Genomic DNA, 576716 nt, shown 5'->3' on the forward strand with positions numbered 1-576716 from the left:
TTTCCAAGAAGGGTTTGGCCATGTGACGGTGAGACAGTGGAACTATGCTCGACTACCACACATCATTTCCCATTTTCTCCAGATGTACATCGGTCATGTCACAATCATCCAACAGAGGATCCAGGTCCTGGGTAGATCAACGATCATCCTCATGCCTGGGTAATCCTAATCCATTTTCCTTCATCCAAAGACTTCCCTTGCATCATTCACGGATTTGGAAATGAGGCTGCACTAGAGATGGTTTCATCACTTTCCACATAGGTGGTCATATTTTGCAGCCGCCTAGGGTAACAATCCCCTAGCTTCGTGCAATGCTACCTCTCATCCAACTATCAGGTGATTATCGCCAAAGCTACTCTACTACTTTAAATTTTCATTCTACGCTCTTCTATTTAGGTTAATTTCCATTTCACTTGACATGGATAGCTAATTTAAGAATTGCCTGGGGTTTCAAGCCTCACCACCATTTTTCAAACCAGGCATTTCTCTCTAGTGGCGGCGTCTCAACCAATTTACCACGCAGAAAATCATCTCTTATGGAGGGTAATTAGGGAAATCTCTTTAATCTTTCATGGAACCTAGTATTCGGAAGGGTTTCTGGGTCAACTCCATTTCCAGGAAAATACAGGTTTTTTTATTATTTTGGGTCTTTGCGTTTTTGTTGTTTTTTTCATTATGGTTTCTTCTTTCTGAATATTAGTAGCTTCTCTTGCAGGTGTGACCCTTGTTTTTGGCGACCAAGAGAGAGAATTTATTGTTTTCCATACTCAAGAATTCTACCTTTAAGTGATTTGCCACCATCTTGAATCTCCATGTTACCGTTTCGTTCCTTTATTTCGGTTGATTGATTTAAATTCAGGGTTTCATTTTTCTTTTCGGGTTACTATTTGGAGTTGGATAGTTAGGCCATTAACCCTGTGCTTCGTTATTGTAGCGTACCCTCTTCATTCGCTAGTGGGGTGCTACCCATACTGTTCCTAGACATTTAAGAACGACTTTCTCTGGAGGGTTTGTAGAGGTAATCTCTGAATTTATTTTCAATTAGTTTCTTACCTCTTCTTTTCTCTACTTAATTATGGCACCACATTTTTTTACATGGTAGTGGTTTTTGTGGTATATGCAGGTGGATCTTTCTCGCCCTTCACTACTACTTGGCATTCCCTTCCGATTTGGCTTCATTGCTCAAGAATTGACCTTCGCCTCCTCACATGTTGGTCCCCTGTTTCACAAATGTGGCATTTATGGTCGGATTTGGACACTAACTTATTCTGAGTGTAATATCATACTCAAATCCATGTTATGGTTGCTAGAATTCTCAATCCGCAGCATCCCTATACTTTCCAGTGAATAGGCAGAGCACTCCTCATTGTAATCTATCATTTTTTTTATGGACAGTGATGAGGTCTTAACCTCAGCTTTTTAACCATGACATGAATTTCACCATGATTCTAGTATATTATAGTTACAGTGTCTGAGTGATGGCAAGTTTTATGTTCATTTATTTTAATTATAGGAACCTTCGAATGACATAAAATTTTCTATGGTTTAATTTTTATATCTCTCTCTGTGCATATCTATATATATATATATATATATATATATATATATATATATATATTTTGTAATTTCTCGAATCATATGTATGTCGATAGCTTATAGGGTGTGAATCCCCTTCTATGGTTGTTATTCTTAATTTTTGTCAATAATGACATTCTTCCATTAAATTCACCACAGGAATGTGAAATGTCTTCTAGTTCCACTTAGTTTTGATTTTGTGTTCCCAATTTGTGGAAATGTGTGGTGGTTATAATTTTCCTTCTGGTAAATGATTTATACTGAAACTAGTTAAAGTTAATTCGATGTAAAATTTATGTTCAAATGTATATATATACTAGTGAGGCAATCAGAAAAGACTAGTATGCCTTCCAGTTCGAGTTGTTTTGGTTAGGAACGTGATCCCATTCTAATGTTTTCCTACTTCATATAATATAGATTGAGTATGAATTATACAACAGGGTAGTCTACTTACTCACATGATTTTTTTCTAATTTTTCTTTGATCTATGTCTACTACCAGGTAGTGGTCCTTGTTAATACTCATTTAATGTATTTGTAATGTACAATTCTCTATTTAACTTGGTATGGTTCTATTCAGAATTACTAGTAGAATCTAGTGGTAGCTACTAGCATAATGTAGTTCACCGAACTGCCTCTCATCATATTTTTCTTCTCCACTTACTAGTCTGATACTTCCATCTAGCTTATGTTTTTGTTCTCTCCTTATAAATTGAAGGAAAACTTCATTAGACAACCCAATTCACATGCTAATTATTTACTTTGTTCTTATCATACTTGTATTAAAACACGATTAATTTACAATTGTAATTCACCTACATACCTTCATGTATTCGATTTCACCTACTAGTTCAACACACTTAGTATCCATGCACTAAGTAATTTCAGGACTCCATGATCCTTTGTATATGCAACATAACATTACAGTAACTGGTACTGTAGATTTTCTATCTTGAGTTCAATTTCCCCTATAAATCCCACTAAGGATTTTGACTCTACACTAATATGTCATCTAATATTTTTCCCATAGAGGTATCATCTATATCTCCTCACAGTCAAGTTTGGTAATTGCTAACCAATCCAAAAAATCAAAGTCATAGAAAATATATTATACCACTTACACATAACCATTTAGAAGCTTCAAATTTCACTGCTATTTTCTTTTGTTGGCTATCTATTTTATTACAGATTCATGCAAATCCATTTCTTCTATACATTACATCATGCAGTTGGTACTCATAATTTAATCATAAGAAACAGTTTATGAAATCACCCATCCTAATTCAACAACTTAAAATAAATACATGATGAACAATACAAAAACAATAGTAATCACGAACTTCTAACTAATATCTTAGCTAGAAAATGCAATGTTGGAAATGATGTTCCTCCCAACCATGAACCAAATACCCTTATTCCCCCTAAGCTACAAAGTTTTTTCCTTCCTTCAACAAACTCTTGCTGATTCCAAATTCATGTCTCACATACATCATTGTTAGTAGATGTTTCTCTTGCAACGTCCTGCCTTTCAAGGGTCTACTTATCCTCTTATCCTAAGTTGTTTCCTCTTTTCCTTAAAAAGAGTAAGAAAATATGTTTTTTTCTTCAATAACTCAAAAATTTATTTTTCTCTACCACAAATTTATTCCCCGAGTATTTATCTTCAAATGAGTGGATAATTATTTGAATATCGAATTTTTAGATTCACAATCTTCCTTTTCCCACATTTTTCAGCGTAAAATCTCAATTATTTATTATAGGAATCTAATCTACATTCAATTTTTCTTTCTAGTGACCTCCATCTAGTTACAACACGAGTTTTTGGAACATATAACCATACAAGTATTTACATGAAGAAGAGGGTATTACAATTTCCCCCTCTAAAAAAACATCTTCCTCAGCGTTTAATTTATTATTACATGTCCAAGTATATTTACTCAAAAAAACCTAGGTACGCTTCCTTCATAGAATCTTATTGCTCCCACATAGCCTCCTCAAGAGTAAAGTGACTCCATTGTACTTTAACCTGATCGACGACTCGATTCTGGAGCACAGTCTCTCTCTGATCCAAAAAATGAAGTGGCTCAGGTAGGAAGTCTCCTTTGGGTTCCACCTGTATCACATTCCAATCAACCACATGAGAATTATCATGGACATATGTTGTTAATAATGATACATGAAATATGTTATGCACTCTAATATGAGCAGTCAGAGTTAGTTAATAAGCTACAGATCCAGCTCTATCTTGGACTTCGAAAGGTCCATAGTAACACGGGGCCAACTTAGGACAAGTTTTGGTTTAGAGTGTGCTCTTTCGGGGTTTTACTCACAAAAATACACGATCCCCAACTTTGCATTCCTTATGCACAATTTTCTTATCTGCATAGAACTTTTGTCGGCCTTGAACTACTTTGGCAAATTATCCTCACCCAGTGCTCCACTTCCCGTAATGCATCCTATCCTAAACGTAGTTTATCCTCTAGATGGTTCCAGTTAAGAGGTGTATGGCATTTTCTACCATACAAGGCTTCAAAAGACTCATTTTAATGCTAGCTTGGTAGCTATTTTTATAGGAAAAATCTACTAAATGCATAAAATATTCCAATTTTTTATTTTGGTGTATGGCATATATTCTCAAGATATCTTCAAGGATCTGATTCATTCTTTTTATTTGGCCATCTATTTGCAGGTGATATGTGGTAATTAATTTTAGTTGTGTACCCAGTCCCCCAAACAGCCCCTTCTAGAACTTGGAAGTAAACTTTGGGTCTTTGTTTGATACAATAGCTTTTGGTACTTTGTGCAATTGAAAGATGTCCCACATAAAAACACTAGCTATTTAAGCGGTCCCAAAACTGGACTTTAAAGGTGTAAAATGAGCTTCCTTCATCAACGCATCTAATAATACCATAATAGAGTCATGATGGTCTTCTTTTCAGTGTAATCCGATAATAAAATCTATAGAAATGGTTTCTCACTTCCACTATGGTACGGGTAAAGGATTTAACAATCCCACAGGATGTTGATGTTCAACTTTAGCCTACTGGCATTCAATGCATTTATTTAAATATTCTACCACATCCCTTTTCATGCCCGACTAAAATAAATTTTTTCTTACTCCAATCAGAATTTTATGGTATCTAGGATGTCTTGCATAGGGTGTGTTGTGGTACTCATCTAGTATTGTCTGTTTTAATGTACTCTCACTGGGTACATATATCCTATTTTTATATTTAAGTATTTTTTCCGTAGTTTTCACATATCCAAATACCCATTTTGGTGGCAATTTCTACTAAAGTTCCTAATATTGAGGATCTTGGGGTATAACTTGTTTAATTTGTTCCAAAATTCCTATATTTACTTTACTGGTAGTCACTCCTAGCACTAGATGTGCATGTCTACTCAAGGCATCTACCAACTTATTCTCCTTCCCTTCAATATGCTTAATTTCAAAATAAAAGTCACTAAGGAACGCCAGCCACCTTACTTCTATTGCACTCAGATCCAACTGAATGAAAAAGTATTTTAGACTAAGGTGACCAATTAAAAAGGTAAACTTAGACTGAGGTGACCAATTAAAAAGGTAAACTTCTTTCGCAAAAGGTAATGTCTCCATTTTTTAAGTGCATGTATTACTGCTGCCAATTCCAAGTCATACAAGACATAATTTTTCTGATGTACTTTCAGTTTGTTGGATCCATAAGCTATCACTGCATTAGCTTCCATGAACAGTCCCCCGATCCCCTCCAAACATGCATATGTACATATTGTGAATGGTTTATCTGGATCTATAATTTTAGTATAGGGGTTATGGTCAACAATAGCTTCAGCCTATCAAAGCTTTCTTGGCACATGGGTGTCAATTCAAACTTCACCCCCTTTTTCTGTAAGGAAGTGATGGGATGTGATAGTTTGGAAAAGGCTTCTATAAATCAATGGTAGTAAGCTACAATCCTGATAAAGGAATGCACTTCTGATATGTCTATGAGTACCAACCAATTCATAATAGCTTTGATTTTCTTTGGATCCACAACTAATGCTTCCCTGGAAATAATATGCCCCAAATACTGAACTCTATCCTTGTAAAATTCACACTTGCTGAGTTTGGCATACAATCGATGCTCCCTTAAGGTTTGAAGTACTATCTCAAGTGTTCCTTATGTTTTTCCTCACCTTTGGATAAATCGGTATGTCGTCTATAAACACTAACACAAATTTATCCAAATACGGATGGAGTATGGTATTCATCAGAGACATAAATGTTATTGGTGCATTTGTGAGGCCAAAAGGACATACCACAAAATCATAATGGTTGTATCTTGTCTTGAAAGTTGTCTTGTATATGTTGGAATATAATCCTAACATCTACATTTATTTTTTATCCTAAGTATCCTTGACTTAGCCACATGCACTAAAAATCATGTTCACAATTGTTTTCTGGTAAACTAGCTTGGTGGACCAACTTTCCCTTCTTTTTTTCCTTTAAAGGCTTAATATTATGGAAATATTGGTGCAACCACCTTCCTAAACCATTTAGACATCTAAGTGAATGTTCACACTTAACCACACCTCATCCACTTGAGTTATTTGAGGATTGGCATCCCACATGAATATTCCCCCTTAAATCAAGGGATTTGGTCCCCAGACCATTTTAGCATGTTTTAAAGTTACCTTCCTTGGGAAATGCACCCCTCCTCATGCTTTCCTCATGGCTGATAGTTGGTATAGGTTGTCTTGAGTCATTGCTGTTATTTTAGGCCTCCCTTTAGCTTTTCTTAGCCTTTTCTCGTTTTTTACTAGTTTTTTCTTCCTTCTTCATTTTATGAGGATCTTTTATTTATTGTACCTGAGTACCTAACATGGCACCTTGGCCGGGACTCAGTTTAGATAAGTGAGTTAAGATGAAGGGGGGGTGTTGGAAGGACTGTTTGGCAAGCAGGATGAAATGGGAGTGCATCAATTAGATAATGAACTCATATCCCTCAGTCCAACTCATTTTAGCAACCTGCAAGAATACTTCACCAAGTTTAAATCCCTCCTCATTGAACTTGATGCATGTGGAGTCAAGAAAGTGGAAGATCAACTCATCCTTTCGATTCTCTCAAAATTAGGCCCCAAATATTTTGTATTTGTATCATCTTTTCAAGCATCTAATTTGACACAGGAAAAATGGACTCCATTCGACTAGTTTTAGCCATTGCTGCTTCTCGCAGATGGGAAGTTCATCACATGGATGTGAAGATTGCATTTCTTAATGGATATCTCAAGGAGGAGATTTATATGGAGTAGCCAAAGGGATACATTCAGAACTCTTCCCTCATTTGCATATTAAAGAAATCTTTGTATGGCCTAAAATAGGCTCCGAGCACGTGGTATGCAAAGATGGATTCTTTCCTACTTTCCATTGGATTCATTCGGTGAAAATCTGATCCGAATGTTTATTTGCTGCAACATGATCATTCCCTTTTTCTGATATTACTTTATGTAGATGATTTACAGATGACAGGGAACCTTACCTCAGCTATTGATTCAGCAAAATCACCATTGCGCGATCGATTTTCCATGATAGATTTGGGACTGTTGCACTACTTTCTTGGTCTTGAAGTTTCCTAGTCTACTTTAGGGATCAATACGGCACAGTCTAAGTATGCATCAGATCTACTTGACCACTTTCAGATTATAGAATGCAAGCTAACAACATCTCCCTTTCTTCCAGGCATTAGATTTGAGGATGCAGGTACTACACCTTTGGTTGACAGTACACTATATCGACAGTTGGTTGGGAGTTTGTTGTATCTTACTCACACCCGACCTGATATATATTTTGCAGTAGGAGTTTGTTCTAGATATATGCAGGAGCCCCATGAGCTTCAGTGGAAAGCTGCAAAGGGAATCCATAGATATCTGAAGGTACTTCTAGTTTTGGTATCTTTTATGTTGCAGATTGCCCACTTTCACTGATTAGGTACACAAATTATGATTGGGCTAGCGATGGTACAAAAAGAAAGTCCACCTCTGGTTATGTTTTCAGATTTGGTTCAGGGCCTTTTTATGGTCTAGCAAGAAGCAATCCATGATTACTTTATCTATAGCCGAGGCAAAGTATAGAGGTGTAATGTATGCAGCTACACATCCTATTTGGTTGCAGGGGCTTCTCTCTGAGTTTGGTATTCAGTATCCACTTCTGACTGTCATATTTTGTGACAATAAAGGGTCCATTTAGATATCGACTGATCTAGTTCAAAGGCAGAGGACCAAGCACATCAAGGTTCACATGCATTACATCCACGAGCTAATCCGTGACCGAGTCATATCACTGCAGTACTGTCCCATTCAGCAGCAGGTTGCAGACATCTTCACCAAGTCTTTCATTGAAAATAAATTTTCGGAATTGAGAGCTATGCTTCCAATGGTTGAGATAACCGCATAGGCCCTTCTGGCCACTTAGCCCTTTTTTCCTCTCTTTTTTTCGGATGGGGGGTGGGGTTCCCATGAGATTTTCCTTCTTTCTTCATTTTATGAGGATATTTTATTTATTGTACCTGAGTACCTAACATGGCATCTTGGCCAGGACTCGGTTTAGATAAGTGAGATAGGTTGAAGGGGGGGGGTGGTGGTGTGTTGTAATATAATCCTAACATCTACATTTATTTTTTAGCCAAGTATCCTTGACTTAGCCACATGTACTAAAAATCATTTTCACACTTGTTTTTTGGTAAACTAGCTCGGTGGACCAACTTTCCCTTGTTTTTTGCCTTTAAAGGCTTAATATTATGGAAATATTGGTCCAACCACTTTCCTAAACCATTTATACATCTAAATGCATGTTCACAGCTAACCACACCTCATCCACTTGATTTATTTGAGGATTGGTGCCCACATGAAGATTCCCCCTTAAATCAAGGAATTTGGTCCCCTGGACCATTTTAGCATGTTTTAAAGTTGCCTTACTTGGGAAATTTGCCCCTCCTCATGATATATTCATGGCTGATAGTTTGCATAGGTTGTATTGAGTCATTTTTTCTATTTTAGGCCTCCCTTTAGCTTTTCTTAGCCTTTTCTAGTTTTTTACTAGTTTTTTCCTAGTTTTCTAGATTCAAATATTTTTATATAACCACCTCTCTTTGGGATTAGAGGGTTGGTTGCTCATGTATTACTATTGTTAATTAATTTAATACCTTGATTTTATGGATCAAATTCTTTCTCTCCTCTCTTCAATATCAACAAATTACTTGTGTTTAATTTAAATAGAATTCTAGATCTATTGGAGTTTCTGCAGGAATTCTACAATATATGTCTTCATTCTTGATTTGTAACTAGTGGTAACCAATAGTCAGATCGATCTTTGAGAATATGATTTCCCTTATCACATGATCGAACAAATCATCTATTCATGGTAGTGGATATTTTTTCTTAACTGTTAACTTATCTAACTAAATATAATCAATACATATTCTCAGGGTACGATATTTTTTCTTAACAAAAAGTATCGGTGCCCCCATGGGGAGACACTAGGTCGTATATACCATTTATTAATTCATTCCTGTAATTGCATTTTTAATTCCAATAATTCTAATTTACTCATCTTGTAGGGTTCTCTAGACACTAGAGCTACCGCATGTACAAATTCAATGGTAAAATATATGTCTCTATGTGGGGGTAATCCCAGAATTTCTTCTAGAAAGACATCTTGAAATTCTCTAGTCATAGGTAAAATGCTCAATGTTTCTTTCTCTGTCAGCTATTCATTAGTTTCTATGTGTGCCAAATACACCTGGCATGCTTTCCCAGTACACCTTTTTAACTGTAATGTTGTGATCTGACAAACTGGCACCGGTTTTGATTTCCCTCTAATTAACCAATTATGTCCCTCTGGATCTACACATTAAAGTATTTTTTCTACATAGTTTATCATAGCACCCTTGTTTTCTAACCAATCCATGCCTATTAGTATGTGATATGATCCCAAAGGAAGAATATTTGGATCTATTAGTGTGAAATAACCATTTAGATTAATACAACATTGTTTTGTTTGACTAGTGACTCATCTCTTGGTACTGGTTGCTAATTGTACCAGCCAGGCATTCCTGAATTTCTTAGTTTTTAACTTACATTTTTCTACCATTTGCAGGCTAATATAACTCAGAATAGCTCCAAGATATATTAATACAAAGACAATATGGCTCAAGATAGTATCTTCAATTTCAATCATGGTGGACTAGTGCTCAACTTGCCTATCTTCCAGTGTCATGCTGATTCTACGAATGTTCTGAGCCATGTCATTAACATTTGATTCTTCTTGAATGGTTTGAATATTTGGGACTGATCTTGCGTTATGTGGGTAGTATCTGAGTAAGTGCGACTCCCCACAACCCCAACACGTTAATGGTTCACGCTCATTGGTTCCACCATTACTCTTACTATTTAACTCCATAGGCTTCGATCCTGTAAAAGACTATGTTGGGAGAGTGACATTCCCTTAGCCAACCTTCTTCTTTTGGTGATCTTTGCTGATATTTTTCAGGTAAGGAGGCTTCTACTTCTTAAAATGCCTTGTTGGGTTATTTTTATCCTTATTCTACCAAGCCTTTCCATTATCATTTATGTTCCTAAACTGTTGGTAACAAACCCTAGATTTCCTTACTGTTTCATCCATGGCTTTTGGCTGATTGAAATCAATTCCCTCCTTATATGAAAGTAGTAAATAGTTCAAATATAGTTGTATTTTGGGCTTTTCCTCCTTAATATACGGTACATAGCACAGGAAATGAGTGAGCTCTTCCACAAATTCATCCATGGACAATTGTCCCAGCTTCATCTAATGGAATTCTTTAGCGCGATCATCATAATAACATTCACTTAAATAATGCACATTAAAATGATTTTGAAATTATTCCCACGATATAGTCTTCTCTTCTAGCTGATGTATGCTTTTGACCTCTTCCCACCACAAGGTAGATTTCCCTTGTAACCCGTAAATGGCCAATCGAGCCTTCAAATGAATTTCATATTCATACACCTGATAATATTTGATCATGTTTAGTAATGAGACCTTTGCACCTTCTTCCATTTCCCCATGAAAGGTGGGGGGTTTAACCTTCATGAATTCACCATGTAACTCAACCTTGTTTTTTCCCTTCTATGCCTTTGGGGACGTCCGATATGACTCCCCTCCACTTTTTGTTTTTTTATTCTATTGCCAACTTTTTCCTCTTTTTTCTTTCCATCTCGATGCTTTTGTGACTAGATTTCATCATCCATTCTCGAATCATCTTCTCTTGTTCTGCACTAGCTCTCAGTAATTGCTCATTACTGCTTCTTAACTATAATATTTCCTATTCTAGAATCTTCACCAGATCTGCTAGCTCCGAGGGAAGTGAAGTACTTCCTTCCCCTAATTCAATATACAACTCCTCACCTTCCCTATTCGTTGGAGGCACCCCTTCCGACATCTTGTAGTTTTCTGATCACTAGTACCTTATAACCCACACAAGAGTCATTAACAACTTACATGGTTTAATACCAATAACGAGAACTTAACTCCACACATGTTATTGTTGGATGGCCACCAAGGATGCTAGAGTCACTATTCCATCCTTATCAAATTACAGTGCAAAAGATATCAAAGGTATATTGTTCTGGTTAGAAACATTAAAGTTTGGGAATCCATGGTTTCCATACATGAGGACTTCCCACATGATTTTATTTTTATATTCATTTGACACCTTATATTATATTGGCTCGTTTTATATTCTTTGGGAACCTTATATTATATTGGCTTGTTTTATATCCATTGGGAACTTTATATTATATTGGCACCTTAAGCAAGATATTATATTTAAATGCACAAACCCTAAATGTTTCCCTTCACACCTGCACGTTCCAACACCATGTTATATTACATTTATTCTAGTTACTATATGGTGTTATGGGTGGAATGCTTAGGTGGGTTCCACAACCTATGTGGTTGAATGACCTTCCAGTTTGTATTTTCAAGAAGGATTTAGCCATGTGAGCATGAGATGGTGGACCTATTATCGAATCCCACCACATCATTTCCCATGTGCTCTTGATGTATAATGGTCATGTCACAATCATCTAATGGAGGATTCAGGTCTTCGTTAAATCAACAGTCATCCTTGCACCTGGGTAACCCTACTCCCATTTCCTTCATCTAGAGACTTCCCTTACATCATTCACACATTTGGGAATGAGGCTGCACTAGAGAGGGTTTCGTCACTTTCCATAGAGGTGTTCACATTAGTCACCTATCGTAACAATCCCCTGGGTTCGTGGTGTGCTACCTCTCATCCAAATATCAAGTGATTCTCTCCAAATATACTCTACTAATTTAAATTTTCAGTCTACACTTTGTTGTTCAGGTTAATTTTTGTTTCACTTCACATGGATATATAATTTAAGAATTGGGCAAGGTTTCAAGCCTCAGCACCATTTTGCAAACTAGGCATTTCACTCTGGTGGAATCATTTCAACAAATTTACCACCCCGACACTCATCTCCTATGGAGGGTGTTTAGGGAAATCTCCTTAATCGTTCATGGCACCTGATATCTAGAATGGTTTCCTGGTCAACTCCCTCACCAGGTCAATGTGACTTTTTTATTTATTGTATTGGGTCTTTGCGTTCTTATTGTTTTTTTCATTCAGGGTTCTTCTTTCTAAATTTTAGTAGCTTCGCTTGCAGGTGTGACCCTAGTTTTTGGTGACACTGAGAGTGAATTTTTTATTTCCATACTCTAGGATTCTACCTTCAATATATTTTCCACCGTCTTGAATCTTTAGATTATTGATTCGTTCATTTAGCTTAGTGGATTGACTTAACATCTAGGTTTCATTTTTATTTTCAAGTTACAGTTCATTGTTCGATGGCCAGGCCATTAATCCTGTTCTTGGTTAGTGTATCATATGCTCTTGACTCCCTCGTGGGGTCCTACGGATATTGTTCCAAGATGTTTAACAACCCTCTTCTTTGGTGGGTTCACAAAGGTAGTCTCTAAATATATTTTCATTTAGTCTCTTACGTCTTTCTTTCTGTGCTTAATTGTAGCACCGCATTTTTTACATAACATTGGGTTTCATGTTATATGAAGGTGGAGATTTCTTGCCCTTCACTACTACCTGGCATTCCCCTCTAACTTTATTTATATTCTCTAGACTTGACCTTCGTCTCCTCACAAGCTGGTCCTCTGTTTCATAGTTCTGGCCTTTATGGTCAGATTTGGACTCTAACTTATTCTTAGTGTAATATCATACTGAAATCCATGCTATGGTTTCTAGAATTCTCAATTTGTAGAGCTCGTGTATTTTGCAGTGAATGGCCATAACTCTCCTGGTTGTAATCTATCATTTTTTTTATATGGATAATGATGAGGTCTTAACCTCAACTTTTTAACCAATGAAACAAATTTCACCACAATTATAGTATATTATAGTTATAGTGTCTACATGATGGAAATTTGTATGCTCATTTATTTTAATTACAACAACCTTCGGATGGTAAAAAATTTCGTTTGGTTTAATTTTGAGCTATATATATATATTGTAATTTCTCCAATCGTATGTGTGTCGATAGCTTATAGGGTTATTGTTCTAAGGCTTCTATGATTAGTCCCTTGTGTAGTGTTTTCTTCTTCCGAGATTATTTCATCCATGATTGTTTAAATCAACGTTTCGAGCCATCCATTGTGGCTCATCATCAGGATAGATCAAAAAGATGTATAAGCTAGATCTCAATGAGATGTATATGTAGAGAATGGGAATGATGATAGCCGACATGTTTTTAGGTTAGGTTAATTAGTAATTAATAATATTTAATAATTATTATAGTTAGCCCTCTTATAATATTATTAGGGTTATAAATCAATATTGAAACTTATTTTAATTGTGATTAATTTTAATTTTAATTTCTTTTAATTTGTAATTATAAGAATTTTTAATTTTTAATAATATTGTTAAATTAAAAATTCATTCTATTATTTATAATTGAGTTTATATAAACAATTTATTTTTTATGATTTAATTAATGGAATTTGTGTGATATTAATTAATTTTAATTAATATATTGGATCTTTATAAATTTGCTTTATATGAATTTAATTAATTAATTTTTACTTTTATTTTATTTTATTTTCATTCTTATGTGTGTTTTATTCTATATACTTCAAAATTTTTAGGTATTGTCAAAGTTATTTAATTTAGTGAGGGTAATGTTGATCACTGATTGATTCTATCTATGATATGTTTAGGATTAATTCAAATTAATTATTTATGAAAATTTTCTTAGTTTGATTAAATTAAAATTGAATTAATTCTAATTAATTTTTACTTTTATTTTTGGTGTAAATATAATGATATATAATTATAATTTTATTAGGTATATTTAAATTTTAAATTTTAGGTGTATTCAAAATTGTTTAATTTATGAAGGTGATGTTAATATCCATTTTGATTCAATTTGTAATATGTTTCAGATTAATTTAAATTAATTTTTATGAATTTTCTTAATTTCAAATTTAATCATGGACAAATTAGGACTAGAATTAGGGTTGTGAATTGGTTGAGAGAAGTGTAGAGAGGTGGGAAAGTTCAAGATAGGGGTAATTCAGGAGTTTTAAGGTTGATTTAAGAGGTTAAGGTCAAAATCCAGTTGTCACTTATTTTCCATCCTTCATCACGATTGAGGTTGTTTGGGTGTTTTCCTATTTCTATGGCTTCTCTAAATTTTCTATGGTGATAATGATCGATTTTGGCCACTACACTTGAGTTTTCAATACAGACATGATGATTAGTTTTACTAGAATGTTCAACTAGGGCTAAGGTTTTTGAGCGGTTGTGTTTGATGTCAGTTGCATGTTCTTGAATCCTAGCTTGGATAGATTGCCTAGTTTCCCCTATGTAGGTTCTTCTGTAAGAACAAGGAATCGTGTAAACTCCTTTGTGGCATTTGGGATCAACAGGGTCTTTGACTGATTTAAGGCATCTTCTGATTGTTTTCATGGGTTTAAAGGTGGTCCTAATATTTTTCTTTTTTAAAATGTACGCAATTTTATCTGTAGTGCCTAATATGTAGGGGTGGTAAACCTTACTTATTTGATCATCCAAAGGTTGTTTGCTTATGGGATTTTCAGCTTTCCTAAAGGCTTTGATCATCTGGTGTTTGTGGTATCCATTCTTTTTAAGTACTTTCATAAGATGGTTTTTCTCTTCCTCAAAATGATCATGATCCGAAATGCATATTGCCTTGGTTGATAGAGTGTTGAGAACACCGCTTTTCTAGGACGGATGGTGGTGGGAATTAGCATGCAGGTAGTGTTCTGTGTGGGTTTTCTTACGATAGACCTGGTGAGATACGGAACCGTCTTCATTTCTATTGATTAGAATGTCAAGAAAAGGGAGGCTGCCATTTTCCTTCATTTCCATGGTAAACTTGATGGAATTAGATTGGTTGTTTAAGTGTTGTAGTAACATGTTGAGTTTCTCTATTCCATGGGGCCAAACTATGAAAGTATCATTGACAAATCTTTTCCAAAGTTTGGGTTTCAAAGGGGAAGATTCAATGGCTCTAGTTTCAAAGTCCTCCATAAAGAGATTGGCAATGACAGGTGATAGAGGAGATCCCATGGCCACACCACAGGTTTGCTCATAAATTTTATCTTTAAAATTTAAAAAGGTTGATTTGAGACAAACCTCAATTAATTTGGCTATGTCAGGGCTTGTGGTTTTTTCAACTATTTTCATCGCTTCATCTATGGGAATGTTGGTGTATAGATATTTTACATCAAAACTGACTAATATGTCATTTGGGTCAAGGTTTAAATTTTTGATTTCATTAATGAAGTGGGTGTAGTCTTTGACAAAGGAACTTGTGTTGCCAACCAAAGGCTTAAGTTTCTTAGCTAGGTATTTTACCAGATGGTAAGTGAGTCCTCCTATGGTATTGACAATCGGTCTTACGGATCCCATGGCCACACCATAAGACCCATTGTCAATACCATAGGAGGACCCACTTATCATCTAGCAAAATATCTAGCCAAGAAACTTAAGCCTTTCGTTGGCAACACAAGTTCCTTTGTCAAAGAATCCACACACTTCATCAATGAAATAAAAAATTTAAACCTTGACCCAAATGATATATTAGTCAGTTTTGATGTAAAATATATATACACCAACATTCCCATAGATGAAGCCATGAAAATATTCAAAAAAACCACAAGCCCTGACACAGCCAAATTAATTGAGGTTTGTCTCAAATCAACCTTCTTTAGTTTTAAAGATGAAATTTATGAGCAAACCTGTGGTGTGGCCATGGGATCTCCTCTATCACCTGTCATTGCCAATCTCTTTATGGAGGACTTTGAAACTAGAGCCATTGAATCTTCCCCTATGAAACCCAAAATTTGGAAAAGATTTGTCGATGATACTTTCATAGTTTGGCCCCATGGAATAGAGAAACTCAACATGTTCCTACAACACTTAAACAACCAATCTAATTCCATTAAGTTTACCATGGAAATGGAGGAAAATGGCAACCTTCCTTTTCTTGACATTATAATCAATAGAAATCAGGATGGTTCCATATCTCACCAGGTATATCATAGGAAAACCCACATAGAACACTACCTGCATGCTAATTCCCACCACCATCCATCCCAAAAAATCAGTGTTCTCATCACTCTAGCAACCAGGGCAATACACATTTTGGATCAAGATCATTTTGAGGAAGAGAAAAACCATCTTATGAAAGTATTTAAAAAGAATGGATAGCGTAAACACCATATGATCAAAGCCTTTAGGAAAGTTGAAAATCCCATAAGCAAACAACCTTTGGACGATCAAATAAGTAAGGTTCACCTCCGCTACAGATTGGGCACTACAGATAAAATTGCGTACATTTTGAAAAAGAAAAATATTAGTACCACCTTTAAACCCATGAAAACAATCGGAAGATGCCTTAAATCAGTCGACCCTGTTGATCCCAAATGCCACAAAAGAGTTTACACGATTCCTTGTTCTTGTAGAAGAACCTACATAGGGGGAATTGGGCGATCTATCCAAGCTAGGATTCAAGAACATGCGGCTGACATCAAACACAACCGCTCAAAAACCTCAGCCCTAGCTCAACATCCTAGCAAAACTAATCATCATGTCTGTATCGAAAACTCAAGTGTAGTGGCCAAAATTGATCATTATCACCATAGAAAATTTGGAGAAGCCATAGAAATAGGAAAACACCCAAACAACCTCAATCATGATGAAGGATGGAAAATAAGTGACAACTGGATTCCGACCTTAACCTCTTAAATCATCCTTAAAGCTCCTGAATTACCCCTATCTCGAACTTTCCCACCTCTCTACATTTCTCTCAACCAATTCACAACCCTAATTCTGGTCCTAATTAGTCCATGATTAAATTTGAAATTAAGAAAATTAAGAAAATTTATAAAAATTAATTTGAATTAATCTGAAACATATTAAAAATTGAATCAAAAGTGATATTAACATCACCTTCATCAAATTAAACAATTTTGAATACACCTAAAATTTAAAATTTAAATTTTAAATATACCCAATAAAATTATAATTATATATCTTTAGATCTACACCAAAAATAAAAATAAAAATTGATTAGAATTAATTAAATTTTAATTTAATCAAACTAAGAAAATTTTCATAAATAATTAATTTGAATTAATCCTAAACATATCACAGATAGAATCAATCATTAATCAACAATACCTTCACTAAATTAAATAACTTTGAAAATACCTAAAAAAATTGAAGTATATAGAATAAAACACAAACAATAATTAAAATAAAATAAAATCAAAATCAAAATTAATTAATTAAATTCACATAAAGCAAATATATAAAGATCCAATATATTAATTAAAATTAATTAATATCACACGAATTCCATTAATTCAATCATTAAAAAGCAATTGTTTATATAAACTCAATTATAAATAATAGAATGAGTTATGAATTTAACAATATTATTAATATCATTAAAAATAAAAATTCTTATAATTACAAATTAAAAGAAACTAAAATTAAAATTAATCACAATTAAAGAAGTTTCAATATTGATTTTTAACCCTAATAATATTATAAGAGGACTAACTATAATAATTATTAAATATTATTAATTACTACTTAACCTAACCTAAAAACATGTCGGCTGCCATCATTCCCATTCTCTACATATACATCCCATTGAGATCTAGTTTATACATCTTTTTGATCTATCCCGATGATGAGCCACAATGGATGGCTTGAAAAATTGATTTAAACAATCATGGATGCGATAATCCCAGAAGAAGAAAACACTACACAAGCTTATAGGGTGTGAAACCTCTACTATTGTTGTTGTTCTAAAGTTTTGTTAATAATGGAATTCTCCCATTAAATGCAATGGTCCTTGTCAATAATCATTTCATGTATGTTTCTTGTACAATTCTCTAGTTTACTAGGTATGGTTCTATTTAGAACTACTGGTAGAGTCTAATGGTAGGTACTAGAAGAGTGCAGTTAACCAAACCGATTGTCATCATATTTTTGTTCTCCCCTTATGAGTCTAATACTTCCATCTAGCCTATGTTTTTATTCTCTCCTTATAAATCAAGGGAAAACTTCATAATTCAACCCCACATCACATGCTAATTATTTACTTTGTTCTTATCATACTTGAATATGTGGCAGAAAAATGCATCTATAAGGGCATTTGTAACAACATGTAGCATTGAAACCTTAATCACGATATATAATTGTCATATATACATTGAACTACTTTTCAAAATCGATAACTTTTACAACCTTAGTTCAACATTACCTTCCATTTCAAAAACCCTCCTCCATTAAATCATTTTCAGATTTAGTTTCAAAATTTATGAATTATAGTGCCTTAATGCACTATTCTAGAACTCATTGGAATAGAACCTAACAAATCATTTATATCTTATAGATGTGGATTGGTCCATAAGCTGAAATGTTGGAACCTAGAGCTCTCATACCATTTGTCACATACCCGCTAGGCACAACATTACAAATTCCTTCTATGCTCTACAGGATCCTTATTCTGGACTTTTAGATTCAATTAATAGACTTACATTCCAGATCAACCCTTAAGCATAAATTGCAACTTGGACAACAAAAGAGATCATGGCATTCAACCCATAATATTTGAGCATCCAGACTTCATTTCTATGAGGACTCAACACGAGAATTAATCGAATGTTATCATGAATATACTGTAACCAACATTTCCATACTCATGATCATAGTCCTACTAGCATAAACGAAAGTATTACTGACATATATCTTATATAATATGAATAATTAGCTAAACGAGCCTCAGTGGATGCAACTCACCTCATGAAGTGTAATTGATATCATACACAACCTGAACCATAGAGTATATAATCTCACACCTTAAAATGTAAATACCCCTCATGCACAGTTGTCTCATGCATAAATATTCACCATTATTCCATCATCTCAAGAACCAAGATTATTCATGCATCATACACTCACAAATTTGACAATAATAAGAGTAATGAATCATAATATAGCCCATGCAATTGTATTCATAAGTTTAAAGATGTGAAAACAAAAAGAGTAAGGGCCACATACAGTGAAATTGAAGTAAACTATTTTAGCTGAAGAAAGTCACTTGGAAAACCAAGCACTGCCACCCAACCTAGAACTGACTTCCTCTAGTTCACCCCTGAGTCGAGAGTTCTTGCCATGGATCAACTGCCACTTGTTGATCTCCTCGATGGTTATTTAATACCCTCTTTCATGATATGGTTTCATTAGCTATGTCCCATTGTTATGGATTATTTTTATCCATTTTCATAGGTTTTTCCCATAAAATCTCACCTTTATCTCCCGCGAGGCTTTTCCTCATAAAATCTTGCCTTTATCTCCCACAAGGATTTTACGTTTTTTTTCTTAACTTATCATCATTCTCTCGCTAAGTAACAATGGATATTTATCTTCAAAACCATTAAGCTTATCTATAATTTGTATGTAGAAGTATTATCATGAAAGAATTATCCATTCCCATTCATGATTGGGATTTTCCTTGGCAAGAACCTCATCTCTTGGTGTCTCATTTTTCCAAGCATTTTACATTATTTTTATTTATTAACAATAAAGTATCTACTTTAATTGTTTCACCTTGGACCTAGATTTTCTTAGCTTAGGTTAGCAGAGTGCCACATACAATGGAGGTGTGTTACAATGTACTAATAAAGGAATGATATCTTGACAAGAAAAAAGAGACAATGCATTTCGCTGTGAAATCTAACATGAATTACGACCCATAATATGATAGTAATGTATTAGTAGATATGAATATTTAAGCCCACCAATATAAGGTGTAAAACATATCTGAAAAGTTTGAAAAGATATTGAATGAATAATGTACCACCACATCAATGTAGATATAAAATATATATGGGATAACAACTTTTACTAGTTTTGAACAATTATTCCAATAGGTGGTCACCCAAGGTTTGATTGTCCAAAAAAAGAACCACATTTTCTTATTGATAAAAAAATATAAATAAGAATTATATTCCACCATATTTAGTCCAATTATTTTACATAGAATATAATTATCTATGTTCATGAGAAAGTTAGAAAGGAAAATAAAATAAAATAGGATATCAGTTTACATTAGAGGGAAGCACATAAAAGTATTTCATCTCCTACAATTTATTGAAAATTCAACATAAGCAACTAAATATTTATTATTCTAGTTGGTTAAATAGAACAATAATTTTTTTTTATGAAAATGAGGTACGTAAATGAGGTATGTTAGACACGCAATAACAACAAGTGGCAAGAGTTTCCAGTGGGAAAAAGGTCAGCAAATGGATTTCAAAGTGCTAAAGAATAAGATCACCCAAGCACCACTTTTGGCATTACCAAACTTGCAGTGACCCTTTGAAGTGGAGAAAAATGCAAGTGAATATGTTATGAGAGTTGTCTTGATGTAGGGAGGAAGGTTTGTATGCTATCATTGCAAATTATTTCATGGGGCAGTCCTTAACTACCCTACCTATGACAATGATATATATCCCATGGTGCAAGTTGTAAAGAAGTGTAAGCACTATCTGATGGGGAAGGAGATAGTAATCGACATAGATCACCAGTCGTTACAGTACTTGCAGGCCCAGAGTAAGCTAGAATAGACCATGCATTACAAGTGGATGGGGTTTTTACAACAATTTCAATTGGTGATCAAGTATAAGAAGAGAAGCACAAACAAGTTGGTCGATGTTCTTTCAAAATGTTAAAATTGAAAACTAGGTCCAAGCTCCATGTGGGTCATCTTATTTATGATAGCTGATATTTTTCTCGGATCCATCTCCTTGAGAAGTGTAGGATTGATCTAAAGATCATCTGACTTCTATAAGTATTCATGGAGTTATGAATTTATTTTTGTTATAATAAAATTCGTCAAAGCCTGCCAGCAACCAAATAAACCCCACATGTGCTCAATGTTTTAGTATAAAAGGAGATGACTTGAGAGTCATCTCTCACACACACTTCTATCTTGATTTCCCTCTCCACTTGTCTTGCATTTTAATGGAAGAGAAATATAGGAGTGGAAGCCCTAGATGATGGTGGAAAAAAGGTTGACCTAGATGCAGATGGAAGGCAGCCCTAGATGTAGACTAAAGGGTGCCCTAACGTAGACCTAAAGGCTTCCCTAAATGCTGGTCTAATCCAACCCTAAACACTTATCTAATTCAGCCCTAGCATAGTCAAGTTTATGGGCCGTAGTGAGGGTTTGTTGTAGGTGACAGCGTGGTAAGTAAGGGTTGTTGCAAGTGTGTAGTTTTGGGCAGATTAGGCTGAGGAACAGTTGTGTGGACAACGAAGTCATAACCGAAATATAAGGGGTCAAAGGAACAACATGGAGGCTGCCCTAGACAATGTAAAGGGGCCGAAGGGACAGCGTGACCTTAGCTGCAATATGAAGGAGCTGAAGCGACAGTGTGGCCTTAACCATAGTCAAACAAGGGGTAAAGAAATAGCATAGGTATGGAGGGTTATCCCCTTGAAGAACTGCAATATTTAGAAGGATGCCTTGCTGATTTGTATGGAAGATAAGGGCTATAGGGTGGTGCCCTATCCAGTGATATAGTATAGTAGTGCAGCAAAGTAAATATACAACTATGCTACATGGTGTTGGCAAGATGCACGGACAACAGGCTACATAGTGTTGCAAAGTCACATAGGACAACAGCAAGGTATAGCAACCATGTTGGGACAACAGTACTAATAGGACAACAAGGTGACATAGTGTTGCTAACATGTATGGGACAACAAGGACATAATTCTGCCAACATGCATGAGACAATAAGGTGACATAGTGTTGCCAACATGCATGGGACAATAAGGACATAGTGTTGCTAACATGCATGGGACAACAAGGTGACATAGTGTGCTAACATGCATGGGACAATAAGGACATAGTGCTGCTAACATGCATGGGACAAAAAGGTGACATAATGCTACAAACATGCATGGGACAGCAAGGTGACATAGTGCTGCTAAGACACATGGACATCAACCAGGTATGCTAAGACATATGCGACAACTGCAAGGTATGACAAGGCAAACTAGGACAATAGCTGTGACATGGCAGAAGGGACATGGTACAACAGCAAGCATGGACAACATGGCTATCATGGACAACATGGATAGCAGTGGTAAGCATGGTGCTGCAAGCACATGAGGTATGCAGTATGACAGCATGGTTCAACCATGGCACACGGGTCAACAGTGAAACATAAGGTGCAGAAATCATGAGGTCCAACATTATGATGGTGGGTGTAGCATGGTGCAGCACAGTGAGGTGCAACATGATGATGAGATGCAACACAATGAGAGTTGAAGGAGTCACCTTGGAGAATTAGTTGAAGCAACATGTCTTCAACTAATCTCATGTATCATCTTCCTAGGGATTCGTTATCACTCAGGTTGTCCCTTGGCTCCTTAAGGGATACGGCCAAGGTAACCACAAACCAATCTTTGGGCTGCAGGTCCTAGACTACCTGCAGTCAGAGAGGGCTCTCTCTTTAAAATTTAACTTTGTTTTGGGTTGATTTTAGGATAGTTATGGTGTACATGGGTTTTGTTTTGATTTTGGTGGGGAGGATGATGTTTTCAAGTAGATTTGGGATGCATTGTGTGAGAAGTTCAAACCATTGGGCATGGAATCATGTATTAGGGCTTGTTGTTGCATTTTCTTGGTCACAAGAGGAATACAGAGCAGGATAGCTACACATAGAACAATATCAGGCTGGAATAAAGATGGAATGAAGGTTAGAGATGAAAGGCAACTAAGAATCTTTCATTAGCTAACAGAGAGGGAAGGTGAATGATAGTTTCTCTAGGAGCAATCAAGAATTCCTAAATAACAGTAATATGTGAAAGAAACAAGGTAAACATGATCATTTAAGTATGCATATTCATAACCATTTCTGAAGAAAACATATAGAAATAACAAGAACTGAGCATAGGGTGCAGTCAGGCAAAACCTAAGTTATTCTTTTTTCTTGCTATTTAGATGGTAACACAATGGTGCATAACATATGTAAACTGTAAACAGAGGTAGGAAAACACTTATTGAGCCATGTAGTAGCACAGGAATTCCACAGTCACTCTTTGGCCATCAAATAACACAACAGTCAGTTCTTCATCCAAAGCACTCCAACAGTCTTTGATTATAGAGCTTTCAAAATATACAGTGCAAGTCTAGAATGAGGATTATCAACCAACCAACCCTTTAAACAATGAATTAGGGTGGTTTATATAGAGAAAATATCCAAAAATATCTATTACAGCAGATCTTAAACAGATCCGAGGGAAATGAGTTCTTTAACCTAATATTGTCCTGAAATCAATGAAAGAAGATATTTATTTGAGCTGCGCTGGAGGCAGCTACATGAAATGAGATAATATGGTGTCCTTGATGGCTCGGTGGAGGGTTTTTGCAATTACTGGGACTTTAATCTCTTAGGTGGTTCTGCTGCTTTTAGGTGGCTTTTATGTGCACTAACCCTGATCCGATGAGCTTTGAATGGCCTTTATTGCTTCTTTGACTTGGATGGAGGCCTTTAATGTTCACCTACTTTGGTATTGCCAATCTGATACTCTTTGCCGCTTCACTGATACTCTTCAATTTAATCTGGGCTTTATCTTTCCTCTGATACCTTTTTGCAGTTGAATCGGGCCACTTTCCCTCCCTTGATATGCTTGAGACTGTCAAATCTCCCCCTTTCTGCCCTTTCAAGGCAAAAATAGCTTGCTGCAAATGCTTTTCGTGGCCTCAAGAATGCTATCAGCGCTGGCCGATTGAATATGAACATATATGAAGAAATCCCGTTGCCTCTAGTGAATTTTTGGGTTTCCAGGTAGCTGAGCCATGAGAAGCCCTCCATTTTGTTCATTTTTTCTTAGCAATGCATGATTAGCGCTAAGCGCTAATCGCGCATCAAAAACTGCCTCAATTTCTCATTCCGGGAATCCTTTGCTACAATTTTCACCCTTCACGCATTTTTCGGTGATGACGTCAGCATGACGTCAGCGGTGGGTCCAGGTATGACAGGGTGACATGGCAGGGTGACGTGGCAGTACAGTAGGGTGACGTGGTAGTAGAGCAGGGTGACATGGCAGGTGACTAGTTTGACGACGTGGCACAGGACATGGTGGCGAGGTAGGGATGGAGGAAGATGCGGTGGCAGCGACATGTAGCAGTGGGGGGTTGACACAGAGGTGATGTGAGCAGCTGACTTGGCGCTGACGTCAGGGGCGGAGAGATAGAAAGCGGTTTGTGGTTTTATCGGACCATCGTCTGTACAAGGGCAGTATTTGCCAAAGGGGCTCCGATACAATTGCGTGGAGACACGTGTCTTTTGTACGGTGGGGAAACCGCTAGCCCACCGGAGGCTAACCGTCCAATGTTGGGGCGGCTCTGAAATCGCCGAGAGTCATCGGATCTGGGAGGGATGATCGGAGGGCTGACGGAGCGCGGAGCTGACGGCAGGTTTATGTGCGGGGGCCCGCCCGAATATTAAATTAATATTGCGCGACGGGGGCTTTCAAACTTTGGTTAACGCAGAATTGTGGGTTTTTGCGCGGACGTAGGAAAATAATTTAATGTCTATCAAAGCCTTTAGACACCATTTATATAAAACGAAAGGGGAGGAATAAAATGGGAAAAAGATAAGGGTGGAGGGGTAGGTAAAGGCTATTAACCTAACTAGAGGTCAGGTTAATTCCAGGGTTAGGATGTGGATAGGCTAATGCCAAGCCCCAAATGAACTTAGCATTTCCCCAAACTAATGTTATAGGGTTATAGTGCCAAGGGATGGGAATATGTACATAGGGGAGCTATTTAGTGCTTTTTAGTAAGGGGAAGGGGAAATAGATAGGGATTTACATAATAATGTTAGAAATTAATATGAAAATGACAAGAAAGTGTTAAGTTTAGAGATCTTAGGCCACTAAAAAGGGAAAAATGACTTATAGAGTGAAATAAGAGTACTCCTAAGCAAAGAAAACTTTTACTGAGGCCAATGATATGACAAATGATGAAACGTAAGAGATATCAAGCAGAACTTGACCTCTTTGGAGAGGTTAGTGAATGATTTGGGGAAATAAGAAGAAGGGGGAGTTAGACATGCCTCGCTTGAGCTCCTCCAAATGAAAATTGCCTTGTAATTGTGATCTGAATAGATATAACACTTGAAAACATGAAATGGATCACATAGCTTGATTCTGCAACCACAAAAACTACTTACCCAGCCTACTTACCTAGCATTTTTTCTTCTTTTTGCATGGGTGCACTTAGACTTGCAGACCCTGATTATCTTCTTTTCTTTTGACTGCCCTCCTATCTAAATGTACCCTTATTTCTTCCAAGGGCCCAGATTAAGCAGTTGGGCTCCTTCATTTCTCTACCTAGCTACTGATCTGCCAAGCTTAAGCTGTTTGGACAGATATTCATTCTCTATCTTCTAAAACAAGCAATTTAAACCTAGGGAAGCCAAGATTAAGCAGTTTGGCTTTCCCTTATCTGTAAAGCTCTTCAAAGATGGTATAATTCTTCAAAATAATATGGAACCTTGTAGCATGACAAGATGACATATTTGGCATGTAAAATAGTCAATCATGAAATATGAAACCTATTGTAATAGGAGGCTAACAGTGGCTCCACTTGGGGATGGTTATTCAAAATGAAAAGCCAAGAACAGCAGGTCAGAATGCCTTGATCTTCACTTGTTGCTGTAAACTAAAATTTTCCTTCTTCTCAATGCCTTTGACTGAATTCTTATAAGCTGATATGCAGTATCCTTTTGAGCTGAATTGCAGAAAAATTACAGCTCTACTTCTTGCCTTTTGGGTGCTTGTAAACATATTACAATCTACTTGAGCACTTCTTTGGAATTATTTCAAAAACAGAGGTGTGAAATAGAGCTTCCTTTGATCTTTCCTTCAAAATTTGCCGCTTTGTTCCCTCTTATTGGCCTGCTATAAGAAAAAGTGTTGAAAATACAAATATTAATGTAGAGATAGTATACAGAGCTGTGTTGCATTCAACAAAAGGGATCATGATAGTGCTTTAGCATTTGGCCATTGACAGGGCCTTCTTCAGCTGTGATGCCATCCAAACTCTTCAAAAAATATGTGTTGTTGCCTTGAACAACAGAAATAATAAAGGGGCCTTTCCACATGAAATCAAACTTGCCATGCTTTCCTTTGTCCTCTCTTCTTGAATCCCATCTTAAGACTTTGTTGCCTAAGTAGAAATATTTAGCCTTGGTTCTTTTGTCAAACATTTTCTTGAGCTTCTCTTGTAAAATCTGAGCTCTGTCATACACTTGCTCTCTTGTTTGCTGCAAATGGATGGTTTGGTTTATTCTTCTTTGGATATCATTTGGCTCTACCTGGATCTCTTACAGCAATTTGATAATAGGGATTCCCAAAGAAGAGGGGGACTTGGCCTCCATGCCATATACTAACTCATATGGGCTCATCCCAATGGATCTCTTGGTTGACAATTTGTCTGCCCATAGGGCATTTACAAGCTTTTTGTGCCAGTTCTTCTTGTTCTCCTCCAAGACTTTCTTAATGATGTTAATCAGACTCTTGTTTGATGATTCGACCAAGCCATTACCTTGAGGGTAATAGGCTGTGGAGTGACCTAAGGTAATGTGGAATTTATGGCAAAAACTGATCATTTTCTTGGATTTGAAGGAAGCAACGTTATCTATAATGATCTTCTCAGGACAGCCAAATCTGGACAAAATGTTGGTTTCAAGGAATTGGATAATGGTGGAGTCATTGGCTTGCCTACATGGGATGGCTTCAATCCACTTGGTAAAGTAATCTGTGGCTGTTAGAATCCACTTATGCTGGCCAGAAGAGGATGGATGGATTTCTCCAATGAAGTCAAGACCCCATTGTTGAAAAGGCTTCTCGGTTGAAATGGGCTTAAGGGGCAAGGGCAGAAGCTTTCTTTTGCCTTCAAAGATTTGGCATTTGTGGCATGAAACAACAAAATTTCTCACATCAGCAAACAAAGAGGGCCAATAGACACCAGCCCTTAGTATTTTATCAGCAGTGGACTTCTAATATAAGTGCCCTCCACAGTCCCCTGCATGGAATTCTTTCGTGACACTGTCAGTTTCATTCATAGTTAGACAATTCAGCAATATTCCTTCATGATTTTTCCAAAACAGGGCACTATCTAAGACACAAAACTTTGATGCTTTCATCTTTAAAAATCTCTTTTTGGTTCTGGACAACCCTGGAGGAGCACATAGGTTTAATAATATAAAACATATATCAGCATACCATGGGGATTGAAAAAAAGCTTGACTGATCTGTGGAGTCGCCAGCTCTTGTTCATTGTCCAGTTGATTAATGTTTAAGGCTTGGAAATTGGTTTCGGACATCAGTTTGGCTAAACCTTGTCCCTTTATCAGCTTGGTGGGTTTTATCTCAATGTCATACTCAAGGATATTGGCAATCCATTTGCCTCTTTTGCCTTCTATGCCCTCTTGAGTTAATATGTCTTTTACAACAGCATTTGGCACATAAGCAATCACATGTGAATATAAAATGTAAATTCTGAAATCTTTGATTGCTTTAATAAGGGCATATGCTTGCTTCTGCATGATTTGGTACTTCAAGGGTGCATCTCTAAGGGCTCAGCTGAAAAATGCAATTGGCTTTTCATTTCCCTGATCATCTTTCTGCAAAAGGACAACAGCAATGGTGTGTTTAGATGCAAATGAAAAAATGACGAAATCTTTATCAAATTGAGGACTTGTGAGGATTGGGGCTTGATTTAAGGCAGATTTGATGCCCTCAAAGGCTTGCTTGGCCTCTAAAGTCCATTTTACCTTGGAATCATTCTTTAACATGTTATTTAGCATTCTTATCAGCTCGGCCAAGTTTGGGATAAATCTCCTTAGGAAATTGATCTTTCCTAGGAATGCTTGCAACTCTTTGATGTTTCTCGGATAAGGGATTTGCAAAATGGCTTGGATTCTTTTTGGATCTATTCTAATTCCATCTTTTGAAATGATATGGCCTAGCAATTTGCCTTCTTCAAGGCCAAATAAAGACTTCTTGGGGTTCAAGGAAATGCCATATTTCCTACAGGTTAGGAACACTTGTCTCAAATGTTTTAGGTGCTCTTGATCAGATTTTGAGAAAGGAGTAAGGTCATCAAGCTAAACAACTAGGAAATCATGGATTTCTTTGGCAAATGCAATGTCCATGGCCCTTTGAAAGGTAGCACCTGCATTCTTTAGTCCGAAAGGCATCTTCACATACTTAAATGTTCCCCACAGTGTTGGAAAGGCTGTCTTCTCTTGGTCATTCGGGTGAACAAGTATTTGATTAAAACCTGAAAAGCCATCTAGCAAATAAATTCTTGAAGACCACACTACTCTTTGTAGAATGTGGTCCATTTTTGGTAGTGGGTAGTGATCTTTAAGGGGGACTTGGTTCAGATTTCTTGAGTCCACACATAGTCTATTCTCCCCTGTTTTCTTCCTTGTGGGAACAAGATTGGATACCGATTCTGAAAATCTAATGGGTGCTATGATACCAGCCTCAAACATTCTTTTCACTTCTTTCTCAATCAAAGGGAGAAGCACGGGATTTATTCTCCTTAGTTTCTGTTTGAAGGGCTTTTGATTTGGCTTTAAGGGCATGGTATGTTGAATAACGGAGGTGTCATAGGACTTAAGGTCCCCATAACTCCAGGAAAATACATCTTGAAACTCTTTAAATAAATCAACATATTTTGGTTTTTGATCGGAAGGCAAAGACTTGGACAGTTTAATCATTTTGGGCTTCTCTGCTGTCCCAATATTACAATCTTGCATAGCAGCGTTTAAGGGCTGCATCTTTGGCTTTTTTGGGACATCGTTTGAATCAAATATGTCTTCTAATGGAGTGAGGCCAGCAAGTAAAAAGTTGTCCTCTAAATCAATGACTTTAGCCTCTGCTTCAGCTATTTCATCTAAATGCATTTGCCTCAGCTCTTGCATGTTTTTCTCATAAAAAATGGTTGGGTGCAGCATTTGATTTGCTGCTTCAGCTATTATTGTTTGCTCATTTTGGCTCATTTGCTGTTGTGGGTCATTCATGGCATCTTCATCAATGTTTAAGCTTGAGAATTCTTGTTGTAACGTAAGAAAATTGTTGATTTGAGCATCATCCTCAAACACTTCCCAATCTTTGATATTGTTAGGGACAACAGGCCTGTGCTTTATCTCAGCAGTAAAGTGGTAATTGGGCTCAAAGGGCAGCTTGCAAGTGCTAGCAAAAGTAGCTAGACTATGAGCATGCATGTTATGGTTTCTAGAAATCTTAGCATGCTTGGATTTGGTGAAGGAATTGAGTATTTCTGTGGCAGCAGACCTATAAGCTCTTAGCCTATTGTCATTAGTAACAAAGTTACCTTTCATCTATTGAATGATCAAATCAGAGTCACCTAGAATGGACACTTTTGCAGCTCCTAGAGCTTTGAGCATTATAAGGCCTAAAAGGAGAGCCTCATATTCTACCATGTTGTTGGTGCATTTGAAGTTTAGTCTGTAAGCATGACCCTCCGCATGGCTGTTATGTGTATTGTGAATCCATATTCCTGCCCCTGATCCTAGCTTATTACCAGAACCATCAAACTCTAAATACCATGTGATTTCTTGCTTGTGGTTAGTATTAAGAGTTTCAGGCATTTTAGGATTGGGCGGACCTAGGTTTTGTGCTTCATGTGGTTCTTCTTGTATGTTGGTTGCACTAATTGTTTTAACAGTTTCACAGGTATGGGCAACCAACTCTTGATTGATGCATGTTTCTTGTTCTAAAGGCAAAGGCTTCTCATCAGTGGGAGGGCAACTATCATCATTGAATAATATAAAGGAGTCCATATCAGAATGTATTGAGTATACGGGAAAGTTTTGGGGTTTTTCCTCACTACTTACCACATACTTCATCAGTGTTTCTCTATACAGTCTCTTTGGTTGCCCAAAGACTGAAATAGTGGCATAGGAGAGGTCTAGCTAGAGAGATCCTTGGAGTTTTGCTCCCCGAGATCTTGATAAGAGCATGCCATACTTTGTTGGAATGTCAGCAACCACCACGTCCATTAGGATCATTTTGTTGGGAAATTGGACTAAAGACACACAAAGGTCTTTGATTAAGCCTAAACACTTGACCTGACTAGAATCAAATGAGAATAAGTCTTTGTAGGGTCTAGTGACATTAAGGTTTAGCTTCTCCATTACAGCTTTGGGCATTAGATTGTGTGAAGCACCTGAATCAAACATAGCATTGTGCAACACTTTATCATGAATGTGCAAACTGACATAAAAGGGTAGAACAGCTCCATGTCCTGATTTACCATTGACTTCAGGACCAAAAAGTAATTCAGGTTGATTATCTAAGACATTAACATCATCCCTGTTCTCTGGCATTTGCAGTGATCTTTTGATTTGCTATCTGTACACACCATGTTTGGCAAGCTCAGAGAGAGGAATAGATATCTTTAATTTACCAATTTTTGCTTCTAAATCAAATGGTTTTTCTGACTGTGTTTTAGTATTGTGACTGGCAAATTTTCCCTTTTCAATTGTATCTTCAGTGATCTTCTCTTGGTTATCAGTGATTTCTTGAGATTGTTCTGTTTTGGGAAGGCTTTGAGGAGTGCTATTTACATTGTCTTTTGAGGGAAAGGATACAAAAGGCTGGTTATTAGAGGGTTGCATGTCAGATACATCCTCTATGGTCACTTCCTTTAATTTTGGGTCTGTTTTATCAGCAGGTTCTGTGATAGCGGCCTTGTCTTTTACTTTCTTAGCTTGCTTGGCATCCTTTGGCTTGATGGGATCAGACACATCAATGGTTCTTGTTCTCAATTTGTATTGTTTATGGACTTTGTAGACAGCTGAATCACAGCTTTGTTTGAAGTCAAATCACTCTCCATACTTGGTCTGAAATTGATTTATATCATGGTCATCCTAGTCTTCTTGGGTTAGAAATACTTGTTCACTTTTCAAACCCATCAAGTTTATGTGAGTGTCCTCTATCTGCTTACTAGATGTGGATGCTTCAGCATAGTTTTCATGAAAAGGAGGTCTTATATCCTGGTCGGGACTTGCCCTTCCAACGTTTGGGTTCTGATATTTTCTAAAGTTTGGATTTCTGATAGGATTGTTTTGTTGTCCTTCCCATGAGGGTTTTCTTTCAATAGTTCCCATTCTATTTTCAAAGCTATCCATACCTTTGATGATTATGTCCAATTTTTTCTCAAAGGCTAAAGTTTCATCTTTGAAAGTGGTTCTTCTCTCAGCTCTTGCTCTATTTCGCTTGGCAATCAGATTTGCCTCCACACTAACAGCTACATTATGCATGTCTACTATGGTTTGAGGGGCTCTTTCCCTTAACTGATAAGCCATGTCTGAATCAAATCCATCAGGGAATTTGTATAAAGCAAGATCAGGTGGAGGTCTAAGGTTTTGTGGAATAGTGTTGTAAACATTGTTAAACCTGGCACAATAGTTTAAGACAGCTTCTTGAGGGCCTCTTTTGATAGTGTCATACTCAGATAATATGTGCAGAGGGTCCTTCTTCTTCTCCCATCTATTAAGAAATGTTTGGTAAAGGGCCTCTGGGTCAGCTATGGAATTTGCAGCAAGTGCTCTAAACCAGGGCCTTACATCTCCTATTAAACCCATCAAGTTTATGTGTGTGTCCTCTATCTTCTCACTGGATGTGGATGCTTCAGCATAGTTTTCATGAAAAGGAGGTCTTATATCCTGGTCAGGACTTGCCTTTCCAACGTTTGGGTTCTGATATTTTCTAAAGTTTGGATTTCTGATAGGATTGTTTTGCTGTCCTTCCCATGAGGCTTTTCTTTCAATAGTTCCCATTCTATTTTCAAATTTGTCCATACCTTTGAAGATTATGTCTAATTTTTGCTCAAAGGCTGAAGGTTCATCTTTGAAAGTGGTTCTTCTCTCAGCTCTTGCTCTATTTCGCTTGGTAATCAGATTTGCCTCCACACTAACAGCTACATTATGCATGTCTACTAAGGTTTGAGTGGCTCTTTCCCTTAACTGATAAGCCATGTCTGAATCAAATCCATCAGGGAATTTGTATAAAGCAAGATCAGGTGGAGGTCTAAGGTTTTGTGGAATAGTGATATAAACATTGTTAAACCTAGCACAATAGTCTAAGACAGCTTCTTGAGGGCCTCTTTTGATAGTGTCATACTCAGATAATATGTCCAGAGGGTCCTTCTTCTTCTCCCATCTGTTAAGAAATGTTTGGTAAAGGGCCTCTGGGTCAGCTATGGAATTTGCAGCAAGTGCTCTAAACCAGGGCCTTACATCTCCTGTTAAACCCATCAAGTTTATGTGAGTGTCCTCTATCTGCTCACTGGATGTGGATGCTTCAGCATAGTTTTCATGAAAAGGAGGTCTTATATCCTGGTCAGGACTTGCCCTTCCAACATTTGGGTTCTGATATTTTCTAAAGTTTGGATTTCTGATAGGATTGTTTTGCTGTCCTTCCCATGAGGCTTTTCTTTCAATAGTTCCCATTCTATTTTCAAAGTTGTCCATACCTTTGATGATTATGTCTAATTTTTGCTCAAAGGCTGAAGGTTCATCTATGAAAGTGGTTCTTCTCTCAACTCTTGCTCTATTTCGCTTGGCAATCAGATTTGCCTCCACACTAACAGCTACATTATGCATGTCTACTAAGGTTTGAGTGGCTCTTTCCCTTAACTGATAAGCCATGTTTGAATCAAATCCATCAGGGAATTTGTATAAAGCAAGATCAGGTGGAGGTCTAAGGTTTTGTGGAATAGTGTTGTAAACATTGTTAAACCTGGCACAATAGTCTAAGACAGCTTCTTGAGGGCCTCTTTTGATAGTGTCATACTCAGATAATATGTGCAAAGGGTCCTTCTTCTTCTCCCATCTGTTAAGAAATGTTTGGTAAAGGGCCTCTGGGTCAGCTATGGAATTTGCAGCAAGTGCTCTAAACCAGGGCCTTACATCTCCTGTTAAACTTTGGACAAAAATCTTCATTCTTACACTATCATCATCTATTTCATAACTCTCAAAATAGTCCTGCATTTTCTTGGTATGTTGCAGGGCTGTGCCAGAACCAGTACCTTCAAAATATGTGATTTTGGTTTGATAATCCTGAGGCATAGCCCCTGGATTTGCAGGTAACTGTAAAGGTGCATATTTGTTAGCCATATTTACAGGGATAAGTGGAACGACTGGAACAGCTGGAAGAGTTGTAATAACAGTGGTGGTAGTGGTAGTATGCGCAGTGAATGGAGGTGTGGAAAAGGTGCTTGGAGAGGTGGATGACGAACAAGGGGAAGTAGGGGTTGAACGAAACAAAACTTTAACAGGGGTTGGAAAACAGCTTGGCTGAACTGTTTCAGGACTAGAATCAACAAACTCTTCTTGTTTTTGTTTGCTAAGGTTTCTAGAGATTAAATTGGGATTTTCAAAAACAGCTGGTGGATTTGGGTCTCGATTTGACCTAGTATTATGTGTTTTCCTCTTGGGAGCCAGCTTCTAACTTGTTTTTTGGAATTTTCTCAAAAAGGCCCCCAGCGGAGTCGCCAATGATGTTATCACTCAGGTTGTGCCTTGGCTCCTTAAGGGATATGGCCGAGGTAACCACAAACCAATCTTTGGGCTGCAGGTCCTAGCCTACCTGCAGTCAGAGAGGGCTCTCTCTTTAAAATTTAACTTTGTTTTGGGTTGATTTTAGGCTAGTTATGGTGTACATGGGTTTTGTTTTGATTTTGGTGGGGAGGATGATGTTTTCAAGTAGAATTGGGATGCATAGTGTGAGAAGTTCAAACCATTAGGCATGGAGTCATGGATTAGGGCTTGCTGTTCCATTTTCTTGGTCACAAGAGGAATAAAGAGCAAGATAGCTACACATAGAACAATATCAGGCTGGAATAAAGATGGAATGAAGGTCAGAGATGAAAGGAAACTAAGAATCTTTCATTAGCTAACAGAGAGGGAAGGTGAATGATAGTTTCTATAGGAGCAATCAAGAATTCCTAAATAACAGTCATATGTGAAAGAAACAAGGTAAACATATCATTTAAGTATACATAGTCATAACCATTTCTAAAGAAAACATATAGAAATAACAAGAACTGAGCATAGGGTGCAGTCAGGCAAAACCTACGTTATTCTTTTTTCTTGTTATTTAGATGGTAACAAAATGGTTCATAAACATATGTAAACTGTAAACAGAGGTAGGAAAACACTTATTGAGCCATGTAGTAGCACAAGAATTCCACAGTCACTCTTTGGCCATCAAATAACACAACAGTCATTTCTTCATCCAAAGAATTCCAATAGTCTTTGATTACAGAGCTTTCAAAATATACAGTGCAAGTCTAGAATGAGGATTATCAACCAACCAACCCTTTAAACAATGAATTAGGGTGGTTTATATAGAGAAAATATCCAAAAATATCTATTACAGCAGATCTTAAACAGATCTGAGGGAAATGAGTTCTTTAACCTAATCTTGTCCTGAAATTAATGCAAGAAGATATTTATTTGAGTTGTGCTGTAGGCAGCTGCATGAAAATGAGTTAATATGGTGTCCTTGGTGGCTCGGTGCAGGGTTTCTGCAATAACTGGGACTTTAATCTCTTAGGCGGTTCTGCTGCTTTTAGGTGGCTTTTATGTGCACTAATCCCAATCCGATGAGCTTTGAATGGCCTTTATTGCTTCTTTGACTTGGATGGAGGCCTTTAATGTTCACCTGCTTTGGTATTGTCAATCTGATACTCTTTGCCGCTACACTGATACTCTTCAATTTAATCTGGGCTTCATCTTTCCTCTGATACTCTTTTGCAGTTGAATCGGTCCACTTTCTCTCCCTTGATATGCTTGAAACTGTCAAATCGCCCCCTTTCTGCCCTTTCAAGGCAAAAATAGCTTGCTGCAAATGCTTTTCGTGGCCTCTAGAATGCTATCGGCGCTGGCTGATTGAATATGAACATATATGAAGAAATCATGTTGCCTCCCGTGAATTTTTGGGTTTGTAGGTAGCTGAGCCATGAGAAGCCCTCCATTTTGATCAATTTTTCTTAGCGATGCGCGATTAGCACTAAGCGCGAATCGCCCATAAAAAACTGCCTCAGTTTCTCATTCCGGGCATCCTTTGCTGCGATTTTCGCCCTTCACGCCTTTTTCGGTGATGACGTCAGCTTGATGTTAGCAGTGGGTCCCGGTACGGCAGGGTGATGTGGCAATACGGTAGGGTAACGTGGCAGTACGGCAGGGTGACGTGGCAGGTGATTGGTTTGACGACGTGGCACGGGACACGATGGCAAGGTAGGTGCGGAGGCAGATGCAGTGGCAGCGACATGTAGCAGTGGGGGGCTGACGCAGAAGTGACGTGAGCGGCTGACTTGGCGCTGATGTCAGGGGCGGAGAGACAGAAGGCAGTTTGTGGTTTTATCGGACCGTCGTTTGTACGAGGGCAGTATTTGTCAGAGGGGCTCCGATACAATCGCATGGAGACATGCGTCTTTTGTACGGTGGGGAAACTGCTAGCCCATTGGAGGCTAACTGTCGAATATCGGGGGAGCTCCGAAATCGCCGAGAGCCGTCGGATCTGGGAGGGTGGATCGGAGGGCTGACGGAGCGCGGAGCTGACGACAGGTTTATGTGTGGGGGCCCGCCCGAATATTAAATTAATATTGCGTGACGGGGGCTTTCAAACTTTGGTTAACGCAGAATTGTGGGTTTCTGCGCAGACATAGGAAAATAATTTAATGTCTATCAAAGCCTTTAGACACCATTTATATAAAACGAAAGGGGAGGGATAAAATGGGAAAAATATAAGGGTGGAGGGGTAGGTAAAGGCTATTAACCTAACCAGAGGTCAGGTTAATTCCAGGGTTAGGATGCGGATAGGCTAATGCCAAGCCCCAAATGAACTTAGCATTTCCCCAAACTGATGTTATAGGGCTATAGTGCCAGGGGATGGGAATATGTACATAGGGGAGCTATTTAGTGCTTTTTAGTAAGGGGAAGGGGAAATAGATAGGGATTTACATAATAATGTTAGAAGTTAATATGAAAATGACAAGAAAGCTCTAAGTTTAGAGATCTTAGGCCACCAAAAAGGGAAAAATGACTTATAGAGTGAAATAAGAGTACTCCTAAGCAAAGCAAACCTTTACTTAGGCCAATAATATGACAAATGATGAAACTTAAGAGATATCAATCAGATCTTGACCTCTTTGGGGAGGTTAGTGAATAATTTGGGGAAATAAGAAGAAGGGGGAGTTAGACATGCCTCGCTTGAGATCCTACACATGAAAATTGCCTTGTAATTGTGATCTGAATAGATATAACCCTTGAAAACATAAAATGGATCACATAGCTTGATTCTGCAACCACAAAAGCTACTTACCCAACCTACTTACCTAGCACTTTTTCTTCTTTTTGCATGGGTGCACTTAGACTTGCAGACCCTGATTATCTTATTTTCTTTTGACTGCCCTCCTATCTAATTGTACCCTTATTTCTTCCAAGGGCCCAGATTAAGCAGTTGGGCTACTTCATTTCCCTACCTAGCTACTGATCTGCCAAGCTTAAGCTGTTTGGACAGATATTCATTCTCTGTCTTCTAAAACAAGCAATTTAAACCTAGGGAAGCCAAGATTAAGCAGTTTGGCTTTCCCTTATCTGTAAAGCTCTTCAAAGATGGTATAATTGTTCAAAATGGAACTTCTTGGAAATATGGAACCTTGCAGCATGACAAGATGACATATTTGGCATGTAAAATAGTCAATCATGAAATGTGAAACCTATTGCAATAGGAGGCTAACAGGATGATCTCTGCTCTTATCTATATAAGTCAAACTGTCGACTTCTATTATAAATGTACTATCTCTCTCTCTCTCTACTGAACTATTCAAGAACCAAAAAGAAGAATTCATCAAGGTTTTCCCCACATTGGGTTTTGTCCCTGGCTAGTGCCACATCTTGTGTCCTCTTGTCTTGTCTTGTCTTCTCCAATTTATGTTTATGTTCTATCTACAATTTACTTTAATGTATATGTGATTGCTAATCTAGAAAAGATTTTGAGCTAAGTGTGAAAATTGAAATAAATTTCTCTAAGCATAGAACATACCTGAAATTAACTCGGTATCAGAGCTAAGGTGAAGGTAAAGCCCAAGCAAGAGTGAAAGAGCAATCACCAAAGACAATTGGGAAAGGACAAAAGGATCAATGGATTCCTCATCCCTCTTCAAATTCACCAAGGGTGAAGCCGAAGCAGAGAATATTAACAAAATTTATTTGTCTTATAAGACAATTCATCAAGGCTGGCCAACAACCAAATAAACCCCACATGTGCTCAACGTTTTAGTATAAAAGGAGATGACTTGAGAGTCATCTCTCACACACACTTCTATCATGTTTTCTCTCTCCAATTGTCTTGGGTTTTAATGGAAGAGAAATCTAGGAGTGGAAGCCCTAGATGTTGGAGGAAATGAGGCTGCCCTAGACGTAGATGGAAGGTATCCCTAGATGTAGAGTAAAGGGTGCCCTAACATAGACCTAAAGTCTTCCCTAAACATTGGTCTAATCTAGCCCCAAACTTCTAATTCAGCCCTAATGTAATCAAGTTTATGGGCCAAAGTGAGGGTTTGTTGTAGGTGACAATGTAGTAAGTAAGGGTTGTTCCAAGTGCATAATGTTGGGCAGATTAGGCTATGGAAAAATTGTATGGACAATGGAGTCATAGCCAAAATATAAGTGGTCAAAGGAACAATGTGGAGGCTGCCCTTGATAATGTAAAGAGGTTGAAGGGACAACGTGACCTTAGCCCCAATATGAAGGAGCTGAAGGGATAGCATGACCTTAACTGCAGTAAAACAAGTCCTAAAGAAATATCATAGGTATGGAGGGTTATCCCCTTGGAGAACTGCAATCTTTAGAAGGATGCCTTGTTGATTTGTATGGAAGATAAGGGTTGTAGGGTGATGCCCTATCCAGTGATGCAGCGTAGTAGTGCAGCATGGTGAAACAACACATGGCAGCAAGGTTACATGGTGTTGCAAACTAGTGCAACAAACTAAATATAAAACTAAGCTACATGGTGTTGGCAAGATGCATGGGCAATAGGCTACATATTGCTGCAAAGTCACATAGGACAGTAGCAAGGTATAGCAACTATGTTGGGACAACAATGCTAATAGGACAACAAGGTGACATAGACTTGCTAACATGCATGGGACAACAAGGACATAGTGTTGCTAACATGTATGGGCCAACAAGGTGACATAGTGTTGCCAACATGCATGGGACAACAAGGACATAGTACTTCTAACATGCATGGGACAAAAAAGGTGACATGGTGCTGCTAACATGCATGGGACAACAAGGAGATAGTGCTGCTAACATGCATGGGACAACAAGGTGACATAGTAATACTAACATGCATGGGACAACAAGGTGACATGGTGTTGCTAAGACACATGGAAATCAACCAGGTATGCTAAGACATATGGGACAAATGTAAGGTATGGCAAGGCAAAGTGGGACAATAGTTGTGACATGGTAGAAGGCACATGGTACAACAGTAATCATGGTATAATAGCAAGCATGGACAACATGGCTATCATGGACAACATGCATAGTAGTGGAAACCATGGTGCTGCAAGCACATGAGACACGCAGTATGGCAACATGGTTAAACCATGGCACATGGGAAAACAATACAACATAAGGTGCAATAGTCATGAGGTCCAACATTAGGATGATGGGTGTAGCATGGTGCAGCACAGTGAGGTGCAGCATGATGACAAGATGCAACACAATAAGAGGTGAAGGAGTAACCTTGGAGAATTAGTTGAAGTAGCGTGTCTTCAACTGATCTCATGTATCATCTTCCTAGAGATGATTTCTACTCCTATCTAGATAAGTCAAAGTGTTGACATTTGTTATAAATGTACTATCTCTCTCTCTCTCTCTCTCTCTCTCTCTCTTCTGAGCTATTGAAGAACCAAAAAGAAGAATTGATTAAGGGTTTCCCCACAGTTGGTTTTTTCCCTGGCTAGCGCCACATCATGTGTCCTCTTGTCTTGTCTTGTCTTCTATGATTTATGTTTATGTTCTATCTGCAATTTAATTTAATGTTGATGTGATTGCTAATCTGGAAAAGATTTTGAGCTAACTGTGAAAATTGAAATAAATTCCTCTAAGCATAGAACATACCTAAAATTAACATGGTATCAGAGCTAAGGTGAAGGCAAAGCCCAAGCAAGAGTGAAAGAGAAATCACTGAAGACAGTTGGGAAAGGAGAAAAGGATCAATGGATTCCTCATCCCTCTTCAAGTTCACAAGGGTGAAGTCAAAGCAGATAATATTATCAAAATGGCATAGCGGAACCTTCCGATGGCTTACCTAAAGATCACCTCAATGGGAAGTCTGGATCTAAGGGTAGAAGGAAAGGCATATGCCTTGTTTGTAATAAGTTTGGCCATTATGCAAAGGATTTTCTGATTGGTAGGGACACATCACTTGATGATGATAACAATCATTCCAGCAACATCTTCAATGATCAGAGGAATGAAAGGTAATGCAGGTCATCAAGGAAATAGCCAACTCTTTAAGGAAATAAAGGAACCCTAGGTATGAAGAATCAAATGTTGTTTCTAATAAAATAAAGAAGCATTATCTTATATTGGCCCTCTCCTCTAGACTGTTTGGGAATCTAGCTTATTGTAGTGCTTCAAGGCACTTCATCAGATATAAGGGTGTACTCTCAAATTTGGTAGTGATGGAAACAATCATGGGATTATACTTGGAGTTAATGCCACCTATCCTAGAAAGGGTGTAGGGAATTTTACCCCTCAATTGAATAAGGGTAAATCGATTCATTTATAAGAATCTCTTTATGTACCTAATTGCAAGAACAACCTGATGTCCATTTCAGCAATTGAAGTCAAAGGTTACAGGGTGGCATTCATCAATGGAAAGGTACACACTTTCAAAGATGCTTTTACTCATGGGTTCAGGGTTGGAAATTTGTATCAAGTTGCAAGAAGTCCATTGGGGACCATGTTAATTAACATATCTCATCTATAGCACCAGAGGTCTACTTTATGGGGCCCTACCCGATGTGAGTCAGATGGTGACAGGGATGCTTGAATTCAAAAAGAGCATGAAGGTACATGTCTGAGATGTACCGAAGGAAAATATTGCAAGGGGACCATTCCCCTCACCTAGCAGGTCCACAGGTTTGTAACAACCTAAGGGGATTGAGATTCATGATTAGGAATCTCATGTATGGAGGTGGAAGAAAGCCCTCTATGGCTTGAAGAAAAACACATCAGGCATACTATGAGAGGATTGATAGTTGTTTGATGAAGTTGAGATTCACTAGGAGTGAAGCCGATTCAAACCATTTCTCGAAGGTTGTGGATGATAGACCTCTCATACCAGCACCTTCTGAGGATGACCTATTTCTGACAGGTGTAGACCATCTCATTTGCAGAAGTAAGAGAGTTGGATTTCAGATTTAGAATGATGAACTGTGAGCCTGTGACTACCTTGATGGAGCTTAATTTTCAGAAGTTATGTGGTAGTGATGCTGGACCAAATTTGGGAAATGCCTTTGAGTTCCATAAGCTATTTGCATTGATGTTCTTGTTGAACTTCTGTATGGATATATGTTTTGTAGATAGCATGATGAGCTCATATATGGTTGCGCCTCACTAGATTGGTGCCAAGAATCTTCCGAGATATCTTCAGGGCACAATCTCTAATGGATTGAGATACACTACCGAAAATGTGAAGCTACATGACTATTCGAATGTTGACTGGGCAAGCAGTGTGGAGGATCTCAAGAGAACTTCTGAGTGTCGATTCTCTTTGGGTTCTACTCGATATCCTGGATGAGGAGGAATAAGAAGATGATTTCCTTGAGAATCACTGAGACCGAATACATAGCTATGAGTATAACCTTGTGTGAAGTTGCCTAATTGTGGAAGCTCTTTAGTGAGTTGTTTTTACATGATGGATACCATCGTGATATTCTGCGTCAACCAGGAGGGGATTCAATTGTTAAGGAATCTCGTATTCTATGATTTCTCTAACATATAGACATCAGATACTACCTTATCTAGGATATGGTACATCGATGAGCAAGGAGGCTCCATCGCATTGAGACAGATGTATAGGTCACAGACATTCTGTCAAAGCCTCGGGAAAAAGTCAAATTTGTGACTTTCTCTTATGAGGGTCCTGCATGTTGCATGCATTGAGCTCTCGGAGCTCCAGGGGGCTTGGGGTAGTTACTGGAGCAACACATGACCATAGGGCAACTCAGCCTCCCCTAACGGTGCGTTGTGTACAGGGTGAATGGATCAACCTTCCCCTGTGATATCTCGAGGTGACTTAGGGACAAGATGAATGGTTCTCCTATCGAGGCATCCTACCCATGTAGTCTAAGACTCATGGGAAGCACCTATCATTTGGCCAATGAGTAGGGAAATTGGGTTAGGGACCATAGTAGTTCTATCGATGGACGCATCATTGTATCTACCGTACTAACTATGCTAGGATGACCTCCATTGATCTAGGATGAATGAAACTAATTTGAGATTAGCATGAGTGGTTTGAGACACTCTCTTGTGATATTGATTTGGGATCAATAAAATTAACTTTGGGTTAGTAAAGAATGGTATGAGACATTCTCGATCAATTCTTCTTCTTCATGGTTCAGCAGAGTAGGGCACTGATGGTAGATATAGTACAGTCAGATATATGGATCAGTGGATGGAGTTCTCCCTGGGTGGGAGAGAGTGTTAAAATTGGAAACTAGGGCCAAACTCCATGTGGGTCATCTTATTTATGGTAGCTGATATTTTTCTTGAATCCCTCTCACTGAGAAGTGTAGGATTGATCTAAAGATCATCTGATTTCGATAAGTATTCATGGAGCTATGAATTTATTTATGTTATAAGACAATTCGTGAAGGTCGACCAACAACCAAATAAACCTCACATGTGCTCAACGTTTTAGTATAAAAGGAGATGACTTGAGAGTCATTTCTCACACACACTTCTATCTTGATTTCTCTCTCCACTTGTTTTGGGTTTTAATGGAAGAGAAATCTAGAACTGGAAACCCTAGACGTTGGAGGAAAAGAGGCCACCCTAGACGCAGATGGAAGGCAACCCTAGATGCAAACTAAAGGGTGCCCTAATGCATACCTAAAGGCTGCCCTAAACGTTGGTCTAATCCAACCATAAATGTTGATCTAATTCAACCCTAATGTAGTCAAGTTTATGTGCCACAATGAGGATTTTTTGTAGGGGAAAATGTAGCAATTAAGGGTTGTTCCAAGTGCATAATGTTGGGCATATTAAGCCAAGGAACAACTGTGTGGATAACATAGTTATAGCCAAAATATAAGGGTTCAAAGGAACAATGCGGAGGTTTCCCTAGACAATGTAAAGGGGTTGAAAGGATAGCATGACCTTAGTTGCAATATGAAGGAGCTAAAGGGATAGCATGGCCTTAATCGTAGTCAAAAAAGGCCTAAAGAAATAGCGTAGGTATGGAAGGTTATCCACTTGGAGAACTGGAATCTTTAGAAGGTTGCCTTGCTAATTTGTATAGAAGATAAGGGTTGTAGGGTATGCCCTATCCTGTGATGCAGTGTAGTAGTGCAGCGTGGTGAAACAACACATGGCAACAAGGTTACATGGTGTTGCAAACTAGTGCAGCAAAGTAAGTATACAACTGAGCTACATGGTGTTGGCAAGATGCATGGGCAACAGGCTACATAGTGCTGCAAAGTCACATAGGAAAACAACAAGGTATAACAACTATGTTGGGACAACAGTACTAATAGGACAACAAGGTGACATAGTGTTCTTAACATGAATGGGACAACAAGGACATAATGCTGCTAACATGCATGGGAGAACAAGGTGACATAGTGTTGCCAACATACATGGGACAATAAGGACATAGTGCTTCTAACATGCATGGGACAACAAGGTAACATAGTGCTACTAACATGCATGGGACAATAAGGACATAGTGCTGCTAACATGCATGAGAAAACAAGGTGGCATGGTGCTGATAAGACACATGGACATCAGCTAAGTATGCTAAGAAATATGGAACAGCTGCAAGGTATGGCAAGGCAAAGTGGGACAGCAGCTATGACATGGCAAAAGGCACATGGTAGAGCTGCAAGAATGGTACAACAACAAGCATGGATAACATGGATAGCAGTTGCAAGCATGGTGTTGCAAGCACATGAGACACGCAGTATGACAACATGGTTCAACCATGGCACATGGGACATCAGTGTAGCATAATGTGCAAGAGTCATGAGGTCCAACATTGTAATGATGGGTGCAACATGGTGCAACACGGTGAGGCGCAACATAATAACAAGATGTAGCACAATGAGAGGTGAAGGAGTCACCTTGGAGAATTATTTAAAGGAGCATGTCTTCAAATGATCTCATGTATCATCTTCCTAGAGATTATCTTTGCTATTATCTAGATAAGTCAAAGTGTCGACTTCTATTATAAATGTATTATCTCTCTCTCTGTGCTACACTATGGAAGAGCCAAAAAGAAGAATTGATCAAGGGTTTCCCCACATTAGGGTTTGTCCCTAGCTAGCACCACATCTTGTGTACTCTTGTCTTGGCTTGTCTTCTATGATTTATGTTTATGTTCTATCTGCAATTTACATTAATGTTGATGTGATTGCTAATCTGGAAAAGATTTTGAGCTAACTGTGAAAATTGAAATAAATTTATCTAAGCATAGAAAATACCTAAAATTAACAAAAGGCCACCCACATCAAATATCACAACTTTGGAGACTCTTATGCACATGGAGCCACTCACCCATGATGCATAAAGAGAGGCATATTCAAAATATGAGGACTTCAAGGAGGTGTATTAGTAGTTGTAGAGTTAGAGTAATGTGCACGATGGTGATAACATGGTTGACTACCATCTCCATGATGGGTTATTCTACACGATGGATAATTTGTGTGTTCCTAAAGGTGAGCGATTGCACCTGATTAGAGGGGCTCACAACTTCAATTTTTTAGTGCACTTTGGTGTAGGGAAGACCGTGGATAACTTGCAGTGGTATGTGTATTAGGCCAAGATGCAAGAGCGGGTAGCTAGGTTCATAAGAGGATGCATTCTTTATTGTACTAGTAAACCTAGCAATAGGAAACAAGGTCTACATCATCCCTTGCATGTACATACTTGTTCTTGGAAAAGAATTTCCATGGATTTTGTGGGAGTTTTACCAACAATTAGGAAGGGACATTAGTACCTGTTTGTTGTATTTTATAGGTTCAGCAAGATGTGTATTCTGATTCCTTTAAAAATACAATCAGTGGGCAAGAAGCATCAAACTTGTTCTTTGGACAGGTTTGGATGCACTTTGGGACATCAAGGAGCATCAATTTACACATGGATACAAGATTTCTGAGTGCATTTTGCAATTCTTTGTGGGAGAATATGGACACAAAGTTAAAGAAATCTACAAAATTCCATCCACAGAAGGATGGATAGACAAAAGTAGTCAAGAGGACTTTGATGCACCTTCTGAGTGGATACAACTAGAAGCATCCAAAGACTTGGGATGAATATATGGTATATATACAACATTCTTACAATAAAGCAGTCCAAACGTCTACAGAAAAGTCCCCATTTGAGACTTGTTTTAGTTATTTTCCACCTTCACCTTTGGATATTACATATGGGTAATAAGGAGGAGCAGGGAAGATCTTACGAGAGATGCTTTGAGGGCTGAAAAAACTATAGAGAAGAGTAGGCAGACCCATCTATAGGTACAAGAAACATTGAAGAAGTCATAGGAGAAGTATAAGCCCAGGCATGATCAACACAAAACAAAGAAGTTATTCAAGGTGGGAGACATAGTATGGTTATAGTTGAACAAGGAGAGGTTGCAAGGACCTGGTAAGAAAAGAAAGCCTATGAGGTATGGTCCCTTTCGGATACTGGAAAAGGTGGGTGATAATGCCTATCGACCGATTTTACCACAATATATGTGCATTTACTCAATTGTGAATGTAGATAATTTGGAACTCTTTGAGCCTTCAATGCTAGATTAGGAAGACAAATAAGTCCTACCTTATGTAGAGGATTTGGGACCAAATGCTATGGAAGAGTTGGAAAAAGATACAATTTTGCATAATAGGTCCAAAGCTTCAAGACAAGGGCAACATGAAATTTGGAAGATTGGGTTAAAGGGACAACTTTCGGGAAAAGATAAATGGTACACCAACTAGAAGGTGGAGGAAAAATTTCCTCACCTCATTTAATAGAAGCTTCGACAGACAAAAATCCTCTGAAATGGGGAGGTTTGATTTAGATTGGATCATTATATTATTTTTCATCCAACTTGATGCAGTTAGAGTGGAAAAAGTGGAGGAATCCGCTCATGGGACCGTTTTTATGGCAGGACCCATTTTTCTAAAAAGTGGTTTGAAACCTTCTCAGAGTGCTTTGAGGCATCAAATGATGTTTTTTTGGGTTAAAACATTTCTTCTCTAACACGACACTCTTTCGTGATATTCTACACACAAATATATTTCCAATGGACTAAGAAGCACATCAATCATAGTTTGTATGCAAAATTTATGCTACTCAAAAGTTGACCTTCCTATTTTTCAAAATTATAGCTCTATAGGATGCCTCATCAGCCCCAATTATTTATGGAAAAGGAGCTAGCCATGTGATTATGATGTAAAATACTCTATGATATTTTATATTGTAACTGTAGTTAAGATTTTATGTAGTAAAAATTAACCACTAGTAGGCTATCGGGTTGTGTTATAACTAGGCCACTAGAGGAAGAGGCATTTTATTCTTTCAAGAGAATTGTATTCCATAGGTAAGGAAATATAGGTAGGAGAGATAGGAGGTAGAGAACATAGAGAGGTTCTGCGCACTGTAGAGGATTTGGAAGACGAACAAGTCCTACGTTCTGTAGAGGATTTGGGACCAAATGCTTTGGAAGAGTTGACAGAAGATACGTTTTGCATAATAGGTCCAAAACTTCAAGATAAGGGCAGCATGACTTTGGAAGATTGGGTCGAAGGGACAACTTCCAGGAAAAGCTAAATGCTACACGAGCTAGAAGGTGGAGGAAATATTTCCTCACCTCATTTAGTAGAAGCTTCTATGGACAAAATTCCTTCAAAAATGGGGAGGTGTGATTTATATTAGATCATTATATTATTTTTCATCCAACTTGATGCAATCAGAGTGGAAAAAGTGGAGGAATCTGCTCATGGGACCGTTTTTACGGGTGGGACTCATTTTTGTGAAAAGAGGTTTGAAACCTTTTGGGAGTGTTTTTAGGAATCAGATGATCTTTTTTGGGGGTAAATATTTTTTGCTATAACATGACACTCTATCGTGATATTCTACACAAAAATATATTTGCAATGGCATAAGAAGCGCATCATAGTTTGTATGCAAAAGTTATGCTACTCAAAAGTTGGCCTTCCTATTTTTCACACCTATAGCTCTAGAGGATGCCTCATCAACCCCAATTATTCATAGAAAATGGGCTAGCCATGTGATTATGATGTAAAAGACTCTATAATATTTTATATTGTAACTGTAGTTAAGATTTTATGTAGTAAAAATTAACCACTAGTAGGCTATCGGGTTATGTTATAACTAGCCCACTAGAGGAAGAGGCATTTTATTCTTTCGAGAGAATTGTATTCCACAAGTAAGGAAAGATAGGTAGGAGAAATAAGAGGTAGAGAAAATAGAGAATATCTGTGCGCTATAACAACCACATATATTACTTATTTATACCTGTAGCCATATTTCAACACAGAGAAAGAGAGTGAAGCGGCCTCACCTTCCAGCTTGGATTTCTACAGAAAGGGTTTCCCAAATAGAATATCCTGCATAATTTTCATTCACATGCATGCATTAATTACAGTTAAATCTTCATAACTTAAGTTTTAATAAAACTCTAATAGTGTAGAATTTTAGAATTTTAATATAATATTGTCATATCTATTGTGATGAACTATATAATGGAATATCCACGGAATTTTACAGATCACACAGTTATTATTAATTCTTCAACTCCCTTACTCCTGTATTGTCACTTTAAATATCAATTTTTAGTTATGATAACTATAGGACTATAATGGCATAGATTATGCATAACCACTACCAAATTTAAACAAGGTATATAATTTAGTCAAATAAGTCAATACTTATAATTATAATACACTGCCATATGTTTCCCTTTTAGGTAGGCTTACAAACATAAACATTCAATTATCTATATTGATAACATTCATTCATTCGATAATTAAGAATAACATGCATATTCCATGTTTTCTTACTAGAAGAAATATAGCTCCAACTCTTTATATATATACACACACACACACATATATATATATATATTTCGTAAAACTTGACTATAATCTAATCGATTATTAAATCAAGGAACAAATGCTACAGTAATATATTTTCTTTTCATTTGAATTCTATTCAACTAGAAATATGCAACATCTAAATCTTGATAACATTTTCTCTAAACTTCCATTGGTAACTAAAAGAGACAAGTTCTCTGATATATATCTTATGTATATATTAAATGATCATGCTTCCCATGTTTAATAAATTACATTAGAATATTTATCTTGTATGCATGCACATAGAAATTGTATACTAGATAACATTTTCATATAGGTGGACAGTAAACAGTGCATGAAAAATTGAATTATGTACAAGTGATTATACTTGTACATCATCTCTTATATTATATCAATACATATCATTAAACTATTCGAAATCAACTATAACGTATCGACAAAATTTAGTCAAACTGTAATCACTGCTTAGGGAATATCTAGGAACGGAGTATGTTCCACCAAACCATGAACTATTTCCAATGGTTCCCCCCAAGCTAAGATGTTCTTTCCTTCAAGAATCCACAACCTCTTTCATTCTCAAGGGGTTTATTTTATAGATTGTTGCTAGCAGGTTTTTAGTAGCATCCAACTTTAAGATTTGCTCACCTTTTGCCTAAGTCTTTTTTTCTTTTAGTTTTCAAAAAAGATTTTTTTATTTTTCTTTAAATAAATCCTTTATCTTTCACTGCGTTTTATTCCTCTTTTTCACGAGACTTAGATTTCTTCCCAAGCTAGGTGATTAACATAATCTTTCTCTCCCATTATGATAATATTTTTGATGATTTTCTCTGAGGGATTTGTAGGATACTTTTAGGGAAGGTCCAACATGCAGAGTTCAACCACTAAGAACTTTTCATAAATTGGAAAGAATTTTTTTAATACTCTAATGCTCTTTTGTGAATATTTCTAAATAATTTATTTATTAACTCAATAATAGAAAACTAATTACATCATCATATAGCTTTGACTCTTCTTCTATAGGCATTAAACCAATAATAGTTTAAATTTTTAAAAATAGTCAATGTGTGAAAAACCATAACATAAGAGTGTTACACTTGTGCAAATGAAAGCTACCATTTTCATGTAGGGGAATGTCAAGTTAGTTGTCACATTCAAGTTCATGGGGTGGGATAGCCACACTCTCATCTCCTCTTTAGTGCAAAGAGAAGCGAAAGGGTGGCAGTCTTACTCCTTCAACTACCCACCATCCGTTGGCTCTGTTTTCCACACTTGATTAAATAATTTTTTTATATTAATTTTATAATATAATAAATTACATGATTCATTTTATTCCATCTATCATATTAGTAAGCATTCTCATTCATGTTCCATTCAATATAAGAAAGATATGTAATTTGCATACTTAAATTGACTTTGAGAAGTGATATATATATAGATATATATTTTCTTAATTCTATCTTAACTCTAGATTTATTAAGTGTCAAGAGGGATCAAATATTTAAAAGTGTGAATGCTATTTAGAGAGAAAATTTTGAAGAAATGCTTATGCTTACAAGCATCTCATCCCTCTTCGACTATGATAAATATAGACTTAAACTGGATATTGGCTAAAATATTTGTACAGTGTTTATATGATTTGAAGACTTGTACCTTAAATATTTTCATCACTCTTGAGGCATGATATATCATCTCCCTCATACTTAATTGTAGAAAATGCCTTTTAATGTAATACACATTTTTTTCTCTAATCTCTTACCTTTATATTTAATAAAGAAGAAAGAAGAATAGATTATATATATCTATATATCTATATATCTATATATAATCTTCTAAAGTATATATGTATACACAAAAAAAAATTAAGATTAACATTCAAATATTTTATTTATGATTAATATTAAAATATTTTTCTTTATATTTTTGCTAAATTTCACTGGTGAAACTCTATGTATAAGGAAGAAAATAGAAAGAACTTCGTATTTTCCTCGTATTATAATTTAAAGAATGTCTTTGTATCAATCATAAATCCCTTTATTTTCTTTTATGATATTTTATATCTAAACTTCTAAAACTAATTTTAAAAAATATATTTATAAGTTTTTTTTAATTTTTTTATAATTCCTTTTCTTAATTATTTTATATATTTTGCTTAAAACACGTAAACATGTTTTCATTAATAATATGGTTTTAAATATCACATGCCAACATTATATTTAATAAGGAAAAAATAATATGCTCTATATACTCACTTCTTATATATATATGAATGATATTAAAATGTATATTCTGTTTATAATTAATAATAAAATAATTTTTTTTTATTTTCCTAAATGTTATATTTCCACTTAAAAATATATATTTTAATTTTATATTATAATTTAAAAAGTATTTTTATATCTAATATAATTTCTTTTATTTTCAATTATATTATTTTTATAAAATTAAGTATTAATATATATATATATATATATATATATATATATATATATATATAAAACTAACATTTCTCCAATAAATTTTCAAGAAAAATACATTAACAAAATTGATTGTCCAACATCTCTTAGCTACTGCCGTCTGCGATAGGGGCTGATGAATTGGGGTTGTTTCATAGGTTTGCGTATATTTTTCATGGTAGATCTCATGGTTTTTTTCCTTTTTGCTGTATTTTGAGGTACTTGGTTTTCATGATCATTGAACCAGAGTTGTTTTCATCTGACATTTTATATAAAAAGTAACTTGAATTTTTTATATTATTTATTAAGAGATTTATATTATTTATTAAGAGATTAGGTTAATAATGGTAAATAATTGAGATGGATTTTTTAAGGTATATTTTAAAGATTAGATAATTTTCTTAATTTTATATTATATATTATATAGGTGGATTAATTAAATGTTTATGAAATTTTATATATCTATATATAAGTGTGTTGAATTTAATAGGTGATGGTAATGGTAATGGTAATGGGGTGTATTGTTAACCCATTTTTTGATGTGAAAATTATTTGTTTTAAATTTTAGTTATAAAATTCTAATTATATTAAAAACTAGAATTAAACCAATAATTCTCTCTTAAAGACATAAAGAACTTAAACAAACCAAAAAAATATCTCATGATAAATTTAATTTTGATAAAGTTAGTTTAACCTTCCAAACTAGTTTGGAGGAACGACGCCATTACTCCATGCGCGGGGGCGGCCTTCGTTTCGCTTATTCCTGTATACCATGTGAGAATGCTCATAAAACAACAGTCCCTTCTCGAAAGGAAACGTCTCAAAGTTTACACATCCATTTTAATACTAAAATTACCACTAACACAAGTGACCTTTCCATGTCGAAAAGGTTGGAGATTAATCCATCGCCGCGTCGCAAAGTACGACCGTCTCTTGGAGCCCTGCAAACATAAGAAGGTGTAAAATAAGAAAACGTCACGCTAAGCAATAACGCAGGCTATCGGCTATCTCGCTTTCCATTGATTTGAAACTGCACTGTAGGCCCACGTTGTTGTGCAACGTCTAATTACTACCTTGCCCTTCTGTATTCCAAAACATTCCTGCTAGTTGTTTATGTGAATATGGTAGGCAAATTAAGATGGTGACTATCCTTAATGAGAAATAATGCAAATAATATTCTATTAGGTAGGACAACTCCATGAAACTGTTCCCTCCCTTAGTGAAGGCATAAAAATACTTTATGCCTTCACTGAAAAGATGTGGCAGAGAAACCTGCATGAATACACTTCAAAGCTTGGTGACATTATTTTATTTTACTTCCTTTTAGTTAATTTCTTATGGATAAAAACCATTAAGTTATATATAATTGAAAATTTTCAACAATAGGATAAGAAGAAAATCCAAACAAAATTTCGTATTAAAAACAATTATTATGATAATAACCCCTATAATAAGTAATATAAATTAATATATATTATTTTTTATACAAAATTGAAAGTTATGATATTAGTTAGTATTTCTCTCAACTATTTAAATTAAATACAATTGACTAATATATTCATTTATTATATTAAAAGCAATATATTTAATTAAATAAAAAAAGTATAGCATATAATTTTATATTTATTAAATAATAAAATAAAATTATATTTTCAATTTTTCATTTATTTACTTTGTTTAATAATTTTTTTAATAGTAAAATTAAATTTCCATTTTATCTTAGTTTAATTTTTTTTATATTTAAAATTTGGTATTTTATGTTTTTTAAATTAATTTAATTAAATATGAGTATAGATTCATTTTAATTATAGATCTAGCAAGAGTCAAGAGGTATTTTAATATGCTTAGGATGGCTAAAAAGGTTGGGAAATGTTGGAATTATGACTTTGTTAGATATATATATTGATTAAATAAGCGGACATAATCCCGATTTGTTGATACAAAGAATTAGTTGCGGTTTAGGAATTGTTTGAAACTACCTTATGATCCATTCCATGACAGAAATCTTGAGAGACTGGCATATAAGGAGGCGTTTCTTTTTCTATGGGATGATTAAAAAACGTTTGGGAAAAATGCGTGGAGAGTGACCAACAGAATTTCTGGATAGTGAATAATGCAATCTGAAATAGCGGTGCAAATAAAATCCAAGGGTCATGTATCTAATGAATTTTAGTGGTAGCAATTTGTGGATGGTGTTTGTAACGACACAAAAATTATTTAAGTTGTGTCATGATTGACTGTAGCCACCAAGAGAGGCATTATGTGTCTTCACCATGCAAAAGTGAGGGAAAACTACACTCGAGAGATACGTATCTACATCTTTTGGTTGAAAAGAATAGGTATTTATGATGGTTTTTTTTGAAAAAGAATGCATTATTTTGTTCTTAGTTATGGTCAAAATAAAATATATGTTGTTCTTGCATGCAAACATAGAAAAAGTTAAGGCGATTTTTCTCTTTAAAGAATATGTGTTTTTATGCACATAAATAGTAGTTATTGTGTTAGTTTTTCCTGAAAATGAATAGGAGTTTTTATGCACAAACATAATAGCTATCATGTTAGTTTCTCCAAAAAACGAATGTGTTTTTATGCATAGAAATAATAGCTATTGTGTTATGTTTCCTGAAAAAAAGAATATATGTTTTTATGCACAAAAATAATAGTTATTGTGTTAGTTTTCTTGAAAGTGAATATGTGTTTATATGCACAAAGAGAATAGTTTTTGGACTAGCTTCTTTTGGAAAAATAATATATGTTTACATGCACAAAGATAATAGCTATATGGCTAGTTTCATTTCGAAAAATAATACGTATTTGCATGCACAAAGATAATAGCTGTTGTACTAGTTTTCCTTTTAAAAAATTAATATGGGTAGTTGTAGTGATTTTCTTTTAGAAAGTGTTATGAAATCAACTCACAAAAAGATAGAAAAGATATATCAACACCATAGAATTTAGCCTCTTCGAGAGGGCAACCTCCTTTACACTACACAAATGAACATTTCTTGGATGATACAAATGAAAAAACCTCCTTTCTATATATAAGAGTCTAAGGGGTCACAATATAACCAAGCCGACCTAAAAATAATAATATAAAGGCACAAAAATAACAATAGTGGGATTCTATGGGGCACCATAATAACAATAAGGGATACAAGGACAATAGTAATGGGGGAATCACTAGTATTATAGGGACCTAACATGCCCCTCTCCTTCATAAAAGTGTTTTCCTCAACGCTTGAGTAGTTCTGGATGTTTCTATGTAAAATTCTCATCCTCCCATGTGGAATCTTCAATGGGTAAGTTCTTCCACTTGATGAGATACTCTGAAATTGATCGATTTCGTAGCCATCGAGTTCTTGTTTCTTTGACTGCTTTAGGTTCCAATACCATTTTTCCTTCCGCATCAAGTTCTGGAAATATTGTTTGAACTGGAATCTTGTCACCTATAAACTTCTTTAAGCATGAAACATGGAAAACTGGGTGCACTTGGGAAGTTGCAGGAAGCTCCAATTTGTATGCCATAGTACATATCTTTTGCAACACCTTGTATGGACCATGATACTTTGGGGATAATTTATTATCCTTCTTAGCTTTCTTGAGGGACATTTGTTTATATGGTTGTAGCCATAGGAATACCCAATCACCTACATAAAAATTTCGTTTGCTGCGATGTTGATGTGCCTGCTGTTTCATTCTATTCTGTGCTAAGGTGAGTTTATCCCTTAAGAGTTGGAGAACATGTTTCTGATGCTCGATGTGATCTTCCACTACTTGAGCCTTAGAATTTTCCCTTAAATATGATGTGATGGATGGTGGATGATATCCATAAAGTGCCATAAATGGGGTCATTTTTGTTGCAGTATGGAAGGAAGTGTTATACCACCATTCAGCCAGAGGCAACCATTTGACCCATTGTGTCTGTTTGTCAGATAAAAAGCAATGGAGATATCCTTCGAAACATTTGTTTACTATCTTAGTTTTCCCATCAGATTGAGGATGATAAGATGAGCTATGAGCTAACTGAGTACCAAGACAAGAAAATAATTCTATCCAAAAATTTCCAGTGAAAATGCGATCTCTGTCACTTACAATAATCCTTGGGTTTCCATGTAGCTTTTGAATTGTTTCCATAAATGAAGTAGAAACTATACTTGCTTTAAATGGATGAGATAATGCACAAAAGTGTGCATACTTGGTAATTCTGTCAATTACCACCATGATAACACTCTTTCCTCAGGACTTCGGTAAACCTGTGATAAAAGCCATTGAAACCTCCTCCCAACGTTGGCTTGGAATCGATAAAGGTTGTAATAGTCCTGGGGTATTAATTGTTTCAACTTTATTTTGTTGGAAAACCAAACATTCTGCCACAAAATTTTGAATATCCTATTTAAGGCCATCCCAAAAAAATCTTTCTTAACGCTATGGTAAGTTTTTATAAATCCTGAGTGCCCTCATATGGTAGAGGTGTGGAATTCCCTAAGAATATTCTATTTGAGTTGGAAATTCTTACATAGGTATAACCGATCCTTGTACCATAACAAACCATTTTTCCAGCTAAATGTATCAGATGTACTCAGATATTATTGTATCTTTTGAATGAGTGCCCACACTTCCTTGTCATTCTTCCATTCATCCCTTGCTTCGTTTATCCAATCTGGTTGGATAATAGAAATGGTGCAAAGAAATGCTTCCACATCCTCATCCTTTCTTGAGCATGCATCTGCCACAACATTTTGCTTCCCTTTTTTGTAGATGATTTCAAAGTCATAGCCCAACATCTTTGTGACCCATTTTTGCTACTCTTTTGAAGACAATCTTTGTTCTAAAAAGTATTTAAGGCTATCATGATCTGTTTTTACCTTGAAGTGTCTTCCCATTAGGTAGGGTCGCCATTTCTTAAGTGCATGTAGTATTGCCAACATTTCCTTCTCATAAATAGCTTTTTGTAAATACCTTCCTTTGATTGGATTACTTTCAAAAGCAATGAGTCTTTCTTCTTGCATTAAAACAACACTAATTCCATTTTCTGAGGCATCACATTCCACAATAAAGGTTTTTGTGAAGTCCAGTGTAGCTAAGATTGGTGTTTGGTACATTGCCTCTTTAATATGTTCAAAGGCCTTCGTTGCTTCTAGAGTCCATGAAAATGCATCTTTCTTCAATAATGTTGTTAGAGGTGCTGCTATTCTCCCATAATTCTTAACAAACTTGTGATAATACTATGTCAACCCAAGAAATGCTCATAGATTCTTTATGGATTTGGGGATTTTCCATTCCTTAATGGTTTTAATTTTTCTAGGGTCTACCTTAACACCTTCATGAGATAAAATATGCCCCAGATATTCCGCCTCTTGTATTCCAAAGAAAAATTCAGAGATTTTTGCATATAATTGTTTCTCCTCCAATAGTTTTAGCACCATGTCAACATGTTGGACATGATCCTTCCAAGACTTTAGGAAGATTAGTATATCATCAAAAAATACTAACACAAATTTTCTAAGGAAGGGTTTGAAAATGGAATTCATCAAACCTTGAAATGTAGAAGGTGCATTAGTAAGGCCAAAAGGCATGACCAAAAATTCATAATGACCCTCATGAGTTCTAAATGTTGTTTTTCGAATGTCTTCCATGTTCATTCTGATTTGATGATATCCTGAACGAAGATCCAACTTGGTGAAGTAAATTGATGCACGCAATTCATCCAATAATTCATCAATGACTGGAATGGGGAATTTATCTTTAATAGTGAGCTTGTTGAGCTCCCTATAATCTGGACACATGTGCCAGGATCCGTCCTTCTTGTGAACCAATACTACTGGAGCAGAGAAAGAACTTTGACTAGGTTGAATTATACCAGCCTCTAGCATTTCTACAACCATACATTCAATTTCACTCTTTTGGACATAGGGATATCTGTAAGGCATGATGTTTGGATGAACACTTCCTGGAATCAAATTGATAGCATGATCATGATCACAAATAGGTGGGAGGCCTTTGGGAGTCTCAAATACCTTCGAATGTTTGTCCAAGACTTTTTGGAGATCTGGAGAAATGGATGATTTTGATGTGGGAACCTCTACTGAACATAATTGTGCAATTATGCCTCATTGTTCTTTCTTTAGAAGCTTTGTCATTCTGTTAGAGAAGATTATCTTTCTCGGTTTCCCTGTGATACCCCTTAATTCAACTTCCTTTTCTTTTGCAAAGAATTTCATGAAAAGCTCTTGAAAATTAAAAGTTATTTTACCCAAGGATTGTAGCCATTGGACTCCTAGTACAACATCAGCACCACCCATTGGAATGGAAATAATTGGGCTATTCAATACATATTCTCCCATGGATACCTTGATATTATGGCACTTTCCTGAACAAATTTTGGTTCCTCCACTTGCAACCATCACTTGACACTCTAGTGCTGGATAGAGGAAGAAATTCAATTCCTTGGCTATCTTACAATGAATAAAATTATGGGTACTTCCTGAATCAATCAACACTATCACCTTTTTCTTATTGATATGCCCTTCTATCTTAATAGTTTGAGGAGTGGTAATTCCAACCAATGCATTACAAGATATGGTCAGATTCATTTCTTCTTTTTCTAGGGTTTTTTTCTTGTGTATATCCTCGTCTTTTGACGTTTCTTGTTCATTTTCTTCCTCCTCTTCACAATCTATGTCAAATAATTTCTTCTCAGCACACTTATGACCTTTAGTGTATTTGCTATCACAAATGTAACAAAGCGCTTTTGCTATTTTTTCTTCCAATTGTTGTGGTGTCAATCTTGTAATTTCTGGATGGCTAGGGGCAACAACACTTCCATCTTTATGATTTTAAGTGGTAGGCTTCCTTGTTGCCATAATTTTACTTTCCATTTTTCTTGCCAACCTGAATGCCTTCTCCAATGAATCTGGTTCCCAAAGGCAAACCTCAGGTTGGATGTTATATTTTAAAGTCACTATGAACACATCAATCCTATGCTCCTCTGGAGTATCTTTTACCCTTATATTCAATTTTCAGAAGTCCTCAATGTGCTCCATCATTGAACCCTTTTGTTTGAGATTTATCAATTGGCTAAAAAGGGTGTTGTTTTTTGTATCCTCATAATGTGTTATCATTTGATCCGTAAAAATATCCCAAGTGACAATTTGTTTACAAGAGGAAAGCCATTGATACCATACAAACTGATTTGGTTCCAAATATAAAGTTGCAATGCATACCTTTTGTGTGTTTTGTAGATTATGGAGATCAAAAAATTGCTCCATCTGTAGTATCCATGTTCTGAGATCCTTGCCATCAAACTTCCTAATATCGATCTTTGGAACATGTTGGTTCTTCAATCCAATGTTAAAGTCTATCAAAACATGATTAACATTTATTTTGTTCTCATCATGTTTCCTTTACTACCCTTTCACCATTAGTAAGAATTTCTTGTAGAAACTTTGTCAAATCTATCTTCAAATCTGTCTTTAAATCTATCTTCAAATCTTCCATGCCTGTTTTCAAATGTGTCTCCAAATCGTCCATCTTAGCTTCCACACTGTCCATCTTAGCTTCTACGCCTTTCTTTAAACCATCCATATTAGCTTCCACGCCTTTCTTCAAAGCTTCCATCTTATGTTATACGTCTTTCCTTAAACCATCCATCTTATTTTCTATTACTTCTTGTGCGAGTGAGATTTGTTGCACTTGGACTCGTAATTTGAATATATCATGTTGCATTTCTTCCTCTTCTTCATGAGTTATGCTAGAGCTTTCAGGTTTCTTACTAGGTGTTTGCATTTTCTTTCTTTGGGGCATCAATTACCGATAATAATGCTTCACTGTGCCCTTTGAATTACTTCAAACTAATTTTTCAAACCAAGCTTATGCAAAAATTTAAAAAAAACTACACACATTTTTTCACTTTGTAGGAACTTGATATTGAATCTAATGTATCTCTGTAATTTTGGATCTCCGAGGTCTGAAATTTATTCCTGCGGTAAACCTCTGAGGAAAATTTCTAACCCCACAAGTCTGATCATGATTGGATTCTCCAATCAAGAGTTATGCCAAATCTCCCACGATGGCCTCAGTATAGACTTGTTCAGTAGAGCGAACTTGTATGACGTTCTGCGGGCCACTGTTTCAACCTTGGGTTCTGAAAATGGTACCCAAAAAACTACAGTCTGACCTCTTTTTGTAACTTCTTACGAAAATTCAATCTAATGCTCAGAGAGAAAGTTATGACGATTTTCCCAAGGTGACCTGTTTGGAATGTAATTTAGGGGTCTGCAAAAACTCTAGGTTCCTCAGATTATATCTTCGAAAATATAGTGATGCAGGATCTGCAATTTGGAGTAGAGGTTCAGACCGATTTCTTCTCAAATTGTTTTTTTTTAGCTTCTGAAACTTCGTAGAGAAAGCGTTATAGCGAACATGCCACGATGACCTATTTTAAATGAAATTTTGGAACTTGCAAAAACCTTAACTTCCTCAGATCATATCTCTAAAAATATAGCGAGACAACATATGAAATTCAGACAAGAGGTTCAGCAAGATTTCGACTCAAATGGGGTTTTTTTTTTGCTTCTAAAAAGTTGCCCAAAAAACTTTATAGAGAAAAGTCCACGATGACTTGTTTGGAGCAGCAGAACCCTAGAATCTCAAGCTCTAATACCAAATGTTATGAAACCAGCTCACAAAAAGATAGGAAAGATAGATGAACGCCTTAGAATTCAGACTCTTCGAGGGGGAAACCTCCTTTACATTACAAAAATGAACAATTCTTGGATGATAGAAATGAAAAAACCTCCTTTCTATATATAGGAGTCTAAAGGATCACAATATAACCAAGTCGACCTAACAATAATAATATAAAGGAAAAATAATATCAATAGTGGGATTCTATGGGGCACAATAATAACAATAACCGATACAATGAAAATATTAATGGGGGAATCGTTAGTATTATAGGGGCCAAATAGAAAGATTCCCCTCCTCTCTTCGAAAGAGATAGTGATAATCATGGTGATTATTTTAAAATATTACCCTTCTCTTGTGGGTAGAGGTAAACTGTAACTATTTTCTTCCTTATGATGCATGTGAAGTATGGTTAGATGAGAATTACTTGGTGATATTTATGCATCTTACTTTAGGCATGTGATATTTATATGGTTAGACATGTTTCATAACGATATGAATGCATGAATAAATAGGAATCGTTGTAAAGTTATGTGATTTTAATTCATACATGTGTGATGCAAATAAAGAAGCTTGCCTTAATACTCTTTGTACATTTTATTTATGCATGTGTCAAAAATGTACACTTGATGATGTGTGTAAAAGAAAAAGATAAAAGACATATTTTAATGTTATTATACATGTGGAACATGAAAATATGTTTAAATCATAAGTAGTAATGATTTATTATTTGGATTTGATAAAAAATTTATATAATCATGATGTTAGAATTTCTAAGGATGGTAATTGCATGGAAGAAATGTGACTTATGCCACGGATTAATTAATAATGTCTAATCCATCCCTTATATAATAACCAAAAGAAGGATTATAGTTAACACTATGGAAGGAAATGAGGTGATTAAGCTCGACTATTGGTCAACGCGGTGTGAAGGATTGTCAAATGAAGGATAACAATTGTAGGAAACAACTATGCCACAAAGACACAATGTTCAAGGAATTGTAGGGTATTGTGTTTGAGAAACATGATAATATGATTAATGTAATGGCCTCTATTTAATTATGCTTGAATTAAAGATTATGTTCTTCTGTAAATTTTATTAATGAATAAGGGATGGACTCCCTTTATGGAATTGAGTGAGAGGTGAACACCCTCATAAAATGTTTAATAAAATAAATGTGTGTTGGTGTTTCCCTTTGGGGATTCTAGGGTATATTGGTGTTCACTTATGTGTTTGCCTATTTGATGATCCTGATGATGTGGTATTTTTCATAACATTGGAAAATCGTATCAATCTTGTGTTTTTAATTATGTTTGATTAATTGATTAATGCAAGGAAAAAAAAAGTTAAAGGAGATAGTAGTATTTTAACAAATGGAAATTGCGACTGTTCCTTTACATAATCCACTATGACATTTTTATTTTTACTTCATGTTATTATGGTGATTTTATCTAATGATAAGTTAAGGAGTATGGAATAATTCATTGGGAATATTACGTGCTAGTAAATTTGGTAAAAAAATTATAATCCTATGTATTTTTGCACGAGGGCTACTGAGGCATGTTACAAGTGGTATCAGAGAAAATGTTGCAGCATTGACACCTCTTTGATTCTATAAGAATTAGGAGTAGAGGTATGATGTTATTGGATATAAGCTTGGTATGACACTAACTAAATTATATGGTAATGTATGCAAAATATTGCATTTAATATGAGATGCATGATGGAGTTAATGAATGCATTGAAGAATGATATTGTTAATGATTTCTTTGAAGGATAATTATGCTTGTGGCATTTGACACTTTATGTTGTTAAAAGATAACTTGAAATTCTATTGCATTTAATTATAATGAAATCTTGGACAATCTTGAGGACTCATTAGTGATAGTGTGGATTAACTACCAACCTTTGCATTCATAATTTTATAATAATGTTCAATGGTATATTAGAAGAAAAATGATTAGATTGCAATGCATTACTTATAAGAAAAAAAATGAATGTATGCATTACTTTAATAAAATAATGTAGAAAGGCAGGGATCATCTTTGAAGAGGACAATACAATGTTTAAAAAGGCATTAAAATAATTCCTTTGAATGTTGAGAATAAATAATGAGGCAAGTGGTAGGTCTTGACTGTAGTGGCTAGTGGTCAATTTTGTATTGTCATGGAATTATTTTGAATTGTGGTTGAGTTTATGATAATTGGTGGCATTGACTATTTATTATATTGCAATACCTTTCATGGATTAGTATTGCATGACATTGTTGTTGGTAATTGCAATACTAGTAAATTTCATGTGATCTTTTGATAAACTATTAAAATTATCTTTGAAGTTATATTGCAATATGCATAATTCGATTTATGATTGAATATTATTAAAAGTTCTAACCAATGTGATAGCGGTAGTTCTTTTTCATGTTATTGGTCTAAGGATGACAATATGTTGTTGGATTTGGGTCTGATTGAATTGTTACCAATATTGTTATCGATGTTTACTTACTAATGATAAATGAGTTTTTTTTGTATGATTAAATCTTTGGAAGAAACTATGATGATTATGGAAATGGATATTTGTTTAAAAAAGCACGACTGTAAGTTCTTGAATGTTAGAAAGAAATTACATCATGAAAGGAATAGTGTATTTAAAAGGGATTTATTTAATATAAATACATTTTTTGTCAATAATAAGAATTGAAAGGAAAAGTGTGTGCCCTTCCAAAGGAATATGAATAAATAGTAACTAGTGTGATAAGGGAAACAAAGATTATCTGATATTTTAATGCATGATCTACAAACTTAATGAGCTAATTGTAACCAAATGTCTTTAATTACATTGTTTGCTCAAACTCCGTGCATAACAATGTAATTCTACAAGTTAATGATTTAGTGATGGTGTTAGATGGTATGCATCATGCATCTAAAAAAATGTTAAATCTCATCCTTTAGAAATTCATCTAGTACATGTGAATATTGTGGTGACACTACATATTAAACATAATCAATTAAGTATCTTATGTTGTGGAAATGTGATGTCTTCATTGTCACCACTAAACAAAAAATTTGATGGCATTGTGAATCTATTTTCATTAGTAATTATTTTAACAAAGAAAATACTGTGTGATTGACTTCAATTTATTAAAGTTGCATAATGACTGTTGGGTAGACACATATGCGTAAAACAAAATGTCATTTTGCATGAATTAGAACTCTAGTGAATCTTAAGGATTAAGGTCCTATTCTCTTAACTTTTGTTTTGGAAAACATCTTCATGGAAACTTTGTTTTAAAGAGATATTCTAATATGCTATCATGCATGGAAAGATAAGTTAAATATCTATACGACTAGTACCAAACATTGATGCATGTGAAAATTCAAATTCATTTTGAGTATATTTAACAAGATGTTTTGTAAATAGCATGATTTTGTAACGAGTATGGTTTTTTTGAAGTACAACTGTGACTAATGTGACTATTATAGTTAAGCTAGTGTAGCCTAATGGAAGCATAGTGAAGTCACTAAGATTTCGGTAACATGGAATATAAGAACGAGTAAAAGGTAAAACATTGCAATGTGAACTGTAACTAAAAATGTGAAGGTATAATTTTTATTGTTATGAATATATATGTACAAAAATGATCTTTCTATTATAATATTATATATAAAAAAATCATATGGTTAACCATGTAAAATTACTGTAGCAACCCCTCATAGGTCTGCCCAAAGTAACCATGCCAATTGGGGTAAACATGAGAAGAGAGGTTACTATGATGGGATTCAACCTCCTATGTGGGCTTAAGGAAGTGGAATAGACGAAACATCACACACAGTAATTCAACACCATTAGCACACCCCTCAGGAGAAAAGTCAGCCACTCAAACAAGATGTCCCTAAGTTCCACTGTTGCTTGAGAAACTTAGGGTAGAGTAACAAACCCTAGCAATAGCCTAGGTGAGTTATAACGCTTCTGCGCCTTCATCCAATAACATTAGTCTTTAGGGTAACTCTTTGTGGGCCAGTAATCTCGAAATTGAGCCATTTTTCTAGCCCAGACTTCTCGACCTCTACCCAGAACTTGTTGGAACCTCAGGAATCATTAAAAACATGATAACAATGCCAATGAATCAAACTCAACCTTAGGATTAAGCTTGAGCATCCCCAACTGGGATTGACATTCTTTCAAACACTTATCATCAATACAACCTATAGGTCTAGGATACAAGACAGAGCATAAATGATTGAAATAACTTATGAAACATAGCTAGAAGGATAACCTCCTTCTCTAATGAACTATTATATCTTCAATGAGGTCTTGCATCCATTCATTTAACAGTTACAAGTAAATTAAATACATAAAATAACCATGACATGAACCAATCATTTAACCATGTTTACAAATAGCATAAAATCATATAAATATCATAGCTATGATAGTGATTAAATCAGTGTAAAATTAAGAGAAGATAGCTTTTAGTAATCATAGGTAAATTTGACTAGGTTCAGGACTTCCACATACCACCCAACCATAGACATGGTTGAACCAAATCTCGCTTTCAACCAGTCAACCCTGTGGCATATTCCAAGCATGAATGTGGGATCTCATAAGATAAACAATACAAGAACAACCAAGAGAATCTATAGGTTAAACCACCTCCATCCTTATCAAACCATGATCATACAAAAACCGGTGCTCCGATCAAAACCGAACCATTGCAATGCCATCCAAAATCCTTCATTATCCTTGACAAATATTTTGTCTCCTTTTCTCTCAGACTTTACAGAAATCCAAACTGAATCACTAGGCTCTAATCTGAGCCCGGATTCTCATTCTTTACTAAAATCGAAACTCAGATCACGAGGCCCTAAACTGAGACTTCTCCCTCAGGCTTTACCATGTATCCCCACAAAACGGGTCAACGGATTCCTAGGCCTTTGGGGGTGGAACTTGAGACCACCTCCACCCCAGATTCTAAAATCCATCGGGCAAACCAAAGCTCAAAACCCAAAATAAACATGCTAACACCATGGTATTCATAAAAAGGAAAGGCTAGGATGAAATCCACTATCATAACTCAACTAAATTATGCGAAGAGAACCATACACCAACATGCAAAGCCATGCATGTCCAAACGATGTAGGAAATCACACATGCAAAAGGTTACTTGCAAGTATTCGTGTTGAAGCTGCTTTATCCTACTTTCCTTCCTTTATCCTTTGATTTCCTTCCTTTCCCTTTGCTTGTTTTTCCTTTCCCTTGCTTGATTTAGATTCCTTGCTTCAAGCTAGAGTGCTCCAAGAAAAACTCTAAGGGATGAAGAGTGAGAGAGATAGAGCTCCAACAATCTAAATTTAAACAGCAACGCAAATAATTACAGATATAGCCATAAATACAAATTTGAAATAGAAATAACAATTCATTTCATTAATATCAAATACTAAAATATGCTTATAAACAAAATGGAAATACTACTAGCTCTAGGAATGGTAGCTTATCTCTAAGAAGACATGTGGTGGCTACATGCCTCTCAGTTGTGTTACAATGAGGCTCAGTGGCCTATTTATTATTGAAAAACGTGAGAAAACCCTAAACAACCAAAACCCTAACCCCAGGAGATGTAACACCAAGAGTTTGTGGGCCCCGTTGGTTGGACAACCAACTTCTCGAGGTCATAACTTGGTCATATTATCGTTGTTTGGCACGTACGATACCTTGTTGGAAAGCTCTCTCTGAGTACTATAGGCTTCGCTGCAAGCGCGTGCCTATGGATCTAGCTTGAAGTGGACCTAAAAAAATGTCATTTAGGGGATCAAATGGCTCTAAAATTTCAGGACCCGAAAAACTGCAAAAAATAGTAAATGATGAAATAAACAAATGAATCTTACTAGGGGTCTAGGTGGTATAGGTGGGTGGGCACCAATATCCAGCTAGATCATTTATCCTCCCTTAGGAAGCAATGGTCCCCATTGCGTGCAAAGCCTCCATGAGGTGAGGAAATTTCTATTGAATTTGGTCCCGGGTGAGCCACTTGCCTTGGTGCAGGAGTTGGACAACTTTGACAACCCGATATAGTTGGATATATTGTTGGTGAGTGTTGTTGACCTATGCATCCATAATCTAATCAGTTGTAGCATGTTTCATGTAGTTTCGGTTTAACTCCGTTGGTGTGAGATGTTCTGCAATATCTGATGTGTCCAACAATGGTGGGAAGTATGGTCGAAGGCAGTCCACATTGAGCACTAGATGTATGCCATGGAATGGGGGAATGTGGAGCTAAAATGAATTTTCTCCCATAGCCTTAGTAATGGTGTAAGGACCATATCAGAGTGGTTGGAGCTTCTTATGGGATCTAGTAAGGTGTTCCTTATGCAAGTGAAACCAGAATTTCTCACCCACCTGAAACTTGTGTGGAACCTAATGTTGATCATATCCTTGCGTGTACTTGGCATTTTACTTCTCCAGGATGTCATGAACCTATTGGAGGATGTGTTGGATGAATTCAATAAATCTGGTCGCTTTATCGGCCTCAGGAAATACATGTGTGAATTTTGTCTGTATAGTCACATGAGGCATGGCAACATCAATCAGACACAATGGTTGAAATCCTAGACCAAATTGAAAGGGACTGCACCCAGTTGAGTTACGGACAGGTCTAGTATAATTGTGTTGAACATATGGAAGACTCTCATCCTAGGATCGAGGACGCTTGGAGTTTTACATGCAAAGTATGTGCACTATAATCCTATTGACGACCTCCATCTGGCCATCAGTCTAGGGATGGAAGGCATTGGATTTTTTGTCCAATAGTGTCAAGAGACTTGACCAAAATGTGCTTAGGAACCTGCTTTCCTGATCTGATATAATGGCCTGCAGGATCCCAAAATGTACCCATACACATTCAAAGAATATTTTGGTAGTGTACTCTATTGTGATACTCTTCTTGCATGATGCCATCATAACAATCTTAGAAAATATGTCCACGAACATAGATACACAATCATTACCATGCTTGGTAGAAGGGAGGTGAAACATAGAGTCCAAGGAGATGGATTCCCACGGATGGCTGGGAGTAGGCAAAGGAGTGTACAAGCCTTGCTTCTTGATGGTTAGCTTGACGAAGGCACATGAAGTGTAGGATATGATATATTTCCCAACATCGAGTCAGAGTTTGGGTAGTAGTATAGCCACCTTTTTCTCCACACCAAAGTGTCCTCCAAATCGACTGTAGTGTGCCTTCCAAATCAACTTCTCACGCTTGCTTAAAGGAATAGAAAGGTGGTCCAACTAGCATAATAATACATCTTAGAGGTGGAAATCAGGAGCTTTCGCTAGCTACTACCATATGGTATGTCGAGGTGAACTCTGGATCATTTTTATATAGTTTTGGCCATTTAGAGGTATTGTGACCATAAGAGTTGAGAAAAGTAATCAGTGCTACAACTGGGGGCCAGCTGAGGTAGTCTGCAACATGATTGGTGCTTCCCTTCTTGTATTTAATGTTCAAGTGGAATTGTTGGAGATATGTAGACCACTTTTGATGGTGGTCATTCTACAATTTCCCCTATGTCTGTATAAACTAAAGAGGTCGGTGATCGACATGGATGACCATCTCCTTCCCCATACTATAGTACTTCCATTGCCGATAATCCTGCATTCTGGAATATATCTCTTTATCATAAGTGGGTACTTCTGAATTGTGTCATAAAGTGTCTCACTATGATAGGCCAATGGATACCCATCCTAGGTGAGGACTGCACCAATACCATAGTCTAAGGTGTTGGTCTCGATTTCAAATATTTGTTGTTAGTCTGGCAGTGTGAGTACCAATGTAGAGAAGAGGTGGTGCTTCAACCCAAAAAACTCCTTCTATTAGACTCGGACCAGGAAAAATTTATTTCGCCCCGCCCTTAGTGATCTGACTCAAAGGATAAAAGATATGGGAGAATCTCAAAATGAACCTCTGATAGAAATTTGCAAGGTCCAAAAACCTACGAAGCTCTATTAGAGTGGTCAGAGTTGTCCAATCCCAAATGAGTTGGTCCTTGGTTGGGTCCACATGCACGTCATGCTCATATAAGATGTAACCCAAATATTGGACCTGGCTCATTCCAAAGGTGAATTTCTCCAAGTTGGCACACAATTTATGCTGTCAAAGGGTTTGAAGGACATACCAAATGTGTTGTAAGTGTTCTTCTGAACTCTTGCTGAAGATGAGGATGTCGTCCACATAAACCACCACAAATGAGTTAGTGAAGGGCCTCAATATGTCATCCATTAGCCTCATAAAAGTAGCAGGGGCATTTTTGAACCTGAAGGGCATAACAAACCATTCAAAAAGGCCCTCCTTGGATTTAAAGATGGTCTTATGTACATTTGTGGACTCTATTGGAACTTGGTGATAACCAGACTTTAGATCAATCTTGCTAAAATACTTGACCCCATTGAGTTGGTCCATTAGGTCATCAATTTGTGGGATTGGATACCTATTCCTAATACTAATTTTGTTTAGTGCCCCATAATCAATCCAGAGTCTCCAAGTCCTATCCTTGTTCTATACAAGTTTAATTGGTCTCCCACAAGGCGAGGAACTTGGTCGGATGTACCCCTTTTGTAGCAAATCCTAGATTTTCCACTTGATCTTTTCATTTTCTAGAATGGAGCAGTGATACATTGGCTCGTTGGGTAGAGGTGCTCCAGGAGTCATATCGATGGAATGCTTGACTTGACAATCCAATGGTACTCCTGTAGGTGAGGAGAAGATGTCCCTATATTCTTCCACGACCATATACACCAGCTTCTGCTTCTTGGAGGAAACCTTCATGGGGGCCATGGATGTCGCTATGACCTTCCCCTTACTTTGAGAGGAAATAAAAAAGAAAATGAATTTCCCAATCTGGGAGATGACCTTACTGGATTTCTTAGCAGAGATCAAATATATGGCAGTAGGTGGGGCTACCTCTGGTATCCTATACAACTTACTACCCAAAGAAATAATAATAGAGCAAGGTCTAGACTCATATACCACATGTCACTTCCATAATTATAGTTTTCCTAATAATACATCACAAACTTCAAGAGGAGAAACATCATAGAGTAAATCATTCATGAAGGGCTTAATGATGTAGAGAAGGAGACACTACTGGCTAACGCGGAGGTCTCGTCCTTGGTGATGCCACATGACGGTGTATGGTTGCGGATGTGTTGTAGTTAGTAGGCCCAGCCACTTCATGAACTCTTCTAAAATGAGGTTCTTTTGGCTCCTATTGCTGATAATGAACTGCAGTGGAGAACCCTTCACCCACATCTGTGAGTGGAATAGCATCACCACCTCTTATTGATCTTTAGGGTCAATCTTATAGATCTTAGTCATAGCCATAGTGGCATCTGGCTCTGTGTCAGTAATATTATTCACTTTTTCATTCCCCTTGTTGGGCTCTGACTTATAGTTGGACCATGTGTTAGACTCAAAAGCCTTCAGCTCAGCCGCTAGTGACTACCTGGCCCGATAGTCACTTGTGTTGTGAGTGGAGCTCTTATGGATATCACACCACTTTCCCATGTCCTTCTTTGTCTTTGTGGATTTTTTCTTTGCTTGTAGCTTAGGCAGGTTATCTTGGATAGCCCAACCATGGCTTTGCCATTTTCTCTGTGCATTTGGGGTTCCTTTCCCTTGCTTTGGATTCGCAGATCCAAAGTATCACTTTTTTTGTTTAATTTTTTTCCCAATATTGACAGTGTATCGGTATTTTCTATCGATTGATGAGATGTCCAGGAACTCCATCTCATCCTAGATGTACCTTTGTAGGCAAACATGGTACTTGAGTACCAAATGTTTCTCATAATCCTTAATACCCAACATCATGTGAAAGTTATGGAAAATGTTGGTAAACTCGACCACGTCTTGGTCCCTTCCTTGTCGTAGTGTGGTCCACTTTATGTATTTATCCTCATAGCTCCCAAAAAGGTAGTACTACTCCTTAATGGTGTCCTCGAACAAATACCAAGTGGCTATAGCCAAAAATAGTAAGGGTGTGCTTTCATCCTTCTACTCACAGTAGGTTTCCCACCAGCCCTTGACATGGGGGGCGACTTTGAGAAGAGAAAGAGTAATCTCTTCCCAGATGGAAAAATCATGAATGGAAAAATACCCTTCTAGCATATTTAACCATTTATCTATGATGTCTCCATCTATCTGACCCTAAAATATTGGAATGTCAAAGTTAACTTGTACCTTAAGGGTGTGGTGCTTCTAGGGTTGCTGCTAGAAGTAGATATGTCACCCCTGGGTAGCCATGAAAGGATCTGGGTAAATTTGTTCATCATCACGTGCCTTTGTCACTTGAGGGCTTCTTCGAGAAAGATTTTTATAGGATCTCCTACCCCCTCGTCTCTCTTTTCTTTTGCCATGGGAGGTCATCAAGATTTGCGAGGCTGGTCTTGTAAAGGTTCAACCAGCTCAAGAACTAACTCCTTATATCTTGACCTCGTTGACGACATGCATATAAAAACAGAGAAAGTGCAGAATTCTCTAGTACCATTGATATGAATTTAAATAAGAATGCAAAAAATTATTGATATAACCATAAATACAATGATGCATAAGAAATAACACATCATTTCATTAATATCAAATACTGAAATACTCTTACAAACAGAATGGAAATAAGACTAGCTTGGGTGATGGTAGCTTATCTCTGAGAAGACATGTGGCAGCTACATGTCTTTGAACTATGTTACAATGAGGCTCAAGGGCTTATTTAGTAATGGAAAGCATGATAAAACCCTAAACAACCAAAACCCTAACCCCAGGAGATGTAACTCTAAGAGTTTGTGGGCCTTGTTGGGGTTAGTTGGGTATCTAATTTATTCGGGTCATAACTTGGTCATATTATCTATTTTTGGCACATACATTACCTTTTTGGAAATTTATTTTTGAGTAATATAGGTTTTTCCATCAACCTAGGGCCTATAGAAAACCTCAAAAAAACGTCATTTAGAGGTAAAAACTGCTCCAGAAGATCAGGACCCGAAAAAATGTTGAAATAAACAAAAGAAACTGATTGGAGGTCTAGGTGGGATAGGTGGGTGGCCACCAATATCCACCCGGATCATCCAAATATGAACTAACAAAAGTTAAACTAAGAAAGCTTGAGCCCAAGAGCTTGCCAACTGATCCTTAGAAGCTTTTTTAATAATGAGGCCTTTATTTTCTTCATTTTCCATTATTTTCCTTCAATTTCATCCTCACATGCAACCTGTGACCTTTCACCTTCCTTTTCTCCTAATTTCCTTTATTTTCATAAATAAATGTGCCAAAAATGCCTTTTAATTCCTTTGCCTTGTCCTTTGCCAATTTTCCTTAGACAGGAACACACATCTAGTGATGTCCACTAGGATATCTTTTCCCAACCTTCAGCTTGGAATAGGTGTCCCTTATCGGTTGTCTTAATTTTTATTTATTACTTTTATTACATGAACTTTTCACGAGGGTTGTTACAGAACCATACCCCTTGGGGAACACCGTCCTCGGTGCCAAACCACACCAAGACCTCAGTAAAAACCACTGAAAAGTAAACGTAGTGTCCATGGAGTTTTATTACTTAGCTTGTTGTAGTATTTACAATGAAATAACTACTCAAAGAAAAACATCATGAAAACATGACCATATAACAACCATACTGCATATTGCAGCTTTATAACACAACTCATTATAATATTTACAATAACCACATATACAAATGTACATATGCTAAACCAACAAATAAAAGGATACTATTCCATATCAATCAATAAGGGAATCCAAAGGCTCACACCTCCACCCTCAAAAGTAGTACCAGGATTCACCTCCTTCCCAGGAAGTCTATAATCCACTGCCACAGTCAAAGTTACATCCAATGTACAACACTATAACCTCGCACCACTTATCCTCTTAGTGAACAGTTACAAGCTCATTGTTCCATCGCACATTCCAAATGTGTCTTTGATTCCATCTTGTAATGCTAATGACCAAACCAAATATATCATCGACCTTCCCTTCTCTTCTATAAAGTACCTCAGGAAATCTGGTCACCCCCTTCAATGTAGTCAGCCACCTTCCAAATTCCCTGACATCCCCTATCTTGGGCAATCCATTCATTGGGAAGGCTTCATTACATCGAAAGATGAAACTACCAAGGCATATACCTACCGGAACATCATATCGGTCATAGCATGCTCATGGCAACCAATGGACACTATTGGGTACCAGTGTCCCACAATGGCCCCAATTTTGAAGTACTTTACCAGCATACTACTACATGTTCCAATTTATTTTGCTATTGCTGCTAGTTCTTGTAGTCAATTTTGGCCACTCAACTAGAATTTCTGTGCTTCATGTACCAAGCACATAACTTTCATTATATTAAAAAAAATTGAAATAACCTCAAATCATACCTCATTGATAGTTCGTCAATGACGTACACTTGCAATCTTGTTTTCTTCCTGTCACAACAAGTGAAACTAGCTGTTTGATAAAACATCACTTATAAACATATCACATCTAGTTAGCTCAAAACATAAGCATCAAAATAATAAATCACATGTAATTATCATAAAGCAAAATCATATATCACATGTAATCATCAAGACTAGAATCATAAATCACATGCATACTAAAATTGAAATAAAATACTAATACTTATCCTTTAATCAATTTTTAGCTTCCACCTTTGACCTTATTTTGTACACACATTGGATTGTTTGCCACAAGAGAAAAACACCCAATACCTTTTCCTGAACCATGTGTACATACACATGTCACGATACCACAACTACAAAATTCATATACATAGTACTACGTGCCTTCAACACACATACAACTACACACGTCATACAAAACCATCTCATACATGCATCTACACTAGTGCCATATGTTTGACATGTACAAAATACCACATGTACACTCCAACCACCTGCACAACTTGTGCACAACATCACATGTAAATGACACCACCTACACAACATGTACACAACACCACATGTACACTACACCACCTGTGCAATGTGTACACAATACCATATGTACATAGCATCACATACACGACATGTGCATGACACAACATGTACATAACATCACATGTATAACATGTACATAGCACCACATGCACACAACACCACATGTACAACATGTACATGACATTGCATGCTCACAACACCACTTTCACAATCATGCACACAACACCATATGTACATAGCACCATATGTGCATAGCACTGCATATCCAACATGTACATAGCATAATATGTATACAACACTACATATCGAACATGTGCACCACATGATATGCACACAACATCACATATCCATTATGTACATAACACCATCTATACCCAACACTACATGCACCCAACACTACATGCACATAATACTAGAACTATGTTGGGTGGTACTATTGTTCTGCTAGTTCTTTGCCATGCAATCCCTTGCATCGTACTGCCATAAAAACATAATTATCTGTGCACATATAACATAATACATTAGTTTCCTTATCTTATTATGCCAAGCACGTTTCTTGCAATTGAGCACACCGATGTCATCTCTCAAGGGACTCCAATACCCTTGACAGATCCACCTGTAACTAAAGACTAGATAGTACACCTTTCAGGTAATGTTCATGAATCTAACACATATCTACATAGTTTCAAACAAAACCAAGGTTAAGAAGACTTCCTATATGCAAAGCACTCATTCCTTTGGAATTAGGGTTTCCAAACATAGCCAAAGGAATTCTTGTCCAATTCCTTTCTTTTACCCTTTTAATCTTTTTGAAATTGAAGCTTACTATGTGTTGTCACGTCACCCAATTCTTAGTTTTTTAAAGACATCAACTATTACCTTGTCACGCTAATACCAAACATGTTTCCTGCAACTTCTCACACATGTCAATCGTATGTTCAAAATATCAAAGCAATCATATCTATCAGTTTGAAATAAACCTTTGCCAAGACTAATAATCATGTCATAATCCATAGTCAACTCATAATCATTAGACATAATGCTACAATTGTCACCTACTACACTCAAGTACATATAACCTGCCTCAACTCATATGTGTTATTACAATCATCTTACAACAAGATCATTGAAATGCATACTCATATTATGAAATTCATCAAACATTCAACCAACTTGCAAACATACCATGTTAAATAAATCAACTAGACACCAAACACTCAAACACCAAATAGATGTCATAATCAAACAGGCAAGCACAAGTTAGATGATATAGGAAAGTGCATACCTTAATTTATCACAGGGGAGGAAATCTTATCTGCACAATCAATCTAGTTAGAATGATATAAATTCACAAGATATTAACTCAAACATAAATAAAATCATGATATCCAAAATATTCACTAGCTAACATGTTTACACCATAACTCATACACAATTATCATTCACATATATGAAAAATAAATCTAGATTAGCACATCACCATATCAAAAATATGTCGGTTCATACCTGAATATCGTAACCACAACCACCTGCATAGGCAAATCCAACTTGATATGATACATATAATGTCAAGAACTTAAATGAAATAAACCTAATCATCAAGTTACTAGCACAAACAACAATAAGTTGTATATCATGCCCATCAACAACATATAACCTAATCAACAAGCTAACTATAATTTAACATACTCATCAACAATATATAACATAATTATCAAGTTATCTAACATAAACAACAAAAGCAATGCATACATCCACATGTTACTATCATTCATGACTATCTGACACATGTGCATATAACTACACCAATCAATTAGAATCTATCATGTATGCAACCATAACATCAAAATACATGTACATAAACCTAATGCGTATAACAATCATTAACTCACATACCTGCATGCCACGCATAAGATGAGGGAAAATTTTAAGAACCCTCCCTAAATTTACATGTATAATAAATGGGCGAATCTCCATGGTATATAGGAAAAATGGAAGGCGATTTTATCAATAATATGATATGTATATATAATTTTTTGGTGAATCTCTCACCAGGCATGGCGAATATTTTACTCAATTATAAAATCTTGTGTTTATTGAATACACAAATGAAATGATTGCATTTCTTTAAAATATCTTTTGAAATCAAAATTACCAAAATTACATATCGATAACCTAGTGGGTGTAGGATAAAATTCACTCGTGCCATTCACAGAAAGCATGAGAAAAAACCTAATACTATATATAAAACCAAGAAAAATTCAAATTCATCACTTCTAGGGACCTCGTAACCACCCTGCCCATACACAAGTATGTTCCTGTTTGCAATTAGGAAAATTACACAAATTACAATCTGTTTACTCCAGCATATGTTGGAAAGTTATAGAAGGATGACTAGCGCAATCAATCCATTCTTTTTAGCCCTGGATTTGTTTTAGTTTAAAACAGAAGTATACAAATATACTTGTCCAATGTCTATGCTTTAACCATTCACCTTAAGATGTTTTTACAATATAATTTCCTAAGTCTATTTAATATCTTCATTACCATAAAAACCAACCTATATCCATCTTAACTCCACATCTACCACTCTTAGCGGGATGAAATCTATTTATCCCTCTGAGCACTTGGTAGACCCAGAATTAATATGGATCTAAGATGATATAATTTCCCATTTAAATAGTCTATGCTCACATGAATACCATGGTATTTCCATGGGTTATCATAAACCTAGAGCTTAAAAATTACTATTAGTAATTTATAAAAATTAATAAAATTAATAGTTGATTTTTATTTTATTTTTTATTTTAACCAAGCTAAAATGTTTAACATACATTAAATTACAACATCCATTTTTACTCTTGATCGGATCTAATATTTTTTCACTCTATGCTAGTTTGCATATCCTGATATTTGATTCCTCTCGGGGGTTAGTAGATCCAGAGTAAAGATGGATCTATGCTGGTTTAATTCCCCAATTTAAATAGGCTACATTCCAGGTGAATACCATGGGTCAATACCATGTGCCATTTTAGTGAATACCATGGGTCAATACCATGTGCCATTTTTATTTTTATTAATACTAATATTAGGGTTAATAATGTTTTTTTTGCATGGTATTAATAACAATCTAGTCCATGGTATTTGTCCATAGTATTTTGCCCATAGGTTTCACCTAAATATAACGCATTTTTCAGTGTTCGTAAATATAAGGTGACTTATGCAGTAAATACAAAAAAATGTTTTATTTGTTTACCATACCTCTCGCTTATTTATATTTTTATTAATTTACCATAACTCTTTTACAAATATGGTATTTGGCCCATAGGATTCACTTAAATAAAATCTCTTTCTTGAGCCTTCATAAATAGAACGAGGGTTATGGACTAAATATAAAAAGAGGTTTTATTTATTTACCATGCATCTAGTTTATTTGTATTTTTATTTATTTACCATACTTCCACTTATATTTTTATTTGTTTACACCCTTGCATGTATATAATGTGACTTATGGAGTAAATATAAAAAATAATTTATTTATTTACCATACCTCTCTTTTATTTATATTTTTATTAATTTACCATACCTCTTTTATAAATATGGTATTTGGGCCTTTGGCCCATAGGATTCACTTAAATAAAACCTATTCTTGAAAATGGGCAAATGGAAGGTTGTAACTCCTAATTTCAAGGGCTAAATTTACCTTTTTTTCCCTCTCCCTTAAAATAAGGTGGACTATTTGAGGTGATTTGTAAAAATGTACTATGATAAAAAATATTCGCCCACTAAAAATTTAAAACCCCTTAATTTCGCCAAAGGGCGAACATTCGCCCCTAAAATTTTCTATGCATAAGATACATGTAAGATGATATGCTCTTACCCAAAGGTCTAATGTTGCAACCTCATTATGATGATCTACATCTCCTACTCTATGTCAACCAACACATTAGCATCATACAACCAATAACACCATGATAACCTAAATTTCATACCATGACTTCACAAGGCATGTTTGACTAGCTACTCATGCATAACTATAAACAAGACCATACATTCATAACAACTGCATATAGACATATATCACATGAGTACCAAACCGTATACACATCATTATACCTAGAGTCCAGTAATCAATCCATGACCATATCAACCACACAAACCATGACCTCATGCATGACAACAACCATTACTCCATTGTACACATTGCTGCATGCAACCATCGACACGCATAAGAAATTTTTAATCAACTACACATACAAATGAACGCTTGTAGTCGAGCATAACCGATCAATTCTTGTAACCAACCTACAAGGCTAATACATGTAATCAAACATACAAGAATGCTATCTAACATACAAGGATGTAATCAAGTTGCATATAATGATGTAACTAGTCCTATACTCCTGACTATCTATTCCATAAAATCAACATCAAGTTCCTCATGATAACCTTACTACCATCATGACCAATCATTATGTAATGGAACAAGCACATGGAATGCAAGTGTAATATACACACATGTAACTGGCATGCATGCATGATTAACACATTCACTCAAGGAGAGCACAACCATGCTTAAATACCAATATGTAACACCCAATCCAAGATCCACCCAATGTAACCATGCCAATTAGGGTAAACATGATATGAGAATTTATTATGACGGGATTCAATCCCCTATGTGGCCTTCAGGAAGTGGAATCGATTGCACATCACACACAGTCATTCAACACCATCAATAAACCCCATAGGAGATAAGTCAGCCACTCAAACAACCTATCCCTCAATTCCACTGTTGTTTGAGCAACTTACATAAGAATAATGCAACCTGCCAACAACCCAGGTGAGCTATAACGGTTCTTAGCTTTCAGCCAACAACACTAGTCTCTAGGGTGATGCTTTGTGAGCCAATAATCCTGGAAATTGAGCCATTTTTCTAGCCCGGACTTCCCAACCTCTGCCCAAGACTTGTTGGAATCTTTAGGAATCATTAAAAACATGACAACAATGCCAATGAATCAAACTCAACCTCAGGATTAGGCAAACACTTGGCATCAATACAACCTACAGGTCTAGGATACAAGACAAAGAATAAGTGACTAAAATAACTTATGAAACATAACGAGAAGGATAATATCCTTCTCCAATAGACTATTATATCATCAGTGAGGTCTTACATGCATTCGTTTAACAATTACAAGTAAATTGTAACACCCCACCCTTGTGTGTGAAACTATGGGAAACCTAAGCTGAGGAAAGCTAGATATAATGTGTAATATGAAAAGCTAATACATTAATAAATTAATTAATAAATTAATCACTTGGAAAAATGAGACACCAAGTGATGAGATTCTCGCCAAATCCCATTGGGGAATGGGATAGGATAAATATTTCATTATAAATCTTCTAGATGTGATTCTAGATAATATGGATGGATTGCAGATAAATATCCATTGACAAAAAGATAAAATATGTGCGGGAGATAAAGGCAAGCTTTTATGAGAAAAATCCTCATGGGAGAGGAAGGTGAGCTTTTCTGAGAAAGGCCTACGCAATTAGATGAACATCCACCTAAAAGCGGTATGCTGCTAATGGAAACTATATCAGGGAAGAGGGTATTAAATACCCATTGCATAGATCAACTCGAGGGAGTTGATCCATGGAAATAACCTCATCTCGAGGGGAATCATAGGTGATTCATGGTCAGGTGGTGCTGCTCCGTTTTCTAATTTTTGTTCCTTATTTCAACCTAGTCGAATTAATTTTTTGCGATGTTTTGTATGATGTTTTATCCCCTCTTTGTTTCAAATTTATTTAGCTTATGAAGGAATTTACATGAGTTTCCTCACTATGAGAATGATTGAAGGAATTGCATGTGATTGTTATGCATGAGTAGATTTACCTGTGTTCATGGAATTTATGGATTAATGTTATAGGGATGCATGTGACAATGGTGACACCTAAATATAATTCTATTTATGATAATAATATGTGGATCTTAGGTCGTATTGGTCCTAGCTTATCTTTTCCTAAGATAAAGAATAACCAAGATTGAGCTGCTAATTAAACTTGCTAGATGTGGTTAAGGCTCAATTGGATAACTTGGGGTGCAGATTATTTATGATATGCATCCAATGCTTCCCCTTTGACTAATTACGCATAATCTCTAATATACCCATGCTAACATTACCTACAACTGTGGCATGAGAGTTATTTATTGGGTATGATGAATCATCTTGGTTTGAAGTGCTAGAACTTGGGAGTTCAGGGTATTTGATCTTTGCATTCTGCACCCTTAGATGATTTGCTTCCATTAAGGCTCACTCAATTAATTTCTCATGTCAGTGTTAATTTTCACTGTGTCGATAGGATTTGGATAATGATAACTACAAGGTAATGACGTTAATGATTTAGTTAATCTTTTTAAGAAGTCACCGAAGTACTGGCATTTGGGATGCTGAACCGCATCATGCAAAGACCCATGACTTGTTTTTGTCTCCAAGTTGTAGTGTATATGCATGATAATGTGGAAAATTTATTCTTCCTGTAGTTTATGCCTAAGGGTATGAATAGGGGTCCTTACCTTTAATACTCATTGTGCATGTAGTAATGGAGTAATTTTGTTCAAGAAAACTGTGGAATTCCACTGCGACTTACCCAAAGTTAAGGAATGGATCCTTGTAGCGAATTCTCAAGGTAGGCTTAGAAGGTATGTTACAAATGGTGTCGATGCTTCAGGTTCAAACCTTTCGGCCTATGGGCTAATTTTTCATTGTAAGTCATAAAAAATTTGTAGGAATTAACACTCAAGTCTTACCCAAATTAAGGGGATGTTGAAACAATAACATATATATATTGCTATATATGTGAAATGCTAAAGGTTCATACTTTAGGGAAGAGTGAAAGCTTCAATATTGCTGGTCAAAGAATGTAACGAACAATATAAAGGGATAAATTAATAACTAAAGAAGTTCGCAATTTCTGGACCAAACCTTCATCCTATCTAATTTACACAATGGCAGGAGTCAAGTCATAAGTATGGGAAGGGTGAAGTTAAAAATGTGTCCATATGGACTACCTGTAATACATGTTCTCATGCTCATATAAAATTAATGCTAAAAGTTGTTTGAATTGTTCGCATGCGAAACTTATATAAATAATAGGTTATATAAAAATTATTATGGGCATATCCATTAGTTATTTATAATGGGTCAACACCTCAAGTGACATTTCATATTGGAACAATTGGCGCTAGTGCAAAAATGTGAAGCAGATGCAAACAAAAGTTCTGATTGTAATAGAATTAAAACACCAATAAATATCAAAGAATGTACACATCTATTGAATATAGTACTACATGTCAAACTCGAGTCTGTATAGTAAAAATGAGAAATCAATTAAAGGACATTGACTTAATTTTGACCTCGTCATAGTCAATCTAAGATTATACACCACAAACGCATACTAAGGCGAATATGCCTATGAGATTATCCACTCTATTAATTTATGCAAAGTTCAATAGTTGTCAGTGGTTATTACATTGCTTTGCATTGTGTCACTAGTAGGCAGGGCACAACCCAATGATCCCATAGAACAAATTCGGAAGACCACGTTTCTGCTGATAACCCGTTTGCAAAAGATTTTCACCAAGCGGTTAGACGTATCGCTACTGAACTTGAATATGGTAGGTCTGTGAATCCATGAGTTTGAATGTGGTAAGACCCTCACAGAGTTGTTGTGATAGGGTGAAGTGCACATACAGCCATTTAGGAGCTCATACACTTGTATGAGTTCAACCCAAGCCTTAACACAGAGGAATCAGATGTTCTTAAGGCCATTGTAATGGATATGATGCAAATACAACTGTATGTTTAGATGAGGATGAAATGGGCTTCATCAAGGCTTCATGGCTCAAGCTTCGAGCAATGGTCGTTATCTTAGCAAATGAGAGAAGGTTATGTGAGGGTTAAGAGTTAAAATAAGCAGAAAGACATGTGATTGTCAAGTTATTTCTCCTCCCTTATGTTTGGGTGCTTAATGTGATGGTCATTGTCCTTGGGTGAAATTGCTATTCCCCATTCAATGTTGAAGTACTATTCTTTTGTTCGAGTGTGACGGGACTTGGTTATGTTCAACCATAGTTATGGCATTAGATTCCAAAATAAAAAATCACCTTCCGAATGGAATCACTGAAAAGTCACCTCCCCATTTGTCATTGAAGGTTATCCTTATCACACACATCCAATTAGTTATCCACTAGCTCCATAAAGAGATGCCAGATAGGGTTCATACCATTACTCATATGGATTCGATATATATTCAACCTTATTTGCAGCTTTCGAAACCTACATGAGAGCTCAATGTCATCCAATGATCCGGAGAGGTACAAATTACTTCAATCCCAAAAGATCACTTTCTGCTTACGAATATAGACATGTTATCCACAAATATGCTAGTAAAAGTAGTCAGAAAAGAAACTAAACATATTATTTATCTGAAATGGTAAGAGGCTCCATATAATATTTATCTACAATAATTGTCTAACCGCCATTAGTGTATAAGCCATACTGATGAGGAGGTGGTAGCTTTTATTCTAAATTTTTTTTAGGAGAAAAGTATGGCCAAGCTGCAAGATTTTCTAGTCATGCTGAAAACTAAATTAAGGAAAGGTTGTGTTGAAATAAACATATTTATAGTAATAACTTTCTACTACTAGTTTCTTTAAAAGCATCACTGAACTGGAAAAGCACTAGATTACTGTTTCCATGACTATTTTCTTTCATTTCCCCAAACCGCTCCTGTTGAGAATTCACAAATCCTCCATCTCTGAAAATGAAATTTAGGGGGATAAGGTTTATCCTGACCTCCACATGACAATGAAATCCTTTCTATAACTTTCCTATAAATGGGAGGCTACACCGAGATTGGGATCGACAGATCCTGCTAAGCTCTTCCAAGAAGGGTGCAGAAGCACTCACGTTGTCTTGATGTTGAAATATCTTCATTTTGGTGGGTCTTTAATGGTTGGCAGGTTTTGTACATGATGGGGTTGGATGCGAATCATTATCTGCATGGACTATGTTATGATTATATTATCTTTGCATTAAATTTACACATATAGATATTAATTTCTATAAAGTTTGTTGGAGGGTTGCATGTAAAAATACCGTAGTATGGCACAACGAATCTTGTTGAATGGATTGAATCGAATATTGTATCAAAAACTTATTACAGATTAAAAATTATGCGCTGGCAAAATTACTCTAAGGAGAAAGAATTGGAACTTCTTTCTGTTTGGGAATAGAAGTCATCTCTATTTTGCATGGGAAATCACTCTTTGAACCCAATAGTGTGGTCAAAATATGAGTTCCGTAAGTTGAAGGTATTAAACATTATTTAATAACATCCATATTCAAAGGGCTTTGCATTGTGGAGTTTTTTCTTTTTGGTCTATCATTATGGGTAATACAATGGATCGACAAAGGAATTTGGTTAAAAGCATGAACGGGTCTGGGTAGTCACAAGGTTTGATCCATTGCTTAGTAATGATAGAAGTGTGGCCTCTATTGAAAAATGACAGCTTCCCGTAAAGGTATGATGCTTATCTAAATATTCACCACTGATTGAATGAACTCGTTGTTTCTCAAGTGAAATTTCCCATTACCCCTCTTATACAAATATTCTTCGTGAAAATCTCTTTGAAGCTAGATAAAGTAAAGATGGTCGAATGAATATGGGTTTTGTGTTTTCCCATAAAATTATTCTAATATAGTTTTCAATGTGTAATGTGATGAAATTTGAATGTTTCATTAAGTGAAATAATTTGGGTCAAATTTTCAGTATGCCAACAACTAGTTCCTTGAGGATGCAGAATTAAACGTCTGAATATCTATGATATTGTATTAGAAGAAAATTTTAAAAATAAAATTTCAAATAAATTTTTTGCGGAAAGATGATTTACATTATCATAAAAGGTGGAAAGCACTAGAGAAGATAGTTTTTAACCCACCAGTTACCACGTAGTTAGTAATTTTACGAAACATCAGTCTACTTGGTTAATGAGACTATTGAATAGAGACTACCCAAACTTGAGAACTATGTGAAATATTTATGAATAAAAAATGTTGATAAATACAAGAACTCGCTACTCTACAATTTTTCATATGCAGTTAATGCAATTATAGCTAATTGATTCGAGTTCGTGAGGTATACTGTGTATACCTCTTGTAATGGGTCAATTTCAATTACAAATAGACATCATAGTGTGATGGTTAGGATGAATAATTCTCTTACTATGATTGACCCTTCCTTGCATAAATTGATATGATTTGACTGAGACTTGTGTTCATGAGATTGGTGTTTACGAAGAACTAATATATAGATATAGAATTGTTGATGTGTTATGTTGCTAATCATGGTGTACTTCTATAAGTATTGAATGCTATTATTGGCCTTGATTCAAGAGTGATGTTGAATTGAGACATTGATGAGTCTCACATGTAATGATATGGTCATCATGTTATTTTAATGAAAACAAATTATGAATGGTACAGTTGCTATGAAAGGAAATGCCTAAATAAAATCCCACGTCATACCTGAAAGGATGATTGTATAAAAGAGGAAATGTTAAACTTTAGTAAGGTAACTCACAAATAGAAATAGGCAAAATATCAACTGGTTCATAAGTAAAAGTCTAAAGGGAAATTATATACCTCATCAGAGGTTGGGGGTTAAATAAGTGGGTTCAACCCTAGAATAAGTTCCAAGGTATTATGCAATGGTAAATGTTCCCATGAAATAGTGTTAAGATTGTAAAGGACATGTTATAGTATAAGACTATGTAATTGTACAAATTGTCTTTCAATTTAATCCTTTGATTAATGCATCTATACACAATGAATTTTCGAATTTGATTTGTTCTTCAGTTCGAGGAAAGTGTTATTAAGGGGAACCTAACTTTAACAGGTTATTATATACCGTGACATATGCATATTTCGTTGGATATGCATAGTTGGACCTATAAGTGTCCTTGAGTACAACAATATATAAACCATGGTAATTAATAAGAAGTACAAAATGTATGCTATGGACTGAACTAAGGCCAAAGTATGAAGAGCAGGCACACACGTATTAGAAACTATTGTAGCGGGAAGACTTCATACATGACAAATTGTATGACCTTCGATGGAATTAGGTATCTTGAAATTGTCTTTCAAGTTAATATTTTTATGCATATGCCATCAAGGATATAATTTATCATGGTCATGGTTTACCAAGGGATGAAGCATTTTCATAAGAAAATGTTCTAAGTATACATTGTTAAGGAAACAAAATCCTGTCAGGACATTATGCATAGTAAGAAAACTTGCATATGTTCGAACCGAGGGATTCCAATTGAGTAAAGTATACTTGCAAATTGGACATGATGGTGTCTGATGCATTAAAACAATGCAGAGTACCTTGATGAATAATAAAAATGGTACTCTAGATTCGGAACATGACATTCCAAATTAATAACCACAATCATGATAAACCTAGAAAGCTTTTTCGCATTAATACAACTTATGATGATCTAAGGATCATATGCTACATATGCATAAGCAACCAAACTATACAAAAATATAAATACTAGAGATGGTATAGACAATTTGGTTAAATGATATAAAAAATTCTATTCAATTAGATTGATATCATAACAATTGAAATGCATATTTCGTATCAAGAAATATTCGGAGGTACTCTTGACAAAGTGCATTCATAACGTGTCTAGTTTGAATAGGATGACATAAGAAATGTTGCATAAACCATGCAGGAATTCATGTTAATGAAATTGAGAAATGATTTCTTTATTTTAAGCATGATATAATGTTAAAAGGAGGTGTTAAAATGTAAATATGTTGAGATCGTAATCTCGTACACATAATACATACAAACTTAAAGGGTGTAGAGTTGAAAGCATTGAAACTTTCATTATAACTCATGAAATGGAAATGAGATTATACCTACACTAAATTATGCATGGCCAACAAGATATTGAGGTAAATCACATGACATAAATTGAATATTTGTTAAGAAATAACCAAATTTGTTCTTCGGTAAAGACAAGCTAAGATGGTAATTAGACTTCAAATATCTATGATAGACTAAGTATCATAGTTAATAGTCTTCTTTATGATTAAGCGGAAGGTATATTCCATTGTTGATTAAACCTTCTACATGTGACAAATTTAACCCCAAAACTAAAAGTTATGGGTATGATGAAGTTGTAGTATGCATAATTACTTTTATGATACTATTATGTTCATATTGTTGCAACAACATGATTCAGGAAAATGAATTGTGCTTAAATATTTTGACATAAAACTTTCATTGATTGTAGAAATGGAACAGGTCCATGAAATTCCTTATAAATGAGCACAACTTGTTCTACTTACTGAATGTAGATGAAGGAATTTTTGGCATAATACTAACATGGTTAGAAAACATGTGGATGAAGTATGTTTCATGCAAGTGATACTATGGACATTCATATGATGTACCAATGGTACAGACGCTACTATGTACAAGTGATACATATGGTACCAATATGAATGCATGTGTTGCATGATAGTATATGACATATGTAGTTGTGTATGGGTAATACACACTATGTGCAGGTATGCATGAAGACACTAGGTGGTTTTCTGGCATGGAAACCGACCGAGAGTGTGCACAGAAGGAGGAACCTAAGAAGTAGTTCAAGGATAAGTAACAACAGTTATTTTCAATTTGTACACATATTATTATGATTTTGATGAGAACATATGATTATGATGGTTGTGTGTGAGCTAACTTGTTATGATATTTGGTACATATTGATTTGGAAAGTGTACTAGTTGGCTTGTGTATGTAGAGGAGCTGCAGGAAGCAAGTGTTTGGCAAGAACACAAAGGCTTGGAAGAATACAAGGGAAGAGCATGCATTTCATCAATTAAGATAAGTGATGGGAAATAGAAGCTATAACTGTCTTAGTAGTATTGCGTATCAAATTATGATATTAATTTTGGTAAAGATTGTTGAATTTATACATCTAAAAATTCTCATCAAATTGATTGAAATCAATGATACAGGTAGCGAGTTAAGGAGATGTGCCCCTTGTAACACACACACACACACACATATATATATATCGTAATAGTTTCATGAAATGGAAGGGCCATGGATTCAGAAGACAAGTACCTGTGAATGAGGAAATGATATTGTAATATGCAGTAGTACACTGAGGACAATGTAAAATTTAAGGGGGGAAGTATGTAACACCCCTCCCTTGTGTGTCAAACTATGGGAAACCTAAGCTAAGGAAAGATAGGTATCATGTGTAATATGAAAATAAAATACATTATTAAATAAATTAATAAATTAATCAATTGGAAAAATGAGACACGAAGAGCTGAGATTCTTTCCAAATCCCATTAGGGAATGGGATAGGATAAATCTTTCATGATAAAGATTCTAGATGTGATTCTACATAAGCTGGATGGATTGGAGATAAATATCCATTGAGAAAAACATAAAAGTTGTTCGGGAGAGTAAGGAAATTTTTTATGAGGAAAAGTCTTTCGGGAGAGAAAGGCGAGCTTTTCCAAGAAAGGCCTAGCCAATTGGATGAACATCCACCTAAAAGTGGGACGCTACTAAAAGAAAATATATCATGAAAGAGGGTATTAAATACCCATTTAATAGATCAATTGGAGATAGTTGATCCATGTCAAGAACCTCGGCTTGGGGGGAATCAAAGGTGATTCATGGTTGGGTGATGGTGCTCTGTTTTCTAGGTGTTGTTCCTTATTTAAATCTAGTTAGATTCATTATGTGGGACATTCTGTATGATGTTTTCTTTCCTCTCTATTTCAAATTTATTTATCTTATGAAGGAGTTTACATGAGTTTCCTCGTTATGAGAATGATTCAAGGAATTGCATTTGACTGTTATACATGAGTAGATTTACCCGTGTTCATGGAATTTATGAGATAATGTTATATGGATGCATGTGACAATGATGGCACGTAAATATAACTCTATTTATGGTAATAATATGTGGATCTTACGTCATATTGGTGCTAGCTTGTCTTTTACTAGGATAATGAATAATCAGGCTTAAGTTGCTAAGTAAACTTGTTAGTTATGGTTAAGTCTCAATTGGATAAATGGGGATGCATATTATTTATGTTATGTATCCAATGCTTCTCCTTTGATTAATTATGCATAATCTCTAAGATACCCATGCTAACATTATTTGCAACTGTGGCATGAGATTTATTGACTATGTATGATGAATCATCTTGGTTTGAAGTGGTAGAACTTTGGGGTTTAGGGTATTTGATCTTTGCATTCTGCACCCTCAGATCATATGCTACCATTAAGCCTCATTTAGTTAATTTCTCATGTCAATGTTACTTTTAACTATGTATGTGCGATTTAGATAATGATAATTGTAGGGTAATTATGTTAATGATTTAGTTAATGTTTTTAAGAAGTCACCAAAGTACTGCCATTTGGGATGCTAAACCTCATCATGCAAAGACCCATGACTTGTTTCTGTCTCCAAGTTGTAGTGTATATGCATGATAATGTGGAAAATTTATTCTTGCTACAATTTATGCCTAAGGGTATGAATAGGGGTCCTTATTTTTAATACTCATGCTGCATGTGATGATGGAGTAATTATGTTTGATAAAATTGTTGAATTCAACTACAACTTAACCAAAGTTAAGCAATGGCACCTAGTAGCTAATTCTCAGGGTACGGTCAGGAGGTAGGTTACATAAATACATAAAATAACCATGACATGAACCTATCATTTAACCATTCTTATAACCAGCATAAAACTATATAAATATCAGAGATATAAAAAACATTGATTCAGTGCAAAACTAAGAGAACTTACCTTTTATTAATCATAGGTAAATTTGAATAGGTTCGGAACTTCCACGTAACACTCGACCATAGACATGGCTGAACCAAATATCTCTTCCAGCCATTCAGCCCATGCCATATTCAAAGCATGAATGTGGGATCTCATAGAACAACCAATACAAGAAAAAGCAAAGGAATTCATAGGTTAAACCATCTGCACCCTCATCAAACTGTGATCAAACCAAAATCGGTGCTCCGATCACAACGAAACCGAAGTTGGAATGCCATCCAAATCCATCACTATCCTTGAGGAATTTTCCATATCCTTGTCTCTCGGGATTTACCACAATCCAAATAGTATCAGTAGGCCCTAAACACAGACTAGTCTCTCAGGCTCTACCGCAATCTAGACCTGGATCACTATGCCCTAAAATGAGACTTCTCCCTCAAGCTTTACTATTTATCCCACCAAAACTGGTCAAGGGATTCCTAGGCCTTTGGGATTGGAACTTGAGACCACCTCTACCACATATTCCAAAATCCATCTAGCAAAATAAAGCTCAAAAGCTGAAATAAACATCCCAACACCATGGAATCCAGAAGAAGATAATGGTAGGCTAAAATCCACTATCATAACCTGACAAAATCATGCCAGTAACAATAAGAGAATCATACACCAACATGTAAATCCATGCATGTCCAAACTAGTTAGGAAATCACACATGTGAAATGTTACCTACAAGTATTCCTGCTAAATCTGCTTGATCCTACTTTCCTTCCTTTATCCTTTGTTTTCCTTCCTTTCCCTTTGCTTGCTTTTCCTTTCCCTTTCTTTTGGTTCCTTTCCTTGCTTCAAACTAGAGTGCTCCAAGAAAAACTCTAAGTGACCAAGAGTGGGAGAGAGAGAGAATAATGAGAGAGCTCCAAACATGAAGTAAAAAAAGTTACACTGGACAAGATTAAGCCCAAGAGCTTTCCAAATAATCCTCAGAAGCCTTTTTATCAATGAGGCTTCTATTTTCTTCATTTTCCATTATTTTCCTTCAATTTCCTCCTCACATGCAACCTGTGACCCTTCACCTTCCTTTTCTCCTAATTTACTTTATTTTCATAAATAAATGTCCCAGATATGCCTTTTTTTCCATTTAATTCCTTTGCCTTAGCCTTTCCCAATTTTACTTAGCCAAGAACACACATCTAGCGATGCCCACTAGGATATATTTGCCCAACATACAGCTTGGAATACGTGTCCCTTACCTGTGGTTTTATTTTTCCTTTATTACTTTTATTACATGAACTTTTCACCAGGGCTATTACAATTATGGTGGGAAAATGTACTAAAGATAAGTACACATCCCAAATAGTTCTTGGAAAATTAGGAAAGGCCAAAGAGGGGCTATGGGTAGATACAAATGCCTTCTCAAATTTCCTCTCCCTAGGGATAGATTATCTCAGTAAGGGAAAAAGGGATTTCTAAGAAGGCGATAGGGGAAATTATAAAGCAACCTTGTTTTTTTTGGATCCTGGATGGACGAGGCTCAAAAGATTTAGGTATTGATATTTAAGTTGATTAGAAAAATAGTTTTTTAGAGGAAGGCATGACACTTTCAAGAGGAATCCTCTGCTGGACCAAGTGTGGTCACTATCAGGAAATTGTCTTAGATGTGAAATAGGCTCGGGGGGAGATCAGGCTAGTGGAATCTAGTTCTAATTGGAGCATTCTTTTTCCCACTATTGTTTTTATGGAAAAAAAAGTTTGACTAACTAGAGTACTAACGTGTTAGAATTAGTTTGAGATGGTAGGAATAATATGTGATTATTGGAAAATGTTCCAACGAAATTATAAATGATAGTGGAAATCGAATTGTGACTTTGATTTTACCATTGAAATGTAGATTGAAAAATAATGTTAGGACATAGTGGTAAATTTGCTTTAAAATGACTTTTATGATTTTCTAAGATAACATGTAGCTGGAAGGCCAAAAGTACTGAAAAGTAATATTTCTTATGAGAAAGTAAATATACATTTTGTTGATAAATTAAAAGTGTTTTACTTTTCTATTTTTTTGGGAATATTAGAGGAGCCTAGCACTTGGGGAGGAATTTATGGAAGTATAGCTAGAGGGTGACCTCTATTATATGTCAGTCTTGTGGATGTATTTAGCAAGTGGCTAAGACAATATGCAGTTTATGCAGTTGTAACTACTTTATTTATGTGATTAGAGAATTGTATGCTCTATGAGTACTTAGAGAGGCACTAAGATAAATGATTAATAGTTAAAAATATTGTGAATATTATTTGATTGAAAATGTTGCGATTATGATTGAAGAGATAGTAACTGAATTGTTGTTCATGCACCCTGGGGTGCTTCTGAGGTTGGTTGATAAACCATAGAAGGTTCTTTTTTTTGGGATGCTAAAATAGTCATAGAGTGTTTTCCATAATTGATAAACCACCTATAACTAAAATATTGTGTGAAATGGCCATGGTTTCCAAGCATATTGGTAGGTAAGAACTTGTTGTCAGGAAGAAATTGTTTTTGTTTTTACAATAGTTGAAGAGTTGGAAGTAATAAATAGTTATGATTATTAATAAAACATTATTATCTTTACTTATTAGTATTTATTGAACATAAAATACTTTATTTTGAAGGAGAAGGACCCTCTTTTTGGTTGTTATGGTTAAAACATTACCATGACTAGAGATGTATGTGATGATTGAAAGATGATTTGAAAAATAGATTGTGAAGATAAAAGAAAATTGAATGAAAATATATTTCTAGTGGGAGATAAATATTGGACTAACAAGTAATGTCGATGAAAAGACGAAGGGATGAAAACTAAGGATGGTTTTATATTGAAGGGGGTAGAATGTAATATCCTTATATCACTAAAAGAGTCCATAAATGTTAGGATCATGACTTTGTTAAACTATATATATATATATATATATATATAGATATACTTGTACATGCTCCTGGTCTATTGATGTTAAGAATTATTAAGTGTTTAGGAACGATTTGAAACTGCCTTACATCCATTACATCGAAAAAATTCTTGAGGGAGGGGCATACAAAGAGGTTATTTTCTTCTATGAGATGATTAAAAAATGTTTGGGAAAAAATGCATGGAGAGTGACCAATGTGGTTTCTGGATAGTGATCAATGTGATTTGAAATGGCAGTACAAATAAAATCCAAGGATCATGCATGTAGTTAATTTTAATGGTAGTAATTTTTTGATGGTTTATGTAATGACAAAACATTTTTTTAATCTATCTCATGATTGAGTATAGCCACCAATAGAGGTGTCTTATACCCTTACCATGCAAAATTGAGGCCAAAATACCCCAAAGAGATAAGTAACTACATATTTTTAGTTAAAAATAATATGTATTTCGTGTTGCTTTCTTTGAAAAAGAACACGTTGTTTTGTGCTTATTTATGGTGAAAAGAAAACATATGTTATCTTTTCATGCAAACATGGAAAATTTTATGGTGGTTTTTCTTTAAAAATAATGTCATTTTATGCACAAATATAATAGATATTGTGTTAGTTTTTTCTTAAAAAATGTGTTTTTATGAATAGAAATAATCACTATTGCGTTAGTTTTTCCTCAAAAGAGAATATGTATTTTTATACACAGAGATAATAATTATTATTTTTGTTTTTCTTGAACAAGAATATGTGTTTCTATGAAAAAATAAATAAATAAATAAAAAAAACCTATTTTGTTAGTATTGTTGAAAGGAATATGTGTCTTTATGCATATAAATAATAGTTATTGTGTTAGTTTTCTTGAAAAACAATATGTGTTTATATCCACAAAGATAATAGTTATTGTATTTGTTCTCTTGAAAAATAATATGTGGTTTTATAAATAGAAATAATAGCTATCGTGATATCTTTTCTTAAAACAGAATATGCACTTTTATGCACAAAAATAAGAGTTATTATGTTAGTTTTCCTTAAAAAGAATATGTGTCTTTATACACATAAATAGTTATTGTGTTATTTTTCTTGAAAACAAATATGTATTTATATGCACAAAGATAATACATATTGTGCTAGTTTCTTTTGGAAAAATAATATATGTCTACATGCACAAACATAATAGTTGTTGAGATAGTTTCAATTGGAAAAAGAATATGTATTTGCATGCACAATGGTAATAACCCTTGTACTAGTTTTCTTTTTAAAATAATATGGGTAGTTGTTGTGGTTTTCTTTTGGAAAAGAAGGTAGTCTTGTGTGAAGAGATAGTAATAATCATGGTGATTCTTTTAAAATATTACCATTTTCTTGTGGGTAGAGGTAAAATTTAACTACTCCCTTTCTTATGATGCATTTGAAGTATGGGTATTTGAGCATGCCTTGGTAATATTTATTAATTTTACTTCAGGAAAGTGAGAATTGGATGGTTAGACATGTCTCATAAACATACACATGGAGGGGTAAATAGGTATGTTTGTGAAGTTATATGTTTTTAATTAATGTATGTGTGGTGTCAATAAAGATGCCTACCTCGATACTTTTTATAAATTTTATTTATGCATGTGTCAAAAAATAATTGTGAACTTGAGGATGCATGTAAAACAAAAAGATAAAAGACATTTTAATGTTATTACGCATGTGGGACACGAAAATATGTTTGAGGCATAACTAGTAAAGATTTATTATTTGGGTTTGATAAATGTTCTATATAATCATGATATTAGAATAGTTGGCAACATTAGTTGCAAAGAAGAAATTCAACTTATTCAAAAGATTAATTAACAGTGTCTAAGTCATACATTATACAACAACCGAAGGATGGATTATAATTGACAATATGGTAGATATTGAGGTCATTCTTCTTGACTATTGGTCCACGCAGAGTGAAGGATTGTTGAATGCAGGATAATTCACTACTAGAAACAACTAGGCCACAAAGACATAATGCTCAAAAAATTGTGGGGTAAAGTGTTTGTGAAACATTATATTATGATTAATGTAGTTTTCTCTAGTTAATTATGTTTGAATTAAACATTATGTTATTTTGTAAATGTTAACAATTGAAGACGGATGGAATCCCTTGTTTCCATTGAGTGAGGGGTGAACATCGTCACAAAATGATTAATAAAATAAATATTTGATGATTTTACCTTTCGAAGTTTCTAGGGTATGTTGGTGTTTTCTTATGTGCTTACCTATTTGAGGATATGGATGATGTGGTATTTTGCATAACGTTGGGAAATAATATGAATTTTTTTTTAGATAAGCTTAATTAATTGATTGAAGCAACGCAGACAAAGTTATGGAAGACAAAAATATGTTAAAAAATGGAAATAATTACTATTCCTTTACACAATACACTATGTCGTTTCTATGATTACTTCACATTATTATGGTGATTTTATCTAATGATCAATTAAGGAGTATGTAATAAGTTATTGGAAATATTACATGGTAGTAAATATGGTAAAAAAATTCTAATCCTGTGCATGCAATAGGTTTACTAAGAAATGTTTTAAGGATCAAATCTCTTGAGGGGAAACCCTTGCTATAGTACAAAACTTGAAAAAAATACACCTCCAAGGATTGCATCCCTCTAGCTACTTGATAGAAGATGTTTAACATGAATCTCTCTCTTCCTACACACACACACACACACATATATAATTTTCTAGTTTTTAAGTTGTAATTTTGAATGCATAAATGGATTCAACCACCTAAAAATATCTTGAATACATGCAATAAAATAGTTTAAACATACAATTCTAAAAAATATTTACTCCAATGAAAATTAACCCTTAATAAAATGGTAAAATGGTAAAATTAATGATAAGAATTAAAAAATTAAATTACTTTATATATCATAGAGGCATTTTATTATTACTATTAATATTATTATTTTTATAAACCATATATAATATGTGAATTGTTGAATAATTTAGTTAACATGAGAATTAAGATATCTTATTTATGATGCAGATTGAATTTTTTAATTAATATTAATATTTTTTCACTGTCACATATTAATTTTATATTAAGAATTGAATTAATTACACATCTCCCTCTTATTATTGTTATAAGGAAGGAATTGAATCTTTTTACTTTCAATTTGTTGTTCTCTTTTTACATTGAAATATTTTATTTTGATTCATATATATATCTATATATATATATATATATATATATATATATATATATATATATATATATATATATATAGATAGATAGATAGATAGATATAGATATATATATATATCTATATATATATATATATATATATATATATATGTTTATCTTCTTATTTTCCAAGTTTATATTAAAATATGTGAGCTAACATGGATATTAAAATGGTTTTTTTACGTATAAATATGAAAATATAAATAATAGCAACTTTATTTATTTTTTGTTTTAATTACTTTAAAAGAATTAAAAGTTGATATAAACTTATCTTATTTCATATGGGCATTTAAATATTTTATTTATAGTTGAGAGTAAGAGTGAAATATTTTTACCATTTCTCCTTCATATTGAGTTGCACTATCAACAACCGAAAGTAAGCATAGTTAGAGTGAGACTACATTTTGTAACTTTTTCTGCACGAGGCCACCATGGAGGAGTCGAGTCGAAGGGACACCGTCTTTCTTCTTCGACGGGAAAACTTTTTCTCCATTTCTGAGGACTCGCAGTTCTACCTTGAGTTCTACCGCAGTTCTCAGATCTCAGATCACTCGCAGATCTCAGATCACTCGCAGTGCCTTGAGTTCTACCGCAGATCTCAAATCACTCGCAGTTCTACCGCAGTTCTACCGCAGTTCCGCAGATCTCAAATCACTCGGTAGAAGTCCTCCGCAGATCTCAAATCACTTGAATCAAGCTCCAGGTAACACCGCTACACGCAAGGTTGGTTTGGTACATACGCTGACTGAAAATTCAGTGGCAGGATCTTCTCGAGGATGCTCCACGGCTCTTCATCCTAAGGCGTTTATCTCAGATCTAGTCTCGGTGGCTCAGATCTCAGAAGTCTTCCGCAGATCTCTTCCGCAAGCATTTAGCAGTCTCGGTGGCTCAGATCTAGTCTCGGTGGCTCAGAGCAAGCATTTAGCAGTCTCGGTGGCTCAGATCTAGTCTCAGTGGCTCAGATCTCAGAAGTCTTCCGCAGATCCCTTCCGCAAGCATTTAGCAGTCTCGGTGGCTAATATGGCTCCGAGCTTCGCAAAAATAACTGGTGGCTCATCCGCCTCTGAAGGGCAATCTCCTGCCCATATCGTGAGTGAAGCCCCAGCTCCCACTATCCAAGTGGTCCAGGACTCACTCGATGAAGCTTTGAAGTTCTCCGAAAGTGCCCTAATTTGCCGGTTCAATGGTTTTTGGCCGCGGCTGATAGCACTCCACAATTGGATCTCGGAGGTATGGAAGCCTATCATTTCTGATGAAATTAATATCTACCCCTGTGCTAGAGGTTTCTTTATAGTAGATTTTGAAAATCCTGAAAGCAGACAATGTATTCTAGATTCAGGCCCTTGGTTTTGGGAAAAATCAGGCCTATTCATGAAGCCATGGAACCCATCATTCGATCCCTCTACAGCAGTGATAACCTCAGCACCAGTTTGGGTGAGATTTCCAAGCCTACCTTTGCATCTCTGGAATCTCTCCTCGCTAAAAGCCATCGGAAATGCAATTGGGAAATTTTACTGCAGGTGCCCAGAAACAGAGGAATATGCCAGAACCACCTATGCACGCATCTATGTGGAAATGGATTTCAGCGTCGAATTCCCAGCTGAAATAAACCTAACAAGTAAAGACTATGTGTGGAACCAGAAGCTTGATTATGAAAGTGTCCTCTTCAGATGTCGATCGTGCTTTGAGACGGGGCATCTAGCCAAAAATTGCCCAAAAGCCTCTGAGAAAAATTTTGCTAGAAAAAACCACCACAGATCTACATGGTGGGAAGGAGCACAAAAAGAACACTACACTGTCATCAAAGAAGAAGAATATTCTAGAGAAAATGAGTCACAAGAAATCAAGGAAGAAGGAAACAACTCTCAAAACAAGCAAGGAGAAAGCCCGCCCCAACAAATCAACAGTTATGAGGATTGGAATAGGGCAGAAAATAAATCTTCATTTAACAGCAAAGCAGATCTCCTAAACCAAACTTCTTCACCGACTATTTTCAAAAGAACGAACACAATAGATCGCGAAGCTAAGACACCAATGTCCCAAGAACCAGAAGAGATGAAGGAGATGCAAGACAAAGGAAGTTGGAAGACCGTAGAGAAAAGAAAGAAAGCTACAACACCAATCTCGCCAAGAAAGACGAGGAGCCAGACAAGTAAAAATTAAGAAAATTGTAGGTCCGATAGACCAATTTGGTCTGAGTGGACGTTAACCATCATCATCATCATCATCATCAATAATTTTTAAGTAAAACCTTTTTTATTTTCACTATAGACCACTTTTTTAAAATATTTCTATTTTTAAAGGCCACGAGTCAACTCCAAGTTGAGAACTGATAAGTGTGGTTAATATATGTCGATAGTTGTATATAGATCACATTCACAACTATATCAATAAATTTGTTTGATATACGTCCATTGACATAAATGGTATGAATTTAATATTAATACGAATATTGATATTAATAAATATATTATTATTATTATTATTAATTATTTTTATTTTTATATTATAATTATGATAATAATTATAATAGTTAAAATAATAATTATTATATTATAATAATATAATAATATTATAAGCCCCAAGGGTTAGCTTAACTGGTCAAATCAGTGCCTTGCCATACAGGAGGTCACAGGGTCAATTACACCCGAAAGCCCTTGGGGTCAGGTCAGTACATACGTCAAGGGGATGTGATCCCCCTTCGTGGTCTATCTACCTAGAATTACTGTGGACATAGTGGCTACAAAATGACCAAGGGTACCTGTGAACCACCGGGAAAAAAAATATATAATAATATTATCATAAACACAAGGGATTATTGATATACAAACCCAAGGGATTAATAATATTATAAAACAAAGGGATTAATATTATAAACATGAGGGATCACTGATAATATGAACGCAAGGGATTATTGATATTATAAACCCAAGGAATTAATAAACTCAAGGGATTAATAATAAAATAATCCCAAGGGATCAATAAAACAAGGAATTATAAGCACTAGAATAAATGTTATGAACCCTAAGATTAATATATCAAATAGATGATTAATGTTATAAACCCTAATATGTTATTATACATATTAGGGATCAGTGTTATAAACCAAGGGATTAATAATATCAACACATTAATAATACAAATTCAAGGGGTTAACAAATCATAAGAATTATTGATATAATAAATCCAAGGGATTAATATTATAAACCATAGGATTAATACTATAAACCTTGTTATTATACACCTTGATATTAATATTATAAGCGATGGATTAATGAATTTAAAGGATTCTTAATATTATAAACCTAAGAGATTAATATTATAAATCCAAGGGATTATAAACATTGCGATAATAAGTATTATATTGATTAATATTATAAACCATAATATTAAACCCTAATATTATAAATTTTAAACCCAATATCAAACATTAATATTATAATCCCAAAATTAAAAATTATAATACTATAAACTTACTTTTAAACCCTAGTTTTCTAATGTAACAATGCGACATTAAACAAATTTATAAATCCAAGGAATTATAGACCCTAGGATTAATACCAATCTAGATCCATATTGAGTATGGATCTACCAAGCGTCGAGAGGGATCAAATCACTTTTCACTATAAAGGAGGCTTACATCTCAAAAGATTTGATCCCTCTCGGCACTTGGTAGATCCAAAATTAAGATGCATCTGGGCTGGTTTAATTTCCCCCTTTAAATAGATTATATTCCACATGAATACCATGGGTCAATACGATGAAGTTATTTTTATTTTAACATTATCTTTTTATTAATTTCATTTTATTTCGATCAAATAAAAATGTTTTCACGTAGAGTTTCTAGTTTATTTTATTTTCACAAAGTCACAAAATGAATAGATTTATTTAAAAAAAAGATATATTATACTAAAAGAATATTACGTTATTTTAAAAAATAAAAATATTACATTTTAAAATATTATATTCAAAATCTAGAGTCCAAAAACTGTCGAGGATAAATTGACTATTTTACTGTAATCTTATTTTAATTATTAATTTTATTTTAGTTTCTATTATTTCTATTTTTCCTTAATTAATTTTAGTGAGCAAAAATGTTAAATAAGACAAGATAGGACTCGACAATACCTTTCAGCATCACTATTATATTGGGTTGGAATTTGCCTATGACTGCAATTACAAACCCAAGGGATTGTAACACTTAGGACTAATATTCTAAACCTTAAGATTATAAACCCTAATATTAATATTATATTGTTTAGAAAATCTTCGGCAAAATCACATAACCAATCTTGTGTCGACGCGTTTCGAACCAACCAGTGTGGTTCATCGTCAGGACAAGTTGAAGAACCAATCTGGCTTAGCTCGATGAACCACACTGGTTGGTTCGAAACGCGTCGACACAAGATTGGTTATGTGATTTTGCCGAAGATTTTCTAAACAATGTTATGGATCACAGAAGTCTAAATTCCTTATTAATATTATAATCGAAGGTATTAATATGAAACCCTAGGAATATAAACCTTAATATCAATATTATAAACCTTAATATTATAAATTATAAACCTAATATTAAAAAACCAGAATTTTATAAACCTAACATTAAACTCTAACTTTGCAATGTAACATTGTGAAATTTAAATGTAATGTAACATTGCGATAATTATTGTTAAATTGATTGTCATATTGAGACAATGCTTGTCACAATGTGACATTTGATAGATTTTTGCATTATTCCAATGTCAAACTATTAAACCCTAATACAAAAAATAACACTGTAAAACCCAATATAATAAAACCTAAGATTAATATTATAGGCACAAGGGTTTAGTAGAACAAAAGGATTAATATTATAAACTCAACAAATTAATATAAAAATATTATATATTAATATTATAAACCCAAGGAATTAATAAACCCAAGGGATTAATAAACCCGTGCAATTATTTATATTATAAACTTGAGGGATTATTAATATTATAAACCCATGGGATTGACATTATAAATGATCATGATTAATAAACCAAAGGAATCATTATTATAAAATGAAGGGTTTAATATTATAAATGTAAGGATCCCCGATCGGGGTGCATATGATATCCTCCACTCAATCAATGTGTTTAATGGGAGGTGCCTCGAAAGACCGACTCACCACCCTCCACATGTGGGGCATGGCTAGGAGGGTCGCTTTGGGCATGTGGGGCATCGCTAGCAAGAGACGAAATCAATCTTGGTGTGAGGCATTGGGAGAGTGCATGAAGAGGTCGAAAACTTTGATTTTGAAAGGAGATTATAGCTATGGAGAAAGGAAGGACCACGTGAGAGCTCAACGAGGCATAGAATTGGTGAATTGGTATGTTGTTTACTCCCTTTCCCTTTTTTCCATGCTAAAAGTCTACTTGAATTATGATTTGTGTTGGCCAGGCGTAACTCTTTGGAGTTTTGAGAGTCCAAGTCTCGTAATGTTTGTGCATGCGTCAAGTTGGGGGCACTATATTTCAAATCGGCATGGAGGTGTCACTATTTCAATGCAGCTCGTCATATGGATAATCAGTCGAGGGATTTTCTTAGCATGGTATAAGAAAGGAAAAGGGTTGCAAGAAGAGGGCATGGTGGGTTTGTAGGGTTGGCCAATGGAATGCATGCAACCCACTAGGCATTTTTCCAAATGGCCTTGCGAAACTACTCATGCTAATGGCTATGGGTGAATTCCTCAGAACATAAACCTTGTCCTACTTGCGAAAATTGTAGCCATGGCTACACATCCGAGTGGGGATAACCTGACAAGGAACTGGAAAAATGTACCAAAGCCTCTGAATGATTGGTGCTAGAAGCCTAAGTGGAATTGGGATGAGGGGGAGCAGGGTAACTAGGTGCATGGGGATTTTGTTGTGGTTGTAACTTCCTTCCACCCTAGGGAGGGCAATCCTTTGAGTCACACACAGGAGAGGCGGACTATATGGAGCTAGGTTTCTAGAAATCCTAATTTTGATTATGAGTTGGAACCCCTTTTTGCTTATGGAAAACATGTTAAACTCTATTTTGAACCTCAGAAGGTTGGAAATAATTGTTTTCTACTTTTACGGGTGCAAGTTGGTTTTTGTATAGGTCAGCAAGTTGGCAATAGTTCTAGTTACTTGGAAGGTTGGGGGCTCATGTCACCCACATTTCGAAGGAAGTTGAAAAAAATGATGCATCCAGTTGGCCAAACTCACAGCCCAACCCCACATGGCAATGACTGAAAAAATTAAGGGCTGACAAGAGAAAGGGCAATCTAGAAACCTAGGGGCAAGCCGAGAGGCTATAAGTCGTATTTGAGCATCATCAATGAAGGAGCAGATGCCTATCATGAGGGCATCGATGAAGAAATTCAAAAGTTTGATAGAGGAGTGGGAGGAAAATCTAAACTGTCAGGTAGGATCCATGGATATTGAAGTGAACAACTGGAGGGTCTTAGTGCCTTACCCAAGCCATACTTGAGCCTAAGTGACCCAATTCAAACACACGTTGTTCCTCTACTAGTAAATGAAAGAAATTTTCGGCAAGGCCCTGGACCAAATTTCTTCGAATATGGTTGCCACAATGCAGACATTCTCGTATTACAAAAAGGATTTCTAGAAGCTACTGTTTCAAATGCAGAAGCACAATGGTCACCTCCAGCGCATTGAAAAACATTTTCCTTGCATTCTAGCATCAACAATACTCTCAAGGTCTACTTCAAATGAACTGAATCTAGTTGAATCTACCTCAACTGAGGAATCAGAACAGTGAAGTTGATGTCTCTCTTTTTTGTAGATTTTGATGCGAATAACTTTTACTTTTAGTTGTAATTATAATTATGCTAGTAGGAAAGTAGAAGTAGGATATACATGAACATATAATGATATATGGCTTGGGTAGAAAGACTCAAAATATATCGTTTCTGGATGGCATACCATGTCTTTAGGTGGCCAACACACTTGGTTCCCACCGGGAAAGTTGAGGCCACCTAACAAATTTCAGAACCGGTGGTAACTTGCTCATAAAATCAATAGAAAAATGAGGTACTACCAAGCTTTACAAAAAAAAATATATTATAAATGTAGTGGATTAATAAATCCAAGAGATTAATATTATAAACCCAAGGGATTAATATTAAACCTTATGAATCTAAACCCTAAGATTAACATTAGAATCCCAAGGTAATATAAAGTTAAGAATTAATATTATAATCCCAAGGGATTATAAAAGTTAGGATTAATATTAAATCCTAAGATTAATATTATAAATCTAAATATTAATAGATCAAACCTAAAATTAATATTATAAATAATAATACTATAAACCTTAATATATTATTCTACATATTAGGGATTAATATGATAAACCCTATGATTATAAACCTTAATATCTTAAACCCTAATATTAATATTATAAACCCACCAAATTAATATTATGAACCCAAGGGATTAATATTAAACCCTAGGATCAATACTATAAAATGTAAAATTAATATTAAACCCTAAGGTTAATATTATAAACTGAGGGGATTATAAACATTGCAACAATGGTTATCACATTGATGAATATTATAAACACTATGATTAATACTATAAAGCTTGAGATTAATAGTATTAACTCTAATATTAAACCATAATATTATAAATTATAAGTCCAATATTAAACTGTAATATTAAAAATCCAATATTAAAAATCCCTAATTCTATAATTGTAATACTAAACCCTAGTTTTGTAATGTAACAACGCAACATTGAATAAATTGCAATGTAATGTAGCATTGCCACAACAATTGTGAGATTGGTTTTTGTATTGAGACAATGTTAGTCACAATGCGACATTTGATAAAATTTTGTACCATTGGAATGTCAAAGTATTAAACCCTAATATAAAACCCTAACGTTATAAAACCCAATATAATAAACCTTAAGATTAATGTTATATACCATTATATTAATCCTAACTATTATAAATTATAATCCCAATATTAATCCCTAATATTATAAACTCAATATAAAAACTTGAATATTATAAACCCTAATATTAAACCCCAATTTTGGAATGTCATAATGCAACTTTGAAAAAATTGCAATATAATGGAACACTGAGACAATGTGTGTCGTAAAGAAACATTGAATATATTTTTGTACCATTTGAATGTCATAATAATAAATGCTAATATAATACCCTAACATTATAAACACACTATAATAAACCATAAGATTATAAATCTTAAGTTTAATATATTAAACCCTAATATTATTAGTATAATCCGAAGGGATTATAAACCATAGGATTAACATTAAACCCTGAGATTACTATTATAAACCCTAATTAAAAATATAAAACATGTGATTAATATTATAAATCCTAATATGTTATTATACATATTAGGGATTAATATAAATCCAAGGGATTAATAAACACAAGGATTAATAGTAATATAAACTCAAGGGGTTTCTTTTTGTAAGCTTGGTAGGACTCTCCAATTTTTGATGTTACATGCCCATTATTCACCCCACTACAGGGGAGGGTAGCACAAGATTCGAACCCAAGATCTCCAGTTCGGTGAGACTTCATTCCACGGCCATCGCCACTTGAGCTACCCCAGACGGACATAAACTCAAGGGATTATTGATATTATACACTCAAGTGATTAATATTACAAACCATATTATTATAATCCTTAATACTATAAACCCTAATATTAATATTATAAATCCAAGTGATGATAAACATTGCAACAATGATTGTAGTAATGATTAATAGTATAAACCCTAATATTGTAAACTATAATATTATAAATCATAAACCAAATATGAAACCTAAATATTATAAAGCCCATATTAAAAATCCCTAATACTATAAACCTAACATTAAACCCCAATTTTGTAATGTAACAATGTGACGTTGAATAAATTGCAATGTAATGTAACATTATGACAATGATTGCGAGATTTATTGTTGTATTGATACAATGTTTTCCACAATGTAACGTTGGATAGATTTTTGTACCATTCTAACATAACAATATGAAACCCTAATATAAAACTATAACATTATAAAACCCAACATAATCAACCGTAATAATAATATTATTAACCATAATATTAACCCTCACTATTATAAATTATTAAGTCAATATTAAACCCAATATTAAAAACCCTTATATTATAAACTATAATACTAAACCTCAATTCCATAATATCACAATACGACGTTGAATAAATTGCAATGTAATGTAACATTGCGACAATGATTGTCAGATTGGTTGTCGCATTGAGAAAATGTTTGTCGCAATGCAACGTCAGATAGATTTGTGTGCCATTCCAATGTCACAATATTGAACCTTAATACAAAACCCTAACATTATAAAACCTAGTATAATAAACCCTAATATTATTATTATAAAATCTAATAAGAATTTGTCTGACTATGTTCACTAATGTTGCTGACTATATTTGACTATTATTTTTAATCAATAATAATGGTAGGATATTATGTTTGATCAAAGATGAGTAGTGTTGACAGTCAAGCATAGTCAACCATAAGGTTTACCAAGTTTGATCATGATAAACTATTTAAACAATGATTATTAAAGTTCACTTTGTTTGGCTAGGTTATCTAATTTGGTTGACTATGCTTGAGTATCCATATTACTCAATAATAAAGATAGACACCTCTGTTTGGTCAAAGTTAAGTGTTGACTAATTTTTTTACCATGGTTGACTATGGTTTTCCATGTTCACCCTTTTTAAACATCACTCACTATGTTTTAACTATGAATGACTATGCTTAATAATTATTTGACTATGGTTTACCATGATTGTCTATACTTTTCCATGCACAACATGTTTAAACATCACGAACTATGTTTTGTCTATGTTTAATAGTTGTATGACTATAGTTGGCCATGATTTGAGTATGGTTGACCATGATTGACTATGGTTTGAATATGATTGACCATAATTTGACTATGTTTTCTAATGCTCAACCATAGTTTAATATGACTGACTACAGTTGACCAAGATTTTAATATGGTTACGCTATCATTATCCATATTTTGACTATGGTTTTTCTATATTTGAGCATTATTTGACTTATATTTCTCCTTTATTTGACCATGATTACCATTGCAATGGTGGTTGTTGATGGTTAACCATGTTTTGGCTATGGCTAACGTTGACTATGCAATATAAGCCTCCATTTTCAACCATGACCATCCACTATGGTTCAATATAGTTAACTATCATTCCTTATAGGTTACGTGTAGATAGACTATGATCGAGGTGGTAAGTATGATTGACCATGGTAGTCATCTTGACTATTGTTGACTATCATGCCCATGTTGACTGCATCTAACCATGTCAACAATAGCGAGTCATATTTCACATATATTAATATAGATTAATTATAATATATAGATTAGTTTATAATTCACACATTAAAAATGTCTAAAATAATATTATTAATGTGTCATTAATTTTATATTAAGCACTTATTAATATTCTCTAAATATTATCATAATGTTATTAATCCTATGTTAATGTTAAGATATATATATATATGGGGGATTTAATACAATATTGATGTTATGATTAAATATTAATAATATACTAAATATTAAATATTAAATATGTAACAATATTAAACATTTTATATTAAAAACCTATATTATAATCATAATATTATAAATCCCAATATTAAAAGCTCAATATAACTTATTATTATAAACATAATATTAAAAACCTAATATTTTAAACTCAATAATGAAGATCTTAATAAATATAACCTCTTTTATTTATATTATTTCCTTTCTTAATTTCTCTTAAAAACTAAAACATATCAAACACAAAAACAAATTATCACAAGTAATTCTTTCACTTAACCGCTATTATATATTATATATAGTTATGGTGTATTTTATTTAATTTTGAAGCTAACAAATACTAATTTCTTCAATTAACCCTTCTCTATATAATATGCAGTTATGGTGTAGTTTATTTAATTTTGAAGTTATGAGATACTAATTTTTATCGACGGTGTAGTTATTTTTAATCTTTAATTTTTATTTTTTTCTAATTTATATGGTTATCTTGATTTCTTTATTAATTTAAGAAGTTTTTTTAATTTTTAATTTATTTTAAATAATATAATTTAAGTATTTATTTTATTTATTTTTAATTAATTTACATCGTTATTAATTGTAGGTACATATTTTATTTAGATTTTCATTTTAAAATTCTGCTTAATTTTTGTGTAGTTGTTGCATGCCCATATATTCTTTAGATTTATAGAAACTTTTGACATTATTCTTCTCATTCCGGTGACATCTAAGTACACCCTGACTTCCTTGACACTTCCAAAACGAATAAAACAAACCGTTTTCTTTACAGCATTAAAATATAAATAAATTCCTGTACTATTTATGCAAACCAAAGTCTTAGGAATTTCAACAGTACCTAACATCACAATTTTATGGTATGACAAGTCTCGGAATTAAGAACGACTCCTATGTTTGCATTTTATGATATCATCATATATTAGGAAGGTATGAATTAATTTTCATGGTAATCTTGTCACTTAGAATAAGTTCACAAATATAAGAATAGTTTTCATCCTATTCGTGTGAGCTCATTAGTGTTAAATCCAAATGGTCAAATTGTCCTATGTAGAACTAAAAAGGTAAATTTATTATTTTAAGTAAATTCGAAAATCTAAAATAATTATATACTATTAAAACTGTAAAATAATTATTTTAATATAAAAATAATAATTTAATTTTTCATAGAACTTTATCCAAACAGAGCAAAGCAGAACCAAACAAAATGGAAGAAGAGAATGTTGTTTACCAAATGAGAACCCAAAAAACTATTAAAAGACAATGCTGCTTACTATGCGAGAATTCTATAATCTAATTTCATTTCTAAGAATGTCTCCCACAGTGAATGTAAAATTCTGTAACCCAAAAGTAAAACCATAATTTATTGAGAATGTTCACCCGACACGACGTTTAAATAGTAGAGAAGTATGTACAGTAAATCTCGAAGCAATTAGTAGAGAATGTTCACCCTACACGACGTTTAAATAGTAGAGAAGTATGTACAGTAAAACTTGAAGCAATTAGTAGAGAAATTTGTAGAGTAATCTTGAAGCAATTAGCTGGTCCATATGGTGTAAAGTCATATGGTGTAAAGTCTTAGCAGCGTAGGCGAGTTCTCCGCGCAGAGTGAGATGACATATAACAAGCTAATTATTGTTCGTCAAAGAAATGAATTAAAGACCATATCTAAGTTTAATGAATAATTTTATGAATGGATGGACGAAATAAAATAAAATAATATATTTTTATATAAAAATTTATTATTTAATCAATTATTATTAATTATTATTATTCAATTTTAAATTTATAGGGAAGTTAGATACTAAATTGGTTATATGAGATTTTTTTTTTTATGGGACAAACGACCTATCTCTACCTAATAATTTTGACTAGTACCTTCTGATTTTTAACCATAGGAAACGCATACTCTTAACCTTGAAGCCCACTAAACTTATGAAAATGTGAAATAGATAAAAATAAAATATGTAAACTCGTCATTAATGTAATTTCACTTACTAAACTGTGAAAATGTGAAATAAATAAGAGAAAAAGTTTCTCTATAATCAAGGTGTTGAAACACGAGGCTCACCTAGTTGAATTAAAAAAACATGGTAATGCAAAACCTTGTACCTTCTTGCAGCCTGGAACAAGGTCCTGGAAAATTTTCACGCGCCTACTACATCACTCTTAAACTAAATAGTTAACAAGGGAAGCTGCGAGGCAGCAAGTCCGTGCATCAAGTTGAGCCTGAGAATTGGGAAAAAACTAGTTACTTGTGCGTAAAGGGGTCTAGTCTCCTGTGTGTAAAGGAAACTAAGTTGTGCGTAAAGGAGACTAAGTTGAGCCAACTTGTGGAGATTTTTTGTCTTATAGTAGCTACAGGCATCAATAAGCGAAAGCATCTAAGCTTTAATACAATCATAGGAAACTTCAGTAGCACAGCAGAGAATTTGTTGAAAACAAGTGTCTAGGATAAGATCTTGAATTTCTCTAAAGGAATGGTCTTCCTGAAAGTATGAAGACCTGTAGCTATCAAGGATAGAACCCTGTGCAATGAATATTCTTGGTTATATGTGGCATGAGTTCTACTATTTGTGGCACTGCCCTAGGTATAACATCTCAGCATATGCAGCTCAGCATCATTTATGTTGTCTCTTCACTCCAGCATCATGTATGATATTGTAATCCTTGGATAGCCTATCTTTTGAAAGATCGTCTACTATGAAGAAGCTAGAGGGATCTGACAGTATAAGAATTTGCAACACCCTTGACTTTGATAAGGGGTGCAGGACACTTGAAGCTTTCAGATGAGCTACAAGAATAAATGCATGGCACTTTAGAACAGTTATTTGTATCGATCCCTATCAGCATGAAAGCAAAGAGGAATTTTGGAATCTTGGATGCATTAAGTCAGCTCCTATAGGTATGGATGCCAGAAAGACCCTTCCTCATCATCGATTGGCTAGATTGATACGTTAGTAGCTGTCATCTATTTGTGTTGAAATAATCTCATGGGAGGACTTTTTTAAGGACCATAATCCACTGGCTATAACTGATATGATTGGCAATGAAAGGGGTCTAGTCTCCTATGCGTAAAGCTAGTTATGTTGAAATAATCTCATGGGAGTACTTTTTAAAGGACCATAATCCACTGGTTATAACTGATATGATTAACAATGAAACGGGTCTAGTGTCCTCTGCGTAAAGGAGACTAAGTTGAGCCAACTTGTGGAGATTTTCTATCTTATAGTAGCTATAGGCATCAATAAGAGAAAGCATCTGACTCTAGTAACAGAATGAATCATCCTTCTGTTTTGAGAAGAAAATTTATAAGCTTTAATACAGTCATAGGAAACTTCAGTAGCAGAGCAGAGAATCTGTTGAAAACAAGTGTCTAGGATAAGATCTTGAATTTCTCTAAAGGAATGGTCTTCCTAAAAGTATGAAGACCTGTAGCTATCAAGGATAGAACCATGTGCAGTGAATATTCTTGGTTTTATGCGGCATCGGTTCTACTATTTATGGCACTGCCCTAGGTATAACATCTCAGCATATGCAGCTCAGCATCATTTATGTTGTCTCTTCACTCCAGCATCATGTATGATATTGAAATCCTTGGATAGCCTATCTTTTGAAAGATCGTCTACTATGAAGAACTGGCTGGTGTTCCTAGAGATAATGAGGGATTGATCTCCATAGATTAGAAGGCATTTCTGGGTTGATAGAACAGAAGAACATAAATATGAACAGAAACAGAGCAGCATGAATAGAAACAGAGCAGGTGGCAACGCAGCTTTATGCTTTATCAGTAGCTGCTTGGGATGGGAGGCACTGTATTCCTATGACTCTGAACAAAATAAATGGGAGAATCAACTGCCTTGAAATTCATTTAAAATAGCAGCAAGTTAGTGGATATACTGAGATGCAAGTTTCAAGCTTGAAAATCCAATGCTCAAATTAATGAAACACATTAGTGAACTAAAAGAAGAGTTTACATGGCCATATTCAGAGAATAAATGATCAATAGCTTATACACATAAATATATTTGACCATCCGTTTTGAAATATCGACGCTGAGAAGGCTAACTTGACACCCGCTAAATATTTCTTCCAACTCTGCTAGCATATAAGTCAAAGAATCTTATCGTTATATAACCTCTCAGGTTAGACACAAACATAAAATAGACCCGATACAAAATAAATGCTAACAATTAAGACATTAGACCTATCAAGCAGACTGATACTCTTTTCAGAAAGTTTTCATATATATAGAAAATTGTCTCAAACAATTGATAACTGCAATTGTTGCCAAACAAAACTGGAAACTTGCATATGGTACTTTCCCTGAAAGGAATACTGGCATCAATGATACATTTATCAGTCCTGAGTTTAGGTTCAACGATCTTAAAATCATCTTTAACTCTGTCATCCTATGTGACATTTTCACTCTCAAGCTTTGGCTTCGTTCGAACACCGACTGCCATTGGAGCGTTGTTATTTCGAATCAGGGAAGTCTGCAATGGCTCTCCTTTGTTAGCTTGATATTCTAGTTTTGTAATCATTGAAATCTCAGCAGAGATGATAGAAGCATAAAAAATGAGAGTTTCACCACCATGGCAGATCCAAATCCATATTTGAAGCATCCGTCGTGGACTCGGTTGTCTCACCACCATAAGCTTGATCCGGACGCCGTTCCAGGTCCAATTGATCAGGAACCACTTATTTTGCAATGTAAGTGATCTTTACCCCTTACCTTACCTCTAGCACTCACACTCATATACAAAGAAGCAACACTTCGCCTAGTGATCTATGGAGTTATGGCGTATTTGGATTGAAACCAGGGTGGTTTCTTTGGAGAAGAATATAGGACATGACTTTGTGTTCCACCTCACCGGGAAAATTTGCATTAGGGTAGACACTCAAGAAAACCTCCTTTCTGGGTGATTGCAAATTTGTGTATAGACCTGTAACAGAGAAGGAAGACGGGAATTAAGACAACGCGTAAAATAATGCAAAAATAGGCCTAAGATTCAGAATTTTGACAATCTCTCCACAAAAATGTGAGCTGTAACTCAAATATACTCCATAATCATTGTGCAAAACCATACGCAGAAGAAGGAAAAGAATTGCTGCCACCCAAAAGCCAATTATTTCTATTCCCTGGCAAGGATGATGTAGAGGCAAAAGCAGTAGATGGATAGTCTAATATCCAAGTACTTGTTGTAGATTCATATGTTCCTCGTTCGAGATGTTATTGTTTTCTTGGTTTCTTTTTTCTTTGTGCTTCTACTTTTACGATGTCCATAATCAGAAGAGTCATGAGAACAAGCGCTAAGAGAAACAATGTTGCCAATTGAGTAAGTTGGCTTATGCTAATGGATTCCATGTTATGTGAAGCAGAGAGATGTATGTCAATATGTAGGTGTAGAAGGTGGTTTTGTTTTGTAGGCAAGAAATTAGGAATTGCTTTTGCCAATCTATAAAAGAGTTCAACGTGTTTGCAAGCTGGTTTTAAGTGTGAATGGAACTGAGTTTTTGAGAATATTTTACTATACAACCAAATAAGGAAAGTCATGCAAGATCGCAAGAGTTGAATGCGGGATAAATTTATGACACGTGAAGAAGTAAGTACATATACAAATTGATTTGAAATGGAGCTGAAATACTTCAAGATCATATTAGAGGGGATATAATCCAATATGAGGAGCATTTATTGGAGCAAACCGGTATTTAATGATCACCATAAAACAAAAAACTTACCATTTCAATGTTGCAAGATGGAAGGTGCGGAATTTGATATGCAATCGGTGCAGTTAAGTGAGCAATCGGTGCAATTAAGTGATCAATCGGTGCAATTAAGTGATCTATCTGACATCGGAGGCAGATGGCATATGAAATGATGTATGTGAGGACAAAAGTAAATGGGAAATTAGGTGATGTATCTGACATCAGGGGAAAATCTCAAATGAAATCTTGGTGTTAGATTGCAAGTGAGGTTTTGGCAGTTGAGTGTGACAGGCTCGGAGTTGTGGTTATATGTGTTTATTTTATAGTGTTTCCACATATCTTTGTGAGCTCTCTAGGCAATTCCCAAGCTTACCTAAACATATACTAGATAACCAAGTATGGTATAGACCCTGTGTTTGGAAACTCTGCAGGCCTAGGAGCATGAACCTAATCAAAACGATGTCGCATTTTACAAAACGGTTGTGGGCAATAGATTATATTACACTCACTTTCTGGCGGGTCCAAGCCATTCTAATAAACAATTGGCTAGACAGGACAAGTAATAAGTGTATGAAAGACATGTTCAGACAATAGGTCATCATGCCTTATGGGGAAATTTACAGCGTTTGTTCATTTCATTCCTCTCAATATTGATTTAGATAGAACATAGGAATAATTGGGGGAAGCATATAATAAATTACAATAATGCACAGCCCAATTGGAAAAAACACAAGCACAGACCATGGTAGAGCAAAAGCATAAGAAACTACCTCAATGTTTCAAAATGACCCAATTTAAAAGACACCATGCCTCCTTATATCCCACAATGTAAGGATGTTTAATGCATGAAATGAAAGCCATCTCTGAGTCTATAATGGTGTATTTAAAGCCCTTTCTTATAAACCACACTACGTAATACTAGCTATATTCTATTTTATTGTGCCTCATGTATAAGACTCTAATTATGCCCTTAGTACCATAATAGTCCAAGCTAAGCTGGTGAAATAAGCTTACAACACGTGATGACATACAGGCTAATGCATTAATTGGTTCAAGGAGTAATATGGTAACAATGATTGGGTCATTTGCTTGGATAGGAAAACCGAGTAAGAAATACCAAACTAGTGTTAGGGGATCAGATTGCTCGATGCGAGTTACCCTATTTAGAGGCCACGGATGATTGTTTACTCCTAGATTTGAAGCAAAGCAACTAATGAGCCAACTGGTGCTGCAAAGAGAATGGAACTTAGACCTACCCCGTAGATTCGGATGATTAGGCATGATACCACTGAAAGTCTCTTTAAAGTGAGACTAACTGAGTGTTTCCTTGTTAATAAAGTTGCTTCTTGATCAGCTTTTGTACAAACCACAGAGGAAAAGTGGCAACATAAAGCTCTTCTAAATATTAGCTTACAAAGAAGTAGCCAAAGGGCCACCAAAAGAACAATACTTGATATCCTGAAAATACAAGCAACAGTCGCTTACAAAACTTATTATACACACCATATAATACTACAAAAACAAGTTCCAGTAGTTGACCTCTCTATCATGCAACATGCCTAAGAAAATTCAGAAACATAAGCCTAAACGAAATGTCGGGTCATGATTTTCTTGTTTAATTGCTGACACGAAGCGGAAACGTTAGAAAAGACACAAAATATAATTAATAACAAGCCTTGGCAAACTTCAATTTTCACACCAAAATACAAGTTCTAATTAAAATTGGGTCACTTTCAATGAGATGGAAGTTTAATAGTACCAGGTTAAATTTTACATGGGTTAAACTTTATAGGAATGACAGACTTTCTTCTTTTTCCAAAAAGCTATAATACTCACAGCAATGGTTGGACCCGAACCCTACAAAAGGCAGTGACTTGGTAATTGATGGAAATTAAAGTGCATGACAGGGACACAAGTAGCATTCTAAGGCACTATTTATGACTTGCACATTGGTTGAGTTGAAGGAAATCATGTCCACCCATTAAGTACTATGATGAAAAAAGAGAAGTATTCAAGCCTAATTACATATATTGCTCAGATCTTAGCTATAGAGAATTCCATAATATGTACAGGTATGAGCACGTGGCCATAAACAAGTGTAAATGACTAAACACACTTACTGTAATAGGTATAGATATAAAGTACATAAGCTTAGCTCATTACATAGGTTAAGATTCGTTAGCTTCATTACCTTGGATTCATAGAACGAGGCTACCAGTAACACGGACAAGATATAAGTGTTATTCAGATATAAGAGAGCTTTGATCCACAATAAACTACCTCAATGTTTCAAAATGACCCAATTTAAAAGACACCAAAGAAAAATCCATACCTTTTCCACCCATGCATCTGTATATCCTACAATATAAGGATGTTTAATGCGTGAAATGAAAGCCATCTGCAACCAACAAGAAGAGACATGACCTTCAGAATTGAAGTCACTTTAAAGTGAGATTAATTGAGTGTTTCCTTGTTAATAAAGTTGCTTCTTGATCAGCTTTTGTACAAACCACAGAGGAAAAAGTGGCAACATAAAGCTCTTCTAAATATTAGCTTACAAAGAGGTAGCCAAAGGGCCACCAAAAGAACAATACTTGATATCCTGAAAATACAAGCGACAGTCGCTTAAAGAACTTATTATACACACCATATAATAATGAAAAAACAAGTTCCAGCAGTTGACCTCTCTATCATGCAACATGCCTAAGAAAATTCATAAACATAAGCCTAAACGCAATGTCGGGTCATGATTTTCTTGTTTAATTGCTGACACAAAGTGGAAAGGTTAGAAAAGACACAAAATATAATTTATAATAAGCCTTGGAAAATTTCAATTTTCACACCAAAAAGCAACTAAAACCAATATTTCAAACTTAGCAGGAGTAAAAACATAAAGGAAAGAAGGTTGAACAAAATTATTACTGTCTAGAATACAAGTTCTAATTAAAATTGGATCACTTTCAGTGAGATGGGAGTTTAATAGTACTAGGTTAAATTTTACAAGGGTTAAACTTTATAGGAATGACAGACTTTCTTCTTTTTCCAAAAAGCTATAATACTCACAGCAATGGTTGGACCCGAACCCTACAGAAGGCAGTGAGTTGGTAATTGATGGAAAGTAAAGTGCATGACAGGCACACAAGTAGCATTCAAAGGCACTCTTTATGACTTGCACATTGGTTGAGTTGAAGGAAATCATGTCCACCCATTAAGTACTATGATGAATAAAGAGTAGTATTCAAGCCTAATTACTTATATTGCTCAGATCTTAGCTATAGAGAATTCCATAATATGTACAAGTATAAACACGTGGCCATAAAAATGTGTAAATGACTAAACACACTTACTATAATAGGTATAGATATAAAGTATATAAGCTTAGCTCATTACATAGGTTAAGCTTAGTTAGCTTCATTACCTTGGATTCATAGAACCAGGCTACCAGTAACAAGGACAAGATGTAAGTTTTTTCAGATATAAGAGAGCTTTGATGTTGCATTAAAACACTTTCGAAAAGGTAATGTGGCTATCTAAGCTATGAAAAGGGCCACTGGTTCATATACTCTTGCTTCTCCTGCTTTTTTGTCGAATCAATTAATTAACTACTAAGTCATTCAAGCAAATGGTGACTATATGCCTTTGATTTCTTGTTTACCAATCCCTTACGGTTTTAGCTACAGGAATCAAAACGAAAACATGCAACTGTAAAAAGAGAATTTTACCATGACCCTCACAGCATGATATCTCAACAATGCAACAATCAATTCATTGCTACCATTCACCTCGTTTGTCTTTTGATAGTGCAAACAAAGTTGCTGCCAGTAAAACATCTTTACAAGAGAGCCTAATTATTACAAGAACAAGAACATTAGTTGTAACCCTTAAATGTGCATCTGAAAGTGACTATAGTGACTATATACATCAACTGTGTTTATGAAGCCATCTAGGAGATGAGGCACTCCTAGAGTGTGCTTCAGATTAGAGAGAAATACACCATGAAAACTGAAAAAGTCAAATCCTACAGAGGGTAAAATATGTCAATCTGTACAGACAATGACATCCGAACTATCCAACAAAAAGCTACTGTGTACGTGGAAATCTCGTAAATTGTATGTAACATCAACAATGTCTTCTAGATATTTTTCATATGTCAGACCTGCTAAAGATGGACAAAGTTCTAGCGGCAAACTGTCTTTTAGAATGCACTTGTACTAAACATTTGCATCTATTTGGATAATGCAATGCAATTGTAAACTGCGTCGATATGTGGTTAACTTTCTGCATGTGGAACAATTAAGTTGATCCATGAAAACTGTTCCAAATGTATCCGCGGGCAGAGAGCAATTGTTGCAGATTGTAACAAAGGGTTCTGCATGTATGTTTGCTATCGTCAACATTCCTTTAACCTGGTCCATGTTTCAGTACAGTTTTAGCATTAGATATTGTAATAAAAAATGCTAGGAGGACGTTAAATGAACGAGCATAATTTAGGAGAACAACAAATAAATAATTATAATTTATATTTTGTGCACTATGAAAGAACCTTTGTTGTTGACATTGTTAGTTTACTCAGGTCTGCAAGTACTCTGTTCGAAGTGACGGCTGTAATGAAGATGGATCTGTGAGTGCGGAGTGATCCATGTTCTTTTCCTCTTACAAGATTTCGAAACAGCACCATTGGTCCTTCTTGTTTCGAAATTTGTTGTTGTATGGATTTGAAAATTGATTGAAATGTACTGAAAAGATAAACCTGAGTTGCAAAATGTACTAGTGTTAAATGTAATTGCTTTTAAGTAAAGGTTAAAAAGTATAAATGATTGAATTTGTATATACCGTAGCTTTGTCTTTTTGAGATGGGCCATCCTTGATATTTAGCACATATTGACCGCCTATTTCTTTTGCATCTGTTACAAGACCAGCTATTGTGCCGATTGCAAATGTAGTTCTTGTGCTTGTGAGTTGGCTAATAGTGGTTGTCGGTACAAATGTGTATTGGGTACAGATGGCTGGAATTGTTTCTACGATGCTTTTCTCATGTAGAACAAGTATGCACGTATAGTCTTCATGGTCATAAACTGTTTTGGGAGAGATCTTGAAATCTTTGATACAAATTCCCTGGTCGGCTACAAGTTTTGCTTCAATAGTAGCAATGATGTTATGTAGCACATTTAGTGTAATTGCCATATTCCCTTTGCTATCCACTAGGTCAGCACATAACAATTGAATTTTGTGTACTTGATCGACCATTGTTTTGTACATTACAAGAATCTGACCGTGAAAGATTGCTCCCAATTTCAAGCCTTTCAACTCTTGTATTGTGATCGATGTGCATAGTTGATGCTTAGCTCTTATTTTAGATTTATTTTCCTGTTTCTGCCTGTAGAACAATATTAAAAGAATCTGAATTAACATTATGTTTGTACTACAAAACTTGTAAGAATAGATTTAAAGGTTATTTAGTTACTTTTTATCAGTTTCTGAGACGTTGCAAGTCTTTGAGAGAGAGAAAGCCTCTGGAGCAGTTACTTCTTTGTGTTGTCTTTTCATATTAGTTATCTGTAGAACACGAGTACAAGCTATTAGGTTTACAGGCAAAATGTGTTCTATGTAATAATAAATCTATGCATAATGTTATTCTATGTGTCGTTACATACCTAGATTAATTTGCGCAGAGTGTTGCAAGGAAGCTACAAGAAATAGACTTTTAGTATGGCCATTGGAGATTGATGTTGCTCGCATAACACAGAATTTGTTCGAATATGAAGTTTAGCATATTGTAGAGAAACTTGTATATCAATGCTACATTTATTTTGCTACAGGCTAAAATTGGTTTGTACTAAGGGTCGTTAGAGCTGTAGTAGCACATAGAATATGTTGTGATCATACCAATATGCCCATGTTACATTTATTTCACACTGTTTTATAGGCAAAGTTGTCCAGATATGGTCTATTATTGTTTTTCGGTGCGAAGATAGTTTGCTTGTTATTTCATGTAAGTTTTCCATTTCCATAAATTGTACAAAGAGTTTGCTACGAGCTGTTTCTTGTTGTATGTCAATGTTGAAATCACCAATAACTAAAAAAACACAATTAGTATATGTAGTTTGCAATTTTTCTTCCTTAATTATTTGCATTATCGTGGATACTTGTTCAAATGGTGCTGCATAAATGTTCATTAAACAAATTAGCCATTGAAAGTACATGTCAATTAGGGTAAGCTCTGTTTTGTTTTTGCAAAATTTCTTTCTTTCTTTAATAGATATTTTTTTGTTTATGCAAGTAAGAATTCCATGTGTAGAATGTGCAATGACAAAACGGAATGATAAGAATTCTTTGTCTATTGGTGGAGTTTACAAATGAGTTTCTTGAAAACAGAGAACCATATTGTCCATTAAGTCATTGTGATGAATCACGTCACTAAGATGTGCACGTAGACTACGTGTGTTTAGGCTTGCAATTGATAAAACATCCTTGTTAACAAATTTCTTCTTTGCGAATTCTAGTTTCCATGCACCAATTGTTTCTAGCCGTGCCATCTCATTGATTATTTTGTTTTTGACATGGAAGTGTTGTTGTGTCAATTTGTTAATCAAGTATAGTGAGTCAATAGTTCTAACACGTGATAATGCAGTGTAGACTAGACCATGTTTTGTGACACCAGTTGGGTCAAATGCAAGTTGATCTAATGTCAACCCTTGTGTTCGGTGTATTGTTTGTGCACAGGCTAATTGGATTGGAAATTGTTTTCGAATTGCAATTTTTTATTTCTTACGAGACATTGCTAGCGATTTTTCAATTCAAAAGATTGGTGTCCAATTTGGCAATATATTTATGTCATATAGTTGTTTGAATTTGCTTCTTTGTTGTTTCCCAATTTCTAGGTCTGAAAATTCTATCCAGACAATGTCAGGCCTGTTGTTATTAGATGAATAGGATTTGAAAATCCCTTCAGCACCATTAACCAATCCATCATTTGTATTGTAATTTCTTGCATATAGTTCAACTTACATGTTCTATTTAACTGTAATTGTTAATGGCAATGAGATTTCTTTATTAAAAGCAAAATAACTCGGCCTAGGAATCTCATAGTTGTCAATTGCAACGAGCATTATTTGTTCCCCCTTTGTTAGTGAAAGCATTTTTGCATTGTGAATATGGACACCTTTGTTTCAATAGAAAATGTATGGGAAAACTGGGCTTGAAGGTGGGATCCTATAGCAGTAATTGTTTACATAAGCAATATCTTGATCTGTTTGCATGTTTAATCTCATCCTATTTAGTACATCAATGAACAATGGGTCTTTTTGGCGCATCGTTGTGTGCAATTGATAACATTTTATTTTCTCTGGCCAGAAGTAGTATGGAATTGTTTTCTTGTTGATTTTTGGGTTTTCAAAGATCAGAGAGTCTCTGACTGGATTTTCCTGGTAAAGATCACCAGAGAATATCATGTCAACATTACCAAAGTATGAAGTTGGTGTGTGTAAGATTTGTCGCATTCGCTTATCAATTTGATATAGTGTTGTTGCACCAACAAGCGATGCCTCATTTATGAGGAGTACACACAATTGTTGGAAATGGTTTGATAACGTGTCCAATTTTTCATTGTTTAGTGAGGGGAAATCTGCTTTGTTAAAGGGAAAATAGAATGCATAATGCAATGTCACACCACGAGCATTAAAGGCAGCTTTGCCCGTGTATGCAGTGATTATTCCTATTAGTTATGACGGGTTATAAGGAAATGCCACATTGTGTATGCGTACTAAGGATTGGAAGATTGCCTTGGTTGTGTGTGTCTTTCCTGTTCCTGCACCTCTTGTTAATAACAAATAGATCAGCTCATCTGGTCTGTACAATTTTATTGACATCAGTAACTATGCTTGCTTGTTCTGTGTTTAATTGTCGCATTAATTCATAGTACTCTACGTCTTCAAGTATATGTGGTTGTTTGACGATTTAATATGGCCTTGTAGATCGTAGAGAAAACTTCTTCGTATCTTGCAAATGTTCCAAGTAATTTTGGAAGTCATAGTTTTCATATTTGTCATCTATCGATTTGTTAAATGTTATAGTTTCTATTCCATTTGATTTCAAACTAACTATGTCAAATATTTGTTCAGTTTATGTTTCTACTGTGTGCATTGCGTCATCTATGTCACCCCATGTAGTTGTTGTAGCAAATTTGAAGTTTTGTTCATTTTGCTTGACTATTTCTTCGAATGCAAGATATGCAGATTGCCAACTTGTGTGATGTTGCTTAATTGCAGTTTCACTTCCTCGATAGGGATAGTATAACATTAATTTCTCTCTACAGTGATTTTCAATTTCCTTGTATTTGTTATATCTAACAGATTGAATGACATATGGTCTACTTGATTTTATGTGTTCTTGTCCTTTCTTTGTATAACTAGATGAAAATTCTGCTAAGCATAAATGTTCAATAGCGATAGGTCGTAGAACATAGTAGTCAAAAATTGATGGGCACATTATGTCTTCTGAGTCATCTGCTTCCTTTTGCAGGTCTTTTTTTTCTTTTAAGAACAAATGCATGATCATCGATAGGAGGTGGGTTAATAAATACACGCTTTCGTGAACTACAGTTTAGTGGGAGTGATAACACAATATGCACTGCTTGTTGTGCAGACATTTTTTGCAAGTTGACCAAAGCTTTCCCTAAAGAACTAATGGTATTTAGCATATCAGATTTTGTTTTCACATGATTGTCGTGTATGTTTTTAAATATTCTTGTGAGTGTTTTATCTTCTTTTGTCATATAGGAACTGCAATACACTGCAGCTGCATATGAGTCAAGTACAAATTGGGAATTAGTGTTTGCAATCCAAATTCCTGGAATATGTTTTGCGAAGTTATTTTTCCAGGTGTCAACTGGTTTTCTTTGCAATAAGAGCATTGCTCGATTTAGTGTACATTGGATAGCATGTATGTATTCATTGTGTACTAGTCCAAGGTTGGCCAAAAAGCTATCAAATGTATCATTTTCACTGTATCTTGTGATGTTTATTGTTTCGAAGATTAGCTTTGCATGTGCTTTTGTTTTATCACTATCGAATTCAAGAGGCTCAAGTATTTTTGTTACTTTCATCAGTGGTATTGGGAGATTAAATCTGCAATTAGAATTTGCACGCTTCCTAAAACTTTTTGTGTGACAATGGTGTTGTAGAACTCTAAGTTGACTTGCAAGTAAGAGTGAATTAGTTGACAAGTAATTGTCAACGAATTGTTCGACTTCAATATTTGTATTTTGACCGTAGATTTGTGCAGATTTTATCCAAAGTAAACCATGTTCATGTTCACTACCCCGGTTTTGGAATTCAGTTACATAGAAGTGGTCAGTGAGCTCTCCATAATACTTGTGATCATGAGATATCAATTGATGTAGTGCATCCCTCCTAGATCTATAGTAACATACACAAGTAACAGGGTCGTTTCTTATTAATGAGCTAGGTTCATTTTCATCATGTTCATTTGTATTTGGTCTTCTAGTGTTTTGTTTTATGTCTCTCAATGCATGCATTAAAGGATCCTAAAGATGCTCTACACTGCTAAAGGAGACAAAGAAAGTGGGCGGCCCTAGTTGTTGTATCATTACATAGAGTTTGTTCCGCATTCGCTGGTGGTAGTCAGGTGAGGTAAGAATTGTTTTTAGGTCCATGTAGCCAATGTGAGAATTTAAAAAAAGATCTAGGTTTGGCTTTGACTTAACGTCTTTTGCAACTAGTTTTCTACGTTTCAACTACCCTTTTCTAATTCTAATCCACATTGTATTCAAGACCTGATTTATGATAATGCGAATTGCTTTATAGAACAGGTTTGTAGTATGCTAAGAAAAATCGTGGTTTTTATGCAGCACTTCCCAGTGACAATTCTTTTGATATGTAAAGTTTTTGTAGATGTCAGCTGGGCATTTGTTGCCATAGAAAAGTGATGGGAAACTCATTTCTTCTGAGTACTTATCTTTGAAGATTCCTAATGGCATGTATCTGGTAGTAGGTGCAATGTTAATTTGTTTATTTACAAGGTCATGGACAGTGTGTGCATCAATGAATCCATGGACCAATGTTTTTGTCATTGGTTCATCATTGTCTTGGTTATTGTGTTCGCTATCTTCAGCTTCACTTGAAATTTGATATGCCTCTTGGTTTTGTAGGAATGCCTCTTTCCAATTGTCATTTATGGTAGCGTTCTCGAGCTTGTAAAGCATCCTTTTGCATAATTGTTTTAATGCTTTCATCACTTTGTGAACTCGAACTCGACCAAATGAATAAGCACTTTTGAATCTTAAACTCCTTTTGAGAACAATGACAACCGTGTCAGTGTCCTTTATAGTTCGAGGCAATGCAGATTGAATTCTGGAAATGTTAGTGGGGACATTGATGACTCCTCCAATTAAGCCTAGTTGCGACTTCTTATGTCGATGGCCCATTTCTTTTATTTGCAAGAAGGGCAATCTTAATGCAACTAGTCTTTCTTCTAGTTCAGTGAGTTCTGTGAGTGTTCTAGTGCCATTTTTTCTTCTTACCTGTTCAGGAACTGCATATTTAGCAATTATTTCATGTTTAATTGCTCTTTTGCAGTGTTTACAAATGTAGCAATTTTCAACATGAGATTTAACATTCTCGAAACTAGTTGATAGTTTCCTAATCTTATTTTGTTTTGCTTGACTTTCTTGTTTCACAAAGCAGATTTCTCTTTTGAAAAACATTGTTTCACATGATGAGCAATTGAAAATAGGTGTGTCAGCTACTTGTCTTTGATATATTTTATCAAACTTTGATAATTCTGTTAATTTGTTCATTGATCTTGATTGAATCGATAGGCCTGATTTTCCTGATTTCTTTGATTGTGCTGAAAGATCCTTTGATCTTGTTTAAAATGGATTGTAGTCCATGTTTTCTATGACTATTTCTTGTTTCATTGTTGTTGTGTTGAATGCAAGTCTTATTTTCTGCGTTTTCGATTTTTTCCGGATAATGCCTTTAAGCAAACGCAAAGATAAACTTTTTGTCTCTTTGCCTAATGGACAAGGAATTACAATTTCTGTTTGTGCGTTGTTTCTAATATGTTTTTTCAAGTTTCTAAGTGATTGAAATCTCAGTGTCTCATATTTTCCTGATTTCTTTGATTGTGCTGAAAGATCCTTTGATCTTGTTGCAAATGGATTGTAGTCCACGTTTTCTATGACTATTTCTTGTTTCATTGTTGTTGTGTTGAATGCAAGTCTTATTTTCTGTGTTTTCAATTTTTTCCGAATAATGCCTTTAAGCAAATGCAAAGATAGACTTTTTCACTGTTTGTCTAATGGACAAGAAGTTACAATTTCTGTTTGTGCATTGATTCTAATATGTTTTTTCAAGTTTCTAACTGATCGAAATCTTGGTGTGTCACTAACATCTTCTATGTGCGATGTGTCACAAACATCTTCTGTGTTTTCTAGAACTACTTGTTGTTCCATTGTACTTTTGTTGTATTGAATGCCTATCTTTTTCCTTTTCAAATTTTTCTGAGCAATGTCCTTAAGCACATGCAAAGATAAACTTCTCTTGTGCTTGTTTAAATGACAGTCACTAACATCTTCTATGTTTTCTAGAACGACTTGTTGTTTCATTATAATTTTGTTATACTCAATGCCTATTTTTTGTCTTTTCAGATTGTTCGGAGCAATGTCCTTAAGCACATGCAAAGATACACTTCTCTTGTGCTTGTTTAAGTGACAAGATGGTTTTAATTTAGCTTCAATAGATTGACATTTTGTCTCAGATTGTGGTTCAATATTGTTCTTTGAGCTATCGGTTTTTTGTTGGAAGGTACAACCACTTTTAGGCTGCCTACGAACCAAAGGCTCGAAGTGCCCATTCAGAGGATCCTTGTCATGGAATAACATGTCACGAGTATTTGTTGTAACACTTGAATTGAAGTGCAAATACACTCTCATCTTTGTTTTGGACCAAACCCTAATTGGAATTTTCAGCCAGTTTTAGAGCCAATGGATGCAGAAAATATCTCCCCATGGACCTCTAGATGCTAGGGGTATATTGTTTGAGGCAAATCTAGCCATTTTGTCTAAATAGATTTCACGGTTGCTAATGTTATGCATTTCTTTAAGTGAGGCTTCGTGCAGTTCATGTTCATAAGACAAAATTGCCTCACTATCTTGTTTTTCGAGACAGTCTCTAAAATATTCTGTTGTTCCTTTCTATAGCTCTACTGATGTGTATCGAAAATCTAGCAAAAGTTCTAAACTATCGAATAAACAGTCTCCAATTAGATATGAGAAACTGTCCACACGAAATAAGTGATGCTTTTGCAATACTAATTGCAACTTGTGTTTCTCAGACATAGGAGACATGATGATGACTAAGTGTTCGATGCAATATTATGTTTAGTGATGCAATGCAATTACAAGTCACAGAATCATAATAGCAAGTTGAAAAATGAAAATGAATATAGAACAGGTAGTGATTGTGTGTACCTTTTGGACTGCAAACGTCTACTGAGCTGCTCATACTGCTTATGTCAGTTAGCATCCAATGCACAATTTTGATACCAAAGTTCAAAATATGACAGCCAAGATAAAAAATAACCTACTGTAAGTTAGGATCAGTCATTGTAAATGTATTGATCAATGCATATCAATCCAATGACCAGTCAAATACAGCTTCAAATTAATAAGTGGAATCAAGAAATTAGATACTTGCTAGGTTCTGCAATCCAAATGCCCATTTTCGCATAATCAAACTAATGAAAGGAATGCACCAAACCTTAGGAAAAATTAAAAAGTACCCCTGTCAAGAAAATTATAACCTGGGGTGGAAGAGATCTGTCACGTGTGTCACACGTGGACAGCTAAATAAACTAAAATGAAAAGGAAACAAAGTTCTGATCTCATGTCAAAAAAGTAGAAGAAAACGGGCCAACAGAAATGCAAAGGCGAAGAGCTGGTGGCGAATAAACAGAGTACGGTATTTCCTATGACTGTATTTAAGCTTATAATTTTTCTTTCATTCTATTACTAGAGTCAGATTCTTTCACTTATTGATGATTGTAGAACGTATTGATAAATGTATATCAATCCAATGACCAATCAAATTCAGCTTAAAATTAATAAGTGAAATCAAGAAATTAGATACTTGCTAGGTTCTGCAATCCAAATGCCCAATACTGCATAATCAGACTAATTAAAGGAATGCACCAGACCTTAGGAAAAATTAAAAAATACCCCTGTCAAGAAAAGTATAACCTGGGGTGGAAGAGATCTGTCACGTGTGTCACATGTGGACTACTAAATAAACTAAAATGAAAAGGAAACAGAGTTCTGATCTCATGTCAAAAAAGTAGAAGAAAACGGGCCAACAGAAATGTAAAGGCGGAGAGCTGGTGGCGAATAAACGGAGTACGGGAATTTTGAAAAGGAGCTGGAAGTTCAACAGAGAGATAAATGTCCAAGGCCATGACTTGATCCCAACTTTGATCAGAATTTCCATATGACTTGCCAAAATACCATAACGACTTATGGACTACAAGGATACCACATACCAATACTTTTCCTATTGCCGACTGTATGCATGACTATATATATGTTGATGCCAATATAGGTCTGACTTGCAAATATGATGCCATCTCAATAGTACCTACCTCATGCAAAAATCATACCTCATGTAACTAGTCTTACATAGCGATCATTGCCAATCATATCAGTTATAGCCATGATTCATTCTGTTACTAGAGTCAGATGCTTTCGCTTATTGATGCCTGTAGAATTTATTGATCAACGTATATCAATCCAATGACTAGTCAAAGACAACAAACTAATGAAAGGAATGCACCAGACCTTAGGAAAAATTAAAAAATACCCCTGTCAAGACAATTATAACCTGGGGTGGAAGAGACCTGTCACGTGTGTCACATGTGGACTGCTAAATAAACTAAAATGAAAAGGAAACAAAGTTTTGATCTCATGTCAAAAAAGTAGAAGAAAACGGGCAAATCTCCACAAGTTAGCCCAATATATTGACATCATTTATCTCAGTGGAATGTACAAATGCATTAATGCTTTTGCACTACATTCCAACTGAAGAACAAGGTGATGAGATTTTACTAATAATCCATTGTCCTAGGTCTCCTTTACGCACAGGAGACTAGACCCCTTTTTCTTTATGAATACAATTTGGCTAGGAACAATAGGAGAACTATGCCTCTTCCTTTATTTGTATGATGAGAATTTTGAAAAGGAGCTGTAAGTTCAAAAGAGAGATAAATGTCCAAGACCATGACTTGATCCCAACTTTATACTTTTTCTATTGTTGATTGCATGCATGAATATATATATGTTGATGCCAATATAGGGCTCACTTGCAAATATGATGTCATCTCAATAGTACCTACCTCATGCAAAAATCATACCTCATGTAACTAGTAGCATTGCCAAATGCTTTCGCTTATTGATGCTTGTAGAATGTATTGATCAATGTATATCAATCCAATGACCAGTCAAAGACAGCTTAAAATTAATAAGTGAAATCAAGAAATTAGATACTTGCTAGGTTTTGCAATCCAAATGCCCAATACTGCATAATCGAACTAATGAAAGGAATGCACCAGACCTTAGGAAAAATTAAAAAATACCACTGTCAAGAAAATTATAACATGGGGTGGAAGAGATCTGTCACGTGTGTCACATGTGGACTGCTAAATAAACTAAAATGAAAAGGAAACAGAGTTCTGATCTCATGTCAAAAAAGTAGAAGAAAATGGGCCATCAGAAATGTAAAGGCGGAGAGCTGGTGGTGAATAAATGGAGTACGGGATTTCCTATGACTGTATTAAAGCTTATAATTTTTCTTCTCAAAATAGAAGGATGATTCATTCTGTTACTAGAGACAGATGCTTTCGCTCACTGATGCATGTAGCTACTATAAGACAGAAAATCTCCACAAGTTAGCTCAATATATTGACATCATTTATCTCAGTGGAATGTACAAATGCATTAATGCTTTTGCGCTATTGTCCAATACTGAAGAACAAGGTGATGAGCTTTTACTAATAATCCATTGTCCTAGGTCTCCTTTACGCACAGGAGACTAGACCCCTTTTTCTTTATGAATGCAATTTGGCTAGGAAAAATAGGAGAACTATGCCTCTTCCTTTATTTGTATGGTGATAATTTTGAAAAGGATCTAGAAGTTCAACAGAGAGATAAATGTCCAAGGCCATGACTTGATCCAGGTTCTGCAATCCAAATGCCCAATATTGCATAATCAAACTAATGAAAGGAATGCACCAGACCTTAGGAAAAATTAAAAAATACCCTTGTCAAGAAATTTATAACCTGGGTTGGAAGAGATCTGTCACGTGTGTCACATGTGGACTACTAAATAAACTAAAATGAAAAGGAAACAGAGTTCTGATATCATGTCAAAAAGTAGATGAAAACAAGCCAAAAGAAATGTAAAGGTGGAGAGCTGGTGGCGAATAAACAGAGTACGGGATTTCCTATGACTGTAATACTGAAGAACAAGGTGATGAGCTTTTACTAATAATCCATTGTCCTAGGTCTCCTTTACGCACAGGAGACTAGACCCCTTTTTCTTTATGAATGCAATTTGGCTAGGAACAATAGGAGAACTATGCCTCTCCCTTTATTTGTATGATGAGAATTTTGAAAAGGAGACGAAAGTTCAACAGAGAGATAAATGTCCAAGGCCATGACTTGATCCCAACTTTGATCAGAATTTCTCTATGATCGATTACTTATGTTTGCTAATTAGCTATCACCTCATTTTCCTTTTTCCCTTTAGATTCTAAAAAGATAAATGTTTTTGATGGTTTCATTCTCCTCATCATTCTCAAGTGCGTACCAAATTCAGCCTTTTCATGCCAATTTATCACTATTTTTATGGAAAAGTCGACGAATACTTTCTATGAGGCTACAAGTGAAGGTAAATGTCTCTATGACACTGTGTCAACTGAAAAACTGAAAAACAAGGGTTGAATGACTAGTCACACAACTTAAATTGTCAAAAGAAAACTCGAATTCCTATTTTATAGCAATTAATGACCAAATGATTTAATCTTTTATAGCAATTAATAACCAAATGATTTAATTGAAACAGGGTGCTAGGAGCGAGTTGATTTCTTATACTTGACGCATTTAAAAAACCATTGCTTCTGAGACACCAAAAACTTCTGAGGTACCAACCGTAACAAAACGACAGGATTGTACAAGCAGAATATGCAGGAGTCTTGATGCACCTAATTTAGTTACATAAATTCAAACAGACTTATAGATATAATGCGATTTGACCAATATTCAGATGTCAAATGCAGCGATTGTTTAAGTAATCATAATTATTTAACAATAGCAAACGAGATTGTTTCAGTAATCATGATTTTTTAACAATAGCAACTGAGGTTTAAAATTTTGAAGGGTGCAACTGAAGACCTAATTCCTGCGAATAACCACAGAGTGCTAGTACTAATTGCAATTATATTCGGTTAGAGTCCTGGTATTAATTTTCATTATAACCTCCATGCAAGACATGTATCATGACCTGATTATGAAACCATTCTCTTCATCATTCTCAAGTGCGTACCAAATTAAGCCTTTTCATGCCAATTTATGACTATTTTTATGGAAAAGTCGACAAATACTTTCTATAAGGCTACAAGTGAAGGTAAATGTCTCTATCACACTGTGTGAAATAAAAAAAAAAAAAAAAAAAACATTGCCAAGATGAAAACTGAAATCATACACAGCCTAGGTAGAAAAACTCAAATCCTACAGACACTAAAATATATCAAAAACTAAATCGTACACACCTTATGTAAAAAACTGAAACCCTGCAGAGGCTAAAATATATCAAAACAATGTAATAACATAAACAGTACCTAAAATAGACCAATGTAGGGGATCCCAAGAAAAAATAGAAGTGGAAGCGAGGTAACCACGAAATCATTTCTAACTTTATTATATAACAACAAAAGTAACTTACACGTAGCGGACGTTGCATGCATAATGTGAAATGGAATGAAATGTGTACACAATGAATAATTAACAGGTAACCCTTACAAATGGCCTGAATTACCTTAACCCTCATCAAATCAGCGTCGGAGTAGCTTCCCAAACAGATGGCAGTAGCATTGCTCATCTTGCTACCTTAGGTGATGGCCCAACAAATGTTGGGGATAAATTTAGTACATATAGGAGGGGTTCGCACACGTAAATCTAGAGGGACTGAATGGAGGGTCTCCCAGATACAGATCAGCTAAAGATCCCAGTTGCTTACCTGAGCATATTAAACTATATCTACGATTTCTTTATGTATGTTATAACGCTTTAGCATTAATATAAAGATTAGAATTACTAAGCTTGCTAATTTATAAGGTGAGGGGAGGCTTCATTAACTTACTGCCTTCGCTTTAATGAATTTTCCCTCCTTGCTAAGCCATATAACCTACTGAACTTAGGATCTTACCAAGCATTCCGCCATTGCTATTTTTTCTATTCCCTTCATAGCAATCAAATTTGGTTTTCTCCTCAAGGCGCTTTCCTGTAATCGGCCAGCTTATAAAAACCTATTTCCGCGGCATCGTGAGCTGGGCATCTATCTCTAGCTGCTAGCTAGCTACGGCTGCTCAGGAACCTTAGCGTACATAACAAGTTTCCTCCAAATCCTCCACTCTGGAAGAGACTACTGCAGAACCTACTAATCTCGCTGCACCACAACACTGTCATCACTGTTGCACCTTCGCCAATGTCAGTTTGAGTGATATTTCAGCATCAAGAACAGCAGGTACGCACCTGGATGATATGCGATGAATGAATTTGAACAAGCATTTGCCTCTGGTGAGGGGGTTCCTATTGGTGGTTTTGGGTCATCAAAGTAAATTGAATTGACTGGGGTAGGAAGGGGTGTTGAATCTGCATCCAAGAGGCGCGGTAGCAAAACCTATTGAACTTAGTATCTTACCAGCCATTCCGCCATTGCCATTTTTTCTATTCCCTTCATGGCAATCAAATTTGGTTTTCTCCTCAAGGCGCTTTCCTGTAATCGGCCAGCATCTAAAAACCTATTGTCGTGGCATCGTGAGCTGGGCATCTGTCTCTAGCTGCTGGCTGGCTACGGATGCTCAGTAACCTTAGCGTACGACCTCGACTGTTTCCCTAGAACATGTTTCCTCCAAATCCTCCACTCTAGAAGAGACTACTGCAGAACCTGCTAATCACGCTGCACCACAACACACCACAACACTGTCATCATTGTTGCAGCTTCGCCAATGTCAGTTTGAGTTCTCTTTCAGCATCAAGAACAACAGGTACGCACCTGGATGATATGCGATGAATGGATTTGGACAAGCATCTGCCTCTGGTGAGGGGGTTCCTGTTGGTGGTTCTGGGTCATCAAGGTAAATTGAATTGACTGGGGTAGGAAGGGGTGTTGAATCTACATCCATGAAGCGCGGTAGCAAAACCTACTGAACTTAGTATCTTACCAGCCATTCTTCCATTGCCACTTTTGCTATTCCCTTCATGGCAATCAAATTTGGTTTTCTCCTCAGGGCGCTTTCGTATAATCGGCCAGCTTCTAAAAACCTATTGCCGTGGCATCATGAGCTGGGCATCTGTCTCAAGCTGCTGGCTAGCTACAGCTGCTCAGGAACCTTAGCATACAACCTCGGCTGTTTCCCTAGAACAAGTTTCCTCCAAATCCTCCACTCTAGAAGAGACCGTTGCAGAACCTGCTAATCACGCTGCACCACAACACTGTCATCTCTATTGCACCTTCGCCAATGTCAGTTTGAGTTTTCTTTCAGCATCAAGAACAACCAGTAGACACTTGGATGATAAGGTACCGAGATCTCTAGTCGCTTTTGCTCTGGCTTTCTAACTGCCCTTGCCTGCTTCACTCAACCCGCCTATTTTCCTCCTTCGATTGCCCTACCAGTAGGCCCTTCTGATTCAAAGAGATTCGAGTGCAGCTGGTTCTGGTTCAACTTCGTGGATGCAGATTTAGTTCCATTTATTAGGGATCCAGCGCCAGTGGAAGCAGCACCCCTTCCTACCCCAGTTAATTCAATTTACCTTGATGACCCAGAACCACCAACAGGAACCCCCTCACCAGAGGCAAATGCTTGTGCAAATCCGTTCATCGCATATCATCCAGGTGCGTACCTGCTATTCTTGATGCTGAAAGAGCACTCAAACCGACATTGGCAAAGGTGCAACAATGATGACAGTGTTGTGGTGCGGTGTGATTAGCAAGTTCTGCAGCGGAATCTTCCAGAGTGGAGGATTTGGAGGAAACTCGTTCCGTACCCTAAGGTTCCTGAGCAGTCATAGCCAGGTAGCAGCTAGAGACAGATGCCCAACTCACGATGTCACGACAATAGGTTTTTAGAAGCTGGTCGATTACAGGGAAGCGCCCTGAGGAAAAAACCAAATTTGATTGCCATGAAGGGAATAACAAAATAGCAATGGCGGAATGGCTGGTAAGATCCTAAGTTCAGTAGGTTATATGGCTTAGAAAGCAGGGAAATTTCGTTAAAGCGAAGGCAGTAAGTTTATGAAGCCTCCCCTCAGCTTATAAATTAGCAAGCTTAGTAATTCTAATCTTTATATTAATGCTAAAGCGTTATAAAATACATAAAGAAATCGTAGATATAGTCTAATATGCTCAGGTAAGCAACTGGGATCTCTAGTTGATCTATACCTGGGAGACCCTCCATTCAGTCCCTCTAGATTTATGTGCTCGAACCCCTCCTATATGTACTAAATTTATCCCCAACATCTGTTGGGCCATCAGCTAAGGTAGCAAGAAGAGAAATGCTGCTACCATCTGTTTGGAAGCTATTGCGACGCTGATTTGATGGGGGTTAAGGTAATTCAGGCCATTTGTACGTGTTACCTACTAATTATTCATTGTGTACACATTTCATTCCATTTCACATTATATATGCAGCGTCCGCTACGTGTAAGTTACTTTTGTTGTTATATAATAAAGTTAGAAATGATTTTGTGGTTACCTCGCTTCCACTTCTATTTTTGCTTGGGCTCCACTACATTGGTCTATTTCAGGTACTGTTTATGTTATTACATTGTTTTGATATATTTTAGCCTCTGCAGGGTTTTAGTTTTTTACGTAAGGTGTGTACGATTTAGTTTTTGATATATTTCAGTCTCTGTAGGATTTGAGTTTTTTTACCTAGGCTGTGTACGATTTCAGTTTTCATCTTGGCAATGGTTTTTTTTTCACCCTGGCAAGTTACGGTTAGCATTTGCTCTCCCGGCATCTTGAATTAACGGGCATTTAGGAGCCTGAAGGAGAATATGTATTTCTATTCCCATTTCTATTGAAATATTCAAACAGGGAATCTTGAATATGAAGATGACAGACTTCTAAACTCTCCTCCAGCTCATAATCAGGTCATGATACATGTCTTGCCTGGAGGTTACAATGAAAATTAATACCAGGACTCTAACCAAATATAATTGCAATTAGTACTAGCACTCTGTGGTTATTCGCAAGAATTAGGTCTTCAGTTGCACCCTTCAAAATTATAAACCTAAGTTGCTATTGTTAAAAAACTCATGATTACTGAAACAATCTCATTTGCTATTATTAAATAACTATGATTACTTAAACAATCACTGCATTTGACATCTGAATATTGGTCAAATCGCATTATATCTATAAGTCTGTCTGAATTTATGTAACTAAATTAGGCCTAGGTGATGGCCCAACAGATGTTGGCGATAAATTTAGTACATATAGGAGGGGTTCGGACAGGTAAATCTAGAGGGATTGAATGGAGGGTCTCCCAGGTACAGATCAGCTAGAGATCCCAGTTGCTTACCTGAGCATATTAGACTATATCTACGATTTCTTTATGTATGTTATAACGCTTTAGCATTAATATAAAGATTAGAATTACTAAGCTTGCTAATTTATAAGGTGAGGGGAGGCTTCATTAACTTAATGCCTTCGCTTTAATGAATTTTCCCTGCTTGCTAAGCCATATAACTTACTGAACTTAGGATCTTACCAGCATAGAAAATTTTAGGGGCGAATGTTCGCCCTTTGGCGAAATTAAGGGGTTTTAAATTTTTAGTGGGCGAATATTTTGTATCATAGTACATTTTTACAAATCACCTAAAATAGCCCACCTTATTTTAAGGGAGAGGGTAAAAAAGGTAAATTTAGCCCTTGAAATTAGGAGCTACAACCTTCCATTCGCCCATTTTCAAGAATAGGTTTTATTTAAGTGAATCCATTCGCCCATTTTCAAGAATAGGTTTTATTTAAGTGAATTCTATGGGCCAATGTCCCAAATACCATATTTATAAAAGAGGTATGGTAAATTAATAAAAATATAAATAAATGAGAGGTATGGTAAATAAATAAAACAATTTTTATATTTACTCCATAAGTCACCTTATCCACATGCAAGGGTGTAAACAAATAAAAATATAAGTAAAGTGGAGGTATGGTAAATAAATAAAATTATAAATAAACTAAATGCATGGTAAATAAATAAAACCTCTTTTTATATTTACTCCATAACCCTCGTTCTATTTATGAAGGCTCAAGAAAGAGGTTTTATTTAAGTGAATCCTATGGGCCAAATACCATATTTGTAAAAGAGGTATGGTAAATTAATAAAAATATAAATAAATGAGAGGGATGGTAAACAAATAAAACATTTTTTATATTTACTCCATAAGTCACCTTAGATTTACGAACACTTAAAAAACGCGTTATATTTAGCTGAAACCTATCGGAAAAATACTATGGGACAAATACCATGGACTAGATTGTTATTAATACCATGCGAAAAAACATTATTAACCCTAATATTAGTATTAATAAAAATAAAAATGGCACATGGTATTGACCCATGGTATTCACCAAAATGGCACATGATATTGACCCATGGTATTCACCTGGAATGTAGCCTATTTAAATGGGGGAATTAAACCAGCATAGATCCATCTTTACTCTGGATCTACTAACCCCCTAGAGTATCAAATATCTTGATATGCAAACTAGCATAGAGTGAAAAAATATTTGATCTAATCAAGAGTAAAAATGGATGTTGTAATTTAATGTATGATAAATAATTTAGCTTGGTTAAAATAAAAAATAAAATAAAAATCAACTATTAATTTTATAAATTTTTATAAATTACTAATAGTAATTTTTAAGCGGACAGGCTTATGATAATCCATGGTATTGACCCATGGTAATACCATGGTATTCATGTGAGCATAGACTATTTAAAGGGGAAATTCTATCATCTTAGATCCATCTTAATTCTGGGTCTACCAAGTGCTCAGAGGGATAAATAGATTTCATCCCCCTAAGAGTAATAGATGTGGAGTTAAGATGGATATAGGTTGGTTTTTATGATAATGAAGATATTAAATAGACTTAGGAAATTATATAGTAGAAACATCTTAAGGTGAATGGTTAAAGCATAGACATTGGACAAGTATATTTGTATACTTCTGTTTTAAACTGAAACAAATCCAGGGCTAAAAGGAATGGATTGATTGCGCTAGTGATCCTTCTATAACTTTCCAACATATACTGGAGTAAACAAATTGTAATTTGGGTATTTTTCTAATTGCAAACAGAAACATACTTGTGTATTGGCAGGGTGAAACAAATCCAGGGCTAAAAGAAATGGATTGATTGCACTAGTCATCCTTCTATAACTTTCCAACATATGCTGGAGTAAACAAATTGTAATTTGGGTAATTTTTCTAATTGCAAACAGAAACATACTTGTGTATTGGCAGGGTGGTTGCGAGGTCCATAGAAGTGATGAATTTGAATTTTTCTTGGTTTTATATATAGTATTAGGTTTTTTCTCATGCTTTCTGTGAATGGCACGAGTGAATATTATCCTACACCCACTAGGTTATCGATATGTAATTTCGATAATTTTGATTTCAAAAGATATTTTAAAGAAATGCAATGATTTCATTTGTGTATTCAATAAACACAATATTTTATAATTGAGTAAAATATTCGCCATGCCTGGTGAGAGATTTTCCAAAAAATTATATATACATATCATATTATTGATAAAATCGCCTTCGATTTTTCCTATATACCATGGATATTCGCCCATTCATTATACATGTAAAGTTAGGGGGGGTTCTTAAAATTTTCCCTGCTTACCAACCATTCTGCCATTGCTATTTTTGTTATACCCTTCATGGCAATCAAATTTGGTTTTCTCCTCAGGGTGCTTTCCTGTAATCGGCCAGCTTCTAAAAACCTATTGTCGCGGCATCATGAGCCGGGCATCTGTCTCTAGCTACTGGCTGGCTACGACTGCTCAAGAACCTTAGCGTACAGAACAAGTTCCCTCCAAATCCTCCAATCTGGAAGAGACTGCTACAGAACCTGCTAATCACGCTCCACCACAACACTACCATCACTGTTGCACCTTCACCAATGTCAGTTTGAGTGCTCTTTCAGCATCAAGAACAGTAGGTACGCACCTGGATGATATGCGATGAACGGATTTGGACAAGCATATGCCTCTGGTGAGGGGGTTCCTGTTGGTGGTTCTGGGTCATCAAGGTAAATTGAATTGACTGGGGTAGGAAGGGGTGTTGAATCTGCATCCACGAGGTGTGGTAGCAAAACCTATTGAACTTAGTATCTTACCAGCCATTCCGCCATTGCAATTTTTGCTATTCCCTTCATGGCAATCGAATTTGGTTTTTTCCTCAAGGCGCTTTCCTGTAATCGGCTAGCTTCTAAAAACTATTGCCGCGGCATCGTGAGCTAGGCATCTGTCTCTAGCTGCTAGCTGGCTACGGCTACTCAGGAACCTTAGCGTACGACCTCGGTTGTTTCCCTAGAACAAGTTTCCTCCAAATCCTCCACTCTGGAAGAGACCGCTGCAGAACATGCTAATCATGCTACACCACAACATACCACAACACTGTCATCACTATTGCACCTTTGCCAATGTCAGTTTGAGTGCTCTTTCAGCATCAAGAACAGCAGGTATGCACCTGGATGATATGCGATGAACGGATTTGGACAAGCATCTACCTCTGGTGAGGGGGTTCCTGTTGGTGGTTCTGGGTCATCAAGGTAAATTGAATTGACTGGGGTAGGAAGGGGTGTTGAATCTGCATCCACGAGGCGCGGTAGCAAAACCTACTGAACTTAGTATCTTACCAACCATTCTGCTATTGCCATTTTTGTTATTCCCTTCATGGCAATCAAATTTAGTTTTCTCCTTAGGGCGCTTTCCTGTAATCGGTCAGCTTCTATAAACCTATTGCTGCAGCATCGTGAGCTGGGCATCTATCTCTAGCTGCTAGCTAGCTACGACTGCTTAGGAACCTTAGCGTACGACCTTGGTTGTTTCCCTAGAACAAGTTTCCTCCAAATCCTCCACTTTGGAAGAGACCACTGCAGAACCTGCTAATCACGCTGCACCACAACACTGTCATCACTGTTTCACCTTCGCCAATGTCAGTTTGAGTGCTCTTTCAGCATCAAGAACAACAGGTATGCACCTGGATGATATGCGATGAACGGATTTGGACAAGCATCTACCTCTGGTGAGGGGGTTCATGTTGGTGGTTCTGGGTCATCAAGGTAAATTGAATTGACTGCGGTAGGAAGGAGTGCTGAATCTGCATCCATGAGGCGCGGTAGCACGAGCGTTTCTTGGTCGAGTGGATCCAGTTGAACTAGAACCAGCTGCACTCGAATCTCTTTGAATCAGAAAGGCCTGCTGGTAGGCCAATCGAAGGAGGAAAATAGGCGGGTTGAGTGAAGAAGGTAGGGACAGTTAGAAAGCAAGAGCGAAAGCGGGTACCTAGTCCAGATTAAGCAATTGATCCCGGCGTCCTTTCAGGTTGATGGCTTAAAATCCGGTCTTAGTTAATTCGGCTCCGCCATGCATGGACAGCTGCAGCACCTGCATGCAGAACACCTGCCTGCCAATACGCCCAAACTAAAACTACAAATAATTCAAACTGCAAATAATCCAAACTAATGTTAAGTAATGCTAACATTAATATACGAAATCGTCTGACGGTCAGCAATAATAAACACGGCTAAGGAAAATAGCCTAAGCTCCGGCCTCTCCCGCCTCGGGAAGAGGCCAAATAAGATGGCAAACTAGAAGACTTTGCTCATCCTGGCACGAAGCATTTTGAAACTTTGCTCTAACTACCACATTCTCCGAAATAGCACTTCAAATTAATGTTAAATCAACCCATTCGAATTACTATAGTCCCTGGCCATTGCGAGATGGCAAGGACTAATAAGATTACCATGTCACCACATGACATATATATGTATTGACATTATTATGGTATTCCTTTTTATTCATTATGTGTTAACCATATTTTAACGAGACCTGGCTTGAGTATACAATATGGATGCAATATATGTATCACCATATTTTAATGAGACTCGACTTGAGTATACAATATGGATGCAATATATGTATTTTCTTTTGCACTTCCATCTGTGATGGCGGCCGATATGTGTGTTTTTTATTAAATGGATTAGGGTCCACACTGTCCGCATTTACCGTAGCCAACCAGTTGTTTCGACGGTGTAAATCAATCAGGTTATGGTTAGGCTAACCACCCTACCCCATTTTGTCGTTGTTGTTCATTTTGCAATTTTGCCAATTGCAAAACAAAGCTATGCAATTTTTCAAACCCTAATGTATCTAAAACACATTTTTAAAGAGACTCTTTCCAAACTCCAGTTGATTTTACTTAGTTAACGTCTTAGGCTTCACTGTGCCAACCCGCAAGTTCGCGGTGTGGCTCCAATTTGCTCACCTGGTAATTTCTTCAAAAAGGTCTTCGTTTCTCTTTCGATTTCTATTTGGGTTTTCCATGTATCTAGTCGTTGTATTCAGAACACAGTTTCACCTTTTCCAATTGTTTTTTTAGGCATTGCAACTCTGAAATAAGGGTTTCCCTTATCCACCGCATTAATTGTTCATGGGACTTTAACTTAACTCCGGCTGCTCCAAGAGGATTGCTATCGCAGATTTTGTCAAGGTAACTTTCGAGAAACCCTAACTCTAACATTGCCATTTCTCAAGGATTTTCACTCAGTTCCTCATATGGATTATGACAAGGATTAATTTGCTTTGTTCGATACACAATGCATCTACTAGGTTTTCACAGGTATAATTTGAACCCTAGGCAAACTGAAAATATTTCTCTTTGATAGACTTTCTGAAGAATTAAAATAATTATTAACTTTTCTATATTTTCTCGTAGGTATACCTTGCAAGTGATGCTTTCCTTTACAAGCTTACCAGAAGAGTTTTCAGAGGGTTCGATCTTTCCTTTTCCTTCTCTACCATGGTTACAGGTTCTCATTTACCTTTGAATTCTTTGTGAGGGTTTGGGTGTTGCGATATTTTCAACTTACAATTGGTGTGTGGTAAAATATATCTAGATATATATTGGGGTTTTGAATTTGTAGATAGGCCTTGCTCTATCCATAGGCTATTTTTCTCTTAACGGAAGTTTGTAAAAGAAAATATTAAGGGCATAACACCTCTTTTAATAAAACCTTTAGCAGACTTCGTTGATTTCTACATAAGGGTTTTCCTTTCAAACAGAGACTGTTATTTTTGTACTATAATTCATTCTTCGATGTGCAAGGGGAACCTAAAAACTAACGTTTCCATATATTTCTTTTCATGAATATTATCCAAGTATGTTTATTAGGGAAAATTGGTTATTCTGTTTTAAGACTTAAGTCTCAAACTTAAGACTCATCCAGAATTATTTACCTAGAAAAATATTTTCACATTTATAGTTATAGTATCATATATATTCTTACATCGCTTAACTATCTCTCTAGCCCTTTCCCAGGAGATCTTAGTTTCTTATATTAAGATCTCTAGCTTATCCTTCATCAAATTATCTTTCAAATATCATTATTTTCCCCAATTGTTGAGGCCCATTATGTTCCATGTTACAATCTTCAATCCTTCATTAATGGTACTACCTGTCGTGTATTCATTGAATGTTCTTTGATTATATGGATTTACTCTTGCATAGGTTTTTGCCCATGCTTTCAACTGGACTTTTGTTTTGGTCCTTTTTATGGTTTGGCCTAAGGTGGAAGACTTGCATTCATTGTTGATTCTGCCTCTTCTATTCCTCCAATTTTTCCTCCAGATTTTAGTGATGTAAAGATTTATTGATATTAGTTCTTTTGAGTTTTTAGGATGAATATGGACTTTTGTGTTGGTCCTTTCTCTGGGTTGGCATAAGATGGAAAACTTGCATCCATTGTTGATTCCACCTATTCTATTCCTCCAATATTCTATTCCTCCAATTTGTCCTTGAGATTTTAGTGATGTAAAAATTTCTTGATATTAGTTCTTTTGAGTTTTTAGGATGAATGCAGAATTTAGATAACACCATTTCTTTGGGTTTTTTTCTTCATTGCTAAGTTCCTCTAATGGTTTTGTCATCTCTATCTTGACATGAATTCCCTATGGCGATTGCTCAATTATTTCTTGGCAATCATCCTAGGCCTTGCATTTTGGTTTGGACTGTGATTTCAACGAGAAACTCTTTGGATCACGCTATGTTAGGGTTTCTTGAATGTGTTGTGACTTCTCCTTTGTGTATTGTGTCACAAATATATTACCCACTGATTGGGCTTTTCCTCTAGGTTGACTTGTTTTCTTTTTTTGGGGTTTTCATTTCCTTGTCACCTTCTAAAATTCCTCATCGTCTTCATTGACTAGTGCCTCCTTTTGAACTGTTTCTTTCATCTCAACTTTTGTCAAGGGAAAATCCCTAAAAAGGTAGCCACATTCATAGCATCTTTTACACCTAATGATATTCCAGTTCCATAGAGTCTTGCAATCGTTGAGTGATATTCATATATATACATATTCATGCATATGAAGTATAGACACCCCTTTTTGTGGCGTCTCCAATTTTCACAAAAAGTTGATTGAGTTACTATTACCTCTAATATTTCATGATCCCAAAAATCAGTGTGTAGATAAAATAATTGAACCCAAATTCATGGAGCCATAAAATTTTCGAGATCCATTTTGTAACTTTCCTCCCATAAATGCATCTAACATCCATTAAAAATTTGATTGAGTTACTAGCACCCTCTAATATTTTAGGATCCCAAAAATCAGTGGGTAGATAAAATAATTGAACCCAAATCAATGGAGCCATAAAAGTTTCCAGATCAAGCTTGTAACGTTCCTCCCATAAATGCATGTAACACCCTGCATCCTTAAAAAAATAAGGACAATCCTCAAACATTTTAGTGTAGTCCTCTAGATTGGTCAAAATTACCATAAATAAATCTCAAGCACCAAGTTTCAAATAAATGTGTCCCTTTAAATGCCATTTTCTAGATCCATCTAACCAGATCCCTCTCTGATGACCATATTCCTATGAACTTGCATATCAAAGCATGATTGTTCAAATATTCTCTGTATTTTTCAACCTTATTCGTGTATATCACAAATTTGGGATTTGCTTCAGTTCTTGGGAGGCATTTCCCTTTTAACTTCATAATCCAATGGGCCCAACACTAGATTTTTAGGTCCTACTACTTTTCCTTTACTTTCCCAAGAACGTTGGGCTTCCTTTGGTCGTCTCTCATTACTCATAAATACTCCTACTTTATGGGAGAGGATCTCTCTCCCCAACTATGTCCAATCATATATAGAACCAATGTTATATGATTCAAAATATTTCCATAGATAATATTCTAAATGGATATTGTACTCAACCATGGTAGTTGAAACCCAATCTATAAAGTTCTTCCTATTCTACAAATTATTTAAAAAAAAATTTAATAAATTTTTAAAAATATTTAATAAATTGAAAAATTTATATAGTTAACCTTATATTTTTTAAAAGATATATAAATTAAAATGAATTTACTTTTAATTTTAGTATTTTTTATTTAAATAAAATTAATCTCATATATATATTTGAAATTAAAATGCATTCTAACTATTAATAAATTAAAAATTAAAGTAGGTTTGCCTTCATGAAATGTGAAAGTAAATATTAATTTTTAAATGTTTAATAAAGTTAAAGTTGATTAGGTGATATGAATTTTGAAATGACTAGACTTTATATCCAAGAACATTTAATCCATCTCCCAGTGAATTTACTAAATTCGAAAGTAAAATACATTCCAATATTAATAAATTAAAAGCCAAAAAAAAGTTCACACTGATTAAATACGAAACCTAATTCAACTTAATTATGCGCTGTAGTCCTAGGTAAATATATTTTTAAAAATGTTTAACAAATTCACACAGAAAATACATTCCAAATAATATAAATAAATTAAAAGTTAAAAGTTAAAAGGGAAGTTTGCTCTTTTTACGTCATTTCCAATACTTTGTGGTAAAATTGAGGCTGAAATACAGACGCCATTCCTCCGTGCGCAACCAAACATTTTGCTGGATGCGGAATACTGCTGAAATTACGTCAGAAGCCACATCCAGAGAATTCAAAGGCGCGAAAACATGAGCCAATTCATCTCTCTCCAATGGCGATTCCCCGTCAATGACAATGCCAAGTTCACGATCCAAAGTCTGCAAATCCATTTCAAGGCTAAAACAAAGTAAAGTGACTTCTCTTGATGCGGAAAAGGCTGAGATTAATGTGCTGTTGCATCGAGGCGACACCCGACTCATGGAGCCCGTGGGAAAGGTAAAATCGAAAAGCATCCCGCCGGCCTCGATTAGTCATAGTTTCATGAAAGGCATCACAGAATTAGTTTCACTTTCGTTGAGAAAGTGAATCGTATAGTTTCATGAAAGTCATCACAAAATTAGTTTCACTTTCGTTGACAACAGTTTTGTTATCGGTAAGTTTTGTTATTTGGATGGTAGATTTTATTGGGATGGTAGATTTTAAGAATATCCTGTATTGAGGATGAATTATACAAAATTAGTTTCAGTTTGGGTGAGAACCTTAGAGTTTCTTAGAGTTTTTTTTATGGGTAAGGTTTGTTATTTGGATGGTGGATTTTAAGATTATTTTGTTTTGAGGATGAATTATATTGATTGGTTTTAAATATCTTTATCAAATATTCCTAGTATGATTTACATTAAAAATATTCAATATTTTAAAATAATATGTATCAACTGTTGTAATGACCCCAGTAGATGTAAATGTGAATTTTACTATGGTGAAAGACAATATAGTAGTTGTTGTTTATGTTTAAAAGAAACAAAACTGTGATAAACTACATTATTGAATAATTTAAATATTTTCTTGAAATGCTGGCAGCCTCTGGGAGGTGGATTTCAAAGAAAGAGATCAGTTGTAATAACTGATTGGAAACTGCCCTCCCAAACAGGAAAAGTCCTGGTTGTAGGGAGGAAGTTCTGTGCTGTTGGGACAGACAGAAGAAATCTTTTCTAAAGGAAAAGGAAAAAGACAACAAAAAAGAGAAACGCGTTAAGTCTGGTAAGGACCAGATAACCAGGCACAAAGTGCACTTATCTTGTTGAGGGCTAGAGGCTTGCAAGATGGCTCGGGGGGAGAACTCCGTCTGATGGATGGGTCTCATGGCTGGGTGGAGAGCAGAACTAGCATGCAGGTGAATTTACAGAAGAACTCATTTGCATTCCTGGTGAACCAGGTACGATTTTATACTGCTGAAAAAGACTGAGCGTATAAGAATGAAAAATACACAGAGGATTTATAGTAGTCTGTATGTGGTTGTGTGGTTTATTCTTTTAAACTCTACTGAAGAACAACTAAAGGCATAACGAATGTTGCATGTTCATAGAACTCGTTTCTTTAACTATTATCATAATGAATAATTTAGGTTGAACAGTGGTAGTTAACTTAAATATCAGATTATCTTTATGATAACATAAAAGAACCGATGGCAGTCAACCTTAGAAATACAGACCATTAACCTCATACATAGTAAAAGAACAGAAGTATAGAGGTAATTCTTTGTAAGTAAAACGCATGCAATAAAGTAATTTGAAAGATGCTATGGAACTGAAACAGTTAAGTAAATAGCGAAAATATAATTGGAAAATTTGTCGAGCCATGTAAGAGCACAACCGACCACAACCTTCTCTTTTAAGCTTGACAGACAGAAGTCGAATCCACAATAGGATACAAATGATTGATATATAATAGAGATTATCATGTTCTTAGGAAACAGAGGGCAGACCCTGTGGTCGCAGGAAATACTGAAACCCTACAGTAGCTAGTGCCATTTAAATAGTGTTCAATACATACAACCCGCAGAGTAACTTTAAATACACAAGTTACGGAATATAATCTACACTGTATTAGGGAAGTATGATAGTCCAGAGTATGCATGGCCACAGCCGTGAGCCGGCGACGTGAAATCATTCCCTATAAAACCATATCAACAGAAACCTGTATATGCTACCATGTAACTTAGATGAAATACAATCTATTTTGTAGGAAAAGAAAGTATTTAAAACGCTGTCGCGTAACCCGAACCAGCAAAATATTATCTAAATCATTCAACGACACAGATTACTCAGAGGGTAAGAATACTTTCCTTGTTATCAGTTGTTAAGAAACGATATAAAAACGGAGAACACTGTTGTCCGGGTACAGATAGACATACGGGTTACAGCCAGAGACAATAATCATTATCAACAATGTTAACGGCAAATTACAGTAGATAGTATTTAAACATAAATATTCCGTGAGAGATTTCAACAGCAGGCAAATCTCAAATACCAGATAGGAATTATACCGACATTATAAGCCCGGAAAGTAACATTCGTATATACATAACTGAGTAAGAAAATGTATAATATAGTTCCGGTAACCCGAGAGCTGGGTATACAGTCAGTTCATTACATTGCCATGATAATCAAAAACAGAGGCATCAGCGCCAAAACCCCTCAATGGGCAGCAAATGTTTAACAAACCACTGTAAGTGATTTTGGTCAAGAATTCCGGTGGACCTTAACCCCGTGGCCAGACATGGCTTACACAAAACAGACAACCTTCATAAGCTGTGAGGTTTTTTTTCCTCAGGGAGTACCTTTTCAATACGAGAGCAAAGAGAATCGACCACATAAAGACCAGACTGCAATAGACAAGACGGGTATGCATTAGGGTCAAGGGAGCTTCAAGCTCTCGCACCTAGGAGTAAACATACATGAAATGTAACCAACCTGGGAAATCGCAGAACAAGCCGAGGCGTTGGGGTTATGCTGCCAAATGAAGCTTGGATGGAGCCACCTGCACGCCATATCAACAAGGAAAACATTCAGTGTAAATCTCTGAGGAATACATATGCGATTTAGCCTGAACGAGAAATCAAAAAGGAAAAGAGAATATTTGCAAGTGAATGTGCAGAAGGGGTATCGTGTTACCTGGGTAGTGTGATGGACAAGTCTCAGCTGGAAGGCTAACAGCACCTGAGCCGAAGACTGAAACCCGATGACATCGCAACGATGTGTAACAAATGAACTCGATATGCAGCGAGAGGGTTTATGTATTAACCGTAAACCCTTAGGCTCACTCCAGCCCTCCGATCTGGAGCTTAGATCCTGACCGTCAACACTGCGCGGGAATCTGGAGCGGGAAGAGCGAGGTGTGGAGGCCCGAGGTGTCACATGGCCCTGCAGACAACCCATGCCACCCGTCAACGTGTGAGCTCAAGCCTTACAGGCGGATGATGACTTGGCGCCGGCTGAGACAGCGGCCGAACCACCAAACGCTGCGCCGATTCAATGAATACCAAGTACTAAGGTGGGGGTAGGTTAGTGTTAAACAAAACCCATTCCACCGAAATCGATCACCATGCAGCATAATAATATTATGCAGTAAAACCTAAGGTTAACATGAAGATTAAATTGACATAAAGTAATGCGGGGAAAACCAACAGTTAAACGTGAAACCTTTGAAACACATGGGTTTGTTTTAATATCATTTCTTGCATTGTAAATTTTTTTTTATGTATAAGTTATGAGGGTGTGACAAATTGGTATCAGAGCCCAGTTACAACACTGTGGCCTCAAGCATGACATGTTTCACTGTGCAGAAGCATACACTATGCATACATATGAAAAACTGATAATTTACTTAACTGTTGTTCTGTCTATTTAGGGGTGAGACACAGAATTATAACAGCTAACAGTTAAGCCAAAAAAGGTAACGAAATGCAAGGAGATGGCAGTAACCCTCGGGAAAACCCGGAGCTGTGGGTACAGTTGGGTGAGGAAACACGAAGTACCAATCTTGCAATACTGGAAACTGTTCAGGAGTTGAAAAATGAGATGGCACGATTGCGAGAGGACAATGCACGTTTGACGGTGGAGCAGGAGAGAATCCTGAAGAGTTTGTCGGACAGGCAGAACCCACCTTTATCTAACCCCAGCGCAGAACAGCAGAGGATGACAGAAGAACAAAACTATCAGATTGAACCTGAAAATTCAGACGGCAAAGAGGATCATTCTGATAATGTACCAGAACAGCAAACCTCAAAACGTCAGAGAATGGAGCTGCAGGGAGAATTTCGGAAAATTAAACCCCCACATTTCGATGGAGAACAGGAAGAAGCAGCTGAAGCATGGTTAATAAATATGAACAAATATTTTCAGTTATATGAGTACGATCATAACTTGAAGGCGAGATTGGCTATTTTCCAGCTACAAGGTAAGGCAACCTTGTGGTGGGAGGAAATCAAGATTGTCAAGGGGGTAAGTGAACGGACCATTACATGGGAGAAATTTCAGAAATACTTCAAAGAAAGGTACCTGACCGAGCGCTTCTACGATGAAAAGGCGAGAGAATTCCATGATTTAAGACTGGGGCAGCAGACTATGGATGAGTTCATTAACCGTTTTACCTCTCTGCTACGTTATGTACCTTATATCAAAGAGGAGAAAGCCAAAGTCCAAAGGTTTGTGACCAGCTTACCTTCATATATAAGAGAGAGGATTGAATTTGACAATCCTAGAACCATGGATGAGGCTATTCGTAAAGCAAGGATCTGCTACTAGCATAATAAATAGAAGGGGGATCCTTCAAATAAAAGATGGAATGAAAAGAAGAGTAGTCGGATGGTTGGAAGCAGCAAGGGAGGTCGCAGCAATGGGAGTAAGGGAGCTGGTAAAGGATTAAACAATAGATCTGTAGCAAGGAGTGCACCCCAAGCTAGGCCAATAAGTGAATCCAGAGTAAGTGAGCAGCCTGTTAGGCCAGAAGGTGAAGGGATGACTAGACCTCCAGTTCAATGCTAGGGCTGTGGAGGACCTCACTATGTTAAAAACTGCCCACAGCGAAAGGGGACGGACCAGATATCCCAAATTCATGAAGCATCGACTGTTGGGGACGTGGCACGTAGTGTACCAAGAATTAATGCAGCCTTGGAGGACCGCCAAGCGGAATACCAGCCGTCTATGGTTGAATTTGAAGGTAAAATTTCAAACCTTTCTATAGTTGTTCTTATTGATCCAGGAGCTACTTTAAGTTATGTTAGCCCAAAGATAGTAGAACAGTGTAAGTTACAATCTGAAAAATTCAGAAATCCGTGGCTGGTCCAATTAGCTACAGGAGCCAAGAGACGGGTCTTGGCCAAAATAAATAATTGCTCTTTAACCATAGCAGGGCAGCCAATAGTGGCAGACTTAAACATACTACCCTTGGGTTCCTATGACATCCTGATTGGGATGGATTGGCTGGAGAAACACTGGTCCTTAGTGAATTGCAAGACAAAGACCATTTACTATAAGGATGACAGTGGAGAGCAACAGGAATTACAAGGAATCAAGCATCCCGTGCAAATTCGACCCATTACAGCATCTCAGTTAGCTAAATGTATCAAGAAGAAATGTCAAATTTACGCTATTCAGGTGGGATACGCAAATCAAAAGGATAAAACTGCTATGCTGGGTAACATTCCGGTGGTACAACAATTTGCAGATGTTTTTCCCGAGGAAGTACTGGGATTACCACCTAAAAGAGATGTGGACTTCACCATTGAATTGATTCCGGGAGCAACACCCGTGTCGCGGGCACCATACCGAATGAGTGTACCAGAACTAACAGAACTAAAAATGCAACTACAGGAGTTGTTAAACAAAAATTACATCCGTCCCAGCGTATCACCCTGGGGAGCCCCAGTGTTATTTGTCAAAAAGAAGGATGGAACTTTTCGGATGTGTATTGATTATCGTCAGCTGAATAAGCTCACGATCAAAAATAAATATCCTTTGCCCCGAATTGACGAACTTTTTGATCAGGTGAAGGGGGTAACGGTGTTCTCTAAGATCGATCTGCGATCTGGTTATCATCAGATCAGAATTAAAGAGGAGGATATCGCTAAGACATCTTTCAGAACGCGTTATGGGCATTACGAGTTCGTAGTGCTACCTTTTGGTCTGACCAATGCACCTGCTACATTCATGTGTTTGATGAACAGTGTGTTTCATAAGTTTTTAGATAAATTTGTGTTGATATTCATAGACGATATTCTGATTTACTCCCGATCAATGAAGGAGCATGAGGAACACCTTAGAGTGGTGTTGCAAACTTTGTGAGAACATCAATTATATGCAAAGTTTAGCAAGTGTGATTTCTTTAAGGAGGAGATACAGTACTTAGGCCATGTAGTCACAAAGGAAGGGATTCCAGTAGATCCTGAAAAAATCAGAACTATTATGGAGTGGCCCGTGCCAAAGGACGTGGCAGACATTAGGTCCTTTATGGGACTAGCTGGTTATTATAGAAGATTTGTGGAAGGCTTTTCAAGGGTAGCATACCCTATCACCTCCTTACAAAAGAAGGGGAAGGTATTTAAGTGGACCTCAAAATGTTAGCGGAGCTTTGAGCAGCTCAAGCACTTACTCACCACCGCGCCTATCTTGAGTATAGCTGATCCTAATAAGGATTACGTGGTCTGTACTGACGCAAGTAAAGAAGGTGTGGGAGGAGTGCTGATGCAAGAAGGAAGAGTAATTGCATACGAATCAAGAAAACTAAAGGAACATGAGCAGAAATACTCTGCCTATGACTTGGAATTAGCAGCTGTTATTCATGCACTAAAGATGTGGCGACATTACCTCTTGGGAAGGAAATTTCTGCTATTGACCGACCATCATAGTATAACAAATTATTTCAGTCAACCCACCTTAAATACGAGACAAGCTCGTTGGGAAGATTTCTTAAGCGGGTTTGACTTTGAGATTAAGCACTTGAAGGGAAATGAGAACCGGGTAGCTGACGCATTGAGTCGAAAAGTGCAATGTGTGTACAGAATTTCGATCAGTAAATGGCAAAGTACCTTACTTGAAAAGATAAGATTAGCGGCTGATCAAGATGCTGTTTATCAGCAAATTAAACAGCAGGTACAGAAACTTTCTGATAAGGAAATACAACAGGGATACGAGCTAGACGATGCCGGAATGCTGTATTTCCATAAAAGGATGCATGTGCCCAATGAGGATAGTCTTAGAAAACTGATTCTAGACGAATTTCATGTCAGCCATTACACCGGGCATCCAGGATACCAGAAAATGGTCACCGCACTTCGGAAGGAATATTATTGGCCAAAAATGAAGAAGGAGGTAGTTGAATATCTAGTGCGATGTCTAGAATGTCAAAAGACTAAGGCGGAGCATTTGCATCCAGCAGGGTTGCTAAACCCTTACCCATTCCGGAATGGAAATGGGAAACTATTTCCATGGAATTTATAACCGGGTTGCCTCGAACCAAGAAAAATAATGATTCCATTATGGTGGTAGTGGATAAGTTGAGTAAGGCAGCACACTTCATACTGGTACAATCCACGTATAAAACTGTGCAAATAGCTCATATTTTCATGCAAAATGTGTTCAAGTTGCATGGACTTCCGAAGGTAATAATCTCGGATCGTGATGTTAAGTTCACATCGACTTTTTGGAGGACATTGTTTGCTGAACTGGGAACACAACTGAACTTTAGCACAGCCTATCATCCTCAGACCGATGGTCAAACGGAGCGGGTGAACCAGATAGTGGAGGACATGCTGAGAGCATGTGTTATGATGAAACCAACCCAATAGGAGGAATACCTCCACCTGGTTGAATTCGCTTATAATAACGGGTATCATACGTCAACACAGCTGAGTCCCTTTGAGGTTCTGTATGGGCGAAAATGCCGCACACCCTCAAGTTGGGGCGGACCAGAGGATAGGTTAAGGTTTGGTCCGGATATGCTCAACGAAATGGAAGACATGGTGAAAAAGGTGCGTAACAACTTAAAGGCTGCTCAAGACAGACAAAAGAGTTTTGCAGACCGAAAGAGAAGGTTCAAGGAATTCCAGGTCGGAGACCATGTTTTTGTAAGGATCCAAACCAGAAGGAGTACCTTGCAGTGGAGTGGGTGTGCCAAGCTCGCACCTCGCTATTTTGGACCTTTTCAAATCCTGGCAAGAGTGGGGCCAGTAGCTTATCAACTCGCTCTACCAAGCCATATTAAGATCCACAATGTTTTTCACGTTTCCGTATTAAAACAATACGTCTACGATCCTAAACATGTGATTCAATGGCAGAATGTTCGGGTAAGAATTAAATCTGGTCATTCTAAATAAGCTTTATTCTTAAACAAGGAGATAACTAAATCTGTTGCTATTGCAGGTCGAGCCGGAAGGCGAGGTTCTGGTCGAACCACTGACCATTCTCGACCGGAGAGAAGGGCGGTTGCGGAAACGGGTTATTTTCCAAGCTAAGGTGCAGTGGCAGCATTATGGGCCTGAAGAGACCACTTGGGAGGATGAGGAACTCCTTAAAGAAGCTTACCCGAATTTGTTTAAGGAAAACAGACATCGGGACGATGTCCAATCACAGGAGGGGGAGATGTAATGACCCCAGTAGATGTAAATGTGAATTTTACTATGGTAAAAGACAATATAGTAGTTGTTGTTTATGTTTAAAAGAAACAAAACTGTGATAAACTACATTATTGAATAATTTAAATATTTTCTTGAAATGCTGGCAGCCTCTGGGAGGTGGATTTCAAAGAAAGAGATCAGTTGTAATAACTGATTGGAAACTGCCCTCCCAAACAGGAAAAGTCCTGGTTGTAGGGAGGAAGTTTTGTGCTGTTGGGACAGACAGAAGAAATTTTTACTAAAGGAAAAGGAAAAAGACAACAAAAAAGAGAAACAGGTTAAGTCTGGTAAGGACCAGATAACCAGGCACAAAGTGCACTTATCTTGTTGAGGGCTAGAGGCCTGCAAGATGGCTCGGGGGGAGAACTCCGTCTGATGGATGGGTCTCATGGCTGGGTGGAGAGCAGAACTAGCATGCAGGTGAATTTACTGAAGAACTCATTTGCATTCCTCGTGAACCAGGTACGATTTTATACTGCTGAAAAAGACTGAGCGTATAAGAATGAAAAATACACAGAGGATTTATAGTAGTCTGTATGTGGCTGTGTGGTTTATTCTTTTAAACTCTACTGAAGAACAACTAAAGGCATAATGAATGTTGCATGTTCAGAGAACTCATTTCTTTAACTATTATCATAATGAATAATTTAGGTTGAACAGTGGTAGTTAACTTAAATATCAGATTAACTTTATGATAACATAAAAGAATCGATGGCAGTCAACCTTAGAAATACAGACCATTAACCTCATACATAATAAAAGAACAGAAGTATAGAGGTAATTCTCTGTAAGTAAAACGCATGCAATAAAGTAATTTGAAAGATGCTATGGAACTGAAACAGTTAAGAAAATAGCGAAAATATAATTGGAAAATTTGTCGAGCCATGTAAGAGTACAACCAGCCACAACCTTCTCTTTTAAGCTTGACAGACAGAAGTCGAATCCACAATAGGATACAAATGATTGATATATAATAGAGATTATCATGTTCTTAGGAAACAAAGGGCAGACCCTGCGGTCGTAGGAAATACTGAAACCCTACAGTATCTAGTGCCATTTAAACAGTGTTCAATACATACAACCCGCAGAGTAACTTTAAATACACAAGTTACGGAATATAATCTACACTGTATTAGGGAAGTATGACAGTCCAGAGTATGCATGGCCACAGCCGTGAGCTGGTGGCGTGAAATCATTCCCTATAAAACCATATCAACAAAAACCTGTATATGCTACCATGTAACTTAGATGAAATACAATCTATTCTGCAGGAAAAGAAAGTATTTAAAACGCTGTCGCGTAACCCAAACCATCAAAATATTATCTAAATCATTCAACGACACAGATTACTCAGAGGGTAAGAATACTTTCCTTGTTATCAGTTGTTAAGAAACGATATAAAAACGGAGAACACTGTTGTCCGGGTACAGATAGACATACGGGTTACAGCCAAAGACAATAATCATTATCAACAATGTTAATGGCAAATTATAGTAGATAGTATTTAAACATAAATATTCCGTGAGAGATTTCAACAGCAGGCAAATCTCAAATACCAGATAGGAATTATACCGATATTATAAGCCTAGAAAGTAACATTCATATATACATAACTGAGTAAGAAAATGTATAATATAGTTCCGGTAACCCGAGAGCTGGGTATACAGTCAGTTCATTACATTGCCATGATAATCAAAAACAGAGGCATCAGCGCCAAAACCCCTCAATGGGCAGCAAATGTTTAACAAGCCACTGTAAGTGATTTCGGTCAAGAATTCCGGTGGACCTTAACCCCGTGGTCAGACATGGCTTACACAAAACAGACAACCTTCATAAGCCGTGAGGTTTTTTCCTCAGGGAGTACCTTTTCAATACGAGAGCAAAGAGAATCGACCACATAAAGACCAGACTGCAATAGACAAGACGGGTATGCATTAGGGTTAAGGGAACTTCAAGCTCTCGCGCCCAGGAGTAAACATACATGAAATGTAACCAACCTGGGAAATCGCAGAACAAGCCGAGGCGTTGGGGTTATGCTGCCAAATGAAGCTTGGATGGAGCCACCTGCACGCAATATCAACAAGGAAAACATTCAGTGTAAATCTCTGAGGAATACATATGCGATTTAGCCTGAACGAGAAATCAAAAAGGAAAAGAGAATAGTTGCAAGTGAATGTGCAGAAGGGGTATCGTGTTACCTGGGTAGTGCGATGGACAAGTCTCAGCTGGAAGGCTAACAGCACCTGAGCCGAAGACTGAAACCCGATGACATCGCAACGTTGTGTAACAAATGAACTCGGTATGCAGCGAGAGGGTTTATGTATTAACCCTAAACCCTTAGGCTCACTCCAGCCCTCCGATCTGGAGCTTAGATCCTGACCGTCAACACTGCGCGGGAAGCTGGAGCGGGAAGAGCGAGGTGTGGAGGCCCGAGGTGTCACATGGCCCCGCAGACAACCCATGCCACCCGTCAACGTGTGAGCTCAAGCCTTACAGGCGGATGATGACTTGGCGCCGGCTGAGACAGCGGCCGGACCACCAAACACTGCGCCTATTCAATGAATACCAAGTACTAAGGTGGGGGTAGGTTAGTGTTAAACAAAACCCATTCCACCGAAATCGATCACCGTGCAGCATAAGAATATTATGCAGTAAAACCTAAGGTTAACATGAAGATTAAATTGACATAAAGTAATGCGGGGAAAACCAACAGTTAAACGTGAAACCTTTGAAACACATGGGTTTGTTTTAATATCATTTCTTGCATTGTAAATATTTTTTTATGTATAAGTTATGAGGGTGTGACAACTATATAGAAGGATAAAATTAGGTTAAACAATTATCTTAGCTTAAAAATATAAAAATCAAGTTTTTTCATAAAATCTGCAATTGAATTGAAATAAATTCAACAAAATTGATGCAAATCGCGAGGTTTTGATAATATTGTTTCTCGGATTTGAATGCCATAGTTATTTTGAGTATGGCAAGACATTATAAATATCTCACTGTCAAATAAGAATACTAAATACTGACCATACTCGTAATTTCTTGTATCATTAATATTCAATAATTTATATTAATAATTATAAATATCATAAAGTAAATTTATTTTAATAATTATAAATATGATAAAGTAAATTGAAAATAGAGTTATTTTTATTAAAATATTTTATAGTTTTCTCCTTTTAAGTTAAGATTAATTACTTTTCAAAATCAAATTTTCCAACACATAGTTTATCTATGTAGATGGTTTCTTCCAAAATCAAAGTTGTCATAATTTATGTATGCAGATGGTTTCTTCCAAATTCAAAGTTTTCAGTACATAGTTTATCCATGTAGATGTTTTCCGAAATAAAATATTTTTGACATGAAATAATTAGTCAAAAGCTGCAAAAAAATGTAACATTGCAACATAGCTAGAGTGTGTACCGCAAAAGATTATTAGTAATGATTCAATAGCTAGGATTTACAAGTGAGGGTGCTAGATCTCTTGCACTAGAACCTAAGGGAGCAAATGTTGTGTAAACGCATGGAATATGGTGCTCATTTTTAGCGAGGCAAGTGTCCATATTTTACACATAAAACTGTAGATTATGTTGTTCTCTTTTCACATAAATAGACTAGCGAAAACATTATATCTATCGACCTAATTTTCCATAACAATCCTTCCTATAAGGTTTTTCTTTTCTCTAGTAAAGAAGTAATTCTTGAATTTACTATTTTTTTTTACCCTTGTTGTGGCTAGGGTCCAAAATCCACTACCCAAATTCTCCTAGTACCTTCAAATCCGAAAAGGCATGCCTGTCATTTCCTTCCACGGCCTCAAGGTGTTGAATATCACTTCAAATATTAAGGGGAACAGTGAAGTGGAATGACTCGGTAGCCTCCCAAGCTTACAGTTGGCTTGAATTATGGCATTGCGGCCACAAACTCCACACCTCCTATTCTTCTCCTCAAGCACTAACACTACGTGGGAGGTTGATGATAGTGCTAACGAAGGTCAACACAAGTTTGGCTAAGATACAAGACATGAAAAGAGAAGCATAGGTGTTTAAGCATCGACAACACGAAGAGGAAAAGACTCCATAGAAAGTCCACACAACTCGTACTAGGAATAAACCAATAGTCCATGGTAGGTAAACAATAATTTAGTCAGGATGAAACCAAAGTAGCCAATATACAACCCTCAAACAAGTATCTAATCCCAGTATAACTACTATCATCACAGATAAATATCTTCGACTAAGAAAAAAGCCAACTCACAGTGCACAGTCAGGGGTTACTATGAAACCAACTTATCTAAAGCCAAAACATAATTCAACAACATAACTAAGATAACCGAAGCACTTTAGAATTACTAGGTGTGAGCCAAGAACCAAGTGTTTCATGCAGGAAAGTAACATCATGTTTGGAAGACTAGAAATGCCCATGGAAACTTCACCTCCAAACTCAACGATAAGTTCCCAATATGAACTCCCAACCTCCTCCTTGGTCACAAATCCTTTCGTCTCCACAACATAAATTATTGTGTCATCGCTTGTAAGGAGTTTCCATATCAAATTATGGTTTGCCAAGCTCTTGCTTAGGTTTGGAAAGCAACCAAAATTTCTAAATCAATTGAAGCCTGCACGTTGTTCCATCCTGACATTCTCCCAAAAAACTAGTCGGAACCTTCTAGCAATGGAAACATACAAATTCTTGACTGAGCACCGACATAGCTCGTACATCCGCTCCCTTCTCTAGTTACAAATGACATACATTTGGATGATGAGGGTATAATAACACCACATGTGACCACATGCATAGAGGTATACATGCCACCTCCAATCTTTAATGCCTTTCATACTTCAAGGTGGTGGGATCAACTACACATACTACCATTTTTGTCAGACCACACCCCATAAGGGATATTGAAATATTTTATAGCTATAAATAATAATTAATATTTTTTTATCACTTAAATATTATAAAATAAATTAAGTATAAATTTATTTTTATTGATATATTTTGTAAGTTATAAAGTTTTCATTTTTCATTTTCACTACATTATAAATCCATAATAAATAAAATTTTCATCATTTAAAATAATATAGGAAAAAAGTTTTAAATAACATGAACAAAATATATATATATATATATATATATATATATATATATATATATATATATATATATATATATATATATATATATATATATGATTAGTTTTACAATAAATAGGAAAAAGAATTTTATATATATATATATATATATATATAGATAGATAGATATAGATATATATATATGAGATTAGTTTTACAATAAATAGGAAAAAGAATTATATATATATATATATATAGGCCCGGTAAGTAACGTGAATAAGTTAATCATGAAAAAACAATTCAAACTATTCTACACTCATCTAACTAAGTATTCATAAGGATTAAATCTCTTAATATGGAAATCTTTTTATGTAGAGATTTGATTCTTTTGGGCTATAGGTAAATTATAGGTAAATCTAGAGTTAAGATAAATTTATGTTCATTCCTAATACTATTATTTATATTTATATAAATTTCACATTTTATATATAGAAATATTCACACTTCTAATTTTATCAAAATTTAGATTAACATATTTATCTATAAAAATGTCCTTATTTTTAATGTTATTAAATTTTCTTATCAATTTTAGTAACCCATTTAATTGCATACATATATGGCAATTTTTTTTTTACACATTTTATAATTTTATAGTTTATTTTCTTAAAATATTTAGTGTGTATAGATGTACGTTATTTTTAATATTGAACTATACTTATTAATTAAATTTAAACATTAAATTCTAAAATATAATGGTCATCAATATAAATAATTATTTATTTTAATTTTAATGTATAAGATCAAATAAATCTTAATTTATAGTAGTATTTATATAAATATATATTTCACATTTTAATATATATTAATCTTGATAAGAATTGTCCCTATATACCTTAGACTATGATATTCATAGTCTAAGAAATGAAGGTAATATATTCTTTGAGGAGACTCCAACCTCATCAAATTATTTATAATATCCCACTATTTTCTATGTTAACAATTTAATGTTTATAGCTTTTGAGTGTATGGCTAGGGAGGCCATATCAATTGAATCCCTAGCCATATCACTTGAATAATGTAAGCGATAAAACACTTTGTCATGTAAATTAATAAACTATTAGTAATAAATAAAATGTTGGAAATTACTAGGGAAAGCTATACTAGAGTTAGAAGATTCTAGCAAAGTTGGAAATAGTTATTGATGGTTAAAGGCAATATAAAGATTCTATTAACTGTATCCTAAAACTCCCTAAGAGGAAATAGACATGATTTAATATGATGGGAGAGAAGGATTTATTAAACCACTTAGTTGGAAAAGACTAAGTTCGGGTGAAACAACGCAAGAAATAGACATGATTTAATATAATGAGAGAGAAGAATCTATTAAATCGCTTAGTTGGAGAAGGACTAATTTTAGGTGAAATAAAGCATTGTGCAAGAAAAATGTAATTTTTAAAGAAAAAAAAAGCCAGGGAAAAAGGCTCACAGACTAAAAAGCTATCGGTTGGGAAAAAAACTTATAAAAAAAACCAACAAAAAAAATTAACAAAATTGTTAATTCCAATAGAAAACCTATCTTAACTGAGAGAGGAATTGGTAGATTCAATTAAAAGGCATAATGTAATATACCTATTGTGATTAACCCCACGTAAGGTAATTTTAAATTACCAATCAGTTAATCAAACCTGCGTAAAAGTAATTTTAAATTACATATCAGTTACAACTAATTCTTGGCATGGGTTAAATGGATCAGCGAGCACCCTAACAGGGAGGAGAAGGGGATGGAGAATGGTGTGCTATGTGGACAGGGAGAGGAGGAAAAACCTTTTTGGAAGCAAAAAGGAAAAGAAACAAGAAAGGAAAAGAACTGGTTAAGTCTGGTTAGGACCAGATAACCAAGCACTGAGAGTGCAAGAGTCTTGCTGAGGGCTTGAGGTCTGCAAGATGGCTCGGGGGGAGACTTCCATTTGTGGAATGGGTCTCATGGCTGGGTGGACGAGCAGTATTATGTTCAGGTGACTTGCTTTGTTTGAGAACCATTCCTAGCTCTGGCGAACCAGGTACGTTTCAAACTGTGAAGTCTCTGACTAGAAATAAATGCACAGATGATTACAGTAATTTAAACAGGAAAACATGTTTAGCATTTTCCTAGATACTGTAGCAGTGTTAATATCAATGCACAAATGTAGACCAGGAGTTAGGGGACAGATTGTCCATAGCAGACCGGGGTCTGAGATAACGCTACTGTAAAACAAAGCTACATCTAGCTATTCGGCCAAGACAGAATACCGGTACCGGGAAGGGTAAAAGAAATCTGGTTCTGTAATATCAGATGGATATACCTTCACTAGCAAGGTTAGAAAGTTATTCAACAGTCGTATTAGTAATATCGAAAACAAAAACGATACTGAGTTTTAAAAGAACATTTTTAATACTGCAATGTGTCCATGAAAATGAGGGTTAGGACCCTGGATGAGAATAGAGGAGCACTGACCGAAGTCGGGTGCGACTATTTACCAACGTTATCTAAGTAAATAAATGAGAGCAGAAACAGAATAGACGAATATTCTCAATAAACAGAGTCACTGTCTAGTTATGTGACAGAGAGCGACCATTATGGTAGCAAAACCCAGTTCTTAGAACGATAACCAGGAAATAATGTTCCTTACATTTGATCAAGATCTGCGCATGTAGTCTCAAATGAGACTTACAACTAAAATGCAAAGTTCTATACCTGTAAAAGCAAATACGGGTTATTCATCTAAACTCAAACTGAAGCTTGGAATATTGAACAAAGGTTACATTTACATATATGTACTTCTGTTTACAAATGAGAGCGAGACCTGTATCTTTTTAAACATCGAAATGCTGAGACTATATCTGTAAGACAATTACATCTATGCGGCATTCCCGTAACAAAGGGAGATTATAACACAGGTCACAATCATTTGCAAGCATGCCGAACCAGTAAACAAAACGGTAAACTCATAGTGGAAATAGAGTTCAAGATTTGAGTCAATATCATAACCTAGATTGAACATTCGGATGCAAACATATTTATAAGCAAAACAGAATGCTGAATAAACCCCATATTTCGCATTGGTACTAAAGTACATGTGAAAACAAACTTATATTGAAACAACCATAAATCACCAGAGGCTTACACAGTCTCACAGTATCATGAATAAGTGCGAGCGCTGAAGGCTTAACCAGTCTACGATGCCATGAACTTAAAATTACAGTATTGTGCGGTAAAACCCTGAAAGTAAGACCAAATGTACACATGGGTTGAGGATTAACCTCATGCGGTTTGTTACCGGTTAGGGCATGGAAGCCAGACTCGTAACCCCTTAACACAAACAGAGATAACCCTTTCACTCGGCATGCCGGTGTGGCAGCTATAGTGAAGACAACAGAAAAGAACCAGCTATAAATCTGAATAGAACTCGGAATATAAACAAAGACTCTCTGCTAAAACCCGACAGCAACAGAGATGTAACTGCAAAGACCCTCTACGCGAAATACCTCAGAAGTTGGAAGGAGGAAACCCGCAGTAGAATGGCGGTCTGCAACCATATGAAATCATGTCATAGCTTAAAAACCGAGCTTTGAATCTCTGTTGCGAAAGAGTAATAGAATAGACATAACTCACCTGTGCATGAGGAGGTGGAACTGTAGGAAGAAGCCACTCAAGTTCCATCCGAAGAGTTGCAGGCCACGGCTGCAACCACAGGAACCGAGAAATCAATTCAGAGCGAAATTGTTGTAATCAGAAAACCAAACGACTAAGCAATAATATAAGTGTCAAACCCGAAGCATTACCTGTGGCGATTTGAGAACAGGAAGAGTCTTAGCCTCGGATGCTTCTGCCAGATGAAGAAAAATTGCAGGTGACATTAACTCTGAGGAGAAACGATGGACCAGAGCCGAGAGGTTTAACGCACAAATGAACCCCGAATCTGTAGGCGGGTGATTATAAACCCTCTCAAACCCTTGCAAACATAATAACCCTCCGATCTCTGGATGAGATCTCAGCCGTCGAAGTAAGGCGGGAACCCAATGCACCGGAACCGAGATTCCCGTCTCCGAAGTGTCACATGGCCATAAGAGCCAGATCATGCCACATACCCCCGCAAGGACGAGTGTCTTAAAGATCAGGGTGAGCTGGCATCTGTGTAATCTGCGGCAGGACCATGAAAGGCCGCGCCAAGTTAATACACGTTGTGGTTTAGACTTATAGCCAGGTCGGTGAAACATAGGTGTAGGATGTACACACAACTCCGGTCGGAACCCATAACGTATTGTATAGTTCATATACCTTCAATGAATTTGATTAACAAACAAGTGATGTGATATTTTAATGTTGAACGAAAGTATAAGTTTGTGATAGAGTATAAGTTTGTGATTGCTCCTTAATAGCACGGCATATATACATATAACCTCATGGAAATCAAATGTACCTGCGGGTTTATATGTTAGGTATATATATATATTAAAAAAAAATTTAGTAGAGGTGTGACAAATTGGTATCAGAGCTAAAGGTTGCAATACTGGCGCCTTTGGGAAAGGATAGTGAAGTACGCCATCAGTAGGCATTAACTCAGGTATGAGTTTAATCATTCGCATATTCATTTATGTCGTACACTACTTTTGGCATGACAGGTGTGATTCATGTTTATAACTTCTTTGAGAAGTAGGTGATAAGTTGTTGCATAACTACGTTCATAACGTTGGATTCCTGATGAGGATAAAAGACAATGAAACTTTTGTCGCACTTAAGAACAATATTGAACACTCATTGAGGAAGTGACGATCAACTACCAACTTTGATTTGCACATATGGCAATAACATCAATGCATATATTGAACTAGATTGGAATTACAATGAACGAACTTAATAGGCCAATGCATGAATATAAATCAGGGGGAACATCCTTGAATAGGATGAAAAAATTGTTTTACCAAAAAAAAGACATTAGAAGAACCCCTTTAGATATTGGAAAAAAAAAAAAAAACATGCAATGGGTCAAGCAGCGAGACTTGAGTGTCATAACTAACTTTTGATTTAGCCTTGTCATGGATACATGAAGATGATTGGTAGTTGAGATTGGTTAGTGTTGTATGACTAACCCATAGAACTTATATGCATTAATTGAATTGGACTAAGATTGCTACAATTTGTAAACAAGTAAAGTTGATTGATGTCACATGCATGGAATGTGTGTGAAGAATCTTACTCTCTCTGCGCTATAGTTCTAGTTGTTTATGAGAAGAGTCTTAATTTTATTCACCATGAGAATGCATGATGAATAGTATATGCTTATGTCCTAATAGTTTTAATGATGATTACCTTCTAATTAACTGAAAGCCATTAGCATGGTATGTGTTGATGTTAATCATTACTTGTTGGGAGACAAAAACCATTGGAGCCTCGATTAAATGATGGTTGAATTTATCTCTACTATGGGAATGATGGATTTCTTACGCATGTTGCATTCCAGTGTGAAGTTAAGGGTAGAGGCATGTTCAGTAGGTAACATTTCTAGGACCCATTCATGGTATAATTACATGTGATAATTATTCATAAATAGACTACCTGTGTTAATACGGTTGTCAGTAAACTCTAATTACCTTCCCCAACCATAGATGCTTCCAAAGGAAAAGGAAGCAAGGAGAAGGAAGAAGACCGTGCTGTAGGGACAGACGGAGATGGGAAAAAGAAATCGCTAAGTCTGGTGATGACCAGATAAAGCAAGCTTTGAGTGTTAGAATCTTGTGGAAGACTCTAAGTCTTGGGATGACTAGATAAGCGCTCGATGTGGATGTGAGTATTCCTTTGACCATGCTTAAGGAGTTGGAAAATGATAACTATAGAGTTTTGATGTTAATGATTTTCATAATGTCTCCTTGAACTCATTATTCTGAAATGGTCACATAGTAGTGTTATGATAGTTGTTGCATATAGCACCAAATGGTAGCTCTAGTGCATGTGTGACACTTAGGAGATTATGCTTCTAATTGCATAAGTAGAGCAATTGCTTCCGGTAGGGGTGGTTTAACTTGTTAGTTATGCATGTTGATCCAAGGATAAGATAAGTGTCTTGTTCACTTACTTGAAGAACACGTATGAATGTTTTATATGATTTCTTAGTAGAGAAAGTATTTGAATGCATGCAATAAAAGAATGGTTCTTTTATAGATTTTCTTGGTAAAGAAAATGTGTCAAGGCATGCAGCTAAAGATTGATTATCTTGTATGTTTTCTTGGTAAAGAAAATAGGTAGTTCCTATTAGAAAGACTCCACGTGAGTCTTGTGTGTGTGAAATGCTTGTCTCTGGTCTATAAAATCCTTGTTAAATATAGCCAAGTATCTTCTTGAGAAAGAGGATGAGGTATATAAATGTCCTGAGAACATAGCATGGAAGGTGGCCAAGTTTGCTTGAATTAAAATATGTATCTTTATTTGATAAAAGCTTCTTGAAATATATATATATATATATATATATATATATATATATATATATATATATATATATATATATATATATATATATATATATATGCTAATTGCATTATGATTCTAGTTAGTCTCTAAGTTCTAGTGAAATGATTATGCATTACATGCATGATAAAAGATAACTAAGGATGTGCTTCTAGGCACATAGATATTTATCCCTAATTTCTTGAGGAAAGAGTATATTACATATATACATAAATATAGTCTCATCCTAAGAGTATGCATACTTCATGTATGAAGATAAAGGATTTTATGAGAGTTCTTGAAAATGGAAATAGAGGTTCTTTCCTTTAAAGACACATTAGAATAGTGTTCATACAAGAACCAAAATCCTTACTTGTTTCATGAAAAGAACTATGTGCATTAAAGTAAAGTAATTGTGTTAGGAGAACACATGTTGCATATTGGTAGCTATTTTGACTTTGGAATTATGAGACTGTGCGTACTTAGAGGAAGTGGTCATGATAGCTTCCTTGAAAATAATAATCTCCTGGAGAGATTGTCTTGTTGGAAGAGCTGTGTTGATTGCTTGATTTGATGCATAAAGGATAAGTAAACCTTGTTTTTGTATCTTGGTTTTTATGCCGAAAGATAGACATCTTTAATAATTTCTTGAAAGGGAATCTTGAGAAATCCTCACATCGGAAGATAGAGAAATGAGGATTAAAATGACTTCCTTAAGAAAGAGGTATGTGGTTTGTCGTATGAAATGATGGTGGTCTTCTAGTGAAGGGAATAAGTGTTGCATACATTAAAGAAGGGCTTATATGATAAGCAATAGTATGCACAAAGATTAGTCATTGTGACATAAGAGTTATGTTCTTGTATGTTAGAGAAATTATTTTTAATTACACTAACGATGCATGACTAAAGCTAGCCATAGTAAACGTAAGATAATACTCCGTTAATGATGATTTGAATTAGAACAACAGACTATGGCAAAATTGGGAATGTTGAGGGTATTAACTCAATTCTTGTTGACATTTATACATTAATGAGTATTTTCATATGTTTTTATACATGACAATATTGTATGCATGAACATTCTGGGAAATGGAATACGTGTTAACTGATGCATATTTATAACCAACGTTGCTGATGGGATTAAGTAGTGGTAGCTTAATGGCCACAAGAAAACTCATCACATAAATTGTTGCAATGTGAAATGCAATTATAAATAAGAAAGAATGATGTTATATGATATGCATGAATTATGTTATTTGGAAAATTTGCATGCATACAACGTGGATGATGGATATGTTTCCCATCAAACTTGATGTTGTGGACCCATGTCGGGGGTTAAGTGTAAATGCGTGGTATACATGCATGTTTGTTATGCTAATGATAATGTTCATATGGTTCATTGTGTAAATTACTATGAGAAAGAGTTATAAAAGAAAAATTTAACATGACAGACAGTTGTGGATACTTGGGTTGATGACAGTTACCTACCTGGAGGGGTTGATGGTACTTGTCTGCCCGGATTGTGAAAGGCTGGAATGCCTTGGGTTGATGACAGTTACCTGCCCAGAGGGGTTGATGGTACTTGTCTGCCCAGAGTTGGGTTGATGGCAGCTACCTGCCCGGAGGGGTTGATGGTACTTGTCTGCCCAGATTTCCTCCCTGGAATTCTTGAGCTGGTTGGCCAGTGGAATTCCATGTTAGACCTGGTAAGGTCTCTATCAAAGGAACTGTCTGGATGTGAAAAGAACTCGATTTGGTTGTGAGAACCAATTTCCATGGGTTGGGAATTCTTTAGTCCATTGTGGACTCATGGCTAAAGGAATTAACTAATCAGCTATAGGTTATGTTAAAAATGAATTTTACATATAGTTGTGTAAAATATGTTAAGCACATTTAATAAGAAATGAGCTTAGTGCTCAATAAAGAATAAATGGAAATGTTAATTCCTTTATTGTGTTATTAATGTTGTGAACATCTTAGTGGGAGCTAAGACAATTCTTGCTTGATGCAGTGATTGACTGTTTTGATGATTAGAGAGCTAGGTGCTCTTTTGGTACTTCTTGAAGTACTTTACGGATGTCTTTAGTGAGAATTCATTCAGTGTGCACGTGAGCAATGATTTATCATTTGATGATTAGTGTTAGTGCTCTTTAAGTACTTGTAAAAGTATTGTGATTTAGAAAGCATCTAACATTGCACAATTGATTGCTAGTCAAAAGTGTCTCATTTGACTCAAAATATAGTGACTAATGTGGTTGAATTTGTTGGTCATATATTGCAGGAACTACTTACCATGGAAGGTTGAAGAATTGTCCAACCTCTATTAAAAGGCTTACATGAAAGTATTCATGATTTTCAAGCATAAGATGGTAAGTTATGGTAAGTTGACACAGAAAATTGTTTATTATGAATGAATAAGGGCCAGGTGGTGGCGATTAGAAGTTGCATATTTTTGCAATTACGAATGATTATGACTATTGATGCTTATAACTAATGATATTTCTTAAGACTATATCATTACTATTTTGTTTGTCGTCTTTTCTTGGAATGAAATCGTTGATTTCAAAGAGAAAGGATCACATTTTGTTTGGATTAGATGGTAATACCACGAGTAAAATATCAAGTTCCGACGAAAGATGAACACCGAGGACGGTGTTCCTGTTAAGGGGGGAAGTATGTAATATACCTATTGTGATTAACCCCACGTAAGGTAATTTTAAATTACCAATCAGTTAATCAAACCTGCGTAAAAGTAATTTTAAATTACATATCAGTTACAACTAATTCTTGGCATTGGTTAAATGGATCAGCGAGCACCCTAACAGGGAGGAGAAGGGGATGGAGAATGGTGTGCTGTGTGGACAGGCAGAGGAGGAAAAACCTTTTTGGAAGCAAAAAGGAAAAGAAACAAGAAAGGAAAAGAACTGGTTAAGTCTGGTTAGGACCAGATAACCAAGCACTGAGAGTGCAAGAGTCTTGCTGAGGGCTTGAGGTCTGCAAGATGGCTCGGGGGGAGACTTCCATTTGTGGAATGGGTCTCATGGCTGGGTGGACGAGCAGTATTATGTTCAGGTGACTTGCTTTGTTTGAGAACCATTCCTAGCTCTGGCGAACCAGGTACGTTTCAAACTGTGAAGTCTCTGACTAGAAATAAATGCACAGATGATTACAGTAATTTAAAACAAGAAAACATGTTTAGCATTTTCCTAGATACTGTAGCAGTGTTAATATCAACGCACAAATGTAGACCAGGAGTTAGGGGACAGATTGTCCATAGCAGACCGGGGTCTGAGATAACGCTACTGTAAAACAGAGCTACATCTAGCTATTCGGCCAAGACCGAATACCGGTACCGGGAAGGGTAAAAGAAATCTGGTTCTGTAATATCAGATGGATATACCTTCACTAGCAAGGTTAGAAAGTTATTCAACAGTCGTATTGGTAATATCGAAAACAAAAACGATACTGAGTTTTAAAAGAACATTTTTAATACTGCAATGTGTCCATGAAAATGAGGGTTAGGACCCTGGATGAGAATAGAGGAGCACTGACCGAAGTCGGGTGCGACTATTTACCAACGTTATCTGAGTAAATAAATGAGGACAGAAACAGAATAGACGAAGATTCTCAATAAACAGAGTCACTGTCTAGATATGTGACAGAGAGCGACCATTATGGTAGCAAAACCCAGTTCTTAGAACGATAACCAGGAAATAATGTTCCTTACATTTAATCAAGATCTGCGCATGTAGTCTCAAATGAGACTTACAGCTAAAATGCAAAGTTCTATACCTGTAAAAGCAAATACGGGTTATTCATCTAAACTCAAACTGAAGCTTGTAATATTGAACAAAGGTTACATTTACATATATGTACTTCTGTATACAAATGAGAGCGAGACCTGTATCTTTTTAAACATCGAAATGCTGAGACTATATCTGTAAGACAATTACATCTATGCGGCATTCCCGTAACAAAGGGAGATATAACACAGGTCACAATCTTTCACAAGCATGCCGAACCAGTAAACAAAACGGTAAACTCATAGTGGAAATAGAGTTCAAGATCTGAGTCAATATCATAACCTAGATTGACCATTCGGATGCAAATATATTTATAAGCAAAATAGAATGCTGAATAAACCCCATAATTCGCATTGGTACTAAAATACATGTGAAAACAAACTTATATGAAACAACCATAAATCACCAGAGGCTTACACAGTCTCACAGTACCAGGAATAAGTGCGAACGCTGAAGGCGTAACCAGTCTACGACGCCATGAACTTAAAATTACAGTATTGTGCGGTAAAACCCTGAAAGTAAGACCAAATGTACACATGGGTTGAGGATTAACCTCGTGGGGTTTGTTACCGGTCCGGGCATGGAAGCCAGACTCGTAACCCCTTAACACAAACAGAGATAACCCTTTCACTCGGCATGCCGGTGTGGCAGCTATAGTGAAGACAACAGAAAAGAACCAGCTATAAATCTGAATAGAACTCGGAATATAAACAAAGACTCTCTGCTAAAACCCGACAGCAACAGAGATGTAACCGCAAAGACCCTCTACGGGAAATACCTCAGAAGTTGGAAGGAGGAAACCCGCAGTAGAATGGCGGTCTGCAACCATATGAAATCATGCCATAGCTTAAAAGCCGAGCTTTGAATCTCTGTTACGAAAGAGTAATAGAATAGACATAACTCACCTGTGAATGAGGAGGTGGAACCGTAGGAAGAAGCCACTCCAGTTCCATCCGAAGAGTTGCAGGCCACGGCTGCAACCAAAGGAACAGAGAAATCAATTCAGAGCGAAATTGTTGTAATCAGAAAACCAAACGACTAAGCAATAATATAAGTGTCAAACCCGAAGCATTACCTGTGGCGATTTGAGAACAGGAAGAGTCTTAGCCTCGGATGCTTCTGCCAGATGAAGAAAAATTGCAGGTGACATTAACTCTGAGGAGAAACGATGGACCAGAGCCGAGAGGTTTAACGCGCAAATGAACCCCGAATCTGTAGGCGGGTGATTATAAACCCTCTCAAACCCTTGCAAACATAATAACCCTCCGATCTCTGGATGAGATCTCAGCCGTCGAAGTAAGGCGGGAACCCAATGCACCGGAACCGAGATTCCCGTCTCCGAAGTGTCACATGGCCATAAGAGCCAGATCATGCCACATACCCCCGCAAGGACGAGTGTCTTAAAGATCAGGGTGAGCTGGCATCTGTGTAATCTGCGGCAGGACCATGAAAGGCCGCGCCAAGTTAATACACGCTGTGGGTTAGACTTATAGCCAGGTCGGTGAAACATAGGTGTAGGATGTACACACAACTCCGGTCGGAACCCATAACGTATTGTATAGTTCATATACCTTCAATGAATTCGATTAACAAACAAATGATGTGATATTTTAATGTTGAACGAAAGTATAAGTTTGTGATAGAGTATAAGTTTGTGATTGCTCCTTAATAGCACGGCATATATACATATAACCTCATGGAAATCAAATGTACCTGCGGGTTTATATGTTAGGTATATATATATTAAAAAAAAAATTAGTAGAGGTGTGACACAGAAGGAACTTACTCAGTTGTCGAGTAATTTTTCCAACCAGAAATTCTAGTTAGGATTATAGTACTTTTTCATTGAGTTAAATTGCATTTTCTGTTTAAATTTTTGGGGTACGATAAATAAATGGTACACTTCTTTGTATGTGGATGAAATCGTTATAAAAGGGGCTGAATAATCTATCATGGAGAAATTATTTAATTCTGCATGAGTCATATTTTACTATAATGACTCACGTCTCGGCTGTGTATGTATACAGTGAGGAATTTTTGGAGTATTACTATGATTCGTGAGAAAAAATCTTTAATTTAAAGAATATACATGATAAAAGATCCGACCTAGATGCAACTACTAGTACGCAGAAAGAAAATAATTGGAGTGTTTAGGTTATTTTCTATTTTACTCATGTTTATAGTACAATCTATCTTTACTCGTAAAAAAAAAAAGAAGAAGTACAGTATTGAATACGAAGAAGAGAAGTACTGAATACTTCTCTATCTTCCACGAGGAAGAGAAGTATTGAATACGAAGACCAGGGAATATAGAAGGTACAGAAGTACTTTAAGAATAAGTAGTTAGGAGAACGGATTAACAGATGCGACATTTTAATCCTATTTTAACAACCTTTTCTCATATATTATTATTCTTAAATTATATATATATATATATATTAAATAAAAAGTTGTTGTTTAATATATTTGAAATTAAAATGTATTTTAAATATTAATAAATTAAGAAGACCAGGAAATATGGAAGGTACAGAAGTACTTTTGAGTAGCTAGGAAAACAGATTACCAGATGCAAGATTTTAATCCTACTTTAACTTTTTCTGATATATTATTATTTTTAAATTATTTTTTAAAAATAAAATATGTTTAATATATTTGAAATTAAAATATATTTTCAATATTAATAAATTAATAAATTAAAACAGGTTCACCATGATGGAATAGGAAAGTAACTATATTTTTTAAAAATGTTTAATGGAATTAAAGTGCTTTTGGTTAAGTTTTGTGAATTTCAACACATGATTTTATGGGATATCCCAATTTAAAGATATTTAAGCTACCTAAACCATCACGGATTGAGCTTTAATCACAGAAACTCTCAACATGGTTATAATTTTTACCACAAAATTCCCAACCAATCATCTTTACCACACAATGTTCCTTAACAAAGCAATATCGCTATCCTCTCGACTTACTAAATTCGAAGGTAAAATACATTCGAAATATTAATAAATTAAAAGTTAAAAATTTTTGTCAGTAATGAAATACGAAACATAGTTCAACTTAATTATGTTGCTGTAGTCCTATGCTAGGTAAATATATTTTAATAAATGTTTAAGAATTTCACAGAGAAAATACATTCCAAATAATATTAATAAATTAAAAGTTGAAAGGGAGGCTGGTTCTGTTTACGTCATTTTTATTAATTGTAATGAGATTGAGGCTGAAACGCCTACGCCATTCCTCCATGCGCAACCCAACATTTTGCTGGATGCGGAATACTGTTGAAACATTGTCGGCAGCCACATTCACAGAATTAAACGTCGCGAAAACACGAGCCAATTCATCTCTATTTCCAGTGACGATTCCCCATCAATGACAATCCCAACTTCACGATCCAAAGTCCCTTCTCTTTTAAAAAAACGAAACACACCTTTGCCGAGTAAGGAAATTGTAACATTTCTTAGTCTGAAAACCCATTTTAAGGCTAAAACAAAGTAATGTGACTTCTCTTGAAGTGGAAAAGGCTGAGATTAATGTGTTGTCCCTTCCACGCGACGCCTGACTCTTGCATCCCTGCCGGCCTCGATTACTCATAGCTTCATGAAAGGCATCACAAAATTGGTTTCACATTCGTTGAGAACTGTAGAGTAGGTTTTGTTATCTGGATTGTACTGTATAGTAGGTTTTGTTCTTTCTGGATTTCAATAATAATTTTAAATTTGATGGACAGTAATTGACTTTATTTAAAATAATAATTTCAAATTTGATGGATAGTAATTGATTTTATTTAGAAGATAGAAATTAGCTCAAATAATTGACTTCCCTCTTCGTAAAATATCCAATTGAATTGGAATAAATTCAACAATATTCATGCAAGTCACGAGGTTTTGATAATATTGTTTCTCATATTCGGATGTCTGGCGTTGCAAATAAACAACTCACTGTCCACGATAACTGTAATTTCATGTATAGTTAACATTCAATAATTTATATAACAATGCTCATGCAAGGCACGAGGTTTTGATAATATTGTTTCTCATATTCGGATGTCTGGCCTTCCAAATAAACAACTCACTGTCCACGATAAATGTAATTTCATGTATAGTTAACATTCAATCATTTATATTCAAAATATTATAAAATAAATTGAAAATAAATTTATTTTTATGAAATTTTTATAATTAATTTTCCTTTCACAAAATTAAAGTTTTCCATACATAGTTTATTTAGCCTAGCAGCTTTCTTACCAGATACGGTTTTCTAGCAGCTTTCTTACCAGATACGGTTTTGGAAATTAAATCAGATACATAGTTTATTTAGCCTAGCAGCTTTCTTACCAGATACGGTTTTGGAAATTAAATCAGATATTTTTGACCATCTCCCATGGAGTATTTAGTCTAAAATTACAAAATTTGTAACATTGAAACATAACTAGAGCATTTACTGCAAAAGACTATCAACAATAATTCAATAACTATGATTTAGAGCATTTACTGCAAAAGACTATCAACAATAATTCAATAACTATGATTTAGAAAAAGTGATGGGTGCCACATCTCTTGCACTAGAACCAAAGGGAGCCATTGTTGTGGCAATGCAAGAACCATGCTCAATTTGAGCTAGGAAAGTGTCCATCTTCTCCACATAAAACTACAAATTCCATTGTTCTCTTTTCACATCCTTAAGGTGCCACATCTCTTGCACTAGAACCAGAGGGAGCAGATGTTGTGGCAATGCATGAATAGTGTTCAATTTGAGCTAGGAAAGTGTCCATCTTCTCCACATAAAACTACAAATTCCATTGTTTTCTTTTCAAATCCTCAAGACTAGCAAAAAAATTTTATCTATCAACCTACTTTTCCATAAGAATTCTGCCTATCAAGTCATTGTTGTGTTTTGTCTTTCCAGTAAAGAAATAATTCTTGAAGATAGTACTTTTTTGATCTCATGTGTTGCTAGGCTCCAAACTCTGTTGCCCAAATTCCCCTAGTAACTTTGAATCAGAAAATTCATGCCAATCTCTCGCTGCCACGGCCTCAAGGTGTTGAATTTCACTTCAAATATTAGGGGGAAGAGCCATGTGGGATGACTCAGTGTCCTCTTCGGCTTACTGATGGGCTCAATTATGACTTTGGGTCCTTAAACTCCACACCTCCTATTCTACTCCCATGTGCTGACATTGAAAAGGAGTTGGTTGATAGTGCTAGGATAAAGAACATGACAAGAGATACAAAGGTGTTCAAGTAATAGCCAAACAAAAAAGTCAAGGTTCCAAACAATTCATTCAGGAGCAGACCACAACCACCAAGATACATCCCTATCAAAAGTATCTAACTCTAGCATAGCCACTATCAACCCAGATAAATATCTTCGAGCAAGTAACAAGCCAACTCACAATATCACAAGCACTATCAAACTAACTTACCAATTACCTGAAGCTAAAAGATAATGCAACAACAAAATTAAGATAAGCGAAGGACTTTAGAATTGTACCAAGAGTGAGCTAAGCTCCAAGCCCTCTACACAGGAAAGTAACACAGTGTTTTGAGTACCAAAAAGGCTCATGGAAAATTGGCCTCCAAACTCAGCAATAAGTTCCCAATCACAAAATCCCAACCCGATCCTTCATCAAAAAGCCTCTGGTCTCTAGAGCATAAATCACTGTATCGCTGCTTGCAGGGGTTTGGTCTCGTGGTCAGCGAACGGTCTACTAAGTCGTTCGTCCCGCTGTGCATGTCACAGGTTCAAGTCTTGTCTTATCCTAAGGGATCGTTCCTTGTGGGCTGGGCTGTTCCTCCTAGCTGTTATAGTGGCAACCAGTGGGATTCAACCCTGTGTAACGTAGTACGATACCATTGTCGTTGCCGATTCAGCTAGATATCAAAAAAGAAAAAATTATCGTATCACCATTTGTAAGGAGTTTCCCTATGAAATTTTGGTTCACCAAGCTCATTATTATGCTCGGAAAGTTGTCAAAATTTCTAAACCAATTAAGCCAAAACCTTCTAACACTAGTATCATACCAATTCTTGACTAGACACTGATATAGGTGGTACCTACACTTCCTTGTCTCGTTACGAATGACATACATCTGAATGAGCAGGGGATAATAACACCAAATGTGACCTGCATACACAAAGATAGCCATCCCACCTCTAACCTTTAATGATCTTCATACTTCAAAATAGTGAGATCAACTACATTTTGCCATTTTCCTCAGACCACACCAAATATTGAAATATTTTATAGGCATAAATAATAATATTTTTTTTAATAATTAAATATTATAAAATAAATTAAGTATAAATTTATTTTTATTGACAATATTTCGTAAATTATACCGTCTTAATTTTTTATTTTCGTTATATTTTAAGTCAATAATAAATTAAGTTTAATTTTTTATTTTCGTTATATTTTAAGTCAATAATAAATTAAGTTTTCCTCATTTAGAGTAATATAAGAAAAACGTTTTAAATAACATGAATATTTTTTTATATATAAATAAAAGAGATTGCTTTTACAATAAATAGACCTCGTAAGTAATATGAATAAGTTAATTATGAATAAACAATTTCTCTCTATAGGTAAAACCTTTCATCTATTGGCCATATGAAAATCTATTGAGATATAATTTATTTTAATTTTATCAAACTTTTGATTAACATCTTTATCGATAAAAAAAAATATATCTTTACTTTTAATATTATTAAAATTTTCTTAACGCATATAGTTGCATATTATATATATGATATTTTTCTTCACATATATTATAATTTTATAATTTATTTTGTTAAAATATGTAATGTGTGTACAGACATTTTATAATTTATTTTGTTAAAATGTGTAATGTGTGTACAGACATGTGTGAAAAAGTTTATTTTAAAATTGAATTATATTTATTAATTATATTTGAATTATACAATTTGAGTGGGATTAAAAGTTAAGAGCATGTGTTTTCTCTTAAAAGGTTATAGGTTCAAACCCAGAGGGGTAGAGTATGTATGCCTTCAGGAGGTGGATTCCTTGTCCCATAAAGAAGGGGACCTCATACATCAATTTGGTGTCTGGTCTGGCTTGACCAGACCTTAAAACTGTATAATAATAATGATAATTAAATTTAAATATAAAATTCTAAAATATAATGACCATAAATATAAATCATTATTTTAATTTTAATGCATATGATCAAATGAATCTTGGTTATAATTACGATTTATATAAATATACATTTCACATTTTTATATTAAAAAATATTTTATTTTTAGTTACACTTTTATTAATTAAATTTATTAGATTTCTATATGTTTATTGAATTTAGGTTTTTGTGATCCATATCAAATTTATTGAGAAGAAAATTGTATAACAATAATAATAATTAAATCAAAATATAAAATTCTAAAATATAATGGCCATAAATATAAATCATTATTTTAATTTTAATGCATATGATAAAATGAATCTTAATTTATAATTACTATTTATATAAGTATATATTTCACATTTTTATATTAAAAAATATTTTATTTTTAATTATATTTTTATTAATTAAATTTATTAAAATTCTATATGTTTATTGAATTTAGGCTTTTGTGATCCATATAGCGATCCTCACATCAAATTTTATATGTTTGTTAATTACATTTTTTGAACTATCATAGTTAGTAAATCTATTTTAATCTGATTGATATATTATACTTAAAAATAAAATAATTATAGTTTTAATAGTAAAAATAAATTTATAATATAATAAATTAAATTGAATTCATTTATTATTTTTATTGGTTATATATATATATATATATATATATAGCCTGAAAATCATGGTAGGTCTACTTAAAGGGATTACGTTTCACAACCCCAACATAACAGCCTAACTCTGAAGGCATCAGGGATAATTTAACCCATAACCTCATGGCAAGGTGCTTTATCAAGGGGACCTCAACAACTTGAGCTAACTATTATTAATATTATTTTTTGACTTAATGTTTAATTTTATACAAAAATATATCTCCATTATATTAAGTTGATATTTAAATGTTTTTACTCATTTAAAGATACTATAGCAATTGTCATATTAAACTCATATTTAAATGTTTACACTAAATTATGGACACCAAAACATTTTCTCCATATTGAATTGTAGAACACTTTTAATAAAAATAAAATCAACATCTCCTCATATTTAATTGTAAAACACTTCTAGAGAAATAGATATAAACAAGTCAATTTTCTTCCAACATAGTTTAAAAAAAAAAATTACATAAAAGTAGATGTTTTACATCTACATTTTATCATATGTCGTTACAAAGTTATTTTTTAATAAATATGATATACAATAGTTTATCCCATTTTTTTAAATAGGGAAATTATTTTTTTAAAGAAATAAATTTATAATTACATGGAGAATCTATTTTATTAGTAAGGAGATTTCTTTGAAAAATTTATAAAATAATATTCGGGGAAAAAGGATATAAATTTATAATTACTAAATAAGAATTTTAAAAGACATATATTAAAATTTTTTAAAATATTACTTATTTTAAAAGACATATATTAAAAATTTTAAAAATATTAATTGAGTTTATACTGGAGCAGGCAGTAACAGAGTGTTTTATTAAGATATTTGGCGCTGGAAAAGTCGGTTGATTGGGCATAATGAAAATCTATAATAGTAACCTCAGTAATTGAATTACAATGGGTTTGGCTCGAAAATAGACTGCTAGAAAGTAACTGGAGAAGGAGCGATGTCTATGGTTCGAGATAGCAGGGACGTCATCATTCCTCAGTACATTGTCGTCACCCAAGGTGATCCTTTCTGCAGCTATCCGACACTAAATAGATCGGATCAGGATGAACTATTAGAGCCCCTGAAGAACCCCCGCATGATCTTCTGTGGAGGTGTAAATGAGTCTCATGGCGGACGTGGTATCAGTCAATCGCAAGGATCAAAGTGCGCGGAGGAAATTAAGTGTTCGGCAGGCCCTCGGATGATGATCTGCCCGCCAGAAATCCGCGAAGGAAACCACCATGTAGATACGAACAGTGAAGCTGAGTCTACCACAGATCTATGGAATCGCTCCCTTCACGATATAGATCTGGATGCCAAAAAGGCAAAAGGGTCGGATGATAGGTGGAGGGACATGGATGCGGGGACGGAAATAGATTATATAGCAGATCTAGTCAGCATTACTATGGATCTGGTGGGTGTAAGACCAGCCTCCCTAAATCAGCTTTTGGTAGAGTAGGGAAGTGTTTTCCAGTGGAGAGCATCCATCAGCGAGGCGCGAGAAAACACTTGTTTCGTGCTAAGATGCAGTCTTCCAATTTTTTTCAAAAACCCCAACCGTAAAATCAATCATCCTGGGGATTTGAAAGGACTTTCTGTGTGACATTTGAAGAGATCCATAACAGATCGGTATTATAATGTAATTGCAAAGTCTGATCTATGCGGGTAGATCTATGTAGGACCAAATGCGGTTACAGGATAATGGCGTAGAACAAAACTCCTTAATCATCATCAACATGAGGTCATCAACATGAGGTTGCGGGGTTCAGCAGGATATAATATCCTCAAGAGACCAAGTTTTATCAATGGACAATCTCTCAAAGGAATGTTTGTTTCTTCATGCAAACCTCAAGAAACTCTCAATATTCCTTGGTCCTATCTTGCAGAGCAGATGAATCAAATATCGTTAATTACAGTAGATTTAGAAGAGATAAATAACATCCATACAACCTATCAATCCCAGGAAATCATTTGCAGGTTCAATGGTTCCTAGTTTGGGATTGAAATCATTTGCAGGTTCAATGGTTCCTAGTCAAAACCTTTGGATCTCTTTCAGTGGATCATTATGACTTGGACAGTGACCTATGAAATTCACTTATGTTGCAAGGGATTTTTGCAATTTTATTTCAATCATCAAAGATCAAATATTACGTTTTATAAGAGGTTCCATAGTTCTGGGACGGGAATTTAATGTCTGTCTAAAATATACCAATATGGGTAAGATTGCATAAGGTACCTTTTCATTTTTGGCATACAAAAGTACTATAAGGAATTGGTAATATGTTGGGGATATATCAAAATGGATACAAAAAGAATTGAAGAATAAATTTATACTTTTGCGACCTTAGCAAAGGACTACCTAACCATATCCTTCTGACACACAACAACCAGCATTAAACACAGATATTAGATCATGAGAAAAAATAAACCAACTGTCATCTCTGTCTTCAAACTGGACATTTACAAACCACATATCCTTTGGCAAAGAAAGATCGAAGGAAGAGAACTTGGGCACCCCCATAAATGAGGAAAACCCAAACCCACAAATAACTTCAGTAAATGAAGAAATCAACCAAGAAGGAATAGTGATATCAAGTTTGCCAAAACCAAGAGTCAAAGGACAGTGAGGCCAAGAAATGTAGAAGGAGAAGGAGATAAGAGGATTCAAATGTCCTTATACCACTGAGAGCTCAGACTCATATAAGGAACAAGCAAGGAAGATAGAAGAGATCCAACTAATTATTGTGACAGTGAATCCTTATCAAGGAGGATGGTGAAAAGTAGAAAAAAAGAAAGGTAGAAAAATCTGACTAAGCTTTCTTGCTTACTCGCAATTTTTTTTTTTGGTTTTGATTTTATGGGCATGAACACTTCATTGGTTCTTACATTTGGGACAGCAAAAGAATGCACATAGTTTCTATTTTTCATTGGTTCTTACATGTGGGACAGTAAAAGAATGCACATTATGCATGTACGTATGTACCTTTTTAATATTAATAGAAAGTTTCTATTTTTCATTGGTTCTTACATTTGGGACAGTAAAAGAATGCACATTATGCGTTCTTACATTTGGGACAGTAAAAAGAATGCACATTATGCATGTACGTATGTACCTTTTTAATATTAATAGAAAGTTTCTATTTTTCATTGGTTCTTACATGTGGGACAGTAAAAGAATGCACATTATGCATGTACGTATGTACGTTTTTAATATTAATAGAAAGTTTCTATTTTTCATTGGTTCTTACATTTGGGACAGTAAAAGAATGCACATTATGCGTTCTTACATTTGGGACAGTAAAAAGAATGCACATTATGCATGTACTTATGTACCTTTTTAATATTAATAGAAAGTTTCTATTTTTCTAGGGAAAAAAAAAACAATTGATTTCGTCTTTTTTTTAATGAATGCTTGGAAGAATTTAATTTGACTTTGTATTTATGCCTTAAGACACTTAAAGAACTCCACAACACTTCCAGCCATGTTGACCGCTTGTGTGGTAGAGGCCAAGTGCCTTTCCCAGATGATTTTGATGAGTTAGATATCCTTGAGTTATTGTCACATAACCTAACAAACAAAAATAATTCTAAATATGCTAAAATAATTCTAAATATGCTATTTATTAATATGAATGATGATGGTATATTTTTAAATTAAAATTTCTATAAATTTTAAAAAAATGATGATGAAATTAAAATGATACTCTAAAATATTGTATCATATTTTTATGGATACATATATATTTTCAGATAGAAATTATTATATCAAATGTTTATTTAATTATAGAAAGTGTTGTAGTGCAATTGGTTACCGCGTATGTCCCATTGTTTATCTTTGAAATCTTTAAAAAAATATTTTAATAAATTTAAATAAAAAAATTAATTAAATATTTTTGTTCATCACAATTATTTAATTAAATATTTTTTCCATCTCAATTATTTTAATTATTTAAATATATAATTAAAAAAGTAGGATTATAATTTAATTAACGATCACCTTGATAATGATAATGTATTGAGATTCCATGAACTTAGAAAAGTTAATTATATAATTATTTTTATAAATTTAAATAAAAAAATTATAATTATAATGAACTGAGATTCCATGAACTTAGAAAAGTTAATTATATATTTATTTTTATAAATTTAAATAAAAAAATTAATTAAATATTTTTGTTCACCGCAATTATTTTAATTCTTTAAATATATAATTAAAATTAAGATTATAGGTATAATCTAGTGTAAAAGGGTAATTTGGTTTGTTTTTTTTTTCATTTTTTATATTTAAATGTTCACTTTAATGTTTCTCTAATTTATATATTTCTAATTTATATATTTTTAAATAGATATAATTATTTATAGGCATTCAAAAAAAATAGTTTATATTTTAATAGGTAATTTTTAAAATATTATTTCCTTACATACAAAATTTATATATTTATTTAAAAAAAAAAAAATGAAAATATAATATTAAAAAAAAGATATATACTGTTAAATTAAATATTCAACTATTAATTTATTTTAGATGAAAGAGGTTCAAAAAGTAAAGGAAGCATGTAGAAATAAGAAAGTTATTATTAGAGATAGAGAACAAAATAAGAGTGATAAATAGGAATTTGGAACATTTCGGATCATCTTCTTGAACTGTCATGCCTTTCAATGGTGTAAATAGAATATGCTAAATTGGATCTGAAGTGAATTGATATTATTTTCATAATTGAAGCTTCGAGATGTGATGAGTCTAAGGTCTCCGACATACATGGGTTCCTTTTTATTCATAAAAAATATTATTTATCCTCACACTTCTTCATAACAACCCCCCCGAGCCCCCCTCCCCCAATTGGTACATTCTTATTGAAAGAAATCCTCTCAGAGAGAAATTGGTGGAATAACATGTTATGTAAAAAATGTTATTTATCCTCACACTTCTTCATAACAAAAAGTCTCCCAATTGGTACATTCTAATTGAAATACATAGGGTTAATGCCAATATGATTTATTTCACAATTTTATTTTATTTTATTTTGAACCTATCAACTCTACCTTCCATAAGAAAAACAATCTTGATAAGAATTTTCCCTATATACTTTAGAACGTGATATTGATAGTCTAAGAAATGAAGGTAATATCCTCTAGTTAGAAAACTTCAATGATAGAATCTTACTTTAACCAAATTATTTGTAATACCCCTCTTTATTCTATGTTAATAATTTATTATTTTGAACATGGACTATATTTTTTTACTGTGTAGGTAAGCCATATCATACTTGTGAGTGATGTAAATATATAGATTATTATTAATAAATAAAATGATGGGGATTACTCGAGAAAGAGGTATTAGAGTTTAAAGATTCTTGCTAAGTTGGAAAGAGTTATTAGTGGTTAAAGTCAACATAAAGCTTTTGTCAAATGTCTCCTAAAAATCCCTAGGAGGAAATACACATGATTTAATATGATTGGAGAGAAGGATCTATTAAATCACTTACTTGGATAAATATACTAAGTTCAAGTGAAATAAAGAAATGTGGGAGAGAAAGGAAAGACTTAAAGAAAAAAACAAAAAGAAAAAAAACAAAAAGGCCTAGGTAAAAGGGTTGGCAGACTCAAAAGTGAGACATTGCTAAAATCTGTTGAGAAGGAAACTTATAAAGGAAAGCCGCTAAAGAATCAATGAGATTGTAAATTCTAGTGGCAAACATATCTTAGGTTGGAGAGAAACTGGTGATTCAGTTCGCGTTTGGGAGGAACGTACTCACATCTCGAGTAATTTTTCCAACCAACCGTTATGGTTAGGATTATGGTATTTTTCATTGAGTTAAATTGCATTTTATGTTTAAAATTTTGGTACTTTAAAGAAATGTTACACTTCTTTTTATGTGGATGCAATAGCGATAAGACATGCTAAATGAGATGCTAAATAATATCTCATGGAGAAATTAGTTAATTTTTCATGTGTCATATTTTTCCATAATGAGGTATGGTTTATGTATGTATATAATTAAGGATTTTTCAAGTATTACTATGATTCGTGAGAAAAAAATATTTAATTAAAGAATATACCTGATAAAATATGCAACCTAGATGTAGCTACTAGTATGCCCAAAAAAAAAAAATTGGAGGAGTGTTTGGGTTATTTTCTATCTTAATCATGTTTATATTGCGGTCTCTCTTTCCTTAGATTATACTTATAACAATTGCATTCAAAATCATTTTCCTTTAAAAAGAATAAATAAAAAACTAGTCTTATACTTCCATGAGGAAGATAAGTATTAAATACGAAGACGAGGAAATATGGAAGGTACAAAAGTATTTTAAGAATAAGTAGCTAGGAAAACATGTGCTACATGAGAAAATGCGAGAATTTAATCCTACTTTCACATCTTTTTCTTAGATATTATTAGTCTTAAAAAAAGGGACAAGAAAATATTGAATTCTACAATAATATGTATTCATCGCAAGAAAGTATTTATTGAAAGAAATCGTTCAGTGTTGGCAATGATACTATTTCCAAATTAGTAATTATGTAGTTATTATTTTGCATGCAAAGGATTGTGACCGAGTGACCAACATTAGTATTGTTGTCTTATAAGTGAAGTTAGGGAATCATTCCGAAGCAAACTACCTAATTAAATGTGTTTTATATCCATAAAAAACCAAGAACTCCTAACCATATACAATTAAAATAAGTAGATGATATGCATTCCATGCCATTGACAAATTTTAAGTGACTTTACATGTTGGTGAATAGAATTCAGGCTCGAGAGTGTATTTTTGCTGGCAAGTCATTGCTAGTTTTAGGTATCTACCAATGCGAAGCTCCCCTAAGTGGTATCAAGGTGACAGAGTGGAATTAAATCATGTTGTAGTGAAGGAAATTAATTTAAAACAAGGTTGACTGTTGGACATCTAATCCTTTATGGGTTGGTGTAGAATGTGAACAACCATGAGAGTCCAAGAGACCTTGGGATATGGAACCCAACGGTTACACGAAAGTACTATAAATGTATATCATTATCAAATAATAGATGTACTCTCCTGCTTATCTTTAATACTCTGTTGCTGCCATGTGTGTGTTTAACATGGTATCAGATCGGGCCACTAGTTTTGTGGCATCCACCTAGATATGCGCATTCTAAATTTTAGTCTTGCAATTCTAATCATATCCTAATTCTTTGCCATATTCTCTGCACATTTAATGCCCTCTGCTATTTTTCCAAGAATCTACTACAATAACGCTCCCTCATGAAATACGTTGGTCTTAATTTAAACAACGTTGTGTATTCGGACCTCTCTCTGAGATCTCAGCTTGAATCTTGCCGAGTTATTTTACACACTTGTCAAACCTGCCTCTAAATTGGTCAAATAAGCCACTCTGAGGAGTCGATTCTCTACTTCATCTGTCAAAAACATTTCATATTCTCTCCTCTTGCTGTAGTGGAATCGAAATGACAAGAGCAAGGATGGAATGGAAACTTCCATTGGACTATCACAGACACTTCTCTTTCACCTTATCAGTGTTACCTTGTGTATGCTACTATCACTCCTATTGTCCACATTGTGAATGTTGGAAGCAGTGTCAGAGAATCCTTAGCAAACGTCACAAAAATTCATGAGGCGCTAGATTTATCTATGTGTTCTTTAAAGATACCAGCTCATAAGGATGATACCGTTGGGTCGAGCCAGAGATTGAATAGTCCAAGAAAGAAGCTCCAGGCCGCCTAGTTGAGGAAATAACCCCACTACGATAGTATCTGGGGGTGCACCGCCTTGTTCATGATGAACCAAAAAATAATTATTAATCACCGAGCAACCTGCTAATGCGAACTCCAAAACCCTTCAATTGCATTTTCCTCTTCTCACTGGCAATATTTCTCTGCACCTAACAAAACTGTTCGGGTTAGTTCTTGTGCACACTTCTCTTTCTGGCGCTGATGCTTCCTTTCATTCTTATGACAAATTTTCTCACGTCTATCATTTCCACCTATCAATCCTGGTGGATTCTCTTATTTGCCTATTCCATTTTTGTACATTTGTTCTTCTGATTCACTAGAACAGCTACCATTATTGGAAAGTGAATCACAATTTGCGTTAGTTGCAAAATAACTAGAATTATCATCAATGTCAAACCGCACATTATTCAATGAGGCCCCTGAATAGACAGTTACTAAGTCAAGCATATGAAATGTGCCTTGGATTGTATGCACTGGCAGAAGTGCCACCATTTGTTAATACATGCTTAGATGGGACCTTCTGATCTTTCACCAAGGACTTCTCCTTGGAATTTGATTTGACTACTGGGGACATTACTGCAATACACTGTTACAAACCAGTTGCCACTATCCACCAAAACCTTTTTGAGGAATTCACAGCCATCCGAACACTGCGAGTTAAGTCATCAATGCGGTAAAATCTAGATTTTGATGAGGACGGTGATGATATTCAATCTAGAACACAAATGCATACTTGAAATTTCTTAGCTTAGAGCGGGGATCAACATGGTGATAATGCCGGAATGAGCTTTATCACCTCATCTCTCATCCTTTTCACCTGTTCGGAATGGATATGAAGAAGTATCTTCTCTATGTGAATATTTCTCTTCAGGATGTCGTCGTCTTCAGAAGATGCCAGATATATGCAGAACTAGGATGGAAAAAGACCGAAATACAACCATCCAACATGGAGTCAAAAAAGGATCTGCGTGTATGGGAATCATCCTGGGATATAAGCAGAACATCAAGTTGATTTATTTCACCTATAGCAACTTTTTTTTGAGAGAAAGACGAGCTGTCCTCATCTCTATAGCAGGCTAGCAGCCTATCACTACAAATCTGCATTTCCTATTCCTGTAGCAACTTGTTTGGAGTGTCAAGTTGGGTTCAAACAGTCCCAGATCATCCGATTCAATCTTTGTCCATTGGGATAAATTACCAAGTGTATTCTATGCATTAGTATTGTAAAATTTTGGCGTTTCTCTCTGTGCTGGTTTGAAACATTGAAGGTTGTGAACTGAGTTTTATTTATTTTAGATTATTGTTGATGAATTGAGCTGACCTATTAAAGCTTAAAAATGGCTCAAATTGGAAATTTATTAGAGTTATTAAGAACTCTAATTATGTAAACTACTGAAACCAAAATCAACATTAGCAAGGAAAGTCTTTTTGACATTCAAACTTGCTTGCAATATACACAAGACAAGATTATTTTTTTGCAGCTCAAATCTCAATTCTAGCAAGAAGAGCTACATCAAATTAGACATCATTCTGAACGTGTTTTTGTTCAGAACATTAAGACAACCACCCATCAACAACAAGTCAATATTTTTGAAATTCATTCAGATTTAGTACCCAATGAAGCAACAATTATACATGCATATGTAAAAGTTCAGTTTGCACTTGCCAAGCCCATCATCAGACCTTAGGAGGAGCTTCTCCACAAAAAGCACAGAACTTGTCTTGGATATGACAAGGACGTGTCCTTTCATATTCCAGATTACTCAAAGCCCATATAGTTTCAAAGTGATGGATTTCTTCATGACAGTTCACATTCAACTGTTCCAGATTTTGCCCTTCCTCCACAACAACAGCAATAGCAACAGATTGTGAAATGCCAACACTGTGATTAAGCATTCCAGAATTGCTGGTAATCCTTAAACCATCACAGGTTGAGATCTCCCTTTTCAGGTTGAGGTTCTCCTTTTATGCGGGGTGAGACCTCCCTTTCATGGTTGAAGGTTTCCCTCTTCAAAACATCAGGATCACTTCCTCTAGTAGAAGACTTGAGCTTCATGCCAGACTTGGAAGAGTTCTGGGAACTGCACTAAGCATTCCAGTGTTGGTGGTCATCCTTAAACCACCTCCCTTTATACCAACATTTCAGAGAGCACATTTAGCCTAGTGTTGCCATGCATTTTTGCACATTTTGTATTACAGCTCTCTTCTTGGACTCATACATAACCATTAGGATTAAGGGGGGGTATGTTGGACACCTAATCCTCTATGGGTTGGTGTAGAATGTGAACAACCATGAGAGTCCAAGAGACCTTGGGATGTGGAACCGAACGGTCACACGAATGTACTATAATTGTATATCATTATCAAATAATAGATGTACTATCCTGCTTATCTTTAATATTTTGTTACTGCCATGTGTGTGTTTAACATTGACCAAAAAAAAGTTCCACAACCACTGCCTTCTACGAACACTGGAACAACTTGTATTCCCTACCAAAACCTTTAGAAAATGGGAATGTTACCTATAACATGTGGTAAATGACACATACTAGAGATGAAACTAAATGGATGCCAATTCAGGGAGTGATTGTCAAATTAAGAAGTGTACCCAAAAAAGATTACAGATAAGTACATGCGCATTGATATAAAGTTAATTAAGAATGCATTTCCGTTAGAAGATCAAAGTGTTAATCTCTGGCCAAACCCTTAGTTATTATACATAATATCACATGGAAGTATGCGTAAAAACATATAAACATGGCATATTCAATAACTAAAGAGACCATCAAATTTAATAGCAAAGACATAAAAACAAGAAATATATATTATGAAATTAAACCCTTGAAATACAATGATCTACTTCTGAAAAGTATCAAAATTTGAGACTGGAAACCTTGGGAGGCTTTGAGCTTCATTTACAATAAAGTTACACATCATAACATAACAATTTATAGTACTATAGCACCAAAAATAAAATATCATAACAAATATCTCTAAAAATTCATAGAGTATAGGCCAGAGGCCCTTATTAAGGTGCATGCCAACTATAGACAAGTTTTCCCCCTTAAATAAATTTCCTTAAGGAAAAATTAGTAGTACTATCCCATAAAAATAACGAGAAGAAAAACCATAACCAAACATACCATTCCACCAATCTGATTAGTGGGAGGTCCACGAGAGACATGATGAGAAATTACATGTAACATAGTGGATAGAATTTAGAGGAGAATGGATGCCCTCAGTCCTATGAAGCAAATCTGGTCACAACATAAGCCTCCCTGCAACCATTGGTTCAAAGACAGTAGTGAGTGAAAATAAATTTTTGGGTAGAACTACAAAACATATATTAAATACATAAATCATCACAAAATAACGATATTATACCTGTAGCCATGAGGAACATGAGTTCTCCCTTACTGTATATTATCAAAGGACCCCATTAGTGCCACGTGAGGGGACTCAGAAACATAGTACCAAAAAAAAAAAATTGAACAATGGAAACTATTCTAATCTCAAAGAATTGTACTCCGCAATGGTTTGAAACCACCTTCTAAGACTAATTCAGAAGGTGGCATGAAAATTTATGGACGTTCGTATCTATTTAGGAAAATAATGAGACCCAGAAGGGCAATTAACTAAGCCTATAAAAAATTCTTGTGTCAAAACCTTCCTGACCCTACAAAAAAAATGTTTACACCATAAGTTAACAGAACATACCAAGAAAGAGCTATTGAACACCCAAAAAACAAATTACAAGTAGAAAATGAAATTTCTAGAAAGGAAACTCATGATCAGTGTGGAAATGAACTTAACCATAAAAAATTCCATCATATTGTCTGCAGACTTCCATGATGAGTTCAATTTGGTGATAAATGTGTATTGACACCAAGAACCTATGAATACCTTAAAAATAATTAAGAAGAGAATTAGATCCATAAACGTAATACAGGGAATTGAACTACTATTCGAGGAATAAAAAAAATGTAATGAATAAATTAAACCTTTACCCTTTATTCTATCAAGGAGAAGAACCAACTCAAAGCTAGAAGATGACTCAACCACAAAACCTTGGTAGTAAACCACAAATGTCAGTATGCAAAGGTCATTAATGGTGGTGCTCTGCAGGGACAACAACACCCCAACGCAGGGGAGGAATACCAAATCAGGGGGATAGAGGCTCAATGCATAGGGTTAGTGTTGATGGAATGAACCTCCACCCTCATATCGATAAAACACATCCCCATGACACCTTTTCTCAAGTATTGGAGACCACATGGAGTTCACATGAACCATGTAGTTGTGGCCACCATTAGTTCGATGCCCAAATCTCAAGGAGCACTTAGTAGGCACGCCATCAAGTCCCATATGTAGACTATGACTAGAAGAGTGAAACAATAATAAATTTAAAGAAATACACTTCTTTATCATGTGACCAATAACTAGCACCGCTAGAATAATCATCTCTTGTATACTAATATATAGATTTTCCAAAACATATATATATATATATATATATATATATTAAACTATATCTCTTTTGTTAGGTGCTTTAGAAGGGAGAAAAATCATTATGTTTGAGTGGTACCCCTTATTATAAAGAAGCTTTAGTAAGTTTCGAGGCAAGGGATTTTATATTTTAATTAATGTGGTTTAAATGAACCAAGTATGACAAATTATATCAAGCTTTATGAGTATGCGAGTAATTTTAAGGCCATATTAGTAATTTATGAGTTACAAGGGAAGGTTTTTCTCTAGTGGGAGGGGGTAAAAATTGTGCATTTATTGGAGGAAAAGACATTTTCCTAAGAGGAGTTATGGAAACAATTCAAATCAAAATATTTGAATGAACGATATTATGATGATCGAGCAAAGGAGTTCCATGAGTTAAGACTAGTACAATTAACTATGGATGTGTTTGTGCTAAATTAAAAAAAAATTGTGATACCTCTCTTACATTAGGGAAGAAAAAGCCAAGGAGTATAGATTTTTAAAATGCTTACGAGTTCCCTATAAAGAAGGGATTCAGTTTGACAATCAAAAAACAATGTTCGAAGTAGTAAGGAAGGCAATATTATGTTATCAACAATTGAAAAATACGAGAGAAGGTTCAAAACATGGCAAGATAACGACAAAAACAAAATTTCAATGGGGACAAAAATACAAAAAGATACATATCTTAAAATTTTTGGAAAAGATCACCACTGGACGAAATTCAATAAAGGGAATTCAACACAGCCAACATGATCTCAAACTTGGTCCAAACCAATGGACTTGAGAACTAAAAGGATAGGTGGGGTACAAGAGAGAGAACCTTTAAAGTATTAGGGTTGTGGAGAACCTCACTTGTTGAGGGACTTCCCATAGAACCCTAGATCTACTCAGAATATACAAGAAATACATGAGGCTACATAAGTAAATGATATTGCAAGGAATATCACAAAGTTAAGTGCAGCACTTGAGGATAGATAGGACGAGAATCAATCTACTATGGTCGAGATTGAAGGTACTATTTTGAACTATTTTATCTTTGTATTAATTGACCTAGGGGATAGTCTTAGTTACATTAGACCTCAAATTTTAGAAAATGTAAATTAAAAATTGAAAATAGAAACTATCACAAAGGGTAAGGTAACTAGCCAAGTAAAACAATGTTTCATAGAATTAAATGGTTTTCTCACTAGAGTAAACTTAAATATATTTCTTGTAGGGTCCTATGATGTGTTAATAGGAATGGATTGGTTGGAAAAACATGGAGCTCTCATAAGTTGTTTAGAGAAAACATTGAGTTGTTTAAATCAAGAAGGAGAATCAAAGTCAATAAAAGGCATCCCAATACCAATTTTTGCAAGATAAATTTCAGCGTTATAATTGAAAACAGGTGCTAGGAAAGGTTTTCAACTATTCGTTATCCGGAAAGAGGAAAAGACACAAAAAATAGAAAATAAAAAACTAGAAGAGTTATTGATTATTAGAGAAATTAAGAATGTATTTACAGAGGAGATCTCAGGTTTATGTTGGGAAACATACTGGAAGGGTGGGTGGGGGTGAATTGGTATTTTAACTTTCACAATAATAGTTTTCTTTTTCAAACTGTATACGTGATTTTACATAAACCAAACGGCATATGTCTAATCAATGAAACCAACGTATAGATAATAAACTTGTAAAACAACTAATTCATTGATTGTTGAACTTAAATCAGAGTGTGATGCCTTTACTAAGCAATAAACAAATGTAGTAAGAACAAAATAAATCAACACACATAATTAGCACACATGAACACCATGATTTTTCAAGTGGAAACCAAATGTGGGAAAAAAGCACCATTTTTGTCATCTCAGTCTTCAATCTTGTTATTAAAAAGTATTTACAAGTTTCGTACTAGTGCCCTATTTCTAGTACGCAGGCATCTACCTACTGAAGGCTACAAACTTCACTCATTTTTTAGCTTCTACTAGAAGGGAGCTCCAACCCCCTAGATCTTGTGCTGGTTGATATGATTACCAATACATAGACACTAGCCTATAGAAGGCTACCACCTTCACTCTTTCTCCGGGGACGACGTTTCATAAATTTTCAAACTCGATACTCCTGCTACACATTAACACAATATGTAGGCCATGTTTCATCAAATTTTCAGATTGGACCCATCAGTCACATTGAAGCTCAAAATCAATCACCACTATAATACAACCATAAAACACAACTGCATCAACCATTTATTGAAACCCATCAATTCCAAAGAAAAACACAATCAATCAATCTGAACAGTCAAATCGTTGTCACTAGAACATAGAGCTAAAAGCGGAACACTGCATCAATAACCAGAACCAACTCTAACCTAAAAAATCATATGTCAGAATGTATACGCTACCTCAATGAGGATAACCTACGTGTATATGCTACTTTCTATAACCCAACTTGTGTATACCTCTAAAGATACTGAATCATAAAAATTTTGAACCAAAAACTCGGCTAACCAAAGACATTTTGAAGATCTAATGTAGTATTACAAAGCTCTAAATAGATAGCAGCAAACATCACCCTTCTTACTTAATCAATCAGTCAGCCAGACTCAATCCTCTTATACAATTAGTTTAACTTCAGATCTAATGAAGACATCATTGACAAGCAGTATAAAACAGCAGCACTGATCAGATAGATCAGTCATTGTTGAACAACAATCTCTTCTTCTACATACGCTACTTGGAAGTGTCAAATACAAATGTATACACATCCTTACCGAGGCGAACCTATGTATAGATCTGCAAATAATGACTTATAACTTCACAACTTTTCAAGACTTCAGAAATACCTAGATCATAGCATTTTAGGGATAAAACATGCATTAGCACTTAGATCTAGCCTATCCATTATCAGATCATATAATAATAATTCATTTCAAGTCTTATGATCCCGATCCAGCATTCTATCGAAGGGTGTACAAGATGTTTCAAATATATATCATAACCATAGCCCTTACAACACAAAATATACTTCAGATAGAAGTATTCATGAAAAACCATTTTACTTGCACATCTAGCCCTTTGATTTTCTCCTCCTTATATACTTAGAGCCTTTGTCAATACCATGCACCAAAACAACACTTAGAACCTATGTTATTCTTAGACGAGATCAAGTAACTATTATTTCACTCAATATTGTGGGCTAATACTATGGTATGGACCCTTGGTATTCTTTAACCTTAATTTTCCATCCCATACATGATTTTCCTTCTGTGAAATTACGTGCACGTATATGTGCCTTTATTCCATTTACCTGTGGGCATACATGACTTGGCCTAGATTAAACAACGTATACAACTTAAAACATGCTCTTTCCTCAATTTCTTGATTCTGATCTACAATCCTTTGTACCATCATCTTGTTCTTTTGTGCCATTACTTAGTTACCTCTGAATTGACCTGCTATAATGTGAGTTTCCATCATGCATCACTTTATCATTTATGAACTGACCTATGGATATATCATCTAGTTATCATATATGTGAGTTTCCATCAAGGACAACACTTGTTCCATAATGCCAACAATCCCCCCCCCCTTTGGACTTGATGGCAACCATATTGGTGTTTATCACTTCAAGCTGTAGAACTTATTACGTATAACAAACAACACCAAGATACTCTCCCCCTTTGACATCAAGGGGATAGGGAGGACAAATATATTCTCCCCCTTAGGAAATGTTGAGAGGCACTATATTGTCCATGCTCCCCCTGAGCACATGCAGAATCTGCATAAATATTTTTCAAAAGAATAAAATGACTCTATAACTCAACTATGTGAGTATGACCTTCCTATCACCAATGACTCATACATAGATCAATTACCCAACCAAGTGGGGATACATCAAATTTTCATACATGACTGAAAATTACAATTAATATATCATCCTTCCCATACATAGAGGGGGTACAAATTACATCATGTGTCCAAAAGTACTCATCCATAATAGACTACGATAGAAGAGACATATTATTACACCATAGATATTTACATGGTGTTTTCATCAAATGAAATTAATAACTGAGACCATAGATGAATTCAACAACCATGATGCCAACCTCTGATATCAATGCATAATATTTTGAAGGCTAATGCTTCACCTGAACCTGTGCTACCTGTGCATTGTCAATAGTTCATTCATCAAGGCATCTTCGTCAATCAAATAAACATCAATAAGAAAAGAATATCAACAAACTGTATCCATCAACATCACACTGAACAGGCATGTCAGAAACTGATTTTGAGTCTGAACTGCTATTTTTCTATCAAAAAACACATAGACTATTGCCGGTAAAGAAGCTAGTGTATATACGTGACTCTGCTTCATGAAATTTTCATATAGGAAAGAATCTTTTGAATCTAAACAAACGGGTTTTAACAACAAGATGAGGTAGAAACAACTTCTAGGTTTTTCTTGAGATATACAAATGCTTCTCTCGGAAGAGGTTTGGTAAATATATCAGCAACCTGATCTTTGGAGAGAACATACTCTAATTTAACCTTTTTTTCAAGAACTTGTTCTTGTAGAAAGTGGTACCTAATGGGTATGTGCTTGGTCTTGGAGTGCAAGACATGATTTTTCGAAATACTAATCGCACTTGTGTTCTCAGCTGAGATGGAGATGGGTGGAGAAAGTTCAATTTGAATATAATGTAATGTTTGCATCATCCAGAGAATTTTTGTGTAGTAAGATGCAAGAAGCACACATTATTCTTCCACTGTAGATAAGGCAATCTAACTTTGCTTCTTATTGACCCAAGATACTAATCATGATCCCATATAAAATGCACCTCCACTAGTGCTTTTTTAGTCATCAACATTTCCAGCCCAATCCGCATATGTATATGCATGAAGGGTGAGATCTGTATCTTTAGGATACCATAGACCAAAGTCTTGAGTTCCTTGGAGATATTTGAATATTCTCTTTACTACCAAAAGATGTGATTCCTTCAAATTTTCTTGGAATCTTCCAACAATTCCTATCGCATGCATGATATCTGGTATGGTACCTATTAGATAAAGTAGACTTCCAATCATAAATATGTACTCTAGCTGATTCACGGTAGGAGAACCATCATTAGAAATGAGACTACATCTTGTTACCATTGGTGTACATACTGGTTTGGAATCTTTCATACCGTACTTGTTCAAAATCTGCTTGAGATATTTAGTTTGTGAGAGAAAGATTCTGTCTTTTGTTTGTTGCACTTGTAGGCCAAGAAAATAGGTTAGCTCTAAAAGTAAACACATTTCAAATTCTTGCTTCATAACAAAAAGAAAGTTTTGACTCATATATTCTTCATTACTACCAAAGATGATATCATCAACATAAAAAACAATAATTAGCTGTTTATCATTCTCAATTTTTGTATATAAGTTGATGTTTTTGGATCCTTTTGTGAAGCCTTGTTGTTGAAGATATTTTTCAAGATGATAATACCATGCTCTCGAAGGTTGTTTCAATCCATATAAATCCATTTTGAGTTTTCATACAAGTTTTGCATCATTTTCCAGAATGAATCCTTAAAGTTGCTCAACGTATACTTCTTTTAGATCTCCATTAAGAAATGCATATTTTACATCCATTTGATAAACTTTGAATTTTAAAAAACTTGAAAGAGAAAGAAAAATTCAAACTGTATACGTGATTTTACATAAACCAAACAGTGTATATCTAATGAATGAAACCAGAGTATAGATAATAAAATTGTAAAACAACTAATTCATTGATTGTTGAACTTAAATCAGAGTGTGATTCCTTTACTGAGTAGTAAACAGCTGCAACAAGAATATAATAAATCAACACCAATAAGTAGCACACATGAACATTTGGATTTTTCAAGTGGAAACCAAATGTGGGAAAAAGCCACCATTGTTTTCGTCTTAGTCTTCAATCTTGTTATTAAAAAGTGTTTACAAGTTTTGTACTAGTGTACTCTTTCTAGTACGCAGGCATCTACCTGCTGAAGGCTACAAATTTCACTCATTTTCCAACTTCTACTGGAAGGGAGCTCCAAACCCCTAGCTCTTGTACTGGCTGATATGATTACCAATACATAGACACCAGCCTACAGAAGGCTACCACCTTCACTCTTTCTCTAGGGACCACGTTACAAAAAATTTTAGACTCGATGCTCCTGGTACACATCAACACAATATGTAGGCCATGTTTCATCAAATTTTTAGATTGGACCCATCAGTAACATTGAAGCTCAAAATCAATCACCACTGCAATACAACCATAAAACACAACTGCATCAACCTTTTATTGAAACCCATCAATTCCGAAGCAAAACACAATCAATCAATATTAACAGTCATATCATTGCCACCAGAACATAGAGCTGAAATCAGAACACTGCATCAACAACTGGAACCAACTCTAACCTCAAAAAATCATATGTCAGAATGTATACGCTACGTCAATGAGGACAACCTGCTTGTATATGCTACTTTCTGTAACCCAACTTGTGTATACCTCTAAAGATACTGAATCATAAAATTTTGAACCAAAAACTATACTAACCAAAGACATTTTGAAGATCTAATGTTATATTACAAATTTATAAATAGATAGCAGCAAACATCACCCTTCTTGCTCAAGCAATCAGTCAGCCAGACTCAATCCTCTTATACAATTAGTTTAACTTCAGATCTAATGAAGACATCATTGACAAATAACAGTAAAGTAGCAGCACTGATAAGATAGATTAGTCATTACTGGACAACAATCTCTTCTTCTGCATACACTACTTGGAAGTGTCGAATCTACGTGTATATGCATCTTTACCAAGGGGAACCTGCATATAGATCTGAAATAATGACTTATAATTTTGCAACTTTTCAAGACTTCAGATATACCTAGATCATAAAATTTTAGGGATAAAACATGCATTATCACTTAGATCTAGCCTATCCATTATCATATCATACAATGATAATAATTTCAAGTATTATGATCTTGATCCAACATTGTATCGAAGGGTGTACAAGATGTTTCAAATATATATCATAACCATAGCCCTTACAACACAAAATATACTTCAGATAGAAGTATTCATGAAAAACCATTTTACTTGCACATCTGGCGCTTTCATTTTCTCCTCCATATAACTTAGAGCCTTTGTCAATACCATGCACCAAAAAAACACTTAGAACCTATGGTATTCTTAGACGGGATCAAGTAACCATTATTTCGCTCAATATTGTGTGCTAATACTATGGTATGGGCCCTTGGTATTCTTTAACCTTAATTTTCCATGCGATAAGTGCTTTTCCATTTGTGAAATTGCGTGCATGTATATGCACCTTTTATTTCATTTACCCGCGTGTATACATGACTTGGACTATATTAAACAACGTATACAACTTAAAACATTCTCTTTCCTCAATTTCTTGATTCTGATCTGCAATACTTTGTACCATCATGTTGTTCTTCTGTGCCATTACTCGGTTACCTCTGAATTGACCTGCTACAATGTGATTTTCCATCATGCATCACTTTATCATTTATGAACTAACCTATGGATACATCATCTAGTTATCACATATGTGAGTTTCCATCAAGGACAACACCTGTACCATAATGCCAACAATCCCCCCTTTGGACTTGATAGCAACCATATTGGTGTTTATCACTTCAAGTTGTAGAACTTATTAGATATATCAAACAAAACCAAGATACTCTCCCCCTTTAACATCAAGGGCGGAGGGAGGACCAATATATTCTCCCCGTTAGGACATGCTAAGAGGCACTATATTCTCCATGCTCCCCCTCAGCACATGTAGAGTTTGGAGAAATATTTTTGAAGGGAATAAAATGTCTCTATAGCTCAACTGTGTGAGTATGACCTTCCAATCACCAATGAATCATACATAAATCAATCACCCAACCAAATGGGGATACATCGAATTTTCATACATGACTAAGAGTTGCAATTATTACATCATCCTTCCCATGCATAGTGGGGGTACAAATTACATCATGTGTCCAAAAGTACTCATCCATAATAGACTACGATAGAAGAGACATATTATTACACCATAGGTCTTTACATGGTATTTTCATCAAATGACACTAATAACTGAGACCATAGATGAATTCAACGACCATGATGGCAACCTCTAATATCAATGCATAATATTTTGAAGGCTAATGCTTCCCCTGAACCTGTGCTACCTGTGCATCATCAACAATTCATTCATTAAGGCATCTTCATCAATCAAATAAACATCAATGAGAAAAGAATATCAATAGACTATATCCATCAACATCACAATGAACAGGCATGTCAAAAACTGATTTTGATTCTGACCCACTATTTTTCTATCAAAAAAGCACATACACTATTGTCGGCACAGAAGCTCAGGTATATACACGACTCTGCTTCATGAAATTCGCGTATAGGAAAGAATCTTTTCAATCTGAACAAACAGGTTTTGGTAACAAGATGAGGTAGAAGCAACTCCCAGGTTTTGTCTGAGATATTCAAATTCTTCTCTGGGAAGAGGTTTGGTAAATATATCAGCAGCTTGATTTTTAGAGGGAACATACTCTAATTTAACCTTTTGTTCATGCACTTGTTCTCGTAGAAAGTGGTACTTAATGGGTATGTGCTTGGTCTTGGAGTGTGTTGTGCTCTACAACAACCCCCGATTTCATATCATTATTTATTTAGCAAAACTGTCATATGAAATGAGTCCCTTTTAGTTTTTTATTGGTATCAATATTGTATTGTTCAAAAAGGTTCGAAAACAAAATGAAAAACATTATGAAAACCTTTTTGATAAACCCATTTTGATCATAATAATACAAATAATCAATCTTTTATCATTGCGATAAAGCGATCGCAAGATCGCATATCGCAATGACATAGGGAGCATAAGTTAATGGCCCATTGGTTTTCGCCGATGCGATATCGCTATCGGCTATCGGCAATGTTCTATGCATGTTCTTAAAGCACCCCAGGCCATTCACCCCGATGCAATGTGATTTCGCTATCGGCAATCGGCGGTATGCTATCCATATGTTCATAGAGCACCCATATTCCCTATGCGATGCGGTATCGGTATCGGTGATCGGGGATTTCAAAAAGTGTCAACATAAGGAGTTAAGTTTTCCCCGATGCCCGATTGCGATAAAGCCAAAAGCATAGATTTCAAAAAAGCCGTTAAGACAGAGGGATATTACGATCAATTCATATTAAAATCTCAATCTATCGAACAACGATTTACCTGCGCTTAACCGCCAAAACATCCAAGGCACGCTTAAACGAATCATTCGGCCGATTAATGATATGATGGGCATTTAAAGGATTGGCAGGTTTAAACGGCCATTTAATGTAATAATAAGTCCTGAAATCTTCCCATAGATTGTATTCGCGGCCATTTTAAAAACTAATTCCTCATCACGCATTGATCAATTTATCTTTCTCATATTGGGTTTTCATTGCCAATTCTCTGCGTTACGTTCATTTTCACTTCTGTGTAGAATTCATACAAAGAATAAAACTCAAGCAGAATGGGGAAGAAATCTAAGAAAACCACAGTCGCTTCCATTGCACTAGCCACAGGACAAGCTGTCGCTGATCTAACAAACAAAAAGAAAGGATTGATATCTGATGCTACATGTTCTGGTCTCGGCAGAACTACTTGGCAAAGTACCTACAATCTGATTGAAGTCGAAGAACCTAAAGTGACAACAGTACAAGCTTCTGCAGATTCAACTCGGAAATCTGATGGTACTTTAAAAGACTTGGCTGACTCCTTCCTTCATCGGATAGCAGCTCGGGAGAAAATTCTCCCATATATAGATGTAGTGCAATGGGCAATTGAGGAAATCGCGATCATGGACAGAACCTTCTGCACCAGAGACGGGAGAATTTTCGGGTCATTCAAGGCTGATGATTTAAGGCAAATGTATCATTTGCCTGAGCCAAAGAAGAAGTATAAAAAGGCATTTTTGGATAAATTCCAAAAAGAGAATGAAGTGGAATCCGAACCCATCCGAGATTGGAGACAAAATCCAGCAAAACACAAACATGAATCTTCCGGTAAGTACTCGGTTGATTCCCTATGTTCTCCTTATTGTTATGCTGGAATAATGATGTGTAGATTGTGGGGGTTGCATGACTCTTCTAATTTCACTATAGAAATGGTTCCCTTGATGGAAGCAGTGTGTAACAGTGAAATAATGGATTGGGCCACTATTCTCTTAGATAAAATAGCTACAGCTGTTCTTGAGTTTAGGAATAAGACCCGCGTTACTGAAAGGCTAATTCGCCCATTCTATTACAGTGCCTATATTTTAGATACCTTGTGTTTTAATTCTGAATTTCCTGTGCTCGGCTGGAGGTGGACGCCACAAGACCCCATGCCTATTCACATATACCATCAGAAATTATGGAAATCCTCTTATAAGCACCATTTATACCAAGTCTGCAATGGCTTTATGTTACCTATTCATTATTCTATTTTTGATAAACCTGCTCCCAAGATTTCCTACCAAGCTGGGATTGATTTAACATCAGTAGGAAGATGGTTCGGGGAGGAAAAGTTCACTTATATAAGAGTTTTCGGTAGCCAAGCCGAACCTCACGTCCTTCCTTTGTACATACCTGATAAACTGCTGGCGAGGGAAATAGCTTACCAGATCATTGCTGAGAGTGTTACACAGACTCTCAAGAAAAATAAGAAGCAGGGCTGGCCCTCTTTTCCTTTGAGATGCGGTGTCTATACCTTGCATGATCTCAAACATGCAGAGAAAGAAGCTACAAAGGTGAAATCATTAACGCTAGCAACTCTCCCTAATAGGCAATTTGATCCCAACAAAGTCACCTATACTACACTCGAACAGGCCAAATTGTCAAAATTTGATCATAAAGAAGATATGTTTGATGACCTGTTCTCCTCAGCTGAGTCAATAATGCAGGTTAAGGCATTTGCGAAGATGAAATATCAAGATGAAGGGTTGGTTGAATTTAACAGACTTAGAGAACAGAGGTTGCAAACTCTGCCTCTAGATATATTAGAAACAACCCCAACAACATCGTCAAGCGAGCCTGAACGGCAACAGTCAAAGGAACCTCTGGTTACAACAATAGAACCAGAAAAGCCACAGGAGGAAACTCAGACTACAGAGCAGGAGAAAGTGCGGGAGGAGACCCAGACTAAAGAGCAGCAACAGACCAACATTGAAGTAAATGTAAATACTCATATTGACCCAAAATTGCTCCAGGAATGGCAGCAATTTGATTATATTATTAGTGGTCTGGAATGTTCAAAGGACACCGAAACTTTGAAGGCAGCAGACACACAGGAAACCACTTCACAACAGGTTCTAAGTGGAACCAGCGGCCCACCCATTTCAAAAGAAGTAGAGATAATACCAAAGGACCCCTCCAATCAAATCATTTTGCAGGTAGAAGAGATTCCTCCCTTGGATATCTTCTACAGCCCAAGGCATAAAGCTGTAGTAAAATGACAGAGGAAAAGAAGAAGGACTTATCAACCTCCCCTTTTCCCAGAACAGACGGTCACGGGCAATGTGGTTTGGAAGGAGGAATTTGACCCCTCTGATGACCTGACAAAACTGTCACAATATGCTGGAGCCTATTCCGCAGCAACAATAGATAAGGCATCGGAGGTGAGTCTTTTACTGAAAACAAAAGACCAGGAAATCTTCTTATTACAGGCACAATTAACTGAAGCAAAGCAGAAAGCAGAGCAAGCAGAACAACAATTGTTGACACAACAGCAATTAAACAATCAACTAACTCAACAATTGCAGGCAGAAAAACAAAGGATTGACCATAGTGCAATCCAAAAGCAGAAAGAATTGTCATAGGCCTTGGCGCAATTGAAGGTAGCAAATGAGAAAATGCTGAAATCAAAAGATGCACAAATTGCTCAACTATCAGCACAGCTTGAGAAGACAAAGGGCGTTCCACAAGTAGCTGAATTCAGAGTAGAAGCACTACAGATAAATACTGCATTGATAGCCCAAATTAAGCTTCTTTGTCAACAAATCGCCCAGGCATAGCCACTATGTGAATTAACGGCATCCATAAGTAATAAAGTAGATAAGGCTAGGACGGAATTGGATCAAGCTGAAGAAACAATAGCTGCATTTCTTGACTGGCAAGATACTGATCAAGGACAAGCGGCGAATTTACCAAGAATTTTAGAGTCACATAAAGATATACTCTTTACAGAATGGCAGTCCCAGTTAATGAAAGCAGAGAGAGCAGTTTCAAGATGCAAATCAACTTCAAGCAATTTGGTTGAATTAGTCAATAACACTCTCTACTTATCAAACATGATTTCCCAATGCACACTAGGAAAATTGACAGCGATGAAAACATTGGAGCAATCATGTTATCCAGATCTAGAGGAAAAGGGGAGATTAATTGTTGGAATTAACAGTTTAACGTGGGACACCTATTGGTTCTTCTTGGTAAAACCACACACTCAGAGAGCCGCCCTCAAGTGCCTTACGGATGCAATCGGGTATATTATCCCCGATATTCAGGATGCCACCTATGCCGCCCAGCTCAGCTCTCGCCTCAACAGACCACCCGAAGTGGAGCCGATGCTTGCGATAAGTCAGCTCAGATTTAAAGGCAAACATCCTACTTGATGATTCATGCCGCCGACTGCCAGATTGCTGAGAAAAATATGATCAAAATCAATTGATACCAATTAAGTAGGATTTTAGTTTCGTAGATAGTTAGATTAATTAAGTATTTATAGACCCTTTCATTGTTTTGGAAAGGGTCGTAAAGTTTTGTACTTGACTTAAAGACTGAAGTTGCACTATTGTGCTTCAGCCATATTCTTTTATGAAACTGGACCAGTTATTCTAATTTTGACAAGGAAGCTTTTATGAAAATGTGCACTACTGTCTTTGTTTGAAAGTATTTCTGCGTTGAAGGAAGAATCTCAGATAGCGATTGATATTGGGAGTGTCTAGCAGCTCATATGGTACTATTATCTATGTCTGAATTCATTCTTTTCATATGAATTGTTATTTGATTACCTTTGCTATTATCGCATATATGTATGTGTTTTAACAACATTTCCTTATTCTTTCCACTATTGGATGTTTATGGGATGCCTTTTCTTTGATCATATATGTATCAATAATATATAAAGTGTAGCAATATTGCGCTGATCCCTTTGTTTAACTATTTAAGCAAAGTAATTCTTGAATGAATAAAAGTCCATATTTATTGAATAGAGTCATCTACATGCATGTTTATAAATATAGATCATCAAGCGCTACACTTTAAAAGTAAAATAGTTCCCGGGATTAGTAGTAGTTCTTTTATTTTGCCAATAGATCAAGTTATTCACCTATCATTAGATTAATCAACCAATCATTCATTCCGTTTATCCATTTCTGGGAAACTGGTCCCATTATCCCCAGTCGGAGCCACCATTCCAAATGGAAAAGGAGCTGTACTAAGGTCCGGATCGGGTGGTTATCCCCCAATGTTGATACAACGATTTTCAGGGCATCAACAGAGTGAAAAACATGATTTTTTGAAATGCTAATCGCACTTGTGTTGTTAGATTGGATGGAGATGGGTGTAGGAAATTAAATTTGAACATATTGTAACGTTTGCATCATCTAGAGAAGTTGTGTGCAATAAGATGTAGCAACCACGTATTCTTCTTCTACTGTAGATAAGACAATTGAACTTTGTTTCTTACTGACCCAAGATACTAATTGTGACCCCATATAAAATGCACCTCCACTAGTGCTTTCTCAGTCATCAACATTTCCAGCCCAATCCACATCTGTATATGCCTGAAGGGTGAGATCTGTGTCTTTAGTGATCCGAAGTTGATCGAAGACAAACAATAAGGTATTACAGACTTGTGTGCATGGATGTGCCTATGTTATTTTATGCAATAGATTAATAAGATTGCGAAATACACAAACACTGAAGCAGTTTGAGAAAACACAACAGGAAAAACATATAAACACAACAAGTTTAATAAGGAGCTCACCCAATACTCCTAGGCTACGTCTCTCAGTCCAGCCTTCAATGGTGGCCTCTTTATTATGCTTTCAAAGCAGAGTTTTTACAACAGTGAGCTCAATTTGAGTCTCACTCAATAGATAGATATCAGCAAGACTGTACTTGGATTCCCCAAGTCTCTGTAGTACAAAGACTCTCTTTACTAATTCTCGACCTCCTATGGGTGACAATGGTATGAGTCCAATCTGAGACTCAATACATGATTGGGATTTACAAAGGAGTTCACTTGAACCTCTCAAGCCTTTTCTGGAGTACACAAACTCTCTGCTCTCTCTGTCTTCGTCTTGATGTTGCCTTTTGCTTGTGTAGGTCAGCTCGATTTCTTCTCTTTGTTCTCTACTCTCAGCTTTCTGCTTCTAACTTACTTGCTAACTGCTTCCTTCTTTCTTTTTCATCTCGTGCCTTTAAAGCCAATCTACTTTTTGACTGTTCTTTTCCACTTCCCGGCTTTCTCGTTCCCCTACCTCTGTCCTTTTGAATTCATCTATTCTGCGTCATCACTGTATAATGCCTCACAGGGAGGTGGCCACCTATTTCATAACGAACTGAGTGTCAGTTCTCTTGGATGTTTTTGAGCGACTGTTTTTACCGTTAACTCCAAGAATGCCCATGAACACGATCTTCTGCCAATGCATTGTCCACATCGAACTTAACATCTTATACAACTCTGCCTATTTAACCCGTCGAATCTGATCATCCATCGGATTGCATCTCCACCGTCGATCTAGACCCTCCAAATCCTACGGTTATCATCTATATCGGGTAGATAAGTAGCATGACGTTTACCCGTCTGATATGAGCGGTTTTCTCTCTCTTCTGCTGGAAGCGTGGCACCCATTGTGTGGCATCCGGTAGGACTCGGTTGAAACCGCTTATCGCTCGAAGTCCTTCCGATATTCTGCCGGTTTATGTGGGACCCCGCCTCTGATGAAATCGGTGCGATATCCATTACATTTTATAACTTTTTGGGTCCGGTTGCTTTAGGCTTTTCCTTCTTTGAGGGGTTTTCCCGGCAATATGCGATAAGCGACTTGTCACTAATCGCATATCAGAAATCACCCCCGTTTCTCGAAAAGGCCTCCCATTTTGCTAATTTGCAATAGTGTGCATTACAATGGGCTGATGGTCTACGTGCTTGACCGAGGGTCCTCATTGCTCCGCATTGATCGCAAATTGCAACTGTTTCGAGGATATTTCTGATAAGCTCATTCTTCATCAGACTTTGAAAATTTGGAATGAATTTACGGAGTTCATAAAAACTTAGAGAGTGTTTTAGGATCCAGTTTGGATCATGGCCTTCCCACTGAAAAATCTTTTGGACCACCAAAAGTTGGTTTTTAAGCATCAATCAAGTGAGGGTACAGTTTCCTCGCTTGTCCAATTTCTATCCATTTCGCACTGCTTGGTTTTGAACCTTTGAGTCCAATCCTGAGGTACTCAACATCCCCTCTGCATGTAGTTTTCACCTTCTTGTCCTGAACTGTATCTTCCTGCAATTCATTAAGATATTCAAGCAACAGATCATCAATAGAAGGCAATTGACTCTGCTCTTCGGGATCTTCACTCAATGAATGTTCAAATAGTCTCAAGTTGTCTACATTAACAACTAAGTAGATGTGCATGTAAGCTAGCAAATCAAGGTGAAAATCATTCTCACCAATTTTCTCAAGTATCTTGAAAGGTCTGTACCTTATTGGCTTCAACTTCTTACCTTCACCTTGCATTTTGTCTTTGCTTATATACAGTCAGACTTGGTCACCAACTTGGAAACTATGTTCAATCTGATGCTTATCATGCCTCACCTTGTTCTTGGCTTGTCTCTTTTCTAGTTGTTCTTGTACTTCCTGGTGAATCTCTTGGATTTATTCAATGAACTTGGTTGCCTTATCCACATCACTGTGTCCATCAACCACTATGTCTTTACCAAAGACAAAATCCAAGAGAGACCTAGGTGTGAAACCAAAATAGGTCTCGAAAGGAGATCTTTGTGTAGAAGAATGTTTAACACGGTTGTAAGCATGCCGCAATAACATAAATGTTCATCCCAAAGCTTGGGATGCTTGCTGCAACAGCCTAGATTTTAGTCTCTTTTCTTCCACGGGAAGTGCTGCAATTGTCTCATGCAATTTTTGTTAAGTCATTTGACTCAAAGTGAAGACACCATTACTATAACTTGAAGGAAGACTATTTAATAATATTGCTTTAACATCTTCATCCTCCACCTTGGCACCTGCTTCAGCTAATTGTCTTCTAAGAGACATTAAATTGTTTACATGAGTGTACATAGATGTCTCTTCATTCATTTTCAGTCTAAACAATTGCAATTGTATGGAAAACTTTGCATTGGTAGCTTTTACACCAAATAGCTAAGTCAAATGTTCCCATATTTTGTTAGATGGTTTACTGAGATCTACAAGATGTAATGGTGAATCTGAAGGAGCAAGTCCAATAATGGACTTAGCTTTGTCATCTCTATTTTTCCATTCAATTAACTGTTTAGCATTTGTGAGTGCAACTTTTCAACCATTCACTATACCCAACAAAATTTTCTTCATTAATTGCATTTGAATTTTTACTTTCCATGAAGGGAAATTTGCGCCGCTAAATTTTTCTGAAACATTAAACTCCATGATGAAAGAAGAGAATGAAATACCTTTTAAACTTGAGCACCAATATACACTTATGAAATTAAAGAAAGCTTCGGTTTCTTTGTGAAGGTGGCATGCCTTAGATGAAGTTCAAACAAGTCAAAACAAAAACAACATTATACAGTGAACTCACAAAAAGAAAACAGTCAATGCTCCACTACTTATTCTAACAACGAACCTCCATCACACCAATCTCCAACACAACCTCCAATCTACACCTCCAACACTTGAAAACCTTTAACATTATCCACCACACACTCAGAAATGAGAGAATCTATCTTCTTATACCCTACGAATGAGTTCCACTGAAAAACTCATCTATGCTTCACGGCTTACATAATATCAGGTAAGTTTGCTTCAAATTTTATACGATAAGAAGATGCATTCTTGACTGGAGCACTATTGTCATGAAGAATGCCAGAAACTCAAATGCACAATGATGGTTCATGTCGCATTCTCTATGGTAGCCTCCACACCATTTGAAATCCTCTCCAAAAAAGGTTTGCCCACACTCCCAAAACGAGCCTAGTGCTCCAATACCATAATAAAGATGGTTGAAAGCACATATATATTTCACACAAAGATTTATGCACTCAACAAACACACATTACATTTAGAAAATACTCTAATACATAGAGTTTCTTAGATGTAACTTATTCCTAACTTAGAAAGAGAGATTGAGAGAATTTCTCAACCATCTCAAACTAACATCTTAAATATAAAATGTAAACATTAACTCCAACATATTTTAACTAGCATAACCATCAAAATTTCTAAAACTTTATCAACAGTAATAAAAAATCATTTTCACAAATTAATGAATGTTCATATAATAAACGAAGAAATATCAAAAAATTCTACAAGTGTCTTTTATTTCTACAAATTCGTTGTATTTTTTTAAGTTGCCTAAAATATCTAAACAATTTTAATTTTAATATATTTTGTACATTTCGTCGTCTTCTTAATCCATCCTAGGGGCTTTAGTTTGAATAGTGTCTGAATTAAAATAGGGAAAGTATTTATTTCCTTGGGTTTACTTTGCTAAAATATTATTTAAATATTTATTATAATTCTATGTTTTATATTTTTAAAAGTATGATAGATGTTGTAATTTAATCTTAACCTCTTAATTACTAATTATAAATAAATAAATGAAGAGTAAATTGAATAAAATCGTAAATGTAATGTAATCTTAATCTTTTAAATCAAGAAAAATAAAATAATATAATAAATAAAAGTATAAATAACAAAATAAAAATAATTCTATAAAAATAAAACTCAAGGTATTGAGAATTCATAGTATTGAATCGTGGTATTCATATGAAATATAGTCTATTTAAAGGGGTAGTTAAATCAATTTAGATCTATCTCTTGAGATGCAAATTTCTTTTAGAGTGAAAAAATATTTGATCCCTCTGACACTTAGTAGATCCTAAATTAAGATAAATATAAATTGGTTATATTAAACAAGTATATCTATATATATATATATATATATATATATATATATATATTCTTATAAAATTATCCAACGCTTAAGAACTTGAGGGTAAGGAATTATTTTTAAAATGGTCATTTGAAATTAGGAACATTAAAAATATATTTAGTTTGTTATAAATTAATTTTAGAAAATCTCAAATAAATGGATAAATTAGTAATTTTATTGTATCATTACCTTTTGTAAAAGTAGTTGTTTCTTTCTAGTTGTTTGAATGACCGGTCTCTCTATTTAGCTTGTTTCCATTATTTGATTCTTCGTCTTGTCCTAATGATGAACCACACACGCTGGTTCAACGCATACCTTTTGTAAAATGTAGTTGTTTCTTTCTAGTTGTTTGAATGACCAGTCTCTTTATTTAACTTGTTTCCATGATTTGATTCTTCATCTTGTCCTAATGATGAACCACACATGCTGGTTCGAAATGCGTCGACAAATGAACTTCTATGTGATTATCTCTGAAAACATGTCTCAAAAAGTTTATTATTATAGATAATAAATTAAACCATATCTTCATCGATGAGGTTTTCTTTATTATAGGAAAAACATTAGCCTAGGTTAAGATATTATGAGAATTGTGGTGAACAAAATTATTTTCAAATATTTTCAATTAAATATTTTTAAATGGTAATCTATATATTTTGATTTGTAATTTCTAAAAGTGAATTTATCTATTTATTATTTTTATGGTTATATCTTCTTTTGCCTCATTTATCACTAGATGCATTTGTTGCCTAGGACAACATCCATTTTCCCTATGCCGGAAAAATATTTTTCAAATTCAATACCCGAACTTGTGTCATGAAAATCACGTATAGATGCAGTGACTCCCAAAAGAACTGATGTATGGATTAAGTTATATTTTTTTTTGTCGATCAAAAATCTTCTCTTAATTCATCTAGAGATTACAACATGGTTGTCAAGATTTCACTATTCATCCAACCTCACTCCAACTAGATTTGTTGGCTATAAAAATGCAGAAGAACTAATTACAAAGTGTCAAAATCTACCGAGGACTCAAAATACCCCTAAGATGAAGACACAAACAACATACACTAATAAGTGGGAGGATTTACCAGTGCTCAAGTATTTGATTCATTACCTAGATAATCTAGAGTCTAAGCTTGTCATGGATGTGAAATTCTATGTGACTTCGTCTCCCTTCCCGATGCTCCATTCACTCAACATTCTCCTCTAACGAAACCAAATGATCAGGGATTCTCCTCTAATGAAACCAAATGATCAAGCCTATTCCACTCATTTTGTTGCATATCATTCATGGATTCTATGACCTAATTAGAGTGATCAAGGAGAACTTTGCCCAATTATTCCAAGAGATTAGTGATGATTAAATTATATTGGAAAATTGATATTTTTCAAACCCACCTGCAAAAACTTGTGCCCTAATGACTCTAATGACTCGAAACATAATGACTCTAATGACTCGAAAAATATTATAGTGATATAAATATACACCTTGCATAACCCACATACCACATACGTGTCATTAACATTCATATTGTTCTTTTCCAAAATTCTACCAAATTAAATATGTTATTCTCATGCTTTTAATCACTCCCACATATTTAGGAAACCATCTTTTCCATGTTCAGCTCCACTTATCTCGTATTCCTATAGCTACTATTAGAGGAGTCGTCTTTTAGTTTCGTAAGAAGGAATGATTAGAAGGAAGGATTTAAAAGAACATTTCCTTTAATGTTGGAAGCCAAGATCAGGTGATCGTGTAATTAGTTTTGCATCTTTATTATCAATAAAGAAATTTATGTTTCGTCCTAATTCTCTTTTCATGATTTATGTTTCGTCCTAATTCTCTTTTGATATTTCATGATTATAATATTTGATTGAATTTCTTATGGACTATATATATTATACGTCATGACTTCACTTTTCTACTTTCTAGTTCCTTATTTGTGTTACAGATTCAAATTTTATTAATTTTTTTATTGGTGTCACATAATTAAATTTAAAAATTTAATGTGTGAATGCCCACTAATTTTTTTTAAGAATTTTTAAAATATATTTAATTTTAGAAAAACTAATTATATCAACTATTATAAACTTTTTAATATTTATGATTTTTATCGAAATTTGAGCTTCTTAAGAGTTAAGTAAAATCAAAGTTGGTAAATAATATGTTTTTTATAGTTAATAATAATATTTTTGTTACAATAGTTAACAACAATATTTTTGTTATATATTTATTAATGATAGATATAAATGAAGTCTTCACTATATTAACTACATTAATATTTTTAATATAATTGTACTAATATAATAATATTAAATATATAACACTAATTTAATGAATCCAATTTTTTTTCATTCAAAATCAAATTATATAATTTTTCATCGAAAATTTTATCATTTAAATCATATTTATAACTATAAAAGAAATTCATCTCTCTGGCGCAAATTTAAGAGGTTACAATTATAATTTATGACTTAAAAAAAATCAACTATCCGAAAGAGAAAAAATCAACACCTTAAAATATCCTCTACAGATTTTCCAAAATACATAAAGTAGGTTAAAATGTAAAATGTATTTTACAGAAGTAAGGATCACGCCATCACGCGAGTCGCTTTTGTTACCTTAAAAGTGCATGGATTAGGCACTCGAACAATGCGCGCCTTGTAATCGCTTGCAACATTTTCATCCTCTTCCTCTATTAAAAGGGTGATACGTTAACACAACTAGTACGATAAAAATTGTTTATCCTAATTGAGGTGTTCTCGTCTGCTTTTTTTTTATTATTATTAAGTGAGTGGCATGATTTTTTTTGGGTGACATCTTCTATTTTATTTTATTAATTGTATTGTTATAAAAAATAAATATGGTATTTGTTTTTTTAATTCTTTAAATCCTGTAAAATTATAATTTTCTTATTTTTAATTAAATTTAAAATAAATTAATTTTTTTTAAAATATAATTAAACAAATTATACTATTATAATAAAATAGTATTTACTCTTCACTTTTTGTTTTTTAAAAACAAATCACACATAACTAAATTTCATTTGATATCATTAAATACACAAAAATTTATTTGGCATCTTCTTCCTCGCTCAAAAGTTTGGGGTTCTCAACACCCTTGCTACTCGTGCCTTAAGGATCTCTGATGATAAGAGCTTCGAGGAGGAGAAATCCCATCTCCTTAATGTCTTTGTTGAGAATGGTTATAGTAGGCACTTGGGTCAGAGGGCTTTCCTCAAAGCAGCTAAGAATTCGGTGGCTAAAAGAGATAAGAAGGAGAGGATTCCTGGTGTCCATCTTCCGTTTGTTCAGGGGACTACGGATAGAATTGTGAGGATTCTTAAGAAGCATAATGTCCCCTCGACCTTTAGACCTTTCAACACCATTTGCAAGTCCCTCAGATCTGTGAAGGATCCTATCAACCCCAAGGACATGAAAGGGGTTTATATTATTCCTTGTTCATGTGGGACTCCCTATATTGGTGAGACTGGTCGTTCCATTAATCAAAGGATTAGTGAGCATGCAGCTGACCTCAAGCATAGAAGAGCCAAGTCTTCTGCTTTAGCAGAGCATGTGGAGAAAACCAATCATCATGTCTGCATAGAGGAGGCTAGTGTGATTGCTAGAATGTCCCATTTCCATCACCAGAAATTTAGGGAAGCGCTTAAGATCGAAAAAAGGCCAAACAATCTCAATAGAGAGGATGGCTGGGAGATCAATAGTTGCTAGACTCCAACCCTCTCCTCCTAGTCGTGGTCTTCCTGCCTTCTCTTCCCATTGGTTTTTTTTGTCTTTTTTCTTTTTTTTTTCCTATGGTCTTCTAAGATTGATTTTTTTTTTTTTTGTGGCCTTTGTTCCTTGAGGTTCATATAGTCTGAGGTATTGTGGTAGCCCTTTTTTATACTTATAACATAAAGATTTTAAGCTTGAAATTATTCCTTGATTATTTTAACCTTTTATTTTGAATATTAAATTTTATTTTATTTATTTATTTATTCATTTTTTTTCATAAAGATTTTAAGCTTGAAATTATTCCTTGATTATTTTAACCTTTTATTTTGAATATTAATTTTATTGTATTTTTTAACTCTTAAATTACTCTAATTTTTATATTTAACTAACTTTTATATATAACCATTGAATTAATATTAATTTGTTTTTAATATTATAACTTACTATTTATATATTACCCTAATATTTATATCTTTTATAATTAACTACTCTAAATATGTAGATTTAATAACTTGAATAGCATACTATTTATTTAAATTAATTAAGTTTATATTTTATTTATATTTTATATTTATAATATCATAATTACTCTATTACTCTATCATTTATATATTGGTTTAACTTCTATATTTAACTATTATTTAAAATTGATTTAGTTTATAATTATTTTAATATTTATTATTAGATGGAATAGTCCCTTTGACTTATATATCTAGATATTTATGTGTTTTTATATATTTAATAATTTTTATATTTAACTATTAATTACTCTAATATTTTAGATATATCAACTTTGATAACTAACTATTTATGTAAATTAATTTAGGTTATAATTTATTTTTGAGATATATTTATAAGTGTTTTAAAAAGGGTCCATTTACTTTTAAAAGAATTTAACTACCCAAGTTAATTTTTATTTAAATAATGGTTATTCCCCTAATCCTATCAAATCTAGTCATTGTCAATATAGCCGTTACTTGGTCTTAGCCGTTGGGGTTTCTGCTCTATCTATTTAACATGCAAAGCCTGATCTGATCATTCAACTTGTCCTGACGATGAACCACACTTGTTGGTTCAAAACCTGTTGACAAATGAAATATCTTGTGATTTATGCCGAAATATCCCTCTTAAACCTAATATGGATCACAGAAGCCTCAATTCAACAACTTTTATCTTCTTATCCAATATAAATTAATTATCATAAATCATGGCATATCAATTAATTATCACAAATTATGATATAAAATTTTATCTCATTATAATAAAAAATCATTTTTCAGAAATTATTGAATGTTGATATAGTAAACGCAAAAACACTCTATCAATACACACATTCTTCGCATCGAAAAACCATCTTTTATTTTTACAAATTCGTTGTCATTATTTTTACTTGCCTAAAATATCTTAAGAATTTTAATATCTTTTGTAGATGTCATTGTCTTCTTAATCCATTTCTTTAGCTTGATTTGTGTCTGAATTAAAATAGGGAAAGTATTTATTTCTTTGTAGATTTGGCTGGGGTTTACTTTGTTAAAATATTATTTAAATAAGTGTTTTAAAAATTTTATTATAATTTTACGTTTAATATTTTTAATTTTATCCAGCGACATTTTCAAGTCCAATATGCTAGATGTTGTACCTTAATGTTTATAAATAATAAATTATATTAAATGATTAATGTAATTAAATTTTTTTTAATTAGGTAAAATAAAATCATAAAAATAAAAACAAAAATAAAATTAATTTTATAAAATAGAAATATTTATGGTATGATTTGTGATATTTATGTGGAATATAGTCTATTTAAAACAGAAAATTAAACTAACCTAGATCCATCTTAACTCAAGAAGTTCCAAAAGAGATCAAATCTCGAGATACAAACCTTTTTTAGAGTGAAAATAGATTTGGTTTTTCTTGATGCTCAATTGATTCAAAATATTATAAATTATATATAAAATTATAAAACATTTAAAAACATGAGAATAAGAAATTATATTTAAGGTGATCATTTAAAAACTTGAGGGTAAGAAATTATATTTAAGGTGATCATTTGAAATTAAAAAAATTAAAAATTATTTTTAAAATGCCAAATAAGGTAGTAATTTTATTACTATATATAGAGGAAATAGATTAACCTGAGTGAAGATATTGCGAGAATGGTGGAGGAGAAAATTACTTTTAAATATTTTTAGCTAGATAATTTCTAAATTGTTATATATATATATATATATATATATATATGAATTCATTTATTTTTTTATTTTATGATTATATTTTCTTACCTTATTTATCAATAGATTTATTTGTTGGTTAGGGCAGCATCCCTTTTCCCTATGTAAAAAAATAAATCAAATTTAATAAAAGAGTTTACCACATGGTTGTCTAGATTTCACAATTCATCCGACCTCACTCCTACTAGATTTGTTGGCCAAAAAGAAAGCACAAAAACTAGTTACGAAGTGACAAAATCAACTTAAGACATAGAAACTAAAATACCAAAACGTCCAAAATACCACTAAGATGAACATATAAGCAACAAACATTAAGACATAGGAGGATTTGGCAGTGCTAGAGTATTTTATTCATTAACTAGATAATCTAGAGCCTTAATTTCGCCATGGACGTGAAATTCTACATGAGTTAGTCTTCGTTCCAAGTGCTCCATTCATCCAGACATTCTCCTTTGGCCCTGTTGAAGTCAAAACCCAATGATCTTGCATACTCCATTGATTTTGTTGCAAATCATTCATGAAGTATACAACCTGATTATGGTCATCATGGAAATTCTATCCCAATTGTTCTAAGAGATGGGTGAAAATTAAATTATATTGAAAACATATAAAAATTAATGTTTTCCATGCAAGGTTTACTGGCTACACCGGAAACCCACCTACAAGAGCCTATGCCATAATAACTCAAAAAACATTATGGTGATATAAATATACACCTTGAATGGCCCTCATAGGTGTCATTAGTATTCACATATGTACTTTTTCAAAATTATACCAAATTATGTATGTTATTCTTGTTCTTTTAAGTACTCTTGTATCTTTAGGAAACCCTTGTTTCCATGTTGTGATGTCAAGCTCCACTTATCTCACATCCATATAGCTACTATTAGAGGAGGGTACCTTTAGTTTCCCAAGAAGAAATCATAAGAAGGAAGGATCTAAAGGAAAATTTCATTTAGTGTTTGAAGCCAAGATCAAGTGATCGTGTAACTACCTCTGTGACGTTGTTATCAATAAAGAAGCTCATGTTTCATCTTATTGTCTTTATTTAATTATTATAATATTTCGGTGAATTTATTTTGGACTAAATTGTGATATATATAGATGTACACCATGAGTTCACCATTCTAATTTTTGGCTTATTGCTTGTGTTATAGGTTCACATCTCTTGTGCAAGAATGAGCATTTGGACCTTGACAATTGACATCATACATAGGACTCACATATAGTTTCTCATCCCCTTCTTTTTGAATTTATTGCAAGTAGTATGATTTTTTAATTTTCCTTTGTTGATTATTTAATTCTTATATGTTAGGTCTACCAAACCCTAGCCTCATGAATTTCATCCCACAACATAACTGATGAGTCCCCTAGGTAAGTTACTATTTAAGTATATTTCCTAAGTGCTATATCCTTGACATGGGTGATCAATGAGTTTATTGTTTTGTTTTTGAGTCTCTTGATATGTTCTTGTATCTGTCCTTCTTGCTCAATCTTTTGGATCAAAGATTTTATTCTATTTTTTCTATTTTTGCATAGATATGTATTAGAGGAAATTCCAACTTGAAAATGGTGTGGTAATGAAAAATAATAAAATAGTAGTAAAAAAATAAAATAAAAGTTATGAATTTTGGAGGGGAAAAGAAGAAAACTATTTTTTTAATTGTATTTTTGGCTTATCTTCTTAGGTTTACTCAAATTTTAAGTGTAGATGCTTGTTGGATGAAAAATTAAATTCCACATCCAACAGTACGCATTGTACATACTTTTGAGAAGACCCACAATGATAAAAATTGAAGATACGTTAAAAGAAAAAAAAATTGAACATATTTTTTTAATACATTTTTAATTTTTATCAATTTGACTCTTCTCATAAGTATGCATGGTGGGTATTTTTTGATGTGGAATTTAATTCCACTTTCAATTAGTGTCTACACTTTAAAGTTGAACAAACCTATAGGGAGATAAGCCAAAAATACAGTTAAAAAAATATAGTTATCCTTATTTTCCCTCCAAAATATTTACATGTGCCTCTTTTTAAATTTAAGGGATTTTGATTGGTTTATATATGACATGGAAATTACATGAAAATTTCATGGACATTTTTAGGTTCAAATTTCCACTAATGTAGGTTTCTTTCGTAGCAGTCATATATATAGGCTAGTTGTTAGTGCAAAAGTTGCATATATGTGGGTTTCTTTGGCAACATTTGTGCATGCATTAATTTTGTTCGAAAAATATATCATGTATCCTTTTGATATTGGTCAATTTTCCACTCTTGTTTCTACTTATGTGGCTTGAAATGGTCTATTTATGGACCATATTGTTGGTCTAATTTTGAGATTTCTAGAATTGACAAGGATAGGTAGTTTCTTATAACTTTATATGTTCTTGAGGGTAGTTTGTGATTACCTTTTACTAATTGTGGCTTCTGACTTTTCTAGTTTCTTCAATGTTTATAAGTGCATTTTCACACTTGTAGTTTTTGCATCTTGCTGCCTCTTTGAAATCTTGTTCTCACTTCTATTCCATACAAGTTCATAAGCGCATTTTGGCAACTTATATCATATCTATTACAATATAATAGCTTGAATGTTTCATGGTGTGACTCATTTTGTTCCTTTGTTGACTTTGATCTATATTAACAAAGTTACCAACTTAACAAGAACTATATTGAATTCTTAGTTTTTTCTAGGTCGCATGAAATCATGATGATGTTTGGAAAGTGTTGATGCAACATCAACTTTTTTATTTGGAGAATCATATTTTTGACACTTTAAATTTTCTTATGTATTAAGTATGAAAATATTTGCTTTTTAAATGTTGGTGATTTTGATGACGATTTTGAAAAGTGTCAATGCAACATCAACCCTTTTTTTTGGGGGGGGGGTGTATTTTTGACAGTTTAATTTTTCTTATGTAGTAAGAATGAACATATTTTTTAAAATGTTTTTGACTTTTAAAAGCATTGACGTAACGTCAAACTTTTCCTTTGAGTACATATTTTTGACACTTTAAATTTCTCATGTCTTAAATATGTGCATTTTTTTTAAATGTTCATTATTTAACCATTTTTCAAGTTGTCTTCTTCTTCTTTTTGCTCTTTTTCTTCTTGAGGTGTTTGCTTTTTTTTTCTTTGCAATGTTTTTGTGTAATGAAATTTTCAATTTTTTTATAAAACTATTAAAAAAAGAGGTAAAAATAAGAAGCTTATATTTTGGAGCTATGATTTTTTATATATTTATGTATCATTTATTAATATTTCAATACACATAAAATAATTCTTACTAAAAATACAACAATTTTAAACACTTGACAAAAAAATGCACATTTTGCATATAGATATAATTAAAAAATTACAATTCTTGATGGGGTTGAGTATCTGTAACACATCAGGGATGAAAGGGGCCTCGTAATCCTCCTCAACTTGGAATAATGTTTAATGAGGTATGTCGAACGCACATTCTATGGAAATCGTACAAAAATTATTCTAGAGAATAGGGGGATTATATGGTTATGCATGGCCTATGGGATGACTTTATCAAGCTTGAGTATGTGAGTTAAGGTGCTGGGTGTTGTTTAAAGTTTGGTAGTGCAGGGTGGCATTCGAGTCTATGCCAACACTGACTCCTTAAGTTGTGATTTGGGGAAAAATTCATGCCAGCGCCTGGAACGATGGAAACTTCATCTCTTTGGTTCACTTTTAAGTGCATTTGGGATCTAGGCAATTGGTGCTTCCCCTAGTTCGTCTTCTGCATCTTCATTGTTTTTTTGAGGTGGTAGAGGTAGGGCTTTGGAGAAGGGGAATAATATTTGGGAAGCATGTTTGTCCTCAGCCCTCCTATAAATTTATTGGGCCTTGTTCCTTAGCTAGTTTATGTTTTCCTTCACTATTGGTTCACTTTCATTGTTGCTAATATTGTAGGTCTATTATTGGGAATTATAAGTGTTTTTCATTATAAACTATGGAGGGATAGGGGGAGGAATACACATGGTTTACTGGTGATCTAGGCACTAGAGGAGGGGACTCGGCTTGCTGGTGGGCCTCCTGAACTCATTCTTGACTTTTCATATTACTTCTTTCTTACTGGAAGAACATGTGCATTGTGTTTTTAGTACTCTCTTGTCTCCAAGCACCAATCTAGACAATCCAGCTCCAGTTATATCTTCAAACCAAGGATGATTGTTAGTTACATACAGATCCAAGGGGTTTTTTAGTCTCATTGGGCTATCTCTATGTGGTTTTCTAGTTTGCCTTGTCTTTTGATAATGTGGTTCGGCTACTATCTCCTAGCCAACAAATCTATTACGAATGAGGCTAAAAGACTTTATCAATCAAATAATCACTATGTATATATGATTTGAATTAATAGAAATTTTTTATTCACAGAAGAAAAAAAAAAGTAATTAAAATTTTATACATCTGTGGACCCTTTTCACTAAATATGACATGTAAAATAAACAATTTTTATGAAAAAAATTAACAAGAAAAAGCTAAATAATAGAAATTTTTATGAATTCTGTGTCCAAGGATAATAATAATCTTTGAAATTTTCTCAATAATTATGATTCACATAAATTTTAAGTAAAACCCATGAAATAAATAAAGAAAATATTGAATTAAAAATTATAAACAATTTTAATAAAAAAAATTAATAATAATAATAATAATAATAATAATAATAATAATAAATGTTTAAAATAAAAATTTATAAATAAAAAACAAAAAAAAGAAAACAAAACCAAAATGTTGCAAGCAAGGTGGCTAGAGTAGGCTACTGCTCTAGGTGTTGTGTCAGTGACCCTTTTGCACGAGCTGAGCATTTCTATACTATATTTTAAAAATATTTATTTTTTTTAAATAATTTTTTTAATTCCTTTTATTTTTTAAGATATATTGGTTTAATCTTATTTAATACTTGTAAAATTGATTTTACAAATTTTCTATTCACTTTATATATATCGATATGAATTTTTTTTTAGTTAGTTTTTTTTATTTTTTAATCTTTTTTTTTCTACGTAAAGGCTAAATCTATTAAAAAGAGAAAAATATTTACAGAGAGGTTAAGACATCAGAGGAGGCTGAAGCCATCCAACAACTAGATACCTTGATAGACATATACCCCTGTGACAACAATCCCGGGATTGAGAAAACTTAAAACATGTTTTCCAGAGCCCTTACAGAAAAAAGTGCGAACCAAAGTGGTGAACATCACTACATAACAGTGAAGGACTATGGCTTTACTGATAACCGTTCTGCCCTGATAGCCATATACAAAATTTAGCAAAAAAAATGGCTTTCTGAGCCATGACCTGATACAAAGCATTAGACTATAATGGTTGATAGCGATACTCAGCCAGGACCTAATACAGAACAGAATTGACATAATCCAGAGAAGCATAGCAAAATGATATAAAGACCAAAAGGGAAACTGCCATCAGTAGGTGCGGTACCGTAAAAATCAAGCATGTTTCAGAGATTTCGGAGCATCCTTTTCCACTCGGCAAGGAGAGCCCATCCACATGTCAACGACATTTTCCCCATCTCCCATGTCGTCGCCACCTAGAGGACCTACCAAATTCAGATTGCCGTCAGAAGGGTGCGCCGAATCAACCGCAGGCAAATTGCGCTGAGCAGAATCAACTAGAGGCTGAGGTACCTCAGGCACATTCCCCGCTTCCTGCAAATCATCACAATTAAACACAGTTCCTACCACATCTCCCTGAAGCACACTGTCGTCCTGAGACTGCGACGGTGAGGTATGAACAGAGCTGCTGGGCTTATCTTCTTCCTCAGCCAAAATAACCGTAATGCTGGCTGAGAGAATTGGTTTATTGAGCCGACTGTGAAATTTGAAACGGGTGGTTTGAAAAGAGTTGTGCGGGAAGGGCTTGCCATGATCAGAGGATGGGGAAGCCGAAGCCAGTAGAATGATATTCTGGGGAGCAGGCTAAGAGTGACCACGATTACCACTATTGCCTCCACGGCGAGAAACACCACGGCATCGCACCATCTTCAGAAAGACAGAGAGACCTGAGAAGGGGACTAAACAAGACCAGACAGAATACGGCCAAGAGTGGGCGAACTAGGTAAAGAACAGAGTCCGGATAAGCCCCCAAGCTGCCAGAGCAAAATAGGGATGCGGGAAAAATGGCAGACGGATATGGAAGGACCCGATGAGAGCGATAGCCAGAACCAGAAACCGAGCCACGAATAAAACAGCCTATGCCAGATCTCGAACAGGGCACGCATTCATCATCGAATGCTTAACGATCAGCCTGTACCTCAACACATTCATAACAATCGCGGGGAGGTTGTGGGGGCCGTGCCATATCGGCAGGTGCGAAGCCAGCTGCCGGCGGAGAGTTAACCCGCCTTAAATGCACCTCGGGAGCACCCGCATCTGGGTTTTTATTTTTTAACTTTTATTTGTTAAGCAATTTTTTTTTAATTAATTATTTCTCTTATCATTTTCTAATAAAATATGTTTATTTATTTATTTTTATTTCGTTTCCTATTTTAGTTTTTGGTGAGATAATGTTTTCTTTTTACCTTTTTGTTTTTAAATTTTTTTGGTTTGTAAATTTTTGACAACCGGCTAGCTCATCCTGCTACAGAGGCGTGGAAGTATTTTAAAGAAATCACCGAAGATAAAATCATCGCATAATTGACCTGAGACACTGAAAAGCAGGTTGACAGAAAAGTGGTGGACCTCATAATTGGTAATGTCTACCATTTTTTAAAATATTTTTGTAGGGTTTCATTAAATTCTACAACAAATTGAAATAATTTTTTGGATGTGAGGTTGGTGGCAATCTTCCCTTGTCTGGATTCAGAGTAGGATCGTCGAACACACAATTTATCTGTAAAGATATATGGATTTTCTAAAATCCATTAGGTAGGTAGGTTGAAATATATTTTTATAGACGTAAGGATAACGCCATCACGGGACTCGCTTTTGTTATTCGACACTCGAACGTCTCATCCTTTGCCTTTATTAAAGGCTGATACGTTAACGTAATAGTACGATAAAAATTGCTTGTCTTGCTTGTCCTAATTGACGTGTTCTCGTCTGCTTTCTTAGTTTTAAGTCAGTGACATGATTTTGCTGTTTTTACTACTATTTTATTATTTTAATTTTATTGTTATAAAAAATAAATATAATGTTTTTTTTTTAAATCATATAAAGTTCACACATGTAAAAAATAAAATTTTTCGAATTTCTAATTAAATTTCTAATTAAATTTGGAATGAAATTACATTTGTTAAATATAATTAAACAAATTACACTATTATAATAAAAATAGGTTACTTCTCATATTTTGTTTATTAAAAATAAATCACATATAATTGAACATTTCGTATCATAAAATACACAAAATTGTATTTAGCATCAATTTCGCCATCTTAATTTTTTTTATCTAATCATCCAATATAAATTAACTATCACAAATTATGATATAAAATTTTATCTAATTATAATAAAAAAAATCATTTTCATAAATTATTGAATGTTGATATAATAAACACAAAAACACTACATTAATACACACATTCTATCCCTACCTCAATCCTTGGCATCGAAAAACTATCCTTTACTTTTAGTTTGATTAGTGTCTGAATTAAAATAGAGAAAGTATTTATTTCTTTATAGATTTGGATGATGGTGCATGTGTCCGAATTATAGGGAGCTCAACAAGCTCACTATTAAAGATAAATTTCCCATTTCTGTCATTGATGAATTATTGGATGAATTACATAGAGAAATTTACTTCACCAAGTTGGATATTCGTTCAAGATATCATCAAATCAGAATGAAAATTGGCGACATTATGAAAACATCATTTAGAACTCATGAGGGTCATTATGAATTTTTTTTATGCCTTTGGGCCTTACCAATGCACCTTTTACATTTCAAGATTTGATGAATTCCATTTTCAAACCCTTCCTTAGAAAATTCTTGTTAGCATTTTTTGATGATATACTGATCTACAACAAGTCTTGAAAGGATCATGTTCAACATGTTGACAGGGTGCTCAAACTATTGGAGGAAAAATAATTATATGCAAAAACCTCCAAATGTTTCTTTGGCATACAGGAGGTGGAATATCTGAGTCATATTGTATCTCATGAAGGTGTGAAAGTAGACCCTAGAAAAATTAAAACCATTAAGGAATGGAAAATCCCCACATCCATAAAGCATCTGCAAGGATTTCTTGGGTTGGTAGGGTATTATCGCAACTTTGTTAAGAAATATGGGAAAATAACAACACATCTAACAACATTACTAAAGAAAGATGCATTTTCTTGGACTCTAGAAGCAATGAAGGCTTTTGAATATCTTAAAGAGGCAATGTGCTAAGAAATGGTCTTAGCTATGCCAGACTTCACAAAAACATTTATTGTGGAATGTGATGCCTCAAAAAATGGAATTGGCATTGTTTTAATGCAAGAAGGAAGAACCATTTCTTTTGAAATTCATCCAATCAAAGGAAAGTATTTACACAAAGCTATTTATGAGAAGGAAATTCTGGAAATACTACATGCACTTAAGAAATGGCAACCTTACCTAATGGGAAGACACTTCAAGGTAAAAACAGATCATGATAGTCCTAAATACTTTCTAGAACAAAGATTATCTTCAAAAGAGAAACAAAAATGGGTCACAAAGATGTTGGGTTATGACTTTGAAATCATCTAAAAAAAAGGGAAGCAAAAGTTTATTGCAAATGCACTCTCAAGAAAGGATGAGGATGTGAAAGCATTGCTTTGTGCCATCTTTATCATCCAACTAGATTGGATAAATGAAGCAAGGGATGAATGGAAGAATGATGAAGAAGTGTGGGCACTGATTCAAAAGTTGTAGCAAGATCCCAGTACATCTAATACATGTAGCTGGAAATATGATTCGTTGTGGTACAAAGATCGCTTATACCTTTGTAAGAATTCCCAACTCAAACAAATGATTCTTATAGAATCACACACCTCTCCATTAGGAGCGCACTCAAGATTTTTAAAAACTTGTCATAGGGTCAAGAACGTTTTTTTTGGGATGGCCTTAAATTAGATATTCAAAGGTTTGTGGTAGAATGTTTGGTTTTCCAACAAAATAAAGTTGATACATTAAGACCCTGGGTCTGTTACAACCTTTATCCATTCCCAGTCAATGTTGGGATGAGATTTCAATGGATTTTATCATAGGTTTACCCAAGTCTGAAGGAATGAGTGCCATCATGGTGGTAGTTGATAGAATTACTGAGTATGCACACTCATGTGCATTATCTCATCTATTTAAAGTGAGTATAGTTTCTACTGCATTTATGGAAAAAACTCAAAAGCTACATGGAAACTCAAAGATTATTGTAAGTGAGAGAGATCCCATTTTCACTGGAAATTTTTGGACTGAATTATTTTCTTGTCTCGGTACTCAATTATCTCATAGTTCATCTTATCATCCTCATTCTGATGGGCAATTTCAGATAGTGAAAAAATGTTTCGAAGGATATCTTCGTTTCTTTGTGTCTGATAAACAAACATAATGGGTCAAGTGGTTGCCTCTGGCTAAATGGTGGTATAATACTTCCTTCCATATTGCAGAAAAAATAACCCCATTTATGATATCATCCATCGTCCATCACAACATATTTAAGAGAAAATTCCAAGGTTCAAGCAGTGGAAGATCACATCGAGCATCAACAACAGGTTCTCCAACTCTTAAAGGATAGCCTCACATTGGCACAGAATAGAATGAAACAACAGGAAGATCAATATCACAGCGAAAGAAATTTTGATATAGATTACCAAGTATTTCTACGACTACAACCATACAAACAAATGAACCTCAAGCAATATACGAAGGATAATAAATTATCACAAAAGTATTATGGTTTGTACAATGTGTTGCAAAACATTGGTACTATGGAATACAAATTGGAGCTTCTTGAATCTTCCTAAGTTCACCCAGTTTTCCATGATTCGTGATTAAAGAAGGTTATAGGTGACAAGCTCCTAGTTCAAACAATATTTCCAGAACTTGTCGATGAAGGAAAAATAATATTAGAACCTGAAGTAGACACAGAAACAAGAACTCGACAGCTATGAGATCGATCAATTTTAGAGTATCTCATCAAGTGGAAGAACTTACCCGCTAAATATTCCACATGGGAGGATGAGAGTTTTATACAAAAGCATCGATCACTATTCAAGCCTTGAGGACAACACTTTTTTGAAGGAGAGGGGAATGTTTGGTCCCTATAATACTAGTGATTCCCCCATTATTATTGTCATTGTAGCCCCTTATTTTTATTGTTATGCCCAAGTTGTCCCCACATTGTTATTATTATGCCCCATAGAAGCCCACTATTGTTATTGTTGTGCCCTTATATTATTATTGTTATGTCATCTTTGATTATGTTGTGACCCCTTAGACTCCTATATATAGAAAAGAGGTTTCTTCATTTGAATCATCCAAGAATTGTTCATTTGTGTAATATAAAGGAGGTTGTCCCTTTCAAGAGGCTGATTTTGAAGTCATTTACCTATCTTTTTTTCTATTTTGTCAGTTGGCTACATAACAAGGGGACTGACCCAAAAGTAACTCTAGTGTAAATACATATTAGGAAGTAGAAAGAGAACAAGACATAAAAAAACCAAATGAATAAAAAAAGGGTGCACATGGTGTTTAAAAATTTAAAGGGTATGAAGTTGCGAATATTGTAAATTTCATTTATAACTCATATATGGGAAATGTATGCATGTGCATATTGTTTATTCAATGGGGTTTAGAAATACACTGAATTCACCATGGCCAACAAGGTGTTGGAAGAAGTGAAAAAAGAGCAATAGTAAATCATATGACATGATTTGTTTAAGTGTGGAGTATTTGTTGAGTACCAAACAATTTTGTCCTTGGTTAAAGACAATATAAGATGGTTATTAGACTTCAATGCTATATGATAGACTAAGTATCATAGTCAATATCTTGCTTTATGATTAAGCAGAAGTCATATTCCATTGTTGTCAAAACCTTGTCGAAGTGACAAATTTCATACCAATACTCGAAGTTATGGGTATGATAAAGTTGTAGTATGCATGATTAATTTTATGATAATATTTTGTTGACATTATACTGAAACCACATGACACAAGAACATGATTTTCTAAATAAAAACACTCAAATAATTTACATAAAAAGTTTTTCTGGTTGGAGAAGTTGAACAGGTCCATGAAATTCCTTATTCTACCATTGATAAACTGAGCACGGTCTGATCAACTTACCTAAAGGTAATATAAAAAAGTTAAGGAAAATTTGGCATAATAATAACATGGCTGAAAACATGTGGATGAACTATAGGTCATGCAGGTGATGTTATGGACATCGGTATGGTGTACGAGTTGTACAGATGCTACTATGTACAAACAGTACATATGGTACCAATATGGATACATGTATTGCATGATAATATATGACATGTATAATTTTGTGTGTAATACACACTATGTGTAGGTACACATGAAGACATTGGGTGATTGCCTGATAAGGAAACCAATTCAGAGTGCATACAAAGATAGGACAAAGATGGAAACTAAGGATAAGTATAAGTTGTTTGTGTCAGTGTTGTATGCAAGTGATTATGATTTTGATGTATGAGGATTACAAGTAATCTATAATTGGGGGGTACATATGATTATGATGGTTATGTGTGAACTAACCTGATATGATATTTTATACATATTGATTTGGCAAATGTGCTAGTTGAATTGTTGTATGCAAGGAAACTACAGGAAACAAGTGTTCGACAAGAACATAAAGGCTTGGAAGAATGTAGGGGAAGAACATGCATTCTTCAAATGAGGAATCATATTTATAAAATAGGCAACATAGCCCGTAGTTACTCAAATAGTAGTATTGTATATCAAGTTATGTTATTAACTATGGCAAACAAAGTTGAGTTTTTGCATTTAAAATCTCTCACAAAATTGGTTGAAACCTACGTTACAGGTAACGATGGAAGGAGATGTGCTAGGAGAACTCCTTTATAACCGATATATTTTTATCAGAAGATCTACATCAGATGAAAACACCATGGAGTCTGTAAATTCATAAACAAGTACTTGTGAACGAGGAAATACTGTGGTAAGATGTAGTAATAAATTTAAGCGGGGGAGTATGTAACACCCCTCCATTGTAATATGTAACAATACACCGAGGATGGTGTAAATTTAAGGGGGGGAATGTAACACGCCTCCATTATATGTAAAACTTTGCTAACCTAAGCTAGGAAAATCTTGGTCTGATGTGTAACACGAAAAGTAAATACTTTATTATTAAATAAATAAAATAAATTAATCATTTGGAAAAGCGAGACACTAAGAGATGAGATTATTGCCAAAAATTAGAGCTGATTAAATTTCTCGGTTTCCCGATGATACTCCTTAATTCAACTTCCTTTCCTTCCCAACAAAATTTCATGAAAATTTCTTGAAAATTAAAAGATATCGTACCCAAAGATTGTATCCATTGGACTCCTAGCACAACATCAGCACCACCCATTGGAATAGAAAGCATAGGACTATTCAACACATATTATCCCATGGAAAGCTTGATACTATGGCACTTTCCAGAGAAATTTACAGTTCCTCCATTTACAACCATCACTTGACACTCTGTTGCTGGATATAGGAAGCAACTCAATTCCTTGGATATCTTACAATGAATAAAATTATGGGTACTACCCAAATCAATCAACACTTTTACCTTTTTCTTCTTGATATGCCCTTCTATATTGAGAGTTTGAGGAGTAGTAACTCCTGCCAATGCATTACAAGATATGGTTGGATTCATTTCTTCTTTCTGTAGTGTTGATTCCTAATGTATATCCTCTTCTTTTGAAATTTCTTGTTCCTTTTCTTCATCCTCTTCAAAATCTATGTAAAATAATTTCTTCTCAACACACTTATGAACTTAGCATATTTTCTATCACAACTATAAAAAATCCCCTTTGCTCTTTTTTCTTCCAATTTTTGTGGTGCCAACCTTGTAGGTTATGGAAGGCTAGGGGTAGCAACGCTTCCATCTTTATAGTTGTGAATGGTAGGCTTGTTGCCATAATTTTTCTTTCAATTTTTCTTGCCAACCTGAATGCCTTCTCCAATGAATCAGGTTCCCAAAGGCAAACCTCATGTTGGATATTATCCTTTAAAGTCTATATGAACACATCAATCCTATGCTCCTCTGAAATATTGTTTACCCTTATATTCAATTTTTGGAAGTCCTCAATGTGCTTTACCATTGAACCCTTTTGTTTGAGATTTATCAATTGGCTAAAGAAGGTGTTTCTCTTTGTATCCTCATAATGTGTTATCATTTTTTTTCTAGAATCTTGATATTGAATAGGATGTATCTCTAAAATTTCAGAAATCCAAGGTCTGAAATTACGAATGTGGTAGCCCTATGTGTCCTCTTTCCAACGCCACTAATCTGATCGAAATTGGATTCTCCAAGAACACGTTATGCCAAATCTTCGAAGATGACCTGAATATACACTTTTTCAGTAGAGATAACTTGTACGAAGTGCCATGTGTTACTCTTTCAACCTTCAGACCTGATAACAATGCATAAAAAACTACATACTATCCTTTGTTTGTAACTTCTTAGGAAATTTCAATCGGATACTCAGAGAGAAAGTAATGACGATTTTCCCAAGAACACCTGTTTGCGATGTAATTCGGAATCCCCCAAACCCATAACTTCCTTGGATCTATCTCTTAAACTATAGCAAGACATCCTCTAAAATTTTGGGTCGAGGGTCATCAATATTTCGTTTCAAATGGGTCTTTTTTATAGATTTTGAAACATTATCTAAGAAAAGGTATAGAGAAAATTCCACGATGACCTGTTTCGAGCAACGAAACCCTAGAATCCAAAGCTCTGATACCAAATGTTATGCAACCAACTCACACAATAGAAGAAAAGTTATGTAAACAACTTCAAAATTAGCATCTTTGAGGGGGAAACCTCATTTACATTACACAAATGAACAATTGTTGGATGATTCAAATGAAAAAACCTCCTTTCTATATATAGGAGTCTAAGGGGTCACAATATAATCAATGCTGAAATCACAATAATAATATGATGTCAACAGGATGCCAACATGGTGTTTGATCCTTCCTAATCAACAATATATCATGTTTATCCTATTGTCATCATATCCTGTTGTCATCATATTTCAAGTGCGTGTGCAACATGTCCATTCTAGATTCTTGGTGATATAATAAAATGCACCCTAACATAAAATTCATCTTCCAATAAAAATTAATGGTCTACATATATTGATTGACTCTTCTTCATGTATGCCCCGTATCGGGGATCCAACCTATCCAATCTACCATCACTTCCAAATTAGATAAGGAAGTTGTATGGGAAAATGTGTCCCCTTAACTTTGGGTCAACTCCTCTTGTACAGGAATCACGATCTGCTCCCAATATTTTGTTTAAAAACCTTCTATATGGTGATGCAGGTAAGTATTCCCCCTATGGGCTATGTCCTAGTAGTATGTTGCCCCTCTCCTCAAGTTACCTATTTTTCTCATTGTGTCATGGACAAACACGCATGACTAAGATTGATCCAGATCTTGGGGGGAGGCCCCCAAGATCTAAAAAATTGAAATGGATATTGGGGCGAGGCCCCCAAGATATAAAAAATTGTAATTCAGAAAAGAAAATGAGAGAGCACACAGTAAATAAAACCACAAAGAAACTTTTTATTAAAACAGAGAATAACTGTAAAAGCTACAGTGTAGCGGACAAACTATCCTTTTACAAAATGTTACTTGTTACTTATAGTATTTTTCAGTTACAATACCACGGGTCAATTCCATGGGTGAATTAATACCATGGGTGGATGCCACAATACCATGGGAAAATACCATGGGTGAATGAATACCATGGATGGATGTCACTTACAATGCCATGGGTGGATAAATACCATGGGTGGATTCCCCTTACAATACCATGGGTAAATTCCATATGTAGATGAATAACATGGGTGGATGAATACCATGGGTTGATGCCATTTTCCATTCGGATCATTCCTCCCTCCTTAAGAAGCAATGGTCCCCATTGTGTGAAGTTTCATCCTGTGAAGCCTTCGTTTGTCATGGTTTTGGGTCATCCATAAACCCACACTTCATCGAATTCCATTTGCTAGGCCTCCAAGATCTAAAAAATTGAAATGGAACTTTGGGGTAGGCCCCCAAGATCTGAAAAATTGTAATGATAGAAAGAAAATGAGAGAACACACAGTAAATAAAACCACAAAGAAACTTTTTATTAAAATGAAGAATAAATGTTAAGGCTACATTGTGGTAGACAAATTGTCCTTTTTCAAAACGTGACTTATTACTTATAGTATTTTTCAGTTACAATACCATGGGTCAATTCCATGGGTGGATGAATAACATGGGTGTATGAATAGCCCCAAGAGTTAGCTCAATCGGTCAAATCAAGTGCCTTGCCAATGGGAGGTCACAGGGTCGAATCCTGAAAGCTCTTGGGGTTAGGTCAGTAAATAGGCCAAGGGGTGTTGATGCCCTTCGGGTGGCGTCCACTCAGTGTTTAAAACCTTGAATGTAGTGGCTACCCACTGACCTGGATATCCGTGAACCAGTAAGTCAAAAAAAAAACATGGGTGTATGAATACCATGGGTTGATGTCATTTTCCATTTCGATCATGGATATGGTAAGTAGGTTGAATAGGTTACACAGTGGTTGACATAGTCCACACCATTTCAATATGGTTTGGTCATTGGCCTTTTGAAAATATCCGTAAGAGGTAATCATCCAAATGGCCTGATCTTGGTGACTAAACCGCAACCAAAGTGCTATAGTACTTCACCAACTACCTACACCCATTCTACTATCAATGTACCCACCTACTTTAGAATAACTGAATGTGGTGTGTCCCAAGGGTTTTATTCCAACAAGACACCCTCCTATTCCACCACACTAATAAACAGAACTCAAACAATTATCATGTGCTCAGATAGTCCTGCAACCTCTGATGCTCCCTCCAATCCATCCATCTAGTCCAAACCAACAACTCAGATGCTCAAAGTAATTGAAGCTTTCAACATCACAAACCCTGCATTCAAAATCAAAGGATCCCCATGCATTTCAAAAAAAAAAAGCACTGGAACCTTCCCACATCAGAAATTCCATTTCATTCTATCCCAATTCCAAATTTCTCCCAGGCTACCCTAACCTCTTCATTCCCACACTAACAAATAGAGAACATGAATTTGCAATTACACCATCGAATTCTTGGCAATAAAGCTCGAGAATCCAAACGATACTACTAGAACATGCAACCAATAAAAAGAACCATAAAAAGAAACCCAAAAAAAGGACAACGATTCCCAAGTGAAAGAGTAGAAAATTGCTACCACTGAAGCCTAACACCAATGGTGAAAAGTAGCAAATTCCTCAATCAAAAGTTGTGGGCTTAACATTTTGCTTCTCTAGCCTATGGAGTGTCAGATGCCACCCTCCAGTTGCCTACTAATGTCAAGACATACCACAATTTCAAATCGTTGGCATGGATAACCACAATTCCTCCAAAAATTAGTAGCCCATTGAAAATGGAAGCCCTTCCTTATGTATTTCCATGCTTTCTTACTTATCTCCTTGTTATTTAGAATCTCATGCTTTGCATTCCTTAGTCGATCTTAGATTATCAACCTAGTTACCTATCTAATGCTCTCATGTGATAAGCCTTGCTGGGAAATAAAATCCACCATGCATTTCATTAGGGTCACCTTCTCATTCACTCACATTAATGTGCCCCTTTTCTATCCTTATTGCCCATGCATAACATCTGACACAAAGGTTATAGTTACTTTATTTGAATGAATTACACTTACTAAGGGGATGGTGCCACATCCCTTAGCCTATTTATCTAATGGGGTGGTGGCGATCAACTACCTCCAAACCCTCTCCTCTACTTCCATGTTTGTCACCCCCATCCACCTATATAATTTATTTGATAAATTAAAATTAAAATATTTATTTATATCATAGTAAATTAAATTTATATTTATTTTTTACTTAACTTTTCCCATATTTAAAATTTGATATTTTATGTGTTTTTTTAATTAGTTTAAATAAATATTATAGAGTATATAAATATAATTTAACATATATTACTTATTTTCAAATTTATATTTTAAAATCAAATATTTTTCTAAATTATTTTCTTATTTTCTTAAAGATTATTAAATAAAGATGGTTATCACGAACTCGATTATAGATTTAAAAACAAATATAATTAAAATATAATATAATATTACACAGAAAGTATATGACACTAGTTTAATAAACCCAATTTTATCTCATTGCTATATATTTTTTGGTCAGAAGTTTTATCCTTTAAATCATAATTTTGAGTATAAAAAAGTTCGAACTCTCTGAAAAACTCTGGCCAGGTTAAAATTATAATTTATCGGTTAAAACAAAATCAACTATCAGAAAGAAAAAAATATCAAGACCTTAACCTCCAGGGTCCAACGAATTTAAAAATTCAAGCAGGTAGAAATGCTGCTATAAATCAAAACATTTATTTCACATGAACGGGTCTACCGAAATTCATCCTTCTGTGGTGCAGTCACAGAAAATTCCAAAAAAGGGAAAAGGTTCACAACTTTAATACCATCTATTGGAATCCATTAGATAGAGGAAAAGTTGTACCACTCCTAGAACATTCATTAAGAGTTAGATCGAGAATAAGCTCGATCGAAGATTTGTTGGATTAATATTAAAGCAACCAGTTTATTAATATTTTCATTACTGCACTACTTGGGTAATGTGTAACACCGAGAGGAAAAGTGACATGTTTAATGCCATACGCAAAGTCACCTTTGAACGATGAAAGCACACCTAAACAATGTTGGGGGCAGTTAGCACTGCCCCGGCCCCCGAAGAGTAGATATTGTAATTTAATATTTAACATTTTGAGTAAACCAATTATATTGTAATTTAATATTTAATATTTTGATTAAATTAATTATATATAAATAAATAATAAATAAAATAAAATCATTAATGTAGTGTAAATTGTAAATTTTTTAAACGGGACAAAATAAAAATAATTTTATAAAAAAATAATAATAAAGATAAAAAATTATGATATTCATTTTTAATATTTATGTGGAATATAATATATTTAAAGGGGTGATTAAACTGACCTATATCCATTTTAACCCTAGATGAAGTGCTTAAAGGGATCAAATCTCTTGTGATGCAAATTTCTTTTAGAATGAAATAGACTTTATGTCTCAACACTCACTAAATTGAAAATATAAAAAGTTATATATATATATATATAATTTAAGAATAAGAAATTATATTTAATATGCTCATTTGAAATTAAAAATATTAAAAATAAATTAATTTCTTATAAATTAGTATTAACAAATCAAATAAATGGACATAATAGTAATTTATTATTATAAATAATAAGTTAAACAATAATTTCCTAGACGGGTTTTCCTTTATTATAGGAAAAACATTAACCTCGGTTAAGATATTGTGAGAATAAATTTCCTAGATGAGGTTTTCTTTATTATAGGAAAAACATTAACATAGGTTAAGATATTGTGAGGATTGTGATGGAGAAAATTATTCTTAAATATTCTAAATTATACAATTTTTAAATTGTAATCAACCAAGGAATATATAGGAATATATATAGTTAGTTTGTTTTGTAGTTTCTGAAAGTAAATTTATTTATTTATTCATTTTACGGTTATACATTTTTTTGCCATATTTATCATTAGATGAATTTGTTTGCGCGGGCAACATCCTTTTTCCCTATGCAAAGAAATATTTTTCAAATTCAATACCTGAGTTTGCAACATGGTTGTCTAGATTTCACAGTTCATCCAGCCTCACTCCGAATGGATTTCTTGGCCAAAAAAAAATCACAAAAGCTAGTTACAAAGTGTGAAAGTCTACTAAGGAGTAGAAATTGAAAGTCTAAAATGCCCAAAATACCACTAAGATAAAGATACAAGAAAAAAAATTAAGACATAGGAAGATTTGGTAGTGCTAGAGTATTTGATCCATTACCTAGATAATCTAGAGCCCTAAGTTTTCTATGGATGTGAAATTCTACGTGAGTTAGTCTCCATTCCAAGTGCTCCATTTGCCCAAATGTTATACTCGGGCCCTGCTGAAGTGAAACCAAATGATCTTGCATATTCCATTGACTTTGTTGCAAATCATTCAAAAGTATATGACCTAATTATGTTCATCATGGAGATTTTTTCCTAATTGTTCTAGGAGATGGGTGATGATTAAATTATATTGAGAACATATAAAAATTGATATTTTTCATGCAGCGTTTGTTGAGTACACCAGAAACCCACCTACAAGGGCTTGTGCTATAATAACTCAAAAAAAATTATGGTGATATAAATTTACACCTTGGATGGCCCTCATAGGTGTCATTAATATTCATGTATATACTTTTCCAAAATTCTACTAAGTTATGTATGTTATTCTTGTGCTTTTAAGCACACCCGTATCTCTAAGAAACCCTTGTTTCGATGTTGTGATGTTGAGATCCACTTATCTCACATTTATATAGCTATAATTAGAGGAGGAGACCTTTAGATTCCTAAGATGGAATCATCAGAAGGAAGATTCTATAGGAACATTTCATTTAATGTTGGAATCCAAGATCAGGTGATTATGTAACTACCTTTGTGGCGCTATTATCAATAAAGAAGCTCAAGTTTCATCCTAATTCTCTTGTATATATTTAATTCTTATAATATTTGATTTAATTTCTTTTGGACTAAATCGTCATATATATACTTGTACGCATTGAGTTCACATTTCTACTTTCTGGTTTCTTGCTTGTGTTATAGGTTCACAACTCTTGTGCAAGAATGAGTGTTTGGACCTTGGAAATTGACATCATACGTAGGATTCACCTATAGTTTCTCATCCCTTTCTTTGTGAATTTAATGTAAGTTGTATGATTTTTTAATTTTCCCCTAGCCTCAACCTTTAGTCTCATGGATTTCATCCCACAACATAATTCGTGGCTCCACTATGGAAGTTACTATTTAAGTATATTTCCTAAGGGTTCTATCCTTGATGTGGGTGATCAATGAGTTTAATACATTGTTTTTGAGTCTCTTGATATGTTCTTGGATCTATCCTTCTTGCCTAATATTTTAGATCTAAGATTTTATTTTATTTTTGTGGTTTTACAAAGATATCCATTAGAGGAAATTCCAACCTAAAAGTGGTCTGCTAAGAAAAAATAATAAAATAGTAGTAAAAAATATAAAATAAGAGTTATGAATTTTGTAAGGAAAAGAAGAAAATTGTTTTTTTTTAATTGTATTTTTTGCTTATATCCTTATAGGTTTACTCAAATTTCAAGGGTAGACACTCATTGGATACAAAATTAAATCCCACATCCAACAAGTACATATTGTGCATGTACTTTTGAGAATATCGACATTGATAAAAATTGAAGATATGTTAAAAAAACATGTTGAACACACTTTTTTTAATGTATCTTATATTTTTATCAACTTGTGTCTTTTCATAAGTATGCATGATGGGTATCTGTTGGATGAAAAATTTAATTCCACATCCAATGATTTTCTACACTTGAAATTTGAGTAAACCTATAAGGAGATAAGCCAAAAGTATAATTAAAAGGAAACAATTATCCCTCTTTTCTCTCCAAAAATATTTACATGTACCTCGTTTTATATTTAATGGATTTTGATTGGTTTACATATTATGACATGGAAATTTCATGGACATTTTTAGGTTCAAATTTCCTCTAATGTAGGTTTCTTTCATAGCAGTCACATGTATAGGCTATTTGTTAATGTGAAAGTTACATATATGTGGGTTTCTTTGGCAATGTTTGTGCATGCATGCATTTTATTCAAAAAAAAAAATCACGTATCCTTTGATAGTGGAAAATTTTTGCCTCTTATTTCTACTTGTGTGGATTGGAAAGGTCTATTTATGGTACATATTGTTGGTCTAATTTTGAGATTTCTAGAATTGAAAGTAATTTGTACGTATTTTGTTGGTTTATGTGAAGGGTTTCTTGTACCATCCTACGATTTCTAATTGTGCAAGTGTTCTAGCTTCTAGGTTGGATCTTTGGACTCTAGTTCTTAGGTTTGTATTGTTTTAGGCCAACATGGCAAACTTTTCTTATTGTTTGCGTGGAAGTCTTCAATTTTGATTCATTGTACTCTCACTTATTTTTTACTCAAGTGAAACCTTTTCATATTGCATTGATTTTGATTTGATTGAAATGTAGTCTTCACTTTTTTTTAAATGTTGGTGATTTGCACGACAATTTTAAAAAGTGTCAATGCAACAACTACTTTTTTTTTTTTTGGGGGGGGGGGGGAGCATATTTTTGACAATTTAATTTTTCTTATGTATTAAGAATGAAAATATTGTTTATTTTCATGTTGATTTTGAAAAGCATTGATGCAATATCAAACTTTTCCTTTAGGGGCATATTTTTGACACTTTAAATTTCTCATGTCTTAAGTATGTGCATTATTTTTTAAATATTCATTATTTATCCATTTCTCACGTTTTCTTATTTTTTCTCTTGCTCATTTTCTTCTTGAGGTTTTTGTTTTTGGTTTTACTTTGCAATGTTTCTTTGTAAGGAAATTTTCAATCTTTTTACCTAAAAAAAAAAAAACTAATATTTTGAAGCTATGATATTTTATATATTTATGTATGATTTATTAATATTTCAATACATATAAAATATTTCTAACTAAAAATATAATAATTTTAAACACTTATAAAAAAATGCACATTTTTCATGTAGATACAATTAATAAATTACAGTTCTTGATGGGAGTGAATATCAACAACACATAAGGGACGAAAGGAGCCCCGTAATCCTCCTCCACTTGGAATAATGTTTAATGAGGAATGTTGAACACACATTCAATGGAAAGTGCACAATGATTCTTCTAGAGCATGGGGGGGAATATATGGTTATGCATGGCCTATAGGACGACATTGTCGAGCTTGAGTATGTGAGTTAAGGTGGTGGGAGTTGTTCAAAGATTCATAGTGCAGGGTGGCATTCGGTCTATGTCAACACCTACTCCTCAAGTTGTTGTGTTTTGGGACGAAATTCATTCCAACACCTCGAATGATGGTAACTTCATCTCTCTGGTTCATTTTAAGTGCATTTTAGTCCTAGGCAAGTGGTTCTTCCCCCATTTCATCTTCTTTGTCTTCATTATCTTGCTAGGGTGGTAGAGGCAACACTTTGGAGAAGGGAAAGAATATTTGGGAAGCATGTTTATCCTCAACCCTCTGGTAAAGTTACTAGGCCTTGTTCCTTAGTTAGTTTATGTTTTCCTTCACTATTGGTTCACTTTCATTATTGTTGATATTATAGGTGTCTTATTGGGAATTATAATCATTTTTTGGTTATAAACTATGGAGGGGTAGGGGGAGGAATACACAGTTTTACTGGTGTTCTAGGCACTCGAGGAGGGGTTGGGCTTGTTGGTGGGCCTCCTGATCTCATTCCTGACTTCACAAATTCTTACTTCTTTCTTTCAAATGGTAAATTTAGGAAGCCTAAGGCCTCGAGAAATTTCGTACTTATCTTCCAATTTTCTAGAAAATTGGCACATTTACTTGAGGATTTATATTTTCTCTCACTAATACTAGAGTCCTAGAATGCTCTAGAGTAGAGGGGTTTAGTCCCGAGGCATCATTTCTAGAATGAGTCGCTTTAATTAATTGACACTAAACTTTGGTGCAAACAATTCTTACTGTGGTGGGAAGTCAAAAGGGTGGAAAACACTGGAGGTGGTGTGCAAGGAAGTAAAATTGGGACAATATAGAGGACATGGGATGTTGAATGACATGTAATGGGTATTAGTTGGGGTCAATTCTTACAGTTCTTAGGTTGCATTTGGTTTACGACAACCACAACAACTAGGAGGCTTTGGAGGGGTTAGAGTTTACAATGGAGGGCCTCAGATATTTGGATGAAGTTCGTTAACAATGTTTCCATGCAACATCAGCGCGGTAAGGCTCATCAAGGCATAGGGCCATGTCGCATATGGAAGAAAACTACATGGAATATCGTGATTTGGTGAAAGTGTTGGACCCAAATCCAGCACAATTCCCTAGTAAAATTGAATTAACACCTCCTTTTAATTCATTGGAAACCCATATTCAGCACATCACCCTACTTATGGATCATCTTAGATGTGTTTGATCTCATGATATGAACACATTCATTAGTTTCATGAAAAACATACAACAAAACCAATGACATTTGCACAATAGGATAGCCACTATTCAACATAGACAAAGGCGGATCTCTAAAAAGTTGGAGTGCTTGGAAGGATGATTAGAACATATGTAAGAACATGTGAATTGTGTTTTTAGTACTGCCCCATCTCCAGGCACTGATCTGGACAACCCAGCTCTAGATAGTTCTTTGAAGTAGGGATGATTGTTAGTTACATACAGATCCAATGGGATTTTTAGTCACACTGGGCTATCTTTATGTGGTTTTCTAGTTTGTCTTGTCTTTTGATAATGTGGTTCTACTACTATATTCTAAACAACAAATATTGTAGAAGTGAGGCTGAAAGGCTTTTTTAAATGAAATAATCATGATGTATATAAGATTTGAATTGATAGAAAATTTTGATTTACCAAAAAAAAAGGTTATACATTTTTGAACCTTTTTCACTAAAAATGACTATCACAGAGCCTTTGGCATTAGACGCATATTTTTGTACCTTTTTCATTAATGTCTACTGAGGTGGTGGCAATCAACTGCATCAAAACCCCTCCTCCACTCCCAGATTTGTCACCCCATTCACGTATTTATTTTATTTGCTAAATTTTTTTTGCTCAAGTAAGATTAGGTCCTTCTATTCAACTATATGAAAAAAGTTACATAATATGCATATAAAGGAGCTATCGCCCACATGAAAGTCGAGCCCCACAAAGCCTTTTTTCCCGGGCCGTGGACCCACAAACTGAGTCGAGGGCCCACAAAACATTTCAACGGTACCTCCGTGGAACCAGAACTTCCCATGACCATTCGATCATTCTACAAAGATCTAACAGTCAGGAGGCTATATCGGGTGTCCTTCATGCTCACCCTTTAACCATAAACATGGAACCAAAAAAAGAATGTACCAATTCTAGTAACCATTTTGGGTCCGAATTGGGAGATAACCTTTGGGCTATTTATCCACCCGAAATCCACTGGATCCACGCGACCTTGAAAGGACTGATCAACTTGCATGGAACTTAACAGCACCTTTGGACCCAAAACAACACCACCTAATTGCATTCTGGGTCCGATTGGAATGTTAACAATCTTTCTATTTGTCACACGCAAATCATTGGATTACCATGATTTCATCGACCCGACCACTCTTTAAATAAGCACTCGTCACAAAACATTGGAGGGACATATTTAATGTATAACTGATACATTCGAAGATTAGTCCTCTAAGTATTTTCCCACTCGGAAACCATAGGATTTTACTGTTTTGGGTGCATTTTCCCGCCCGAAGACCAGAGTAAAACTTCATCCTACTCATACTTCTTCCCCGTGTAGACCAAAACTCCTATGTTTTCATCAAGCTTCACCCTGCTTATTTCCCCTGATCTGATAGTATTTCTTGTCTAAGGTCGCATGTCTATGACACTCTTCCTGCAGTCATCCTTGGGGAGTCCCTATCCAGTCATATCTTTTATTTCTTTTGGAACAGTGTACGCCTTCATTTTCCAAAATATCTGCTAATTTTCTGGTTGTTCGTCGCACATGAATGAAGCTAAGGGTTCTCATTGTGCATAGGTGGGATTGAATAAGTTGATAGACTTGTAGTAACCTCCAATGTTTTGACACCTTATCTAGTGCTGAGCCATTGAAAATTTTCTTTAACAAATTGATTATTAGTTTAGAATCAGCTTCAATTATGGTGTTATGTAAGTTGGAGTCTCTTAAGATTTCTAGGCATTGCTCAAGGGCCATGAGATCTACCATATTATTCATGGCCTTCCTCAAATGAATGTGAAAGATGGCTTTTATGAAACCATGTTCATCTCTTATTACTCCTCCATAACCTGCCATGCCAGGGTTTCCTTTTGAGGCTCCATCTATATTTCATTTCCTAAAACCATGAGGGGGAATTTGCCAGAAGTCCTTATCTGCTGTTATATGCCTTACAATCTTGCTTATGCCCTCGGGGAAGAGCCCCTGTAGTCCCAAATGCAGAAGTATCTCCACATCCTAATCTTGAGGTTGGTTCTCAGGGGGGTTTTTTATAAGGGTTCCTACAGTCTGTTTGATCTGTCTTATAATCTGAGCCATGATGCTCTGGGATGAACCAATCTTGTTCTTGAAGATTCTGTTGTTGCGTTCTTTCCAGACATCCCAGATTAGAAATTTGGGAACCAAAGCCCAAGCTTTGTTGATTATTTCATTTTCAAAGAAATGTTTCCTCCAATTCCTCAAAGTACCGATGATGCTGCCAATGTCCCTGTCTGTTTGTCTGAAGATTGATGCCACCCAATTCCACAAGGTGGAGGTGAATGGGCAGAGGTTGAGAAGGTGTTCCATAGTTTCTTCTTATGATTCACATAGCTGGGATCTAGATGGACCAATTACACCTCTCTTCTGAAGGTTTTCCCAAGTTAGAATTTTTTGTGTTGCACCAACCACATGAACAGTTTGATTTTCATCCAGTTCTGGTTCTACCATAGGTCCTTCCATACCATATCAGGGTTTGGAAAGTCAAGCCTAAGGGCTACTCACTTGGCCTCTTTGAGGTTAAAGTTTCCTTCATTGTTCTTACCCCATCTCAGTTGGTTTGAAGATTTTGATGTCATAATTTTTCTATGTTCCAAGATATATGTAAGAGCTTCTACCTAGGCCTTCAACGGAGAGTCATCACTGTAAAGCAGGTCCTTCCATATTATCCATTTTCCATCACTTCTATTCTGATCCCAGAAGTCATTTACCCTGAGTAACCCTTTGTTGTCAGTATCCTTCTTAAGATTGTCAAATTATTCTCTTAACAATTTAGGTTCCTGTTTTCAATTATCTTCCCAAAACCAAGCAAGGTTTCCATCTCTTATTTCCTACAAACTATGTTTTTGAACAATGGCTCTATTCTCCCAAGCTTTTTTCCAAATGTGGGAGCCTTTAATGAGCCCAGACATTCTAATGTGCTCCCTTTCTTGCAAATTGTTTGCATATTCCTATTTCCATACTTTGGCCCAGGGGGAAACTGATTCGTTTAGCCATCTCCACCATAGTTTTTCCCCCATAACTTTGTTGAGGGTTTTAGGGTCATCAAGTCCCAAACCTCCATGTGTCTTAGGTTTACAAATCTTTTCCCAGGCTACCAAATCCCATTTCTTGTTTTCTTCCCCTTTGCCCCAAAGAAAATCTCTTTGGATATTCTTGATGTGTTGCACGACTCCTTTAGGAGCTAGAGGAGCTGAAAACATGAAGATGGGGACAATTTGTAGGATGGCTTTTGTAAGCATTAGCCTTCCTGCTAAATTCAAGGACCTGTTTGTCCATTTCCGGATTTTGTCCTGGAGTTTATTAGTAACAAGCTCCCAAATTGTCTTGCTCAGAGGTTCGTTTGTTAGAGGAACTCCCAAATATTTGGAGGGTAGTAGTTCTCTTTGAAAACCTAGAATTCTGGTGAGATTTTTCTGAATAGCAATATTAGTATTGACAAAGAAAATCTTTGATTTGGTAAGGCTTACGTCAGTACCCACAGCCATAGCAACGTTGTTCAGGATTTGTTTGAAGGCATGAGCATCCTTGACCATAGGTGTACCCTACAGTATGGTGTCATCAACAAATTGTTGATGAGTCAAAGCATCCCCATTGAGGGTGAGTTTTAGACCCTGAATTTTGCCTTCTGCTTTGGCAAATTTGATCGCATTTCCTAGCCCTTCGATCATGAGAATAAAGAGGAAGGGTGAGAGCAGATTGCCTTGTCTAATTCCTCTTGAAGGCTTAAATGGTTTGGATGCTGAGCTTTAGCAGTATTGAAAAAATTGAGGTGGTAACAAGGGCCATTACCCATCTTATCTAGTTATGTTCAAAGCCATATACTATTAGTACTTCCCTGATGTATGCCTAGGTTAGCTTATCATATGCCTTCTATAGGTCAAGTTGTATAATCATACCTACCTACTTATTTCTCTTAAGTGAGTGGACCACCTCGTGAGCTTGAATGATGTTATTTAGAATTTGCCTACCTTCCACATATCTTGTTTTCTCCTCAGACACTAGAGTTGGAAGAAGGGGCATGAGCCTGTTTGCAATTATTTTGGAAATATTTTTGTTTGCCACATTACATAATACTATGGATCTAAATCTATCTAGTTTCATAGCATTTTCCTGCTTAGGAATCAAGGCTGTGAAAGAGGTGTTGAGTGCCTTTAGAACAATTTTGTTTTTCCTTGAGTCCTCCACAACATCAAGGATATCTTGCTTGACTATTTTCCAACATGCTTTGAAGAAGTCAACATTGAAACCATTCGGACCCATTTTGCATCTCTTTGATGACTTCGTTGACCTCCTCTTCATTCACTGGCCTGTTAAGATTATAATTGTCTTCTCTTGTCACAAGCTTAGGAATGTGCTTAGTGAAGTCATTGATGAATTGTGTTCTGTCTATGAGAGGCTCCTCTGCTATGCCTTCGAAATGTTGAACCAGGGCAGCTTCTATTTCTTTATAGGTACTGATCTCCTTTCCTTGAGTATCTTTCAGTTTTAAAATCCTGTTATGAGACCTATGATCCATGGTAGACTTGTGAAAAAACCTTGTATTCCTTTCTCCTTCATTTAACCATTATATCCTCGATTTTTGTTTCTAGAAGATTTCCTCTTACTTTCACAAGTCTTCCCAATCTTGTTGTAGTGAGTCAACTTGTTTCATACCTTCATTAGGTGAAGTCATATGTGATGAGGACCTAGTTAATTTCTTGTAGCTTCCATTCAACTACTATTTTTACTTTGAAGATATTGCCAAACTCATTCTTATTCCAATATTTAAGCTTGAGTTTGATATGTTTCAATCTCTGATACAAAAGGAACATTTTAGTACCCTGAACATGAAAATATTTTGTCCACAATTTTTCAATATTGCTGATGAAGTCAGGATGGGTAAGCCAAATGTTTTCAAACCTGAAAAGTCTGTTCCTCGGAGTTCCTATAAAGGGCGCTTCTAGTTGAATAGGCCAGTGATCCAAGCCTCCAAAAGGTAGGATCGTAGCTGACAAGTAAATGCCTTTGAGCATGAGGTCCTCAGAGATAATGAAACTATATAGTTTAGAGGCCACTTGAGAAGCCCCTCTGCTTCTATTATTCCAGCTAAAGATACCATTATTGGTTTCTGTATCTACTAGCCTCATGTTGTTTATGAAGTTCTGAAATGCTATGGAATCTCTGCCTAGTGATCTGGTCCCACCATTTTTCTCTGAGAGAGACCTGATCATATTAAAGTCCCCTCCCATAATCTAGGGGATACCCGAATGTCTTTCTCTTAATTCCTCCAGTGAGGTTAGAAGCCTGAATTTGTCTTCAAGCTTTTGTGGACCATAGACATTTTTGATCAAATAAACTTCCTTGTCCCCCAAAGGTTGGATGACCATTGATAGGTAGTTCCTGGATGCTTCAGCATCTAGGATTCCAAGTTTCCGAGGGTTCCAAAGAGTGAGAATTCCTCTTGTTGTGTTGTCTGCTTTAACTTCTAGATATTCATACTTAATAAGCCACTTGCTATGTATCTGTCTTATTTTGTCTATAGAACATTTTGTTTCCTGGATGAATACCATATCTGGTTTTTCTTCTTTCATTCTATTGCTGAGATTTCTTTGTTTCCTTTTACTTCCTAGACCCCTAGTATTCCATGTTGTGAGCTTCATCAAGAAAGATTTGTAAATGAGTAACTAGTTAGGTCTTTCATCTTACCTGAGTTGATCATGAGTTTTCCACATTCTATCATCAGCTCATTCTATTTTTTCCTTCCTCTTTTCCTTCCTAGGTTCTTGGGAGCTTGTCCCACTATTGCCTCCATCATTTTAACCCCTCTGTTGTCCTGACTCTCATGGATTCTTTTGACCCCAGAACCCTTTGCCCGAGTTCTCCAAAGGAAGAGTTGTTGTACTCTGTTAAACTCCTATTGAGGTAGCGAATCCACCACTTTGGTAGTTCCCTCCTCCAGGAACTTTTCTAGATCAAGTTGCTCCCTTTCCAGAATTTCCTGCAATTCATGATCCTCGATTCCCACTTTGCTTGGGGTCATCTCTTGGTCCCTGTCTAGTTCCATAGTACTTGGTTGATCCTCCTTTTTTTGGCTTTTTTCAAGTCTATCCTCCATGCTTTCATCCTTTTCCTTCTCTACAGGATTGTCCTCTAGTACTTGGTTCACTCTTTCATGCCCCGCTTCTTCTTCTAATATCTTGAACCTATTATGACTAGGGTACTTTTCCTTGTAGATTTTTTTCTGGTTCTTTCTCCCTCCTTTTCCTCTGCCTCCCACTTTGGTAAAGATTTCAGTCTCTTTCCCTAAGGTTGCTTTGATACTGCTCTCCATTTTATTTATAGGGAAGTCTCTGAAGAGATGCCCATGTTCATGGCATTTATGACATCGAAAAGGGACATGCTCGTAGTCCACCGGCTACAGACATTATTCATCGTATACTTCTAGAATTATTTCATCTAGCAAAGCCCCAGAAAGGTCCATTTCTACGCATATTCGGGCAAAGGAGGTATATTTTTTGCGTAGTGTGGCCTCTGATATTTTTTAAAAATTCCCTAGTTTATTTCCTATGGCTTCTAACGATTTTGGCATCCAATAATCTAGAGGTATGGAATAGAGTCTTGTCCACACTGGCACCAATGTAAATGTTTCTCGTTCCGAGACAAAATTCAGCACCCATGGCCACATATAAAGGCCTACAACAGCATAGAAGTATGGTCCTCCTTCAAACACCCTGTATTTATCCTCTAGATTTGTGAACACAACTGTGAAGAAACCCTTGGATCCAAGGTGTAGATCTATTTCTCCCTTAGGTTTCCAATGGGTCTTATCCATGCGTATAAAGCTTCCTCCGTTGGCCATAGCCCTATGAATTTGAATATCACTGCATAAGCCACCATGTGCTCCCTATCCACTTGTAGCGCTGGATCACTTAATACCGCTCAATGTGTGATGGTTGTCTTATGATTACATGGTCTTAACCGACTTCTGGGGTCAACTTTCTGACTGTCTCCTTCTATTCGCTTTTCTCTTCTGATTTCCTCCTGTGTTTCTGTCTGCCCCTATGATCTGTTGTTTTCCGGTTTTCCTCTATCTAGATACCCGATTTCCGCTTCCATTGGCTTCTTGAAACGATTTGAGACTACATGACTGTAAGAGGGAGTGGAACTCCCCCCTTCACGCCGCTCCATGGTGCCCAACTCTGAAAACTTGCTACAAACCCTAGTTCTGTGTGTTTATTCGGATCTTATTTGCTAAATTAAAATTAAAATATTTACTTATTTTATAGTAAAATTAAATTTGTATTTTTTTTTACTTCATTTTTTCCATATTTTAGATTTTATATATATTTTTTATTATTTTAAATAATATTTTATATTTTATATATATTTTTAATTAGTTTAAATAATATTTTATATTTTACATTTTTAAAATTAATTTAAATAAATATTATATAGCATATAAATATAATTTAACATATATTACATAATTTCAATTTTTATAATTTAAAAATATTTTGATTTTTTCTAAATTATTTTCCTAAAAGTTATTAAATAAAAATATTTACTACAAACTTGATTATAAATTTTAAAAAAATATATAATTAAATTATAATATAATATTACATATAAAATATATGGCACTAGTTTAATAAACCCAACTTCTGTTAAAAAAAAAAAACTCTAGCGCAAATTTAATAGGTTAAAATTATAATTTATCAGTGAAAACAAAATCAACTATCAGAAAGAAAAAAAACAACAGCTTAACCTCGAGGTTCTAACGAATTTAAAAATTCAAACAGGTTAAAATGCTACTATAAATCATAATCTCTATTTCACATAAAAGGGTCCACCGAAATTCATCCTTCTAAGGTGCAGTCATAGAAAATTCCAAAAGAGGGTAAAGCCTCATTACTTTAATATCATCTATTGGAATCCCATAAATAGAGGAAAAGTTTTATGACTTCTAGAACTTTCATTAAAATGGAGGGAAAGTTTTATGACTTCTGGAACTTTCATTAAAAGTAAGATCGATTGTAAGCTCAATCGAGGATTGGTTGGATTAATATTAATGCGACCAATTTACTCATTTTTTCATTATTACATTAGTGGGGAAAAGTATTCAATTTGCAAATTTGAAGGTCTACTCTTAATTTCATTTGGAAGGGCATGTATTCATTTAATCCTTCAAGGATGAAAGGTCATAAAAAAAATTCACTTCTGCCGAAAAGCATATATTAAATAAACCCCTAAAAAAATTCCATAATGAAATAGTGCTATTCTAAATCTTTAAAATCTTTAAAATTTAAAGAGTAGCTTCAATAAATCACTATAAAATCTCAATATAACTAGTAAATAAAGAAAACAAATATCAAATTCCATTAAAAAAAGGTAAACATGTCTTTCTTCTATTCATTATAAAACACTATAAAATTTCAATATAGCTAGTAAATAAACAAAAAAAATCTCAAGTTCCATTAAAAAAAACATAAACATATATTTCTTCTATTCATTCGATGATATTTAAAAGTATTTGGACTTACATAATTGAAAATATAAATATATTTTCCCAATGGAAATGGATTTCTAATTTTCATTTATTTCCATACATCATAAGCAACATTCCAATGTACCTCATTTAGATCATGATGTGCACTTAGAGATAGAAGCATTAACATATCTAGCGTCTCCAATGAAATTCTTTATCTATCATCATTTTTTATCATGTTAAATTTTCAGAAGCCTCTTTCACACACTGATGTGGCTGTTGGGATAATAAGAATAGCTTTCCATAATTGCATCAAATATAGAAAGTATTCAAACCATTCATGTTCATCTCCACATAGGTCTCATGCCATACATATGCTTTTTAGGGCATGATTTACAAATAGCACAAATAAATTCATTCATTTCACCCAAACATCTAGCAGTATCCACAATATATGATTCCCCAATGCTAATTTTTTTCACATAAACATTTGAACTATCTTTTTGTTGCATAGCCTATATCATTCACTTCTTCATAATAATGTTGAGAAGTGAAAAACTTAGCCACATTAAATACATGTAAATCTATGAATCTCCTATCTAAATATTTAATCACCGTTACAATAAAACATTTTCCCAAAAGAATACAATCATATAGTAGGCCTGAATATTTTCATCTTTGGAAAACTTTTGAACCTCAATGGATGTAAGTGAACCAACCTGTGCTATCTACAAATTCAAGGGTTCCCCTTTATGCTTTAACTAAAAAAGAAGACATATGCATTGCATCTACACCAAAAATGCTTTTTAAAATCGTTTACGAAGCATGCTAATAGAGACATCTAAAGCAGTGTCAATATATGTAATATCAACATGATACTCTTCGAAATTTTGATTCAACTTGTTTACTTCAATGACCATGTCTGCAAGTATATGGATGCAAATTTGCATTTGAAATATTGTTGCCAACTCATACATTTTTTTCTCCCCTGACTCCCAATCCTAAAAAATAATGCATGAGTTTCATAAGTCTTTCCATGACATTTCCTCTTGAGAGGCACCTAATTTGATGAGTTTGTAAGACCACTAACTTAGAGATTTGAAATGTATACATTATCTCTCTCAATTTTTCATGTCCTTTCATTGATTTTCAAAGCCATGAATAAACTTTGTTTCAAATTTGTTAATATATTGCAACTCTGGAAAATGAGATGAAGCCTAATTGATTGTTAATGCTTCCATGGGAGTTATGCAATGGATAACTAATAAATCAGGAGCATACGAAGTTTAGGAGATAAACCTTCATGAATACCCCTCATGGAAGATGCACCATCTTTACCAAAACCAGCAAACTTCATCAAATATAAATCCATTTATGCTGAACGAGTTCTCACTAGATCATACATACATTGAGCCATTCCATCCTTTATTTGAAGTAAACATATAAACAAATTTAAACATTGACCTCTTCCTCCATTCGTCAAATATGTAATATAAACAATCAATTGGTGTTCCATAATTTTATCAGTGCTTTCATCAACTGAAATTGAGTAAAAGGACCTATGTAAAATATTCTCTTTTGGATTGTTCCAATGCACCTCTTTACCAACTTGAAGAAAATATTTTCTTTCTATGCTATTTGTGTATGCAAAAAATCCATCTATTACAAGCACGCGTGGAGTGCATTTATACCAATTCAAGTCACATAATGACTTATACATTTCTAAAGATAAAGCATGTATAGCAACAAAATACATGTTTTCAATCATTGATATAATTTTCTCCTTCCCATCATTTGCCATTAATTCTACATGTTTAGTGATTGGAATATCGCTTCAATCTCTTTTTCTCTCCAAAAGTTGCAAAACAAAAATTGAGCTTTTGATTTTGCATGGCCACTTATACAACTAACTTGAAGAGTGGTAGTTCCCTCTTTTGAAAATGGAGTCTCACTTTTAAATTTAACACATCAAGAACATTTTATCCTTTCATTACCATTAAATGTTTTAAAACATAAGCCCATGGAAACCTTGTATCCCATTTAGATTTGAATATTATTTTGTATTTCTTTGATGGGTTTTATATTTCAACAAGCTCTACACTATTTTATTCATCATATTCATGTAGATGAGCATCAACTTCATTTTGAACATTACACGGTTGATTAGAATGTTGTGTAAGACCAAATGATTCAACAATTGATTGTTGCATTTTATCCTTCTTAGGATGACCAATAGGAGACATTTTTCAATATTTACACTATTAAATAAATAAATAAATAAAGAATAAGTAAATACATAAATTAAAAATCCCTTAGCAAGATTGAGATAGAAAAAATTCAACCTTTGCAAGATTCCCTAGGATTTGACTATAGATTTCTTGATAGATTATTCATTGATTTGTTGAACTATGTTTTGTAACATTCAAGGAAACTTGTAGCTTTATGATAGAGAACAAACACTTCATGAAAAATGGTACTTGGATAAGAAATCTGTATGGATTTAAGAAACGAAGAAAAATAAGAAAGAGTTTGAATGAGAGTGCTATAGTTGTGGAATTCAATACCCTCGTGATAAGATAGAAATTATTTTCATAGTTGGTAGATTCATATAATTATGACAACAAAAATTTGCACCATTATGCACCATTATCAATGTAGAAAAAAAATCGACCACCCATGCCTGGAATGGAAGGATGGCACACGGTTGCATTCAGGGTATCTAGCCACAATGTTGATTTCCTGGGTTGTGGATTCTATGGTGCCCAGGATACATTGTGTGACCACGTTACTTCACGGAGTGTTGCATTAAAGAATCCATAGAATGCAAAACCAAATCTTAATGAAGATATGAGGAGGATAATGAAAAATACCTTATAGTCTAGATTCGAACGATAACTTTCCTTCTCTGGATGATGGGTTGCAATTCAAATGAAAATGGAAAAAATAGATGCAGGGAAAGAGCACTCAAGGATAATAATGGAGGAGGGAGGGCTCTGCCGTCCTGTGCTAGGTGTAATATTACCATGACTATTGCATGTCTGATTATTGCAAGTTGCATCATGTTGGCATAAGTTGGGGGCCTCAGGAAATGTCCCCAAATCGTGACATAACAATTAGATTCTATGAGGTCATTTGGACTTTCACTGGTCTCTTCTACGAAACTATCACTAGTCAGAGTGATTTCTACACTAATATAGACTCAAAATTATCATAAACTTAAAAAAGTACTGAAAAGTTATTAAAAATATTTCCCTTCATTTGAAATATAACAATTTAATCTAATATTTGTAATTGATTAGTGATTTTGATATTTTAATTTTTTTCGAAGTGTATTTTTTTTTAGCCCTTCTAAGAAGGCCCAAGAGCCTAAAGAAGGGCTAGGAAGGATTCCATTTTGAACGTTGTGTGTGACACCGAGAGGAAAAGTGACCTGTTTAATCAAATCCGCGGAGTCACCTTTCAACCTTGAAAGCACACCTAAACAAGGTTGGGACGAGTTAGTATCACCCTCTTAAGAGTACAAGTTGAATAAAAAGTACAACATGCCAGCTCATCTCCGATGGCAGAGACAATGCTGGAGAGGCTATGTCAAAGGTGTGGAAGTATTTTAATGAAATCTCAAAATATAGAATCACCACATCTAAGTCATCATTGACAGTAATGTTGATCGAAACCATTGGCGCGGTCACGCCAAAATGGCTAGAATTTTGTGAAAGAAATTTCAAGAAAATTTTTACCTAAGATTATTTGAATCATATTTTTGATGATGAAAATAGATTCAGTACCATAAAAAACGCTTAAAATACTTAAAATCTTGAAATTTGACAACTATAATTTAAATTTACAATACTTTCATGTCAATTTTTAACAAAATCTCGCAGAATTTTTTTATAGTTTTCTAAACCATATAAAAACCGATTAAACTATGACCAAACCCACAACCCAGACATACCAAACCTAATATCAGAGCCGTGGGGGTAATGGTCATTAGTTTAATTCATCACAAAAGGTCCACATCGTTCATTCCCAGCATAGCAAACCAACTAGCATAGAAAATGAAACGATTGTCTATTATCACAAAAGGTCCATATCGTTCAGCCCCAACATAGCAAACCAACTAGCATAGAAAATGGACTAATAATCTATTATTATAAAAGGTCTATATCGTTCATCCCCCAAGCATAGGAAAACAACTAGCATAGAAAATGGACCGATCATCTATCATTACTAAAGGTCCATATTGTTCATCCCCCCAGCATAGCAAACGAAACCTATTATAGAAAATGACAGATTATCTATGATTTCATGGCTTTTTATAATTCATCGTCTACTACTCGATTTCTAAAATCTATTTTGAAAGGACTTGAGACACTGAAAAGCAGTGTGACAGAAACACTCGTTGGCCTCATAATTTGTAATGTCGTACTCTTTTTTAATGAGACAAGTGCAATGTCGACATTTTAAAATATTCTGGTAGGGCTTCATTAAATTCTACAACAAATTGAAATAAAATTTTGGAGGTCAAATTTGGATGTCAGGCTGGCAGCAAGCTTCCCTTGTCTGGATTCAGAGTAGGATTGTAGAAAACATAATTTTGAAGACGTCGCAATTAGGATTTATGGATTAGTCGGAGTTAGTATCACCCGCCGAAGATACCGATGGAATAGAAATACAACAGGCTAGGTCATCCTTCCCGGGCGGAGACAATGCTGGAGAGGCTATGTTAGAGCTGTGGAAGTATTTTAAGTACCATCAAAAAATTTCAAGGCACTTAAAAATTTTAGGTTTTAAAATTATAATTTACATTTACGAATTAAAATTTAAATTGGAGAGGTTATATTAGACGAGTGGAAGTCTTTTAAGTACCATCAAAAATTTCAAAAACCCAAGGCACTTAAAAATTTTAGGTTTTAAAATTATAATTTACATTTACGAATTAAAATTTAAATTGGAGAGGTTATATTAGACGAGTGGAAGTCTTTTAAGTACCATCAAAAATTTCAAAAACCCTTAAAAACTTGAAATTTTTGAAGTTTGAAAATTATAACTTAGATTTACAAATTATAATTTAAATTTGCAATAGGTTTACAAATTATAAAAATTTACAATAAATTCCTTTTAAACTTTAACAAAATCTTAAAAGTGGTTAGACTACTGCCGAAACCACAATCAAGACGTACCAAGCCTAATATCAGAGCCTTTGGGATAATGGCCATTAGTTTAATGCATCACAAAACGTCCACATCGTTCAGCGCCCCAGCATAGCAAACGAACCGATCGTCTATTATTACAAATGGTCCATATCTTTCAACTCCCAGCATAGAAAACGGACTGCTCATCTATTATTATAAAAGGTCCACATCGTTCATCCCCCAAGCATAAGAAATCAAGTAGCATAGAAAATGGACCGATCATCTATTCTTACAAATGGTCCGTATTGTTCATCCCCCCAGCATAGCAAACCAAGTACCATAGAAAATGGACAAATCATCTATTATTTCATGGCTTTTTATAATTCATCGCCTACCACTCGATCTCTAAAATCTATTTCGAAAGGACTTGAGACACTGAAAGTAGTGTGACAGAAACGCAGGTTGGCCTCATAATTGGTAATGCCAACTCTTTTTTAATGAGACAAGTGCAATGTTGACGTTTTAAAATATTTGGTTTGTTTGCAAGCTTCCCTTGAAATAATCATTAAATTCTACAACAGATTGAAATAAAATTTTGGAGGTCAGGGTTGTTGGCAAGCTTCCCTTGTCTGGATTCAGAGAAGGATTAAGGAACACATGACTTTGAGGACATCGCAAATATCTTCAAACATCCTCTATAGATTTTCTAAAATCCATTAGGTAGGTAGGTTATAAAATGCAATCTAAAATCCATTAGGTAGGTAGGTTAAAATGCATTTTATAGACGTAAGGATCACGCCATCACGCGACTCGCTCTGGTTACCTTAAAAGTGCATGGATTCCTCACTCCAACAATGCGCGCCGCCTAACATTTAGCTTGCAACATTTTCATCCTCTTCCTTTATTAAAAGGGTGATACGTTAACGTAACTATTAGGATAAAAATTGTTTATCCTAATTGAGGTGTTGTCGTCTCTTTTCTTTTTTTATTAAGTCAGTCGCGTGATTTTGCTTTTTTCGTGACATCTTCTATTTTAAATCTTAACGCAGTTGAATCCCAAAAATGATATCTAATATAATGCACTGCGAAAATCCCCCATACTTAAAATCTTCTATTTTATTATTTTAATTTTATTGTTGCAAAAAATATATAATTGTGTTGTTATAAAAAATAAATATGGTATTTGTTTTTTAATTCTTTAAATCATATAAAATTATAATTTTTCAATTTCTAATTAAATTTGGAATGAAAATAAATCTATTAAATATAATTAAACAAATTATATTATTATAATAAAATAATATTTGCTCTTCATTTTTTTTTATTAAAAACAAATCAACCCTAACTGAATTTCATTTGATATAAAAATTAAAAAAAAAAAACTTAAAAAACTCACATCAATTTCCCATCTTCAAAATTTTCATCTTGTTATCCAATATAAATTGATTATCATAAATCATCCCATATAAATTAATTATCACAAATTATGATATAAAATTTTATCTCATTATAATAAAAAATAATTTTTCAGAAACTATTGAATGTTGATATAATAAACGCAGAAACACTACATCAATACACACATTCGAACCTGCCTCAACCCTTGGCATCAAAAAACTATCTTTTATTTTTAAGAATTCGTTGTCATTATTTTTACTTCCCTAAAATATCTTAAGAATTTTAATATCTTTCTTAGATGTCATTGTCTTCTTAATCCATTTCCTTACTTTGATTTGTGTTTGAATTAAAATAGGGAAAGTATTTATTTCTTTGTAGATTTTACTGGGGTTGACTTTGTTAAAATATTTTTTTTGGTCAAATAAGAGTGGAGCCTTCTATTAACCGCAAGAAAGATTATATAAGTTATATGGATTTACAATGTAAAGACCAACTAGGGTTAACCCTATGAAGGATAACCAACTACATAACCCGAAATAAACCCGAAACCCTCAACCTGAGGCTTACAAAATAAGTCACCATCTAAGATCTCATGAGATCCAACGATCACGAACACTAATGTCTCCGCAACATGTTCCCCTTTTACCCGGTACATGGACCCGATAATGATTGTGAGCCATTGGTTTATAAATATTCGGGTCCGTTGTGAAACTTAAGCTCTGATTACTTTTAGAACTCGACGGTTGATCTGACGGTCCTACGAGATATTGGAACAAAAACCTACATGGTCTTTAATTCCCTTTTCGGACCCAATGAGGATTATAAACTGGTAAACTAAAGAACATCAGGTCTCCTTTGGTGGTTAACGCTCGATTTCTTTTCCACCCGATGGCCATTCAATCACAAAGGCTATCAAGATCTGTGGCCGACGACCTACTAAGAGACCAGTTGTCTACCAAATGTCTCTTTCTTGTGGAAAGCTATGTTTTAAGCATTTATCTTCTCCCCTTTTTCCTTTTCTTCTTCTTCCTTTTCTTTTTTTTGGAAATCAACGATTAAAAATGACTTAGATTTCTGCTTTCTCCTACTTCCACTAGTCTTCTTTCTTGTTCAGTCCTAATAGTTTGGAAGTTTTCCATATCTTTGTCCACCTGTCTTTGACAATCCTCACGCAATTTCCCCGAGGGTGCTGAGTCCCATGCATACCTGTTATAACTTTCTTTGCAAAACACTCCTTCATTCGCGAGACGATCAGCTAGCATGTTGGCTTTTCTTCGCACATGAACAAATCTGGTTTTTCTTAGGGTTTGTGGATGGGAATGAATGTGTTGAAAGACCTACAAAAGTCATGAATGTTTTGATACTTTTCCAGGTGCTTTTCCATTACAGATCTTCTTGGCCACATTAATAACCAATTCTTAGTGTGCTTAAATGATGACATTATGAGAATTTGACTCAATTAGTATTTCCAGGCATTGCTCTAAGGCGATGAGCTCTGCCATGTTATTTGTGGCAGTTCCTAGATGACTATGAAAGATGTGCTTTATGCACCCCTGCTCATCTCTGATGATCTCGCCAAAACTAGTCATTCCTGGGTTACCTTTCGAGGCTCCATCAGTGTTAATTTTCAAAAAACCATGAGGAGGAGGTTGCCAAAAGTCTTTACTAACATTTATCCAGCTCACATCCTTGTGTATGCTCTGTGGAGCTAGCGAATGAAGACCCAACTGCAGTAGTATACGAGTGTCCTAGGGCAATGTTGGGTTCTTAAAAAGTCTCCCTAACATGGCACCAACAATATCTTTGAGCTGTCTTAATATATGTGCAATAGTGTTCTGGGTTGAGCCAATTTTTCTCTTGAAAATCTTGTCATTGTGTTCTTTCCAGACGTCCCAGATTAAGAAGCCTGGAACTAGAGTCCAAGCGTTGTCGATGATCTCATTGCCTGAGAATTTCCTTCTCCAATTCCTCAATTTGTTGGTAATACTAAGGCCATCCCTGTCAGTTTTCCTGAAGACTGAGACCACCCAATCCCACAAGGTTGAGGTGAAGGGGCAAAGGTTGAGTAAGTGTTCCATCGTCTCCTCTTGTGTACCACACAGATAGCATTTGGATGGGCCAGCAAAACCTTTCTTCAGAACATTTTCCCAAGTTAGAATTTTCTTTTATTGAACTAACCACATGAACAACTTTATTCTCATCCAATGCGGGTGTTGCGAAAGGTTCTTCCATGGCTTATTAGCGTTTTGATAATCAAACCCTAAGGCTATTTGTTTGTCTTCTTTGACCTTAAAGTTAACTTTTATGTTTCTTCCCCATATTAGTTGGTCAGGCGAGGATGAAACCAAAATCTTCCTTTGTTCCAATTCCATAGCAAGAGAGTTTGTGTGAGCTTTGAAAGGGCTCTCTTCCTTGTAGCCTAGATCCTTCCATATTCTCCATTTGCTATTGTTCCTTACATGATCCCAAAATTCACTTACCATGCATAAACCTTTGTTGTCAGTGTCAATCTTGAGATCGGTTAGTTCTTCCCTAAACAGGTTTGGTTCTTGCTGCCATTTTTCCTCCCATAATCTTGCCAGTTTCCCATCTTGGATCTTCTAGAAGCTGTGCTACTGGACAATGCATCTATTTTCCCAAGCAAGATTCGAAATGTGGGAGCCCTTGATAAGCCCAAACATTCGAATGTAATCCCGTTCCTGCCAATTTTTTTCATATTTTTGTTTCCAAACCTTGGCCCATGGGGTTGCTAATTCCTTAAGCCGCCTCCACCAAAGCTTTGCACCGAAACTCTGCTGAGGGTTTCAGGGTCATGAAGCCCCAAACCTCCATGAGCCTTAGGTTTGCAGAGCTTATCCCAAGCTACCAAAGCCCATTTCTTTTTCTCTTCCCCTTTTCCCCAAAGAAAATCTCTTTGGATGTTCCTGATCTATTGTAAAACTCCTTTAGGAACAGGAAGAGCTAACATCGTGAAGCTGGGTATGGCCTGTAGGATTTCTTTTGTGAGCATAAGGCGCCCTGCTAAATTTAAAGATATGCATGTCCATTTCCTGAACTTATCCTGAAGTTTGGTAATGACCGGCTCCTACACTCCCCTACTTAGAGGTTTGTCTGTAAGGGGCATTCTAAGGTACTTAGAGGGTAACTGATCCCTTTGGAACCTAAGAATTCTAGTAAGGTTTCACTGAATAGCAATGTCAGTGTTAAAAAAGAAAACTTTTGATTTGTCAAGGCTTACCTCTATACCAGTGGCTGTAGCAATGTCATTCAAGATTTGTTTAAAATCTTTGGCTTCCTTGACTGTGGGAATACCCTACAGCATAGTGTCATCCACAAATTGATGGTGAGTTGAGGCTGCTCCATCTGTGGTACCTTGGATTCTTCCTTCAGCACTTGCCATTTTTATTGCTCTGCCTAGCCCTTCCATCATGAGCACAAAGAGTAAGGCGGAGAGCAGGTCTCCTTGTTTTTGCCCCCTAGACGGCATGAAAGTTCTTAAGGGCAAGCCATTAAGCAGGATTGAAAAACTCGTTGTGGATGCAAGGGCCATGACCCATCTGATCCAATTGTGGTCAAAACCATAAGCTTTCAACATTGCCCTGATGTAAGACCGTCTTAGCTTGTCATAAGCTTTCGCTAAGTCAAGCTATATGATCATACCAGCTTTCTTGTTGCTCTTCAAAGAGTGTACCATCCAATGAGCTTGTATGATATTATTGAGAATCTATCTTCCTTCCACATAACTAGTTTTCTCCTCTGAGATAAGAGCTGGAAGAAGGGGCTTGATTCTGTTAGTGATCACTTTGGAAATAATTTTGTACACCACATCACATAAAGCTTTGGGTCTGAATCTTTCCAGTGTGATGGCTTTTTCCTGCTTTGGAATCATTGCTATGAAAGAGGCATTAAGAGCTTTCAAGACTGATCTAGATCTTCTTGAGTCTTCCACCACCTCAAGGATGTCTTGTTTGACTATTTTCCAGCATGCTTTGAAAAAATACACATTAAAACCATTCGGGCCAAGATATTTCCCATTTTTCATCTCGTTCATAACTTCACTGGTCTCATCTTTAGATACTGGCCTATTGAGATTATGGTTGCCTTCCCTTGTTACAAACTACGGAATGTACCTTGTGAATTTGTTAATGAACTATGACTCGTCTAAGAGAGGCTCCTTTGCAATGCTAAGGAAGTGTTGTACTAGGATAGATTCCATTTCTTTGTGGGTGACGAGCTCTTTCCCTTGAGAATCTTTGAGTTTTAAATTTTTTTTATGTGACCTGTGACTCAAAGTTGACATATGAAAAAAAAATTTGTTTCTTTCCCCTTCTCTAATCCACTGTACTCTCGATTTCTGTCTCCAGAAAATCTCCTCTTTCCTGCACCTGTCATCCCATTCTTTCTGAAGAGCAACAGCTTGAGTTTTCCTTTCCTCGTTAAAGCCATCTGTGATCATGAGCTAATTAATCCCCTGAAGTTTCTATTCAACTTATTTTTTGTCATTGAAAATGTTACCAAACAATTTTTTGTTCCAATCTTTGAGTCTGACTTTGATGTGTTTAAGTCTTTATTGTAGCATGTACATTTTAGTGCCTTGAAAGGGAAACTCTTCCATCCACCATTTATCAATATTGCTGGTGAAGTGAAGGTGAGAGAGCCAGACATTTTCAAACCTGAAAGGTCGGTTCCTTGGTGTACCCATAAAAGTGCCTTCAAGCTGGACAAGTCAGTGGTCTGAGCCTCCAAAAGGAAGGATTAAAGCTAACATGTTAGGGCCTGTGAGAAATAGATCCTTTGAGATCATGAATCTGTCTAGTTTAGAGGCAACTTGAGAAGCCCCTCCTCTCTTGTTGTTCCAGGTGAAAGTGTCATTTATTGTTTCAACATCCACTAATCTCGTGTTATTTATGAAGTTCTGGAAGGCAATGGAGTCTCTGCCTAGTGTTCTGATGCCACCCTTTTTCTCTGTAAGAGATTTGATGATAGTGAAATCCCCTGCCATAATCCATTTGTAATCATGTAAATCTCCTTATCACCCACAGGTTGTATTACCAGTGAAAGATAGTTCCTGGACGCTTCCGCGTCTAGGATTCCAAGTTTTTGGGGATCCCAGAGTGTCAGAATCCCTCCTGCCGAGTTGTCTACCTTAACATCTACATACTCATACCTTCTTAACCATTTGTTGCATATTTCTCTAATTTTATCCATCGAGCACTTTGTTTCTTGAATGAAAACCATGTCTAGTTTTTCTTCTTTTATTCTACTGCTGAGATTTCTTTGTTTCATTTTACTTCCTAGGCCCCTAATATTCTACGTTGTAAACTTTATTAAGAAAGGTTTGTAAAAGAGTAACTGGTGAGATCTTTCATCTTACTTGAGTTGATCATGAGTTTTCCACATTCTGTCAGCAACTCATTCTGTCTTTTCCTTCCTCTTTTCCTACTCAGGTTCTTCGAAGAGTGCCCCGGTGTTTCCTCCATTATCTTCATCCCTCTATTTTCCTAGCTGTCATTGTTTCTTTTGACTCCAGAAATATTCGATTGGGATCTCCACAAGAAGATTTGTTGAACCCTATCAAACTCCTCTTTCAGGAGGGAATCAACTCCTTTGGTAATACCCTGCTTTAGAAACTTTTCTAGGTCTAAGTTTTCCTTCTCAAGAATCTCCTGTAGTTCATGAACCTTTGTTCCTGCCTCACTTGGGGTCATCTCAAGGTCCCTGCTGAGCTCCACAATGCTCAGTAGATCATCCTGTTACTGGTTGTTCTCTGGTGTGTCCTCCATGCTAGTATGCTTATCCTTTTCATTGGTTTTAGTCTCCAATTTCTAGTTTTCCCTATTGTTTCCATTTTCTTCTTCTAAGATTCTAAAACTATTATGGCTCAGTTGACCATCCTCATTGATTTCCTTTTGGTGCTGCTTTCCTCCTTTCCCCTTACCCCCCGCCTTCGTGAAACCCTCAAGATCTTTGCATGTGGTGGTTTTTTTGTTGCTTTCTAGTTTGTTTAATGGGAAATCTTTGTATAGGTGCCCATGTTCATGGCACTTACGACACCTAAATGGGACATTCTCATAGTCCACCGCCTACACCCATTCTTCATCATAAAATTATAAAATGATCTCATCTGGGAGTGCCCTACATAGGTCCATTTCCACATAGATCTGGGTGAAGGAAGTGTATTTGCCTCTTAATGTCGCATCTGATGTCTTTATAAAATTCCCTAGTTTATTTCCAATAGCCTTTAGAGACTCAGGCAACCAATAATCTAAAGGAATGGAGTATAGTCTTATCCATACCGGTACTAACTGAACGTTTCTCATTTTGGGACAAAGTTCATCATCCATGGTCACATGTATAGGCTTGCAGCAGAATAAAAATAGGGTCCTCCCTCGAACACTCCATCTTTATCTTCTAAGCTTGTGAACACCACCATAAAGAAACCCTTGGATCCAAGGTGAAGGTTTATTTCCCCTTTCAGTTTCCAGTGGTTCCTTATCCATGCATGTAAGGCCTTCTTCGTCGGCCAAGTCCCCATAAATTTTCATATGATTGTGTGTTTCGCCATGCGATCTCTATGCACCTGTAGTGCTGGGTCACTTAAGACGACCTGAGGAGTGATGGTCGACTTGGTTTGCAGCACCCTGTCACCCTCAAAGGTGCAACTTTCTGACTACTACCCTCTTTCCTCTTCTCCATGCTTTCTTCCTCACGATTTTCTCTTTGGTTGTGAGGTTTGATATTTCTTATGTTAATGTCCTCAGTTGTCCCCTCTGTTGGTTTCTTGAAGCGATGCAGATCAGTTTCTGTGTTTCTGTTCACAACTATTTGATTGTAGGAGGGAGCAGAACTCCCTCCTCCACGATTCACCATGGTCACTAGTGCCAAGACCTGATTCAAACCCTAGATCAGAATGCAGCGCGCCTCCAAGATAATGTCCTCAAAATGTTTGTGATTTTAATTTTCTACTTTGTTAAAATATTATTTAAATAAGTGTTTTAAATATTTTATTCCAATTTTATGTTTAATATTTTTAATTTTATGTAGAGACATTTTCAAGTCCAATATGCTAAAGGTTGTATTTTAATGTTTATAAATAATAAATTAAATTAAATGATTAATGCAATGCAAATTTTTTAAATTAGGTAAAATAAAATAATAAAAATAAAAATAACTCTATAAAATAAAAATATCTATGGTATTGAGAATTTATGGTATTGACTCATGATATTTATGTGGAATATAGTTTATTTAATGTAGAAAATTAAACTAACTTAGATCCATCTTAACTCCAGATGAAGTGCCAAAAGAGATCAAATCTCTTGAGATGTAAACCTCCTTTAGAGTGAAAATAGATTTGGTCCTTCTTGACGTTCAATTGATTCAGAATATTAAAAATTATATATAAAAGTATCAAACATAATAGATTTGGTCCTCCAGATGAAGTTCCAAAAGAGATCAAATCTCTTGACATGCAAACCTCTTTTAGAGAGAAAATAGATTTTGTCCTTCTTGATGTTCAATTGATTCAGAATATTAAAAATTATATATAAAATTATCAAACATAATAGATTTCGTCCTCTAGATGAAGTGCCAAAAGAGATTAAATCTCTTGAGTTGCAAACCTCTTTTAGGGTGAAAATAGATTTGGTCTTTTCTGACGCTCAATTGATTCAGAATATTAAAAATTATATATAAAATTATCAAACATAATGGATTTCGTCCTTCTCGATGCTCAATTGATTCACAATATTAAAAAATATATACAAAATTATCAAGCATTTAAAAAATTAAAGGTATAAATTATATTTAAAGTGATCATTTAAAAACTCAGGTAAGAAATTATATTTGAGGTGATCATTTAAAATTTAAAAATTAAAAATTAATTTAATTTATTAAAATTAATATTAAAAATGTCAAATAAAGTAGTAATTTTTTATTGTTATAGATAATACCTTAAACCATAATTTCCTAGATGGTGTTTTCTTTATTAGAGGAAAAAGATTAACCTTGGTTAAGATATTGTGAGAATGGTGGAGACGAAAATTATTTTTAATTAAATAATTTTTAAATAGTTATATATATATATATGTGTGTGTGTGTGTGTGTGTGTGTGTGTGTGTGAATTTATTTATTTATTTATTTTATGGTTATATTTTTTTTTGCTTTATTTATCAATAGATTTATTTATTGATCAGGGCAACATTTTTTTTTCTTATGTAAAAAAAATCAAATTCAATACACAAGCTTGCCACATGGTTGTCTAAATTTCACAATTCATCCCTTCTCACTCTTACTAGATTTGGTTGCCAAAGAAGAAGCAGAAAATCCAATTACAGAGTGACCTAATAAACTCATGACGTAGCTACTGAAAGACCAAAATGTCCAAAATACCACTAAGATGAAGATACAAGTAACAAACATTAAGACGTAGGAGGATTTGGTAGTACTAGAGTATTTTTTTCATTACGTAGATAATCTGGAGCCCTAATTTTGCCATGGACGTGAAATTCTATGTGAGCTAGACTTCGTTCCAAGTGCTCCTTTCATCCAGAAATTCTCCTTTGGCACTGTCGAAGTGAAACCCAACGATCATGCATATTCCATTGATTTTGTTGCAAATCATTCATGAAGTGTACGACCTGATTATGGTCATCATGGAAATTTTTCCCCAATTGTTCTTAGAGATGGGTGACGATTAAATTATATTGAAAACATATAAAAATTTAGATTTTTCATGCAACATTTACTGGCTACACCAAAAACCCACGTACAAGATCCTATGCCATAATAACTCAAAAAACATTATGGTGATATAAATATACACCTTGGATGACCCTCATAGGTGTCATTAGCATTCACATATATACCTTTCCAAAATTATACCAAATTATGTATGTTATTCTTCTTCTTTTAAGCACTCTTGTATCTTTAGGAAACCCTCGTTTCCATGATGTGATGTCGAGCTCCACTTATCTCACATCCATATAACTACTATTAGAGGAGGATACCTTTAGTTTCCTAAGAAGGAATCATCAGAAGGAAGGATCTAAAGGAACATTTCATTTAGCGTTTGAAGCCAAGATCAGGTGATCATGTAACTACCTCTGTGCCACTATTATGAATAAATAAGCTCATGTTCATCCTAATTCTCTTGTCTATATTTAATTATTATAATATTTGGATGAATTTCGTTTGGACTAAATTGTCATATATATAATTGTACACCATGAGTTCACCATTCTACCTTTTGGCTTATTGCTTGTGTTATAGTTGACATCTCTTGTACAAGAATGAGCATTTGGACCTTGACAATTAACACCATACATAGGACTCACATGTAGTTTCTCATCCCTTTCTTTGTGAATTTAATGAAGTTGTATGATTTTTTAATTTTCCTTTGTTGATTATTTAATTCTTCTATGTTAGGTCTATCAAACCCTACCCTCATGAATTTCAACCCACAACATAATTGATGAGCCCAGAGGGAAGTTACTATTTAAGTATCTTTCCTAAGTGTTATATCTTTGATATGGGTTATCAATGAGTTTATTGTTTTGTTTTTGAGTCTCTTGATATGTTCTTGTGTCTTTCCTTCTTACCCAACCTTTTGGATCTAAGATTTTATTCTATTTTTCCTAGTTTTGCATAAATATGTATTAGAGGAAATTCCAACCTAAAAGTGATCCCCTAAGGAAAAATAATAAAATAGTAGTAAAAAAATAACATAAAAGTTATGAGTTTTGGAGGGAAAAGAAGAAAGCTATCTTTTTAATTGTATTTTTGGCTTATCTTCTTATAGGTTTAGTCAAATTTCAAGTGTATATGCTCGTTGGATGAAAAATTAAATTCCACATCCAACAAGTACCCATTGTACATACTTTTGAGAAGACCCACATTTATAAAACTTGAAGATACGTTAAAAAAAAAACATGTTGAACACATTTTTTAATATATTTTTAAGTTTTATCAATTTGACTCTTCTCATAAGTATGCATGATGGGTATTTTTTGGATGTGGAATTTAATTCCACATCCAATGACTGTCTACACTTTAAAGTTGAGTAAACCTAAAGGAAATAAGCCAAAAATACAATTAAAAAAAATAGTTATCCTTATTTTCCCTCCAAAATATTTACATGTACCTCTTTTTAAATTTAATGGATTTTGATTGGTTTACATATGACATGGAAATTACCTGAAAAATTCCTGGACATTTTTAAGTTCTTATTTCCACTAATGTAGGCTTCTTTTGTATCAGTCACATATATAAGTTAGTTGTTAGTGTGAAAGTTGCATATATGTGGATTTCTTTGGCAACATTTTTGCATGCATTCATTTTGTTCGAAAAAAATATCATGTATCCTTTCGATATTGGAAAATTTTCCACTCTTGTTTCTACTTATGTGGCTTGGAATGGTTTATTTATGGTCCATGTTATTGGTCTAATTTTGAGATTTCTAAAATTGACACGGATAGGTAGTTTCTTCTACCTTTATATGTTGTTGAGGGTAGTTTGTGATTACTTTTTAGTACTTGTGGCTTCTGACTTTGCTAGTTGCCTCAATGTTTATAAGTGATTTTTCACATTTGTATTTTTTGCATCTTGCTGGCTCTTTGAAATCTTATTCTCATTTATATTCCATAAAAGTTCATAAGAAAATTTTGGTAACTTGTAAAAAGGGGAAAGAGGGACATAAATGTAAGGATAAATATTAAGCCTAAAATAGTTAAACCTAATTGAGAGAAGAGGATGGTGAATTAAAATAAGATTAATAAATTATGTCACATCTATTACATTATAATAAATTGAATTTTTCATGGTGTGACTCATTTTGTTCATTTGTTGACTTTGATCTATATTAACAAAGTTACCAACTTAACAAGAACTATATTGATTTCTTAGTTTTTTCGAGGTCACATGAAATCATGATGATGTTTGGAAAGCGTTGATGCAACATCAACTTTTTAATTTGGAGAATCATATTTTTGACACTTTAAATGTTCTTATGTATTAAGTATGAAAATATTTGTTTTTCAAATGTTGGTGATTTTGACAACAATTTTGAAAAGTGTCAATGCAACATCAACCTTTTTTTTTGGGGCAGGACGAGTAGCATATTTTTGATAGTTTAATTTTTGTTACGTAGTAAGAATGAACATATTTTTAAAAATGTTGTTGATTTTGAAAATGTGCTTTTTTTTTTAAAATGTTCATTATTTAACCATTTTTCAAGTTGTCTTCTTCTTATTCTTGCTCCTTTTCTTCTTGAGGTGTTTTTTTTCTTTGCAATGTTTTTGTGTAATGAAATTTTCAAATTTTTTATAAAATTATAAAAAAAGTAAAAATAAAAAAGTAATATTTTGAAGCTATGATTTTTTTATATATTTATGTATTATTTATTAATATTTCAATACGCATAAAAAATTATAACTAAAAATACAATAATTTTAAACACTTGAAAAAAATGCACATTTTTCATATAGATATAATTAAAAAAATAAAATTCTTGGTGGGGTTCAATATCCTTAACACATAAGGGATGGAAGGCGCTCCACAATCCTCCTCCACTTGGAATAATGTTTAATGAGGTGTGTCAAACACACATTCTATGGAAAGTGCACGAAAATTCTTATAGATAATAGGGGGGATTATATGGTTATGCATGGCCTATGGGACGACTTTGTCAAGCTTGAGTATGTGAGTTAAGGTGGTGGGTGTGTTTAAATTTTGGTAGTGCATGGTGGCATTCGGTCTATGCGAACACCGACTCCTTTAGTTGTTGTGGTCTGGGGCAATATTCATGCCATCACCTGAAACGATGGAATCTTCATCTATTTGGTTCAATTTTAAGTGCATTTGGGACCCAGGCAAGTAGTGCTTCCCCTGGTTCATCTTCTGCATCTTCATTATTTTTTTGGGGTGGTAGGAGTTAGAGTTTATAAGGGTGGGCCTTCGATATTTAGAGGAAGTTCATTAACAATGCTTCCATGCAATGTTAGTGTGGCAAGGTTCATCAAGGGATAGGGCCATGTGGAAAGAGGGAAGAAAACCACTTGGAAAATTGTGATTTGGGGGAAGAGTTGGACCCAAATCCAGCATAGTCCCCTAGAAGAATTGAATTACCACCTCCCTTTGATTCATTAGAAAACCATATTCAACACATCACCCTACTTATGGATCATCTTGGATGTGTTTGGTGTGATGATATAAACAAATTCATTGGCTTCATGAAAAACATACAATAAAACCATTGACATGTGTAGTATAGGTTAGAGGAGGATTTATAAAAAGTTCAAGTGCTTGGAAGGATGATTAGGACATATGGAAGAACATGTGCATTGTGTTTTTAGTATTCCGTTGTCTCCAAGCACTGGTCTAGACAATTTAGCTCCAGTTAGTTCTTCGAAACAAGGATGATTGTTAGTTACAAACATATCTAAGGGGTTTTTTAGTCTCATTGGGCTATCTCTATGTGGTTTTCTAGTTTGCCTTGTCTTTTGATAATGTGGTTTTGCTATTATCTTCTGGCCAACAAATCTGTTAGGAATGAGGCTAAAAGACTTTGTCAATCAAATAATCACTATGTATATATGATTTGAATTAATAGAAAACTTTTATTTACAAAAAAAAGTAACTAAAAAATTATACATCTTTGGACCTTTTTTCACTAAAAATGACATGTACAATAAAATATTTTTATGAAAAAAATTAACGAGAAAAAGCAAAATAATAGAAAATTTTATGAATTTTATGTCAAGGATAATAATATTTTAAGTTTCTCAAAAATAATGATTCACATATTTTTATTTTTTTTAAGATGAGGTAGTGCCTTTCTTTTTCTATTCACATAAAACCAGGTTAAGCCATGTACATCATTTTGGTGGTCTCAACCTGCCCAAATGGTAAATCAAGTCTATTGGCCACCTCAAATTAATATAAGCCATCTAGTAGCAAAAATGAGTAAGTCTATCAATCCAGGCTAAATAAACTTCGCAACAAAAAATACTAAGCATATGTCTAATAGTCATGAAAACAAACAAGAAAATGGAATACTATCTTCAGAAAACCAACATAGTAAACAACTACAAGAACTAAAATGTCATTCTTCCGCAAGCTCGGGTGGTGCTACCACTACTTTTTGCAGGAATAAGCTGCTTCAACTGTTGCTGGATTTCATCCAGCTTACTATCCTGCATGATCATTGTGATTTGAAGGTTCTTCATTTCCTTCTTCATATTAGGCATGCCCTGGGCCAATTCCGCCATTTCTCCTGCAACTTGCTCCAACACCTTGGCAAGTAAGCATTTCAACACCCAATAAACATGCAAGGCCTGTTTATATAACGTCATTCGTCCCCTGGTGTTACCCGGGTCCGGAATGAGGTTTCCCCATTCTTCCATTTCTGGCTCTAAATCTTCTTCCATTACATTTTCTTCTAGTTCCTTGATGAGCCTGTGTATCTCCTCATGAATGCCTTCTTTATACGCCTTTTTAGCCTCTTGAATAGTTGTTCTCATAGTTTTCCGACTGCTTCTTTGAGGAGTAGGCATTGAGGTTGCATGATTCACAGAAAATTTTAAGTAAAACTTATGAAATAAATAAATAAATGTTGAATTAAAAATTAGAAACAACTCTAATAAAAAGGAAATTAATAATAATAATAAATGTTTAAAATAAAATTTTATAAATAAAAAACATAAAACAAAAAAATGAAAACAAAACCAAAACGTTGCCAGCAAGGTGGCTAGAGTAGGTTATTGCTCTAGGTGTTGTGTGAGTGACCCTTTTGCACCAGCTAAGATTTTTTATACTATATTTTTAAAATTTTCCTTTTTTAATTTTATTTAATACTTTAAAAATTGATTTTACTAATTTTCTATTCACTTTATATATATCTATATGAATTTGTTTTTATTAGTTATCTAATTTATTATTATTTTTATTTTTATTTTAAAAATATTTATTTTTTTAATCTTATTTAATACTTTTAAAATAGGTTTTACTAATTTTCTATTCACTTTTGTGTATACCTATATGAATTTGTTTTTATTAATTATCTAATTTATTATTTATTTTTATTTTTATTTTTTAACTTTTATTTGTTAAACCATTTTTATTTTTTTAATTAATTATTTCTCTTATCTTTTTGTAATAAAATATGTTTATTTATTTATTTTTATTTCGTTTCATATTTTAGTTTTTGGCGAGATAATTTTTCCTTTTACATTTTTTCTAAATTTTTTAGTTTGTATTTTTTTTAATATGTTTTTTTATTTTTCTGTTGTATGTCTTTTACTGTTATTTTTTTAATGCTTGAATTTTTTAGGTTTTTTTTATCCTTATTATTTTTTTTAACTTTTTTTTAATGTTTTAATCTAATTTAATTTAATTTCTATTTTTATTATTCTTTAGTCATTTTCTTCTTTTTTGGATTTAATTTATTTATTTATTTTTATCTATTTATCTTTTAGTTATTTCATTTTCTTTTGGTATAATAGATGTTTCAATGCTTGGTTAGCAATCTAACTTCACTATGTGTCAATTTGATAGTTGTTTTTTAAACTTTTGTTACAATGGATAAAGTCTGCCACCACTATTTGTCAATTTTATCGTTAGTTTTCATTGCAATGCATCAATTTCACTCTCACGGTCTGTCAATTTGGGGGTTGAATTTTAAGTTTTCATTGCAATGTGTAAAGTTTTCCTACACTAGGATTTTAAAAGAGCTATAGTTTTAACAATTAAAAAAAAGTTGTTCTTGGCATAACGACTGTTTGATTTAGGTATTCATTTTTAATGTTTTTTTTTTGTGTTATGGTATTTGGTATATAATGTTATGATTGAAATATGTTGAAAATTTAAATTTTTTTACACTCATGATACTTTGTTTTACTTTCGTTGCTAAAAAATATTAAAATTTTAACCTTTTTTAAAGTCATGATATTTTATCTATAATTCCATCATTAATGTCAAAATTTGAAGGTTTTTTAGTCATGATATGTACATTTAATACCATGGTTGAAAATTGTTGGAACTTTTAGGTTTCTTAGAGTTGTAATATTTATCTTTAACACTATCATCAAGAACTATGGGAATTTTAAGGTTTTTGAGAGTCATGATATTTTATTTTTGATGTCATTGCTAAAAAATGTTGGAGTTTTAATAGGATAAAAAAAGAGATGATGCAACATTAAAACTTTTCAATTTTGGTGTGTGTTTTCATGTTTATTGCACAAGAATTTAGTTTTTAATGTCATTGTTGAAAAAAAGGAATTTTAACCCGAAAAAAATTATTGATTCAACATCAACACTTTTATTTTTTGGGATGTTTTTCATATTTGTTGCAAAAAAAAATGTTTTTTAATGTTGCTATTACAAAAGGCTTTGAATATTATCTTAGGAAAAAGAAAAGAAAATCTATGCAATATCAACAATTCTCAGTTTTTGAGTGTTTTTAATGTTTTCTGTGCAAAAGAAGGGTTTCTTGGGCTAGAGTTCTCATTTCTAGATTACATTTCTCGTTAAGTTGGTAACTTTGTTTACTATGAAATGTTTACCTTCTAGATTTTAGAGGAAAGGAAAAATATTTAATAGTGTTTTGTAGAGCCCAAACTCAAACCCTCTTTTCATCAAAAAGGGAGAGCTACATTACATGTGGTTAGGTGTTCTTATTTGATTTCCTTTGTATTAGAACATCACTAGTTACACTCTTGTAACCCCCAATTCAAATAACAAATGAGTAAAATAAATGTGTAATAAAATTAGGTAGACATTTGTTTTATCATAGAAACATAATAGTATATGTGATTTAAGGCTTTGGAATATGTGTGTGGAGGATAAATTCTATAAGGTTACTCAAACAAAAACATAGAAGTTGATTAAAAAGTGTAATATCTTGTCTTTTATAGTTCATTGGTGAAGCTCCTCTAACATAGAAGTTAAGCACTAGGCCATGCAAGGATAAGGAAAGAGAGATACCCCCTCTCTTTTCCAAATACATGTCCACAAATGTATCCAACAATTTCTAGTTATTAACTGGTAGCTTAGTTTTCGTTCCTGGGGACTATTTAGGTGACTGCAAAGGGAAATACGTGAATTTCCTAATATAGACATTGTATCACTTTTATAATGCTTGTTGAGGGCGCCTTGCAATTTGAAGGTAGTTGCAACAGCCAAGGCTACTTTTAGGAGGTCAAAATATCTCTTTCTATTACCTTTGCTGGTAGGACATTAATATAAAAAAAATGGAAATTGGTGATAGTTGAAAATTGTCACTATAAGCTCATTAGTGATGGTCAAAAGAGCCTTTGTCACCAAAAATTGAATGTAACCCAAGGTAGCGTCACTAAAAGTATAGGTGTTGTGGTGACATTCAAGGATCGTCACCAATAATGATTTATAATGATGGATAGTGACTGTCACCATTCCATATAAGCAATGGTGATAGACCTTAGCCTCTGTCACAAAAAAAATGAACAACACCAAAGGTCACTTCACCAAAAATATAGGTGTTGTGGTCACATTCAAGGTCCGTCACGAATAATGATTATAATAAAAGATAGTGACCGTCACCATTTCATATGAACAAGAACGATTTATTGTGATAGACCTTTCATGACCATCAGTATTGATGCAAATATATGATGGTGTTTGTTAACCATCACCATTTCATATTTTCGTGTGGTTCAAAAAATGTCGCCATAAGCTCAATGACGATGCCAAAAGAGTGTCTGTCACCATAGACTAAACGTAACCAAAGGCATGGCTACATTCATAGTGTGTCATGAATAATGATTATAATGACAGATAATGACCGTCACCATTTCATATAAATAACAATGATTTATGGTGATGGACCTTTCATGGCCATCACTATTGATGCTTAACATTTTTCTTCTCTAGCCTATGGAGTGTTAGCTACCACCCTCAAGCTCCTTGCTAATGTGAAGGCACACCAAAATTTCAAATCCTTAGCACAATAACCACAATTCCTCCAAATATTAGTAGACCATTGAAAATGGGGGGCCTTCTTTATGTATTTCCGTGCTTTCTTAATCTCATGCTTTGCATTCCTTAATCGATCTTAGATAATCAACCTTGTTGTTGGCATTATAAGACTAGTGTTGTCCTTGATGGCAAATCACACTGATGACAGATCATAGTGCAACAGGGAAGTAGCAAGGATTTGATGATCAGACTATAGGTATGAAGAGAAAATATATATACGCAGGTTCATCGTGACCAAGCCGCGTATACACGTGGGTTAGACGTTACAAAGGCGCGTATGCGTATACATGCACTTTCATGCAAAGAAAAGCGCGCATATGTTGGAGAACTTACTTTTGGTCCGTGGTAGTTAGTCCTCGGTATTTGAACCTATGGTTTTGGACCATGGTATCTCGACAAGTGTGTTGATCCCAAGTATTGGGTCCATGGTATTGGTTTGTTATGGTTTTGTACCATGGTGTTGAGCAAGGCCTAAGACTATAAAAGGAGAAGAAGATCATTAGGCAAGGACATCTGAAAGGTCTTGAATATCTGAGGAAGTATGAGATCCAGTATGCAGGTTATGGGTTGATGATGCATTGCTTGATCTGAGCTAAGGAGGGATCTCACCGGTGGATGGAGAACAAGATCTAAGGATAGATTGGGATCAAATGGTTTGAAATGAACTATCTCTATATGATTGACTATGTTTATTCTAGATCTGTATACTGACACATGTAATGATCTAAACGGGGTATAACTTAAGTTTGAAATTGCTGCAAGTCATGATTGAATATTTATAGATCTGTTCGCGGGTTGGCTTTGGTGTAAGCGCGTATGTATGCAGGCTGAGTTCATTGTAGTAGCGTATACCTTTTGAGCTATGATATTTGAAGTTACAGGTGGTTCTGGTTGTTGAAGGGTTCTGATGACAAGTTAAAGGTGTCAGTATTCTGCATATCTTGTATGGCTGGTTGTGTTTAGCTTCAGTATTGATGGATGAGAACTAATATTGGATCAGGATCATAATGACTCATATTTATGAGATCTGATGGTCTAGATCTGGGTGCTAACACATATATTATCCTTGTATATGTAATGATCTGGTTATGTCTAAACTCAGGAAGTGCAGCGAAGTTATGAAGAAGTAATTAATGACATATACGCTGGTTCACCTTGATGAAGTTGTGTATACACGCAGGTTCGGCACTTCCAAGTAGCGTATGCACTCTGATGCATAATTTTGATAGTACAGTTGGTTATGATTGTTGTTGCAGAGTCCTTTTGTCTGCTCTGTGTTGTTGACAGGGTTTCAGTGTTTCAAAGATTCAGAGATTGATCATGCTAGTATTGATTGTTTTGAGCTTCAATGATAGTTATGGGTCCAGTATGAATATTTGATGAAATGTGGCCTTTAGATTATAGTTTTGTGCTTCAAGAGTATCCAGTCTGAAAATGTATGAAACGTGGTACCCGGAAGAGAGAAGAGTGTAGGCAGGCGCCTACGTACTAGTATCTTAGCTAGTACAAGAGCAAAGGGGGTTGGAGCTCCCTTCTAGGAGAATCTGGATAACGAGAGAAGGTTGTAGCCTTCTGCAGGTTGTAGCCTGCGTTCTGGTAAAGGACTGCACTAGTACATTGTAAAAGAAGTTTCTTAATAAAGGAAGATAGAAACGAATTGCAGCAGGTGGTTTTCACCCACATTGGGTTTCCACCTTATATCATGGTGTTCATGTGTGTTGCTTATGTGCGTTGATCTATCTGTTTTACTACTACTGTTGACTGTTAATATGGCTAATAGTGTTTTGATGCATCCATTGAAGATCACATAACTGAATCATGAGTTTAATGGTTATACGCTAGTTTCAATAGACACAGTCGCGTATATACGCGGTTATACTTAACTGAAGTAGCGTATATGAATCTAAGTATGAAAATAAAAAAGTTTTATTGATTGGATAATACTGATTCACCCCCCCCCCCCCTCTCAGCATTATTTCTAACAATTGGAATCAGAGTAGGTCCTTTGGTAGAATCTTGATCGCTTGAAGGAGATCCGTGGAACAATGGGAAAGAAGCTTAAGAAGAAAGCACCTAAGAAGAAGAAGACATCTCAGAAGAACTATGATAGTGGGAGAATCGATTGGGGATTAGGTGTAAGAAGCTCTTCAGATTCAGAATCAGATTCAGAATCATTTCAGAAAGAAGATGAACCATCAGGTATGAATTTTCTATCCTCTGATGTTCCAGCTATCTATCCATTTGGAAAAGATGAAAGTGATAGTGAAACAACTGAATTTGCTCTTATAGGTGAACAAGAAAGATATCAAATAGAGGCGGAATTTAAAAGGCTTTCAGATAAAATCAGGGATCAACAAGATCTATTGAACAAAAGGGAATGTGACTTCAAAGAAGAAGCTACCAAACTAAAGGCCCAACTAGAGGAAGGAAACAAGGTAAGGAAGTTATTCAAGGACAAATATCAAAAGTTGCAGGATGAAGTAACATCACTAAGAGATGAAGTCAATGAAAGAAGCACAACCATTAAGAAACTCATAGATAGATCCAGTTACTATGAAAGTCTTGAAGCCACGATCGACTCGCTAAAGGAAGATCTTGAAGAATCAAAGAAGCAAAATAAAGATCTACTCCAAGCTATTGAAAAATAGGTAAACGAAGTTATCAGCTTAAAATCTCATATGGAATGTGCCTTCAGAATTCATCAAATGCAACAGGATCTTAATGAAGAACAAGAAAATGGGATTCTCAAACTAAGGCATCAGTTGGAAGAAGGAAGGAAAGCTGAAGAAGACATGAAGAAGCAATGTCTAGAAAAGGAAGAACAACTTCAAGTTGAGGTAAATATCTTGAAAGGTAAATTAGAAGAAAAGGATAAACTGTTATGATTTCAAGATAGTACTAAAGCCTTGGATGATATTCTTAGTAGTCAAAGGTCTCCTGCTATCAAGACTGGTCTTGGTTTTTATGAATCTGTTGAAGGTGAATCTAGTTCACAAGGTGAGGCAAGGTACTCTAAAGAGAAATCTAAAATGGTCAACAAGGAGATAAGAGAGATGAGAGGTCAACCCCATCAACAATCAAGGAAAGATATTCTTCAAAGAAAATCTTTTACTCCTAACTATGGAAGTAATAGTCGGCCATTTACTCAGATGAATAATATTGAATGTTATGAATGTCATAATCTTGGACATGTTGCAGCTAGATGTAGAAGAAGAATGGTTCAAGATCATCAAACAGAAAGATCATCACATTCCATATACTTTAATGGATATTGTTTTTCTTGCAATATGTTTGGTCACAAAGCTGCTGATTGCTACAGGAGGAATATGAAACATGTAAGATGTTATGCATGTAACAAGCTTGGACATATAGCAAAGGAATGCAGGAACAAAGGACGGAAATCACACCAAAAGGAGAAAACATCATCACACTTGAAGATATGGAAGAAGAAGGAAGTACAGTCAGAAAGATGTGGTACAGCACAATGTACTGAGACATAGCACAACACAGACATAACAGACTCAGGGGGAGCTGAAAGTGTAAAACTTCAGTGTCCTGAGTCTCATACGCAAGTTTCTTAAAGGGAAGTCCCACACATACGTGAGTTAGACATTGCAAAGTCGCGTATATGTTAGTTTGAGGAAAAGCAGTGGGGACAGGCTCAGAAAAAGGATTTGATATGATTCAGTCCATTATTTTCTCTATTGGTTAATAGTTACAGTCTACTGAGGATGTGTGGAAATGACTTGATTCTTGTAAGATGTTTAGAAGTATTTTAATCCTAACTTGATGATGATGATGTCTTGATGCTTATTGCTGATTTATGCATGATCAGATCTAACAGTAAACAGATGGCACAGGTTGAGGGGGAACATATGCCTTTAATAATGCATTGTTGGCATTATGGTTAATAGTCCTTGGTGATGATGCTTATATGGCTAAATGATATATCTTGTTATGATGTGGTTATGAGTTGTCCGTGATAAAATCTCATATGATTCTTGGGTTTACATAGTTGATGTTCAGATCATATTTGTGGATTGATTCTTAGATGGTGCATAGATGATGCTTACATGGTGATCTTCATAAGGATAAGGAGAAGTAAAAAGCTTGAATACACATCTTCATTACTTGATGAGTCACTCATATGCAGCTATTGTCATATGCTACAGATATGATGTAGGGTTACTATAGTTCTTGGTGCTCATGTGAATGAGGAGTGTTGATGATATAAAGAATCCTTGACAAATGAGTTTGAGCTCAAGATACATAGTTCTGGATATGTGCAAAGTTGCATTGTTGGAGACATGAAGATGATAAGTTCTACCTATATGATGATAGACATTTACAGGTTGCTGATCTGGAATTGGTTGTACGTGAGTTTCATAAGGAGTATCCGCGTATATACGCACATTTCTGTGGATACGGTCGCGTATATGTTGATTTGAAGGAAATCAGTAGGGCCAAGCTTTGGTTGAAGAAAGTCTGATATGGGTCTATCAGAGACCATCTGGTACAAATGGAACAGCTACAGAGGGAGAACATGATTGCTGGTCTAGATGTTGTTGACAGATGCTTATGGAGCAGATCATACATTGTGTATGATAGTTGCTAATGACTATCATGGTTTTATTTAGATGGTTGGTCTCATGAAAAGGTCATATCAAGACTCATGATGTAATAGTGTGTCTCTATCTATTGTAGTCATTTGATGAAATCTCTTCGAGTCACATAATGTAATTTGTAAACCCTCTTTGCATAAGAAGGATGATGAAATATTTCAGTCATGTATTTTATGGTGTCAAGGTCATGTAACGGCCTATTTTGGTTTCCCCACTATGCCTGGGATGAAGATGTAATGTTCTTGTTTTATCATGTGTAAACTTTTGATGTATCCCCACTTGGTTGGGTGATGGATGTATGTATTGAGTCTTTAGGTGATAGGAAGGTCTTTTATGATGTATAAGTCTTGGTTCTTCTTGTAGAACATCCTTTTGCAGATATTGCCTACAGTCAAGGGGAACATGAATAGCACACTTCAGCAGTGCAGAGACTCAGCATGTACTCAGGCGGACCATGGACAGATTGGTACACCTTGGCATGTACAAAGGGGGGCTCATTCAGAAATTTCAGCAAGCACTCAGGGGAGTATGGAAACAAAATGTTTATCAAGGAAAGAGAATATCTTGGTCCGCCCTTTGCCCTTGATGTCAAAGGGGGAGAGTGATTTGGTGTTGTTACCATCAAGTCCAAAGGGGGTGATTGTTGGCATTATGATGCATGAGTTGTACTTGATGGCAACCAACTCATAGAAGAACATCTCACTTAGTTATAACTAGATGAATCTTTAGAAGAGATATCAGATGTGATTGAATGCATGAGATGTAGGACAAGCTCAAAGGAATCAGATGATAGTTCTAAGTGTGACAAGTTAGCTTTGCCATAAAGTCCAAAGGGGGATATTGTTGGCATTATGAGACTAGTGTTGTCCTTGATGGCAAATCACACTGATGACAGATCATAGTGCAGCAGGGCAGCAGCAAGGATTTGATGATCAGACTACAAGTATGAAGAGAAAATATATATACGCTGGTTCATCGTGACCAAGCCGCATATACACGCGAGTCAGACGTTACAAAGGCGCGTATGCATATACACGCACTTTCATGCAAAGAAAAACGCGTATATGTTGGAGAACTTACTTTTGGTCCGTGGTAGTTAGTCCTCGGTATTTGAACCTATGGTTTTAGACCATGGTATCTCGACAAGTGTGTTGATCCCAAGTATTGGGTCCATGGTATTGGTTTGTTATGGTTTTGGACCATGGTATTGAGTAAGGCCTAAGACTATAAAAGGAGAAGAAGATCATTAGGCAAGGACATCCAAAAAGTCTTGAATATCTGAGGAAGTATGAGATCCAGTATGCAGGTTATGGGTTGATGATGCATTGCTTGATCTGAGCTAAGGAGGGATCTCACCGGTGGATGGAGAACAAGATCTAAGGATAGATCAGGATCAAATGGTTTAAAATGAACTATCTCTATATGATTGACTATGTTTATTCTAGATCTGTATACTGACACATGTAATGATCTGAACGGGGTATAACTTAAGTTTGAAATCTCTGCAAGTCATGATTGAATATTTATAGATCTGTACGTGGGTTGGCTTTGGTGTAAGCGCGTATGTACGCAGATTGAGTTCATTGTAGTAGCGTATACCTTTTGAGCTATGATATTTGAAGTTACAGGTGGTTCTGGTTGTTGAAAGGTTCTGATGACAGGTTAAAGGTGTCAGTATTCTGCATATCTTGTATGGTTGATTGTGTTTAGCTTCAGTATTGATGGATGAGAACTAATATTGGATCAGGATCATAATGACTCATATTTATGAGATCTGATGGACTAGATCTGGGTGCTAACACATATATTATCCTTGTATATGTAATGATCTGGTTATGTCTGAAGTCAGGAAGTGCAGCAAAGTTATGAAGAAGTAATTAATGACATATACATTGGTTCACCTTGATGAAGTTGTGTATACACGTAGGTTCGGCACTTCCAAGTAGCGTATGCACTCTAATGCATAATTTTGATGGTACAGTTAGTTTTGATTGTTGTTGCAGAGTTCTGTTGTCTGCTCTGTGTTGTTGACAGGGTTCAGTGTTTCAGAGATTCAGAGATTGATGATGCTAGTATTGATTGCTTAGAGCTTCAATGATAGTTATGGGTCCAATATGAAAATTTGATGAAACATGGCCTTCAGATTATAGTGTTGTGCTTTAGGAGTATCCAGTCTGAAAATGTATGAAACGTGGTACCCAGAGGAGAGAAGAGTGTAGGCAGGCGCCTACGTACTAGTATCTTAGCTAGTACAAGAGCAAAGGGGGTTGGAGCTCCCTTCCAGGAGAATCTGGAGAACGAGAGAAGGTTGTAGCTTGCGTGCTGGTAAAGGACTGCACTAGTACATAGTAAAAGAAGTTTCTTGATAAAGGAAGATAGAAACGAATTGCAGCAGGTGGTTTTCACCCACATTGGGTTTCCACCTGATATCATGGTGTTCATGTGTGTTGCTTATGTGTGTTGATCTATCTGTTTTACTGCTACTGTTGACTATTAATATGGCTAATAATGTTCTGATGCATCCATTGAAGATCACATAACTAAATCATGAGTTTAATGGTTATACGCTAGTTTCAATAGACACAGTCGCGTATATACGCGGGTATACTTAACTGAAGTAGCATATATGAATCTGAGTATGAAAATAAAATTTTTTATTGATTAGATAATACTGATTCACCCCCCCTCCCTCCCCCTCTCAGTATTATTTCCAACACTTGTTACCTGTCGAATGATCTCAAGTGCTAAGCTTTGCTGGGACATGAAATCCACCATGCACTTCATTAGAGTCACCTTCTCATTAACTCACGTTAATTTACCCCTTTTCCATTCTGGTTGCCCATGCATAATGTCTAAAACAAGGGTTATAGTTGCTTTATTTCCATGAATTTCACCTACTAAGGAGATGGTGCCACAGCCCTTGGTCTATTGTTCTAGAGGGGTTGGCCTCCAAACCCCTTCCTCTACTCCCATGTTTATCACCCCATCCACTTATTCATTTTATTTGATAAATTAAAATTAAAATATTTATTTATTTTATAGTAAAATTAAATTTATATTTATTTTTGTCTTAATTTTTCCCATATTTAAAATTTGATATTTTATGTTTTTCTTTTAATTTGTTAAAATAAATATTATATAATATATAAATATAATTTAACATATATTACATATTTTCCGTTTTTATATTTTAAAGTTAAAAGATTTTTTCTAAATTATTTTCTTATTTTTCTTAAAAATTATAAAATAAAATCTTTATCACGAACTTGATTATATATTTAAAAACAAAATATAATTAAAATATAATATAATATAAGATTACAGAGACTAGTTTAACAAACCCAATTTTGTTTCATATATTTTTTGGTAAGAAGTTTTATCCTTTAAATCATATTTTTGAGTATAAAAAAAGTTCAACTCTGTGAAAAACTCAGGCGCAAATTTAAGAGGTTAAAGTTATAATTTATCGATTGAAACAAACTCAACTATGAGAAAGAAAAAAAACCAAGAACTTAACCTCAAGGGTCTAACGAATCTGGAAACTCAAGCAGTTAGAAAACCTTTATTTCACATGAAAGGGTCTATCGAAATTCATTCCTCTGAAGTGCAGTCATAGAAAATTCCACCTTTATTTCACATGAAAGGGTCTATCGAAATTCATTCCTCTGAAGTGCAGTCATAGAAAATTCCAAAAGAGGGAAAAGATTCATTACATTAATACCATCTATTGGAATCCCTTAGACAGCGGAAAAGTTGTATCACTCCTCGAAGATTCATTAAGAGTTAGATCGAGAGTAAGTTCGATCGAATGTTTGTTGGATTAATATTAAAGCCACCAATTTATTAATATTTTCATTACTGCAGTACTTGGAGAGAGTATTCAATATGTGACACTGAGAGGAAAAATGACATGTTTAATCCATAGTTACCAAGTTCGGCCATACCGGCAAAAAAAGAAATCGGAAATTCGCTGATCCTATTCGGTACAACGAATAATTCATCAGTTTCCAATTTGGTACGGTCACCGTGCATGATTTTGGTCAAAGATTTCTATCGGCTTATGTCCAACTTCCACTGTGCTGCTCCTGCTGAGTTCGCGAACAGTGTCACTGTGTGGAACTATAAAATTGAACCTCGGCATCGTGTCCAGCACAACTCCACCACCAAATTTTCCCTTCGTTGATTTATCTTGGTTGTGCTTGCCTTTCATTAGTTCCGATTGGCTGTGGTTTCCTTCTTTTTGAACGCCTTTTAAATTTAATGGCCGATCAAAGAAATGATTACGTGGCCTTAACTGATCATGCCTCTTGACACGTGTACGATAAATGTGGTTGATGGGTGGGAAGATCCGGCTGTGTGTAACCATGGATAGGAATGCCGACAAATCACCGAGGGATAAAATCGTAGAGGAAATAAATATGATTTATTCAATTACATTTTATAAAAATAACGCAGCTCTGAAAATTGAAATAATGCTCGGATCCTTTAGCTTTAATGCTAGGATTGTTTAGTTTTTATAATATTTTTATATGGGTAATTTTTTTTAGCTTTTATAATTTTTTTTTGATGCGGGTACTTTTTTATATGAGTATTAATTAGAAAAGCAATAAATAATAAATAATATTTTTTATAAAAAATAAAATAAAAAACAATAATTCTTATATTATATAAATTTTTTTTTTTAATCAAATTTGGCTATAAAATGGCAAATATGGTTAGAAATTTGGTTAGAAAATTGATTATTTCAATCTTAGTTTGATTTTGTTATTTCATTATATGTCATTTACAAATTGTTCTAGGACACAATATGGTATAGTCGAAAACTAATTGCTAATACTAAAATGTAAAATTTTTATTAAATAATTAATTTAATTAAAAATTAATCAAATGTAAAAATTATTTGTATTGACATTAAATAATATAAATAGCTCTGATACATATTCAAGAGGCATCATGTGACTCAAATTTGAATTTTAAGTATACTCTTTGAAACAATCAATCAATCAAAATGCTTTAATGAGAGGTGAGTTCTTAATTTCTATATAATTGCAACTAAAAAATATAACTTCAATCTTAACAAAAATTATAAAATAATGAATTGGTTGCAAACTGGTACCTCTTTTATAAAAGAACAAAAAACCTAATTTCTATGTTTGAAAAAATTATAAATTGAGAAATTTCAGTGTTAACTGGATAACTAGTTAGTATTTTCTATATAATGTTCAATTGCAAAAAAAAAAAAAGGGATAACTTCTATCTTAAAAATAATTTAAAATAGTAAATTCTTTGCAAATTGGCAATTCTTATAAAAAAAAAAAAACCAAAAACCATAACTTCTATATTGGGAAAATTTATAAACTCGCAAATTTAAGTGTTAAATGGAAAACTCCTATAAAAAAAATAGAAAAAAAGATAAATCCAATATTAGGAAAAAATATAAAAATGGTAAACTTGCAATTCCACAACTTTTAAAAAAAAAAAAAAAAAAAAAAAAAAAAAAAAAAAAAAAAAAAAAAAAAAAAAAAAAAACATTAACTTCTTTATTACAAAAAATTATAAAATGGCAAAATTATGTTTAAAATGGATAAGTTATATGAAAAAATAGAAAAAAAAGGATAATTCCAATATTAAAAAAAAATAGAAAATGGAAACTTTAGTTGCACTTTCAAATCCATAACTCATATATCAAAACATAGAAAAACGACAACCTCTATATTACAAAAAATTATAAAATGAGAATACCTAAAGATAAGTTTGCACTTGTGAATAAAAGAAATAGAAAGCTTCTATATTACAAAAAAAATTATAAAATGAAAAATTTCAGTTTAAAATGGATAACTCTTATGAAAAAATAGGAAAAGTATAAATCCAATATTATATATATATATATATATATATATATAGATATATATGAAAAAACTTAGTTTCAAATCCATAACTCCTATGAAAAGTATAGAAAAATGGCAACTTCTATATTACAAAAAAATATAAAATAAGTGCTCACTCTGAATAAAATAATAAGTAAATTTATTATTTTATTTTTATGTTGAAGTACAATTGAAAATAGTAAAGCTAAGATTTGCTTAGAATAATAATTAAATTTACATGAATAAGCTATAAAATAGTAATAAAGGTAAGTTTACACTTTTGAATAGAAAGGAAAGTAAATTTACCTTTTAAATTATAAGTATAAAATAATAAATCACATGTAAAAAATTATGTAGTTAAAAATGGTATAGTAAGATTGGTATGCTTTGTAAATTTGCATGTTATACATTTTATATAAAAAACAATAAACTAAATTTACATGTGCAATTTTATATTAAAGCACGGTAGAAAATTATAAGTTATCACTGGTGATTTTTTTTCCATATTAAATTTAAATTATGATAGAGAAGGTAAGTTCTATTTTTAAAAATTGCAATAAAACTAGTTTACCAACTAATCGTTTTTTGGGAAACCTTCTTCAAGTAATGAGAATTAAGATGGAATTATGTCTTAATGTAGTAGCAAACTATAGTTGGAAATTAGAATTAAAAACTTATTCCTTTCAATAAAGAATTCTTGGTCAAAATAGTAGCAAAACAGAGTTAGAATTAAGAATTTGTTCTCTTCAACAAAGAATTTTGGAACAATGCATCAACTAAGCACTTTTGGAATTAAAAAAATATAGGGAATTGTAAGTTCTATATTAAAAAAATTGCAAATATCTTTAAATCAACTTTTTTTTTTTTATTCTCATGATTTTTCTTATGATATCCATTACCAGGTTGGAGTATAGTGATTACCTGGATTGCATTCCATTGCAAAACAAGGATCACTAGTGTGGAATTCAAATAGAGGGGCTCATTTTCTGTAGTCAATCAGAAAGGTTGGGCATTACCACATATTGTCTAACAAATTTGGATAAGATAGGACACATAACAAATTGAAATTAATGAAAATTGTTATTGGCTATTTGTGATCAAATATTTTTTCTTAGTTGTTAATAGACATGTAAATACTAATTTCCTTGTATCTATCCAATTATCACTCTAGTTTTGAAATTGTATATCGTGGCCATATTTGCAATTTTAGACTAGATTCCTAGGAATTAATGTGTTTTAGTTTCACATAGAATGCCATGTTTTTAATTCAGTTATAAGTAATATCATAAGTAGGCTTATATGCATTGTCTCTTTTGTATTTTCTATAATTTGATTTCTTTTTTTTCAAAATATGTACAAATATAGTTCATTGAATTTGATTTTTTTTTTTCTTGCGAACATGATACTTGGAGACCCTCTAATGAACATTGATGGCACCTAGATCAAAATTTCCTGAATGCAAATATCTTGAAAGAAAAAATGATGGAAAAATTTAGTGCAAGTTATGCAATAATACTTGTGGGACATCAGTGACTCGAGCAAGAGATCAATTTCTTGGCATTGTGGGTGGAACTGGTGGACAAGTGGTAGCATGTACTAAAATTGTGCAAGATGTGAAGAAAGGTTTAAGTGAAGAATTAAATGCTCATAAGCAAGGAAAGGTAGTCCAAGAAGGAAGAAAAAAAGAACACAAGATACACATATGGGAAGAGAAAATGTTATTAATTCAACTCCAAGCTCTTTCTCATCATTTGTGGCATTTACAACATCTTCTATGCCATATGGATCACAAAGAGAGCCTACTTTACCAGACGATCCAACACAACAAACATTGGAGAAAGCTTGGAAGCCATTGGAGCGAAATGAGGTAGATGATGCAGTTTATGATTTTTTCATTGGTTGTAATATCTCTTTCAACACTATCAAAAGCCCATTATTTCATGATATGTTAAAACAGATAGGCCATTTTGGTCCCTCATATGTTCTTCCAAGCTATGAAAGCCTTAGGACCAAACAAATTGATATGAGCAGATAAAGAATAGAGGAAAGAGTTAAACCAATAAGGGATTCATGGGCTATTTCTGGATGTATTTTAGTTAGTGATGGTTGGATTGATCACTATTCTAGACCTCTTGTGCACACACTTGGTTGTTGTCCTCAAGGAGTGATCCATTTGTCTATTATTTATTATATGGACAAAACAAAGACTATTTAATCTTTATTTCAGATACTAAAGGATACCATATTATCTATAGGAGAGGTCAACGTAGTCCAAGTTGTCATTAATAATGCATCCAATTGTGTTCGTGCTGTTGAGCTATTGATGGAGCATTTCCCTAAGTTGTTTTGGACACCTTGTGCAGCACATTGTATTGATCTAGCCCTTCATGACATTGGTAAAATAGGTTGGGTGCAAGTAAATATATCTCAAGCAAGGCAACTGGTCAAATTCATTCTTAACCACGGATTAAGTTTGAGTATATTTAGAAAATAAAAAACCAGGAATCTACTTAGACCAAGTGAAACTAAGTTTTCCACCCATTTTATTGCACTACAAAGGGTCATAGAGCAAAAAACTGCATTAAGATCATTTATATGTAATGAAGTGTTACGAAACTAGTTCACAAAAGATAGAAAAGATAGATCACCACCTTAGAAATAAGCCTCTTTGAGGGGGAAACCTCCTTTACATTACATAAATGAACAATTCTTGGATCATTGACAAAACCTTCTTTCTATATATAGGAGTCTAAGGGGTCACAATATAACCAAGCCGACCTAACAATAACAATATAATGGCACAAAAATAACAATAGATGGATTCTATGGGGCACAATAATAACAATATGGGGATAATAGGGGCACAACAATAACAATAAGGGATACAACAACAATAGTAATGGGGGAATCACTAGTATTATAGGGACCTCATAGGCCCCTCTTCTTCAAAAAACTGTTTTCCTCAAGGCTTGAGTAGTTTTAGATGCTTCTCTGTAAAATTCTCATCCTCCCATGTGGAATCTTCAACAGGTAAGTTCTTTCGCTTGATGAGATATTCTGAAATTAATCGATTTTGCAGCTGTCGAGTTCTTGTTTCTTTGACTTCTTCAGGTTCCAATATGATCTTTCCTTCCTCATCAAGTTCTGGCAATATTGTTTGAACTAGAAGCATATAACCTATAACCTTCTTTAAGCATGAAACATGGAAAACTAGGTGCACTTGGGAAGATGCAGGAAGCTCCAATTTGTACAGCATAGTACCTAGCTTTTCCAACACCTTGTATGAACCACAATGCTTTGGTGATAATTTATTATCCTTCTTAGCTTTCTTGAAGGAAATTTATTTATATGGTTGTAGTTGTAGGAATACCCAATCACCAACATCAAAACTTCTTTCGCTGCGATGTTGATTTGCCTGCTGTTTCATTCTATTTTGCGCTAAGGCGAGGTTATCCTTTAAGATTTGGAGAACTTGTCGTTGATGCTCGATGTGATCTTCCACTGCTTGAACCTCAGAATTTTCTCTTAAATATGATGTGATGGATGGTGGATGATATCCATAAAGTGCCATAAATGGGGTCATTTTTATTGCAGTATGGAAGGAAGTGTTATACCACCATTCAGCCAGAGGCAACCATTTGACCCATTGTGTCTATTTATCAGATACAAAGCAACGAAGATATCCTTCCAAACATTTGTTTACTATCTCAGTTTTCCCATCAAATTGAGGATGATAAGATGATCTATGAGCTAATTGAATACCAAGACAAGAAAATAATTCTGTCCAAAAATTTCTAGTGAAAATGGGATCTCTATCACTTACAATAATCTTTGGGTTTCCATGTAGCTTTTGAATTGTTTCCATAAATGCAGTAGAAACTATACTCGATTGAAATGGATGAGATAATGCACAAAAGTGTGCATACTTGCTAAGTCTCTCAACTACCACCATGATGACACTCTTTCCTTCGAACTTGGGTAAACCTGTGATAAAATCCATTGAAACCTCCTCCCAACATTGACTTGGAATGGATAAAGGTTGTAATAGTCTTGGGGTCTTAATTGTTTCAACTTTATTTTGTTGGAAAACCAAACATTCTGCCACAAACTTTTGAATATTCGATTTAAGGCCATCCCAGAAAAAATCCTTCTTAACCATGTGGTAGGTTTTTAGAAGTCTCGAGTGCCCTCCTAAGGGAGAGGTGTGCAATTCCCTAAGAATCTTTTGTTTGAGTTTGGAATTCTTACATAGGTATAACCGATCCTTGTACCATAACGAATCATTTTTCCAGCTAAATGTATCAGATGTACTGGGATCATGCTGTATCTTTTGAATGAGTTCCCACACTTCCTCGTCATTCTTCCATTCATCCATTGCTTCATTTATCCAATCTAGTTGGATAATAGAAATGGCGCAAAGAAATGCTTCCACATCCTCATCCTTTCTTGACAGTGCATCTGCCACAACATTTTTCTTCCCTTTTTTGTAGATGATTTCAAAGTCGTAACCCAACATCTTTGTGACCCATTTTTGTTGCTCTTCTGAAGATAAGCTTTGTTCTAAAAACTATTTAAGACTATCATGATCTATTTTTGCCTTGAATTATCTTCCCATTAGGTAGGGTCGCCATTTCGTAAGTGCATGTAGTATTACCAACATTTCCTTCTCATAAATAGCTTTATCTAAATACTTTCCTTTGATTGGATGACTTTTGAAAGCAATGGGTCTTTCTTCTTGCATTATAACAGCACCAATTCCATTTCTTGAGGCATCACATTCCATAATAAAGGTTTTTGTGAAGTCCGGTGTAGCTAAGACTAGTGCTTTGCACATTTCCTCTGTAAGATGTTCAAAGGCCTTCATTACTTCTGGAGTCCATGAAAATGAATCTTTCTTCAATAATGTTGTTAGAGGTGCTTCTATTCTTCCATAATTGTTAACAAAGTTGTGATAATACCCTGTCAACCCTAGAAATCCTCGTAGATGTTTTATGGAGGTAGGGATTTTCCATTGCCTAATTGTTTTAATTTTGGTAGGGTCTACCTTAACACCTTCATGAGATACAATATGACCCAGATGTCCCACCTCTTGTACTCCAAAGAAACATTTGGAGATTTTTGCATATAATTGTTTCTCCTCCAATAGTTTGAGCACCATGTCAACATGTTGGACATGATCCTTCCAAGACTTGATGTAGATTAGTATATCATCAAAAAATACTAACACAAATTTTCTAAGGAAGGATTTGAAATGAATTCATGAAACCTTGAAATGTAGAAGGTGCATTAGTAAGGCCAAAAGGCATGACCAAAACTTCATAATGACCCTCATGAGTTCTAAATGTTGTTTTTGGAATGTCTTCAATCCTCATTCTGATTTGATGATATCTTCAATGAAGATCCAACTTGGCGAAGTAATGCAATTCATCCAATAATTCATCAATGACAGGAATGGGAAATTTATCTTTAATAGTGAGCTTCTTGAGCTCCCTATAATCTGGACACATCCACCATGATCCATCCTTCTTGTGAGACAATACTACTGGAGCAGAGAAAGTTAGTTGACTAGGTTGAATTATACCAACCTCTAGCATTTCTGCAATCATACGTTCAATTTCACTCTTTTGGACATAGGGATATTTGTAAAGCCTGATGTTTGGAGGAACACTTCATGGAATCAAATTAATAGCATGATCATGATCACGAATAGGTGGAAGGCCTTCGGGAATCTCAAATACCTTGGAATGATTGTCCAAGACTTTTTGGAGATCTGGAGAAATGGATGATTTCGACATGGGAACCTCTAGCGAACATAATTGTGCAATTATGCCTTGTTGTTCTTTCATTAGAAGCTTTGTCATTCCATTAGAGCTGATTATCTTTCCCAGTTTCTCTACGATACCCCTTAATTCAACTTCATTTCCTTTTGAAGAGATTTTCATGAAAATTGCTTGAAAATAAAAAACTATTGTACCCAAGGATTGTAGCCATTGGACTCCTAGTACAACATCAGCACCACCCATTAGAATGGAAAGAATTGGGCTATTCAATACATATTATCCCATGGATAGCTTTATATTATGGCACTTTCCTGAGCAATTTATGGTTCCTCCACTTGCAACCATCACTTGACACTGTGATCTTAGATGTAGGAAGCATTTCAATTCCTTGGCTATCTTACAATGAATAAAATTATGGGTACTTCCCAAATCAATAAACACTATTACCTTTTTCTTCTTGATATTCCCTTCTATCTTGATAGTTTGAGGAGTGGTAATTCCAGCCAATGCATTACAAGATATGGTCGGATTCATTTCTTCTTTTGACGTTTGTTGTTCCTTTTCTTCCCCCTCTTCACAATCCATGTAAAATAATTTCTTCTCGGCACACATATTACCTTTAGAATATTTGCTATCACAACTGTAGAAAAGCCATTTTTCTCTTTTTCCTTCCAATTATTGTGGTGTCAACCTTGTAGGTTGTGGATGGCTAGGGGCAGTAACACTTCCATCTTTATGATTGCGAGTGGTAGGCTTCCTTGTTTCCATAATTTTTCTTTCCATTTTTCTTGCCAACCTGAATGCCTTCTCCAATGAATCTGGTTTCAAAAGGCGAGCCTCATCGCGGATGTTATCTTTTAAAGTCCCTATGAACACATCAATCCTATGCTCTTCTGGAATATCTTTTACCCTTATATTCAATTTTTGGAAGTCCTCAATGTGCTCCATCATTGAACCCTTTTGTTTGAGATTTATCAATTGGCTAAAAAAAGTGTTGCTTTTTGTATCCTCATAATGTGCTATCATTTCAACTATAAAAATATCCCAAGTGACAATTTGTTTACGAGAGCAAAGCCATAGATACCATACAAACTGATTTGGTTCCAAATATAAAGTTACAATGCATACCTTTTGTGTGTTTTTCACATTATGGAGATCGAAAAATTGCTCCATCTGTAGTATCCATGTTCCGGGATCCTTGCCATCAAATTTCCTCATATCGATCTTTGGAACATGGTGGTTCTTCAATCCAGCATTAGAGTCTATGAAACAATGATTAAGATTTATTTTTTTCTCATCATGAATTTCCTTTACTACCCTTTCACCATTAGTAAGCATTTCTTATAGAAACTTTGTCAAATCTGTCTTCAAATCTATCTTCAAATGTTCCATGCTTGTCTTCAAATCTGTCTTCAAATTGTCCATCTTAGCTTCCATGCCTTCCATCTTAGCTTCCACACCATTCATGTTAGCTTCTACATATTTCTTTAAACCATCCATATTAGCATCTATGTCTTTCTTTAAACCATCCATCTTAGATTCTGTTACTTTTTGTGTGAGTGGCATTTGTTGCACTTGGTCTTGTAATTTTGATATATCATGTTGCATTTCTTCCTCGTATTCATGAGTAATGCTAGAGCTTTCAGGTTGCTTACTAGGTGTTTCCATTTTCCTTCTTCGAGGCATCAATTACCAATAATAATTCTTCACTATGCCCTTTGAATTCCTTCAAACTAATTTTTCAAACCAAGCTTATGCAAAAAAATTTAAAAATAAAAACCACACACGTTTTTTTTCACTTTATAGGAGCTTGATATTGAATCTGATGTATTTCTGTAATTTAGATCTCCAAGGTTTGAAATTTCTTCCTGCAGTAACCCTATGAGTAATATTTCTAACTCCGCAAGTCTGACCAAGATTGGATTCTCTAATGACGAGTTATGCTAAATCTTCCACGATGACCTGAGTATAGACTTGCTCAGTAGAGAGAACTTGTACGATGTGTTGTGAGTCACTGTTTCAACCTTAGGATTTGAAAATGGTACCCAAAAGACTAGAGACTGTTCTCTTTCTGTAACTTCATACTAAAATTCAATCTGATGCTCAAAGGGAAAGTTTTGATGATTTTCCCAAGGTGACTTGTTTGAAATGTAATTTGATGTTCTTCAAAAACCCTAAATTCTTAGATTATATCTCCGAAAATATAATGAGGCAAGATCTGAAATTCAGAGCTGTAGTTCAGACAGATTTCTTCTCAAATGGGTTTTTCTTTAGCTTCTAAAATTTTGTACCAAAAGATTTATAGCGCAAATTCTACGATGACATTTTTTAGATGAAATTCTGGACCTTGCAAAAGCCCAAAATTCCTCAGATCATATCTCCGAAAATATAGAGAGACAAGATATGAAATTTAGACCCGAGGTTCAGTGAAATTTCTTCTCAAATGGTTTTTTTTTAGCTCCTGAAACATCACAGAAAAAAGTTATAGTGAAAATGCCACGATGGCCTGTTTGGAGCAGCAAAACCCTAGAATCCAAAGCTCTGATACCAAATGTTATGAAACCAGCTCACAAAAAGATAGAAAGGATAGATCAATGCCTTATAAATAAGCCTCTTTGAGGGGGAAACCTCCTTTACATTACACAAATGAAAAATTCTTGGATCATTCAAATGAAAAAACCTCCTTTCTATATATAGGAGTCTAAAGGGTCACAATATAACCAAGCTGACCTAACAATAATAATATAAAGGCACAAAAATAACAATAGAGAGATTCTATGGGGCACAATAATAACAATATGGGGACAATAGGGGCACAACAATAACAATAAGGGATACAACAACAATAGTAATGGGGAAATCACTAGTATTATAGGGACCTAACATGAAGAGTGGGTGAACTCTCCTTTGTCAAGGTCGGGAGGTCGTAAACTAGTAGATAAAACAATCTTCAATGAAATGTTTTGGTCATGTGTGGAAAAAATCATCTCTATTTGTGAGCCTATTGTACAAATATTGAGGATGGTGGATTCTAATGTTGCATGTATATCATGGAGGGTTTTTATAATTTCATGGAGAGGATGTATCATGATCCTGAGACACAATATCAAATACAAATACAATCAATATCATATAGGCAAGGGACTGGTCATGCTTTCACTACATCTAGGGCACTACGAGATATGCACCATCCAGAGGTCACCACTACTCAATGGTGGTTTCTCCATGGATATGAGACATCTCAACTACAAACATTTGCATTCAGGGTGTCGAGTCAGGTATGTAGGCATCATAATTATTTATACTTTGTATGTATATTTGGAAATTATTCCATGAAAATTATTATACTAATATAATATTATTTTCATGTGAAAAAATAGGTCACTAGTGCATCAACATGTGAAAGGAGTTGGAGCACTCATGAGTTCATCCATAGTAAGAAAATAAACCACTTAAGAGCTAGCAAATTTACAGATTTGGCTAGCATTCATTGCAATTTACACTGATGGCTTAAATCTTTGGAGGGGAAGAAAACAACTTCAAATATAGTACAAGAAGTTCCCCCTATTTTTAATGCATCTAGTGCAACCTCAAAAGCACCAATTGTGGGATAGTCTTCTACATCCACACATCACATCCATGAGAATGATGCCTTGCTCAGAGATATTCTAGATGAGAATGATAGTAGTGATAATGCCTCTCTGATGAGTGAATACACTGATGTGGATGAGGACAATGGAAACGAGATGACCTACACACCTTAAGATAATTTTGAACCTTCATTTATGGTAATTGACATGTTCTCGTCTGTTTTTTATTTTTAAGTAAGCCAGTGACATGATTTTGCTGTGTTTACTACTATTTTATTATTTTAATTGTATTGTTATAAAAAAGTAAATATAATAATTTTTTTTTAATCATATAAAGTTCACAAGTGTAAAAATTATAATTTTTCTAATTTGTAATTGAATTTAGAATGAAATTAATTTTCTTAAATATAATTAAACAAATTATACTATTATAATAAAAATATATTACGTTTCATTTTTTGTTTATTAAAAACAAATCACATATAACTAAATTTCATTTGATATCATAAAAGTGTATTTAACATAATTTCACCATCTTGAAATTTTTTATCTAATCATCCAAAATAAATTAATTATCACAAATTATGATATAAAATTTTATCATTATAATAAAAGAAAAAATCATTTTCAGAAATTATTGAATGTTGATATAATAAAGGCAGAAACGCTACATCAATACACACATTCTATCCCTACCTCAATCCTTGGCTTCGAAAAACTATCTTTTACTTTTAGTTTGATTAGTGTCTGAATTAAAATAGGGAAAGTATTTATTTCTTTGTAGATTTGGCTAGGGTTTATTTCGTTAAAATATTATTTAAATAATTATTTTAAATATTTTATTATAATTTTATGTTTAATTTTTTAATTTGATTTAAAGATATTTTCAAGGTAGATATTGTAATTTAATATTTAACATTTTGCTTAAACAAATTACATATAAATAAATAATAAATTAAATAAAGTGATTAATTTAAATGGAACAAAATATAATAATAAATAACAAAATAAAAATAACTTTATAAAAATAATAAAAATAAAAATAAAAAATCATGATATTCACTTTTAATAATTATGTGGAATATAGTATATTTAAGGGGTATTTAAACCAATCTATATCTATCTTAACTCTAGATGAAGGGCTTAAAGGGATCAAATCTCTTATAATGCAAACCTCATTTAGAATGAAAACAAATTTGATCTCTCAACACTCAATAAATCCAAAATATAGAAAGTTATATATATATGAAATTATATTTAATGTCTCCATTTGAAATTAGAAACATTAAAAATAAATTTAATTTCTTATAAATTAATATTAGTAAATCTCAAATAAATGGATAGAATAGTAATTTTATTATTATAGATAATAACTTTAATAATAATTTCCTAGATGGGTTTTCCTTTATTATAGGAAAAACATTAACCTCGGTTAAGATATTGTGAGAATAAATTTCGTAGATGAGGTTTTCTTCATTATAGGAAAAACATTAACCTAGTTTAAGATATTGTGAGAATTGTGGTGGAGAAAATTATTTTTAAATATTCTCAATTAAACAATTTTTAAATTGTAATCAACCAAAAAATTTATATAGTTAGTTTGATTTGTAGTTTTTGAAAGTAAACTTATTTATTTATTCATTTTATGGTTATACCTTTTTTTGCTTTATTTATCATGAGACGAATTTGTTCGCTAGGGAAACATCCCTTTTCCCTATGCAGAAAAATACTTTTTAAATTCAATACCTGAGTTTGCCACATGGTTGTCCAGATTTCACAATTCATCCATCCTCACTTCGAATGTATTTATTGGCGAGAAAAAAATCACGAAAACTAGTTACAAAGTGTGAAAATCTACTAAGGACGTAGAAATTGAAATTCTAAAATGGGCAAAATACCACTAAGATAAAGATACAAGAAAAAAATGTTAAGGTGTAGGATGATTTGGTAGTGCTAAAGTATTTGATCCATTACCTAGATAATCTAGAGCCCTATGTTTTCCATGGATGTGAAATTCTACGTGAGCTAGTCTCCATTCTAGGTGCTCCATTTGCCCAAACATTATCCTCGGGCCCTACCAAAGTGAAACCAAATGATCTTTCATATTCCATTGATTTTGTTGCAAATCATTCAAGAAGTATATGACCTGATTACATTCATCATGGATATTTTGTCCTAGTCGTTCCAGGAGATGGGTGATGATATTGCTATCGGCGATCGCAAGTCGCACAAGGTCATATCCGATGCGTTAATTGCTATCAACGATCGCAAGTTGAATAGGGTCGCTTACATTGTATTATCTCCGCTCTAAATTCCTGATGCGATAATCACTATCGGCGATCACAAAGGGGCCACTTAACATTGTATGACTTCCCTCCCGAAGTCTCGATGCGATATTGTGTGTCGGACCCGATACAACTCAACACTCCCATGTATATGGTTTCAAGTCCGCTTTCCACCTCCGATTGTGTAAAGGCATGTATACGTGAGTTTTGGCCTCCGATAGTGTATTGGCCGCTCTCGATAGTGTTTAAATGCATGCATATATATGGGTTTTCTCCTTTGATGGTCCCCGATAACTCTATGTGCTCCTCTTCTTTGGCTCTGTCTGCTCCTCTCGTCTCCATCTGCTCCTCTTGTGGCTCTGTCTACTCCTCTTGAATATTGCCATATTGACATCAATGACAATTTGTGTCCAACAATCTCCCCCTTTGTTATTGATGGCAATATTCTTCCGCTCTCTCTCCCCCTTTGACATCAATGGCAAAGGAATGAATATGGACTCCCCCTGTCAAATGGCTCCCCCTGTCCTGCTACATCTTTATGAATGAACTTGAGTGATGATAAAGAAATAACCCCCATCTTTTGACGCAGATGTTGGAATGCTTCTCGAGGAAGAGGTTCCATGAAAATATTAGCTATCTACTCCTTAGTACTGATATATTTTAGAACGATGTTTTGTTCAGCTACTTGCTCACGGAGGAAATGATACTTGATTGGTATGTGTTTGGTTCTTGAGTGCATCACAGGATTTTTGCTGAGATTGATGGCAATTGTGTTGTGACAATAGACGGTAATCTGTTGATTTGTACATATGTCGACATCTTTTAGAGCTTCCTTCATCCATAGTATCTGAGTACAACAGTCTATTGCAGCAATATACTCGGCTTCGGCTATGGATAATGATATGGATGACTGTTTTTTGCTGAGCCTAGATACCAAATAATCTCCTAGGAAGAATGCATTTCCACTCGTACTTTTCCGATCATCTATACTTCCAGCCCAATCAGCATCAACATATGCAATTATAGTCAATGTTGAGTTCTTTGGGTACTAAAGACTGAAATCAGAAGTTCCCTTCAGATATCTAAGAATTCTTTTTATAGCTAATAAATGGGATTGTTTGGGAGCAGATTGAAATCTTCCCACCATTCCTACTGCTTGCATTATGTCTGGTCATGTAACTGTTAAGTATAGAAGGGCTCCAATCATTTACCTGTAATGAGTTACATCTACTAGAGGGCAGTCATCATCTTTGCTCAGTTTGCAGCTTGTGGTCATAGGTGTACTCATGGGTGCACAATCCTCCATTCCATATTTTTTGAGCATGTGTTTTAGATTTGGTTTGAGATATACACAATCCTACTCTGGTTGGAGATATTTGAAGTCCAAGGAAGTGGGACAGCTCTCCTATCATTGATATCTCAAACTCTTTTGACATGTTTTGAGAAAATTCATGGCTCATTTCATCATTATTACTAGCAAAAAATAGATCATCGACATAAACAAGAGCAGCTAGTAACTTACCTTGATCTGTCTTTATGTATAGATTACTTCCAGCCACTCCCTTTTTGAAGCCTTGTTGTTGTATATAGTGATCCAGTCTTGCATACGAAGCTCTAGGAGCTTGTTTCAACCCATATAAAGCCTTTTTCAACTTAAAAACTAATTCCTTTCCTGTTATTAGATTAAAACCTTTTGGCTGCTCCATGTAGACTTGCTCCTTGAGTTCCCCATTTAGAAATGTTGATTTCACATCCATTTGATAGATTTTGAATCCTTTTGAGCAAGCAAATGCCAAGAACATCCTGATAGCTTCCATATGGGCCACTAGTGCAAACATCTCTTCAAAGTCAATTCCTTCAATTTGTGAATAGCCTTTGCAGACAAGTCTTGCCTTGTTTCTGATAACCTGTCCTTCCTCATTCATTGTATTTTTGAACACCCATTTGGTTCCTATTATGTTTTTGTCCTTTGGACGAGTACCAGCTCCCATGTCTTGTTCTTCTCAATTTGGGTCATTTCTTCTTCCATGGCTTTTACCTAATGAGGATCCTTACTTTCTTCTACAAATGTTTCTAGTTCTATCATAGATAGGAGGGCAATGACTTTTCTCTTGGGTGTAATTGTTATCCTTCTTCGGGTCTGCACACATTCATCTTTATCGCCAATGATCTGCTCTTCTGGATGATGTCTTTGGACATACTTCATCTTTGAAGGGGTATTATGTGGTTCTCTCTTCTCTTCTTCTTGTTCTTCTTCCTCATCTATTTCTTCTTCTTTAGGTTCTTCTTCTTCAATGAGAGAGTCATCTTCATGTTCTTCAATTTCCTTTTCTGGAAGATCTTCATCAACCTTTACATCAATGCTTTCCACTATTTTCTTCAGTCAATAATTGTAGCACTTGTAAGCCTTGCTCCATGTAGAGTATCCAAGAAATATCCCTTCATCAACCCGAGAATCAAACTTTCCGGGTGAGCCATCATTTATTTTTATGAAGTACTTGCTTTCAAATATCTTGAAGCACTTCACCGAAGAAGGTCTTCCTTTCCATAGCTCATAAGGATTTTTTTCACAATTTGGTCTTAATTCAGCTTGATTCAGTGTATAGATAGTTATTCCTACTGCTTCTCTCTAGAATTTAGGTTGTAAGTCTGCTGCTAATAGCATAGTTCTTTCCATTTCTTGGACTGTTCAGTTTCTTCTTTCAACTACCCCATTTTGCTGAGGTGTTATAGTAGCTGAGAATTCCCTTTTAATTCCATGAATATTACAGAACTCACTAAACTCGTTTGATGTGAATTCTCCTCCTCTATCTGTTCTAAGGCACTTAATTTTTGAATCTTTTTCATTTTCTACAAGGGCTTTTAGATTCTTAAAAAACCCAAAAGTTTTAGATTTATACTTTATGAAATATATCCACATCATTCTAGTATAATCATCAACAAATAACACAAAGTACCTTTCTCCTTGGAGTGCTTGATTTCTAGTTGGCCCACACACATCAACATGGATGATCTCCAAGGGCTTCGATGTATAGAGCTCCTTTGTCTTGTGGCTAGTTCTAGTCTGCTTTCCATGTTGACATGGACCACACACTGCTTGATTTGGTTTGGACAGCCTTGGGATGTCTCGTACAGCTTTGATCTTGCTGATATTGATCAGATTTTCGAAGCTTGTATGTCAAAGTCGCTTGTGCCATAGCCAACTCTCATCTGTCTGACTTAAGTAGCATTTATTTTCTTGAATCTTATTCAGAATGTAAATGTTGTCTATTGTTCTCACCCCTTTTTCCACAAGTTTCCCTGAGGCAGAGTTCCTTATTTCACATTCTTTGGTGCTGAAAATGACCTTATGTCCTTGATCACAGATTTGGCTGACACTTAGGAGGTTGTTTTTGAGCTCGTCAACTAGCATAGCATCTTGAGCTTTTCCTTTTCCATTGATTAGAGTAACTATTCCTTTTGCTGCAATTCTACCTGATCCGCTTCCAAAGGACACATTCCCTTCCTTTTTACTCGGTGAGACAAACATCCTTCTGTCTCTTGTCATGTGTCTAGAGCACCCACTATCTACAAACCATTGGTTTTCATTATTTTGAGCATATAGATCTAGGCCGCATTTGTCCATGCTGGAGTTCTTGCTACTTGTCTTTCTTCCTTTGAGCGGGCAGTCTTGTTCATAGTGTCCATTATTGTAGCAAAAAGAGAAAATCAGATCAAATTTGGTCAAGGGATCAAATGAATTGAACATTTTGATTTGTCCCTACCTTTTGGGGGCATATGAGTTGATTATTCGGTCCTTTAGCTTTGTCTTTTCACTTCTGTAATCCATACAATGTCTGGCTTGATGACCGAAGTTTTTACAGTGAAATCAGTGTCCAAGAAAGATGGTTTTGTACTTGTTGAAGCAACCACAATTTGAGTCAATTTCCTTCCTCGGAATTACTCCTCCCTCGTTCTTTGGATTTGCGATGTGCCCTTGGTGGAGTACAAGTTTGTATTTGATATAGTGTCCATGATTCGTCTCCACATTCTTCTTTGGAGTAATTCTCTCTTCATTCTTGGGATCTAGGATGAACTTTTGATAACATACTTTTTCATATTTTGGATTACAGGAAAGTGCATCAGCATAGCTTTTCGCATTATTCTTAGTGCTTGAGGATTCTCCTTTGATACCTATTCTAGACTTGTCATGTTGAGGTTTTTTATTTTTCAGAATAGTCTCAAGTATTTGAGAGCTTTTACAGCCCTTTTTAATTTGCTCCAACTCCTTTCTCAGAGACACTATTTTGGTCTCGCATTCTTCACAAGTCTCTTCCTTTTCTTTAATCTTTTCTTCCAAGAGATCTTCTCTCCTTCTTATTTCCTCGTTTTCCACTTTGAGAGAAATGATTTTGTTCCGTAGTTTCTCATTTTCTTCAGTGACACTTATTAATATTTCATCTACATTTCCTTCCAGCCCTGAGTCATCATCATCTGCGAGTGCCATGAATAATGTTTCTTGGCTTTCATCGTGATCACTTTCCGCATTTGATTTCTTTTTAATGACGATAAACTCATCCTCATCAGACTCATCTTGCTTGGAGAAGAATTTTTTCTTGTTGAACCCTTTCTCTTTATGTGCCATTCTTTTAGAATTTCCTTCATCATCACTGTCATGTTTATTAGGGAATTTTGCTGCATAATGACCTATTTTACCACATTTAAAACAGATAAGAGGATACTTGCCTTTAAGCTTAGATCCTCTCTTCAGCTTTCGTACAAATTGAGCCAATTCGGATTCCACATTTGACTCATCACTACATTCATTCCCCTCTTAGCCCTTCTTTGACTTTGAGGCCTTGAATGCTGCATCTTTGGAGCTTGGGCCACCTTTCCCCATTTCATAGGCAGTGAGAATTCCATGGAGTTCATCCATTTTGAGGGTATCTAGATCCTTTGCTTCTTCTATAGCGCTTATTTTGGAGTCAAATCTGTCTGGAAGAGACCTTAATACCTTTTGAACAATGGTACTTTCTTCCACTTTTTCATCCAATCCTTTCAGGGAATTTACCACTTCAGTTACTCGGAGGAGGTATGCTATGATATCTTCTTCATCTTCCATCCTCAAACTTTCAAATTGTCTTCTGTGAGTTTGAAGCTTTTCCTTTTTGACTTTTGAGTCTCCATCGTACAAGCCAACTAGCTTCTCCCACATTTCTTTGGCAGAGGTACAGTGCATGATTTTTGTAAACTCAGAATTAGTGATTCCTCTAGTGATGGAGTTCATGGCCTTTGCATTTGCGATGTAGGCTTTCCTCTCATCTTGGTCTATTGGAAGAGTGGAAGTAGTTTTGTATTCATTTTGAAAAAAATGCCAAACTTCAGGTCCAAGGGACATTAAGTAGTAGGTCATTCTTTTCTTCCAGAAACCAAAGTTAGTGCCATCGAACAAAGGAGGTCTTCCTGATGCTTCGTGATTTCTGATCATGGCTGTGGATCCTTCTTCAGGCTGTTAGGCTAGTATGAAGAAGCCTGCTCTAATACCAATTGTTGGAAATACTGAGGGGGGGGTGAATCAGTATTTCTTACTTTTTTATTCTAGTGATTGCCAAAAGCATATATAGATATGTATATGTATACACATAACACAGAGACCAGCATCTAGAATAAATTCTTTTATTAAAACTCAAGACAGTACAATGAAATAAATATAATATAAGTATATATCTGATTGTGAATAGTTGCCAAGATCCAACTTGGACTTCAGTGAGGCTCCAACCTCCAGAGCACCAACTCTGTTTAGCAGTGGTTCTGCACTTAGGAGCACCTACCCCTAATGACTTTAGTCCTGTTCAGTTCTTAGGCTCCAGCCTCTTGGGCTCCAACCCAAACATAATATAAACTATTTTACTGCTATTCTCTACTCACAAGCCTATTGAGCTTTTTCTCTTCTCCTGTTCTCTTGCTTCTCTGGCCTCTCCTTCCTCTTGCTGGTTCTTCAGCTTCCTCTCTCACTAATTATACATCCATCAATCACCATCTCACCTTGTTTTTATGTTTTTATGTATTTCAGATGCCTCTGACTCTTCGTTTTTGCTTTCCACCGCCTCTTTGGCTTCCTCCTCAGTCGCTGTCATTTCCTCTGACTCGCTTGATCTTTCAGCTTCCCTCATTGGTTGACGTGGCTTCCTCTATGCTGGCTTTTCATTCAACTTCTTGGCTTTACAGTCACTGTGTGTTAAAATTGTAACACAGACCTATTTTTTCAATGATAACAAGCATCCACCTAGACTGTTTCATTTAATGGACATGCCACGTCCTATCGCAATTGCAATCAGCTTGATTCTAGCCTTCTGAGCTATCGTTCAGGCTTCTTGAACCATCCTAAGCATCCCTTAGTGTATTTTTGCCTCCAAACACTGTGCAAGACAAATATTCAATTACACAGGAAATATGAGCAAAAAACAGGTGAACGTGCTAAAGGGCGGACTTCAAGGATCATTGCACCCATAATTGTACCTATGTCAGGTCCACAATGAAATCGCAATCGGTAGTCGCAAGGCTTCCAGGGGTCCTTTATACATCAACCCCATGATATCGCCGATGGCCGATGGGCCGATACTCCACTGCTCCGATGAACCAGATGCGATATGGTATTAACCATGGTTTATATGCCTGTCGGGTCCGCAATCTTATCGTAATCAGGGGTTGCCCTTGGAGGAGGTCTGATGCGATATTGCTATCAGCGATCGCAAGTCACACAGGGTTAGGTCTGATGCGATAATCGCTATCGGCAATCACAAGTCGCATAAGGTTGCTTACATTGTATTACCTCCGCTCCAAATTCCCGATGTGATAATCACTATCAGTGATCGCAAAGAGGCCGCTTACCACTGTATGACTTCCGTCCCGAAGTCCCGATGTGATATTATGTGCCGAACCTGATAAAACTCAACACTCTTGTGTATACGGTTTTAAGTCCGCTTTCCACCTCCGATTGTGTAAAGGCATGTATACGTGAGTTTTGGCCTCCGTTAGTGTATTGGCTGCTCCCAGTAGTGTTTAAATGCATGTATATATATATATGGGTTTTCTCCTCTGATGGCTCCTGATAACTCTGTGTGCTCCTCTTCTTTGGCTCTATCTGCTCCTCTTGTCTCGATCTTCTCCTCTGGTGGCTCTGTCTACTCCTCTGGTGGCTTTGTCTACTCCTCTTGAATATTGCCATATTGACATCAATGAAAATCTGTGTCCAACAGATTTTTCATGCATGATTTACTGACCACACCAGAAACCCATCTATAAGGGCTTGTGCTATAATGACTCAAAAAAACTTATGGTGATATAAATGTACACCTTGGATGGCACTCATAGGTGTCATTAATATTCACATATATACTTTTCCAAAATTCTACTAAATTATGTATGTTATTCATGTGCTTTTAAGCACACCCGTATCTTTAAGAAATCCCTGTTTCAATGTTGTGATGTTGAGATCCACTTATCTCACATCCATATAGCTACAATTAGAAGAGGAGACCTTTAGATTCCCGAGATGGAATCATCAGAAGGAAGAATCTATAGGAACATTTCATTTGTTGGAAGCCCAGATCAAATGATTATGTAACTACCTCTGTGGCACTATTATCAATAAAGAAGCTCAATTTTCATCCTAATTCTCCCCTTGTATATATTTAATTATTATAATATTTTATTGAATTTATTTTAGAATAAATTGTCATATATATACTTGTACACAATGAGTTAACCATTCTACTTTCCGGTTTCTTACTTGTGTTATAGGTTCACATCTCTTGTTCAAGAATGAGCATTTGGACCTTGGAAATTGACATCATACATAGGATTCACCTATAGTTTCTCAACCCTTTCTTTGTTAATTTAATGTAAGTTTTATGTTTTTCTAATTTTCCCCTAGCCTCAACCTTTAGTCTCATGGATTTCATCCCACAAAAAAATTGGTGACTCCACTGTGGAAGTTACTATTTAAGTATATTTCCTAAGGGTTCTATCCTTGATATGGGTGATCAATGAGTTTAATGCATTTTAATGCATTGTTTCTGAGTCTCTTGATATGTTCTTGGATATGTCCTTATTGCCTAATATTTTGGATCTAAGATTTTATCTTCCTTTTTTTTGTAGTTTTGCAAAGATATGCAGTAGAGTAATTTCCAACCTAAAAGTGGCCTGCTCAAAAAAATAATAAAATAGTAGTAAAAAATATAAAATAAGAGTTATGAACTTTGTAAGGAAAATAAGAAAATTAATTTTTTTAATTGTATTTTTTGCTTATATCTTTATAGGTTTACTCAAATTCCAAGGGTAGACACTTGTTGGATACAAAATTAAATCCCACGTCCAACAAGTACCTATTTTGCATACTTTTGAGAATATCTACATTGATAAAAATTGAAGATACGTTAAGAAAACCATGTTGAACACACTTTTTTTAATGTATCTTATATTTTTATCGATTTTTTTCTTTTCATAAGTATGCATGATGGGTATTTATTGAATGAACAATTTAATTCCACATCCAATCACTGTCGACACTTGAATTTGAGTAAACCTATAAGGATAAGCCAAAAATACAATTAAAAAGAAACAATTATACCTATTTTCTCTTCAAAATATTTAAATGTACCTCGTTTTAAATTTAACAGATTTTGATTGGTTTACATATTATGATATGGAAATTTAATGCACATTTTTAGGTTCAAATTTCCTCTAATGTAGGTTTCTTTCATAATAGTCACATATATAAGCTCATTGTTAATGTGAAAGTTGCATATATGTGGGTTTCTTTGGCAACATTTGTGCATGCATGCATTTTATTAAAAAATAATCATGTATCCTTTTGATAGTGGGATATTTTCCACTCTTATTTCTACTTATGTGGCTTGGAAAGGTCTATTTATGGTACATATTGTTGGTCTAATTTTGAGATTTCTAGAGTTGAAAGTAATTTGTACTTACCTTGTTGGTTTATGTGAAGGGTTTCTTGTACCATCCTAGGATTTCTAATTGTGCAAGTGTTCTAGCTTCTAGGTTGGATCTTTGGACTCTAGTTCTTAGGCTTTTATTGTTTCAGGCCAACATGTCAATCTTTTGTTGTTGTTTGCGTGGAAGTCTTCAATTCCTCTTCATTGCATTCTCACTTACTTTTTACTCAACTACAACCTTTTCATATTGCATTGATTTTGATTTGATTGAAATGTGATCTTCACTTTTTTTTAAATGTTGGCGATTTGCACAAAAAATTTGAAAAGTGTTGATGTAACATCAACTTTTTTTTTTGGAGTGGGGGGCTTGGGGGTATTTTTGACAATTTAACTTTTCTTATGTATTAAGAATGAACATATTTTTTAAAATTTTGTTGTTTTTCATGCGGATTTTCAAAAGCATTGACGCAATATCAAACTTTTCCTTTGGCGGAATATTTTTGACACTTTAAATTTCCCATGTCTTAAGTATGTGCATTATTTTTTAAATATTCATTATTTAACCATTTTTCAAGTTTTCTTATTTTTTCTCTTGCTCTTTTTCTTCCTAAGGTTTTTGTTTTTTGTTTTTCTTTGCAATGTTTCTTTGTAAGGATATTTTCAATTTTTTAACAAAAAAAAAGAAGAAAAAAACTAATATTTTGAAGCTATGATATTTTGTATATTTATGTATCATTTATTAATATTTCAATACATATAAAATAATTCTAACTAAAAATATAATAATTTTAAACACTTATAAAAAAAATGCACATTTTGCGTGTAGATACAATTAATAAATTACACTTCTTGATGGGAGTGAATATCAACAACATATAAGGGACAAAAGGAGCCCCATAATCCTCCTCCACTTGGAATAATGTTTAATGAGGTGTGTCAAACACACATTCTATGGAAAGCACACAACGATTCTTCTAGAGAATAGAGGGAGAATATATGGTTATGCACGGCCTACAGGACGACGTTGTCAAGCTTTAGTATGTGAGTTAAGGTGGTGGGCTTTGTTCAAAGATTCATAGTGCAGGGTGGCATTCGGTCTATGCCAAGACCTACTCCTCAAGTTGTTGTGGTTTGGGATGAAATTCATTCCAACGCCTACAACGATGGTCACTTCATCTCTCTGGTTCATTTTATGTGCATTTGGGTCCTAGCAAGTGGTTCTTCCCCCATCTCATCTTCTTTTTCTTCATTATCTTGCTAGGGTGGCAGAGGCAGCGCTTTGGAGAAGGGAAAGAATATTTGTGAAGCATGTTTATCCTCAGTCGTCCGGTAAAGTTACTAGGCCTTATTCCTTAGCTAGTTTATGTTTTCCTTCACTATTGGTTCACTTTCATTACTGCTGATATTATAGGTCTCTCATTGGGAATTATAATCGTTTTTTGGTTATAAACTATGGAGGGCTAGTGGGAGGAATACACATGTTTATTGGTGTTCTAGGCACTCAAGAAGGGGTTGGCCTTGTTGGTGGGCCTCCTGTGCTCATTCCTGACTTCACATCTAACATAGTTATTGATCAAACGGGAACTATTACCTCAAAATGGGTACTTGAGCCAAAAAATCCAAAAAAAAACATGAAAAAGCACCTTCAAATCAAAAAGTGTTGATGTCGGACTAACTTCTTTTTTTCAGAGTAAATTTTCAATATTTTTTAAAAATAACAATAAAAACCATTTTATTTGGTGCAAAATACACCTTGAAATAGAAAAGTGTTGATGCTGGAATAATGTTTTCTTTTTTCAAGGTATATTTTCAACATTTTTTACTAATGATGTTAAAAACAAAATATTGTGACTCTGAAAAACTTTAAATTTCCAATTATTTTCAAGCATGACATTAACGATAAAATTTCACGTATTTGAAAACCCTTAAAATTCCAACGATTTTTTTAAGGATGACATTAAATTTAAAATATCACTTTTTTGAAAAACCTTAAAATTTCAACCATTTTCAAGTATGGTGCTAAGAAAAAATATTTATAATTGTTTTCAGCCATAACATTAAAGATAAATATCACGTCTTAGAAAAAAATTAAAAATCTCAACAATTTTTCAACCATGGAATTAAAACCAAAGATTATGACTACAAAACAATCTTAAATTTTCAAAATATTTTAAGCATGACATTATGGAAAAATTTTATGACTAAAAAAACATTAAAAATGAACACCTGAATGAAAGAGTTATTATACTGAGAGTAATTTTTAAAAAATGCTAAATGTGTAGTGATTTTGAAATCTTAGTCTAAGACAACTTGATACATTGTGAAAAAATTTAAAAATATACTATCAAATTGACACACAGTTTAGGTGGGCTCCAGCCATTGTAATGAAAACTTAAAGACCAACTATGAAATTAACACATTGCAGGACAGACTCGATTCATTATAACGAAAAATTTAAAATCAATTAAGAAATTGCACATAATGGGAACGGTTGCTAGACAAGCATCGACACATACCCAACAATATATATATATATATATATATATATATATATATATATATATATATATTCCTCGAGCTTTTTCTCTGCCCGATATTCTCCTCAAATGTCAGATTCAGCGGATGAAGATCTACGGCCAAAGTTCATCGAGCTTGTTGGTTGCGTTATCCTTCGAGCTTATCATTATCATCGGGGTGCTCTTGGGTTTCAGATGTCAAAGTAGCTAGGTATTTATCTCCCTAGATGGACCCGATTGAACCCTTGAATTGGGTTTAATTTCCCCTCAGGTCCGTGGTTTTGTCATTTTGTAGGCATACTGAGTTGTCGTTTTCACCCCCCAACCGTGTGCTCTTTAGATTCAGATCCTATGGCCGCTGGTGTTCACAGAGTTTTTTGGGACCATGGCCCAATTTTTGAGGCTTGGCAGTCACTGGCTTCTCCCGTTGACTTTTGGGTCGAGACTTGTAACATAGTTTTGTAACTTTTTTGTCATTGAATGAGAAGAAAACACTCTTGCTTTAAAAAAGGAAAAAATAAAAATAAACATTATTTAAAAAAAATGTTAAATAATTATCAAAAAAAAAAATTAAATTAAAAATTAAAAATAAAAATAAACATAAAAACAAAACAATTAAAACAATGAATTAAAAAAAAATATATATATATATATATATAAAATAAGAAATATTTAAATTAAAAAATTAAAATAAAAAACATTTAAATTTTAAAATTTTAATATATATATATATATAACAAAAAATTAAAAGAAATTAAATAAAAATAAAAAATAAAAATAAATAAAAAATAAACAATTAGAATAGAAAAAAAATAGAAAACAAATTAAATAAAAAGACAATTAAAAAATGCCACAACCCTCGTCCTCTCCCTCCCCTCTCCTCTCCTCTCCCCTCCCCTCCGCACCCTCGGCCTTCTCCTCCCTACCCGACCCAACCCCTACCTGACCTAGCCCCTGCCCAACACCCGTCCACTCCCCACCCTCGTGCGTCCTCCTGCCCCCATCACCCCTTCTCCTACCCACCTGAGCATCGAGCCAATGGCTAAGAGGTCGTAGGCCGATTCGCCAGCAGCCCTCCCTTGCTTGCTCGAGCCCCTAGCCAGCGACAAAGAGGCCATAGGCCGATTCCCTGAAGCGACCCACAGCCTCTTGGCCACTGGCTGGGGGCCCAGGTGGGGAGGCAAGGGGGATAAGGGGACGAGAGGGAAGGCCAAGGGTGGGGAGGGGAGAAGCGTGAGGGAGGGCGGTGGAGTGTGGGTCCGGTAGGGGAGGGGAGAGAGAGGAGAAGGGCCGAGGAGGGGCAGGTGAAGGAGGGACGAGGGGAGGACGAGGGATGATTTTTTTTTAATTGTGTTTTTTTAATATTTTTTTAATATTGGTTTTTTTTTCTAATCTAATTGTCTTTTTTCACTTTTTCTAATGGTTTATTTTTAATTGTTTATTTTTATTTATTTTTTAATTGTTTTTTTTATATTGTTTTTCTAAATTGTTTATTTTACATTTTTTTTAATTGTTTATTTTAATTGTGTTTTTTTTAAATTGTTTTTATTTTTTTATTATTTTTTAATTGTTCTAAATTTATTTTTTTATCTTTTCTTTTTAAATTTTTATAATTTAATTTTTAAATTTTTAGAATTTTTTTGTTATTTCTTTATTTTTATAATTTTAATTTTTAAAATAATTCTAAAATTTTTATTTTATTTTATTTTATTTTTCATTTTTAGCTTTTTTATTTAAATTATTTTATTTAAATATTTTTTTATTTTTTTTTTCAATTATTTCTTTTGTAATTAACTTTTTTCTTAATTTTTTTATTTTTATTTTTTTCCGGTAATTATTTTTATTTTTATTTTCGTAACGAATTTTTTTATTATTATTACTTTTTTTTAATTTCAAAAAAGTGTTTATAGATTTCTTTTTGTGGATCAATTTGTTTTTCTCTAATTTATTTTTTTTTAATCAGTTATTTATTTATTTTTTTGATTTTTTGTTTTTTTTTCATTAATTTTTTATTCAATTTTTTTATTTTTACAAGTTAATTTCGGTTTTTTTTTACATTTTTATAGGTTTTTCATTATTTATATATATATTTTTTTTATTTGATTTTTTTTGACATTATTTATTTATTTATTTATTTTTTATTGCTAACATGTTTTATGTTTATGTTTTTTTTTTGTCATGTTTTTTTTTATTTTAATTTTAATTTTTGTTAGGTTTATTTTTTTATATATATTTTTATGTTTTATTACTAACATGTTTTTATTATTTTTATTTCTTTTATGCTTTATGTTTTACTTTTATGTTTTATGTTTTTGTTTAATATTTTTTATACATTTTTTTTTTTTTTTTTAATATATATTTTTTGTATTTGATTTTTTTTTTGTCATGTTTTTATTAATTTTTTTTATGTTTTATTACTAAGATGAAAATCACCAACATTTACAAAAAAATTATCCACACTTAATTCATTAAAAAATTTAAAGTGTAAAAACTAGCCCCTCTAAACAAAAAGAATTGATGCTTATCAGCGCTTTTCAAATTCAAGATGAAAATAACTAACAAAAAAAATGTGTTGATGCTGCATCAACACTTTTCAAAATCAAAATGAAAATCACTAACATCGAAGAAAAAAATATTCATACTTGATACATAAGAAAATTTAAAGTACCAAAATTATTTAAAAAAAAAATGTATTCTGGCATCACTACTTTTCAAAATCTGGTGATTTTTTGCTACCTCAAAAAAACGGGTACGAGTTGACTTTCTCGTTTGATCGGTAACTATGTTATCTTACTTCTTTCTTTCAAATGGTAAATTTAGGAAGTCTAAGGCCTTGAGAAATTTCGGACTTATCTTCCAATTTTCTAGAAAAATGGCACATTTGCTTTAGGATTTATATCTTCTCTCACTAATACTAAAGTCCTGTAAGGCTTTGGAGGAGAGGGGTTTACTCCCGAGGTATCATTTCTAGAATGAGTCACTTTAGTTAATTGACCCTAAGCTTTGGTGCAAACAATTCTTGTTGTGGTGGGAAGTCGAAGGGGTGGAAAACACTGGAGGTGGTGTGCAAGGAGGTAACATTGGGATAAAATAGAGGACATGGGTTTTTGAATGACATGTAATGAGTATTAGTTGGGGTCGTTTCTTGCAGTGCTTAGGTTGCATTTGGTTTATGGTGACGATTACAGCCAGGAGGCTTTGGAGGGGTTAGAGTTAACAATGGAGGGCCTCAGATATTTGGATGAAGCTCGTTAACAATGTTTCCATGCAACATGAATGCGGTAAGGTTCATCAAGGCATAGGGCCACGTCGCTTATGGAAGAAAACCACTTGGAAAATCATGATTTGGCGATAGTGTTGGACCCAAATCTATCACAGTCCCCTAGAAAAATTGAATTAACACCTCCCTTTGATTCATTGGAAAACCATGTTCAACACATCACCCTACTTATGGATCATCCTAGATGTATTTGACCTCATGATATAAAAACATTCATTGGTTTCATGAAAAACATACAACAAAACCAATGACATTTGCAGGATAGGTCAGCCACTATTCAACACAGACAAAGGAGTATCTCTAAAAAGTTGGAGTGCTTGGAAGGATGATTAGAACATATGTGAGAACATGTGCATTGTGCTTTTAGTATTGCCCCATATCCAAGCACCGGTCTGGACAACCCAGCTCTAGTTAGTTCTTTCAACGAGGGATGATTGTTAGTTACATACAGATCTAAGCAGATTTTTAGTCACATTGGGCTATCTGTATGTGGTTTTCTAGTTTGCCTCATCTTTTGATAATGTGGTCCTTCTACTATATTCTAGACAACAAATATTGTAAGAGTGAGATTGAAAGACTTCTTTCAATGAAATAATCATGATGTATATATGATTTGAACACATAGAAAAATTTGATTTACCAAAAAAAAGTTATACATTTTTTAACCTTTTTCACTAAAAATGACTATCATAGAGCCTTTGGCATCAGACACATATTTTTGGACCATTTTCATTAATGTCTAATGAGGTGGTGGCAATCAACTAAGTCCAAACCCCTCCTCCACTCCCATATTTGTCACCAAATTCAAGTATTTATTTTATTTGATAAATTAAAATTAAAATATTTACATATTTTACAGTGAAATTAAATTTATATTTATTTTTTACTTAATTTCTCCCATATTTTATATTTAATCAATTTAAATAAATATTATATAATATATAAATATAATTTAACATATATTACATAATTCCAATTTTTATAATTAAAATTTTTTTTTTCTAAATTATTTTCTTAAAAGTTAATAAATAAAAATATTTACTACAGACTTGACTATAAATTTAAAAACATATATAATTAAAATATAATATAATATTACACATAAAGTATATGGCACTAGTTTAACAAACCCAACTTCTCTGAAAAACTAAGGCGCAAATTTAATAGGTTAAAATTATAATTTATGAGTTAAAACAAAATCAAGAATCAGAAAGAAAGAAAAAAACAACAGCTTAACCTCGAGGGTCTAACGAATTCAAAAATTCAAACAGGTTAAAATGCCACTAAAATCAAAATCTCTATTTCACATAAAAGGGTCGACAGAAATTCATCCTTCTAAGGTGCACTCGGAGAAAATTCCAAAAGAGGGTAAAGCCTCATTACTTTAATACCATCTATTGGAATCCCATAAATAGAGGAAAAGTTTTATCAATCTTCGAACTTTGATTAAAAGTTACATAGATTGTAAGCTCAATCGAAGATTCGTTGGATTAATATTAAAGCGACCAATTTATTCATTTTTTCATTACTACATTAGTTGGGGAGAGTATTCAATGTATGACACCGAGAGGAAAAGTGACCTGTTTCATCCGTCCGCGGAGTCACCTTTCAACCATGAAAGCACACCTAAACAAAGGCTTTTCACCTAAACAAAGGCTGGGACGAGTTAGTACCACCCGCCTAAGAGTACGAGTTGAATAAAAAATGCAACATGCTAGCTCATCCTGCCGTGGAGGAGAGAATGCTGGAAGTATTTTAATGAAATCTTAAAAATAGAATCACCGCGTCTGAGTCATTATTGACAGTAATGTTGATAAACGCCAAAATCGTTGGAATTTGGGGATGGAAATTTTGAGTATTTGAATCGTATTTTTTATGATGAAAATAGATTCAGCACTAGAAAATTTAAGATCTTTAAAATTTTGAAATTTAACAACTATAATATAAATTTATAATAAATTTGTGTCAAATTTTAACAAAATTTAACCGAAATTTTTATAATTTTCTAAAAAATATATAAAAAACGATTAGAGTATGACCGAAACAACAACCCAGACGTACCATTCCTAATATCAGAGCCGTGGGGGTAGTGGTCATTAGTTTAATGCATCACAAAAAGTCCCCAGCGTAGCAAACCAACTACAATAAATTCGTGTCAAATTTTAACAAAATCTAACAGAATTTTTTATAATTTTCTTAAAAAAATATAAAATGACGTAAACCACAACCCAGACGTACCAAACCTAATATCAGAGCCGTGCGGGTAATGGTCTATTACCACAAAAGGTCCATATCGTTCAGCCCCAACATAGCAAAACCAACTGGCATAGAAAATGGACTGATAATCTATTATTATAAAAGGTCCATATCGTTCATCCCCCAAGCATAGGAAAACAACTAGCATAGAAAATGGACCGATCATCTAATATTACAAAAGGTACATATTGTTCATCCCCCAGCATAGCAAACCAAGAAGCATAGAAAATGGACCGATCATCTATTATTAGAAGAGGTCCATATTGTTCATCCCCCCAGCATAGAAAACCAAACCTAGCATAAAAAATGGACAGGTCATCTATTATTTCATTGCTTTTTATAATTCATCGTCTACCACTCGATTTCTAAAATCTTTTTTGAAACACTGAAAAGCAGTGTGACAGAAACGCTCCTTGGCCACATAATTCGTAATGTCGTACTATTTTTTAATGAGACAAGTGCAATGTTGACGTTTTAAAATATTTTGGTAGGGCTTCATTAAATTCTACAACAAATTGATATAAAATTTTGGATGTCAGGGTGGCGGAAAGCTTCCCTTGTCTGGATTCAGAGTAGGATTGTGGAACACATAATTTTGAAGGCATAGCAATTACGATTTATGAATTTTCTATGATCCATTAAGTAGGTTAAAATGTATTTTATAGACGTAAGAATCACGCCATCACGCCACTCGCTTTTGTTACCTTAAAACTGCATGGATTCTACAATTGAACAATGGGCGTCTTTTAATGGCCTAACATTTAGCATGCAACATTTTCATCCTCTTCCTTTATTAAAAGGGTGATTTGTTAACGTAACTAGTACGATCAAAATTGCTTATCCTAATTTACCCGTTCTGTCTGTTTTTTTTAAAAGTCAGTAACATGATTTTGCTTTTTTAGTGGCATCTTATATTTTATTTTTTTAATTGTATTGTTATAAAAATTATTTTATAATATTTTGTTTTATAACTTAATTCTTTAAATCTAGCAAAATTCCAAGATGTAAAAATTATAATTTTTTAAATTTCTAATTAAGTTTTGAATAAAATTAAATCTAATTAAACAAATGACATTATTATAACAATAAAATATTTACTTTTACTTTTTGTTTATTAAAAACAAATAACACAACTGAATTTCATTTGATATCATAAATTACACACTAGTTTAACTAGCATCAATTTGATCCTGTAAATTTTCACAAATTAATAAACGAAGAAATACTACATCAATAAACACATTCTATCCCTGCCGAGGGTGAAAGTATCTTTCATTTTTACAAATTCGTTCTCATTATTTTAACTTGCCTAAAATATCTAAACAATTTTAGTATATTTTGTACATTTCATCGTCTTCTTAATTCATCATCCTAGGGGCTTTAGTTTGAATAGTGTCTGAATTAAAATACGGAAATTCGTTCTCATTATTTTAACTTGCCTAAAATATGCAGGCAAATTTAATATACTCTGTACATTTCATCGTCTTCTTAATCCATCATCCTCGGGGCTTTAGCTTGAATAGTGTCTGAATTAAAATACGGAAAGTATAAGTATTTATTTCTGTGTAGATTCGGATTAGTTTTACTTTGCTAAAATATTATTTAAACATTTTATTATAATTTTATGTTTTATTTTTTTTAATTGCACCAAGATATTTTCTATTTCAATAAGATAGATGTTATAATTTAATGTTTAACTTTTTAACTAAATTAATTATATATAAATAAATAAATTATAAATTTAATGTAATCTTAATCTTTTAAATCAAGAAAAATAAAACAATACAATAAATAAGAATAAAAATAATAAAATAATGATAAAAATAAAATGGCTCATGGCATTGAACCTGGGTATTCATGTGAAATATAGTCTATTTAAAGGGGTAGTTAAACTAACTTAGATCTATCTTAATTCCAATCAAGTGCCAAGGGGATCAAATTTCTTGAGATGCAAACTTTTTTTAGAGTGAAAAAAAAAATCCCTCTTGACCTTATAAAGTAATTATATATATATATATATATATATATATATATATATATATATATATATATATATAACATTTTTCTATGAAAATATCAAATACTTAACCATTTAAGAGTAAGAAATTATTTTTAAAATAGTCATTTGAAATTAGAAATAGTAAAATATATATTTAGTTTGCTATAAATTAATTTTAGAAAAATCTCAAAATAAATGGATAAATTAGTAAGTTTATTATTATAGATAATAAACTAAACCATAACTTCTTCAATGAGGCTTTCTTTATTATAAGAAAAGCATTAACCTAGTTAAGATATTGTAAGAATTGTTGTGAAAAAAAATATTTTTAAATAATTTTAGCTAAATAATTTTTATATTGTAATATGTATATATATCTATATATATATTTGTAATCTCTAAAAGTGAATTTATTTACTTATTATTTTTATGGTTATAGCTTTTTTTGCTTCATTTATCACTAGATAGTTAGGATAACATATCTTTTCTCTATGTAGAACAAATATTTTTCAAATTCAATACTGGAATTTGTCATGAAAATCATGTATAGATGTAGTTACTCCAAAAAAAAACTGATGCATTGATTAAATTATATTTTTTTGTCGATTAAAAAGTTTTTGTTAATTCATCCCAAGATTTCAACATGGTTGATTTCATTATTTATCTGGCCTCACTCTTATTAGATTTGTTGACTGGAAAAAAAGCAAAAGAAATTGATGGCAAAGTGCCAAAATCTATTGAGGACTCAAAATAACCCTAAGCTAGGGAGGATTGCCAATGCTAGAGTATTTGATTTATTACCTAAATATAAAATTATGGAGGTGAGGGTTGGTGGCAAGCTTCCCTTGTCTGGATTACGGGACACATGATTTTGAGGACATCGCAAATATCTTCATATATCTTTTATGGATTAAAAAAAATGATGTATTTATTAAATTATATTTTTTTGTCGATTAAAAAGCTTCTGTTAATTAATCTAAAGATTTCAACATGGTTGATTTTATTATTTATCTGGCCTCACTCTTATTAGATTTGTTGGCGGGAAAAGAAGAAAAAAAAATTAATGACAAAGTGCCGAAATCTATTGAGGACTCAAAATAACCCTAAGCTGGGGAGGATTGCCAGTCCTGGAGTATTTGATTCATTACCTAGATATAAAATTATGGAGGTGAGGGTTGGTGGCAAGCTTCCCTTATCTGGATTATGGGACACATGATTTTGAGACATCGCAAATATCTTCAAATATCGTCTACGGATTTTCTAAAATCCATTAGGTAGGTAGGTTAAAATCTATTTTATAGACGTAAGGATCCCCCTCACTCCACTCGCTTTTGTTACCTTAAGAGTGCATGGATTCGACACTCGAACAATGCGCGCCCTGTAATCCCCCAACATTTAGCTTGCAACATTTTCATCCTCTTCCTTTAGTAAAAGGATGATACGTTAACATAACTATTACGATAAAAATTGATTATCCTAATTGAAGTGTTCCAGTATGTTTTTTTTATTAATATTAAGTCAGTGGCGTGATTTTTCTTTTTTTTTGTGACATCTTCTAATTTATTATTTTAATTGTATGGTTATAAAAAATATATATGGTATTTGTTTTTTTAATTCTTTAAATCATGTATTTTTATATTTTTTCTAATTTTTAATTTGAAAATTAAATTTGAAATGAAATTAAATTTATTAAATATAATTAAAAAATTTACACTATTATAATAATATAATATTTACTCTTCATTTTTGTTTATTAAAAACAAATCAACCATAACTAAATTTCATTTGATATCATAAAATGCACAAAAGATTCTCTGTCATCAATGTAATATACCTATTGTGATTAATCCCACGTAAAGTAATTTTAAATTACCAATCAGTTAATCAAACCTGCGTAAAAGTAATTTTAAATTACATATCAGTTACAACTGATTCTTGGCATTGGTTAAAATGGATCAGCAAGCACCTTAACAGGGGGGTGAGGATCAAATGGCAGAGAAAAAGAAAGGAAAGAAAAAGAAATGCTATGTCTGGTTAGGATCAGATAGCATAAGGGGAAAAGGAATTTTTCCTGTGCACACTATGTCTGGTTAGGATCAGATAGCGTTGACTGGCGAGACCAGTGTTATTGCGGTCGAGTAGGACCTGCAAGTGCTTGGGGGTAGAAGCTCAGCGAAGAACTTCCTACGGACGGGTGGATTGACAAGCACTCAAGTAGGTTTGCAGAATAGCAGGTATGGCCTACTGTGAGACTATTTATTTACTGAAGTTATTTCTTATATTGTACTGTGCTAAACTATTACACTGTTCTGTGAGAAGAAATGGAGAACAGTAGGGGTTAGTTGACTGTTAACCTTATCTGAATATAAAAAGAGATTCAAACAGTATTTGTATAAACAGAGACCGAAACGCATTTGTATTGAAAGAAGAAACAGACATCAAACCCTTGCATCTTAATTAGAAATGACCATACGACATAAATCTGAGTAGACGAGTCTTTATAATCAGAATGATATTTAGAAATATGTAAAGGGTATACCGTAGACCCTCTGTTTAATTTACAGGACAAGCAAGCGAAATATACATTCGACACAGCAAGATTCGAGAAAAGTAGGATATGTATTCCTGATAGAAAACCCTTAATATGCATTCACAGCATGACATTGAATCATAAGGCGGACTGGTAAAGTGCCGCAATAATAACGAGTGCACATATATATTACAATGTTGTCAACATAAAATAAAGAAAACATATGTGCAGATTAAACCCTGGACTCGGATAGCCGGAGCCGGAGAACGACAAGAACCTTATACATTATGAAATCAAACTCTGCAATTTTGCATGCACAGAATACATATCCAGAGCAAACGTATTGACCGTCCAACAAATAAATAATATATATGACCAGAATAGTATGTTAACTGTGGTGTATGCATTCTTCAGACCGACTTACAAATAAACCCCTAGCTATACAGTTGAACGGAAAGGAAAACGAGCTGCAGGGTATCAAAAACAAACCAAAATGTATCATAATGAAAATGTATAGCTGTATATTAAACATTCTGTGTGGAAAGCTCAGAATATAAATCTAGGTAACAGAGGATAAAACCCGTCCGAGAGGACTGTAAACAAGAGAATGGGAACAAACCAAACTTAAAGGGTTAACCTCATTATACAAGAAACTAATAGAGCAATCTATGTCAGAGTCAAACATTAAGTTCGTTCATAAATATTTGTCTGTAGACATAATGAGCCGGATGGCTTAAAGCTTAAAATAAACATGCTAAAATAATTCCTGAACTAATCCATTGAAGCTCAGAGTGTTGTGCTTCTCGACGATGGAGTCCCGCTTGAGCAAGGTTAGAAGTCGTTTCATTGCCAGAGAACCCTGGTATATGCTGAATCTGAATCGAAACAGTCAAAGTCTGACAACCCTGATCAAGGGAAGCCAGATTCAGACTTCGGTTCGATTGTTGAGAATGGAAAATAACCTACAGTAATGGGCATACCTGGTTAAGGGCGGCCGACAACATGTTGGAGGTTACCCTTGCCCTCGATGTGCGATGGCATCCTCTTACCTGAACCAGGAAACCATTAGTTAAGAAAACCTGAGAACAAAATGCAGTATGGAACAATAGCATTATAAAAACCAAAACCGATAAGTAATAGCTGGAAATCGTGACAGACAAAGGGACTGTAATAATTAGAGATATGAGGAGAAATGGCGTATTACCGCTAGTAAACATTGAAGCATTGCAAACTCTAATGGAACGCATACCTGAACCGTTTCATAACCCTGACAGCAGCTGTAAATTGCATAAGAACTATTCAGGAACTCAGAGCTACAGCACACTCATCGCAGGACCAAATGAACAATAGAACCCGAAAGAAAGGGGATAGGATTATAAACCTTCCATACCAATGATCGATTCGTGGCATGAATTCCTCCGTCGATCTGCCATATGCATTGTTCACCGTTCGATAGTCGGTGGAGATGGGCGCGAAACCAAACATCACCGAGAAGCCAGACTGTATCACCTCGAGCTCCGGGAGCACATGGCCAAGTGCCATCACAGCCGTCCACCTTGCCAAATGGACGACGCAGGTTTGAACAGTTGGTACCAAATGCAGAGGCCGGACGAATGTATTGAATGCAGGTAAGTTCGGGATATGGAAAAATCCGAATGGTAGCTGTTGCCATTTAATGATAATTGAATTCTGTGCATTGCATGTAAGCCGAAGGCTTCGTAGTGGCGGAAATTGCTAAGGGGTTATGTAATTAACGCTATGCACATATGTATAATCATATAACTTCGTCAATCAACCATGGTTAATAGTGATGCGTGCAACTATATACTTGCCACATATGCATGATATCATCTTTAATTTATGCCGCCACCTTTTTATATATAGATATTGGAAGTCCGCTGTTTGTGTAATAAGTTTATAGTTTAAAATCAGGTAATGTAATTTACATGTTTTATATGAACCCATGTATTTACCATATCTTAGTGTTAAGATAAAAGATTGCCATGTAATATTAAAAAAAAAATTTACTTAGTATATGGGAGTGCGTGACAAATTGGTATCAGAGCCAAAGGTTGCAATACTGGCGCCTTTGGGAATTGGTAAGCGGAAAGGATATTGAAGTACACCATTAGTAGGCATTAACTCAGGTATGAGTTTAATCATTTGCATATTCATTTGTGTCGTACACTACTTTTGGTATGACAGGTGTGATTCATGTTTATAACTTCTTTGAGAAGTAGGTAATAAGTTGTTGCATAACTACATTCATAACATTGGATTCCTGATGAGGAAAAAGACAATGAAACTTTTGTCGCACTTAAGAACAATATTGAACACTCATTGAGGAAGTGACAATCAACTACCAAGTTTTAATTTGCAAATATGGCAATAACAATGATGCATAAATTGAACTAGATTGAAATTACAATGAACGAAACTTAATAGGCTAATGCATGAATATAAATCAGGGGAAACATCCTTGAATAGGATGAAAAATTGTTTTAAAAAAAAAAAAACATGCAATGAGTCAAGCAGCAAGACTTGATTGTCATAACTAACTTTGATTCAGTCTTATCATGGATGCATGAAGATGATTGGTAGTTGAGATTGGTTAGTGTTGTATGACTAACCCATGGAACTTATATGCATTAATTGAATTGGACTAAGATTGCTACAATCCGTAAACAAGTGAAGTTGATTGATGTCGCATGCATGGAATGTGTGTGTGAAGATTCTTACTCTCTCTGTGCTATAGTTCTAGTTGTTTATGAGAAGAGTTCTTAATTTTATTCACCATGGGAATGCATGATGAATAGTATATGCTTATGTCCTAATAGATTTAAAGATGATTGCCCTCTAATTAATTGAAATCCATTAGCATGGTATCTGTTTATGTTAATCATTACTTGTTGGGAGATAAAAACCATTGGAGCCTCGATTTAACGATGGTTGAATTTATCTCTACTATGGGAATGATGGATTTCTTATGCATGTTGCATTCCAGGGTAAAGTTAATTGTAGAGGCATGTTCAGTGGGTAACATTTCTAGGACCCATTCATGGTATAACTACATGTGATAATTATTCATTAATAGACTACCTGTGTTAATACAGTTGTCAGTGAACTCTAACTACCTTCCCCAACTATAGATGCTTCCAAAGGAAAAGGAAGCAAGGAGAAGGAAGAAGACCGTGCTGTAGGGACAGACGGAGATGGGAAAAAGAGTCTGGGAATGACTAGATAGCGCTTGATGTGCATGTGAGTATTCCCTTGACCATGCTTAAGGAGTTGGAAAATGATAACTATACTGTGTTGCTGTTAATGATTTTCGTAATGTCTCCTTGAAGTCATTATTCTGAAATGGATACATAGTACTGTTATGATAGTTGTTGCATCTAGCATCAAGTGGTAACTCTGGTGCGTGTGTGACACTTAGGAGATTATGCTTCTAATTGCATAAGTAGAGCAATTGTTTCCGGTAAGGGTAGTTTAACTTGTTAAGTTATGCATGTTGACCCAAGGATAAGATAAGTGTCTTGTTCACTTACTTGAAGAACACGTATGAATGTTTTATATGATTTCTTAGTAGAGGAAGTATTTGAATGCATGCAATAAAAGAATGGTTCTTTTATAGATTTTCTTGGTAAAGAAAATGTGTTAAGGCATGCAGTTAAAGATTGATTATCTTGTATGTTTTCTTGGTAAAGAAAATAGGTAGTTCCTATTAGAAAGACTCCACGTGAGTCTTGTGTGTGAAATGCTTGTCTCTGGTCTATAAAATCCTTGTTAAATATAGCCAAGTATCTTCTTGAGAAAGAGGATGAGGTATATAAATGTCCTGAGAACATAGCATGGAAGGTGGCCAAGTTTGCTTGAATTAAAATATGTATCTTTATTTGATAAAAGCTTCTTGGAAAATATATATATATATATATATATATATATATATATATATATATATATATATATATATATATATGCTAATTGCATTATGATTCTAGTTAGTCTCTAAGTTCTAGTGAAATGATTATGCATTACATGCATGATAAAAGATAACTAAGGATGTGCTTCTAGGCACATAGATATTTATCCCTAATTTCTTGAGGAAAGAGTATATTACATATATGCATAAATATAGTCTCATCCTAAGAGTATGCATATTTCATGTATGAAGATGCAGGATTTTATGAGAGTTCTTGAAAATGGAATATAGAGGTTCTTTTCTTTAAAGACACATTAGAATAGTGTTCATACAAGAACCAAAATCCTTACTTGTTTCATGAAAAGAACTATGTGCATTAAAGTGAAGTAATTGTGTTAGGAGAACACATGTTGCATATTGGTAGCTATTTTGACTTTGGAATTATGAGACTGTGCGTACTTAGAGAAAGTGGTCATGATAGCTTCCTTGAAAATAATAATCTCTTGGAGAGATTGTCTTGTTGGAAGAGCTGTGTTGATTGCTTGATTTAATGCATAAAGGATAAGTAAACCTTGTTTTTGTATCTTGGTTTTCATGCCGAAAGATAGACATCTTTAATAATTTCTTGGAAGGGAATCTTGAGAAATCCTCACATCAGAAGATAGAGAAATGAGGATTAAAATGACTTCCTTAAGAAAGAGGTATGTGGTTTGTCGTATGAAATGATGGTGGTCTTCTAGTGAAGGGAATAAGTGTTGCATACATTAAAGAAGGGCTTATATGATAAGCAATAGTATGCACAAAGATTAGTCATTGTGACATAAGAGTTATGTTCTTGTATGTTAGAGAAATTATGTTTAATTACACTAACGATGCATGACTAAAGCTAGCCATAGTAAACGTAAGATAATACTCCGTTAATGATGATTTGAATTGGAACAACAGACTATGGCAAAATTGGGAATATTGACAGTATTAACTCAACTGTTTTTGACATTTATACATTAATGAGTATTTGCATATGTTTTTATACATGACAATATTGTATGCATGAACATTCTGGGAAATGGAATACGTGTTAACTGATGCATATTTATAACTAACTTTGCTGATGGGATTAAGTAGTGGTAGCTTAATGGCAACAAGAAAACTCATCACATAAATTGCTGCAATGTGAAATACAATTATAAATGAGAAAGAATGATGTTATATGATATGCATGAATTATGTTATTTGGAAAATTTGCATGCATACAACGTGTATGATGGATATGTTTCCCATCAATCTTGATGTTGTGGACCCATGTTGGGGTTAAGTGTAAATGCATGGTATACATGCATGTTTGTTGTGCTAATGATAATGTTCATATGGTTCATTGTGTAAATTACTTTGAGAAAGAGTATTAAAAGAGAAAATATTCATGCTATGTCTGGTTAGGATCAGATGGCATAAGAGGAAAAGAATTTTCCTGTGTACGCTATGTCTGGTTAGGATCAGATAGCGTTTACTGGCGAGACCAGTGTAATTGCGGTCGAGTAGGACCTGCAAGTGCTTGGGTTGATGGCAGTACCTGCCCGGAGGGGTTGATGGTACTTGTCTGCCCGGAGTTGGGTTGATGGCAATTACCTGCCCAGAGGGGTTGATGGTACTTGTCTGCCCGGAGTTGGGTTGATGGCAGTACCTGCCCGGAGGGGTTGATGGTACTTGTCTGCCCGGAGTTGGGTTGATGGCAGCTACCTGCCCGGAAGGGTTGATGGTACTTGTCTGCCCAGATCTCCTCTCCCTAGAATTCTTGAGCTGGTTGGCCAGTGGAATTTTATGTTAGACTTGGTAAGGTCTCTATCGAAGAAACTGTCTGGATGTGAAAATGACTCGGTTTGGTTATGGAAACCAGTTCCCATGGGTTGGGAATTCTTTAGCCTTTATGGTACTCATAGTTAAAGAAATTAACGAATCAACTATATGATATGTTAAAGATGAATTTTATATATGGTTGTGTAAAATATGTTATGCACGTTTAACAGGAAATGAATTTAGTACTCAATAAGGAATTATTGGAAATTTTAATTCCTTTATCATATTATTAATCTTGTGAAAGTCTTAGTAGGGACTAAGACCATTTTCAAATGATGCAGTGATTGATTGTTTTGATGATTAGAGAGCTAGGTGCTCTTTTGATACATCTAGAAGCACTTTGCGGATGTCTTTAGTGAGAATTTGTTCAGTGTGCACGTGAGCAATGATTTATCATTTGATGATTAGTGTTAGTGCTCTTTAAGTACATGTAAAAGTACTGTGATTTAGAAATCATCTAGCATTGCACAGTTGAATTGATACTCAAAAATATTTCATTTGACTCAAAATATAGTGACTAATGCAATTGAATTTGTTAGTCATATATTACAGGAATTACTTACCGTGGAGGAATGAAGAGATTTCCAACTACTATTAAAATGCTTACATAAAAGTATTCATGATTTTCAAGCATAAGATGGTAAGTTGACACACAAAATTGTTTATTATGAATGAATAAGGGTCAGGTGGTGGCGATTAGAAGTTGCATATTTTTGCAATTATGAATGATTATGACTATTGATGCTTATAACTAATGATATTTCTTATGACTATATCATTACTATTTTGTTTGTTGTCTTTTCTTGGAATGAAATCGTTGATTTCAAAGAGAAAGGATCACATTTTGTGTGGATTAGATGGTAATACCACAAGTAAAATATCAAGTTCCGACGAAAAATGAACACCGAGGATAGTGTTCCTCTTAAGGGGGGGAGTATGTAATATACCTATTGTGATTAACCCCACGTAAAGTAATTTTAAATTACCAATCAGTTAATCAAACCTGCGTAAAAGTAATTTTAAATTACATATCAGTTACAACTGATTCTTGGCATTGGTTAAAATGGATCAGCAAGCACCTTAACAGGGGGGTGAGGATCAGATGGCAGAGAAAAAGAAAGGAAAGAAAAAGAAATGCTATGTCTGGTTAGGATCAGATAGCATAAGGGGAAAAGGAATTTTTCCTGTGCGTGCTATGTCTGGTTAGGATCAGATAGCGTTGACTGGCGAGACCAGTGTTATTGCGGTCGAGTAGGACCTGCAAGTGCTTGGGGGTGGAAGCTCAGCGAAGAACTTCCTACGGACGGGTGGATTGACAAGCACTCAAGTAGGTTTGCAGAATAGCAGGTATGGCCTACTGTGAGACTATTTATTTACTTAAGTTATTTCTTATACTGTACTGTGCTAAACTATTACACTGTTCTGTGAGAAGAAATGGAGAACAGTAGGGGTTAGTTGACTGTTAACCTTATCTGAATATAAAAAGAGATTCAAACAATATTTGTATAAACAGAGACCGAAACGCATTTGTATTGAAAGAAGAAACAGACATCAAACCCTTGCATCTTAATTAGAAATGACCATACGACATAAATCTGAGTAGACGAGTCTTTATAATCAGAATGATATTTAGAAATATGTAAAGGGTATACCGTAGACCCTCTGTTTAATTTACAGGACAAGAAAGCGAAATATACATTCGACACAGCAAGATTCGAGAAAAGTAGGATATGTATTCCTAATAGAAAACCCTTAATATGCATTCACAGCATGACATTGAATCATAAGGCAGACTGGTAAAGTGCCGCAATAATAACGAGTGCACATATATATTACAATGTTGTCAACATAAAATAAAGAAAACATATGTGCAGATTAAACCCTAGACTCGGATAGCCGGAGCCGGAGAACGACAAGAACCTTATACATTATGAAATCAAACTCTGCAATTTTGCATGCACAGAATACATATCCAGAGCAAACGTATCGACCGTCCAAAAAATAAATAATATATATGACCAGAATAGTATGTTAACTGTGGTGTATGCATTCTTCAGACCGACTTACAAATAAACCCCTAGCTATACAGTTGAACGGAAAGGAAAACGAGCCGCAGGGTATCAAAAACAAACCAAAATGTATCATAATGAAAATGTATAGCTGTATATTAAACATTCTGTGTGGAAAGCTCAGAATATAAATCTAGGTAACAGAGGATAAAACCCATCCGAGAGGACTGTAAACAAGAGAATGGGAACAAACCAAACTTAAAGGGTTAACCTCATTATACAAGAAACTAATAGAGCAATCTATGTCAGAGTCAAACATTAAGTTCGTTCATAAATATTTGTCTGTAGACATAATGAGCCGGATGGCTTAAAGCTTAAAATAAACATGCTAAAATAGTTCCTGAACTAATCCATAGAAGCTCAGAGTGCTGTGCTTCTCGACGATGGAGTCCCGCTTGAGCAAGGATAGAAGTCGTTTCATTGCCAGAGAACCCTGGTATATGCGGAATCTGAATCGAAACAGTCAAAGTCTGACAACCCTGATCAAGGGAAGCCTGATTCAGACTTCGGTTCGATTGTTGAGAATGGAAAATAACCTACAGTAATGGGCATACCTGGTTAAGGGCGGCTGACAACATGTTGGAGGTTACCCTTGCCCTCAATGTGCGATGGCAGCCTCTTACCTGAACCAGGAAACCATTAGTTAAGAAAACCTGAGAACGAAATGCAGTATGGAACAATAGCATTATAAAAACCAAAACCGATAAGTAATAGCTGGAAATCGTGATAGACAAAGGGACTGTAATAATTAGAGATATGAGGAGAAATGGTGTATTACTGCTAGTAAACATTGAATCATTGCAAACTCTAATGGAACACATACCTGAACCGTTTCATAACCCTGACAGCAGCTGTAAATTGCATAAGAACTATTCAGGAACTCAGAGCTACAGCACACTCATCGCAGGACCAAATGAACAATAGAACCCGAAAGAAAGGGGATAGGATTATAAACCTTCCATACCAATGATCGATTCGTGGCATGAATTCCTTCGTCGATCTGCCATATGCATTGTTCACAGTTCGATAGTCGATGGAGATGGGCGCGAAACCAAACATCACCGAGAAGCCAGACTGTATCACCTCGAGCTCCGGGAGCACATGGCCAAGTGCCATCACAGCCGTCCACCTTGCCAAATGGACGACGCAGGTTTGAACAGTTGGTACCCAAATGCAGAGGCCGGACGAATGTATTGAATGCAGGTAAGTTCGGGATATGGAAAAATCCGAATGGTAGCTGTTGCCATTTAATGATAATTGAATTCTGTGCATTGTATGTAAGCCGAAGGCTTCGTAGTGGCGGAAATTGCTAAGGGGTTATGTAATTAACGCTATGCACATATGTATAATCATATAACTTCACCAATCAACCATGGTTAATAGTGATGCGTGCAACTATATACTTGCCACATATGCATGATATCATCTTTAATTTATGCCGCCACCTTTTTATATATAGATATTGGAAGTCCGTTGTTTGTGTAATAAGTTTATAGTTTAAAATCAGGTAATGTAATTTACATGTTTTATATGAACCCATGTATTTACCATATCTTAGTGTTAAGATAAAAGATTGCCATGTAATATTAAAAAAAAAATTTACTTAGTATATGGGAGTGCGTGACAATCAATTTCTCCATCTTCAAAATTTTAATCTTGTTATCCCATATAAATTAATTATCATAAATCATCCCATATAAATTAATTAGTGAATCATCCAATATAAATTAATTATCACAAATTATAATATAAAATTTTATCTTATTATAATAAAAATTCATTTTTGAGAAATTATTGAATTTTGATATAATAAACGCAGAAACACTTCATCAATACACACATTCTATCCCTGCGTCAACCCTTGGCATCGAAAAACTCTCTTTTATTTTTACAAATTCGTTGTCATTATTTTTACTTGCCTAAAATATCTTAAGAATTTTGATATCTTTCGTACATGTCATTGTCTTCTTAATCCATTTCTTCAATTTGATTTGTGTCTTAATTAAAATTGGAAATGTATTTATTTCTTTGTAGATTTTGCTGGGTTTACTTTGTTAAAATATTATTTAAACAAGTGTTTTCAATATTTTATTATAATTTTATGTTTAATATTTTTAATTTTATATAGAGATAGTTTTAAGTTCAATATGTTAGATGTTGTACTTTCATGTTTATAAATAATAAATTAAATTAAATGATTAATATAGTGTAAATTTTTAAATTGGGTAAAATAAAATAATAAAAATATAAATATTTATGGTATTAAGAATTTCTGGTATTGATTCGTGATATTTATGTGGAATATAGTTTATTTATGGTAAGAAATTAAACTAATCTAGATTAATCATAACTCTAGATGAAATGTCAAAAGAGATCAAATTTCTTGAAATGCAAATTTCTCTTAGAGTGAAAATAGATTTGGTCTTTCTCAACAGTCAATTGATTCAGAATATTAAAAATTATATATAAAATTATTAAACATAATAGATGGATTTGATCCATGTCCATGTTCAATTGATTTAGAATATTAAAAATGGAGTTGTCTATAATGCGACTTTTTGAGATTCCGGTGACGGAATTCGGCGGAAGAAATTGAGATGAAATCATGATTTGTTGCAGTTAAAATGGTTTTTTAACTGCATATTCGGATTCAGCACCCTGAAAAACCCCTGGGACGCTTTCATTGTGCAGAAAATAGTTATCAAACTTGGATTTCAATAAATTACTGCCGGATTTTCACCGGAAAAAATTGCCGGAAAGGCTTTCAAAAAGTCGCGTTAAAGACTACGGCATTAAAAATTATATATAAAATCATCAAACATTTAAAAACTTGAAAGTAAGAAATTATATTTAAGGTGATCATTTAAAAACTTGAGAGTAAGGAATTATATTTATGGTGATCATTTGAAATTAAAAAGAACCAAAAAATTAATTTAATTCGTTAAAATTAATTTTAAAAATGTCAAATAAAGTAGTAATTTTATTATTATAGGTAATACGTTAAACCATAATTTCCTAGACGGTGTTTTCTTCATTAGAGGAAAAAGATTAACCTAGGTTAAGATATTGTGAGAATGGTGTAGAAGAAAATTATTTTTAGATATTTTTTACCAAATAATTTTTAGATTGTTATATATATATTTTAAAAGTGAATTCAGTTATTTATTTTATGGTTATATTTTGTTTTTTTGCTTTATTTATTAGTAGATTTATTTGTTGGTTATGGCCATATTTTTTTTTCTATGTAAAAAAAATAATAATTTAAATTTAATATACGAGTTTGTCACATGATTGTTTAGATTTTACAATTCATTTGACCTCATTCTTACTAAATTTGTTGGCCAAAAAAGAAGCACAAAAAATAGTTACAAAGTGACAAAATCAACTGTGGACATAGAAACTAAAAGACCAAAATGTCCAAAATACCACTAAGATGAAGATACAAGCAACAAAAATTAAGACGTAGGAGTATTTGGTAGTGCTAGAGTATTTTATTCATTACCTAGATAATATAGAGCCCTAATTTCACCATATACATGAAATTCTATGTTAGCTAGTCTTCGTTCCAAGTGCTCCATTCATCTAGACATTCTCCTTTGGCCCTGCTAAAGCGAAACCCAATGATCTTCCATATTCCATTAATTTTGTTGCAAATCATTCATGAAGTTTATGACCTGATTATGGTCATCATGGAAATTTTGTCCCAGTTGTTCTAAGAGATGGCTAACGATTAAATTATATTGAAAACATATAAAAATTAAGATTTTCCATGCAAGGTTTATTGGCTACAACGGAAACCCACCTACAAGAGCCTATGCCATAATAACTCAAAAAACATTATGGTGATATAAATATGCACCTTGGATGGCCCTCATAGGTGTCAATAGCATTCACATATATACCTTTCCAAAAAAATACCAAATTATGTATGTTGTTCTTGTTCTTTTAAGCACTCTTGTATCTTTAGGAAACCCTTGTTTCCATGTTGGGATGTCGAACTCCACTTATCTCACATCCATATGGCTATTATTAAAGGAGGAGACCTTTAGTTTCCCAAGAAGGAATCATCAAAAGGATGGATCCAAAGGAATATTTCATTTAGTGTTTGAAGCCAAGACCAGGTGATCATGTAACTGCCTCTGTGGCACTATTATCAATAAAGAAGCTCATGTTTCATCCTAATTCTCTTGTCTATATTTAATTATTATAATATTTATGATGCAACGATATGGCTACCATACCCTAAACACCTTATCAGGACTCATTCACCCTTATAAGTCTTTATTAAACTTTATGCCGCACATATATCGGAAGCGTTACATTATGCCTTTGCTTTAAAAAAAAAACCTGGTTTATAAAACTATAGAAATACATTGAAACAACGGGAAACCCCACAGCCGAACACATAAGCCGGATTTCAAAACCCAATTCACCCACATCTATAAATCCCTCAAGTTCTATCATCGCTCCTTCCTATGGATCTATTACAATATCACTATAGTGAATATCGCAAACACATAATATCATAATACACCGTAATACATAGAAACCTGACCATAAATGCTTAGGCCGGATCTCAAAAATTATAAAATCGCATTCAGAATGATCGTCGGGTCCGCTCCTTGCTAAACTTTCCGCCGTTCTTCCCAATCTCCAATCGGCCTATCAGCGATATCGCTTATCGGCCATTAGCACATTCATCAACCACCAGCCTTAATTCCTTTGATTTGCGATTGACAATTAAATTGCAATTGTTGGTCTAGTTCCGATCCAACAGTTGACGCTAAATCGCGTGATCACTATCACTATGTCTCCTCGGTCGGTTCTGATAACACAACTCTCCTCCGATGCGATATCTCTTGGTCTATTTTTAGTGATTTGAATATGGTCCGTTGATCATCCAAATCCAATGGCTCTTACTCCTTTCACCTACACCACAGATCGCCAATGCTAACCGTCGATCTATGAGATCTTAAGGCTCCTGTGCATAGTCTGATCAATTCCTATGCCAATGCCTTCTCCATTGATCCCTTGCAATAATTCCAGTTCCTTCTTCTGGTTTCTCATTCATGGCTTCACCACTCCCTACTCCAATTTCTAGTATACCTGCAATTCCACAAATTTCCTGAAAACTAAGAATTCTTCCTCCTTGCTTAGGTACTTGGAATAAATCTTCTTCCACTAACTTAATTTATGCACCCTTAAGGATCATGGCATAATATTTTTTTCTTCTGAAATGTCATTTTCAGCCTCTTCTTCATCAATAACTCCCTGTAGTACAATAGTAATCCTGTTACTATTATCTCTTAAAGTCATCTCTATTTCAACAATTCCATACTGTAAATTCAACATCATTCCATCTTTCTGAGACATTCTGATCTCATCCTTCCTTACTTCGATATGATCTTCAGAAACAACTCCTTGTTTCAAATTGACTTCACATTTCCTTGTTTCTACATATAAATCTTCACCAGAATCAATCAATTCATTAAACACAAATGCTTTACCTTGTTTCCTCATTATGCCAACATTTCTGACAACTTCTTTTCCATATTTTCCATCCATGAAAACTTCATTCTCATTCAGTTCTAGTTGTATAGTCTGACCACTTATTCTTTGGTTTTCTTGCCTCTTCTCCAAAATACTAGACTCATGCCACAAATCTGTCATCTCATTTGGAATTTCTCCCAAGAGCTCTGCACAATCTTTACTAACTTCATTGTCTGCAACATCTGTCTTTAGTCCTTCTCTACTCTGGCTTTCTTCAAGGTCAATAATCTTCAATAATTGTTTAATATCTACAAAGTCTTCTGTATCAACCTTCAATAGCTGCTTTCCTTTGGCTTCAGTCCTCAATAGTTGTCCAATATCTTCATAATTCACTACAGCCATGTTTAACAACAACTCTTTCCCCCGCATCACAAGATTATGTGAATTTCCTTCCTCTAACTTCTGAAAATTCACATCTTTCCTTTTCCTTTCCCTTATGACAACATTAAACAGTTGCCTTACTTTAGTGTATCCTGCATTTACACACAAAATATTAGTTTCAAAACTATGAGACACCAAGGTCTCCTTAAATAATTTCATCACCAATTCTTCCGGTTAAATCCCACTTCCTGAATACACCATAAGATTCTCCACTTGGTTTATATTAGCTTCATCAGTTTTCCTGAGAAAACACTTTGTTCCATATTCGTATGAATGGATCTCTTCCTTTCCAAACACTTCTTTGATCTCAATAATTGCTTTGCCATCCTCCTTTTGACTTATCTTTTGGATGTCATCTGACTGGAAATCTTCCTTCACTTAACTGTAACTTTTCTCTTTATTCTTCATATGACTGTGGGTATTCATCTTTCCACCTGTTGGTTTGACAGTTTCCAATAACTGCCTATTTTTTCCCAAGTTTACATGACCTACAAACATACAAAAATTATCAGTTTTAAAAATGAAATACCTTTCGTCCTCTTTTGATGCTTCAAGCACCAATATTCCATTATAGATCTTCTGGATTTTAGCAAATCCTTCGTGTTGTGACTCCATTCCTTTTAGTCTCTTCTTTTCTAACAAATCAATATGAATTTGTTCAAGTTCCTTGAACTCGTTCATCAGCTTGTCATTCCACCTTTGTTGCAATAACTTCCACTTGACCCGTTTCTTCATTCTCCATCTGTATCTTTAGTCTTCATTTGTCCTTCTTTGTATTGCCAGACTAATCTCTTATTCTTCATTCTGTTGCCAGGTTCTATACTTCTGCAATCTAATGCCTTCCTCAAATTCATTCTCATGTTGTTGATCATCTCTTTTAAATTGCTAGTTCCTTCCATCTTTATCCTACTGGATTAATACTTATGTCTCCTTCATGTCTCTAAGGACATAACTTCCTTGTTGTTCCTGATCTTTCATCTCACCTTAAAATAATCACTACTCAATTTCTGTAATTTCAGCATCATATTTATTAATGTTGTCTTCTGTACCTACAATCACATCATTAACTGAAGAGTCTAAACATTTACTTAACTCTATAAATGTTTGAGATATTTCATCCTTATCATGCATGGTAACCGCAATCTCTTCTTTATCAGGTTCTGAAAGCTTCGTTTCTCCTTCAGGTTCCTTGAGAAATCTTTCCAAGAACTCTATTTCCATGTGAAATCTTTCCAACAATTCATCACAACTTTCATTCTCAGCTTCATTCCTTTCCTCGCAATCCTCATGAGTTATCCTGTTTTCTGCGCTATCATATTGCAAAGTTCTTTCATAAATTTCATCAAACAAATTCATCTACTTACCCTCTTACAATACCACTATGGAAATTTCATTAGAATTGTAGTCCATATCAACTTCATCTGACGGTCTTACTCTAAACAGAATTTCATCTATGAACTCTTTCTGTTGCAATAAATCAGCACCCTCCTCCTCTAAAAGGAATTCTCCATCATACTTCACCTCAAGAGCTTCATTCTTGTTTGTGACAGTTTCACCAGATTGTCCATCATCCTCTGCATATCCTGCAAACATACACAAACTATGAGAATTAAAATCACAAGGCTTCATTGCCTCATCTACTTACCTTGTCAAATTATCTTCTAATTGTTCTGAAATATGCGAATAGTCCATGAGATCTTCAGCTCATCTACCATTATCCTCTTCACCCAATATTTCACCCTGTTCTGGTCTACAAATGGAAACTTCCATTTCTATCTTTGCTTTTCTAAGGTTTTCCATCAACCACTTTACCTGTTCTTGTTGTAGCATTCTCTGCAACTTAGGCCACTTCACTGGCTTCTTCTTCAAGACCCGGCCATGTCTTTGGTTCTCCTCTAGCAGCATTACTAACGCATCGAGTTCTTTCCTTATCTCAGCTATTTCCTTGTCAATATCTTCTTAGCTCATCCATTTCCTACGGATTGTTTGAGCACCCTTCTCCTTCATCTTGTAGCCTTCCTCTGAATCTTCCATATGAATTTCCATAGCCATCTTCTCTTCTATGTGAGCTCCTACACCTGCAACCAATCAACTTCCTTCTAAGTTGATTTTCTCACCAAGCTTCTCCTCTGCCTTGTATCCATGTCCTATTTCTTTAGAGCTTGCATTAAGCAATCTTGTTGTCTCTCTGGTTGCTCCACTCACTTCTCTTAATGACTCCTTTGTCCCTATCTATTCCAAGCCTCAGCTGGAATGAGGTTCTTCTACAATCTCTAAGAACTTCCAAAAGTTCTTCCTATAGTCTTACTGCTATAATCTAGTGCCAAAATTTGTCATTCATTCAACCACTACAACTTTTTTACCTTTGTAATCATAATCTTCATAAGAAGAGCATCCTTTCTTTGATACCAAATGATGCAACCATATTGCTGCCACACCCTAAACACCTTATCGAGACTCATTCACCCATATAAGCCTTTATTAAACTTTATGCCTCACATATATCAGAAGCGTTACATTATGCCTTTGCTTTAAAAAAAAAACCCTAGTTCATCAAACTATAGAAATACATTGAAACAACGGGAAACCCCGCAACCGAACACATAAGCCGGATTTCAAAACCCAATTCACCCGCATCTATAAATCCCTCAGGTCCACTCATCGCCCCTTCCTACGAATCTATCGCAATATTGCTATCGCGACTATCGTAGACACATAATATCAGAATACCCCGCAATACATAGAAACCCGACCATAACGCTTAGGCCAGATCTCAAAAATTCTAAAATCGCATTAAGAATGATCGTAGGGTTTGCTCCTTGCTAAACTTTCTGCCGCGCTTCCAAATTTTCGATCAGCCTATCAGTGATATCGTTTATTGTCCATCGGCACATTCATCAACCACCAGTGTTAATTCCTCCGATTTGCAATTGACGATTAAATCACAACTATTAATCTGCTTCTGATCCAATAGTTGACGCTAAATTGCGTGATTGATATTGCTATGTCACCTTGGCCGGTTTCGATAGCACTTCTCTCCTCTGATGCTATATCACTTGGTCTATTTTCCGCGATTTGAATCTAGTCCGTTGATCGTTCAGATCCAACGGCTCTTACTCCTTGCACCTACACCACAGATCGCCAATGCTAACTGTCAATCTATGATATCTGATGGCTCCTGTGCATACTCCGATCAATTCATCATTAACTTAGTTTCATTCGCATTTGATGGATTCTGTGTTAAACTGCCTTCCTCTACCATACTCTATTATGACATCCATATAACAATTATTCATTTAGTCAATGGATCGCCATCGATTCTTACAATAATCGATGGTCAATAAACATGCCTACAAATTGGATTTTAAATGAATAACGCATATATATAATCGCACAACTTGGAAACATAAGACCTAGTTCCTTTGCCTGCACACCATTGTTTCTATTATTAAAAGAATATCAACATGAACAGAGTTATGCTTCGGCCATTGATGGCCTAATTTACATTCATTTCTCCTCTCTTGCTCTCTGCTAACTCACTTCCTCTTCTGAATCCTTCCTCTCTGGCCTGGTTCTTCAAATTAGTGGCCTCTGTTCCTAATCTACCTGTAGGCTGACAATTCCATCGTGAATCCTCTCTCTCTCTCTCTCTGTCCCTCTCTTTCAGAAAAGAAGTAAAATACATATATGTTCTATCTAACCATCTCCTTCCATAAATGAAGGAATTCACTATATTTTTAGAAATCAAATCCTACCCTAACTAATTATTCTAACTACATGGTCTGATCTCCATGCGGGGAGGATCACTTGCCACTTATTCCCAATTCTGCTAAGAATTAGGAAACAATTAACTACTTACATACTTTACAATTAATAAAATTAAACAACCAATTCTTCCTCCAAACTTTCATTAGGCACAACATGTGACCACACCATGACATTGCTGGCTAGCTCTAGATGCTCCTGCATCAATTTAGATGAATTTCTTTTCGACTAAATTGTCATATATATACCACCATGAGTTTACAATTCTACTTTTTGGCTTATTGCTTGTGTTATAGGTTCACATCTCTTGTGCAAGGATGATCATTTGGACCTTGACAATTGACATCATATATAGGACTCATGTCTAGCTTCTCATCCCTTTCTTTGTGAATTTAATGCCAATTGTATGATTTTCTAATTTTCCTTTGTTGATTATTTAATTGTTCTATCTTAGGTCTATCAAACCCTAGCCTCATGAATTTCATCCCACAACGTAATTGATGAGTCCACTAGGGAAGATACTATTTAAGTATCCTTCCTATGTTTTATATCATTGATATGGGTGATCAATGAGTTTGTTGTTTTGTTTTTTAGTCTCTTGATATGTTCTTATGTTTGTCCTTCTTGCCAAATCTTTTGGATCTAAGATTTTATTCTATTTTTCCTAGTTTTGCATAGATATGTATTAGAGAAAATTCCAACCTAAAAGTGGTTTCCTAAGGAAAAATAATAAAATAGTAGTAAAAAAATAAAATAAAAGCTACGAATTTTGGAGGGAAAAGAAGGAAGCTATTTTTTTAATTGTATTTTTGGCTTATCTTCTTATAGATTTACTCAAATTTCAAGTGTAGATGCTCGTTTGATGCAAAATTAAATTCCACATCGAACAAGTACCCATTTTACATACTTTTGAGAAGACTCACATTGATCAAAATTGAAGATACGTTAAAAAAAAAAAAAACATGTTGAACACACTTTTTTAATATATTTTTAATTTTTATCAACTTCTCTCTTCTCATAAGTATGCATGATGGGTATTTGTTGGGTGTACAATTCAATTCCACATCCAATGAGTGTCTACACTTCAAAGTTGAGTAAACCTATAAGGAGATAAGCCAAAAATACAATTAAAAAAAATAGTTATCCTTATTTTCCCTGCAAAATATTTACATGTACCTCTTTTGAAATTTAATGGATTTTGATTGGTTTACATATGACTTGGAAACTACATGAAAATTTCATGGACATTTTTAGGTTCAAATTTCCACTAATGTAGGTTTCTTTCGTAGCAGTCACATATATAAGCTAGTTGTTAGTGTGAAAGTTGCATATATGTGGGTTTCTTTGGCAACATTCGTGGATGCATTGATTTTTTTTCGAAAAAAATCATGTATCCTTCCGATATTGGAAAATTTTCCATTCTTTTTTCTACTTATGTGGCTTGGAATGGTCTATTTATGGTCAATATTGTTGGTCTAATTTTGATATTTCTAGAATTGGTAGGGACAAGTAGTTGCTTCTACCTTTATATGTTCTTGAGGGTAGTTTGTGATTACTTTTTTGTACCTTTGGCTTCTGACTTTGCTATTTGCTTCAATGTTTATAAGTGCATTTTCACACTTTTAGTTTTCGCATCTTGGTGGCTCTTTGAAATCTTATTCTCACTTCTATTCCATAGAAGTTCATAAGCACATTTTGGCAACTTATATCATATCTATTACATTATAATAGCTTGAATTTTTCATGGTATGACTCATTTTGTTCCTTTGTTGACTTTGATCTATATTAACAAGGTTACCAACTTAACAAGAACTATATTGAGTTCTTAGTTTTTTTGAGGTTGCATGAAATCATGGTGATGTTTGGAAATTGTTGATGCAACATCAACTTTTTTATTTGGAGAATCGTATTTTTGACACCTTAAATGTTCTTATGTATTAAGTATGAAAAACTTCACTTTTTAAATGTTGGTGATTTTGATGGGAATTTTGAAAAGTTTCAATGCAACATCAACCTTTTATTCTTTTTTTGTTGGGGGGGGGGTGTGTGGGGGGCACATATTTTTGACAGTTTAATTTTTATTATGTAGTAAGAATGAACATATTTTTTAAAATGCTGTTGATTTTGAAAAGCATTGACATAACATAAAACTTTTCCTTTGAGGACATGTTTTTGACAATTTAAATTTCTCATGTATTAAGTATGTGCATTTTTTTTAAATTTTCATTATTTCACCATTTTTCAAGTTCTCGTCTTCTTCTTATTGCTCTTTTTCTTCTTGAGGTGCTTGTTTTCTTTTTCTTTGCAATGATTTTGTGTAATGAAATTTTTTATTTTTTTATAAAATTATAAAAAAGTAAATAAAAAAAAACCAATAATTTGAAGCTATTAATATTTCAATACACATAAAATTTTTCTAACTAAAAATACAATAATTTTAAACACTTGACAAAAAAATGCACATTTTGCATATAGATATAATTAAAAAAATACAAATTCTTGATGGAGTTGAATATTCGTAACACATAAGGGATGGAAGGCACCCTGTAATCCTCCTCCACTTGGAATAATGTTTAATGAGGTGTGTTGAACACACATTCTATGGAAAGTGCACAAAAATTATTCTATAGAATAGGGGGGATTATATGGTTATGCATGGCCTATGGGACGACTTTGTCAATCTTGAGTATGTGAGTTAAGGTGATGGCTGTTGTTTAAGTTTGGTAGTGCAAGGTGGCATTAGGTCTATGCCAACATCGACTCCTTCAGTTGTTGTGGTTTGGGGCAAAATTCATGCTAGCATTTGGAACAATGGGAACTTCATCTCTTTGGTTCATTTTAAGTGTATTTGGGACTGAGGCATGTGGTGCTTCCCCTAGTTCATCATCCACATATTCATTGTTTTATTGGGGTGGTAGATGCTCGGATTTGGAGAAGGGGAGTAATATTTGGGAAGCATGTTTGTCCTTGGCCCTCTTGTAAATTTACTAGGCCTTGTTCCTTAGCTAGTTTATGTTTTCCTTCACTATTGCTTCACTTTCAATTGTTGCTAATATTGTAGGTCTATTATTGGGAATTATAATCATTTTTCGTTATGAACTATGAAGGGCTAGGGGAAGGAATACACATGGTTTACTGGTGATCTAGGCACTGGAGGAGGGGACTCGGCTTGTTGGTGGGCCTCCTAAGCTCATTCTTGACTTCTCATATTACTTCTTTCTTTCACAGGGTAAATTTAGGAAGTCAAAAGCCTCAAAGATTTCAGAATTATCTTCCTATTTTCTAGAAATATGACACATTTACTTGAGGGTTTATATATTCTCTCACTAATAATAGAGTCCTGGAAGGCTCTAGGGAAGAGGGGTTTAGTCCTGAGGTATCATTTCTATAATGATTCACTTCAATTAATTGACCCTAACCTTTGGTGCAAACAATTCTGGATATGGTGGGCAATTGAAGTGGTCGAAAACATTGGAGGTGGTGTGAAAGGAGGTAACATTGGGAAAAAATAGAATAGACAAGATGATGAATGAAATTTAATGGGTATCATGTGGGGTCATTTCTTGCAGTTCTTAGGTTGCATGGGGTTTACGAAGGCTGCTACAACTAGAGGGCTTTGAAGGAGTTAGAGTTTAGACAGATGGGCCTTCAATATTTAGAGGAAGTTCATTAACAATGTTTCCATGCAACGTTAGTGTGTCAAGGTTCATCAAAGGATAGGGCCATGTGGCAAAAGGGAAAAAAACCACTTGGAAAATCGTGATTTGGGGGAAGTGTTGGACCCAAATCCAGCACAATCCCCTAGAAGAATTGAATTACCACATCCCTTTGATTCATTGGAAACCAATATTCATCACATCACTCTACTTATGGATCATCTTGGACGTGTTTGGCATGATGATATAAACACATTCATTGGCTTCATGAAAAACATACAACAAACCCAATGAGATATGCAGTATAGGTTAACCACTATTCAACACATACAAAGGAGGATCTCTAAAAATTTGGAGTGCTTGGAAGGATGATTAGGACATATGGAAGAACATGTGCATTGTGTTTTTAGTACTCCCCCATCTCCAAGCACCGGTCTATACAATCTAGCTCCAATTAGTTCTTCGAACCAAGGATGATTGTTTGTTAGATACAAATCCAGCGGTTTTTTAGTCTCATTGGGCTATCTCTAAGTGGTTTTCTAGTTTGCCTTGTATTTTGATAATGTGGTTTTGCTACTATCTTCTAGCCAACAAATCTGTTAGGAATGAGGCTGAAAGACTTTGTCAATAAAATAATCACTATGTATATATGATTTGAATTAAAAGAAAATTTCTATTTACAAAAAAAAGTAATTAAAAATTTATACATCTTTGGACCTTTTTCACTGAAAATGACATGTCAAATAAAAGATTTTATGAAAAAAATTAACGAGAAAAAGCTAAATAATAGAAAATTTTATGAATTCTATGTCCACGGATAACAATATTTGAATTTTTCTAAAAGTTAATGATTCACATAAAATTTTAAGTAAAACCAATGAAACAAATAAAAAAAAACATTGAATTAAAAATTATAAACAACTTTAATAAAAAAAAATATATAGTAATAATAATAATCAATGTTTAAAATAATTTTTTATAAATAAAAAACATCAAAAAAAAACCAAAACAAAACCAAAATGTTATGAGTAAGGTGGCTAGACTAGGCTACCGCTCTAGATGTTGTGTCAGTGACCCTTTTGCACCAGCGAAGCATTTTTATACCATATTTTAAAAATATTTATTTCTTTTAAATCTTTTTTCTTTTGGTCTTTTAATATATATTGGTTTAATTTTATTTAATACTTTTAAAGTTGATTTTATTAATTTTCTATTCACTTTATATATATTTATATGATTTTTTTTAATTATCTAATTTATTATTTATTATTAATTATTATTTTTTAACTTTTATTTGTTAACCATTTTTTTTAATTAATTATTTTTCTTATATTTTTTTAATAAAATAGGTTTATTTATTTATTTTCAATTCGTTTCGTATTTTAGTTTTTGGCCAGATAATTTTTTCCTTTTACATTTTTTTATTTTTTATTTTTGGTTTGTAATTTTTTTTCTTTTCTGTTTTTTCTTGTTATTTTTTTTTAATGCTTCATTTTTTTGGTTCTTTTTTTATCCTTTTAATTTTTTTAAACTTGTTTTTTAATGTTTTAATTTATTTTAATTTAATTTCTATTTTTATTATTTTTTAGTCTTTTTTGTTTTGTTTTGGGTTTAATGTTTTTTTATATATATATATTTATCTTTTAGTTAATTTATTTTCTTTTGGTATAATAGATGTTTGAATTCTTAGTTAGCAATCTGACTTCACTATGTGTCAATTTGATAGTTGTTTTTTAAACTTTTGTTACAATGGATAAAGTCTGCCAGCACTATTTGTCAATTTGATGGTTAGTTTTCATTGCAATGGGTCAATTCCAATCTCACCATATGTCAATTTCGGGGTTGAATTTTAAGTTTTGATTGCAATATGTAAAGTTATCGTACACTAGGATTTTAAAAGAGCTATAGTTTTAACAATTTAAAATTTTTTTCTCTTGGCATAATGATTGTCTGATTTAGGTATTCATTCTTAATGTTTCTTTTTTTTTTTGTCCTAGTATTTGGTATATAATGTTATGTTTGAAATATGTTGAAAATTTAAAGTTTTTTACACTCATAATAATTTGTTTTATTTTCGTCACTAAAAAATATTGAAATTTTAACATTTTTTGAAATCGTGATATTTTATCTTTAATTCCATCATTAATGTAAAAATTTTAAGGTTTTTCACAGTCATGATATGTATATTTAACACCATGTTTGAAAATTGTTGGAACTTTTAGGTTTCTTAGAGTCGTAATATTTTATTTTTAATGTTATCTTCAAGAACTATTGGAATTTAAAGGTTTTTGAGAGTCATGATATTTTATTTTTGATGTCATTGCTAAAAAATGTTGAAGTTTTAATGGGATAAAAAAGGATATGATGCAACATTAACACTTCTCTTTTTTGGGGCGTATTTTCATGTTTGTTACAGAAAAAAATCATTTTTAATGTTACTGCTAGAAAAGGATTTGAATATTATCCTTAGAAAAAAAGAAAAGAAAATCTATGCGATATTAGGACTTTTTAGTTTTTGAGTGTTTTTAATGTTTTTTTGTGAAAAATAATGGTTTCTTGGGCTGGAGTTCTCACTTCTAGATTACTTTTCTCGTTAAGTTGGTAACTTTGTTTACTATGAAATGTTTACCTTCTATATTTTAGAGGAAAGGAAAAATATTTTAGTTTTTGAGTATTCTTAATGTTTTTTTGTGAAAAATAATGGTTTCTTGGGCTGGAGTTCTCACTTCTAGATTACTTTTCTCGTTAAGTTGGTAACTTTGTTTACTATAAAATGTTTACCTTCTATATTTTAGAGGAAAGTAAAAATATTGAATAGTGTTTTGTAGAGCCCAAACTAAAACCCTCTTTTCATCAAAGAAGGAGAGTCACATTACATGTGGTTAAGTGTTCTTATTTAATTTCGTTTGTATTAGAGCATCACTAGTTGCACTCTTGTAACCCTCGACTGAAATAATAGATAAGTAAAATAAATGTGTAATAAAATTAGGTAGACATCTATTTTATCATAGAAACATACTAATACATGTGATTTAAGATTTTGGAATATGTGTGTGGAGGATAAATTCTATAAGGTTATTCAAGCAAAAACATAGAAGTTGATTAAAAAGTGTAATGTCTAGCCTTGTATACTTCATTGGTGAAACTCCTCTAACATAGGAACTAATCACTACGCCATGCAAGCATAAGGAAAGAGAGATACCCCCTCTCTTGTCCAAATACATGTCCACAAAAGTATCCCTCAATTTCTAATTATGAACAAGTAGCTTAGTTTTCCTTCCTCGGGAATATTTAGGTGACTGCAAAGGGAAATACATGCATTTCCTAAGATAGACATTGTATCACTTTAATAATGCTCGTTGAGGGTGCCTTGCAATGTAAAGGTAGTTGCATCAGTCAAGGCTACTTATAGGAGGTCAACATATCTCTTTCTATTATCTTTGTTGGTAGGACATTACTACAAGAAAAATAGACATTGGTGAGGGTTGAAAATTTTCACCATAAGCTCATTGGTGATGGCCAAAAGAGCCTTCGTCACAAAAACTGAATGTCACCGAAAGTATAGGTGTTATGGTGGCATTCAAGGTTTGTCACCAATAATGACTTATAATGACGAATAGTGACCATCACCATTTCATATAAGCAATGGTGATAGACCTTAGCCTCCATCACAAAAAAATTGAACGTCACCAAAGGTGGTTTCACCAAAAGTATAAGTGTTGTGGTGACATTCAAGGTCCATCACGAATAATGATTATAATAACAGATAGTAACTATCACCATTTCATATGAACAAGAACAATTTATTGTGATGGACCTTTCATGACCATCACTATTGATGCATATATATGGTGAAGTTCGTTGAACATCACCATTTCATATTTTGGTGAGATTCGAAAAATATCATCATAAGCTCATTGGCGATAGTCAGAAGAGCCTCTGTCACAACATAATGAACGTAATCAAAGGCGTGGTTGCATTCACTATGCATCACGAATAATGATTATAATGACAGATAGTGACAGTCACCATTTCATATGAACAATAATGATTTATGGTGATGGACCTTTCATGGCCATCACTATTTATGTTTAACATTTTGCTTCTCTAGCATGTGGAGTGTCAACTACCACCCTCAATCTCCCTGCTAATGTGAAGACACCAAAATTTCAACTCATTGGCATGGATAACCACAATTCCTACAAAGATTAGTACACCATTGAAAATGGGGGCCCTTATTTACGTATTTCCATGCTTTCTTACTTATCTCCTTGTTATTTAGAATCTCATGCTTTGCATTCCTTAATCGATCCTAGATGATTGACCTTGTTATTTGTCGAATGATCTCAAGTGCTAAGCCTCGTCAGGAAATAAAATCCACCATGCAGTTCATTAGAGTCACCTTCTCATTCACTCGCATTAATTTGCCACTTTTCCATCCTGGTTGCTCATGCATAACGTCTAAAACAAGTGTTATAGTTTCTTTATTTCCATTAATTACACCTACTAAGGGATGGTGCCACATCCCTTGGCCTATTGGTCTAATGGAGTGGTGGCGATTAGTTGCTTTATTTCCATGAATTACACCTACTAAGGGGATGGTGCCACATCCCTTGGCCTATTGGTCTAGTGGGGTGGTGGCGATCAATTGCCTCCAAACCCCTTTCTCTACTCCCATGTTTGTCACCCCATCCACTTATTTATTTTATTTGATAAATTAAAATTAAAATTAAACTATTTATTTATTTTATAATAAAATTAAATTTTTCCCATCTTTAAAATTTGATATTTTATGTTTTATTTTATATGGTTTAAATAAATATTATATAATATATAAATATAATTTAACATATATTAAATATTTTTAGTTTTTATATTTTAAAATTAATTTTTTTTTTCTAAATCATATTTTTGAGTATAAATATATTTCAACTGTGTGAAAAACTCAGGCTCAAATTTAAGAGGTTAAAATTATAATTTATCCGCTAAAACAAAATCAACTATCAGAAAGAAAAAAAAACCAAGAGCTTAACCTCGAGGGTCTAACGAATTTAAAAACTCACGCCCGTAGAAATGCTACTACAAATCAAAACCTTTATTTCACGTGAAAGGGTCTACCGAATTTCATCCTTCTGAGGTGCAGTCATAGAAAATTCCAAAAGAGGTAAAATATTCATTACATTAATACCATCTATTGGAATCCAAGACAGAGAAAAAGTTGTATCACTCCTAGAACATTTATTAAGAGTTAGATCGAGAGTAAGCTCGATCGAAGGTTTGTTGGACTAATATTAAAGCGGCCAATTTATTATTTTTTTTCATTACTGCACTAGTTGGGGAGAGTATTCAATGTGTGACACCGAGAGGGAGAGGAAAAGTGACATGTTTAATCACATCTGCATAGTCACCTTTCAACAATGAAACCACACCAAACAATGTTGGGTGGAGTTAGTACCGCCCCCCGAAGAGTACCAGTGGAATAAAAAGTACAACCGGCTAGGTCATCCTGCCATGGCGGAGACAATGCTGGAGAGGCTATGTCAGAGGCGTGGAAGTATTTTAAAGAAAATTCAGAAGATAAAATCACCGCATCTGAGTCATCATTGACAGAAATTTTGAACGAAATCATGGGCATCCTCTATGGGAACGAGGAAAAAAGGTTGGAATTTCGTGAAAAAAAATAAGAAATATTTTGATGGAGAAGGATTCAACGTCATCAAAAATTTATACAGTAATTAAAATTTTGAAAAATATTTAAAATATATATTTAACAAGTATAATTTAGATTTACAATAAATTCTTACGAGATTTTAACAAAATCTTATAAAAATTTCCATAATTTTCTAAAAAAACTAATTAAACTAGAGCAGAAACCACAACCACATATCAAAAACTAATATCAGAGCCATGGGGTAATGGGGTAATGGCCATTAATTTAATACATCGCAAAAAAATCCACATCGTTCATCTCCAAGCATAGCAAACCAATGAACCTATCGTCTATTGTTACAAAAGGTCCATATCGTTCACCCCAGCATAGCAAACTAGCATAGAAAATGAACTGATCATCTATTATTATAAAAAGGTCCACATTTTTCATCCCCCAAGCATAGGAAAACAACTAGAATAGAAAATGGACCCACCATCTATTATTACAAAAGGTCCAAATCGTTCATCTGCTAAAAGCAAAGCAGCTAGCAAAGAAAATGGACCTGGTCATTTATTATTACAAAAGAAAATGGACAGATCATCTATGATTTCATGGCTTTTTATAATTCATCGTCTACCACTCGATTTCTAAAATCTTTTTTGAAACGACTTGAGACACTGAAAAGCAGTGCGACAGAAACGCTCCTTGGCCTCATAATTCGTGTCGTACTATTTTTTAAGGAGACAAGTGCAATGTTGATGTTTTAAAATATTTTGGTAGGGTTTCACTAAATTCTACTGAAATAAAATTTTGGATGTCAGGGTGGCGGCAAGCTTCCCTTGTCTGGATTCAGAGTAGGATTGTAGAACAAATAATTTTGAAGACATCGCAATTCCGATTTATGGATTTTCTAAAATCCATTAGGTAAGTTAAAATCTATTTTATAGACGTAAGGATCAGGCCATCACGCCACTCGGTTTTGTTACCTTAAAAGTGCATGGATTCTACACTTGAACAATAAGCGCCTTTTAATCGTCTAACATTTAGCTTGCAACATTTTCATCCTCTTCCTTTACCTTTATTAAAAGGGTGATACGTTAACGTAACTAGTACGATCAAAATTTCTTATCCTAATTTACCTGTTCTGTCTGCTTTTTTCTTTTAAGTCAGTAACATGATTTGGCTATTTTGGTGGCATCTTACATTTTATTTTTTTAATTGTATTGTTATAAAAAATAATTTATAGAATTTTGTTTTTTATTTTAATTTTTTAAATCAAGCAAAATCCCCGTATGTAGAAACTATAAATTTTTAAATTTCTAATTAAATTTTAAATAAATTACATTATTATAATAATAAAATATTTACTTCTATTTTATATTTATTGAAAACAAATCACACAACTGAATTTCATTTGATATCGTGAAATACCCAATAGTTTAACTAGCATCCATTTGACCATCCTCTAAATTTTCACAACTTAATGAAGGTTCATATAATAAACGAAGAAATACTACATCAATAAACACATTCTATCCCTGCAGAGGGTAAAATTATCTTTTATTTTTACAAATTCGTTGTCATTATTTTAACTTGCCTGAAATATCTAAACAATTTTAATATATTCTTTACATTTCATCGTCTTCTTAATCCATCATCCTAGGGCTTTAGTTTGAATAGTGTCTGAATTAAAATACGGAATGTATTTATTTCTTTGTAGATTCGGAGAAGGTTTAGTTTGCTAAAATATTAAATAAATATTTTATTATATTTTTATGTTTTATATTTTTAATTGCATCAACATATTTTCTATTTCAATAAGATAGATGTTATAATTTAATGTTTAATATTTTAACTAAACTAAATATAAATAAATAAATAAATAATAAATTTAATAAAATTATAAATTTAATGTACTAATGAGGTTTACTTTGCTAAAATATTATTTAAATATTTTATTATAATTTTATGTTTTATATTTTTAATTGCATTAAGATATTTTCTATTTCAATAAGATTGATGTTATAATTTAATGTTTAACATTTTAACTAAACTAATTATATATAAATAAATAAACAAATAATAAATTTCATAAAATTATAAATTTAATGTAATCTTAATCTTTTAAATCAAGAAAAATAAAATAATACAATAAATAAAAGTAAAAATAACAAAATAAAAATAAAATGACTCATGGCATTGAACTATGGTATTCAGGTGAAATATAATCTATTTAAAGGGGTAGTTAAACTAACTTAGATCAATCTTAATTTCAATCAAGAGGGATCAAATTTCTTGAGATGCAAATTTTTTTTTAGAGCCAAAATAAGATATATATATATATATATATATATATATATATATGAAATTATCAACAACCTAGTTTTATATATATGAAGGTAAGATTTTTTTTTTTTAAATACTCTTTCGAAATTAGAAACATTAAAAATATATTTAGTTGGCTATAAATTAATTTTAGAAAAATCTCAAATAAATGGATAAATTAGTAAGTTTATTATTATAGATAATAAATTAAACTATAACTTTTTGGATGAGGTTTTCTTTATTATAGGATAAGCATTAACCTAGTTAAGATATTGTGAGAATTGTTATGGAAAAAAATATTTTTAAATATTTTTAAATAAATAATTTTTAAATTGTAATATGTATATATATCTATATATATTTGCAATTTCTAAAAGTGAATTTATTTATTTATTACTTTTATGGTTATAGCTTTTTTTGCTTCATTTATCAATAGATAGCTAGGATAACATCTAGTTCCTTTATGCAAAACAAATTTTTTTCAAATTCAATACTCAAATTTGTCATGAAAATCACGTATAGATGTGGTTACTCCAAAAAAAAACTGATGTATGGGTTAAATTATATTTTTTTGTCAATTAAAAAGCTTCTTTTAATTCATCCAAAGATTACAACATGGTTGATTTCACTATTCATTCGACCTCACTCCTACTAGATTTATTGGTTGGCAAAGAAGCAAAATAAACTAATTACAAAGTGCCAAAATATATTGAGCACTCAAAATACCCCTAAGATGAAAATACAACCAACAGACACTAAGAAGTAGGAGGATTACCAGTGTTGGAGTATTTGATTCATTACCTAGATGATCTAGAGGCCTAGGTTTATCATGGATGTGAAATTCTATGTGAGTTAGTCTCCCTTCCATGTGCTTCATTCGTTCAGGCATTCTCCTATGGCCATGCAAAAGTGAAACCAAACAATCCTGCATATTTTATTGATTTGGTTGCAAATCATTCATGAAGTCTATCGCCTAATTACGACCTAATTACAATCATCAAGCGGATTTTCTCCTATTTGTTCGAGAATATGGGTGATGATTAAATTATATTAAAAACATACTAAAAATGATATTTTTTAGACGACGTTTACTAACGACACCAGAAACCCACTTACAAGAACTTGTGCCCTAATAACTCAAAAAATATTATGGTGATTAAAAAATATTATGATAATATAAATATACACCTTGATGACCCTCATAGAGATCATTAACATTCATATATATCATTTTCCAAAATTCTACCAAATTAAGCATATTATTCTCATATGTTTAATCATTCCCACATCTTTAGGAAACCCTTGTTTCCATGATGTGAAGTTGAGCCCTTGTTTCCATGTTGTGAAGTTAACCTCCACTTATCTCATATTCATATAGCTACTATCAGAGGAGGATTCCATTAGTTTCCAAAGAAGGAATGATTATCAGAGGAGGATTCCATTAGTTTCCAAAGAAGGAATGATTAGAAGAAAGGATCTAAAGGAACATTTCCGGATTCCATTAGTTTCCAAAGAAGGAATGATTAGAAGAAAGGATCTAAAGGAACATTTCCTTTAATGTTGGAAGCCAAGATCAGGTTATCGTGTAGCTACCTTTGCGTCTTTATTTTCAATAAAGAAACTCATATTTCATCCTAATTCTCTTTTCTATATTTCATGATTATAATATTTGATTGAATTATATATATATATATATATATATATTTCACAATTTACATATTCAAATTAAAAAAAAAAATAAAGTCTAAAGACCTACCAATTTTTTAGGATTTTCTAATTGTAGAAAAATTGTGTATATATTGGCTATAAAAGATAGAAATTCTTCAAATAATCTTGATTTTACAAATGAAACTTTCAATATATCAACTACATTAATATTTTTAATATAATTACACTAATATAATAATACTTTCTATATAACACTAATTTAATAAATCCGGAATTCTTTTTCATCCTGAATCAATCATTTTTGCCAGAAAATTTATCAATTAAATCATATTTTGCATTATAAAAAAGTTTTCTCTACGAAAACCCTGGCTCAAATTTAGGAGGTTAAAATTATAATTCATCGGTTAAAACAAATGAACTATCCGAAAGAAAAAAAACCAACAGCTTAACCTCGAAGGCCTAACGAATTTAAAAATTCAAACAAGTTAAAATGCTACTATAAATCAAAACCTCTATTTCGCATAAAAGGGTCTACCGAAATTCATCCTTCTAAGGTGCACTCATAGAAAAATATAATTACACTAATATAATAATACTTTCTATATAACACTAATTTAATAAATCCGAATTCTTTTTCATCCTGAATCAATCATTTTTGCCAGAAAATTTATCAATTAAATCATATTTTGCATTATAAAAAAATTTTCTCTACGAAAACCCTGGCTCAAATTTAGGAGGTTAAAATTTTAATTCATCGGTTAAAACAAATGAACTATCCGAAAGAAAAAAAACCAACAGCTTAACCTCGAAGGCCTAACGAATTTAAAAATTCAAACAAGTTAAAATGCTACTATAAATCAAAACCTCTATTTCGCATAAAAGGGTCTACCGAAATTCATCCTTCTAAGGTGCACTCATAGAAAATAGGGTCTACCGAAATTCATCCTTCTATAAATCAAAAGCTTCATTACCTTAATACCAATTATTGGTATCCTGTAGATAGAGGAAAAGTTTTATCACTCCCGGAACTTTGATTAAAAGTTACTTAGATTGTAAGCTCAATCGAAGATTCGTTGTCTTAAATATTAAAGCGACCAATTTATTCATATTTTCATTACCCCACTAGTTGGGGAGAGTATTCAATGTATCACACCAAGCGGAAATTCGTTGGATCAAATATTGAAGCCACCAATTTATTCATATTTTCATTACCCCACTAGTTGGGGAGAGTATACAATGTATCACACCAAGGAAATTCGTTGGATTAAAGATTATTCATATTTTCACTACCCCACTAGTTGGGGAGAGTATTCAATGTATCACACAAAGCGGAAATTCGTTGGATTAAATATTAAAGCCACCAATTTATTCATATTTTCATTACCTCACTAGTTGGGGAGAGTATTCAGTGTATCACACTGAGTGTGATGACTCCGGAAAAATGTAAATGTTGGAATTTTACTGTAGTAAGAGATAGAGTTGAAAGATTGTTGTTCTTTTATTTTATATAAAAAAAAACTCTAATCACATTATTTTATTTGTGAATTAAAATATATTGGAAAATATATTCTTCTTGAAATGCTGGCAACCTCTGAAAGGAGGATTTGAAGAAGAAAATCAGTTATGAAAACTGACTGAAACTACCCTCCCTAATGGGGAAAAGTCTTGGGTAGAGAAAAGAGGAATTCTGTGTTGTAGGGACAGACAGAAGGATTTCAAAGGAACAAACAATAAAATAAGCTGGTTAAGTCTGGTAAGGACCAGATAACCAGGCACAAGTTGCATGTATCTTGTTGAGGGCTGTAGGCCTGCAAGATAGCTCGGGGGGCGATTCCAGTCTTAGCGATGGATCTCAAGGTTGGGTGGACAAGAGCAAATATGGATTGCAGGTGAATTTCTGAAGCGTATATACACAACACTGGTGAACCAGGTACGCGTTAGCATTGAAGGAAAATTATTTTAGCAATAGCTGTTGACCACACTGCAACTAAATTTACAGTAGTTGACAGTACAGACCCTTACATCATAAATTTTCCTTGATATCATGTTGCTTTAGTATATTTGATTCAGGCAAATATTACTATTTAAATGTCAGATTATTTAAATGCCAGATAATCATAAAAGAGAAAACCTAACACGCTGATGGTAATAAAAGAAAACATATAAAACAATAAGTCGGACCAGAAGTACTGTGGTGGGTATCCGAGCAGATAGGTACATTAAAGGAACGACTAGACTATCCACAGTTATGAGAAGGAAAGTAAAAGACCATAAACTACTTTTCCTTTAGAGATCAGCCAGAGTTATGCTAACCAAACATTGTTAGACAAATCATGTAATTACACATTGTGAACAAAGTTCATAGTTTAGAGTCTTAACGAGACTGTGATCACAAGAGAAATCGTATAACCAGAGAATTAGTCAACTAAAACCAAAAGCTATCGAAAGAGTAAATATTACGAAATTGGTTGCATAACAGTGAAATCATTTGCAGATATCTGAACGGTACTGAGCAGTAAATATTTCGAAAGCCAAGTCTAATTTCCCTAGTATCCATTCAAAAGACAATGAATGCAACCACCGAAAGTGCTTAACCGTGGCTATGAACACGGCAACGTAAATAACCACATGTATATACACACATTCAACAGGTATTACACATATGTATGCGCTGTAACAATTCAACAATCTTATTATAACTTAAACTCAGCAACGGAAGGAACCATATGCTGGTAATGCAGCATTCCATAACTGCGTGAGGAGGACATAAACAAAAAGGAATAGTAAAGAAAAAACCAACTAACATTCCTGAGATGATAACATTATGCGATAATGGTAGAACCGGAATTCATACTGCTCACAGAAATAGACATAACAACTAACTGATTCCAGAATGACAAACCGACAATATCAGATTGAGCATACTGCAAGTATGAGCGGCATGCAATTTAACCGTCCAAGAAAAGACCAGAAGCGAACCAACAATTACAGAACAAATGGTAATTAAGAGCGAAGAACTGAAAGGGTAAAATTGAAATACATATATTTAAAATCGAAATATATATACATTATGTCCAAATAAAAACATCCTTGACCAGAGAGGTCCAAACACAGCGGCCAGTTCAACAACTGCCTTAACATCTACATACAACAGTGGCATGTGAATGTCTAAAACACAGGAAGGCAAAGATTGCCATCGAATCATTCAACCGCTGCACGGGGTTAAGGCGCAAGGGAAACTGCCTGTTTCTCATAGCTCAACAGGGTAGGTCGAAACGTAAAGACCTGAGAATGGAAAAACACATGCGAATCATGAGGATCTCCTCTGGAATTCCTCGTCTGGAATCTAACAGCCGAAAACCAGTACATATAAGAAAAACACGCGGGTATTATTCACAGCCGTTTCGGCACATCAAGGAAAGAGAAACCCTTAGACTTCACACCAGGTTTTAGAGTCATTTGCTTACCTGGTATGAGACGGAGGAGGCCGAGGCATTGGGGCTCCGTCATTCCACAAGCGGGGAGGGGGCTTGCAACAAACCTTACCTGCACACAACCATATCAAGATTATCAGTCAGTGGGAGTTACAAACAGTAGCAAACCTCATTTTTTAACGCATGCAAAGCCTGTGCCGAACTTGTGGAAAAAAAAAAAGATAATCTGTAGCGAAATATTGTGACTAAATTAAAAGTAAACAAAGGGTATTACCTGCACAGTGTCCCTGAAGAGTAAGCATAAGACCTCGGAGCTGTAGATGAAGCTCAGGGAAGGCGTTAAATGAAAAACGAACCAGACGATTGACTGACCAGAGAAATGCCGAGAGTCCTTCCCGTTCCAAATAAGCCACGAGCAAAGCTCTAAGGGGTTTATGAAAGGCCTCAAACCCTTAGGCGTTTCCCTGCCCTCCGATCTGGGCATTAGATCTCCACCGTAGGAATAGGGCGGGAATCCAAGGCGTGAAGGCCAAGGGTGCGAGAACCAACGAGTCACATGGCCAAGCAGGTGAGCCAGGCCACCTATTGAATCACTGACAAGAAACTTAAATGCCGCCAACAACTCAACGCCGGAAAGGCTACGGATCAAACGAGGCATGTAATTCCGATTGCCGTTCATTACACATGTCACCCATGCAGTCAAGCCAAACCTTAAGTCAATAAATCGTATAGTTGTCAAACAAATATTGTAGGTCCAAGATATATTACCTCCATTCAGCTAATGTAAATGTTTAACTGTGCAACAATGGTTACGGTAGGAGTTACGTAATTGTAATAAAGTTTTACCATTTAAAAAAAAAAAAAAAATATGTATTATACAGGGATGTGACACCGAGAGGAAATTCGTTGGATTAAATATTAAAGCCACCAATTTATTCATATTTTCATTACCCCACTAGTCAGGGAGAGCATTCAATGTATCACACCAAGAGGAAAGGTGACATGGAGTATTCAATGTATCGCATCAGCGGGGTCACATTTCAATAGTGAAAGCACACCCGAACAAGGGAGAGCATTCAATGTATCACACCAAGAGGAAAGGTGACATGGAGTATTCAATGTATCGCATCAGCGGGGTCACATTTCAATAGTGAAAGCACACCCGAACAAGGTTGGCCGGAGTTACATTTACAATATAATTATCAGATTTTAACAAAATCTTGCGAAAATTATAGAAATTTTCTTAAAAAAATATAATAGCTAATTAGGCTACTGCCGAGACCGTCAACTCAAGAACCCAGACGTACCAAACCTAATTTCAGAGCCGTGTGGTAATGGCCATTAGTTTAATGCATCACAAAAGGTCCACATCGTTCACCCCAAGCATAGCAAACCAACTAGCACAGAAAATGGACCGGTAGTCTATTATTATGAAAGGTCCACATCGTTCATCCCCCAAGCATAGCAAACCAACCAGCATAGAAAATGGACCGATCATCTATTATTACAAATGGTCCATATTGTTCATCCCCCGGCATAGCAAACCAAGTAGCATAGAAAATGGACCAATCATCTATTATTTCATGGCTTTTTATAATTCATTGGTCCATATTGTTCATCCCCGAGCATAGCAAACCAAGTAGGATAGAAAATGGAAAATTCATCTATTATTCCACGGCTTTCCATGGCTTTTTATCATTCATCGCCCACCATTCGATTTCTAAAAGCAGTGCGACAGAAACGCACGTCTACTCTTTTTTAATGAGACAAGTGCACTGTTAACGTTTTAAATTCGACAACAAATTGAAATAAAATTTTGGAGGTCAGGGTTGGTGGCATGCTTCCTTGTCTGGATTCAGAGTAGGATCATGGAATACATGATTTTGACGAAATCGCAAATATCTTCAAATATCCATTAGGTAGGTAGTTTGAAACGTATTTTATAGACGGAAGGGTCACGCCACTCGCTTTTGTTACCTTAAAAGTGAACATGGATTAGACTGTAATCGCCTAACATTTAGCTGGCAACATTTTCATCATCTTCCTTTATTAAAAAAGGGTGATACGTTAACTTAACTAGTACGATACAAATTGTTTATCCTAATTGAGGTGTTCTCGTCTGCTTTTTTTTTTTTTTTTATTAAATCAGTGGCATGATTTTTCTTTTTTGGTGACATCTTCTATTTTATTATTCTAATTGTATTGTTATAAAAAATAAATATGGTATTTGTTTTTTTTAATTCTTTAAAACATGTAAAATTATAATTTTCTTGAATTCTAAGTAAATTTGAAATCAAAATAATTTTTGAAGTATAATTAAATAAATTACACTATTATAATAAAATAATATTTCCTCTTATTTTTTGTTTATTAAAAACAAATCACACCATTGATAATAAACAAATCACATAATTGAATTTCATTTGATATCATAAAATACACAAAATTTTATCTAGCATCTTTTCCATCTTCAAAATTTTTATTTTGTTATTAATATAAATTAATAATCATAAATCATCCCATATTAATTAATTATCACAAATTAGATATAAAATTTTATCTCACTATAATAAAAAAACATCTTCTCTATCTTCAAAATTTTTATCTTGTTATTCGATATAATTTAATTATCATAAATCATCCCATATAAATTAATTATCACAAATTATGATATAAAATTTTATCTCATTATAATAAAAAAATTATTTTTCAAAAATTATTGAATCTTCATATATTAAATGCAGAACACTCTATCAATACAAACATTCCATCCCTGCTCATTTGAGAAATTATTGAATCTTCATATATTAAACGCAGAGACACTCCATCCATACAAACATTCTATCCCTGCCTCAACCCTTCGCATCGAAAAACTATATTTTATTTTTACAAATTTGCTGTCATTATTTTTAATTGCCTAAAATATCTTAAGAATTTTAATATCTTTCATAGATGTCATTGTCTTCTTAATCCATTTGTTTAGTTTGATTTGTGTTTGAATTAAAATAGGGAAAATATTTATTTCTTTGTATATTTGTCAGGGGTTTACTTTGTTAAAATATTATTTAAATAAGTGTTTTAAATATTTTATTATAATTCTATGTTTAATATTTTTAATTTTATCCAGAGACATTTTCAAGTCTAATAGGCTAGATGTTGTACATTAATGTTTATAAATAATAAATTATATTTTTTTGTTAAGTAAGGTTAATCTATTAAGAGGAAAAAAGATATTTACAGAGAGGAACTGGCTGTAAATGAAAACAGCCTATCTCAGCTTGCCGAAGAGCTAGTTTTAAAACTGCCCCAACAGAGGGGAATCTAGTCTGATAGTGCAGGAACTACAAAAAGAAGAAGGACATCATTGAACATTTTCCTCAGTTTTCTGAAGAGAGCTAAGAAAACAACATAAAACCAGCAATTCATTCTCCTGGATGTATCTACGTGGACAAAAAAGAGGTGGAACCAAATGTTAGATGAAGTGCCACTTGGCGTTGGTATTTTGGTTGATGAACTCCTCCGTGGCAGGCTCTTCCACCACCGGGCAGCTCCAATCTTCGTGGTTATCTGGCTGAGATTGCTCGCCTTCGCCTCTTCCTTCAGCCTGCTGCGTGTTCTCCTCGTTCATCTTGCCCGCTTCCATGGCTGGCTTGGCACGCTGAGGCTCTCAATCCTCCTGCCTTTCCCTCATAGCCTCCTTCCCTTTCTACTTGGGTTGTCCACCATGTGCAATTGACTTGTCTCTTCTTTCGTTTTTCTGGTCTCTGCGGTGACTGGGCTCCAGTTTAGGCATATCGCCTCCAGGGCAGGGCATCTGGGCACTCTGAATTGCTTCCTCGGAGAAGGAGATGGAGATGGTGGCAGTGATAACTGGCTGGTTGAGAGTGCTGCGGAAGTGGAAGAGCGTGGTATGGGGAGAGGGGTGCTGGGGCAGAGGAAATGGAGCTGAGTGAAGGCCTTCTCTACCTCATCCGCTTCTAGTGTTTGGATAGCGAGGATTTTCCGCAGAGGAAGGGGGAGAGCCTGAGGTGCTACGCCTTCGGACTTGCTGTCGAGAGTTGCCACCTCTTGAACCACCCCTTCTGCTAATTAACCGCTGTCTCACCATGATGGGAAATGGAGCAGAGAGAGCCCACAGGTACTCTGAGAGAGGAGAAAAGAGCCAATTTGGAGCTAGCAGAGGGTGTGACTCAGAAGCCGAGCGTGACCCAACAGCGTCCCAGAACCCACCTTCGCCCGACCAACGATGCATATGAAACTTCCAACCGAGACCATGGCTATACATGAGACTGATTACCGCCAGCTCTCCTCGACTATCCCCCGCCATAACTTCTGTAATAAATGGAGCCGAAGCCCAGCTATACCTGAAGCATGTGGAGGTGATGGTCCGGTCCAGGTTCCGGCTGTGCATGCTGCCTTCCCAATGCTTGAGGCCATGTGAACTCACCCTCCTATGTATGAGGCTCATCCCATCCTTATCCAGGTGGTGCTGGGCTGGCAGGTGTCGTCGTGCTTTGCCGCACCTCTGTCCCATCTCCTTAAATACAAACTGAAGCACCCGCATCCGGGAAATAATAAATTATATTAAATGATTAATGTAATTTAAATTTTTAAAATTAGGTAAAATAAAGTAATAAAATAATAAAAATAAAAATAATTTTATAATATAGAAATATTTATGGTATTGACTTGTGATATTCATGTGGAATATAGTCTATTTAAAGCATAAAATTAAACTAACCTAGATCCATCTTAACTCCAGATGAACTGCCAAAAGAGATCAAATCTTTTGAGATGCAACCGTCTTTTAGAGTGAAATTAGATTTGGTCCTTCTGGACACTCAATCGATTCAGAATATATATATATATATATATATATATATATATATATATATATATATAATTATCAAACATAATAGATTTGGTCCTTCTCGATGCTCAATTGATTCAAAATATTATAATTTTATATATATATATATATATATATATATATATATATATATATATATATATATATATAAACTTGAGAATAAGAAATTATATTTAAGGTGATCATTTAAAAATGTGAGGGTGAGTAATTATATTTAAGGTGATCATTTGAAATTAAAAAAATTAAAAATAAATTTAATTTCTTAAAATTCATTTTTAAAATGTCAAATAAGCTAGCAATTTTATTATTATAGATAGAGGAAAAAGATTAACGTAGATTAAGATACTGTGAGAATGGTGAAGGAGAAAATTATTTTTAAATATATTTTGTTAAATAAATTTTAAATTTTTATATATGTGTGTGTATGTGTGTGTGTGTGAATTCATTCATTTATTTATTTTATGGTTATATTTTTTTTGCCTTATTTATCAGTAGATTTATTTGTTGGTCACGGCAACATCCCTTTTCCCTTATGTTAAAAAATAAATCAAATTAATACATGAGTTTGCCACATGGTTTTCCAGATCTCACAATTCATCCAACCTCACTCCTACTAGATTTGTTGGCCAAAAAAGAAGCACAAAAACTAGTTACAAAGTGACAAAATCAACTCAGGACATAGAAACTAAAATACCAAAACATCCAAAATACCACTAAGATGAAAATACAAGCAACGAACATTAAGACATAGGAGGATTTGGCAGTGCTAGAGTATTTTATTCATTACCTAGATAATCTAGAGCCCTAATTTCGCCATGGACGTGAAATTCTACATGAGCTAGTATTCGATCCAAGTGATCAATTCATCCAGACATTCTCCTTTCGATCTATCGATGTGAAACCCAATGATCTTGCATATTCCATTGATTTTGTTGCAAATCATTCATGAAGTGTACGACTTGATTATGGTCATCATGGAAATTCTATCCAAATTGTTCTAAGAGATGGGTGATGATTAAATTATATTGAAAAGATATAAAAATTAAGATTTTCCATGCAAGGTTTACTAGCTACACCATAAACCAACCTACAAGAGCCTATGCAATAATAACTCAAAAAACATTATGGTGATATAAATATACACCTTGAATGGCCCTCATAAGTGTCATTAATATTCACATATGTACTTTTCCAAAATTATACCAAATTATGTATGTTATTCTTGTTCCTTTAAGCACTCTTGTTTCTTTAGGAAACCCTTGTTTCCATGTTGTGATGTCGAGCTCCACTTATCTCACATCCATATAGCTTCTATTAGAGGAGGATACCTTTAGTTTCCCAAGAAGGAATCATCAGAAGGAAGGATCTAAAAGAATATTTCATTTAGTGTTTGAAGCCAAGATCAGGTGATCGTGTAACTACCTCTGTGACACTATTATCAATAAATAAGCTCATGTTTCATCCTTTTGTCTATACTTACTTATTATAATATTTCGACGAATTTCTTTTGGACTAAATTGTCACATATATACATGTACACCATGAGTTCACCATTCTACTTTTTGGCTTATTGCTTGTGTTATAGTTTCACATCTCTTGTGCAAGAATGAGCATTTGGACCTTGACAATTGACACCATACATAGGACTCGAATGTAGTTTCTCATCCCTTTCTTTTTGAATTTAATGCAAGTAGTATGATTTTCTAATTTTCCTTGGTTGATTATTTAATTCTTCTATATTAGGTCTATTAAACCCTAGCCTCATGAATTTCATCCCACAACATAATTGATGAGTCCACTAGGGAAGTTACTATTTAAGTATCTTTCCTAAGTGGTATATCCTTGATATGGGTGATCAATGATTTTATTGTTTTATTTTTGAGTCTCTTGATATGTTCTTGTATCTGTCCTTCTTGCCCAATCTTTTGGATCTAAGATTTTATTCTATTTTTCCTATTTTTGCATAGATATGTATTAGAGGAAATTCCAACCTAAAAGTGGTCTCCTAATGAAAAATAATAAAATAGTAGTAAAAAATAAAATAGAAGTTATGAATCTTGGAAGGGAAAAGTAGAAAGCTATTTTTTTAATTGTATTTTTGGCTTATCTTCTTATAGGTTTACTTAAATTTCAAGTGTAGATGCTTGTTGGATGAAAAATTAAATTCCACATCCAGCAAGTACCCATTGTACATACTTTTGAGAAGACCCACATTGATAAAAATTGAAGATACGTTAAAAAAAAAACATGTTGAACACACTTTTTTAATACATTTTTAATTTTTGTCAAATTTGACTCTTTTCATAAGTATGCATGATGGGTATTTTTGGATGTGGAATTTAATTCCACTTCCAATGAGTGTCTACCCTTTAAAGTTGAACAAACCTATAAGGAGATAAGCCAAAAATATAGTTATCCTTATTTTCCCTCCAAAACATTTACATGTACCTCTTTTTAAATTTAATGGATTTTGATTGGTTTACATATGACATGAAAATTTCATGGACTTTTTTAGGTTCAAATTTCCACTAATGTAGCTTTCTTTCATAGCAGTCACATATATAGGTTAGTTGTTAGTGCAGAAGTTGCATATATGTGGGTTTCTTTGGCAACATTTGTGCATGCATTCATTTTGTTCGAAAAATATATCATGTATCCTTTCGATATTGGACAATTTTCCACTCTTGTTTCTACTTATGTGGCTTGGAATGGTCTATTTATGGACCATATTGATGGGCTAATTTTGAGATTTCTAGAACTGACAGGGATAGGTAGTTTCTTCTACCTTTATATATTCTTGAGGGTAGTTTGTGATTACCTTTTTGTACTTCTGGCTTCTGAATTTGCTAGTTGCTTCAATGTTTGTAAGTGCTTTTTCACACTTGTACTTTTTGCATCTTGCTGGCTCTTTGAAATCTTGTTCTCACTTTTATTCCATAGAAGTTCATAAGGACAATTTGGCAACTTATTTCATATCTATTACATTATAATAGCTTGAATGTTTCATGGTGTGACTCATTTTGTTCCTTTGTTGACTTTGATCTACATTAACAATGTTACCAGATTAACAAGAACTATATTGAGTTCTTAGTTTTTTCGAGGTCACATGAATCATGATGATTTTTGGAAAGTGTTGATGCAACATCAACTATTCTATTTAGGGAATCATATCTTTTGACACTTTAAATTTTCTTATTTATTAAATATGAAAATATTTGTTTTTTAAATGTTGATGATTTTGACGATGATTTTGAGAAGTGTCAATGCAATATCAACCTTTTTTTGTGTGTGGGAGGAGTCGGGGGGTGTGGGGGATATTTTGACAGTTTAATTTTTCTTATGTAGTAAAAATGAACATATTTTTTAAAATATTGTTGATTTTGAAAAGCATTGACGTAACATCAAACCTTTTCTTTGAGAACATATTTTTGACACTTTAAATTTCTCATGTCTTAAATATGTGCAATTTTCTTAAATGTTCATTACTTAACCATTTTTCAAGTTGTCTTCTTCTTCTTCTTGCTCTTTTTCTTCTTGAGGTGTTTTTTTTTTTCTTTGCAATGTTTTTGTGTAATGAAATTTTCAATTTTTTTATAAAATTATAAAAAAAGTATAAATAAAAAACTAATCTTTTGAAGCTATGGTATTTTATATATTTATGTATCATTTATTAATATTTCAATACACATAAAATAATTCTAACTAAAAATACAATAATATTAAACACTCGACAAAAAAATGCACATTTTGCATATAGATATATTAAAAAAATACAATTCTTGATGACGCTGAGTATCCATAACACATAAGGGATGGAAGGGGCCCCATAATCCTCCTCCACTTGGAATAATGTTTAAAGAGGTATGTTGAACACACATTCTATTGAAAGTGCACAAAAAATCTTCTAGAGAATAGGGGGGATTACATGGTTATGCATGGCCTATGGGACGACTTTGTGAAGCTTTAGTATGTGAGATAAGGTGGTCGGTGTTGTTTAAAGTTTGGTAGTGCAGGGTGGCATTCGGTTTATGCCAACACCAACTCCTTAAGCTGTTGTGGTTTGGGGCAAAATTCATGCCAGCACCTGGAACGGTGGAAACTTCATCTCTTTGGTTCACTTTTAAGTGCATTTGGGATCCAGGCAAGTGGTGCTTCCCCTAGTTCATCTTCTGCATCTTCACTATTTTTTTGAGGTGGTAGAAGTAGGGCTTTGGAGAAGGGGAATAATATTTGGGAAGCATGTTTTTCCCCAGCCCTCCTGTAAATTTACTAGGCCTTGTTCCTTAGCTAGTTTATGTTTTCCTTCACTATTTGTTCACTTTCATTGTTGCTAATATTGTAGGTCTATTATTGGGAATTATAATCGTTTTTCGTTATAAACTATGGAGGGCTAGGGGGAGGAATACACGTGGTTTATTGGTGATCTAGGCACTGGAGGAGGGGACTTGGCTTGATGGTGGGCCTCCTGAGCTCATTCTTGACTTTTCATATTACTTCTTCCTTGCTGGAAGAACATGTGCATTGTGTTTTTAGTACTCTCCCATCTCCATGCATCGTTCTAGACAATCCAACTCTAGTTAGTTCTTCAAACCAAGGACGATTGTGAGTTACATATAGATCCAAGGGGTTTTTTAGTGTCATTGGGCTATATCTATGTGGTTTTCTAGTTTGCCTTGTCTTTCGATAATGTGGTTCGGCTACTATCTTCTGGCCAACAAATCTATTAGGAATGAGGCTGAAAGATTTTGTCAATCAAATAATCACTGTGTATATATGATTTCAATTAATAGAAACTTTTTATTTACATGACAAAAAGTAATTAAAAATTTATACATCTTTGGACCCTTTTCACTAAAAATGACATGTAAAATAAAAGATTTTTATGAAAAAAATTAACAAGAAAAAGCTAAATAATAGAATTTTTTATGTATTCTATGTCCAAGGATAATAATATTTGAAGTTTTCTCAATAGTTATGATTCACATAAAATGTTAAATAAAACTCATGAAATAAATAAAGAAAATGTTGAATTAAGAATTATAAACAACTTTAATAAAAAAATAAAATAATAATAATAATAATAAATGTTTAAAATAGAATTTTATAAATAAAAAATATAAAGAAAAAACGAAACCAAAACCAAAACATTTCAACCAAGGTGGCTAAAGAAGGCTACTGCTGTAGGTGTTGTGTTAGTGACCCTTTTGCCCCAGTTGAGCATTTTTATACCATATTTTAAAAATATTTATTTTTCTAATATTTTTTTAATCCCTTTTATTTTCTTAAGATATATGGTTTTAATCTTATTTAATACTTTTAAAATTGATTTTACTAATTTTCTATTCACTTTATATATATTTATGTGAATTTGTTTTTTTTAATTGTCTAATTTATTATTTATTATTTATTTTTATTTTTTAACTTTTATTTGTTAAACCATTTTTTTAATTAATTATTTCTCTTATATTTTTTTAATAAAATATTTTTATTTATTTATTTTTATTTCGTTTTATATTTTAGTTTTTGGTGAGATAATGTTTTCCTTCTACATTTTTGTTTTAAAATTTCTGGTTTGTAAATTTATTTTTTTTATAATGTGCGTTTTGTTGTTATGTTTTTTAATCCTCGATTTTTTTGGTTTTTTTATCTTTTTTATTTTTTTTAAAACTTGATTTTTAATATTTTAATTTAATTTCTATTTTTATTAATTTTTACCTTTTTTTTATTTTTTTTAGTATGTTTATTTTTTAGTTATTTTATTTTCTTTTGGTATAATAGATGTTTCAATGCTCGTTTAGCAATCGGACTTGACTATGTGTCAATTTGATAGTTGTTTTTTAAACTTTTGTTACAATGGATAAAGTTTGCCACCACAATTTGTCAATTTGATGGTTAGTTTTCATTGCAATGGGTCAATTCCACTCTCACCATGCATCAATGTGGGGTTTTAATTTTAATTTTTCATTGCAATATGTAAAGTTGTCTTACACTAGGATTTTAAAAGAGCTATAGTTTTAACAATTAAAAAAAGTTGTTCTTGGCATAATGAATTTTTGATTTAGGTATTCATTTTTAATGTTTCTTTTGTGTCATGGTATTTAGTATATAATGTTATGATTGAAATATGTTGAAAATTTAAATTTTTTTACACTCATGATACTTTGTTTTACTTTCATCGCTAAAAAATATGAAAATTTTAATATTTTTTGAAGTCATGATAGTTTATCTTTAATTCCATCATTAATGTCAAAATTTTAAGGCTTTTCAAAGTCATGATATGTATATTTAACACTATGGTTAAAAATTGTTGGAATTTTTAGGTTTCTTAGAGTCGCAATATTTTATCTTTAACACTATCGTCAAGAACTATTGGAATTTTAAGTTTTTTGAGAGTCACGATATTTTATTTTTGATGTCATTGCTAAAAAATGTTGGAGATTAAATAAGATAAAAAAGATATGATGCAACATTAATACTTTTCAATTTTGGCATGTGTTTTCATGTTTATTGCCCAAAAATTTAGTTTTTAATGTTTAAAAAAATGGAATTTTAACCTGAAAATAATATTGATTCAACATTAACACTTTTCTTTTTCGATGTGTTTTTTCATGTTTGTTGCAAAAATAACTTGGTTTTTAATGCTACTGCTAAAAAAGGCTTTGGAGATTATCTTAGGAAAAATAAAATAAAATAAAAGAAAATCTATGCAATATCAACACTTTCAGTTTTTGAGTATTTTTAATGCTTTTTTGTGCAAAATAAGGGTTTCTTGGACTAGAGTTCTCATTTCTAGATTACAGTTCTTGTTAAAATTGGCAACTTTGTTTACTATGAAATGTTTACCTTCTAGGTTTTAGAGGAAAGGAAAAATATTGAATATTGTTTTGTGGAGCCCAAACTGAAACCCTCTTTTCATAAAAGAAGGAGAGCCACATTGCATGTTGTTAAGTGTTTTTATGTGATTTCCTTTGTATTAGAACATCACTAGTTGAACTATTGTAACCCTTGGCTCAAATAACAGATAAGTAAAATAAATGTGTAATAAAATTAGGTAAACATTTATTACAAAAGAGGGAAAAGATTCATTACATTAATTCCAAAAGAGGGAAAAGATTCATTACATTAAGACCATCTATTGGAATCCCTTAGACAGGAAAAGTTGAACATTCATTAAGAGTTAGATTGAGAGTAAGCTCGATCGAAGTTTTGTTGTATTAATATTAAAGCCACCAATTTATTAATATTTTCATTAGTGCACTACTTTGGGAGAGTATTCAATGTGTGACACCGAGAGGAAAAGTGACATGTTTATCTGTGGAGTCACCTTTCAACCATGAAAGCACACCTAAACAACCCAGCGGAATAAAAAGTACAACCGGCTAGCTCATCCTGCCATGGAGGAGAACACTACGCTGGATAGCCTATATCAGAGGCGTGGAAGTATTTTAAAGAAATCTCTGAAGATAAAATCATCGCATAATTGACTTGAGACACTGCAAAGCAGGTTGACAGAAAAGTGGTGGACCTCATAATTGGTAATGTCTACTCTCTTTTAATGAGACAGGTGCAATGTTGACGTTTTAAAATATTTGGATAGGGCTTCACTAAATTCTACAACAAATTGAAATAAAATTTTAGAGGTCAGGATTGTAGAACACATAATTTTGAAGATATCACAATGATCCTTTAAGGATCTATGGATTTTGTAAAATCCATTAGGTAGGTTAAAATGATTTTTATAGACGTAACGATCACGCGACTCGCTTTTGTTACCTCAAAAGTGCATGGGTTCGACATTCGAACGATGAGCGCCCTGTAATAGCTTGCAACATTTTCATCCTCTTCCTTTATTAAAAAGGGTGATTTGTTAACGTAACTGGTACGATCAAAATTGCTTATCCTAATTTACGTGTTCTGTCTGCTTTTTACACATGTTTTTGCTGTTTTTACTACTATTTTATTATTTTAATTGTATTGTTATAAAAAATAAATATAATATATTTTTTTTTTAAATCATATAAAGTTCACAAAGGTAAAAATTATAATTTTTCTAATTTCTAATTAAATTTGGAATGAAATTAAATTTATTAATTGTAATTAAACAAATCACACTATTATAATAATAAAAAAATTACTTCTCATTTTTCTTTATTAAAAATAAATAACACATAAGTGAATTTCATTTGGTATCACAAAATATACAAACTTATATTTAGCATCAATTTCACCACCTTAATTTTTTTTATCTAATCATCCAATATAAATTAACTATCACAAATTATAATATAAAATTTTATTTAATTATAATAAAAAAATCATTTTCATAAATTATTGATGATGATGACGTCCACTGAGACCAAACTTTGGTCTATTGGACCTAAAGAAACGAATTATTTAGTTTGATTTAATATTTTATTCTTATGCTCAAAAAGCTTGGAGAGAAGCCTCCTGAGCTCACTGTAATTTTGACAACGTAAAAGGCTAGGAAGGTCAATATTGCAACAAAGATTTTGAAACTGGGATCTAATGTGGTTGTATGCGGGGCACTCTAACAGGAAGTGATTTTCATCCTCGAGTTCGTATTCTCAAAGAGATGGCAGAACCTTTCCATCGATGGTGTTTTAGGAACTGCCCAACGACTTGTTTCACTATGGAGCTCATGAGAGTTCATTCTAATCTTGGCTATATTAATTTTCTTCTTTGAGTTAGTTAAAACAAAGATACTTTTGATCTTCTAGGGTGGGGTTGATGACCTCCTTATAATATTTTAATTTACTTTTAGCTGCTAAATCTTTCTCACACCACATTTTTTCTTTAAACTTAGAAGTAACAATACTTTTAATTTTATTCATGTTTTGCAATGCAACATCCTCGTCAATCTCCCAATGGTTTAACCAGGCCTTGGCGTCTTTATACCAACCTCATTTGAGCCTTCGGTGGTTTTGGCTGGAATTTAAAGCTACCTTAGGAAGTCTATAGTCTCCTATGTTATTTAGTTTGTGCTTGTACAACAGAAGCCTAGTCATAGCTAGGCTCTCGATAGGGGAAAGACCCAGTTATATAAGGACAATAGGATAGGGTGTGTTTCTTTTAATTTTGAGGTTATACGTTATAAAACGCTTCTCGATTTTCTCATCTTTCTCTAGGATTCTCTATAGATGCTACAACCCCAAACTTCACATCCATATAAGATAACCGAAGTGACTAAAATTTCAAAGAGGAACTTCTTTCTTCCCACATTACGAGGTTTGCCATTTTACAATTATTTTCAAGACCAAAATAAGCTTTCCATCCCCCATTAATCCTTTTCTCAGTGCTATAGTTCCAATTCAGCTTGTGATGAATATCAATTCCTAGGTACTTGTAGGAAGACACTTCCTCCAAGTTACTATTGTTATACATAAAATTAGCGTAAGTGTCCTTCTTGGATTTGATAATCATAACTTTTGTTTTGTTAGTGTTAACAATCATACCCATGGTAGAGCAGAAATCCTTAAGAAGTATAAGTTGCTTATCAAGATCAGATGGGAACCTTGCGAGAAGAACAATATCTTCAGCGTAGAAAAGAAGGATGATGACTATCCCAGCTAAGATCATGCCAACACATCCTGCTTCCTCTAAACAACCTTCTAGCTTGTCGATGTAAATGCCAAATAAGGTAGGGGAGAGGGGGAAACCATGTTTAACTCTGATATTACACTTAATATCATTCAACCACCCCTCATTGCTCTTTAACTTGGCAATTACATTCTCGTATAACCTTATAGCAGCAGCCCTCAACTCAAAGGGAACCTTTAGCTCTTCTAATCCGTTCCAAAGGTTGTTTCTAGGAACCATATCGAAAGCCTTTATAAAGTCCACAAAGCAACAAAAGAGATTGGATTTATCATTGCGACATTCCTCCACAATGATCCTAAGCGTAACGAGCTGTTCTGTTGTTGAGCGCTGCTTTCTAAAACCCGCTTGGCCTTTACACCACTTACCTTCACTTTCAAGCCATATGCTCAACTTCCTTTCCAAAATAATACCATATAACTTGGTTAGGAGAAGGTTGATCATAGCTGTCCAATAATTAGAGGGGTTATTTGTATCCCCACTTTTAAAAATAGGGATAATGAGGCTTTGAGTCCATGGTTTAGAGAACCCTTGCTTGACCACTTGATTGAGAAGCTTGTGAATGGGGGGGATGAGCACAGGACCTCTAGTTTTTATGATTTTCCCTTGGTACCCTTCAATGTCTTTAGTTTTCCCATTAGCCAAGCAATTAGCCCCAAAATCAATGTCTTCTAATGAGAAAACTTATTTCGTTGTGAGCAGGGTTTCAAAGTTATCCATGACATTTAGAGATTCATAAAGCTTTTTAAGATAGGAATTCCAGTTGTGTAACGCAATTTTATTATTATCTTTAGTTTTCTTAGTTAGAATCTGCCTCCAGAATTTCATAGGAGCTACCTTAGAGAGGTGTAAGAGATTCTCTTGTCTTTTACGAATATACTACCTTTTCTTCCTTTTAGTTAGGGATTTGTATATTTTTATCTTGCCAATTTTAAGAGATTCATCAACAACTTCCTTAATTGCTCCCCTCCCACTTTTGCAATCTTTGTCATACCATGGGTTGGTTTTGCTATTTCTTTTATTACTTGAAACTTCAATTGAGAACTCGTTAACAGAATATGAGAGGGTTGTAGTAAAATTATGATAGAGATCTTCTATGTTGTCTATCCTAGATAAAGGAAGCAAATTAGTTTTTAATTCATTTAGAAAGAGATTTTTTTATTTCTATCAAAGATTAACTTCTTTTGGCTATAAGGATTATCTTCTATGGGATCACTAGCATGACAAAATTGAGAGTTATAAGTAAAGGCCTATGATTAGAGTTAGGCTCATGGTTGTGTAAGATGTCAAAATTTTTTATTTCATTGTATAGAGGGAGATTGGAGCTAACATAGTCTACCATGCTGCTACCAAGCCCATGGATGCAGGTCATCTGGATAGAATTGGGCCACTTCTTTAGACTGTTGCAAATTATGAGATCTTGAGCACTACAAAGCTTGACTAGCTTCGACCCAAACAAATTCTCCACGAGGTCTTAAAAGCTCCTTTTTTACCAGCTAGCGAGAGGAAGGTCTTCGTCTAACCAAAGAGGATTAGGGTTGGAATGATTGCTTAGAAGAATAGCTTGGTTTCTTGAAGTTCGAGCATTAAAGTCACCCTTTAAAAGGATATTGCCTTCATTCCTTAGGCTAGAAATATCATTCTCTAAACCATTGTAAGGACTATTTTTATCTAGATTCGTTTTCTTATAAAAGTAAGAATTGGTGGGGGGGGGAATAACAGATTTCTATGTAGGTCTTTTTATCATAGATGTCACTAATTTCTATCCAACTATATTGGTTGTAAGGGTTGGTTTTATAAATCCTAGCATGGGGAGAGATGTTCTTCTTAATGTAACAAGCTATACCCCCAATGCCTCTACAGGAGGATCGCTTATTCCAGGTAGACCATAATGTAAATCCATCTATGAATGTTGATATAATAAACGCATAAACATTACATCAATACACACATTCTATCCCTACCTCAATCCTTGGCATCGAAAAACTATCCTTTACTTTTAGTTTGATTAGTGTCCCAATTAAAATAGTGAAAATATTTATTTCTTTATAGATTTGGCCAGGGTTTATTTTGTTAAATATTATTTAAATAAGCGTTTTATTATAATTTAATGTTTAATTTTTTAATTTCATTTAAATATATTTTCAATGTAGATATTGTAATTTAATATTTAACATTTTGACTAAACCAATTACATATAAATAAATAATAAAATAAGTAAAATGATTAATGTAATGTAAATTTTTTAAATAAATAATAAAATAAATAAAATGATTAATGTAATGTAAACTTTTTAAATGAGAAAAAATAAAATAATAGACAACAAAATAAAAATAATATTATAAACAATTAATAATAAAAATAAAAAACAATAATATTCACCTTTAATATTTATGTGGAATATAGTATATTTAAAGGGAGTAATTAAACTAACCTATATTAATCTTAACTCTAAATGAAGTGCTTAAAGGGATCAAATTTATTGTGATGCAAACCTATTTTAGAATGAAAGCAGATTTGATCTCTCAATGCTCACTAAATCCACAATATAAAAAGTTTTGTATATATATATATATATATATATATAGATATAGATATAGATATAGATATAGATATAGATATAGATATAGATATAGATATAGATATAGATATAGATATAGATATATATATATATATATATATATATATATATATATATATGAATAAGAAATTATATTTAATGTGTCCATTTGAAATTAGAAATATTAAGAATAAATTTAATTTCTTGTAAACTAATATTAACAAATCTCAAATAAATGGATAGAATAGTAATTTTATTATTATAGATAATAAGTTAAATAATAATTTCCTTGATGGGTTTTCCTTTATTATAGGAAAAACAATAACCTCGGTTAAGATATTGTGAGAATAAATTTCTTAAATGAGGTTTTCTTTAAATGGATAGAATAGTAATTTTATTATTATAGATAATAAGTTAAATAATAATTTCCTTGATGGGTTTTCCTTTATTATAGGAAAAACAATAACCTTGGTTAAGATATTGTGAGAATAAATTTCTTAAATGAGGTTTTCTTTATCACAGGAAAAATATTAACCTAGTTTAAGATATCGTGAGAATTGTGGTGGAGAAAATTATTTTTAAATATTCTCAACTAAACAATTTTTAAATTGTAATCAACCAAGGAATATATAAGAATATATATAGTTAGTTTGATTTGTAGTTTTTGAAAGTAAATTTATTTATTTATTTATTTTATGGTTATACATATTTTTGCCTTATTTATCATTAGATGAATTTGTTCGCCAGGGCAACATCCCTTTTGCCTATGCAAAAAATATTTTTCAAATTCAATACCTGAGTTTGCCACATGGTTGTCCAGATTTCACAATTCATCCAGCCTCACTCCAAATGGATTTATTGGCCAAAAAAAATCACAAAAACTAGTTACAAAGTGTAAAAATATACTAAGGACATAGAAATTGAAAGTCTAAAATGCCCAAAATACCACTAAGCTAAAGATACAAGAAAAAAATGTTAAGACGTAAGAGTATTTGGTAGTGCTAGAGTATTTGATCCATTACCTAGATAATCTAGAGCCCTAAGTTTTCCATGGATGTGAAATTCTACGTGACCTAGTCTCCGTTCCAAATGCTCCATTTGCCCAAACGTTATCCTCGGGCCCTGCCGAAGCGAAACCAAATGATCTTGCATATTCCATTGATTTTGTTGCAAACCATTCAAGAAGTATATGACCTGATTATGTTCATCATGGATATTTTGTCCTAATTGTTCCAGAAGATGGGTGATGATTAAATTATATTGAGAACATACAAAAATTGATATTTTTAATGCAAGGTTTACTGACTACACCAAAAACCCACCTACAAGGGCTTGTGCTATAATGACTCAAAAAAAATTATGGTGATATAAATGTACACCTTGGATGGCCCTCATAGGTGTCATTAATATTCATGTATATACTTTTCCAAAGTTTTACTAAATTATGTATGTTATTCTTCTATTTTTAAGCACACCCGTATCTTTAAGAAACCCTTGTTTCGATGTTGTGATGTTGAGATCCACTTCTTTTGCATCCATATAGCTACAATTAGATGAGGAGACATTTATATTCCTAAGATGGAATCATCATAAGGAAGAATCTATAGGAACATTTCATTTAATTTTGGAAGCCAAGATCAGGTGATTATGTAACTACCTCTGTGGCACTATTATCAATAAAGAAGCTCAAGTTTCGTCGTAATTCTTTTGTATATATGTAATTATTATAATATTTGATTGAATTTCTTTTGGACTAAATTGAAATATATATACTTGTACACATTGAATCCAACATTCTACTTTCTGGTTTCTTGCTTGTGTTATAGGTTCACATCTCTTGTGCAATAATGAGTGTTTGGACCTTGGAAATTGACATCATACATAGGATTCACATGTAGTTTCTTGTCCCTTTCTTTGTGAATTTAATGTAAGTTGTATGATTTTTTAATTTTCCCCTAACCTGAACCTTTAGTCTCATGGATTTCATCCCACAACATAATTGGTGACTGCACTATGGAAGTTACTATTTAAATATATTTCCTGAGGGTTCTATCCTTGATATGGGTGATCAATGAGTTTAATGCATTTTAATGCATTGTTTCTGAGTCTCTTGATATGTTCTTGGGTTTGTCCTTCTTGCCTAATATTTTGGATCTAAGACGTTATTTTATTTTTGGTACTTTTGCAAAGATATGCATTATAGGAAATTTCAACCTAAAAGTGGCCTGCTAAGAAAAAATAATAAACTAGTAGTAAAAAATAATGCATGCGTGAATGGAAATGGTCATGTGTGAATGACTTACTTAACGCAGTTGAATCCCAAAATGATATCTAATATAATGCACTGCAAACCCTCATACTATAAAATTAGAGTTATGAATTTTGTAAGGAAAAGAAGAAAATTGTTTTCTTTAATTGTATTTTTTGCTTATATCCTTATAGGTTTACTCAAATTTCAAGGGTATACACTTGTTGGATACAAAATTAAATACCACATCCAAAAAGTACTTGTTGTGCATACTTCTGAGAATATCTACATTGATAAAAATTGAAGATATGTTAAAAGAAACATGTTGAACACACTTTTTAATGTATCTTATATTTTCTAATACTTTAGTGAGAGGAAGATTTGTAGGCACCAGCAATTGGGGAACCGACTAGAGAATCAGTGGAGTTGAAGAGATTAGCCAGGGTTTCAGAAAGGTGCAGAAGATCATTTCTAATGGAGGGCATAATAGGAGGGAGCTCGACTCCCTCCTACAAAGACGTGGCAACTAGCAGAGGAAAGAGACTGATCATGAGCAACAAAGGTTTTGCAGAAGGTAGGAACAGGGATAATGAAAAGGAGACTGATGGGAACAAGACCAAGGAAAACAGTAGCACAAAGGACAAGGAGGAAGAAGACAAAAGTCAGGGTGCAAGAGACAAAAAACAAAAGGGACCCTGCAAACCAAAAGCAGAAATCACTCCTAGGATAATATTAAATGATCCTGCTCTACAGGCACACAGGGAACACATGGGGACCTACGCCATTATCTGTAAATTCATGGGACTCTGGCCCACTGAAAAAGCTTTACAGATGTGGACAAAATATCACTGGTTCAAAGGAAGCATTGACCTACATCTTAGGTCAAAGGGATTCTTCACAGTGGTGTTCTCAAACATCGAAGATAAAGACAGAATATTCGAAAGAGGACCCTACTTTTATGTAGCAGACGGTCTCTATATGAGGCCTTGGAAGACGAACTTTGTCCCATAGCAGGAAACCTTTTCTTCGGTTCCTGTTTGGGTAAGGCTCTATTCTCTACCTCTGGATTATTGACAAACAGAATCAGTAGCTGCCATTGGCAATAAACTAGGATGTTTTGTCAAAGATTTTGAAGCCACAAGAAGAGGAAAATATACCTCCTTTGCAAGGATATGTGTGGAAATGGATCTATTAGGAGCTCTTCTGGATGAAGTTATCTTGGAAGGTTTTGATGAAGAGTGGGTGCAGACTATGGACTATGAGAATATCCCATTCAGATGTCGTAGATGCCATGAGCATGGACATTTGTTCAGAGACTACCCTCTTGGTAAAGCAGATAACAAAGGGAAACCTAATACAATGAAGGAGATTGAAAGCTTTTAGAAAGTGGCAAGTAAAGGAAAAGGGGGAAAAGGGGCCAAAGCAACAACACAACGAGGTGCAGAAGGTCAGTCAGAACAAGTTTCAAGTGCTGGAAGAGAATGAAGAAATCACGAGAGAAAACCAATCTCAGGAGGAAGGTCCTAATGAAAAAGAGAAGGAAGAAGACAACAAACATTCTCAAGATACGGGTTATCAAAAAGAGACGATGATGAGTGAAACAAAACTAGAAATGGACCAAGAAATGACCCAAAGTGAAATAGATCTAGAAGATCAAGAACTACTGGAAATTCTTGATAAGGAAAACCTAGATCTAGAAGGATTCTTGATGCAGGGAACCAAGGGAGGAATAGACTCGCTGCCCCAATAAGAATGAAACAAAATACAAAAGTTGTTTTTATGGAAAGATTAGGAAAGAGGGTTGGATAAAGGTAGAAACATTCACAAGCAAGAGCACAGATGTGTGAAAACTATGAAATAAACTCCAGGATTAGTGACTAGAAATCCGGGAAAGAAGAGGGGCAGGAAAAAGCAAAATGAGCTCTTGATGGAGTGTGGAAAGCTAATGATAGATTTGGGTAAGATGAAAGACCTAACTAGTTACTCCTTTACAAATCTTTAATTATGAAGTTCATATCTTGGAACATCAGAGGTATAGGTAATAAAAGAAAACAAAGAATGCTAAGTAATAGAATGAAACCAGCAATGTTGGACATAATCTTCATTCAGGAAACAAAATGCTCTATTCAGAAATTAAAACAAATTCATAGTAAATGGCTTAATGGATTTGAGATTCTAGAAGTTAAAGCAGAGAACACAACGGGGGGCATCCTAACTCTATGGGACCCACAAAATGTTAGCATAACAAATGCGGAGGCATCAAGAAATTACTTATCAGTAATTTTTCAACCAATAGGGGTTTTGGACACCTTCCTAGTCACAAACGTTTATGGGCCTCAAAGAATAGATGAGAAACTCAGGTTTCTGGAATCCCTGGTTGATCTTAGAAGTAGGCATGGAGAAATTCCTTGGGTCATGGGAGGAGATTTTAACATGATTAAATCACTTTCAGAAAAAAAAAGGAAGTACTAGACTGCTAAGTAAAGATTCCATAGCATTCCAAACCTTCACAGATGATATGAAACTAGTGGACTCTGAAACACAAAATGGTCATTTCACATGGAACAATAAAAGAGGAGGGGAGACACAGGTCGCCTCCAAGTTAGACAGATTTATGATATCAGAGGAGCTTATGCTCACAAATAGAGAAATGACAGCTTGTGTTCTCCCCTTTGGAGGCTATGGTCACTAGCCAATTCAATTAGAAATCAAGGGGATCGATTCTCCCAGGAATAGATCCTTTAGATTTGAGAATATCTGGCTCACCCACCCAAATTTCATCAGCAATATTAAAAAATGGTGGCCCAAATATTTGTAGATCCAGGGCACTAAAATGTTTCTCCTTCATAAAAGACTCAAGCAGATTAAACTAAGGCTCAAAGAATGGAACAAGAAGAAGTTTGGTAACATTTTTGCGGATAAAAAATCAGTGGAAATCAAACTTTAGGAAATCAATCAAGCATTGATTACTGATGGTTTTGATAAAGTTAAAAGTGAGCAAGCTGATAAACACCATCAAGAATGGGAGAAATTATGCAAACAAGAGGAAATCTTTTGGAGACAAAAGTATCGAGTTTAATGGCTCAAAGAAGGTGGACGTAATACCAGATTTTTCCATAGATCCACCATGGCCAATAGAGCTCACAATAGAATCTCTTCGATACTCAATGAAAATGGGGAACTTCAGACCTCGCATAAGGATATCGAAATAGTGTTGGTACAACATTTCAGAGGCATCACTGAGGAAAACAATCTAAACAGAGAGCAATGCATCAAGGAAATTACAAAAAATATCCCTAAGTTGGTGTCTAGAGAGGACAATTTTAACCTAAACAAACCAGTAACTGAAGAAGAAGTCAGTGAAGTTATTAAAGACATGCAGAATAGAAAAGCTCCAGGACCAGATGGTTTCAATGTAGACTTTTTTAAGGCCTAGTGGAACATTGTCAAACATGATATTCTGAATGTGGTGGAGGACTCCAAAAGAAGCAGGACTATTCTGAAAGCCCTCAACACCTCCTTCATCTCCCTGATCCCCAAATAGGATTCAGCCCTGACTGCTGATAAGTACAGACCCATTTCTTTATGCAATGTGGTTTACAAAATTATATCCAAGGTTTTGGCTAGTAGACTCAAACCTCTACTTCCTTCTTTAATTTCAGGGGAACAATCTAGTTATGTGGAAGGTAGACAAATCCTTAATAACATTATTCAAGCCCATGAAGTGGTTCACCCACTAACCATTAAGAGGCAGGTTGGTATGATCATGCAATTAGATATAGCCAAATCATATGACAAGGTGAACTGGATCTATGTCAAGAAGGTCCTTACTGCTTTCGAGTTTGATCACAACTGGGTCAGATGGGTTATGGCTCTCGTTACTTCTTCCAACTTTTCGATTTTGGTGAATGTTCGCCCTCATAGATCTTCACTCCTTCTAGAGGACTAAGGCAGGGAGACCCTCTCTCTCCCTTTCTCTTTATCATCATGATGGAAGGACTGGGTAGGTCCATTAAACAGGCCAAAGTTATGGGTAAGATTAAGGGCCTTCAATTAATGGAGAATGGTCACGCAATGACTCACCAAAAATTTTTGGATGACACCATGCTGCAAGGAATTCCTACAACCAAAGAATCCTTGGCTTACAAACAAATCCTAATTGATTTTGCCTTGGCTACAGGTATGGAAGTTAATCTCTCCAAATCTAAAATATTTTTCTTTAATACTAACATTGCAATTCAGAGAAATCTCTCCAAAATTCTGGACTTTCAAAGGGATTCCCTCCCTTCAAAGTATTTGGGAATTCCCCTCATAGCCAAACCATTGCACAAAAGTATTTGGGAACCGGTGCTCAACAAGATGCAAGACAAAGTCAAAACATGGACTATCAAATCGTTGAACCTAGCTGGTAGGTTGACTCTGATCAAGGCCATTCTGCAATCAATCCCTCTGTTCCTTTTATCAGCCCTCCCAGCCCCCAAAGGTATGTTACAGCAATTCAGGAATATCCAGAGAGATTTTCTTTGGGGAAAGGAGGAAACAAGGAAGAACTCGACTCTCGTTTCTTGGGAAAAAATCTACAAACCGAAGAGTCATGGAGGCATAGGCTTAGATGATCAGGAGATTCCGAGTAAAGTTTTTGGAGCCAAGCTCTGGTGGAGATGGGTTAAGGAACCAGAAGCTCAATGGGCTAAGATCTGGAAAGAAAAATATGCAAGCTCCTCAAAAACAAGAGATCTTATAAGATTGTCGGGAAACATAAGAGGCTCTTACATTTGGAATAAAGCCTGGGAAAACAGAATCCTAGTACAAAACTACAGTTTCTAGGAAATTAGAGGAGGAGATCTAGCTCTCTTCTAGGAAGATAAATGGCAACAAGAACCAATGCTGTCAAGAGAGGACTTTATAAGCCTTAATAAAGAAATAGATTTCCAAGGATTAATCTAAGTTAAATATTTCTGGAATCTTCCTCACAACTCTGGAATGTGGAAAAATTGGAGAAGCATAGACTACAAAGATGACAATCCCATAAAAATAGAGACAGAGGCACTCATGAGTATACTAAAACAAAGTAAAACCTTGGTAATAGAGGGATAGGATCAGTTAAGATGGGACCTCAATAAAGAAGGTACCTTTAATCTTAGGGAAGCAAAAAGAATCATCCTAAACCTTGATTCCTGTGTTCCGGCAAAATCCTGGCAACAACTTTAGAGCCATCAAGGGTGGATGAAGATCAAGCTATTCATGTGGTTAGTTCATCACAAGAAAGTCTTAACTTGGGACAATATTCGAAAAAGGGGTGTTATTGGGACTTCTAGATGTCAGCTATGTGAAGCCCAAGAGGAAACAATGGAGCACATTCTCAACAGCTACACATTCACCACCTGGTTGTGGGATTCTTTTGCCACCATTTTTCAACAGACAGACAGAGATAAAGAAAGTATAATTAACACCCTAAACAAGTGGAGAAGAAACTTTTCAGAGAATGAGCTCATTAATTTAGCCTAGGCCTTTATGCGAAGCTTCATTATCTGGAATGTTTGGAAAGAAAAGAATAAAAGAATTTTCAAGGAGGAAAAAACTATTCCTCTTCGCCTATTGGATCTGATCTTGAAACAAATTAAGGAGACAGTTAGCACCACTATCCACAATCATCCCAAGAATCCTCTCACTGAGTATGAGTTGAGAACTCTCATGCAACTGGGTATGCATGAGATAATTCCCCGCGGTCAATGCAAAAAGGAAAAATATTTAGAAACGGATAAGGATTTATGGCATCCTCCACCGAAAGGTTATCTGAAATGCAATATTGATGGCGCCTCAAAAGGCAACCCTAGAACAGCTGGTTATGGAGGAGTGGTAAGAGACGAAGAAGGAAACATCATCTCTATTTTCCACTACCATTTAGGGAAAGCCACCAACAATATGGCTGAATTAATGGCTTTGGAACACTGTTTAGAGCTCCTGAAACTGAATCATAGCTTACATGTCATAGTTGAAGCAGATTCAGAAATATCCATTAACGCGGTCAAGAGAATCAGTTGTAGAACAGCGCCAGAGAAGGTCTCAAATCACTGGAGGCTAATTCAAGTGTATTAGAGAATTCAAAATCATATCCTGAGTTTTGGAATTGTTAGTTTCAGCCATGTTCAAAGAAAAGCCAATAAACTAGCGGATACACTGGCTAATCAAGGAGTGATTAATTCAGAATGTAGAATTGAGCTAAAGTGGCAGGAGACACCTCAAAGCAGATTAAAAGCTCTCTGCCATGAACAAGCGGTAGAGGACAAAGATATTTTTAGATATTGGGCCAGAGTAAAAGATATGAATGAAGGTTTCTAAGTACGTTCAATCATTGTACTTCAGTTGGTTCCTTGAAGAAGGGCAAGCTCAGACTGGTTACTTTATACCTGGGTGTGAGTTGTCATATCTCCTCCTTCCTTCGGATCGCAACACTGGGGCCTATTTACAGTCAGAGGCAGTCTCAGAGACTAGTTCTGAAGCGAGCTCACACGGGCAGGGTGGTTGGCTCTTTCCGGCAGCAGCTATTTACCTGCATTCCTCATATGAAGCGGAAAACCAGGCACAATGTTGTTTCAGGGTGATTGCTTGGCTTTGGTGTGGTAAGTGGTATTGGGATTTGGGAAGCGATTCCACTGGGCTTCCGACACGTGGCAAGGGGTGGTCAGGAATACCACCTTCCATTGCGCATTATTAATCAATCAGCTTAGCGATGCGATATTTTTCCGAGTCGTCCAATTTCGCATAATGAATCGACGGTCAGGTTTAGGTGTGCAGTTTTGTGGGGCCACTAGTAATATCAAGCCTTTTGAGATATTGTAGTAAGGGGTTATCGGAGTTTTAAATTAGTCAAAGATCATTATGTCTAACCTAAGGATTTATTTGATAGGTTAGCTTTGTTTTTTGCTAAGGGGAAGGGCATTTATAGGTCAAAATGACTGGATTTTTCCTGAGTCCTTGAAGTGTAAATGCTTTTTGTAAATGTTGTAACTTTACTTTTCGGATAATGAAATGGAAGGATAGTCTCTTTCTTTAGCAAAAAAATGTATCTTATATTTTTATCAATTTGTGTCTTCTCATAAGTATGCATGATGGGTATTTGTTGGATGAACAATTTAATTGCACATCCAATGACTATCTGCACTTGAAATTTAACTAAACCTATAAGGAGATAAGCCAAAAATACAATTAAAAAAAACAATTATACCTATATTCTCTCCAAAATATTTACGTGTACCTCATTTTAAATTTAACAAATTTTGATTAGTTTACATATTATGACATGGAAATTTCATGGACAATTTTAGGTTCAAATTTCCTCTATTGTCGGTTTCTTTCATAGAAGTCACATATATAAGCTATTTGTTAATGTGAAGGTTGTATATATGTGGGTTTCTTTGTAACGTTTGTGCACGCATGCATTTTAATAAAAACAAAATCACGTATCCTTTCGATAGTGGAAAATTTCCACTCTTATTTCTACTTATGTGGCTGGGAAAGGTCTATTTATGGTACATATTGTTGGTCTAATTTTGAGATTTCTAGAATTAAAATTAATTTGTACGTATTTTTTTGGTTCATGTGAAGGGTTTCTTGTACAATCATAGGATTTCTGATTGTGCAAGTGTTCTAGCTTCTAGGTTGGATCTTTGGACTCTAGTTCTTAGGTTTTTATTGTTTTAGGCCAACATAGAAAACTTTTGTTGTTATTTGCGTGGAAGTCTTCAATTCCACTTCATTGCATTCTCACTTATTTTTTACTCAACTGCAACCTTTTAATATTGCATTGATTTTGATTTGATTGAAATGTGATCTTCACTTCTTTTAAAATGTTGGTGATTTGCACGACAATTTTGAAAAGTGTCCATGCAACATCAACCTTTCTTTTTTTGCGAGGGGGGGGGGGGGGGGGGGGCAGGGGAGGTGTGGGCATATTTTTGACAATTTATTTTTTCTTATGTATTAAGAATGAACATATTTTTTAAAATGTTGTTGATTTTCATGTTGATTTTGAAAAGAATTGAAGCAAAATCAAACTTTTCCTTTGGGGGCATATTTTTGACACTTTAAATTTCTCATGTCTTAAGTATGTGCATTATTTTCTAAATATTCATTATTTAACCATTTTTCAAGTTTTCTTGTTTTTTCTCTTGCTCTTTTTCTTCCTGAGGTTTTTGTTTTTTGTTTTTCTTTACAATGTCTCTTTGTAAGGAAATTTTCAATTCTTTTACAAAAAAAAACTAATATTTTGAAGCTATGATATTTTATATATTTAGTATCATTAATTAATATTTCAATACATATAGAATAATTCTAACCAAAAATATAATAATTTTAAACACTTATAAAAAAATTGCACATTTTTCATGTAGATACAATTAATAAATTACGCTTCTTGATGAGAGTGAATATCAACAACACATAAGCGACGAAAGGAGCCCCATAATCCTCCTCCACTTGGAATTATGTTTAATGAGGTGTGTCGAACACACATTCTATGGAAAGCACACAATGATTCTTCTAGAGCATAGGGGGGAATATATGGCTATGCATGGCCTATAGGACGACATTGTCAAGCTTGAGTATGTGAGTTAAGGTGGTGGGAGTTGTTCAAATATCTGTAGTGCAGGGTGGCATTCGGTCTATGCCAACACCCACTGCTCAAGTTGTAGTGGTTTGGGATGAAATTCATTCCAACGCTTGGAATGATGGTAACTTCATCTCTCTGGTGCATTTTAAGTGCATTTGGGTCCTAGGCAAGTGGTTCTTCCCCCATTTCATCTTCTTTGTCTTCATTATCTTGCTAGGGTGGCAGAGGCAGCACTTTGGAGAAGGGAAAGAATATTTGGGAAGCATGTTTATCGTCAGCCCTCTGGTAAATTTACTAGACCTTGTTCGTTATCTAGTTTATGTTTTCCCTCGCTATTGGTTCACTTTCCTTGCTGCTAATATTATAGGTGTCTTATTGGGAATTATAATCGTTTTTTGGTTATAAACTATGGAGGGCTAGGGGGAGGAATACACATATTTATTGGTTTTCTAGGTATTCGAGGAGGGCTTAGGCTTGTTGGTGGGCCTCTTGAGCTCATTCCTGACTTCATAGATTCTTACTTCTTTCTTTCAAATGGTAAATTTAGGAAGTCTAAGGCCTCAAGAAATTTCGGACTTATCTTCCAATTTTCTAGAAAATTGGCACATTTGCTTGAGGATTTGTATTTTCCCTCACTAATACTCAAGTCCTAAAAGGCTCTTGAGTAGAGGGGTTTAGTCCCGAGGTATCATTTCTAGAATGATTCGTTTTAGTTAATTGACCCTAAACTTTGGTCCAAACAATTCTTGCTATGGTCGGAAGTCGAAGGGGTGGAAAACACTAGAGGTGGTGTCCAAGGAAGTAACATTGGGACAAAATAGAGGACATGGGATGTTGAATGATGTGCAATGGGTATTAGTTGGGGTCATTGCTTGCACTGATTAGGTTGCATCTGGTTTATGTGACCACTATAACTAGGAGGCTTTTGAGGGGTTAGAGTTTGCAACGGAGTGCCTCAGATATTTGGATGAAGTTTGTTAACAATGTTTCCATCCAACATCAACGCGGTAAGGTTCATCAAGGCATAGGGCCACGTAACATATGGAAGAAAACCACTTGGAATATTGTGATTTGGGGAAGTGTTCGACCTAAATCTAGCACAGTACCCTAGAAAAATTGAATTAAAACCTCCCCTTTGATTCATTGGAAAACCATATTCAACACATCACCCTACTTATGGATCATCTTAGATGTGTTTGACCTCATGATATAAACAAATTCATTGATTTCATGAAAAACATAGAACAAATCCAATGACATTTGCACGATAGGTTAGCCACTATTCAACACAGACAAAGGAGGACCTCTAAAAAATTGGAGTGCCTGGAAGGATGATTAGAACATATGTCAGAACATGTGCATTTTGCTTTTAGTATTGCTCCATCTCCAAGCACCAGTTTGGACAACCCAGCTCTAGTTAGTTCTTTGAACTAGGGATGATTTTTAGTTACATTCAGATCCAAGGGGATTTTTAGTCACACTGGGCTATCTGTATGTGGTTTTATAGTTTTCCTCATCTTTTGATAATGTGGTTCTACTACTATATTCTAGACAACAAATATGGTAGGAGTGAGTGTCAAAGACTTTTTTCAATGAAATAATCATGATGTATATATTATTTGAGCTATGGGGGTAATGGTCATTAGTTTAATGCATCACAAAAAGTCCCCAGCATAGCAAACCAACTAGCATAGAAAATGAACAGATTTTCTATTATCACAAAAGGTCCATATCATTCACCCCCAACATAGCAAACCAACTAGCATAGAAAATGGACTGATAATCTATTATTATAAATGGTCCATATCGTTAATCCCACAAGCATAAGAAAGCAACTAGCATAGAAAATGGATTGATCATCTAATATTACAAAAGGTCCTAATCGTTCATCTCCTGAAAGAAAACCAGTTAGCATAGAAAATGTACCGATCATCTATTATTACAAAAGGTCCATATTGTTCATCCCCCAGCATAGCAAACCAAAACTAGCATAAAAAATGGACAGATCATCTATTATTTCATGGCTTTTTATAATTCATCGTCTAGCACTAGATTTCTAATTTCTTTTTTGAAACGACTTGAGACACTGAAAAGCAGTGTGACAAAAATTCTCATTGACCTCATAATTCGTAATGTCGTACTCTTTTCTAATGAGACAAGTGCAATGTTGACATTTTAAAATAGTTTGTTAGGGCTTCATTAAATTCTACAAAAAATTGAAATAAAATTTTGGATGTCAGGGTGGCCGCAAGCTTCCATTACCTGGATTTAGAGTAGGATTGCAGAACACACAATTTTGAAGACATCGCAATTAAGATTTATGGATTTTCTAAAATTCATTAAGTAGGTTAAAATGTATTTTATAGACGTAAGGATCACGCCATCACACAACTCGCTTTTGTTACCTTAAAAGTGCATGGATTCAATGTATGCCTTGTAATCGCCTAACATTTAGCTTACAACATTTTCATCCTCTTCCTTTATTAAACGGTGATTTGTTAATGTAACTAGTACTATAAAAATTGCTTATCCTAATTTACCTGTTTTGTCTGTTTTTTTTTGTGTAAGTCAGTAACATGATTTTGCTTTCTTGGTGTCATCTTATATTTTAATTTTTTAAATGTATTGTTATAAAGAATACTTTATAGTATTTTATTTTTTTATTTTTTTAAATCAAGTAAAATTCCCGGATGTAAAAAATATAATTTTTTAAATTTCTAATTAAATTTTGAATAAACTTAAATCTATTAAATCTAATTAAATAAATTACATTATTACAATAATAAAATATTTACTATTATTTTTTTTGTTTATTAAAAACAAATCACATAACTGAATTTCATTTGATATGATAAAATACACAATAGTTTAACTAGCATCAATTTGACCATCCTATAAATTTTCACAAACTAATGAATGTTCATATAATAAACGAATAAATACTACATCAATAAACACATTCTATAGTATCTTTTATTTTTACAAATTCGTTGTCATTATTTTAACTTGCCTAAAATATCTAAACAATTTAAATATATTTGGTACATTTCATCGTCTTCTTAACCCATCATCAGAGGGGCTTTAGTTTGAATAGTTCTTAACCCATCATCATAGGGGCTTTAGTTTGAATAGTATCTGAATTAAAATACGGAAAGTATGTGTTTCTTTGTAGATTCGGATTAGGTTTACTTTGCTAAAATATTATTTAAACATTTTATTATAATTTATGTTTTATATTTTTAATTGCATTAACATATTTTTTATTTCAATAAGATAGATGTTGTAATTTAATGTTTAACTTTTTAACTAAACTAATCATATATAAATAAATAAATAATAAATTTAATAAAATTATAAATTTAATGTAATTTTAATCTTTTAAATCAAGAGAAATAAAAGAATACAATAAATAAAAGTAAAAATAACAAAATAAAAATAAAATGATTCATGGCATTGAACTTTGGTATTCATATGAAGCATATTCTATTTAATGGGGTAGTTAAACTAATTTAGATATATCTTAATTCCAATCAAGTGGCAAGAGAGACCAAATTTATTGAGATGCAAACTTCTTTCAGAGTGAAAAAAGATTTAATCCCTCTAGACGTTTAGTAGATCGAAAATTAAGATAAATATAAACTAGTTATATATATATATATATATATATATATATATATATATATAAATAATCTCTGTATAAAATTATCAAACACTTAACAATTTAAGGGTAAGAAATTATTTTTAAAATAGTCATTTGAAATTAGAAACATTAAAAATATATTTAGTTCGCTATAAATTAATTTTAGAAAAATCTCAAATAAATGGATAAATTAGTAAGTTTATTATTATAGATAATAAATTAAACCTTAACTTATTTGATGAAGTTTTCTTTATTATAGGAAAAGCATTAACCTAGTTAAGATATTTTGAGAATTTTTGTAGAAAGAAATATTTTTAAATATTTTCAACTAAATGATTTTTAAATTGTAATATGTAATATATATATATATATATATATATATATATATATATATATATATATATAGATATATATATATATATAATTTCTAAAAGTGAATTTATTTTATGAGAATTTTTTTTGGTGTAAATCACATGATAATACATTTGTCGACCTGTTTCAAACCAATGAGTGTGGTTCATCGTCAGGACAAGTTGAAGAATCAGATCATGACAACAACGGCTATATTAGATCATACCAGAAAAAAAATGGATAAAATTGACCAAGAAACAGGTAAATTTGACTATTCAAATTGTTTAATTATAATAAATTTGACTCTTTCCTATTTTTAAGAGATAGTCCTTTTCCTAACTATATAAATAGATTAAATTATCTAGTATAAAGATATTTAAATCGGTGAATTAGATTCCAATTAGACAACTTTACCAATAATTTCATATAAATTGGTTACCTTTAATAATAATAATACTATAATTATAACACTATTATATTAATAATAATATTACAATAAATCCTTACTATTACTAATTTCCCTAGAACTGTTAGTTACCCTAACCATTAATAATTAGAATAATACTACAACAAGAATATAATAGTAACTAATATTACTTTAATTAATATTATTTATAATATATATTAAATATTAGTATAAATATTCTTGTTTCTTGACTAATCTAGTATATATAATACACCAATAATTAATATTATTTTAGTTAATATTAAATACTTACAATTACTAAATTAGATCTATTAATACTTATACCTATAAGATAATCTTACTATTAAATATATACTAATTAGTTACACATGCCATTAATAATAAATACTATAACATTATTATAATAATAATATAATATGAATTATTATTAGTTTAGTTAATATCAAATCCTTTCGATTACTATCAGTTATTTTCCTAGTTCTATTTTTATATGTTAACATTTCTATCAATTTTATTATAAATATTCCCTAGGAGTATTGTTAACTCAAATCTGGGTATTAAAATAATATTTGTTTTAGCATAATAATATTATTATAATTAAACAATTTGAATATTGAAATCTAGTTGTGTCTTGGTAAATTTTAGCCGTTTTTTTCTAGTATGATCTAATATAGCCATTTTTCTACCCATTGGAAGATTTTCTCTCCCTATTTAATTTGTAGCCATGATTTGATTCTTCAACTTGTCCTGACGATGAACCACACTCGTTGGTTTGAAACGCGTTGACAAATGTATTATCATGTGATTTATGTTGAAATTTATTTTCTCATAAACTCGATATGGATCACATAAGCCTCAATTCAACAAGTGAATTTATTTATTTATTATTTTTATGTTTATAGCTTTTTTTTCTTTATTTATCACTAGATAGCTAGGACAACATCTATTTTCCCAATGAAGAACAAATGTTTTTCAAATTTGATACTCGAATTTGTCATGAAAATTACGTCTAGATGTAGTTACTCCCAAAAAAAACCGATGTATGGATTAAATTATATTTTTTTGTCAATTAAAAAGCTTCTTTTAATTCATCCAAAGATTACAACATGGTTGATTTCACTATTCATTCGGCCTCACTCCTACTAGATTTGTTGGCTAGAAAAGGAGCAAAAAAACTAATTACAAAGTGCCAAAATCTATTGAGGACTAAAAATACCCCTAAGATGAAGATACAACCAATAGACATTAAGAAGTGGGAGGATTGCCAGTGTTGGAGTATTTAATTCATTACTTAGATAATCTAGAGGCCTAAGTTTATCGTGGATGTCGAATTCTATGTGAGCTAGTCTCTCTTCCTTGTGCTTCATTTTCTCAAGAATTCTCCTCTGGCCTTGCTAAACTTACACCAAATGATCCTGCATATTCTATCGATTTGGTTGCAAATCATTCATTAAGTCTATGGCCTAATTACGAACTAATTATGGTCATCAATGGGATTTTTTCCTAGTTGTTCCAGGAGATGGGTCATGATTAAATTATATTGAAAACATATTAAAATTGATATTTTTTAGGCAGTGTTTACTAGCGACACCAAAAACCCACTTACAAAAACCTGTGCCCTAATGACTCAAAAAATATCAAGGTGATTCAAAAAATATTATGGTGATATAAATATACAGCTTGGATGACCCTCATAAAGATTATTAACATTCATATATATACTTTTCCAGAATTCTACCGAATTAAGTATATTATTCTCATGTTTTTAATCACTCCCACATCTTTAGGAAACCCTTGTTTCCATGTTGTGAAGTTGAGCCCTTGTTTCCATGTTGTGAAGTTAAGCTCCACTTATCTCATATTCGTATAGCTACTCTTAGAGGAGGATTCCTTTAGATTCCCAAGAAGGAATGATTAGAAGAAAGGATCTAAAGGAACATTTCCTTTAATGTTAGAAGCCAAAATCAGGTGATCATGTAACTATCTTTGTGTCTTTATTATCAATAAAGAAGTTCATATTTGGTCCTAATTCTCTTTTCTATATTTCATGATTATAATATTTGATTGAATTATATATATATATATATTCACGAGTTCACCATTTATAGATTTAAATTATAAAAAAATTGAAGTCTAAATGCTCATCAAATTTTTAGGATTTTCTAATTTTAGAAAAATTGTGTATATCTTGGTCCTAAAAATAAAAACTCTTCAAATAATCTTGATTTTACAAATGAAACCTTCAATATATCAACCACAATAATATTTTTAATATAATTATACTAATATAATAATACACAAAAGAAAAATGTAACACTAATTTAATAAATCCAAATTCTTTTTCATTCCTAATCAAGGTAAAAAAAGAATTACCCATTAAATCGTATTTTCCGGTATAAAAAAGCTTTCTCTACGAAAAACCCTGGCCCAAATTTAGGAGGTTAAAAAATTATAATTTATCGGTTAAAAGAAAATGAAAGAGAAAAAAATCAACAGCTTAACCTCCAAGGTCTAACGAATTTAAAAATTCAAACAGGTTAAAATGCTAATATAAATCACAACCTCTATTTCGCATAAAAGGGTCTACCGAAATTCATCCTTCTAAGGTACACTCACAGAAAATAGGGGAAAGCTTCATTACTTTAATACCATTTATTGGTATCCTGTAGATGAGGAAAAGTTTTATCACTCCTGGAACTCTGATTAAAAGTTACATAGATTGTAAGCTCAATCGAAGATTCGTTGTATTAAATATTAAAGCGACCAATTTATTCATATTTTCATTACCCCAATAGTTGGCGAGAGTATTCAATGTATCACACCAAGAGGAAATTCGTTGGATTAAATATTAAAGCCACCAATTTATTCATATTTTGATTACCCCATTAGCTGGGGAGAGTATTCAATGTACACACCAAGAGGAAATTCGTTGGATTAAATATTAAAGCCACCAATTTATTCATATTTTCATTACCCCAGTAGTTGGGGAGAGTATTCAATGTATCACACCAAGAGGAAATTCGTTGGATTAAATATTAAAGCCACCAATTTATTCATATTTTCATTACCCCACTAGTCGGGGAGAGCATTCAATGTATCACACCAAGAGGAAAGGTGACATGGAGTATTCAATGTATCGCATCAGCGGTGTCACATTTCAATAGTGAAAGCACACCGGAACAAGGTTGGCCGGAGTTACTACCACCGGCCGAAGACATAAAATCACCGTATCTGAGTCATTATTGACAGCAATGTTGAATGAAACCATTGGCGTCGTCTATTGTGATGTGTAGAAATGGCTGGAATATGGTGAAAGAAATTTCAAAAAATCTCTAAGTAAGAATATTTGAATTATGTTTTTTTAATAGTGAAAGGACATTAGTACCATCAGAAAAATTTTGGAACACTAAAATTTAAAAGTTTAACGAGTGTAATTTACACTCACAATATAGTTATCAGATTTTAACAAAATATTGCGAAAATTAAAGAAATTTTCTTTAAAAAATATAAAAGCTAATTAGGCTACTGCAGAAACCATCAACTCAACAACCCAGACGTACCAAACCTAATTTCAGAGCCATGGGGTAATGGCCATTAGTTTAATGCATCACAAAAGGTCCACATCGTTCACCCCAATCATAGCAAATCAACTACCATAAGAAATGGACGGGTAGTCTATTATTATAAAACGTCCACATCGTTCATCCCCAAGCATAGCAAACCAAGTAGAATAGAAAATGGACGGATCATCTATTATTACAAATGGTCCATATTGTTCATCCCCAGCATAGCAAACCAAGTAGCATGGAAAATGGACAAATCATCTATTATTTCATGGGCTTTTTATAATTCATGGGTCCATATTGTTCATCCCCCAGCATAGAAAACAAAGTAGAATAGAAAATGGATAGATCATCTATTATTTCATGGCTTTTTATAATTCATGGGTCCATATTGTTCATCCCCCAGCATAGAAAACCAAGTATCATGGAAAATGGACAAATCATCTATTATTATTTCATGGCTTTTTATAATTCATTGGTCCATATTGTTCATTCCCAGCATAGCAAACCAAGTAGCATAGAAAATGGACAAATCATCTATTATTCCATCGCTTTTTATAATCCATCGCCTACCACTCGATTTCTAAAATCTATTTTGAAAGGAATTAGACACACTGAAAAGTAGTGTGACAGAAACGCTCGTTCTCCTCATAATTGGTAATGTCTACTCATTTTTAATGAGACAAGTGCAATGTTGACGTTTTAAAATATTTTGGTAGGGCTTCATTAAATTAGACCAGAAATTGAAATAAATAAAATTTTGGAGGTCAGGGTTGGTGGCATGGTTCCCTTGTCTGGATTCAGTGTACGATTATGGAACACATGATTTTGAGGACATCGCAAATATCTTCAAATATCGTCTATGGATTTTCTAAAATCCATTAGGTAGGTTAAAAAATCTATTTTATAGACCGGCCATCACGCGACTCGCTTTTGTTACCTTAAAAGTGCATGGATTAGGCACTCGAACAATGCGCGCCCTCATCCTCTTCCTTTATTAGGAGGGTGATACGTTAACGTAACTAGTACGATAAAAAATGTTTATCCTAATTGAAGTGTTCTAGTCTGTTTTTTTTTTTATTATTATTAGGTGGCATGATTTTTTTGGGCGACATCTTCTATTTTATTATTTTAATTGTATTGTGATAAAAAATAAATATAACATTTGTTTTCTTAATTCTTTAAATCATGTAAAATTATAACTTTTCTAATTTCTAATTAAATTTGGAATGAAGTTAAATATAATTAAACAAATTACACTATTATAATAAAATAATATTTACTCTTCATTTCTTTCTTATTAAAAACAAATCACACATAACTGAATCTCATTTGATATCATAAAATACCAAAAAAAAAAAAAATATCTGGCATCAATTTTATCTTGTCATCCAATATAAATTAATTATCATAAATCATCCAATATAAATTAATTATCACAAATTATGATATAAAATTTTATTTCATTATAATAAAAATTCATTTTTCAGAAATTATTAAATGTAATATAATAAACGCAGAAACACTTTATTAATAAGCATATTTTATCCCCGCCTCAACCATTGGCATCGAAAAACTATCATTTGTTTTTACAAATTTGTCATCGGTATTTTTACTTGCCTAAAATATCTTAACAATTTTAATATGTTTTCTTCTTAATCTATTGCTTTAATTTGATTAGTGTTTGAATTAAAATAGAGAAAGTATTTATTTCTCTTTAGATTTGGCTTGCGTTTACTTTGTTAAAATATTTTTTTTGGTTGATAAATTGGTGAATCTTGAAAATCACGCTTACCCTATCGTTGAGAGGCCACGACTCAGGGGCATTTAAGCCGTCAAATTCATCCAGGGATCACACCCAACCTGAGCAGCACCAGCGGAAACCATGTTGGATTTTTGGTATTGGCGAGACTAGAACTAGTGACCTTTTGCTTACGAAGTGCCTTAACAACACGCTCCTTCGCCGACTGTTCTATATCTTTTTGATTACTTTGTTAAAATATTATTTAAATAAGTGTTTTAAATATTTTATAACAATTTTATGTTAATTTTTTTAATTTTATTCGAAGACATTTCCAAGTGCAATTGGTAGATGTTTAATTTAATTTTTATAAATAATAAATTAAATTAAATGATGAATGTAATGTAAATTTTTTAAATTAATCAAAATTAAATAATAAAAATTAAGATTATAAAATAAATATAATTTTATAAAATAAATATAAAAATAAAAATGTTTATGGTATTGAGAATTTATGGTAGCGAACCCTGATGTTCGTATGGAATATAGTTTATTTAAAAAGAGTAATTAAACCAACCTAGATCTATTTTAACACTAGATCAAGTCCCAAAGAGAATCAAATCTCTTGAGATACAAACTTCTTTTAGAGTAAATAAATTTGGTCTCTCTCTATATATATATATATATTCTTATAAAATTATCAAACAAATTATATTTAAGGTGATCATTAAAAAAAAAAAAAAAATTGTTACAAATTAATTTTAAAAAATGTCAAATAAATAGATAAATTAGTAATATTATTATTATAGATAATAAGTTAAACCATAATTTCCTAGAGGAAAAACATTAACCTGGGTTGAGATATTGTGGGAATGGTGCAAACCAAAATTATTTTTTAAATATTTTCAACTAAATCATTTTTAAATTGTAATCAACTATTATATATATATATATATATATATATATATATATAATTCTTAAAAGTGAATTCATTTATATTTTCATCTTCTGGTTATATTTTTTTTTCCTTATTTATCACTAGATGTATTTGTTGGCCATGACAACATTCTTTTTTCCTATGTAAAAAAAATATTTTCCAAATTCAATACACGAGTTTGCCACATGGTTGCCTAGATTTCACAATTCATCCGACCTCACTCTTACTAGATTTGTTGGCAAAAAAATAAGCACAAAAACTAGTTACAAACTGAAAAAATCAACTGAGGACATAGAAACTAAAAGACCAAAATGTCCAAAATACCACTAAGATGAAGATACAAACAAAAAACATTAAGGCGTAGGAGGATTTGGTAGTGCTAAAGCATTTTATTCATTACCTAGATAATCTAAAGCACTAAGTTCACCATGGATGTGAAATTCTGCACGAGCTAGTCTTCGTTTGAGGTGCTCCATTCATCTAGATATTTTCCTCTGAATATGCCGAAGTGAAATCCAACAATCTTGCATATTCCATTGATTTTGTTGCAAATCATTCATGAGGTCTATGACCTGATTACGATCAGATGGAAATTTTGTCCCATATGTTCTAAGAGATGGGTGACGATTAAATAATATTGAAAACATATAAAAATTAAGAATTTTCATGCAGGGTTTACTAACTACACCAGAAACAAACCATAATGACTCAAAAAAACGTTATGGTGATATAAATATACACCTTGGATGGCCCTTGTAGGTGTCATTAGCATTCATGTATATACGTTTAAAAAATTATACCAAATGATGTATGTTATTCGTATTCTAAGAACTCTTGTATCTTTAGGAAAGCCTTGTTTCCATGCTTTGATGTTGAGCTCCACTTCTCTCACATCCATATAGCTACTATTAGAGGAGGAGACCTTTAGTTTCCGAAGAAGAAATCATCAGAAGGAAGAATCTAAAGGAACGTTTCATTTAGTGTTTGAAGCCAAGATCAGGTGATCATGTAACTACCTTTATGGCACTATTATCAATAAAGAAGCTCATGTTTCATCCTAATTCTCTTGTCTATATTTACTTATTATAATATTTGGTTGAATTTCTTTTGGGCTGAATTGTTATATATATATATATATATATATATATATATATATATATATATAGATATATATATATATATATACACGTGTACACCATGAGTTCACCATTCTACTTTTTGTTTCCTTGCTTGTGTTATAGGTTCACATCTCTTGTGCAACAATGAGTGTTTGGACCTTGAAAATTGACAGCATACATAGGACTCACATGTAATTTCTTATCCCTTTCTTTGTGAATTTAATGCAAGTTGTATGATTTTTAATTTTCTTTTGTTGATTATTTATTTTTTCTGTGTTGGGTATATCAACCTCTGGCCTCATGGATTTCATCCCACAACATAATTGGTGAGTCCACTAGGGAAGTTACTATTTAAGTATCTTTCCTAAGGGTTATATCCTTGATATGGGTGATCAATGAGTTTATTGTTTTGTTTCTGATTCTCTTGATATGTTCTTGTATCTATCCTTCTTGTCCAATCTTTTGGATCAAATATTTTATTTTATTTTTCCTAGTTTTGCATAAATATGTATTGAGGAAATTCTAACCTAAAAGTGGTCTCCTAAGGAAAAATAATAAAATCGTGGTAAAAAAATAAAATAAAAGTTATGAATTTTGGAAGGAAAATAAGAAAGCTATTTTGTTTAATTGTATTTTTTTCTTATCTCCTTATAGGTTTATTCAAATTTCAAGTGTAGACACTCATTGGATGAAAAACTAAATTCCACATCTAATAAGTACCCATTGTACATAATTTTGAGAAGATCCACATTGACAAAAATAAAGATGCGTTAAGAAAAGCATGTTGAATTAATTTTTTTAATATATCTTTAATTTTTATCAATTTGGGTCTTCTCGTAAGTATGCATGATGGGTATTTGTTGGATGTGGAATTTAATTCAATGTCCAATCAGTGTCTACACTTTAAATTTGAGTAAACCTATAAGGAGATAAGCTAAAAATACAATTAAAAAAAATAGTTATCCTTATTTTCCCTCCAAAATATTTACATGTACCTCTTTTTAAATTTAATGGATTTTGATTGATTTACATATTATGACATGGAAATTAAATGAAAATTTAATGGAAATTTTTAGGTTCAAATTTCCTCTAATATAGGTTTCTTTTATAGCAGTCACATATATAAGCTAGTTGTTAGTGTGGAAGTTGCATATATGTGGGTTTCTTTGGCAACATTTGTGCATGCATTCATTTTGTTTGGAAAAGAGATCATTTAGCCTTTCAATATTGTTAAATTTTCCACTCTTGTTTCTACTTATGTGGCTTGGAATGGTCTATTTATGGTCCATATTGTTGGTCTAATTTTTGGATTTATAGAATTCATAGGGACAGGTAGTTTCTTCTACCTTTATATCTTCTTGACAGTTGTTTGCAATTACTTTTTAGTACTTGTGGCTTCTGTACTTTGATAGTTGTTTGAAGTTTTTTTTTTTCTTTAGTTGCTTCAATGTTTATAATTGCATCTTCACACTTGTAGTTTTTGCATCTTGCTGGCTCTTTGAAATCTTATTCTCATTTCTATTCATAGAAGTTCATAAGCACATTTTGGCAACTTATATCATATCTATTACATTATAATAGCTTGCATTTTTCATGGTGTGACTCATTTTTTTCCTTTGTTGACTTTGATCTATATTAACAATGTTACCAACTTAAGAAGAACTATATTGACTATTTAGTTTTTTCAAGATCACATGAAATCATGTTGATGTTTGGAAAGTGTTGATGCGACATCGCCTTTTTTATTTGGAGAATTATATTTTTGACACTTCAAATTTTCATATGTATTAAGAATGGAAATATTTGTTTTTTAAATGTTGGTGATTTTCACAACAATTTTGAAAAGTGCCAATGCAACACCAACAATTTTATTTTTTGGGAGGCATATTTTTGACACTTTAATTTTTCTTACGTATTAAGAATGAATCATATATAAATAAATAAATAATAAAATTAATAAAATTATAAATTTAATGTAATCTTAATCTTTTAAATCAAGAAGAATAAAAGAATACAATAAATAAAAATAAAAATAAAATGATTCATGGCATTGAACTGTGGTATTCATATGAAACATATTCTATTTAAAGGAGTAGTTAAACTAACTTAGATCTATCTTAATTCGAATCAAGTGGCAAGAGAGACCAAATTTATTGAGATGCAAACTTCTTTCAGAATGAAAAAAGATTTAATCCCTCTCGAAGTTTAGTAGATCGAAAATTAAGATAAATATAAACTATATATATATATATATATATAAAATCTTTGTATAAAATTATCAAACACTTAACAATTTAAGGGTAAGAAATTATTTTTAAAATAGTCATTTCAAATTAGAAACATTAAAAATATATTTAGTTTGCTATAACTTAATTTTAGAAATATCTCAAATAAATGGAAAAATTAGTAAGTTTATTATTGTAGATAATAAATTAAACTGTAACTTATTTGATGAAGTTTTCTTTATTATAGGAAAAGCATTAACCTAGTTAAGATATTTTGAGAATTGTTGTGGAAAAAAATATTTTTAAATATTTTCAACTAAATAATTTTTAAATTGTAATATGTATATATATATTTGTAATTTCTAAAAGTGAATTTATTTTATGAGAAAAAGTTTTTTGGTGTAAATCACATGATAATATATTTGTCGACATGTTTCGAACCAATGAGTGTGGTTCATCATTAGGACAAGTTGAAGAATCAGATCATGGCTACCAATTAAATAGGGAAAGCAAATCTTCCAATGGCTATATTAGATCATACTGGAAGAAAAGCGGCTAAAATTGTCCAAGAAACGGCTAGATTTGACTATTCAAATTGTTTAATTATAATAAATTTGACTCTTTAGGAATCTCGCTTGATTTCTTATTTTTAAGAGATAGTCATTTTCCTAACTATATAAATAGATTAAATTATCTAGTATAAGGATATTTAAATAGTTGAATTAGGTTCCAATTAGATAGCTTTACCAATAAATTCATATAAATTGGTTACCTTTAATAATAATACTATTATTATAACACTATTATATTAATAATAATATTACAATAAATCCTTACTATTATTAATTTCCCTAGAACTGTTACTTACCCTAACCATTAATAATTAGAATAACATTACAACAAGAATATAATAATAACTAATATTACTTTAGTTAATATTATTTGTAATATACTTAAATATTAGTATAAATATTCCCCTTTCTTGACTAATCTAGTATATATAATATAACAATAACTAATATTATTTTTGTTAATATTAAATACTTACAATTACTAATATCCCTAGATCTATTTATACTTATACCCATAAAATAACCTTACTATTAAATATATATTAACTAGTTACACATGCCATTAATAATAAATACTATAACATCATTATAATAATAATATAATATGAATTATTGTTAGTTTAGTTAATATCAAATCCTTTCGATTATTATCAGTTATTTTCCCTAGTTCTATTTTTATATGTTAACATTTCTATCAATTTTATTAAAAATATTCCCTAGTAGTATTGTTAACTTAAATCTGGGTATTAAAATAATATTTGTTTTAGCATAATAATATTATGATAATTAAACAATTTGAATAGTCAAATCTAGCCGTTTCTTGGTCAATTTTAGCCGTTTTTTTCCAATATGATCTAATATAGCCATTTTTCTAGCCATTGGAAGATTTGTTCTCCCTATTTAATTTTTAGACATGATTTGATTCTTCAACTTGTCCTGACGATGAACCACACTTGTTGGTTTGAAACGCGTTGACAAATGTATTATCAAGTGATTTACACCGAAAAACTTTTTCTCATAAACTCGATATGGATCACATAAGCCTCAATTGAACAAGTGAATTTATTTATTTATTATTTTTATGTTTATAGTTTTTTTTCTTTATTTATCACTAGATAGCTAGGATAACATCTATTTTCCCTATGAAGAACAAATATTTTTCAAATTCAATACTCGAATTTGTCGTGAAAATCACGTCTAGATGTAGTTACTCCAAAAAAAACTAATGTATGGATTAAATTATATTTTTTTTTTTTCGATTAAAAAGCTTCTTTTTATTCATCTAAAGATTACAACATGGTTGATTTCACTATTCATTCAGCCTCACTCCTACTAGATTTGTTGGCTAGAAAAGAAGCAAAAAAACTAATTACAAAGTGCCAAAATCTATTGACGACTCAAAACACCCCAAAGATGAAGATACAACCAACAAACATTAAGAAGTGGGAGGATTACTAGTGTTGGAGTATTTGATTCATTAGCTAGATAATCTAGAGGCCTAAGTTTATCGTGGATGTCAAATTCTATGTGAGTTAGTCTCCCTTCCATGTGCTTCATTCGCTCAGGCATTCTCCTCTGGCCCTGCTAAAGTGACACCAAACGATCCTGCATATTCTATTGATTTGGTTGCAAATCATTCATTAAGTCTATGGCCTAATTACGAACTAATTATGGTCATCAAGGGGATTTTTTCTTAGTTGTTCCAGGAGATGGGTGATGATTAAATTATATTGAAAACATATTAAAATTGATATTTTTTAGGCAGTGTTTACAAGCGACACCAAAAACCCACTTACAAAAACCTGTGCCCTAATGAATCAAAAAATATTAAGGTGATTCAAAAAATATTATGGTGATATAAATATACACCTTGGATGACCCTCATAAGGATCATTAACATTCATATATATACTTTTCCAAAATTCTGCCGACTTAAGTATATTATTCTCATGTTTTTAATCACTCCCACATCTTTAGGAAACCCTTGCCCATGTTGTGAAGTTGAGCCCTTGTTTCCATGTTGTGAAGTTAAGCTCTACTTATCTCATATTCGTATATCTACTATTAGAGCGGGATTCCTTTAGTTTCCCAAAAAGGAATGATTAGAAGAAAGGATCTAAAGGAACATTTCCTTTAATGTTAAAAGATTTTCTAATTTTAGAAAAATTGTGTATATCTTAGTCGTAAAAGATAGAAACTCTTCAAATAATCATGATTTTACAAATGAAACCTTCAATATAACAACCACATTAATATTTTTAATATAATTATACTAATATAATAATACACCAAAATAATAATAATAATAATAATACTAATTTAATAAATCCAAATTCTTTTTCATCCCGAATTGGTCGGAAAATTTTATCAATTAAATCGTATTTTCCAGTATAAAAAAGTTTTCTCTACGAGAAACCCTGGCGCAAATTTAGGGGGTTAAAATTATAATTTATCGGTTCAAAGAAAATGAAAGAGAAAAAATCAACAGCTTAACCTCGAAGGTCTAACGAATTTAAAAATTCAAACAGGTTAAGATTGCTACTATAAATCAAAACCTCTATTTCGCATAAAAGGGTCTACCGAAATTCATCCTTCTAAGGTGCACTCAGAGAAAATAGGGAAAAGCTTCACTACTTTATTACCATTTATTGGTATCCTGTAGATAGAGGAAAAATTTTATCACTCCTGAAACTTTGATTAAAAGTTACATAGATTGTAAGCTCAATCGAAGATTCGTTGTATTAAATATTAAAGCGACCAATTTATTCATATTTTCATTACCCCAATAGTTGGCGAGAGTATTCAATGTAACACACCAAGAGGAAATTCGTTGGATTAAATATTAAAGCCACCGATTTATTCATATTTTCATTACCCCACTAGTTGGGGAGAGTATTCAATGTATCACAGCGAGAGGAAATTCGTTGGATTAAATATTAAAGCCACCAATTTATTCATATTTTCATTACCCCACTAGTTGGGGACAGCATTCATTGTATCACACAAGAGGAAAGGTGACATGGAGTATTCAATGTATCGCATCAGCGGGGTCACATTTCAATAGTGAAAGCACACCGGAACAAGGTTGGCCGGAGTTACATTTACAATATAATTATCAGATTTTAACAAAATCTTGCGAAAATTATAGAAATTTTCAAAAAAAATATAAAAGCTAATTAGGCTACTGCCGAGACCGTCAACTCAACAACCCAGACATACCAAACCTAATTTCAGAGCCGTGGGGTAATGGCCATTAGTTTAACGCATCACAAAAGGTCCACATCGTTCACCCCAAGCATAGCAAACCAACTAGCACAGAAAATGAATCGGTAGTCTATTATTATGAAAGGTCCACATCGTTCATCCCCAAGCATAGCAAACCAAGTAGAATAGAAAATGGACGGATCATCTATTATTACAAATGGTCCATATTGTTCATCCCTCAGCATAGCAAACCAAGTAGCATAGAAAATGGACAAATCATCTATTATTTGATGGCTTTTTATAATTCATTGGTCCATATTGTTCATCCCCCAGCATAGCAAACCCAGTAGGATAGAAAATGGAAAATTCATCTATTATTCCAAGGCTTTCCATGGCTTTTTATCCTAGTACGTTAACTTAGCTAGTACGATACAAATTGTTTATCCTAATTGAGGTGTTCTCGTCCGTTTTTTTTTTATTATTATTAAATCAGTGGCATGATTTTTCTTTTTTGCTAACATCTTCTATTTTATTATTCTAATTGTATTGTTATATTTTGTATTGTTATAAAAAAATAAATGTGGTATTTGATTTTTTAATTCTTTAAAACCTGTAAAATTATAATTTTCTTAAATTCTAATTAAATTTGAAAGGAAAATAATTTTTTAGGTATAATTAAATAAATTACACTATTATAATAAAATAATATTTCTTCTTTTTTTTTTTTGTTTATTAAGAACAAATCACACTATTGAATTTCATTTGATATCATAAAATACACAAAATTTTATCTAGAATCTTTTCCATCTTCAAAATTTTTACCTTGTTATCCTATATAAATTAATTATCATAAATCATCCCATATAAATTATTATCACAAATTACGATATAAACTTTTATCTCATTATAATAAAAAACATCTTCTCCATCTTAAAATTTTTTATCTTGTTATCCAATATAAATTAATTATCATAAATCATCCCATATAAATTAATTATCACAAATTATGATATAAAATTTTATCTCATTATAATAAAAAAATCATTTTTCAAATGTTATTGAATCATGCAGAACACTCCATCAATACAAACATTCTATCCCTGCTCATTTTTCAGAAATTATTGAATCTTCATATATTAAACGCAGAAACACTCCATCAGTACAAACATTTTATCCCTGCCTCAACCCTTGGCATCGGAAAACTATATTTTATTTTTACAAATTCGTTGTCATTATTTTTACTTGCCTAAAATATCTAAGAATTTTAATGTCTTTCGTAGATGTCATTGTCTTCTTAGTCCATTTGTTTAGTTTGATTTGTGTCTGAATTAAAATAGGGAAAATATTTATTTCTTTGTAGATTTGGCTGGGGTTTACTTTGTTAAAATATTATTTAAATAAGTGTTTTAAATATTTTATTATAATTTTATGTTTAATATTTTTAATTTTATCCAGCGACATTTTCAAGTCTAATACGTTAGATGTTGTACATTAATGTTTATAAATAATAAATTATATTAAATGATTAATGTAATTTAAATTTTTTAAATTAGGTAAAATTAAGTAATAAAATAATAAAAATAAAAATAATTTTATAAAATAGAAATATTTATGGTATTGACTTGTCATATTCATGTGGAATATAGTCTATTTAAAGCATAAAATAAACTAACTTAGATCCATATTAATTCCAGATGAAGTACCAAAAGAGATCAAATCTTTTGAGATGCAAACCTCTTTTAGAGCGAAAATAGATTTGGTCCTTCTGGATGCTCAATTGATTTAAAATAATATATATATATATATATATATATATATAACTAACATAATAGATTTGATTCTTCTCGATGCTCAATTGATTCAAAATATTATATATATATATATATATATATATATATATATATATATATATATATATATATATCAAACATTTAAAAACTTGAGAATAAGAAATTATATTTAAGGTGATCCTATAAAAACTTGAGGGTAAGAAATTATATTTAAAGTAATCATTTGAAATTAAAAAAATTAAAAATTAATTTAATTTGTTAAAATTATTTTTTTAAATGCCAAATAAGCTAATAATTTTATTATTATAGATAGAGGAAAGAGATTAACCAAGGTTAAGATATTGTGAGAATGTTAGAGGAGAAAATTATTTTTAAATTATTTTAGCTAAATAATTTCAAAATTGTTATATATATGTGTGTGTGAATTCATTTATTTATTTATTTTATGGTTATATTTTTTTTGCTTTATTTATCAGTAGATTTATTTGTTGGTCAGGGCACCATCCCTTTTCTCTATGTAAAAAAACAAATCAAATTCAACACACGAGTTTGCTACATAGTTGTCTAGATTTCACAATTCATCAGACCTCACTCCTACTAGATTTGTTGGCCAAAAAAAAAGCACAAAAACTAGTTACAAAGTGACAAATCAACTCAGGACATAGAAACTAAAATACCAAAACATCCAAAATACCACTAAGATGAAGATACAAACGACAAACATTAAGACATAGGAGGATTTGGCAGTGCTACAGTATTTTATTCATTACATAGATAATCGAGAGCCCTAATTTCGCCATGGATGTGAAATTATACATGAGCTAGTCTTCGATCCAAGTGCTCCATTCATCCAAACATTCTCCTTTGGATCTGTCGAAGTGAAACCCAATGATCTTGCATATTCCATTGATTTTGTTGCAAATCATTCATGAAGTGTACGACCTGATTATGGTGATCATGGAAATTTTGTCCCAATTGTTCTAAGAGATGGGTGATGATTAAATTATACTGAAAACATATAAAAATTAAGATTTTCCATACAAGGTTTACTGGCTACACCAGAAAGCCACTTACAAGAGCCTATGTAATAATAACTCAAAAAACATTATGGTGATATAAATATACACCTTGAATGGCCCTCATAGGTGTCATTAATATTCACATATGTACTTTTCCAAAATTATACCAAATTATGTATGTTATTCTTGTTCTTTTAAGCACTCTTGTATCTTTAGGAAACCCTTGTTTCCATGTTGTGATGTTGAGCTCCACTTATCTCACATCCATATAGCTACTGTTAGAGGAGGATACCTTTAGTTTCTCAAGAAGGAATCATCAGAAGGAAGGATCTAAAAGAACATTTCATTTAGTGTTTGAAGCCAAGATCAGGTGATCATGTAACTACCTCTGTGACACTATTATCAATAAAGAATCTCATGTTTCATCCTATTGTCTATATTTAATTATTATAATATTTCGATGAATTTATTTCGAAATAAATTGTCATATATATACATGTACACCATGAGTTCACCATTCTACTTTTTGGCTTATTGCTTGTGTTATAGGACTCACATGTAGTTTCTCATCCCTTTCTTTTTGAATTTAATGCAAGTAGTATGATCTTTTAATTTTCCTTGGTGGATTATTTAAATCTTCTATGTTAGGTCTATCAAACCCTAGCCTCATGAATTTCATCCCACAACATAATTTATGAGTCCACTAGGGAAGTTACTATTTACGTATCTTTCCTAAGTGGTATATCCTTATTATGGGTGATCAATGATTTTATTGTTTTATTTTTGAGTCTCTTTATATGTTCTTGTATTTGTCCTTCTTGTCCAATCTTTTGGGTCTAAGATTTTATTCTATTTTTCCTATTTTTTCATAGATATGTATTAGAGGAAATTCCAACCTAAAAGTGGTCTCCTAATGAAAAATAATAAAATAGTAGTAAAAAAATAAAATAGAAAATATGAATTTTGGAGGGGAAAAGCAGAAAGCTATTCTTTTAATTGTATTTTTGGCTTATATTCTTATAGGTTTACTCAAATTTCAAGTGTAGATGCTCGTTGGATGAAAAATTAAATTCCACATCCAACAAATACCCATTGTACATACTTTTGAGAAGATCCACATTGATAAAAATTGAAGATACATTAAAAAAAACATGTCGAACATACTTTTTTAATACATTTTTAATTTTTATCAATTTGACTCTTCTCATAAGTATGCATGATGGGTATTTTTGGATGTGGAATTTAATTCCACTTCCAATGAGTGTCTACACTTTAAATTTGAACAAACCTATAAAGAGATAAGCCAAAAATACAGTTAAAAAATATATTTATCCTTATTTTCCCTCCAAAATATTTACATGTACCTCTTTTTAAATTTAATGGATTTTGATTGGTTTACATATGACATGGAAATTACATGAAAATTTCATGGACTTTTTTAGGTTCAAACTTCCACTAATGTAGGTTTCTTTCGTCGCAGTCACATATATAGGCTAATTGTTAGTGCAAAAGTTGCATATAAGTGGGTTTCTTTGGCAACATTTTTGCATGCATTCATTTTGTTTGAAAAATATATCATGTATCCTTTCAATATTGGACAATTTTCCACTCTTGTTTCTAATTATGTGGCCTGGAATGGTCTATTTATGGACCACGTTGTTGGTCTAATTTTGAGATTTCTAGAATTGACAGGGATAGGTAGTTTCTTCTACCTTTATATATTCTTGAGGGTAGTTTGTGATTACTTTTTATTACCTAATGGTATTTTTTAGGTATGACAGAGCTAAAGGCTGTATGGAGAAAACGATAATTGGAACCCCTCTGTCTTGAGATTCAGGGGAATCAAGCAGTGAGATGGATTTTGGCATGATATGGTATGCTAAAGTTCTTAGAGAAATGTATAATGAGGGCCAGTGAGCCCTTTTTGTCAAGCATTTTGAGTTACTGAGACCCAAATTAGGAGGCCTTTGTAGCACAAGGGTACAAGATTGATATCATGGTCCAAGAAATATATTTTTTGATAGGATTTCCCCCCTTGGGGATGGTAGGGGAGATACATCTAGTGCTACCTTGTGGGAGGCATATAAGTGATTTTTTTTATTATCACTGTGTATCAGGGGTTCATTCAAAGGGCACGACCATTCATATCAGTGACCTAGAGAGGCTTGAGACATGAGCTACAACCACAACAGTGTTGAGGATCTTGGGTAGTCATGCCTTCCACCTTATCACTAGGGGGAGATGATGCTAGTGGAGACGGTGTTGGTAAGGACCGAATATGGGTGGGCCCAAATGATGTTGTCATTGTTGAAATAATAGTTGACACTATGTAGATGGAGGACCAATGATAACTACTTGTTTGGGACAATTTTATTCTCAATCTTCTTTGAGAAGATCCCCACTATTCGCCCTCATGTACAGATCTGTGATGGGGTCCCACAAGAGGCCATGATACGCTGCTGGCGGTAGCTACTATGACGAGGGGGAGGGGGGAGTCAAAAAAGTGTTCTGCAATAAGCTTTTTCTCATTAGGATCAGATTTCACTGTAAATATATGACTATCTATATATTGGCATGAACTATCAAGGGGTTCCTCACTTACGACTTATGTTAGGATGAGCGTGGTGTCCAGTTGGTAAGTTAAACTTGGTATATATTTGATCCATTAAGAGTTTAAGAAATATGTGTATATGGTAATAATTTCTAAACTTTGTGGTATGCATATATAGAATCGGTGAGGCTAGAAGGATACACGAGACGAACCAGAAAACCTCAGGCTATACATCACGGTGTGGCCACATCAAAATATAAGTCTTCCATGATACTCTACTGGAGCATCTCCAATGTAGATTTGACATGTTACTGACTGGCATAGAAAAGCATGGGTGGCATGAGCTAGAAGATCAGCATATAGATGAGTGCACTGGTCTTCCCTCGAAGCGGTGTGGAATCACATGGTGGATTATTGTGACTGGTCAAGAAGTACGAGACCTACGGGATGGTGGAATGGAGCCATTGGCTTGGGATCCTCAAGATGATAGTGATTAGGCATAGGGACATGTGGGCCCCCATTTTTGTTTTATGATAACATGAAAATGATCATGTCAAATGTATTTAGAGTAATGGACACAAAATACTTTATTTTGATACATATTTATGGTTATGCATATTTTTGTGATGATTGTGGTTTTCTATTTGTTTATGGATGTCTTCTTGTATATGCATGTGATAAATTCCAATCTAGAATTTTATTTTCAATGATATCTACATAGTGATTTTGGGCTCTATGAACATGATTGAATGTAATGGATTCAATGTTGCATGCCAAAATCTTAACTCCTAGATGTTTTCTAAATAAGATAGGATTATGCGCATGATAAATGTCATTCAATTACATTAAAAGTATCAAGGAGTCAAGACAAACATGAAGGTGACGGATGCGACGAACAATGACATCAGCTAACAAACCTGTCACAACATCATATTCGGCTTGGTTATTTGTGGAAGATCTAATGCAAACATTGTTAGAGTGGACTAATGAATTCAAGGGGGTGAAAATGGCCCAAGCTTTCGAGGCTAGATCCCTGGTGAAGTGACTCACGCCATTGGCATAACCGATATAAGGTGTGGATGATGGATCCATCTGAAAGACATAAAAAGACAATGTATAAGATGATGGGGGATGAAATTTGTTGAGGTAGAGTGAATTATGAGGATTGGGAAGGATTTCTCCTTCTAGACCCTCTAAAAGGTATGCCCCTTTCCCCAAACACTTACAGATGATATAAGTTCCTAGCCATAATGGTTCAAAATTTCCATGCCCCAAGACATCATGAGCTTGGTCATAAACAAGAATAAGGCTGCCTTTATGGAAGATACAAGGGTGTAATTCTCGGTCATACTAAGATTTTCTTAACTTTTTGGCTACGCCAATGGTTTATAATGCAGCATGGTAGTCTTCACTGGTGTGCTCAAGCATGATAAGTTGTTGTTCTAAAGGTTGGGTGTCATGGAGGAGTTTGATTACAAGGCGAATGGAGGGTATTTCACACTCAATTGGTAAGACTTACTCCTCTTCAAAAAAAAGGGGTAAAGGAGAGAACCTGGTGGAGGTATTGATAGAATTTCTATAGGCCCACAAAGTAAGGAAGAGCACTAAATTCCAGTTGGTCTTTGGTTTATTCACCATTTGTTGAAGCATAGTCTTAAGGATTTTGTTGAAAACTTCAATCTAGTCATTTCCTTGGGGGTAATAAGGTGAGGAAAATTGATGTTTAAAGCCCAACAAAGAGGATAGCTCATGCCATATCTCATCTTAAAATTGGTAGCCATGGTCAAAGACCAATTTTTTCATAACCCAAAATCGAGTGATAATGTTGTTAAATAAAAACAAGGTGGTAGGAGTTGCGGTATTATTGAACATTAGCATGGCTTCAGCCCATTTGGTGATATAGTCGATGGCCACAATAATATAGTTGTGCTTATTAGCAAACAGGGGTCGACACTCTATAAAGTGAATAGCCCATTTATAGAAAGGATCGACTACAATGACAGGATGGAGGGGAGTTGGTAAAGCTCAAACCTTAGGGGTGTATAATTGGAAATTGGGACAATGTTTGACTACCTCAATACAATCGATAAAGAGAGAAGGCCAAAATTAATTGGAATACATGATTTTATAGGTAGTGGAAATCCCAAATAGGTTACCACCAGAAGCGCCACCATGGCAAGCATGGACAAGTTGCTTAGCTTTAACATGTGTGGGACAATGACGGAGGACAATATCAACAACGCAATGATAAATATCATCACCGATCAAGAGGTTGCGAGGGGCTTGATGTTGAATACATCATCGATCATCATGAGTGAGGTAGGGGGAAATTTTTTGGCTCACAAATAGGTAAGGATGTCACCATACCAAGGATCATCTGAGGCAATGATGAACAAGTCTTCATCTCGAAGGTCATCATTTAATGACGGATCAAAAATAATAATGGGAAATTCAGAAATGAGTTCAGCAAGGGCTAAATATTTCCTACCATTTGGTTTGATAAATTGGAGATCGAATACTTGAAGGATAAATATCCAACAGACATAATTCATGTTAATGATCTGTTGACTCAACAAGAAATCCATGGGGTTGGAATTGGTCATAGCTTTGGTGGTACGGGTAAGGATATAACGACGAAGCTTTTGAAGAGAGAACATGACATCTAGTGCTAATTTTTCTTCGTGTGAATAGGATACACGGGGGCCATTAAGTTTTTTACTAACATAGTAGATGACATGCTCATTTCTAGCAAATTCCTCTTATATGAGGACCCTTATGACTGAATAGGTGGATGCAGAGATGTACAAGATGAAATCCCTCTCAAAGTTAAGTGGACTAATCAAGGGAGCAGAAATGAGAGCACTTTTGACAACATTGACATATTTTTGAGATTGGTCATCTGAAAAAATTTGAATGATATATCGAAGGATTCAAAGAAACCCATGTGTCATCATGGCATAGTCACGAACAAACCTGTCAAGAAAATTATCTTTTACCTGGAGGCTTCATAACTGGTGAAGGGTACGAGGAGCAGAAATTTTTAGAATGGCTTGAACTTTAAGAGGGCCAAGAGGGATACTATCTTTAGACATAATGAAGGCCAAAATTCGGCTAGTAGGAATGAAAAAGACACACTTAAGGGGGTTGAGGTGAATGTTATACTTGTGACATTAAAGAAAGATGGTACACAAATCATGAAGTTGTTGCAACTGAATTTTGGAATGAGCAGTGAGATCATCTAGATGTGCAAGAATAATATGAGTCAGGTTGTGAAAACATTATGACATGGCATGCTAAAAAGTGGCCTGAACATTCTTCAAACCAAAAGGCATGACCTCATAAGGGAAGCTGTCCCACGGACTAGTCAAGGTGGTTTTAAGATGATCAGGATAACATATATGTACATGGTTATATTTGAATAATCCATCCATAAATGATACAGCTTCATGCCCCAGACACTCACTGATGACCTAGACTATGAAGGGTGTGGAAAGGTTGTCTTTGGGACAACCTTTTTTCAAATCATGAACATCTGTATGGACACAAATGGTGCCTTGTTTCTTAAGAACTAGAATAGGATTGGACACCCATGTGGTGTATTGAATGGGATAGATGAAGCTATTCTACTTGAGCTTATCGATTTCAACTTTGATAGTTTCACTTTTGGAAGGAAGGATAGGCCTTTGCTTTTGGCGGAGAGTGATGACATCTGGCCAAGTGTCAGTGATGTTCAACAATGGATGGATCAAGTCTAGGAATTTTAGAATAAGACCAGGCAAAAACATCAAGGAATTATTTGAATAACTTGGTGTAAGCATCAATTTCTTTCGGGGTGCATTGTGCCCCAAAGATGGTGTTTTCTTTAATTCCTAGTTTATTCAAAACGTTAATTTTCATGGTAGGGGAACTGTTAGCCATATTTCCTTCCTCAAAAGCATATAGTATAGGAATCAAATTTCTAAACCATTCACTTCACCATGAATGAATTCTTTAGACTTCACAACATATTGGTGATGGGTTTGCTAGAGAAGGAATCATGTACGATGATGCATATCATCCCAAATATAATCAGGGGTGGTCATGGCTTCCATGATGTATTCATTATAATGGAAGATGGGGGAACTAGAGGAAGAGAGACAAAATCATGAAGAAAAGCTACCTGAGGATTCTTCATGAGAGATGAAGTTCACATACGCATTGTCAAGGTTGGGAGACATATTACTAGTATATGGAAGATATAATGATGTTGACACCAGAATCTTCGTCAAATAAGGTTCAAAAAAATCATAATAGGAGACATTAAAGGAGTTCCAATGCATCGATCTCATGGATGACGACAGGTAGAGAATGGTAGTGGTATTATCCTTGATCTCAACATCAAGCAGAGGGGTCATAAGTTGTGGCTAAGAGACCTCCTATTTTGGTTTAGGGTTGGGACTATAATTTGCAGGTAGAGGAGAGGCGAAATCACTACCAGTGACCTTTAATTCATGAATAACTTGGAGTGTATTATGAAAATCTTCAAGACGGGGACAATGATGAGAATAATGGCCATAATTATCGCATAAAGCACATGGGTGATTTGTGCATAATGATCTATTATTATTAATTTATTCAGATAAGGTGACATGGTTCTTGCAAATGTTACATTCAGGGAGAGTATCAGAGACCACATTATTGATATGAGGAAGTTCAAGATAATTATTTGTCGAATGGCCAAAAATATCACACAAAGCACATGGAGGAATCGAATTTGGCAGCTTAGGAGGAGTTGGAGTTGCTGGGGGTTCCTTGTCTTTAGTTCCCTTTTTTTGGGCTTTGTCCCCCTCACCATATGCTTTCTCAATAGGAGTAGGTTCTTGTTGAGGTTAGTGTGGAACTGAAGCAAAGGCAAGGGTAGGAACAACAAGTTGGAGCAGGGTCAAAGAAGTGTAAGGTTTGAGTTGATTGGGGGGAGTGATTGTGGGAAGATCAATGTTTGATATTGGGATCCCCAAGGTAATGTTAGGAAAGCTCAACGTGGCCATGATAGGTGTAGAATAAAATCCCGAGGGTGGAAATAAGAATGGTATCTAACCAGAAGGATAATGGCCTGGAGGAACTACTTTGAGATGGTTAAGACATGGGGGAACGTTTCCAAGCGGAAAAGGATTAGGAGAGATACCAACATAATGAAATTATCCTTAAGGAGTAGTATCAAAAGGATGGGCTCAGTAAGGAACAATAGGTTGCAAAAGTATTGGCTGCTGTGAAGGAATACTCAACCATTTGTCGGTGGCCTGTGATGTTTGGAGCATGAAAACACTGAACGAGCTAGGCTCAGAAGGAGTAGGTGGTGTATCATAATAAGCACCAAGTAAAGTGGAAATTTTTTGAAAAATCTAGGAGATATATTGGTGAGGGAGAAAACAGTCTTATTGCTAGTCACAGATGAGGTGTTGGACTGAGGTGAAGTTTAGGATTTTGGATCACAATACATCAACTGATTGATGGTGAGGATATTTCGATTGGGGGGGAAGCACATCTTACAATGAACCTTAGATGCAATAGATGACATAGCATAGGTATAAATACAACCCAAAAGGATGTTATATTATAAGGGAGAATCAATGACTTCAATGTCAATAGAGACAAGTCTTTCCTGCAATAGTCATAGGATAGTTGCGATATAAGCCAAGGGGATGTGAGGGATGACCGTCCCAAGCACGGAGGGTGATGATGGATGGGGACATGTCTATGGAACCAAGTATCTTCTAAACACTAGCAATAATCACATAGGTGGAGGCACCTTCATTTATAATACACCACCCAACAGTGGAATTTCGAATGGACACTGGTATTTCAAATAAAACGGATGAAGGTAGGGGATGATTTTACGACTTTTTAACATGAAAAAAGATCATATGATCATCTTGGGTATCGAAAGCACACAAAGTATAGAGTATATCTTTTCATTTGGATGGGCACATTCGGAGAACTTCCACCATTGACGTGGTAGTAGGGGACTACGCAAAGTAATTTATTATGCTATAGGTATGGACAACTTTAATAGAAGCAATGTTTCAACATAATGGACCTTTGGAGATCTTGGTAATAACCTCTACCTTAGGCAGAGGGATGTAAGGTACCATTGGATGATGACAGAGGCTCACTAGAGACTTGGGGTTGGGACTCAATCGCTGACTTAGCAGGTGGCTTGTCGTATTGGTTTGATTGAGTCTGGAGGTTCACTTGCTTGATATTGACCTAATCAGAATTCATCATAAGAATATGATAATCATGGGGACAAGATGGTGGATCTGGCAGAGCTACCTGAACTTATGTAGGTTGAGCATCAATATATCCTTGGTGAGGAAAAGTATTGGTAAGCACTGTCGGTTGATATGAAGTAGGAGGGGGAGGAGGACCTATTGTTTATGCTCATTGAGAAGCAACTACTTGAGTTTCACATACTTGACGCATCTGAGGTAAAATGGGACACTCATGAGTAAAATTGCCATATACATTGCAATAGGCACAAATTTTGTTCGTATGAAGACCCTTGTTTTACTTGAGTTGTCTGCCCTATTGCGGGGTTGCAGGATTAGGTTGGGGTCCATAAGGTTTATTGAGTGGTGGACCCTAGATACCTTTATTACCTTGGGATTTTTGGTTCTAGTTACCTTTCTTCTTGTTCATTTTCTTGGGGTTCAGGTGATTGTTTGTGGTCTATTGAACATACACTTGACCTTGTGGAGGAGGTCATTGTTATGCAAGAGGTGGAGTAGGTATGGGCGGCTAGGGCGTTGGTGACAAAGGGGCTGGAATACTAGGCGGTACATATGGATAATAGGGAGATGGGGGAAAATTGGGAAAAAAACATGGTGCAATAGTTGGCCCTAGCATCTGTTGATGCAGATGGGGATATGCATATGACATGCTCAATCCTGGATAAGAGTTTCCATGTGGAAGATTGGGGGACAGATAAATGTAAGAGGAATTGGTCCCTACCTGAGGGTGACCATAACTCATCATAGGTGGAGCATATGGAAGAGGTTGTGAAATGGTTCCAACTATGCCATATATGGCGTGAGATTCCCTTGATGCATTAGAAGTGCTAGCCCGAGGAAGATCGTGGATGATAGTATAAACATAGCCTGAATGGGTGTATATCAACTCAAATTTTAACGCTACCTAGAGTGCATATTCCTCGGAATTTGGGAAGTGAGACATGACATATTTAGTAATGGGGTCCAAAAGTAATATGAGGAACCAATCCATATAGACATGGTCTTCAAATTAAGGAGCTTTGCAGATGCTCTTCCTTCTATGTCATTCTTGAACATGGTTGGATATGCAAGTGGCATCGGTTTGACGGAAATAAGTCAATATTTTGGTACCATTGTCATAATGGAGAGGTAGCAAGATTTGCAAAAGTGGAATGAGTGGCTATGAGTTGATAAACATACCACTTAGCAGTAATTATAGTAAGAGTACATTAGAACAAACAAAGATGGATTGAGTCTTTAGTGATAGAATTGGATGAGCACCACATATGGAATGAGGGAACATGATTAATGGGATCTTTTATAGGATTACCCTCAAACTTTGGGATGTTTGAAAGGATTCTAGTAGGCATAGCTAGCCAATTGGGATCATGGACAAGAGGATCATTGATGAGCTAGCTGAAACTAGGGAGACTCAAACTAGTCATAAAAGAAAGAAACGGAGGAGGAGTGACCACACTTGTGGGGGTTCCGCTGATGGGGTTACCTTGGTTGGTACCTGGTTTACCACTTTGGTTTTACACACCCACATTGGTGCCTGACATGGTTGCAGTATGGGGTTGAGAAGACATGGAATCAAAGGAAGAACTATATGAATCAATAGAATTAGAATCAGAATGAACACTCAATGGAGGACTCGCAGTGCGTACTCTAACTCGACGGGGACGAGTAATATGTCTTAATGGGAATTGAGGTTCAAGACCTCAAAGTCAAGAAAAATTCCTGGGGGGGCACAATGATTTCAAGACAATATGACTCTAAGGACTGAACGGTGATGATAGGAATAAAATAGAAACAAAGTGAAAGCAAACACCTAGTGAAGTGGTGCCAAGTATAAAATAATTATATTAATGATGTCACTCTCACACAAGAAAACACATCCTATCAAATAAAAATACCTCTACCCTATAGATGGTATAAAGACTCAAAGAATCCTAAATCTAATGTTTCAAATGGCCTTCCAAAGAACTTCTTACTTGATGGAATCTAATCCCCACAGGTAGAGTTGTCTAGAGGAAGGCAGGGTAGAGAGTGAACTACTTCCCACAACCATTTCTATAGGGTATTTCCCTAAGACTGGTCACTACGGTTACCTTCATCCCATATGGGTTATAGAGTCTTGAGCTTCTTTGTAGTCAACTAACACATGGGATTCCTTGCCATGGGTTGGTTAGCCTCGAGGAGAACCTCTAGCGTGATCACCTAGTCTAACCACCTTTGAATCACATTTGTGATGCACTCAAGCTTTGGACTGTGGGATGTTGAAGGATTTTAAGCTCCCTGATATTTCAACTTCTATGTCTTAATGAAAGTTATCAATGGTTTTTATTGGAAGCTTATCCCACTGATCCTACATCCAAACTACAAACGTTGTTTGGCCCTAGTGTCCAAGTGGGCTTAATCTATGCAGGTTATATTATTAAGGTGTGGTGTTTCAAGTCTTGGATTGTCGGTGTTAACCAAGCTCACATTTTCTTAGGGTGTGAGTCTGTGAAAATAATGTGTCAAGTGGATGAGTTAATTGAGAATTTTGGTGATCCCATGTGTTGCTGGAAATAAAGTGATGAAATACTATAAATAATGATGAAAATAACAAAAAAATAAACAGCCAATGAAGCACAAAAAACCCCACCCAAAAATGCTATCAAGTAGCTAAGCAAGAGAGGACAAACAAGCTACTCAAAGAAAAATAAAATTCCTAAAAGACCTAATGTCAAAGGAACTCAGGTCTAGAGGCACTAATCTGTTGTAAATGGTGTAGACAAATAGCAAAAATCAGAGGTGAAAAATGTTACCAAGGATAAGTATGAAGCTCCAAAACCTACGATACTCAAGTGGATCCTAAGGAGGAAGGAAAAGCCCCAACTCTAAAGGGTGAAAAGGTAAAATAAACCTATCCAAAAGTGTTGAAAAGTAATTGATCAGAATCTGAAATTCAGTGGTTGAAAATGCTGAAACCCTACACTCCTCACTCAACTAATCTCTTCCTAACAATGTGGAGGTGTACAATAAACAATAGGGGGGTTTTTACTTAATAAGAATGAAAAAATAAGAGAATATAGACCTAGGGGAGACTAAAAACATAGATACAGTACCCTTCCTAATCTACACATAGCACTCTTGGCAAATCTCAAAATCTTCTAAAATTTTTTCTGGAAAAATTCAAAAACGTAGCTATGGACCTAAAACAGTGGAAAATGCAATTTTTGGGCCAAAACATGTGTTCTGGAACACATCTGGGGATGAAAAGTGCATTTTTCTTCTAGGACTCTTAGTCAAAAGATCTCGCATAGATTTTGTCATCTTCTCCTCGGATGGTACATGTGACATGCAGAAAGGACCAAAAAACCACTAAAATCTGAAAATTTGAGAAAAAATGAAATAATACTATAAATAGAAATTGAAGGCTAAAAATAACTGCAGAAAACCCTAAAATTTATTGAAACTTGAGTCACCCAAGAACATTGTTATCACACCATTGGAGTTGCCATTTGTTGAGGACAACTGTAGCTAGGCCCAGTGGAGTCGTCATTTGTTAGTGTGAAATTTTTTGGAAGGTGTACCGAAAACACTTCACTTAAGTCACTAGGTGACAAGTAACCCTAAAAATAAATTGTGGCTACTTACGATTCGAATTCACAATAAAAAGTGGAAAAACCTACAACAAAAATGACATATACGATGCAAAACAACAAACAACATTATAAATATCCAATGTAATAACCCAAATGGAAAGACTTTAAAATGAATAAATATTTTTTGATAATAGTTGGCGAAGAAGGTCTACAAAAAGGGTCTACAAATCCTGCTCTGTGGGATGGGTCCTTTGATTTCCTTAATGATTCAGTAATTGATTCTCTCTCTCAATGTGTGAAAAACCCAAAACAATGTGAAGAACTCAAATTGGAGCTCAAAAGAAAAGAGACGATAATGGTGACGATGATAATGATCATGGTGAAGAACGAATGTAAAACCCTCCTATTTATAACAAACTATTGAGTTAATATTGAAAATGGAGAATTATAAAATAATATTTACCAAATCAAGATCTAACCATTAGTAATACTTTATTATATTTTTTGGAGAGGGTAAAGATATTCAAAATGGTCAAATATATTTGTTTAGGAATAATTAACAAATAAAATGATTTATTAATTATTTCATGAGGATTAAGAACGACGGGAAATTAAAATAACTATTAAATAGTGATTTAACAATTATTCCAATAATGAAAATAAGGAATAATAAATAAATAAACAGTGATTTATTTAATTATTCCTAGGAGATTTAGTCAAATGTGACAAGGAATAATTATAAGACAATTATCTATTAATTATTCCTAGAGAAAATTAAATAAATAATGATTTATTCAATTCTTCTGATGGGTTTTTTTTATTTTAATCAGAAAGTAATTTAATAAAAATGGTTTACTAAATTATTTCCCATGGTGAAAGTGATTTTACTATGGTAAAAATAATCCTACATGGTGTATTTCAATCCATCTAGTTAGAAATAGCTAGGTGATCATTTTTTGTTGATAACACTAGTAGTGCATTGGTCCATCTCGTACCTCAAATATGCAGAAGGACCACATTCAAAACAAGAATTTCTTACACGATCTATGAAATATCCATTCCAAAAGAAGTCGAAGTAAAAAATCATTTGTGAACTAGATTTCGAGATATTATTCTTATTTCGCAACAGATTCAAAATAGAAGTGGTTACCTCGTACAACAATATTTCATCCTTCAAAGACCTAGGACACATAATGAGTGGCCAGGATAGAATCCCAGTCTCAAACAATTATCTATTAATTATTCCCAGAGAAAATTAAATAAATAATGATTTATTCAATTCTTCTCATAGGGTTTTTTATTTTAATCAGAAAGTAATTTAATGAAAATGGTTTACTAAATTATTTCCCATGGTGAAAGTGATTTTACTATCGCAAAATTAATCCTACATGGTATATTTCGATCCACCTAGTTAGAAATAGCTAGGTGATCATTTTTTGGTGATAACACTAGTTGTGCATTGGTCCATCTCATACCTCAAATATGCAAAAGGACCACATGCAAAACAAAAATTTCTTACATGACCTATGAAATATCCATTGCAAAAGAATTCAAAGTAAAAAATCATTCGTGTACTAGATTTCGAGATATTATTCTTATTTCGCAACAGATTCAAAATAGAAGTGGTTACCTCGTAGAACCATATTTCATCCTTCAAAGATGTAGGATGCATAATGAGTGGCAAGGATAGAATCCTAGTCTCAAATTTTCAAGAATTGATTATGAATACAATCAGTACAAAATAATATGGCGGGATTTGTTATACAAAGATAATCTGAGGAAAAATTATACTAGATTCATAAAATTTGGGTGAGTAAACACTTTACCTTCTGGGCAACGTCTTGAATGGATGTTAGATTGGTGGAAGACATGTCGCCTAAATTTTAGTGCAATGGAACCTTATATAATTGAATATGAATACAAATATCTTGAAGTCCCAATTTAGAAATTAAACATCTACATGAATGAGAACTCATGGATCAAATACATGCAATGGATACTTTTCTTTATAATCATTGGCAATAGCTTGTTAAGATGAGATTACTTGTGAATAATTTGCAATGAACGCCTATTATAATCTGAACAATATATTAAAAATCTTAAGATACATTAGTACTTAAAGACTCAAAGTCAAATAATAGACATATACATATTAAATGATATTGAATGGAGAGGACATAGCCCTCTCCCAGTCAATATGTATGTTATGATCTGAAAATATCTAATCATAGTACAATGTATCCCAATATTTTGAATAGATTTTGTAGATTATGAGAGGCCTTCCTTGAATATTTTGTATAGACAATCGCATGTTGACAAGCCATCGATGATGATTATAAAGCAAAGTATCCATTGCATGCATTTCATCCACGACTTCTCTTTCATGCATATGTTTAATTTTTAAAATTGGGACCTCAAGAGATTCATACTGGACTTCCATTATATAAGGGTCCACTGCACTTTGATTTAGGCCAAATGTCTCCCACCAATACTTAAACCATTTAGGATGTCATCCAGAAAGTAAAGTGTTTACTGACCCAAAGTTTACCAATGTAGTATATATTGTCCTCAGATTATCTTTATATAACATATCCCATCATAATTTTTTGAATTGGTCATAGTCATAGTTAGGTCCTAGAAATTTGAGAGTGGGATTCCATCCTAGCCTCTCATTATACATCATGGGACATTCAAGGCTAAAATATTGGTGTACAAGGCCACTTCTATTATTCTTCTGTTACCAAATAAGATAAATAAAAATATATTGAAATCTAGTTCATAAATTATTTTCTAAAACTTAAAGACACATTTCATTTACAGAAGAAGAAATATAATTTATTGATACTTGAGGACTATCAATATGCCCTTTTGCGGGCATAATCATTTCTAACAAAACTATTTACATCCATACCTCTCAAGGAAATATTAGTACAATTTAGTTGTTCACTAATATTCTAAATTCTGGTGTATGTTCCACTCAAGGGGACTTCTACTTTTAATAACAATGGTATTGCTTTTGATTGTTTATTTTCTTCATCAATAATGATTCCTTTGCAAAGGGGAAAATAAAATTTAGATTCCATTTTTCTCCCATTTGGACTCTTTGATTTATGTTTTGGAGAAATGGCTTCAATATCTTGTCTTTTCTCCCCACTATCCATCATCTAAATATAATCATAAATTTGTTTTTTCTTCCATTCATAGGAAGAAATCAAAGAATTTTCTTGTGACATATTTTTCCCTTTTTGTACTAGGATTCTCTTATTTTCATTACAAATTGAGGGATCAAATTATTTTGTCAAGGATGAGTATATAGGTCCTACTTTGTCATATTTTTCATCCATTCGAGACTAACTTACCACTTATAACAACCTCTCATCATGGAAAATAACTATTTCATTTATGGTATTGTAGGTTTTTGCATTCCTATATAGAGCAGATCTTTAAATCGACATTATGGAATTATATTGTGTCCTAGATATTTATATCCTATCCCATACCTTGGAGTACCAAGTTTCCTAAAAAAATTTAACATTTCTGTAAACCTTAGGTCTTCCTTTTCAAAAGAATGCATAATTAAGATATGATCATCATGAGGAAAAATTATATTTTTAAATTCAGGATGTGGACATGATTCTTGCATAGTTGAACTAGGAGGATGAAGATCTATTCTTTGATTGTTATGTTGGTGTTCAAATGAAATAACATTTTCACCACAATTGGCTGTAAAACTCTGTAAAGATATGGGAGTAGAGAAATCAATAAAAACAATTAATTAGGGATAATAGTTGAGTGATTTGGATCAAATATAAAGTTTTTAATGAGAATAGGATGAGTTTGCAGTATGAGGGAATTAAATAATTACACAAGAAGGTGATTCTCTAATAACTAAAGAAGTAATAGAATGTCTCTTTGGGACTATCGGGACATCAACAATGTAGGTTTTTCGGAAAGAGAGATACTCCCACTTTATAATTTGATGTTCCATCTCCTAGTTTAAAGGATATGTTAGGAGTAGAGTACTATACTGATATTCTTAGCTTGGACTGTGTAGCATTGTAGGAAACATAGTGCTTGTATGTATGAAACATCCTCAAGTCTAGAGGGAAATGTTAGTCGTCTTGGCTTTCATGCCAAAACCAGTGGTTTTGATTTTAAGTTCAAGGATGTCCCCTAGATGTTCATGAAAGGAATATACTAATAAGTTTGGATAATAGTCAAACCAAATGGGACCATTAGAAAATGGAGCCACTACTCCTCCAAGTAATGAATATGTAAATGTATGATGCGTGAGGTCTCTTATAGTGCATAAAACATAGATATTAATACCTTTATGGACTACAGAATATATCGCAACTCTTATGAATCTGATATGTAGATAGCTTGATCCATGTTTCTTTGCCTCTTTCTGTATCTATCTCGATATGGTTTGGGTGACATCATAATTTTGCTTCACTTGGGTGACAGACTCATTGCCTATCACTCTACTAATAACTTTAAGATGAAAATAATTTAAATCTACATAATCACTAGAGGGAGAAATAACTGGTAATTTCCGTTAAGCTTGTGGTTTATATTCAACTACTTCTATTGAAGAATTGTTCACAAAATATTTATGAAAACTATGAAGGAAACTTTCAAGACCACAACTTGAATACTCCTCAAGATTATTTATATTTTTAAAAGAGACTGATACAAAAATTTTCTCAATTATTTGTCACGATAATTGAAATGTACCTGAATTACATCGTTCTAATACAAATTTGTTTGGTAGATCCTTCCTTCGATTAATACTAAAACTTGACTGTTACTCTCCTTCTTTCTTTACACGAGCTTGTACGTGAACTCCTACAAGAAACCTTCACACAAGTTCTTAATTCCTCAAACAAGTTGATGACAATGCTTCTTTCGCTTTAACGTGAGAAACAACAAGAAGTTCTCATAAAAATATAAGTGAAATTCGGATGAACTTTTGATGAACCTAAAAAATGAATTTAAGAATTCAAATATTTTAGGCACAAAATGACACATAAACTGAATTTATGTTATGCTTTGGAATGCAAATATATATCAAAATACAAAATTATAGACTCCACTCTTCCTAAGAGCCCCACCACTTTAAATTCACATATAGCTCATAGGTCCATATGTGCAAGATTTTCAAACTCTAAGCTTGTTAAGATTTAAAAATATAAAATCAAAATTAGATAGAATTCTTATTTAGTTTTAGGAAGAAACTTTAACAACAAGTACTTGAGAGAATAATTATAATTAATCCTATATATGAATGATTCTAGTTAGTCGTTAAGCTAACTTATGATAAGAATAAGATAGCTCATAATATATGATATGAACAAAACCTTTCCCTAAGTTTAGCATGTTAGACGAAATTTGCATAAAATTTCAAAGAATTAAGACACTATTAAATCTTATTAAACAATGATTTCAGATCAAAACTTTACACTATGTTTAAACATAATATACCATCACAATATGGGGAAAATTGGTTGTACTTAAGATCGATGGTCATAACTTGAATGTGAATTGTTCAATGCTCTACTTGGAGGACCGGGTCCTAGTGTAAGTTCACGCTATATAATTTATTCTTAAAAATGTATAAAATTGTTCATTTAGTGTGTAATCTTAATATGCAACTAGGCCAAACAAGGTTTACCCATATATATTGAGCTTCTTCCATCTCATCGCTTGATTGAAATAAAATTTAAAAGTATTACATGTTAAAATTTTACAATTAATTAAATTTTATTAGTTTTTTATTAATTTTATATTATTAATTTTATTTTATTCAAAATTATAATATAAAAAAAAATATCATCAATTTGAATATATTATTATTGTCAAATACCCAAGTTCAATATTTCATATCACGACATTTTTTTTTACCTATAACAAGAACTTAACTCCACACCTGTTATTGTTGGATGGCCACGAAGGATGCTAGAGTCATTGTTCCATCCTTATCAAATTACATTGGATATGATATCAAAGGTATATCGTTCTGGTTACAAACATTAAAGTTTGGGAATCCATGGTTTTAATACATGAGGACTTCCCATATGATTTTATTTTTATATTCATTTGGCGCCTTATACTATATTGGCTTGTTTTATATTCATTGGGAAGCTTATATTATATTATTTTGTTTTATATCCACTAGGCACTTTATATTATATTGGCACCTTAAGCGAGATGCTATATTTACATGCAAAAACCCTAAATGTTTCCCTTGACACCTACGTGTTCCAACACTATCTTATATTATATGTATTCTAGTTACTATATGGTGTTATGGGTGGAACGTTGAGGTTGGTTCCACGACCTATGTGGTTAAAAGACCTTCCAATTCATATTTCCAAGAAGGGTTTGGCCATGTGATGGTGAGACAGTGGAACTATGCTCGACTACCACACATCATTTCCCATCTGCTCCAGATGTACAACGGTCATGTCACAACCATCCAACAGAGGATCCAGGTCCTAGGTAGATCAACGATCATCCTCACACCTGGGTAACCCTACTCCATTTTCCTTCATCCAAATACTTCCCTTGCATCATTCACGGATTTGGAAATGAGGCTGCACTAGAGATGGTTTCATCACATTCCACAGAGGTGGTCATATTTTGCAGCCGCCTAGTGTAACAATCCCCTAGCTTCGTGCAATGCTACCTCTCATCCAACTATCAGGTGATTATCGCCAAATCTACTCTACTACTTTAAATTTTCATTCTACGCTCTTCTATTTAGGTTAATTTACATTTCACTTGACATGGATAGCTAATTTAAGAATTTCCTGGGGTTTCAAGCCTCACCACCATTTTTCAAACCAGGCATTTCGCTCTAGTGGCAGTGTTTCAACCAATTTACCACCCAGACAATCATCTCTTATGGAGGGTAATTAGGGAAATCTCTTTAATCTTTCATGGAACCTAGTATCCGGAAGGGTTTCTGGGTCAACTCCTTTTCCAGGAAAATCTGGGTTTTTTTATTATTTTGGGTCTTTGCGTTTTTGTTTTTTTTTTCATTATGGTTTCTTATTTTTGAATATTAGTAGCTTCTCTTGCAGGTGTGACCCTTGTTTTTGGCGACCAAGAGAGAGAGAATTTATTGTTTTCCATACTCAAGAATTCTACCTTTAAGTGATTTTCCACCAGCTTGAATCTCCATGTTACCGTTTCGTTCCTTTATTTTGGTGGATTGATTTAAATTTAGGGTTTCATTTTTATTTTTGGGTTACTATTTGGAGTTGGATAGTTAGGCCACTAACCCTATGCTTTGTTATTGTAGCGTACCCTCTTCATTCACTAGTGGGGTGCTACCCATACTGTTCCTGAACATTTAAGAATGGCTTTCTCTGGAGGGCTTGTAGAGGTAATCTCTAAATTTATTTTCAGTTAGTTTCTTACCTCTTCTTTTCTCTACTTAATTATGGCACCACATTTTTTTACATGCTAGTGGTTTTTGTGGTATATGCAGGTGGAGCTTTCTCACCCTTCACTACTACTTGGAATTCCCTTCCGATTTGGCTTCCTTGCTCCAGACTTGACCTTCGTCTCTTCACAGGTTGGTCCCCTGTTTCACAAATGTGGCATTTATGGTCGGATTTGGACACTAACTTATTCTGAGTGTAATATCATACTCAAATCCATGTTATGGTTGCTAGAATTCGCAATTCGCAGCATCCCTATATTTTCCAGTGAATATGCAGAGAAATCCTCATTGTAATATATCATTGTTTTTATGGACAGTGATGAGGTCTTAACCTCAGCTTTTTAACAAATGACATGAATTTCACCATGATTCTAGTATATTATAGTTACAGTGTCTACGTGATGGCAAGTTTTATGTTCATTTATTTTAATTATAGGAACCTTCGAATGATATAAAATTTTCTATGGTTTAATTTTTATTTCTCTCTCTCTCTCTCTCTCTCTCTCTGTGCAAATATATATATTGTAATTTATCGAATCGTATGTATGTCGATAGCTTATAGGGTGTGAAACCCCTATTGTGGTTGTTATTCTTAATTTTTGTCAATAATGACATTCTCCCATTAAATTCACCACAGGAATGTGAAATGTCTTCTAGTTGCACTTAGTTTTGATTTTGTGTTCTCAATTTGTGGAAATGTGTGGTGGTTATAATTTTCCTTCTGGTAAATGATTTATACTGAAACTAGTTAAAGTTAATTTGATGTAAAATTTATGTTCAAATGTATATATATACTAGTCAGGCAATCACAAAAGACTGGTATGGCTTCCAGTTCGAGTTGTTTTGGTTAGGAATGTGATCCCATTCTAATGTTTTCCTAATTCATATAATATAGATTGAGTATGAATTATACAACAGGGTAGTCTACTTACTCACATGATTTTTTTCTAATTTTTCTTTGATCTATGTCTACTACCAGGTAGTGGTCCTTGTTAATACTCATTTAATGTATTTGTAATGTACAATTCTCTATTTAACTTGGTATGGTTCTATTCAGAATTACTAGTAGACTCTAGTGGTAGCTACTAGCATAATGTAGTTCACCGAGCTGCCTCTCATCATATTTTTCTTCTCCACTTACCAATCTGATACTTCCATCTAGCTTATGCTTTTATTCTCTCCTTATAAATTGAAGGAAAACTTCATTAGACAACCCCAATTCACATGCTAATTATTTACTTTGTTCTTATCATACTTGTATTAAAACACGATTAATTTACAATTGTAATTCACCTACATACCTTCATGTATTCGATTTCACCTACTAGTTCAACACACTTAGTATCCATGCACTAAGTAATGTCAGGACTCCATGATCCTTTGTATATGCAACATAACATTACAGTAACCGGTACTGTAGATTTTCTATCTTGAGTTCAATTTTCCCTATAAATCCCACTAAGGATTTTGACTCTACACTAATATGTAATCTAATATTTTTCCCATAGAGGTATCATCTATATCTCCTCACGGTCAAGTTTGGTAATTGCTCACCAATCTAAAAAATCAAAGTCACAGAAAATATATTATACCACTTACACATAACCATTTAGAAGCTTCAAATTTCACTGCTATTTTCTTTTGTTGGCTATCTATTTTATTACAGATTCATGCAAATCCATTTCTTCTATACATTACATCATGTAGTTGGTACTCATAATTTAATCATAAGAAAGAGTTTATGAAATCACCCATCCTAATTCAACAACTTAAAATAAATACATGATGAACAATACAAAAACAATAGTAATCACGAACTTCTAACTGATATCTTAGCTAGAAAATGCAATGTTGGAAATGATGTTCCTCCCAACCATGAACCAAATCCTCTTATTCCCCTTGAGCTACAAATTTTTTTCCTTCCTTGAACAAACTCTTGCTGATTCCAAATTCATGTCTCACATACATCATTGTTAGTAGATGTTTCTCTTGCAACGTCCCACCTTTCAAGGGTCTACTTATCCTCTTATCCTAGGTCGTTTCCTCTTTTCCTTAAAAAGAGTAAGAAAATATGTTTTTTTCTCCAATAACTCAAAAATTTATTTTTCTCTACCACAAATTTATTCCCTCAGTATTTATCTTCAAATGAGTGGATAATTATTTGAATATCGAATTTTTAGATTCATAATCTTCCTTTTCCCATATTTTTCAGCTTAAAATCTCAATTATTTATTATAGGAATCTAATCTACATTCAATTTTTCTTTCTAGTGACCTCCATCTAGTTACAACACTAGTTTTCGGAACATATAACCATACAAATATTTACATGAAGAAGAGGGTATTACAATTTCCCCCTCTAAAAAAACATCTTCCTCATCGTTTAATTTATTATTACATGTCCAAGTATATTTACTCAAAAAAACCTAGGTACACTTCCTTCATAGAATCTTATTGCTCCCACATAGCCTCCTCAAGAGTAAAGTTACTCCATTGTCCTTTAACCTGATCGACGACTCGATTCTGGAGCATAGTCTCTCTTTGATCTAGAAAATGAAGTGGCTCAGGCAGGAAGTCTCCTTTGGGTTCCACCTGTATCACATTCCAATCAACCACGTGAGAATTATTATGGACATATGTTTTTAATAATGATACATGAAATATGTTATGCACTATAATATGAGCGGTCAGAGCTAGTTAATAAGCTATAGATCCAGATCTATCTTGGATTTCGAAAGGTCCATAGTAACACGGGGCCAACTTAGGACAAGTTTCGGTTTAAAGTGTGCTCTTTCGGGGTTTTACTCACAAAAATACATGATCCCAAACTTTGCATTCCTTATGCACAATTTTCTTATTTGCATAGATCTTCTGTCAGTCTTGAACTACTTTGGCAAATTATCCTCACTCAGTTCTCTACTTCCCGTAATGCATCCTATCCTAAACGTAGTTTATCCTCTAGATGGTTCCAGTTAAGAGGTGTATGGCATTTTCTACCATACAAGGCTTCAAAAGACTCATTTTAATGCTAGCTTGGTAGCTATTTTTATAGGAAAAATCTACTAAATGCATAAAATATTCCAATTTTTTATTTTGGTGTATGGCATATATTCTCAAGATATCTTCAAGGATCTGATTCATTCTTTTTATTTGGCCATCTATTTGCAGGTGATATGTGGTAATTAATTTTAGTTGTGTACCCAGTCCCCCAAACAGCCCCTTCTAGAACTTGGAAGTAAACTTTGGGTCTTTGTTTGATACAATAGCTTTTGGTACTTCGTGCAATCGAAAGATGTCCCACATAAAAACACTAGCTATTTAAGCGGTCCCAAAACTGGACTTTAAAGGTGTAAAATGAGTTTCCTTCATCAACACATCTAATAATACCATAATAGAGTCATGATGGTCTTTTATTCAGGGTAATCCGATAATAAAATCTATAGAAATGGTTTCTCAGTACCACTCTGGTATGGGTAAAGGATTTAACAATCCCACAGGATGTTGATGTTCCACTTTAACCTACTGGTATTCAATGCATTTATTTAAATATTATGCCACATCCCTTTTCATGCGTGACTAAAATAAATTTTTTCTTACTCCAATTAGAATTTTATGGTATCTAGGATGTCTTGCATAGGGCGTGTTGTGGTACTCATCTAGTATTGTATGTTTTAATGTACTCTCATTGGGTACACATATCCTATTTTTATATTTAAGTATTTTTTCCGTAGTTTTTGCATATCCAAATACCCATTTTTGTGGCAATTTCTACTGAAGTTCCTGATATTGAGGATCTTGGGGTATAACTTGTTTAATTTGTTCCAAAATTCCTATATTTAGTTTACTGATAGTCACTCCTAGCACTAGATGTGCATGTCTACTCAAGGCATCTACCAACTTATTCTCCTTCCCTTCAATATGCTTAATTTCAAAATTAAAGTCACTAAGGAATGCCAGCCACCTTACTTCTATTGCACTCAGATCCAGCTAAATGAAAAAGTATTTTAGACTGAGGCGATCAATTAAAAAGGTAAACTTCTTTTGCAAAAGGTAATGTCTCCATTTTTTAAGTGCATGTATTACTGCTGCCAATTCCAAGTCATACAAGACATAATTTTTCTGATGTACTTTCAGTTTCTTGGATCCATAAGCTATCACTGCATTAGCTTCCATGAACACTCCCTCGATCCCCTCCAAACATGCATATGTACATATTGTGAATGGTTTATCTAGATCTGTAATTTTAAGTATAGAGGTTATGGTCAACAATAGCTTCAGCCTATCAAAGCTTTCTTGGCACATGGGTGTCCATTCAAACTTCACCCCCTTTTTCTGCAAGGAAGTGATGGGATGTGATAGTTTGGAAAAGGCTTCTATAAATCAATGGTAGTAACCTACAATCCTGATAAAGGAATTCACTTCTGATACATCTATGAGTACCAACCAATTCATAATAGCTTTGATTTTCTTTGGATCCACAACTAATCCTTCCCTGGAAATAATATGCCCCAAATACTGAATTCTATCCTTGTAAAATTCACACTTGCTGAGTTTGGCATACAATCGATGCTCCCTTAAGGTTTGGAGTACTATCTCAAGTGTTCCTTATGTTTTTCCTCACTTTTGGATAAATCGGTATTTCGTCTATAAACACTAACACAAATTTATCCAAATATGGATGGAGTATGGTATTCATCAAAGACATAAATGTTATTGGTGCATTTGTGAGGCCGAAAGGAAATACCACAAAATCATAATGGTTGTATCTTGTCCTGAAAGTTGTCTTGTATATGTTGGAATATAATCCTAACATCTACATTTATTTTTTATCCTAAGTATCCTTGACTTAACCACATGCACTAAAAATCAATTTCACACTTGTTTTTTGGTAAACTAGCTCGGTGGATCAACTTTCCCTTATTTTTTTCCTTTAAAGGCTTAATATTATGGAAATATTGGTCCAACCACCTTCCTAAACCATTTAGACATCTAAGTGAATATTCACACCTAACCACACCTCATCCACTTGAGTTATTTGAGGATTGGCACCCCACATGAATATTCCCCCTTAAATCAAGGGATTTGGTCCCCACACCATTTTAGCATGTTTTAAAGTTACCTTCCTTGGGAAATGCACCCCTCCTCATGCTTTCCTCGTGGCTGATAGTTGGTATAGGTTGTCTTGAGTCATTGTTGTTATTTTAGGCCTCCCTTTAGCTTTTCTTAGCCTTTTCTCGTTTTTTACTAGTTTTTTCTTCGTTCTTCATTTTATGAGGATCTTTTATTTATTGTACCTGAGTACCTAACATGGCACCTTGGCTGGGACTCAGTTTAGATAAGTGAGTTAGGATGAAGGGGGGGTGTTGGAAGGACTGTTTGGCAAGTAGGATGAAATTAGAGTGCATCAATTGGATAATGAACTCATATCCCTCAGTCCAACTCATTTTAGCAACCTGCAAGAATACTTCACCAAGTTTAAATCCCTCCTCATTGAACTTGATGCATGTGGAGTCAAGAAAGTGGAAGATCAACTCATCCTTTTGATTCTCTCAAAATTAGGCCCCAAATATTTTGTATTTGTATCATCTTTTCAAGCATCTAAATTGACACAGGAAAAATGGACTCCATTCAACTAGTTTTAGCCATTGTTGCTTCTCGCAGATGGGAAGTTCATCACATGGATGTGAAGATTGCATTTCTTAATGGATATCTCAAGGAGGATATTTATATGGAGTAGACATAGGGATACATTCAGAACTCTTCCCTCATTTACAGATTAAAGAAATCTTTGTATGGCCTAAAATAGGCTCCCAGCACGTGGTATGCAAAGATGGATTCTTTCCTACTTTCCATTGGATTCATTCGGTGCAAATCTGATCCGAATGTTTATTTGCTGCAACATGATCATTCCCTTTTTCTGATATTACTTTATGTAGATGATTTACAGATGACAGGGAACCTTACCTCAGCTATTGATTCAGAAAAATCACCATTGCACGATCGATTTTCCATGATAGATTTGGGACTGTTGCACTACTTTCTTGGTCTTGAAGTTTCCTAGTCTACTTTAGGGATCAATATGGCACAGTCTAAGTATGCATCAGATCTAATTGCCCACTTTCAGATGACAGAATGCAAGCTAACAACATCTCCCTTTCTTCCAGGGATTAGATTTGAGGATGCAGGTATTACACCTTTGGTGGACAGTACACTATATCAACAGTTGGTTGGGAGTTTGTTGTATCTTACTCACACCTGACCTGATATATATTTTGCAGTAGGAGTTTGTTCCAGATATATGCAAGAGCCCCATGAGCTTCAGTGGAAAGCTGCAAAGGGAATCGTTAGATATCTAAAGGTACTTCTAGTTTTGGTATCTTTTATGTTGCAGATTGCCCACTTTGACTGATTGGGTACACAAATTCTGATTGGGCTAGCGATGGTACAAAAAGCAAGTCCACCTCTGGTTATGTTTTCAGATTTGGTTCAGGGCCTTTTTCTAGTCTAGCAAGAAGCAATCCATGATTACTTTATCTACAGCCAAGGCGAAGTATAGAGGTGTAATGAATGCAGCTACACATGCTATTTGGTTGCAGGGGCTTCTCTCCGAGTTTGGTATTCAGTATCCACTTCTGACTGTCATATTTTGTGACAATCAAGGGTCCATTTAGATATCGATTGATCTAGTTCAAAGGTAAAGGACCAAGCACATCAAGATTCACATGCATTACATCCGAGAGCTAATCCGTGACCGAGTCATATCACTGCAGTATTGTCCCATTGAGCAACAGGTTGCAGACATCTTCACCAAGTCTTTCATAGAAAAGAAATTTTCAGAATTGAGAGCTATGCTTTCAATGGTTGAGATAGCCGCGTAGGCCCTTCTGGCCACTTAGCCCTTTTTTCCTCTCTTATTTTTGGAGGGAGGGGGGGTGGGTTTCCCATGAGCTTTTCCTTCTTTCTTCATCTTATGAGGATATTTTATTTATTGTACCTGAGTACCTAACATGGCATCTTGGCTAGGACTCAGTTTAGATAAGTGAGTTAGGATGAAGAGGGGGGGGGGGGGTGGGGCTGTTGTAATATAATCCTAACATCTACATTTATTTTTTAGCTAAGTATCCTTGACTTAGCTGCATGTAATAAAAATCATTTTCACACTTGTTTTTTGGTAAACTAGCTTGATGGACCAACTTTCACTTGTTTTTTCCCTTTAAAGGCTTAATATTATGGAAATATTGGTCCAACCACTTTCCTAAACCATTTATACATCTAAATGCATGTTCACAGCTAACCACACCTCATCCACTTGAGTTATTTGAGGATCGGTGCCCCACATGAAGATTCCCCCTTAAATCAAGGAATTTGGTCCCCCGGACCATTTTAGCATGTTTTAAAGTTGCCTTCCTAGGGAAATTCGCCCCTCCTCATGATTTCCTCATGGCTGATAGTTTGCATAGGTTGTATTGAGTCATTTTTGCTATTTTAGTCCTCCCTTTAGCTTTTCTTAGCCTTTTCTAGTTTTCTACCAGTTTTTTCCTAGTTTTCTAGATTCAAATATTTCTATATAACCACCTCTCCTTGGGATTAGAGGGTTGGTTGCTCATGTATTACTATTGTTAATTAATTTAATACCTTGATTTTATGGATCAAATTCTTTCTCTCTTCTCTTCAATATCAACAAATTACTTGTGTTTAATTTAACTAGAATTCTAGATCTATTGGAGTTTCTGCAAGAATTCTACAATGTATGTCTTCATTCTTTATTCGTAACTGGTGGTAACCAATACTCAGATCGATCTTTGATAATATGATTTCCCTTCTCACATGATCGAAAAAATCATCTATTCATGGTAGTGGATATTTTTTCTTAATTGTTAACTTATTTAACTAAAGATAATCAATACACATTCTCAGGGTACGATATTTTTTCTTAACAAAAAGTATCAGTGCCCACATGGGGAGACACTAGGTCATATATAACCTTTATTAATTCATTCCTGTAATTGCATTTTTAATTCCAATAATATTAAGGTACTCATCTTGTAGGGTTCTCTAGACACTAGAGCTACCCCATGTACAAATTCAATGGTAAAATGTATGTCTCTATGTGGGGGTAATCCCGTAATTTCTTCTGGAAAGACATCTTGAAATTCTCTAATCATAGGTAAAATGCTCAAAGTTTCTTTCTCTGTCAGCTATTCATTAGTTTCTATTTTTACCAAATACACCTGGCATGCTTTCCCAGTACACCTTTTTAACTGTAATGTTGTGATCTGACAAACTGGCACGGGTTTTGATTTCCCTCTAATTAACCAATTATGTCCCTCTGGATCTACACATTAAACTATTTTTTCTACATAGTTTATCATAGCACCCTTGTTTTCTAACCAATCCATGCCTATTAGTATGTGATATGATCCCAAAGGAAGAATATTTGGATCTATTAGTGTGAACTAACCATTTAGATTAATACAACATTGTTTTGTTTGACTAGTGACTCGTCTCTTGGTACTGGTTGCTAATTGGACCAGCCAGGAATTCCTGAATTTCTTAGTTTTTAACTTACATTTTTCTACCATTTGCAAGCTAATATAACTCAAAATAGCTCCAAGATATATTAATACAAAGACAATATGGTTCAAGATAGTATCTTCAATTTCAATCATGGTGGACTAGTGCTCAACTTGCCTATCTTCCAGTGTCATGTTGATTCTACGAATGTTCTGAGCCATGTCATTAACATTTGTTTTCTTGAATGGTTTGAATATTTGGGACTAATCTTGGGTTATGTGGGTAGTATCTGAGTAAGTGCGGCTCCCCACAACCCCAACACATTAATGGTTCATGCTCATTGGTTCCACCATTACTCTTACTATTTAACTCCATAGGCTTCGATCCTGTAAAAGACTGTGTTGGGAGAGTGACATTCCCTCAGATAACCTTCTTCTTTTGGTGATCTTTGCTGAAATTTTTCAGGTAAGGAGGCTTCTACTTCTTAAAACGCCTTGTTGGGTTATTTTTATCCTTATTCTACCAAGCCTTTCCATTATCATTTATGTTCCTAAACTGTTGGTAACAAATCCTAGATTTCCTTACCGTTTCATCCATGGCTTTTGGCTGATCGAAATCCATTCCCTCGTTATATGAAAGTAGTAAATAGTTCAAATATAGTTGTATTTTGGGCTTTTCCTCCTTAATATACGGTACATAGCACAGGAAATGAGTGAACTCTTCCACAAATTCATCCATGGACAATTGTCCCAGCTTCATCTAATGGAATTCTTTAGCGCGATCATCATAATAACATTCACTTAAATAATGCACATTAAAATGATTTTGAAATTATTCCCACGATATAGTCTTCTCTTCTAGCTGATGTATGCTTTTGACCTCTTCCCACCACAAGGTAGATTTCCCTTGTAACCCATAAATGGCCAATCGAGCCTTCAAGTGAATTTCATATTCATACACCTGATAATATTTGATCATGTTTAGTAATGAGACCTTTTCACCTTCTTCCATTTCCCCATCAAAGGTGGGGGGTTTATCCTTCATGAATTCACCATGTAACTCAACCTTGCTTTTTCCCTTCTATGCCTTTGGGGATGTCCGATATGACTCCCCTCCACTTTTTGTTTTTTTATTCTATTGCCAACTTTTTCCTCTTTTTTCTTTCCGTCTTAGTGCTTTTGTGACTAGATTTCATCATCCATTCTCGAATCATCTTCTCCTGTTCTGCACTAGCTCTCAGTAATTGCTCATTACTGCTTCTTAACTATAATATTTCCTATTGTAGAATCTTCACCAGATCCGCTAGCTCGGAGGGAAGTGAAGTACTTCCTTCCCCTAATTCAATATAAAACTCCTCACCTTCCCTATTCATTGGAGGCACCACTTCCGACATCTTGTACATTTCTGATCACTAGTACGTTATAACCCACACAAGAGTCATTAACAACTTACATGGTCTACCTTTTCTACTGAGCATATATATATATATATATATCCTAGGAGATGATGCCCTCAAGGCCTAGTATAGAATCTAGGTTTTGATAGCACTTGTCAAATACCCTACTTCAATATTTCATTTCACCAAAATTTTTATTTTTATTTTTATACCAATAACGAGAACTTAACTCCACACATGTTACTGTTGGATGGCCACCAAGGATGCTAGAGTCGCTATTCCATCCTTATCAGATTACATTGCAAAAGATATCAAAGGTATATTGTTCTGGTTAGAAACATTAAAGTTTTGGAATCCATGGTTTGCATACATGAGGACTTCCCACATGATTTTATTTTTATATTCATTTGGCACCTTATATTATATTGGCTCATTTTATATTCTTTGGGCACCTTATATTATATTGGCTTTTTTTATATCCATTAGGAACTTTATATTATATTGGCACCTTAAGCGAGATATTATATTTAAATGCACAAACCCTACATGTTTTCCTTCACACCTGCACGTTCCAACACCATGTTATATTACATTTATTCTAGTTACTATATGGTGTTATGGGTGGAATTCTTAGGTGGGTTGCACAACCTATGTGGTTGAATGACCTTCCAGTTCGTATTTTCAAGAAGGGTTTAGCCATGTGAGCATGAGATGGTGGACCTATTATCGAATCCCACCACATCATTTCCCATGTGCTCTTGATGTACAATGGTCATGTCACAATCATCTAATGGAGGATTCAGGTCTTCATTAAATCAACAGTCATCCTTGCACCTGGGTAACCCTACTCCCATTTCCTTCATCTAGAGACTTCCCTTACATCATTCACACATTTGGAAATGAGGCTGCACTAGAGAGGGTTTTGTCACTTTCCATAGAGGTGTTCACATTAGTCACCTATTGTAACAATCCCCTGGGTTCGTGGTGTGCTACCTCTCATCCAAATATCAAGTGATTGTCTCCAAATATAGTTTACTAATTTAAATATTCAGTCTACACTTTGTTGTTCAGGTTAATTTGTGTTTCACTTCACATAGATATATAATTTAAGAATTGGGCAAGGTTTCAAGCCTCAGAACCATTTTTGAAACCAGGAATTTCACTCTGGGGGAATCATTTCAACAAATTTACCACCCTGACACTCATCTCCTATGGAGGGTATTAAGGGAAATCTCCTTAATCGTTCATGGCACCTGATATCTAGAATCGTTTCCTGGTCAACTCCCTCACCATGTCAATACGACTTTTTATTTATTCTATTGGGTCTCTGCGTTCTTATTGTTTTTTTCATTCAGGGTTCTTCTTTCTAAATATAGGTAGCTTCGCTTGCAAGTGTAACCCTAGTTTTTGGTGACACTGAGAGTGAATTTTTTTTTCCATACTCTAGGATTCTACCTTCAATATATTTTCCACCATCTTGAATCTTTAGATTATTGATTCATTCATTTAGTTTAGTGGATTGACTTAACATCGAGGTTTCATTTTTATTTTCAAGTTACAGTTCGTTGTTCGATGGTCAGGCCATTAATCCTGTCCTTGGTTAGTGTATCATATGCTCTTGATTCCCTCATGGGGTCCTACGCATATTGTTCCAAGATGTTTAAGAACCCTCTTCTTTGGTGGGTTCACAAAGGTAGTCTCTAAATATATTTTCATTTAGTCTCTTACGTCTTTATTTCTGTGCTTAATTGTAGCACCACATTTTTTACATGACATTGGGTTTCATGTTATATGAAGGTGGAGATTTCTTGCCCTTCACTACTACCTGGCATTCCCTTCTAACTTTATTTATATTCTCTAGACTTGACCTTCGTCTCCTCACAGGCTGGTCCTCTATTTCATAGTTCTGGCCTTTATGGTCAGATTTGGACTCTAACTTATTCTTAGTGTAATATCATACTGAAATCCATGCTATGGTTTCTAGAATTCTCAATTTGTAGAGCACGTGTATTTTGTAGTGAATGGCCATAACTCTCCTGGTTGTAATCTATCCTTTTTTTTTATATGGATAATGATGAGGTCTTAACCTCAACTTTTAAACCAATGAAACAAATTTCACCACAATTATAGTATATTATAGTTATAGTGTCTACATGATGGAAATTTGTATGCTCATTTATTTTAATTACAGCAACCTTCGGATGGTAAAAAATTTCCTTTGGTTTAATTTTGAGCTATATCCTTTTCTTGACATTCTAATCAATAGAAATCAGGATGGTTCCATATCTCACCAGGTATATCATAGGAAAACCCACACAGAACACTACCTGCATGCTAATTCCCACCACCATCCGTCCCAAAAAATCAGTGTTCTCATCACTCTAGCAACCAGGGCAATACGCATTTCGGATCAGGATCATTTTGAGGAAGAGAAAAACCATCTTATGAAAGTATTTAAAAAGAATGGATACCACAAACACCAGATGATCAAAGCCTTTAGGAAAGCTGAAAATCCCATAAGCAAACAACCTTTGGATGATCAAATAAGTAAGGTTCACCTCCCCTACATATTGGGCACTACAGATAAAATTGCATACATTTTGAAAAAGAACAATATTAGTACCACCTTTAAACCCATGAAAACAATCAGAAGATGCCTTAAATCAGTCAAAGACCCTGTTGATCCCAAATGCCACAAAAGAGTTTACACGATTCCTTGTTCTTGTAGAAGAACCTACATACGGGGAATTGGGCGATCTATCCAAACTAGGATTCAAGAACATGTGGCTGACATCAAACACAACTGCTCAAAAACCTCAGCCCTAGCTCAACATCCTAGTAAAACTAATCATCATGTCTGTATCGAAAACTCAAGTGTAGTGGCCAAAATTGATCATTATCACCATAGAAAATTTGGATAAGCCATACAAATAGGAAAACACCCAAACAACCTCAATCATGATGAAGGATGGAAAATAAGTGACAACTGGATTCCGACCTTAACCTCTTAAATCATCCTTAAAACTCTTGAATTACCCCTATCTCGAACTTTCCCACCTCTCTACATTTCTCTCAACCAATCCACAACCCTAATTTTGGTCCTAATTAGTCCATGATTAAATTTGAAATTAAGAAAATTAAGAAAATTTATAAAAATTAATTTGAATTAATCCGAAACATATTACAAATTGAATCAAAAGTGATATTAACATCACCTTCATCAAATTAAACAATTTTGAATACACCTAAAATTAAAAATTTAAATATGCCCAATAAAATTATAATTATATATCATTAGATTTACACCAAAAATAAAAATAAAAATTAATTAGAATTAATTAAATTTTAATTTAATCAAACTAAGAAAATTTTCATAGATAATTAATTTGAAATAATCCTAAACATATCACAAATAGAATCAATCATTAATCAACAATACCTTCACTAAATTAAATAACTTTGAAAATACCTAAAAAATTTGAAGTATATAGAATAAAACACACACAATAATTAAAATAAAATCAAAATCAAAATCAAAATTAATTAATTAAATTCACATAAAGCAAATTTATAAAGATCCAATAAATTAATTAAAATTAATTAATATCACACAAATTCCATTAATTCAATCATTAAAAAGCAATTGTTTATATAAACTCAATTATAAATAATAGAATGAATTATGAATTTAACAATATTACTAATATCATTAAAAATAAAAATTATTATAATTACAAATTAAAAGAAACTAAAATTAAAATTAATCACAATTAAATAAGTTTCAATATTGATTTTTAACCCTAATAATATTATAAGAGTACTAACTATAATAATTATTAAATATTATTAATTACTACTTAACCTAACCTAAAAACATGTCGGCTACCATCATTCCCATTCTCTACATATACATCCCATTGAGATCTAGTTTATACATGTTTTTGATCTATCCTGATGATGAGCCACAATGGATGGCTCGAAACATTGATTTAAACAATCATTGATGCGATAATCCTGGAAGAAGAAAACACTACACAAGCTTATAGGGTGTGAAACCTCTACTATTGTTGTTGTTCTAAAGTTTTATTAATAATGGAATTCTCCCATTAAATGCAATGGTCCTTGTCAATAATCATTTCATGTATGTGTCTTGTACAATTCTCTAGTTTACTAGGTATGGTTCTATTTAGAACTACTAGTAGAGTCTAATGGTAGCTACCAGAAGAGTGCAGTTAACCAAACCGATTGTCATCATATTTTTATTCTCCCCTTATGAGTCTAATACTTCCATCTAGCCTATGTTTTTATTCTCTCCTTATAAATCAAAGGAAAACTTCATAATTCAACCCCACATTACATGCTAATTATTTACTTTGTTCTTATCATACTTGAATATGTGGCAGAAAAATGCATCTGTAAGGGCATTTGTAACAACATGTAGCATTGAAACCTTAATCACGATATATAATTGTCATATATACATTGAACTACTTTTCAAAATCGATAACTTTTACAACCTTAGTTCAACATTACCTTCCATTTCAAAAACCCTCCTCCATTAAATCATTTTCAGATTTAGTTTCAAAATTTATGAATTATAATGCCTTAAGGAACTATTCTAGAACTCATTGGAATAGAACCTAACAAATCATTTATATGTTATAGATGTGGATTGGTCCATAAGATGAAATGTTGGAACCTAGAGCTCTCATACCATTTGTCACATACCCGCTAGGCACAACATTACAAATTCCTTCTATGCTCTATAGGATCATTATTCTGAACTTTTAGATTCAATTAATAGACTTACATTCCAGATCAACCCTTAAGCATAAATTGCAACTTGGACAACAAAAGAGATCATGGCATTCAACCCATAATATTTGAGCATCCGGACTTCATTTCTATGAGGACTCAACACGAGAATTAATGGAATGTTATCATGAATATATTGTAACCAACATTTCCATACTCATGATCATAGTCCTACTGGCATAAATGAAAGTATTACTGACATATATCTTATATAATATGAATAATTAGCTAAATGAGCCTCAGTGGATGCAACTCACCTCATGAAGTGTAATTGATATCATACACAACCTGAACCATAGACTATACAATCTCACACCTTAAAATGTAAATACCCCTCATGCACAGTTGCCTCATGCAAAAATATTCACCATTATTCCATCATCTCAAGAACCAAGATTATTCATGCATCATACACTCACAAATTTGACAATAATAAGAGTAATGAATCATAATATAGCCCATGCAATTGTATTCATAAGTTTAAAGATGTGAAAACAAAAAGAGTAAGGGCCACATACAGTGAAATTGAAGTAAACTATTTTAGCTAAAGAAAGTCACTTGGAAAACCAAGCACTTCCACCCTACCTAGAACTGACTTCCTCTAGTTCACCCCTGAGTCGAGAGTTCTTGCCATGGATCAACTGCCACTTGTTGATCTCCTAGATGGGTATTTAATACCCTCTTTCATGATATGGTTTCCATTAGCTATGTCCCGTTGTTATGGATAATTTTTATCCATTTTCCTAGGTTTTTCCCATAAAATCTCACCTTTATCTCCCGCGAGGCTTTTCCTTATAAAATCTTGCCTTTATCTCCCACAAGGATTTTATGTTTTCTTTCTTAACTTATCATCATTCTCTCGCTAAGTAACAATGGATATTTATCTTCAAATCCATTAAGCTTATCTATAATTTGTATCTAGAAGTATTATCATGAAAGAATTATCCATTCCCATTCATGATTGGGATTTTCCTTGGCAAGAACCTCATCTCTTGGTGTCTTGTTTTTCCAAGCATTTTACATTATTTTTATTTATTAACAATAAAGTATCTACTTTCATTGTTTCACCTTGGACCTAGATTTTCTTAGCTTAGGTTAGTAGAGTGCCACATATAATGGATGGGTGTTACAATGTACTAATGAAGGAATGATATCTTAACAAGAAAAAAGATACAATGCATTTCACTGTGAAATGTAACATGAATTACGACCCATAATATGATAGTAATGTATTAGTAGATATGAATATTTAAGCCCACCAATATAAGGTGTAAAACATATCTGAAAAGTTTGAAAAGATATTGAATGAATAATGTACCACCACATCAATGTAGATATAAAATATATATGGGATAACAACTTTTACTAGTTTTCAACAATTATTCCAATAGGTGGTCACTCAAGGTTTGATTGTCCAAAAAAAGAACCACATTTTCTTATTGATAAAAAAATATAAATAAGAATTATATTCCACCATATTTAGTCCAGTTACTTTACATAGAATATAATTATCTATGTTCATGAGAAAGTTAGAAAGGAAAATAAAATAAAATAGGATATCAGTTTACATTAGAGGGAAGCACGTAAAAGTATTTCATCTCCTACAATTTATTGAAAATTCAACATAAGCAACTAAATATTTATTATTCTAGTTGGTTAAATAGAACAATAATTTTTTTTTTATGAAAATGAGGTACGTAAATGAGGTATGTTAGACACGCAATAACAACAAGTGGCAAGAGTTTCCGGTGGGAAAAAGGTGAGAAAATGGATTTCAAAGAGCTAAAGAATAATATCACCCAAGCACCACTTTTGGCATTACCAAACTTGTAGTGACCCTTTGAAGTGGAGAAAAATGCAAGTGGATATGTTATGAGAGTTATCTTGATGTAGGGAGGACGGTTTGTATGCTATCATTGCAAATTATTTCATGGGGCAGTCCTTAACTACCCTACCTACGAAAATGATATGTATCCCATGGTGCATGTTGTGAAGAAGTGTAAGCACTATCTGATGGGAACGGAGATAGTAATCGACATAGATCACCAGTCGTTACAGTACTTGCAGTCCCAGAGTAAGCTACAATAGACCATGCATTACAAGTGGATGGGGTTTTTACAACAATTTCAATTGGTGATCAAGTATAAGAAGAGAAGCACAAACAAGTTGGTTGATGTTCTTTCAAAATGTTAAAATTGAAAACTAGGTCCAAGCTCCATGTGGGTCATGTTATTTATGATAGCTGATATTTTTCTCGGATCCCTCTCATTGAGAAGTGTAGGATTGATCTAGAGATCATCTGACTTCTATAAGTATTCATGGAGTTATGAATTTATTTGTGTTATAAGACAATTCGTCAAGGCCTACTAGCAACCAAATAAACCCCACATCTGCTCAATGTTTTAGTATAAAAGGATATGACTTGAGAGTCATCTCTCTCACACACTTCTATCTCGATTTCCCTCTCCACTTGTCTTGCATTTTAATGGAAGAGAAATATAGGAGTGGAAGCCCTAGATGATGGTGGAAAAAATGTTGACCTAGATGCAGATGGAAGGGAGCCCTAGATGTAGACTAAAGGGTTCCCTAACGTAGACTTAAAGGCTTCCCTAAACGCTGGTCTAATCCATCCCTAAACACTTATCTAATTCAGCCCTAACATAGTCAAGTTTATGGGCTGTAGTGAGGGTTTGTTGTAGGTGACAATGTGGTAAGTAAGGGTTGTTCCAAGTGTAGTATTGGGGAGATTAGGCTGAGGAACAGTTGTGTGGACAGAAAAGTCATAACCGAAATATAAGGGGTCAAAGGAAAAGCATGGAGGCTAACCTAGACAATGTAAAGGGGCCGAAGGGACAGTGTGACCTTAGCTGCAATATGAAGGAGCTGAAGCAACAACGTGGCCTTAACCACAGTCAAACAAGGCGTAAAGAAATAGCATAGGTATGGAGGGTTATCCCCTTGAAGAACTCCAATCTTTAGAAGCATGCCTTGCTGATTTGTATGGAAGATAAGGGCTATAGGGTGGTGCCCTATCCAGTGATGCAGTGTAGTAGTGCAGCATGGTGAAACAACACATGGCAGAAAGGTTACATGGTGCTGAAAACTAGTGCAGCAAAGTAAATATACAACTAAGCTACATGGTGTTGGCAAGATGCATGGACAACATGCTACATAGTGTTGCAAAGTCACATAGGACAACAGCAAGGTATAGCAATCATGTTGGGACAACAGTACTAATAGGACAACAAGGTGACATAGTGTTGCTAACATGTATGGGACAACAAGGACATAGTGCTGCTAACATGCATGAGACAACAAGGTGACATAGTGTTGCCAACATGCATGGGACAACAAGGACATAGTGTTGCTAACATGCATGGGACAACAAGGTGACATAGTGTGCTAACATGCATGGGACAACAAGGACATAGTGCTGCTAACATGCATGGGACAACAAGGTGACATAATGCGACAAACATGCATGGGACAGCAAGGTGACATAGTGCTGTTAAGACACATGGACATCAACCAGGTATGCTAAGACATATGGGACAACTACAAGGTGCGACAAGGCAAGCTAGGAAAATATCTGTGACATGGCAGAAGGGACATGATACAATAGCAAGCATGGACAACATGGATAGCAATGGTAAGCATGGTGCTGCAAGCACATGAGGTATGCAGTATGACAGCATGGTTCAACCATGGAACATGGGTCAACAGTGAAACATAAGGTGCAGAAATCATGAGGTCCAACATTATGATGGTGGGTGTAGCATGGTGCAGCACAATGAGGTATAGCATGATGACGAGACGCAACACAATGAGAGTTGAAGGAGTCACCTTGGAGAATTAGTTGAAGCAGCATGTCTTCAACTAATCTCATGTATCATCTTCCTAGGGATGATCTCTGCTCTTATTTATATAAGTCAAAGTGTTGACTTCTGTTATAAATGTACTATCTCTCTCTCTCTCTCTACTAAACTATTCAAGAACCAAAAAGAAGAATTGATCAAAGGTTTCCCCACATTGGGGTTTGTCTCTAGCTAGTGCCACATCTTGTGTCCTCTTGTCTTGTCTTGTCTTCTCCAATTTATGTTTATGTTCTATCTACAATTTACTTTAATGTATATGTGATTGCTAATCTAGAAAAGATTTTGAGCTAAGTGTGAAAATTGAAATAAATTTCTCTAAGCATAGAACATACCTAAAATTAACCCGGTATCAGAGCTAAGGTGAAGGCAAAGCCCAAGCAAGAGTGAAAGAGCAATCACCAAAGACAATTGGGAAAGGACAAAAGGATCAATGGATTCCTCATCCCTCTTCAAATTCACCAAGGGTGAAGCCGAAGTAGAGAATATTAACAAAATTTATTTGTATTATAAGACAATTCATCAAGGCTAGCCAACAACCAAATAAACCCCACATGTGGTCAATGTTTTAGTATAAAAGGAGATGACTTGAGAGTCATCTCTCACACACACTTCTATCATGTTTTCTCTCTCCACTTGTCTTGGGTTTTAATGGAAGAGAAATCTAGGAGTGGAAGCCCTAGATGTTGGAGGAAACAAGGCTACCCTAGATGCAGATGGAAGGTAGCCCTAGATGTAGAGTAAAGGGTGCCCTAACATAGACCTAAAGTCTTCCCTAAACATTGGTCTAATCTAGCCCCAAACTTCTAATTCAGCCCTAATGTAATCAAGTTTATGGGCCACAGTGAGGGTTTGTTGTAGGTGACAACGTGGTAAGTAAGGGTTGTTCCAAGTGCATAATGTTGGGAAGATTAGGCTATGGAAAAATTGTATGGACAATGGAGTCATAGCCAAAATATAAGGGGTCAAAGGAACAATGTGAAGGCTGCCCTTGATAATGTAAAGAGGTTGAAGGGACAACGTGACCTTAGCCCCAATATGAAGGAGCTGAAGGGATAACGTGACCTTAACTGCAGTAAAACAAGTCCTAAAGAAATATCATAGGTATGGAGGGTTATCCCCTTGGAGAACTGCAATCTTTAGAAGGATGCCTTGTTGATTTGTATGGAAGATAAGGGTTGTAGGGTGATTCCCTATCCAGTGATGCAGTGTAGTAGTGCAGCATGGTGAAACAACACATGGTAGCAAGGTTACATGGTGTTGCAAACTAGTGCAACAAACTAAATATAAAACTAAGCTCCATGGTGTTGGCAAGATGCATGGGCAATAGGCTACATATTGCTGCAAAGTCACATAGGACAGTAGAAAGGTATAACAACTATGTTGGGACAACAATACTAATAGGACAACAAGGTGACATAGTCTTGCTAACATGCATGGGACAACAAGGACATAGTGTTTCTAACATGTATGGGCCAAAAAGGTGACATAGTGTTGCCAACATGCATGGGACAACAAGGACATAGTACTTCTAACATGCATGGGACAACAAGGTGACATGGTTCTACTAACATGCATGGGACAACAAGGAGATAGTGCTGCTAACATGCATGGGACAACAAGGTGACATAGTAGTACTAACATGCATGGGACAACAAGGTGACATGGTGTTGCTAAGACACATGGACATCAACCAGGTATGCTAAGACATATGGGACAAATGTAAGGTATGGCAAGGCAAAGTGGGACAATAGTTGTGACATGGTAGAAGGCACATGGTACAACAGTAAGCATGGTACAATAGCAATCATGGACAACATGGCTATAATGGACAACATGCATAGTAGTGGAAAGCATGGTGCTGCAAGCACATGAGACACACAGTATGGCAACATGGTTAAACCATGGCACATGGGAAAACAATGCAACATAAGGTGCAACAGTCATGAGGTCCCACATTAGGATGATGGGTGTAGCATGGTGCAGCACAGTGAGGTGCAGCATGATGACGAGATGCAACACAATAAGAGGTGAAGGAGTAACCTTGGAGAATTAGTTGAAACAACGTGTCTTCAACTGATCTCATGTATCATCTTCCTAGAGATGATCTCTGCTCCTATCTAGATAACTCAAAGTGTTGACTTCTGTTATAAATGTACTATCTCTCTCTCTCTCTCTCTGCTGAGCTATTGAAGAACCAAAAAGAAGAATTGATTAAGGGTTTCCCCACAGTTGGTTTTTTCCCTAGCTAGCGCCACATCATGTGTCCTCTTGTCTTGTCTTGTCTTCTATGATTTATGTTTATGTTCTATCAGCAATTTAATTTAATGTTGATGTGATTGCTAATCTGGAAAAGATTTTGAGCTAACTGTGAAAATTGAAATAAATTCCTCTAAGCATAGAACATACCTAAAATTAACATGGTATCAGAGCTAAGGTGAAGGAAAAGCCCAAGCAAGAGTGAAAGAGAAATCACTGAATACATTTGGGAAAGGAGAAAAGGATCAATGGATTCCTCATCCCTCTTCAAGTTCACAAGGGTGAAGTCAAAGCAGATAATATTATCAAAATGGCATAGCGGAACATTCTGATGGCTTACCTAAAGGTCACCTCAATGGGAAGTCTAGATCTAAGGGTAGAAGGAAAGGCAGATGCCTTTTTTGTAATAAGTTTGGCCATTATGCAAAGGATTTTCCGATTGGTAGGGACACATCACTTGATGATGATAACAATCATTCCAGCAACATCTTCAATGATCAGAGGAATGAAAGGTAATGCAGGTCATCAAGGAAATAACTGACTCTTTAAGGAAAGAAAGGAACCCTAGGTATGAAGAATCAAATGTTGTTTCTGATAAAATAAAGTAGCATTATCTTATATTGGCCCTCCCCTCTAGACTGTTTGGGAACCTAGCTTATTGTAGTGCTTCAAGGCACTTCATCAGATATAAGGGTGCACTCTCAAATTTGGTAGTGATGGAAACAATCATGGGATTATACTTGGAGTTAATGCCGCCTATCCCGGAAAGGGTGTAGGGAATTTTACCCCTCAATTGAATAAGGGTAACTCGATTCATTTATAAGAATCTCTCTATGTACCTGATTGCAAGAACAACCTGATGTCCATTTCGGCAATGGAAGTCGAAGGTTACAGGGTGGCATTCATCAATGGGAAGGTACACATTTTCAAATATGCTTTTACTCATGGGTTCAGGGTTGGAAATTTGTATTAAGTTGCAAGAAGTCCATTGGGGACCATGTTAATTGACACATCTCATCTATAGCACCGGAGGTCTACTTTATGGGGCCCTACCCAATGTGAGTCAGATGGTGACAGGGATGCCTGAATTCAAAAAGAGCATGAAGGTACATGTATGAGATGTACAGAAGGAAAATATTACAAGGGGACCATTCCCCTCACCTAGCAGGTCCACGGGTTTGTAACAACCTGAGGGGATTGAGATTCATGATTAGGAATCTCATGTATGCAGGTGGAATAAATCCCTCTATGGCTTGAAGAAAAAAACATTGGGCATACTATGAGAGGATTGATAGTTGTTTGATGAAGCTGAGATTCACTAGGAGTGAAGCCGATCCAAACCATTTCTCGAAGGTTGTGGATGATAGGCCTCTCATACCAGCACCTTCTGAGGATGACCTATTTCTGACAGGTGTAGACCATCTCATTTGCAAAAGCAAGAGAGTTGGATTTCAGATTTAGAATGATGAACTGTGAGCCCGTGACTACCTTGATGGAGCTTAATTTTCAGAAGTTATGTGGTAGTGATGCTAGACCAGATTTGGGAAATGCCTTTGAGTTCCATAAGCTATTCGCATTGATGTTCTTGTTGAACTTCTGTCTGGATATATGTTTTTTAGGTAGCATGATGAGCTCATATATGGTTGAGCCTCACTGGATTGGTGCCAAGAATCTTCCGAGATATCTTCAGGGCACAACCTCTCATGGATTGAGATACACTACTGAAAATGTGAAGCTACATGACTATTTGAATGCTGACTGGGCAAGCAGTGTGGAGGATCTAAAGAGAACTTCTGAGTGTCGATTCTCTTTGGGTTCTACTCGATATCCTGTATGAGGAGGAATCAGAAGACGATTTCCTTGAGAATCACTGAGACCGAATGCATAGCTATGAGTATAACCTCGTGTGAAGCTCCCTAATTGTGGAAGCTCTTTAGTGAGTTGTTTTTACATGATGGATACCATCGTGATCTTCCGCGTCAACCAGGAGGGGATTCAATTGTTGAGGAATCTCGTATTCTATGATTTCTCTAACATATAGACGTCAGATACTACCTTATCTAGGATATGGTACATCGATGAGAAAGGAGGCTCCATCGCATTGAGACTGATGTATAGGTCGCAGACATTCTGTCAAAGCCCTGGGCAAAAGTCAAATTTGTGACTTTCTCTTATGAGGGTCCTACACGTTGCATGCATTGAGCTCTGGGAGCTCTAGGGGGCTTGGGGTACTTACTGGAGCAACACATAACCATAGGGAAACTCAGCCTCCCCTAATGGTGCGTTGTGTACAGGGTGAATGGATCAACCTTCCCCTGTGATATCCCGAGGTGACTTAGGGACAAGATGAATGGTTCTGCTATCGAGGCATCCTACCCATGTAGTCTAAGACTCATGGGAAGCACCTATCATTTGGCCAATGAGCAGGTAAATGGGGTTAGGGACCATAGTAGTTCTATCGATGGATGCGTCGTTGTATCTACCGTACTACCTATGCTAGGATGACCTCCATTGATCTAGGATCAATGAAACTGATTTGAGATTAGCATGAGTGGTTTGAGACACTCTCTTGTGATATTGATTTGGGATCAATAAAATTAACTTCGGGTCAGTAAAGAATGGTATGAGACATTCTCGATCAATTCTTCTTCTTCATGGTTCAGCAGAGTAGGGCACTGATGGTAGATATAGTACAGTCAAACATATGGATCAGTGGATGGAGTTCTCCCTGGGTGGGAGAAAGTGTTAAAATTGGCAACTAGGGCCAAACTCCATGGGGGTCATCTTATTTATGGTAGCTGATATTTTTCTTGATTCCATCTCATTGAGAGGCGTAGGATTGATCTAAAGATCATCCGATTTCGATAAGTATTCATGGAGTTACGAATTTATTTATGTTATAAGACAATTCATCAAGGTTGACCAGCAACCAAATAAACCTCACATGTGATCAACGTTTTAGTATAAAAGGAGATGACTTGAGAGTCATTTCTCACACACACTTCTATCTTGGTTTCTCTCTCCACTTGTTTTGGGTTTTAATGGAAGAGAAATCTAGGACTGGAAACCCTAGACATTGGAGGAAAAGAGGCTACCCTAGACGTAGATGGAAGGCAACCCTAGATGCAAACTAAAGGGTGCCCTAATGCATACCTAAAGGCTACCATAACGTTGGTCTAATCCAGCCATAAATGTTGATCTAATTCAACCCTAACGCAGTCAAGTTTATGTGCCAGAATGAGGATTTTTTGTAGGGGAAAATACAGTAATTAAGGGTTGTTCCAAGTGCATAATGTTGGGCATATTAGGCCGAGGAACAACTGTGTGGATAGCATAGTTATAGCCAAAATATAAGGGTTCAAAGGAACAATGTGGAGGTTGCCCTAGACAATGTAAAGGGGTCGAAGGGATATCATGACCTTAGTTGCAATATGAAGGAGCTAAATGGATAGCATGGCCTTAACGGTAGTCAAACAAGGCCTAAAGAAATAGCGTAGGTATGGAAGGTTATCCACTTGGAGAACTGGAATCTTTAGAAGGTTTCTTTGCTGATTTGTATAGAAGATAAAGGTTGTGGGGTGATGCCCTATCCAGTGATGCAGTGTAGTACTGCAGCGTGGTGAAACAACACATGGAAGCAAGGTTACATGGTGTTGCAAACTAGTGCAGCAAAGTAAGTATATAACTCAGCTACATGGTGTTGGCAAGATGCATGGACAACAGGCTACATAGTGTTGCAAAGTCACATAGGACAACAACAAGGTATACCAACTATGTTGGGACAATAGTACTAATAGGACAACAAGGTGACATAGTGTTCTTAACATGAATGGGACAGCAAGGACATAATGCTGCTAACATGCATGGGAGAACAAGGTGACATAGTGTTGCCAACATACATGGGACAATAAGGACATAGTGCTTCTAACATGCATGGGACAACAAGGTAACATAGTGCTACTAACATGCATGGGACAATAAGGACATAGTGCTACTAACATGCATGAGAAAACAAGGTGGCATGGTGTTGATAAGACACATGGACATCAGCTAAGTATGCTAAGAAATATGGGACAACTGCAAGGTATGGCAAGGCAAAGTGGGACAGCAGCTATGACATGGCAAAAGGCACATGGTAGATCTGCAAGAATGGTACAACAACAAGCATGAATAACATGGATAGCAGTTGCAAGCATGGTGTTGCAATCACATGAGACACACAGTATGACAACATGGTTCAACCATGGCACATGGGACATCAGTGTAGCATAATGTGCAAGAGTCATGAGGTCCAACATTGTAATGATGGGTGCAACACGGTGCAACACGGTGAGGCGCAACGTGATGACAAGATGTAGCACAATGAGAGGTGAAGGAGTCACCTTGGAGAATTATTTAAAGGAACATATCTTCAACTGATCTCATGTATCATCTTCCTAGAGATTATCTCTGCTATTATCTAGATAAGTCAAAGTGTCGACTTCTATTATAAATGTATTATCTCTCTCTCTCTGTGCTACACTATGGAAGAGCAAAAAAGAAGAATTGATCAAGGGTTTCCCCACATTGGGGTTTGTCCCTAGCTAGCACCACATCTTGTGTACTCTTGTCTTGGCTTGTCTTCTGTGATTTATGTTTATGTTTTATCTGCAATTTACTTTAATGTTGATGTGATTGCTAATCTAGAAAATATTTTGAGCTAAATGTGAAAATTGAAATAAATTTATCTAAGCATAGAAAATACCTAAAATTAACAAAAGGCCACCCACACAAAATATCACAACTTTGGAGACTCTTATGCACATGGATCCACTCACCCATGATGAATAAAGAGAGGCATATTCAAAATATGAGGACTTCAAGGAGGTGTATTAGTAGTTGTAGAGTTAGAGTAATGTGCCCGATGGTGATAACATGGTTGACTACCATCTCCATGATGGGTTATTCTACACGATGGATAATTTGTGTGTTCCTAAAGGTGAGCGATTGCAACTGATTAGAGAGGCTCACAACTTCAATTTTTAAGTGCACTTTGGTGTAGGGAAGACCGTGGATAACTTGCAGTGGTATGTGTATTAGGCCAAGATGCAAGAGCGGGTAGCTAGGTTCATAAGAGGATGCATTCTTTATTGTACTAGTAAACCTAGCAATAGGAAACAAGGTCTATATCATCCCTTGCATGTACATACTTGTTCTTGGAAAAGAATTTCCATGGATTTTGTGGGAGTTTTACCAACAATTAGGAAGGGAAATTAGTACCTGTTTGTTGTATTTTACAGGTTCAACAAAATGTGTATTTTGATTCCTTTAAAAATACCATCAGTGGGTAAGAAGCATCAAACTTGTTCTTTGGACAGGTTTGGATGCACTTTGGGACATCAAGGAGCATCAATTTACACATGGATACAAGATTTCTGAGTGCATTTTGCACTTCTTTATGGGAGAATATGGACACAAAGTTAAATACATCTACAAAATTCCATCCATAGAAAGATGGATAGACAAAAGTAGTCAAGAGGACTTTGATGCAGCTTCTGAGTGGATACAACTAGAAGCATCCAAAGACTTGGGATGAATATATGGTATATATACAACATAATTACAATAAAGCAGTCCAAAAATCTACAGAAAAGTCCCCATTTGAGACTTGTTTTAGATTTTTTCCACCTTCACCTTTGGATATTACATATGGGTAATAAGGAGGAGCAAGGAAGATCTTATGAGAGATGCTTTGAGGGTTGAAAAAATTATAGAGAAGAGTAGGAAGACCCATCTATAGGTACAAGAAATATTGTAGAAGTCATAGGAGAAGTATAAGCCCAGGCATGATCAACACAAAACAAAGAAGTTATTCAAGGTGGGAGACATAGTATGGTTATAGTTGAACAAGGAGAGGTTGCAAGGACCTGGTAAGAAAAGAAAGGTTATGAGGTATGGTCCCTTTCAGATACTGGAAAAGGTGGGTGATAATGCCTATTGACCGATTTTACCATAATATATGTGCATTTACTCAATTGTGAATGTAGATAATTTGGAACTCTTTGAGCCTTCAATGCTAGATTAGGAAGACAAATAAGTCCTACCTTCTGTAGAGGATTTGGGACCAAATGCTATGGAAGAGTTGGCAAAAGATACAATTTTGCATAATAGGTCCAAAACTTCAAGAGAAGGGCAACATGAAATTTGGAAGATTGGGTCAAAGGGACAACTTTCGGGAAAAGCTAAATGGTACACCAACAAGAAGGTGGAGGAAAAATTTCCTCACCTCATTTAATAGAAGCTTCGACAGACAAAAATCCGCCGAAATGGGGAGGTTTGATTTAGATTGGATCATTATATTACTTTTCATCCAACTTGATGCAGTCATAGTGGAAAAAGTGGAGGAATCCGCTCATGGGACCGTTTTTATGGCGGGACCCATTTTTCTAAAAAGAGGTTTGAAACCTTCTGAGAGTGATTTGAGGAATCAAATGATGTTTTTTTGGGTTAAAACATTTCTTCTCTAACACGACACTCTTTCGTGATATTCTACACACAAATATATTTCCAATGGACTAAGAAGCACATCAATCATAGTTTGTATGCAAAATTTATGCTACTCAAAAGTTGACCTTCCTATTTTTCACAATTATAGCTCTATAGGATGTCTCATCAGGCCCAATTACTCATGGAAAGGAGCTAGCCATGTGATTATGATGTAAAAGACTCTATGATATTTTATATTGTAACTGCAGTTAAGATTTTATGTAGTAAAAATTAACCACTAGTAGGCTATCCGGTTGTGTTATAACTAGGCCACTAGAGGAAGAGGCATTTTATTCTTTCAAGAGAATTGTATTCCATAGGTAAGGAAATATAGGTAGGAGAGATAGGAGGTAGAGAACATAGAGAGGTTCTGTGCACTGTAGAGGATTTGGAAGATGAACAAGTCCTACCTTCTGTAGAGGATTTGGGACCAAATGCTTTTTAAGAGTTGATAGAAGATACGTTTTGCATAATAGGTCCAAAACTTCAAGATAAGGGTAGCATGACTTTGGAAGATTGGGTCGAAGGGACAAATTCCAGGAAAAGCTAAATGTTACACGAGCTAGAAGGTGGAGGAAATATTTCCTCACCTCATTTAGTAGAAGCTTCTAGGGACAAAAATCCTTCCAAAATGGGGAGGTGTGATTTATATTAGATCATTATATTATTTTTCATCCAACTTGATGCAATCAGAGTGGAAAAAGTGGAGGAATCTAATCATGGGACCTTCTTTACGGGCGGGACCCATTTTTGTGAAAAGAGGTTTGAAACCTTTTGGGAGTGTTTTTAGGCATCAAATGATGTTTTTTGGGGGTAAATATTTTTTGCTATAACACGACACTCTATCGTGATATTCTACACAAAAATATATTTCCAATGGCATAAGAAGCGCATCATAGTTTGTATGCAAGAGTTATGCTACTCAAAAATTGACCTTCCTATTTTTCACACCTATAGCTCTAGAGGATGCCTCATCAATCCCAATTATTCATGGAAAATGGGCTAGCCATGTGATTATGATGTAAAAGACTCTATAATATTTTATATTGTAACTGTAGTCAAGATTTTATGTAGTAAAAATTAACCACTAGTAGGCTATTGGGTTATGTTATAGCTAGCCCACTAGAGGAAGAGGAATTTTATTCTTTTGAGAAAATTGTATTCCACAAGTAAGGAAAGATAGGTAGGAGAAATAAGAGGTAGAGAACATAGAGAGGATCTGTGCACTATAACAACCACATATATTACTTATTTATACCTGTAGCCATATTTCAACACAGAGAAAGAGAGTGAAGTGGCCTCACCTTCCAGCTTGGATTTCTACAGAAAGGGTTTCCCAAATAGAATATCCTGCATAATTTTCATTCACATGCATGCATTAATTACAGTTAAATCTTCATAACTTAAGTTTTAATAAAACTCTAATGGTGTAGAATTTTAGAATTTTAATATAATATTGTCATATCTGTTGTGATGAACTATATAATGGAATATCCACGGAATTTTACAGATCACACAGTCATTATTAATTCTTCAACTCCATTACTCCTGTATTGTCACTTTAAATATCAATTTTTAATTATGATAACTATAGGACTATAATGGCCTAGATTATGCATAACCACTACGAAATTTAAACAAGGTATATAATTTAGTCAAATAAGTCAATACTTATAATTATAATACACTACCATATGTTTCCATTTTAGGTAGGCTTACAAACATAAACATTCAATTATCTATATTGATAACATATTCATTCGATAATTAAGAATAACATGGATATTCCATGTTTTCGTACTAGAAGAAATATAGCTCTAACTCTTTACACACACACACACACACACACACACACACACATATATATTTTGTAAAACTTGACTATAATCTAATCGATTATTAAATCAACGAACAAATGCTACAGTAATATATTTTCTTTTCAATTGAATTCTATTCAACTAGAAATATGCAACATCTAAATCTTGATAACATTTTCTCTAAACTTCCATTGGTAACTAAAAGAGACAAGTTCTCTGATATATATCTTATGTATATATTAAACGTTCATGCTTCCCATGTTTATTAAATTACATTGGAAAATTTATCTTGTGTGCATGCAGATAGAAATTGTATACTAGATAACATTTTCATATAGGTGGACAGTAAATAATGCATGCAAAATTGAATTATGTACAAGTGATTATACTTGTACATCATCTCCTATATTATATCAATACATATCATTAAACTATGCGAAATCAACTATAACGTATCGACAAAATTTAGTCAAACTGTAATCACTGCTTAGGCAATATCTAGGAACGGAGTATGTTCCACCAAAGCATGAACTATTTCCAATGGTTCCCCCCAAGCTAAGATGTTCTTTCCTTCAAGAATCCACAACCTCTTTCATTCTCAAGGGGTTTATTTTATAGATTGTTGCTAGCAAATTTTTAGTAGGATCCAACTTTAAGATTTGCTCACCTTTTGCCTAAGTATTTTTTTTCTTTTAGTTTTCAAAAAATATTTTTTTTTTCTTTAAATAAATCCTTTATCTTTCACTGTGTTTTACTCCTCTTTTTCACGAGACTTAGATTTTTTCCCAAGCTAGGTGATTAACATAATCTTTCTTTCCCATTATGATAATATTTTTGATGATTTTCTCCGAGGGATTTGTAGGATGCTTTTAGGGAAGGTCAAACATGCAGAGTTCGACCATTAAGAACTTTTCATAAATTGGAAAGAATTTTTTTAATATTCTAATGCTCTTTTGTGAATATTTCTAAATAATTTATTTATTAACTCAATAATAAAAAAAATAATTACATCATCATATAGCTATGACTCTTCTTCTATAGGCATTAAACCAATAATAGTTTAAATTTCTAAAAATAGTTAATGCGTGAAAAACCATAACATAAGGGTGTTACACTCGTGCAAATGAAAGCTACCATTTTCATGTAGGGGAATGTTAAGTTAGTTGTCACATTCAAGTTCATGGGGTGGGATAGCCACACTCTCATCTCCTCTTTAGTGCAAAGAGAAGCGAAAGGGTGGCAGTCTTACTCCTTCAACTACCCCCCATCCGTTGGCTCTATTTTCCACACTTTGATTAAATAATTTTTTTATATTAATTTTATAATATAATAAATTACATGATTCATTTTATTCCATTTATCATATTAGTAATCATTCTCATTCATGTTCCATTCAATATAATAAAGATATGTAATTTGCATATTTAAATTGACTTTGAGAAGTGATATATATATAGATATATATTTTCTTAATTCTATCTTAACTCTAGATTTATTAAGTGTCAAGAGGGATCAAATATTTAAAAGTGTGAATGCTATTTAGAGAGAAATTTTTGAAGAAATGCTTATGCTTACAAGCATCTCATCCCTCTTGGACTATGATCAATATAGACTTAAAGTGGATATTGGCTAAAATATTTGTACAGTGTTTATATGATTTGAAGACTTGCACCTTAAATATTTTCATCACTCTTGAGGCATGATATATCATCTCCCTCATACTTAATTGTAGAAAATGCCTTTTAATGTAATACAAATTTTCTTCTAAAATCTCTCACCTTTATATTTAATAAAGAAGAAATAAGAATAGAATATATATATCTATATATAATATTCTAAAGTATATATGTATATAAAAAAAATTTAAGATTAACATTCAAATATTTTATTTATGATTAATATTAAAATATTTTTCTTTATATTTTTGCTAAATTTCACTTGTCAAACTCTGTGTAATGAAGAAAATAGAAAAAACTTCGTATTTTCCTCGTATTATAATTTAAAGAATGTCTTTATATCAATCATAAATCCTTTTATTTTCCTTTATGATATTTTATATCTAAAATTCTAAAACTAATTTTAAAAAATATATTTATAATTTTTTTAATTTTTTTTATAATTCCTTTCTTAATTATTTTATATATTTTGCTTAAAACATGTAAACATGTTTTTATTAATAATATGGTTTTAAATATCACGTGCCAACATTATAATTAATAAGGAAAAAATAATATGCTCTATATACTCACTTCTTTTATATATATATATGAATGATATTAAAATGTATATTTTGTTTATAATTAATAATAAAATAATTTATTTTTATTTTCCTAAAAGTTATATTTCCACTTAAAAAATATATTTTGATTTTATATTATAATTTAAAAAGTATTTTTATATCTGATATAAATTCTTTTATTTTCAATTATATTATTTTTATTTTCTTTATTTATATCTCTCAACAAAATTATATATATATATAAAACTAACATTTCTCCAATAAATTTTCAAGAAAAATACATTAACAAAATTGATTCTCCAAACATCTCTTAGCTACTGCCGTCTGCGATAGGGGCTGATGAATAGGGGTTGTTTCATAGGTTTGCGTATATTTTTCATGGTAGATCTCATGGTTTTTTTCCCTTTTGCTGTATTTTGAGGTACTTGGTTTTCATGATCATTGAACCAGAGTTGTTTTCATATGACATTTTATATAAAAAGTAACTTGAATTTTTTAAATTATTTATTAAGAGATTAGGTTAATAATGGTAAATAATTGAGATGGATTTTTAATTGAGATGGATTTTTTAAGGTATATTTTAAAGATTAGATAATTTCTTAATTTTATATTATATAGGTGGATTAATTAAATGTTTATGAAATTTTATATATCTATATATAAATGTGTTGAATTTAATGAGTGATGGTGATGGGGTGTATTGTTAACCTATTTTTGATATGAAAATTATTTATTTTAAATTTTAGTTATAAAATTTTAATTATATTAAAAACTAGAATTAAACCAATAATTCTCTCTTAAAGACATAAATAACTTAACAAACCAAAAAAATATCTCATGATAAATTTAATTTTGATAAAGTTAGTTTAACCTTCCAAACCAGTTTGGAAGAACGACGCCATTACTCCATGCGCGGGGCGGCCTTCGTTTCGCTTATTCCTGTATACCATGTGAGAATGCTCATAAAACAACAGTCCCTTCTCGAAAGGAAACGTCTCAAAGTTTACACATCCATTTTAATACTAAAATTACCACTAACACAAGTGACCTTTCCATGTCGAAAAGGTTGGAGATTAATCCATCGCCGCGTCGCAAAGTACGACCGTCTCTTGGAGCCCTGCAAACATAAGAAGGTGTAAAATAAGAAAACGTCACGCTAAGCAATAACGCAGGCTATCGGCTATCTCGCTTTCCATTGATTTGAAACTGCACTGTAGGCCCACGTTGTTGTGCAACGTCTACTTACTACCTTGCCCTTCTGTATTCCAAAACATTCCTGCTAGTTGTTTATGTGAATATGGTAGGCAAATTAAGATGGTGACTATCGTTAATGAGAAATAATGCAAATAATTTTCTATTAGGTAGGACAACTCCATGAAACTGTTCCCTCCCTTAGTGAAGGCATAAAAATACTTTAATAGCTTCTTCCATCGCTGAAAAGATGTGGCAGAGAAACCTGCATGAATACACTTCAAAGCTTGGTGACATTATTTTATTTTACTTCCTTTTAGTTAATTTCTTATGGATAAAAACCATTAAATTATATATATAATTGAAAATTTTCAACAATAGGATAAGAAGAAAATCCAAACAAAATTTCGTATTAAAAACAATTATTATGATAATAACCCCTATAATAAGTAATATAAATTAATATTTATTATTTTTTATACAAAATTGAAAGTTATGATATTAGTTAGTATTTGTCACGCCCCTACACCTGCGGTGATCTTCCAACTGCTTGTAGCGAGGTGCGACACCACCGAGCGCTTTCTTTTTAACAATACTAACACCCGTGGACTACGCATACTTCAACATGAACATACTTAGCTTATGTTTTTGCAACTGAATAAAGCATTATCCTTTATACTTTAGTGAAGACCATTCTCAATTATTAACCATGAACAATAAACCGAGAACGTCAACAATAAGCAAGTACAAAGGGAGGGGCAACTCCCAGAAAGTCTGCCCAACAATATATTATAATAGCTTCTTCAATATTACAACAAGTAATGCTTGGCAAGCTCCAAGCCAATACTTAGAATAATTTTACAATCAAGGCATAGAACAACCTTTTACAATCATGTGCACCCTTGCACAAAGAGGAGTGCTCACCCGAGCCACCTATCCTTCTTTATCAAGTCCTGCACACAATACCGAACCTTCACTTCTCAACCCGGATCAAAACTCCATTTCTGCACAAGGGGAGAACTACACATATCCCATGCGTATTCCCCTTTTACCCCTGTGCAGCTGTTTTACCCTTGTGCGTTGATTGGAAGTGTGAAGTTGCTTGTTGAAATGTACCGCAGGCCTCACCAATATATACGCACCAATGGACGTGCGTTCCATCTTGGCCGACCTCATAAATTATAACATGAGCGCCCCTCACCTTGGTTATCCACCGTCGGCTCGTGGGTATGCCAATCGCCTTTCATCCACCGCATATACATAACCTTCCGCACGCTCATTACCACGTGCGCCCAAGTGCGATGGCGACCAACACTTAGTTAATTTCGCGAGATGGAGGTGCGCACGCCCGGTTGGAACCGCAGGGCGTTACAATATTTCTCTCAACTATTTAAATTAAATACAATTGACTAATTAATTGATTTATTATATTAAAAGCAATATATTTAATTAAATAAAAAAAAGTATAGCATATAATTTTATATTTATTAAATAATAAAATAAAATTATATTTTCAATTTTTTATTTATTTACTTTGTTTAATAATTTTTTTAATAGTAAAATTAAACTTCCATTTTATTTTAGTTTAATTTTTCTTATATTTAAAATTTGGTATTTTATGTTTTTTTAATTAATTTAATTAAATATGAGTATAGATTCATTTTAATTATAGATCTAGCAAGAGCCAAGAGGTATTTTAATATGCTTAGGATTGCTAAAAAGGTTGGGAAATGTTGGAATTATGACTTTGTTAAATATATATATATTGATTAAATAAGCAGACATAATCCCGATTTGTTGATACAAAGAATTAGTTGTGGTTTAGGAAATGTTTGAAACTACCTTACGATCCATTCCATGACAGAAATCTTGAGAGACTGGCATATTAGGAGGCGTTTCTTTTTCTATGGGATGATTAAAAAATGTTTGGGAAAAATGCGTGGAGAGTGACCAACACAATTTCTGGATAGTGAATAATGCAATCTGAAATAGCGGTGCAAATAAAATCCAAGGGTCATGTATCTAATGAATCTTAATGGTAGCAATTTGTGGATGGTGTTTGTAACGACACCAAAATTATTTAAGTTGTGTCATGATTGACTGTAGCCACCAAGAGAGGCATTATGCTTCCTCACCATGCAAAAGTGAGGGAAAACTACACTCGAGAGATACGTATCTACATCTTTTGGTTGAAAAGAATAGGTATTTATGATGGTTTTTTTCGAAAAAGAATACGTTATTTTGTTCTTAGTTATGGTCAAAATAAAATATATGTTGTTCTTGCATGCAAGCATAGAAAAATTTAAGGCGATTTCTCTCTTTAAAGAATATTTGTTTTTATGCACATAAATAGTAGTTATTGTGTTAGTTTTTCCTGAAAATGAATATGAGTTTTTATGCACATACATAATAGCTATCATGTTAGTTTCTCCAAAAAACGAATGTGTTTTTATGGATAGAAATAATAGCTATCGTGTTACGTTTCCTGAAAAAAAGAATATATGTTTTTATGCACAAAAATAATAGTTATTGTGTTAGTTTTCTTGAAAGTGAATATGCGTTTATATGCACAAAGAGAATAGTTTTTGGACTAGTTTCTTTTGGAAAAATAATATATGTTTACATGCACAAAGATAATAGCTATATGGCTAGTTTCATTTCGAAAAATAATATGCATTTGCATGCACAAAGATAATAGCTATTGTACTAGTTTTCCTTTTAAAAAATTAATATGGGTAGTTGTAGTGATTTTCTTTTAGAAAATGTTATGAACTCAACTCACAAAAAGATAGAAAAGATAGATCAACACCATAGAATTTAGCCTCTTCGAGGGGGCAACCTCCTTTACACTACACAAATGAACAATTCTTGGATGATACAAATGAAAAAACCTCCTTTCTATATATAAGAGTCTAAGGGGTCACAATATAACCAAGCCGACCTAAAAATAATAATATAAAGGCACAAAAATAACAATAGTGGGATTCTATGGGGCACAATAATAACAATAAGGGATACAAAGACAATAGTAATGGGGGAATCACTAGTATTATAGGGACCTAACATGCCCATTTCCTTCAAAAAAGTGTTGTCCTCAACGCTTGAGTAGTTCTGGATGTTTCTATGTAAAATTCTCATCCTCCCATGTGGAATCTTCAATGGGTAAGTTCTTCCACTGGATGAGATACTCTGAAAGTGATCGATTTCGTAGCCATCAAGTTCTTGTTTCTTTGACTGCTTTAGGTTCCAATACCATTTTTCCTTCTGCATCAAGCTCTGGCAATATTGTTTGAACTGGAATCTTGTCACCTATAAACTTCTTTAAGCATGAAACATGGAAAACTGGGTGCACTCAGGAAGCTGCAGGAAGCTCCAATTTGTATGCCATAGTACATATCTTTTGCAACACCTTATATGGACCATGATACTTTGGTGATAATTTATTATCCTTCTTAGCTTTCTTGAGGGACATTTGTTTATATGGTTGTAGCCATAGGAATACCCAATCACCTACATAAAAGTTTCTTTTGCTGCGATGTTGATGTGCCTTCTGTTTCATTCTATTCTGTGCTAAGGTGAGTTTATCCCTTAAGAGTTGGAGAACATGTTGTTGATGCTCGATGTGATATTCCACTACTTGAACCTTAGAATTTTCCCTTAAATATGATGTGATGGATGCTGGATGATATCCATAAAGTGCCATAGATGGGGTCATTTTTGTTGTAGTATGGAAGGAAGTGTTATACCACCATTCAGCGAGAGGCAACCATTTGACCCGTTGTGTCTGTTTGTCAGATAAAAAGAAATGGAGATATCCTTCAAAACATTTGTTTACTATCTCATTTTTCCCATCAAATTGAGGATGATAAGATGAGCTATGAGCTAACTGAGTACCAAGACAAGAAAATAATTCTATCCAAAAATTTCCAGTGAAAATGGGATCTCTGTCGCTTGCAATAATCCTTGGGTTTCCATGTAGCTTTTGAATTTTTTCCATAAATGAAGTAGAAACTATACTTGCCTTAAATGGATGAGATAATGCACAAAAGTGTTCATACTTGGTAATTTTGTCAATTACCACCATGATAACACTCTTTCCTTTGGACTTCGGTAAACCTGTGAACAAAGCCATTGAAACCTCCTCCCAACATTGGTTTGGAATCGATAAAGGTTGTAATAGTCCTGGGGCATTAATTGTTTCAACTTTATTTTGTTGGCAAACCAAACATTCTGCCACAAACTTTTGAATATCCTATTTAAGGCCGTCCCAAAAAAATCCTTCTTAACACTATGGTAAGTTTTTACAAATCTTGAGTGCCCTCGTAAGTTAGAGGTGTGCAATTCCCTAAGAATATTCTATTTGAGTTGGAAATTATTACATAGGTATAACCGATCCTTGTACCATAACAAACCATTTTTCCAGCTAAATGTATCAGATGTACTCAGATCTTATTGTATCTTTTGAATGAGTGCCCACACTTCCTTATCATTCTTCCATTCATCCCTTGCTTCGTTTATCCAGTCTGGTTGGATAATAGAAATGGTGCAAAGAAATGCTTCCACATCCTCATCCTTTCTTGAGCATGCATCTGCCACAACATTTTGCTTCCCTTTTTTGTAGATGATTTCAAAGTCATAGCCCAACATCTTTATGACCCATTTTTGCTGCTCTTTTGAAGACAATCTTTGTTCTAAAAAGTATTTAAGACTATCATGATCTGTTTTTACCTTGAAGTGTCTTCCAATTAGGTAGGGTCACCATTTCTTAAGTGCATGTAGTATTGCGAACACTTCCTTCTCATAAATAGCTTTTTGTAAATACCTTCCTTTGATTGGATGACTTTCAAAAGCAATGAGTCTTTCTTCTTGCATTAAAACAACACCAATTCCATTTTCTGAGGCATCACATTCCACAATAAAGGTTTTTGTGAAGTCCGGTGTAGCTAAGATTGGTGCTTGGTACATTGCCTCTTTAAGATGTTCAAAGGCCTTCGTTGCTTCTAGAGTCCATGAAAATGCATCTTTCTTCAATAATGTTGTTAGAGGTGCTGCTATTCTCCCATAATTCTTAACAAACTTGTGATAATACTATGTCAACCTGAGAAATCCTCATATATTCTTTATGGATGTGGGGATTTTCTATTCCTTAATGGTTTTAATTTTTCGATGGTCTACCTTAACACCTTCATGAGATAAAATATGCCCCAGATATTCCACCTCTTGTATTCCAAAGAAACATTCAGAGATTTTTGCATATAATTGTTTCTCCTCCAATAGTTTGAGCACCATGTCAACATGTTGGACATGATCCTTCCAAGACTTCAGGAAGATTAGTATATCATCAAAAAATACTAACACAAATTTTCTAAGGAAGGGTTTGAAAATGGAATTCATCAAACCTTGAAATGTAGAAGGTGCATTAGTAAGGCCAAAAGGCATGACCAAAAATTCATAATGACCCTCATGAGTTCTAAATGTTGTTTTTCGAATGTCTTCCATCTTCATTCTGATTTGATGATATCCTGAACGAAGATCCAACTTGGTGAAGTAAATTAATCCACGCAATTCATCCAATAATTCATCAATGACTGGAATGGGGAATTTATCTTTAATAGTGAGCTTGTTGAGCTCCCTATAATCTGGACACATGTGCCAGGATCCATCCTTCTTGTGAGCCAATACTACTGGGGCAGAGAAAGAACTTTGACTAGGTTGAATTATACCAGCCTCTAGCATTTCTACAACCATACGTTCAATTTCACTCTTTTGGACATAGGGATATCTGTAAGGCATGATGTTTGGATGAACACTTCCTGGAATCAAATTGATAGCATGATCATGATCACAAATAGGTGGGAGGCCTTTGGGAGTCTCAAATACCTTCAAATGATTGTCGAAGACTTTTTGGAGATCTGGAGAAATGGATAATTTTGATGTGGGAACCTCTACTGAACATAATTGTGCAATTATGCCTCATTTTTCTTTCTTTAGAAGCTTTGTCATTCCATTAGAGACGATTATCTTTCTCGATTTCCCTATGATACCCCTTAATTCAACTTCCTTTTCTTTTGCAAAGAATTTCACGAAAAGTTCTTGAAAATTAAAAGTTATTGTACCCAAGGATTGTAGCCATTGGACTCCTAGCACAACATCAGCACCACCCATTGGAATGGAAATAATTGGGCTATTCAATACATATTCTCCCATGGATACCTTGATATTATGGCACTTTCATGAACAACTTTTGGTTCCTCCACTTGCAACCATCACTTGACACTCTAGTGCTGGATATAGGAAGCAATTCAATTCCTTGGCTATCTTACAATGAATAAAATTATGGGTACTTCCTGAATCAATCAACACTATCACCTTTTTCTTATTGATATTCCCTTCTATCTTAATAGTTTGAGGAGTGTTAATTCCAACCAAAGCATTACAAGATATGGTCAGATTCATTTCTTCTTTTTCTAGGGTTTTTTTTCTTGTGTATATCCTCGTCTTTCAACGTTTCTTGTTCATTTTCTTCCTCCTCTTCACAATCTATGTAAAATAATTTCTTCTCGGCACACTTATAGACCTTTAGTGTATTTGCTATCACAACTGTAACAAAGCCCTTTTGCTATTTTTTCTTCCAATTGTTGTGGTGTCAATCTTGTAATTTCTGGATGGCTAGGGGCAACAACACTTCCATCTTTATGATTGTAAGTGGTAGGCTTCCTTGTTGCCATAATTTTGCTTTCCAATTTTCTTGCCAACCTGAATGCCTTCTCCAATGAATCTGGTTCCCAAAGGCAAACCTCAGGTTGGATGTTATCTTTTAAATTCGCTATGAACACATCAATCCTATGCTCCTCTGGAGTATCTTTTACCCTTATATTCAATTTTTAGAAGTCCTCAATGTGCTCCATCATTGAACCCTTTTGTTTGAGATTTATCAATTGGCTAAAAAAAGTGTTTCTTTTTGTATCCTCATAATGTGTTATCATTTGATCCGTAAAAATATCCCAAGTGACAATTTGTTTACAAGAGGAAATCCATTGATACCATACAAACTGATTTGGTTCCAAATATAAAGTTGCAATGCGTACCTTTTGTGTGTTTTGCAGATTATGGAGATCAAAAAATTGCTCCATCTGTAGTATCCATGTTCTCATATCCTTGCCATCAAACTTCCTAATATCGATCTTTGGAACATGCTGGTTCTTCGATCCAATGTTAGAGTCTATGAAATCATGATTAACATTTATTTTGTTCTCATCATGTTTCCTTTACTACCCTTTCGCCATTAGTAATAATTTCTTGTAGAAACTTTGTCAAATCTATCTTCAAATCTATCTTTAAATCTATCTTCAAATCTTCCATGCCTGTCTTCAAATATGTCTTCAAATCGTCCATCTTAGCTTCCACGTCGTCCATTTTAGCTTCCACGCCTTTCTTCAAAGCTTCCATCTTATGTTATACGTCTTTCTTTAAACCATCCATATTATTTTCTGTTACTTCTTGTGCCAGTGATATTTGTTGCACTTGGACTCGTAATTTTAATATATCATGTTGCATTTCTTCCTCTTCTTCATGAGTTATGCTAGAGCTTTCAGGTTGCTTACTAGGTGTTTGCATTTTCTTTCTTTGGGGCATCAATTACCGATAATAATGCTTCACTATGCCCTTTGAATTACTTCAAGATAATTTTTCAAACCAAGCTTATGCAAAAATTTTAAAAAAACTACACACGTTTTTTCACTTTGTAGGAACTTGATATTGAATATGATGTATCTCTGTAATTTTGGATCTCCCGGGTCTGAAATTTATTCTTGCGGTAAACCTCTGAGGAATATTTCTAACCCCACAAGTCTGATCATGATTGGATTCTCCAATGAAGAGTTATGCCAAATCTCCCGCGATGGCCTGAGTATAGACTTGTTCAATAGAGCGAACTTGTATGACGTTCTGCGGGCCACTGTTTCAACCTTGGGTTCTGAAAATGGTACCCAAAAAACTACAGTCTGACCTCTTTTTGTAACTTCTTATGAAAATTCAATCTGATGCTCAGAGAGAAAGTTATGACGATTTTCCCAAGGTGACCTATTTGGAATGTAATTTAGGGGTCTGCAAAAACTCTATCTTCCTCAGATTATATCTTCGAGAATATAGCGATACAGGATCTGCAATTTGGAGCAGAGGTTCAGACCGATTTCTTCTCAAATTGGTTTTTTTTTAGCTTCTGAAACTTCGTAGAGAAAGCGTTATAGCGAACATGCCACGATGACTTATTTTAGATGAAATTTTGGAACTTGCAAAACCTTAACTTCCTCAGATCATATCTCTAAAAATATAGTGAGACAACATATGAAATTCAGACAGGAGGTTCAACAAGATTTCGACTCAAATGGGTTTTTTTTTTGCTTCTAAAAAAATGCCCAAAAAACGTTATAGAGAAAATTCCACGATGACTTGTTTGGAGCAGCAGAACTCTAGAATCTCAAGCTTTGATACCAAATGTTATGAAACCAGCTCACAAAAAGATAGGAAAGATAGATGAACGCCTTAGAATTCAAACTCTTTGAGGGGGAAACCTCCTTTACATTACACAAATGAACAATTCTTGGATGATAGAAATGAAAAAACATCCTTTCTATATATAGGAGTCTAAAGGATTACAATATAACCAAGTCGATCTAACAATAATAATATAAAGGAAAAATAATAACAATAGTGGGATTCTATGGGGCACAATAATAACAATAACCGATACAATGAAAATATTAATGGGGGAATCGCTAGTATTATAGGGGCCTAATAGAAATATTCCCCTCCTCTCTTCAAAAGAGATAATGATAATCATGGTGATTATTTTAAAATATTACCCTTCTCTTGTGGGTAGAGGTAAATTGTAACTATTTTCTTCCTTATGATGCATGTGAAGTATGGTTAAATGAGAATTACTTGGTGATATTTATGCATCTTATTTTAGGCATGTGATATTTATATGGTTAGACATGTTTCATAACCATATGAATGCATGAATAAATAGGAATCATTGTAAAGTTATGTGATTTTAATTAATACATGTGTGATGCAAATAAAGAAGCTTGCCTTAATACTCTTTGTACATTTTATTTATGCATGTGTCAAAAATGTACACTTGATGATGTGTGTAAAAGAAAAAGATAAAAGACATATTTTAATGTTATTATGCATGTGGAACATGAAAATATGTTTAAATCATAAGTAGTAATGATTTATTATTTGGATTTGACAAAAAATTTATATAATCATGATGTTAGAATTTCTAAGGATGGTAATTGCATGGAAGAAATGTGACTTATGCCACGGATTAATTAATAATGTCTAATCCATCCCTTATATAATAACCAAAAGAAGGATTATAGTTAACACTATGGAAGGAAACGAGGTGATTAAGCTTGACTATTGGTCAATGCGCTGTGAAGGACTGTCAAATGAAGGATAATAATTGTAGGAAACAACTATGCCACAAAGACACAATGTTCGAGGAATTGTAGGGTATTGCGTTTGAGAAACATGATACTATGATTAATGTAATGGCCTCGATTTAATTATGCTTGAATTAAAGATTATGTTCTTCTGTAGATTTTATTAATGACCAAGGGATGGACTCCCTTTATGGAATTGAGTGAGAGGTGAACACCCTCATAAAATTTTTAATAAACTAAATGTTTGTTGGTGTTTCCCTTTGGGGATTCTAGGGTATATTGGTGTTCACTTATGTGTTTGCCTATTTGATGATCCTGATGATGTGGTATTTTTCATAACATTGGAAAATCGTATCAATCTTGTGTTTTTAATTATGTTTGATTAATTGATTAATGCAAGGAAAAAAAAGTTAAGGGAGACAATAGTATTTTAACAGATGGAAATTGCGACTATTCCTTTACATAATCCACTGTGACATTTTTATTTTTACTTCATGTTATTATGGTGATTTTATCTAATGATAAGTTAAGGAGTATGGAATAATTCATTGGGAATATTACATGCTAGTAAATTTGGTAAAAAAAATTCTAATCCTATGTATTTTTGCACGAGGGCTACCGAGGCATGTTACAAGTGGTATCAGAGAAAATGTTGCAGCATTGACACCTCTTTGATTCTATAAGAATTAGGAGTAGATGTATGATGTTATTGGATATAAGATTGGTATGACACTAACTAAATTATATGGTAATGTATGCAAAATATTGCATTTAATATGAGATGCATGATGGAGTTAATGAATGCATTGAAGAATGATATTGTTAATGATTTCTTTGAAGGATGATTATGCTTGTGGCATTTGACACTTTATGCAATTAAAAGATAACTTGAAATTCTATTGCATTTAATTATAATGAAATCTTGGACAATCTTGAGGACTCATTAGTGATAGTGTGGATTAACTACCAACCTTTGCATTCATAATTTTATAATAATGTTCAATGGTATATTAGAAGAAAAATGATTAGATTGCAATGCATTACTTTAATGAAATAATGTAGAAAGGAAAGGATCATCTTTGAAGAGGACAATACAATGTCTAAAAAGGCATTAAAATAATTCCTTTGAATGTTGAGAATAAATAATGAGGCAAGTGGTAGGTCTTGACTATAGTGGTTAGTGGTCAATTTTGTCTTGTCATGGAATTATTTTGAATTGTGGTTGAGTTTATGATAATTGGTGGCATTGACTATTTATTATATTGCAATACCTTTCATGGATTAATATTGCATGACATTGCTGTTGGTAATTGCAATAATAGTAAATTTCATGTGATCTTCTGATAAACTATTAAAATTATCTTTGAAGTTATATTGCAATATGCATAATTCTATTTATGATTGAATATTATTAAAAGTTGTAACCAATGTGATAGCGGTAGTTCTTTTTCATGTTATTGGTCTAAGGATGACAATATGTTGTTGTATTTGGGTTTGATTGAATTTTTACCAATATTGTTATCGATGTTTACTTACTAATGATAAATGAGTTTTCTTTGTATGATTAAAGCTTTGCAAGAAACTATGATGATTGTGGAAATGGATATTTGTTTAAAAACTCACGACTGTAAGTTCTTGAATGTTAGAAAGAAATTACATCATGAAAGGAATAGTGTCTTTAAAAGGGATTTATTTAATATAAATACATTTTTTGTCAATAATAAGAATTGAAAGGAAAAGGGTGTGCCCTTCCAAAGGAATATGAATAAATAGTAACTAGTGCGATAAGGGAAACAAAGATTATCTGATATTTTAATGCATGATCTACAAACTTAATGAGCTAATTGTAAGCAAATGTCTTTAATTACATTGTTTGCTCAAACTCCGTGCATAACAATGTAATTCTACAAGTTAATGATTTAGTGATGGTGTTAGATGGTATGCATCATGCATCTAAAAATATGTTAATTTCATCCTTTAGAAATTCATCTAGTACATGTGAATATTGTGGTGACACTACATATTAAACATAATCAATTAAGTATCTTATGTTGTGGAAACTTGATGTCTTCATTGTCACCACTAAACAAAAAATTTGATGGCATTATGAATCTATTTTCATTAGTAATTATTTTAACAAAGAAAATACTGTGTGATTGACTTCAATTTATTAATGTTGCATAATGACTGTTGGGTAGACACATATGTGTAAAACGAAATGTCATTTTGCATGAATTAGAACTCTGGTGAATGTTAAGGATTAAGGTCCTATTCTCTTAACTTTTGTTTTGGAAAACATCTTCATGGAAACTTTGTTTTAAAGAGATATTCTAATATGCTATCATGCATGGAAAGATAAGTTAAATATCTATACGACTAGTACCAAACATTGATGCATGTGAAAATTAAAATTCATTTTGAGTATATTTAACAAGATGTTTTGTAAATAGCATGATTTTGTAAGGAGTATGGTTTTTTTGAAGTGCAATTGTGACTAATGTGACTATTATGGTTAAGCTAGTGTAGCCTAATGGAAGCATAGTGAAGTCACTAAGATTTCGGTAACATGGAATATAAGACTGAGTAAAAGGTAAAACATTGCAATGTGAACGGTAACTAGAAATGTGAAGGTATAATTTTTATTGTTATGAATATATATGTACAAAAATGATCTTTCTATTATAATATTATATATAAAAAAATCATATGGTTAACCATGTAAAATTACTGTAGCACCCCCTCATAGGTCTGCCCAAAGTAACCATGCCAATCAGGGTAAATATGAGAAGAGAGGTTACTATGATGGGATTCAACCTCCTATGTGGCCTTAAGGAAGTTGAATAGATGAAACATCACACACACTAATTCAACACCATTAGCACACCCCTCAGGAGAAAAGTCAGCCACTCAAACAAGATGTCCCTAAGTTCCACTGTTGTTTGAGAAACTTAGGGTAGAGTAACAAACCCTAGCAATAGCCTAGGTGAGTTATAACGCTTTTGCGCCTTCATCCAATAACGTTAGTCTTTAGGGTAACTCTTTGTGGGCCAGTAATCTCGAAATTGAGCCATTTTTCTAGCCCAGACTTCTCGACCTCTACCTAGAACTTGTTGGAACCTTTAGGAATCATTAAAAACATGATAAGAATGCCAATGAATCAAACTCAACCTTAGGATTAGGCTTGATCATGCCCAACCAAGATTGACATTCTTTCAAACACTTATCATCAATACAACCTATAGGTCCAGGATACAAGACAGAGCATAAATGATTGAAATAACTTATGAAACATAGCTAGAAGGATAACCTCCTTCTCCAATGAACTATTATATCATCAATGAGGTATTGCATCCATTCATTTAATAGTTACAAGTAAATACACAAAATAACCATGACATGAACCAATCATTTAACCATGTTTATAACTAGCATAAAATCATATAAATGGCATAGCTATGATAGCGATTAAATCAGTGTAAAATTAAGAGAAGATAGCTTTTAGTAATCATAGGTAAATTCGACTAGGTTCAAGACTTCCACATACCACCCAACCATAGACATGGTTGAACCAAATCTCGCTTTCAACCAGTCAGCCCTGTGGTATATTCCAAGCATGAATGTGGGATCTCATAAAATAAACAATACAAGAACAACCAAGAGAATCTATAGGTTAAACCACCTCCATCCTCATCAAACCGTGATCACACAAAAACTGGTGCTCCGATCAAAACCGAACTGAACTTGGAATGCCATCCAAAATCCTTCATTATCCTTGAGGAATATTTTGTCTCCTTTTCTCTTAGACTTTACAGAAATCCAAACTAAATCACTAGGCCCTAATCTGAGACCAGATTCTCATTCTTTACTGAAATCCAAACTCAGATCACGAGGCCCTAAACTAAGACTTCTCCCTTAGGCTTTACCATGTATCCCCACAAAACGGGTCAAGGGATTCCTAGGCCTTTGGGGGTGGAACTTGAGACCACCTCCACCCCAGATTCTGAAATCCATTGGGCAAACCAAAGCTCAAAACCCAAAATAAACATGCTAACACCATGGTATTCATAAAAAGGAAAGGCTAGGATGAAATCCACTATCATAACTCAACAAAATTATGTGTAGAGAACCATACACCAACATGCAAAGCCATGCATGTCCAAACGATGTAGGAAATCACACATGCAAAAGGTTACTTGCAAGTATTCATGTTGAAGCTGCTTTATCCTGCTTTCCTTCCTTTATCCTTTGCTTTCCTTCCTTTCCCTTTGCTTGTTTTTCGTTTCCCTTGCTTGATTTACTTTCCTTGCTTCAAACTACAGTGCTCCAAGAAAAACTCTAAGGGATGAAGAGTGAGAGAGATAGAGCTCCAACAATCTGAATTTAAACAGCAATGCAAATAATTATAGATATAGCCATAAATACAAATATGAAATAGAAATAACAATTCATTTCATTAATATCAAATACTAAAATATGCTTATAAACAAAATGGAAATACTACTAGCTCGGGGAATGGTAGCTTATCTCTAAGAAGACATTTGGTGGCTACATGCCTGTCAGCTGTGTTACAATGAGGCTCAGTGGCCTATTTATTATTGAAAAACATGAGAAAACCCTAAACAACCAAAACCCTAACCCCAGGAGATGTAACACCAAGAGTTTGTGGGCCCCGTTGGTTGGACAACCAACTTCTCGAGGTCATAACTTGGTCATATTATCATTGTTTGGCACGTACGATACCTTGTTGGAAAGCTCTGTCTGAGTACTATAGGCTTCGCTGCAAGCGTGTGCCTATGGATCTAGCTTGAAGTGGACCTCAAAAAATGTTGTTTAGGGGATCAAACGGCTCTAAAATTTCAGGACCCGAAAAACTGCGAAAAATAGTAAATGATGAAATAAACAAATGAATCTTACTAGGGGTCTAGGTGGTATAGGTGGGTGGGCACCAATATCCAGCTAGATCATTTATCCTCCCTTAGGAAGCAATGGTCCCCATTGCGTGCAAAGCCTCCATGAGGTGAGGAAATTTCTATTGAATTTGGTCCCGGGTGAGCCACTTGCCTTGGTGCAGGAGTTGGACAACTTTGACAACCCGATATAGTTAGATCTATTGTTGGTGAGTGTTCTTGACCTATGAATCCATAATCTAATCAGTTGTAGCATGTTTCGTGTAGTTTTGGTTTAACTCCGTTGGTGTGAGATGTTCTGCAATATCTAATGTGTCCAACAATGGTGGGAAGTATGGTTGAAGGCAGTCCACATTGAGCACTGGATGTAGGCCATGGAATGGGGGAATGTGGAGCTAAAATGAATGATCTCCCATAGCCTTAGTAGTGGTGTAAGGACCATATCAGAGTGGTTGGAGCTTCTTATGGGATCTAGTAAGGTGTTCCTTCTACAAGTGAAACCAGAATTTCTCACCCACCTGAAACTTGTGTGCAACCTAATGTTGATCATATCCTTGCTTTTACTTGGCATTTTACTTCTCCAGGATGTCATGAACCTATTAGAGAATGTGTTGGATGAATTCAATAAATCTGGTCACTTTATCGGCCTCAGAAAATACATGTGTGAATTTTATCTGTATAGTCACATGAGGCATGGCAACATCAATCAGACACAATGGTTGAAATCCTAGAAAACCTTGAAAGGGACTGCACCCAGTCGAGTTATGGACAAGTCTATTATAACTGTGTTGCACATATGGAAGACTCTCATCCTAGGATTGAGGACGCTTAGAGTTTTACATGCAGAGTATGTGCACTATAATCCTATTGACGACCTCCGTCTGGCCATCAGTCTAGGGATGGAAGGCATTGGATTTGTTGTCCAATAGTGTCGAGAGACTTGACCAAAATGTGCTCAGGGACCCGCTATCCTAATCTGATATAATGGTCTGTAGGATCCCAAAATGTACCCATACACATTCAAAGAATATTTTGGTAGTGTCCTCTATTGTGATACTCTTCTTGCAAGACTCCATCATAACCATCTTAGAAAATATGTCCACGAACACAGATACACAATCATTACCATGCTTGGTAGAAGGGAGGTGAAACATAGAGTCCAAGGAGATGGATTCCCACGGATGGCTGGGAGTAGGCAAAGGAGTGTACAAGCCTTGCTTCTTGATGGTTAGCTTGACGATGGCACATGCAGTGTAGGATATGATATATTTCCCAACATCGAGTCAGAGTTTGGGTGGTAGTATAGCCACCTTTTTCTCCACACCAAAGTGTCCTCCAAATCGACTGTAGTGTGCCTTCCAAATAAACTTCTCACGCTTGCTTAAAGGAATAGAAAGGTGGTCCAACTAGCATAATAATACATCTTAGAGGTGGAAATCAGGAGCTTTCTTGCTAGCTACTACCATATGGTATGTAGCTGAACTCTGGATCATTTTTATATAGTTTTGGCCATTTAGAGGTATCATGACCATAAGAGTTGAGAAAAGTAATCAGTGCTACAACTGGGGGCCAGCTAAGGTAGTCTGCAACATGATTGGTGCTTCCCTTCTTGTATTTAATGTTCAAGTGGAATTGTTGGAGATATGTAGACCACTTTTGATGGTAGTCATTCTGCAATTTCCCCTATGTCTGTATAAACTGAAGAGGTCGGTGATCGATATGGATGACCATCTCCTTCCCCATACTATAGTACTTCCATTGCTGATAATCATGCATTATGGAATATATCTCTTTATCATAAGTGGGTACTTCTAAATTGTGTCATAAAGTGTCTCACTATGATAGGCCAATGGATACCCATCCTAGGTGAGGACTGCACCAATACCATAGTCTAAGGTGTTGGTCTCGATTTCAAATATTTGTTGTTAGTCTGGCAGTGTGAATACCAATGCAGAGATGAGGTGGTGCTTCAACCCAACAAACTCCTTCTATTGGACTCGGACCAGGAAAAATTTATTTCACCCCGCCCTTAGTGATCTGACTCAAAGGATAAGTGATATGGGAGAATCCCAAAATGAACCTCTGATAGAAATTTTCAAGGCCGAAAAACCTACGAAGCTCTATGAGAGTGGTCAGGGTTGTCCAATCCCAAATGAGTTGGTTCTTGGTTGGGTCCACATGCATGCCATGCTCATATAAGATATAACCCAAATATTGGACCTGTCTCATTCCAAAGGTGAATTTCTCCAAGTTGGCACACAATTTATGTTGTCAAAGGGTTTGAAGGACCTACCAAATGTGTTGTAAGTGTTCTTCTGAACTCTTGCTGAAGATGAGGATGTCGTCGACATAAACCACCACAAACGAGTTAGTGAAGGGCCTCAAGATGTCATCCATTAGCCTCATAAAAGTAGCAGGGGAATTTTTCAACCTAAAGGGCATAACAAACCATTCAAAAAGGCCTTCCTTGGATTTAAAGGTGGTCTTATGTAAATCTATGGACTCTATTGGAACTTGGTGATAACCAGACTTTAGATCGATCTTGCTAAAATACTTGACCCCATTGAGTTGGTCCATTAGGTCATCAATCTGTGGGATTGGATAACTATTCCTAATACTAATTTTGTTTAGTGCCCCATAATAAATCCAGAGTCTCCAAGTCCTATCCTTGCTCTATACAAGTTTAATCGGTCTGCCACAAGGCGAGGAACTTGGTCGGATGTACCCCTTTTGTAGCAAATCCTAGATTTTCCACTTGATCTTTTCATTTTCTAGAATGGAGCGGTGATATATTGGCTCGTTGGGTAGAGGTTCTCCAGGAGTCATATCGATGGAATGCTTGACTTGACAATACAATGGTACTCCTGTAGGTGAGGAGAAGATGTCCCTATATTCTTCTACGACCATATACACTAGCTTCTGCTTCTTGGAGGAAACCTTCATGGGGGCCATGGATGTCACTATGACGTTCCCCTTACTTTGAGAGCAAATAAAAAAGAAAACGAATTTCCCAATCTGGGAGATGACCTTACGGGATTTCTTAGCAAAGATCACATAGATGGCAGTAGGTGGGGCTACCTCTAGTATCCTATACAACTTACTACCCAAAGAAATAATAATAGAGCAAGGTCTAGACTCATATACCACATGTCACTTCCATAAAAATGGTTTTCCTAATTATACATCACAAACTTCAAGAGGAGAAACATCGTAGAGTAAATCATTCATGAAGGGCTTAATGATGTAGAGAAGGAAACACTACTGGCTAACGCGGTGGTCTCGTCCTTGGTGATGCCACATGATGGTGTGTGGTTGCGGATGTGTTGTAGTTAGTAGGCCCAGTCACTTCATGGCCTCTACTAAAATGAGGTTCTTTTGGCTCCTGTTGCCGATAATGAACTGCAGTGGAGAACCCTTCAGCCACATCTGTGAGTGGAATAGGATGACCAGCTCTTATGGATCTTTAGGGTCAATCTTATGGATCTTGGTCATAGCCATAGTGGCATCTGGCTCTGTGTTAGTAATATTATTCACTTTTTCATCCCCCTTGTTGGGCTCTGACTTATAGTTGGACCATCTGTCAGACTCAAAGGCCTTCAGCTTAGCCACTAGTGACTACCTGGCCCGATAGTCACTTGTGTTGTGAGTGGAGCTCTTATGGATCTCACACCACTTTCCCATGTCCTTCTTTGTCTTTGTGGAATTTTTCTTTGCTTGTAGCTTAGGGAGGTTATCCTACTTAGCCCGACCATGGCTTTGCCATTTTCTCTGTGTTTTTGGGGTTCCTTTCCCTTCCTTTGGATTCGCAGATCCGAAGTATCACTTTTTCTGTTTTATTTTTTTCCCAATCTTGACAGTGTATCAGTGTTTTCTATCGATTGATGAGATGTCCAGGAACTCCATCTCATCCTGGATGTACCTGTGTAGGCAACCATGGTACTTGAGTACCAAATGTTTCTCAGAATCCTTAATACCCAACATCATCTGAAATTTATGGAAAATGTTGGTAAACTCGACCATGTCTTGGTCCCTTCCTTGTCGTAATGTGATCCACTTTATGTATTTATCCTCATAGCTCCCAAAAAGGTAGTACTACTCCTTAATGGTGTCCTCGAACAAATACCAAGTGGTTATAGCCAAAAATAGTAATGGTGTACTTTCATCCTTCTGCTCACAGTAGGTTTCCCACCAGTCCTTGACGTGGGGGGCAACTTTGAGAAGAGAAAGAGTAATCTCTTCCCAGATTGAAAAATCATGAATGGAAAAATACCCTTCTAGCATATTTAACCATTTATCTATGATGTCTGCATCTATCCGACCCTAAAATATTGGAATGTCAAAGTTAACTTGTACCTTAAGGGTGTGGTGCTTCTAGGGTTGCTGCTAGAAGTAGATACGTCACCCCTGGGTAGCCATGAAAGGATCTGGGTAAAGTTGTTCATCATCGCGTTCCTTTGTCACTTGAGGGCTTCTTCGAGCAAGATTTTTATAGGATCTCCTACCCCCTCGTCTCTCTTTTCTTTCGCCATGGGAGGCCGTCAAGATTTGTGAGGCTGGTCTTATAAAGGTTCAATCAGTTCAAGAACTAACTCCTTATATCTTGACCTCGTTGAGGACATGCATATAAAAACAGAGAAAGTGCAGACTTCTCTAGTACCATTGATCTGAATTTAAATAAGAATGCAACAAATTATTGATATAACCATAAATACAATGATGCATAAGAAATAATACTTCATTTCATTAATATCAAATACTAAAATACTCTTACAAACAGAATGGAAATAAGACTAGCTTGGGTGATGGTAGCTTATCTCTGAGAAGACATGTGGCAGCTACATCTCTTTGAACTATGTTACAATGAGGCTCAAGGGTTTATTTAGTAATGGAAAGCATGATAAAACCCTAAACAACCAAAACCCTAACCCCAGGAGATGTAACTCTAAGAGTTTGTGGGCCTTGTTGCGATTAGTTGGGTATCCAACTTCTTCGGGTCATAACTTGGTCATATTATCTATTTTTGGCACATACGATACCTTTTTGGAAATTTCGTTTTGAGTAATACAGGTTTTTCCATCAACCTAGGGCTTGTAGAAAACCTCAAAAAAACGTCATTTAGAGGTAAAAACTGCTCCAGAAGTTCAGGACCCGAAAAAATGTTGAAATAAACAAATGAAACTGATTGGAGGTCTAGGTGGGATAGGTGGGTGGCCACCAATATCCACCTGGATCATCCAAATATGAACTGACAAAAGTTAAACTAAGAAAGCTTGAGCCCAAGAGCTTGCCAACTGATCCTTAGAAGCCTTTTTATCAATGAGGCCTCTATTTTCTTCATTGTCCATTATTTTCCTTTAATTTCATCCTCACATGCAACCTGTGACCTTTCACCTTCCTTTCCTCCTAATTTCCTTTATTTTCATAAATAAATGTGCCAAAAATGCCTTTTAATTCCTTTGCCTTATCCTTTGCCAATTTTCCTTAGACAGGAACACACATCTAGTGATGTCCACTAGGATATATTTTCCCAACCTTCAGCTTGGAATAGGTGTCCCTTACCGGTTGTCTTAATTTTTATTTATTACTTTTATTACATGAACTTTTCACAAGGGTTGTTACAGAACCATACCCCTTGGCGAACACCGTCCTCGATGCCAAACCACACCAAGACCTCAGTAAAAACCACTGAAAAGAAAACGTAGTGTCCATGGAGCTTTATTACTTAGCTTGTTGTAGTATTTACAATGAAATAACTGCTCAAAGAAAAACATCATGAAAACATGACCATATAACAACCATACTACATATTGGAGCTTTATAACACAACTCATTATAATATTTACAATAACCACATATACAAATGCACATATGCTAAACCAACAAATAAAAGGATACTATTCCATATCAATCAATAAGGTAATCCAAAGGCTCACACCTCCACCCTCAAAAGTAGTACCAGGATTCACCTCCTTCCCAGGAAGTCTACAATCCACTGCCACAGTCAAAGTTACATCCAATGTACAACACTATAACCTCGCACCACTTATCCTCTCAGTGAACAGTTACAAGCTCATTGTTCCATCGCACACTCCCAATGTGGCTTTGATTCCATCTTGTAATGCTAATGACCAAACCAGATATATCAGTGACCTTCCCTTCTCTTCTATAAAGTACCTCAGGAAATCTGGTCACCCCCTTCTATGTAGTCAGCCACCTTCCAAATTCCCTGACATCCCCTATCTTGGGCGATCCATTCGTTGGCAAGGCTTCATTGCATCCAAAGATGAAACTACCAAGGCATATACCTAGTGGAACATCATGTCGGTCATAGCATGCTCATGGCAACCAATGGACACTATTGGATACCAGTGTCCCATAATGGCCCCGATTTTGAAGTACTTTACCAGCATACTACTACATGTTCCAATTTATTTTTCTATTGATGCTAGTTCTTGTAGTCAATTTTGGCCACTCAACTGGAATCTCTGTGCTTCATGTACCAAGCACATAACTTCCATTACATTAAAAGAAATTGAAATAACCTGAAATCATACCTCATTGATAGTTCGTCAATAACGTACACTTGCAATCTTGTTCGCTTCCTGTCACAACAAGTGAAACTAGCTGTTTGATAAAACATCACTTATAAACATATCACATCTAGTTAGTTCAAAACATAAGCATCAAAATAATAAATCACATGTAATTATCATAAAGCAAAATCATATATCACATGTAATCATCAAGACTAGAATCATAAATCACATGCATACTAAAACTGAAATAAAATACTAATACTTGTCCTTTAATCAATTTTTAGCTTCCACCTTTGACCTTATTTTGTACACACATCGGATTGTTTGCCACAAGAGAAAAACACCCAATACCTTTTCCTGAACCATGTGTACATACACATGTCACGATACCACAACTACAAAATTCATATACATTGTACTACATGCCTTCAACACACATACAACTACACACGTCATACAAAACCATCTCATACATGCATCTACACTAGTGCCATATGTTTGACATGTACAAAATACCACATGTACACTCCAACCACCTGCACAACTTGTGCACAACATCACATGTAAATGACACCACCTACACAACATGTACACAACACCACATGTACACTACACCATCTGTGCAATGTGTACACAATACCATATGTACATAGCATCACATACACGACATGTGCATGACACAACATGTACATAACATCACATGCATAACATGTACATAGCACCACATGCACACAACACCACATGTAGAACATGTACATAACATTGCATGCTCACAACACCACTTTCACAATCATGCACACAACACCATATGTACATAGCACCATATGTACAACATGCATAGAACACCATATGTACATAGCACTGCATATCCAACATGTACATAGCATAATATGTATACAACACTACATATCCAACATGTGCACCGCATGATATGCACACAACATCGCATATCCATTATGTACATAACACCATCTATACCCAACACTGCATATGAAATATCCACCCAACACTGCATGCACATAACATCACATGCACAACAATAGTACCACATATCCAGAACCACATTGTCTCTACCAAGCAACCTTTGTTCCAGTGTCTTATCCATGCTTGTCCCAGCATGTCGCAGACCACACAACTTTCATTTCATTGTTGTATCCCTCAATATAACATGTCCATAACATATAAATAATATAATCACATAATATCAACTCATAACCACATGATACTAACCTCATATATTTGTCAGGACTACACTTCCCACTTGATTCCTCATGAACTAAGAACCTCTTCCTGCAATTCACATATGTAAGAAATCATTCCTCCACAAGGACGATTCCGGATGACCCTATCAACTAGTAAGATACATACATACATACACTCATACATACATACATACATACATACATACATACAAATATAATCATTAGCATAAAAAAATCATTATTCTGTCAGATAACGACATACATAAATAAATGTATACATATATAAACATCAACATAATCATGATCACAACATAATTAGCAGATAACATACGGTCTAGGTTAAGAGAACTCCCTTTATTCATGCACAACTTGAACAACATTGAGAATAGTAATTCCCAACATAGTCAAGGCATCTAACACCTCAGATCCATTTACTTTACCTTTTCTAGTTACGTTTCACATTCTTGTACTACCATTGTACATTTACCACAACGCACCCAACTAGTCCAATCGACAATCATGGTATTACCGCTCGCTACACTTACTCATGCACAAAGCCTGATCTGAGTCTTACATAACCTGTTGAGTACCATACATCTTTCTCTGACCTCCATTACTTTCATCTTTCCCAACTAATTCCCAAGGCTCAATACAATAAAAGCCAAGAACAAAAACAACAACAAAAAGACCATGAAACCCAAAAGCAATACAACACACAACCAAAGTGGCAAGGCCTTACACCATACATAAACAAAATCATAAATCAAGCCAAAAAATCACAAAAGACCAAAAGAACAAGGCTAACAATAGAAACCATCACTCAATCCCCATGGTTCCCAAGGAAAACTCAACCTACGCTTTCTTCAATATTTCATGGAAATTTCTTTGCCATGCAATCCCTTGCATCGTACTATCATAAAAACATAATTATTTGTGTATATATAACATAATACATTAGCTTCCTTATCTCATTATTCCAAGCACGTTGCTTGCAATTGAGCACATCGATGTCATCTCTCAAGGGACTCCAATACCCTTGACAGATCCACCTGTAACTAAAGACTAGATAGTACACCTTTCAGGTAATGTTCATGAATCTAGCACATATCTACATAATTTCAAACAAAACCAAGGTTAAGAAGACTTCCTATATGCAAAGCACTCATTCCTTTGGAATTAGGGTTTCCAAACATAGCCAAAGGAATTCTTGTCCAATTCCTTTCTTTTACCCTTTTAACCTTGTTGAAACTGAAGCTTACTATGTGTTGTCATGTCACCCAATTCTTAGTTTTTTAAAGACATCAACTATTACCTTGTCACACTAATACCAAACATGTTTCCTGCAACTTCTAACACATGTCAACCGCATGTTCAAAATATCAAAGCAATCATATCTATCAGTTTGAAATAAACCTTTGCCAAGACTAATAATCATGTCATAATCCATAGTCAACTCATAATCATTAGACATAATGCTACAATTGTCACCTACTACACTCAAGTACATATAACCTGCCTCAACTCATATGTGTTATTACAATCATCTTACAACAAGATCATTGAAACGCATACTCATATTATGAAATTCATCAAACATTCAACCAACTTGCAAACATACCATGTTAAATAAATCAATTAGACACCAAACACTCAAACACCAAATAGATGTCATAATCAAACAGGAAAGCACAAGTTAGATGATATAGGAAAGTGCATACCTTAATTTATCTCAGGGGAGGACATCTTATCTGCACAATCAATCTAGTTAGAATGATATAAATTCACAAGATATTAACTCAAACATAAATAAAATTATGATATCCAAAATATTCACTAGCTAACATGTTTACACCATAACTCATACACAATTATCATTCACATATATGAAAAATAAATCTAGATTAGCACATCACCATATCAAAAATATGTCGGCTCATACCTGAATATCGTAACCACAACCACCTGCATAGGCAAATCCAACTTGATATGATACATATAATGTCAAGATCTTAAATGAAATAAACCTAATCATCAAGTTACTAGCATAAACAACAATAAGTTGTATATCATGCTCATCAATAACATATAACCTAATCAGCAAGCTAACTATAATTTAACATACTCATCAACAATATATAACATAATTATCAAGTTATCTAACATAAACAACAAAAGCAATGCATACATCCACATGTTACTATCATTCATGACTATTTGACACATGTGCATATAACTACACCAATCAAATAGAATCTATCATGTATGCAACCATAACATCAAAATACATGTACATAAACCTAATGCATATAATAATCCTTAACTCACATACCTGCATGCCATGCATACTGATATGATACATGTAAGATGATATGTTCTTACCCGAAGGTCTAATGTTGCAACCTCATTATGGTGATCTACATCTCCTACTCTATGTCAACCAACACATTAGCATCATACAACCAATAACACCATGATAACCCAAATTTCATACCATGACTTCACAAGGCATGTTTGACCAGCTACTCATGCATAACTATAAACAAGACCATACATTCATAACAACTGCATATAGACATATATCACATGAGTACCAAACCATATACACATCATTATACCTAGAGTATAGTAATCAATCCATGACCATATCAACCACACAACCCATGACCTCATGCATGACAACAACCATTACTCCATTGTACACATTGCGCATGCAACCATCAACACACATAAGAAATGTTTAATCAACTACTCATACAAATGAATGCCTATAGTCGAGCATAACCGATCAATTCTTGTAACCAACCTACAAGGCTGATACATGTAATTAAACATACAAGAATGTTATCTAACATACAAGGATGTAATCAAGTTGCATATAGTGATGTAACTAGTCATATACTCCTGACTATCTATTCCATAAAATCAACATCAAGTTCCTCATGATAACCTTACTACCATCATGACCAATCATTATGTAATGGAACAAGCACATGGAATGCAAGTGTAATATACACATGTAACTGACATGCATGCATGATTAACACATTCACCCAAGGAGAGCACAACCACGCTTAAATACCAATATGTAACACCCACTCCCAGATCCACACAATGTAATCATGCCAACTAGGGTAAACATGATATGAGAATTTATTATGATGGGATTCAATCCCCTATGTGGCCTTCAGGAAGTGGAATCGATTTCACATCACACACAGTCATTCAGCACCATCAATAGACCCCATATGAGATAATTCAGCCACTCAAACAACCTATCCCTCAATTCCACTGTTGTTTGAGCAACTTACATCAGAATAATGCACCCTACCAACAACCCTAGTGAGTTATAACTCTTCTTAGCTTTCAGCCAACAACGCTAGTCTCTAGGGTGATGCTTTGTGAGCCAATAATCCTGAAAATTGAGCCATTTTTCTAGCCCGGACTTCCCAACCTCTGCCCAAGACTTGTTGGAACCTTTAGGAATCATTAAAAACATGACAACAATGCCAATGAATCAAACTCAACCTCAATATTAGCCTGAGCATTCCCAACCAAAACTGACATTCCTGTCAAACACTTGGAATCAATACAACCTACAGGTCTAGGATACAAGACAGAATAAGTGACTGAAATAACTTATGAAACATAATGAGAAGGATAATATCCTTCTCCAATGAACTATTATATCATCAATGAGGTCTTACATGCATTCGTTTAACAATTACAAGTAAATTGTAACACCCCACCCTTGTGTGTGAAACTATGGGAAACCTAAGCTGAGGAAAGCTAGGTATAATGTGTAATATGAAAAGCTAATACATTAATAAATTAATTAATAAATTAATCATTTCGAAAAATGAGACACCAAGTGATGAGATTCTCGCCAAATCCCATTGGGGAATGGGATAGGATAAATATTTCATTATAAATCTTCTAGATGTGATTCTAGATAATATGGATGGATTGGAGATAAATATCCATTGAAAAAAAGATAAAATATGTGTGGGAGATAAAGGCAAGCTTTTATGAGAAAAAGCCTCATGGGAGAGAGGTGAGCTTTTCTAAGAAAGGCCTAGGCAATTAGATGAACATCCACCTAAAAGTGGTATGCTGCTAATGGAAACTATATCGTGAAAGAGGGTATTAAATACCCATTGTATAGATCAACTCGAGGGAGTTGATCCATGGAAATAACCTCATCTCGAGGGGAATCAGAGATGATTCATGGTCAGGTGGTGGTGCTCCGTTTTCTAATTTTTGTTCCTTATTTCAACCTAGTTGAATTAATTTTGTGAGATGTTTTGTATGATGTTTTATCCCCTCTTTGTTTCAAATTTATTTAGCTTATGAAGGAATTTACATGAGTTTCCTCACTATGAGAATGATTGAAGGAATTGCATGTGATTGTTATGCATGAGTAGATTTACCTGTGTTCATGAAATTTATGGATTAATGTTATAGGGATGCATGTGACAATGATGGCACCTAAATATAATTCTATTTATGATAATAATATGTGGATCTTAGGTCGTATTGGTCCTAGCTTATCTTTTCCTAAGATAAAGAATAACCAAGCTTGAGCTGCTAATTAAACTTGTTAGATGTGGTTAAGGCTCAATTGGATAAATTGGGGTGCAGATTATTTATGATATGCATCCAATGCTTCCCCTTTGACTAATTACGCATAATCTCTAATATACCCATGCTAAAATTACCTACAACTGTGGCATGAGAGTTATTTAGTGGGTATGATGAATCATCTTGGTTTGAAGTGCTAGAACTTGGGGGTTCAGGGTATTTGATCTTTCTTCCTATTAGATGATTTTCTTCCATTAAGGCTCATTCAATTAATTTCTCATGTCAGTGTTAATTTTCACTGTGTCGATAGGATTTGGATAATGATAACTACAAGGTAATGACGTTAATGATTTAGTTAATCTTTTTAAGAAGTCACCAAAGTACTGGCATTTGGGATGCTGAACCGCATCATGCAAAGACCCATGACTTGTTTTTGTCTCCAAGTTGTAGTGTATATGCATGATAATGTGGAAAAGTTATTCTTCCTGTAGTTTATGCCTAAGGGTATGAATAGGGGTCCTTACTTTTAATACTCATTGTGCATGTAATGATGGAGTAATTTTGTTCAAGAAAACTGTGGAATTCCACTGCGACTTACACGAAGTTAAGGAATGGATCCTTGTAGCTAATTCTCAAGGTAGGCTTAGAAGGTATGTTACAAATGGTGTCGAAGCTTCAGGTTCAAACCTTTCGGCCTATGGGCCAATTTTTCGTTGTAAGTCATAAAACATTTGTAGGAATTAACACTCAAGTCTTACCCAAATTAAGGGGATGTTGAAACATTAACATATATATATTGCTATATATGTGAAATGCTGAAGGTTCATACTTTAGGGAAGAGTGAAAGCTTCAATATTGCTGGTCAAAGAATGTAACGAACAATATAAAGGGATAAATTAAGAACTAAAGAAGTTCGCCATTTCTGGACCAAACCTTCATCCTATCTAATTTACACAATGGCAGGAGTCAAGTCGTAAGTATAGGAAGGGTGAAGTTAAAAATGTGTCCATATGGACTACTTGTAATACATGTTCTCATGCTCATATAAAATTAATGCTAAAATTTGTTTGAATTGTTCGCATGCGAAACTTATATAAATAATAGGTTATATAAAAATTATTATGGGCATATCCATTAGTTATTTATAATGGGTCAACACATCAAGTGACATTTCATATTGGAACAATCGGCGCTAATGCAAAAATGTGAAGCAGATGCAAACAAAACTTCTAATTGTAATAGAATTAAAACACCAATAAATATCAAAGAATGTACACATCTATTGAATATAGTACTACACGTCAGACTCGAGTCTGTATAGTAAAAATGAGAAATCAATTAAAGGACATTGACTTCATGTTGACCTCGTCATAGTCAATCTAAGATTATACACCACAAAGGCATACTAAGGCGAATCTGCCTCTGAGATTATCCACTCTATTAATTTATGCAAAGTTCAATAGTTGTCAGTGGTTAGCACATTGCTTTGCATTGTGTCACTAGCAGGCATGGCACAACCCAATGATCCCATAGAACAAATTTGGAAGACCACGTTTCTGTTGATAACCCGTTTGCAAAAGATTTTCACCAAGCGGTTAGACGTATCGCTACTGAACTTGAATATGGTAGGTCTGTGAATCCATGAGTTTGAATGTGGTAAGACCCTCACAGAGTTGTTGTGATAGGGTGAAGTGCACATACAACCATTTAGGAGCTCATACACCTGTATGAGTTCAACCCAAGCCTTAACACACAGGAATCAGATGTTCCTAAGGCCATTGTAATGGATATGACGCAAATACAACTGTATGTTTAGATGAGGATGAAATGGGCTTCATCAAGGCTTCATGGCTCAAGCTTCGAGCAATGGTTGTTATCTTAGAAAATGAGAGAAGGTTATGTGAGGGTTAAGAGTTAAAATAAGTAGAAAGACATGTGATTGTCAAGTTATTTCTCCTCCCTTCTGTTTGGGCGCTTAATGTGATGGTCATTGTCCTTGGGTGAAATTGTTATTCCCCATTCAATGTTGAAGTACTATTTTGTTGTTCAAGTGTGATGGGACTTGCTTATGTTCAACCATAGTTATGGCATTAGATTACAAAATAAAAAATCACCTTCCGAATGGAATCACTAAAAAGTCACCTCCCCATTTGTCATTGAAGGTTATCCTTATCACACACATCCAATTAGTTATCCACTAGCTCCATAAAGAGATGCCAGATAGGGTTCGTACCATTACTCATATGGATTCGATATATATTCAACCTTATTTGCAGCTTTCGAAACCTACGTGAGAGCTCAACCTCATCCAATGATCCGGAGAGGTAGAAATTACTTCAATCCAAAAAGCTCACTTTCTGCTTACGAATATAGACATGTTATCCATAAATATGCTGGTAAAAGTAGTCAGAAAAGAAACTAAATATATTATTTATCTGAAATGGTAAGAGGCTCCATATAATATTTATCTACAATAATTGTCTAACCGCCATTAGTGTATAAGCCATACTGATGTGGAGGTGGTAGCTTTTATTCTGAATTTTTTTTAGGAGAAAAGTATGGCAAAGCTGCAAGATTTTCTAGTCATGCTGACAACTAAATTAAGGAAAGGTTGTGTTGAAATAAACATATTTATAGTAATAACTTTCTACTACTAGTTTCTTTAAAAGCATCACCGAACTGGAAAAGCACTAGATTACTGTTTGCACGAATATTTTCTTTCATTGCCCCAAACCGCTCCTGTTGAGAATTCACAAATCCTCCATCTCTGGAAATGAAATTTAGGGGGATAAGGTTTATCCTGACCTCCACATGACAATGAAATCCTTTCTATAACTTTCCTATACATGGGAGGCTACACCGAGATTGGGATCGACAGATCCTGCTAAGCTCTTCCAAGAAGAGTGCAGAAGCACTCGCGTTGTCTTGATGTTGAAATATCTTCATTTTGGTGGGTCTTTAATGGTTGGCAGGTTTTGTACATGATGGGGTTGGGTGCGAATCATTATCTGCATGGACTATGTTATGATTATATTATCTTTGCATTAAATTTACACATATAGATATTAATTTCTATAAAGTTTGTTGGAGGGTTGCATGTAAAAATACCGTAGTATGGCACAACGAATCTTGTTGAATGGATTGAATCGAAGATTGTATCAAAAACTTATTACAGATTAAAAATTATGCGCTGGCAGAATTACTCCGAGGAGAAAGAATTGGAACTTCTTTCTATTTGGGAATAGAAGTCATCTCTATTTTGCATGGGAAATCGCTCTTTGAACCCAGTAGTGTGGTCAAAATATGAGTTCCGTAAGTTGAAGGTATTAAACATTATTTAATAACATCCATATTAAAAGGGATTTGCATTGTGGATTTTTTTCTTTTTGGTCTATCATTATGGGTAATACAATGGATCGACAAAGGAATTTGGTTAAAAGCATGAACAGGTCTGGGTAGTCACAAGATTTGATCCATTGCTTAGTAATGATAGAAGTGTGGCCTCTATTGAAAAATGATAGCTTCCCGTAAAGGTATGATGCTTATCTAAATATTCACCACTGATTGAATGAACTCGTTGTTTCTCAGGTTAAATTTCCCACAACCCCTCTTATACAAATATTCTTCGTGAAAATCTCTTTGAAGCTAGATAAAGTAAAGATGGTCGAATGAATATGGGTTTTGTGTTTTCCCATAAAATTCTTCTAATATAGCTTTCAATGTGTAATGTGATGAAATTTGAAGGTTTCATTAAGTGAAATCATTTAGGTCAAATTTTCAGTATGCCAACAACTAGTTCCTTGAGGATGCAGAATTAAACGTCTGGATATCTATGATATTGTATTAGAAGAAAATTTTAAAACTAAAATTTAAACTAAATTTTTTGGGGAAAGATGATTTACATTATCATAAAAGGTGGAAAGCACTAGAGAAGATGGTTGTTAACCCACCAGTTACCATGTAGTTAGTAATTTTACGAAACATCAGTCTACTTGGTTAATGAGACTATTGATTAGAGACTACCCAAACTTGAGAACTATGTGAAATATCTATGAATAAAAAATGTTGATAAATACAAGAACTCGCTACTCTACAATTTTTCATATGCAGTTAATGCAATTATAGCTAATTGATTCGAGTTCGTGAGGTATACCGGGTATACGTCTTGTAATGGGTCAATTTCAATTACAAATAGACATCATAGTGTGATGGTTAGGATGAATAGTTCTCTTACTATGATTGACCCTTCCTTGCATAAATTGCTATGATTTGGCTGAGACTTGTGTTCATGAGATGGGTGTTTACGAAGAACTAATATATAGATATAGAATTGCTGATGTGTTATGTTGCTAATCATGGTGTACTTCTATAAGTATTGAATGTTATTATTGGTATTGATTCAAGAGTGATGTTGAATCGAGACATTGATGAGTCTCACATGTAATGATATGGTCATCATGTTATTTTAATGAAAACAAATTATGAATGGTACAGTTTCTATGAAAGGAAATGCCTAAATAAAATCCCACATCATACCTGAAAGGATGATTGTATAAAAGAGGAAATGTTAAACTCTAGTAAGGTAACTCACAAATAGAAATAGGCAAAATATCAACTGGTTCATAAGTAAAAATCCAAAGGGAAATTATATACCTCATCAGAGGTTGGGGGTTAAATAAGTGGGTTCAACCTTAGAATAAGTTCCAAGGTATTATGCAATGGTAAATGTTCCCATTGAATAGTGTTAAGATTGTAAAGGACATGTTATAGTATAAGACTATGTAATTGTTCAAATTGTCTTTCAATTTAATCCTTTGATTAATGCATCTATATACAATGAATTTTCGAATTTGATTTGTTCTTCAGTTGGAGGAAAGTGTTATTAAGGGGAACCTAACTTTAGCAGGTTATTATATACCATGACATATGCATCTTTCATTGGATATGCATAGTTGGACCTATAAGTCTCCTTGAGTACAACAATATATAAACCATGGTAATTAATAAGAAGTACAAAATGTATGCTATGGACTGAACTAAGGCCAAAGTATGAAGAGCAGGCACACACGTATTAGAAACTATTGTAGCGGGAAGACTTCATCCATGACAAATTGTATGACCTTCGATGGAATTAGGTATCTTGAAATTGTCTTTCAAGTTAATATTTTTATGCATATGCCATCGAGGATACAATTTACCATGGTCATGGTTTACCAAGGGATGAAGCATTTTCATAAGAAAATGTTCTAAGTATACATTGTTGAGGAAACAAAATCCTATCAGGACATTATGCATAGTAAGAAAACTTGCATATGTTCGAACTGAGGGATTCCAATTGAGTAAAGTATACTTGCAAATTGGACATGATGGTTTCTGATGCATTAAAACAATGCAGAGTACCTTGATGAATAATAAAAATGGTACTCTAGATTCGGAACATGATATTCCAAATTAATAACCACAATCATGATAAACCTAGAAAGCTTTTTCGCATTAATACAACTTATGATGATCTAAGGATCATATGCTACATATGCATAACCAACCAACTATACAAAAATATAAATACTAGAGATGGTATAGACAATTGGGTTAAATGATATCAAAAATTCTATTCAATTAGATTGATATCATAACAATTGAAATGCATATTTTGTATCAAGCAATATTGGGAGGTTCTCTTGACAAACTGCATTCATAATGTGTCTAGTTTGAATAGGATGACATAAGAAATGTTGTATAAACCATGCAGGAATTCATGTTAATGAAATTGAGAAATGATTTCTTTATTTTAAGCATGATCTAATGTTAAAAGGAGGTGTTAAAATGTAAATATGTTGAGATCGTAATCTCGTATACATAATACATACAAACTTAAAGGGTGTAGAGTTGAAAGCATTGAAACTTTCATTATAACTCATGAACCGGAAATGAGATTATAGCTACACTAAATTATGCATGGCCAACAAGATATTGAGGTAAAACACATGACATAAATTGAATATTTGTTAAGAAATAACCAAATTTGTTCTTCGGTAAAGACAAGCTAAGAAGGTAATTAGACTTCAAATATCTATGATAGACTAAGTATCATAGTTAATAGTATTCTTTATGATTAAGTGGAAGGTATATTCCGTTGTTGATTAAACCTTCTACATGTGACAAATTTAACCCGAAAACTAAAAGTTATGGGTATGATGAAGTTGTAGTATGCATAATTACTTTTATGATACTATTATGTTCATATTGTTGCAACAACATGATTCAGGAAAATGAATTGTGCTTAAATATTTTGACATAAAACTTTCATTGATTGTAGAAATGGAACAAGTCCATGAAATTCCTTATAAATGAGCACAACTTGTTCTACTTACTAAATGTAGATGAAGGAATTTTTGGCATAATACTAACATGGTTAGAAAACATGTGGATGAAGTATGTTTCATGCAAGTGATACGATGGACATTCATATGATGTACCAGTGGTACAAACGCTACTATGTACAAGTGATAAATATGGTACCAATATGAATGCATGTGTTGCATGATAGTATATGACATATGTAGTGGTGTATGGGTAATACACACTACGTGCAGGTATGCATGAAGACACTAGGTGGTTTTTTGACATGGAAACCGACCAAGAGTGTGCACAGAAGGAGAAACCTAAGAAGTAGTTCAAGGATAAGTAACAACAGTTATCTTTAATTTGTACACATATGATTATGATTTTGATGAGAACCTATGATTATGATGGTTGTGTGTGAGCTAACTTGTTATGATATTTGGTACATATTGATTTGGAAAGTGTACTAGTTGGCTTGTGTATGCAGAGGAGCTGCAAGAAGCAAGTGTTTGGCAAGAACACAAAGGCTTGCAAGAATACAAGGGAAAAGCATGCATTTCATCAATTAAAATAAGTGATGGGAAATAGAAGCTATAGCTGTCTTAGTAGTATTGTGTATCAAATTATGATATTAATTTTGGTAAAGATTGTTGAATTTATACATCTACAATTCTCATCAAATTGATTGAAATCAATGATACAGGTAGCGAGTTAAGGAGATGTGCCCCTTGTAACATATATATCTATATATCTATCTATCTATCTATATATATATAGATATAGATATCGTAATAATTTCATGAAATGGAAGGGCCATGGATTCAGAAGACAAGTACCTGTGAATGAGGAAATGATATTCTAATATGCAGTAGTACACTGAGGACAATGTAAAATTTAAGGGGGGAAGTATGTAACACCCCTCCCTTGTGTGTCAAACTATGGGAAACCTAAGCTAAGGAAAGATAGGTATCATGTGTAATATGAAAATAAAATACATTATTAAATAAATTAATAAATTAATCAATTGGAAAAATGAGACACGAAGAGATGAGATTCTTTCCAAATCCCATTAGGGAATGGGATAGGATAAATCTTTCCTGATAAAGATTCTAGATGTGATTCTACATAAGTTGGATGGATTGGAGATAAATATCCATTGAGAAAAACATAAAAGTTGTTCGGGAGAGTAAGGAAATATTTTATGAGGAAAAGCCTTTCGGGAGAGAAAGGCGAGCTTTTCCGAGAAAGGCCTAGCCAATTGGATGAACATCCACCTAAAAGTGGGACGTTGCTAATGAAAATATATCATGAAAGAGGGTATTAAATACCCATTTAATAGATCAATTGGAGATAGTTGATCCATGTCAAGAACCTCGGCTTGGGTGGAATCAAAGGTGATTCATGGTTGGGTGATGGTGCTCTATTTTCCAGGTGTTGTTCCTTATTTAAATCTAGTTAGATTCATTATGTGGGACATTCTGTATGATGTTTTCTTTCCTCTCTATTTCAAATTTATTTATCTTATGAAGGAATTTACATGAGTTTCCTCGTTATGAGAATGATTGAAGGAATTTCATGTGACTGTTATACATGAGTGGATTTTCCCGTGTTCATGGAATTTATGAGATAATGTTATATGGATGCATGTGACAATGATGGCACATATATATAACTCTATTTATTGTAATAATATGTGGATCTTACGTCATATTGGTGCTAGCTTGTCTTTTACTAGGATAATGAATAATCAGGCTTAAGTTGCTAAGTAAACTTGTTAGTTATGGTTAAGGCTCAATTGGGTAAATGGGGGCGCATATTATTTATGTTATGTATCCAATGCTTCTCCTTTGATTAATTACGCATAATCTCTAAGATACCCATGCTAACATTACCTGCAACCGTGGCATGAGATTCATTGACTATGTATGATGAATCATCTTGGTTTGAAGTGGTAGAACTTTGGGGTTCAGGGTATTTGATCTTTGCATTCTGCACCCTCAGATCATTTGCTTCCATTAAGCCTCATTTAGTTAATTTCTCATGTCAGCGTTACTTTTAACTATGTCTGTGCGATTTAGATAATGATAATTGTAGGGTAATTATGTTAATGATTTAGTTAATGTTTTTAAGAAGTCACCAAAGTACTACCATTTGGGATGCTAAACCTCATCATGCAAAGACCCATGACTTGTTTCTGTCTCCAAGTTGTAGTGTATATGCATGATAATGTGGAAAAGTTATTCTTGCTACAGTTTATGCCTAAGGGTATGAATAGGGGTCCTTATTTTTAATACTCATTCTGCATGTGATGATGGAGTAATTATGTTTGATAAAATTGTTGAATTCAACTACAACTTAACCAAAGTTAAGAAATGGCACCTAGTAGCTAATTCTCAGGGTACGGTCAGGAGGTAGGTTACATAAATACATAAAATAACCATGACATGAACCTATCATTTAACCATTCTTATAACCAGCATAAAACTATATAAATATTAGAGATATAAAAACCATTGATTCAGTGCAAAACTAAGAGAACTTATCTTTTATTAATCATAGGTAAATTTGAATAGGTTCAGGACTTCCACGTAACACCCGACCATAGACATGGCTGAACCAAATATCTCTTCCAGCCATTCAGCCCATGCCATATTCGAAGCATGAATGTGGGATCTCATAGAACAACCAATACAAGAAAAACCAAAGGAATTCATAGGTTAAACCATCTCCACCCTCATCAAACTGTGATCAGACCAAAATCGGTGCTCCGATCACAACCAAACCGAAGTTGGAATGCCATCCAAAATCCATCACTATCCTTGAGGAATTTTCCATATCCTTGTCTCTCGGGATTTACCACAATCCAAATAGTATTAGTAGGCCCTAAACTCAGACTAGTCTCTCAGGCTCTACCGCAATCTAAACCTGGATCACTAGGCCCTAAACTGAGACTTCTCCCTCAAGCTTTACCGTTTATCCCACCAAAACTGGTCAAGGGATTCCTAGGCCTTTGGTAATGGAACTTGAGACCACCTCTACCACATATTCCAACACCATGGAATCTATAAGAAGGTAATGCTAGGCTAAAGTCCACTATCATAACCTGACAAAATCATGCCAGCAACAACAAGAGAACCATACACCAACATGCAAAGTCATGCATGTCCAAACTAGCTAGGAAATCGCACATGTGAAATGTTACCTACAAGTATTCCTGCTAAATCTGCTTGATCCTACTTTCCTTCCTTTATCCTTTGTTTTCCTTCCTTTCCCTTTACTTGCTTTTTCTTTCCCTTTCTTTTTCTTCCTTTCCTTGCTTCAAACTAGAGTGCTCCAACAAAAACTAAGTGACCAAGAGTGGGAGAGAGAGAGAGAATAATGAGAGAGCTCCAAACATGAAGTAAAAAAAGTTACACTAGACAAGATTAAGCCCAAGAGCTTTCCAAATAATCCTCAGAAGCCTTTTTATCAATGAGGCATCTATTTTATTCATTTTCCTCCTCGCAGGCAACCTGTGACCTTTCACCTTCCTTTTCTCCTAATTTACTTTATTTTCATAAATAAATGTCCCAAATATGCCTTTTTTTCCATTTAATTCCTTTGCCTTAGCCTTTCCCAATTTTACTTAGCCAAGAACACACGTCTATTGATGCCCACTAGGATATATTTGCCCAACATTCAGCGTGGAATACGTGTCCCTTACCTGTGGTTTTATTTTTCCTTTATTACTTTTATTACATGAACTTTTCACCAGGGCTATTACAATTATGGTGGGAAAATGTACTAAAGATAATTACACATCCCAAACAATTCTTGGACAATTAGGAAAGGCCAAAGAGGGGATATGGGTAGATATAATTTCCTTCTCGAATTTCCTCTCCCTAGGGATAGATTATCTCAGTAAGGGAAAACGGGATGTCTAAGAAGGCGATAGGGGAAAATTATAAAGAAACCTTGTTTTTTTTGGATCCTGGATGGACGAGGCTCAAAAGAGTTAGGTATTGATATTTAAGTTGATTAGAAAAATAGTTTTTTAGAGGAAGGCATGACACTTTCAAGAGGAATCCTTTGCTGGACCAAGTGTGGTCACTATCCGGAAATTGTCTTAGATGTGAAATAGGCTCGGGAGGAGATCAGGCTAGTGGAATCTAGTTCTAATTGGAGCATTATTTTTCCCACTATTTTTTTGATGGAAAAACAAGTTTGACTAACTAGATAACTAATGTGTTAGAATTAGTTTGAGATGGTAGGAATAATATGTGATTATTGGAAAATGTTCCAACGAAATTATAAATGATAGTGGAAATCGAATTGTGACTTTGATTTTATCGTTGAAATGTAGATTGAAAAATAATGTTAGGACACAGTGGTAAATTTGTTTTAAAATGACTTTTATGATTTTCTAAGATAACATGTAGCTGAAAAGCCAAAAAGACTGAAAAGTAATATTTCTTATGAGAAGGTAAATATACATTTTGTTCATAAATTAAAAGTGTTTTACTTTTCTATTTTTTTTTGGAATATTAGAGGAGCCTAGCACTTGGGGAGGAATTTATGGAAGTATAGCTAGAGGGCGACCTCTATTATATGTCAGGCTTGTGGATGTATTTAGCAAGTGGCTAAGACAATATGCAGTTTATGCAGTTGTAACTACTTATTTATGTGATTAGAGAATTGTATGCTCTATGAGTACTTAGAGAGGCACTAAGATAAATGATTGATAGTTAAAAATGTTGTGAATATTAATTGATTGAAAATGTTGTGATTATGATTGAAGAGTTAGTAACTGAATTGTTGTTCATGCACCTTGGGGTGCTTCTGAGGTTGGTTGATAAACCATAGAAGGTGCTTTTTGTTGGGCTGCTAAAATAGTCATAGATTGTTTTCCATAATTGATAAACCACCTATAACTAAAATATTGTGTGAAATGGCCATGGTTTCCAAGCATATTGGTAGGTAAGAACTTGTTGTCAGGAAGAAATTGTTTTTGTTTTTACAATAGTTGAAGAGTTGGAAGTAAAAATTGAACATTTTTGTAGCTATAAATAGTTATGATTATTAATAAAACATTATTATCTTTACTTATTAGTATTTATTGAACATAGAATACTTTATTTTGAAGGGGAAGGACCCTCTTTTTGGTTGTTATTGTTAAACATTACCATGACTAGAGATGTATGTGATGATTGAAAGATGATTTTAAAAATAGATTGCGAAGATAAAAGAAAATTGAACGAAAATATAGTTCTAGTGGGAGATAAATATTGGACTAACAAGTAATGCCGATGAAAAGACGAAGGGATGAACACTAAGGATGGTTTTATATTGAAGGGGGGTAGAATGTAATATCCTTATATCACTAAAAGAGTCCATAAATGTTAGGATCATGACTTTGTTAAACTATATATATATATATATATATATATATATATATATATATATATATATATATATATATATATATATATATATATATATATATATATATAGATAGATAGATATACTTGGACATGCTCCTGCTCTATTGATGTTAAGAATTATTAAGTGTTTAGGAACGATTTGAAACTACCTTACATCCATTACATCACAAAAATCTTCAGGGAGCGGCATACAAAGAGGTTATTTTCTTCTATGAGATGATTAAAAAATGTTTGGGAAAAAATGCATGGAGAGTGACCAATGTGGTTTCTGGATAGTGATCAATGTGATTTGAAATGGCAGTACAAATAAAATCCAAGGATCATGCATGTAGTTAATTTTAATGGTAGTAATTTTTTGATGGTTTATGTAACGACAATTTTTTTTTTTAATCTATCTCATGATTGAGTATAGCCACCAATAGAGGTGTCTTATACCCTTACCATGCAAAAGTGAGGCCAAAATACACCAAAGAGATAAGTAACTACATATTTTTAGTTAAAAATAATATGTATTTCGCGTTGCTTTCTTTGAAAAATAACATGTTGTTTTGTGCTTATTTATGGTGAAAATAAAACATATGTTATCTTTTCATGCAAACATGGAAAAATTTATGGTGGTTTTTCTTTAAAAATAATATGTCATTTTATGCACAAATATAATAGATATTGTGTTAGTTTTTCCTTAAAAAATGTGTTTTTATGAATAGAAATAATCACTATTGCGTTAATTTTTCCTAAAAAGAGAATATGTATTTTTATACATAGAAATAATAATTATTATTTTTGTTTTTCTTGAACAAGAATATGTGTTTTTATGCAAAAATAAATAAAAATAAATAAAAATAAAAATAAAAAAATAAAAAAAAAAACCTATTTTGTTAGTATTCTTGAAAGGAATATGTGTCTTTATGCATATAAATAATAGTTATTGTGTTAGTTTTCTTGAAAAACAATATGTGTTTATATCCACAAAGATAATAGTTACTGCATTTGTTCTCTTGAAAAATAATATGTGGTTTTATGCATAGAAATAATAGCTATTGTGATATCATTTCTTAAAACATAATATATGCACAAAAATAAGAGTTATTATGTTAGTTTTCCTTAAAAAGAATATGTGTCTTTATACACATAAATAGTTATTGTGTTATTTTTCTTGAAAACAAATATGTATTTATATGCACAAAGATAATACATATTGTGCTAGTTTCTTTTGGAAAAATAATATATGTCTACAGGCACAAACATAATAGTTGTTGAGATAGTTTCAATTGGAAAAAGAATATGTATTTGCATGCACAATGGTAATAACTCTTGTACTAGTTTTCTTTTTAAAATAATATGGATAGTTGTTGTGGTTTTCTTTTGGAAAAGAAGGTAGTCTTGTGCGAAGAGATAGTAATAATCATGGTGATTCTTTTAAAATATTACCATTTTCTTGTGGGTAGAGGTAAAATGCAACTACTCCCTTTCTTATGATGCATTTGAAGTATGGGTATTTGAGCATGCCTTGGTAATATTTATTAATTTTACTTCAGGAAAGTGGGAATTGGATGGTTAGACATGTCTCATAAACATACACATGGAGGGATAAATAGTTTGTGAAGTTATATGTTTTTAATTAATGTATGTGTGGTGTCAATAAAGATGCCTACCTCGATACCTTTTATAAATTTTATTTATGCATGCCTCGAAAAATAATTATGAACTTGAGGATGCATGTAAAACAAAAAGATAAAAGACATTTTAATGTTATTACGCATGTGGGACATGAAAATATGTTTGAGGCATAACTAGTAAAGATTTATTATTTGGGTTTGATAAATGTTCTATATAATCATGATATTAGAATAGTTGGCAACATTAGTTGCAAAGAAGAAATTCAACTTATTCAAAAGATTAATTAATAGTGTCTAAGTCATACCTTATACAACAACCGAAGGATGGATTATAATTGACAATATGGTAGATATTGGGGTCATTATTCTTGACTATTGGTCCACGCAGAGTGAAGGATTGTTGAATGTAGGATAATTCACTACTAGACTAGGCCACAAAGGCATAATGCTCAAAACATTGTGGGGTAAAGTGTTTGTTAAACATTATATCATGATTAATGTAGTTTTATCTAGTTAATTATGTTTGAATTAAAGATTATGTTCTTTTGTAAATGTTAACAATTGAAGAGGGATGGAATCCCTTGTTTCCATTGAGTGAGGGGTGAACATCGTCACAAAATGATTAATAAAATAAATATTTGATGATTTTACCCTTCGGAGTTTCTAGGGTATGTTGGTGTTTGCTTATGTGCTTACCTATTTGAGGATATGGATGATGTGGTATTTTGCATAACGTTGGAAAATAATATCAATTTTTTTTTAGATAAGCTTAATTAATTGATTGAAGCAAGGCAGACAAAGTTATGGCAGGCAAAAATATGTTAACAAATGGAAATAATTACTATTCCTTTACACAATACACTATGTCGTTTCTATGGTTACTTCACATTATTATGGTGATTTTATCTAATGATCAATTAAGGAGTATGGAATAAGTTATTGGAAATAATACATGGTAGTAAATATGGTAAAAAAATTCTAATCTTGTGCATGCAATAGGGTTACTAAGAAATGTTATAAGGATCAAATCTCTTGAGGGGAAACCCTTGCTATAGTACAAAACTTGAAAAAAATACACCTCCAAGGATTGCATCCCTCTAGGTACTTGATAGAAGATGGTTAACATGAATCTCTCTCTTCCTACACACACACACACACACACATATAATTTTCTAGTTTTTAAGTTGTAATTTTGAATGCATAAATGGATTCAACCACTTAAAAATATCTTGAATACATGCAATAAAATAGTTTAAACATACAATTCTAAAAAATATTTACTCCAATGAAAATTAACCCTTAATAAAATGGTAAAATGGTAAAATTAACGATAAGAATTAAAAATTTAAATTACTTTATATATCATAGAGGCATTTTATTATTACTATTACTATTATTATTTTTATAAACCATATATAATATGTGAATTGTTGACATTGAAATAATTTAGTTAACATGAGAATTGAGATATCTTATTTATGAAGCAGATTGAATTTTTTAATTAATATTAATATTTTTTCACTATCACATATTAAATTTATATTAAGAATTGAACTAATTACACATCTCCCTCTTATTATTTTTATAAGGAAGGAATTGAATCTTTTTACTTTCAATTTGTTGTTCTCTTTTCACATTGAAATATTTTATTTTGATTCATATATATACTTTTATGTTTATCTTCTTATTTTCCAAGTTGATATTAAAATATGTGAGCTAACATGGATATTAAAATGGTTTTTTACGTATAAATATGAAAATATAAATAATAACAACTTTATTTATTTTTTGTTTTAATTACTTTAAAAAAATTAAAAGTTGATATAAACTTATCTTATTTCATATGGGCATTTAAATATTTTATTTATAGTTGAGAGTAAGAGTGAAATATTTTTACCATTTCTCCTTCATATTGAGTTGCACTATCAACAACCGAAAGTAAGCATAGTTAGAGTGAGACTACATTTTGTAATAATTTTTAAGTAAAACCTTTTTTATTTTCACTATAGACCACTTTTTTTTAATATTTCTATTTTTAAAGGCCACGAGTCAACTCCAAGTTGAGAACTGATAAGTGTGGTTAATATATGTCGATAGTTGTATATAGATCACATGTACAACTATATCAATAAATTTGGTTGATATACGTCCATTGGCATAAATGGTATGAATTTAATATTAATACTAATATTGATATTAGTAAATATATTATTATTATTATTATTATTATTATTATTATTATTATTATTATTAATTATTATTATTTTTATATTATAATTATGATAATAATTATAATAGTTAAAATAATAATTATTATATTATAATAATATAATAATACTATAAGCCCCAAGGGTTAGCTCAACTGGTCAAATCAGTGCCTCACCATACGGGAGGTCATAGGGTCAATTCTACCTGAAAGCCCTTGGGGTCAGGTCAGTACATACGTCAAGGGGATGTGATCCCCCTTCGGGGTCTATCTACCTAGAATTACTGTGGACGTAGTGGCTACAAAATGACCAAGGGTACCCGTCAACCACCGGGAAAAAAATAATATAATAATATTATCATAAACCCAAGGGATTATTGATATACAAACCCAAGGGATTAATAATATTATAAAACAAAGGGATTAATATTATAAACATGAGGGTTCACTCATAATATGAACGCAAGGGATTATTGATATTATAAACCCAAGGAATTAATAAACTCAAGGTATTAATAATAAAATAATCCCAAGGGATCAATAAAACAAGGAATTGTAAACACTAGAATAAATATTATGAACCCTAAGATTAATATATCAAATAGATGATTAATGTTATAAACCCTAATATGTTATTATACATATTAGGGATCAGTGTTATAAACCAGGGGATTAATAATATCAACACATTAATAATAAAAATTCAAGGGGTTAACAAATCATAAGAATTATTGATATAATAAATCCAAGGGATTAATATTATAAAACATAGGATTAATACTATAAACCTTGTTATTATACACCTTGATATTAATATTATAAGCAATGGATTAATAAATTTAAAGGATTATTAATATTATAAACCTAAGAGTTTAATATTATAAATCCAAGGGATTTTAAACATTGCGATAATAATTATTATATTTATTAATATTATAAACCATAATATTAAACCCTAATATTATAAATTTTAAACCCAATATCAAACATTAATATTATAATCCCAAAATTAAAAATTCTAATACTATAAACTTACTACTAAACCGTACTTTTATAATGTAACAATGCGACATTAAAAAAATTTATAAATCCAAGGAATTATAAACCCTAGGATTAATACCAATCTAGATCCATATTGAATATGGATCTACCAAGCGTCAAGAGGGATCAAATCACTTTTCACTATAAAAGAGGCTTCCATCTCAAAAGATTTGATCCCTCTCAGCACTTAGTAGATCCGAAATTAAGATGCATCTGGGCTGGTTTAATTTCCCCCTTTAAATATATTATATTCCACATGAATACCATGGGTCAATACCATGAAGTTATTTTTATTTTAACATTATCTTTTTATTAATTTCATTTTATTTCGATCAAATAGAAATGTTTTCACGTAGAGTTTCTAGTTTATTTTATTTTCACAAAGTCACAAAATGAATAGATTTATTTAAAAGAAAGATACATTATACTAAAAGAATATTACGTTATTTTAAAAAATAAAAATATTACATTTTAAAATATTATATTCAAAATCTAGAGTCCAAAAACTGTCGAGGATAAATTGACTATTTTACTGTAATCTTATTTTAATTATTAATTCTATTTTAATTTCTATTATTTCTATTTTTCTTTAATTAATTTTAGTGAGCCAAAATGTTAAATAAGATAAGACAAGACTTGACAATACCTTTCAACATCGCTACTATATTGGGTTGGAATTTGCCTATGACTGCAATTACAAACCCAAGGGATTGTAACACTTAGGACTAATATTCTAAACCTTAAGATTATAAACCCTAATATTAATATTATAATCGAAGGTATTAATATGAAACCCTAGGAATATAAACCTTAATATTAATATTATAAACCTTAATATTATAAATTATAAACCTAATATTAAAAAACCAGAATTTTATAAACCTAACATTAAACTCCAATTTTGTAATGTAACATTGTGAAATTTAAATGTAATGTAACATTGCGATAATGATTGTTAAATTGATTGTCATATTGAGACAATGCTTGTCACAATGTGACATTTGATAGATTTTTGAATTATTCCAATGTCAAACTATTAAACCCTAATACAAAAAATAACACTGTAAAACCCATTATAATAAAACCTAAGATTAATATTATAGGCACAAGGGATTAGTAGAATGAAAGGATTAATATTATAAACCCAAAAAATTAATATAAAAATATAATATATTAATATTATAAACCCAAGGAATTAATAAACCCAAGGGATTAATAAACCCATGCATTTATTTATATTATAAACTTGAGGGATTATTAATATTATAAACCCATGGGGTTAACATTATAAATGATCATGATTAATAAACCAAAGGAATAGTTATTGTAAAATGAAGGGATTAATATTATAAATGTAAGGATCCCCGATCGGGGTGCATACGAGACCCTCCACTCAATCAATGTGTTTAATGGGAGGTGCCTAAAGACCAACTCACCACCCTCCACATGTGGGGCATGGCTAGGAGGGTCGCTTTGGACATGTGGGGCATCGCTAGCAGGAGACGAAATCAATCTTGGTGTGAGGCATTGGGAGAGTGCATGAAGAGGTCGAAAACTTTGATTTTGAAAGGAGATTATAGCTATGGAGAAAGGAAGGACCACGTGCGAGCTCAATGAGGCATAGAATTAGTGAATTGGTATGTTGTTTACTCCCTTTCCCTTTTTGCCATGCTAAAAGTCTACTCAAATTATGATTTGGGTTGGCCAGGTGTAACTCTGTGGAGTTTTGAGAGTCCAAGTCTCGTAATGTTTGTGCATGCGTCGAGTTGGGGGCACTATATTTCGAATTGGCATGGAGGTGTCACTATTTCAATGCAGCTCGTCATATGGATAATCAGTCGAGGGATTTTCTTAGCATGGTATAAGAAAGGCAAAGGGTTGCAAGAAGAGGGCATGGTGGGTTTGTAGGGTTGGCCAATGGAATGCATGCAACCCACTAGGCATTTTTCCAAATGGCCTTGCAGAACTACTCATGCTAATGGCTATGGGTGAATTCCTCTTAACATAAATCTTGTCCTGCTTGCGAAAACTGTAGCCTTGGCTACACATCCGAGTGGGGATGACCTGACAAGGAACTAGAAAAATGTACCAAAGCCTGTGAATGATTGGTGCTAGAAGCCTAACAGGAAATGGGATGAGGGGGAGCAGGGTAACTAGGTGCATGGGGATTTTGTTGTGGTTGTAATTTCCTGCCACCCTAGGGAGGGCAATCCTTTGAGTCACACACACGAGAGGCGGACTATATGGAGCTAGGTTTCTAGAAATCCTAATTTTGATTACGAGTTGGAACCCCTTTTTGCTTATGGAAAATATGTTAAACTCTATTTTGAACCTCAGAAGGTTGGAAAGAATTTTTTTCTACTTTTACGGGTGCAAGTTGGTCTTTGTATAGGTCAGCAAGTTGGCAATAGTTCTACTTACTTGGAAGGTTGAGGGCTCATGTCACCCACATTTCGAAGGAAGTTGAAAAAAATGGTGCATCCGGTGGGCCAAACTCATAGACCAACCCCACATGGCCATGACTGAAAAAATTAAGGGCTGACAAGAGAAAGGGTAATCTAGCAACCTAGGGGGCAAGCCGAGAGGCTGTAAGTCGTATTTGAGTATCATCAATGAAGGAGCAGATGCCTAACATGAGGGCATCGATGAAGAAATTCAAAAGTTTGATAGAGGAGTGGGAGGAAAATCTGAACTGTCAGGTAGGATCCATGGATATTGAAGTGAACAACTGGAGGGTCTTAGTGCCTTACCCAAGGCATACTTGAGCCTGAGTGACCCAATTCAAACACACGTTGTTCCTTTACTAGTAAATGAAAGAAATTTTCGGCAACGCCCTGGACCAAATTGCTTCGAATATGGTTGCCACAATGCAGACATTCTCGTATTACAAAATGGATTTCTAGAAGCTATTGTTTCAAATGCAGAAGCACGATGGTCGCCTCCAGCGCATTGAAAAACATTTTCCTTGCATTCTAGCATCGACAAAACTCTCAAGGTCTACTTCAAAAGAACCGAATCTAGTTGAATCTACCTCAACTGAGGAATCAGAACAGTGAAGTTGATGTCTCTCTTTTTTGTAGATTTTGATGTGAATAACTTTTACTTTTACTTGTAATTATAGTTATGCTAGTAGGAAAGTAGAAGTAGGATATACATGAACATACAATGATATATGGCTTGGGTAGAAAGACTCAAAATGTATCGTTTCTAGATGGCATACCATGTCGTTAGGTGGCCAACACACTTGGTTTTCCACCAGGAAAGTTGAGGCCACCTAACAAATTTCAGAACCGGTTGTAACTTGCTCATAAAATCAATAGAAAAATGAGGTACTGCAAAGCTTTACAAAAAAAAATATATTATAAATGTAGTGGATTAATAAATCCAAGAGATTATTAATATTATAAACCCAAGGGATTAATATTAAACCTTATGAATCTAAACCCTAATATTAACATTAGAATCCCAAGGTAATATAAAGTTAAGAATTAATATTATAATATCAAGGGATTATAAACCTTAGGATTAATATTAAATCCTAAGATTAATATTATAAATCTGAATATTAATAGATCAAACCTAAAATTAATATTATAAATAATAATACTATAAACCTTAATATATTATTCTACATATTAGGGATTAATATGATAAACCCTATCATTATAAACCTTAATATCGTAAACCCTAATATTAATATTATAAACCCAACAAATTAATATTACGAACCCAAGGGATTAATATTAAACCCTAGGATCAATACTATAAAATGTAAAATTAATATTAAACCATAAGATTAATATTATAAACTTAGGGGATTATAAACATTGCAACAATGGTTATCACATTGATTAATATTATAAACACTATGATTAATACTATAAAGCTTGAGATTAATATTACTAACTCTAATACTAAACCATAATATTATAAATTATAAGTCCAATATTAAACTGTAATATTAAAAATCCAATATTAAAAATCCCTAATTCTATAATCTTAATACTAAACCCTAGTTTTGTAATGTAACAACACAACATTGAATAAATTGCAATGTAATGTAGCATTGCCACAACAATTGTGAGATTGGTTTTTGTATTGAGACAATGTTAGTCACAATGAGACATTTGATAAAATTTTGTACCATTGGAATGTCAAAGTATTAAACCCTAATATAAAACCCTAACGTTATAAAACCCAATATAATAAACCTTAAGATTAATGTTATATACCATAATATTAATCCTAACTATTATAAATTATAATCCCAAGATTAATCCCTAATATTATAAACTCAATATAAAAACTTGAATATTATAAACCCTAATATTAAACCCTAATTTTGGAATGTCACATTGCAACTTTGAAAAAATTGCAATATAATGGAACATTGAGACAATGTGTGTCGTAAAGAAACATTGAATATATTTTTGTACCATTTGAATGTCCTAATAATATACGCTAATATAATACCCTAACATTATAAACGCACTATAATAAACCATAAGATTATAAATCTTAAGTTTAATATATTAAACCGTAATATTAGTAGTATAATCCCAAGGGATTATAAACCATAGGATTAACATTAAACCCTGAGATTACTATTATAAACCCTAATTAAAAATATAAAACATATGATTAATATTATAAATCCTAATATGTCATTATACATATTAGGGATTAATATAAATCCAAGGGATTAATAAACACAAGGATTAATAGTAATATAAACTCAGGGGGTTTCCTTTTGTAAGCTTGGTAGGACTCTCTGATTTTTTATGTTACATGCCCATTATTCACCCCACTACAGGGGAGGGTAGCACAAGATTCGAACCCAAGATCTCCAGTTCGGTGAGGCTTCATTCCACGGCCATCGCCACTTGAGCTACCCCAAACGGACATAAACTCAAGGGATTATTGATATTATACACTCAAGTGATTAATATTATAAACCATATTATTATAATCCTTAATACTATAAACCCTAATGTTAATATTATAAATCCAAGTGATGATAAACATTGCAACAATGATTGTAGTATTGATTAATAGTATAAACCCTAATATTGTAAACTATAATATTATAAATCATAAACCAAATATGAAACCTAAATATTATAAAGCCCATATTAAAAATCCCTAATACTATAAACCTAACATTAAACCTCAATTTTGTAATGTAACAATGTGACGTTGAATAAATTGCAATGTAATGTAACATTATGACAATGATTGCGAGATTTATTGTTGTATTAATACAATGTTTTCCACAATGTAATGTTGGATAGATTTTTGTACCATTCTAACATAGCAATATGAAACCCTAATATAAAACTATAACATTATAAAACCCAACATAATCAACTGTAATAATAATATTATTAACCATAATATTAACCCTCACTACTATAAATTATAAAGTCAATATTAAACCCAATATTAAAAACCCTTATATTGTAAACTATAATACTAAACCTCAATTCCGTAATATCACAATACGACATTGAATAAATTGCAATGTAATGTAACATTGCGACAATGATTGTCAGAGTTGTTGTCACATTGAGACAATGTTTGTCGCAATGCAACGTCAGATAGATTTTTGTGCCATTCCAATGTCACAATATTGAACCTTAATACAAAACCCTAACATTATAAAACCTAATATTATTATTATAAAACCTAATAAGAATTTGTTTGACTATATTCACTAATGTTGCTGACTATATTTGACTATTATTTTTAATCAATAATAATGGTTGGATATTATGTTTGGTCAAAGATGAGTAGTGTTGACAGTTAAGCATAGTCAACCATAAGGTTTACCAAGTTTGATCATGATAAACTATTTAAACAATGATTATCAAAGTTCACTTTGCTTGGCTAGGTTATCTAATTTGGTTGACTATGCTTGAGTATCCATATTAATCAATAATAATGATAGACACCTCTCTTTGGTCAAAGTTATGTGTTGACTAATTTTTTGACCATGGTTGATTATGGTTTTCCATGTTCACCCTTTTTAAACATCACTCACTATGTTTTAACTATGAATAACTATGCTTAATAATTATTTGACTATGGTTTACGATGATTGTCTATACTTTTCCATGCAAAACATGTTTAAACATCACGAACTATGTTTTGTCTATGTTTAACAGTTGTATGACTATAGTTGGCCATGATTTGAGTATGGTTGACCATGATTGACTATGGTTTGAATATGATTGACCATAATTTGACTATGTTTTCTAATGCTCAACCATAGTTTAATATGACTGACTATAGTTGACCAAGATTTAAATATGGTTACGCTATCATTATGCATATTTTGACTATGGTTTTTCTATATTTGAGCATTATTTGACTATGGTTGGTTTATATTTCTCCTTTATTTGACCATGATTACCATTGCAATGGTGGTTGTTGATGGTTAACCATGTTTTGGCTATGGCTAACCTTGAGTATGCACTATAAGCCTCCATTTTCAACCATGACCATCCACTATGGTTCAATATAGTTAACTATCATTCCTTATAGGTTACTTGTAGATAGACTATGATTGAGGTGGTAAGTATGGTTGACCATGGTAGTCATCTTGACTATTATTGACTGTGATGCCCATGTTGACTGCATCTAACCATGTCAACAATAGTGAGTCATACTTCACGTATATTAATATAGATTAATTATAATATATAGATTAATTTATAATTGACACATTAAAATTGTCTAAAATAATATTATTAATGTGTCATTAATTTTATATTAAGCACTTATTAATATTCTCTAAATATTATCATAATGTTATTAATCCTATATTAATGTTAAGATATATATATATGGGGGATTTAATACGATATTGATGTCATGATTAAATATTAATAATATACTAAATATTAAATATGTAACAATATTAAACATTTTATATTAAAAACCTATATTATAATCATAATATTATAAATCCTAATATTAAAAACTCAATATAATTTGTTATTATAAATATAATATTAAAAAACCTAATATTTTAAACTCAATAATGAAAATCTTAATAAATATAACCTCTTTTATTTATATTATTTCCTTTCTTAATTTCTCTTAAAAAATAAAACACATCAAACACAAAAACAATTTATCACAAGTAATTCTTCACTTAACCGCTATTATATATTATATATAGTTATGGTGTATTTTATTTAATTTTGAAGCTAACAAATACTAATTTCTTCAATTAACCCTTCTCTATATAATATGCAGTTATGGTGTAGTTTATTTGATTTTGAAGTTATGAGATACTAATTTTTATCGATGGTGTAGTTATTTTTAATCTTTAATTTTTTCTTGCTAATTTATATGGTTATTTTAATTTCTTTATTAATTTAAGAAGTTTTTTTAATTTTTAATTTATTTTAAATAATATAATTTAAGTATTTATTTGATTTATTTTTAATTAATTTACATCGTTATTAATAGTTTTTTTAATTTTTAATTTATTTTAAATAATATAATTTAAGTATTTATTTGATTTATTTTTAATTAATTTACATCGTTATTAATTGCAGGTACATATTTTATTTAGATTTTCATTTTAAGCATATTTTATTTAGATTTCCATTTTAAAATTCTGCTTAATTTTTGTGTAGTTCTTGCATGCCCATATATTCTTTAGATTTATAGAAACTTTTGACATTATTCTTCTCATTCCGGTGACATCTAAGTACACCATGACTTCCTTGACACTTCCAAAAAGAATAAAGCACACCGTTTTCTTTACAGCATTAAAATATAAATAAATTCCTGTACTATTTATGCAAACCAAAGTCTTAAGAATTTCAACAGTACCTAACATCACAATTTTATGGTATGACAAGTCTCGGAATTAAGAACGACTCCCATGTTTGCATTTATCATATATTAGGAATGTATGAATTAATTTTCATAGTAATCTGGTCACTTAGAATAAGTTCACAAATATAGGAATAATTTTCATCCTATTCTTGTGAGTTCATTAGTGTTAAATCCAAATGGTCAAATGGTCCTATGTAGAACTAAAAAGGTAAATTTATTATTTTAAGTAAATTCGAAAATCTAAAATAATTATTTTAATATAAAAATGATACTATTAAAACTGTAAAATAATTATTTTAATATAAAAATAATAATTTTATTATTAAAACTGTAAAATAATTATTTTAATATAAAAATAATAATTTTATTTTTCATAGAACTTTATCCCAACAGAGCAAAGCAGAACCAAACAAAATGGAAGAAGAGAATGTTGTTTACCAAATGAGAACCCAAAAAACTATTAAAAGACAATGCTGCTTACTATGCGAGAATTCTATAATCTAATTTCATTTCCAAGAATGTCTCCCACAGTGAATGTAAAATTCTGTAACCTAAAAGTAAAACCATAATTTATTGAGAATGTTCACCCGAAACGACGTTTAAACAGTAGAGAAGTATGTACAGTAAATCTCGAAGCAATTAGTAGAGAATGTTCACCCTACACGACGTTTAAATAGTAGAGAAGTATGTACAGTAAAACTTGAAGCAATTAGTAGAGAAATTTGTAGAGTAATCTTGAAGCAATTCGCTGGTCCATATGGTGTAAAGTCTTAGCAGCGTAGGCGAGTTCTCCGCGCAGCGTGAGATGACATATAACAAGCTAATTATTGTTCGTCAAAGAAATGAATTAAAGACCATATCTAAGTTTAATGAATAATTTTATGAATGGATGGAAGAAATAAAATAAAATAATATATTTTTATATAAAAATTTATTATTTAATCAATTATTATTATTTAATTTTAAATTTATAGGGAAGGTAGATACTAAATTGGTTATATGAGATTTTTTTGTTTATGGGACAAACGACCTATCTCCACCTAATAATTTTGACTACTAAGTCAATGAACTATACATTCTGTACCTTCTGATTTTTAACCGTACGAAACACATACTCTTAATCCTGAAGCCCACTAAACTTATGAAAATGTGAAATAGATAAAAATAAAATATGTAAACTCGTCATTAATGTAATTTCACTTACTAAACTGTGAAAATGTGAAATAAATAAGAGAAAAAGTTTCTCTATAATCAAGGTGTTGAAACACGAGGCTCACCTAGTTGAATTAAAAAAACATGGTAATGCAAAACCTTGTACCTTCTTGCAGCCTGGAACAAGTTCCTCGAAAATTTTATGCGCCTACTACATCACTCTTAAACTAAATAGTTAACAAGGGAAGCTGCGAGGCAGCAAGTCCCTCCATCAAGTTGAGCCTGAGAATTGGGAAAAAACTAGTTACTTGTGCATAAAGGGGTCTAGTCTCCTGTGCGTAAAGGAAAGTAAGTTGTGCATAAAGGAGACTAAGTTGAGCCAACTTGTGGAGATTTTCTGTCTTATAGTAGCTACAGGCATCAATAAGCGAAAGCATCTAAGCTTTAATACAATCATAGGAAACTTCAATAGCAGAGCAGAGAATCTGTTGAAAACAAGTGTCTAGGATAAGATCTTGAATTTCTCTAAAGGAATGGTTTTCCTGAAAGTATGAAGAACTGTAGCTATCAAGGATAGAACCCTGTGCAATGAATATTTTTGGTTATATGTGGCATGAGTTATACTATTTGTGGCACTGCCCTAGGTATAACATCTCAGCATATGCAGCTCAACATCATTTATGTTGTCTCTTCAGTCCAGCATCATGTATGATATTGTAATCCTTGGATAGCCTATCTTTTGAAAAATCGTCTACTATGAAGAAGCTAGAGGGATCTGACAGTATAAGAATTTGCAACACCCTTGACTTTGATAAGGGGTGCAGGACACTTGAAGCTTTTAGATGAGCTACAAGAATAAATGCATGGCACTTTGGAACAGTTATTTGTATCGATCCCTATCAGCATGAAAACAAAGAGGAATTTTGGAATCTTGGACACATTAAGTCAGCTCCTATAGGTATGGATGCCAGAAAGACCCTTCCTCATCATCGATTGGCTAGATTGATACTCTAGTAGCTGTCATCTAGTTGTGTTGAAATAATCTCATGGGAGGACTTTTTTAAGGACCATAATCCACTGACTATAACTGATATGATTGGCAATGAAAGGGGTCTAGTCTCCTGTGCGTAAAGCTAGTTATGTTGAAATAATCTCATGGGAGGAATTTTTTAAGGACCACAATCCACTGGCTATAACTGATATGATTGGCAATGAAACGGGTCTAGTCTCCTGTGCCTAAAGGAGACTAAGTTGTGCGTAAAGGAGACTAAGTTGAGCCAACTTGTGGAGATTTTCTGTCTTATAGTAGCTACAGGCATCAATAAGCGAAAGCATCTGACTCTAGTAACAGAATGAATCATCCTTCTGTTTTGAGAAGAAAAATTATAAGCTTTAATACAGTCATAGGAAACTTCAGTAGCAGAGCAGAGAATCTGTTGAAAACAAGTGTCTAGGATAAGATCTTGAATTTCTCTAAAGGAATGGTCTTCCTAAAAGTATGAAGACCTGTAGCTATCAAGGATAGAACCATGTGCAGTGAATATTCTTGGTTTTATGCGGCATCAATTCTACTATTTATGGCACTGCCCTAGGTATAACATCTCAGCATATGCAGCTCAGCATCATTTATGTTGTCTCTTGAGTCCAGCATCATGTATGATATTGTAATCCTTGGATAGCCTATCTTTTGAAAGATCGTCTACTATGAAGAACTAGCTGGTGTTCCTAGAGATCATGAAGGATTGATCTCCACAGATTAGAAGGCATTTCCGGGTTGATAGAACAGAAGAACATAAATATGAACAGAAACAGAGCAGCATGAATAGAAACAGAGCAGGTGGCAGCGCAGCTTTATGCTTTATCAATAGCTGCTTGGGATGGGAGGCACTGTATTCCTATGACTCTGAACAAAATAAATGGGAGAATCCACTGCCTTGAAATTCATTTGAAACAGCAGCAAGTTAGTGGATATACTGAGATGCAAGTTTCAAGCTTGAAAATCTAGTGCTCAGAGTAATGAAACACATTAGTGAATTAAAAGAAGAGTTTACATGGCCATATTTAGAGAATAAATGATCGATAGCTTATACACATAAATATATTTGACCATCTGTTTTGAAATATCGACACTGAGAAGGCTAACTTGACACCCGCTAAATATTTCTTCCAATTCTGCTAGCATATAAGTCAAAGAATCTTATCGTTATATAACCTCTCAGGTTAGACACAAACATAAAATAGACCTGATACAAAATAAACGCTAACAATTAAGACATTAGACCTATCAAGCAGACTGATACTCTTTTCAGAAAGTTTTCATATATATAGAAAATTGTCTCAAACAATTGATAACTGCAACTGCTGCTAAACAAAACTGGAAACTTGCATATGGTACTTTCCCTGAAAGGAATACTGGCATCAATGATACATTTATCAGTCCTGAGTTTAGGTTCAACGATCTTAAAATCATCTTTAACTCTGTCATCCTATGTGACATTTTCACTCTCAAGCTTTGGCTTCGTTCGAACACCGGCTGCCATTGGAGCGTTGTTATTTCCAATCAGGGCAGTCTGCAATGCCTCTCCTTTGTTAGCTTGATATTCTAGTTTTGTAATCATTGACATCTCAGCAGAGACGATAGAAGCATAAAAAATGAGAGTTTCACCACCATGGCAGATCCAAATCCATATTTGAAGCATCCGTCGTAGACCCGGTTGTCTCACCACCATAAGTTTGATCCGGACGTCGTTCTAGGTCCAATTGATCAGGAACCACTTAGTTTGCAATGTAAGTGATCTTTACCCCTTACCTTACCTCTAGCACTCACACTCATATACAAAGAAGTAACACTTCGCCTAGTGATCTATGGAGTTATGGCGTATTTGGATTGAAACCAGGGTGGTTTCTTTGGAGAAGAATATAGGACATGACTTTGTGTTCCACCTCACCGGGAACATTTGCATCAGGGTAGACACTCAAGAAAACCTCCTTTCTAGGTGATTGCAAATTTGTGTATAGACCTGTAACAGAGAAGGAAGATGGGAATTAAGACAACGCGTAAAATAATGCAAAAATAGGCCTGAGATTCAGAATTTTGACAATCTCTCCACAAAAATGTGAGCTGTAACTCAAATATACTCCATAATCATTGTGCAAAACCATACGCAGAAGAAGGAAAAGAATTGCACCCAAAAGCCAATTATTTCTATTCCCTGGCAAGGATGATGTAGAGGCAGAAGCAGTAGATGGATAGTCTAATAGCCAAGTACTTGTTGTAGATTCATATGCTCCTCGTTCGAGATGTTATTGTTTTCTTGGTTTCTTTTTTCTTTGTGCTTCTACTTTTACGATGTCCATAATCAGAAGAGTCATGAGAACAAGTGCTAAGAGAAACAATGCTGCCAGTTGAGTAAGTTGGCTTATGCTAATGGATTCCATGTTATGTGAAGCAGAGAGATGTATGTCAATATGTAGGTGCAGAAGGTGGTTTTGTTTTGTAGGCGAGAAATTAGGCATTGCTTTTGTCAATTTATAAAAGAGTTCAACGTGTTTGCAAGCTGGTTTTAAGTGTGAATGGAACTGAGTTTTTGAGAATATTTTACTGTACAACCAAATAAGGAAAGTCGTGCAAGATCGCAAGAGTTGAATGCGGGATAAATTTCTGACACGTGCAGAAGTAAGTACATATACGGATTGATTTGAAATGGAGCTGAAATACTTCAAGATCAGATTGGAGGGGATATAATCCAATATGAGGAGCATTTATTGGAGAAAACCGGTATTTAATGATCGCCATAAAACAAAAAACTTACCATTTCAATGTTGCAAGATGGAAGGTGCGGAATTTGATATGCAATCGGTGTAGTTAAGTGAGAAATCAGTGCAATTAAGTGATCAATCGGTGCAATTAAGTGATCTATCTGACATAAGAGGCAGATGGCATATGAAATGATGTATGTGACGGCAAAAGTAAATGGGAAATTAGGTGATGTATCTGACATCAGGGGCAAATCTCAAATGAAATCTTGGTGTTAGATTGCAAGTGAGGTTTTGGCAGTTGAGTGTGACAGGTTCGGAGCTGTGGTTATATGTGTTTATTTTATAGTGTTTCCACAAATCTTTGTGAGCTCTCTGGGCAATTCCCAAGCTTACCTAAACATATACTAGATAACCAAGTATGGTATAGATCCTGTGTTTGGAAACTCTGCAGACCTGGGAGCATGAACCTAATCAAAATGATGTCGCATTTTACAAAACGGCTGTGGGCAATAGATTATATTACACTCACTTTCTGGCGGGTCCAAGCCATTCTAATAAACAATTGGCTAGACAGGACAAGTAATCAGTGTATGAAAGACATGTTCAGACAATAGGTCATCATGCCTTATGGGGAAATTTACAGCGTTTGTTCATTTCATTCCTCTCAATATTGATTTAGATAGAACATAGGAATAATTGGGGGAAGCTTATAATAAATTACAATAATGCACAGTCCAACTGGAAAAAACACAAGCACAGACCATGGTAGAGCAAAAGCATACGAAACTGCCTCAATGTTTCAAAATGACCCAATTTAAAAGACACCATGCCTCCTTATATCCTACAATGTAAGGATGTTTAATGCGTGAAATGAAAGCCATCTCTGAGTCTATAATGGTGTTTTTAAAGCCCTTTCTTATAAACCACACTACGTAATACTAGCTATATTCTATTTTATTGTGCCTCCATGTATAAGACTCTAATTATGCCCTTAGTACCATAATAGTCCAAGCTGAGCTAGTGAAATAATCTTACAACACGTGATGACATACAGGCTAATGCATTAATTGGTTCAAGGAGTAATATGGTAACAATGATTGGGTCATTTGCTTCGATAGGAAAACCGAGTAAGAAATCCCAAACTAGTGTTAGGGGAGCAGATTCCTCGATGCGAGTTACCCTATTTAGAGGCCACAGATGATTGTTTACTCCTAGATCTGAAGCAAAGCAACTAATGAGCCAACTGGTGCTGCAAAGAGAACGGAACTTAGACCTACCCCGTAGATTCAGATGATTAGGCATGATACCACTGAAGGTCTCTATAAAGTGAGACTAACTAAGTGTTTCCTTGTTAATAAAGTTGCTTCTTGATCAACTTTTGTACAAACCACACAGGAAAATTGGTAACATATAGCTCTTCTAAATATTAGCTTACAAAGAAGTAGCCAAAGGGCCACCAAAAGAACAATACTTGATATCCTGAAAATACAAGCAACAGTCACTTACAGAACTTATTATACACACCATATAATACTACAAAAACAAGTTCCAGTAGTTGACCTCTCTATCATGCAACATGGCTAAGAAAATTCAGAAACATAAGCCTAAATGAAATGTCGGGTCATGATTTTCTTCTTTAATTGCTGACACAAAGTGGAAATGTTAGAAAACACACAAAATATAATTAATAACAAGCCTTGGCAAACTTCAATTTTCACACCAAAATACAAGTTCTAATTAAAATTGGATCACTTTCAATGAGATGGAAGTTTAATAGTACCAGGTTAAATTTTACAAGGGTTAAACTTTATAAGAATGACAGACTTTGTTCTTTTTCCAAAAAGCTATAATACTTACAGCAATGGTTGGACCCGAACCCTACAAAAGGCAGTGACTTGGTAATTGATGGAAAGTAAAGTGCATCATAGGCACAAAAGTAGCATTCAAAGGCACTCTTTATGACTTGCACATTGGTCGAGTTGAAGGAAATCATGTCCACCCATTAAGTACTATGATGAAAAAAGAGAAGTATTCAAGACTAATTACTTATATTTCTCAGATCTTAGCTATAGAGAATTCCATAATATGTACAGGTATGAACACGTGGCCATAAACAGGTGTAAATAACTAAACACACTTACTATAATAGGTATAGATATAAAGTACATAAGCTTAGCTCATTACATAGGTTAAGCTTAGTTAGCTTCATTACCTTGGATTCATAGAACCAGGCTACCAGTAACACGGACAAGATATAAGTGTTTTTCAGATATAAGAGAGCTTTGATCCACAAGAAACTGCCTCAATGTTTCAAAATGACCCAATTTAAAAGACACCAAAGAAAAATCCATACCTTTTCCACCCATGCCTCCTTATATCCTACAATGTAAGGATGTTTAATGCGTGAAATGAAAGCCATCTGCAACCAACAAGAAGAGACATGACCTTCAGAATTGAAGTCACTTTAAAGTGAGATTAACTGAGTGTTTCCTTGTTAATAAAGTTGCTTCTTGATCAGCTTTTGTACAAACCACAGAGGAAAAAGTGGCAACATAAAGCTCTTCTAAATATTAGCTTACAAAGAAGTAGCCAAAGGGCCACCAAAAGAACAATACTTGATATCCTGAAAATACAAGCAACAGTCGCTTAAAGAACTTATTATACACACCATATAATACTGCAAAAACAAGTTCCAGCAGTTGACCTCTCTATCATGCAACATGCCTAAGAAAATTCATAAACATAAGCCTAAACGCAATGTCGGGTCATGATTTTCTTGTTTAATCGCTGACACAAAGTGGAAAGGTTAGAAAAGACACAAAATATAATTAATAATAAGCCTTGGCAAATTTCAATTTTCACACCAAAAAGCAACTAAAACCAATATTTCAAAATTAGCAGGAGTAAAAACATAAAGGAAAGAAGGTTGAACAAAATTATTACTGTCTAGAATACAAGTTCCAATTAAAATTGGATCACTTTCAGTGAGATGGGAGTTTAATAGTACCAGGTTAAATTTTACAAGGGTTAAACTTTATAGGAATGACAGACTTTCTCCTTTTTCCAAAAACCTATAATACTCACAGCAATGGTTGGACCCGAACCCTACAGAAGGCAGTGAGTTGGTAATTGATGGAAAGTAAAGTGCATCATAGGCACACAAGTAGCATTCAAAGGCACTCTTTATGACTTGCACATTGGTTGAGTTGAAGGAAATCATGTCCACCCATTAAGTACTATGATGAAAAAAGAGAAGTATTCAAGACTAATTACTTATATTTCTCATATCTTAGCTATAGAGAATTCCATAATATGTACAGGTATGAACACGTGGCCATAAACAGGTGTAAATAACTAAACACACTTACTATAATAGGTATAGATATAAAGTACATAAGCTTAGCTCATTACATAGGCTAAGCTTAGTTAGCTTCATTACCTTGGATTCATAGAACGAGGCTACCAGTAACACGGACAAGATATAAGTGTTATTCAGATATAAGATAGCTTTGATCCACAAGAAACTGCCTCAATGTTTCAAAATGACCCAATTTAAAAGACACCAAAGAAAAATCCATACCTTTTCCACCCATGCCTCCTTATATCCTACAATATAAGGATTTTTAATGCGTGAAATGAAAGCCATCTGCAACCAACAAGAAGAGACATGACCTTCAGAATTGAAGTCACTTTAAAGTGAGATTAACTGAGTGTTTCCTTGTTAATAAAGTTGCTTCTTGATCAGCTTTTGTACAAACCACAGAGGAAAAAGTGGCAACATAAAGCTCTTCTAAATATTAGCTTACAAAGAAGTAGCCAAAGGGCCACCAAAAGAACAATACTTGATATCCTGAAAATACAAGCAACAGTCGCTTAAAGAACTTATTATACACACCATATAATACTGCAAAAACAAGTTCCAGCAGTTGACCTCTCTATCATGCAACATGCCTAAGAAAATTCAGAAACATAAGCCTAAACGCAATGTCGGGTCATGATTTTCTTGTTTAATTGCTGACACAAAGTGGAAAGGTTAGAAAAGACACAAAATATAATTAATAATAAGCCTTGGCAAATTTCAATTTTCACACCAAAAAGCAACTAAAACCAATATTTCAAAATTAGCAGGAGTAAAAACATAAAGGAAAGAAGGTTGAACAAAATTATTACTGTCTAGAATACAAGTTCTAATTAAAATTGGATCACTTTCAGTGAGATGGGAGTTTAATAGTACCAGGTTAAATTTTACAAGGGTTAAACTTTATAGGAATGACAGACTTTCTTCTTTTTCCAAAAAGCTATAATACTCACAGCAATGGTTGGACCCGAACCCTACAGAAGGCAGTGAGTTGGTAATTGATGGAAAGTAAAGTGCATGATAGGCACACAAGTAGCATTCAAAGGCACTCTTTATGACTTGCACATTGGTTGAGTTGAAGGAAATCATGTCCACCCATTAAGTACTATGCTGAATAAAGAGCAGTATTCAAGCCTAATTACTTAAATTGCTCAGATCTTAGCTATAAAGAATTCCATAATATGTACAAGTATGAACACGTGGCCATAAACATGTGTAAATGACTAAACACACTTACTGTAATAGGTATAGATATAAAGTATATAAGCTTAGCTCATTACATAGGTTAAGCTTAGTTAGCTTCATTACCTTGGATTCATAGAACCAGGCTACCAGTAACACGGACAAGATATAAGTTTTTTTTAGATATAAGAGAGCTTTGATGTTGCATTAAAACACTTTCGAAAAGGTAATGTGGCTATCTAAGCTATGAAAAGGGCCACTGGTTCATATACTCTTGCTTCTCCTGCTTTTTTGTCGAATCAATTAATTAACTACTAAGTCATTCAAGCAAATGGTGACTATATGCCTTTGATTTCTTGTTTACCTATCCCTTACGGTTTCAGCTACAGGAATCAAAACAAAAACATGCAACTGTAAAAAGGGAATTTTACCATGACCCTCATAGCATGATATCTCAACAATGCAACAATCAATTCATTGCTACCATTCACCTCGTTTGTCTTTTGATAGTGCAAACAAAGTTGCTGCCAGTAAAACATCTTTACAAGAGAGCCTAATTATTACAAGAATAAGAACATTAGTTGTAACCCTTAAATGTGCATCTGAAAGTGAATATAGTGACTATATACATCAACTGTGTTTATGAAGCCATCTAGGAGATGAGGCACTCCTAGAGTGTGCTTCAAATTAGAGAGAAATACACCATGAAAACTGAAAAATTCAAATTCTACAGAGGGTAAAATATGTCAATCTGTACGGACAATGACATCTGAACTATCCAACAGAAAGCTACTGTGTACGTGGAAATCTCGTAAATTGTATGTAACATCAGCAACGTCTTCTAGATATTTTTCATATGTCAGACCTGTTAAAGATGGACAAAGTTCTAGCGGAAAATTGTCTTTTAGAATGCACTTGTACTAAACATTTGCATCTGTTTGGATAATGCAATGCAATTGTAAACTGTGTCGATATGTCGTTAACTTTCTGCATGTGGAACAATTAAGTTGATCCATGAAAACTGTTCCAAATGTATCCGCGGGCAGAGAGCAATTGTTGCAGATTGTAACAAAAGGTTCTGCATGTATGTTTGCTATCATCAACATTCCTTTAACCTGGTCCATGTTTCAGTACAGTTTTAGCATTAGATATTGTAATAAAAAATGCTAGGAGGACGTTAAATGAACGAGCATAATTTAGGAGAACAACAAATAAAGAATTATAATTTATATTTTGTGCACTATGAAAGAACCTTTGTTGTTGACACAGTTAGTTTACTCAGGTCTGCAAGTACTCTGTTCGAAGTGACGACTGTAATGAAGGTGGATCTGCAAGTGCGTAGTGATCCATGTTCTTTTCCTCTGACAAGATTTCGAAACAGCACCATTGGTGCTTCTTGTTTCGAAATTTGTTGTTGTATGGATTTGAAAATTGCTTGAAATGTACTGAAAAGATAAACCTGAGTTGCAAAATGTACTAGTGTTAAATGTAATTGCTTTTAAGTAAATGTTAAAAAGTATAAATGATTGAATTTGTATATACCGTAGCTTTGTCTTTTTGAGATCGGCCATCCTTGATATTTAGCACATATTGAATGCCTATTTCTATTGCAGCTGTTACAAGACCAGCTATTGTGCCGATTACAAATGCAATTGTTGTGCTTGTGAGTTGGCTAATAGTGGTTGTCGGTACAAATGTGTATTGGGTACAGATGGCTGGGATTGTTTCTACGATGCTTTTCTCATGTAGAACAAGTATGCACGTATAGTCTTCATGGTCATAAACTGTTTTGGGAGAGATCTTGAAATCTTTGATACAAATTCCCTGGTTGGCTACAAGTTTTGCTTCAATAGTAGTAATGAGGTTATGTAGCACATTCAGTGTAATTGCCATATTCCCTTTGCTATCCACTAGGTCAGCCCATAACAATTGAATTTTGTGTACTTGATCGACCATTGTTTTGTATATTACAAGAATTTGACCGTGAAAGATTGCTCCCAGTTTCAGGCCTTTCAACTCTTGTATTGTGATCGGTGTGCATAGTTGATGCTTAGCTCTTATTTTAGATTTATTTTCCTGTTTCTGCCTGTAGAACAATATTAAAAGAATCTGAATTAACATTATGTTTGTACTACAAAACTTGTAAGAATAGATTTAAAGGTTATTTAGTTATTTTTTATCAGTTTCTGAGACGTTGCAAGTCTTTGAGAGAGAGAAAGCCTCTAGAGCAGTTACTTCTTTGTGTTGTCTTTTCATATTAGTTATCTGTACAACACGAGTACAAGCTATTAGGTTTACAGGCAAAATCTGTTCTATGTAATAATAAATCTGTGCATAATTTTATTCTATGTGTCGTTACATACCTAGATTAGTTTGCGCAGAGTGTTGCAAGGAAGCTACAAGAAATAGACTTTTAGTATGGCCATTGGAGATTGATATTGCTCGCATAACACAGAATTTGTTCGAATATGAAGTTTAGCAAATTGTAGAGAAACTTGTATATCAATGCTACATTGATTTTGCTACAGGCTAAAACTGGTTTGTACTAAGGGTCGTTAGAGCTGTAGTAGCACATAGAATATGTTGTGATCATACTAATATGCCCATGTTACATTTATTTCACACTGTTTTATAGGCAAAGTTGTCCAGATATGGTCTATTATTGTTTTTCGGTGTGAAGATAGTTTGCTTGTTATTTCATGTAAGTTTTCCATTTCCATAAATTGTACAAAGAGTTTGCTACGAGCTGTTTCTTGTTGTATGTCAATGTTGAAATCACCAATAACTAAAAAAACACAATTAGCATATGTAGTTTGCAATTTTTCTTCCTTAATTATTTGAATTATCGTGGATACTTGTTCAAATGGTGCTGCATAAATGTTCATTAAACAAATTGGTCGTTGAAAGTACATGTCAATTAGGGTAAGCTCTCTTTTGTTTTTGCAAAATGTCTTTGTTGCTTTAATAGATATTTTTTTGTTTATGCAAGTAAGAATTCCATGTGTAGAATGTGCAATGAAAAAACTGAATGATAAGAATTCTTTGTCTATTGGTGGAGTGTACAAATGAGTTTCTTGAAAACAGAGAATCATATTGTCCATTAAGTCATTGTGATGAATCACATCACTAAGATGTGCACGTAGACTATGTGTGTTTAGGCTTGCAATTGATAAAACATCCTTGTTAACAAATTTCTTCTTTGTGAATTCTAGTTTCCATGCACCAATTGTTTCTAGCCGTGCCATCTCATTGATTATTTTGTTTTTGACATGGAAGTTTTGTTGTGTCAATTTGTTAATCAAGTATAGTGAGTCAATCGTTCTAACACGTGATAATGCAGTGTAGACTAGACCATGTTTTGTGACACCAGTTGGGTCAAATGGAAGTTGATCTAATGTCAACCCTTGTGTTCGGTGTATTGCTTGTGCACAAGCTAATTGGATTGGAAATTGTTTTCGAATTGTAATTTGTAATTTCTTACGAGACATTGCTAGCGATTTTTCAATTCGAAATATTGGTGTCCAATTTGGCAACATATTTATGTCATATAGTTGTTTGAATTTTCTTCTTTGTTGTTTCCCAATTTCTAGGTCTGAAAATTCTATCGAGACAATGTCATGCCTGTTGTTATTAGATGAATAGGATTTGAAAATCCCTTCAGCACCATTAACCAATCCATCATTTGTATTGTAATTTCCTGCATATAGTTCAACTAACATGTTCTGTTTAACTGTAATTGTTGATGGCAATGAGATTGCTTTATCAAAAGCAAAATAACTCGATCCAGGAATCTCGTAGTTGTCAATTGCAACGAGCATTATTTGTTCCCCCTTTGTTAGTGAAAGCATTTTCACATTGTGAATATGGACATCTTTGTTTCGATAGAAAATGTATGGGAAAACTGGGCTTGAAGGTGGGATCCTATAGCAGTTATTGTTTACATAAGCAATATCTTGATCTGTTTTCATGTTTAATCTCATCCTATTTAGTACATCAATGAACAATGGGTCTTTTTGGTGCATCGCTGTGTGCAATTGATAACATTTTATTTTCTCTAGCCAGAAGTCGTATGGAATTGTGTTTTTGTTGATTTTTGGGTTTTCAAAGATCAGAGAGTCTCTGACTGGGTTTTCCTAGTAAAGATCACCAGAGAATATCATGTCAACATTACCAAATTATGAAGTTGGTGTGTGTAAGATTTGTCGCATTCGCTTATCAGTTTGATATAGTGTTCTTGCACCAACAAGTGATGCCTCCTTTATGAGGAGTACACACAATTGTTGGAAATGCTTTGACAATGTGTCCATTTTTCATTGTTTAGTGAGGGGAAATCTGCTTTGTTAAAGGGCAAATAGAATGCAGAATGCAATGTCACACCACGAGCATTAAAGGCAGCTTTGCCCGTGTATGCAGTGATTATTCCTATTAGTTGTGAAGGGTTATAAGGCAATGCCACATTGTGCATGTGTACTAAGGATTGGAAGATTGCCTTGGTTGTGTGTGTCTTTCCTGTTCCTGCACCTCCTGTTAATAACAAATAGATAAGCTCATCTGGTCTGTACAATTTTCTTGACATCAGTAACTATGCTTGCTTGTTCTGTGTTTAATTGTCGCATTAATTCATAGTACTCTATGTCTTCAAGTATATGTGGTTGTTTGACGATTTAATATGCCCTTGTAGATCGTAGAGAAAACTTCTTCGTATCTTGCAAATGTTCCAAGTCATTTTCAAAGTCGTAGTTTTCATATTTGTCATCTATCGATTTGTTAAATGTTATAGTTTCTGTTCCATTTGATTTCAAACTATCTATGTCAAATATTCGTTCAGTTTCTATTTCTACTGTGTGCATTGCGTCATCTATGTCACCTCATGTAGTTGTTTTAGCATATTTGAAGTTTTTTTCATTTTTCTTGACTATTTCTTCGAATGCAAGATATGCAGATTGCCAACTTGTGTGATGTTGCTTAATTGCAGTTTCACTTCCTCGATAGGGATAGTATAACATTAATTGCTCTCTTCAGTGATTTTCAATGTCCTTGTATTTGTTATATAAAACAGATTGAATGACATATGGTCTACTTGATTTTATGTGTTCTTGTCCTTTCTTTGTATAACTAGATGCAAATTCTGCTAAGCATACATGTTCAATAGCGATAGGTCGTAGAACATAGTAGTCAATAATTGATGGGCACATTATGTCTTCTGAGTCATCTGCTTCCTTTTGCAGGTCTTTTTTTCTTTTAAGAACAAATGCACGATCATCGATAGGAGATGTGTTAATAAATACACACTTTCGTGAACTACAGTTTAGTGGGAGTGATAACACAATATGCACTGCTTGTTGTGCAGACATTTGTTGCAAGTTGACCAAAGCTTTCCCTAAAGAACTAATGGTATTTAGCATATCAGATTTTGTTTTCACATGATTGTCGCGTATGTTTTTAAATGTTCTTGTGAGTGTTTTATCTTCTTTTGTCATATAGGAACTGCAATACACTGCAGTTGCATATGAGTCAAGTACAAATTGGGAATCAGTGTTTGCAATCCAAATTCCTGGAATATGTTTTGCGAAGTTATTTTTCCAGGTGTCAACTGGTTTTCTTTGCAATAAGAGCATTGTTCGATTTAGTGTACATTGCATAGCATGTATGTATTCATTTTGTACTAGTCCAAGGTTGGCCAAAAAGCTATCAAATGTATCATTTTCACTGTATCTTGTGCTGTTTATTGTTTCAAAGATTAGCTTTGCATGTGCTTTTGTTTTATCACTATCAAATTCAAGAGGCTCAAGTATTTTTGTTACTTTCATCGGTGGTATTGGGAGATTAAATATGCAATTAGAATTTGCACGCTTTCTACAACTTTTTTTGTGACAATGGTGTTGTAAAACTCTAAGTTCACTTGCAAGTAAGAGTGAATTAGTTGACAAGTAATTGTCAATGAATTGTTCGACTTCAATATTTGTATTTTGACCGTAGATTGGTGAAGATTTTATCCAAAGTAAAACATGTTCATGTTCACTACCCTGGTTTTGGAATTCAGTTACATAGAAGTGGTCAGTGAGCTCTCCATAATACTTTTGATCATGAGATATCAATTGATGTAGTGCATCCCTCCTAGATTTATAGTAACGTACACAAGTAACAGGGTCGTTTCTTATTAATGAGCTAGGTTCATTTTCATCAAGTTCATTTGTATTTGGTCTTCTAGTGTTTTGTTTTATGTCTCTCAGTGCATGCATTAAAGGATCCCAAAGATGCTTTGCACTGCTAAAGGAGACAAAGAAAGTGGGCGGCCCTAGTTGTTGTATCATTACATAGAGTTTGTTCTGCATTCGCTGGTGGTAGTCAGGTGAGGTACGAATTGTTTTTAGGTCCATGTACCCAATGTCAGAATTTAAAATAAGATCTAGGTTTGGTTTTGACTTAACGTCTTTTGCAACTAGTTTTCTACGTTTCAACTGCCCTTTTCTAATTCTAATCCACATTGTAATCAAGACCTGATTTATGATAATGCAAATTTCTTTATAGAACAGGTTTGTAGTATGGTAAGCAAAATCGTGGTTTTTATGCAGCACTTCCCAGTGACAAATCTTTTGATATGTAAAGTTTTTGGAAATTTCAGCTGGGTGTTTGTTGCCATAGAAAAGTGATGGGAAACTCATTTCTTCTGAGTACTTATCTTTGAAGATTCCTAATGGCATGTATCCGGTAGTAGGTGCAATGTTAATTTGTTTATTTACAAGGTCATGGACAATGTGTGCATCAATGAATCCATGGACCAATGTTTTTGTCATTGGTTCATCGTTGTCTTGGTTATTGTGTTCGCTATCTTAAGCTTCACTTGAACTTTGATATGCCTCTTGGTTTTGTAGGAATGCCTCTTTCCAATTGTCATTTATGGTAGCATTATCGAGCTTGTAAAGCATCCTTTTGCATAATTCTTTTAATGCTTTCATCACTTTGTGAACTCAAACTCGACCAAATGAATAAGCACTTTTGAGTCTTAAACTTCTTTTGAGAACAACGGAAACCATGTCAGTGTCCTTTATAGTTTGAGGCAATGTAGATTGAATTCTGGAAATGTTAGTGGGGACATTGATGACTCCTCCAGTTAAGCCTAGTTGCGGCTTCTTATGTCGATGGCCCATTTCTTTTATTTGCAAGAAGGGAAATCTTAATGCAACTAGTCTTTCTTCTAGTTCAGTGAGTTCTGTGAGTGTTCTAGTGCCATTTTTTCTTCTTACCTGTTCAGGAACTGCATATTTAGCAATTGTTTCATGTTTAATTGCTTTTTTGTAGTGTTTACAAATGTAGCAATTTTCAACATGAGATTTAACATTCTCGAAACTAGTTGATAGTTTCCTAATCTTATTTTGTTTTGCTTGACTTTCTTGTTTCACAAAGCAGATGTCTCTTTTGAAAAACATTGTTTCACATGATGAACAATTGAAAATAGGTGTGTCAGCTACTTGTCTTTGATATATTTTATCAAACTTTGATAATTTTGTTAATTTGTTCGTTGATCTTGATTGAATCGATAGGCCTGATTTTCCTGATTTCTTTGATTGTGCTGAAAGATCCTTTTATCTTGTTGAAAATGGATTGTAGTCCATGTTTTCTATGACTATTTCTTGTTTCATTGTTGTTGTGTTGAATGCAAGTCTTATTTTCGGCGTTTTCGATTTTTTTTGGATAATGCATTTAAGCAAACGCAAAGACAAACTTTTTGTCTCTTCGCCTAATGGAAAAGGAATTACAATTTCTATTTGTGCGTTGTTTCTAATATGTTTTTTCAAGTTTCTAAGTGATTGAAATCTCAGTGTCTCATATTTTCCTGATTTCTTTGATTGTGCTGAAAGATCCTTTGATCTTGTTGCAAATGGATTGTAGTCCACATTTTCTATGAATATTTCTTGTTTCATTGTTGTTGTGTTGAATGCAAGTCTTATTTTCTGTGTTTTCAATTTTTTTCGAATAATGCCTTTAAGCAAATGCAAAGATAGACTTTTTCACTGTTTGTCTAATGGACAAGAAGTTACAATTTCTGTTTGTGTGTTGCTTCTAATATGTTTTTTCAAGTTTCTAAGTGATTGAAATCTCGGTGTGTCACTAACATCTTCTGTGTGCGATGTGTCACAAACATCTTCTGTGTTTTCTAGAACTACTTGTTGTTCCATTGTACTTTTGTTATATTGAATGCCTATCTTTTGCCTTTTCAAATTTTTCTGAGCAATGTCCTTAAGCACATGCAAAGATAAACTTCTCTTGTGCTTGTTTAAATGACAGTCACTAACATCTTCTATGTTTTCTAGAACGACTTGTTGTTTCATTGTAATTTTGTTATACTCAATGCCTATTTTTTGTCTTTTCAGATTGTTCGGAGCAATGTCCTTAAGCACATGCAAAGATACACTTCTCTTGTGCTTGTTTAAGTGACAAGATGGTTTTAATTTAGCTTCAATAGATTGACATTTTGTCTCAGGTTGTGGTTCAGTATTGTTATTTGAGCTATCAATTTGTTGTTGGAAGGTACAACCACTTTTAGGCTGCCTACGAACCAAAGGCTCGAAGTGCCCATTCAAAGAATCCTTGTCATGGAATAACATGTCACGAGTATTTGTTGTAACACTTGAATTAAAGTGCAAATACACTCTCATCTTTGTTTTGGACCAAACCCTAATTGGAATTTTCAGTCAGTTTGAGAGCCAATGGATGCAGAAAATATCTCCACATGGACCTCTAGATGCTAGGGGTATATTGTTTGAGGCAGATCTAGCCATTTTGTCTAAATAGATTTGACGGTTGCTAATGTTATGCATTTCTTTAGGTGAGGCTTCGTGCAGTTCATGTTCATAAGACAAAATTGCCTCACTATCTTGTTTCTCAAGACAGTCTCTAAAATATTCTGTTGTTCCTTTCCATAGCTCTACTGATGTGTATCGGAAATCCAGCAAAAGTTCTAAACTATCGAATAAACAGTCTCCAATTAGATATGAGAAATTTTCCACACGAAATAAGTGAAGCTTTTGCAATACTAATTGCAACTTGTGTTTCTCAGACATAGGAGAGATGATGACGACTAAGTGTTCGATGCAATATTATGTTTAGTGATGCAATGCAATTACAAGTCACAAAATCATAATAGCAAGTTGAAAAATGAAAATGAATATAGAACATGTAGTGATTGTGTGTACCTTTGGGACTGCAAACGTCTACTGTGGTGCTCAGACTGCTTATGTCAGTTAGCATCCAATGCACAGTTTTGATACCAAAGTTCAAAATACGACAGCCAAGATAAAAAAGAACCTACAAAACGTACTGTACATTAGGATCAATCATTGTAAATGTATTGATCAATGTATATCAATCCAATGACCAGTCAAATACAGCTTCAAATTAATAAGTGGAATCAAGAAATTAGATACTTGCTAGGTTCTGCAATCCAAATGCCCATTACTGCATAATCAAACTAATGAAAGGAATGCACCAGACCTTAGGAAAAATTAAAAAGTACCCGTGTCAAGAAAATTATAACCTGGGGTGGAAGAGATCTGTCACGTGTGTCACATGTGGACTTCTAAATAAACTAAAATGAAAATGAAACAGAGTTCTGATCTCATGTCAAAAAAGTAGAAGAAAACGGGCCAACAGAAATGCAAAGGCGGAGAGCTGGTGGCGAATAAACAGAGTACGAGATTTCCTATGACTGTATTAAAGCTTATAATTTTTCTTTCATTCTGTTACTAGAGTCAGATGCTTTCGCTTATTGATGCCTGTAGAACGTATTGATCAATGTATATCAATCCAATGACTAGTCAAATTCAGCTTAAAATTAATAAGTGAAATCAAGAAATTAGATACTTGCTAGGTTCTACAATACAAATGCCCAATACTGCATAATCAGACTAATTAAAGGAATGCACCAGACCTTAGGAAAAATTAAAAAATACCCCTGTCAAGAAAAGTATAACCTGGGGTGGAAGAGATCTGTCACGTGTGTCACATGTGGACTGCTAAATAAACTAAAATGAAAAGGAAACAGATTTCTGATCTCATGTCAAAAAAGTAGAAAAAAACGGGCCAACAGAAATGTAAAGGCGGAGAGCTGGTGGTGAATAAACGGAGTACGAGAATTTTGAAAAGGAGCTGGAAGTTCAACAGAGAGATAAATGTCCAAGGCCATGACTTGATCCCAACTTTGATCAGAATTTCCATATGACTTGCCAAAATACCATAACGACTTATGGAATACAAGGATACCACATACCAATACTTTTCCTATTGTCGACTGTATGCATGACTATATATATGTTGATGCCAATATAGGTTTGTCTTGCAAATATGATGCCATCTCAATAGTACCTACCTCATGCAAAAATCATACCTCATGTAACTAGTCTTACATAGTGATCATTGCCAATCATATCAGTTATAGCCAGTAAGCTTATAATTTTTCTTCTCAAAATAGAAGGATGATTCATTCTGTTACTAGAGTCAGATGCTTTCGCTTATTGATGCCTGTAGAATGTATTGATCAATGTATATCAATCCAATGACTAGTCAAAGACAGCAAACTAATGAAAGGAATGCACCAGACCTTAGGAAAAATTAAAAAATACCCCTGTCAAGAAAATTATAACCTGGGGTGGAAGAGATCTGTCACGTGTGTCACATGTGGACTGCTAAATAAACTAAAATGAAAAGGAAACAAAGTTTTGATCTCATGTCAAAAAAGTAGAAGAAAACGGGCAAATCTCCACAAGTTAGCCCAATATATTGACATCATTTATCTCAGTGGAATATACAAATGCATTAATGCTTTTGCACTACATTCCAACTGAAGAACAAGGTCATGAGCTTTTACTAATAATCCATTGTCCTAGGTCTTCTTTACGCATAGGAGACTAGACCCCTTTTTCTTTATGAATGCAATTTGGCTAGGAACAATAGGAGAACTATGCCTCTTCCTTTATTTGTATGATGAGAATTTTGAAATGGAGCTGTAAGTTCAAAAGAGAGATAAATGTCCAAGACCATGACTTGATCCCAACTTTATACCTTTTGTATTGCTGATTCCGTGCATGAATATATATATTTTGATGCCAATATAGGGCTCACTTGCAAATATGATGTCATCTCAATAGTACCTACCTCATGCAAAAATCATACCTCATGTAACTAGTATCATTGCCAAATGCTTTCCCTTATTGATGCCTGTAGAATGTATTGATCAATGTATATCAATCCAATGACCAGTCAAAGACAGCTTAAAATTAATAAGTGACATCAAGAAATTAGATACTTGCTAGGTTCTGCAATCCAAATGCCCAATACTGCATAATCAAACTAATGAAAGGAATGCACCAGACCTTAGGAAAAATTAAAAAATACCCCTGTCAAGAAAATTATAACATGGGGTGGAAGAGATCTGTCACATGTGTCACATGTGGACTGCTAAATAAACTAAAATGAAAAGGAAACAGAGTTCTAATCTCATGTCAAAAAAGTAGAAGAAAATGGGCCAACATAAATGTAAAGGCGGAGAGCTGGTGGCAAATAAATGGAGTACGGGATTTCCTATGACTGTATTAAAGCTTATAATTTTTCTTCTCAAAACAGAAGGATGATTCATTATGTTACTAGAGTCAGATGCTTTCGCTTATTGATGCCTGTAGCTACTATAAGACAGAAAATCTCCACAAGTTAGCTCAATATATTGACATCATTTATCTCAGTGGAATGTACAAATGCATTAATGCTTTTGCGCTATTGTCCAACTGAAGAACAAGGTGATGAGCTTTTACTAATAATCCATTGTCCTAGGTCTCCTTTACGCACAGAAGACTAGACCCCTTTTTCTTTATGAATTCAATTTGGCTAGGAACAATAGGAGAACTATGCCTCTTCCTTTATTTGTATGATGATAATTTTGAAAAGGAGCCGGAAGTTCAACAGAGAGATAAATGTCCAAGGCCATGACTTGATCTAGGTTCTGCGATCCAAATGCCCAATATTGCATAATCAAACTAATGAAAGGAATGCACCAGACCTTAGGAAAAATTAAAAAATACCCTTGTCAAGAAAATTATAACCTGGGGTGGAAGAGATTTGTCACGTGTGTCACATGTGGACTACTAAATAAACTAAAATGAAAAGGAAACAAAGTTCTGATCTCATGTCAAAAAAGTAGAAGAAAACAAGCCAAAAGAAATGTAAAGGTGGAGAGCTGGTGGCGAATAAACGGAGTACGGGATTTCCTATGACTGCAATACTGAAGAACAAGGTGATGAGCTTTTACTAATAATCCACTGTCCTAGGTCTCCTTTACGCACAGGAGACTAGACCCCTTTTTCTTTATGAATGCAATTTGGCTAGGAACAATAGGAGAACTATGCCTCTCCCTTTATTTGTATGATGAGAATTTTGAAAAGGAGCCGGAAGTTCAACAGAGAGATAAATGTCCAAGGCCATGACTTGATCCCAACATTGATCAGAATTTCTCTATGATCGATTACTTATGTTTCCTAATTAGCTATCACCTCATTTTCCTTTTTCCCTTTAGATTCTAAAAAGATAAATGTTTTTGATGGTTTCATTCTCCTCATCATTCTCAAGTGCGTACCAAATTCAGCCTTTTCATGCCAATTTATCACTATTTTTATGGAAAAGTCGACGAATACTTTCTATGAGGCTACAAGTGAAGGTAAATGTCTCTATGACACTGTGTCAACTGAAAAACTGAAAAACAAGGGTTGAATGACTAGTCACACAACTTAAATTGTCAAAAGAAAACTCGAATTCCTATTTTATAGCAATCAATGACCAAATGATTTAATCTTTTATAGCAATTAATAACCAAATCATTTAATTGAAACAGGGTGCTAGGAGCGAGTTGATTTCTTATACTTGACGCGTTTAAAAAACCATTACTTCTAAGACACCAAAAACTTCTGAGGTACCAAATGTAACAAAACGACAGGATCGTACAAGCAGAATATGCAGGAGTCTTGATGCACCTAATTTAGCTACAAAAATTCAAACATACTTATATATATAATTCGTTTTGACAAATATTCAGATGTCAAATGCAGCAATTGTTTAAGTAATCATAATTATTTAACAATAGCAAACGAGATTGTTTCAGTAATCATGATTTTTTAACAATAACAACTGAGGTTTAAAATTTTGAAGGGTGCAACTGAAGACCTAATTCCTGCGAATAATCACAGAGTGCTAGTACTAATTGCAATTATATTCGGTTAGAGTCCTCGTATTAATTTTCATTATAACCTCCATGCAATACATGTATCATGACCTGATTATGAAACCATTCTCTTCATCATTCTCAAGTGCGTACCAAATTCAGCCTTTTCATGCCAATTTATGACTATTTTTATGGAAAAGTCGACGAATACTTTCTATGAGGCTACAAGTGAAGGTAAATGTCTCTATCACACTGTGTGAAATAAATAAATCAAACCCATTGCCAAGATGAAAAATGAAATCGTACACAGCCTAGGTAAAAAAACTCAAATTCTACAGAGACTGAAATATATCAAAAACTAAATCGTACACACCTTACGTAGAAAACTGAAACCCTGCAAAGGCTAAAATATATCAAAACAATGTAATAACATAAACAGTACCTAAAATAGACCAATGTAGTGGAGCCCAAGCAAAAATAGAAGTGGAAGCGAGGTAACCACGAAATCATTTCTAACTTTATTATATAACAACAAAAGTAACTTACACGTAGCGGACGCTGCATGCATAATGTGAAATGGAATGAAATGTGTACACAATGAATAATTAGCAGGTAACACGTACAAATGGCCTGAATTACCTTAACCCTCATCAAATCAGCGTCGGAGTAGCTTCCCAAACAGATGACAGCAGCATTGCTCATCTTGCTACCTTAGGTGATGGCCCAACAGATGTTGGGGATAAATTTAGTACATATAGGAGGGGTTCGCACACGTAAATCTAGAGGGACTGAATGGAGGGTCTCCCAGGTACAGATCAGCTAGAGATCCTAGTTGCTTACCTGAGCATATTAGACTATATCTACGATTTCTTTATGTATGTTATAACGATTTAGCATTAATATAAAGATTAGAATTACTAAGCTTGCTAATTTATAAGGTGAGGGGAGGCTTCATTAACTTACTGCCTTCTCTTTAATGAATTTTTCCTCCTTGCTAAGCCATATAACCTACTGAACTTAGGATCTTACCAGGCATTCCGCCATTGCTATTTTTACTATTCCCTTCATGGCAATCAAATTTGATTTTCTCCTCAAGGCGCTTTCTTGTAATCGTCCAGCTTATGAAAACATATTTCCACGGGATCGTGAGCTGGGCATCTGCCTCTAGTTGCTAGCTAGCTACGGCTGCTCAGGAACCTTAGCGTACGTAACAAGTTTCCTCTAAATCCTCCACTCTGGGAGAGACTGCTGTAGAACCTGCTAATCACGCTGCACCACAACATTGTCATCACTGTTGCAACTTCGCTAATGTCCGTTTGAGTGATATTTCTACATCAAGAATAGCAGGTACGCACCTGGATGATATGCGATGAACGAATTTTGACAAGCATCTGCCTCTGGTGAGGGGGTTCCTGTTGGTGGTTCTGGATCATCAAGGTAAATTGAATTGACTGGGTAGGAAGGGGTGTTGAATCTGCATCCACGAGGTGCGGTAGCAAAACCTAATGAACTTAGTATCTTACCAGCCATTCCGCCATTGCCATTTTTTCTATTCCCTTCATGGCAATCAAATTTGGTTTTCTCCTCAGGGCGATTTCCTGTAATCGGCCAGCATCTAAAAACCTATTGCCGTGGCATCGTGAGCTGGGCATCTGTCTCCAGTCGCTGGTTGGCTATGGCTGCTTAGGAACCTTAGCGTACGACCTCGGCTGTTTCCCTAGAACAAGTTTCCTCCAAATCCTCCACTCTCGAAGTGACTACTACAGAACCTGCTAATCACGCTGCACCACAACACACCGCAACACTATCATCACTGTTGCAGCTCTGCCAATGTCAGTTTGAGTGCTTTTCAGCATCAAGAACAGCAGGTATGCACCTAGATGATATGCGATGAATGGATTTGGACAAGCATCTGCCTCTGGTGAGGGGGTTCCTGTTGGTGGTTCTGGGTCATCAAGGTAAATTGAATTGACTGGGGTAGGAACGGGTGCTGAATCTGCATCCACGAAGCGTGGTAGAAAAACCTACTGAACTTAGTATCTTACCAGCCATTCTGCATTGCCATTTTTGCTATTCCCTTCATCGCAATCAAATTTGGTTTTCTCCTCAGGGCGCTTTCCTGTAATCGGCCAGCTTCTAAAAACCTATTGCCACGACATCGTGAGCTGGGCATCTGTCTCAAGCTGCTGGCTAGCTACAGCTGCTCAGGAACCTTAGCGTACGACCTCTGCTGTTTCGCTAGAACAAGTTTCCTCCAAATCCTCCACTCTGGAAGAGACCGCTGCAGAACCTGCTAATCACTCTGCACCACAACACTGTCATCACTATTGCACCTTCGCCAATGTCAGTTTGAGTGCTCTTTCAGAATCAAGAACAGCAGGTAGACACCTGGATGATAAGGTACTGAGATCTCTAGTCACTTTTGCTCTGGCATTCTAACTGTCCCTGCCTGCTTCACTCAACCCGCCTATTTTCCTCCTTCGATTGCCCTACCAGCAGGCCCTTCTGATTCAAAGAGATTCGAGTGCAGCTGGTTCTGGTTCAACCTCGTGGATACAGATTCAGTTCCATTTATTAGGGATCCAGCGCCAGTGGAAGCAGCACCCCTTCCTACCCGAGTTAATCCAATTTACCTTGATGACCCAGAACCACCAATAGGAACCCCCTCACCAGAGGCAGATGCTTGTCCAAATCCGTTCATCGCATATCATCCAGGTGCATACCTGTTATTCTTGATGTTGAAAGAGCACTCAAACTGACATTGGCGAAGGTGCAACAACGATGACAGTGTTGTGGTGCGGCGTGATTAGCAAGTTCTGCAGCAGAATCTTCCAGAGTGGAGGATTTGGAGGAAACTTGTTCCGTACCCTAAGGTTCCTGAGCAGCCGTAGCCAGCCAACAGCTAGAGACAGATGCCCAACTCACAATGTCATGGCAATAGGTTTTTAGAAGCTGGCCGATTATAGGAAAGCGCTGTGAGGAGAAAACCAAATTTGATTGCCATGAAGGGAATAGCAAAAATAGAAATGGTGGAATGGCTGGTAAGATCCTAAGTTCAGTAGGTTATATGGCTTAGCAAGAAGGGAAATTTCATTAAAGCGAAGGCAGTAAGTTTATGAAGCCTCCCCTCAGCTTATAAATTATCAAGCTTAGTAATTCTAATCTTTATATTAATGCTAAAGCGTTATAACATACATAAAGAAATCGTAGATATAGTCTAATATGCTCAGGTAAGCAACTGGGATCTCTAGTTGATCTGTACCTGGGAGACCCTCCATTCAGTCCCTCTAGATTTACGTGTCCGAACCCCTCCTATATGTACTAAATTTATCCCCAACATCTGTTGGGCCATCACCTAAGGTAGCAAGAAGAGCAATGCTGCTGCCATCTGTTTGGGAAGCTACTGCGACGCTGATTTGATGGGGGTTAAGGTAATTCAGGCCATTTGTACGTGTTACCTGCTAATTATTCATTGTGTACACATTTCATTCCATTTCACATTATGCATGCAGCGTCCACTACGTGTAAGTTACTTTTGTTGTTATATAATAAAGTTAGAAATGATTTCGTGGTTACGTCTCTTCCGCTTCTATTTTTGCTTGGGCTTCACTACATTGGTCTATTTCAGGTAATGCTTATGTTATTACATTGTTTTGATATATTTTAGCCTCTGCAGGGTTTTAGCTTTTTACGTAAGGTGTGTACAATTTAGTTTTGATATATTTCAGTCTCTGTAGGATTTGAGTTTTTTTACCTAGGTTGTGTACGATTTCAGTTTTCACCTTGGCAATGGTTTTTTTTTCACCCTGGCAAGTTACAGTTAGCATTTGCTCTCTCGGCATCATGAATTAACGGGCATTTAGGAGCCTGAAGGAGAATATGTATTTCTATTCCCATTTCTATTGAAATATTCAAACAGGGAATCTTGAATATGAAGATGACAGACTTCTAAACTCTCCTCCAACTCATAATCAGGTCATGATACATGTCTTGCATGGAGGTTATAATGAAAATTAATACCAAGACTCTAACCAAATATAATTGCAATTAGTACTAGCACTCTGTGGTTATTTGCAAGAATTAGGTCTTCAGTTGCACCCTTCAAAATTATAAACCTAAGTTGCTATTGTTAAAACACTCATGATTACTGAAACAATCTCATTTGCTATTATTAAATAATTATGATTACTTAAACAAACACTGCATTTGACATCTGAATATTGGTCAAATCGCATTATATCTATAAGTTTGTCTGAATTTATGTAACTAAATTAGGCTTAGGTGATGGCCCAACAGATGTTGGGGATAAATTTAGTACATATAGGAGGGGTTCGGACACGTAAATCTAGAGGGATTGAATGGAGGGTCTCCGAGGTACAGATCAGCTAGAGATCCCAGTTGCTTACCTGAGCATATTAGACTATATCTATGATTTCTTTAAGTATGTTATAACGCTTTAGCATTAATATAAAGATTATAATTACTAAGCTTGCTAATTTATAAGGTGAGGGGAGGCTTCATTAACTTAATGCCTTCGCTTTAATGAATTTTCCCTGCTTGCGAAGCCATATAACTTATTGAACTTAGGATCTTACCAGCATAGAAAATTTTAGGGGCGAATGTTCGCCCTTTGGCGAAATTAAGGGGTTTTAAATTTTTAGTGGGCGAATATTTTGTATCATAGTACATTTTTACAAATCACCTAAAATAGCCCACCTTATTTTAAGGGAGAGGGTAAAAAATGTAAATTTAGCCCTTGAAATTAGGAGTTATAACCCTCCATTCGCCCATTTTCAAGAATAGGTTTTATTTAAGTGAATTCTATGGGCCAAAGGCCCAAATACCATATTTATAAAAGAGGTATGGTAAACTAATAAAAATATAAATAAATGAGAGGTATGGTAAATAAATAAAACAATTTTTATATTTACTCCATAAGTCACCTTATACACATGCAAGGTTGTAAACAAATAAAAATATAAGTAAAGTGGAGGTATGGTAAATAAATAAAACATATTTTTATACTTACTCTAAAGGTATGGTAAATAAATAAAATTATAAATAAACTAGACGCATGGTAAATAAATAAAACCTCTTTTTATATTTACTCCATAACCCTCGTTCTATTTATGAAGGCTCAAGAAAGAGGTTTTATTTAAGTGAATCCTATGGGCCAAATACCATATTTGTAAAAGAGGTATGGTAAACAAATAAAACATTTTTTTTATATTTACTCCATAAGTCACCTTATATTTACAAACACTTAAAAAACGTGTTATATTTAGGTGAAACCTATGGGAAAAATACTATGGGACAAATACCATGGACTAGATTGTTATTAATACCATGCGAAAAAACATTATTAACCCTAATATTAGTATTAATAAAAATAAAAATGGCACATGGTATTGACCCATGGTATTCACCAAAATGGCACATGCTATTGACCCATAGTATTCACCTGGAATGTAGCCTATTTAAATGGGGGAATTAAACCAGCATAGATCCATCTTTACTCTGGATCTACTAACCCCCTAGAGTATCAAATATCTTGATATGCAAACTAGCATAGAGTGAAAAAATATTTGATCTTATCAAGAGTAAAAATGGATGTTGTAATTTAATGTATGATAAACATTTTAGCTTGGTTAAAATAAAAAATAAAATAAAAATCAACTATTAATTTTATTAATTTTTATAAATTGATAATAGTAATTTTTAAGCTCGAGGCTTATGATAATCCATGGCATTGACCCATGGTAATACCATGGTATTCATGTGAGCATAGACTATTTAAAGGGGAAATTCTGTCATCTTAGATCCATCTTAGTTCTGGGTCTACCAAGTGCTTAGAGGGATAAATAGATTTCATCCCCCTAAGAGTAATAGATGTGGAGTTAAGATGGATATAGGTTGGTTTTTATGATAATGAAGATATTAAATAGACTTAGGAAATTATATTGTAAAAACATCTTAAGGTGAATGGTTAAAGCATAGACATTGGACAAGTATATTTGTATACTTTTGTTTTAAACTGAAACAAATCCAGGGCTAAAAGGAATGGATTGATTGCACTAGTCATCCTTCTATAACTTTCCAACATATGCTGAAGTAAACAAATTGTAATTTGGGTATTTTTCTAATTGCAAATAGAAACATACTTGTGTATTGGCAGGGTGAAACAAATCCAGGGCTAAAAGGAATGGACTGATTGCACTAGTCATCCTTCTATAACTTTCCAACATATGCTGGAGTAAACAAATTGTAATTTGGGTAATTTTTCTAATTGCAAACAGAAACATACTTGTGTATTGGCAGGGTGGTTGCGAGGTCCATTGAAGTGATGAATTTGAATTTTTCTTGGTTTTATATATAGTATTAGGTTTTTTCTCATGCTTCCTGTGAATGGCACGAGTGAATATTATCCTACACCCACTAGGTTATCGATATGTAATTTCGATAATTTTGATTTCAAAAGCTATTTTAAAGAAATGCAATGATTTCATTTGTGTATTCAATAAACACAAGATTTTATAATTGATTAAAATATTCGCCATGCCTGGTGAGAGATTTGCCAAAACATTATATATACATATCATATTATTGATAAAATTGCCTTCCATTTTTCCTATATACCACGGATATTTGCCCATTCATTATACATGTAGATTTAGGGGGGTTTCTGAAAATTTTCCCTGCTTACCAGCCATTCCGCCATTGCTATTTTTGCTATTCCCTTCATGGCAATCAAATTTGGTTTTCTCCTCAGGGCGCTTTCCTGTAATCGGCCAGCTTCTAAAAACCTATTGACGCGGCATCGTGAGCTGGGCATCTGTCTCTAGCTGTTGGCTGGCTACGACTGCTTAGGAACCTTAGCGTACGGAACAAGATTCCTCCAAATCCTCCACTCTGGAAGAGACTGCTGCAGAACCTGCTAATCACGCTCCACCACAACACTGCCATCACTGTTGCACCTTCGCCAATGTTAGTTTTTGTGCTCTTTCAGCATCAATAACAGCAGGTATGCACCTGGACGATATGTGATGAACGGATTTGGACAAGCATATGCCTCTGGTGAGGGGGTTCCTGTTGGTGGTTCTGGTTCATCAAGGTAAATTGAATTGACTGGGTTAGGAAGGGGTGTTGAATCTGCATCCACGAGACGTGGTAGCAAAACCTACTAAACTTAGTATCTTACCAACCATTCCGCCATTGCCATTTTTGCTATTCCCTTCATGGCAATCAAATTTGGTTTTCTCCTCAAGGCGCTTTCCTGTAATCAGCCAGCTTCTAAAAAACTATTGCCACGGCATCGTGAGCTGGGCATCTGTCTCTAGCTGCTGGCTGGCTACGGCTGCTCAGGAACCTTAGCGTACGACCTCGGCTGTTTCCCTAGAACAAGTTTCCTCCAAATCCTCCACTCTGGAAGAGACCGCTGCAGAACCTGCTAATCATGCTGCACCACAACACACCACAACACTGTCATCACTGTTGCACCTTCGCCAATGTCAGTTTCAGTGCTCTTTCAGCATCAAGAATAGGAGGTATGAACTTGGATGATATGCGATGAACGGATTTGGACAAGCATCTGCCTTTGGTGAGGGGGTTCCTGTTGGTGGTTCTGGGTCATCAAGGTTAATTGAATTGACTGGGGTAGGAAGGGGTGTTGAATCTGCATCCACGAGGCGCGGTAGCAAAACCTACTGAACTTAGTATCTTACCAACCATTCCGCCATTGCCATTTTTGTTATTCCCTTCATGGCAATCAAATTTGGTTTTCTCCTCGGGGCGCTTTCCTGTAATCGGCCAGCTTCTAAAAACCTATTGCCGCAACATTGTGAGCTGGGCATCTATCTCTAGCTGCTAGCTGGCTATGACTGCTCAGGAACCTTAGCGTACGACCTTGGCTGTTTCCCTAGAATAAGTTTCCTCCAAATCCTCCACTTTGGAAGAGACTGCTTCAGAACGTGCTAATCACGCTGCACCACAACACTATCATCATTATTGCACCTTCGCCAATGTCAGTTTGAGTTCTCTTTAAACATCAAGAACAGCAGGTATGCACCTGGATGATATGCGATGAACGGATTTGGACAAGCATCTACCTCTGGTGAGGGGGTTCCTATTGGTGGTTCTGGGTCATCAAGGTAAATTGAATTGACTGCGGTAGGAAGGAGTGTTGAATCTGAATCCACGAGGCGCGGTAGCACGAGCGTTTCTTGGTCGAGTGGATCGAGCTGAACCAAAACCAGCTGCACTCGAATCTCTTTGAATCAGAAGGGCCTGCTGGTAGGGCAATCAAAGGAGGAAAATAGGCGGGTTGAGTGAAGAAGGCAGGGACAGTTAGAAAGCGAGAGCGAAAGCGGGTACCTAGTCCAGATTAAGAAATTGATCTCGGCATCCTTTCAGGTCAACAGCTCAAAATCCGGTCTTAGTTAATTTGGCTCCGCCATGCACGAACAACTGCAGCACCTGCATGCAGAACACCTACCTGCCAATACGTCCAAACTAAAACTACAAATAATTCAAACTGCAAATAATCCAAACTAATGTTAAGTAATGCTAACATTAATATACGAAATCATCTGACGGTCAGCAATAATAAACACGGCTAAGGAAAATAGCCTAAGCTCCGGCCTCTCCCGCCTCGGGAAGAGGCCAAATAAGATGGCAAACCAGACAACTTTGCTCATCCTGGCACGGAGCATTTTGAAACTTTGCTCTAACCACCACATTCTCCGAAACAACACTTCAAATTAATGCTAAATCAACCCATTCGAATTACTATAGTCCCTGGCCATTGCGAGATGACAGGGACTAATAAGATTACCATGTCACCACACGACATATATATGTATTGACATTATTATGGTATTCCTTTTTATTCATTATGTGTTCACCATATTTTAACGAGACTGAACTTGAGTATACAATATGGATGCAATATATGTATCACCATATTTTAACGAGACTCAACTTGAGTATACAATATGGATGCAATATATGTATTTTCTTTTGCACTTCCATCTGTGATGGCGGCCGATATGTGTGTTTTTTATTAAATGGATTAGGGTCCACACTGTGGGCATTTACCGTAGCCAACCAGTTGTTTCGACGGTGTAGATCTGTCCTCGAGGAACAACGGTGTAAATCAATCAGGTTACGGTTAGGGTAACCACCCTACCCCATTCCGTCGTTGTTGTTCATTTTGCAATTTTGCCAATTGCAAAACAAAGCTATGCAATTTTTCAAACCCTAATGTATCTCAAACACATTTTTAAAGAGACTCTTTCCAAACTCCAGTTGATTTTACTTAGGTAACGTCTTAGGCTTCACTGTGCCAACCCGCAAGTTCGCGGTGTGGCTCCAATTTGCTCACCTGGTAACTTCTTCAAAAAGGTCTTCGTTTCTCTTTCGATTTCTATTTGGGTTTTCCATGTATCTAGTCGTTGTATTCAGAAAACAGTTTCACCTTTTCCAATTGTTTTTTTAGGCATTGCAACTCTGAGATAAGGGTTTCCCTTATCCACCGCATTAATTGTTCATGGGACTTTAACTTAACTCCGGCTGCTCCAAGAGGATTGCTATGGCAGATTTTGTCAGGGTAACTTTCGAGAAACCCTAACTCTAACATCGCCATTTCTCAAGGATTTTCACTCAGTTCCTCATATGGATTATGACGAGGATTAATTTGCTTTGTTCGATACACGATGTATCTACTAGGTTTTCACAGGTATAATTTGAACCCTAGGCAAACTGAAAATATTTCTCTTTGATAGACTTTCTGAAGAATTAAAATAATTATTAACTTTGCTATATTTGCTCGTAGGTATACCTCGCAAGTGATGCTTTCCTTTACAAGCTTCCTAGAAGAGTTTTCAGAGGGTTCGATCTTTCCTTTTCCTTCTCTGCGATGGTTACAGGTTCTCATTTACCTTTGAATTCTTTGTGAGGGTTTGGGTGTTGCGATATTTTCAACTTACAGTTGGTGTGTGGTAAAATATATCTAGATATATATTGGGGTTTTGAATTTGTAGATAGGCCTTGCTCTATCCATAGGCTATTTTTCTCTTAACGGAAGTTTGTAAAAGAAAATATTAAGGGCATAACACCTCTTTTAATAAAACCACTAGCAGACTTCGTTGATGTCTACATAAGGGTTTTCCTTTCAAACAGAGACTGTTATTTTTGTACTATAATTCATTTTTCGATGCCCAAGGGGAACCTAAAAACCAACGTTTCCATATATTTTTTTTCATGAATATTATCCAAGTATGTTTATTAGGGAAAACTGGTTATTCTGTTTTAAGACTTAAGTCTCATACTTAAGACTCATCCAGAATTATTTACCTAGAAAAATATTTTCACATTTATAGTTATAGTATCATATATATTCTTACATCGCTTAACTATCTCTCTAGCCCTTTCTCAAGAGATCTTAGTTTCTTATATTAAGATCTCTAGCTTATCCTTCATCAAATTATCTTTCAAATATCATTATTTTCCCCAATTGTTGAGGCCCATTATGTTCCATGTTACAATCTTCAATCCTTCATTAATGGTACTACCTGTCGTGTTCTTTGATCATATGGATTTACTCTTGCATAGGTTTTTTCCCATGCGTTCAACTGGACTTTTGTGTTGGTCCTTTTTATGGTTTGGCCTAAGGTGGAAGACTTGCATTCATTGTTGATTCTGCCTCTTCTATTCCTACAATTTGTCCTCGAGATTTTAGTGATGTAAAGATTTCTTGATATTAGTTCTTTTGAGTTTTTAAGATGAATATGGACTTTTGTGTTGGTCCTTTCTCTGGGTTGGCATAAGATGGAAGACTTGCATCCATTGTTGATTCCGCCTATTCTATTCCTCCAATATTCTATTCCTCCAATTTGTCCTTGAGATTTTAGTGATGTAAAAATTTCTTGATATTAGTTCTTTTGAGTTTTTAGGATGAATGTAGAATTTAGATAACACCATTTCTTTGGGTTTTTTTCTTCATTGCTAAGTTCCTCTAATGGTTTTGTCATCTCTATATTGACATGAATTCCCTATGCTTGACATGAATTCCCTATGTCGATTGCTCAATTATTTCTTGGCAATCATCCTAGGCCTTGCATTTTGGTTTGGACTGTGATTTCAACGAGCAACTCTTTGGATCACACTATGTTAGGGTTTCTTGAATGTGTTGTGACTTCTCCTTTGTGTATTGTGTCACAAATATATTACCCACTGATTTTTCCTCTAGGTTGACTTGTTTTCTTTTTTGGGGTTTTCATTTCCTTGTCACCTTCTAAAATCCCTCATCGTCTTCATTGACTAGTGCCTCCTTTTGAACTGTTTCTTTCATCTCAACTTTTGTCAAGGGAAAATCCCTAAAAAGCTAGCCACATTCATGGCATCTTTTACACCTAATGATATTCCAGTTCCATAGAGTCTTGCAATCGTTGAGTGATATTCATATATATACATATTCATGCATATGAAGTATAGACACCCCTTTTTGTGGTGTCTCCAATTTTCACAAAAAGTTGATTTAGTTACTATTACCTCTAATATTTCATGATCCCAAAATCAGTGTGTAGATAAAATAATTGAACCCAAATTGATGGAGCCATAAAATTTTCCAGATCCATTTTGTAACATTCCTCCCATAAATGCATGTAACATCCACTAAAAATTTGATTGAGTTACTAGCACCCTCTAATATTTTAGGATCCCAAAAACCAGTGGGTAGATAAAATAATTGAACCCAAATCAATGGAGACATAAAATTTTCTAGATCAAGCTTGTAACATTCCTCCCATAAATGCATGTAACACCCTGCATTGTTAAATAAATAAGGACAATCCTCAAACATTTTAGTGCAGTCCTCTAGATTGGTCAAAATTATCATAAATAAATCTCAAGCACCAAGTTTCAGATAAATGTGTCCCTTTAAATGCCATTTTCTAGATCCATCTAACCAGATCCTTCTCTGATGACCATATTCCTATGAACTTGCATATCAAGGCATGATTGTTCAAATATTCTCTGTATTTTTCAAGCTTATTCATCTGTATCACAAATTTGGGATTTTCTTCAGTTCTTGGGAGGCATTTCCCTTTTAACTTCATAATCCAATGGGCCCAAAACTAGATTTTTAGGTCCTACTCCTTTTCCTTTACTTTCCCAAGAACGTTGGGCTTCCTTTGGTCGTCTCTCGTTACTCATAAATACTCCTACTTTATGGGAGGGAATCTCTTTCCCCAACTATGTCCAATCATATGTAGAACCAATGTATATGATTCAAAATATTTCCATAGATAATATTCTAAATGGATATTGTACTCAACCATGGTAGTTGAAACCCAATCTATAAAGTTCTTCCTATTCTACAAATTATTAAAAAAAAAAATTAATAATTTTTTAAAAATATTTAATAAATTGAAAAATTTATATAGTTAACCTTATATTTATTTAGAAGATATACAAATTAAAATGAATTTACTTTTAATTTTAGTATTTTTTATTTAAATAAATTAATCTCATATATATATTTGAAATTAAAATGCATTCTAAATATTAATAAATTAAAAATTAAAATAGGTTTGCCTTCATGAAATATGAAAGTAAATATTAATTTTTAAATGTTTAATAAAGTTAAAGTTGATTAGGTTATATGAATTTTGAAATGACTAGACTTTATATCCAAGAACATTTAATCCATCTCCCAGTGAATTTACTAAATTCGAAAGTAAAATACATTCCAATATTAATAAATTAAAAGCCAAAAAAAAGTTCACACTGATTAAATACGAAACCTAATTCAACTTAATTATGCTCTGTAGTCCTAGGTAAATATATTTTTAAAAATGTTTAACAAATTCACAAAGAAAATACATTCCAAATAATATAAATAAATTAAAAGTTAAAAGGGAAGTTTGCTCTTCTTACGTCATTTCCAATACTTTGTGGTGAAATTGAGGCTGAAATACAGACGCCATTCCTCCGTGCGCAACCGAACATTTTGCTGGATGCGGAATACTGCTGAAATTACGTCAGAAGCCACATTAAGAGAATTCAAAGGCGCGAAAACATGAGCCAATTCATCTCTCTCCAATGGCGATTCCCCGTCAATGACAATGCCAAGTTCACGATCCAAAGTCCTTTATCTTTAAAAAAAAGAAAAAAAAAAATGCAGCACAACTTTAGAGTACGTTTTGTTATCTGAATCATATAGTTTCATGAAAGTCATCACAAAATTAGTTTCACTTTCGTTGAGAAGAGTTTTGTTATCGGTAAGTTTTGTTATTTGGATGGTAGATTTTAAGAATATCCTGTATTGAGGATGAATTATACAAAATTAGTTTCAGTTTGGTTGAGAACCTTAGAGTTTCTTAGAGTTTTTTTTACGGGTAAGTTTTGTTATTTGGATGGTAGATTTTAAGAATATTTTGTTTTGAGGATGATTTGGTTTTAAATATCTTTACCAAATATTCCTCGTATGATTTACACTAAAAATATTCAATATTTTAAAATAATATGTATCAACTATATAGAAAGATAAAATTAGGTTAAACAATTATCTTAGCTTAAAAATATAAAAATCAAGTTTTTTCATAAAATCTGCAATTGAATTGAAATAAATTCAACAAAATTGATGCAAATCGCGAGGTTTTGATAATATTGTTTCTCGGATTTGAATGCCATAGTTATTTTGAGTATGGCAAGACATTATAAATAGCTCACTGTCAAATAAGAATACTAAATACTGACCATACTCGTAATTTCTTGTATCATTAATATTCAATAATTTATATTAATAATTAGAAATATCATAAAGTAAATTTATATTAATAATTATAAATATGATAAAGTAAATTGAAAATAGAGTTATTTTTATTGAAATATTTTATAGTTTTTTCCTTTTAATTTAAGATTAATTACTTTTCAAAATCAAATTTTTCAACAAATAGTTTATCTATGTAGATGGTTTCTTCCAAAATCAAAGTTGTCATAATTTATCTATGCAGATGGCTTCTTCCAAATTCAAAGTTTTCAGTACATAGTTTATCCATGTAGATGTTTTCCGAAATAAAATATTTTTGACATGAAATAATTAGTCAAAAACTGCAAAAAATGTAACATTGCAACATAACTAGAGTGTCTACCGCAAAAGACTATTAGTAATGATTCAATAGCTAGGATTTACAAGTTAGGGTGCTAGATCTCTTGCACTAGAACCTAAGGGAGAAAATGTTGTGGAAACGCATGGAATATGGTGCTCATTTTTAGCGAGGCAAGTGTCCATCTTTTACACATAAAACTGCAGATTATGTTGTTCTCTTTTCACATAAATAGACTAGCGAAAACATTATATCTATCGACCTAATTTTCCATAACAATCCTTCCTATAAGGTTTTTCTTTTCTCTAGTAAACAAATAATTCTTGAATTTACTATTTTTTTCGACCCTTGTTGTGGCTAGGGTCCAAAATCCACTACCCAAATTCTCCTAGTACTTTCAAATCCAAAAAGGCATGCCTGTCATTTCCTTCCACGGCCTCAAGGTGTTGAATATCACTTCAAATATTAAGGGGAAGAGTGAAGTGGAATGACTCGGTAGCCTCCCAAGCTTACAGTTGGTTTGAATTATGGCATTGCGGCCACAAACTCCACACGTCCTATTCTTCTCCTCAAGCACTAACAGTACGTGGGAGTTGGCTGATAGTGCTAACGAAGGTCAACACAAGTTTGGCTAGGATACAAGACATGAAAATAGAAGCATAGGTGTTTAAGCATCGACAACACAAAGAGGAAAAGACTCCGTAGAAAGTCAACACAACTCGTACTAGGAATAAACCAATAGTCCATGGTAGGTAAACAATAATTTAGTCAGGATGAAACCAAAGTAGCCAATATACAACCCTCAAACAAGTATCTAATCCCAGTATAACTACTATCATCCTAGATAAATATCTTCGACTAAGAAAAAAGCCAACTCACAGCGCACAATCAGGGGTTACTATGAAACCAACTTAACAAAAGCCAAATACTAATTCAACAACATAACTAAGATAACCGAAGGACTTTAGAATTACTAGGTGTGAGCCAAGAACCAAGTGCATGCAGGAAAGTAACATCATGTTTGGAAGACTAGAAATGCCCATGGAAACTTCACCTCCAAACTCAACGATAAGTTCCCAAGATAAACTCCCAACCTCCTCCTTGGTCACAAATCCTTTCTTCTCCACAACATAAATTATGGTATCATCGCTTGTAAGGAGTTTCCATATCAAATTATGGTTTGCAAAGCTCTTGCTTAGGTTTGGAAAGCATCCAAAATTTCTAAATCAATTGAAGCCTGCACGTTGTTCCATCCTGCCATTCTCCCAAAAAACTAGTCAGAACCTTCTAACAATGGAAACATACAAATTCTTGATTGAGCACCGACATAGGTGGTACATCCGCTCCCTTCTCTAGTTACAAATGACATACATTTGGATCATGAGTGTATAATAACACCACATGTGACCACATGCATAGAGGTATACATGCCACCTCCAACCTTTAATGCCTTTCATACTTCAAGGTGGTTGGATCAACTACACATACTACCATTTTTGTCAGACCACACCCCATAAGAGATATTGAAATATTTTATAGCTATAAATAATAATTAATATTTTTTTATGACTTAAATATTATAAAATAAATTAAGTATAAATTTATTTTTATTGATATATTTTGTAAGTTATAAAGTTTTCATTTTTCATTTTCACTACATTATAAATCCATAATAAATATTCATCATTTAAAATAATATAGGAAAAAGGTTTTAAATAACACGAACTATATATATATATATATATATATATATATATATATATATATATATATATATAGTTTTACAATAAATAGAAAAAAGAATTATATATATATAGTTTTACAATAAATAGGAAAAAGAATTATATATATATAGGCCTGGTAAGTACCATGAATAAGTTAATCATGAAAAAACAATTCAAACTATTCTACACTCATCTAACTAAGTATTCATAAGGATTAAATCTCTCAATATGGAAATCTTTTTATGTAGAGATTTGATTCTTTTGGGCTATAGGTAAATTATAGGTGAATCTAGAGTTAAGATAAATTTATGTTCATTCTTAATACTATTATTTATATTTATATAAATTTCACACTTCTAATTTTATCAAAATTTAGATTAACATATTTATCTATAAAAATTTCCTTATTTTTAATGTTATTAAATTTTCTTAACAATCTTAGTAACCCATTTAATTGCCTACATATATGGCAATTTTCTTTTTACACATTTTATAATTTTATAATTTATTTTTTTTAAATATTTAGTGTGTATAGATCCACGTTAAAAAAACTATTTTTAATATTGAACTATACTTATTAATTAAATTTAAACATTAAATTCTAAAATATAATGGTCATCAATATAAATAATGATTTATTTTAATTTTAATGTATAAGATCAAATAAATCTTAATTTATAGTAGTGTTTATATAAATATATGTTTCACATTTTAATGTATATTAATCTTGATAAGAATTGTCCCTATATACCTTAGACCATGATATTCATAGTCCAAGAAATGAAGGTAATATTTTTTTGGACGAGACTCCAACCTCATCGAATTATTTATAATATCCCACTATTTTCTATGTTAACAATTTAATGTTTATAGTTTTTGAGTGTATGGCTAGGGAAGCCATATCGCTTGAATCCCTAGCCATATCACTTGAATAACACTTTGTGATGTAAATTAATAAACTATTAGTAATAAATAAAATTTTGGAAATTATTAGGGAAAGCTATACTAGAGTTGGAAGATTCTAGCAAAGTTGGAAATAGTTATTGATGGTTAAAGGCAATATAAAGATTCTATTAAATGTATCCTAAAACTCCCTAAGAGGAAATAGACATGATTTAATATGATGGGAGAGAAGGATTTATTTAACCACTTAGTTGGAGAAGACTAAGTTCGGGTGAAACAATGCAAGAAATAAACATGATTTAATATAATGAGAGAGAAAGATCTATTAAATCACTTAGTTGGAGAAGGACTAATTTTAGGTGAAATAAAGCGTTGTGCAAGGAAAATGTAATTTTTAAAGAAAAAAAAACCAGGCAAAAGGCTCGCAGTCTAAAAAGCTAGACACTACTAAAATCGGTTGGGAAAAAAACTTATAAAAAAAACCAACAAAAAAAATCAATAAAATTGTTAATTCCAATAGAAAACCTATCTTAACTGAGAGAGGAATTGGTAGATTCAATTAAAAGGCAGAAGGAACTTACTCAGTTGTCGAGTAATTTTTCCAACCAGAAATTCTAGTTAGGATTATAGTACTTTTTCATTGAGTTAAATTGCATTTTCTGTTTAAATTTTTGGGGTACGATAAAGAAATGGTACACTTCTTTGTATGTGGATGAAATCGGTATAAAAGGGGCTGAATAATCTATCATGGAGAAATTATTTAATTCTGCATGAGTCATATTTTACTATAATGACTGACGTCTCCGCTGTGTATGTATACAGTGAGGAATTTTTGGAGTATTACTATGATTCGTGAGAAAAATTCTTTAATTTAAAGAATATACATGATAAAAGATACGACCTAGATGCAACTACTAGCACGCAAAAAGAAAATAATTGAAGTGTTTAGGTTATTTTCTATCTTACTCATGTTTATAGTACAATCTATCTTTACTTAAAAAAAAAACTAGTCTTATACTTCCACGAGGAAGAGAAGTATTGAATACGAAGACCAGGGAATATAGAAGGTACAGAAGTACTTTAAGAATAAGTGGTTAGGAAAACGGCTTACCAGATGCGAGATTTTAATCCTATTTTAACAACTTTTTCTCAAATGTTATTATTCTTAAATTATATATATATATATATATATATATATATATATATATATATATTAAATAAAAAGTTGTTGTTTAATATATTTGAAATTAAAATGTATTTTAAATATTAATAAATTAAGAAGACCAGGAAATATGGAAGGTACAGAAGTACTTTTAAGTAGCTAGGAAAACAGATTACCAGATGCAAGATTTTAATCCTACTTTAACTTTTTCTGATATATTATTATTTTTTAATTATTAAAGGTGATTTTTTTAAAAATAAAATATGTTTAATATATTTGAAATTATAATATATTTTGAATATTAATAAATTAAAAATTAAAACAGGTTCACCATGATGGAATAGGAAAGTATCTGTATTTTTTAAAAATGTTTAATGGAGTTAAAGTGTTTTTGGTTAAGTTCTGTGAATTTCAACACATGATTTTATGGGATATCCCAATTTAAAGACATTTAAGCTATCTAAACCATCACGGATTGAGCTTTAATCACGGCAACTCTCAACATGGTTATAATTTTTACCACAAAATTCCCAACCAGTCATCTTTACGACACAATGTTCCTTAACAAAGCAATGTCGCTATCCACTCGACTTACTAAATTCGAAGGTAAAATACATTCCAAATATTAATAAATTAAAAGTTAAAAAGGTTTCTCAATAATGAAATACGAAACATAGTTCAACTTAATTATGTTGCTGTAGTCCTATGCTAGGTAAATATATTTTAACAAATGTTTAAGAATTTCACAGAGAAAATACATTCCAAATAATATTAATAAATTAAAAGTTAAAAGGGATGCTGGTTCTGTTTACGTCATTTTATTAATTGTAATGAAATTGAGGCTGAAACACCTACGCCATTGCTCCATGCGGCAACCCAACATTTTGCTGGATGCGGAATACTGTTGAAATATTGTCAGGAGCCACATTCAGAGAACTCAACGTCGCGAAAACACGAGCCAATTCATCTCTATTTCCAGTGACGATTCCCCATCAATGACAATCCCAACTTCACGATCCAAAGTCCCTTCTCTTTTAAAAAAACGAAACACACCTTTGCCGAATAAGGAAATTGCAACATTTCTTAGTCTGAAAACCCATTTTAAGGCTAAAACAAAGTAATGTGACTTCTCTTGAAGTGGAAAAGGCTGACATTAATGTGTTGTCCCTTCCACGCGACGCCTGACTCTTGCATCCCTGCCGGCCTCGATTACTCATAGCTTCATGAAAGGCATCACAAAATTGGTTTCACATTCGTTGAGAACTGTAGAGTAGGTTTTGTTATCTGGATTGTACTGTACAGTAGGTTTTGTTCTTTCTGGATTTCAATAATAATTTTAGATTTGATGGATAGTAATTGACTTTATTTAAAATAATAATTTTAAATTTGATGGATAGTAATTGATTTTATTTAAAAGATAGAAATTAAGTCAAATAATTGACTTCCCTCTTCTTAAAATATCCAATTGAATTGAAATAAATTTAACAATATTCATGCAAGTCATGAGGTTTTGATAATATTGTTTCTCATATTCGGATGTCTGGCCATCCAAATAAACAACTCACTGTCCACGATAACTGTAATTTCACGTATAGTTAACATTCAATCATTTATATAACAATGTTCATGCAAGTCACGAGGTTTCGATAATAGTGTTTCTCATATTCGGATGTCTGGCCTTCCAAGTAAACAACTCACTGTGCACGATAAATGTAACTTCATGTATAGTTAACATTCAATAATTTATATTAAAAATAGTATAAAATAAATTGAAAATAAATTTATTTTTATTGAAATTTTTATAATTTATTTTCTTTTCACAGAATCAAAGTTTTCAATACATAGTTTATTTAGCCTATCAGCTTTCTTACCAGATATGGTTTTGGAAATTAAATCAGATATTTTTTACCATCTCCGATGGAGTAATTAGTCTAAAATTACAAAATTTGTAACATTGCAACATAACTAGAGTGTTTATTGAAAGTCTATCAACAATAATTCAATAGCTATGATTTAGAAAGTGTTATGGGTGCCACATCTCTTGCATTAGAACCAAAGGGAGCCGATGTTGTGGCAATGCAGGAACTGTGCTCAATTTGAGCTAGGAAAGTGTCCATCTTCTCCACATAAAACTACAAATTCTGTTGTTCTCTTTTCACATCCTTAAGGTGCCACATCCCTTGCACTAGAACCAGAGGGAGCAGATGTTGTGGCAATGCACGAACAGTGTTCAATTTGAGCTAGGAAAGTGTCCATCTTCTCCACATAAAACTACAAATTTCATTGTTCTCTTTTCAAATGCTCAAGACTAGCAAACGAATTATATCTATCAACCTACTTTTCCATAAGAATCTTGCCTATCATGGTTTTGTTTTGTTTTGCCTTTCCAGTAAAGAAATAATTCTTGAAGATACTTTTTTTTTTATCTCATGTGTGGCTAGGCTCCAAACTCCGTTGCCTGTGTGGCTAGGGTCCAAACTCTATTGCCCAAATTCCCCTAGTAACTTCGAATTAGAAAGTTCATGCCAATCTCTCGCTGCCATGGCCTGAAGGTGTTGAATTTCACTTCAAATATTAAGGGGAAGAGCCAAGTGGGATGACTCAGTGTCCTCTCGGGCTTACTGATGGGCTCAGTTATGACTTTGGGTCCTTAAAATCCACACCTCCTATTCTACTCCCATGCGCTGACATTGAATAGGAGTTGGTTGATAGTGCTAGGATAAAGAACATGACAAGAGAAACAAAGGTGTTCAGGTAATAGCCACACAAAAAAGACAAGGTTCCAAAGAATTCAATCAGGGCCAGACCACAACCACCAAGATACATCCCTATCACAAGTATCTAACCCTAGCATAACCACTATCAACCCAGATAAATATCTTCGAGCAAGCAACAAGCCAACTCACAATATCGCAAGCACTATCAAACTAACTTACCAATTACCTGAAGCCAAAAGATAATGCAACAACAAAATTAAGATAAGTGAAGGACTTTAGAATTGTACCAAGTGTGAGCTAAGCTCCAAGCCCTCCATGCAGGAAAGTGACACAATGTTTTGAGGACTAGAAATGCTCATGGAAAATTGGCCTCCAAACTCACCAACAAGTTCCCAATCACAAAATCCCAACCCGATCCTTCATCAAAAAGCCTTTGGTCTCTAGAGCATAAATTATCGTATCACCACCGCAGGGGTTTGGTCTTGTGGTAAGCAAATGGTCTGCTAAGTCATTTGTGCTGTTGTGCAGGTCACGGATTCAAGTCTCGTCTTATCCTGAGGGGTCGTTCCTTGTGCGCTCGGTGGTTCCTCCTAGCTGTTATAGTGGCAGCCGGTGGGATTCGACCCTATGTAATGCAATACGATACCACCGCCATTGCCGATTCAGCTAGATATCAAAAAAAGAAAAAATTACCGTATCACCATTTTTAAGAAGTTTCCCTCTGAAATTCTAGTTCACCAAGCTCTTTCTTATGCTTGGAAAGTTGACAAAATTTCTAAACCAATTAAGCCAAAACCTTCTAACACTGGCATCATACCAATTCTTGACTAGACACTGATATAGGTGGTACATACACTCCCTTGTCTCGTTACAAATGACATACATCTGAATGAGTAAGGGATAATAACACCAAATGAAAAGATAGCCATACCACCTCCAACCTTTAATGCTCTTCATACGGGATAATAACAACAAATGAAAAGATAGCCATGCCACCTCCAACCTTTAATGCTCGTCATACTTCCAAGTAGTGAGATCTACTACATTTTACCATTTTCCTCGAACCACACTAATATTGAAATATTTTATAGGTATAAATAATAATATTTTTTTAATAATTAAATATTATAAAATAAATTAGGTATAAATTTATTTTTATTGACATATTTTGTAAATTATACCGTTTTAATTTTTAATTTTTATTATATTTTAAATCAATAATAAATTAGATTTTCTCATTTAAAGTAATATATAAAAAAACGTTTTAAATAACATGAATACTTATATATATATATAGATATATATATATAAAAGAGATTACTTTTACATAAATAAAAGAGATTACTTTTACAATAAATAGACCTGGTAAGTAATATGAATAAGTTAATTATGAAAAAACAATTTCTCTCTCTGTAAAACCTTTTATCTATTGGCCATATGAAAATCTATTGAGATATAATTTATTTTAATTTTATCAAACTTTTGATTAACATCTTTATCGATAAAAAATATATCTATTATTAAAATTTTCTTAACGCATATAATTGCATATTATATATATGATATTTTTTTTACATATATTATAATTTTATAATTTATTTTCTTAAAATATGTAATCTGTGCATAGATATGTGTGAAAAAGTTTATTTTAAATTTCAAATATATTTATTAATTATATTTGAACTATACAATTTGGGTGGGATTAATGGTTAAGAGCATGTGTTTTCTCCTAAAAGGTTACAGGTTTAAAACCAAAAGGGTAGAGTAGTATGTACGCTTAGGTAAAGTATGTATGCGCTCTGGAGGTGGGTCCCTTGTCCCATGAACAAGGTGGCCTCATACACCAATTTGGTAGGGTAGAGTAGTATGTATGCCTAGGTAAAGTATGTATGCCCTCTGGAGGTGGGTACCTTGTCCCATGAACAAGGTGGCCTCATACACCAATTTGGTGTTTGTTCTAGCTTGACCGTGACCTTAAAATTGTATAATAATAATAATAATTAAATTTAAATCTAAAATTCTAAAATATAATGACCATAAATATAAATCATTATTTTAATTTTAATGCATATGATCAAACGAATCTTAATTATAATTACTATTTATATAAGTATATATTTCACATTTTTATATTATAAAATATTTTATTTTTAGTTATACTTTTATTAATTAAATTTATTAAATTTCTATATGTTTACTGAATTTAGGCTTTTGTGATCCATATCAAATTTGTTGAGAAGAAAATTGTATAATAATAATAATAATTAAATTTAAATATAAAATTCTAAAATATACTGGCAAAAAATATAAACCATTATTTTAATTTTAATGCATATGGTAAAATGAATCTTAATTTATAATTATTGTTTATATAAATATATATTTTACATTTTTATATTAAAAAATATTTTATTTTTAATGATATTTTTATTAATTAAATTTATTAAATTTCTATATGTTTATTGAAGTTAGGCTTTTGTCATCCATATAGCTATCCTCATATCAAAATTTATATGTTTATTAATTACATTTTTTGAACTATCATAGTTAGTGAATTTATTTTAATCTGATTGATATATTATACTTAAAAATAAAATAATTATAGTTTTAATAGTAAAAATAAATTTATAATATTATAAATTAAATTGAATTCATTTATTATTTTTATTGGTTATATATATATATATATATATATCCTGAAAATCATGGTAGATCTACTTAAAGGGATTACATTTCACAACCCCAACATAACAGCCTAACTCTAAAGGCACCAAAGATAATTTAATCCATAAACTCATGACAAGGTGCTTTATCAAGGTTGAACTAACTATTATTAATATTATTTTTTGACTTAATATTTAATTTTATACAAAATATATCTCCCTTATATTAAGTTGATATTTAAATGTTTTTACTCATTTAAAAATACTATAGCAATTGTCATATCAAACTCATATTTAAATGTTTACACTAAATTATGGACACCACAACCTTTTCTGCATATTGAATTGTAGAACACTTTCAGCGAAAATAAAATCAACACCTCCTCATATTTAATTGTAAAACACTTTTAAAGAAATTGATATTAACAAGTCAATTTTTTTCAAATATAGTTTAAAAAAATTACATAAAGGTAGATGTTTTATATCTACATTTTATCATATCTCGTTACAAAGTTATTTTTTTAACAAATATGATATACGATAGTTTTATCCCAGTTTTTTAAATAGGGATATTATTTTTTTTTTATAGAAATATAAATTTTTATATTTATAATTACAAGGAGAATATATTTTATTAGTAAGGAGATTTCTTTGAAAATTTTATAAAATAATATTCAGCGAAAAAGGATATAAATTTATAATTACTAAATAAATAAGAATTTTAAAAGGCATATATTAAAAATTTTAAAATATTAATTGAGTTTATAGCAGAGCAGGCAGTAACAGAGTGCTCTATTAAGATATTTGGCGCTGAAAAAGTCGGTTGATTGGGCATAATGAAAATCTATAATAGCAACCTCAGTAATTGAATAACAATTGGTTTCGTTCGAAAAATAGACTGCTAGATAGTAACTAGAGAAGGAGCGATGTCTATAGTTCGAGATAGCAGGGACGTCATCATTCCTCAGTACATTGTCGTCACCCAAGGTGATCCTTTCTGCAGCTATCGGACACTAAATAGATCGGATCAGGATGAACTATTAGAGCCCCTGAAGATCTTCTGTGGAGGTGTAAATGAGTCTCATGGCGGACGTGGTATCAGTCAACCGCAAGGATCAAAGTGCGCGGAGGAAATTAAGTGTTCGGCAGGCCCTCGGATGATGATCTGCCCGCCAGAAATCCGCGAAGGAAACCACCATGTAGATACGAAGTGTGAAGCTGAGTCTACCACAGATCTATGGAATCGCTCCCTTCACGATATAGATCTGGATGCCAAAAAGGCAAAAGGGTCGGATGATAGGTGGAGGGACATGGATCCGGGGACGGAAATAGATTATATAGCAGATCTACTCAGCATTACTATGGATCTGGTAGGTGTAAGACCAGCCTCCCTAAATCAGCTTTTGGTAGAGTAGGGAAGTTTTTTCCAGTGGAGAGTATCCATCAGCGAGCCGCGAGAAAACACTTTTTCGTGCTAAGATGCAGTCTTCCAAATTTTTTCGAAAACCCCAACCGTAAAATCAATTTGAAGAGATCCATAACAGATCGGTATTACAATGTAATTGCAAAGTCTGATCTATAATGCGGTTACAGGATAATGGCGTAGAACGAAACTCCTTAATCATCATCAACATGAGGTCATCAACATGAGGTTGCGGGGTTCAGCAGGATATAATATCCTCAAGAGACCAAGTTTTATCAATGGACAATCTCTCAAAGGAATGTTTGTTTCTTCATGCAAACCTCAAGAAACTCTCAATATTCCTTGGTCCTATCTTGCAGAGCAGATGAATCAAATATCGTTAATTACAGTAGATTTAGAAGAGATAAATAACATCCATACAACCTATCAATCCCAGGAAATCATCTGCAGGTTCAATGGTTTCTAGTCAAAACCTTTGGATCTCTTTGAGTGGATCATTATGACTTGGACAGTGACCTATGAAATTCACTTATGTTGCAAGGGATTTTTCCAATTTTATTTCAATCATCAAAGATCAAAGATTACGTTTTATAAGAGGTTCCATAGTTCTGGGAACGGGAATTCAATGTCTGTCTAAAATATACTAGTATGGGTAAGATTGCATGGGGTACCTCTTCATTTTTGGCATGCAAAAGCACTATAACGAATTGGTAACATGTTGGGGGACATATCAAAATGGATAAAAAAGAATTGAAGAATAAATTTGTAATGATCCCAGATTTATGTAAATTCGAAAAGTTACTGTGGTAAAAGACTAATACAGTTGTTGTTGTGTTTTAAACAAAACTGTGGCAAACTATTTTGATTAAGTAATTTAAATATTTTCTTGGAATTGCTCGCAGCCTCTAAGAGGTGAATCTTAAAGAAAATGATCAGTTGTGATAACTGATGGAACTACCCTCCAAAACAGGAAAAAGTCCTGACTGAGGGAATTCTGTGCTGTGAGGACAGACAGAGAGAAAAACAATCTTTTTCCAAGAAGAGAAAAAGTACAGAAGGAAAAGAGGGTTAAGTCTGGTTAGGACCAGATAACCTGGCACAAAGAGTGCACAAATCCTGTTGAGGGCTGGAGGCCTGCAGGATGGCTCGGGGGGAGAATTCCGTCTGAGGGATGGATCTCATGGCTGGGTGGAGAGCTGAAAAACAAAGGTCTGCACCAAATCACATATGGTAGCTCAAGACCGAAAACCTTAACCGCTAATAAACAAAACAGGATTCCAAATGCCGAATCATACCTGTGTAATGCCGGAGGGATGTTCTGCTGGAGAAAACGCTGTGGATTTGTCTGCGGCGTAGCAGGTTGCAGCTGCACAAATTCGACAAGGAAAACATAAGAATCTGTAAGAGACATCACATGGTTAACAAAGCATCAAACCATAACCAAAGACTGTCCAATTTGTCACGTCCATTTCCATATATCCATAAAAAAAAAATTTAAAAAGTTATATGTGTCAACCTTCCTAAACATAGTGCTCATCTGAAGATTATCCATTTCTATGTGTGCCCATACATTTTCCAATCATTACACACATTTAACGTGTAAATCTATAAACCCTACATGTGCACTTTACCCTTTTTACAATCATCATTCATATTGATACGTGTACATATATATAAATATCTTAACCTATGCACAAATGTTTTGCGGCACACATTACACGTTTATGGTCTCTGTCTTTATATATATTTCACACAGAATTAACATAACATATGCATTGGGTCTACTCTACCCACATGACAATCTATTCGGGATATTTTTCCCAAAGGCGCGATATTAATGGTGTGGACTTGATGGTCCCGCCGCAGTACTTTTGGATGACAGTTCACTCTTACCATAAAGGCATCAGTCCTTCCAGGGCAGGTGGCATGGCCTGGTTTCACCAGCCACGTGATGCTTTGGTATTGCAAACTTTGGTCTTACCGCCACAGACTCCTGCCTTACTTCGATGGTTCAGATCCCGTTTGGAGATCGAAGGGTTGGAATTTCGTTCAGGGTTTGGCTAAGACTTTTAAGTGGGTTCATATCATCATTGTGTTCATTTGGTGCCGCGGTCTTTGCGGACCTGGTTCAATGTTCCTCCTCCAGCTCGACTCCGAACACCAGTGTGTCTCCAGCCTGCAACACTCCAGGGTTTTCATTCCGTCCAGAACCAAATCCTCACAGGTAACTTGGTTGGACAGTCTTCGGTTATGGTTTCCGTCTGAGGGATGGATCTCATGGCTGGGTGGAGAGCAGAATTAAAGCTCAGGTGACTTTTTGTTGAAAAACCATTCCTGACATTGGTAATCAGGTACGGTTCCAAACTGGTAGTCCCTGATAGAAAAATGAATGTGCATTAAAGTTACAGTAATTTAAATAGGAAAAGACTGTTGTTTCCTAGTTACTGTTAGTGTAATGTATCCGTGTAAACTTGAAGAAGAAAACTGTCAGTTAATGGACAGAGTCTGGGATAGTGCCCAGATCAAGTGAAAAGGTACAGAGTTTTTAACAAGGTTGCATATGATTAAGGTAGCCTGAATCCGAGAACTGGTTACAGGTAACAGTCTCGACTTAACTCTATTAACAGAGTCTTTACGTTCAAATGAATAGATAATGAAACCAAATCATACCATAGAAAACCGTAAGACTGATACCTAAGTCTAGATCTGTGAGAGATCATTAGCTCAAGACTTAGAACTCTGAGTTAAAAATAATACCGACTTTGGTTGGAAGCAATTCCGTAACGGAGGAACAATGGAATAGTTAATAACATAAGCAGACATTAATCTGTGTATAACTAATCAATGACTCTATGTAGAGAGTATTGGTAAACGAGAGAATATATAGAACAGAGATTCGCTATATTCACCAAAATATTTGTTACCGAGTCACTGTACTCGCTGTATAAATCTACCAACAAGAATCCGTGATATAAAGCCATAACCGTGCACAGGTGGAACGCAAATAAGTGAAAGAACTGTGTACCATAATAACAGACAAAACAGTGGTATTACATATCCGTTACAATGCATGCAATCGATAAAGAGACATTTATATCAATCCAAGAGCTGGAGTATATAACTATAAAGAAATGATATTAACTGTAACGAAGAACCTGTGCATGCATGCGGAGATGGTTGTTAATCTTATTAAGGCCGAGAGGCTGTGCATGCAAATATAAATATAATCTGATGCAGAGATAATAAACCATACACGAAAGGCCGCCTTGTTCCATAGGGAAAAGGCCTAAGCGTTCAGACGCTGAACAGTCGCCGAGGCATATCATGCAGATTGGCAATATTAAATCTTAGAACCACAGAGTTCGTGAACCGAGGTTGTCAATACAACTCAAATAACACAGAGGCGGAGGCCGCATGTGAACAAACAAATCAATAGCGAAAATACAAACCCATATCTCTAATTTGAATATCGGCAACCAAAATGAAACATTCCATTAAACCATAGGGAAATGCCCCGAGGGCTTAAGGTTTATGTACAGTTGCAAATATGAACAGCACCGACGGAGAACTGTTAAGCATGAATATAACAATACATTTGAGGAAGGGGGGGGTCAAGCCCCAAATTACCATTACGAGTTCTGTGCTTGAGAACCAAATCCGAAATTATGTAAACGACACAAAAATACCAAATTTGTTACAGGAAGGTCTGAAATCCAAATAGCAGAATATAAATATACATAACAGAACCCTGAGACTGTTCTATAAACATAAATCTCTCGACAGAGGAACCACCGTCGTATGCAGCGAAGGCAGCTGTAAGGGTGTCCCACAGGGAATACCCGACAGCGAAAGTGAGAAACCCGTGCTGAAAAACAAAGGTCTGCACCAAATCACATATGGTAGCTCAAGACCGAAAACCTTAACCGCTAATAAACAAAACAGGATTCCAAATGCCGAATCATACCTGTGTAATGCTGGAGGGATGTTCTGCTGGAGAAAACGCCGTGGATTTGTCTGCAGCGTAGCAGGTTGCAGCCGCACAAATTCGACAAGGAAAACATAAGAATCTGTAAGAGACATCCCATGGTTAACAAAGCATCAAACCATAACCGAAGACTGTCCAACCAAGTTACCTGTGAGGATTTGGTTCTGGACGGAATGAAAACCCTGGAGTGTTGCAGGCTGGAGACACAATGGTGTTCGGAGTCGAGCTGGAGGAGGAACATTGAACCAGGTCCGCAAAGACCACGGCACCAAATGAACACAATGACGATATGAACCCACTTAAAAGTCTTAGCCAAACCCTGAACGAAATTCCAACCCTTCGATCTCCAAACGGGATCTGAACCGTCGAAGGAAGGCGGGAGTCTGTGGCGGTAAGACCAAAGTTTGCAATACCAAAGCATCACGTGGCTGGTGAAACCAGGCCATGCCACCTGCCCTGGAAGGACTGATGCCTTTATGGTAAGAGTGGACTGTCATCCGGAAGTACTGCGGCGGGACCATCAAGTCGACACCATTAATATCGCGCCTTTGGGAAAAATATCCCGAATAGATTGTCATGTGGGTAGAGTAGACCCAATGCATATGTTATGTTAATTCTGTGTGAAATATATATAAAGACAGAGACCATAAACGAGTAATGTGTGCCGCAAAACATTTGTGCATAAGTTAAGATATTTATATATATGTACACGTATCAATATGAATGATGACTGTAAAAAGGGTAAAGTGCACACGTAGGGTTTATAGATTTACACGTTAAATGTGTGTAATGATTGGAAAATGTATGGGCACACATAGAAATGGATAATCTTCAGATGAGCACTATGTTTAGGAAGGTTGAGATATAACTTTTTAAATTTTTTTTTATGGATATATGGAAATGGACGTGACAAATTGGTATCAGAGCCCAGTTTCAACACTGTGGCCTCAGGTAGAACATATTCAGTATGCAGAAGGGTACACCAAGCAACTTATGCAAGCTAACAATGTACTTAACTGTGTTCTGTTTATTTGGACTGATATATAGAATTGCAACAGCTAGCAGTTAAACCAGAAGGGAGACAAAATGCAAGGACCCGGCAGTAACCCTCAAGAGAATGCAGAGCTGTGGGTGCAGTTGGGTGCAGAATCACGGAGTACCAACCTCGCAATCCTGGAAACTGTCCAGGAATTGAAGAATGAGATGGCGCGGTTGCGAGAAGACAACGCACGATTAACAGTCGAACAGGAAAAGATTCTGAAGAGCCTGTCGGACAGGCAGAACCCACCCCTGTCAAACCCCAGTGCAGAACAACAGAGGGTGACAGAAGAACAAGACTATCAAATGGAACCAGAAAATTCTGAAGACAAGGAAGATCACTCTGATAATGCACCTCAGCAACAGACTTCAAAGCGTCAGAAAATGGAACTACAGGGAGAATTCCGAAAGATTAAACCTCCACATTTTGATGGTGAGTAGGAGGAAGCTGCAGAAGCCTGGTTGATCAATATGAATAAGTATTTTCAGCTGTATGAGTATGACCACAATCTGAAGGCAAGATTGGCAATCTTCCAGTTACAAGGTAAGGCAACCTTGTGGTGGGAGGAAATCAAGATTGTCAAGGGGGTCAGCGAACGAACCATTACATGGGAAAAATTCCAGAAATATTTTAAAGAAAGGTACCTGACTGAGCGCTTCTATGATGAAAAGGAAAAGGAATTTCACGACTTAAGACTGGGATAGCAGACCATGGACGAGTTCATTAACCGTTTTACCTCGCTGCTACGTTATGTACCTTACATCAAGGAGGAGAAAGCCAAGGTTCCAAGGTTTGTGAGCAGCTTACCTTCATATATAAGGGAGAGGATTGAATTCGACAATCCTAGAACCATGGATGAGGCCATCCGAAAAGCGAGAATCTGTTACCAACAGAGTAAACAGAAGGGGGACACTACCAGCAAAAGATGGAATGAGAAAAGAAGCGGTCGAATGGTTGGGGGCAGCAAAGGAAGTCGCAGCAGTGGAAATAAAGGTGCTGGTAAAGGACTAAACAACAGACCTGTTGCAAGGAATGCGCCCCGGTCCAGACCAATGAGCGAATCGAAGGCGAATGAGCAGTCTGTTAGACCAGAAGGTGAGGGGATGACCAGACCGCCAGTGCAATGCTGGGGTTGTGGAGGACCTCACTATGTTAAGAACTGCCCACAGAGAAAGGGGACAGACCAGATATCCCAGATTCATGAGGCATCGACTGTTGGGGACGTGGCATGTAGTGTACCCAAAATCAATGCGGCACTGGAGGACCGGCAAGCGGAGTACTAGCCATCTATGATTGAATTCGAAGGTAAAATCTCAAACTTGACTATAGCTGTTCTTATAGACCCAGGGGCTACTTTAAGTTATATTAGCCCGAAAGTAGTAGAACAGTGTAAACTGCAAGCGGAAAAGTTCAGGAATCTGTGGCTGGTCCAACTAGCTACAGGAGCCAAGAGACGAGTCTTGTCCAAAGTAAATAACTGCTCCTTAGCCATAGCTGGACAGTCAATAGTGGCAGATTTGAATGTTTTTCCATTGGGTTCCTATGATATCTTGATTGGGATGGACTGGCTAGAGAAACATTGGTCCTTAGTGAACTGCAAAACCAAGACCATCTATTATAAGGATGACCTTGGAGAACAGCAGGAGTTGCAAGGAATCAGACACCCTGTGCAGATTCGACCCATTACAGCAACTCAGCTAGCTAAGTGCATTAAGAAAAAATGCCAAATCTACGCTATTCAGGTGGGATACGCAAATCAAAAAGATAAAACTGCTATGCTGGGTAGCATTCCGATAGTACAGGAGTTTGCAGATGTTTTTCCCGAGGAAGTGCCAGGATTACCACCGAAAAGGGATGTGGATTTTACTATTGAGTTGATTCCAGGGGCAGCACCTGTATCACGGGCACCCTACCGTATGAGTGTACCAGAACTAACAGAATTAAAAATGCAACGGCAGGAGCTGCTAGATAAAAATTACATCCGTCCTAGCGTATCACCCTGGGGAGCCCCAGTGCTATTCGTCAAAAAGAAAGATGGAACCTTTCGGATGTGCATTGATTATCGTCAGCTGAATAAGCTTACGATCAAAAACAAATATCCTTTACCCAGGATCGACGAGCTTTTTGATCAGGTGAAGGGAGCAACGGTATTCTCTAAAATTGATCTGCGATCTGGTTATCATCAGATCAGAATAAAAGAGGAAGATATCGCTAAGACCGCTTTCAGAACGCGGTATGGGCATTATGAATTCGTGGTGCTACCTTTTGGGCTGACCAATGCACCTGCTACCTTCATGTGTTTGATGAACAGTGTGTTTCATCGGTTTTTAGATAAGTTTGTGCTGATATTCATAGATGACATTCTAATTTACAGCAGATCAAGAAAGGAGCATGAGGAACATCTTAGGTTGGTGTTGCAAACTTTGCGGGAACATCAATTATATGCAAAGTTTAGTAAATGTGATTTTTACAAGGAGGAGATACAATATTTGGGTCATGTAATTACCAAGGAAGGAATCGCAGTAGACCTTGAGAAGATCAGAACTATAATGGAGTGGCCTATACCAAAGGACGTGGCAGATATTAGGTCCTTTATGGGGTTAGCAGGTTACTATAGAAGATTTGTTGAAGGCTTTTCGAGGGTAGCATACCCTATCACCTCCTTGCAAAAGAAAGGAAAAGTATTTAAGTGGACCTCGTAATGCCAGAAGAGCTTTGAACAGCTCAAGCATTTACTTACCACCGCACCTGTGTTAAGTATAGCTGATCCTAATAAGGATTACGTGGTCTGCACGGACGCAAGTAAAGAAGGTGTGGGAGGAGTGCTGATGCAAGAAGAAAGAGTCATTGCGTATGAGTCTAGGAAGCTGAAAGAGCATGAGCAGAAATACTCTGCTTACGATTTGGAGCTGGCCGCTGTCATTCATGCCCTGAAAATGTGGCGGCACTATCTTTAGGGCAGAAAATTTCTGCTGTTAACAGACCACCACTGTTGTGGGGAAAAGTATCCAACACGGAATGACCCTATCCCACTCCAAGGGTGATAGTTCCTTAGCAACAGCTGAAGAAAAGCTATCTAAAGTTACTTCTTTATGACATGCAAGAGATGAAAGGAAGAGATCCACTTACCGATGTCTTGCGCAAATGGTCGATCCAAACTCCTCTATTTGCCGCTCACTCCCAGCTCCAAGTCTTCTCACGGGCCCAGCTACACGAGATCCTGCGAACAAGACAAGAAAGGGAAACTACAAGAAGCATGCATTCATAACTGATTCAAGGATTAGCATAAATCAAATACGCAAGTAAGACAATACACCATTGAAACACATGCGAATAGAAGAACCTCAAATGCTTTATTAATATAAGGAAGTAAGGTTCAGGCGGTGATACAACCGTGAGAGGTCCAATCCAGCATCACCTTCCCGACGGAAAGAAATCTCCTCTTCACCTCCCTCAAGCAATCACCCAATACTCACAACTGTAAACCAAAAACAATTCTTTGCACAAAATTCCGGCCTCTAGATCCCATGGGATGAGATCCTTATATAGAGTTTTGGAGTGAAGATAAGTCAGCTTGATGTGTGACTTGTTGTCCTCTTCAACTCCAGTTGTTCTTCAGTCCTTGAGTCCACTCGGAGTTTCTACCTTCCACTTGGAGTTTTAGAACCTCTTGACTCATCATTAGGCGAATCTTCTGATCCAAGTGTCATTTTGGAAGCTTCCTGGGCACTGGCACATTGAGAAAAGATTCCTCCACATGTCAAAGTACGCCCAGCGCAGGTAGCCCTTGTTGCACTTGCTATGCAGCGCAGGTACACCATAGAGCTTTTGACATTCAGCGCAGATGCTTAGTGGAGCAGCTGCTTTGATCCAAAATTGACCTGTTTTTGAGTGTTTTTCAGTGGAGAACTGATCTGTAGTGCTGTGGTTTGCTGACCTTGTTCCTCTAGGGGTAGGAACAACATGTTTAGGGACTTTGGATCCCTCAGATTATTGACATTTCATGCTCCATGCTGTAAGGCACAAAAATGTCTATAACAGTTGCCCCCTAAAGTATGAGGTCGTTTATCGGGTGAAATGCTTTATTAGGAGGATCCGAAGTTCATTCAATCGTCGGGAGGTGACCTGTAACAAAATACAATACAATACATTATCTTTTCATACTTTCTTTTCATGATCTAGCTGATGAGGGCATTTCCCATGCTCAGCTTTATAAATACATTTGCTATACATAAACAGACGATCGTCTGATAATAGACTGATAATTCTCTGCTTTTAATTATCATCCTTTTAGTAGGATGATCATCTGCTGCACATGTCTATGTTTTTATCTCCTGAATATATATCGCAGCCCGGATGGATGAAACTAGATCCAGGGTCTTCAAACTTGTCCGATCTTCACTCTAGTACAAGTCGATCCATGTGAGAATTTCTCGAAGTCGAACATGGAAAGACATCGCTTGATTACCAGTCAATAATGTAAACTGTTAACAAGCGCGAGAGGAATCACCGATAATGATGATGACCCTCAAGGTACTACAGCACAATTCACGTGGCGTGAATATAGGATCTGACGTCAAACACCACGCAAAATCTCCCGGTCGAAGGTCATTAATGTATACCTATCGCCGGAAGTGAGAAACTTGCCATTGAGGCATGCAAGCTTCAAAGTACTGAGGGGGTGTTCCTAGATCAACATCTTGGATAGTGAGCTGATGTCGACAAGAAGTGATCCGTCAAAGGAGGGCCTTAATGAATCCCACATCAGTGACACGGAACGGAGCTAGTGATGATGGTGAAAACGATCTGTGAAATATGATTCAGGGTGGCGGTCATGGAAGGATGAAAGATGATGTATGGTAGTGGATGGGACCCGGTTGACACTTTCTGAATGACATCTCTTGAACATATAACGACACTGATGTGATGGATCGGTAGCATTACCCCATGTATGGATGGTATGGCGAGACCATGGTGAAGGGACCGGTGAATGATAATAACCCAACCCGATATTTACGGAGGCAAAAGTGTCATGTTCAAGAGCGACCTGCTACCATTAAGCTTTGAGGTTCTTCCCACTTTTTCCCCAGTCATTTCTGACCAGTACCTCTTTATTTTTGTCAAGCTTGAGGAGGATAACATATGCTTGTTCTATAACCTGCCCTTCGGGCAAGCCCATCGCTATGTTTTAACGAGCTTAACGATAGGGAAACTCGTTCTCGTCTAAAGACAAGTTTGTCGCTATCTAATATTTTTTAACGAGCCCAGCGACAAAGACAACTCGGTCATTTTCATCTTTAGAGAGTCTGAAAAGGGTACATAAAGTGGACTCCAGGGGTCCTTTTTCGTCATCTAATCCCTTAAGTCCGAAAAAGTATAAAACAATACAGAAGGGATGAATGTTCGATATCTTTATCGAGCCGAACTAGACAAGTGCTCGATCTTTTTGTGCAATAATCCCTCAGGTCCAAAAAGATTAAAATCTAGAGGAGGGATAGCTCTTCCGGTCCTTTTAACGAGCTGGAAGGCCAAAACTCGGCAATCTTTTCATATTTTGAGGAACGAGTGATAAACAGGGATAGCAGCAGATTCCAGGTACAGGTTGGAATTTTCCAATCACGGCAGTGTCACAAGGATGGCTAGGTGAAATCACTCTTCGCACCTGTTCGTCAAAATAGGTAAACAATCAAGTGGATGTGAATGATCGGCCAAATGAAAAGTGGAGGTGACGGTACACAAACACGACCAAGGCTTTTATGGCTGACGAATTTACGGTCTCAAATGGTTATTTACCGGTTCATTTTTTCTTGATGAGCTTGAACTCTGGGGGAAGCTTGCTCACATGTGCATTTATTTTTTAATGAGCATGAACTCTTGCTAAAACTGCTCGGTTTTGCGTTTATTTTTTAACGAGCATGAACTTTGCCAAAACTGCTCGTATCTTGCGTTTATTTTTTAACAAGCATGAACTTTGCCAAAACTGCTCGTTTTTACCAGTCATAAAGTAGGAAGGTCTCCTGGTAGGTTGCTCGCTATTTTTTAAGGAGCTTCATCTCGCTATGCTTTGCTCCATATCCTCTCTTTATGCAAGCTGGGTATCGGCTAATCCTACGAGTTTAACGGGTTAGACCTACAGGTTTAAAGGGGGGACCTAAAAAACTAAAAAACAAAATAGCCGCCCGTGCTTGCATTCCAAGAGGTTTGCATGCCCCCAGGTGTAAGTCTAATTTCAAGGTCGCCCCTACTTGTCCGTCAAAAACCCTTGTTTTCAACGGGTGAGGCTTACCTCTTTCTGGTTACCCAAAGAATGGTTTTGTTTGCTGCCGCAAATGAAACTCTTTCTTCGGCGATGTCTATCATTAGGTTACACAAAGATGGTTACAATTTGTTGCAGCAATAGAATCTCTTTCTTTGGAGGCTGCCCCTACTTATCCTTTAAAACATTTGTTTTAATGGGTGAGGCTTGCCTTTTACCCAAAGATGGTTACTACTTGCTGCCGCAAACGGATCCCCTTCTTTGGCAGAGCCTACTTATTTAGACAAAGGTGAGTAACGGGCCCCCGTCCTCCCACATAACTTTAACAAAAGAATCTTTTTCCAGAACAACCCCATTCCTAACTGCCCCTTCTTCTGCATGAGAGCTCTTGCCGGCTCTTCTGTTTTACGAAGATGAAGGAGGGGACGGGGTACGGACTAGTCATATTCTCCCGCGGAAATTCTACTTTACACCCAAGGTTTTTTCTGACCCCAGCAGACCAGGATGCATGCCCCCTCGGTTCCGGCCCTACTTTCCCGAATCACTCGCACTCATGAGGAAGAAGAACCGGAGGTAGAGACCTTTCTTGATCGAAAAGACCATTCAAGATAGGTATGTGACTATTTGCGATGCGTGATCCCGGAAATGAAAGTTGGTCTACGAGCTTGACCATTCTTCCTTCGTATGGAAAACACATTATTCGAAAGAGTGAGGAGACTATTGCTTCCATGCAATATATGTAGTCTCGTCCAAGGAGTAGGTTATAATCCAAGGGTCCTTGGACGACCATCAAACTTATCTTGAGAGCCTTCCCTTTCAATGTAATAGGCACATTAGGTAGAATCCCTAATGGTCGACTGGTTCCTTTGTCAAAACCCGAGAGATTTCTTATCTCAGGCAAAAGCGCTGGGCAACCCAATTCTTTCCAAGCAATAGAGGACAGGATACTCACAGATGCCCCTTCATCAATGATAGTCCCAGCCATCACCATTTTGTATATTTGGACTATAATTCTAAATGGTATACTGGCTGGTAACCGGGGTCTGCCTAGTTGGTTCCAATCAAAGGACACAACCAGGTTGCTTGGTGGTGGGACCGAATACACGGCCGGGTATGATCCTAACGATGCTCCTTCCTGCGATAAAGGAGTGGCACATTGCCCTGATGTTCATCAGAATCGGTGTTGATGAAAAGAATCTGGACGGTGTCATCCTTACTCTCTTCGGTAGGGGTGTCAGTTGAAGATGAATCCTCAGTGACTGTGGTATTTGAAGATGAAACTTCTGAAGGGAGAACCGGGTCAACTGCCGTTTCGACCTTTGGACTTTCATCCGGTCCGGATTCAGTAGGTTCATTTTCAGTGACTGACACTTCAGCTGGCCCTGTGAGCGGGGCAGCCGTATTTTCGACCAACGAAGGACTTGGCGCGAGTTTTTGGTATCCAGGAGGAAGTAGCAACGGTGCAACCGGTTGATCTTCCAAAACTCTCTTTGCTTCGTCTAAAAAGGGACAACGGCGGAGGGTGTGATTGCCTTCACACAGTTCGCAGGGGAATCTCATTCCCCTTCGTCATCTAGAACCTTCACTTTCGCTGGTCGACGGTAAGCATTCCACCTGGTTGTCAGAGGTTGACGCTTCCGAGCTGTGCAAACGAGGGGACCAGTCTCTTAGTATCCGGGGAATACCGGGACAATCACGGTGGAGGTGGTCCCCTCTACATATGACACATGGCGATTTGGGCCCGGTCCGTGCTGTGTGTGGATTTTTGTTAGATGCCTTTTGCTTGCCCCCAGGCGCCTTTGGCTCCTTCTGCTTCTTTTCTTTCTTCTTCTTTTCCTTCTTCTTTTCTATGGGAGCTCCGCTTTCGGCGGCTTGACCTTTCGAAGAAGAAGGATAGGAGGAAGGCTTATAAGAAGTGGAAGGCTGGAGGGTAGCTCTAGACTGGTCTAATTGTTGACTCAACTGTTCAGGAACCGTGGTGTTTTGAACTACAATGGTTGAGAATAGCCAAACTGGCAGGCCAATTGTCAGTCCTGGAAGCGACAACGTGGCCATGTGGGGCGCACCAACTTCTCCCCAAGAGGAGAAAGGGCTAGGGTTCCCATCATGTGGAATCCCTTGGTTGGCGTGTTCCATGTTCTCAACCTCAAGATCAACGCAGGAATAAAGGGGTGATTATGTTCCGTTTAGAATGAATTTTATATGACGACGCTTTAGACACAACTTGCTTTTTCAATTTTTAAGAGTCGAGAAAAAGCTAAAGATGACTCTAGTCTCCTTCGATGTATTAACGAGCCCGAAGTGACAAATGCTCAGATGGACTTTTTCAGTTATAGAGTTTGAAAAAGGCCAAAAGAAACTACTCTGGAGTTCTAGGCAGAGGGTGTGCCAAACCTTTCACGAAACCACAGAATACGTTTTACGGTACGAGTGGTCGATCTTCGTGAATGCTGTGTTCACTGCATCGCGATCAGTAGGGCGGCCGACACGGCTTCCTATGGATAAAGGCTTTGTTCCTATAGGGGTCCCCCAATATACGCGACGGTACGCGGGGGCACAAGTCCGTATTAGTGCTATCGTCCCTCAGGAGGAATCACCAACCTTCGTAGAGATCGACGGTCACTATGTTTAACGACGTCGGAACACGTCTCTACCTAGACCTCTACTGTGTTTTGTTATGTTTCAAAGCGTTGTTAGATAAATTCAGTTCTTTTTAGGTTGATCTTGCTTAGCAGTTTGCCTTTATGGATCACCACGTGATGTATGATACAACTCCTAAATGCAGTCTAAGAATGATAAGCAAGCTTTTTCAATTCTTTCAACTTATGAAAATCTTAACTACTGAGGGAAAAGAAAGACATCATCTTTTCAAACAGATCATAGAGCACACACTGATGCACTTTTCCTAAATCGACATGCAAACTGTCAAAATGCACATGCACAATGCAAGTATTTCTTTTCTTCTTTCTTAATGTTGATGTATTACAAAAAGAAAGCTGTTGTATAATTTCGAATTCAATTTCAAGTGAAAGAAAACAAGTTTTTGTCCAATAATCAAAAGAACACCTTAAGATTCACTCGTTTCAACACAAGAAATACTAAAATCCGAACCATATAACGAAAGCAAATGCTCAAGCAGCTATGAACAATAATAAACTAGCTCTTAGAATCACAACGACACTTTCTCACAGGCCTAGATCCAAGAGGTCACAGCAAGACTAGTTCACTTTCGCTACGGGAAACTGTGAATGACAGCAAGAAATACAATAAGAACAATCACGGTTTCTTCATACAACTGAGGCGGAATGAAGGCAAAGAAAGGTAGTTTCAGCTGGGTATACAGGTTGACAACAGGCTGCAAAAACAATATTGAAAACTGGGCAACAGACAGTAGGGAACCCCAGTTGCACAAGGCAAAACTGGATCAGTGCAGGTACTGCACTGTCAATCTGACATGCAGCGCAGGTAGCCCCTTCGGGACCTGCGTTGCAGCGCAGGTAGCCTTTGTTGCAGCTGCACTGAAGAGACAACTCTCGTCTCTCTCAGATTCCGGGTCACAGTTTGCTCAAAAATCAATGGTTTTTGGCCAAATCAGAGGCTATCAGCCAAGTATACACTAGAGGATGATTAAGGAAGATGAACACTATCACAAAGAGCTAAAAAGAGTCCTTCTGGATCAGCTCTTCAAGTCATAAACATGCCCAGCACTGAGCTAGAGTAGCTGCCCTCTACTTTGCATTCGAAGTATTCGAATGCAGTTCGATTCGGTACTCCCTTTGTTTAGGAAATGAATAGCAAGAAACACAAGCTACCAACAAGACACGATCCCCAGCGGAGTCGCCAGTCTGTTGTGGGGAAAAGTATCCAACACGGAATGACCCTATCCCACTCTAAGGGTGATAGTTCCTTAGCAACAGCTGAAGCAAAGCTATCTAAAGTTACTTCTTTATGACATGCAAGAGATGAAAGGAAGAGATCCACTTACCGATGTCTTGCGCAAATGGTCGATCCAATCTCCTCTATTTGCCGCTCGCTCCTAGCTCCAAGTCTTCTCACGGGCCCAGCTACACAAGATCCTGCGAACAAGACAAGAAAGGGAAACTACAAGAAGCATGCATTCATAACTGATTCAAGGATTAGCATAAATCAAATACGCAAGTAAGACAATACACCATTGAAACACATGCGAATAAAAGAACCTCAAATGCTTTATTAATATAAGGAAGTAAGGTTCAGGCGGTGATACAACCGTGAGAGGTCCAATCCAGCATCACCTTCCCGACGGAAAGAAATCTCCTCTTCACCTCCCTCAAGCAATCACCCAATACTCACAACTGTAAACCAACAGCAATTCTTTGCACAAAATTCCGGCCTCTAGATCCCATGGGATGAGATCCTTATATAGAGTTTTGGAGTGAAGATAAGTCAGCTTGATGTGTGACTTGTTGTCCTCTTCAACTCCAGTTGTTCTTCAGTCCTTGAGTCCACTCGGAGTTTCTACCTTCCACTTGGAGTTTTAGAACCTCTTGACTCATCATTAGGCGAATCTTCTGATCCAAGTGTCATTTTGGAAGCTTCCTGGGCACTGGCACATTGAGAAAAGATTCCTCCACATGTCAAAGTATGCCCAGCGCAGGTAGCCTTTGTTGCACTTGCTATGCAGCGCAGGTACACCATAGAGCTTTTGACATTCAGCACAGATGCTTAGTGGAGCAGCTGCTTTGATCCAAAATTGACCTGTTTTTGAGTGTTTTTCAGTGGAGAACTGATCTGTAGTGCTGTGGTTTGCTGACCTTGTTCCTCTAGGGGTAGGAACAACATGTTTAGGGACTTTGGATCCCTCAGATTATTGACATTTCATGCTCCATGCTGTAAGGCACAAAAATGTCTATAACAACCACAGCCTAACAAACTATTTCAGCCAGCCCACCTTAAATACAAGACAAGCTCGCTGGGCTGACTTCTTAAGCGGGTTCGACTTTGAAATTAAGCATTTAAAGGGGAAGGAGAACCGAGTAGCGGATGCATTAAGTCGGAAAGTACAGTGCGTGTGCAAGATTTCGGTCAGTAAGTGGCAAAGTACTCTATTGGAAAAGATAAAAATAGCAGCTGAACGAGATGCTGTTTATCAGCACATTAAACAACAAATACAACAGCAATCTGGTAAGGAAATACAACAAGAATATACACTAGATGATGCTGAAATGTTTTGTTTTAATAAAAAGCTGTATGTACCCAATGAAGACAGTGTTAAGAAGCTGATTCTGGATGAATTTCATACCAGCCATTATACTGGACATCCGGGCTACCAGAAAATGGTGACTGCCCTCCGAAAAGAATATTACTGGCCAAAAATGAAGAAGGAGGTAGCTGAGTATCTAGCACGATGTCTAGAATGTCAGCAGATTAAGGCAGAGCACATGCACCCAGCAGGGCTGTTACAACCTTTACCCATTCCGGAATGGAAATGGGAGACTATCTCCATGGATTTCATAACTGGACTGCCTAAAACAAAGAAGAATAATGATTCCATTATGGTGGTAGTGGATAAGCTGAGTAAGGCAGCACACTTTATACCAGTGCAGTCGACATACAAGGCTGTGCAAATTGCTCATATTTTCATGCAAAATGTGTTCAAGTTGCATGGACTTCCGAAGGTGATTATCTCAGATCGAGATGTCAAATTTACATCAACCTTTTGGAGAACATTGTTTGCTGAACTGGGGACACAGCTGAACTTTAGCACAGCTTATCATCCCCAAACAGATGGCCAAACCGAACGAGTGAATCAGGTTGTGGAAGACATGCTGAGAGCATGCGTTATGATGAAGCCAACCCAATGGGAAGATTATCTTCGTCTGGTTGAATTCGCATGCAATAATGGATATCATTCCTCAACACAGATGAGTCCTTTCGAGGTTATGTATGGGCAGAAGTGCCGCACACCTGCAAGCTGGAATGGACCAGAGGACAGGTTACGAATTGGTCCTGATATGCTCAAGGAAATGGAGGATACGGTAAAGAGGGTGCGTACCAACTTAAAAGCTGCTCAAGACAGACAGAAAAGTTTTGCTGATCGCAAAAGAAGATTTAAGGAATTCCAAGTTGGGGATCATGTATTTGTAAGAATCCAACCAAGGAGGAGTACCTTGCAGTGGAGCGGATGTGCCAAACTAGCACCTCGCTACTTTGGACCTTTCCAGATTTTGGCAAAAGTGGGGCCGGTAGCGTATCAACTTGCCCTACCAAGCCATATTAGAATTCACAACGTGTTTCACGTATCCGTATTAAAGCAATACGTTTACGATCCTAAACATGTGATTCAATGGCAGAATGTTCGGGTAAGAATTAATCTGGTCACTATAGATAGGCGTTACTTCTAAACTGAAAAGTAATTAAATCTGTTTCTGGTTGCAGGTCGAGCCGGAAGGCGAGGTTCTGGTCGAACCACTGACCATTCTCGACCGGAGAGAAGTGCAACTGCAGAAACGGGTTATTTCCCAAGCTAAAGTGCAGTGGCAGCACTATGGATCAGAGGAGGCCACTTGGGAGGATGCGGAACTCCTTAGAGAAGCCTACCCAAACTTGTTTACAGGAGAAAGACATCGGGACGATGTCCAATCTCAGGAGGGGGAGATGTAATGACCCCAGATTTATGTAAATTCGAAAAGTTACTATGGTAAAAGACTAATACAGTTGTTGTTGTGTTTTAAACAAAACTGTGGCAAACTATTTTGATTAAGTAATTTAAATATTTTCTTGGAATTGCTGGCAGCCTCTAAGAGCTGAATCTTAAAGAAAATGATCAGTTGTGATAACTGATGGAACTACCCTCCAAAACAGGAAAAAGTCCTGACTGAGGGAATTCTGTGCTGTGAGGACAGACAGAGAGAAAAACAATCTTTTTCCAAGAAGAGAAAAAGTACAGAAGGAAAAGAGGGTTAAGTCTGGTTAGGACCAGATAACCTGGCACAAAGAGTGCACAAATCCTGTTGAGGGCTGGAGGCCTGCAGGATGGCTCGGGGGGAGAATTCCGTCTGAGGGATGGATCTCATGGCTGGGTGGAGAGCAGAATTAAAGCTCAGGTGACTTTTTGTTGAAAAACCATTCCTGACATTGGTAATCAGGTACGGTTCCAAACTGGTAGTCCCTGATAGAAAAATGAATGTGCATTAAAGTTACAGTAATTTAAATAGGAAAAGACTGTTGTTTCCTAGTTACTGTTAGTGTAATGTACCCGTGTAAACTTGAAGAAGAAAACTGTCAGTTAATGGACAGAGTCTGGGATAGTACCCAGATCAAGTGAAAAGGTACAGAGTTTTTAACAAGGTTGCATATGATTAAGGTAGCCTGAATCCGAGAACTGGTTACAGGTAACAGTCTCGACTTAACTCTATTAATAGAGTCTTTACGTTCAAATGAATAGATAATGAAACCAAATCATACCATATCAAACCATAAGACTGATACCTAAGTCTAGATCTGTGAGAGATCATTAGCTCAAGACTTAGAACTCTGAGTTAAAAATAATACCGACTTTGGTTGGAAGCAATTCCGTAACGGAGGAACAATGGAATAGTTAATAACATAAGAAGACATTAATCTGTGTATAACTAATCAATGACTCTATGCAGAGAGTATTGGTAAACGAGAGAATATATAGAACAGAGATTCGCTATATTCACCAAAATATTTGTTACCGAGTCACTGTACTCGCTGTATAAATCTACCAACAAGAATCTGTGATATAAAGCCATAACCGTGCACAGGTGGAACACAAATAAGTGAAAGAACTGTGTACCATAATAACATACAAGACAGTGGTATTACATATCCGTTACAATGCATGCAATCGATAAAGAGACATTTATATCAATCCAAGAGCTGGAGTATATAACTATAAAGAAATGATATTAACTGTAACGGAGAACCTGTGCATGCATGCGGAGATGGTTGTTAATCTTATTAAGGCCGAGAGGCTGTGCATGCAAATATAAATATAAACCCTCATATTAAAACAGAGAAAACTGTGAAGAATCTGATGTAGAGATAATAAACCATACACGAAAGGCCGCCTTGTTCCATAGGGAAAAGGCCTAAGCGTTTAGACGCTGAACAGTCGCCGAGGCATATCATGCAGATTGGCAATATAAAATCTTAGAACCACAGAGTTCGTGAACCGAGGTTGTCAATACAACTCAAATAACATAGAGGCGGAGGCCGCATGTGAACAAACAAATCAATAGCGAAAATACAAACCCATATCTCTAATTTGAATATCGGCAACCAAAATGAAACATTCCATTAAACCATAGGGAAATGCCCCGAGGGCTTAAGGTTTATGTACAATTGCAAATATGAACAGCACCGACGGAGAACTGTTAAGCATGAATATAACAATACATTTGAGGAAGGGGGGGTCAAGCCCCAAATTACCATTACGAGTTCTGTGCTTGAGAACCAAATCCGAAATTATGTAAACGACAAAAAAATACCAAATTTGTTACAGGAAGGTCTGAAATCCAAATAGCAGAATATAAATATACATAACAGAACCCTGAGACTGTTCTATAAACATAAATCTCTCGACAGAGGAACCACCGTCGTATGCAGCGAAGGCAGCTGTAAGGGTGTCCCACAGGGAATACCCGACAGCGGAAGTGAGAAAACCGTGCTGAAAAACAAAGGTCTGCACCAAATCACATATGGTAGCTCAAGACCGAAAACCTTAACTGCTAATAAACAAAACAGGATTCCAAATGCCGAATCATACCTATGTAATGCCGGAGGGATGTTCTGCTAGAGAAAACGCCGTGGATTTGTCTGCAGCGTAGCAGGTTGCAGCTGCACAAATTCGACAAGGAAAACATAAGAATCTGTAAGAGACATCCCATGGTTAACAAAGCATCAAACCATAACCGAAGACTGTCCAACCAAGTTACCTGTGAGGATTTGGTTCTGGACGGAATGAAAACCCTGGAGTGTTGCAGGCTTGAGACACAATGGTGTTCGGAGTCGAGCTGGAGGAGGAACATTGAACCAGGTCCGCAAAGACCGCGGCACCAAATGAACACAATGACGATATGAACCCACTTAAAAGTCTTAGCCAAACCCTGAACAAAATTCCAACCCTTCGATCTCCAAACGGGATCTGAACCGTCGAAGGAAGGCGGGAGTCTGTGGCGGTAAGACCAAAGTTTGCAATACCAAAGCATCACGTGGCTGGTGAAACCAGGCCATGCCACCTGCCCTGGAAGGACTGACGCCTTTATGGTAAGAGTGAACTGTCATCCGGAAGTACTGCGGCGGGACCATCAAGTCCACACCATTAATATCGCGCCTTTGGGAAAAATATCTCGAATAGATTGTCATGTGGGTAGAGTAGACCCAATGCATATGTTATGTTAATTCTGTGTGAAATATATATAAAGACAGAGACCATAAACGAGTAATGTGTGCCGCAAAACATTTGTGCATAAGTTAAGATATTTATATATATGTACACGTATCAATATGAATGATGACTGTAAAAAGGGTAAAGTGCACACGTAGGGTTTATAGATTTACACGTTAAATGTGTGTAATGATTGGAAAATGTATGGGCACACATAGAAATGGATAATCTTCAGATGAGCACTATGTTTAGGAAGGTTGACATATAACTTTTTAAATTTTTTTTTATGGATATATGGAAATGGACGTGACAAAATTTATACTTTTGTGAGGATCTACGTAGAGGTAGACCTTAGCAAAAGACTACCTAACCATATCCTTCTGACGCACAACAACCAGCATTAAACATAGATATTAGATCATGAAAAAAATATATCAGTTGTCATCTATGTCTTCAAACTGGACAGTTACAAACCACATATCCTTTGGCAAAGAAAGGTCGGAGGAAGAGAACTTGGGCACCGCCATAAATGAGGGAAACCCAAACCCACAGGTAACTTCAGTAAATGAAGAAATCAACCAAGAAGGAATAGTGGTATCAAGTTTGCCAAAACCAAGAGTCAAAGGACAGTGAGGCCAAGAAATGTAGAAGGAGAAGGAGATAAGAGGATTCAAATGTCCTTATACTACTGAGAGCTCAGACTCATATAAGGAACAAGCAAGGAAGATAGAAGAGAGCCAACTAATTATTGTAACAGTGAATCTTTATCAAGGAATATGGTGAAAAGTAGAAAAAAAGAAAGGTAGAAAAATCTGACTAAGCTTTCTTTCTTACTCCCAATTAATTTTTTTTTTTTTGGTTTTGATTTTATGGGTATGAACACTTCATTGGTTCTTACTTCATTGGTTCTTACATTTAGGACAGTAAAAGAATGCACATTATGAGTTCTTACATTTGGGACAGAAAAAAATGCACATTATGCATGTACGTATGTACCTTTTTAATATTAATAGAAAGTTTCTATTTTTCATTGGTTCTTACATTTGGGATAGTAAAAGAATGCACATTATGTGTTCTTACATTTGAGACAGTAAAAGAATGCACATTATGCATGTACGTATGTACCTTTTTAATATTAATAGAAAGTTTCTATTTTTCGAGGGAAAAAAAAACAATTGATTTCGTCTTTTTTTTAATGAATTCTTGGAAGAATTTAATTTGACTTTGTATTTATGCCTTAAGGCATCTAAAGAACTCCACAACACTTCCAGCAATGTTGACCACTCCTGTGGTAGAGGCCAAGTGCTTTTTCTAAATGATTTTGATGAGTTAGATATCTTTGGGTTATGTCACATTACCTAACAAACAAAAATAATTCTAAATATGCGATTTATTAATATGAATGATGATGATATATTTTTAAATTAAAATTTATATAAATTTTAAAAAATTATGATGAAATTAAAATGATACTCTAAAATATTGTATCATATTTTTACGGATACATATATATTTTCAAATAGAAATTATTATATCAAATGTTTATTTAATTATAGAAAGTGTTGTGGTGCAATTGGTTACCGCGTATGTCTCATTCTTTATCTTTGAAATCTTTAAAAAAACATTTTAATAAATTTCTTTGAAATCTTTAAAAAAACATTTTAATAAATTTAAATAAAAAAATTAATTAGATATTTTGTTCATCACACTTATTTTAATTATTTAAATATATAACTAAAAAATAGATTATAATTTAATTAATGAACACTTTGATAATGAAAGTGAACTGAGATTCCATGAACTTAGAAAAGTTAATTATATATTTTTATAATTTAAATAAAAAAATTAATTAGATATTTTTGTTCATCACAATTATTTAAATATATAACTAAAGAAATTAATTAAATATTTTTTTCCCTTTAATTATTTAAATATATAATTAAAAAAGTAAGATTATAATTTAATTAACGATCACCTTGATAATGATAATGTATTGAGATTCGATGAACTTAAAAAAGTTAATTATATAATTATTTTTATAAATTTGAATAAAAAAATTATAATCATAATGAACTCAGATTCCATGAACTTAGAAAAGTTAATTATATATTTATTTTTATAAATTTAAATAAAAAAATTAATTAAATATTTTTGTTCACCACAATTATTTTAATTCTTTAAATATATAATTAAAATTAAGATTATAGGTATAATCTAGTGTAAAAAGGTAATTTGGTTTGTTTTTTTTTTTTATTTTTTATATTTAAATGTTCACTATTAATGTTTCTCTAATTTATATATTTTTAAATAGATATAATTATTTATCAAAAAAAATTAGTTTATATTTTAAAATATTATTTCCTTACATACAAAATTTATATATTTATTTAAAAAAAATAAATGAAAATATAATATTAAAAAAAGTTATATACTATTAAATTAAATATTCAACTATTAATTTATTTTAGATAAAAGAGGTTCAAAAGGTAAAGGAAGCATGTAGAAATAAGAAAGTTATTATTAGGGATAGAGAACAAAATAAGAGTGATAACTAGGAATTTGGAACATTTCGGATCATCTTCTTGAACTGTCATGCCTTTCAATGGTGTAAATAGAATATGCTAAATTGGATCTGAAGTGAATTGATATTATTTTCATAGTTGAAGCTTCGAGATGTGATGAGTCTAAGGTCTCTGACATACATGGGTTCCTTTTTATTCATAAAAAATATTATTTATCCTCACACTTCTTCATAACAACCCCCCCTCCCCAATTGGTACATTCTTATTGAAAGAAATCCTCTCGGAGAGAAATTGGTGGAATAACATGTTATATAAAAAATGTTATTTATCCTCACACTTCTTCATAACAAAAAATCCCCCAATTGGTGCATTCTAATTGAAATACATAGCGTTAATGCCAATATGATTTATTTCACAATTTTTTATTTTTTTTTATTTTGAACCTATCAACTCTACCTTCCATAAGAAAAACAATCTTGAGAAGAATTTTCCCTATATACTTTAGAACATGATATTGATAGTCTAAGAAATGAAGGTAATATCCTCTAGTTAGAAAACTTCAATGATAGAGTCTTACTTTAACCAAATTATTTGTAATACCCCTCTTTATTCTATGTTAATAATTTATTATTTTGGACATGGACTATATTTTTTTACTATGTAGGTAAGCCATATCATACTTACAAATGATGTAAATATATAGATTATTATTAATAAATAAAATGATGGGGATTACTCGAGAAAGAGGTATTAGAGTTTAAAGATTCTTGCTAAGTTGGAAAGAGTTATTAGTGGTTATTAGTGGTATTTTTCATTGAGTTAAATTGCATTTTATGCTTAAAATTTTGGTACTTTAAAGAAATGTTACACTTCTTTTTATGTGGATGCAATAGCGATAAGACATGCTCAATAATATCTCATGGAGAAATTAATTAATTTTTCATGTGTCATATTTTTCCATAATGAGGTATGGTTTATGTATGTATATAATTAAGGATTTTTCAAGTATTACTATGATTCGTGAAAAAGAAATATTTAATTAAAGAATATACCTGATAAAAGATGCAACCTAGATGTAGCTACTAGTATGCAAAAAAAATAATTGGAGTGTTTGGGTTATTTTCTATCTTAATCATGTTTATATTGCGGTCTCTCTTTCCTTAGATTATACTTATAACAATTGCATTCAGAATCATTTTCCTTTGAAAAAAAAAAAAAAACTAGTCTTATACTTCCATGAGGAAGATAAGTATTAAATACGAAGACGAGGAAATATGGAAGGTACAAAAGTATTTTAAGAATAAGTAGCTAGGAAAACATGTGCTACATGAGAAAATGCGAGATTTTAATCCTACTTTGACAACTTTTTCTTAGATATTATTAGTCTTAAAAAAAGGGACAAGAAAATATTGAGTTCTACAATAATATGTATTAATCGCAAGAAAGTATTTATTGAAAGAAATCGTTCAGTGTTGGCAATGATACTATTTCCAAATTAGTAATTATGTAGTTATTATTTTGCATGCAAAGGATTATGACCTAGTGACCAACATTAGTATTGTTGTCTTATAAGTGAAGTTAGGGAATCATTATGAAGCAAACTACCTGAGTAAATGTGTTTGATATCCATAGAAAACCTAGAACTCCTAACTATATACAATTAAAATAAGTAGATGATATGCATTCCATGCCATTGACAAATTTTAAGTGACTTTACATGTTGGTGAATAGAATTAAGGCTCGAGAGTGTATTTTTGCTGGCATGTCATTGCTAGTTTTAGGTATCTACCAATGCGAAGCTCCCATAAGTGGTATCAAGGTGACAGAGTGGAATTAAATCATGTTGTAGTGAAGGAAATTAATTTAAAACAAGGTTGACTGTTGGACACCTAATCCTCTATGGGTTGGTGTAGAATGTGAACAACCATGAGAGTCCAAGAGACCTTGGGATATGGAACCCAACGGTTACACGAAAGTACTATAAATGTATATCATTATCAAATAATAGATGTACTCTCCTACTTATCTTTAATAATCTGTTGCTGCCATGTGTGTGTTTAACATGGTATCAGAACGGGCAATTGCTAGTCCTACTCCAATTTGAGCCACTAGTTTTGTGGCATCCACCTAGGTATGCGCATTCTAAATTTTAGTCTTGCAATTCTAATCATATCCTAATTCTTTGCCATATTCTCTACACATTTAATGACCTCTGCTATTTTTCCAAGAATCTACTACAATAACGCTCCCTCATGAAATACGTTGGTATTAATTTAAACAACGTTGTTTATTCTGGCCTCTCTCCGAGATCTCAGCTTGAATCTTGCCGAGTTATTTTACACACTTGTCAAACCTGCCTCTAATTGGTCAGATAAGCCACTCTGAGGAGTCGATTCTCTACCTCATCTGTCAGAAACATTTCATATTCTCTCCTCTTGCTGTAGTGGAATCGAAATGACAAGAGCAAGGATGGAATCGAAACTTGCATTGGACTATCACAAACACTTCTCTTTCACCTTATCAGTGTTACCTTGTGTATGCTACTATCACTCCTATTGTCCACATTGTGAATGTTGGAAGCAGTGTGAGAGAATCCTTAGCAAACGTCACAAAAATTCATGAGGCGCTAGATTTCTCTATGTGTTCTTTAAAGATACCAACTCATAAGGATGATACCATTGGGTCGAGCCAGAGATTGAATAGTCCAAGAAAGAATCTCCAGGCTGCCTAGTTGAGGAAATAACCCCACTACGATAGTATTTGGGGGTGAACCACCTTGTTCATGATGAACCAGAAAATAATTATTAATCACTGAGCAACCTGCTAATGCGAACTCCAAAACCCTTCGATTGCATTTTCCTCTTCTCACTGGCAATATTGCTCCGCACCTAACAAAATTGTTCGGGTTAGTTCCTGTGCACACTTCTCTTTTTGGCGCTAATGCTTCCTTTCATTCTTATGACAAATTTTCTCACGTCTATCATTTTCACCTATCAATCCTGGTGGATTCTAGATTCTCTTATTTGCCTATTCCATTTTTGTACTTTTGTTCTTCTGATTCACTAGAACAACTACCATTATTGGAAAGTGAATCACAATTTGCGTTTGTTGCAAAATAACTAGAATTATCATCAATGTCAAACCGCACATTATTCAATGAGGCCCCTGAAGAGACAGTTACTAAGTCAAGCATATGAAATGTGCCTTGGATTGTATGCACTGGCAGAAGTGCCACCATTGGTTAATACATGCTTAGATGGGACCTTCTGATCTTTCACCAAGGACTTCTCCTTGGAATTTGATTTGACTACTGGGGACATTGCTGCAATACACTGTTACAAACCAGCTGCCACTATCCACCAAAACCTTTTTGAGGAATTCATAGCCATCCGACCACTGCAAGTTAAGTCATCATTGCGGTAAAATCTAGATTTTGATGAGGACGGTGATGATATTCGATCTAGAACACAAATGCATACTTGAAATTTCTTAGCTTAGAGTGGGGATCAACATGGTGATAATGCCGGAATGAGCTTTATCACCTCATCTCTCATCCTTTTCACCTGTTCGTAATGGATCTGAAGAAGTATCTGCTCTATGTGAGTATTTCTCTTCAGGATGTCGTCATCTTCGGAAGATGCCAGATATATGCAGAACTAGGATGGAACAAGACCAAAATACAACCATCCAACATGGAGTCAGAAAAGGATCTGCGCGTATGGGAATCATCCTGGGATATAAGCAGAACATCAAGTTGATTTATTTCACCTATAGCAACTTTTTTTGAGAGAAAGGCGAGTTGTCCTCATCTCTATAGCAGGCTAGCAGCCTATCACTACAGATCTGCATTTCCTATTCCTGTAGCAACTTGTTTGGAGTGCCAAGTTGGGTTCAAACAGTCCCAGATCAGCCGATTCAATCTTTGTCCATTGGGATAAATTACCATGTCTATTCTCTGCATTAGTATTGTAAACTTTTGGCGTTTCTCTCTGTGTTGGTTTGAAACATTGAAGGTTGTGAACTGAGTTTTATTTATTTTAGATTATTGTTGATGAATTGAGCTGACCTATTAAAGCTTAAAAATGGCTCAAATTGGAAATTTATTAGAGTTATTAAGAACTCTAATTATGTCAACTACTGAAACCAAAATCAACATTAGCAAGGAAACTCTTCTTGACATTCAAACTTGCTTGCAATATACACAAGAGAAGATTATTTTTTTGCAGCTCAAATCTCAATTCTAGCAAGAAGAGCTACATCAAATTAGACATCATTCTGAATGAGTTTTTCTTTAGAACATTAAGACAACCACCCATCAACAACAAGTCAATATTGTTGAAATTCATTCAGATTTTGTACCCAATGAAGCAACAATTGTACATGCAGATGTAGAAGTTCAGTTTGCACTTGCCAAGCCCATCATGTGACCTTAGGAGGACCTTGTCCACAACAAGCACAAAACTTGTCTTGCATATGACAAGGACGTGTCCTTTCATATTCCAGATTACTCAAAGCCCATATAGTTTCAAAATGATGGATTCCTTCATGACAGTTCACATTCAACTGTTCCAGATTTTGCCCTTCCTCCACAACAACAACAACAGCAACAGATTGTGAAATGCCAACACTTTGATTAAGCATTCCAGAATTGCTGGTAATCCTTAAACCATCACAGGTTTAGATCTCCCTTTTCAGGTTGAGGTTCTCCTTTTATGCGGGGTGAGACCTCCCTTTCATGGTTGAAGGTTTCCCTCTTCAAAACATCAGGAGCACTTCCTCTAGTAGAAGACTTGAGCTTCATGCCAGACTTGGAAGAGTTCTGGGAACTGCACTAAGCATTCCAGTGTTGGTGGTCATCCTTAAACCACCTCCCTTTATACCAACATTTCAGAGAGCACATTTAGCCTAGTGCTGCCATGCATTTTTGCACATTTTGTATTACAGCTCTCTTCTTGGACTCATACATAACCATTCGGATTAAGGGGGGTATGTTGGACACCTAATCCTCTATGGGTTTGTGTAGAATGTGAACAACCATGAGAGTCCAAGAGACCTTGGGATGTGGAACCCAACGGTCACACGAATGTACTATAAATGTATATCATTATCAAATAATAGATGTACCATCCTGCTTATCTTTAATATTCTGTTACTGCCATGTGTGTGTTTAACATTGACCAAAAAAGAGTTCCACAACCACTGCCTTCTACGAACAATGGAAAAACTTGTATTCCCTACCAAAACCTTTAGAAAATGGGAATGTTACCTATAACATGTGGTAAATGACACATACTAGAGACAAAACTAAGTGGATGCGAATTCAGGGAGTGATTTTCAAATTAAGAAGTGTACCCAAAAAAGATTACAGATAAGTATGTGCGCATTGATATAAAGTTAATTAAGAATGCATTTCCGTTAGAAGATCAAAGTGTTAATCTCTGGCCAAAACCTTAGTTATTATACATAATATCACATGGAAGTATGCGTAAAAACATATAAACATGGCATATCCAATAACTAAAGATACCATCATATTTAATAGCAAAGACATAAAAACAAGAAATATATATTATGAAATTAAACCCTTGAAATACAATGATCTACTTCTGAAAAGTGTCAAAATTTGAGACTGGAAACCTTGGGAGGCTTTGAGCTTCATTTACAATAAAGTTACACATCATAACATAACAATTTATAGTACTATAGCACCAAAAATAAAATATCATAACAAATATCTCTGAACATTCATAGAGTATAGGCCAGAGACCCTTATTAAGGTGCATGCCAACTATAGATGAGTTTTCCCCCTTAAATAAATTTCCCTAAGTAAAAATTAGTAGTACTATCCCATAAAAATAACGAGAAGAAAAACCATAACCCAACATACCATTCCACCAATCTGATTAGTGGGAGGTCCACGAGAGACATGATGAGAAATTACATGTAACATAGTGGATATAATTTAGATGAGAATGGATGCCCTCAGTCCTATTAAGCAAATCTTGTCACAACATAAGCCTCCCTGCAACCATTGGTTCAAAGACAGTAGTGAGTGAAAATAAATTTTTGTGTAGAACTACAAAACATATATTAAATACATAAATAATCACGAAATAACGATATTATACCTGTAGCCATGAGGAACATGAGTGCTCCCTTACTGTATATTATCAAAGGACCCCATTAGTGCCACGTGAGGGGACTCAGAAACATAGTACCGAAAAAAAAATTGAACAATGGAAACTATTCTAATCTCAAAGAATTGTACTCCACAGTGGTTTGAAACCACCTTCTAAGACTAATTCAGAAGGTGGCATGAAAATTTATGGACGTTCATATCTATTTAGGAAAATAATGAGACCCAGAAGGGCAATTAACTAAGCCTATAAAAAATTCTCGTGTCAAAACCTTCCTGGCCCTGCAAAAAAAATGTTTACACCATAAGTTAACAGAACATACTAGGAAAGAGCTATTGAACACCCAAAAAACAAATTACAAGTAGAAAATGAAATTTCTAGAAAGGAAACTCATGATCAGTGTGGAAATGAACTTAACCATAAAAAATTCCATCATATTGTCTACAGACTTCCATGATGAGTTCAATTTGGTGATAAATGTGTATTGACACCAAGAACCTATGAACACTTTAAAAATAATTAAGAAGAGAATTAGATCCATAAACGTAATACAGGGAATTGAACTACTATTCGAGGAATAAAAAAAATGTAATGAATAAATTAAACCTATACCCTTTATTCTATCAGGGAGAAGAACAAACTCAAAGGGAGAAGATGACTCAACCACAAAACCTTGGTAGTAAACCACAAACGTCAGTATGCAAAGGTCATTAATGGTGGTGCTCTGCAGGGACGACAACACCCCAACGCAGAGGAGGAAAACCAAATCAGGGGGATAGAGGCTCAATGCATAGGGTTAGTGTTGATGGAATGAACCTCAACCCTCATATCGATAAAACACATCACCATGACACTTTTTCTCAAGTATTGGAGACCACATGGAGTGCACATGAACCATGTAGTTGTGGCCACCATTAGTTCGATGCCCAAATCTCAAGGAGCACTTAGTAGGCACGCCATCAAGTCCCATATGTAGACTATGACTAGAAGAGTCAAACAATAATAAATTTAAAGAAATACACTTCTTTATCATGTGACCAACAACTAGCAGCACTAGAATAATCATCTATTGTATACTAATATATATATTTATATATATATATATATATATATATATATATATCTTTTGTTAGGTGCTTTAGAAGGGAGAAAAATCATTACGTTTGAGTGGTACCCCTTATTATAAATAAGCTTTAGTAAGTTTCGAGGCAAGGGATTTTATATTTTAATTAATGTGGTTTAAATGAACCAAGTATGACAAATTATTTCAAGCTTTATGAGTATGCGAGTAATTTTAAGGCCATAATAGTCATTTATGAGTTACAAGGGAAGGTTTTTCTCTAGTGGGAGGGGGTCAAAATTGTGCATGTATTGGAGGAAAAGACAGTTTGCTAAGAGGAGTTATGGAAACAATTCAAATCCAAATATTTGAATGAATGATATTATGATGATCGAGCAAAGGAGTTCCATGAGCTAACACTAGTACAATAAATTATGGATGTGTTTGTGGGTAAATTCAAAAAAATTGTGATACCTCTCTTACATTAGTGAAGAAAAAGCCAAGGAGTAGAGATTTTTAAACTGCTTACGAGTTCCCTATAAAGAAGGGATTCAGTTTGACAATCAAAAAACAATGTTCGAAGTAGTAAGGAAGGCAATATTATGTTATAAACAATTGAAAAATACGAGAGAAGGTTCAAAACATGGCAAGATAAAGACAAAAACAAAATTTCAATGGGGACAAACATACAAAAAGATGCATATCTTAAAATTTTTAGAAAAGATCACCACTCGACGAAATTCAATAAAGGGAATTCAACACAGCCAACACGATCTCAAACTTGGTCCAAAACAATGGACTTGAGAACTAAAAGGATAGGTGGGGTACAATAGAGAGAACCTTTAAAGTATTAGGGTTGTGGAGAACCTCACTTGTTGAGGGACTCCCCATAGAACCCTAGATCTACTCAGAGTATACAAGAAATACATGAGGCTACATAAGTAAATGATATTGCAAGGAATATCACAAAGTTAAGTGCAACACTTGGATAGATAGGACGAGAATCAATCTGCTATGGTCGAGATTGAAGGTACTATTTTGAATTATTTTATCTCTGAGTTAATTGACCTAGGGGATAGTCTTAGTTATATTAGACCTCAGATTGTAGAAAATGTAAATTAAAAATTGAAAATGGAAACTATCACAAAGGGTAAGCTAACTAGCCAAGTAAAACAATGTTTCATAGAATTAAATGGTTTTCTCACTAAAGTAAACTTAGATATACTTCTTGTAGGGTCCTATGATGTGTTAATAGGAATGGATTGGTTGGAAAAACATGGAGCTATCATAAATTGTTTAGAGAAAACATTGAGTTGTTTAAATCAAGAAGGAGAATCAAAGTCAATAAAACGCATCCCAATACCAATTTTTGCGAGATAAATTTCAGCGTTATAATTGAAAACGGGTGCTAGGAAAGGTTTTCAACTATTCGTTATCCGGAAAGAGGAAAAGAAATAAAAAATAGAAAATAAAAAACTAGAAGAGTTATCGATTATTAGATAAATTAAGAATGTATTTACAGAGGAGATCTCAGGTTTATGTTGGGAAACATACCGAAAGGGTGGGTGGGGGTGAATTGGTATTTTAACTTTCACAATAATAGTTTTCTTTTTCAAACTGTATACGTGATTTTACATAAACCAAACTGTTGCAAGGAAAAGTGTCTATATAGAACTGCTCTATCCCACTAAGGTGTGATAGCTGCCTTAGAAACAAATAGAGAAAATCCACTTTCATTTTTCCTTTATGAATTATATATAGAGAGGAACAGAAAGACCAACCTCTATCTTGCGCTAATCTCCTGATTTGATTCCTATCTTCTTTGATAGTCTTTAGCCACCTGCTCCCTTGCACGCCCATCTTCACAAAGTACCTGTAAGATCACAGTAGCATAGCACTATACAAAGACATTGATCTATAATCATAAACAATCTAGGATCAGATGTAAATTGACCATACAAATGAAGCAAGCATCAATGACACAAGAGCATGGAGGAAAACTTGAATAGCTTTTATTGATAAACAAGAAAGAGCCAAGAGGAGTTACAACCAGTAGTTCTGACCCAGCATCAACCTCTCAGCAAGGAAGCCCCTCTTCACCTCAAACAAAGCTTAGATCACCCAACAATCTGATGTTTGTCTCAAGAAACCAACAACAATTCCTTACAATATGCAAAATTCCAGCCTCTGGATCTTTGGGATGAGGGATCCATATATAGATATCTCTAATGGAGATAAGTCAGCTTATGATTTGATTAGTGTCTTCCCTCTGATAGTTCTTGCTTCCACTTGGAGATTGATGATCTCTTACTCATCCTTGGTCGAATTTAGAGAGGCAAGTGTCACTGGAGAAGATTCTGGAAGCTTCCATTGCCTCTCCACCTCGCGGAATGACACTGCCATTTGTCATTTCTCGTCCATCGCACCCCATAGAAGGGATTTTTGAAATGTAACACACCCACACAGTGTATTTAGGTGAGATGCAACACACTTGGCCAGTGGAGCAGCTGAAATGATCCTGTTTTGACCAATTCTGAGCAGTTTTTCATGGAGAACTTCTGGGAGAAGCTGTAATCTGTTGACCTTGTTCCTTTAGGGGTTAGAACAACACTTTTAGGGACTTAGGATCCCTTGGTTTATGGACATTTCATGCTGGGGGTTGTAGTGCCCAAAAATGTCGATAACAGTTGCCCCCTAAAGCATGACGTCGTTCATCTTTTGATGTCAGGTGAAATGCTTTATTATGAGGATCCGAAGTTCTTTCAAGCTGGGAGGAGACTTGTAATAAGATACAATACAATACATTATCTTCATAATATTTTCATGATCTAGCTAAGGCAGGTATTCCCATGCTCAGCTCTATAAATTCATTTTCATGTACATAGGACAGACAATCATCTGAGTGTAAACTGATGATTCTGATAGAACCATCATCCTTTTGATTGGATGATGATCTGTACAGCAATCATGTACATTTGATGTCTTTATTTCCCTGAATATATATCGCAGCCCGGATGGATGAAACTAGATCCTGGGTAATCAATCTCGTTCGATCTTCACTCGAAGTACAATTCGATCCATGTGAAAGTTGTTCTGGAGTCGAACATGGAAAGACATCGCCTGATTACCAGCCAATGATGTAAGCTATTAACAGGCGCGAGAGGAATCACCGATAATGATAATGACCCTCAAGGTACTGCAGTACAATTCACGTGGCGTGAATAAAGGACTTGGCGTCGAACACCATGCAAAATCTTTCGGTCGAAGGCCATTGATGTAAACCTATCACTGGAAGTGAGAAACTTGCCATTGAGGCATGCAAGCTTCAAAGTACTAAATGGGGTGTTCCTAGATCAACTTCTTGGATAATGAGCTGATGTCGATAAGAAGTGATCTGTCACAGGAGGGCCTTAATGAATCCCACATCAATGACACGGAACAGAGCAAATGATTTTAATGGAGGTGAAAACGATCTGGTGATATACGGTTTAGGGTGGCGGTCATGAAAGAATGGAGTATAAATGTATGTTAGTGGGTGAGACACAGGTGAATTCTCTGAATGACTTCTCTTGAACATATCGGCGACACTGATGTGATGGATTGGTAGCATTAACCCCAAACGTGGATGGTATGATGGGACCATGGTGATGTGACCGGTGAATGAAACAACCCAACCCGACTCGGACGCAGAGTGGAAGTGTCATGTTCAAGAGTGACTTGCTACCAACAAAGTTTCTTCAAGTTTTCTTCCCAATTTTCCCCAGTCATTGCTGACCAGTACCTCTTTATTTTTGTCAATCTTGAGGAGGATAACATATGCTTGTTCTATAATTTGCCCTTCGGGCAAACCCATCGCTATGTTTTAATGAGCCTAGCGATAGTGAAACTCGTTCTCGTCTACAGACAAGTTTGTCGCTATTAAACTTTTAACGAGTTTAACGACAAAGATAACTCGGTCCTTTTCAATTTTAGAGAGTCTGAAAAGGAACGTAAAGGTAACTCCAAAATTCCTTTTTCGTCATCTAATCCCTTAAGTCTGAAAAAGTATAAAACAATACAGAAGGGATGAATTTTCGATACTTTTAACGAGCCGAACAAAACAAACGCTCGATCTTTTTGTGTAATAATCTCTCAAGTCCAAAAAGATTAAAATTTAGAGGAGAGATAGCACTTCCGGTCCCTTTAACGAACTGGAGAGGCCAATGGCTCGGCAATATTTTCATATTTTATGAGTCAGTTGAAAAGAGCTTAAAGGAGACTCGTCTTTTGAGGAACGAGTGATAAAATGGATAGCAACTGATTCCAGGTAAGGTTTGGAATTTTCCAATCACGGCAGTGTTACAAGGATGGCTAGTCAAATCACTCTTTGCAGCTGTTCCTCAAAATGGGTAAACAATCAAATGGAGGTGAATGATCGGCCAATGCAAAAGTGGAGGTGATGGTGCAAACACGACCAAGGCTTTAATGGTTGAAGTACTACATTCACGATGGTTATTTACCGGTGAATAGTTCATTTTTTAATGAGCTTAAACGTGGGGGGAAACATTTGCTCATGTCTTATGTTTATTTTTTAACGAGCTTGAACTATGTGCTAAAACTGCTCGATTAATCCAGTCGTGTGATAAGAATGTCTCATATAAAAACGACAACTTTTAGAGTTTTGCCCCACATCCTTTCTTTATGCAAGTTAGGAAACGACCAATCCAAAAAATAGATAAATGATTGCTCTTTGCTTGCACTCCAAAAGGTTTGCATGCCCCCAGGTATAAAACAAAGTTTCAAGGTTACCCCTTCTTTCTTCCGTTAAAACATTTGTTTTACCGGGAGAGGGCTACCTCTTACAGGTTACCCAAAGATTGTTTTATTCACAGCGCAAACAAAACACTTCTTCGACGATGTTTATCGAAATAGACAAAGGTGAGTGAAGGAGGCTACTCCACTCACGTAACTTTGACAAGAGAATTTTGTTCTAGAATAACCCCCTCTTCCAATCACGGACGGGAGTACAGACTAGTCATATTCTCTCACAGAAACCTACCCTATACCCGCAGTTTTCCTGCCGAAGCAGACCAGGGTGCATGCCCCCTGGGTTTCAGTCATGTCCCCCGATCACTCGCGCTCATCGGGTGGGCGGACTGGGGATTGAGACATTTCTTGCGTGAAAAGACCATTCAGGGATGGTATATGACTATTTGCTATGTGTGAACTGGGGAATGAAAGCTGGTCTACGAGCTTGACCACTCTTCCTTCGTGCGGAAAACACATTACTCTAAAGAGTGAGGAGACAATTGCTCCCATGCAATAAATATAGTCTCGTCCAAGGATTAGATTATAATCTAGGGGTCCTTGAACTACCATTACATTCATGTGAACGGTTTTCCCCCTCAATGTTATGGGCACATTGGGAAGGATCCCTAACGGTCGACTAGTTCCTTTATCAAAGCCTATTAGATTTCTCATCTCAGGCAAAAGCGATGGCGAACCAAGCGCTTTCCAAGCAGTTGAGGAAGGGATACTCACAGAATCCCCTTCATCTATGATGGTACCGGCCATAACCATTCTATATATTTGAACAATGATTCGGAATGGTATGCTAGCTGGTAAACGGGGTCTGCCTAGTTGATTCCAGTTGAAGGAGACAACTAAGTTGCTTGGAGGTGGGACCGAAAAGACGGCCGAGTACGAATCTGACGAACTTCCTTCCTGTAGTAAAGGAACGGGTAAATTGCCCCCATGTTCGTTGGAGTTTGTGCTTATGAAAAGAATTTGGACGGTGTCATCCTTGTTCTCTTCAGTGATGGTATCATCTGAAGATGCAACCTCTGAAGGCAAGACCGGGTCAACTGCCGCCTCGACCTTTTGACTTTCGTCGGGTATGGGTTCCGATGGTTTGTCTTCAATGATAGATGCTTCAGCCGACCACTTGAGCGGGCCAGCTGGATTTTCAACTAGTGACAGACTCGGCAAGATTTTTTTATATCCAGGAGGAAGTCGTAACGGTGAAACCGGACGATCGTCCAAAACTCTTTTAGCCTCGTCTAAGAAGGGACAATGGTGGACGGCATGATCGCCTTCGCACAGTTTACAAGGAAATCTATATTTTCCTTTTTGTCCTGGGGCTTCACTTTCACTAGTTGACGGTGTTCTTTCAACATGATCATCAGAGGTTGACGACACCGGGTTGTGCAAACGAGGAGACCAGTCCCTTAAGATCCGAGGGATACAAGGACAATCTCTATGATAGTGGTATCCTTTGCAAATGACACATGGCGATTTAGGCTTGGTCGGTGCAGTGTGTGGATTTTCGCTAGACGACACTCGTTTGCCCCCATTCGCTTTTGGCTCCTTCTTCTTCTTCTTTTCCTTCTTCTTCTCAGGTACTTGACTTTTGGCTTTACCAGCCCCATCAAGCGAAGAGGAAGGAGGAGAGGAAGAATTAAAGGAAGTAGAAGGTTGGTGGGTAACTCTGGACTCGTCTAGTTGCTGGTTCGATTGTTCAGGAATTACAGTGTTCTGAATGACAGAGGTTGAGAAGAGCCATACAGGCAAGCCGATTGTCAGTCCTGGAAGCGACAATGTGGCCATATGGGGTGCACCAACATCTCCCCAAGAGGAGAAGGGACTAGGATTTCCTCCAAGGGGAATTCCTTGGTTGGTGGATTCCATTTTCTCAACCCAAGATCAACGTAGGAAAGGGTAATGAGTATTCCGTTTAAAATAAATTTTAGACGCTTTGACACAACTTGTTTTTTCAATTTTTAAGAGTCGAGAAAAAACAAAAGATGACTCTAGTCTCCTTCAATTTTTAATGAGCCTAAAGTGACAAGTGCTCAGATGGACCTTTTTTGTTAAAGAGTCTGAAAAGGAACGAAAGGGACTGCTCTGGAAATCTAGGTAGAGGGATTACCAAACCAATCGCA

The 576716-nt window shown here is 34.5% G+C and overlaps 2 long non-coding RNA genes across 2 annotated transcripts; both read right to left on the reverse strand.

The window, feature by feature from the left end:
• Window positions 1–306267: 306267 nt before the first annotated feature.
• LOC149252490 (uncharacterized) lies at window positions 306268–306697 on the reverse strand. The gene is made up of 2 exons (XR_016266062.1): window positions 306638–306697; window positions 306268–306562 (listed from the first exon to the last, which is right to left on the reverse strand). It is a non-coding gene; the product is annotated as an uncharacterized LOC149252490 (long non-coding RNA).
• A 6989-nt stretch (window positions 306698–313686) lies between these two features.
• LOC149252491 (uncharacterized) lies at window positions 313687–314458 on the reverse strand. Its single transcript, XR_016266063.1, has 3 exons — window positions 314326–314458; window positions 314057–314125; window positions 313687–313981 (listed from the first exon to the last, which is right to left on the reverse strand). It is a non-coding gene; the product is annotated as an uncharacterized LOC149252491 (long non-coding RNA).
• Window positions 314459–576716: the final 262258 nt, after the last annotated feature.

The sequence above is a fragment of the Pinus tabuliformis genome, chromosome 7, assembly GCF_031772625.1.
Source record: "Pinus tabuliformis cultivar Carrire ecotype Pingquan chromosome 7, CPIR1, whole genome shotgun sequence".
In the NCBI taxonomy this organism is placed as follows: Eukaryota; Viridiplantae; Streptophyta; class Pinopsida; order Pinales; family Pinaceae; genus Pinus; species Pinus tabuliformis.